Source organism: Schistocerca nitens, chromosome 1, assembly GCF_023898315.1.
Source record: "Schistocerca nitens isolate TAMUIC-IGC-003100 chromosome 1, iqSchNite1.1, whole genome shotgun sequence".
Lineage (NCBI taxonomy): Eukaryota > Metazoa > Arthropoda > Insecta > Orthoptera > Acrididae > Schistocerca > Schistocerca nitens.
The window spans coordinates 1,027,736,102-1,028,238,931 of record NC_064614.1 but is presented as its reverse complement, the minus strand read 5'-3'; the positions used below and the strand labels follow the sequence as shown (position 1 = coordinate 1,028,238,931).

The 502,830-nt window shown below is 43.6% G+C and overlaps 1 protein-coding gene, 1 non-coding gene and 1 pseudogene across 6 annotated transcripts; 1 reads left to right on the top strand and 2 right to left on the bottom strand.

The window, feature by feature from the left end:
* Positions 1 to 17,776: 17,776 nt before the first annotated feature.
* On the bottom strand, positions 17,777 to 365,057 carry LOC126196656 (kelch-like protein 26). Of its 5 annotated transcripts, XM_049934583.1 has the most exons (11): positions 364,896 to 365,052; positions 278,629 to 278,687; positions 138,075 to 138,144; positions 96,544 to 96,774; positions 77,188 to 77,433; positions 64,799 to 65,002; positions 58,560 to 58,745; positions 24,235 to 24,342; positions 23,289 to 23,462; positions 20,314 to 20,941; positions 17,777 to 19,521 (listed from the first exon to the last, which is right to left on the bottom strand). In XM_049934583.1, exons 4-11 carry the CDS (start codon positions 96,703 to 96,705, stop codon positions 19,370 to 19,372), a joined length of 1,860 nt encoding a protein of 619 aa, XP_049790540.1. In that variant the 5' UTR covers positions 96,706 to 96,774; positions 138,075 to 138,144; positions 278,629 to 278,687; positions 364,896 to 365,052; the 3' UTR covers positions 17,777 to 19,369. The 5 variants fall into 5 exon arrangements, with proteins under 5 accessions (XP_049790540.1, XP_049790541.1, XP_049790538.1 ...); XM_049934584.1 differs by lacking the exon at positions 278,629 to 278,687 and having other exon boundaries at positions 17,777 to 19,518; positions 364,896 to 365,057; XM_049934581.1 differs by lacking the exon at positions 278,629 to 278,687.
* On the top strand, positions 165,412 to 165,486 carry Trnat-ugu (transfer RNA threonine (anticodon UGU)). The gene has a single exon. It is a non-coding gene; the product is annotated as a tRNA-Thr (tRNA).
* Positions 198,964 to 199,081, bottom strand: LOC126206452 (5S ribosomal RNA; annotated as a pseudogene).
* Positions 365,058 to 502,830: the final 137,773 nt, after the last annotated feature.

Below are 502,830 nucleotides of genomic sequence, written 5' to 3'. Positions count from 1 at the left end.
CGGCCATGTGTTGATTGTTTGTTAGCTGTTTTATAAATGTGGTCTCGAATAAATTGTTAATTTATTGATCAGCTAGTTGTTGTGTTTAAGGATTGACAATATATGGGCCTTGACCTTCCACGCTAATCCCGACTTCCTAAGTCACAATAATAAGTCTGTAAAACTGTCATGTCTATCTGTTTGAACATGCTTCTCCAAAACTATTAGATGGATTTCCAGAGGTAACTTTAGCATAGCTTGGAGCATCTGTATAGGCTGTAGTTCTCAAAATCGGATCATGGAAAAAGTTATCTTAATTGAAAGTTTTATACATACTAATATTATAAATTCAGAAGTAACTCTGTTTGGTTTTCACAACTAACCCACTGAACTGATTTTGATGAAATTTGGTATGGAAATAGCCTATGTCCTTCCTCAAGGTTTGAGCTACTTTAGAAAGAGTATAGATGAAAAAGATAGACTGCTACTAATCACGAAGATGACATGTTAAGTTGAAGACAATCACACCAAAAAATCAGGAGGAAGAGGCATATATCTCTAGGGGTAACATAGATATTGTCTACAGGAAAATTAAAGAGATCTTTGGAGAAAAGAGAACCACCTGTATGAATATCAAGAGCTCAGATGGAAAACCAGTCCTAGGAAAGACAGAAAGAAGAAAGGTGGAAGGTGTATAAAGAGGGTCTATCCAAGGGCGATGTACTTGAGGGCAATATTATGGAAATGGAAGAGCACATTGATGAAGATGAAATGGGAGATATGATACTGCGTGAAGAATCTGACAGAGCAGTGAATGACCTAAGACAAAAAAGGCCCCGGGAGTAGACAACATTCCATTAGAGCTACTGATAACCTTGGGACAGCCAGCCATGACAAAACTCTACCATCTGGTGAGCAAGATGTTTGAGACAGGTGAAATAATCTCCGACTTCAAGAAGAGAGTAATAATTCCAATCCCAAGAAAACCAGGTGTCGGCAGTGTGAAAATTACCAAACTATGAGCTTAATAAGTCATGCCTGCAAAATACTAACATGAATTCTCTACAGACGAATGGAAAAACTAGTAGAAGTCGACCTCGGGGAAGATCAGTTTGGATTCCGTAGAAATATTGGAACACCTGAGGCAGTACTGACCCTACGAATTATCTTAGAAGATAGATTAAGGAAAGGCAAAGCTATGTTTCTAGCATATGTAGACTTGGAGAAAGCTTTTGACAATATCCTTTTTCTTTCTGGAGTGCTAGTTCTACAAGATTCGCAGGAAAGCTTCTGTAAAGTTTGGAAGATAGGAGACGAGATACTGGCAGAAGTAAAGCTGTGACGACGGGGCGCGAGCCGTGCTTGGGTGACTCAGTTGGTAGAGCACTTGCCCACGAAAGTCAAAGGTCCCAAGTTCGAGTCTCGGTCTGGCACACAATTTTAATCTGCCAGGAAGTTTCAGCTTTTGACAATGTTGACTGGAATACTCTCTTTAAAATTCTTAAGGTGGCAGGGGTAAAGTACAGGGAGCGAAAGGCTATTTATAATTTGTACAGAAACCAGATGGCAGTTATAAGAGTAGAGGGGCATGAAAGGGAAGCAGTGGTTGAGAAGGTAGTGAGACAGGGTTGTAGCCTATCCCCAATGTTATTCAATTTGTATACTGAACAAGCAGTGAAGGAAACAAAAGAAAAATTTTGATTAGGAGTTAAAATCCATGGAGAAGAAATAAAAACCTTGAGGTTTGCTGATGACATAGTAATTCTGTCATAGACAGCAAAGGACTTGGAAGAGCAGTGGAGTGGAATGGACACTATCTTGAAAGGAGGATATAAGATGAACATCAACAAAAGCAAATCAACGATAATGGAATGTAATCGAACGAAATCAGGTGATGCTGAGGGAGTTACATTAGGAAATGAGAGACTTAAAGTAGTAGATGAGTTTTGCTATTTGATGAGCAAAATAACTGATGATGGTTGAAGTAGAGAGGATGTAAAAAGGAGACTGGCTGTGGCAAGGAAAGCGTTTCTGAAAAAGAGAAATTTGTTAACATTGAGTATAGATTTAAGTGTCAGGAAGTCGTTTCTGAAAGTATTTGTATGGAGTGTAGCCATGTATGGATTAGAGTCTTGCGTGACCGAGTAAGCGAGCACAAAATACAAAATGGGGCGAGCACACCCTAACTGGATAGGCTGCCCACACTAGTTCTAGTGACCGAGCATAGAAGCCGTGACCGAGTACGTAGCACGTAACTTCAAACACATTACACATGTCATTATCCGTGTGGTGTGTCTCTCTCTCTGTAATCATGCAGCGTGAGGAAGCCAGTGCAGTAAGATGTAAGATTGAAACCAATGTTTACACATTGAAGAAACTGGAAGGTCTAAAAAGCCTAGTATGGAGTACATTTCTGTTGGTTGTAGACGAAAACAGTGCGTCTACTGGGTACGCATCGTGCATAAACTGCTCCACATTATTGTGTTTCCAGTCGGGAACCACTCATTTAATGAAACACAGTTGCAAGAAACATGACAAAGATACAGCTCCTTCACGGATATTGGCAGTAATAAAAAATAGTATTACAGCAAAGTGTGTTGCAATGTGTGCTAAAGATATGAGACCTTTTCATGCTGTTTCCGGTGAAGGTTTCAGAGAACTAGGCCAAGAATTAGCACATCTAGGTGCGCATTATGGAGAAGTTAATGTGGCTGATGTCATGCCACATCCCTCTGCTATAAGCAGACATGTCAAAGAACGAGCTGATGCAATACGAAACAGCATAATGCCTTCTGTAATTGCAGAAGTTATTAATAAAATATGTGCTGCGACAGATGATATGTGGACTGGTTCGCAAAATCTGGTGCACTATTTAACGCTTGCAACACATTACATTAACACAGATTGGTCTCTTGTGAACAATGTTTTATTTACAGCAAAATTCCCGGGAGTTAAGAAGAAGACGGGAGTAAATATTATGATAGAAATTGAAGAGAGGATGGCTGATTGGGACATTTCGCTGGACATGTTGCAAAGTTTTGTTTTGGTCTCCGACCAGGGTGCCAATGTAATAAAGGCTTTGGAAAATCACGAAAGGATTCCTTGCGCTGCTCATTGTATAAACACACACCTAGCCATAGTTTCGATGAAGATAACTTCTTGCTAAATCATGCCCCGAACATCGCATCAACAATAAATACTGCAAAATGCATTATAAGGTACATTAAGAAAAGTAACCTCTGCTCGTCTTTGAAATCATCGTTGAAACTAGAGGCCTACACACGCTGTAACAGCTTGTACACTATGCTGGAATCCTTACACACTCTATTATCATAGATCCTTCAAGTACTGTGTCATCACCACCAAGAAAGAGAGTTCGTTTCAAGGAATGGAGGAACAACAGATCATCCGCAGTAGATGAAGTAGATCTCTACATTTTAATGTACCCCGGAGATGATGATGAAATCTTAAAAAAATGGTTCAAATGGCTCTGAGCACTATGGGACTTAACATCTTAGGTCATCAGTCCCCTAGAACTTAGAACTACTTAAACCTAACTAACCTAAGGACATCACACACATCCATGCCCGAGGCAGGATTCGAACCTGCGACGTAGCAGTCCCGCGGTTCCGGACTGCAGCGCCTAGAACCGCACGGCCACCACGGCCGGCGATGGTATCTTAAAGTGGGGGAGCAGACATGAAACAGATCTGCCAGGCCTGGGTGCAGCTGCATGACGTATTTTATGTATCCCAGCAACAAGCGCACCTAGTGAAAGATGCTTTAGTAAAGCCGGCATGTTACTAACAAATCGCCGCAGACAATTAAATGCGGAACGCGTTAGTGATTTACTGCTGATAAACAATAACTATAATTTAGTTTCTGTTGCAGACATGTGAAAAGTACGACAAGTCACGTCTGTAAATGTTTAATGTTCTTTGTATGCTTTCTTTATGAAGATGGTTGTGTTCTAGATTATAGGGACAACACTTATTTAATGTTTCCTATTAATGAAAGGAAAAATATATCTTCTGTTTGGAAATGAGACTCATCTTCTATCCACGATTGTATTGAAATATCATTTTACTTCCCAATTGCTTTATGAATTTAGCTGTGTCACGTACCCGTTCTTGGAAACGTTACTTTTGTATTAAAAGAGAGAGAGACAGAGATAAATACATTGCATGTGTGTGTGTGTGTGTGTGTGTGTGTGAGAGAGAGAGAGAGAGAGAGAGAGAGAGAGAGAGAGAGAGAGAGAATGTGGTGCTACAGAAGAATGCTGAAGATTAGATGGGTAGATCACATAACTAATGATGTGGTACTGAACAGTATTGGGGAGAAGAGGAAATTGTGGCACAATGTGACTAAAAGACGGGGCCAGTTGGTAGGACACATTCTGAGGCATCAAGGGATCGCCAATTTAGTATTGGAGGGAATTGTGGAGGGTAAAAATCGTAGAGGTAGACCAAAAGATTAACACACTAAGCAGATTCAGAAAGATGTAGGTTGCAGTAGTTACTCGGAGATGAAGAAGCTTGCACAGGATAATGTAGTATGGAGAGCTGCATCAAACTAGTCTGTTGGCTGAAGACCACAACCACAATAATATTCAGTATGTTTAATCAATACTTCCACATTACTTGTTGTATAATGTACAGCTACCTCAACAGCACAACACATAGATGTGTGCTCCTACCCATGCCCCTCAGTACACACTGCCCAGCAGCAACGCTGTGCATACTGACCATTGTGCGTTGTAACAGATTGAGAGGGAGAAGAGCAGGTGCACCCATCACAGGCTATGTTTATCTGAACAGATAGGCAAGTGAGAGCAACTGGATGTTATTGCATATATAGTAGCTTACTGACTCACCATCACTCATAAGAACAAAGTTATTGATATATGAGCATAGCTTGCAGGTAACAGCTAGTTTTTAACTAATGTTTCAAGGTAACTGTGTATGTATTAAGTGTATTGATCATATAAGTGGACAGGAAGCAGCAGATGTTAGCTCCTCAATAAAATACTTGACAGTTGCTCCTGGACCTGTAGTTTTGATTGAAATCAGTAATTTTCAAATTCAGTCATTCGCCAGGAGAAAACATAGTTATTCTGGTGTGATTGAAAGAATTCTTTTGTTGTATAACACACTGATGGAAACAAAATCCCAATGCTGAGGAGTTGTTCAAGAAAAACGGAAGTTGGTAGGTGTGTTTCTGCAACTGAATTTAAATTTTGCATCAGTAGCGCAACGATGAATATGCAAATCAAGTTTTCTGAAAATACATGCTGCATTGGTCATGATCATTAGTCCTTTGTGACTGGATGTAGTGAGTTGATGTTAGTCAAGAAAGTCTTTAAGATGATGAATACTCTGTTACCAACAGCTCATTGAGTTTGAAAGAGGTTGTGAAATATATCTATGAGAAGCTCGAAGTTCCTTCTGCAATTTGCAGAAGAACGTGGGAGGAATGTAGCCACTATATACAACTGCTGGCAGCAGTAGTCATGGAAAGGTAATTGCTGGCATGGGATGGTACAGTTGCAAGAAGACCTGTCTCTGGGAAGCCATATGGCACTATCGAACGGTGAACCACAGTGTTCAGTATATGGTGTGGCATATCATGCAGCATGTGCAGCAGCAATTTGAACACAAGTTGGTACTATAGTGACACAATGAAATCAGTTACTTGACGGACAGCTCTGAGGCAAACACCCTGTAGCATACGTTCCACTGACCCCAAACCACCACCGTTTGCTACCTCAAGTGAGAGCTCATTGGAAGTCTGTTCTGCCTCAGGGGCAGTGACGGTTGCCGCATGTTGGTTAGGAGGCCAGGTGAGCACCTGCAACCAAACTGTCTGTGGCCTAGACACACTGGATGGAGTTACGGACAGGGCTGCAATTTCATATGACAGCAGGAGCACTTTTTGGTTATTTCAGGCACTCTGACTGCAAAATTATACATCAGTCTGGTGATTTGACCTTTTGTGCTGCCATTCATGAACAGCATTCCAGGGCGTGTTTTCCAACAGGATGACGCTCGCTCACAAACCACTGTTGTAAAAGATCATATTCTTCTACAGTGTGTTGACATGTTGCCTTGGCCTGCTCAATCATGAGACATGTCTCCAATCGAGCATGTAGGGAATCGCGAATATCATAGGACAAGAAATCCAGTGTCATCCACAAACAACATTAAGCGCCTCTGTGTTGACAGACCAAGGGCAACAGGCATGGAGGTCCATCACACAAACTGACACCCGGTGCCTGAACAACACAATGCATGTAAGTGAGCATGCTTGCATTCAACTTTTGGACAGTTTCACTTTTGCAATGGAATTTCTTGCACTTACATTAACCTGTGATCTTGCAATGTTAATCAGATAAATGTGTGTCCTACACAAATATATTCATGAAATTTCATTACTCTAATTATTTCTTAGCTTTGGCATTGATTTTTAAGTCAGTGTATGTCATGCTGGTTTATTATTATTTGAAGCCTATTTTATGCATATTTAAAATGCATATATTTTATGTTTGGAATTTGTTTTATGTTTAAGATATTAATTTTATAAATAATACCTCCCTACTCCATCCTTTGCGTGTAGACATTTTTATACATATGATTTAGTAAGAGCATATTTTGAACAATTTCAATAAACATTTTTGGAACAGCAATCAAAAAATTTTTTAAAAATTTTTCTTTTTAATATTCAGTCTTGATTGCACCACAAGAACCAGTCACCTATGTTCTTGTTGCATACATGGTGTGATCAAGACTGAATTTTAAAAAGAAAAATTTTTTAAGAGCATATTTTCCTTGATGACAGCAAGTTATTCTCACTTAAGCATTTAAAAATTTCCTTTTGGCTTCTGATTTCCCAGCCTGACGTTTCCCAGAGTCTCCGTTTTTTTAACAACACTATGTTATCAAAAGTATCCGGACACCCCCAAAAACATACATTTTCCATATTAGGTGCATTGTGCTGCCACCTACTACCAGGTACCCTATATCAGCGACCTCTGTGGTCATTAGACATTGTGAGAGAGCAGAATGGAGCACTCTACGGAACTCATGCACTTTGAATGTGGTCAGGTGATTGGGTGTCATTTGTGACATACGTCTGTATGCGAGATTTCCATACTCCTAAACATCCCTAGGTCCACTGTTTTCGATGTGATAGTGAAGTGGAAGCATGATGGGACATGTACAGCACAAAACATACACGCCGACCTCGTCTGTTGACTAACAGAGACTGTCGACAGTTGAAGATGGTCGTAATGTGTAAAATCAGACATCTATCAAGACCATCACACAGGAATTCCAAACTGCATTAGGATCCTCTGTAAGCACTGTGCCAGTTTGATGGGAGGTGAGAAACTTGGATTTCATGGTTAAGCGGCTGCTCATAAGCCACATATCACGCCAGTAAATGCCAAGTAATGCCTCCCTTGGTGTAAACATTTGATAACTGAACAGTGGAAAAATGTTGTGTGGAGTGACAAATCATGGTTGGCAGGGTGCGGGTATGGCAAATGCCCGGTGAACATCTGCCAGCGTGTGTAGTGCCAACAGAAAAATTCGGAGGCAGTGGTGTTATGGTGTGGTCATGTTTTTCATGGAGGGAGCTTGCACCCCTTGTTTTCTGTGGCACTATAACAGCACACACCTACATTGATGTTTTAAGCACCTTCTTGCTTCCCACTGTGGAGATGGAAATCACATCTTTCAACATGATTGAGCACCTTTTCATAATGTACGGCCTTTGGCGGAGTGGTTACAAGACAGTAACATCCCTGTAATGAACTGGCCTGCACAGAGTCCTGACCTGAATCCTAAAGAACACATTTAGGACGTTTTAGAATGCCGACGTCATCCCAGGCCTCACCAACCGACATTGATACCTCTCCTCAGTGCAGCATTCTGTGAAGAACAGGCTGCCATTCCCCAAGAAACCTTCCAGCATCTGACTGAACGTATGCCTGCAAGAGTGGAAGCTGTCATCAGGGCAAGGGTGGGCCAACACCATGTTGAATTCCAGCATTACCGATGGAGGGCGCCACAAACTTCTAAGTCAATTTCAGTCAGATGTCCAGATAATTTTGATGACAGTGTATATGTGGTGTGGTGTTCTCTTCCTGGTGGCTTCTCATCAATACTAGGTAAGTTTCTGTGATTTTGACTGGTTGCTTACTGTTAAGTATGAGAAGCAAAATGTCATGATTTGTAAATCCTCCTCTTCCAATTTGGATTGTAAAATGCCTCTCAGAAAACTCACAGTAACATCATGATCTTTGATGTGCAGCAGCAACATGTACACTGCATATTTTCGTGTTGCGGAGATATAAATTCGAATTCCACCAAACATGTTACTTTACAAGGCGTTGAAATCAAGATTTCGACGCGCTTTTGTAAGCCAGTCATAGCTCATGTCGTGATGTGATCTCGCCAGCTGATAACAGCATATGACACATGATGCAGTCAGCCAATAGCAAGATCACTCTTAAGTAGCGCAAATACACAAATAAGGAAAGTTGATGATTTAAATTAATATACATAAAGTTGCTACAAGAAAAACAAAGGTTTCACATATAATTGTAGTCTCGAAGATTAATAAGCTGCAAGAGAAGCTGAGTTTCCACATATAATGTTGATCTTTTTTGCGCGTCTTAACACTTTAAGCTATACAAATGTGCCAGCAAAATTTTTAATAACAATGTAAAGGTCTGATATTCTGGCCTCGAAATTCTTCTAGATGGTCGTCCTCAAAGAGTTGATTTTTATTTGAGAGTCAAATGCTTTGTGATTTAAGAAATTCATCATACATTCTCGCATATAGTTCATCTTGTGTAAAAGGAAATTTACTTTGAAAGTAACGCTTTTCAAACCACCATCCGCAATGTTTTCGTAAAACATTAAAAGATCTTGCACTATGTCACAAAAGAAACAAGACACCAGAGGTCACCTTCAAGTTCATCGGAATTTCGTGAACCATACTAAAATGCATAATTGGGCTTAAAGTGCACATTCGTATGTCCAGATTCGGATGTAAATTTTCTTGAGTATCAGTACTGTATTATCTCGTTTGGTTCTTTATTATGGCATAATGCCATGCGAGCTAGAAGATGGAAAACGTGCACTTGAAATGCAGCGAACAGTTGAAACTAGCCAATAGTGTGAAATTAAACACTTCGTTTCAAATACATTGACTGCCTCAGCGCAAAAGATTAATAAAAGCCAAATCCCTTTAGCAAAGCAACAAAAATAACTTCATTGTTCTGCAAGGTGATTAATGCTTGACTGTCAGAAAGGTGGAAATAAAACCTAAAAATAACAACATATTTTAGCCTTCCGTAATTATGCGAACGTATTTTAATTCATTTGATAGCTCCCAGCCACAGAAATCCGTTTCGTTTTCATTTGATGTGAGAGTAATAAATGACAAGGAAACAGCAAAATCACTAAACATAAACACAGGTCACGTGGTGACTACCCACCTACCCACCACAACTCAGACTTCTCCAGCCCCGGATCTACGATATTTCCGAACCGGGGCAATACTAGATAGTGGCGACCAGCCACGCATCTGCAGCCAGAAGCAGGAGAAGGTACCACCCATATGCTACTCAACGGCGCATGCACAAGAGCCCGCCCACAACTGCTCAAACGAATCAACAACTGTCAGTCACGCTCATCGGAGGCAATTTGTCGTTATGAATCATTGCGTAGTCTTTCTAAAGCCTTGGACACACTTTGAAAGTACTACTTTACTTCCCTTCTTATGGACTGGCTGTATTACACTTATTTTAAAGGGATTTGGGTATGTGTTTTCATTAATGCTACAGTTGATAAGATAGGTAAGGGGTTTAGTTATTTCATTGGCACATTTCTTTAACACCACACTTTAGATACCATTCCATCCAGATTAATGCTTGTTCTTTAGTTTTTGTTGTGTTTTCCTGTTGATTCACCTCCATGAATTTGAGCTCTATACCATCCATGATATCATTTGGTGTGGGCCAGACTGTAGATCTGTAATAGGGGCTGGTTGGTCAAAAGGAGAGCTAAAACGCTTATTGGATAAATTACATACTTCATTTGGCTCTTTCATTAGATGGCCCTCATGTCTAATGTTAACTGGTTCACTCTGTACCTTGCTGGTGGCTTTACGATGTTTATTGATTAGTGTCCAGGATGCCTTACATATGTTGACTGAATGCTCTATTGCATCATTGTTTATCTGTTTCCTCGAGTGTTAAAGGTCTGTCTTAAAAGTTTTTTTTGGCTTGATTGTACTCTTCCGTAAATATATGTAGCTTTGTTTCCTTATATAAACAGTAAAGATCATATATATTCTGCCTTAACGTAATCAGCCTAGATGTCGAGTTTCACCCTAGTATTACTTTCAAGACGAGAATTGGTTCATACCCTGGTTATTTCTTTGAGAGGGCAGCAGCAGTCGAAGTGCTTCAGTACCATCCTATAAAATTTTTCCCATTATTCTTCTGAACCTTTAGTTTGGTAAATAGTGCCCCATTTCTCCTCTGCTAACTTAGTTTTGAAGGTGCTGATGGTGCTATTGAGGATCTGCTTCTTCTAAATTATCTTAGTTGCTGTTGGGACAGCAAACTTAAAATATTTTAACACCTGGCAATAGTGATATGAGTGAAAGTTAACACTGTCTTTCATTTTTTTGGCTATTATGTAATCTATCTTCCTGGAGCTTGACACTCTTACTCTAGAGTCAAGAGTTCACTACATTTGTGAAATTATATGAGTTTAATATATGTTATTTTCAAATAGATCTAAAAACAAAGATGATGTGACTTACCAAATGAAAGTGCTGGCAGGTCGACAGACACACAAACAAACACAAACATACACACAAAATTCAAGCTTTCGCAACAAACTGTTGCCTCATCAGGAAAGAGGGGAAGGAGAGGGAAAGACGAAAGGATGTGGGTTTTGAGGGAGAGGGTAAGGAGTCATTCCAATCCCGGGAGTGGAAAGACTTACCTTAGGGGGAAAAAAGGACAGGTATACACTTGCACACACGCACATATCCATCCACACATATACAGACACAAGCAGACATATTTAAAGACAAATAACCATGTCACTTATTTTCAAATAGGTTATACTACAGGAGTTTGCATCAATATTTAAGTCTCCAACTATGCTGTTAGGCCTGTTAGTCTAATTGCTCTGTTAAGTCTATCAACATAGTACAACACATCTGAATTTGGTGAGCGGTACATACCAATAACTTTATGTTTAGCTAACCTGCTTGAATGAGAATTTATGTGGACCACAACACCAGCCATTTCAATTGTTCCTTCTTTGCAGTATTGTTCAACAAATGAGATTTTCTCAAATGGACGATGTTCATTTACAAATATTGCCACCCCACCCCCTTTGTGCTGTTGCCTGCAGTAACTTATCTGCTATCATATTACCATCTAATTTGTAATACTCAATTTCATTGTCTTTTAGTCCATGTTCTGTGATTACTAACAGGTGTGGTAAATTCTCATCCACAAATACTTGCAGCAAATTGAGTTTATTCCTAAGATACTGCACATTTAAATGCATTACCCTCAAGGGCACTGATATTTTACAACACTTTGTGACATGGTATTCTGAAACAGTCAACTTATTACACAAGTCTAACACTGCACTGTAATGACAATTTACTCACTTCCAAGTCAATTTCTTCTGCATGTGAACAGGGTTCTTTCCAATCCAAGGGGTTTAGTTCAGTAAAATCATGTTGCTTGAAGTTGAGCCTAAAAAAACTTATTGATTATAATCCAAGATGATTGGGTTCATGGTTTTATGCAGCTCCTTACTAAGTTCCGTTATCTGGTTCACTAACTTCAGCTTTCCATTTCTTATTAAGTTAAGTCCGTGCCGCCTGTTATGTTCTTCACCTTTCAGTTTACTCATGTCTAGCAACTGCACATGATTTAGTTTTTTACATAGTTTCTGCGGTTCTAAATTATAGCACTCACTTTCTGTATTAACACACGACCACTGCGGGAGATCATGTCGCACTGGTAGGCTTATTAGGGTAACATTTGTGTTATACAGTTTTGGCAGTAACTTCCTGTAAACTGCACATGCTGACTTGCTCTAGTTTTTGTAAACATTGTTGGCGCCGCCAGTGATTACAACATGGTTGTCTTTTTTCAGATTGTTTGTTTCTGATAAATTTTTGACTACAGTTCTTAATGTCATTCCGGGTTTAACTTTTGCAAATACAAAATATTCTATGCATAAAGCATCATGAAGGGGAGCTGAAAGGCTTTTTCCGTGGCCATCTGCGTACAGTAATGACTTTCTTGTGCTTCCAGGCTGGGACATTCCATGCCAAGTAATCTAGAGGTACCCGCATGACCATCACGAAGTTTGGTGAAATTTTGTGTTAATATTCGCACATGTTCCCAGTGCACATTTGTAAAGTTTCACAATCATTGATTCAGTAATTCTGGAAATGTAGTCACTTGTTTGACCCCCAATAGCACAACTATCAAATGTGCACCCGAGAGTTTTCGGCAACTTTGAGGCCTATTATCTCCAGCAATATCTGCTTGAAAAAAATAGAATTAGGCCATCTTTTACACCTTTTTGTGCTGTCTTATATATATATATATATATATATATATATATATATATATATATATATATATATATATATATATTTATTTCCGGAGCAGTTTTCATATGAATAATTTGAAGCAAAGTCGGCTGCCAAAAAAATTGACTATAATAACTTACAAATACAAGGTCTTAACACATAGAATTTCATTCTCCTACTATTTTCCAAAATTTTACAAACTACAAAACTTACACATTTCAAATGTGATTGCCTCAAATTATTACAGCCACAAAAAAGAAAACTCTTCTTTTTGTTGGATTCCTTAGTCCATTTCATGTTTTGTAAGTAGAATTTTGTAGAGCTGAACACTGTAGGGATGTTGAAAAATCTAAAAAGGTTACTTATGTGCAGTTTTTTTGACTCAAGCTTATTGCTTAGTCATCAGGACTTTTTGTATCTTCCACAGAGAGTACTAAACAATTGTAGAACACAATGAAAGATGTCAGATTTAATTTTAGTATCAGAATATGGGCCCTTTTCAATGGCCCTCCAATTTATCACCATTTTTAGGGGCTTATATCCTTGCATTGTAAAACGCAAATTTAGTTTTTTGGCAGATTGGAACATGTTCTTTCTAATGCAAATGGTATTAAAAAGTTTGACGAAGACTTTTTGTAAAAATGGGCCAATAATAGCCGCTTTTAGAAAAATTGTCAACTTTGCCTTCAATTTGTAAACTATTGTAAAGCAGTAGGGGAATGAAATTTTATATTCCAAGACCTTGTACTAGTACGTTGTTGTTTACAAGGTTTCAGATTTATTCCGCAATTACTTCTGGAGATATAAAAACCAGAACTTCATTTTTTTTTTGAGCAGCTATTTTTTGATTGACATATCCATATGATTAATGTTCAGGAAATCTTTCTTTTATATATAATTATTTCTCTTTGTTTCTTTCAAGAAAATATTGCCAGAGATATGTCTCAAAGCAGCTGAAAATGCATGGCTGCACCATTGGTAGCTACACTTTGGGCTCAAACAAACATATTAAACTGGTAAAATTTCACCGATGTTGGGGAACTTTTTTTGAAATTAGAACACTTGGCATGGAGTGCCCATCTTGCAGTGGATCAAGTGCAATGATGGCTTCATTTTTTCGGTGTTATTCATACCTAGCCAAACACTATCATACACCTTTGTCAGTATATAAACATTGCCACAGGTCTATAGCACTTCAGTCACGAGGGTTCCAGCTAATTCCTTTTTCTTGCATTTCATATGTGTCTGTGCTTTGACTATTTCTGCAACACAGCTAAATAAGTCAAAATGCAACACACATACATAAGTTTTTTAACAGGATTTTTCTGCAACATATATTTTTGAACGTGATTATTCTTTCAGTAGAAACAATTAATGTCAAAGTAATGAATTTGGCTTTCTTTGTTTATTTATTTAATCTTTGAGCATTTCACTAGGCACAAATGTTAATAAATTGTACAAACTGAATGATACGTAATATAATAATAAAGTAAATAGTTAAATAATGTAGATTTGCATACAAACGTTCTTCAAGTGTAGTTAAAATTTTAGATCTTCGTTTGCACAGTGGAATAATTCCTCTGTGGCATAGAAAGCCTCCTTTCTAAGCCAGTTTTGTAGCACATCTCTAAAGGTTTTTAATGAGGTGGTGTGTGCTTCTGGCAGCAGCGCATTGAACAGTTTTACTCCAAGGTATGTGTATATAACTACTGAGCCTTGCTTAATCATGTAAAGAGTTGATCTCAATCTTTACTTTTTGACAAATGATTGGCTTACTCTGTAGCTCTCTTGGTTTTCTTTTGTGTAGACTGTGCACCTTAATATAAATAATGATGGGACCATCATGACACCCAGTCTCCTGACAAGCTGCCTACAAGAAACAACATTTTCGAAAATACCCGCTGTACATCTGAAAGTCCTTTTGTCCCACATTAACACTCGTTTTGCCCCAGTGGAGCTCCCAAAGCAGTATACAGCATGTCATGTGGCTATGAAAAATTCATAACGGGAGCTAAGCATAATGTTTTCACTCATGCATGCTCTAAGCTTATGTAACAATTGTAGGAATCTTGATAATTTAGTGTGTATAGAATGTGTGTAGTGATTCCAACTTAATTTGGAACCCAAGTGTACACCAAGAAGTTTAACCGACATGATCATTGTTGATATTTCATACACTAAAAATTACATTTTCGGTTGAATTTTGATTAACAGTTAATTCATTGACTTTAAACCAGTTTTGAGTAACTCTTACATTGGCTTTGCAGTCTTCGTTTAGATCCTCTATGTCATTTCCAGTTGCAATGAAAGTGGTGTGATCAGTACGCAGAACATACGTCCCAGTAAGGAACCTTAAGACATGCCTCTTGAAATATCTAGGAATCCAGAGCTCATAACATTTTGCTTCCTATTGTCAAGATGCAATTCTAAAATGGTGAGTTCTGTATCTTGATTGCCATGGCACCTCAGTTTATCTATTAGAATCCAATGACTCACAGAGTCAATCAACAACAGATGACTTTGCTTCAAAGGCATTGATGATGAAATCCGATACTCCTTGACAGAGCGTAGGGGAGCGATGCGGAAGACCCGCACCGCCGTACTAGGCAAGGTTCTAGTGGAGGTGGTTTGCCATTGCCTTCTCCGACCGTAATGGTGATGAATGAAGATGATGAAGGCTACAAAACAACACCCAGTCATCTTGAAGCAGGTGAAAATCCCTGACCCCACTGGGAATCGAGCCCAGGATCCTGTGCTCAGGAAGCGAGAACGCTACCGCGAACTGTGGACTCAAAGGCACTAAGTATTGTCAAAACATTTTTGATAGGTTTCAGAGTAGATGATTTTCCTCTGGAGCCATGCTGAGTGTTTGTCAGTGTTCCACTGCATGTGAAATGTTTGTAAACTTATTGGTACAAGAGAAATAGTATGGTAGTTATCAATGCATACTAGCTACTGTTACAACAAACAGGCTGGAAAAGAAGAAATAATAAAAATGCAATAAATCACTACACAGAGTAGTTTTAGTATAATGTCCACTACCTTCTTAAAAGAAAAGAAAAAATGACAAAGGCTTGAAATATCCCATTGAATTCCAAATAGGAGCACTCGTTGTGAATAGATGTCCGATACCCATTTCTCTCAAAAGACACCACTGTATTTAAATAAATAATAAGCTACAAATTAGTAGATAAACTGAAGATGTAACCTAAGACTCAAGAACTTCTTTTCCTAGTGGCAGCTTACCTCTTAGTTTACTAGGTTACATGTAGTTCACAAACCAAAAACACAATTATGCAATGTAATTTTTTAGTATTAATGGATTGGTGACATTAATTTTGTAAGAGTCGTTATCTCTGGGTAGTGTTTAACGTGATTTTTTCCTTGTCCCTGAAGATTTTCCTTCTTGGCAGATATGTGGAATACAATGAATGCACAAACGAATTGTGGTCAGTAATTTAAATTATTGTTTATATTCCACACAGGATTTTCCTTTTCACCTCTTGTTACTCTGGTCATTATTTGTTTTGTAATGGCATACATTTTCTATTTACATCTTTAAATAGTATATTTCCATCCTGGCTTTGGGCTGATGCATCCAATTTCTTCTTCTAGCAGTTTTTTTTCTCTTTCTTGCACCAGTGGCTACTTCTCGCAACAAACACGAAAGAAGTTCTTTTCCTGTAAATATTCTTTGTTCTTAAACACAGAATGTAATGAAGAGCGGTTGTTTGCCTTTCAAACCCACTGACAATGATATACAACAAAAATCAAACAATGGAAAATCCAGGATGGAATGTAACAATATTATGAGTAGGAAAGTTGCCACTCACCTTATACTCAGCATCTTTCATAATACTGATATACAACAAAATATATTCAAGCTCAAATTTCTCCAATTTTACTATCATTTTGTGGGAAATATACCTTTTTGGAATGTAGATTCTCAGATTTTTAACAGCAGATTTCTATGATGCTATTGCCTCTTTGGCAGTATCTGCTATTGGGGCTGAGTGGATGCCCCTACAGTTTAACCAATTGAAATGTTCTGAGTAGTAGATTTCAGCAAATGCCACAATGAAACCCAACTAAAGGACACCCCTGTGCAAGGGCATTTTTGAAAATACAGGGTGAGACAAGAGGAAAGGTACATGCTTTGAGGGATGATAGTATTAGTGATTCTGAACAAAAAAAACTTCATATGGATGTGTGTCCTATTCCGAATAATTTCCGAGATAGAACACATTTAATGTCCCTTTTGTACATTTTTCTTGAATATCATTTTTTTAATCTAGAACTAATGACTTGTACGAAGAGAGCACGAGAATGTTGAAAACCTCGCTTGATGCGCATGTGCTGTAGATTACGTAGCTTTTGTAGGCCAATTTGAGGTAATTTCCCCGACTTGATAGACCGCAAGTGTCCCGTATCAAACTGTTCATCTCAACTTGCTACCTCAAATTGGCCTACAAAACCTACAGTGCATGCGCGTTGAGCGAGTTTTTCAACATTCTTGCGCTTGTTCACATTAGTCCTGGATAAAAAAAAATAATAATTTAATAGGACCTTTTTTTTGAAGGAAATTTAATAAATTTTAATTTTGTACTAAGACATGTTTTCACTGGAGGGTGCGGTTTTAGAGTTATTCAAGAAAAATGTACAAAAGTGATACTAAATGTGTTCTAGCTCGGAAATCATTCGGAATAGGGCATACATCCATATGAAGTTTTTTGCTTAGAATCACTAATATTATCATCCCTCAAAGCATGTACCTTTCTCCTCCTGACTCACCTTGGATGTGCTTATTAAACACAACAATTTAGCAAATTATTTAAATTCAAGAACTGGAAATTCATATTAGATTTGAAGGTAACACTAAAATTAACACAAAACAATTTAAGAATCTGGTCATACAGCAAAAATTTTTCTTGTCACTATATACTGTAGAACAACCAATTTATCAGTAGAAACTTATGTTGAGTCAACTACTTTCGAAGTATGGGCAAGTTAAATGCACACTTTATATGTAATAATTATGCTCTTTAAATCAGATAAAGCCCAATGACTGCATGTAAGCACAATGTAGGTCAGTTAAAATACATGCTAAAACAGACACACCGCAAAAAAATATCATGGGAAAAATGACGTACTCATATTTACAGCAAAAATATTTATTCATAAATAGGTACCCAAAAATTTAACAAGATAATGAGTAACATTTAGTTAAGCCTCGGACACGAGGTACATTTCGGACGGACAAATATGCCGTACATTAGAATGTTTACATAATCTTCCTCCATCTGTATGTGATTCTAACTATTATGTATCAACAAGCAAATCAGATAACAATTCATAAAATATAAAATTTCTGAGAGCTTTGCTAATTTGTTGCTTTGGACTAGATAAATTTGTGTCAGCATCTTCATATCACTTGAATGCCATGATACATATTTAACGACAACACATTAAACACACTCCAAAATACATGTACTGTCGTAAGATCTACGACGCTGAGTAAGTATCGACAGGAAGAGTTGAGACAACAAATAAAATCACAAATATTCATTAATTACAAACAAAGCTAAGGCCTTTTTTATGAATTGACTCCAAAGACAAAGAGCGACAGACCAGAACATACGTAACATACAATGAAGCATACAGTGGAAAACAGTCATAAAATTTCAGTAATTCTTTACAGTCTATTCCATGAAAAACATGCGATGAGACTTCAACTACTTCTGAAGCAAAGTACTGAATCTATAGCTTGAAGAAAATATAAAAAAGCAGTCAATTTTCAATTCTTATACAGCTTTTTGAACTTTCCCAAAGTGTGGTGCAATTCACACAGAACAATTATCCTCTTTTCACTTATTTTTACGCTTATACATCATGAAAGAATCTCCCCCCCACCCCCTTCCTCCAACGAAAAAGTTAAAATACTACCTCTTTGACAGCAATGTGACATGCTAGTGGTAAAGCTCCAGAAAATTTATATAAAATAAACTTTGAATAGATTTTTGTGAAAATACATTTTAATATTAGGCCAAGCTTCTGCACTTCCATCATAACCACTGTGTACCCTAACACATGTTTTATTTACAAAAACTGAATGTCAATGAATTTTCTGGAATTTTCCTAAGGTTCAAACAAATCTGTTTAAAGTGTGCATAGCCCGATACAGTACTGTGGGAATTAACTAGCATGTTATGACTTACATCGCTTCATGACCAGACCAAATATTAACAACAAAGTAGTAGTAGAGTGTGTGTGTGTGTGTGTGTGTGTGTGTGCGCGCGCGCGCGCACGCGATACAATTTTCAATAGTCTCATTGTGGAAGAAATGATTGTCTGGAGCAACAACATACATTTACTGAGTAATTTTATGTCACTCAGTTATAAATTGCTTGAAATACATACAATCTGTATGCAAGCATGTATTATACAATATGGTCCCTCAGTAACTACAGTTTTGTGTGATGCTTGTAGTAACTCATCTTCTACTGGCTTATTAGAATATATAAAGTTTGTATCTGAACAATCCATGCATAAGCAAAGAAGTTAAACATGACAGTTTACACAATTTTACAACAGTGAATAAAAATATTAACGGTACAAAGAAACAACATTCAAATAGTATCAATCACTCTTCAATGGCACTTAACATACAAAGATGAAACAATTACGAAGTAAATATTTTAAGTCTTGTACATTTGAACGGCAGCAAATATTGCACATTAGTGTAGAAACTTCAAACTCTACTATCATTAGTGGCCATAACTTCCATGTCGTCACGGCATCGTGGAATATATAAAGTTACACAGGTATGTTCCCATATATCCTGAGGGTACTTTTCGCCTGTTATCCATGTGTCTGTCTCCAGATCATAACATTCAATAGCTGCTGCAAAAAGAAAGAGAGAAGTTATACCTGGAATACCATAAATATGTATAGAGGACAAGCACACACTGGAAGGAGATTGTCACATATTGTAAGCTACTGGCCACACTTTTTACACACACACACACACACACACACACACACACACACACACACACACACAGAGAGAGAGAGAGAGAGAGAGAGAGAGAGAGAGAGAGAGAGAGAGAGAGAGAGAGAGAGATTCCATTCCTCCTATACAACTACTGAAGGAAACACCCCCCCCCCCCCCCCCCCCCCAGTACGTTTGCATGGCATGCCACACTTTAAAACAAACTTATCCTGCTCCCATTAAACATTATCTGAAGTTAACAACCAACCATTTATCCCTTGGGAACTATACATTCAACATGTTATGATAAAGTGAAGTGAAGACACTAATACTGAAAGGCCAGTAAGAATTTGATAATGTTTAACTGTATTGCTGAAATGGAAAGTAACATGTCTTACCATTTTTGCACAATTTATACAATGTAAAAGAATCTCCAAAATCAAAAGAACATTGTGACAGTTTATTTTCGCTAACTGCATGTGCATGTAAACAGGCAACAACGCAGATTAACTGACCAAATGACACAGCAATGGCATACCAAAACTTTCGTGCACTTAACGATTTCTCTACCAATTTACACTAGCACTCAAAACACAGACCATTATAACTAAAAATAAAAAAGGAGCTGCTTCTGTAACTTAAACGCTACATCAGAAAAACCCTAAGGTATTGCCTACAACAGATACAAAATACATGTAACTTACCTGTAGCACGATCGAACATAGCATCACTGTGAAATCCTCCAATGAAATAAATTTTTGAGCCAACACCGACAATTCCAGCATGGTACCTTGGTGTAGGCACAGTTGTTACCACATCCCATGTGTTAGCACTTACATCATAAACATCAATAGTCTCACACAGAACTCTGTTTCCAGTGTCAGCATCCTCAAACCAACCACCACAAACATAAAGACGCTCCCCAAGAACAAGCATTACATGATCTGCACGTGGTGTCAACATGGGAGCCCGCTGCTGCCACACATCAGTCACGGCATCGTAACAGAGCATTGAGCTCAGAACGAGGTCCCGGTCCAGCCCTCCAGAAATGTACAGTGATCCTCCAGGCATTGCAGCCCCTGCATGCTGGCTACGGTGACCAGGAAGGGGCCGAATTGACTCCCAGCTGTCAGTCTGTGGATCATAACATTCACAGGCACTCACTTCTTCTTCATCATCTGGATCATCTACTTCACTTGCTCCTCCTATGGCATACAGGCGTCCACATACAACATTCAGTGAGAATCGACATCTCTCTCTCTGCATGGGTGCCATTGTTGTCCATTTGTTGTAACGTGGACTATAGCGGAAGCCAAATGGATGAATATTCTCCTATGGTAAAAACAGTTTATTACTGTAATACTCAACTATTTATGACAATAAAAATAATCAATTGTTGATAATATAATGAGAATGGATAGATAAAAAAATCTACTCACAAAGTGACGGCACACACACACGAAACCTTTCCTTCTCATCCTGTTCGTTAAGTCTCCGTTGACCCGGTGTTATGGGTGACTTTTCTGAACTGTACCCCTTTCCTAAACCTCTCCAGTCCTTTTCCTTCAACCCTCTTCATTCCCCTTCAACTCTTCTGCCAGAAGAACGAGCCACTGGCTCCGAAAGCTTACTGAAGTTCGACCCTTGTGTGTGTGTGTGTGTGTGTGTGTGTGTGTGTGTGTGTGTTTCCCTGCCACCGCTTGGCGAGACAGCCACTAAAGACTTGTAAACACAACAAACTAAAGAGAGATCTGCACTTCAATACAAATGAAATTTTGTAAACTACCTCTCGGGACAGTGTGTCTATGACTTTCATTTTAGAGACAGCCACTGGAAAGAATGCTTATTAGCAATGTGAATTGTAAATGTATCACGCGGGTCCCAGATTAATGAAAGTCAATAGATACGACACCACTTTGTAAGATTGCAACTCTAATGGAACTGAACCCAGGCTCTCAGTCTTGAGAAATTCTAACTGCCGAAGCATAGAGGCAACTTATGTTAACCCTCTCAGATATGAATTTTTTCTGGAGGAAGGAAATTTTTTCTTTATTTTGTATTGCTCTATGATGATTTTTTAAAATAATTTTAGATGCAAGATTTATTCAATAATATGTACCTGTTTTCAAAATATACTTTGTACACTTGGCTTCTTTTTATAGACTAAAATAAAAAAAAATAATTAAAAAAAATTTACCTCATCATTCAATAATTCCCATGCAATATAACAATAACATCGTTCATTTATACTGTGAATATAATTAACCAATCACTACCATGTATTCGGGCAGGCACAAGCTACTCCACACTGCTACATTTGACCTAATACTTTAATATAGAAGCTTAACAGTTGGCAGCAGTTGTACATGAGGAAAAGATGGAACATCCACAAATGTGTACATACGGTTTCCACTATGGAAAAATATTTCTATTGCAACTAAAGGACAGTAAAATTTAAATGTACACAATTGTAGCCAGAGAATCTGAAAGGGTTAAAAATGATAAATCTAAATAAAAAATATTTATTTCATGAAATAAGTTACCATTACACGTATTCACCGCTTTAAGTCAATGTTGATGCAGACATAAATGAATACAGTGAAACCTCACTTTTACACTTATCATGGGTGGGGGGAGTGTAAAATGTGGGAAATAATGTTTTAAGCATTGAAAGTTACATATGGGCTCTCACCCTTTTAATTCCGTACTTTATGTATATATACATAATAGGCATGGAAATACCTGCCAGGGACTTATTTATTATCCAATAAAAACTGCAGATGTAACTGGAACTGGGGGGGGGGGGGGGGGAAGTAGAAGCATTTCACTTAATTTCATACATCATAATCTATGTTTTTGGATAGTCTGCACCTGTCATTCATTACGTAAATGATGAAACACTGCACCAGTTACGTTTTCTTTCATGCTTAGCACGACATTTTGAGACTTTATTATTGTTGTCAAATTCAAATATTTATGTAAGTATTTTGTGGGGTATTTGCATGTGTGATGTTCTGCTTTTCTTTTACTGTACTCATCTTTTTGAGGTTATCGGGTATTGTGCCTCCTCAATTATATAGAAAACGACACACAAGCAAACTCTCTCCCTCAATGATTATTCTTGAAACTTGTCTTGGTAAGAATGGAAAAAATAAATAAATGGTTTGTGTTTACACCAAAAGCAAAGGTATCTTTACCTGTTTACCAGTTCCTATCTGCTGAGAACAGCGCCCTGGTGTCAAGAAACTTACCCGTGTAATGTTTGTAAACACTACTTTATGGCCAGTGTTGTTTTATGTCAATTACGACAGTTCTTTTCTCCATGAACATTTTTTTCGTGAAGTGTAAATTGCAGTAAGTTTATAAATATGTTAAGGCAAAATCAGATGAGAATTGACACTGTGAACGTAAGAAATTCGATGGAAATGATAAGATAATTTCATAAATGGTGGAAAAATGTTAATTCCGGGAACATGAAAGTGGGGTTATACAAAATACGGCCTATACTTCAACAGTCATTCTTTCTATGCTCAAACTGGAGTATGGCATCTCCTTAAACCACAAAGTGCGCATTATACTGGAAGTCATTCATCATCAAATGGTTTTAGTATTAATCATATTAGGGAAAGATGTAGTACTTTGTACGATAGAAAAGCATTGTGGTATATGTATACCTTACCTGAAGAGACTGATTAAAGCAACCTCCAACAACATATAGCTCATTGTCTAGCACAGCTGTTCCATAATTACACTGCTCAACATGAGGAATCGAAGTAAGGTGACGCCACTTTGAAACACTTGGAAGAAAATATGTAATCTCATTGGTGATGCCTGCAATACCGAAGCCACCAACCTAAAAAAAAAATATGATGCTGGTCACATTAACAATTCTCAACTGCTACCACATTCATACTCAATAAGGGCACGCCTATAAACAACATATTCATTGTGCCAACAATACATACCATCGCGCACCACAATCCTAAAGAGAAACGAACATGCTTATGCAAGTAACTGTGAGATAATTAAATTCCGCAACTCACCTCACTAACAACAGCAAAATTGCTTTTAAATTATGAAGGTGCACATACATACCAAGGAACATCAGCTTAGTAGTTGTTAAATGGAATGAACATGCTTCATACATCAGTAAAGAAAATTAATAGTCAACAAAACTCACCAACCATTTGACTAATTTTATCTGGGTGCAACTCTTCACTAGCAGGCCTCACCATAGTAAATACCATAATGCACAGTAATTAACTTAATGCATATTTACATTTACACAAACGACCCATCACGATGCAGACCTCAAAAGCCCATATTTTACGTTATTATTTCTATGCAACTCACCATAACAAAGCATCACCCTGGTGTGAAAATACATTACTGAACAAAAAATTAATAAATACATACTATAGCAATGTGGATCCCAGCACAGCAATGAACTGAAAATGCAAACTATTAAAATTGACCATTTACTGTAACATACTTTAAACATATTTCCAGAATTACATACGGATTAAGCAAGCAGATTAAATATGGGTGTTAACAAACGTGCATAAATGCTATGCAAAAATGTGGAGCATAAAGAATTGCAAATGTGGTGAGTGCAATGAACTCACCTTTACAACAGCCAATTCCATTCCCCTGGAGTTAATCAAGGAGGTACTGGAGGGGATAGGTAACTTGAGTGTCCTTGGACGATTCTGTCGGCACGTCTCAGCCAGAACCTGCAATATTTATACATGCATGATTATCACAAATACTTTACATGGTGCGTAAGGGTTCATTTCACTCAAGTTATTACTGCAGTAATGCATAAATTCCAAATCAAACTGAACCAAGCCTAGAGGCAAATACTCTGTGTGTCGTAAGGCAAAAATCTTGGGTGTCAAGCATTCCTAAATGCACACATGCTCCCTTACAAGAAACTTATTTTTATTTCCAAAATATTACAACCAAACGTCCATTTGGTGCCACATACAGTGTGCTTACTGTATGTCATACCAAGAAGTAGGCATGAAATCATCACATTAGCCTGCAAAATCCAAAGCAGATATCTTATATCTTCAGCTTTTGCGAAGAGCCAAAACCTGTCACCATAGGTAATGAGGCACCTTCACACACACACACACACACACACACACACACACACACACACACACACAGACAGACAGAGAGAGAGAGAGAGAGAGAGAGAGAGAGAGAGAGTTTTTTTTTTTTTTATGCAGCAGCAGTAGTTGCTGGGCTGGGGATTTCATCTCACAAGACAGTTGTGCTTCTCTACGAATACCTATTTCGTGGATGGCAATATGAAATTCGGCACACTGATGGATGTTTTGAAGCTTTTACAGCAGCCCCAGTAGGCTTGTCTGAGATTCTATTAAGTGTGTTGTTCCTCTTAATCCATCACATCATCAACTCTTTCCATCATGAAAGAAACTTTGCACCTTTTGGTCAAGTTGTGCCACTATAGAAACAAGCTTTTATTTTTCTTTATTTATGACAGTTGTTAGCTCTATTTAGCTTGCACAAACAGTGATATCATTGATCTCATTTAATTCATCATTTTAAAACCATTTGCTAGGAAGCACTTTCACATCATAGTTCTGAGGTGCAGTTAGGGGCACTAAATGTTACAAAGACTTTGCTTCAAGAACACACCATTTTCTCTAAAATCTAGTAACAGAAAGCTTAGTGATGGAATCAGTGTATTAGGACCATAAACAGCATTGTCATCAGTGCCTGTCTGAATGCTTAAATTGTGATAGGCCTATTAACTTATTTGTGTTATGATGAAATGAGTGTATAATGAAAACCCACAAGTATGCAGAAGTTATGTTAAGCCACAGGCTGAGGTGTAGTTTTAATGGGAGTTATCGAAATAACTTTTGGGTGCCCTTCCTAGTAGTCAGAGTGATCCAGATACGTATCATTGCATTTTTCATACAACACTAGTACCAGCCTAAATTATTGTATAAAAATGGTAATTTACATTTCACTAAAACTTCTGCTATACCAAAACTGTTCAGCTAGCACATCACATAGATCCCTCACATCTGGCTTGCTGTTTAAGAATATCAGCTCTTGAGATGTGTGTACATTTGAGAGTAAATCTTTGTGAGCTGCTATCAAAAGGCTGTCTCGGGGTAAACTCTCGAGTAGAGAAGAGATCGAAAGTGTCTCTTCCAGTTGACATGGTGCCGCTAGCTGTTTCTCTAGTGGACATGGTGCAGCTACAGTGCCATAGATAGCAGCTCACCAAACACAAGCAGTGTTCATATTCCATGAGTGGCTGTCACAGTATAGGGGTGCAAAATGCCGAAAACATGGTTATAAAAAGCAAATAAGGTCTTGTAGAACATAAAATGTTCTGAATATAGAAGGTGTCCCAGGAGAAATGGTTAATACTCAGGGATATGACAGGAACCACCATTCAAGGCAAAAAGAAGTCTTGTAAACATTAATGCATTCCTTAAGAGCTTATTCAGCAAGAGAGAGATGTTTCACAGTAGCAAAGATAGAGCTCATAGCTCTTAAGGTACGCACTTTGGAGCCCACATTCACTAGACTTTTACTTCGAGTGATGGTTCCCAACACATCCCCTGGACCTTAGCAATTCCTCCTTTGTCATTCTGCACAGATAGGATAAAGAAACACATGCATTTGGAAGAATGAGACTTAACAGTTTTCATGTTTGTGAGAAGTTTAGAGGAACTTCACAATTTAAGGAGTCAGGTGCAAGAACTTTATGTTAATAGAAATTGGAAATACTTGTGCTTCACTATTTAACACATCCTGATAATACGAAATTAAATGAAGTCCACTGACATTCTTAACGAATGATTAAAAATGAGAATAGTAAGTTTGGAAACAAAATATTAATAATAGTTTGCCATCTTTTAGGATAGGTCCATATCTCAAAAGCTGAAGAAAAGTCATTTGGACAAGTGAGTCTTTTCTAAACAATTTACTATCCAACAGTCATGTGTCAGTAGTGACAAGACACACTGCACTTAGACTTAAATTATGCCAGAATTTTATTTTTGATGTTTCGTATTTGTGAATTTGAAAAATTATTTGTTCTGTTTCCAACATGGTCTGGTGTGACATGGCATTTGTTGTCACGAATCTATACCACTACTTTCAGAATACTACTGCAATGGATATGTTATTCATCTATGACTGGGAGATTTCAGTATGAGACTGGTTCATGCCCTGGAATATCTGAGGACGTATTAAGTACTGGCGTTTTGGAAGAGAGTACAGGGGATATGACAGTTTCATGACAAGGTTAACAAGCACACACTCCAGTAAATTGAAAGTGAAGAAGGCGACGAAGAACGAGTTTTGGAGAAAGAAATACATGACGAATGCGACAACTGGTGTGCACGTTGCCTGCGAATTATTGCACACTGTGCTCTGATAGTGTTACAAGAAAACAAATACGGAAAGCTATAATTCGAAGGTGACGAGGATGGAGAGTATAACTAGTTACTTAAAACTCACAAATTATGGCATTAACTTATTCGTTCTCCGACTCATGAGTACAATGAAATACGTAAAAGTATTAACCTACCCAAAGGGGAAGAACGTGTCCAATAATGGTTGAAATCCAGTTTTAACGAAACAGTTACCATAATAACTTTCAGATGCCCTTCCTAATGGCGCAAGGCCATCCAGAAGAGTATCACTGCACGTCTGTATAATTTTAATCCCAAGGGACAGTGCAGATTACAGGGCAAATGCTTTACAATGTTAAAACTGCCTGTCCGTATCATTTTTTCCTCCCCCGTAAAAGCAGACGAAACTCATTTTCTAACAGCCTTTATTCAAACCTATTTAAAAAAGCAAAAATATTTTTATATGTTCAGGCTATGGTTTATCCCTTAACTGGTCCTCAATGTCAATGCACAACCGTAAAATTGTTTCTGCTTCTTGTGTTTAAACTATGGTATTAACACTTTGCGTAGTATAACAGCTTTAAATATCATATAATAAAGGTAACTTACATTTCATGAAAATTTCTGCTATCCATATCAAAGCCGTTCAGCTTCCACATCATACTGGTCTAGCACTCCTTGCTCGCTGGTTAAGAATATCCGCTCTCGAAATACACCACTGCGCTGCCTGGGATCTATACGGCATACGCGAAACTAACGCAGTTGCCAAATGTAACTGCCGACGTGGCACCAGACCCTCTCCCTTCAGCCCCACCCACTGACACAGCATAATCCTGTTCGCTCTCGCTCTCTCTCTCTCTCTCTCCAGGGCGATTACTTGTACAGTGTTGCCATGTCTACAGCGATCTCGTCCTCGCACGAACGCGAGTATTGATCACCTACTCCGTAGGGGTAGAACACTTTCCCAACCATACGTGGCACAGCGCTATCGGAATCACTTTAACCAGAATAATCTGTTTCTGATGTCTGACGAATTCTGAAAACGGAAACATGCAGTTTCAGTAAGAAACTGATGCATTCAATGAGTGATCATGTTGTCCAGTGTCCACAATTCATTCCCCGACCACAAAACAGTTAAAAGTTCAGCTGGTCTGCTTAAGGTGAGAAACGGGCTGCCGACAATGTGACAGTATTATAATGGCAAGATGGGTGAAGAAGTTCTGTATGAGATTCTCATGAACAACTAGAGCAGTGAGAACTCCACCCAAAACATTTCTTATTGGTAATATGATAATTATAGTGAAAGTGGAGGCAGGCCTCCTGCCTCAGTCGATACCTCGAGACTTACAAACCACACTGTTTGAGAGATGGGGCTGTATACCTATAGCAACTGCACAGAGCTTGTGCACGAGACAAATTGGTCAGTCAGTCTGCATGAGCCAAAGAAATTCCTGGTTCTGACGATGTGAACCTATCCCTTTGTTTCTGTCATGTGACTGTTCACGGAGGGGAATGCTTGCTGCAGCCTGTTCATATATTCTTCTTATGTCCAGAAATATGACAATATTGTTACCACTGTTGTCAAGGGTTAACTATTGCAATTACTTATAGGTTAAAAGAATGTAGAGAAAGTTGGCAATATTCTAGAACGGGCCGTAAGATTGGTTTGTAAGCAATCCTCTTTGTCAACGACTGCATTTCCCCAGTAGTCTACCAATAAGGCAATGGCTAATACCAGATTTACCCACAACTGAGCCTATGTCATCATTCCATTTCATGTCTCTATAATGTGTACGATCTGGTGGTTTCCAACGATGACTCACTGGTATTATAGTCGTAGGATACGTCATTTTGTAAAGAGTACAATCTTATATTTCTGAAGATTTAAAGCAAGCTTGTTATCTTTGCGTCACTTTTAAACCTTACCTAGATCTGATTATTTGTGCAGTCTCCCTGAGACATCATTATAGATAACTGCAACATCCACAAAAAAGTCTGACATTACTGTTCGTATTGTATTTTATTGATCCAGGCAATCATAGTGTTATACAGTTGTAAAGCTACTTCTGTACTGGTTGATGACTCCATCCAAGATAACATCTTGCATCCTCCCTACCAAAAACTTCTCAGCCTAACACAAATCTCGCTTGATACCCCATGGGATTGTTCTTTTGACACTAAATGTAGATGTGGTACTGGGTGATATTTTAGCACTTGGTGGCACAGCAGCCATTAAACTTCTGGACATTTTCATTGATACTAACTTGGCAACAGCATGCTAAACATGTTCCAAACTTTCGCAGGTTCTGTACCTCTTCAGAAAACTAGAAAGTATCATGCTGGAACAGCACCTATTAACAACATGCTATGCAATGTGCCACAGCAACATCAGCTATGGTCAGTGGCTGTGAGGCAACTCCATAGGCTGCAAGAATGTGCTTTTATTGCAAAAGAAAGCAATCAGGATAATTACTTAAAAAACAGACTGTCCACTGCAAATCAGCATCCTGTCTGATCACCTGCATCCATTCGTATTTATTGTGAATTCCGATGGACTTGGGCAATTCCAGCAGGACAATGCAACACTCCACATATCCAGAATTGCTACAGACTGGCTGCATGAACATTCTTCTGAGTTTAAACACTTCCACTGGCCACCAAACTCCCCAGACATGAACATTATTGATCATATCTGGGATGCTTGCACTGTACTGAGCTCCATCCCTTGTACTCTTATGGATTTATGGACAGCCCTGCAGGATTCATTGTGTTATTTCCCTCCGGCACTAATTCAGACATTAGTTGAGTCCATGCCACATTATGTTGTGGCACTTCTGCGTGATCGCGGGGGCCCTACACGATATTAGGCAGGTATACCAGCTCAGTTCCACAAGTTGTGCTCTAAGAAGTGTCTATTAGTGGTGCCTTACAGGCAAAAGTGTTGATATATTTTCCCTATTTTTCACTACCTGTTGTTTCCTGGAAATATCTTGTATCTCTATGTACAATCTCTACAAACCACTGTGAACCGCATTTCAGTGGGTACTTAACGTATTACCACATGTTATGTTTTCTTCTCAGTTCAAATGTGTTTTGACTGCAGGGAACATGTCTAATTAAATACCTCCATGCTTGTTGTAATTGATATAATTTTGTCTTCATCATCTTTATTGGAGTGATATGCAGTGGACTTCAGAATATCTTTAGATTCTTCATTTTTCTGGTTTTTGAAAACTTCAAAAATAATCTTTTGTGTGACAATTGGTATCTTCCTTCAGATGTTTGTTAGTTCACATTTTTCAGCAGTTCTATGATGCTCTTCTTTGGGTCAAATAAAACTGATCATTCACATACATTCAGTGACCTCCTTTACATCTCTTTGTTAAGGGTCCTGCACATCTGAGCAATATTCTAAGATGGTATTCACGTGTGATTTGTAAGCAGACCTTGCCAATTAACCACAGTTTGCCACCTATCTTTGCTACTATTGAGCCTTTGTGACTATTCGATTCCACATATTTCCAAACTGTTACGATCAGGTATTTGTATGAGTTGACCAGTTCTAATTGTGATTTGCTGATATGGCAGTCCCGAGTACCTCATTTTACATTTAAAGCAAGTTGTCAGTCTCTGCACCCCTTTGCAACCTTACCAAAATCTGACTGAATATTTGTGCAGGTTTTTTCAGATAGTACTTCATTATAGATAACTGCACCATTTGGAAACAGTGTAGTGTTGCTACTGTCTTCCAGGTCATAATATACAAAATGAAAAGCAAGGGCCCCGAAATATTTTCCTGGGGCACACCTGTAGTTATTTCTGCTTTTTTCAATGACTCTCAGCCTAAGATAATATGCTATGTCTTGCAAATCAAGAAATCTGCAACCCAACCACAAATTTTATTTGTTAACCCACACAATCACACTTTTGTTGACAAATTGTGGTGTGGTACCAAGTCAGACGCTTTTCTGAGGTCGCGAAATACTGCATTCACCTGATTTCCTTGATCCACAGCTTTCGTGGTTTCATGTGAGACAAGTGCAATTTGGGTTTCGCAGAACCAATTCTGTTTCAGATGCCTCATTATGTTCGACATGCCTCCTTATGATTGAGCTGAAAATATGTTTTACAATTCTAGAACAGATAGACATCAGTGAGACTGGAGAGTAGTTTTGTCGATCTCTTCTGTTACCCTTCTTGTAGACAGGTGTGACTTGTGTTTTTTCCTATCTCTGGGCACAAGTTTTTACTGAAGAGACCTACAGCACAAGAAGATCAATATACGACGTAACTCAGCTGCATTGGTTTCTGGAGCTTTGTTTAATTTTTATGGTTGTAGTTGCTCCTCAATATCACTCACAGTAATATCTACATCATTTATCTTCATGGTGGTTAAGTAAACTCCAGGTAAGTACACCTCCGCCTTTCTTAGTAAAGGGAAATTTGAAAACAGAGTACAGTATGTATACTTTTGCTTTGCTACCTTCAACTTCAGTTCCTGTGCCACCTACGAGTGTGAATCTTTTACAAGTGAAGAAGACAAGCAATCACACACACACACACACACACACACACACACACACACAGAGAGAGAGAGAGAGAGAGAGAGAGAGAGAGAGAGAGAGAGACTTTCTCCCCCCCCCCCCCACACACACACACACACACACACAGAGAGAGAGAGAGAGAGAGACTTGCTCTCCCCCCACCATCAGGTGTCTCCTCTCTCTTCCAATCTCTCTCTCTCTCTCTCTCTCTCTCTCTCTCTCTCTCTCTGCCACTCTCTTCCAGCACAATTAAGTGCGAAAGTGTTAAACTTCAGTTACACGATAAATTAGTCTAATCTATAAGCCTTAAATTCAACTGAATACCTAGGTATTACAATTACGAACAACTTAAATTGGAAGGAACACATAGAAAATGTTGTGGGGAAGGCTAACCAAAGACTGCGTTTTATTGGCAGGACACTTAGAAAATGTAACAGACCTACTAAAGAGACTGCCTACACTACGCTTGTCCATCCTCTTTTTAGAATACTGCTGCGCTGTGTGGAATCCTTACCAGATAGGACTGACGGAGTACATCAAAAAATTTCAAAGAAAGGCAGCACATTTTGTATTATCGCGAAATATGGGGGAGAGTGTCACAGAAATGATACAGGATTTGGTCTGGAAATCATTAAAAGAAAGGCATTTTTTGTTGCGACGGAATCTCACTAAATTCGAATCACCAACTTTCTCCTCTGAATGCAAAAATATTTTGTTGACACCGACCTATGTAGGGAGGAATGATCACCACGATAAAATAAGGGAAATCAGAGCTTGTACAGAAAGATATAGGTGTTCATTGTTTCTGCGTGCTATACAAGACTGGAATAATAGAGAATTGTGAAGGTGATTCGATGAACCCTCTGCCAGGCACTTTAATGTGATTTGCAGAGTATCCATGCAGATGTAGAAATGTTTGCATGCTGGAGTATTTGGTGAGGAAGGCGAAAGTGGGAGCTGAGGCAGCTGATTCTCTACTTTCCAGAAAGTCTTTTAAAGAGGAACATATTCACCTTTTCTGTGCTCTGATAGAAGCATTTTTCAGCTTGTTCCTTTTTTCCCTGCTGCAGCAAGGAGTGCTGCTTATATAAAACAAATTGTGTAGGTCAATGAAATCTTGACACTCTATTTATGTACCTGAACATGTTTATATACTTTCACACATATGAACACACATGAACAACAAATAAGTGTGCACAATATAAGGTTAACACAAAATTGTTTCGTTTACTTTTTTTACTGAATAGGTTTCCCAACAATTGCAGTTCATCGAAAATGCCCGGCTTATTATTTGTATCTTAAAACAATAGAAGTTTTAATATTTCACTGAGTTTGCAGTCTTTCCCATAAATTTGGCAGCCATTTTAAGTTCTTTTCAGTCATGTTGCGATCCTTTCAGCTCATTTTTTTGTCACTGGAGTACCACTTTTGGCATATTCGTATATGCATGAAGTGTCCATTGGACAGAGTGAGCACATCATAAAATTTTTATTGGTCAAAAAATGCTGACAAAAAACAGGGTTTAGTGACCTCAACACTGCTGCGGTGACCCTAGAAGCCTTTCCATTTGTCCATTATGTCAGTTAAAACTACATTTATGCCTAAGACCAGATATTACGTGCATATTTTATGTACATAAGTATGGTTAATTTGAACCTCTAGACCTTGGTGACAGATAATGTCGAAAAATTTTTTAAAGATCCCGAGAATATCTTCTTATGACTGTATGGTACAAATTTCAATGATCTGCCATAATAGAAGTGGCCTTTCCCATAATTGGCACTTTTTGTACCCAAAAATTATGGATTTTCAGAATTGTCTCAGGAACTGTTGATGGACAATCAGTGCTTTTATAAACTGCCTAAGGTTCACCCTAGACCATCCCTAATGTGAAAGAACCACCCAATTTGCTAAATTTCCCTGGGCTGGAGAAAGTATGTAATGTTTAAATTTTGATCTGTACTGTAGAATAGTACTACATTTATACTCCACAAGCCACCCAACGGTGTGTGGCAGAGTATGACCATTCTTCTGACAGGTACACAAATGGTCACTACGCCAAGGGCTATCTGAAACATTTGACCCCTTCTCTCTACCCAATACAACCCGAGATATGACCCTCTGGGGAGGGGAGGGGAGGGGAGGGGAGAGGGGGAGGGGGAAGAGAGAGAGAGAGAGAGAGAGAGAGAGAGAGAGAGAGAGAGAGAGAGAGAGAGATTAACAGCAATCCCATATGGAGTAAGACTCATGTATGCGACCAGTTCAAGAAGACCAATGGGAAATTTATAGTTTGCAAATGGTTGTCAATTTTGTTGATTCTGTGTAAGTAAAAGTTAATACCTACTTGAATTACACTGTTTGATATAAAAACCTATGTCATCCAAATGGTGACCATTCATTTTAATAGGACTTTTGTCTCCCTGCCAGAAATTACTCTTATCTCAGGTCAACAGGCATTGCTCAATCAAACCTACCTATTCTTTAATGGTAGCTTTAATCTCCATTAAACTTTGGGGTTTGTTAACACAGACACAGTTTTTGAAATATGCTACACTGATACATCACAAGCAGACAAGTCTGGTGGTCTTGGCAGCCACAACTTGTCACCAGAATGATAGATGAGACATTAAGGAAAAATTTTCCTTACAGTGTTATGGATGCACCTGCAGTGTATGATGTCGCATCACTAAATTTAAAATGAACATTTCTCACATTTATCTTTGTCCACTATTCTAGCAGAAAGAATATATTCAGTATGATGTATATAACATTCGAACTCCATGTCAATGTCATGCAACAGTCCTCAAAATAATAACACTTGAAACTTCCTGGCAGATTAAAACTGTATGCTGGACCGAGACTCAAACTCAGGGCCTTTGCCTTTCTTGGGCAAGTGCTCTATCAACTGAGATATCCAAGCAAGACTCACAACCCGTCCTCACAGCTTTAATTCTGCCAGTACCTTGTCTCCTACCTTCCAAACTTCGAGTCTTTGCCCGGCACACAGTTTTACTCTGCCAGGAAGTTTCATATCAGTGCATACACCACTGCAGAGTGAGAATCTCATTCTGAAACTAACACCTGATTGCACCAACAGCAGTTACAGCATATCACACTGTCAGACAGGCAGAGTGAAGAGTTTTTTCATGACCCACACAACATTCCATTGGGGTCATTCCATGAATTCTAAATCCAAATGTAACACATTCCTCACTGAGTAATGGTTCATCTGTAGACTGTGTGCATGTTGATGTGTGGATCTAACTCCTGATAGTGACCTCTCTCACAACCACAATGTTTTCAGGTGTCCTTACTGGCAGCTTCTTAAGAATGTTTCTTATTATGAAAGCTGTAAACTGTCATAGGTCACACTACAACTTGGACCTGTGCGATTAAAAGAAGCAAGAAATATCCACCACATTGCAACAACTGATGATAGCTGAAGTAGAGAGAATGTAAAATGCAGAAAAGTGTTTTTGAAAAATAGAAATTTATGAACACATACTATAAATTTGTGTTATGGGGTCTTCCATGAAGGCACAGTGTGATGTACAGGGCCAGACATTTTTAAATTGGGTAGTATACCACTGTCAGCAGTGGAAGGGAAATTACATTTTATTCACTTTGGGATAGTATCAGAAGATACAAAATATGTTAAATTTTCACAATAGATTAGAGAGATGGTGAAAATTTAACATATTTCATGACTTTTGATACTAGTTTTGCATCTGAAAGTTACTGAAGTGCATTCAATGGCCACCTTATCTCATAGCATTTTACATGCAAATTGTGAAGATATTTATGTGAAGAAGCTGCCCTCTATAAATCCATTGTTCCATTGCTACTGAAATGTTGGACAATCCCAAAGTGAGTTACTTGTACATTGTTTCCCTTCCATGACAGAGAATGGTGGACTAGCCTACCTGAAAACCTCTGCACCTGTATGTCACCCTCTTACCTTCAGTAAAGACCTCCTTACACACATTTATGTTTGGTGCTTATGAAATTCTAATTTTTCAAAAACACTTTTCTGTGTTTTATATCCTCTGTACTTCAGTCATAATCAGTTACTCTGCTGCCCAAAACAGCAAAACTCAAATTATTTTTATAGTCCAGTCAATGAAGGAAAATTAAGATACAAAACTAGTGTAGCTGAAAATTTTTATACAATGGTAGAAAGGAGTGTCACAGCATACTAAAAATACCCGCTGCTGAGATGTGCACTTGGGGTGGGGATTTAAAGGTCACTTTTGTGCATTTTTCTTGAATAACTCAAAAACTGCGGCTTCTAGCAAAAATGTTTCCGAATACAAAATTAAACTGGATTAAATTTCTTACGAAAATGGTCCTATTCATTTTTTCTTTAACGCTAATAGTTTCCATAGCAGGTGCAGGAAAAATCACAGATTATTAAATACAGTTTGCTACTGGTATAAAATTACTGTTCGCTGTTAAATGAAGTGGGCTAAGAACGAATTGAAATGTGTGTATCACATAAAAGTGCTGCAGGGATGAAATAAGTCACTAATAATAGTAACACATGGAATACATACAGACAGATTCTACCTTAATCTCTGCACACTGTTCTACACTTTTAGAAGAAAAAGTGATTCTTAGTGATCCTGTATGGCATTCTTCTTATAAAGGCAACTTCTCCCATTCATAAGTATTGCCTGCTTTTCAGTTTACAGGCAGATTAAACCTTCTCACTGTTTCCTGTCCAGTTCTCTTACGTAAGCAGACAAAATAACTTCCCTCAGCTCATGCACGTAGTGAAGTTATTTTCAGTTTATTGAATGAGTGCATATTTGCAGTTGTTAAATGAGCTCTTTGTTATAAATAATAGCTGATGCATGTTTAATTTGTAAGTGTGGTGGAAAAGGAACTGGATTGGTAAATGTGGCACCTTGCAGCTGTCTATTGACGATGCTGTGCTAGAAAGCCATGTAACTGTTTTGTGGTCACATGGTGGTGAATTAATAAATGCTCAGAAAGTTACTGCACTCCTCTTACCATTAATTTTGTAACTGCTAGACTGCATAAACTTCTTCCATCCAGGTGCTGCTGGCTCTTGTATAGTGGGCTGCACTGAGTGGAGCCACATATCACAAATCTGCAGTATATCTTCCAAGGTGGGTGTGAATACGTCTGAAGGAATGGGACTGATTATATTTATGTCTGGAACAGTAATCTGCTGTAATGTATTGCTTGACTTCTGCTGAAATATTTGAAGTTCTGTAACACTTAGGTGACCTTCTTGTATTCAGGAGGAGGCAATTTTAGCCTCTGTGTCTCTTTAGATGTTTAGAGAGCTGCATACATCTGATGCTCCTCACACTGAGGAAAGTATTTCAGCCAGGTGATAGTGGAGGCAACAAAATCGATGTTGTCGAATACATATTGACAGCATGTTACACTTGGGACAGAGTCCTCAGTGTGGTTGACAGTAAGTACTCGTTTGTTAAACTGAAAATAATTCCACCATATGAATACAAGCACAGTGAAGTTATTTTGTCTGCGCGCATAGCAGAACGGGACAGAAAATGCTGGGGTGGTATAGTCTACCTGGAAAATGAAAAGTGAGCAGTCCTCATGATGGAAGTTGCCTTTCCCAGAAGATTGCTGCAGCTGCTGTAAAGGATGATGAAGAATTAGTTTCCCCTATAGCAGAGTAGAACAGTGTGCAGAAATGTATGTAGCATCTGTCTGTATGTGTTTATAGCATTGATATTATTAATAACTCACATCTGCATTCCATGCAGTGTTAAAGCACTTTGTGGAAAATGAACACTCCTCTGGTAGTGCCTGCAGACTAAGTCACCAGTGATTCATAGGGTGTGCTGCAGAGGGTCGGTATAGGTTTGTGAAACACCCTGTGCATGCTTCTTGTGACATAGTGAGGTAGATAAAGTCATGAATTACTCGCTCACTCTTCAGTTTGCAGTACTATGATGGAGTGAAGTGCCTGAACTCAATTCGGTGGCTCATCTTCCCTCAGACTTCTTAATTCCATTACTGCCTTTCCACCCTGTTACGCCCCTTGAATGCAATTTTTGTCTCAATACGGCTCTATTGCACTTACATATTTATTGTAACTCCACTTTACTTAACAGTTAATAGTAATTTTTTAACAGTTGCACACTATTCTTAGCAATCTGCAATTATTCTATCCCCTGCAACATGGAAACTATTGATTTTTTTAAAAAAATGTTATTTTAAAAAAGTTCTCATGTCCAGCTGGCAGGTATTTTTAGTACATTATTCAAAACACTCCATTCTACCGCTGTACAAAAATTTTTTGACTGCACAATTTTTCCCCCTATTCGACCTTTTTTAGGCTTCACCGACTGGGCTATTAGTCTCCCATTTTCCAATTCTATCAGTATTACCTGATTTAATAAACCTCATTTCACCCTTGTTTTCCTTTTGTTGATATTCTTTTTAGAACCTATTTTTCAGTATACTGTCCATTCTGTTCAAATGCTGTATCACATGCTTTGGTGTCTCTGACAACTACAATATCATCAAAAACCTCGAAGTTTTTATTTCTTTTCCCTGAACTAATTCCTTTTCCCAATTTCTCCTAGATTTCCTTCAGATCTTTCTCTTTTTACAGACCAAATAATATTAGGGATATGCTACATCGCTATCACACACCCTTCTCAGCTACAGGTTACCTTTCATGTGCTTCATATTATAACTGCGGCCTGGTTTCTGTACAAGTTGTAGATAATCTTTTGCTCCCTGTACTTTATTCGCACTATCTTCATAATTTTAAAGAGCATATTCCAGTTAACATTGTCAAAAACTTTCTTTAAACTTACAAATGCCATAAACATAGATTTGCCTTTGTTTAAGATATCTTCTGAGAGAAGCCATATGCTAAGTACTGCCTTATGTAAACTTAAAGCAGTAACTGCCCTCGGTCGCAAAAATCGAGTCTATTGACCTGGTTTCGGCACTACTATGAGTGCCTTCATCAGAAGGCAAACATTCAAACTGGCTTGTCACATATAAAATAAATAAAAAGTGATAAAGCTATAGTCACAAAATTTTAAAAAAGAATACATGTAAGGCAAGCTTATCACTTGATATTTATTGTATACTTGACACAAATGTTTTACTTCTGATGAAGGCACTCATAGTAGTGCTGAAACCAGGTCAAAAGACTTAATTTTTGTGACCGAAGGCTGTTATTGCTTTAATTTTACTTTGTAAATGGTCGCTGAGCATACAGCCATGATTAGAACTGCCTTATGTGTTCTCAAATTTATTCGAAAATTGGATTGATCTTTCCTGAGGTTGGCTTCTACCACCTTTTCCCCATTCTTCTGTACATAATTAGTGTCAGTATTTTGCAACAATGATTTATTAGACTGAAAGTTTGGTAATATTCACAACTGCCTTCTTTACTATTCAAATTATTAAATTCTTCTTGAGGACTGGGCATATGTTGCCTGTCTCTTAGCTTGCATGCCACGTTGAACAGTTTTGTCATGGCATGTTAATATTTAAATACATCCAATAGTATAATTTATACAAAGAAAATTAATATATTCAATTTATTTATGGTTACTACCTTTCTTAAGTCAAAATGCTGTATGCTAGATGGTGGTAAAAAAAGGAGTACACAAGGAAATTTAGTATGACTGTTTTCGTAGACGGTCTGCTCCTGAAGAGGCCCTTTTCCATAAAACTTCTGAAGGAGTACGTTGAGATTTTAAGAGTTAGGTAGATCTACCATCAGCTTCTTAATTGTTCAGAAGAACCAATCTATACGCTAAAATATTCATGAAAATTGAAGAAGTTACTAAACCCTTATGTTAGTGGGGAAGAGTCTATTACAGTAGAACTTTTGAAATGGCCTCAACCAAAAACAAAAATTAGCTAAAATTAATCTTTGGGAAAACCTGGAAAACAGAAAAACTTCCAGGATCATTCGCATACCCAATCAATCACATAAACAAACAGCAGTTGGCATTCACCCGTTCGGCTTTATTCTGTTCAACTCTTATAGCTCCACCCCCTTTTGGCTGCAGGAAAGTTTATTTCTAGATGCGACGAGGATTCCCCTGGCAGAGACATCATTTACACTATGCATGCATTCAAAAATCAACTTATGGTTCATTCAGAAATCATCTTAGAATGTGTTCAAAAAATTTTCGAAAACCAACAGGAAAGCGTTTCAAAGTCATTTGAATAATCGATAGACCAATGTGCGCTAGATGCTAGGCGCTTTGTGACTATGTTTTCTTCCATAAGAATATGAATTTGCCACATTTCAAGTGAGAAGAGTTACTATCAATGGGGTAACAGTGATTGGTGAACTCTGAGGATAAACAATGTTTTTGAAGAAATGAAAGAAGCTCATGATGGTAACAAAAATCCCAACAGCTCCTCCTTGGTTTCAGCCAGCTGCTCACTGAGAAGTAACAGGTATTTAGCTTTCAGTTCTCTTTTATACGTGTCACAAATTTTCCCAAAATCAGGGAACACGGACTGAAGAAACATCCAGTCTGTGTGATCAACTGATAACCTAATATCTTTCCATTTCCAGTTTTGGTTTGTACCAGCAGCAAATGTAGAAAAGAAATACAAGGCATCTCTGCACTCCGTATAGCAGGCCACAGCTCCACTTGGCAGGCCGTAGCAGGTGGCAATAGCCTCACATGCAATGCACAGCTACCTCATCATGGATAAGCTCCAATATATCACACATTTTTATCAAGAATGGAAACAGGTATAAATTTCTTTCCACTGTTAAAAACAATTTTGATATGATCACTATGTTTTTTATGCAGCAATATATCACCTAAAAGGTACCAAACAAACTGCCCAGCGACTACATCATTCACTGCAGACTTTCCAAAATATGTGCAGTGATTTACTTTGGAGTATCACAATAACTGTGGGCAGTAAGTAAAAGGAAACCCGTTCATGATAAAGCTGTGATGACAGACTATAAGATACGTAACAATAATTTTTTTTCATGCAATAGTTTCCTCAAAATTGAAAGAGAGAGAGACTGCATGGCGAAGAACATGCAGAAGATCCAATGCAGTGGTTTCTAAACTTTTTTACATAAAAAGTCAAGGTTTTACTGAGAAGCTAACTAAACTACAAAGACAGCTTTGCTTCAACTACATAAAACAACTTTTTTAAGCACACCCAGTGACTTTAAATATCCCTCTCCACATATCATACAAACCATGCAGTGTTGATTGAGCGGCACTATGTGTTGCGCCGAGTGATATGGCGGAGAAGTGTTGGTATAGCATGACTGTCATCCCAGTGTGAACCAGTTAAATTGCTTCCACTATGATTCTAAGCACCCTGCCGATGCATGTTGCTTCTATCTCATATTGTGAGTCACATCACATATTTTATCAGCTTCGTGTTAACCACATCTTGTTATTCCTGCTGCCAACAAGTGCTCCATAACTGTCATTCCGAATCACAGGAATTACCTGGTAGAGGAACTCTGTTAGCTGTCAGATATGCCTGCATGAAGTCCTAATGCAGTGACTCCATTCCAGAGAGAGGGAGAGAGAGAGAGAGAGAGAGAGAGAGAGTTTCTGCCCTTGTGGGCCAACACCTTCTGCTTATTGTCTCCACAGTTTGTGTTCTTTTCCCACACAGTGTCCTGCTTGTCACTGTCGATGCAACCGCCAACTACACCTCCCCAACCTCTGACTCACTCCCAACCTACAAGCTCCCTCCTTGTCACCATGACCAACTATACCTCACCCACAGGGCCACCTGTGACCTACAAACTTTGCTACAAAAGCTATGCTGCATTCTCTAACAGCATGGCTACTAACACACTGTCCACATGAATGTTCACCTCCAAACTGGCCAAGAGGAAGCTGGACTATCCAGCTGCTGAGCATGCCACCCAACACAATGTGCTTCAATTTAATGATAGCTTTGTAGCCTGTGCCATCTGGTTTCTTCGCACCAACAGCAGCTTTGCTGAATGGCGCATGTACGAACTTTCCATACAACATACCCTTCAGCCTTTAATCCCCCTGGCCTCAATCTCCTTTACTCCCTGTTCTCTGTCTGCCTATCCCCTTCCCTGCTCTCATTCCAAACTACTCATCTACACATACCTCACACTCCATCATTGCATGTACATAGTCTGTCCCCTTCTCTATGTCCACTAGGCCTTCCAGAATGATGAGATCACCCAGAGAATGCCATGAAAACATTCCCCAGACCATAAAACTCCCTCCTCCAGCTTGGACCCTTCTGACAATTGTTGCAGGGTGTTTGTTTTCAGACATTTCAAACTGATGGAGCACAAAACGTGATTCAATGCGATACATCTCAAGGCCACCTGTCACCACTAAGTGGACATCCAATTGCGGTATTATTGTGTGAATTTCAGCCTTTCACTGATGGATAGCAGTTACTATGGGTGCGCGAACCAGGTGCTTCCTGGAGAGGTACATTTGCAGCTGCCCTCACTGAACGGTTATTGATGGGACACTGCTGGTAGCCCCCTTTATTCATCTGGGGAACTAGTTTCTCAGCAATTGCATGTCTATTCATCTGTACACTCCCTCCAGAACTGTCGTTCACCTCAGTTTTATATGGCCTGTGGCGTGCGGCCCATCTGGGGGAGAAATTTGGAGACTACAATTTTGTGAAAGATTTTGCCGCAGTGAAGAACACATCTTCAACTTTTGTAGTCCTATTTTCCTCAGTTGCATGTAATATTATGGTATATTGATAATTTTTACTTTTGGACCATCTAACTAACAGACAGTTGTCTGTAGTTAGACAGTCCAAAAGTAAAAATTATCAGTATACCGAAAAAGAACAACTCTGTTTTATTGATTTGATATCCCAACTTGCACATCATACCTGTGACACTCAGCTGTATAAATAAAAATAGAACATTATCCGGAGAAGAGTCTCAAAGCAACAGCACATTCCCTGAGAAGGTTCTCAATTTCGTATGAATAATAAACTTTAAGCATTTTCTCTGAGAATGGAGTTGTTCTTCACTACCTCTCCTCCTCTTTGAGAAGATTCTTGATGCACTTTGTCTGCTGCACCCAGTAAAGAACACACACCTAAACTTATATTCTATTAAACTCACTCTTAACAGGCAAACTATTCAGTGTGCAAATATGGAACTGGCATCAATGTGTTCTAGAAGAGTTGCACTATGTTTCGATTTTAGTTTTACGTGTGGCAAGAAATTAAGTCAATACAGGAACAGTTTATGAAAATGCATTTTCTGACAATGTTACATGTTACAGAATTTGCGACAGGCAGGAAATTTTTTGTTATTGAAGTTAGGTGAACACACTATGTGAATGAATGCTTAAAAATACATCACATTTCCATTTACTCCAAACCAAAACTCTGTTAGAGCTTTTTAACATTATGTAACTTTGGTTAAATATGACAAATAATGGTCTATTTGTATGTTAAGTATATAAGCCCCGTCCATACCAAAAATTAAAAAACTTAGTAGGTGGCCATATATGCATCTCTGCTTGCTTGTCATCAGTTGGCTTGTAAACAAAATCGACCATTCCTATCCTGTACTGTTACTGCCGATGAGAAATTGTGTCTTAATGCTAACACAGGGAAAAGAAAGGAATGGTTGAGCCCGAACAAAGCAGTTACATCCCGTACAAAGGCCTGCACTAATCCACGAAAGATAATGTTATTCATCTGGTGGAACAGTGATAGTGTTCTGTACTACAAATTGCTTACCCGATGTCAACAACTGAGCTGTCTTGCAGACACAATCATAGAACAATGATCAGGAAGACTGCATGAAGAGATGCTGCTCCACGCTAATGCCTGCCCGCATCCTGACAAGACTGACAAAAACCCTAGACATTTGTTTGGTTGGGAAGTCATTCCGCACATACCTTGTTCATCTTATCTTGGGTCCTCACATTTTTATCTTTTCCACTGTCTACAGAACAATTATGAAGGAACTTCCTTTTGCAGATGAAAATGGCTCAACAAGTTTTTCAGCTCCAAACCATACAATTTCTACAGTCACAAAATCGAAAAGTTACCCCAATGTTGTTAGTCTCCTGTACATACTGAACGAGAATATATTATTGATGACTAAGGTCTCTGTTATGCGTATCTGTGATGTTAATTAAACTTATGAAAAAGTGCTACAAACTTGTGCACCAACCCAGTAACATCGTGTCACACACACACACACACACACACACACACACACACACACACAAAATTACTTAAGCGGATGGATATATGTGTGTGCCAGTCCTTTTTTCCCCCTAAGGTAAGTCTTTCCGCTCCCGGGATTGGAATGACTCCTTACCCTCTCCCTTAAAATCCACATCCTTTCGTCTTTCCCTCTCCTTCCCTCATTCCTGATGAAGCAACCTTGGGATGCGAAAGCTTGAAATTTGTGTGTGTTTTTTATTGTGTCTATCGGCCTGCGCTTTCTCATTTGGTAAGTCACAGCACCTTTGTTTTTTATATATATTTTTTCCCACGCAGAATGTCTCCCTCTATTATATTTATATAATTAAATCCTTTAACAATTCCCTTCCTAACGCCTGATCCAGTGCATGTATAAACACAGATACTGAGATATTTAGCCCGAATGGTAATACATAAAAATGATATGATTTCCCATCAAATATAAATGCTGTATATTTCTTTGGTTCAGGATGGTCCAGCAGTCAGGTCCATCATGTTAAAATACTTTGCGTTCTCCAATTTGGAAAATAATTCATCGATGTTAACGGGTCTGTCTCGCTCCATCTCTATATACTTATTCAAGGTACGCGCGTCTAGTACTAACCACATGCCTGCTGTAGCCTTTTTTACTACTACAAAGGGGTTATTCATGACGCTAAAGCTACGTTCTGTTATTGTCAATCATTTTGTCAATTTCTTCCTTAACTGCATCTTTTTAACTTACTGGTATTGGATAAGGCTTACAGAAAAATGGAGTACTATCTTTAATTTTAAATTTACATACATAGTCACTAATACTACCCGGATGATCAGAAAATACCATTTAATATCCCAATAGAATTTTAGGTAAATCTAATTTTTGGTCATTGGTTAATATTGGAGATTCATTTACTTTGTTTTGCATGTCAGCGCGGTGTGATACAGTCTTACATTATCAATCGCTGGTGACAATTTTGCTGTAGCTGTTAATCTCGGACATTGACTCTCAGTTGTTTGTTTACCAAAATAGCTGTCTCTCACAATCTTTACACAATATTTGTAGTCACCTTTTCCAAAATAAAGAAAATTCTCCTCAAAATTCAGTATGACATTAAATTCTGATAGCCAGTCTAGGCCAAACAACATATCCCCATTGATATTTTCTACTACTAAAAGTGTCTGACGAAATGGGATATTCCCAATGTTGCAGTTCACCTGTCTCTCGTGTTTTACAACTTTGTTCTTTGTTCCAGTAATACTGACTATGTACACTCCTGTTACTGGTAATATCGGTAAGTGATATTTTGTTCATAATGTGTTAAAGAAAACGCTAGAAATAAGTGACACTTCACTCCCGAAACCTATAAATATGTTAACTTAAAAATCTTCCACTTTTCCTATTATTATTGGTTGTGGATTAACGGTAGTTAAGCTTGGTTCTTGTAGCACCAACCATTTTGTTGGTATTTTATGCATGAAATTAATGAACCTATTACAAACCAGCCTCCCAATATATTTCTACGACCTGAACCGCGGCCTGGATCCATATCGCACTACGTTTTCCTGATTAATAGTGATCACCGGTTGGTTACCAAATCGAGGTATTACATTTTGTACTCTATTACTACTTCGTACAAATTCTTATGAAGTAACTGGACCTAAATTCGAAGGTGGATACTGCTTCTGATAATTTTTGTTACCCTTATTCCGGTTACACCGGTGTACTCTATTTAATTTGGCCTCATGTCTCTTAAAATTGCTATTACTTCTGAAATTCTGATTTTCACTTTTAAGTATGTTCTCATTGCGGTCTTTGTTTACAAAGGATAATAATTCTTCTACAGTTTTCCACCCGCTACATAATCTACGTACTTTGCTCTCATTAAATGCCAGTCTAAATACTTTCGCATCACACCCCACGAACTCTTGTGATACTTTGGGTCCCACAAGTCAGATATTAATTTTTCCTGGGCGTTTGCTGACCAATACTTCTCCTTAGACATTTTCTGGAAGTTTGCCCAAGACGAAAAATTCTGTATGTTCACTGTGCCCCACTCTCAAGCTTCTCCTAAAAGGCACCCCACCACAAATTCAATCTTTTTTTAATCTTCCCAAGTCTTGGGCAAGGCTTGATTGAACCTTTTCAAAAAAGGAGTAGGATGTACTTCCCCATTCGGCTTAAATTTAGGGAACAGTCTAGATAACCTTGAATTTGATCCCCATTGTGAATCTGTCATTACTTCACTAATTAATACTATGTTGGGAGAAGTCACTATTATCTACTTTGTTCTGCATAAGTTTGAATTCTTCCCACAGTTCATCTACATTTCTCTTGGTATTACTAAGTTCGGAAGATAAAACTGGAGACACGTTGTCCGAGGTAACACTCGTGGCAACTTTTCTGTCTATCATCTCTTCTACTTGTTCCTCCAAACTGCTTATATTTATTGAGTCTGATGTTGTTAGTTTCTCTTTAAAATTTCTTTCCACGTTATCAACTCGAGTGTTAATGCCTACAATTTGCGATTGGACTATAGGAATTAGCTTGTCCTGTTTCTCAACATTTTCCTTTAAAGTGTGTAATCTCTGCTTTACTGCATCAAATGTAACATTACACACACTTTGAAATGATACTTATTTTTCACTAAATTCAGATTCTACATTATTATATTTGTATTCAATATCAAATCATAACTTCTTGGTCAAATCCTGGAATTGGTTACTCTGTGTCTGACTAAAGTCAGTGAACAGTTCATCTACATGAATGTCCAGAGAACTCACTAATTCTTTCTCTAAATCTATTTTCAAATTTTCTACTTCATGGTTTAGAGTGTCAAATTCATTCCTTAGTAAACCTATATTTGTAGCTTGCTCATTTAGGACTTCATTTTGTTTATTTGAACTGGAATGTACCACACTTATTTCTTTTCTTAGGGTTTCATTTAGGTCCGTACTTGAAGAAGGCCCTGGTCATCTATTTTATTATTTAACTGAGTATTCACTGTGTCTAATTTAAGACTTAGTTCCTGTCTTAAAGACTCTGAATCTGCACTCTGAGCATCTAATCTATAATTTACTGAATCTAACTTAAGACTTAGTGCTTTAATTAAATTTGCTACCTCAGTCCAGTCTGGCATTTCTTTTCTCACCGTCATGGTCATGGCTGGTTCTGATGTTTCCACAGCTTCTTGAGTATTATCAATATTCCCCTTACTTTTAGATCTAATGATCATTAAAAAACATCACCTCTGAATATAATAACTATACTAACTTTTTTTTTGTTATGGTTTTAGGGTGCAAAACTGCTACGGTCATTAGTGCCTGGTCTGTGACTTAGGAAAAGGTAAAAAAAAACGAAACTGGAAACCAGCAGCAATGGGAACGAAACTCAAAAAATTGGAGAAACTAAAAACAGAAGGAAAGCTTAAAATACCACTATAGAAGGGAGTTGGTTGTCCCCAAAAAGAGCTTCAAATGACTGACGTCATCTCACTGGCACCAATAAACTCGAGAACGCGTTCGGCTAAGCGCATATCATCTGCTAAAATGGAAGATATATCAGGTGACAGCTGTAGACGGGCGCGTAATGGAGTAAAGTAGGGGCACTCAATTAAAAGGTGTCTCACCGTCCACAGCTGAGAGCTGTGGGGACAGAGTGGGGAGCATCGCCACTTAAAAGATGTTGATGGCTAAAAAAGACAGTGCCCTATCCGGAATCTAGTTAAAATTACCTCCTCCCGACGACGTGTTCGGGAGGTAGAGGTCCAAGCACAGGGAAGAGCTTTCACGTCCCGCAATTTATTGTTGGGAAGTGTCGACCAATGTGCGTGCCATAACAGAACAACAAGACGACATAGAACACTCTGTAGATCGGCGAAGAGAATCGTGAGAATAGCTGGCCGAAGAAGAGAGACTGCAGCCTTGGCCACTATATCGGCCGCCTATTACCACAGATACCAACGTGTCCCGGGAGCCAGAGGAACGCCACCGAGACGCCCCCAGGTGGAGCAAGCGCAGACAGTCCTGAATCCGGTGGACCAGAGGGAGGACAGGGTAAAGAGCTTGGAGACTGAGCAGAGAGCTGAGAGAATCTGAACATAACATACTGTATCCACTGATGGCGGCGGACGTAGTGGGCAGCCTGGAGAACAGCGTAAAGCTCCGCAGTATAAACCGAACACTGGTCGGGAAGCCGAAATTGATTTGGGGTGTTGCCAACAATATAGGCACTCCCTACACCTAACGATGTTTTCGGGCCATCAGAGTAAATAAATGTGGCTTCCTTCATTTGTACACATAGAGCAGCAAATGCCCGACGATAAACAAGTGAAGGGGTACCATCCTTGGGAAATTAACCAAGGTCATGGAGCAGGCAGATCCGGGGACAGAGCCAAGGCGGTGCTGTACCCCAAGTTGTCAAGAAGGTTTTAGGAAAGCGGAAGGAAAGAGAACGGAGCAGTTGACGGAAGCGGACTCCCGGTGGGAGTAGGGGCGGCCTGCATACCCTAAATCCAAGGAGGCGTCGAAAAAAATGTCATGGGCTGGATTAGCAGGCATGGAAGACAGATGGCTAGCATAACGACTCAGAAGGACTGCTCGCCGATTGGACAGCGGAGGTTCAGCAGTCTCAGCATAAAGGCTTTCCACAGGGCTGGGGTCCGTTGAGAGCTGTAGTAGATCGCAAAATCGGCCACAAAGAGGGAGCCCGAGACATCAGGAAGGAGACAATCCATAATTGGATTTATGGCAATGGCAAACAGTACAACACTCAAGCACGGAGCCCTGGGGTACCCCCGTTTTCTTGGGAGAAAGTACAGGAGAGAGTAGTGTTCATCCGCACTCTAAATGTGCGCTCTGCCATAAATTCGCGAAGAAAAAGGGGCAGCCGACCTCGAAAGCCCCAAGAGAACAGTGTGCGGAGGATGCCTGTCCTCCAACAGGTATCGTATGCTCTCTCCAGGTCAAAAAATATTGCTACTGTTTGGCGTTTCCGGAGAAAATTGTTCATGATTTAAGTGGAGAGAGCAACAAGATGGTCAACTGCAGAACGATGCTTTCGGAATCCGCATTGGGCAGGTGTTAAAAGACTGCGGGACTCCAGCCACCAAACTAAACGGCAATTCACCATACGCTCCAAAACCTTACATACACTACTCGTGAGAGAAATGGGGCGATAGCTAGAGGGGAGATGTTTGTCCTTTCCAGGTTTTGGAACAGGAACGACGATAGCTTCCCACCATCGTCTGGGAAAAGTGCTGTCGGTCCAAATTCGATTATAAAGGCGAAGGAGGTAACGCAGACTATGGTATGATAAATGCAGCAACATTTGGATGTGGATACCATCCGGTCCTGGGGCGGAGGAGCGAGAAGAAGAGAGTGCATGTTGGAGTTCCCGCATAGAGAAAACTGTAATGTAGCTTTCGCTATTTTGAGAGGAGAAAGCAAGAGGTTGCACTTCCACTGCAAGTTTCTTCGGGAGAAGCGCTGGCGGGTAATTTGAAGAGCTCGAAATCCCAGCAAAGTGTTGACCCAATGAGTTAGAAATTGCGACGGGGTTCACTAATGTATCATGCGCGACAGTGAGCCCAGAGACTGGGGAGAAACTAGGCGCGCCTGATAATCGTCGAATCCGACTCCAAACTTCGGAGGAGGGAGTGAAGGTGTTAAATGAGCTAATAAAGAAATGCCAGCTTGCCTTCTTGCTATCGCGGATGACGCGATGGCATCGCGCATGGAACTGCTTATAGCAGATACAGTTGTCCAAAGTAGGATGGTGGCGGAAAACCCGAAGAGCACTTCGACGCTCACGTATTGCGTCACGGCATGCCTCGTTCCACCAAGGAACTGGGGGGCACGAGGGCAATTCGGTGGTGCAAGGTACTGAACGTTGCGCAGCTGTAAGAATAACGTCTGTAATACGAGTGACCTCATCGTCGACACTAGGAAAGTGGCGGTCATCGAATGTCGCTAGACACAAAAAAAGTGTCCCAGCAGCTTGGGCAAACTTCCAGTGTCACAGGCGCATAGACAGCAGCTGTGGCTGCAATCTAAGGACACATGGGAAGTGGTCACTCGAGTGTGTATCAGCAATGGTGAACCATTCGAAGCGCCGAGCTAGCGGAACAGTACCGACCGAAAGGTTCAAATGAGAGAAAGTTGTTGTGGAGGCAGATAAAAATGTAGGGTCCCCAGTGTTGATGCAAACAAGATCCGCTTGGTGGAAGACGTCTACCAATAGTGAGCCACGCGGAGAAGGATGTGGAGATCCCAAAAGCGGGTGGTGGGCATTGAAGTCCCCAACCAGCAAATATGGGGGTGGAAGCTGACCAAGAAGATGAAAGAGATCAGCTCGTGCCATTGGTGTGGACGATGGAATGTATATAGTACAAAGAGAGAAGGCGTATCCAAAAAGGGAAAGACGTACAGCGACTGCTTAGAAGGAAGTGTTTAAGGGGATTGGGTGATAATGGAGAAGAATCCGGAGTCCTCCATGTGCTGGAGTGCCTTCAACAGAGGGGAGATCAAATCGGACTGACTGAAAATGGGGGAAAACAAAGCAGTCATGGGGACGCAGCTTTGTTTCCTGAAGACAGAAGATGACCGTCGAGTAGGATCATAAGAGGATCGTCAATTCATCCTGATTGGCTCGAATGCCGTGGATATTCGAATAGATAATGGACATAGTGTGGACAGAAAATGGAAGAATGTGACCAAGGTTGCCCTCAACTCAACGACTGCTCAGAGCTTGCGACCGACAGTGTGGAACGGCATTCAGCTGAAGGCAGAAGATCGTGATCCATAGGCTGTTCAGGAGCAGCTCCTGCCACCAGCGATCGGCCAGTTGATCGGCCGCCAGCAGTGCGCCTCGGCGACACAGGAGACGGCCGAGGGCAGTTACCGCCAGGTGGTGCTGTAGATGAGACACACCGTGGCGAAGAAGGAGAGGAACTGGATTTCTTATTAGCCTTCTTGGAAACAGGATGTTTAGATGAAGGAGGAACTGATGGTTGTGAAGTTGGGGTACGTAAAAAATCTTCACGAGTAGGCTCTTTTTTGGAAGTCCGGGTGTCTGACTTTTGGGCTCGAAATTTAGCAGAACCCAATGAAGGGTGAGCCATAGAGTGAGCAGGCGAAAGTGGGGAGGTTGAACGGGCGATCTTTGCACTGGCCGATCTGACGACCATGGCACTAAAGGTGAGATCACAAGTCTGCGGGGCAGCCTCCTTTGTTGGCCGAGGAGAGGCAAGGACAGTGCTGTATTTTCCTGTCTGAGGCACAGTGGGCTTTCGACTGGCGAATAATTTTCGAGCAGCAAAGGTCGACACCTTTTCCTTCACTCTGATTTCCTGAATGAGCTTTTCATCTTTAAAAATGGGGCAATCTCGAGAGGAAGCTGCATGGACACCAATACAGTTGATGCAACGAGGGGATGGAGGTGGACAAGCACCCTCACATGGGCATCCTTGCCACACGTAACACATTTGGCCGGGTTGGAACAGGACTGGCTGGTATGATTGAACTGCTGACACCGATAGCAATGCGTAGGGTTTGGGACGTAAGGGCGAACGGAAATTATCTCAATAGCCCGCTTTTATGTTCGATGGGAGTTGAACTCTGTCAAATGTCAAAAAGACAGTACGGATTGGAACGATGTTCGTGTCAACCCTTTTCATGACTATGAACAGCAGTTACGCCCTGGTCAGACAGGTAGTGTTGAATTTCCTCGTCGGGCAATCCATCGAGGGAGCGTGTGTAAACGACTCCATGTGAGGAATTTAAAGTGCGGTGCGCTTCCACCCGGACAGGGAAGGTGTGTAGCAGTGAAGTACGTAGCAATTTTTGTGCCTGGAGGGCACTGACTGTTTCTAACAACAAGGTGCCATTTCGTAATCTGGAACAAGACTTTACAGGACCTGCAATTGCGTCGACACCTTTCTGAATAATGAAAGGGTTGACCGTGGAGAAGTCGTGACCTTCGTCAGACTGAGAAACAACAAGGAACTGTGGCAACGAAGGAAGAACTGTCTGTGGCTGAGACTCATTGAACTTACGCTTGTGAGCTGACATAGCGATGGCGCGCTCCTCCCTTGTGGGGGCCCTCTCTGAGGGCACTCCCGCTTTAGGTGATTGGTCACACCTCAGGTCACACCTGCCGAGAAACGGACGGAGGGACTAATCGGCACTTTCAGAAGGTACCAGCTCGTGTAATCACCCCTCCCTGGGCCTGGCCATTACCAGGGGGTACATACATGTTCTACCTGTCTACCCGGGGTGGGGAATTACGCGTTACCCCGTCACCGGCTACGCATGGAAATGCGTGGGTCGGCCTTCAGACATGCACAGGGAGGAAAAAATAGAAAGGGAAAAACAAGGAAAGGGAAAGGAAAGAAGAGAGGTCTCAAATGCTGCAGCGGAGAAAAGGGTAAAGAGAAGAGGTAAGGAAAAGAGAAGGACAAAGGAAGGACTAAGACTTGCAAGCAGAGAAAGCGAAGAATGTGTTACATTTTCAAGCATCCGTCTCCGGACATAGGCACAAAACATACTCCCAGAGGGGGAGAAACGGAAGGAAAAAGGCGAAGGTGAGGGGGGGGGGGGGCAAAGATGGCGGATGGGGACGGATGCGGGTAAGGAAGGTATGCTGCCCAGAAAGGAAGGAGGGCCACATTAGCTCGGGGTCCTGTGCTCGCTACGCACATATCCACAAAAGAGTTGTGGACCCCTGGGGGGAACTATACTAACAGTCTATTATTGAACCGTGTCCTTAATTTCATACTCAAATAATTATTGTCTTTCGCTCACCAGTGCATAGTTTTAGGCTGTGTCGGTGGGCCGGTGTGGAATCAGCGCCGGTTAACAGCATGGCAGCATCGAAGGTTGGTTTCAGCATGAGTGCCGGTGAACGGATTTGTAGTCAGCAACAGTGAGCAGCAGCTGTCACCGTTTGCGTCTGTTGCTGGTTACGGGGTCTACAGCCCGGCGATGTGTGTGAGGGCTGCTTACTCTCCACACTGGATCTTTGTCGTCAAATAGTTCTTGTCATAACTCTTCTTAGTCACAACTGTTGAGATTTTCCTTTAGTCTTTTCTTGTGTGGTATTTATTGATGTTCACCCCTTTTTACCGTTTATACAGAATCCACCTCTGCAAAACAATCCCCCGTCTTGTTACTACTGGTTGCTATGGCAACTCACAATATCTTTTTATCTTCATTTCGTTTGAAAATTTCTCTTTCTTCGAATCCTGATCAAGTCGGTCGCCATGTTCTAAGGGTTTCGGTGACAACAGAAGCAGTGCAAAACTGGATTGCGAACTTCACACTCTTCTTAATACAGTTGACTTGAAACGTTTAGCTGATCCGCTCTGGATATGTGGCTGCGTGAATCTCCACAACTTCTTCTCCGAAGAAATAATGCTGGTTATAGGAACTAAAAATTACTCTCTCACTAGAAATAACACGGTACCCTCATACTTCCAGTTGTCACAATATATTTTCAACTATCACAAAAAACAACTTTGCCATTTCTCGTGTAAGTGTTTAAACTTGTACAAGTCAACTTAGTCATCAAACATTAGAATTCATAAAACACAGTTTACTGTCCAAATCATTTTTAAACGTGACATACATCTTGCCTCGTTCAGAGCTAAGACATGAAGAAAGATAGTCAATTGTTCGCGTCTCTTTTTCTACAATAATCACTTTCACTAACACATCAAAGAATACTACTCAAATATTCCTTGTGTTTTTCATCATGGCTTCTGTGGCGCTGGCGGCAAACACTTGTCTGCATCATTGAACAACCACGCTTACATTCTTCTCATAACAAACTTCCAACCTGCACACAAACAGGTGGTGCAGTAGATACGCTTCCCCTCATTCACACTCATACTTAAAATATCGGGTGTTCGAAACGGTGGAAGGCTGAGTATCTCTAGAATTTACACCGAAATTCTCAAGGCACTACAGTACGTAGGAGGAGGTATGACGTGGGTCTGTACTTAACACTAAATACGGAAGGATATGAACACGTTTTGTAGCATTCTGTGCTGCATACAGTAGAGGAACCATTTGGAAACAATGGTTTGTTGTATCAGCACGACAATGCTCGCTACTGTAAAGCAGTATCTGTGAGGTAATGGTTTGCGGACAATAAGATTTCTGAAAAGGATTGGCCTGCCCAGAGTCCTGACCTGAACCTAAAGCAATAACTTTGGGATGAATTAGAAAGTTTACTTTGTTCCTGACTCTGTTGTCCAACATCAACACCTCATCCCTCAGCTCCGAATGAATGGGCTGTTACTCCTCCACAGCCATTCAGACATCTCATCGAAAGTGTCTCTAGCAAAGTTCAAGCTCTCAAAACCAAAGAGTGTGCACAATCCATATTAGTGTACATAAAGAGGTGTCCAGATATTTTTGATCAGATCATATGGCTTACTTAATGGCTAAAACAGTCATCCAGTACCAGTAACAGCAGCTTAGTGAACAAAAATTTGATTTTCAGTGTTCAATGTAATTATTAACAGAATCTGAAGATTTAAAATGCTGGAATTATCTACTTATTAAAAGATATATCTTATGTTAATGGTTTAACACAAAAGTCAAGTATTAACACATTCCGGTCGTTGCCCGTAGAAACTACGAGCGCGCATTTATTGCCGTAACAGTCGGCGCTCGGAGATTCTCCGAGCGCCGCCTTCTCGATTATTATTTCAGGTTGCGGCGCATTATATCCGTGCAGTGACATCTGGAGTTGAGTGTTTCGGTCTTGTAGTACATCGGACGACCGCTAGATGGTGTTCCTGCATCCTCTAAGCGCTATGTCACTCAAAAAAGGCGCCAAAACAATTCCCGCGCATTCACTCTTGCAGTGTGCTTATGTAGTTGTCTTTATCGCAAACGTTTGTCGTAAAATGGGGGACAGTTTGACTGAAGAGGAAATTCTGAGGCTGCTGGAAGAATCTGGATCTGAAATTGACGATGATGGATTTCAAACTGAAAATAGTTCTTCTGAAATAGATGGTAATTATAATGGTCAGTCATTGTGTTTACGAATCACAATTATAATCTCGGCAGTTTCACTGACTTATGTCATTTATTTCGAAGGTAACAACGAGTGGTCCGAAAATGAAAATGAGCCATCAGACGTATTAGAAGAGTGTGAAGCTCCCATTCAAAAAGGCAGAGGCAGAATACAACAACAGCAGTCCCAAAACAACGTTGTTGAATGGGTAAATGATGATGTCCTACAACAATTACCGCTCTTTGAAGGCGTAAGCAATGTCTTGGCACCTTTGAGCGCCAAAAGCACTGAATTTGACTGTTGGAGCGTCTTTATTGACGCAAATGTCATCAAAAATCTAAAGACAGAAACAAACCGCTACGCTGCAGCAACAATTTCCAAATTGCGGATGCAAAATAAAATAACTTCCAGGTCGCTTTGGGCCAGTTGGTCTGCTGTGAAGCTACATGAGATGTATCAGTTTTTTGCTATAATTATTCACATGTGCCTTGTACACAAACCAAATATTACGGACTATTGGAGCAATGACCTAATGCTAGATTCCTCCTTACCTGCAAAAATCATGAAAAGAGACAGATTTAGGTCAATTTACTTTATGCTTCGCGTAAATAACAACGACAATTATGTACGAAGGGGTCAACCAAACCATGATCCTATACACAAAATCCGACCTTTTTTTGATAACTGTGTACTGAAAAGCAAGAACAGTTTTTCTCCTGGCGAGAATCTCACAGTTGATGAAGGTTTATGTCCATTCAGAGGGAGAATTCGATTTCGAGTATATATCAAGAACAAACCAAGCAGGTATGGTATAAAATTTTTCATTCTAAGTGATTCAGCAACAGGATATGTTTTGAACTGTGAAGTGTACACCGGTGCAGGTGAAAAAGACAACAGTGCAGATTCAGTGGTGCTACGTTTGTGCAACAGTTATCTACGTAAGGGTCATACATTGTACATGGACCGCTTTTATACTTCTGTAAAATTATTTGAAAAGTTGTTTGATGAGGGCACATCTGCTGTTGGCACAGTAATGAGAAACAGAAGAGGCCTACCACAGGAATTCAAACAGAATAAACTAAGAAGAGGTGAAATCGTATTCAAGAGAAAAAATTCCGTGCTAGCACTTCACTGGAAAGATACTAGGGATGTGTTTGCCCTTTCTACCAAACATAGAATGACAAGTAGTGTTACTAAGACAAAATCCAAGGCTGGAATGGTAGAAAAACTGAAGCCTGATCTCATACTTGATTATAATAAAAATAAAACTGGTGTTGATCATGGAGATCAGCTGGTGACCTACTATTATTTTCAACGACGAACAATGAAATGGTGGAAAAAGGTATTTTTTCATGTATTTATGATGTGCGTGGTCAATTCTTACATTCTGTACAAGAAACTTCGGCCTGTCTCTCACAAACGAACCAGCTTGTTTACTTTTATGGTGAACCTGGGAAAACAAATACTGGAGAAATCCGGCGAAGTTTTCAACGAAAATAAAAAGCAGGGTTCAGCAGCAAACAGGCTAACAGCAAGGCATTTCCCCACTCACGTCCCATCGACAACAAGCAAGAAATATGCATCAAGATATTGCATTGTTTGCTCTGAGAAGGGCGCACGGAGTACTGGCAAACGAGTGAGAAGGGAGACGAGATGGTGGTGTGAAGAATGTAATGTAGGATTGTGTCTACCTGACTGTTTCAAGCAATATCACACAAAGACAAATTTTACTCAATGAAAAGAGTTGTAAAAATTCAATGAAATAATTTTGTACATTTATTTTATAATAAATTCTGATTTCTTGCAATTTCAAACTTTTTTTCTACCTCTGAATCATCTAATTTTCAAAATATAATAATTCTGTAAATATATGATATCTTACAAAAAACTTTAAACAAATGTTTAGATATAGGATGATAACACACACATCAGTTAAAAGGTTTTGCTTTCCTTCATTACCTTTTGGTCAGGAGCCATGTAAAAAAGGCGCAAAAGTCTACGACTTCTGAGGGATTGCAGTAGTATCTGTGGCCCGACTGCAATGTGTTAAAAGTTAGAAACTAAGTTTGTGTCTTGAGATAACATAACCTATGGTGTGCAATTTAGGCAGAATGTATTCAACCAGTATTTGAGAATGAAAGCATTTAGAAACTTCAAACTAACTTAACGTAAAATTTTGAACCTTAATGCAATTTTTCTTGCCCCTACCCCCCACACACAAAAAAGTTTCTCACTTACAAGAGGCATGACATTTTAATTTATTATTTCTTTACTACTAAATACATTTGCAACACGTTTTGCATCCGGTATACCCACATATCACTGAATGTACTGGCAGAATAATACCATTGTATGATATACTGTTCAGGAGTCATGACATCGTAAACATCCAGATGCTTGAAAAATTAGCTTCTCTTAAAACTGGGCACAAATTATCCAGACTATACTCATCCCAGAGTTTGAAAACACTGAGAGGGTTACTGCTCACAATTGGATGAGGAGAATTTGGTCACTGATATTACCCTTTTCTAGGAATTACCTAAGTGATTTAGCAATATTTTGAAAATCTGATTGATAGGGACCAACATTGGGGGGAAAATTTCATTTTGTGATTAGAAGTTTTCTGTAATCACAATTAAACTCCCAGCAATTGGTAAATTATTGGAAACAGACTATCATTCTGCTTGCAGATAAAATGCTGCAGAACAAACAGGCACAGGCAAAACTGTGGAACAGTTACAATGGGCAGCATCTGATCTCACAATAGTATGTCACTTTTATATCAGAACCACTGATCACCTAAATCATTTACACATTTTTTGCATGACACAGAGTTTACATCTTGGACTTGAAAATATTTACATGTGTCCTGTTATAGGACAATAAGAACATTTATGTTAATTGAAGAATTAGTTATTGTTACTTATTAGCATTTTAAGCTAAAAAACTGAATGCAAGGTAAGTCTGACAATGGTGTGCCTCGCTTTTTTTGCCGTTTCGAAGTTCCTAAACCAATGTATTAATCAGTTTCAACTGCCAAACGAGTTATTCAGCTGCAGTTTCATGTCTTGCTAGATTGAGTGATACATTTTCAGATGAGAAAGACTTACTGTTTTTATAATCTTGTGTTGACTGCAGTGGGAATTTTGAGTACAGCAGCAGCACCAGCAGCGATAATGATAGCAGAAGGTGGCTTAGATTTTGCAGTCCTGTCAAGTCTGTCATTAGAAGTGTAGTATTAACTGAGATAGGAAATGAAAAATACCTTCACACTGAAGGAACCATCTGGGAATTTGGCTGAATAGAGAGAAACTTATCTGCCGGGATGGAAAAGATTCCAACCCTGTTCACAGTACCTTAAAAACATCACTACACTGTTAGGTAAGAAAGAAGGGAGGATGATGAACATGGCAACCAGTAACATAACATCTTCCAACAACTTAAAGATAACTTAAAAGGACCATGTTTTATGACAGGCTTTGAGAACACAGAAGTATAAAACTAACTGTATGCATCATGGTTAGTTGCCAGGCTTTGAAGACTGAAATGACTGAACTTTTAATTTTTTCCCCCTCAAACAACTTACGGGAATTCAACCAGTAATATTTACAGTTTGTGCCTTGAAAATGGCGGGGTGTACGCCTGCCGAAATATTGGCGGTCACTGTAAATATTGCCTTGCTGAATTCCCGTTAGTTGTTTGAAAATTGTATATGCCAGGAGAAACTCAGGTGTCAATTCTTAGACATACCATTTCCAGTACCATGAAAATAGGGGAATATCATACATACATACCTGTCTATACAATGTCTGATCCATATGCGAGTGAGAAAGAACTGTGTCCAGATCCCAAGGGGTGATTTCAGTGAAGTGTACTCGTCTTAGGATACGTTGGGCATATGGAAGTCTCTGCTGCACACAGCTATCCGCAGTGGTGGGGGCAGGCAAAGTTGAAAGCCATCGAATAACAATACGGAGCACCTGAAACAGCATAAGGTATGTTTGAAGAGCGTTAAGTATAGTTGATGGTTGGAATCTTCTGTCATTTAAGTATTCTTACACATATAGAAACTTAATCACTCACAATTTAGTAAAAATTTGAAAGTTTACTTGTAATACCCAAGATGGTTGGAAGAAACAACAACAAAAACAACAACAACAAAGAAGTGAAGAAAGAAACATGGTTCAACTCTAGCTGACTTTATACAATAATATAATTTACACTAAAAAGTGTAATTTTTCCCATACATTGTTCACTTTTGCTCCAAGGATGTAATTTTATTGCTGTAAGTTGGCCACTTTGCCAACTACAATATAAACACCTTCCCATCCCCCAGCAAACAGTACTTTTGACCACATTTTTAAATATTTTCCAATTGAATTTATTGTTTTTATCTTCACAGTCAGTAGCAGTGTATCACTTGTATCACCAAATTTGCAGATGGAATTTAGTGCACTTTATTTTGACCACTTTTCTTGAATTTTAATCATATGCCCATGAAGCAGTAATCTTTCTCAATTCCTATTTAGATTGTTTGCTCTTAACTGGTTTAGATATTTTATGATGCAGATACCTAGTCATAGCACTGAACAGCAAAATTATATTAAGAACATTTAATGCAAGCAGACTGGATAGTGTAAGTAATTTGTTCTGGAATGCACTACAAAGATATTTAGTTTACATCAAGGTAATTTATTAAATTATTAAATTTGGGAACTTAGTGGTTCCTGTGTCAGCTAACAATCCAGTCTTTGGCATTTATTGCTGGAATATAAATTCAACACAACAAGCTTACATTTTCCAATGATGCCCAGAAACAGTAAACCACTAATGAAATTCCTCAATTGCTAGATCATATGATATGTGTGAAGCAGTTTAATGATACAAGTTGCTTAAAAGCCCAATTAAAAGACAGAAGCTGCTCAATAATCCTATCTACTTTGATATTTGTTATTCATGGAGATGACAGCACTGACATTTGTTACAAGATAAAAAGCTTTCCTCAACCTGAAGTTTTTTTCAAAATCACAGTGCTTTATTACACATGAATGGTCCTAATGAATGTAGTATGCCCTTGCTGCCCTCTGACCTTCAGACTTACTAACCCAAAACAGTAATTGTGTGATGTGGACTCCAAATTGTGCTATTTGCATTTACCTGTACAAATCATTGCCAGATGCAAATTTTTAAACAGTGCAACTTTATTTTGATACTCATTGTGAAAGGTGAGTTCTGAAATAAATTTGAATGGCTGTATTGTTTCTTTTATAGCAGGGAATTATAAATTGGAATTTGGGCTTCCTTAACATACAACCTGTTGTGCATCCATGAATGATGCACTGTGCATAAGCACAATGGTGTGTTTCTGCATGTTTGAATGTTTTGCAGCCATGTAGTTTTGAATAGGTTCTAAAACGATTAGATACATTATTCTGTAGCACCATTCCCATATATTGTTATGCACTATACAGGTCATGCAAGGAATGATCCTCAAACTATACAATTATGAGACAGAATGGCAAAAATTCTTGTTTCCCCTCATCCTCAGAACAAGTGAGACTGTCTCCATCTGGGATTTGAGCAACCTACTCTTTCTTTCTCTGTTTTCCCAACCTATTCCTCTTTCCTTCCCAACAAAGGAAATAACAATATCAAAAGCTGGTATAGTTTCCGGTGCTTTTACATATGTTTACAGGCAGTACCATGAATTTTGCCCTCTGAAATACTTGTCAGCCTTTCTATGTCGTAATTTTACAATTTTTTGAAATTAATTTTCCTTTGATACAAATGATCAACAAAGACAGGTATTAAGATTACACTCATGATCATTTTATTTCCAAAGCAGTCCCACTCTTATGTGAATAAGCTATTTACAGAAATTCTGCTAGTCCTGAGGCAAACAATTTTGTACGTATGTATATGTGGCAAAAAAATCTCTGAAGCATCTCTAGAAATTATCAGGCATGATGAAAGGAAGAAATAAAGTGTTGCATATCAGGAGTTCAAAGCGTTGCAACACCTGTAAGAACTGCATCTAATTAGAAGAGGGCTATTAGGAAAAAAGTCTAAACATTCAAGCAGATTGACAAATACCTGAAAGCGGCAAATCAGTCTCAGTTCACCTTCATTACCCCAGTAATTACCACTAATTTTGGACTCATCTTACAACTTCATTATCTTGCTACACATAAGTGAAATAACTGTTACACAATCAGCAGTGCCACCTTTTCCTTAGTAGTGCTCATTTTTATGAACATTTACAGTGATGAGTTTCTTCCTATTTGGTAGTTACATTCAGTTCTATAACACTATAATTATGTATGATCAGAAACTTACATAAATATGTAATGTGTCCATATGTTTTGATAGTGATTCTGACAGCAAAAGTACTGTCTTATCATCTCATGGGCAGCAAGGTACTTCACACTGCATGTAGTTCAGCATCACATATGATGACCAATTCACGTAATTTCCCCAAAGAGAGATCTTGTCATACTATACAGAATGGAGAAATTCCCAAGATTAATTCTATTTGAGATGTGTGATATATATAAAATAAGCATGCAAACTGATGAAACTGGCATACGGTGACTGGTATATCTACCAGCACGAACAATGTGTTTTTTGTATGGTTATCAAAAAATTTCAGAATAATGAAAGGAGATGGCATCCCCAGGTAGTGAACACAGATAACAGCAGGTGCAATTTACAAGTATTTTTACCTGATCGACAACAGGGTTTGGCTTGTTTTGCAAGAATGCATTGTGAAGCCTTAAAATCCATTCAAATGAGATCAGGGTTTTTGCTTAGAAAAGGCAGATTTGTTATCAGTGATAGTGGAAAGGTATGTGATTCAATCATTGTCACTCTTTTAGACAGACTACATGATTACACACACACACACACACACACACACACACACACACACACACACACACAACCATTATAGTGTCAAGTACCAGTGGACATTTTGTCATTAAAATAATGCCCCACTAATTCATATTAAAGTATTTCATAAATTTTCCTGTAACAATCAAGGTGAAAAGGTGCTGACGTCTGCTATGACATACTTCATGCCACAAGGCAATACCCATTTTATAAAGGATGAGACTCAAGCCTGTTTGTACCTACTCTGAATTTATTGAGATGCTGACACAGAATTCCGTGCAGTTCTTTCACAACTATCATATCACAGGAAGCATAACAACAAAAATAATCAATTTTTTATGATGTAATGTAATTGGATACATAGCGGCAGGGGAACACATACATGAAAGGAGATTATACTTATGCAAGCTTTCGGAGCCAGTGGATCCTCCTCCTGGCAGAAGGGTTGAAAGAGAAGGAAGAGGGGTGAAGGAGAAGGACAGGAGAGATTTAGAAAAAGAGACAGATTTTGGAACAGTCACCCAGAAATTCAGTTCAGGGGAGATTTACCAGATGGGATGACATGAAAAGATTGATTGTTGGGGACTGCACCAGACAAAATTTGAAAACATGAGAGCTTAAGGGTGGAAGACAGGGTAATATGTAAGACAGATTACAACAAAAACATTGTGCACAAGTTACAAAAACGTGGTGCAAGAGTGAAAAGCTAAGTGCATTGTGTGTAACAGATGTGAGAGGAGGAAAGCAAAAAATACACATGTCAGAAAATGAAAGACGTATTAAACTAAAATGGAGTGAAGAAAGGAGTAGGTACTTTGAAGAAATGCTGAGGCGGAAGGAATTAACGTAAATTAAAGTTAGGTAGGTGGCAAGAGCCAAGAACATGTAGTAGCACTAGTTCCCACCTGTAGAGTTCTGAGAAACTGGTGTCTGGAGGAAGAATCCAGATGGCGTACGGGGTGAAACAGGCAACAAGACAACAACTGTCTTGTTTTAGAGCGTGCTCTGCGACATGATATTGTGTGTTGCTGGTATACACCCTCTGCCTATGCCCATGAATCCTATCTGCTAACTTGGTGACAGTCATGCCGATGTAAGAGGCCGAACAGTGTTTACATAATAGCTCGTATATGACTCGTCGTTTCACAGGTGCCACGCCCTTTGATAGTACATGTTTTGTCAGTTACAGGGCTAGTATAGGTGGCCGCAGGAGGGTGCATAGGGAAAGTCTTGCACCAGGGATGGTCACAGGGATAGAGAGCCACGGGGTAGGAAGATGGATGCAGAAGGAGCACAAGGGCTGCCAAGCGTAATGTGGAGATTGGAAGGGTGACGGAAAGTCTAGGTGTGGTGGGAAAAATCTTGGACAAAATGGATCTCATTTCACGGCAAGCCATGGCCTTATGGAGGTAGCTGATTAATACATTCAAGACCACGATAATACTGAGTGACAATTGGTGTGCCCTAAAATTATGTTTTGAGCGATCAGCAGTACCAGGATTGGCTGTGGCAGCCTGGGAAATCTGCTTTTGAACTAGGCTGGTAGGGTAATTATGTCCCGTGAAGGCTGAGATGAGGATGGTGGTGTATTGCTGTAAAGAGTCTGCATCAGAACAAATATGTTTGCCTCGAATGCCAAGGCTGCATGGGACTTAATTTGACATGGAAAGGATGGCAACTGCCGAAATGTAAGTACTATTGTTTGTTAGTATGTTCTTTGTGGACAGAAGTGTGTACTGGCCAACGGTGAGGATGAGAACACCATGAAGGAAAGTGGCATGGGATTTGGAATAGGACCATGTGAAATTTAACTGAGAGAAGGTATTTGCAGATTCCAGGAATTTTAACAGGTCAGCCTCACCACGAGTACATATGGTAAAGATTTCATCAATGTATCTAAACCAAACCAGAGACTGAAGGCTTACGAATCCCGGGAAGGCCCCCTTTGAGCAACCAATGAAAAGGTAGGCATTAGAAGGATCCATCCTGGTTCACACAGCCACACCTCTGATCTGTTTGCACCTCAAAGGTGAAGTATTTGTTGGCAAGTATAAAGTTGATTAAGGTGAGCAGGAAGGAGGTCGTAGATTTGGAATCAGGTGGCACCGCCTGAGAAAATGTTCAGCAGCAGACTGACCATGCATGTGGGGGATGCTGTTATAGAGGGTGATGGCATCAATGGTGATAAGCAAGGTGTGTGGTGGGAGTGGGACAGGTACGTATTTCAGGTGAGGTAGGAAATTGTTGGTTCCTTTAATATAGGTGGGAAGTCTTTGTACTATGGGTTTCAAGTGCTGATCAACTAAGGCAAATTATGTTTGGTGGGTGTTTTGAAGCCAGCAACTATGACTGGGTTTGTAAATCTTAGAAAGAAGGCAAAAGTTGGAAGTGCATGATTTTGGTGGAGTCAGAAGTTCTGTGGATTAGTCTTTGTGAGGAGCCTGAGGTTTTAAGGAGGGACTGCAGGTCAGTCTGAATCACAGGGCTGGGATCTTTATGGGAGATGCTGTATGAAGACGTGTCAGACAGCTGGTGTAGACCTTCACTAACATTTCAACCCTTCTGCCGGAAGAATCAGCCACTGGCTTCTAAAGCTTTTATGTGTGCATTCTAGTGCTGCCACTTGATGAGTAGATTTTTTTATTTATCCAATTACATTGTTGATCACAGGAAGTGACTCATCTACACAGATTTCCCACCTCTTTTGCGCAACTCACCTCATCTCTTATTTCTCTTCAATATTTATTTGCCTTTGTTTATGAGTATTACTCATAACTTATAAGCAGCTTTTTACCTCCAGCATATTGTTAATGCTTGCACATTACTCTGAGCATCAAAGGATCAATATCTTATGCATCTGTTGCATTGTGTCTGCCTTCTGTCAGGCTTTTTCCATTTCCTTCTATTTAATACTTCACTTTAGCATTGCTTATCTATCTTCCTCCCATTGTCTCTTCTCAATATTTGCAGTAAGAACCTTTAAAATACTTCAGAGCACTGTTCAGTCTACCGATTTCATCTGCTTGTATTGAACACAATCCAGAACTCATTTTAACCAATAATTCCAAGTGTATATAAACGAAAGTTACTATTTTTAAAAAGTATCATTTTGCATACTTCCAAATATATAGTCATGTGGACAAACCTCAGCTTCAGGGCAGTCTACAGGAAAATCGCAGCCCAGAAGATATTCCAGTTGCATAGGGGATAACCTCTGGAAGTCTTGAGTTCGTGAAAACTCACGGAGATGACTGCTCATGAACCGATACACACGTCGCCTCAGTTGTGAGAGCGAGTAAGTTTCAGCAATTGTTGCTATGTCCACACAGTTCTCCAAATCAAGCTGAGTCTGTACAAAGAAAAATAACTATTTAAATAGGATTATTATGTGTACGAGTGTTTATAAGAATATTACACAATGTAATTTACAAATTATGCAAAACAGAATTTTTTTGTGATTCTTGAGTTTCTCCCAGCATATTTGATAATCAAAATATCCGCGGGTGAACTGCCGATCTACAGTGTCCAACGGGCACAATATTTCGGCGATCATACATGTCGCCATCATCAGGTGAACTGGCGGACTGAGCTCCAGTCTGTCAGTTCACCTGATGATGGCGACATGTATGATCGCCGAAATATTGTGCCCGTTGGACACTGTAGACCGGCAGTACACCTGTGGATATTTTGAGAATTTTTTAAAATATGATCTGCTAATTTTTTGGTCCAATCTGGAGGCAGAACATCTAAACATATGAAGTTTTGGACCAAGTAAAACTTGAAAGGAGACCAAGTTGACAGGAGGTACAACAGTGATGTCAGCCAGGACATAGTTCTTCAATGTGAAATATAAAGTCACTGTGCAATATCTTGTCAATGGGAACTACAAGGCAACTGTAAAACTTTCATCATTCAGTATATTTTCACTAGTGAAATCATAATGGAATTACCATATGCTGCTAGTGCAATTTAAGTCGGGCTAAATATAGTGCCAGATCCAAGGCAATCACGAAAGCTGCATCTGTGCATTGACTAGATGGCATTGGATTAATATAAGTGAGTAACACTTCTTTGCTGTTACCTTTACTTAGTGAATTAGCATCTGGAAATAAGTTTAATATTCAAATAAATGTAAAAAACAATGCTTGTACAAGTTTTCAAACATGTATATTGTAATTCTGTCATAGATTTCACAAAGCTGAGGAAGTACATGCATGTATGAAAGTTGCTGTGGTGTGCTACAAGCTGTCACCCTACGGTCAAGGAAGTTACAGCTCACTGCAGAGCTGGCCACTGAGAATGCAGCTGACAGCCTTCATCAACAATATGTTAAATGGAGTAGTGGTGTTGTATATTTGTCAAAACTAATAGTTCCAATCCGTTTTAACATGGCGTAGATAGGCAGTGTGATTGAGAATTCAGCTCAAGTTCTGAAGAAAGAGTCTTGGGTAAGGTAATTGTTGGGAGGGAGCTAGCTATAAGAATGTGTTAAGTCTTCAATGGAAGAGACTACCAATGGTACACACTGCTTCTCATATCCTTCCATGATAAATTTTTGAGGAACTGGTTTCTAGTTTTGTGGCTGACAGAGTTAGAATTCATCTAACATTCCATATGATGAAAATCCTTAGTAGTACATTTATGTTTAATGGGATTGTGTAATTATTTATTGGCAGGGCAGTATGTTTATGGACTGTAAGGAACAAGAGTCAACGACTGTGGTTGTGAGCTCGTGATTTGTGATAGCCGACTAGGATCCACATTCTTTTGTGAAGTATTACAATGGCACACTAAGAGGTTATTGAGTTATGACTATTTTCATTATTGTATGGCACACTCTACAGATTGAGTTGTTGCTGTTTGGTAGTTGTTTATAAGAGAGTCTTTTGGCCTTGAGCAATGTAATGATTCAAGAGCATTGTACTTAAGGTGACAGACAACAGCATCTGAGAGCAGGATTTGTCCCCGAGTTTGTAAAGACCTGCCCTGATATAATGAAAGAAAGAGACTACATTTTTTTAAGGAACCATCACTGAAGACTTCTGTACAGCAAGGCTATTACTTGTGATCTAACAATATCAAATGGCCATTTCAACTAGGGATCTTTAGTTGGTCCTTTATTTGCCAACACCTGAAGAAGTTCTAATTTTATTCTGGTATGGACCAAAGTGGTGGTGGCACCTGGGTTCTTTGTTTGTCCTTTTTGTTGGTGATTACTGCCCCTCAGCAGAAACTTAAAACTTTGATGGCACTTTTACACTTACAACAAAATGGCTGTGCTGGATATTAAAAGAAGAAATATGACAAAGCTACAATTCCTGAAAGAAAATTAGATTCTTGACCTATTACTTAAAATAAATTGCTGTTCAGTGAAGTCTTATTAAACCAAGACTAAAGTTAACTGAGAAATAATAATTTCAATAGAAAGGAAAATATTAAAACATATTCTATGTAGTTGTGATGGTAGAAAATTTAATGCAGGAAGTGTTAACTACATTATGACCATCTAGTCTAAAAGAAATATAAATACAATTTTTTTTGAAGAAAATTACTTGAGATTCAAAGAGATGTATGGCTGACTGGGCTTGTTGCTTGATCTCTGTGAGGCTGTTTTTATTTTTATTTATTTATTTTAGGTCACAAAAACAACTGATGTCATAAGTTCCCATGTCATAACCTTAGAACACCAATATGTAAAAGAAGTTAAAAGTGACTATACACTAAGCACAATCTACAGAAGCAAATAGAGCTAAAAACAAGGACGTCCCCTTGGAGAAAGGTCCACAAAATGTGGCGTAGAGACAGTGAAGGTCCCTAACCTAAGATCAAATGTCCTTTACCATATCGCTATGGTGGATAAAAAGGAACACACGATCAACAGCCCATGTGTTGTTTACTAAAATGGTCAATAAGTCAGATGGCAAATGCATATTGGAACCTATGCGGTTAAACAAAGGGCATTGGGCCAGGAAATTGCAATGAACATAAAGTGGTGCAGGATCACCATGTAACAAGTGCCGATGGCCAAAATGACAGTGCCCAACATGCAACCTAGCTAAAATGATGTCCTCATGACAAGACGGCCAAGAGGCGATTGGCCAAGACGTTTGGAGAGGTTTAATTTCTTGGTGCTTGTTCCCAGAATACAAGACCAGTGGTGATGCCAAAGTGACACCATCTGCCATCTGCCATCAGACAGCAACACAGCGATCATCTGAAGGAAAGAAGAGCTAGTAGGTCAAGGTCTGAGGACTGCAGCCATGGCAACAGTGTCAGCAGCCTCATGTCCCATCTGACCAGGAAACCACATTAACATCACAGTAGCTCCCTCAACAGCAAGCAAGTGAAAGCTTTCTTGGACTACGTACAGCATACAAGCTCTCCAAGGGCACTAAGAGAATCTGAGCACATTGCAGAATTTAAAAACGTTTGCCACTGGTGTGTTGGGTGGCCAGAGAGAGGGCAAAGAGTTCTGCTGTAAAAATCGAGCAGTTTTCTGGAATCCAATACCGAAAATGGTCAGTGCCAATGAAGAAGGCACACAGGAAACCACAGTCAGTCTTAGAGCCATCAGCGTACACGATGGTGCTATTGCTGAGATGCGTGCAAAGATAAAGAAATTTACAGTGATAGATCGAATCCAGAATAGTGTCCATGAGAAGCAAATGAAATCCAAGATGAACATGGTCCACCTCATGAAGCCAAAGTGATGAAAGGTTCACACCTACCAGGAATGTGGCAGGTAACATTAAGTTAAGCTGCTGGAGCAGTAGAAAAAAACAATATCTGAGAGGTAACAAAGTAGGGCATGCTCCGCACTGGTAGTCACAAGGGAGTCATTGGAAAAGGGGGCATAGGATGGGTGGCTGGGCATGAAAGAGAAATGGCAAGCATATTCACTGATGAGGGCATCATGCTATTACGACAGTGGGAGTTTGGCAGCTTCTACATAGAGACTCTCTAACGGGCTACAGTAAAAGGCACCTGTGGCCAAACATATTCTGCGATGGTGCATTGTGTTACGACACCATAACATGGACGAATGTGCAGAGGAATAAACGAAACACCCATAGTCGAACTGCAAAAGGACAGGGATTGGCATAAACTGAGAAGGGTGGTCTGATCTGCTCTCCAGGAAGTACTACTTACAACACGTAGGACACTAAGGGGCAGGATATAGCATGCAGCCAGGTAAGACACATGTAAGGACCCAGAAACTTTTCTATCAAGCACGAGCCTCAGGATTTTCATAGTTTCAGCCAACAGAAGAGCAATAGGCCCAAATGTGAAGACAGTGGAAGAAACCAACTGAGCCACCAGAAATTCATATGAGCAGTTTTGTCAGTGGAAAAGCAACAGCTATTGTTGAAGCTCCACAAGTAAAGATGACTGAGACATCGCTAAAGATGCCACTCCAGGAGACAAGTCCATGGAGAACTGCAATAGACCGCAAAGCCATTGATAACAAGGGAGTCCATAATAGGGTCAATGGCTATAGCAGAGATGACAAGCAGGACAGAAACTTGAGGGACACCCGTTCTCCTGCATAAAGGTATCAGACAAGGCCGAACCACACGTACCTTGCAAATTTGGTCTTTTAAAAATTCCATAAGGAAATGGGGTAGGCAGCATTCAAAGCCCAATTACTGGAGTACTGAGGATACCAGTCCTCCAGCAGGTGTCTTAGGCTTCCTCCAAATCAAAAGTCACAGCCTCAGTCAGCTATTTCCACAGAAAACCATTTGTGACGTTGGTTGACAGTTTAACAACATGGTCAACTACAGAACGATGTTTCTTGGAATTCACATTGTACAGTGGTTAGTAACTGACTGATGTTCATCAACACAACTTGTGATAAAGATGGGGTGGTAGCTAGAAGGAAGGTTATTTGTCCTTACTGGGCTTAGGTGTGGGTATGACCGTACCTTCATATAAGCATCTGGGAAATGTGCCCTCTGTGATTCTACGTACAAAGGAAAAAGTGCCTGCCCACAAGAGAGATGGTCAGCAAAATCTGAATGTGAACATAGTCCAGCCCTGGGGTAGAACATCGGGATGAGGTGACAGCATGGTCAGGCTCAGTCATTGTAAAGACAGCAGTGTAGCATTCACATTTCTGAGAGGAGAAGGAAATCACCTGAGCCTCCTCAAATTGTTTCTGAGGGAGGAAGGCAGTGTGATAGTGGTGGAGCTTGAAATCTCTACAAAATAGTGGTCCAAGATGTTGGAGATAGCAATAGGATTCACAATGATATCTGCTACGGTCAGGCCTGAAACTGGGGAATGAACTTCAGTCCCAGAGAGCTGACAGAGGTTGCCCCCCCACAATGGAAGAGGGAGTGAAACTGTTAAAGGAACTAGAAAAGGGAATCCAGTAAGCTGTTTCGCTATTCCGTAAAACCCAACGGTACTGCGCAAGCAAGTCTTTACAACAAATACAGTTTACCATTGTAGGATAATGGTTAAAATGTAGAGAGCACATTTCCGTGTGTGAATTCTGTCACGGCACACCTCAGTGCACCAGGGGAACAGGACATGGTGTGGTAAAGAAGTAGACTGAGGTAAGGAACATTGTGAGGTGCAAAGGATAATGTTCATAAGCTACTCTACCTGGTCATCACAACTGGAGAACTGACTGATGTTCATCAAAGGTCATCAGGGAAGAGTAAAGCCTCCAGTCAGCCACAGAAAGCTGCCAATTGGGTTTATACCCAGGTGGGGTAAGAGTCGGCAAACGGATAGTGCACAGGAAATTATCACTTGAGTACGTATAAAGAGAGAAGGGATCACTAGAATGACAGGCGAGCTTGGCATTGCAGAATGAGTGGTCCAAGTGGGAATAGATGTGCGTGGAGTGTGGAAGGAACATGAGTGGTCCAGTGTTTAAGACAGATGAGGTTGAGTTGAGCGAGACGGTCAGCCACGAGGGAACCTCTCCGACAAGTTCTTTAAGCGCCCCAAATTAGATGGTGAGCATTATAAGTCACAGAGCAGCAAAAGGAGATAAGGGAGCTGACCAATAAGCTGGATTAAGTCTGCCTGGTGACAGCAAATGACGAAGGGATGTAGACGTGAAAAGGTGAAACGAGGAAGGAAAATGTGGACTGCAACAGCTTGCAGCCCAGTGTTGAATGAGATGGTTTAGCTCTTGACGTATCCCAAATGAGCAGTATGACTCCCCTTGAGATGGAATGCCATCCTCAAGGGAAAGGTCAAAGTGAACAGGAAGGCAATGAGAGAAGTCGAAATTTAGTCTTGTTTTGTTTCAGGGCAGAAAAACAACTAGGGTTATACGCGTCCATGTCAGAGCTATAGAACACAAAGACAAAAGAGTTAAGAATGACCACACGTCAATCCCAATCGACGTAAGAGAAGACAGCTAAAAACAGGCATGTGGAGAAAGGTCTATAAAATACACCATAGAGAAATGGATGTCAAGAACTAAAAATTAAATGTCCTTCACCATATTGCTATGATGGATAAAAAGTAAAACACAGTCGACAGCCAGCGCGTCATTTGCTAAAACAGCCAATAACTCAGATGACACACAAATGGGAATATAAGCGATTAAAAAAAAGGGCATTCTGTCAGGAAATGGTGGACAGTTAAAAGTTGGGTGCAATGCGCACTAAGCAGCAGGGGAGCACCTCTGAACAAATGGTGATGGCTTAAGAGACAGTGCCCAATACGCAACTTTGTTAAAATGATCTCCTTGTTGCTACAGGGTTGAAAGGTCATCCAAGCCGCTGTGAGAGGCTTATAGCCCAGAGCTCGTTCCCATGAAAGGAGGACCAGTGGTGATGCCAAAGCGACACCGCCTGCTGACACAGGGCAACACAGATATCATCCGAGGGAATATAAGAATGAGCTGTCTGAAGTACGACTGCAGCCTTGGCAGCAGCATCAGCGGCCTCATTTCCTGTCAGTCTACCATGACCACAAACCCACATAAACATCACAGTGGCTCCACCAAGAATGAGCAAGTGACAGCTTCCCTGGACCTGTTGCACTAAGGGATGGGCGTTGTGCAGCATGCAGAGGCTTTGAAGGGCACAGAGAGTCTGTGCAGATGACACAATTGAAAGGTCTGTGTTTCTGAATGTACAGGGTGGCCTGATACAGGGGAAAGAGCACAGCTGTAAATACTGAGCAGTGTTTCGGGAGCCGATACCGAAAAATGTCAGCGCCAACAACGAAGGCACACCCGACACTACGGTCAGTCTGAGAGCCATCAGTATACACAAAGGTACTATGGTGCCCTGCGAAGACCATCAAACTGAAGGTAATAGAGAGAGGCTGGAGTAGTGTCCTTAGGAAGCGAATGAAGGCCAAGGTGAACAAATGCTGCCACATGAAGCCGAGGTGGTGAAGGGGTCACACCCACCAGGAAAGTTGCAGATAGCATGAAGTTAAGCTGCCGGAGCAAGAGCCAAAAGCGAATTCCAGGAGGTAGAGAAGAGGGACATGCCCCATACTGGTGATCAAAGGAGTCATTGAAGAAGGCATGCATGGCAGACATACCTGCTGAGGGGAGAGTCACGGCGGTAGGACAGTGGTAGTTCAACAGCTTCAGCATACAGACTATCAATCAGACTAGTGTAAAAGGTGCCAGTGGCCAAACAGACACCACAATGGTGGATAGTGTTAAGACAGCGTAAGAGGAATGGACGTGCAGACGCATAAACAAATCACCCATAGTCACGTTTCGAACGGGCAAAGGACCAGTACAATCTGAGGAGGGTGGTTTGATCTACATCACAGGAAGTAACATTGAGGACAAGTAGGTTGCTGAGAGACAACATACAGCGGGCTGCCCGGTATTACATGTGAGAGGACCAAGAAAGTTTCTATTGAGCATGAGTCGCAGGAATTTCATTGTTTCAATGAACAAAAGAGTAACAGGGCCAAGATATAAGTACGGAAGAAACCAATTGCACTGCCAGAAATTCATACAAATGGTTTTGACAGTGGATAAATGAATGCCATTGTCGATGCTCCAGGAGTAAAAAAGATCAAGACATTGCTGAAGACGCTGCTCAATGAGACAACTCCATGGAGAACTGCAATAGATTGCAAAATCGTTAACGAAAAGGGAGCCAGAGATGCCCAGTGGGAGAAGTCATTATCTGGTTAGTGGTGATAGCAAAGTGGACGATACTCAGATGGAATCCTCAGCTAAAGGTATCCGACAAAGCAGAACCCACATGTACCTCGGTCTTTTAAAAACACCTGAAGGAAACTGGGCAGGTGGCCACAGAAGCCCCACATGTACAGCACATGGAACATACCAGTCATCCAGCAGGTGTTGGAGGCTCTCTCCAAGTCAAAGAACATGGCTACAGCCTAGTATTTCTGCAGAAAACCATTCATGACATGGGTGGACAAATTGACAAGATGGTCAAATGCAGAAAGCTGTGCTCGAAACCCACAATATGCAGTGCATAGTAAATTGAGAGACTCGAGCCGCCATACCAGCTGGGCAGAATCATATGCTCCATCTTCTTGCAAGCACAGCTAGTGACAGAAATGGGACAGTAGCTAGAAGGAAGGTGTTTGTCCTTACCGGGCTTAGGTATGGGTGTGACAGTGGCTTCACGCCAGTGTCTGGGAAACGTGCCCTTCATCCAGATGTGGTTGTATGTATTAAGAAGTGCCTACCTGCAAGAGAAAGATTATGGAACATCTGAATGTGAACATCTGAATGTGAACATCGTCTGGCCCTGGGGTGGAGGATAGGGATGAAACAAGAGCATTATCTAGCTCTCTCTTAGTAAAGGCAGCATAGTAGCACTCATGATTCTGAGAAGAGAAGGGTACCGCTGAGCCGCCTCTGCTTGTTTCCGCAAAATGGTGGCCCAAGGGGTTGGAGACAGTAATCGGTTCCACAAGGCCATCATCTGATACTGTCAGTGTAGAAATTTGGGAATGGATCTTGGTCCTAGAGAGTCATCGGAGGTTGGTCCACCCAAGAGGGAGTGGAACTGTTAAAAGAACTAGTAAATGAAATCCATCTAGCTTTTTTGATGTGCACACAACTGTTTGTAACAAATGCAATTTACCATCATAGGATGATGGTTAAAAACATGGAGAGCACGTCTCCGTGTGCAAATTCTGTCATGGCATGCCCGAGTCCACCAAGAGACTGGGACATGGCATGGTAAAGAGGGAGTGTGACGAATGGAAAGTTCTGTGGCATTTGTAAGGTATTCCACCTGGTCATCACACTCGTACTCTCTGCTGGAAGTATCACTTTGCCACGAAGAATAATGATCCTAATCCTACCCCTAATGACCCAACTCCCCAAGACACTATCCAAATTGAACCCTGCCTGGAACAGTTCCGTCCTCCGTCACAGCGGGACCCACCTCCTCTTACTCAAAATCACCCTCTCCAAACCTTCCAGGAATTTCTGACTTCCAGCCTTGCCTCTCAATCCTTCTTAAAAAAACCTTAATCCTACTCCCAACATCACCACTGCTGAAGCCCAAGTTATCCGTGATCTGAAGGCTGACTGATCCATCGTCATTCCTCCGGCGGACAAGGGTTCCACGACCGTGGTACTTGATCGTCGGGAGTATGTGGCTGAGGGACTGCGTCAGCTTTCAGACAACACCACATACAAAGTTTACCAAGGTAATCCCATTCCTGATGTCCAGGCAGAGCTTCAAGGAATCCTCGGAACCTTAGGCCCCCTACAAAACCTTTCACCTGACTCCATCAACTTCCTGACCCCACCGACACCCCGCACCCCTACCTTCTACCTTCTTCCCAAAATTCATAAACCCAACCATCCCGGCCGCCCCATTGTAGCTGGTTACCAAGCCCCCACAGAGCATATCTCTGCCTACGTAGATCAACACCTTCAACCCATTACATGCAGTCTCCCATCCTTCATCAAAGACACCAACCACTTTCTCGAACGCCTGGAATCCTTACCCAATCTGTTACCCCTGGAAACCATCCTTGTAACCATTGATGCCCCTTCCTTATACACAAATATTCCGCACGTCCAGGGCCTCGCTGTGATGGAGCACTTCCTTTCACCCCGATCACCTGCCACCCTACCTAAAACCTCTTTCCTCATTACCTTAGCCAGCTTCATCCTGACCCACAACTTCTTCACTTTTGAAGGCCAGACATACCAACAATTAAAGGGAACAGCCATGGGTACCAGGATGGCCCCCTCGTACGCCAACCTATTCATGGGTCGCCTACAGGAAGCCTTCTTGGTTACCCAGGCCTGCCAACCCAAAGTTTGGTACAGATTTATTGATGACATCTTCATGATCTGGACTCACAGTGAAGAACAACTTGAGAATTTCCTCTCCAACCTCAACTCCTTTGGTTCCATCAGATTCACCTGGTCCTACTCCAAATCCCACGCCACTTTCCTTGACGTTGACCTCCATCTGTCCAATGGCCAGCTTCACACGTCCATCCACATCAAACCCACCAACAAGCAACAGTACCTGCATTATGACAGCTGCCACCCATTCCACATCAAACGGTCCCTTCCCTACAGCCTAGGTCTTCGTGGCAAACGAATCTGCTCCAGTCCGGAATCCCTGAACCATTACACCAACAACCTGACAACAGCTTTCGCATCCCGTAACTACCCTCCCGATCTGGTACAGAAGCAAATAACCAGAGCCACTTCCTCATCTCCTCAAACCCAGAACCTCCCACAGAAGAACCACAAAAGTGCCCCACTTGTGACAGGATACTTTCCGGGACTGGACGAGACTCTGAATGTGGCTCTCCAGCAGGGATATGACTTCCTCAAATCCTGCCCTGAAATGAGATCCATCCTTCATATCCTTCCCACTCCACCAAGAGTGTCTTTCCGCCGTCCACCTAACCTTCGTAACCTGTTAGTTCATCCCTATGAAATCCCCAAACCACCTTCCCTATCCTCTGGCTCCTACCCTTGTAACCGCCCCCAGTGTAAAACCTGTCCCATGCACCCTCCCACCACCACCTACTCCAGTCCTGTAACCCGGAAGGTGTACACGATCAAAGGCAGAGCCACGTGTGAAAGCACCCACGTGATTTACCAACTGACCTGCCTACACTGTGATGCATTCTATGTGGGAATGACCAGCAACAAACTGTCCATTCGCATGAATGGACACAGGCAGACAGTGTTTGTTGGTAATGAGGATCACCCTGTGGCTAAACATGCCTTGGTGCACGGCCAGCACATCTTGGCACAGTGTTACACCGTCCGGGTTATCTGGATACTTCCCACCAACACCAACCTATCCGAACTCCGGAGATGGGAACTTGCTCTTCAATATATCCTCTCTTCCCGTTACCCACCAGGCCTCAGTCTCCACTAATTTCAAGTTGCCGCCACTCATACCTGTCATTCAACAACATCTTTGCCTCTGCACTTCCACCTTGACTGACATGTCTGCCCAAACTCTTTGTCTTTAAATATGTCTGCTTGTGTCTGTATATGTGTGGATGGATGTGTGTGTGTGTGTGTGTGTGTGTGTGTGTGTGTGTGTGTGTGTGTGTGTGTGTGTGTGTGTGTACCCATCCTCTTTTCCCCCTAAGGTAAGTCTTTCCGCTCCCGGGATTGGAATGACTCCTTACCCTCTCCCTTAAAACCCACATCCTTTCGTCTTTCCCTCTCCTTCCCTCTTTCCTGATGAGGCAACAGTTTGTTGCGAAAGCTTGAATTTTGTGTGTATGTTTGTGTTTGTTTGTGTGTCTGTCGACCTGCCAGCACTTTCATTTGGTTTTTAGATTGTATATACACACACACACACACACACACACACACACACACACACACACTCTAAACTTTCTATGCTGGAAAAATCTATCATACTTGTTTATAAAATGGCACAGTGCAACCCCTTCTGTTAGAAGGCAAGAAACTTTTATTCCTTCCAAGTACTGTTATTTAACAAAGCAATCATCTTATAAAGTCCTTTTATTACAGTAGCTGGGAAAGAATAAGAAGAAGAAGAAGAAGAAGAAGAAAGAAAAAAAACACGCCACCTGTTACAGCATTAAAGTTACACTATACTCACAGTATTGGGGTTAGAAACACACAAAGGCCATTACAGATGGAACACTAGCTCAAACAGACAAAGACAGGCAAAAGAGAGGATGAGGCCTTGTTGTGAAGACTCATTCTTCTTGAAGGCCAGTCCACTGTATTAATGCATTTGCACCCGGCTTGAATTTTCCTCACAAAAGCAAATGAATCAAGCACTTTTTGGTCATTTCATCCCAAAACACAGAGAAAAGAAGAAAGCATCATTTACCACAAGAAGTAAAAATCATAGTATCACATGATGCGAACAGTACAATATTGTCACTTATTTGCTAACTCTTTTGTACAGAATAAGCATATGGCATCATTGTTTCAAAGTTACCAGCTCCCAAGAATCTGCAAAATATTTACATTTTCATTAAAACAGCATCGAACAGTTAATTTCACCAGTATGTAGCCCAAATTTTTAATTAATTAGTTGTGATTACAACAAAAAGATGAGAATGTTACTGTGGCATAGGACATACCTGAAGATAACTAGAACACGCCTCAACTACTGCGACAACCTGAACGTGACTTGCTGCCGACAGCACATCCTGAATGTTTGCCAGGTTGAGGGCCAAACGTGATGTGTAAGCATAGTCCAGTAACAGGCGCATTCCTGCTGCAGTCACACCGTTCAGACAAATTTCACTCTGGCGGGACTCTCTCATTGCATCCGTAAACATGGCACGAAAGTAGTCACTACATGATGCAAGTACCACTCTGTGTGCCTAGAAGTGAAGTAATATTCATATAGTACACCATAAAATTTCACTTGCAGCACAGTGGAAACTTACACGGCAAACGATATCGCAACATTGACACACTAAAAAAAGCATGTAAGGTGTTTTCTCTTAATTGTAAACTAACACCTGACTAAGTAGGAAACGTAAAAAGTCTGATATCTATTTACACAAAAAAGCAAGAACTGGTTAATGCACATTATATATTTAAGCAGCAATGTCTGTCTAGATATTTTAATTGAGCAAACAATAGATGTGATTAAAATTGCAAGTTTCTTGTTTAGAATGAGCCAACACCAATACCAACTTACCAAAATGCAAAATGTTTCAGGACCTCGCCAACAAACTTAGAAGGAGTGCTCACATACAGAAGATTTTTGTTGTTGTTAGGAATTTATCCTTTGCAACCAATTATTTATTTAGAATTGGCATGGTGTGCCCTGAACTCATTGTTAGCTTTTCTGTTTCTAAACCTTCAGAATGCATTACTCATTATTACAGTTTACATGTGGGTTGTGTATCCAATACAGATTATGAATGAACTGAGGTTGCCTACATGATTGTGTTTGTTACAGCAAAGTAAGGGACAATTTAAGACAGGAGATACGACTGTGAATCAAATATAGACAGGACTATTTTTCCCCTTCATGCCTTTTTGTAAATTGAAAGTGGCGTGATCTCTGCTCTTTGTCACTTTTGTTTCCAGTAATTCTTCTGCACGGCTAGAACATTGTGGCGCCTTTTATTTAGTCAGAATTGCAATGTCAAAGCAAGAGGATCTGTCACTTCTTGTGCTACACATCATGATCACGTTTCTCACAAGAGGGGGCATAAAACCATCTGAAAGAGATTTTAGGAGAATGATATAGAGCTGAGAATGCAGCTCACTAATGCTATCTGAGGACGAACATGACTGAGGAGAATATTCACACTGTTTGTCAGCTTGCTTAAGACAGTCAGTGGAAAAAAGTTGCTAAAATTGCCACTAAGGTCAGCGTAAGCTACAGTACTGTTCAGGCAATCGTTACCAACAACCTCGGGTATCAGGAAGTGACCATAACTCGTGTGCCAATGCTTGACCCCACAGCTGCCTGAACTCACAAAATAATTCAGGAATTGTTCTAGGCCACACTAGGACATCCTCCCCACAGTCTCCGACTTATCACCCTGCAATTTTATTTCTTTGGACCACTAAAGGAAGCGGTCAGATGAAAAACATTTGACAATGATGGCACTGCCTAAATGCTCATCATAGCCTCATTCATTTTACAAAAAAACATGATCAAGAAACTGCCTATGCACAAGGGAAAATGTGTTTCCCATTCAGGAGAGTATTAGAAAAATAAGTTTGTGTATATCAATTTTTCTGAAGCCTAAATAAACCTATAAAAAAATTACAGTCTATATTCGAATCACCCTCATATCCAAGAGCATTAGTTTACCGATAGGAGAATCTCAACAATGATATATTTGCTGCACTTTCATGATGCCTTCGAGAGAGAGAGAGAGAGAGAGAGAGAGAGAGAGAGAGAGAGAGAGAGAGAGAGAGAGAGAGAGAGAGAGAGTGTGTTTGTTGAGTATTTTTAGCAGAATGTGTCATGTAGTAACACTCAATTTTTAGAATTCAATGGGAGGAAAGTGCAGAAATGCGCTCTCCTCTTATATTTGTGCTGTGCGACATGCTAGAAGTAGTGGTTATGTAACAGTTTGTATTGTTATTAAACGAGTACAAAGTAAGATTGGGTTTAATGTCCCATCAACATCAGGTTCATTTGAAACAGAGTACAAGCTTCGATTCTTGCATGGAAGAAAATCAGCAGTGCACTGTCACAGAAATCATCCCAGATTTGCCTGGAGCGATTTAGGGAAACCATGGAAAACCTGAATTTGCATGATCAGATGTGGGTTTCGACCATCATCCTTCTGAATGAGTCCAGCGTTAAAACGAGTACAATCTACAAGTGAAGCACCTTCAGAATGCACAGGCACTGGGAGACTATTTTGTATCTCATATGGAATTTGTGGAATGGTTTACCTTTCACACATGTCATTCACAGATGATGCAGGCCTTGCAAGACCCAGTTCTGTAGGCAGCCAGAATGCACCTGTCTGGAACTATATTAACACACATTTGAATCCCGGTAATCTAATCAGGAGAGATTTTCTGCTAACATTTAGATTGTGTGGTTGGTAATCATCTTTTATTGTCTTGGTTCCAACCAGCACATGGAACTGGAGCATCTTAGTTTCAATGTAATACATCTACAGAATGACTGACACAGTACTACATATTATGTGTAGCAACCTCTGGTTCCCAAATGATGGAGCTTGTAAAGCATTGAGAAATAGTCTACATGTAAACGGTGAAGTATTCAATGCCAAACACAAATTCTACCATTTGATACAGTTTTTGTTTAGTCACTTGAGATACATGTTAACAGCTGAATTATGCAATATACTTTGGTTAGTAAAAGAAAAACTTTATTTGAAATTGTTAATCCCGTGGTTGTGATTTTGCACAATACATTAACACAGTAACAAAGTTCATCATCATACTATTTCATTTACAACAAGCACACTCAATAAAAGTAAAGAATTGTAGCATACATGCAATTAGTAATGGGTTTTCTCGCAAAAACATTATTTGAGTATGCTAAACAATGAGATTGCAAAATTGGATCTAAACATTTGAAGTGGAAATTTATTACACAATCTCAGTTTTCACTTTACTCAAAACAACAACATAGCTAACTTGACGTGAAACTTTTCATTTAAAGTAAAATAATTAAACATAATGTAAAGAAACTGTTCATTTTGCAAATGTTCGATTATGAACAAGAACTTAATTTCAAAAAAATAGGAACTATATTTTTTATTGTAGTATCAATATATATCCATAGTCATTGTAACTGACTTTTGTTTACGAAATTATTAGTAACTCAACCTTGTCCTCCTCCTATGTTCATATGGAAAAACATAGTCTACATAAAGATGCACCAACTTGGCTGTCATTTGTTGTTTAACTTTGAAACATGTAAAATGTGATTCAATTGTCAGCACCTTGTAAACTTCTGCAAGTATTAATTTCAGTAATATATGTTTTACAAAAAATGTGAATCTTTGTACTGTTCTCATTAGGTGCAATGCTGTAAATATACATGAAGTTTTGTTGTCTACAATGATTAGTGCTATTGTTTTGGAAGAATAAAATGGAGCAAATGGATTTCTACCTCATGAATTAAAGACCCAGCCCACATAGATGCTTGTCCAAATGGTTAACAAATACTGTTCACTACAGGTGAAAAGGTAACTGTTAGTACTGACGAACTTGTAAGTATTGCTTTCCCAATAATAATGTCAATGTGAAATAATAGTTTTCTATACACCAGCTGTGCACTAAAGGCTGAATGACATTTCACATAGTTAATTAGTTATTGACAATTGGAAGGTCCTGTCATAACCATACGAACATGCTCAAAAACAGTGGAATGTCATGTTTAGAAGGTATCAGACATGTAAGGAGGTTCATGACAGAGTGAACACCTGAATTTTATAAATGACATGGACAGATAACTTTTCGCTAACACCTGTACAATCACTGTTATTCAGTCTCAGAACCTGTATGTAGCTCATAAAACAACTAGTTAAAAGTAATGTATTGGTTAGGAAATGTAATCCTCAGTATGTAACCTATTATTCCTCAAACTCTGTTGATGCAAGGCTACACACCCTGTATATAATCCAGACGAACCAGCACAGAATTTTCTAACAAATTTAATTTATAGGTATTGTAGCAACATATACAAACATTGGATTAAAGTGCTGCCAGCTATGGAAAACCAGGCAACAGTTGGCTTGCAAGTACCATCTGCTGATGCACCACTCTTTGAAAATTTTAGAACTTTATTGTATTCGTTAATTTATGCATTCCAAATACCTCAAACTTTTAGTTTCACAGCTGCTACATCACATTTGAGGGCCATTTCCTGCATGTAATCCACAATTTATATAGCGCTTGGTCTCCCAAAGTACGAGGTTTATCAGACCAACCCCTTTTGTTCCATGTCAAATTAATTCATTTGTTCATCCAAAAATATTTCAAGAATGTGGGAGACATCATTTGTTTGTAAACACACACACACACACACACACACACACACACACACAAAATTCTACAGTAATATCAAGTTGTTGTTCTTGTACGTGATCCACTCATATTAACGTGACCACTGCCTATGTTTGACGTTAACATACAATAGCCTTTCACAGATGGCAACTCTAGCTGTGGAGGGTTTATAAAGTATGATGGGGGACGTGGAAAACAGTGCATTCATTGTTGTAGTGAAGAATTAGAACGATTTATCTGATGTCCAAAACGGCATGATGATTGGTTTTCAGGCCAAGAGTGGAAACATTGCCAAAAATGGTTAATTTTGTAAACTGTTTGTGTGCTGCCATGTTTTAAGTGTACCATGCATAGCAAAATGATGCTACCCAAGCAAGACAACAGTGGTGCACAGAAGGAGGGTGAACGATTTCTGCAGAGATGTGTATGGTTGAATAGACATCCAGCTGACTGCACAGATTAATCAAGGGGCTACCAACAGTGTCTCCTCGATGACCATACAATGAACATTGCTGCCTATAGGCCCCTGCAGCAGGCACCTGGTTACGATGCCCAAACTTACTTGCGTTCATTGGCATCAAAGGCTGGAATTTGCATGCCAGTACTGCAACAGTGCATCCACTGAATGGTGACAAGTGGCCTTTTCAGATGAATCACATTCTATGTTCCATCGGACAGATGGCCTTGGCATGTATGGCATGAAATGTCTGAAAGAAAACCCTTACTTACAGCGTTTTTTTCCTTCGGCACAATGGCACCTACCAGCACGACAATTCAGCATGTCACTGTCAGAAGTGTCCAGGCAAGAGGAGGGAGCGTTATGGTCTGGTGAATGTTTTCATAGCATTCCCTAGGGACATCTTCATTCTGGAAGGGATGGTGGATTAACAGGAGTATGCAACTATCCTTGGGGACCCCGTCCACCCTTACATGCCATTTTTTTTCCTCGGCACGATGGCATCTACCAGCACGACAATTGAACATGTCAGACAGCTCGCAGTGAACATACATGGTTTGAAGAGCACCAGGGTGAGTATACTTTACTCCTCTGGCTACTGTGGAACTGTCACAGTACTAGGTACAGTACATCCTGTATCGAGTCCCGCAACCATCTCTGAAAAGATAGATGTACAGAGACTTGATGTACTGTACCTGGTAATGGGATAGTTCTGTAGATTCGTTGTTGAACAGAAATCTACTAATACCAGTATTGCTGGCCCCTGTTTACCAGTGTTGTCTGTACACAGGGCCTGAAGATGGCATAGTAAATTGCCAAAACTGGTAGCCAAATAAAATAAGTTTGGAAACTAGATGACTGAACGGTGTTCGATTTGACATCCTGTATCAAACAGCCAAGTCCCACAATCAGCTCTAAAAAGATAGACATACAGAGACTCTTTTCTTTATGGCCGAACACAGTACCTCTCAACCTCGTCTGTGATCATCAACTAAGAAGACACCATTGTCTTCTAGTAGGCCAGCTGTGTGATTAGTGTCGTAGGCAGAACTGTAAGTGAAAGCTAGTGTCGAATGTACTCTGTGTGGGAGACTTATTTTATCTGTATCAACTGATACATTATGTTCAGAAAGAATTATGAATACTCACGACATATCTGCGGGTATGGATTATACATAGTTAAATTCTTCCTATCTATGTTATAATAAAGTGAACTAATATTTTACATTTTTAGTACCCATTTGGTCTCCTCTTGGGCCAAGTAAAGAACCCACAATTGTACCAACAAGTATATTTTCCATCCGGTACAACACACTGTGTCTAGGTTGGTCGTTTTTGTAGACTTGCCTCACCTGCTTGCAAAATGTTACGGTGTGCAGGCTCCCGTGCATTACACTGGGTTTGCCTTTCATTATTTCTGTGCATTACATCAACTGTTTAACATGTCTGAGTAACCACAGGAAATGTCTTTAAATGAAGTTGTTCATTCCAAAGCGCATCAAGTTGAATGACTGATGCCCAGTGTACAACAAATGACAACATCCTCTCCCAGCAAGTATCTCCACCACCAGTTGCTACACCTAAGTTTTGTCCATTCACTCAATAGTATGGAAGGGGAATGGTTGGAAGACTGGGTGCAGTTGGAGGCCCACTTCGCTGCATACAACTTGCAGGTATGGTGCACATCACTTTTTTTCTTTAGCCAGCCGAAGCTGTGTACTGTCATTTTTAAAGCTGTGCCCAGATTCTCATCCTGAGACTACTAGTTACAACAAACTGATTTGGCTGGTAAATGAACTTATGAAAGTCTGGGGTATGTCATGGCAACAAGGTTTAAATTGTTTTGACTCAAGCCGCAGTAGCCACATATTTTCAAATGGTGGGCTACTGAACTCAGGGCTGCAGGGCTGACAAGACATTGTAGTATCAAGTGTTTGTGAACTAGGTTAGTCACATCATTTTACATGCTGCAGTCACACATTCATGCTGCTTCTCAGACTGATAGATCCTGATCAGAAAACAGTCCTGTCTATTGTGAAATCTCACACTTTGTGGACACAACTGAAGTTCTTTTAGAGGCTCCATGTATTTCTGTTGTTCAAAGTACACAATACGCACTCTGAAGTTCATGATGGTGTTAAAGTGATCAAAAACAGGGCTCAACAGACGGTAAATGTACAGGTAAACATTTTTTGTCTCAAGGTACATGATATATGATACAGTAATCTGTGAGGTGGTCTTGTCCTACACGCTTTTCCAATGTCATATTTAGACAGTGTTTTTACAGGGTGACCACAGCTCAAGCACCAGCCGATGCCGCGTAGGGGCATGGCTGCAGCACAACTGTCTACAAATGCATTCTGTAATGGCAAGGCCATTAAAGCCAGTGCAAGCAACAGCTTGCACTTCTGTATCAATGAACTCTTCTTGTGCAGTGCATAGCCAGAAAAACAAACTTTTTGTTGTATTAAGAGTGGCTCAAAGGACAAATAAATTGCAGTTAGACACTGCTGCATCTGTCTCCTGTATTAATAAACACTTAGGAAAGGATCAGCAGCCCACAGCTACAGTAGCCTACTTCTACTTTGTCTACACAGACACGAAATTTCGGTACTTGGTATTTGCACTTTGCCAGAAACTTTTCATGGAGTTACAAAATATGTAGTATGTCATGTACTCAGTTCTATAAACAGAGCAAACATTTTTGGTTTAGACTTTTTTGATTTGTTCAACTAGCGCATACAAGACACTGTGTTACAAATCAGCATTTCAGTGCCTCACACTGTTTCTTACTTGTGAAGTAAGAACAATGAACTGTTTCAATTGAGTTTAGGAAGTTCTAATGATTTAGATGTGCACATTACAAAAACACAATGTCCAGCTGAGATTTTTTCATGCATGGCCTGTCCCCCAAGCAATACATGAGAAGGTTGCTCGAGAACTTCATAGATGGAAAGACAGTTGGATTATCCAACGGGCATCTCCCTTGGTAATTCTCAAAAAACCTTCAGGTGGTTTATGTCTGTTCGTTGATTATGAGGCAACAGTAAACTCACAAAACATAGGGGATTCTTTTACTTTCCCATGACCAGAGGAATTTATAGATGGACTGGGACAGGGGCGATTCTTTTCCAAGATTGATTTGTGTGAGGCATACTTATAGTTATCAGTGGATGAGAAGTCCAAGCAATATTTTGTGATAAACACTTGCCTATGTTTGTTCCAGTTTCGAGGGCTATCATTCAGAAGGCTTTAGCTCCTGCTTTTTTCAATGGTTCCTCAAATAATCAACAGCAAAAGCTCTTCCTGTAGAAACTATTTGGACGATAATGTTGTCTTGGGTTAAATGCCTGTTGAACATTTAGCTCATGTAGACCATTTGGTTCAATTTCTTTCTGCTTCTGGCTTGACATGCCCCTTCTTCCAAGAAAAACTTGACCATTTAAGACACATAATAAATACGCAGGGAATTCATCCTTCTACTTTGCACCTGTGTGCAATAAAAGATCAGCTAGTGCCCTGTAACATTAAGAAGCTCCAAGTTGTTGTGGGGAAGCTTACCTACTATATCAAATTAATTTAAAATGCTTCACAAATTGCTGCTCCACTGAACCAGCTGTGCCAGAAAATTGTTCCTTACGTGTATTCCCAAGAATGTCAGGACACATTTCATTTCAGCAATTAAAGGATGCCTTATTAAGTTGTCATCATTCGATTCATTTTGATCCAGCTAGGCCTGTCATGTTAGCCATGAATGAATCTTCTTCTGGGATTAGAGCAGTGCTCTTCCAAAGAATTGGTTCAACTGACAGACCCATTGCTTTTGCCTCGAAATTTAATAAATCATGGTGTAGTTCAGTCAGCTGTAAAAAGAGGTGCTCACTGTTTCTAAGTTCCACCAATATTTGTACAAGTGCAAGTCAGTCCCACAACAGACAGTGCAAAAATTATAACATTGGGATCTGATATTGTCCACTTATCTGTAGGGGTTGTTGTACAGACCTAAAGCCCTCCATTTGAATGCGGACTTGGCTCTGTGACCGGTCAAGCAGCAACAAAGCATTTGATTCATCTGAGGAATCATGTTTACAAATCAATACACAGGAATTTAAAAAATCTTCAAAATTATCTTTTTGATATTTGATGTATTGCCCCAAGCAACTGCTATTGACCCAGCTCTTCCAGTTGTTTTACAGTACACATGCCATGGGTGGCCACGTGGTTTGCAAGAAATTCCCCACACAGTGACATAACTATTTTTCGCGTCATCAGGTGCTATCCGAGTGGTCAGGTGTTCTGCTGTTGCATACAGAGAATGGCAATGTGTGTGATGTGACGCTATGCTCCCTGCAACAGGAAGTTCTGTATTTGTTGCAATAAAGTCACTAGTGTGTAGTTTGCTCAAATCAATTTGCCTGATGTCATTGTACTTAGCAGGGATTGACTGACTGTTTGGGCCAGTGCAACAATCTGTGGATTGTCTGCTAATATTAAATGTAAGGATTCGGAAAGAATGTACTTAACACGGGGGGGGGGCGCCAAAAAATGAGGACATTCCACCAATTTGTGAGATATCATCAGTCTGGCTCCCCAACCACATTGTGGGGTGGGTCGTTACGGAGAGGGAAACAAGGGATGAGACTGGTATGATCAATGCGTAGACAGCATAAAACAGTGGACTACTTCTGAGAGGAGTGGAAGGAAGAGCACTTAACTGCAGTAGACTCCTTGATTGTGAGGCCTTTATTACTATGAGCAATAGCACTCCAGATGGCATTCCACTTTTGGGCAAAGAGAGATTTAACATAGAACCGCATATCCGCAGCTGTAATCATGAAAAGAAATGGGAGGTGCTTCTCTAGCCAAACGGTCAGGCAGTTCATTCCCTGGTATGCCCACATGACTTGGGACCCAGAGAAAGACGACTGAACAGGCAGCATGCGCAAGGGCAGAGAGCGATTCACGGATAGCAGAGACCAACGGGTGGCGAGAGTAGCATCAGTCGATAGCCTGCAGGCTACTCATGGAATACGAACAAATTAAAACACTGTGGAGGGAGGCCTGAGAAGCAAAAAGAAAGGCCTTGTGAATGGATAAAAGCTCTGCCGTGAACACACTACATGATCTGGGCAATAAATGGTGTTTGAAGCCAGTAGGAAACGTGAAGGCATATCCCACATTATCAATTTTCTTGGAACCAACAGAGTAAAAGATGGTTGCACCCTGGAACTCTGAAAGGACGGCACATACAAAATGCTGGTAAACCATAGGAGTGACAGAGACCCTGGAAAAGACCGGTCCTATCTGTGGCCTAGCCACCATCCAATGGGGGGTATGGGAGGAAAGATATGGGGTGCATTCCACTGAGGAGAGATGGAGACCTTGACAGAGGAAAATGGGACGCATGCCAACCGACAATCCCACCCATGGGTGGGTGTTAGGAGGGAGACGTTCCTCATTGACGAAGAGCACAGGGTACACAGGATGGTCAGGGTATTGGCAAATGGCGACTGCATAAGAAACAAGGAGTTGGCTCTGTCTGATGCGTAGAGGGGGAATCCCTGCTTCCATGAGAAGACTATCAACAGGACCAGAGTGAAAGGCACCAATAACCAGATGCACCATACTTAGCAGGGAATGGATGCCCAAATCGAGCAAATGACGTCTCGTTACAATGTTTGGAGCATCAATCGGCTCGGCTGCAACACTTTTTTTTGAGTGACCACAACTATTCGGACCATGACAACACACCCATATTGATTTCGCAGTTCTATCCTGTCACACAGGATGATTGTCAAAGGTAGACAAATACAGTAAATTTCCTTTTGCTGCCCCCGTGACATTCATCACTACTTGAAGTTTGGTTTTGTCTTTATCTTCTGGTTTTTGTCTTGTAAAGTCATCTTGAGCTCATTGTCTTAACAACAGATCACAATTCACATCAGCCGATTTTGAACAGTTTTGTGCTGCCAACAGCATCTACCATGTGACTACGGCATCTTTTCATGCTCAGTCCAATGGTGAAGCTGAATGGTTCATTAAATGTTCAAAAGTCAAACGGACGAACTCCGTTCCTCCCACACATGGGAACAAGTTTTATAGATGTTTCTTTCTTCTTACTGCTGCTTGCCATGTGACAGGACGTCACTGGTAGAATTATTATACAGCTGTCATCATATCCTGTTGCATCTTTCACAGCCACTGCAGAAACAGTATGTTCTGTCTGGCCAGACAAAATTTCAGCTGCAGCGCATTTCCCTCTATGTCAGTGGTTTTGCCACAAAATTTTGGCCCACAGATCCAGCACATCACTGTGGTCCACACGAGCAATCGCTCTGCCTCTCTGCTATGGTGTCCACAGAGAGCGACACCCCATCACTGCATTGACATTTGAGGTATCAGTGGGAAAAGGACTGGACTGGTAAATATGGCATATTGCTGCTGTCTATTGTTGACACCATATTGCAAAGCTATATAACTGTGCTGTAGATACTTGGTGGTGAATTAATAAATGGCCATGAAATTATTGCACACTTCTCTCACTATTAACTGATTTACTGGTGACTACTTCAGGCCATGAAATTATTGCACACTTCTCTCACTATTAACTGATTTACTGGTGACTACTTCAATCTCTTTCATTCAGGAATGGGCTGAGTGGAGGTACTTTCCACACATCCACAGTATATCTTGCATGATGGGTACCAATCTGAGATGAAATAAAACCAATCATGTTCAATCTAAAACAGTAATACGAGTATATTGCTTGACTTGTGTTGAAATACTGTATCTTACGGTCCATAACAAATGGGCGACCTACTTGCGTTCAACGGTAGGCAATTTAAGCCTCTGGGCCTGTTCAGATGTAGAGAGCTGAGGCCGGGGTGATGCGTTCAATACCCGTAATGTTGACAGAAGTATTGCAGCCACTGATAGTGGAGAAATTGAAATCAACATTGTTGAATACAGATTGACACCATGTTACACTTGGGATAGGCTCCCCAGTGTGGTAGACAGATGACAGCTCCAGCTGTTTAGCTTTTTACATACTAGCTTATTTAACAACTGCAAATAAATACTCACTCACTCAATGAACTGAAAATAACGCCACTACATATACACGAGATCTGTGAAGCTTTTTCGTCCACTCACATGAGATAAATGCACAGGAATTGATGGGAGGAATAGTCTGTCTGTACACTGAAAAACGAACATCACTCATGTTCGGGAAAGTTGCCTTTCCCACTACAGCTCTCGTACAGCACAATTAAGAATCAATCACCCCTCAAGCAGTGTAGGACATTGAGCTTTATATAGATTTTGCCCTTAAGTATTTCTTGCATAATTATTGTTAGCAACTCGTGTCCGTGTTGACACACTTTGCGCAAAATAAACACCTCTCTGCATGCCTGTACATTGTGTCACCAGTGATTTGGAAGGTGAGCAGTGGAAGGGTCAGTATAACTATGTGAAATAGTTGCTTTTTGCGATGTAGTGGGGTAGAGAGACTGGGAATTCGCCTGCACACTCGTCAGTTTACAGACCCACGAAGGAAGTAAGTGCACGACCACAATCCTGTGAGCTCAACCTCCCAACCTCCCTTTCTTTCTTCTGTGTTACACCCTCAGAACACAATTTATCCTGTAATACGATTCTCCTCTTGTTATTAACAAACTTCATTGAACAATAAGTGTTAAACACTATTTTTAATAATTACGATTTTCCATTTTCTGCAATGTGAACCCTGTTTGTTCTAGAGTGGGGCGGGGGGGGGGGGGGGAATGAATGGCACTAATAACACCTTGTTTGCGGTAAATTTAATGCAGTTACTTTTGTACTGGGAAATATTTTCGACCTAAGCCGAGGGTCTCATATCCCAGAAAAACATAAAAAGTGACCTTTAAACAACCTGACACCCCATGCTCACACCTCACAGGTCAGGATTTTGAGTATGTTGCTCATTACACTCCTCCCTACCACTGTGCAAAAATTTACGTCTACGCGAATTTTTGCTCCTAATTTTCCTTCGCTGAGTTGATCATTAAAGTGGTGAAGACTTTTGCAGATGTGCGTTTCACAGCTCCAGCGGCACACTGGCAATGTGATTTCGAGAAGATAGTAGGTAGAATGTGGCAAACCTGAGCCAAGATCACGTATTTTAGCCCATAATATGAAATCAAGCCATGTCTTTTTGACATCAGAAGTAAAGATTATCACACAAATTACAAACGTCATACAGAATTAAACGAAATACGCTGTATGTTAAAAAAGTGTAGGCAAGTACAACTGCAGTTGAAATTAAAAAGAAACTGGGTTCACAGTATCATCGAGAAAGACGCGTCATCCAGGCCTCGAGGAGATGTTTACGTACTGAAGTACAATTTTTTGACAGACTTCGATTCTTTAGGAGCATTGAACCTTAGAATAATCGAAAAATCCTCGAAGGCGTTGCTGGCGGTATCATGGTGTCCTATTTTAACATCAGTTGCACAAGTTCTAGTAGGAATCAACAACTATCGTGACTTATCCGCAGTTTCGAAAGCGTACACTAAAAGACATTGTTTTCGAAGAAATTTCAAATATCCTCCCCTCCTCCTGAGTGCTCATCAAGTTTTTTCATCCATAACGACCCGTTTTCTTTCCGCGTTGTTCACTGCCACGGCATATAATGCAGCGGCCGCACAGAGAGCAAGATCTGTTGATTTCCTGATGCACTCTACGTTATGATACGTCGTCCTCTGTGCGTGCAGTACGTATGTGGGCTTTGTGGCGCGTCTGGCCACATACTACTTACCTTCGGCTTACTGTGCGCGCTGTAAGGAATTTGTAGATGGCCACTGGCGCATGTTTCTGTGCCTACCGCTTCGGCTACTTATTCTACAGGGCATACTCAGAGGTTGTAAAAAACATTAGTTGCTTTACAAAATCAAACAAGCTCAGCAAGCTAATCTGTTTAAACGCAACCGCTCAACCTTCGAGTTACGGAGTCAACGAGACACACGAATCATGCATCGAACCTGTGACGTCACACTAGTCTGCTTGTCCGACATACTTCTCGAAAGCTCGGCTCCGTACAGGGCCCACTGGAAATCAGTATTTAAATGGAAAGGTACCCACTAAAGAACTTAATTTTCTCGTGTGCTATCGAGAACTAGCACGCATTCAAACAGTCAAACAGTAGTAAACTAATCTGAAAAAGTTACTCGCTCCTCCCCGCAGACGGCTGCTGGCACTCGGAAGACTTGCAGTATCAAGTGCTGTGACGTATGCACCACGGCCTATCTTTCTCGTGGATCTCTGTCGAGTTAGTAGTGACGTCATCCGGCCGCTGTTACTGAGAGCTACAGTACAGGAGGTTACAAGGGTCTTAGCTGCCGCAGGTGGCGAAGTCCCGCTGTCGTATGTTAAAGACGCCTATACTGCAGAAGAGTCAATGCTTTTTGCTTTGTTCACCATTAAGATCTTGCCGAGACCGTCTGATCTCGAAAAGCAAATAATTAAGTCTTTTCAGTGTCTGAAGGCATCTTCAGCATTAGGTTCGTTCAAGTAAAGGTATCATAAAAAAGTGAAACCATTTACAAACTGTCTCTACCGAGCATGTGCAACTCCGCTATAGTTTTCGTCGTCAGAACCCTTTGGGTTTACTCAGAAGCATATTTTGCATGTTTTGACTTTTGACCACTTGTAGCGGTATTTAGTACCTTAGCTATGTTCGCGTTGCTCAAATGTTCTGATTTAACTAGTGACACAGTGTATCAAATACTTTTTTCCCCTTCATACTTTGCACTACGCGTTTCGAGAATTTATTCTCATTGTCAAGCGCAAATATTTACAGAAGTATTTTGTATGCTGTTAGTGTGTGGTTGCGCCTATCTTGCAATGTTCTGTATCGGATCTTTCTGAGGTTGTGAGGCACCAGTTTAATAAGTCACGGCTGCAAAATACTAACACAAATTCTTCACAGACGAATGGAAAAACTGGTAGATGCCGACCTCGGGGAAGATCAGTTTGCATTCCGTAGTAATGTTGGAACACGTGAGGCAATTCTGACCCTACGACTTATCTTAGAACATAGATTAAGGAAAGGCAAACCTTCATTTCTAGCATTTGTAGACTTAGAGAAGGCTTTTCACAATGTTGACTGGAAAACTCTTCTTTCAAATCCTATAGATGGCAGGAGTTAACGTACAGGGAGCGAAAGGCTATTTACAACTTGTACATAAACTAGATAGCAGTTATAAGAGTCGAGAGGCATGAAAGGGAAGCAGTGGTTGGGAAGGGAGTGAGACGGGGTTGTAGCCTATCCCCGATCTTATTCAATCTGTATAGTCAGCAAGCAGTAAAGGTAACAAAAGAAAAATTTGGAGTAGGAATAAAAATCTATGTGGAAGAAATAAAAACTTTGAGGATTCCCGATGACACTGTAATTCTGTCAGCGGCCGCAAATGACCTAGAAGAGCAGTTAAATGGAGGATATAAGATGTACATGAACAAAAGCAAAACGAGGATAATGAAATTTAGTCGAATTAAATCATGTGATGCTGAGGGAATTGATCAAGAAATGAGACATTGAAGGTAAATGAGTTTTGCTATTTGGGGAGCAAAATAACTGATGATGGTCGAAGTAGAGAGGATATAAAATGTAGACTGGCAATGGCAAGGAAAGCGTTTCTGAAGAAGAGAAATTTGTTAACATCGAGTATAGATTTAAGTGTCAGGAAGTCGTTTCTGAAAGTATTTGTATGGAGTGTAGCCATGTATGGAAGTGAAACGGACGATAACCAGTTTGGACAAGAAGAGAATAGAAGCTTTCGAAATGTGGTGCTACAGAAGAATGCTGAATTTAAGGTGGGTAGATCACGTAACTGATGAGGACGTATTGAATAGAATTGGGGAGAACAGGAGTTTGTGGCACAACTTGACTAGAAGAAGGGATCGGTTGGTAGGACATATTCTGAGGCATCAAGGGATCACCAATTTAGTACTGGAGGGCAGCAAGGAAGGAAGGAAAAAATCGTAGAGGGAGACCAAGAGATGAATACACTAAGCAGATTCAGAAGGCTGTAGGCTGCAGTAGGTACTGGGAGATGAATCAGCTTGCACAGGATAGAGTAGCGTGGAGAGCTGCATCAAACCAGTCTCCGGACTGAAGACGACAACAACAACAACAACAACAACAACAACGATGTACCTGCTGCTGCTGTTGCTACGCACGCACGCACTCACAGTAGGAGTTATTTCGCGCGTGCGCATGTGTTTTTCTGCATCTGCATAATGGAATGGTTCAAATGGCTCTGAGGACTAACGGAGATTAACATTTGAGGCCATCAGTCGCCTAGAACTTAGAACTACTTAAACCTAACTAACCTAAGGACATCACACCCATCTATGCCCGGAGGCAGGATTCGAACCTGCGACCGTAGCGGTCGCGCGGTTCCAGACTGAAGCGCCTAGAACCGCTCGGCAACATCGTCCAGCTGCATAATGAAAGAAGACATACTATGTTATAACCTCAAAAAGACGACTACTGTGCAAGACTGGCTGCACAACACAGAAAATACTAATGTAAATATTTGATAATGATAATGAGAAATTCTCTAAATGCATCATGACAAGCGTGGAAAAAACCTTAAGTGGTGCAGTGTTTCATTGTGTAAAGAATGAATCATAGTTGCAGACTTTCCAAAAACACCGATTTTGATTAATGAAATTGAGTCAAACATTTCTGCTTCCCATTTGTGATCGGCACTTCTTGGAGAAGCAATGACGCAAAATGTTAACTAACGGAGTTCTTAATTATTCCTAACACTACTTTTCTCATCTTATTTTCTTTTACATTTTCTGATTATATGCATATGACGACAAATTTTTTAAACTTTTCTCAATGATTTTGGCAAAAAAATTTTGTTGCCGATTGAATATACAATGCAGAAACTTAGTACCAAAATTAAAAATCTACAACGTAGTAAATTCCCATACATTACAAACGTTGGAAACTATTTTTAAGAAAAATAGTTTGTAAGGAGTGGTTGCAATGCATCCACAGGTTATGAATCTGGTACGCAGTTTAATTTCGCGATGTTAATGCGCATTTGATTTATTGCAGTACGTACAGTATGCAAACTGAGTTATCGGTTCTCGGGACGGGATCCTTGTATGAAAGAAGGAAAATTTATTCATTTTGGAAGTGAAGTTAACAGAGGATATTAAGACCCTTTTGCTTCTGATACCCACAAGCTTTACATACGCAACACGTTTCTGCAGAAAAATTTCTGAAGAGCAGAAATTAAATTAGGGTGTATTAAATTTTCTCAAGGTTGAGCTGTACCGTTCCTTTAAGAGACTAGTAGAAACCTATTACTTATTTCCTTCAAAAAAATGGTTCAAATGGCTCTGAGCACTATGGGACTTAACATCTGCGGTCATCAGCCCCTAGAACTTTTAACTACTTAAACCTAACTAACCCAAGGACAGCACACACATCCATGCCCGAGGCAGGATTCGAACCTGCGACCGTAGGAGCAGCGCGGTTCCAGACTGACGCGGCTAGAACCGCTCGGCCACAATGGCCGGCTATTTCCTTCAACGAGACTGCTACGATACTGAATAAAAAAAAAAAGCTACGCGTTATGCATGCTCACGCTGATCTCTCTGGAGCAGTGTTATTAACCGCTTTGGATTCATAAGAATTTCCTTTAGTCGAAAGTAGTTGCGAACGTCTATTGGCCGTCACTCGAACATGCTGTGCACACTAACCACGGGAACTAGGAGAATACCTGCGTTGAACGCATTCGTCTGGTTACAACGACTGCAACCGTATTTCGAACGAACCTATAAACACAGCCTAATTCCCATACAACAAAATCACCAAGCAAGAGAATTATTAATTTTTGATCTCTAACAGCACAGTGGAAACAAGGCCCCGGGAGTAGACAACATTCCATTAGAACTACTGACGGCCTCTGAAGAGCCAGTCCTGACAAAACTCTACCACCTGGTGAGCAAGATGTATGAAACAGGCGAAATACCCTCAGACTTCAAGAAGAATATAATAATTCCAATCCCAAAGAAAGCAGGTGTTGACAGATGTGAAAATTACCGAACTATCAGTTTAATAAGTCACAGCTGCAAAATACTAACGCGAATTCCTTACAGACGAATGGAAAAAACTGGTAGAAGCCGACCTCGGGGAAGATCAGTTTGGATTCCGTAGAAATGTTGGAACACGTGAGGCAATACTGACCCTACGACTTATCTTAGAAAATAGATTAAGGAAAGGCAAACCTACGTTTCTAGCATTTGTAGACTTAAAGAAAGCTTTTGACAATGTTGACTGGAATACTCTCTTTCAAATTCTGAAGGTGGCAGGGGTGAAATACAGGGAGCGAAATGCTATTTACAATTAGTACAGAAAGCAGATTGCAGTTACGAGAGTCGAGGGGCATGAAAGCGAAGCAGCGGTTGGGAAGGGAGTGAGACAGGGTTGTAGCCTGTACCCGACGTTATTCAATCTGTATATTGAGCAAGCAGTAAAGGAAACAAAAGAAAAATTCGGAGTAGGTATTAAAATCCGTGGAGAAGAAATAAAAACTTTGAGGTTTGCCGATGACATTGTAATTCTGTCAGAGACAGCAAAGGACCTGGAAGAGCAGCTCAACGGAATGGACAGTGTCCTGAAAGGAGGATATAAGATAAACATCAACAAAAGCAAAACGAGGATAATGGAATGTAGTCAAATTAAATCGGGTGATGCTGAGGGAATTAGATTAGGAAATGAGACAATTAAAGTAGTAAATGAGTTTTGCTATTTGGGGAGCAAAATAACTGATGATGGTCAAAGTAGAGAGGATATAAAATGTAGACTGGCAATGGCAAGGAATGAGTTTCTGAAGAAGAGAAATTTGTTAACATCGAGTATAGATTTAAGTGTCAGGAAGTCGTTTCTGAAAGTATTTGTATGGAGTGTAGCCATTTATGGAAGTGAAACGTGGATGATAAATAGTTTGGACAAGAAGAGAATAGAAGCTTTCGAAATGTGGTGCTACAGAAGAATGCTGAAGATTAGATGGGTAGATCACCTAACTAATGAGGAGGTATTGAATAGAATTGGGGAGGAGTTTGTGGCACAACTTGACAAGAAGGGACCGGTTGATAGGACATGTTCTGGGGCAACCGGGATGTAACCAATTTAGTATTGGAGGGCAGCGTGGAGGGTAAAAATCATAGAGGGAGACGAAGAGATGAATACACTAAGCAAATTCAGAAGGATGAAGGTTGCAGTAGGCACTGGGAGATGAAGCAGCTTGCACAGGATAGAGTAGCACGGAGAGCTGCATCAAACCAGTGTCAGGACTGAAGAACACAACAAGAACAGCATACTAGAATTTTGTGCTGTAAAATATTAAATAAAGCTCGAGTGCTGCATTATAGGCTTTTAATTCGAAAATTGCTCTAATTCGTAATTCTTAGATTTAGTTAGGGCAAAATTTTCGCCGGTTGCGCCCCGGGGATGTACCTGGAAGGCTTCGCCCTCCGCGACGAGGGTGACGTCGAGCAGCAGCCCCTTGGAGCGCAGCGTGTTGAGCCCGCAGAGCAGCGTGCCCGTGTGCGACGGCGACTCGAAGTGCACCGTGTTGAGCGGCCGGTCCTGCAGCCCCCACTCCCGCACCCGCGTCATGTCGCCGGCGGCCGACCACGGACCGGCTGCGGCTGCCGACACCTCTGCACCTCCAGCTCAGGCAACCGGCTGCAACACACAGTACAGCGGATACAGGGTACTTTTCGGCTTAATAGCATGTAAAAATCATCACCTATTTCTTTCTGGCACTGATGTTTTACAGATTTATTGTTAATGTCAGGTAATGCAGCACACTTTCTAAACAAATTAGAAGTATTTTGAATACTTTTTAGCCTGCTTACGGTTATTAAAAAAATTACACAGAAACTGATGCAATTATTTTTTCCAAAATGCTTCCTCAAATTGAGGGTAACGGCCTTGCCGCAGTGGATACACCGGTTCCCGTGAGATCACCGACGTTATGCGCTGTCGGCACTTGGATGGGTGACCATCCCGGCCGCCATGCGCTGTTGCCATTTTTCGGGGTGCACTCAGCCTCGTGATGCCAATTGAGGAGCTACTCGACCGAATAGTAGCGGCTTCGGTCAAGAATACCATCATAATGGGCGGGAGAGTGGTATGCTGACCCCTGCCCCTCCTATCCGCATCCTCCACTGAGGATGACACGGCGGTCGGATGGTCGCGGTAGGCCACTCGTGGCCTGAAGACGGAGTGCTTTTTTTTTTCCTCAAATTGAGGTACCATTTAATCCAATGTCATACATTTGGTCTCCTTCAAACTTTAACCAGATATGCATTACATGTTGGCTGAGGTATAAGACCTATTTAATTCCACCTATTATCTATATTACAAGGATTAAAAACATCACATCTTAATTTTTATAATTTTTTCCTAATAAAAATGTAATTTTTTTATAATTCAGTTGGTTCTGCAATGAAGCTTTAGGTCTATTGCATAAGTATGGACTATCGCAAGTTATAGAAAAAAATTACAGCAATGCCTGAAAACCTTGAGGAAATATTTGTACTTGAATTCTGAAAAATACAACTTGCACGTAATTGTGGTTGAAGATATGAGTCCAACTAAACTGGGCCTCAGAACATTCAAGCATTCTGCAGCATCTCTCAATCTTCAAGCTTCCTCTTGGCATTCCTTTTAGCATGTCTTGCTTCTTTGGTAACTTCAAGAGCGAATCTTTCAGCTTCATGCACCTGTTGTCTATCACACGCAAGCAATTGATCTTCCATATTAGAGCCACATTTTATGCCTGAATTTCTCAGGACCTCCAACCTTCCAATCACTCCATCCTTGAAACATATCGCTGCATCTAGTACACCAACTTTTAATGTATTCACAAAAACATTATTGGGTAATCTTTCCCATAAGCAATGGTTGAAAATTTGATTTGTTTTCTGAGTGCATCCATGAATACATTTACTAAGCGAAACAGGGTCACACTCAGGTCTCTAAAACTTGGTTTTATTTTATTCGTAACAGGCTCAGGAAAATAATGCTCATGATTGTATATTTGACCACTTTCTTTTGCTTTTTGGTAACCACACCAAGAATCTGCTCTTTTAGGGCAAAGTCCGTGAACAGGGTGGCCATCTGTGGACAACTTTTTAATGTAGGTGGCCCATACAGCTTTTCTCATTGCTGTAACATCATTCAGAGGTGCAGTTCGTCTAATGGCCAGTCCATAATAACTCTGAAGAAGATCTATTTCAGTTTCTGTCAATCTGTCTCGGCCAGACAGAGATTCTCCATCAGATAACAACAGTCCTTTCATTTCTCTTCGTAGCTTCCTCAATCTAACACCCATCCTCTTTTACACATGTCCACAACACTCCAGTTTTGTTACTAAGGTATCACCATAAACATTGAACTCATTAATTTTATTGAAAGCTTTAGCCCCATCGCCCAGGTACCTCGTATATCTAATCTTATAAACGGAAACCGACCTCTGAAATATTTTTAGAGCTCCATCACATTCCATATCTCCACTGTAAACCATCATAATCCTTAGAACACTGATATTCAAGATGTCCTTCAGTGTTACAATGGCAGGTGTGGCAGCACTTAGATAAGCACTCAACATCAACAACTTTTCCATTCTCCAGAGAAGCAGCACTTGCAACACCATTCAAGGAACGATGTCCCATCAAGTGCAACAGCAATGTCCCTGGTTCCACTAATATTTACAGTTTCTTCTACTGCAAGTTTCATAGATGCTTTAGACACAACCGTCCAGGCCTCTAAAAGTATTTTTACGTGCTTGCTGATCCTACTGAGAGGAGGAGGAAGGCCCATCAAGTCACAAAACGTTTAAGCAACCTTTTTCCTTTTCCTATTGCGCGCATTGCATACACTAACTTCAAATTCACATCATATGAATTATGCACAATGTTCGAAGTCATTTTCGAGGTAGATTTGTTGCAGGATCTAAACAGAACTAATTTTGACGCTAAACCCTTCCTGCTACTTTGTTGCTCAGTTATTTCCAGACTGCCTACACAATCACATTGTTTACATTTCGCCACTTCCTTTATCAAAGAAGATATGATGCTCACAACAACAACTACAAATCCACTCCAAACAGCGTCATTGTTAACACAAAAATTTGAATCACCAGGAGGCGTGCCACGTCGGAGTTTCTTCCCTGTAGAACTGATACATAGGTTACTTTCAACAGTGTGGCTTGCTTTGTTTGTGAACTGGTTACCACGGACTTTCCTTTTATTGAATTTCTTGATGTGTGGCATAGTTCGTATTTATTGCACACTAAAGGATATGTACTTCCACAGATATATGTAGCACTTGGGGAACAAACATTCAGTAGCACGTTAACGAACCGCTTCAGCAAAACAAAAGTAAATACTAGCAAAGATGATCATTTACAGACACTAGAAACTTGCATTGTCACCAACATATACTATGTATAATACGTATAATCGCTGGAAACAAAGTTCAGTTCTTTTCGAAATAATACTGGTTTCTGTAACAGAAATAAAGGGGGCGTGGCAGCATACATGACCGTAACTTTGAAATTTGGTAAATAGAGGTCATTTTTCATTTGAAACCCTATAATGTATATAGAAATGTAACCAGGAATGACTATAGAATTTAATAAAGACATAAAAAATTTCGATTTTCCACCATTTTATAAGTACCCTGTATCCTTACTGTCGGTCCGTACTGGACCGAACTTCAGCGCAACGTCACGTCGCTCTGCCAAATATCGAACACGCTGGAAATTAGGTTATAGAGGACCGGCGGTCTTAGAAAGCGTCAGAATTTAGTATTGGCGTGAAATATTGCCCCCGTGAACTAAACCTCACTGTGTCTTTCTCATAATATCCACGAGTCCGTAAACGGTAACCTAGGAGCTGTGTAGTTTAACTGAGCTTACTTTTTCACATGAGACTGGAAGGAAAAGACAACCCGTTCTTGGATTAAATTTTGCGAATCGACACGTAAATCCGGCCTCACACGGACTCATTTAACGTTGACGTCGATGCGGACGGGGCATCCGACCTCACGAAAGAGAGCACCGTATGAACATGGGACGAACTGGTGAACGTGAACTGCGCTCTCGGCCGTGTCCAGCAGCTGTTGTCTTCTTTGTCACGCAAACCACAGTGGTTTTTTTTTTCAAAAAATGGAAGCGCGAAAAACAGCCATGTTAACTTTACTAGCGATTGTCGAAGAAGAGCGGAGAAATTCGTGAAGAAGATTCTTGGCTCGTCGATAGTCTAAGCAATGGATTGTTGATAGAGGAACACTAAACAATGCTGTACAGCGATCCAAGATAGATGTTAGTAGAAGTTACTTGTTAACAATTGAATTTTCACCCCATTTCAGTTTTAAATTGATTATAGTTAAGGTGTAGTGTCCAATGTCAGTTTGTGCGTGCATAATATCCATATTCTCGATGTTGCATTTCTTACCGGCTCTCAGAAATAATGTAGTTCATCACACACATTACACGAAAGAGATTTGTTTCGCGACTTCATTTGAATGGTAGGGATTTTGTCGAAGCTGCTCACCATCAGTGAAAATGGCAAGACACAAACATGAGCCCGTTTTTACAAAAATTTCACAACAGCAAAAATTCCAGTGTGTAAGTTGTGTTTACTTTCAGACAGAGACAAGCGATAAGGTTTCTGGACACTGGAGAAACATTCCAGTCGTTGGACTTTGCAACAAGAATTGCATCAAATACATTATTTATGGAACTTCCTGGCAGATTAAAACTGAGGCAATACTTCTATTACATGAATAAGAGAGACCCAAAATCTCTTAGACAAGAATAGGTGGATTTTATATTTTTATTTATTTACTATTTTTTTTTTTTGGGAGAAGGCGAACGCGAACCTGCTGGCTTGCACTCAACTCCACGCCCACGATGCTCTTCACTGTGCTACAAGTTCGAGTAGCAACCTGGTCTTGGCATATGTTCTGTAAAGGCTGTATCCACTAATGTCATTATTTGATATTTAATATGCAAATTTTACCAGAAAAACGCGCTTTTGGTAGATCATCATTTTGTCGTAGCACTGAAACAGTGTACTTTCATAGCAAACAAGTTATAACAATAAAAGCGTCAACTAAAGGAAGCCTTTACCTACCGATATTTAGTTTCCTGTCTTTTATTAAAAACCGTAGCTAGAACGGCGCGTTTTCGGGAGATCCTCAATTTGCATATGCTTTGAAACAACTTATATCAATACCACGTACTCTATGAGAAAGAAAACCCAACAAGTACGATGTTTAGCGCCATACAATATGGCGGCTCTTATCTTCTGCTTGTGACGAGAAATGATGTCGCCTGTCCACGAGGCAAAAAAATCTGACATGCCAGACACACTACTTCACGCACCGCAGTGTAATTCAAATGGTTCAAATGGCTCTGAGCACTATGGGACTTAACTTCTGAGGTCATCAGTCCCCTAGAACTTACAGCTACTTAAATCTAACTAACCTAAGGACATCACACACACCCATGCCCGTGGCAGGATTCGAACCTGCGACCGTAGCGGTCGCGCGGTTTCAGACTGTAGCGCCTAGAACCGCTCGGCCACTCCGGCCGGCGCAGTGTAGTGGAACGAGGAATTCCACGCTGTTCCTTTTCCACCAAAGTTTTCACGTCCCGTGTCGTTCTTCACAACAAATACAGTTGCGCCTCTGGAAAAATACTTACCTGGAAAAATACTTACCCGAAAAAGTTCTAATTGCATGGTTGTAGATGGCTGTGCTTGTTGGAAATCGACGTTAAATAAATGTCTGGGATGCCACAGCGATACGTTTGTAAATAAACGCCTTAAAATAATGCACAATTAATTACTACGTCCAGATACGTAATTCCTTATACTATAGAAAAACGAGAGCGTGACTGACAGTTCAGACGTCCTAACTTCGGCTGACTTACTTAACGCTCAGGAGGTATCACTAGCAGGCTTTTTACGACATGCGAAGGATTCGTACTTTGTCATTAAATTTCGCTGTATTGCGTTCAAAAGGTGGACCAACACGCTATTAACCAGGTCGTTATAATACTTTGGTTCACCGGTGTTAGTCTTGTGATATCGGTGGAGTCTTTTGGAAACACCCTGTACACAAACATGGGCATTTCCGAATTTTTCACTTTCACTTTCTGAACTCCCTATTTGTGGCTGGTCACATGACTGGCCCATTCCATAGCAGCAGTTCTAAACTAGGGCGTGAGGTGATAACTGATACGGTGCGCAGCTATCAGAAGCCACTCGGGCTCGCCGAGTATGCACTGGCCGTGCGGCTTTCGCTATCGCCGGATGCATAAGCGGGGTAGGACGCAGGCAGTGCGACGTGGCGCGAAGTGTTTCTACGGCCGGGAGAAAGCCGGGCGCTTCGTGTGGGCGGACAGGACACAGGCTTGCAGAGCACTTAGGAGAAAGCACACGCCGCCGCCTCAGGAAAGGGCTCAAAAGACCTCTTCCCAACTTCACTCATATTCTTTCTTGCTGCTTAATGCTCCGTCGACAGCGGCGCTCAGTGCAACTTAAAATACGAACTTTTACGCAAGGCTTGACCGTGAATGTTATGAATATGAATTGGATATACGAAATTCTGCAACATTATTATATTTTTAACTACGCCTTTCAAAAAAATGGTTCAAATGGCTCTGAGCACTATGGGACTTAACATCTATGGTCAACAGTCCCCTAGAACTTAGAACTACTTAAACCTAACTAACCTAAGGACATCACACACATCCATGCCCGAGGCAGGATTCGAACCTGCGACCGTAGCAGTCGCGCGGTTCCGGACTGAGCGCCTAGAACCGCTAGACCACCGCGGCCGGCGTACGCCTTTCAGATTATTCCATCTCTATCATGAGGTCGATTTACGTCAGTACTGCATGGATGTAATTAGTGTACGACTTCTGAGTATCTTATGGCACTGTCTTTTAGTGACTATAAGCCTCTTTAAAAGTCGCACTTACATACTGTAGTAACTGACATATTCGCTTGACGATGGAGATGTAACACTCCCAAACGGTTAGTGGCTAACATAATAAACGTGACTGTTTACAGTATGGTACCCTAGTAGCACAAATAAAAAAAAAAATTTCGGCTTGTTACGCCAATAGTGAAAACGCAATGCACCTGAAATGCGTTTCTGTCTTAAACCTTACAAAAGATTGTCTAGTTATTATGAAATCGTCAATATCCTCAATAAGTATTTTTCTTGCTTCGATGTGCTTCCCCTGTGTCGTTAGTGGGGACGAACAAGACGTTTTTGCAAAGCCAGAGGAGGTGGTAGTTAGCTGAAGGAAGATTAGGTTTAACGTCACATAAACCATAGACTGAGAGGTCATTAGTTTGCGCGCGTTAATTACAGTTTGTACAAGTACGAAAGGGAGGAAGGAAGGAAGGAAGGAAGGAAGGAAGGAGGGAAGGAGGGCGGAAGGGGGGGGGGGGGGATGGCCACGTCTTTCTCAAAGCAGCTCTTCCGGAATATGTCGACCCACTATGGGAGGCCACTGAAAACCTAAACCTGTTGATTTGAACCCTGTTCCTTCCAAATGTGAGTTCAGTGTCTTCTAAACCAATGCGCCATTTCGCTAGATAATACGACGGGAGGTCATGAAGTTTTAGCTATCATCTCGAAAAGAAAGTTGTATGATTAATGTTTTGTCTATTTGCAGGTGCATGTTTACATTCCTGGCATACATCGAAATCCTTGCCCCCACAGAATCGTGCCACGGCGCAAGTGAGAAACCAAAATGGGTCAAGCCCAGTGATAAATTGGAGATGGGATGCGCTGTTTCGTTTTTTCCGCCTATAGCGACATTTTACGTTACTGAGGTGTGCGGTTTTCGTGTGTACCGGGACTGCGCACATGTACCTTAATAATAATAATAATAATAATAATAATAATAATAATAATAATAACAATAGGGGGGGGCGGTTCTCCGTGTTGGTGAACAATTATCTTACAGGCACAACACGTGATGGAATTTGTCAGTGCAGAGAGAAAAGTTGCTTTTTTTTCAGTATTGGAGAATATGGTGATTATTATACTTTCTTTGTCACCACTCTTATTTTCAAGACGTGGTTCATAATCGACGTTAACTAATTACAGTACAAGAGCATTTCCACCAGGAGAGAGTCGCAGAAACACTCAACGTCTCTCTGTTCTCATAAACAACAAATATGGCACACATGTACTCGTCAATCGCGATAGATAATAATAACTGGCTTTTGGAGTGGAAGCTTAAGTCCAATGTCAAGTACCTGATGTTTTACGGAACCAAAATGTACTCCGCATGTTTTAAATACTTAATGTGGTATCATAGATCGACACCGCCCTCACCGGCGTCTCACAGTTGATAACTCGAAACGCACCTTTCCAACGGAAGCCGACAGCGGTCGCAAGGGGACCCGACGTATTCAATTATGAGCGCCTACTGCACCATGCTTTCAGCTAGTGTTTCTTAAACATCGATAATTGACACATGCGATATTATCTATAGTATTAATAACGGTGATCGATATATCGACTGTTCCGTGCAAGTATTCTAAATGAAAAATAGCTTTCTGAGAATTTTTTTTATTGATTAAAGACAATACGAGATATGTAAATTTTGTTTTATAAAAACTAGTACATAAAGTCTGGTCCTTTAGTCTGTTGCATTTTTCATTAATTATTCCTCCTGCCTTGGAGAAAACATTCTCTGCAGGAACTGAAGTCGCTGGACAGCACAATTATTTTGTGGTCATTAAACGCAACTTACAGTAAGGTTTCACCCAATATTCTAATACACAAGCATGATTGTGTATCATTAAGTTTTTAAAAATATTGATGTAGGTAAATTACGGAATCACTGACTGGTGCGACGGCTTTTATCGTCTCCGCGAGCTTTCACCACCGGTGCGCTGATGTATCTGTCGCTAGAGGGCAGTTATGTTCGCGCACGCACGGTGGACCCACGGTCGGTGTATAAAGGAGCAGCAGCGACGTGTTTGATTTCCTTTTCAACAACATCCGCTCCCTACCCGCCAACAGGAACCTCTTCCTGCACACCCTTGCCGCCCACCGCGTGGATGCCTTCCTCCTTAATGAAACCTTCCTCCAACCCCACCACACCATTCACACTTCGCCCTACCTCCTCCACAGCTCCGATAATCCCCTCCCAATTGCGCGTGGCGGAGTTGCCATTGGTCACCACCGCCAGATCCCCGTTCGGCTCCAACCTCTCCTTCCCGACCCCACCGAACACCTGATCCTTAGTCTCTTCTTCCCCGGCCTTACCGTTACCTGCGCCACCATCTATGTCCGCCCCAACGCTCCTATTCCCTTCGACTTCCTCTCCCACGTCGATCGTACCTTTTCCTCCTACGTGATCGCCGCCGACCTCAACATCCATAGTCGTTCCGCCGCCCAGTTACGGCGGTGGCATCGGTTCCTCTCCTCTCTTCAAGGCGACCTCATTCCCATCCCCCAGCACACCCGTCCCGAATCCAACTCCACTCCTGATGTTATCCTCTCCTCCCCCAACCTCCTTGGCCGCATAACGGTGGATGTCCTGGAGCCTATTGGCAGCGACCATCTCCCTGTCCTCCTCACCGTTTCAGACGGTCGTCGCCCCCGCCCCGACCCTCGTAATGACCCTCCCCCTAAGTATGTCCATGACTACTCCCGTGCCGACTGGAATGCCTACCGGGATACCGTTTCCACCCAGGTCGATAGCCACCCCTTCACCTACCACCACCCTGACGATGTTACCCATGCCGCTTCCTTTCTCCAGCAGACCTTGTCTGAGGCCGTGGAGGCCCACGTCCCTACTGTCGCCATCCACCCCCACCGTCCTACCTTACCCCCACAGGCCGTCCTCCTCCTCCGTGAATCCCGTCGTCTCTACCGTGCCTTCCTCCGCACGCGTGACCCGGACACACTACGACGCCACCGGCAACTCCAGCGACACATTCGTAATTTGCTCGCGGCTAAGAAACGCCGGGACTGGCGACAGACATGCACCCGTTTAAATGCTACCCTACCAATAAACTCGTCCAAGTTCTGGTCGGCCTTCCGTCGCCTTACCGGAACTAAGCCCTCCCCCTACTATCCTCTTCTCCACGATGATCACTCTTTCCCTGACTCTCTTAGTAAGGCCAACCACTTTGCCTCCTACCTCTCCGATGTATTTTCCATTCCCGATGATCCGCAGTTCGATTACTCCCTCTTCCCGGATATCCGCGATCGAACTGACACATCTGTCCCTCCCCTCGCTCCTGGTTTCCAGTACTTGGACAACATTGCACACACGAAACTCAATGCCCCTATCACTACACAGGATCTCATTGCTACACTCCGCACGAAACGCAACACCGCTCCTGGCCACGATCGTGTCACCTACAGTCACCTTCGTGAAGCTCCTGTCTCTTTCCTCTCCACCCTGGCCAGGCTCTACAATGTAGTCCTGTCCACCGGTTACTACCCCGACCTGTGGAAAACCTCCCGTATCCTCATGTTCCTTAAACCTGGCAAACCGCCGTCAGCCGTCTCCTCCTACCGCCCCATCTGCCTTACCTCGGTCTTCAGCAAGGTCCTGGAATCTATCCTCACCCACCGCATGCACCAGCATCTCCGCCAGCACCGCCTCCTCCCCGTTACCCAGTGTGGCTTTCGGCCGTCCTTCTCTTCCGACGACCTTCTCCTTCACCTCAATCATCTCCTTACCGAACAGCTTAATTCCCGTCGCTCCGCAATCTTCCTCTCCCTGGACCTCGAACGTGCCTATGACCGCGTATGGCATTCCGGTCTCCTCTTCAAGCTCCAAACCTTCGCCCTTCCCATTAACTACGTCCGTCTGATAGGATCCTTTCTCTCCCGCCGTCCTTCCTATGTCACCGTCCATAACACAGATTCCTACACCTTTTTCCCCTCTGCCGGTGTGCCCCAAGGCTCCGTCCTCTCCCCCCTTCTGTACCTCTTGTACACGGCGGATATGCCGCCGCCGTCAGCCCCTGTCCACCTTCTCCAGTTTGCCGATGACACCGCCTTCCTTGCCCTTGCCCCCACCCTACAGCGCTCCCACCACCTTCTCCAATCCCATCTTGACCGGTTCACCGCTTGGTGCAACCAGTGGTTGCTCAAGGTCAATCCCTCCAAAACCCAGGCGATCATTGTAGGCAAAACCACCCCTTCCTTCCGCCTCCCTGATTTCTACATCACCATCTATGGCCGTCCTATCGCCCTCACTCCCACCCTTAAGTACCTTGGCGTCACCCTCGACCGTCGCCTCTCCTGGACTCCCCACCTCCGGACAATCCAAGCCAAGGCACGCTCCCGACTCAATCTCCTCAAGCTCCTCTCTGGCCGTACGTGGGGTCTGGACCCCTCCACCATCCTCCACACCTATAAATCCCTCATCCGCCCTATCCTTTGTTATGCCCATCCGGCTTGGATCTCCGCCCCCCCTCCCTTTTATAAATCCCTCCAAATCCTTGAACGCCATGCTCTCCGCCTCGCCTATCGCATCCGTCTCCCTTCCCCCACGCGGATCCTGTATGATCTCATCCCCTTCCCCCACCTCCTGCTTTTCCTTGAAAGGATACGGATCCTGTACACCTCCCGTAAACTCGACCCTCCTCACCCGCTCGTCTCCCCGATCCTCTCCCACCCCCGCCCGCTGCCGCGCCTGTATGCCCACGTCCCACCTGGTCTCCATCTCTCCACCCTCCTTACCCTCTCCCAAGGTGGCTTCCGCCAGCTCCCCCTCCCTGATGATGTCCTCCTCCCCTCCATCTACCCCTCCTATCAACTTTGACCCTGCCCCCCCCCACTTCCTGTGTCCTTTCCTTTAGGCACCCTCCCTCCCTTCTCTTCTCTTCCCTTCCCTTCCCTTCCCTTTCCTTTTTCCCCGTCACCTCCCTCCACCGCTCTTCCCCCGGGCTTCCCCTCCCCCTTCCTCCCTCCCCCCTTTCTCCCCTGCCCGTGGCATCTCTGCTCTCCCCTCTCGCTCTCCCACTCCCCTTCCTCCTCCTCCTCTCTTGGCAGGTCCCCGGACTCGCACACGCATAGTGAACATTCGCGCGCCGGAGGTCATCGCCATTAGTGTCTCGTGTGTGTGTCTTCGTTTGTGTTTAGTGTTTGTTCGCCGGAACGCCGCCACTGTTCACGTGTACCATCGCCATCGTCCCTGTTTTGTGCGCCGTGTCCACTAGTGTCAGTGATGTTTTCTCATCAGGCGTGAACGGCTCCGTGTCTTTTGTTTTTTGGTGTCTACATTGTTTTGCCCGCCATTTTTGATTGTATTCTCTGTGTCCCCTCTATTTCTTACTTATTGTAAATCTCAAGGCTGAAGAGCGGCGTACTCAGCTGCTGCCAGCCCGCCTTATGTAAGGTGATAAAAATTACAATAAAGGAAAAAAAAAGTGTTCGATTTCAATCCCGGCGAGATAGTGCGACGGCCTACTCGCCTGAATATGGCAGCCAGGTGGACCACCGAAATAGTGTCCAGACGACTATATGTTCTGGCTGGAGGTCCGACATGAATACAACCATATGCGGACTTAGCTTGTACCGGCATGTACTTGATCGCAAGAATTAACCGAAACTCAGCATGGCATTGACAAGTTAAAGAAGGAAACACTTCAAAAAATGTAATTTACATGTGCCGTAAATTCTACGTTGCAATGACCTGCAATTTTTGTCACTTTAAATATGGGTGAAAGTAATTTTTCATCCATAATAAAGTGGCAAGTCAATGCCGGTTAACATCAAGTGTGGTTCCATCTAGAAACCCATATTTGTTGACTAATGTATGAACAAATTTTTTCAAACTTTGTTGCTCAGAAGTTCTGTACAGCAGCATATCGATAATGATCATTTGTGCGTAAAGAGAATAGAGTTCTCTCTACTTTTGATCGGGAGTCGTAAACTTACTTCTGTTAAAATAAATTTTTTATAGAGCTTGTCCATTTTTGATCCCTCACCCTTCAGTTCTACTACTAATCCCTGGTTCCATAGTTCTTCGTCATGCAAGTCGTCTCTTTAATTACTTATATTCCCTGAATGTTTATATTCTTTCCTGCAGATGGTACACTTCACAAACTGATAATTATCCCCCCCTCACACTTTCTTGAAAAATTCCACACGGATTTATTTTTAAGATTCATTTTCAAAACAGTAGCAACACTTTCTATTTATGCACATCTCACACAGACAAAGCAGCCTTGGAAGCGCAGAATTTCGTCGGCTACCAGATACTTTCGTTTCATGTCGGCACCAATCACAACACTTCGTGGCGGCTGTGCTATTTGTCTCACTGTTGCCAACGACAGCGATTCAACAATTTTGGTACAATAGTTTCGTGACGAAGAATGATCCTGTGGTTGTGTGGCATTTAAATAACGAAATGAATGACGAAGAAACCATTGTTGACACAATGAGGTCACTTTCTGAGATACCAGCTTTCTGAGATAGCAGCTTTGGGGGCAGCTTTCTTACTCTTGACTCGAAAAATCATCAGATCTCAGAATGCTGTAAACTTGGAAAAATAATAAAATAAAAATAATGGTGAGTTAATTCAGCCGCTTCACAAGTTTTAAACAAGTGGTTTAATCATTAATGGGCAAGAGCTTAAGAAGTATCTACAGGATTAGGAGTTTTGACAAAAGCATTACCGGACATTCACCGTCGGCTCTTGGCAAGAAGATGTTAGTTTTGTCTCACATCCATTAAAACAATCACATATCGCCCGAATGACTTATAAATATGCATTGCAGTACTGTGAAAGCGGATAGTATGTAAATACAGCTGTACGTTACGATGATTATGTCCAGCCACCATACAAATATAAAACTTGACACTCGACAGATTGAACTTTTACTATATTCAGTTTTGCTGGAACTGGTGTGTAGTTGGAGGAACAAGCTCCACTAATCGAACACAACACAGGTAACCAACATATGAACGATATTTGTGCTTCTACGAAGGCAAAAGTGACGCAGGAGCGTTAGGACTGCATCGATATTTTGTGTTTTCGAATCGCCTTATGTTGTTCAAATATTGTGAGTGCATTTTGCTGGGTCAGATGTTTGCTTTCTACTTCCCTTGAAAATTTTGCCCGTCTGTTCCATAATCTGGTAACCTATCCTCAGCATTGCTATCGTTTTCCGTAACATGTCATTTTCTCTTATATTGCGTGCTAAAATTATAAAATCAGAACTTGTTGTTTGGATATATTCAGACTCAATGTCTGAAAACAATAAATCAGCAGTTTTGGCTGCAGTGTGCAGCATTTGACACAGGATCTAATTCCTTTCCTTTTGCTGGTTTAGTTACATAACTAAAAAACCACTACCAAAAAATACCAACTCTTTTGTCTCAAAAAAGCCATTTTCAAACCAATTATCCTTCTAGTTACAATTCCACTGGGTATGATATTAATGACTGGTAATGGCTGTCTGGTCAAAATAAAGGTTTGTAATTTATAGTAATACCATAAACATTTATTAAATGATTCTGAAGCTAGAATATTTTTGCAGATGAAAATAGTGAGCTTGTAGAGCTACAGTAGATGGATGCAATGGGTCTCTTGTTATGAAGTTTACATGTAAGAGCTGGGATGTCAAAGTACCTGTTGAGTTCATCAGCAGCAAACATGTGAAGTCAGCTCCCTTACTATCAGAATTTAGAGAGATTTCTTTCATAACATTTGACTTTTTCTGAAATATTGTTCATAATATTTCACAATTCACATTATTACAATGTGTGGCAAGTGGAACTTCCGTTACATGCTCGTTTTCTCCCTCCCCTGTTCCAACTGTGAATCAGATAAGAATCATGCATTCTCTTCAGTTTTAAGACTGTGATACATTGTAGATTTTTGGTGTAATCTTCAGGAGATCTTTGTATTATGGTTGTTCAGCTTTAGAAGAATTTTGATTGTAAAAATGAGAGCTACATTATTTTTCTACATCATCGTGTGTGGTACTTTTTTCACTGGGCTATCTAATACCACTACTTCACCGTAATTTTTTCGTAATGTTGTAAAAAAGTAGTCATTCTGAGCCCATGCAATTATAGTTTTCATTTTCCACTAACCACATTACACTGGTTGGATTCACACACCATTTCAGTTACGTGAAACCTGCCCAAACCATGAACACTATGTAAGAGTAGTTTTTTAGTCTATGGTAATCCACAAATTTTAGAATGAGAGAGATACTGATCAGCTGTTTATGAAGTAACACTTGCAACAATATTCCGCAGTAGTTAAGTAAATTTTCAAAATAACACGAGGGTTGGAACTGAAATAGTGGCAACTATTTATTCACAACCGATACAAAAGAGTTACATGTTTGCACCTGTAATCACGAGCACTGTGTAGAACCCGCTGCCAGCGATGTGAAAGGCGTAGTATACCTTTAGCAGAGCCTGTTCTGTTGATGGTACGAATGAAGCGGTCTACTGCCTGTCAAATATCTGGAACAGTTCTGAAGCGAATGCCACGAAGTGGTTCCTTCATTTTCAGAGTCAAATCAAAGTCACAAGGACTGAAGTCCGCGGAGTATGGTGGATGGTACAGTACTTCCCGTCGACCGAACAGAGCAGCCACAGCTTGTGCTGTATGCATCCGGGCATAGTCGTGCAAAATGATGGGTGGGTTGTGCAGAAAGTGTTGCCGCTTCTTTCGCAAAGCTGGTCGCAGGTTATGCTCCAAAAATGAACAGTAATACTGTCCATTGACAGTCTGCCATGGAGGAATGTAATGCGTTAGGATAACACCATCACAGTCGTACACGAGAATCACCATAACTTTAGACCGATCCATTCGCACCATCAACAGAACAGGCTCTGCTATGCCTTCCACATCGTTGCCAAAGGGTTCTGCACAATGCTGGTGACTACTTTGAAGGATAGTAACAGGTGCAAACATGTAACTCTTGTATCGGTTGTGAATAAACAGTTGCCACTATTGAAGTTACAGCCCTCGTATATCTAGTTGAAACAGCATTTTGTGGTATCAAGAGAACTGAGATCCAAGTTCATATCAAGCAATTCCTCAGTCCAGCTCAGAATCACTTGATAAGTCTGTCACCATTTTAGGAACAACTGTGACTTAAATGTATGGCCCAGTAATTTAATTACTTAAATCTATGTTTTAGGCCTGTTTAAAGTTTACACCTCAGACTGGGATCCACGTGAAAAAAAAAAGTTTTACACGTATTACAAAATGTTGTTCCCAGATGATAACGGATACACTTCACAGCCTATTTCTAAAAAAAAAAGGTTCAATTGGTTCAAATGGTTCTGAGCACTATGGGACTTAACATCTGAGGTTATCAATCCCCTAGAACTTAGAACTACTTAAACCTAGCTAACCTAAGGACATCACACACATCCATGCCCGATGCAGGATTCGAAACTGCGACTGTAGCGGTCACGCGGTTCCAGACTGAAGCACCTAGAACCACTTGGCCACAGCGGCCGGCTGTCTTCCATTAGTGTCGGTGGTTTTATGCGGAAGGCATTGGTACACAAAACAAAGGTAATAAAATGACAGTTTGAGGCAGAAACCACTGATACTCAAAGGTTTAATCTTTTTTTCCTTGCTATATCTAGAGACACTATTCTTCAAACTTCAGAAACCATACTGTTTAATTTTAGGCTCATGCTTGCTTATGGGTGAAAAACATAGCTCAAAGTTATTATATTGTGACATTAATGAATATACTGAAAACAAAATCAGTGAAAACTGCTTTGAGTCAATAAAAACACACTTAGTGTAGTTACTACTACAACCAAATCAACGTAAAGCAATAAAGCAAAAGAAAATCCTCGCCGATATAGGGATGAAATAATCCCAAAAAGAAACCTTACGGAGCATTCTTTTAAGCATCTTTAATATATTGCTATGAGATTGTTATACCAAGCGACTATTACAACAGTCTATCTTGTTGTGTCCAGAAAGGGTACAACCGTGTTTGTTACTTGGGCAGCAAAGTAACTTACGATGGCCGAAGTACAGAAAATGTAAAATATAGACTGGCAATAGCAAGAGAAGAATTGCTAAAACATTTGCTAAGATGGAATATAAATTTAAGTGTCAGGAAGTATTTTCTGGAGGTGTTTGTAGTGTAGAAATGTACCGAATTGAAACTTGTACGATAAGCAGTTCAAACACGACGAAAGTCGGAGATTCTTAAATGTGTTGCTACAGAAGAATGCTGAAGATTGTATGGTAAGATCAAATAACGAATGAAGAGCTACAGAATCGATCGGTTCAAAAGACAGATCCCGAAACAAGGAATCATCAGTTTAGTATTGGTTGGAAGTGTGTGTGAGGGAGGCGGGGGAGGGGGGGGGGGTTAAAATTGTAGAGGGAGACCAAGAGGTGAATACAGTAAGTAGGTTCAAACTGACGTGAGTTGCAGTAGTTATGCGGAGATGAACTGGGCTTGCACAGGATAGACTAGCGTGATTAGCGGCACAGTCCGTCTTACAATTGAAGACCGGAAACATCAAGACCAGATTCAGTAGTTTAGCTCTGGAATTCTGCAGCTGGAAGCGAATTATGTAATTTCTTACTGAAGTATTAAAGGTAACTTGCGTTAACAGCTCTTTTTCACGTACAGCGAGCTGTCGTTTTGTACCGGCGATTGCCAAGCCAGACGCACGACTCCTGGAGATAACGTGCCTGCCATTGTGAGGGCTCCGCCGATCGTGCGAATTCGTGACGCTGCTGGCACAGGCTGTGTCAAAAACAGATCTTGCCGCTTTATCCACGAGACATTGGGCTCTATTCTCCCGCGACAACGCCGTCCGGGTAACTCCTGTTTTTCAGAAAGGCTGGAAGACGGGCGGCTCTTTTGTTCCATTACCACGGCTCACATATTGACCAGGACTTCAGAGTCTTTTGTCTACCACCGGCAGGCAGAAAAGCTGGCTCGTAATCTGCTGCAGCTGCTGCGCAATTTGTTCGCCAGCACGAAGAGGAAACCAAGCAAAAAGAATACACAAACTATGGTAACAAAAAAACAAATATATTTATATCTTAAGTATTTAAACTGCAGCTACAAATACTAAAGTCATACAAATAAATAAATTATAATTCTCAACTAACTTCAATTGAGTTCAACAAATCTGATCCACCGAGGTTATCATTTCTTTATTCCCTTAAAGAGGAGAGAGAGAGAGAGAGAGAGAGAGAGAGAGAGAGAGAGAGAGAGAGAGAGAGAGAAAGAGTCCTATATGTTTTAATTGTGGTTAGAAAAAAGCAAAATGGATCAAATCTGGTGAATAGGGTAAGTACTTAACTACTTTGAAACCCCACTCTTCCTTTTTAGCGTACAGTAAACATGATAAGATTAAAAGCAGCCGACCAGTTGCAAAGGATAAAGTACTCTTTACCTAGGTTTCGATAGATTTAAATCTATCTTCTTCAGAAGACGGCAGTATTACATTAACATGGAGTGATATGTCCTTGTCGTTTTTACAAACATCTGCATAACTCCATTAGTCAAATAAAATATAGCCCTGAGAACAGGGTTTGTCAGACAAACGCTCTCCAACTTCCATGTTCTTATTTTTATTTGTCTGACAAACCCTGTTCTCAGGGCTATATTTTATTTGACTAATGGAGTTATGCAGATGTTTGTAAAAACGACAAGGACATATCACTCCATGTTAATGTAATACTGCCGTCTTCTGAAGAAGATAGATTTAAATCTATCGAAACCTAGGTAAAGAGTAGTTTATCCTTTGCAACTGGTCGGCTGCTTTTAATCTTATCACGTGGAACCGTTGCTGTAGCGCAGCTATGTTTAAAATACAAAAAAAAGTATAGTAAACAAATACATTCTCGCTGTTGTCTCCAGTCCGAAGACTGGTTTCATCATTTGATGAAGCTCTCCATACTACCCTATCCTGTGCCTTTCTACTACAGCCTACATTCATTTGAACCTGCTCACCGTTGTCTAGTCTTGGTCTCAGTCTACAATGTTCACCTACCACACTTCCTTTACAAACGTGACAAATCCTAATGCATCAAGATATGTCCTGTCAACTTACCCCTTCTTTTAGTCCAGTGTGTCACAAGTCTTTCTCCTCATTTTTATTCTGTACCAGCTCATTCCTTATTAGAGATATCCGTTCAGCTTTCTTCTGTAGCATCAAATTTCAGAATCTCCTTTCTTTTCTTTTCTTGTCTGAACTATATCGCCAACGTCTAGTATTACAGGTGATTCAAAAATATTTCTGTTTGCTGATGACACCACCTTGGTAGTGAAGGATCTTGTGTGTAATATTGAAACATTATCAAATAATGTAGTTCACGATATAAGTTCTTGGCTTGTGGAAAATAATTTGATGCTAAATCACAGTAAGACTCAGTTTTTACAGTTTCTAACTCACAATTCAACAAGAACTGACATTTTAATCAGACAGAATGGGCATGTTATAAGCGAGACGGAACAGTTCAAGTTCCTAGGCGTACGGATAGATAGTAAGCTGTTGTGGAAAGCCCATGTTCAGGATCTTGTTCAGAAACTAAATGCCGCTTTATTTACCATTAGAACAGTATCTGAAATAAGTGACATTTCAACACGAAAAGTAGTATACTTCGCATATTTTCATACGCTTATGTCATATGGTATTATTTTTTGGGGTAATTCTTCTGATTCAAAAAGGGTATTTTTGGCTCAAAAACGGGCTGTTCGAGCTATGTATGGTGTAAGTTCGAAAACCTCTTGTCGACTCCTATTCAATAGTCTGGGAATTTTGACATTGCCCTCACAGTATGTATTTTCTTTAATGTCGTTTGTTGTTAGCAATATTAGCTTATTCCCAAGAGTTAGCAGCTTTCACTCAGTTAATACTAGGCAGAAATCAAATCTGCATGTGGAATGCACTTCCTTGACTCTTGTGCAGAAAGGAGTGCAGTATTCTGCTGCATCCATTTTCAATAAGCTACCACAAGAACTCAAAAATCTTAGCAGTAGCCCAAACACTTTTAAGTCTAAACTGAAGAGTTTCCTCATGGCTCACTCCTCCTATTCTGTCGAGGAGCTCCTGGAAGAGCTAAAAAATTAAGCAAATTCCAGTGTTACATTCTTGATTTTCTTTTAAACTAACGACTTGTCGCCTGAATATGTTTCTTATATTTCATTTTATCTGTTTCTACAATCGTGTTATAATTTCATGTATTGACTCGTTCCATGACCATGGAGACTTCTCCTAAATGTGGTCCCACGGAACAATAAATAAATAAATAAAATAAATAAATAAAATGTTTCACACAACCATTTACAATCAATGATCGATTCAGTTGGACCATAGGACCCAATCCATTCTTTGTAAATACAGCCCTCACCATTATGGAACCACCACCAGCTTGCACACACACAGTGACTTGTTGAATACTTGGGTCCACGGCATCGTGGGGTCCGCGCCACACACTAATCCTGCCATCAGCTCTTATCAACTGAAATCAGCCCTCGTCTGACCAGGCCACCGTTTTCCAATCGTCTAGGGTGCAACTGGTATGGTCATGGGCCCAGGAGAGGCACTGCGGACGACACTGTGCTGTTAGCAAAAGTACTTGTATCGGTCGTCTGCTACCAACGGCAAACTTCGCCGCAATATCCTAACGGATACGCTCTTCGTACGTCCTACAGAGATTTCTATGATTATTTAACACAGTGTTGCTTGCCTGTTAGCACTGAAAACTCTATGCAAATGCCGTTGCTCTCGCCACTAAGTAAAGGCCGTCGGCCACTGTATTGTCCGTGGTGAGAGGTAATGCCTGAAATTTGGAATTCTCGGCACAATCTTGATACTGTGGGTCTCGGAATACTGAATTCCCTAGCCGTGTCAGAGATGGAATTCCCTAGCCGTGTCAGAGATGGAATTCCCTAGCCGTGTCAGAGATGGAATTCCCTAGCCGTGTCCGAGATGGAATTCCCTAGCCGTGTCCGAGATGGAATTCCCTAGCCGTGTCCGAGATGGAATTCCCTAGCCGTGTCCGAGATGGAATTCCCTAGCCGTGTCCGAGATGGAATTCCCTAGCCGTGTCCGAGATGGAATTCCCTAGCCGTGTCCGAGATGGAATTCCCTAGCCGTGTCCGAGATGGAATTCCCTAGCCGTGTCCGAGATGGAATTCCCTAGCCGTGTCCGAGATGGAATTCCCTAGCCGTGTCCGAGATGGAATTCCCTAGCCGTGTCCGAGATGGAATTCCCTAGCCGTGTCCGAGATGGAATTCCCTAGCCGTGTCCGAGATGGAATTCCCTAGCCGTGTCCGAGATGGAATTCCCTAGCCGTGTCCGAGATGGAATTCCCTAGCCGTGTCCGAGATGGAATTCCCTAGCCGTGTCCGAGATGGAATTCCCTAGCCGTGTCCGAGATGGAATTCCCTAGCCACGTCCGAGATGGAATTCCCTAGCCACGTCCGAGATGGAATTCCCTAGCCACGTCCGAGATGGAATTCCCTAGCCACGTCCGAGATGGAATTCCCTAGCCACGTCCGAGATGGAATTCCCTAGCCACGTCCGAGATGGAATTCCCTAGCCACGTCCGAGATGGAATTCCCTAGCCACGTCCGAGATGGAATTCCCTATGCGTCTAGATCCAATTACCATTACACGTTCAAAGTCTCGATTCCCGTCATGCTATCAGAATCATGTCGGAAAAGTTGTGACATTAATCACTTGACTACAAATGACAGATCCGCCAGAGCACTACCCTTTTATACCTTGTGTACGCTATACTACCGTCATCTGTATATGTGCATATCGGTATCCCATTACTTTTGTCACCTCAGTCTACATCAATACGGAGGCTTGGCTGACATGCTGAAGCCGTAGCTGAGTCAGCGTCATGAGCTGTGAAGAGAGAATTAACAGCTGCGCGTTCACCTTCTTCCGAAAGTTCTTGTTTTTCACCTTTTGTTTTCTAGAAGATTCTGGGTCTTACTTATTGGTTTAAAGGAAGTATTACCAGCAGCAGTCGATGTGATTTCTTATAAATAATGTATTTGTTGAAATTCTTGTTGCAAGGGCCTATGACTGGAAAGTCCCCCCCCCCCTCCCCCGCGGCTAGAAATCTTGGCGCAATTGCCAGTCTATGACAGAAAGTAAACCCAATTTAGACACTGGAAGGTTTTACTCTTACGGAACTTATTGTAAAATGTATATACGTATCTCCTCAAGTTATGAACTGCTTCACGTTTGTATATTATTGGTAAATTTCTTTTGGAATGATGGTGAGCAGCTTCGAAAATGCCAAATCTCCTCTTCCATTCACATGAAATTTTGAAACTAATCTCTGTCCTGGAAGCTATGTGACAAAGAATGTTACTTCAGAGTGAGGATAATAAATACAACATCGAAATTGTAGATGTTATGCACGCAAAGACTGTAGATACTATAATTATATTCAATTTAAAACCGAAAATGGGATGAAAATTCAATCGAGTTGGCGAATAACTTATACTAGTGTATATGTCAGATCGTTGTACAGCGTTACTGGCTGTTCAAGCCATCAACGAGTGTTGGCAGCTGACCACATCCACATATGGCTCAAAAATAAGCCACCCTCAAACCATCTGTCAAGCATACAGATGCGTAGCCGCGCCTAGTCGCACCTCACAGAGGTGATTTTGCTCTTATCGATCGAGATGCAGCAAAAGTGACCTAACAAGCGGCAAATGAAGCGCCAAAAATCTCACTAAAAGCTGTGAGAGGGTTGCGGAAATCGCTATGTACTCCAGCCGATAAACAAAGATAATTAAGAAGGAAGGGGGAAACAGAACTAATAGTACTTTCTAAGGCTTTCCGAAACACTCTGAATGAGAAGAAAATTTTACTTTTAGGTAATATGGCCGAACGTGTGCTCAGGAAACTGCCATTTCCAGATGGTATATTCTTTATTTTGCATTCTCGGTATCTTAGTAAACGAGGTTATCCACCATAATACATTTTTGTATGACATCTCGTTGTAGTAGTGCGTGGTTTATTGCATTTTGTTTTGGTTGATCCTTTGGTTATTTGACTATAAGAAACTGTTGACTTTGAATGTCTATGGATCATGCTGACATACTTGTTAATACTACTGTTTGCAAACATGCTATCTGTAGCTTACAAGTTGTGGAGACATACAGGGTGACAATTAGTGAACTACATGAAACAAAATCGTCATAACTTCTGAACGGTTTGCGTTAGGACGTTCAAATTGCACGGTTGATGGCGGGGAATGATGGGAATTAGTATGCGCATGCGTACGCGAAGCTCACTTTCATTTGGATGGGTTCGTCAAAAAGCAAAATGGGCGCATTTAGGGGACTGAGAAGCCGCATTTCGCGATAGGTAAGTCTCTTCACCCTCAACAGATGACTGTGTGGGGTGCAGTGCCAGATTCCTTGATGACACGGCGATTACCGAACGGTACGTGAAAGTTTTGGAAGATGGTTTCATCCGCATTATCCACAGTGACGATTTCGACAAGATGGTGTTCATGCAAGACCCCATCGAAGGAGGAGAGTGTTTGATGTTCTGGAGGAGCACTTTGGGGACCGCATTCTGGCTCTTAGGGTACCCAGAGGCATTGGCCTCGGTTGGCCGCCATATTCTCCGGATCTGAACTCATGCGACTGCTTTCTGTGGGGCTATATTAAAAGTGCACAGTAGTAGCTCCAAAACCATTGCTGAGCTGAAAACACCCATTCAGGAGGTCACCGACAGCATCGATGTTCCGACACTTCGGCGGGTCTTGCAGAGTTTCGCTATTCGTCTGCTCCCCATCATTGCCAACGATGGCAGAGCTTATCACAACCTAAATCCGAATATCTGTACTGACGTTTACATGTTGAATAAACTGTGTGCATGCTGTAGTTTGTAACTAATTTATGTTTTTCTTCACATAGTTCAATAATTGCCACCCTATAAATTTGTGCACAAGCTTCAGCTGTCTTAACTGCATTTCCCCTTCCGTGCGGTCGCCGTTCACAATGCAGCCCCAACCACTACCCTGTCCCCTCCGCTACAGCAGTGTCTCCGTGGGTACGGAACAAGTTATTTCGTGCGCACTCCACATTCAAACGTTCGGCAAACTAAAATCTAGTGTCTATCACAATATCGCAATAGTCCCATTTAAATAAAAATTGTTTTTATGCCCCTTCCCGTATTTTTCTCCATTGCTTGCATTCATTCATGATAGGGGTTCAATTGTTTCTCCATCAGTACTGTACGCACTGTATTATCTGGAGCGCGCATTTCACGACCAAGATGACAGGTGTTTATTGATACAGTTTCTCTCACACGATTTATTCCGTAGGATTCCGCTAAATGAAGAATTCTCTCTAGAGAATTTTAGACTGTACAGCCTGTTTCTGTCCTCAGTGATAAATTCCTTATCCATGTAGGGTGATGACTGTTGCTGAAGTTTTACCTGTATATTCGTTCGGCTTCCTGCACAGTAAATCTAACTTTAATTTTGATGTCTGAAAGTAGTTGTAGTGCTTTTTTGGTTGGTTGTTGTGGGGAAGGAGACCTGACAGCGAGGTCATCGGTCTCATCGGATTAGGGAAGGATGGGGAAGGACGTCGGCCGTGCCCTTTGAAAGGAACCATCCCGGCATTTACCTGGAATGATGTAGGGAAATCACGGAAAACCTAAATCAGGATGGCCAGACGCGGGATTGAACCGTCGTCCTCCCGAATGCGAGTCCAGTGTCTAACCACTGCGCCACCTCGCTCGGTGTAGTGCTTTGTCCCATCTTCTAGTCACGAACTGTAAACAGTGATTCGCACTGAAGACGCATCCCAGACGACTGTGCATTGTTTCTCTAGGTAGCGCCACCGACGTCGATGCGGCAAGCAGCTATTCATTAAGAAACACATTTTATAAACGTCTCAAAATGTATTTTTCATCAACGACCTCGTACAGCCTGAAATAATTGTTTCTTACCAGTGATGTTCCTAATCTCTAACTACTGATTTTACCATTATCTATCGCCTGCATAATTTTGATATTAATTTTTTTTTAAAGTTTTTCCATTCTCTACTCTAACAGATGGAATAGGCTGTCTCAGATTTGGCTTTATCATAAAACAGTTTTTAGGGTTAGTTGCGCAGTTGGGTTAATGTAATCTGTTTATTAATTTTGTCGCTAATTATGTACATATGTCCTGCAAGCTGACTCGCTCTACATCATTTCGAAGAAAGAATCGTTCAAATGATCTCTGGGACATGTAAATAATTAACCAGAGAAGCTGACGACGACTGACGAAGGCGGCGACAACTCACGAAGGCGGAGGTTTGGGACACCCTGTGTGTCGGACAGTGGTAGCGCTTTCGGCCACTCCACGGAGCAGAGACCGGCACGCGCCACGTGCTGTGGTGGCAGAAACCTGCCGTCCTCGAGGCAGGCACGCGACCCAAAGTCTGCGCCTGACCCGGATACAGCCGCCAACCAGAACACACGGCCAGCAGTTGATCTTATATTTTTAATGGCGCTTTGTTGACAAACAAACTTCCGCTATCGATTACTGCGAGGACGGGTCAAGGACCTTAGGCTGCCGTTTAGTGCGGGCAGTTGTCGGAATAGGAAAGTCTTTTGAACTTTTTTTACTTGTGTCGTCGCACGTATCTAGGATTCAGAAGTGTAATCAGTAATGTCGAACCTATAGCACGCAATATCCCTGATTATTTTCGTCAGCGAGCGGTTGTCCTACATGCGGAACTACTGCCCCATTTCAGAGCTTCCGAGTTCCTCAGGTTGATTAGGGAGCGAGCGAATTTCAAATAGATCGTCTTCGGAGTCTGGGTGTACCGCCCCATCCGCGCATCTCACATCAGCGGTGAGGCGTCTATTTCACTTTTGTTACTTATTGAATCGCTAAACCTATTGATATGTATGTCCACTTTGACGAATAGTTATTATGGCCTCATAAAATATCTAACAGCATGTTACTGTAACATCATTAACCACTGAAATGCAGGCATCAACTTTATTTTTTTCGAATGAGCTATGTGTTCTTTTCCGAAGAAGTACTTCCAGTATTGTGTGTGTGTGTGTGTGTGTGTGTGTGTGTGTGTGTGTGTGTGTGTGTGTGTGTGTGTGTGTGTGCGCGCGCGCGTCACATCCGATCACCGTATTCACGTATCTAATTACTTTCCCACTGAAAATGTAAGCACACTCTAAAAGCACTATTGCACGAAGAATCCGCGAATCCATAAGAACTTTGACGTACCTGCTTCTATTTACGACAAGTTAACACACAGTATCAACGCTCGTGCGCTGTCTCCCGTCGTCTCAGCAGATATCTAGTTGCTCCTCTGCCAACACTGTGATATCTGCAGACATCGCACTAGCTTGAAGCTCAGATTTGCGCGCCGAATCCGCTTCCCATTTCTACCATGGTTTCTGTTGTAATACGAGATCAGGTATTTCATGTGCTATGTAACGGTACATCCATTATAGAATATTTATGCCTAAGCTAGACGTTACACAACAAATGTGTCAATCGCTCATTAACTAAGATGAGTCGTTTAAAGTACGGAAACCATATCATACAGATGACAGTCGACAACAGAAATAGAGAATCAAGAACCCAAATGATTATTGAAAGACAAAAACTGTAGATATGGACTTCTCGAAACAAATGGCGTACGATTTAAAATTGTTCTCTAAATACTCTGATGTGCGGAAACCAATTTCTGGTAAATGTACACTTGCAATAATTTGCATTATGTTGGTCGCCGAACATGTGATCTTGCAATAAGAAAAAGTTTGGTGGATTTCCCAGAACCATGTTACCTGCACCTATTAGGTTTGGTTGCTAGTCACGACAGTTTTCTAGGAAAACTTCCGAAGGCAGAGCTGTACTATCTTCTTCATATTCCATGAAGTCCCTAATGAAGACTTGTAGAACAATGGTTATGAAATTTTTCATCGCAGTCTCCTTGACTAGAATATTCTCAATACAAGCTCCGACAGTAGAATATTTCGAGCCAATGGATAGTATCCACATCCTCCCCATGCTATTATTAGGGAAGTCTATAATTCTAGGCAGATAGGAAAAATCTTGCTAAATCTATATTCTCAAAATATTACGAGGAAAACTAATACAGTGCATGTGTTCAAACCAGTATACTCGTTACCTTTAAAAGTAAAAAAGAAGAAAGAAATCTTACGAACTTTTCAATGAATAGCGGACGACGAATAGTTCCAAGTAAAATTTGACAGTTATTGTGCCTTCCTCCTAAAGAATGCGTTAAGGACTGAATTGAATCATCTCTCACCGGGGTATCTGCACCATGTCATGAAGAGAACCTGTGACACGGGAGCAGAATATTTTTCGATTCTACAGAGAAGCACTCTACACACAACATACGAAAAGAAACACTGTAAGACGTAACTGAAGCACAATTTAGCTATATACCTTAAAAGACGTCCAGAAAAAAGGTAAACAGCGTCTATCATTAAAAAAAAGAGGTTTCCAGAGCTCACAATTATCTTCATCAGCAAATAATTCAACATCGTTTGCAGTAATCTGCGTTTCAGATGTGGTCATCCTTGAAATCGGATAAGCAGAATACAGAAAGAACACATTTTCCTCAGACGAGGATTACGGCAATACAAGCAGCCCAAGTTCCTGTTGAAGAAAAGGACAGCTGCATATTTCCGTGAAATAATTTTAGATGAAAATGTTCTAAGCAAATGCTCAGCTAAAACTGGTAAGTTCCTATGGGACCAAACTGCTGAAGTCATCGGTCTCTAGGAGGCTTACACACTACTTAAACTAACTTACGCTAAGGAACACACACATACACACAGGGAGCTCTACGTGGAACAGGTTCGTTGTGCTTTAATAATTATACGTATTGGTTCAAATGGCTCTGAGCACTATGGGACTTAACATCTACGGTCTTCAGTCCCCTAGAACTTAGAACTACTTAAACCTACTAACCTAAGGACATCACACAACACCCAGTCATCACGAGGAATCATACGTATTGGTACGATATCTGAGAACGGCTTCCGCAATTTCGAGAGACAATGGTTCGAGATGCGTTTACTTGTTCCTTGGCCAACGTTAGGTAACAAAGAACTACCACTGTCACACACCCCTACAGCCGTGCAATACGTATCTCCTTCCTGATGCCCAATATACGCAATCTACATGCAAAGTATGTCTGTACAGGTAGTCACTGCCCCACTGATAAACACCAATGACGCTTTTATGATAAACGTTCTATCATATCTGCTAATGCTATGTGTGCTATGCAGAATATCCAATTTCGAATACATCTGCATCGTCGTAGTTTGCGACGGATTACAAGATACGTTCGTTCTATACGCTTTGCTCTTTTAACGAAGTAGCTCGTGACACATTCATAAGATAATTTGCTGGTTCTAAGTATAATATATTGCCGTCAGCTTAACTAATCCTGGCATGTTTGACCGACTCCCACCTCCAACTTAGAAGACCTGACGTACACACACCGAAGAACGTTTTGCATCACCTCGGTTCCGAGAGTTCCGCAACCTGTACAGAAAATTGGAATACAGATCAACATAAACATCATTTCCGCACTTTTTATTGCTCATGAAAACCACACATTACATGTTGTAGCACTATACAGCGATATTTTCAGAGGTCGTAGTCCAGATTGCTGTACACACCGGTTCCTCTAATACCCTGTAGCAAGTCCTCTTGCGCTGATGCATGCCTCTATTCGTCGTGGCATACTATCCACAAGTTCATCAAGGCACTGTTGGTCCAGATTGTCCCACTCACCGGCGATTAGGCTTAGATCCCTCAGAGTGGTTGGTGGGTCACGTCCTCCATAAACAGCCCTTTTCAATACATCCCATGCATGTCCGATAGGGTTCATGTCTGGAGAACATTCTGGGCACTCTAGTCGAGCGATGTCGTTATCCTGATGGAAGTCATTCACAAGATGTGCACGATGGGGGGGGGGGGGGGGGGGCGCGAATTGTCGTCCATGAAGACTAAAGTCTCGTCAATATGCTGCCGATATGGTTGCACTATCGGTCGGAGAATGGCAGTCACGTATCGTACAGGCGTTACGGACCCTTCCATGACCACCAGCGGCGTACGTCGGCCTCACATAATGCCACCCCAAAACAGCAAGGAACCTCCACCTTGCTGTACTCGCTGGACAATGTGTCTAAGGCGGTTAGCCTGACCAGGTTGCCTCGAAACACGTCTCAGACGATTGTGTGTTGAAGGCACTCATCGGTGAAGCGAGCGTGATGTCAATACTGAGCGGTCCATTCGGCATGTTGTTGGGCCCATCTGTACCGCGCTGCATGGTGTCATGGTTGCAAAGATTGACCTCGCCAAGGACGTCGGGAGTGAAGCTGCGCATCATGCAGCCTATTGCGCATATTTTGAGCCGTAACACGACGTCCTGTAGCTGCACGAAAATCATTGTTCAACATGGTGGCGTTGTTGTCAGGGTTCCTCCGAGTCATAATCCGTAGGTAGCGGTCATCCACTGCAGTGGTGGTCCATGGGCGGCCTGAGCGAGGCATGTTATCGACAGTTCCTGTCTCTCTCTGTATCTCCTCCAGTCCGAACAACATCTGTTTGGTTCACTCCGAGACGCCTGGACACTTCCCTTGTTGAGAGTCATTTCTGACACAAAGTAACAATGTGGACGCGATTGAACCGCGGTATTGACCGTCTAGGCATGGTTGAACTACAGGCAACACGAGCCGTGTATCTCCTCCCTGGTGAAGTGACTGGAACTGATCGGCTGTCGGACCCCCTCCGTCTAATACGCGCTGCTCATGCATTGTTGTTTACGTCTTTGGAGGGGGGGGGGGATAGTGACGTCTCTGAACAGTCAAAGGGACGATGTCTGTGATACGATATCCACAGACAATGTCTATCTTCCGGAGTTCTGGGAACCGGGGTGATGCAAAACGTTTTTTGATATGTGTATTTATGACATCAATAAGTGCTTCAAGGCAACGTCCTTAGTGTAGATAAATACTTTTTTTCGGCTTAATTTAAGTGCAGAACTGCGAGACAACGGCTTAGAGCATAATAAATAACAAAAAATTAAAATTTTTCTTTACCATCGCATACAGTTAACTGAATAACGACATAGGTGAAGTCCTTAACTAGCCCGTTTTGTGGAATAGCGGGGAATTTCAAATATAGGCAAAAAAGAAACCGAAAAAAATTAATTCTCTTTAACAAGTTAGTCAGTCTTTGAATGTGCAGTACAGTGCCATTGACAGGTTCACAATATCCAAATTTACATGCTGTTAGCATTGTCATAAATATGTTACTTAAAGAATGTGATCAGCAAACGTCTTCGGCATGTGCTAAGAAACCGGTATAGGTAACATGCTGATAACGGGCATATATACATGATTCTTGTAAGAGTCGTCAGAGGTCTTTTCTCTGGTGTTTCGGCAGGTACCTGCAATTTCATTTTTGCATTGTGTAGCTGGACAGGAATTAGAAAGCCATTAGAAACAGAACTAGCGACAAACGAACTTTCCCTACACCTTCCTTCTGCGACTGACTACTGAACGTTTACCGACAACGATGAGAAAAGCGCATTTGGGATTATCATATCTTCCGAACGTTCGAGGTGATGAGATGCTGCAGAATTAATAATACGGTTCGCATACACAAGGAAGTTCTTCCAATGAAGTTATACATCTGATAGAACTGACATTCTTTTAAAGGCAGAAATATTCTAATCTAATAATAGCCTCCCCTTTTCACGTATTGTTCATGAGTGCTTCTCTTGAACAGCGGGGCAAATGTGTTCTCTAAAGTAAATATGGATTAAGAAATTTATCAAGGACTGCGTACAGAAGTACTCTTCTGGGGTAGTGAGACAGACCCTACGAAAGGAAGGAAAAAAATTAGACAACGCGAAGAAAGTTTCCTATAAAAAATCGCTGGTCTGTAACAAAGTTCCAAAGTTGTGCATCTCTAACACTGCATACAAGTGAAGCAGGGCGCAGGCAATATTATGAGAAAGAAACTGGGTATGTTAAACGAGTTGGAGCTCTAGGCCAAGAAAACGTGCAACATTACACTATAGAAATGTCTTTACGTTGGACAGTGTTTTGGTGTCAACTGGGTCCGTTGAGATCACATGGATGGTGTAGTCATTGCCTCCTCCCACCATCCTACTCCCCATCCCCTCGATGTGTCACTCCTCCCAACCGATTAGTGCTACAGTTACGCGTCCAAGATGTGTTGTTTCTGAAAGTGTTTTGCGTTACCGTCAAGACCGAGCGGGGTGGCCCAGTGGTTAAACACTGGACTCGCATTCGGGAGGACGACTGTTCAATCCCGCGTCCGGCCATCCTGATTTAGGTTTTCCGTGATTTCCCTAAATCACTCCAGGCAAATGCCGGGATGGTTCCTCTGAAAGGGCACGGCCGACTTCCTTCCCAATCCTTCCCTAATCCGATGAGACCGATGACCACGCTGTCTGGTCTCCTTCCCCAAACCAACCAACCGTTACCGTCAAGACTTCGCTGACTTCTAATCAATAGCGGTCTTTTACATGCCATTACAGAATTTAGGAGTTTATCACTACGACGTCTGTTCACAAAAAATTCCGGAACTTCTGTAATTTCGCGCCAACGGCTTGTTGGAGAAATGCGGCTGGTATCCCTGCACACGCCTATGTTTAATGTGTAACTGCCGGAAGTTTCATTGTTGTATGTGTTAGTTATTGTTCAGCGCTGTATTGAAGAGAAAGTAGTGTCGCAAACAGAGAGGCACGCCAAATGATGCCGGAAGCCTACGCTGATGAGTTCTTAAACAGAACTTTGTGTTACGAATGGTTCACACGGTTTAAAAATGGTCGGATGGAAGTTAATAGATAGACCTCTATCAGGCCGCCCTTCGACCTTTACCGACGACGCACGTGTCAGGAACATCAACGAAATTGTGCGTGCCAACCCAAGACAGACTGCTTGAGAGATTGCAGATGAATGCAACATTTCAGTTGCATCATGTCATGAAATCCTTAAAATGTTCAAATGTGAGCGAAGTCCCAAAGGATCAAACTGCTGAGGTCATCAGTCCCTAGACACAACTTGAACTAACTTATTCTAAGGATAACACACACACCCATGCCCGAGGGAGGACTCGAACCTCTGGCAGGAGGGGCCTCGCAATTCGTGACATGGCGCCTCAAACCGTGCGGCCTCTCCGCAGGCATGGTTCAAAAATGGCTCTGAGCACTATGGGACTCAACTGCTGAGGTCATTAGTCCCCTAGAACTTAGAACTAGTTAAACCTAACTAACCTAAGGACATCACAAACATCCATGCCCGAGGCAGGATTCGAACCTGCGACCGTAGCGGTCCTGCGGTTCCAGACTGCAGCGCCTTTAACCGCACGGCCACTTCGGCCGGCTCCGCAGGCATGAAATCCTTACACAGCATCTTTGCGTGTATCGTATTACCGCCAAGTTCGTCCCAAAGCTCTCGAGTCAAGACCAGAAAAACCTCTTCGCAATCTGCGAAGAGTTTTTGGATCGCGCAAATGAGAATGAGATGTTCCTTAACAGAATGTAAACGGGTAATGAGACGTGGCTCTCCTGTTATGTTGAGATGAAGGTTAAATCTTCACAATTGGTAGGGAAAGGTTCTCCAAGACCAAAATAAAGATAAAGCTCGTCATGTCTGGTCAAATATCAAAGATGCTGGTAGTCTTCTTTGACTTTGAAGGATTAGTTCAGCATGATTTCGTGCCACAGGGAAAAACTGTTAATCGATGGTACTATCGGGATGTGCTGCGACGCCTGCGAGAAGAATGTGAGAAGGAAACAGCCTGAAATGTGGCGAGACAATTCATGACTCTTGGATCACGATAATGAGCCCTAAAATTCATCCTTGTTGGCGCGTCACTATTGCACAAAAAATGAAATCACTGTGCTGCTCATATTCCGTACTCTCCAAACCTGGCCCCTGCAGATTTTTTTTTATTTCCAACGTGGAAAACACCATTGAAAGGACGAAAATTTGCAGCGATAGACGAGATGAAAGAAAATTCGCAGACGAGGCTTCATGCGATCCAGCAAGAGGCGTGCCAAGACTGCTTCCGGAGGAGGAAACTGCTCTGGGAGCGATGTATCAATAGTGGAGGACAGTATTTCGAAGGAGACCATGCACGATAAGGAAAAGATAACTGTTTGAAAAAAATTGTGGACAAAGTTCCGAAATTTTTTGAATAGATCTCGTATGTCACTTGGCTAGTACAAGGAAGAGTTTCACTCAGATGCCAGTGGTCATTCCATTGCTAACAAGTCTTATTATACCTTCCAAAGCGGGAGCGATGGCTTCCCTGTTGCTCTTTCGGGACGAGCTTGGTACTGGCACAAGATGGGTACTAACAACATTCGAAATGAAAGTTATACAAATGTTGGACCGTTTAACATGCCACGCTCAGAATGAAAATTTTCGTTCTGGAGACGATCACGCTATACATTGTGTTTTGGTGTCAATTTGGTCGACGAGATCACATGGGTGGTGTCGTCATATTGCTGAGCCTAAGAGCGAGGAACTTTTCCAAACTTAGAGCCTCAAATTAAAAAGGAATGCCAATACTAAGTTTTCTTGTAGTAGATTGGTCTGCTACTGAACAAAAATCCCTGTGACCATCGCGTCACTTGTTGTGCCAGCTTTTTTACAACATTAACAAAGAAAGTGCTCCTGGCAAACGTAATTCTCAACCAACTCTCCCTCCACGAATCGTGCAAGAACTGAAAACAGCGCTGATACGAGTGGGCTCTTTAATAGTTCGGTAGCCAGCATGAACAACTGCGAAATGTGCATTATTGCCCAGGAGGACATATTCCTTGCCGAGAGTCCGATATTGAGCTCTATGTTGTATCGAACATTCTCGTCGTTTTTGTCTGTTATCCTACTTTCCCATGTGGTGAAATCTGTACCATTTTTCGTTATAAATATACCACTCCACCTCTATTACTTATGTAATGTGTTTCATGTCGTCCATCATTGCCTGCGACTATCCCTGGACAACGTTGTGTCTGTTTCTTGGCAGTTGTCACTCAGTGTATGAACTCATATTCAACAGACGTACGAAATGTCGGATTGGGAGGGCTGGAAAAGAACAGTCCGAGAACTTTAAGATCGTGCTTCTAGCGATGTCAGAAAAAAGTATACCTGATACGTACGTATCTTCGACCGCCGCTCGTGCCAAGTGACTGCTTTCATAATGCTATTCCCCACTGGCAGCGCCAGTGCGATGGGGGGCCGGTGGCACTATGTGGGAGAAGCGTCCATCCACGTGTGGGTAGTTGTGAGGCCGCTGTCCTTGGCGGCAGTGAGCTGGCGGCTCGCTCTCATTATCTCTGCAGGTTGCTGCTGCTGCAGCTGCTGGTGCTGGCTTTGCCGCGTGGCCTTGCGCGCCGGCGACAAAAGAAGCGGCCAGGGAAAGCACAGCAACGGTTCTGCCGCATGCCCTTGGGCGTCGCTGCTCCTTACAGTTGCTACAGCTGTATTACCACTGGACGGCGCTCTTGCCTCTAAACAACATTCGCGGTTTCAAACTGCCGAGTTGTTCTTCCTTTGAAGCACGCCGTAGATCAATACAATTGCACTGAGGTGACGAAAGTAATAAGCTAGTGATATGCACAAATACAGTATCGCGTACACAAGGTATAAAACGGCAATCAAAAGACTTTGAACGCGGAATGGAAGTTCCAGCTGGAGACATGGGACCTTCCATTTCTGAAACTGTTAGGGAATTGAATATACCAATATCCACATGCTGCTTTTCGCGGATTATGCTGTAGTATACAGAGAAGTTGCAGCATTAGAAAATTGCAGCGAAATGCAGGAAGATGTGCAGCGGATAGGCACTTGGTGCAGGGAGTGGCAACTGACCCATAACATAGACAAATGTAATGTATTGCGAATACATAGAAAGAAGGATCCTTTATTGTATGATTATATGATAGCGGAACAAACACTGGTAGCAGTTACTTCTGTAAAATATCTGGGAGTATGCGTGCGGAACGATTTGAAGTGGAATGATCATATAAAATTAATTGTTGGTAAGGCGGTGCCAGGTTGAGATTCATTGGGAGAGTCCTTAGAAAATATAGTTCATCAACAAATGATGTGGCTTACAAAACACTCGTTCGACCTATACTTGAGTATTGCTCATCAGTGTGGGATCCGTACCAGATCGGGTTGACGGAGGAGATAGAGAAGATCCAAAGAAGAGCGGCGCGTTTCGTCACGGGGTTATTTGGTAAGCGTGATAGCGTTACGGAGATGTTTAGCAAACTGAAGCGGCAGACTCTGCAAGAGAGGCGCTCTGCATCGCGGTGTAGCTTGGTTCTGGCTTTGAGCACTATGCGACTTAACTTCAGAGGTCAGCAGTCGCCTAGAACTTACAACTAATTAAACCTAACTAACCTAAGGACATCACACACATCCATGCCCGAGGCAGGACTCGAACCTACGACCGAAGCGGTCGCTCGGTTCCACACTTTGGCGCCTAGACCCGCCGGTCACTCCGGCCGGCGGTGTAGCTTGCTGTCCAGGTTTCGAGAGGGTGCGTTTCTGGATGAGGTGTCGAATATATTGCTTCCTCCTACTTATACCTCCCGAGGAGATCACGAATGTAAAATTAGAAAGATTCGAGCGCGCACGGAGGCTTTCCGGCAGTCGTTCTTCCCGCGAACCATACGCGACTGGAACAGGAAAGGGAGGTAATGACAGTGGCACGTAAAGTGCCCTCCGCCACACACTATTGGGTGGCTTGCGGAGTATAAATGTAGATGTAGATGTCAAGAGTGAGCCGAGAATACCAAACCAACGGGAAATGCAATGGCCGAGGGTCTTCACTTAACAACAGAGATCAGCAGCGTTTGCGTAGAGTTGTCAGTGCTAAACTACAAGCAACAGTCCATGAAATAACTGCAGAAATTAATGTGGGACGTACAACTAAGGTATCCGTTAGGGCAGTGTGGCGAAATTTGGCGTTAATGGCCTATGGTAGCAGACGACCAACGCGAGTTCCTTTGGTAATAGCACAACATTGCCCGCAGCTCCTCTCCTGTGCTCGTGGCGATATCCGCGGACCTTAGGCGACTGCAAAACCGTGGCTTTAGTCAGATGAGTCCAGACTTCAGCTGCTAACAACTGATAGTAGGCTTCGAGTATGGCGCGGACCTCACCAAGCCATGGACCCTTGTTGACAACAAGGAAGTGTGCAAGCTATTGGTAGCTCCATAATGGTGTAAGCTGTGTTTACATGAAACAGACTGGGTCCTCTAGTCCAGCTGTACAAATCATTGACTAGAAATGGTTATGTTCGGATTCTTGGAGACCATTTGGAGCCGAACGACGATGGATGACAATGCACCGTGTCACTGGGCCGCAATTTTTCGCGATTGGTTTGAATTCGACAATTCGAAGAAAGGTCTGACCACCCGGATCGCCCGACGTCAGTCCCATCGAATATATATGGAACAAAATCGGGTCAGTTCGGGAACAAAATCGGGTCAGTTCGTGCACAAAATCCTACACTGGTAACACTTTCGCAATTATGGGCGACTATAGAGGCAGCATGGCTCAATACTTCTGCAGGGTACTTCCAACGATTTGTTGAGTCCATGCAACGTCGAGATGCTGCACTACGCCGGGCAAAAAGAGGTCCAACATGATGTTAGGAGGGATCATACGTCTTCTGTCACCTCAATTTATGGCTCTTTGCTGAGCTACCAATTTAGTTTTACTTCTACTGCTCCCAACGGTAATGATGTACAACGCGGCTCGAGCCTTCACGGTGCAACGATAAAGATGGCAGAGATTCCCACAGTGAGCACTTTCAGGTAAAGACTAATGGTTGGGAACATATAGTTTTTTAAAAAATCCTTTATCGTTTGAATGTCTGTTCTCTGGCAATCCTCAACTGTTTTTACGTCGTTAAAGTCGGTTGCAAATTTCTTCAGTTAACAGAAAACAATAAAAATCTCTTATTCGACTTCATTTTTTTCGAAAAGGATCTCTCCAGTCCTATCCGGTCACAATCGTTCAGTCATCGACAAACATTACACCATGAGGAGTGGCAGTGATAAAAATAGTTTATGTCTTATTTGTTTAATCGTATGGCTAGGGCCCCCCGTCGGGCAGGCCGTTCGCCCGGTGCCGGTCTTTCAATTTGACGCCACTTCGGCGACCTGCAGTCGATCAGGATGATGATGATGACAGCGCAACACACAGTCCCTGGGAGCAGAAAATTCCCCGACCCAGCCGGGAATCGAACCCGGGCCCAGAGGATTGACAATCCGCCGCGCTGACCATTCAGCTACTGGGGGCGGACTTTATGTCATTGAATCAGATAAACTAACATTGGGAACACTCTGAATGTTTTCTTTTCCATATTACAAATACCACAGTTTTCTCAACTTCCATGATAAGTAGTAAAATTTACGAATCAATTCCGAGATTTCGGGTTATAATTTCATTTGAAAGTGAAAAACCCCTTCTTTGGTTCAGCGAATAGTTGGGGAAGTGCCTTACTATGATTGCCACAGTCAAACTGAATTTGTTGAGCTTCTGGGAAAGAAGTGGAAGTATTCTGTTGATAACTGATACATGGAGTTTGTCGCTTTTCTTGTTTTTGCTTGTAAATTTGTGAATCCAAATTTTTCAAGAGCCTGTCCTTTTTTTCAGCGTCACTACTTATTTCGTTTATCAGTATCAGATGGAAAATCCTCCGAGAGTAACTCCATTATTTTCTTTTCAACTATCTTGCTATAGCCTGTCATGTGAAACCAGAAGCTGACGTGACTTACAAGTACATAATATTTTATACGTAATTTTGTAAAAAATTTCGTTATTTTGTAATTCTAAACAATTGTTAGCATAAACAAGTTCGTATTATCAGAGGAAAGAAATTGATCTGAAGCGACATAATACATATATGGAAGTTCTGCGGTATGTTAATAATGTACCAAACTAAGAACAAACAGGACGCCATAGTTCAGCCAGGTTTCGAACGTTAGGGAATACTATAAGCTTTTCCTTTAAAGTGACCAGAAGTTTCGCCGAATCTTACAGGGTTTATATAACTACTTCCACCTTAAAGTAGCGCCCATAGCAGCAGTTCAAAGTGATGACAGTCAGTCATAATACATAAACTGCAATTCCCCATAAAGGTTTCTCGCACTCTCAAGTAACCCCTGATCTTGGGCTTTCAGCCGACTTCAGTAAAAGATAGTCCAACAACAGTCGACAAGTCGGAGTATTTTAACAATGTCAGCGGTCTAGAAAACGGAGAACTTTTCATTAGCACTATACGTCGGAAAAGTTTAGTCATATATCCTTGCTGGTTTTACAACGAAGTAGACTGTTAGGGCACCTCCTCAATCAATACTAGAGGGTGTATCATAAAAGACTCACAGGAAAAAAATTTCCCCGGAGTGATGGCAGAATCGTAGGACAGGACCTGTCCCTACCTTCCCCTCCCCTCCCAGGCCAATGAGAGTGTCAATTGTTGAGGTATTCACAGAGGTGTAATGGCCCACAGTCATGCTGAAACATCGCCTCGCGAGCATTAAAAGAGTCAACAGCTGTGGCAACACATCGAATGGACAGCAGGCAACGTGCGCTATTGTAATGGATGACTGTAAGTATGGTCCTACTATTTTTTCACAATTAGATCCAAATCCAGCCCACGAGTTGATGGAGAGTGAGTGTTAGTGATCTGAGACGGTCTTGGCGCATAATTTTTCATCCGTCTAGGCATAGCTATTGCAGCAGTCGAAAGCGGCACCACGGTAGATAGAGATCACTTCCGTAAACAACAGAAACGGCTTAAGTTCTACAAAATGGCTCTGAGCACTATGGGACTTAACTTCTATGGGCATCAGTCCCCTAGAACTTAGAACTACTTAAACCTAACTAACCTAAGGACATCACATACATCCAAGCCCGAGGCAGGATTCGAACCTGCGATCGTAGCGGCCGCGCGGTTCCAGACTGTAGCGCCTTTAACCGCTTGGCCACCCCGGCCAGCGTGTTTGTGTCATCATCATCATCATCATCATCATCATCATCATCATCATCATCCGTGACAGTTGCTAGATTGGACCATGTAAAGAAATAGGACTGTGCAAAAATTGGGACTTAGTACGAGCGCTGACGACCGCGCAGTTGAGCGCCATACAAACCAATCATCATCATTGTCAGCTCGAAATAATTTGACTCCAATGGTTGCACTCTTCGTTCGTAATAGAGATGTAACAGTTCCTCCACCAGCACTCTCCACACCGTGTTCTTCGAAGTATAGATTTCACGTCCGGTAAGCGGGATATTTTAGCTGAATATTCTCCCATGCGATCCATTTTGTCAAATTCTATACGCCAACAGTCGGTGTCTTGGGATCTTAGTTAGCTGGTTGTCTCTCGAACGAACCAGTTTCTGCTATCTTCAGCGAAGGGGAATGTACAAACAGCGCGCTTTTTGATCGCAGGTCAAAACCTTCCACAAATGTGATCGTCAAACATTTTTACTCAAGTGCCAATACTGACATAGGGTGCATCCTCGGGCTGCGTAAGTAGCGACCTTATTACTGATTGGTAACCTACATAAATTAGTATGTTAATAGCCTCCGATAGATTACCGCGATAAGCTGGCCGTCGGCTCCCAAATATTGATCGCTAAGTCGATCGTTCTCTGTTTCAGATTGCCGCCATCCTCAGCGACCTTAAACTGGGGACACTGTTACTGCCTGGCGATGTGTTGTTGCGTTGTCTGTGTGAGGGGATGGTTAATAGATTAATAACAGTAATTGTAATTACGTTTAAATGCATTATGCAATTTGGGACACGATCACAACTATTTACTAAATGTTTTGAATATCATTTTTCTTTCAATCACTGCGTTGTATTACTGCAGGCTTGATTTAATATTGTTTGTTGGAAATATTTATCGCATTTGAAAAAGATCGTCTCCATAACGCGCGTTCGCGAATCCATGGCACTTCCTTGTCAAAATTTATACCACAGCAGTTTGCTGGTAAGGGTCGTGCACATACTGTCGGTACTGGAAGATAAACAATAAAACCTTCCTCATCCCACATACTCTAACCCCGCAATGGTCGCGGCACTTTCCCTTCTGCCTCTTAGGTAAGCAGCCAACTTTAAGCCTACTTGGCTCATGGCAGAAATCCCCTCACCCTAAAATATTAGTAAATCTTAAAATATTATTGTCTCCGGAATTATTTGTTTGTTACTGAGCAGGGAAACTACACTCTTAAGAAGCTCTTAACGTTAGCTGACGGTTTTGGGTTCAGTTGCTAGTTGCATATCATAAAATGCGGCTGAGATCCGCAGGCCGCACGAATACATGATTCTGCCAACATGCACGCTCACTCCAGCACTCTTCAGTAACAGAGAACGCGTCAATGAATACACAGCGACCACAGCGTCGCCGTTCTCAGACTAGTCATACCTGCGGAACAGCGGAAGCAAAGAAGGTAGCCGGTACAGCACTAACTTAAGAGCGACGCCTGATTTCTAGTGCATGCATCCCTCTACATTACATTCGTACTTATTCTGTTTCTCATCTCTGACGTATAACTGTGTTGAGGTACTCTTGAAGGATAGTTACACTGCGAAAGAGAAAGAGGGATTTTCTTCACAGTTGTATGTGGCACTTCAATTTCCGCTACTTAGATTCTGCATAACTCTCAGGTAACATACAAGATTTTTTTATTAAACATAATTTTCGAGCACGTGCCTCACATAATTACTCATTCAAGTTCTCGTAACGTCTGAAATATTCATATCATATCACAGGTTCTAGAAATATTAAGTTTCGGATTTGCTATCGTTCGTATAACATTTGTTCTAAAGTATTCAGCGAATACTGTATAGTGGTGCTTCAAATTGATCTTAAAGTTTGCCACGAAAAGAGATTATTGTACTTTCTACTTAGATTTTCTGGCAATGCTGATAATGTCTTTTGCCTTATTAGTCTTAAGCGAAGAACTTCATGCGTAAGACACAACAGAGGAACAGAATACCAGCTCTGATAGTAACTACTGAAATGGTAGGGCGATGCTCCCTTTGGGGAGACATTGATACACAGAAGCGGTTATCTGTGTTCCAGGCGCAACTTCCCATTGTTCCTACCTTTACGAACATACTGTAATGATTTTAAAAGCAACAATTTTACGTTACAATAACTGTACCTTACAGCGATTCGTCTACTTTGGCGGTCATATCTATTGGGATATGTGAAGAACCTTTCCCATCAATGGAGGGAGGCGCACTATAGCTAATGTTTTAACTCAGTTCACAGAGTGTTTGAATTCCAGAGTCAAGTGACAAAAAGGTGAGAAACATCTATCTATCCTTCAGGCTTTCTGGGAGAAATCAATGATCAACCAAATTAATCAGTTGTATCTTCGTATACCAGAACGCGATAAACTTCTGGCTAAGTGTAACGCAGCAGGTCACAAATTAAATAGCAGGGACAGAGGATTGTTTAAATCCCGTCACAAACTATGTCAGTGCTCTCCCCCCAATCATAGATAAGCACCTATTGAAGATGAATTTTTAGGATATTTTCTTGACGAAATTTTTGTTGCATAAAAAGTTTATACTTTTTCGCGCAGCCTTTTGGCCTTCAATTTCTGTCAGACTAATTGTTGAAGGCGCTGGGAAACAATCATTAGAGCGGTGCGCGGTGTATTCCGTCCATAGGGTGGTTGGGGGCAAGACGGAGAGCAACGACATCTAGACACGAGAGGAAGGCAAGTAACGAAGTTCACGAAACATCGCGAAAAGAATGATGACATTAATTCGGATACAAACTCAGAAAGTTTGAGTTTGATATGCGTGCTCCAAACTGTTGCATTTTACACTGGAAGTTAGGTCATATTAGACTAGTAGATAAGAGCAAAAAGAATAGCATTTGTACTTACATGTTTTTTTCCGCCTAGATGGAAATAGTAGCTATAACGGGTAACGACTCGTCATTCTTCTGTACTCCATCTAGACACAGAAAACAAATGTATGATTAATGAACACAATATTTCTTGAAGTGAGTAATTCTAATTGTATTATGTGGTCAAAACAATCAAAGTTCGTACGTGAAAATGTGCTTATGGTTCTAAAGTGAAGTGCGACCTCTGGCATGTGATAGACGAGACGAAACGAAACGAAACGAAACTAAACGTAGATGCCAGCCAAAAACTGTAGTAACTCTAAGTAATCACGTATTTACATAAAAAATAAGACTAACTGTTTGGCCGGCAACGGTGGCCGAGCGGTTGTAGGCGCTTCAGTCCTGAACCGCGCGACTGCTACGGTCGCAGGTTCGAATCCTGCCTCGGGCATGGATGTGTGTGATGTCCTTAGGTTAGTTAGGTTTAAGTAGTTCTAAGTTCTAGGGGACTGATGACCTCATGTTAAGTCCCATAGTGCTCAGAGCCATTTGAACCATTTTTGAACGAACTGTTTGAAAGTCTAAAAATATAGCATTTCAAAACAAAACTATCATTCTAGAATCAGGTGAAGATGCCATAAAGAAAAGAAAAAAAAAGCCAAAGAAAAGTGTCACGAACAAAATACATCGCAGCAATAAAAAGTCGTTTTTATTTACAATACGAACGTTTTCCAGAGCACAATGAAGCTACCGCCGCCGCCGCCGCCGCCGCCGCCGCCGCCGCCGCCGCCAAGGAGCTGTTCCCCTGGATGCCGACAGATTCGCACCTTCCCAGCGGCATGATAAAGAACGTATCGGGATTCATCATCAGACCACGCCAACGTCTAGTGCCGATGGTCACGTGCCCATTGCAGTCGTAGCTGTCGATGTGGTGGTGTTAACACTGGCACATTCATGAGACGTTACGAGTGTTTGGTGCACTGTGTGTTGAGACACACTTCCACTCTGCCGTGTATTGAAGTCTTGTGTTAGTTCCACCACAGTTTGCCGCCTGTCCTGACCTGTCTGCTCAGCCTGCGACGTCCGACATTTGTAATGAGGGGTGGCCACCCAGCCTCACGACCTCTGGACGTGGTCACCTTTGTTTCGTCACTCATCACAGCACTCCTGTAACATCCGCCAAGTCGTGCAGTTTCCCAAATGCTCGTGCCGAGCCCTCGGTCAAACTCAAATACATCGCGCGCCTTCCACAACGCACGGACAGCACGCTCACTGATACTGCATGCGTCTGATTAGCTGTCACTAGTCACGAGACGGCAGTATGCCAGTTGTCATAATGTACTGGATGATCAGTGTACATCTATATGTCTATCGTCGCCTTCACATTATTTTATTTAGTTATTTTACAATCTGTATCTTATTTCCACAGTATGGCGTGTGTGTGTGTGTATGTGTGTGTGTGTGTGTGTGTGTGTGTGTGTGTGTGTGTGAATTCTTCCGATAAACTTATACCGAATTTTTTTCTAGTTTGCGTCTTAGCTTTATGAAATTGTTTGTGATAATGTATTTGCTCGGAAGTTATAATTTATGATATCGGAGAGACAATTGTATAAGTCTTGTGCTCATGAAGCAATATTCTCGAATTTGCGGCATTGGGATATACTGCTACACTGTATAGCGGTACAAACTTTTGTTTCCTCATGATTTGCTTAACTTCTTAACGTTAGCACGACTTTTCTTCATACTGAATCGCTGTAACATTCCAATAAACTGTCAACACAAAAATGGAAGTTTCGATAGCTCTAGTAAACAAAAAATATTGCACCACCAAAATGGCACTGAAACAGGATGACAGACTAAAGGCCGAAATACTAAATGTCTTTTTCCAAAGCTGTTTCACAGAGGAAGACTGCACTGTAGTTCCTTCTCTAGATTGTCGCACAGATGACAAAATGGTAGATATCGAAATAGACGACGGAGGGATAGAGAAACAATTAAAATCGCTCAAAAGAGGAAAGGCCGCTGGACCTGATGGGATACCAGTTCGATTTTACACAGAGTACGCGAAGGAACTTGCCCTCTTCTTGCAGCGGTGTACCGTAGGTGTCTAGAAGAGCGTAGCGTTCCAAAGGATTGGAAAAGGGCACAGGTCATCCCCGTTTTCAAGAAAGGACGTCGAACAGATGTGCAGAACTATAGACCTATATCTCTAACGTCGATCAGTTGTAGAATTTTGGAACACGTATTATGTTCGAGTATAATGACTTTTCTGGAGACTAGAAATCTACTCTGTAGGAATCAGCATGGGTTTCGAAAAAGACGATCGTGTGAAACACAGCTCGCGCTATTCGTCCACGAGACACAGAGGGCCATAGACACGGGTTCACAGGTAGATGCCGTGTTTCTTGACTTCCGCAAGGCGTTCGATACAGTTCCCCACAGTCGTTTAATGAACAAAGTAAGAGCATATGGACTGTCAGAACAGTTGTGTGATTGGATTGAAGAGTTCCTAGATAACAGAACGCAGCATGTCATTCTCAATGGAGAGAAGTCTTTCGAAGTAAGAGTGGTTTCAGGTGTGCCGCAGGGGAATGTTGTAGGACCGTTGCTATTCACAATATACATAAATGACCTTCTAGATGACATCGGAAGTTCACTGAGGCTTTTTGCGGATGATGTTGTGGTGTATCGAGAGGTTGTAACAATGGAAAATTGAACTGAAATGCAGGAGGATCTGCAGCGAATTTACGCATGGTGCAGGGAATGGCAATTGAATCTCAATGCAGACAAGTTTAATGTGCTGCGAATACATAGAAAGAAAGATCCCTTATCATTTAGCTACAATATAGCAGGTCAGCAACTGGAAGCAGTTAATTCCATAAATTATCTGGGAGTACGCATTAGGAGTGATTTAAAATGGAATGATCATATAAAGTTGATCGTCGGTAAAGCACATTCCAGACTGAGATTCATTGGAAGAATCCTAAGGAAATGCTATCCGAAAAAAAAGGAAGTATGTTACAGTACGCTTGTTCGCCCACTGCTTGAATACTGCTCAGCAGTGTGGGATCCGTACCAGATAGGGTTGATAGAAGAGAGAGAGAAGATCCAACGGAGGGCAGCGCGATTCGTTAAAGGATCATTTGGTAATGGCGAAAGCGTTACGGAGATGATAAACTCCAGTGGAAGACTCTGCAGGAGAGACGCTCAGTAGCTCGGTACGGGCTTTTGTTGAAGTTTCGAGTCATACCTTCACCGAGGAGTCAAGCAGTATATTGCTCCCTCCTACGTATATCTCGCGAAGAGACCATGAGGATAAAATCAGAGAGATTAGAGCCCACACAGAAGCATACCGACAATCCTTTCCACGAACAATACGAGACTGGAATAGAAGGGAGAACCGATAGAGGTACTCAGGGTACCCTCCACCACACACCGTCAGGTGGCTTGCGGAGTATGGATGTAGATGAAACACTGGAGCTCACTTACTTTCCTGTTTTACCATTTTATTGGCCTATAAGGCTTGATTAAAACTCATTTCCTTGAACACATCGGACACTGTTTTCGAGAAAAAGAGGTAGTACGGTAGATGTCCGACACCCAATATATAAGGACATACGCTCTACGTGTACGTCCAGTAAGGCTTACGAAACGTAGACAATGTTGGTGTGCCGCAAGGGACGGTGTTGCGGTAGGTGCTCTACACACTATTAACACCTGACGTGCCTATCGCAAACCACGTGGGCGGAAGAAGCTTGAATGTATGACAGATTCGTCGATTGATCCCGTAACCAGTTGGGTCGTGAAGTGGCTCCTGAATTTCAACAAGACAAAACCCAATGTAATATCAGTGTCGGAACATCCTGGCGAATGTACAGACTGTCCACGTTCACAGGAACAGAGTGCGATAGAGTAGAACTGAGCCTCACCTCATCGTTACGTAGTTGACTCTGTTGACGTGGCACCAGCACGCTCAGACTTCGGGGGAGGCGCTGAGTCGTCTCAAGCACCTCTGTGTAGCTACATCAGTGTTACCAGAAAAAGTCTGCGTCATTCTGCAGAAGCCACTGTTCCGACCGGTTCTGAAGTATGCCTTCATTGGGTGGAGTAGCACCAGCCTGAGTTAAAGCAAAATCAAATCTACAACCTAAAAACACAAACAGTCCATCAGTAACAGCACCAGAAGTAACGCCTTTAACTTTATTCTTCGCTGTGATTACAGCGATTACAGCAGTCTTCAACTCAACGTTGTCTGTAGCCTTATACACATTCGCGCTCGAGCGACGATGAGGACTCTGGCTTGGAGTTTTACACGTGCAACAGCACTGAACGGCTCACAATAGGGTGTCGCTATCGTCGTCATCGTCGCTCGCGTGCGACTGCGTATGAGGCTATTGTCTATAGTTGAGTTGAAGACTGCTGTTGTTATAGCGAAGAATAAAGTTAAATGCATTGCTTCTCGTGCTGTTATTGATAGACCGTGCGTGATTCTAGGTTGTAGATTTGATTTTGCTATAACTCTGACTGGTGCTACTTCACCTGGTAACCCTAATGGTTGGTTAACTTGTATTTGCTATATGTGGAGGTATAAGCGAGTACGGTGGCCTTGAGAGTTTTGCTCGTAGAGATGCAATTTTTTTATCGTTCTTTTCATTTTATTGAAGTTATAGGTGGTAGCAGTTCTTATTTAGTTCCTGCGCAAGATTTGTTTCTACGTACTCGTGGTCACAGGAAGGTAGATGTTGATGGGGCTGTATATTTTTAGTGTAAAAGACATAGTAGTTGTGAAGACACGTCTAGCCAACACACAGTATGCCTACAAGCCGCACAATCAGCGGGCGTTTTCGGCAGACTGCAGGATACTTTTACGAGAAAGCGTCATATCAAGACACTTGCTCAATAAATCCATCGTAATATAAATACGAGAAAGCCAGATGAGCTGACTAGGTAGTCAGCACCGGCTCAATGAAGAGTCAAGAGGATTGCGTCCCGTTCTGAGCAGCGGCTCTGATTATTATGGACCTAACCTCTGTGTGGACTACTTCTCTGACTGTTCGACAACTAAAACTGGTTCCCTGAAATCTAACAAAGGCTGCCTCGGCGCCACATGCAGATGTCAAGTTTAGAGAAACGGGCTGCGAACACAGACAGCACAAGACAGGGCAACTTTGCTAGTCTTCCCAGTCGGGCAGGACTTTCATCAAATCTTTGTCCATATTGATACAGAGCGCACACACTTTTTCAGAAATGCCTGTTTCTCTAATGCTATCCCAGTTTTAATTTGTGCGCTGCAGTTCCAGTCACTTTCGATCCCCCCGCCACCTGGGTGTTAAACGTATTCCATGTTTTGACAAGTAGTAGTATGGGCGAAAACAAGACAAAAACGTTCAGTAAACATGGGCTCTAAAAGGCATACCTTAAGAGCTGTGAGCACTTTTTCGTCTTCGCTATTGTGAAACATCTCTTCTGCAGCAAAATCTTTGCTTTTCATTTTTTGGGATGAAGCAATATGGGCCATAACAAGCAAAAATGTCCCGTAAACATGATCTCTGAAGTGCATACTGTAACAGCTATGAGAACTTATTCAATAGAAGAGATATGTTTGATAGTATCGAAGATGAGCGAATGCTCATAGCTCTTAAAAGTATGCATTTTAGTGCCTATGTTCTTTTGTTTTGGTCCATATTATTATCTATCTATCCTACAGCCTTACCCAGCAGACATATTTCTTCTGGACGTACACGTTAACAGAATGTGGATTGTTTTTCCAAGACCCTCAGAAGGTAGCATGTAGTCCCTCAACAACCAAGCACTGCAATTCCACACACATCGGTGTTCCACAAGCAACAGTATGGCGCACGTTGCGTATGCCTGGCCCCCTACCCTTAGTGTTTACAGTAGATTCAATGGTTTTGAAAAGGAGATGAAGGTAGACGATTGGAACAATGCCGTTGGCGAATTTTAAATCGCCACGTAATCTCAATAATTTAATTTACTGATGAGGCCACTTTCATTCGCCAAAGGTGTGAGTAACTCTTAACGCACGTACGACGTCCGACGAAAAATCAACACGTCTTTGTAGAGACGCTTTAAAAACATTTATCGGCGAACATTTGATGTGGTATGACAATCAGATGATTAGGTTTGGTGTTCTATCGCATCGTCTTACATACCCCCGTTAATCTAGACTTTCTTAAAAACCAGTTTCCAAAATTACTGTAAGTGATTCCTTACGAGGATGGTAATGTTAGGTGTGTGTGTGTGTGTGTGTGTGTGTGTGTGTGAGTGTGAGTGTGAGTGAGTGAGTGAGAGAGAGAGAGAGAGAGAGAGAGAGAGAGAGAGATTTTCTACTCCGGGTACACTTCACCTGTCGACTACGTCATCGATATTACACTGTACACACAAACATTTTCACGTTTGTCTGGGACATGTCGTCCCCGAATAAAATTAAAAGCCGTTCTCATCGCCCGGTTCTGACAGCTTTCGGAATGTTTCTCTTCGTTAAAAGGCAAAAGCTTGAACTGGAATCCATATACCAGTTGGGGACTCCTCTGACCTCTACTAACGCACCTGACATTTGGCTGAACAGTCCGTGACTACCAATGCGTAATTATTCCGACGACCCGTTCTACCGAAGAAATGAGGAGACAAAAAATATTCTTAAAAAGTAATTTCAATTACTGTAATCTGTATGTCGGACATCCATACCGTGCGACATGTTAACGAATGGCTGGTGATTTTCAGAGAGACTTGTAAAGAAAAGGAGCGGCGGATTCTGGGGTCCACGCGGTGCCTCCCGTGCGGGGACGACGAACTGGGCACAGCGCCAGTGTCGCAACCGGGGTCACGTGACCCAGCGCGGTGTCTCGTGAGCAGACCTGTTGCCGGCCGCGGCCCACGCTGGCCGATCCACAAGGAAAACCTCGCCGGCTCGGCGTCACGCCTACGGCTGCTGTCCGCCCTCGGTGGGCACGTGGCTAACAAGTCAATGATACGGCACGCTCACATCGACTCCGTGAGCGAACTCCCTGCGTCTCGCCAACTGCCACCTGCCGTATCTGACAGGTAGCTAATATCAGCTTTCTTTACGGCTGTTCTTATCATATGCCTACTCTCCCCTGGAGTTAACTTTCTGTAGCTCACGAACCGGCACATGCCTTATCTAGTATACAGCTGTTATTGTCAAACACCCCCCCTCACCCACCCGTCTCCCTCTCCCCCCCCCCTCACTCTCACTCTCTCTCTCTCTCTCTCTCTCTCTCTCTCTCTCTCTCTCTCTCTCTCTCTCTCTCTCTCCCCCCCCCCCCCTCCCTCCCTCCCTGCCCCCAATACCTACTACACTTTGCTCCTTTTTGTGATGAACAGGAAGATTGGTTTCTGGTAGCCATTCTTCACTGCACTTTTTGCGCTTATCTAGTCTCTTCAACTCGTTTTTTCATAGTCTTTGCCATTCATCAGATTGCCAAAGTACCGTCAGAAGTACGTACGTACACACACACACACACACACACACACAACCACCACCACCACCACCACCACCACCACCACCTCCTTTTCCTCAGATATATGCACGCATACAAACAAAATTACGAATTGCACTATCACCAATAAATTCACCCGAATACAAACAAACATAATCCCAGACGATCGCGGTAAAAAAGCGAAAAAAAATGACACCAACACAGCGAACTAGTAACTGCGGAAAAACTAAATGAGCCTGAATGAGGACGCGGAAACTTCAAGTAAACGCTGCTACTCGTATACAACACAACATACATTTAATACATTACGCTGCAATGTTTTCCATAATAAGCTAAAAACAGGCATTTGACATCGATAGAGCTCCAAGAAAAAGGTGCAATTAGCATAACCAAGAAGCCCACAAAGCCCTCGTGCATGGTTGATAACAGGTCGGCTACACGAACAGTAAATCAGAGATCTGATATGTAACGTTTCTTAACCCACATCTTCCTTTTCGAATGTCACAATTTTAAATCGCTCACTATTATCGAAACTGTGATAGGTAAGGCCACACAGGACGCAAGAGGCACTGTAATTGGAGGAGAAAGGATCAATACTATAAAATACTCGGATGTGCATACAGGTTTGGGGGAATCAGAAGATGAGCAACAGCAGAAGTTGAGGAGAACTGTAAGAAGGGCGAGGGATACGGAATAAGAATAAATATAGAAAAGAAAAAAGTAATGAGAAACACAAAGAGGCAGTTAATGTAGCCACATACGAAAGGAAGAACAAGTAAAATCATTTCTGTATCACAGATATTTTAATAACATGGAACAAAAGCTTTACGTAATAGGTAAAGAGAAGGACAGCTACACTATCTGATCAAAAGTATCCGCACACCTGGCTGAAAATAACTTACAAGTTCGTGGCGCCCTCCATCGGTAATGCTGGAATTCAATGTAGCGTTGGCCCACCCTTGGCCTTGATGACAGCTTCCACTCTCACAGGCATACGTTCAATCAGGTGCTGGAAGGTTTTTTGAGGAATGGCAGCCCATTCTTCACCAAGTGCTGCACTGAGGAGAGGTATCGATGTCGGTCGGTGAGGCCTGGCACACCATCGGTGTTCCAAAACAACCGAAAAGTGTTCTGTAGGATTCAGGTCTGGGCTCTATACAGGCCTGTACATTATAGGGATGTTATTGTCATGTAACCACTGCGCCACAGGCCGATCGTGTTGAAAGATACAATCGCCATCCCCGAATTGCTCTTCAACAGTGGGAAGCAAGAATGTGCTTAAAACATCAATGTAGGCCTGTGCTGTGATAGTGCCACGCAAAACAACAAGAGGTGCAAGCCGCCTCCATGAGAAACACGACCACACCATAACACCACCGCCTCCGAATTTTACTGTTGGCACTGCACACGCTGGCAGATGACGTTCACCGGGTATTAGCAATAACCTATTCGCGTTTTCCAAACACGAAAAGTAGTCTACTTCGCATAGTTTCATTCGCTTATGTCGTATTGTATTATTTTTTGGGGTAATTCTTCTGATTCAAAAAGGGTATTTTTGGTTCAAAAACGGGCTATTCGAGCTATATGTGGTGTAAGTTTGAGAACCTCTTGTCGACCCCTATTCAATAGTCTGGGAATTCTGACATTGCCCTCACAGTATATATTTTCTTTAATGTCGTTTTCCAAGAACACCAACTGAAGATGCCGCAATTAGGGCGAAATATGTTTGGCGAAGCACATCTAATAGCTCAGTTTTGGTCTTTAATTTCAGGTTCTAACAAAAAGTCTCCATTCAGTGAAAATTACGATGATCGGCCAGAATGGTAGCGGCAGCACACGTAAGTCACCTAATTCTCGTTAACCCCGGGGGATCAGGGCGATGAGCTCTGATGTCTGGTTTAATCAGATTCCAAATGTGTTCGATCGGGTTCAGATCTGGCGAGTTGGGAGGCCAGCACAGCAACAGGAACTCGCGACTGTGTTCGTCGAACTACTCGATCACACCCCAGGCCCTGTGACATGGAGCAGTATCTTGCTGAAAAATGCCACTGCCGTGGGGACATATGAGCGTCATGAAAGGGTGCATGTGGTCTGTAACCAGTGTACGATACTCCTTGGCCGTCGTGGCGCCTTGCACGAGTTCTATTGGATTGATGGATCCCACCTGAAATGTCCCACCCCCCCAGAGCGTAATGGAGTCGCCGACTCGCAGTACAGGTGTCAAGGAGCTGTTCCCCTAGAAGACGACAGATTCGCGCCTTCCCACTGTCATGATGAGGAAGGTATCGGGATTCATCACACCGTGCAACGCTCTGCCACTACGCCAACGTCCAGTGCCGATGGTCACGTGCCGATTTCAGCCACAGTTGCCGATATCGTGATGTTAACACTGGCACACGTATGGATCGTCGGCTGCAGAGACCCATCGTTACGAGTGTTCGGTGCACTGTTTGTTCAGACACACTTGTACTCTGACCATCATTGAAGTCTGATGTTCGCCACCTGTCCTATTTAACCTGTCTGCTCGGCCTATAATGTAAGACGTCTGTAATGAGGGGTGGCCGCCCAGCTCCACAACTTCTGGACGTGGTTTCACCTTGATTTCGCCACGTGTTGCATACACCCATCACAGCACTCCTCGAACATTCGCCAGGTTGTGCAGTTTCGCAAATGCTCGTGCCGAGTCCTAGGACTATCGTAATCCGTCCTCGGTTAAACTGAGATAAATCGCGCGCCTTTCCTTCTACACACGGACAGCACGCTCACTGATGCTATATGCACCGCGAGCGCGCGCGCGTGTGTGTTTGTGTGTTTTTATAACATTCTTTCCCCGTCAGGTGACGCTCTTATCGCCTCGACGTGTTTACATGGATAGTAGGTCGGTCGTTATAATGTTCTAGCTGATCAATATGAAAATGAAATGATCGTATGGCACTGTTGGCAGGGAGGTCCCAGTCGGGTTCGGCCGCCTAGTGCAAGTCTTATTTCAGTCGGCGCCACATTGAGCGACTTGAGGCCGATGGTGAGGATGAAATGATGAGGACAACACAACACCCAGTCCCCTAGCGGAGAAAATCTCCAACCCGGTCGGGAATCGAACCCGGGCCCAGTGCATGGGAGGCAAGCACGGTACCACCCAGCTAAGCAGGCGGACTGGTGAGCTGGGTGGACTGCTGTGGGGTTTTGAACCACTGAGGGCTGCGGCGGGACGAAGCCTCTCCATCGTTTCTAGGTACCCGCTTTAAATACACAATACACACAGTTGGTTACTGAGACGTGAATACCAAGAAAAAGAGGTCCAATTTTGATTTACAACGATTTTCATTCACATATTCTCAAACAGTATCGCATATCTTAGCTTTGAGGCATGGTAGCTTTTAAAACGTAAGAAGAATTTTCTATAAATCACTGCTTCAGTGTATTTTGGAACAAGACTTTTTGGCTCAACTTCATTCGAAATTTTGAAAGGATGCCTTTTCCTAGCCCTTGTTGTAAAGTCCTCGAATGGTAAGGCAGTAGCAGTCTCCCCCCTCCCTCCCCGTTCCGGTCCCTCCCCAGTCACCAACTGTGAACCTGTGTGGAATGTTTGGATTTAGTAAGAACAATAAAAATTGAGGCAAGAATCCTGAAGAAATCTTTCAGGCATCCTTTCAGCACGTGAGCTTCAGTCTGTCACAGTGCTACCAGTATACTGCAATCTCACGTTTGCCTTTCCTTCTACGTTTGGAGAATTTGTAGGATAATTCTTTCTTACAGCAGTATGGATAATACGCCTGAACTATTAATCATTCACGTTTACGCTGCACTTTGTTTTAATTCTTTTTGTAGAATTCCGAATCAAGATTCCCAAATGAGCTGGTAAGATTTTTAAATAGCCAACCTCGATTTTATTACCTGTTGACGCTCATAATTATCTTCAATCCTCGGTCGAACCTAGTACATTTTTGACATCACTCCTTTCACGTCTGGAAAGGTTTGTTATGTAAAAGATTCAGAGTTCTCCCGTTGCTGCAGTCTACGTTAAACTTTAGGTAGTCCACGTTAAAATGAAGAGCCCCTGCAACTGGCTGATTAACTGCTCGCAGATCGGAGGCAGGTAAGCTCTTACCGCCTCCAACATCACCATGCCCTGGGGAAATGCAATGTTCAAACCAACGCTCAGGTCAACGACAGTTATTTCTACTTTATTTACTTTTTTCGTACAGTCAGAAAGCGGGTTTTCATCAGAACCACTAGTTTAAGGATTGGTCGAACGAGAATACACAGAAAAGAATTATCAGTAAAATAGGGGATAACAGTATATTACCAAACGTTTAAATCAAGGAAAACAACCAAAAAACGCTATATGATGGTATTTGGGGAAAACGTTTGACAATCCGAAGAATGAGTAGAAGTAGAGTAACTATAAGAGTAGAACGCTTTTAGAAATGAAAGTGACTGAGCTCAAGAAGGCGTGGAAAAATGGAGGATTTGGATTATACAAACAAAACACTGTAGACATAACCAAACATAGTCACGAAATTAAGTAAATAGGTAACAGTACACTGGAAAGAAGAAGGTGAACAGAGTAAGCACTTAAAACTGGCAAACGACCGCGACCATGATGTCTTTCAGAGAATAATGGTGAAGGGTAAAGCTAAATTGATTGCTTAAACATAATTTTGAGGTGGACTTTAACAAAGAGACTTGAACGACGACGAAGGGAAAGCAATCACGAGAAGAAAGTCAATCAACTTAGATCACTTTTATATCCTGCCCTGCCCGTTTAACATGTACGAACAGCCAGTGTGGCACAACTGATAGCAGTATCAAGGTGTAGTGCAAACTGTGGTATCTGCTAGAGCCAGGCACGACTTATCGCATCACAGAAAGTCACTAATTCTACTTCCGGACTGATAATGAGAAGATTAATAAGATTAAAAACTTTACACATATCGAACACGGCTTTGCATGAGTAGCTACTCTGAAATTCTCCTTAACAAAATACTGCTTCCTTAAGATAAAGGTCATCTCTTCTTCAAAGAATCTTCGATCTATAATCTTCAAGTCCGTTTCATTATCTTCGATTTCGTTTCTCCACCTTCGAAGCCTAAATCCATGGCTACCGCTAACCAGAGCAGTTTTCTCCTTTACTTATTCGTCTGCAGGGTTCGCTACGACAGAAAACGAGCTAAAAAAATGTGAATGTCCGGCCCAGTATATGATCAGCTGCCCATGTGACATTTTGGATAGATAAAGAGTTTATGTAGTGTCTGTTGATCACATAGTTCTAGTGACCAGGATCACGTTAAACTGTTACTTCACAGTTGTCTGTTGGCAAGATCAGACGGGGCTCTTCGGCCACCAACTGTGAAGTAACAGTTTAACGTGATCCTGGTCACTAGAACTATGTGATCAACAGACACTGCATAAACTCTATTTCTTATCCATGGATTTTAATACCTACTTCGAATTTTTCTTTTGTTTCCTTTACTGCTTGTTCAATATACAGATTGAATAACATCGGGGACAGGCTACAACCCTGTCTCACTCCTTTCCCAACCACTGCTTCCCTTTCATGCCCCTCGACTCTCGTAACTGCCATCTGGTTTCTGTACAAATTGTAAATAGCCTTTAGATCCCTGTATTTTACCCCTGCCACCTTCAGAATTTGAAAGAGAGTATTCCAGTCAACATTGTCAAAAGCTTTCACTAACTCTACAAATGCTAGAAACGTAGGTTTGCCTTTCCTTAATCTAGCTTCTAAGATAAGCCGTAGGGTCAGTATTGCCTCACGTGTTCCAACATTTCTACGGAATCCAAACTGATCTTCCCCGAGGTCGGCTTCTACCACTTTTTTCATTCGTCTGTAAAGAATTCGCGTTAGTATTTTGCAGTCGTGACTTATTAAACTGATAGTTCGGTAAATTTCACATCTGTCAACACCTGCTTTCCTTGGGGTTTGGAATTATTATATTCTTCTTGAAGTCTGAGGGCATTTCGCCTGTCTCTTACATCTTGCTCACCGGATGGTAGAGTTTTGTCAGGACTGGCTCTCCCAAGGCCGTCAGTAGTGCTAATGGAATGTTGTCTACTCCTGGGGCCTTGTTTCGACTCAGGTCTTTCAGTGCTCTGTCAAACTCTTCACGCAATATCGTATCTCCCATTTCATCTTCATCTAAATATTCTTCCATTTCCATAGTATTATCCTCAAGAACATCGCCCCTGTATAGACCCTATATATACTCCTTCCACCTTTATGCTTTCCCTTCTTTGCCTAGAACTGGGTTTCCATCTGAGCTCTTGATATTCATGCAAGTGGTTCTCTCTTCTCCAAAGGTCTCTCTAATTTTCCTGTAGGCAGTATCTACCTTACCCCTCGTGAGATAAGCCTCTACATCCTTACATTTGTCCTGCTTAGCCATTTTGCACTTCCTGTCGATCTCATTTTTGAGACGTTTGTATTCCTTTTTGCCTGCTTCATTTACTGCATTTTTATATTTTCTCCTTTCATCAGTTAAATTCAATATTTCTTCTGTTACCCAAGGATTTCTTCTAGCCCTCATCTGTTTACCTACTTGATCCTCTGCTGCCTTCACTACTTCATCCCTCAAAGCTACCCATTCTTCTTCTACTGTATTTCGTACCCTCATTCTTGTCAATTGTTCCCTTATGCTGTCCCTGAAACTGTGTACAACCTCTGGTTTAGTCAGTTTATCCAGGTCCCATCATCTTAAATTCCCACCTTTTTTCAGTTTCTTCAGTTTTAATCTACAGTTCATAACCAATAGATTGTGGTCAGAGTCCACATTATGATTCTTGAACCAAGTGTTAGCTATGATTAAATTAGCTCTGTGCAAAATTCTACCACGTGGCTTCCTCTTTCATTTCTTAGCCCTAATCCATATACACCTACTACGTTTCCTTCGCTTCCTTTTCCTACTGTTGAATTCCAGTCACCCATGACTATTAAATTTTCGTCTCCCTTCACTACCTGAATAATTTCTTTTTTCTCATCATACACGATATTTACTGAGTGCTATTAATAGCAATCACTTGCAGTAGTTATGTTTGGAATAACAAACATTTACCGTATATGGAGCTCAAGCTTCTTATCTTCTCCACTATCTTGAAGTTGCTTCCTGTTTGCGATAATACAGTTCAGAGTATTTCTGTTTTTGTTGATGGTAAGTGTTCATGCGTCTTCAAATATACGTTACGTGTACCACCAACGCTACTCGTCATCTTTCGTAGTAAACCGAAGTATCGTGTGGTTTCAGTCTAACCACCGGCAAATGATGGTCGAATCGTCTCTTCTCAACCGTGTAATCATGGAATGTGTGTTCTGGTGAGCTGACCAGTAACAAGCCACAGAAGCTACTGGATGAATTACGAATTTTTCACTAGACAGTAGCATACGGCAGTAAGTGAAATGATACCACCGCATAATTTGGTATTTTCTTGATGTGGCTGTAGTCAGTGGCACCACAGCCTCCAGCGGAATTAATGCTGAAGATAGAATGGGGCGAAGGGATTTAGGAATGCTATCATCACAGAGCTTGTGGGGGTATCAGCGTGATCAGAATCAATAGGAACAAATAAATCACTCCACATTAGCTGTTCAAACCGCACATTCAAAGGTAACCGGGTAAATGAATGTGTGTCAGGGTAAGATCGAGAAGGTGTGCATTGTGATCATCCCCATCGTACATCTGTTTAGCCCTGCATGACTAATATCACAAATAGTGGAAAAACCCTGATTTAAGTGTGGTTTTGCTGTGAAGCCGCATGTAACGAAGATACTGAAATACTTTTATTTGAGAATACTTATGTTAGCTTGAAATGTGGGCGTAGAGGAATAATAAGCAAAGTTTGAACAGATTGTACATCGCGCTCTGGAGAAATGTGTGTTCAGTAAGTGAATTAAGTACGGAAAATACCAGCCGTCGTTTAATAACAAAATTCCAAAAATACTGAGAAAGCAAAGACTGAAAAAAAACAAAAAACGCGCAAATGACGACAGGCAAAAGTTAGAAATTGACGCGTCTGTAAGAGATCGAAACGAGAAGCGTACAATTAACTATTGTCCCATATAGCTTATCGAAAGATAAGAACGAGAACCAAGGAAATTCTGGTCTTATGTAAAATCACTAAACGAGTCTAAGGCTTCTTCACAGTGACTCATCAAGTAGTGTGATGTAGCAATAAACGACAGCGAAAGGAAATCTGAAGTTTTCAGTTTCGTGTTTAAAAACAAAAAATCACTGACGCAGGAAGATCTACAGAAACACCATCGTTTAATAGTCACACACAATCCCGTACGGAGAAGCAAGTGACTGAGTTGAAAACAATTAAGTCGTCAGGTCCGGATAGCATCGCAATTCAGTTTTACGAAGAGTACTCTACAGCACTGGCTCCTTATTTAGCTTCCATTTGTCACTAATCTCTCCCCAAGCGCATGGTCCCAAGCGACTGGAAGAATCCGAAGGTGACTCTTGTATATAAGAAAGGTAAAAGAACGAACCAGCAAAATTACAGACCACCACCTTTAACATCAATAAACTGCAGAATTGTTAATCCGTCGTAGAGTTCTAATCATAATGTGATAAGCCATAAACACAGCATTTTTTTTTTACAAATACGGCATTATTGTATACATAATTTTTGTCTGAACTTCTTTAGAGGGACGAAAAATTTATATATGGGAGCAACAATTTGTCTAATAGTTTACTACGTGCCCAGCTATCTTAGTGTAAATCAACCGCGAGAAAGAAACGAAACCACACATTTTGATAGCATTTTCCTTCTCGCAGCCGGATTTAACACAAAAACTGGACATTACAGTTTAAAAAAATATAAGTGTGTCTAAATGTTTTAATTAAGTGTATAAAATTTTTAAGTAAATCGAACAAGCGATTACGAGATTTTTGTAACAATGTATCATCTTTCTATATTAAATATATAAATTTATATATTAGATATATCAAAAAGATGCATGCATATGTCCGGCCGATGTTCATTATAATTGAATAAAAGAACTTCGAGATTCTCGGTAACAGTGTTCCCTTTATATAGTCCACTTATATTTATCCAAATCTACATTATATATGAAGAAAAATAGTTGTTTAACGTTGTTACCAAAAATATCGGAAAGTGCTTGACCGATTTACTTAAAGACTTTTACGCCATACTCTAATGAAAATTTAGACATACAAAGGCATCCCAAATGATAGCTACATTCTGGCCTGAGCTGCCGCAGTTGGAGGTCATGTGCGCGTGAGGTGTGCTTGCTTGTGTGAATGAATGGTGTGTTTTTTTTTTTTTTTTTGTTTTTTGTTTCCGATGAACGCTGTGGCCGAAAGCTTGCGTGTTAAGTGTTGCCTATCAGCAACTTGTCGTGTTATCTTTACGGTAAGTAGCAATCCATCTTTCCATATATTGTTGATATTCCTACCTGAAGTTTCCATTGTAAAATATATAAGTAATTTATAAATGAACATATAAGATATAAAGGAAAAACATTGTTACCAAAAATTTCGGAAAGTTGAACAACTTACTCCAAATTTTAACTCGATACCTAAATGACAATCAGTCGGACGTATGCTACATATTTTGTTTACGACTTTAATATATACACACATACATATTTAACATAGAAAGGTGAAGTACTACTACCAAAAATCTCCTGAAGTACCTGGTATATCCGTCGAATTTCTACACGATTTTCTAATCAATATTGAGACCTACTTAGCCTCTGACGGAGAAGAAAAATGCACTGCTGAATTGTGAAAAAATGTGTCATGTCTTTTCTATCTCGCAGTCAGTTTCAACTGTGATACCTGGGCCCGCGAGAAGAAAAACGCTCTGCTAAGTTTTAAAAAATGTGTGCTGTTTATTTCTTTCTCGCAGTCATTCAGCTATGATAGCTGGGCATGTAGTAAACCATTAGACAAATTGTTACTCGCATATACATTCTTTGTTCCTCTGAACAACATCTAGCAAAAATTGTGTACACAAACATGTGTTGTTTTGCTTTCGTCGTCACTTTCGTTTTATATAAAGCAGAGAATACTACAACGGAATCCGAACCGTGGGAAACTGCAATCCTACACATTCGAAGACAAGCTATGCGAAATATTGATTGAAGGGGGAAGGAAATCTACAGAAGGGTGGGGAGTGGGCTGAAAGTTTGGCCAGAGAGAGTGGTAAGTAGCTTAAGATGTATATGCAATTCCCATACATATTTAGCAACTGCGAAGCTTGTCGCTAGTACATTTTATGTATTACATAAATATATACTCCTGGAAATGGAAAAAAGAACACATTGACACCAGTGTGTCAGACCCACCATACTTGCTCCGGACACTGCGAGAGGGCTGTACAAGCAATGGTCACACGCACGGCACAGCGGACACACCAGGACCCGCAGTGTTGGCCGTTGAATGGCGCTAGCTGCGCAGCATTTGTGCACCGCCGCCGTCAGTGTCAGCCAGTTTGCCGTGGCATACGGAGCTCCATCGCAGTCTTTAACACTGGTAGCATGCCGCGACAGCGTGGACGTGAACCGTATGTGCAGTTGACGGACTTTGAGCGAGGGCGTATAGTGGGCATGCGGGAGGCCGGGTGGACGTACCGCCTAATTGCTCAACACGTGGGGCGTGAGGTCTCCACAGTACATCGATGTTGTCGCCAGTGGTCGGCGGAAGGTGCACGTGCCCGTCGACCTGGGACCGGACCGCAGCGACGCACGGATGCACGCCAAGACCGTAGGATCCTACGCAGTGCCGTAGGGGACCGCACCGCCACCTCCCAGCAAATTAGGGACACTGTTGCTCCTGGGGTATCGGCGAGGACCATTCGCAACCGTCTCCATGAAGCTGGGCTACGGTCCCGCACACCGTTAGGCCGTCTTCCGCTCACGCCCCAACATCGTGCAGCCCGCCTCCAGTGGTGTCGCGACAGGCGTGAATGGAGGGACGAATGGAGACGTGTCGTCTTCAGCGATGAGAGTCGCTTCTGCCTTGGTGCCAATGATGGTCGTATGCGTGTTTGGCGCCGTGCAGGTGAGCGCCACAATCAGGACTGCATACGACCGAGGCACACAGGGCCAACACCCGGCATCATGGTGTGGGGAGCGATCTCCTACACTGACCGTACACCACTGGTGATCGTCGAGGGGACACTGAATAGTGCACGGTACATCCAAACCGTCATCGAACCCATCGTTCTACCATTCCTAGACCGGCAAGGGAACTTGCTGTTCCAACAGGACAATGCACGTCCGCATGTATCCCGTGCCACCCAACGTGCTCTAGAAGGTGTAAGTCAACTACCCTGGCCATCAAGATCTCCGGATCTGTCCCCCATTGAGCATGGTTGGGACTGGATGAAGCGTCGTCTCACGCGGTCTGCACGTCCAGCACGAACGCTGGTCCAACTGAGGCGCCAGGTGGAAATGGCATGGCAAGCCGTTCCACAGGACTACATCCAGCATCTCTACGATCGTCTCCATGGGAGAATAGCAGCCTGCATTGCTGCGAAAGGTGGATATACACTGTACTAGTGCCGACATTGTGCATGCTCTGTTGCCTGTGTCTATGTGCCTGTGGTTCTGTCAGTGTGATCATGTGATGTATCTGACCCCAGGAATGTGTCAATAAAGTTTCCCCTTCCTGGGACAATGAATTCACGGTGTTCTTATTTCAATTTCCAGGAGTGTATATGTAGCCTTTGTCCGTTGGAGTGTTCGTGAGTGTGTCGTGTAAAAAACTGAAGTAAATTAGCCAAGAAGTTTCCGAGTTTCTTGGTAACAATGTGTCCCCTTTATATATATTACATACATACTGGATGAGTTGCGAAGGAAGCTACATGCTTTCTGGGTTATAGTATTGGTGATTCTGAGCAAAAAACTTCAAATGAACATATGCCTTTTTCTTAATCGTATCTGACATACAGCTGTTTGAAAATCACGGGCGTCAGTCGTGTGAGCTGATGAATATCTGCACGCTACTGCGACAACAAATTTTCAACGACGTTTCTCAGTGAACGTGTGGCGCGGTATTACTGATGACCAACTCATCGGTCCAGTAGTTTTAGACAACGGTCTTAATGAAGTATAATATTTTGATTTCCTTCAATATGTGTTGCCAGAATACTTTGAGGATATTCCTTTGTCTACACGACGTAGTTCTTCCTTTCAGCACGACGGAGCTCCAGCACGTTCCGTTCGGCCAGTGACAGTACCTGACTGGAACGTATTCTGGGCATTAGATCGCTCGCGGTGGAGTCCTTTCTTGGCCACCGAGGTCACGCAGTCTTACTCCATCAGATTACTTTATGTGGGGTTCGCTGAAATGCCAAGTCTACAATCGCAGAGGGGACACAAAAGGACGAACTTCTTGCTCGTATTTTATATGCGTGTGCTCAAGTAAAGGACCGGAGGCAATTAACTTCGATCAGCAGCTACCTGTAAAGAGCTGCAAAAATGGTTTGCAGTTGACGGTGGGCTTCTTGAACAGGTTTTGTGAGGACAGGAGCAGAATTAAACAAAACATTGTGCTCTAATGTTTCATTTACAATCAGCTACATTTGTACTGTTCCCCACTGTTTCCACTTGTTTCCTCGAAAACTGTTAAGACTAAGTCGTACGTTTATATGACTTTTTCAATCAGAATCAGTAATACTATCACCCCTCAAAGCACGTAACTTTCCTCCTGACTCCCCATGTACTTATATGTCATATTTAAAATATATGGCTCATTGCCTATTGGCTTCTGTCTCGGGTTCTTCGGCCGACGTTCATCTAATGATTTTTCTGACGTTTCGCCAGCACGAGTGGCTGGCATTGTCAAAGCTTCACCCTCCATTGCCGGTGGTGAACTGGAGCCGAGCTCGCGGGCGCAGGCTATATGTACCTGGCGCGCCAACGTCCGAGGGCTTCTCCGCGGTCATTTCCGGTGCGGTTCTCCTCTTGCTACCTGCGACGGTCGTTCGCTGCAGTACGGGAAGCCAGGATCCGTTGACCTTAAGGCTTTCCTCTTTCTTGTTCAAACTGTTCGCGTGTTTTTGTATTTCTACAGCTTCTCTGAACAAGCGCGTGTGATAGTGCTTCTCTACAGCCAGAACTTCCGTGTCGGCGAATTTTATTACATGGTCGGTCTCATTCAGTGCGTGCTCTGCCACGGCCGATTTCTCCACCTGCCCCAACCTGCAATGTCGCTTATGCTCTTTGATCCTGGTGTTAATGGATCGTCCAGTCATTCCGACATAAACTTTTCCGCATGTGCATGGTATGCGGTATATTCCCGACATTGCAAGTGGGTCTCTTTTCTCCTTCGCCGATCTAAGACACTCTTTGATCTTCCTTGTCGGTTTGAAAATCGTCTTTACGCCATGTTTGCGCATTATACGGCCGATTCTGTCCGTCACTCTGGGAATGTATGGCAGAAAGGCCGTACCCGACAATTCTTTTTCCGGTTCCTTACTTCGCCGAGGTTTGGGCTCTGTTACACTTCTAATATAATTTGTGGAGTAACCATTGCTCCTCAGGACAGTTTCCAGGTGTTGCATTTCTCGTTTGAGGTGTTGCGGCTCACATATTCGTCCTGCTCTCGTTACGAGCGTACTAATCATGCCTCTTTTCTGGCTCGGGTGGTGGTTTGACAGTTTGTGCAGGTATCGGTCCGTGTGAGTCGGTTTTCGATACACGCTGTGTCCCAGATCTTCGCCGTCCCTTGTGACCAGAACATCTAGAAATGGCAGTTTCTTGTCCTTTTCTACTTCCATGGTAAATGTTATGTTGGCATGGAGGCTGTTCAAGTGTCTTAGGAAGTCACTGAGCTGTTCTTCACCATGGCTCCACACCACGAAAGTATCATCGACGTACCTGTACCACACCTTAGGTTTGCAAGTCGCCGAGTCCAGTGCCTGTGCTTCGAATTGTTCCATGAAGAAGTTGGCCACCACTGGACTGAGAGGACTACCCATGGCGACGCCTTCCAGCTGTTCGTAGAAATCGCCATTCCACGTGAAATAGCTCGTGGTGAGACATGCATGGAAGAGCTTTCTGATGTCTAGCAGAAAAATGGAACCGATGTGCTCCAGAGCGTCACTGAGTGGCACTTTCGTAAATAACGAAACAACATCAAAGCTGACCAGGATGTCGTTTGGTGCAAGTTTCAGTTTCTTCAGCTTCTCAATGAAATGTCCTGAGTCCTTAATGTATGTGTCGGTCTTCCCCACGTGTGGCTGGAGCAGAGAGGCCAAGTGTTTTGCCAGTTTATATGTCGGTGATCCAGGAGCGCTAACGATCGGTCTCAGTGGAACGTTGTTCTTATGGATCTTGGGTAATCCATACAGCCGAGGTGGTAGGGCTTCTGTGTTGCGCAGGTGTCTCTGTATGCAAATCTCCTCCCCGTAGAGGCGTAATACAAAATTGTTGAGGCTTTCGTGGCCACTTGTTGACAAACTGCCTATTGGCTTGCAGATTGTACCGACGCCTTGACCAACGACGGAAGAAGAAAGCGCGACTGATGTCCTCTCTCGCCTTTCTGTCACGTTGCCGAGATGAATGTGCTACACCGAAGTTCTTGAGATGTAAGCGCCTATTCACCACCGCCCAAGCACATCGTATCTACGACAGAATGGAACGAGCTTTTCTTCGTGAGCGAATACATACAACACGGAGAGACTTGGCAAGAACGGATCAGGAACTTCTGGACCTTTTCTATCAACTAAGTAGCAGAATGCATCGAGACGACTGGGACAAGATTGACAGCATCACTCACAGGAGCATGCAGAACGAACTGGAGCGCTGCACCGATCGACAGAAGAAAAAGTTTGAAAGATGCCGGAAGCACACCGACAAGGCGACTCCCGACATGTCACACACAGTGGTCAACCTCACTGAACGACAATTGACCGAAGAGGAAGTGTCTGTTCTTCAAAAAGGAGGGAATTTCGCTATCATCCCGAGAACTATACCTATGGAGGACATCATTGCCAACACCGAAGCAGCCATTCGTACCCTTCCTTGTGAAAGGGCAGAGGAAATACGCACGGAAACAGCCAGGATACTGCGCCGAGCAAAACCACCAGCTTGCAACCTGAAGAAAGAAGAGGTACAAGCCATTAAGAATCTCAACGCCGACAAGAGTATATTGGTACTGCCTGCCGATAAGGGGAATGCGACCGTCGTAATGAAGACCGAAGATTATGAGCAAAAGATCCGAGACCTATTAGATCCGACGACGTACCGAAAACTAAGCGCAGATCCGACGCAACGTATCACACGGAATACGAATCGATTAATCAAGGCGTCTTCTCTGCCGGCGGACATACAGAGACACCTGCGCAACACAGAAGCCCTACCACCTCGGCTGTATGGATTACCCAAGATCCATAAGAACAACGTTCCACTGAGACCGATCGTTAGCGCTCCTGGATCACCGACATATAAACTGGCAAAACACTTGGCCTCTCTGCTCCAGCCACACGTGGGGAAGACCGACACATACATTAAGGACTCAGGACATTTCATTGAGAAGCTGAAGAAACTGAAACTTGCACCAAACGACATCCTGGTCAGCTTTGATGTTGTTTCGTTATTTACGAAAGTGCCACTCAGTGACGCTCTGGAGCACATCGGTTCCATTTTTCCGCTAGACATCAGAAAGCTCTTCCATGCATGTCTCACCACGAGCTATTTCACGTGGAATGGCGATTTCTACGAACAGCTGGAAGGCGTCGCCATGGGTAGTCCTCTCAGTCCAGTGGTGGCCAACTTCTTCATGGAACAATTCGAAGCACAGGCACTGGACTCGGCGACTTGCAAACCTAAGGTGTGGTACAGGTACGTCGATGATACTCTCGTGGTGTGGAGCCATGGTGAAGAACAGCTCAGTGACTTCCTAAGACACTTGAACAGCCTCCATGCCAACATAACATTTACCATGGAAGTAGAAAAGGACAAGAAACTGCCATTTCTAGATGTTCTGGTCACAAGGGACGGCGAAGATCTGGGACACAGCGTGTATCGAAAACCGACTCACACGGACCGATACCTGCACAAACTGTCAAACCACCACCCGAGCCAGAAAAGAGGCATGATTAGTACGCTCGTAACGAGAGCAGGACGAATATGTGAGCCGCAACACCTCAAACGAGAAATGCAACACCTGGAAACTGTCCTGAGGAGCAATGGTTACTCCACAAATTATATTAGAAGTGTAACAGAGCCCAAACCTCGGCGAAGTAAGGAGCCGGAAAAAGAATTGTCGGGTACGGCCTTTCTGCCATACATTCCCAGAGTGACGGACAGAATCGGCCGTATAATGCGCAAACATGGCGTAAAGACGATTTTCAAACCGACAAGGAAGATCAAAGAGTGTCTTAGATCGGCGAAGGAGAAAAGAGACCCACTTGCAATGTCGGGAATATACCGCATACCATGCACATGCGGAAAAGTTTATGTCGGAATGACTGGACGATCCATTAACACCAGGATCAAAGAGCATAAGCGACATTGCAGGTTGGGGCAGGTGGAGAAATCGGCCGTGGCAGAGCACGCACTGAATGAGACCGACCATGTAATAAAATTCGCCGACACGGAAGTTCTGGCTGTAGAGAAGCACTATCACACGCGCTTGTTCAGAGAAGCTGTAGAAATACAAAAACACGCGAACAGTTTGAACAAGAAAGAGGAAAGCCTTAAGGTCAACGGATCCTGGCTTCCCGTACTGCAGCGAACGACCGTCGCAGGTAGCAAGAGGAGAACCGCACCGGAAATGACCGCGGAGAAGCCCTCGGACGTTGGCGCGCCAGGTACATATAGCCTGCGCCCGCGAGCTCGGCTCCAGTTCACCACCGGCAATGGAGGGTGAAGCTTTGACAATGCCAGCCACTCGTGCTGGCGAAACGTCAGAAAAATCATTAGATGAACGTCGGCCGAAGAACCCGAGACAGAAGCCAATAGGCAGTTTGTCAACAAGTGGCCACGAAAGCCTCAACAATTTTGTATATGGCTCATGTCCGTCCACATATTCATTAGAGTACCATGTAAAAATATGACTTGTATCAGTGAAGAACTTCTACAGTTTTTTAATAACATTTCCACTGTATATATTACATACATGATCATCTCTCTATATACAACGAAATGTCCTGACTCACTCATCATTGTCCAGCTCAAACCGTTAAGGACAGAAACTTGAAATTTGGAGAGGGTGGTGTTCTTACGCTGTAGATATCTGTTAGTATTGCTCGTAAATTCACGCCGTAGTAAGGTTGAAGTAGGGGATGAAATGTTTATTGAAGGTATGTCGCAATTAAGGCAATTTTAAAGCTAGAGCTACGAATATTGGTTTCTAGGTTAGAAATAAAAAACGTATTTGCTTCAGCATTTTTGGAAATTCAGCCACTAAGGGGGTAAAGTAGTGGGTAAATCATTAAGTGGTAACACAGCTTTCGTAAAGTTACAATCCATGAAAATTGGTATCCGACTTCACGGTTAGAAATAAACAATACGTATATCAGTGTTTTTCGCAATTCATTCCCTGAGTGGGTGAAATAAGGGATAAAATTTTTATGAAAATACAGTATTTCATTACATTAAAACATTTTTAAGGCAAAACCTACGAAAACAGGTATTTGACTTCTAACGAACAGTGTGTTAGGGGATGGAAGTTTCTATGGAAATATCACCACAAGAATTCAAAAGGCAGGATGAACAAAAACTTCCAACTCCAGCTACCAGAATGCTCAGATGTACATTCGGAAACGACTATGCTTCTATGGCCTTAAGGAGCGCGAAAAGTTTAGATGATGTAGTTCGTGAACGACAGAAAAATACTGTCAAAAAATAAAAACAAATCTATGCAGACCATAATGTCTACGCGAGCAAAACGTCGGGCGCTAAGATTATATATACAGGGTGTACATAAAGTCGGAGAACGCATTCAATCATTTATTGCACTAGAACCAAACATTGTACAGATATATCATTTTGAAGAGAAACCCTGAAAGTGTGCTTTTTTTCTCATGTATACCGCCACAGCGTAGTTTGGTAATCTGTCGATAGTCAGCGCTAGTGCCGTGCTACAGAAGGGGACAGCTGTTTCATGAAATTGCCTCCCAGATCACCAGATCTCACTCCGTGTGACACTTTTCTGTGGGGAAACAAAGATCTGGCGTATGTACCGCCTCTACCACGTGATGTAGCAGAGCTCCGGGAGAGAATAGGGGAAGCGACTGCCACACTCGATAGTGTTCCCGCACTTTAAGACCACCCTGTATTATATGTAGCTTATTTTCATTAGAGTAAGATGCAAAAATTTTAAGTAAATCGGTCTATAACGTTCCGTTATTTCTGGTAAAAACTGTAACAGCAACTTGTCTTTATACAGTAGTACAGATATACATAAATGCTCTGACGGACAGGGTGAGCAAGGTTTTACGGATGTTGGCAACTAGCACTAAATGAAGAAAAATTTAAGTTAATGCAGATAAGCAGGAAAAACAATCCCGTAATGTTCGAATACAGCATTACTAATGTACTATCTGACAATAACGTCGATTTAATATCTAGGTGTAACGCTGCAAAGCGATCTGAAATGGGGTGATCACGTAAGGACGCTTGTTGGGAAGGCAAATGGTCGACTTCAGCTTATTGGGAGCATTTTATTGAAGTGTGGTTCCTCTGTGGCTACAGCGTATAGAACATTCATTAGTGCGACCCATTCTCGAGAATTGCCCATGTGTTTGGGATCGCTACGAAGTCAGATTAAAGGAAGACATCCAACATATCGAAGCAGTTTAGATGGAGCTGCTAGGTTTCTTGCTGGTAGGTTCGATCAATGAGAGTGTAGCGGCGATGCTTCGTGAAATCACGAAGAAGACAGCTTTCTTCTCACGAAAAGCTACTGAGAAAATTTTGGAAAAAGGCATTTGCAGCTGATTGCAGAAAGATTTTACTGCCGCCAACATACATTTAGCTGAAGGATAGCAAGACAAGATAGGAGAAATTAGGGTTCGTAGGGAGGTATATAAATAGTCGTTTTTCCCTCGCTCCAATTACGAGTGAAATAGGAAAGGAAATGTTGAATAGTGGTAGGTGGTAACCTCCCGCCATACTGTATATAGTGGCTTGCGGAGTATTTATGCAGATATAGATAGCTGACTAGTCAGTCTTTGCAAATTATGTCGCTAACGCTGTCCAGGTGAAGCTAAGTTGTTCGTATCGACCTCAAAGGCCGTCGTTCATTTTATATCAGAATCTACAGACGTGGCCTGATGAGCTACTCGTGGCGGTCGAGATGTTTGATCATTAACAGATATCTTCCCGTCACCGAATCGTTTGTTCTAGTCCCGAATACATTTTTTGCTCTCAGCTTCTGTGCACTTACACTGACATATCAGATCGTACGCAGTTTGTCGCAACAAAACAGAACTGTATGAGTTTTGAAAGCGCATGAAGTTTGACCCGGTTGTGGAGGAATCTCATGTCAGTGCTTTATACGCTACGTAGCGATTCTTGTCATTTATTACCTTGAAATGATAATTAAATGGACAACCTAGCTACAAAGAGGCGTTGATATACTTCACTGGGGACATACTGAAAATGTGTGCCCTGACCGGGACTCGAACCCGGGATCTCCTGCTTACATGACAAACGCTCTATCCATCTGAGCCACTGAGAGCACAGAGGATAGTGCGACTGCAGGGACTTATCCCGTGTACGCTCCCCGTGAGACCCCCCATTCCCAACATGTCCACACCACTACATTCGTAGTGCGGGTAATAGATGTTTGCCCATCATACTCATTACTCGTGGCAGATTAATCTGTGTGGACATGTTGGGAATGTGGGTCTCACGGGGAACGTACAAGGGTAAGTCCCTGCAGTCGCACTATCCTCTGTGCTCTCGGTGGCTCAGATGGATAGAGCGTCTGCCATGTAAGCAGGAGATCCCGGGTTCGAGTCCCGGTCGGGGCACACATTTTCAACATGTCCCCAATGAAGTATATCAACGCCTCTTTGCAGCAAGGGTGTCCATTTAATTATCATTTCATTCAAGCAAAGCTGCATGGTCATTAACGGTAACCTTTCGGGAACAGATACTACCGTCATATATTTATCACCTCGTTGGGCATGCAGATGTCGCTTTTTTTGGTACACGCTGCCATTTAAATATTGGTCAGTTACACTAATTTATTGGAGGCACCCTGTAAACCATCAATCATTTTATCACGTGAGTCTACGAATTAAATGCAGATGAAAATGCACTCACAGGCCTAAGGTTCATACTACAAGGCAAATCTACTACCTCATCCTGGTTGTCGGACTGGGAATTCCAGCTAAAATTAAAAAATCCATTGTGTTGTTACGTTGTAATTCAATCGTGAGCATTGCTTAAGTGTCACAGACAACACGCGTTCGTAGATGCGCGCACGGCTGTGACATCAGTCTTTGGTTCGTCGCCGGCTAACGGTGTAACGGAAGGGCTCTCCTGTTAATGAGTGAGGAGATTTTTCGCGCCGTGAGACGCTACCCTCAAAGAGGTTGCTGGCGGAAGAGAGGCCTACCAAGCGAAACGGGGCGTTACCTGCACATTCGATACGGAATCCTGCCTACGGTCTACTAGGGAATACCGCCTCACAACCGGACGGCTGTACGTCCATCGCAAGTTTTGTGTTCACCAGTCTGTTGTACCAAGAATAGCCAACGCCGCTGAAAGAACAGTAGCTTTTACAATATCACCTGCTTTCTTACTCAGCCTCGCTTAGGAAGTCTTTTTTGGAAGTAATTGTCTGTCGTGTAGCGTTACTCGGAAATGGAACACTAACGACAAGCAGTGCTGATAGTAACATAATACCTTTTCAAATGCGGCTTTACAGAAGGACGCTGAAGACTACAAGGGTAGACCGGACAACCAATACAAAGGTATTGATCAAATAGAGGAAGAAAGAGTTTTATGGCACAAACTGAATAAACGAAAGGATAAGTTGAAAGGATATGCTCTCAAACATCACGGAATACTTAATTTGGTAATGGAGAGAGGTGTAGGTTGTAAAAATTGTAGATACACACGAACGCTTGGCACATAGTAAGCACATTCAAGGGGACGTATGTTGCAACAGTTTTGCAGAGACCAGTGTGAAGTGTTGCATCAGTGTATACTGATGACTGTTACTACAACATATCCCTACTTTTTTTATCATCGCGTATACCACCGGTATGTACACCGAAGACCACTAAAAAATTTGGAGACAGAAATGCCGAGTCTACGAGGAAATGCAGTGAACGAAGCACTAAAAACAAAACCACAACACACAAACGGGCCGAACCAAATTATCAAAGAATATTAGGGACATGGCATACAAAGATGCTAACTGTTAACAGTCAACCGATATCGCAGACGAGAATCCCGAGCAACACACTAATTTATGTGGCACGCTTGGAGACACCAAATATCAAAAGAGGGGAGAAGACTGGAGGAAAAGGAAATGGCACTTCTCTCAAGGCCTGGCTGCAATATTTTTGATTAGGAAATAGAAGCCATTGTTTCATATTACGTCGAACCTCCAAATCCATAATGACTGTCAGTCATCAGCCTGTAGTCACACACTAACAATCAAAATAAACGGGTAGGATAGTGAGGAGCTACCATTAAGCGACACGGGAGAAGGACGCTGAGGAAAGTTTCTGTAGTGAGGAGGGTCACTGCCCGAGTAATTGCATTCATAGTAGCTTTTTGTTAGAGTTAGCAGTGTGCAACAGGCTGAAAGAACGTACCCACGGAGCCAGCGATCGCGTTGTTCGACGAAGCCTAATTTCTCGAAGTCTAGTTTCGTTTCGTTCCTTTACTCTTCTCGTGAACAGCTAGCGGGAAGCTGTACAAAGAAAAGGGTTGCCTCAAGACATTTCAATAGTAACTACAAGATCCGTTAAATTAATGGAGATAGGCCACTTCAAACGATAAAATAATTGTTCTTTTGGCCTTTTCAATTACTTGAAATGGGCAAACAAACTATTTGCAATTAAACGTTTTTTCAGACATCACATTCTATGCCGCTTGAGCTATTAGACTACTCATACTCCAACTATGTCGACAACTTTCCGAAGAAGGTAATTGGTTATTAACTTCTCCAAATCACTGCGTATCATTTCTTGTTCAGATTCCTTGGGGAACATTGTTTATCTGTTTGTAGTTTTTTATTCTCCAATTATTTTTATAGTAGTGAAGTAGTCTTTCTGTATGTCAGTGGAAGTACTTTATCATGTAGAAGGCTTTACCCCACGTGAATGACATATGTTTAAAACGTCTCTACAGATAAAAACTGATGCTCACCTGTAACGGAATATTAATGAAAGGGTGATGGGGTGGAGCAGTACGTTACTACTTCATTGGGGCTAGTTGTGTAACGACTCGCGTGCATTTTCTTATAATGTATTTTCTGTGTGAAGGAAACTACGAAAAGAAGGCCAACGGAGACAACGCTAAAAGAAACATATAGCGAAACGGCAAAATATATGTCAGGTTACCAGTAATTTGTAAAAACGATAGAGACTAGAAATAATTAAAACAAATTACACGTCAGAGAAAAACAAATAATACAACACACTAAAATCTTAATCAATGCTTACTAGGCTACGCATCTACTTCAGCAATATGCCCCATTATGTAGTAAATTGTTACTATGTGCATGACCACAAATAATCGGAGATCAATGGCATTCCCGATAGCTGAAAATAGGGGGAAAATGCGATTAATCTATAATAATGGTGTTACATTACAATTATTTTGCATTAAAATAGCTCTAAAGGCTTCTTGTACAAAAATGACAAAAATTTAACAACCAGCCCCTGTCTCACGTATCTCATTAATATAAAAAAATTAATTTCAAAATCTAATAGGCCTACAAGATACATAAAAGTGATGCTGTGTATATTCACACGTGAATGAATGGTTTCAGTCAACCGAATTCTCAAAAAATATTGCGCGGAACATTCATCATCGAAGATTCGTAGCCGGGAATAGCTCGTTAGCATCATTGGCATGTGATTATTTTTTTCACATGCTTGAAGTTTCCACCCTCATTACTTTTCCATTGCAACCGGAGCGTACGGGCCAGCGGACAGAGAGGTTTCCTAAGCCGGAAACAAGCCGGCGTTCACGCAACAACGGCTCCGACATTTGAACCAAAGTTTCGCCTACGCCGCGCCAAGGTCTCACGAGCTTGCTACAGTAGAACGAGCCTGACATTCTCACCGGACAGTCAGCGAAACGCTGCTACTAACTTCGCAACTTCCTCGGCGAGTGACTCGTTGCTTCGTTTACGTCTGCTTGGTTGTTTTTCCAGGACAGCATAGTGAAGATGTCAATTTACAGTCTTCGTTTCTTCGTTGCAGAAACACACACACACACAGATAGATAGATAGATAGATAGAGAGAGAGAGAGAGAGAGAGAGATAGAGGGAGCGATGATGATTATGATTTGGGTTGAGGGGGCGCTCGACATCATGGTCATCAGCGCCCTGACGAAAAGTCAACATGCAAATCTCATGGGTGGGGAGGAAGGCTGTCCCCATATGCGGAGCAGTTTATAACGTATTAAAGTTTGCCGCCCTTCCCTACCAGTTTAGGGATGAGGCCTGACAGTTCACAAAATTTCACTACTCTTGTAACACTGGTATCGGTATCTGCGAGGATGATGGGCGGATCTCCAGCGGGATCGAGAGCTGCCCTAATATCAGTATACAGGACACACGTAGCCACAATGTGTTGAACTGAACGCGGCATGCCACAAACTTCACAGAATGGTGGATCGCCCCGCCAGAGGAGGAAGCCACGCGTGAAAGGGCTATGCCCGATGCGCAGTCTGGTAAGCAAAACCACCTTCCAGCAGCGAGGCTGACATGAAGTCCGCCAAGCCTTTGTGATCGATTTGAGCGACCGCTGTTTGTCTGTCACCTGCAACCATTCAGTCTCACACTGACGCATGATGCATATGTCAGAAAATGAGATAATGGCGCGTAATGGGATGGGACACTGATGGACAGCACCATCCCAACATGCTTCCTTGGCAGCTTTGTCAGCCATGTCGTTATCCTGAATCCTAATGTGGCCATGTGCCTAGCAAAAGATCACCTCCTTGCCACGGTGTTGGAGTCGCAGTAAGGAGTCATGGATGAGCTGAATCAGCGGGTCTACCGGATACAGTTGGTGCTGTGCCTGCAGCGGACTAAGAGTCGGAGCAGACAAGAAAACTTGTACGGTGATGTCTGTGAACTCTCTCCAGTGCCATCAGAATGCCATATAACTCTGCATCATAATTTGTAAATTGTTCTGGAAGATGCACTTTAAAAGCCCTATCAGGGAAAACCGCAGAACAACCGAGCCATTACCCTGCTGAGATTCATCTATACAAATAATGATAAAACTATGGTACATACTTGAAATAGACGAAAACAAAGTTGTAAAAACCAAATCTGGAGCACAACTTTTCGTGTTCTGTGTCAAGCTTAAAATAACTTCGGGCCCTGAAGACACCAAGGCGGCAATGTGTTCCATCACTGGGTGTGTATTTTCATGTCCGAGAGATCCAGATCCTTGAGACAGTCTGTGACACGTATACCAAAAGGCTGGATCGCTTGGGGCCGATTCCTGAACAGTCGTTCGAAGGTGGGTTGGACCACTGAACTAAATGCCAATGACTGAGGTGACGCTGAGATTTTCAGCGCCTGTCGAGCCAAAAGGATACGTCGCCGAATCCAGAGTAGTGGTTCACCAACCTCTGCACACAGACTCTGAAGTAGGCTGGTCCGAAAGGTTCCAGTCGATATCCGAATGCCCTCATGGTGGAAAGCATCTGACATCCGGAGGTAGGAAGGATGGTTCGATCCGTAGACCACACTGCCGTAGCCTAAGAGTGGTCGAGCAAATGCCCTATAAAACTGCAGGAGGCGGAACCTGTCAGCTCACCATGTTTTTCTAATAGAATATCTGGGATAATGTTTTCTTACAGCGTCAAGGGAACAGGCATTATATATACCATCATCAGTGCACATGGGAATCCAATGGAATGAACAAGCTTAAGATGCAGCCAGGAATGCCTGTGAAGATGCCATTCGATCACACGTTGTTACCTCATACCTCACATGGAAGCTTACATGCCAGTGATTGAATGAATGGTAAAAAACTACGTTGTATGATACCTACTGCGAGGTCATAGCAGACATCACTCCAGTCATTCGGATGGAAAGAAGTGTCCCCAACAGGAGTAAGAATAGAGCACTGTCCGGTAACACACATCTCTCTAGTACAAGAAGAAGATGCTCCAGTTACAACCCACTACTGTACATCTCGACTGACTGCGCCCTGTGATCAGAGCAAACATTAGCCTGGATAGTGACGTAACATGTACTGCAGAGAAGAATTGGTTTAATGTGCAAATATGTTTTTAAGTTTTGTATCTTACCTTGACTCCAAATCATACCACTGGGTGTAACTACAATGTGGTTCAGAACTGCTGGTTAACCCATTCCCCCCATCTTGCTGTAACCATATTCCTCAGAGCAACTTTTTACAATTTTAACTTTTTAGGTTCCGTTAATAAGGGCTTTATATTTACTTATTCATTTTAGATTTTTTTAGCATCTGTGTTATTCCGGTCATGATCACCACGATTTAGTTTATTTTTTACTTGGAGAAACTTTTCATTAAATTTACTGGGCTTTTTTACAATGAACATGTGTGTCACTTGAGTCATGGCCCCCTTCTGGTTTAGTCCATTGTCTCCCCAAATCGTTTACCCCCCCCCCCCCCAATCTCTATACTGGGATAACACGTCATCATCATCATCATCATCATCATCATCATCATCATCATCCAATTCAATCATTAAATGATGTGGCCTCTTCGAGTCGTGGATTCAGGTAGGCTTTCAGCAGTCTTCTCCAAGTGGGACGGTCTTGGGCAGTTCTCTGCCAGGTGTTACCAGCGATCTTCTTGATGTCTTTGTCCCATCTGTCTGGTGGTCTTCCTCTAGGCCTCCGGTGCTCCCTCGGACTCCACTCCAGTACTAGCTTCGTCCATCTGTTGTCTTTTCTTCTTGCGACGTGACCAGCCCACTGCCATTTCAAGGAACCTACTGTCTCTAAGATGTCATTAACCTTCGTCACAGACCGGATGTCATCTGCCCTTTTCCTGTCCTTTCTTGTATAGCCCAGCATTGATCTCTCCATGGCTCTCTGTGCTGTCCTAAGTTTCCCTTTTGTAAATGAGTTCAGTGTCCATGTCTCGCAGCCATACGTCATCACAGGAAGAATGCATTGATCAAATACTGCTTTCTTCAAATTTACTGGCATTTTTGATCTGAACACTTTTGAATTCTTCCCAAATGCTTGCCAGCCAAGCTTGATGCGTCGATAGATTTCTGGCCTTATGTCTCCCTTCATATTTATAATCTGGCCAAGGTAGACATATTCACTGACCTCTTCTAGCAGACTGTCCTTGACCTTCACATCTCCATCTGGGACCCATTTGTTGGACATTACTTTTGTTTTGGAAAGGTTCATGCTCAAGCCAACCAGCTGACATTCCGATGCAAGATCTGTAACTAAGTTTTGGAGCTCTGCGAAGTCTTTGGCCAGTAAGGCAATATCATCAGCAAATCTAAAGTTGGTAAGCCTTCTTCCATTAATTCTAATTCCCTTACCTTCCCACCTCAACTTTGACATAGCCATTTCCAATACAGCAGAGAACAGTTTTGGGGAGATGGGATCGCCTTGCTTGACACCCCTCATGATGCGGAATTCTTGAGTTGATTCGCCGATGTTAACATAAGCTGAAGAATTCTCGTAGATTTTCCTGAGCACTTCAATGTATGCTGCTCCCACTCCTTGCTCACTCAAAGCTTGGAGGACAGCTACATGGCTAACGGAGTCAAATGCCTTTTCAAAGTCAACAAAGGCAATGCAGAGAGGCAGTTGGTATTCATTCGCTCTGCTTATTACTTCACTAACGGTCAGAATGTGGTCAATAGTGCTAAAATTGCTTCGGAATCCTGCTTGTTCTATAGGTTGGGCTGAGTCTAGGGTGGAACTAATTCGGTTTAACAAGATCTTTGTGAAAATTTTGTACAAAATTGAGAGGAAGCTGATAGGACGGTAGTTTTTAATATTGTGAATACTTCCTTTCTTGTGTATCAATATAATCTTAGCCTTGTTCCACGATAATGGGATTGAAGCATAGTGCAGGCAGGAAGTAAATACTTTTGCCAAGTGATTTATTGTTACCTCTCCTGCCAGGATAACACGTAGACATAACAAATTTCAGTCACTGTAACAAAGGTGTTGCCTCAACCTATCTTGTTCCTCCAAGTTTCCCCAAACGATAGTGTCGACGAGATTCCCACACAATTACCGGGCTTTACGTCAAGCCTATACTATAGTCTGCACAAGATACGGTGGCCGATGCGCAATGACCAATTTTCGTCCAAGGCGTTGGGAGAGGTCATTCGTTAGTTCTGAAGGGTAGGCCGACATTGCCACCTTATAGCCGGTCGGCGATACGCTGCGACGACAAAATAGAGGCGCACGCTCTGCAATCTTTCTCGAACGATTTTACAGGAACTATTTGCTAAAAAAAATCATTTTTGCTTTACTTTTAGCTTGATGGTCTGGTTCATTACAGTGTGCCCTTCATTTTGTTACTGGTCATAGCTAGTGTGATATTTACATGGAAGTAAGACAGTGCACGAAATTCGAAAAAAGTTTGCAATAAATATGGGCTACTCTGATTTTGGGTTTGGTGCGTATTACGTAATATGTTGCTGCGTATGAAATTTGGTTAACGTATTTGAACTTTTCTTTAGACTTGGATGAAGGTCTGTCACCAATCTCGAGAAAACTGATCTGACACAGCACTCTCATTCGGGATCGCGACGCATCAGCGATAAAGCCAGAGTGAAATATACACAACATTTCTCATATTTCATGAACGGTTTGAGATATCGAAACGAGATTTTGACAAATGATAGCACGCGAAGAGGAGAGGAGAGTAGTTTTCCAGGTGGTTACTATGCAAAACTTTATTAGCAACCGTGCTTTTCCACTAGCTACAGACTTTTTCAATGAAATAACGTAATTTTTAAGGATCATCGATAGCTGGTGAAAAGAGAAATGCTATGTGTTTTGGAACAACGTAAGTAAAGACATTACACGCTTATTTTGTACCGACGACGTACCTTTCCGTAAGATATTGACCTTGCTTTTCCTCGGGTTCTGACTTAATAAACCACTGTTTCAGAATTCTTTCGCAATGGCGTCTACACAGTACGTGAGTCCTTACGTATCGCTCCAGTAGCGTTCACGAAGACAAGATTCTTCCTGCGCTCTATATAAGAACTTAACTGGTAAAAGCCCTAATAACTGATACAATGAGATGTACTCTCTGCTATGCACAGTTGGGAAGTCGCAATAGTCAAGCTTTAAGCTAGGAAAAAACAGATCTCTCAACATTTTACTTCTATTGGAAGCGTCATAAAATAAAAATGTGAAGAAAAACAAGGAAATTATCTCCATTCTGACGCAAAGATTAATGACAGGCAAGTGTCAGGTCTCTCGAATGTTCTTCAGTTTGATTATATAGCATCATTGACAAAATCCATATCCCGGAAAAATGGCTACAGAAAGAAACAATGTTATTAACGAACTCATTGTCTCGGGTAGTTCTCTAATTCTAACGTAAAATAATGGAAGCATGAAAGTGAAATCTGATTTGAGTACCGCTGCCCACGACAAAGTTTTGGCCTATAGCTGGCTGCGTCCACGCTGCACCCTAGGACTTGGCCGTTGTGAGAAGTTAACAATAGAGGAGGGCAGACAGTTTAACTAAAGGTTCCCAACAGTAGTTTAAGTTTTTTGGTCACGTACATAAAGCATTGAGAGGGTTAAAAGAGTAATTACCAGAACTAAGCGTAGGTCCAACGTGTCAGTTAATGATGCAACTACAAAATAACACATTTGGCTTTATTCACTGCAGTAAAAAGAGCTATTACCTTTACACGGTTACGTATCTATATTAATTAGACCCCTGTTTTGTTCGACGCAATCTGCTGAAAGTAGTCATGGAAACTAGAATCAGTCACGAGCTGAGAGGGGTTGGTCCAGTCAGTATGGACATCAAGGAAATTCACTGTCTTTATGACGAAGTTATGACTGTGCATCGAATTCAGCTACATCTATATCTTTGGTGGTACAATACAGCTAGTACCTTCAAGATACGAAACGTACGCCAGTATTCCAATAAGTGTGAAAAACGATTCGACAGGAGAGTGCATCATTTCTCAGAAACAAATCCTGTACTGTTTCAAAAATCTGACTAACACAGAATGTTGCCATGAAAACTGCAAATTTTTCAATGAGGCAGTTGCTCCTCAGCTTCAGGTGCAGCTTTGGGGATGCTGTAATGGCAGGCTAATGTAATATAATTAGTACGCCGTTAACAACACAGTTGCCGCGCAACTACCTCGTTGAAATGCTGCTAGTTTCCACAAAAGCATCGGATGTTACTCGCGAGAACATTCAAACTGTTATTACGCCGGTAAAAGCCCTAACACACAAACGCTACAGTGCTCATCGCACATGCGTCAACATTCTTCAGATTACTTAAATAGGGTAACGACAATGCTGATGATTGTAAATATCTTATCAAATTCCCTTAGAGCAGTGTTAACTGACGCATGATTCAGCAACTATTAATCAAAGACAAACTTACAATTTTTCACTTAAAAAACAGCAGATATCTAGAGCTGTTGCTGATTGTAATTCTAACGGGAATTACGCCAATTCGTTCCTGTGTAATACGCTTCGTTACTCATGAGCTTTCCTGCACGAACAGGAGGTAATCGGTACTTATCGTATTTTAACTTCGTTTCTCTCTGTAAACCGTGTTTGTAACGAATAGGACTACCGAATACGTAGTCAGCTCGCTTTTTTTTTTGCCTAGCGCAATTCTGGCGCTAATTGGGAACGAGTCAGCAGTTTCCGTATTCGTTACACGTGATGCTCTCACGGTCGTTTCCTGTTCTCTTATATGGAATAAAGTATTTATCAGTTCCAGAAAATAATTGTTCAGCATCCTGATAATAGCAATACTATTGATATACTAATAGTAATTTAGGTACATTTGACTCCAAATCCTAACTCTTCCGTGGTAGTCAGTTAAAAGGACAAACGAATTGGCAGCTACAGGTTCCTAACAAGACCAGCTTCACCCGTAGCAACAAGAAGAACAGGAGACAATAACAACGAAGGGTGCCCAGGGCGAAGGCTCTGTGTACTGCGTGTACCGAAAGACTAATATTTTCTGTACGTCTTTAAGACTGTCTTCTATTAGTGAGTTCTTGCGACATATAAGACCGCAATTCACCCGCTGGTACAATGCTTAATACAAGCATCTGTTTGTACTATCCACCGTCAGAGCATTTGTTTTTAGATGCGCTTCTGTACTCTGCAAGCCTCCTGGCGGAGTTTACTTTGTGTACCAGTCACTTCCCTCCCTCCCAGTTCCAGTAGCAAACGGTTCGCGGGAAGAACGAATGCCGGTAAGCTTCCGTGTGGACTACCATCCTGATCTTATCTTTGGAATCTCTCGGCTAGATAAATGTATCTGTTGACTCTTCTGGGAACGTACGCTCTCGCATTTTAACAGTGACCCATATAGTGCGGTGACATAATTCATGGGATACCTTCCAATATCGTGTTGGGCCTCCTTTTGCCCGGCGTAGTACAGTAACTCGACGGGGCATGGACTCAAGTCATTGGAAGTCTCCTGCAGAAATATTGGGCCATGGAGCCTCTACAGCCATCCATAATTGCGGAAGTGTGGCAGGTGCAGGATTTTGTGCACCAACTGACATCTCGATTATGTCCAATATATGTTCGATGGGGTTCATATCGAGCGATCTGGGTGGTCAAATCTCTCGTTCGAATTGTCCCGTATGTTGCTCAAAGCAGTCGCCAAAAACTGTAACCCGGTGACATGGCGCATTACAATCCATAAAAATTCCATCGTCGTTTGGGAACATGAGGTCCATAGGTCCATGAATGGCTGCAAATGGTCTCCAAGATGCAAAACGTAATCACTTCCAGACAACGATCGATTCACTTGGGTAAAGTACCCAGTCCAATTCCAAGTAAACACAGTCCACACCATTATGGAGCCGCCACAAGTTCGCTCAGTGCCTTGTTCACAACTTGGGTCCATGGCTTTGTGGGTTTTGCGCACTGTCCTAACGGATACGATACATCCCACATTGATTTCTGCGGTTATTTAATTCAGTGTTGCTTGTGTGTAAACACTGACAACTCTTACGCAAATACCTCTGCTCTCGTTCTTTAGGTGAAGGTCGTCGCCAGTGCGTTGTTAGTGGTAACACGTAATGCCTGAAATTTGGTATTCTCGGCACACTCTTAACACCGTGGAACATGAATCACCTGAGTACAAATGACAGCTCCGCCAATGCCCTGCCATTTTATGCCTTATGTACGCCGCGATACTACCGCCGCGCGCGCGCGCGTGTGTGTGTGTGTGTGTGTGTGTGTGTGTGTGTGTGTGTGTGTGTGTGTCGCGCGCTCGCTGTCCTATAACTTATCACCTCAGTGTAATATAACGCCTCTCTCACGTCGTCTGCCACTGGAGTTGATTTATGACGCTTTCGTGCTTGTTAAGTGAATCTGTATCGAAATGCGATGTTCTTTTCTGTTTCCTCTCTCAATCCTATCTGGTACGGATCGCATACTGACGAGCAACAATCAGTTATTGGTCGAACGAGGGTTTCGTAAGGTACCTCCTTTGTTGATGCACTACCATTCCTGAGGATTCTTACAATGAACCTCAGTCTGGCATCTGCCTTTCCTGCAATTAGTTTTACGTGGTCGTTACACTTGATATTGCTCCGTCTGCCTACTCCCAGAAACTCTTCTAACTAATCACACAGCTGATCTCATATTTCGTGCGTTCATAATTTATTCATAAGGCATTCGTGATGAACTGTATCGAACACCAAGGAAAACTATCAACGGGCGCTGGTATCTCAAGGGCGAGCATAGCAAGCTGGGTTTCATATGATCATTCTTTCGGAACTCATGGTGATTCCTATAGACGAGATTTTTTGTCTCCAAAAATGTCATAATATGCGAGTATAAAACTTGTTCCAAAATTCTACAACAGATCGGAGGTCTATAGTTTTGTGCGCCTGTTCGGTGATCTTTCTTGAATTCGGTAATAACTTGCTCTTTTTTTTCCAGTGACTGGGAATGTTTCGTTCCTTCAGCGACTTACGGTACAGTTCTGCTACAATGAGAGCAAGTCCTTTCGCATACTGTTTACAGAACAGTATTGGTATCCCACCAGGTACAGTGGCCTTTCCTCTGTTAATCATTATGTTCATTCCTGACTGAACTTATGATTGAGGGGGAGGGGGGGGGGGGGAGGAAGACAAAATGTGAGACGAAGAGACGAAGTTTGAGGGGTATTCCGCGAATCAGTTGTCTGTGAGCACTAACAAACTTCTGCATAACATTTGCAACGTCAGTTTGAAATGAGTTGGCTACGGCTTCCCTGAATATTACCAACTGCAGTATCACAGCAGTCTTTGAAAAGGCTGTTACCAATGATCATCTTTATTTGCGGACCTGACACATGTACCGAAAAACAGCTGCGTATTTGTGTAGAGTCTTTACGAAATGTAAGATATCTACCTTTGTATGAGGTGATATGATCACTTCTCGTCATGGTCGATCACGGCGCACGAAGGTTTCTGCCTCCTGGCTGCATTCTATCGCTAATCAGTTATTTCTTCTTTATGTAGTGGTGATTTATCTGTGTTGACTTGCTCACAGATTAAAATGTTGTTTGAAACTTCCTGGCAGATTAAAACTGTGTGCCGGACCGAGACTCTAACTCGGGACCTTTGCCTTTCGCGGGCAAGTGCCAGGAAGTTTCATATCAGTGCACACTCCACTTCAGAGTGAAAATTTCATTCTAAAACTTATTTCTTATAACCAGTCCATATTACATTAAGAAGAGAGATTACTTCTAAGTTGCTGTAGATACGCCGTTTGCAATCGCCAAAGCGTTTATTTTTTAAGAAATGGCGACATTCTTTCGGACGGCTTTTAGGTGGACAGAATATATAACCTGCTTGTTTTCATTGTGTAATAATAGTGCCTTCGAAAGTGTCTCAGATCAGCCGACAAACATTCGCCAAGTTCCAACGCTGTTTTTGGCACTATGGCTTGACCTCGAAACATTCGGTTAACGTTCATCTACTAGACAACAGTGCCAATGATTGCAAGTTACTTCAGACGTTCTGTATATCTGTGCCGACAGTGAAGTTTTCGTACCCGACGGAAGCAAATTATATTCATAGCACACGAGATTACTATGTCGGACGATCAGAAAAATTCCGTTTGCATCGTATATGCAACACAGCGCGACTCCAATAAGGTAACATAAGCGCATTTAGGCAAGGGGGTTAGTGTGGCCTTCGAACAGAATCTTTCTGATCGTCCCTTACACAGTTCATGGCCTCTTGTTAGTAGCCATGCGGTCTAACGCACTGCTTTCCGGGCGGGAAGGCGCGCCGGTCCCCGGCACGAATCCGCCCGGCGGATTACTGTCTGTGGATGGTTTTTAAGGAGGTTTTCCATCTGCCTCAGCGAATGCTGGCTGGTTTCCCATTATTCCGCTTCAGTTACACTATGTCGCTGTTTGCTGCGCAAACACTTTCTCTACGTACGCGTTCACCATACATACCATACCACGCAAATATTTGAATTACACTCGTCTGGTGTGAGATGTTCCCGGGGGGTCCAATGGGGGCCGAAACGCACAAGCTCTGTCACCTGGCCCCTAGCTGCCAATACAGCGGTCGGGTACAGCGTCTTTGCATGTGTTCACATTTCCGCATAGGTGAAATATTGATTCATCACTGAAGACGACACGATCCAGACAATCTTCACTGTCATGCAGCAACATTTCGCTTGCATAGATGCACGTAAACTCTAGTGTGTAGGCTTTACGGTTGTAACAACTGCAAACGATAAGGACGTAGTTGTGTCTTCTTAAAAGTCTCCACACACATGTCTGAAAGTACAGTATTAACTCATGAATCGCCTTCTGAACTTATTTCTAGGGACTGCACATGCAAGACTCACTCCTCAACACGGTCTTCACTCACTCTTGGTCCTTCCATACTCTTCCCCTTGCGCAAACAAAACCGTTGCTTTTTCATTTGGTGTATATTTATAATCGTAAATTCAATGGCATAAATGCTGTGAAGCGTTAAAACACGTGAATTCATTTTGGAACACCCTGTATTTTGGACTGGCTAGGGGGGTGAAACCGAAAGCCAATGCAAAACATGAGAACGGGGATCGTACGGAGTTTCTACCAAGGGAACTTCCCCATCGCACCCCCCTCAGATTTAGTTATAAGTTGGCACATTCGATAGGCCGTGAAAAACTAAACACAGATCAATCGAGAAAACAGGAAGAAGTTGTGTGGAACTATGAAAAAATAAGCAAAATATACAAACTGAGTAGTCCATGTGTAAGATAGGCAACATCAAGGATTTTGTCAGGCAAGGAGCGCCGTGGTCTCGTGGTTAGCGTGAGCAGCTGCGGAATGAGAGGTCCTTGGTTCAAGTCTTCCATCGGGTGAAAAGTTTACTTCCTTTATTTTCGCAAAGTTATGATCTGTCCGTTCGTTCATTGACGTCTCTGTTCGCTGTAATAAGTTTATGGTCTGTGTTTTGCGACCGCACCGCAAAACCGTGAGATTAGTAGACGAAAGGACATGCCTCTCCAATGGGAACCGAAAACATTTGATCGCAAGGTCACAGGTCAACCGATTCCTCCACAGGAAAACCCGTCTGATATATTCTATACGACACTGGCGACGGCATGTGCGTCATATGACAGGAATATGTTGTCGACTCACCTAACTTGTACACTTGGCGAATGGGTAAAAAGATTCTTCTACCTTGCCCGATTTAGGTTTTCTTGTGGATGTGATAATCACTCCCAAAACAGTGATGAAAACATAAGCGTTTGTCACATGATGAAAACATAAGCGTTTGTCACATAAACTGAAAATAAAATTTTCACTCGAGAGAAGGCTTGAACCAAGGACCTCTCGTTCCGCAGCTGCTCACGCTAACCACGGGACCACGGCAACCCTCAGCTGGCTGTTTTCTTGTTGTTACCTATCTTCCGCATGGACTACTCAGTTTGTATATTTTGCTTATGTTTTCACAGTTCCACACAACTTCTTCCTGTTTTCTCGATTGATCTGTGTTCAGTTTTTCAAGGCCTATCCACTGTGCCAAATTATAACTAAATCTGAGGGGGGGTGCGATGGGGAGGTTCCCTTGTAAGCAACAGAGACCGGAAGCGATTGTTCTGACCTGTCAACGACCGTCGGTTTTAAGGACCGTCTGTTTTAAGACACACATGAACTGCTGTGTTCAGTGAATGGAGGTTCATCTCAACCAGTTTCCGAGCGAGCATTGTCAAGGGAACTACATGCAATGGACATCTGCAATCGGGTTTTCGCAAATGGCAGGTTGCTTAACAGCGGCACATAAAGCAGTACATGTTCAATCGATCAGACAGACGAACTGGTCAGTACATGACGAAGTTTGAAAGGTTGTTCCAGAGGTCGCGTTTTAACCTCTTTTTAAACAACCAAGGTGCGGACTGCATCGGCAACGGCCTTGCCGCAGTGGATGCCCCGGTTCCCGTGAGATCACCGAAGTTAAGCGCTGTCGGGCGTGGTCGGCACTTGGATGAGTGACCATCCAGGCCGCCATGCGCTGTTGCTATTTTTCGGGGTGCACTTAGCCTCGTGATGCTAATTGAGGAGCTACTCGACCGAATAGTAGCGGCTTCGGTCAAGAATACCATCATAACGACCGGGAGAGCGATGTGCTGACCCCACGCCCCTCCTATCCGCATCCTCCTTTGAGGATGACACGGCGGTCGGATGGTCCCGGTACGCCACTCGTGGCCTGAAGACGGAGTGCAAGTAGCGGACTGCACCGACGCCCAAAGAATCGTGAAACACGCACTGTCTTTATTCAGACCGAAGGTTGGTTGGGAGGGGGAGGAGGATATCGTTACTACCAATGCTTGAATATATTAATTCCGGTTACCGTGAACTTTAAACGGAATGTTTAATTTATCCATCTTGGTGACAAAGTGCTGCCCTTTCTTATACACTTTCGTTGCGAGTACGTTAGCCGGCCACTGTGGCCGAGCGGTTCTAGGCGCTGCAGTCCGGAACCACGCTGCTGCTAACGGTCGCAGGTTCAAATTCTGCCTCGGGCATGGATGTGTGAGGTCCTTAGGTTAGTTAGGTTTAAGCAGTTCTATGTCTAGGGGAGTGATGACCTCAGATGGTAAGTCCTATAGTGCTTAAAGCTATTTGAACCATTTTGTGAGTATGTTCTGTACACTCCTGTCTTCTAGGAATCGATAGCCTTGCTCACAAAGCTGTGGACATACGTTCCTGTTTCACTAACTGTCACAAGGAACCTCTTGAGTGCGAGTTTGCAAGTTCAATCTTTAGTAAGGCTCGTTTGAAAGTATAGTGCTAAAAGTGATGACAGGAGAAGTATTAGCTAGGCATGTGTTCCAGCACGGTTCAGAAAATGAGTGTTTGGGAGTTTTTTTTTTTTTTGTTTGTTTGGGGTTTAAGAGCGCTCAACTACTGAGGTCATTAGCGCCCAGTCACAATTGTTAGAGCACATAGAATCTAGTAAAACTCAAGGGGGGGGGGGGGACACCAGTAAGTTCTTACAAAGATGCAGATAAAATAAGTGAAAGAGTTAGATGTCTTTGGACAATCCAGTCAAAGTAATGAAACGAAGAACACGAGCAGCTGCTCGAGCGTCATCCGCTAAAATATCCTGTAAAGTAGATGGCAGAGACAGGACAACACGAGATTAACTAAAACGGGGACACGACAATAAAACATGGCGCACTGTTAATGCATGACGACAAGGGCACTGCGGGGCTGGGTCACCGGAGAGCAGGTAGCAGTGGCTAAACCGGCAATGCCCAATCCGCAACCTGGTCAGAAGGACCTCTTCTCGCCGAAATGGTCGGGAGGAGGTTGTCCAAGCAGTTGGGAGCGGTTTTACTGCCCGGAGCTTGTTTCCTTGAAGTGAGGACCAAGTATCCCACCACAAGGACACAAGCCTCTTACAAACAACCCCACTAACGTCAGATGACGGGACACAATGGGAGGCTGGCCGAGGCAGGAGGACTGCAGCCTTGGCTGCAGCATCAGCAGCCTCATTCCCAGGCACTCCTACATGGCCGGGAACCCACAGAAAGCTGACAGGAGAGCCACCCTCAGCGAAAGAATGGAGGGACTGCTGGATCCGTTGCACCAAGGGATGGACCGGATATGGAGCTCCAAGGCTCTGAAGAGCACTGAGTGAATCAGAGCAGAGCACATACGATGAATGGCGGTGGCGGCGGGCATACTGAACGGCCTGATGGAGAGCAAAAAGCTCGGCCGTAAAGCTGGAACACTGGTCGAGGAGCCGGTATTTAAAGGTGACTGCCCCGACGACAAAGGCACAGCCGACACCATCGTCAGGGTGTGACTGGCAAGTCGCGCACGAAGTTCGACAAACCGTGAGCAATACACTGCAGCCGGAGTACCCTCCTTCGGGAGCGAGCTGAGGTCGAGATAAACATGAACCGGAGCCTGGAGCCAAGGTGGTGTCGGGCTCTCACCCTCTCTGAAGGTGGTAGGGAGGGCAAAATCCAATTGTCGAAGCAGGCGACGAAAGCGGACTCCAGGGGGAAGCAGGGCAGACACATACAACCCATACTGACGGTCGAGAGAATCGGCGAAGAAGGACTCGTAAGAGGGGTGGTCGGGCATTGACAACAGCCGGCAGGCATACCGACAAAGCAGTACGTCGCGCCGGTAGGTCAATGGTAATTCGGCAGCTTCAACGGGACTAGTGTAGAAAGCTCCGGTCGCAAGACGTAACCCCCTATGGTGGATGGAGTTGAGACGGCGTAAGAGGGATGGCTGAGCAGACGAGTAGACGAGGCTCCCATAATCCAGCTTTGATCGGACTATGGACCGATACAAGCGAAGCAGGACAGTGCGATCCGCTCCCCAAGATGAACCACTAAGAACTCTGAGGACATTAAGGGAACGTGTACAACGGGCCGCCAAATAAGAGACATGCGGAGACCAACACAGTTTCCTGTCCAACGTGAGCCCTAGAAACTTAGTTGTTTCCACGAATGGGAGAACAAAGGGCTACGCTCAAGACGGAGCCCTGAGGCACTCCGTTCTCCTGGAGGAAGACGTCAGACAATACGGAACCCACACGGACCCTAAACTGTCGATCTGTTAAAAAGGAATCAATAAAAAGGGGCAGGCGACCGCGTAGACCCCCACCTGTGCACAGTGCGGAGGATACCCCCTCTCCAACAGGTATCATAAGCCTTCTCCAAATCGAAGAACACGGCGACCGTTTGGCGCCTTCGCAAAAAGTTGTTCATGATGAATGTCGACAAGGTCACAAGGTGGTCAACAGCGGAGCGGCGGCGACGAAAGCCGCATTGAACATTGGCAAGTAGCCGTCGAGATTCAAGAATCCAAACTAACCGAGCCTTAACCATGCGCTCCATCACTTTACAGACACAGCTTGTAAGAGAAATGGGGCGGTAACTAGAAGGAAGGTGTCTATCCTTCCCGGGTTTGGGTATAGGAACAACCACGGCGTCACGCCAACGCATGGGGACTTGACCTTCGGTCCAGACGCGATTGTAGGTACGAAGAAGGAAGCTTTTGCCTGCCGGAGAAAGGTGTGCCAGCATCTGAACGTGAATGGCATCTGGCCCCGGAGCAGAGGACCGGGACAGTGCAAGCGCACGTTCGAGTTCCCGCATAGTAAAGGGGGCATTATAAGTTTCCAGATTCAGCGAGTGGAAGGAAGGTCGCCGAGCCTCTTCTGCCTCTTTCCTGGGAAGGAAGGCAGGGTGGTAATGGGCGGAGCTTGAAACCTCCGCGAAAAAGCGGCCGAAGGCGTTGGAGATATCCACAGGATCAACAAGGACCTCGTCACCTGAAGTCAGGCCAGGTACCGAGGAGTGGGCCTTAATGCCCGACAGCCGGAGCAGACCACCGCAGACGACAGAAGAGGGAGTAAAACTGTTAAATGAGCTGGTGAAAGAGGCCCAACAAGCTTTTTTGCTGTCTTTGATGACTACGGCATTGCGCTCGGAGTCGTTTGTATCCAATACAATTCGCCAACGTAGGATGGCGGCGAAAGGTGCGTAAAGCACGTCGTCGAGACGCTATCCGTGCTCGACAAGCCTCATTCCACCAGGGGACAGAAACGCGACGTGAAGAAGAGGCAGTACGAGGAATGGAACGTTCGGCAGCATTGATGATAACAGCCGTGAGGTATTCGACCTGACTGTCACAACTGAGAAAATCGTGGTCCGGAAAAGTTCGCCAGAGAGGAGTAAAGTCCCCAGTCAGCTTTCGGTATGTTCCAGCTCGAAGGACGTGGGGATGGGGGTGTGGTGCAGGAGACGAACGACACAGGGGAAGTGGTCGCTCGAATAGGTGTCAGAAAGGACATACCACTCGAACCGATGGGCAAGAGTGGTAGAACAGATCGAGAGGTCCAAGTGGGAGTAGGTATGAGTAGAGTCCGAGAGGAAAGTCGGGGCGCCAGTATTGAGGCAGACAAGATTGAGATGGTTGAAGACATCCGCCAAGAGGGAGCCTCTCTGACAGGATGCAGGAGAGCCCCAAAGGGGATGATGGGCATTGAAGTCGCCAAACAATAAAAACGGCGGAGGAAGCTGAACAATCAAGTGCATCATGTCAGCCCGACTAACTGCGGATGACGATGGAGTGTAGACGGTACAAACAGAAAAAGTAAAGGCAGAAAGAGTAATACGGACAGCTATTGCTTGGAGTGGGGTGGTCAATGGGAGGGGACGGTAATAGACATCGTCCCGAACGAGCAACATGACCCCACCATGAGCTGGAATACCGTCCACAGGGGGGAGGTCAGACCGCTCCGAGGTATAGTGGGTAAAAGCAATACGGTCAGTTGGGCGCAACTTGGTTTCCTGGAGACCAAGGACGAGCGGACAGTGCAGGCGGAGGAGCAGTTGTAATTCCTCCCGATTAGATCGAATACCTCTTATGTTCCAATGTAACAAAGTCATCGCTAGCCAGAAAAGAGGGGGAACGAAACGGGTGAAGAGCTGGTCACCTCGACGGCCGCGGAGGGCCAGGTGTCGAGGGAACAACGCTATAACCGGCGGGAGGCGGATCCTGTTCCATCGAGTCGTAGCCAGCGGCGGCCGCTTTCCCGGGTTGCGTAGGAGGGGCAGCATCATTCACCGACGAGAGGCCAGCTGAGCACCTGGCAGCAGAGCGTCCCGGCGAAACTGAGGACGGTCGGGAGCAGCGACTTACGGATGGAGCGTCAGACGAAACGCGCCGGGGTGGAGAGGGGGATAAAGATGTCTTCTTGGAGGCCTTCTTGGAAGTCCGATGAGGCACGGGGATGGTGGGCTGGACCCGAAGAAGGTCCTCATGCGCGGGGTCCGTGTTGGAACGCCGGACCTCGGAAGCCGGGATCCGGAACGTTTCCCCGATGGACGCTTGAGAAGAGGATCACTTCTCAGGCGGCGGAGGGGGAGGAGGGGGAAGGTTGGCCCTCGGGGCAGAGGGGGCAGGGGCCGCGAGGGAGGAGGATTTGGAAGGGAGGGATTTGGGAGGCGGAGGCATAGACCCCGGATGGGGTGAGTAGGTGGAAGGGGGACAGGAGAGGGGTGAGGATACTGCGGAAGGAGTGGACACGACTGAGGCAAACGAAGTTGTCAACGTCACGGGATGGAGGCGGTCATACTTCTTCCTGGCCTCAGAATAAGAGAGACGATCCAAAGTTTTTAATTCTTGAATCTTCTTCTCCTTCTGATACGCGGGGCAGTCTAAAGATCTAGGCGAGTGGATGCCAGGACAATTGACGCACCGAGGTGGTAGGGTGCATGTATGTTCCTCACGAAGAGGACGTCCACAATCGCCACAAAGGGGCTCAAGCCTCACACCGTGACGACATGTGCCCAAAGCGCAAACACCGAGAGCAGCGCACAGGAGGCGGGACGTAAGGTCGCACGTCGCACCGGTAGCACGTCGCCTTTACCTTCTCTGGGAGAACGTCCCCCTCGAAGGCGAGGATAAAGGCTCCGGTGTCGATGCGACGGTCTTTGGGGCCGCGCTGAACTCGCCGGCCGAAATGCACGCCTCGGCGCTCCAGGTTGGCCCTGAGCTCCTCATCAGATTGCAGCAGGAGGTCCCGATGAAAAATAACCCCCTGCGTCCTATTCAGTGCCAGATGCGGGACAATGGACACTGGGATGTCCCCTAGTCGGTCGCACGCCTGGAGCGCCGCCGACGGTGTGGCGGAGGCGGTCTTTATAAGAACGGACCCCGAACGCATTTTACTGAGAGCCTCGATTTCCCCGAAGATGTCCTCAATGTGCTGGACAAAGAACATGGGCTTGGAGGTGGCGAACGTCCCCCCATCGGTCCGAGAACAGACTAAATAGCGGGGGAAGTACTTCGCCCCAAGCCGGCGGGCCTGTCCTCCCTCCCAGGGAGTGGCCAAGGGGGAAAGGGCAGGAGAACCAGAACCAGAGACAGTACCTTTCTTTTTAAAAGACTCGGCCGCAGAGCGACCTGATACATGTTCACGTTTCATCTGCGAAACGTCCGCCCCGATACCACCCACTCCGACCAGGGGCTCTCCCCACGGGCGCCACCCAGCCTCAGCAAGGGCTACCTGGCAAGATGACCGTTGCCGGGAGTCCCGATGCCCCAAGGAGACGGGCATCTACTCCTTGGCCGAGGGGGGGGGGGGGGGTGCAGCTCAGGTATCGGCAGTACGATCCCTGTGTTGTCAGGGGGCTACAACCTAGAGGGTACATGACGACCCCACCACAACGGGCTGGCTACCGTGCTGGATTTCGGGTGCCATGGAAGGTCCATCATGATCGTAGGTGCAGATGGGCGTAACTTGTGCAACCCATCAGGCGTTTAGGCCCAATTTGAGGAATAGTGGGTGTGGTTACAACGCCGTTATAACGCTGAGTGCCAAGGTCTTAGTGCACTGAGGACCAGTGATACACCACGTAAGGCGTCCTTCCCCAAAAGGCTCGTACTTCTGTAGAATTTTGACAAACGGAGGTCAAACCCCAAGGGGGACCAACTACTAGGAGGCCGAAACAGTTTAAACTCCTTTTAGTCGCCTCTTACGATAGGCAGGAATACCTCGGGCCTATTCTTACCCCGGACCCGCAGGGGTTAGTGTTCGGGAGGTGCAGTGATCAACCTACGAGGTGTATATATTATAAATCACAAAATGGACATCATCAAAATTCAAGGAATGTTCGAAACAAACCGTTAACTTGCACACTGATCACCAAATGAAAAATGGCGCGTCACAGTGTTCACAAAGGTTGGCGCCATCAAGATCGAAGGCGAACTCCTGGGAATTAAAACCGTGCAGGACGTTCAACTAAGTATCCACTCTTAAGGAATAGATATATAATCATGTTGTTGTAATGGAGTGATCCGAACATATGGAATGTGATGGCAAGTTACCGAATGCGATACAGCCTGTCATGGAGCTTATTGTGAAACTGGCTATCCTTTAAGGCGCAGCTGCAGATAACACAATATGTTTTAGAGACACGAAAAGATCAGCATCCAGAGGCTGAGTTTGTCCAGTGATTCCAGGCAGTATGAACTGCAATGTCACAAGCTTTTCAGGAGGGATAGATAGTTTGCTCTAAATGAGTATGAGTTTTCAGAATGAGATTTTCACTCTGCAGCGGAGTGTGCGCTGATATGAAACTTCCTGGCAGATTAAAACTGTGTGCCCGACCAAGACTCGAACTCGGGAACTTTGCCTTTCGCGAGCACTGCCAGGAAGTTTCATATCAGCGCACACTCCGCTGCAGAGTGAAAATCTCATTCTGGAAACATCCCCCAGGCTGTGGCTAAGCCATGTCTCCGCAATATCCTTTCTTTCAGAAGTGCTAGATCTGCAAGGTTCGCAGGAGAGCTTCTGTAAAGTTTGGAAGGTAGGAGACGAGATACTGGCAGAAGTAAAGCTGTGAGTACCGGGCGTGAGTCGTGCTTCGGTAGCTCAGATGGTAGAGCACTTGCCCGCGAAAGGCAAAGGTCGCGAGTTAGAGTCTCGGTCGGGCACACAGTTTTAATCTGCCAGGAAGTTTCAATATGAGTTTTATACGCATGCCAGGAATCAAATAAAGTTAGTTATTTTGACCAGCTATTCGTCAAAAGCAACGTTCATACAGTGGTTGTACTTCTCTTACATCCATTTTCCCACTCCTGCTTGCTGTGACGAAGTATTCCCCACTGCCCTTTCAAGATAATGCTAAACACCTCCAACTTCTCGCAACATAACTTTCTAGCCAATTTACCATCCAGGTTAACAGTCGGCATAATTGTATACGAATATGTTACGGCTCTGACGTTAGTTGATCGTGATACAAATCTCCTGATACCTCTAATTTCCAGGGTTCCTTTCATATTCATTTCTTCTTCGAATCCCGATTGGTCGGAGTTGAAAACAAATTCTTTACTGAACGATGGGTAAGTTTCTCTCATTTCAAATTTTCGGGCCGATTCCGCAATTTGCTGTGTATCATCAGCTTGACGCTTTGTTTGAAATTTCGTCACCGTACGTTTTATAACACTGTAGCACTGTTTGAAGTTACGCACCCATTCACTGCTTCCCTTGAAATTAGTGCCATGTAGAGCGCACTTTGATGAACGTAATATAGGTCACTATCATTGACATCCTGTAAATTGCATCGAGCATCCTTGAAACGTTCAAAAACCAGTTTTTGTAACAAGTGCGCCTTATCTTTGCTTGAATATCCGTAGTTTTTCTTATGCACTACACAGTTATATTGCTGAAGACCTATTCGAAATTTGTTCATTATTGCTTTTTGAGTAGGCTGCGATTATTGTAACATGTCCATCATTATGTTTAGTACCTGTTCCTTGGACAGCCATTGTCTTTTACAACGTTTTATTGGAGACGGGTTTGTGGCTCCCTGTCCGACAAGGATGATGACCTAAATATCAAGACAGCTGTTTCCATATCAACTTTCACTCGTTTAGTAAGTATTGTGATCACTGTATTCCTCATGTACATTGTCCGCAGAGTTGAAAGTATAAGACACCACAGATCGCACTGACTAATCTTGCAGGAGCGTTAATATTTCATCTGCCACTTCTTTCTCACTCTGAGAAATTCCTTGAGTTCCTATCCTACGAAATAACTTCGGCAATTGTTGTAGATGTGATGCATGTTTGTTTTGTTTATCGTTGTCATTGCTCTGCTTTGTATCAACACCACTAACTGTGTACCACTGTTTTGAGTTATTCGTCGACTAAGCCCTTCAACTACGCTCCGCAGCCTCATGCTGTGCTCACCATGGGAACTTCCAGTCGCGTTCCATGTTGCCATTAGCAGCCAATACTGTGGTTTAATGGAAGACCATGTGTGGGGAATCGAACGCCGTAAATAACATTGGCTTTTTGTGACCTCTCGGCTCAAGGGATTCCTTCTGAGGCACGTATCGCACCTCGACTGAGCCACCCGATGTTAATCCCCTAGAAACGGTCCTGCGTCAATTGAAAGTGGTTTAAACGCAACAGTCAACGTGCCCGCAGTTTGGTAGGTGTACGGGACCTTATCGCCAGTGAGTAGCTTCAGCCACATATGGTAAACATGATGAAACACGTGGACTGTCTTCCTCGCCGAATTGAGGCTAGAGAAGATGTTGTACAATATTACCGTCATTTCCCCCGGAGGTGTCAAAAACCCATGCGCCCACTGCTCAGCAGTGCAAGAATGTTATAAAATTCATGTGTAGCGACGACCAATACATGAAGTAAGGAATATTTTGCCAAGGGGTAGCCGTTATTTTTGTACCCCTAAAGATAAACATAGTGGTCGCTGGTTGCAGCTCCTCGGTTGAGTAACGTGCTGCGGAGGCGCTTTTGTTCTGGAAAAAAGGCTTCTTTTAATCTGTTCTGTTTACACACCGAAGCACGCGCTGCGGGTCGTCGACCGTGTCTTAAGTCAGCCTGAGGTTTTTCTTTCGCTGAACTTGCGGAGTATATAGCTGGCAGCAGGGCAACAACATAGCACAACATAGATAATACGTATTACTCGTGTACGGAGTATTGTCCTAAAAAGTGCACAAACGCGCACAAAATGAGATATGAACACCTCTAACCAAACGCCGTATTTGCATGAGGCGCTGAGTGAGTATAGAAGAAGATTCAAAGCGCACTAATTTGAACGGAGTAGGGACCAGATACTGTTCACGAATGGTCTGAGTCAGTAACAACGTTATTCATTTGCTGAAAGGCGTCTGTTTCATACCGTACCAGGATGGCGCCAACGAGCGGAAGTCCTGCGGTTAACTACGAACATTCCACCGTGGTCCTATTGTGGGCTTGTGGGAGGGTGTACTGTCCTTTTGGAGAATTGTTCATTGCGTTGAGCGTTGTGTGTCCGCTATGTTGTCAGCAGTGGTCCTACGAAAATGCAAATGTTAATTATTCTGATTCTGAGCGGTAACATCATAGAAACCAACCACCCTCAGACGAACAGAGATTGCTACGCTCACGACGACTGCAGCACTAATTAGTAATAATATAGGTCGCTGAGTATCACCGGAATTATCAGAAGCTGTTGTATGGAAACCGGTTACAGCAAGGTTGATGCCTGGCGGTCTGCTTTCGGTGTGTCTATACGAGGCGCAGTTTGAGGGGCAAATCAGGCCAAGTTGTGTTTAGTGTCAGTGTTGCTACTACTATTTAACCCACAGCAACGTACAGGATCAGCTTCGGCTTGGGTGTGATGAGTCATACCATACAATGACGGCAAACCTGTAGTGTGTTGAGAGAACATATTGAATAGGGAAAATTACCTCCAGATCAGCTACCCCATGCTCGAGCGACATTAGAAACCCTCCTCCCCAGAAAAACACACACACACACACACGCGAGATACGATCCGACAAAACAACCGGGTTTTATTGTAGCTACAGGAAGATATAAAATATACTTTATTGTTGTCAAGGACAGTTGGTGTATGAATATGACCATGAGCATACACAGTGTACAATCCGAGCAATAGGAAATACAACCTTATTTTTGTGGTGGATATTGCAGATGTTCTTTTCCGTTATCCGCTACTGTACATCAATTTCGAGGTTGTATGTTTTATGTCAACCGGGGACCTAGAAACGACGGAGATGCTCCGTCCCCGCCGCAGCCGCAGTGGTCCACAAAGACTACCGCAGTCCACTTCACCCCTCCGCCGCCCCACAGCGAACCCAGGGTTATTGTGCGGTTCGGCCCCCGGTGACATTGTTCATGGGCTACTTTGCATATTGACGAGTAATACATCTCTAAATGGAGTTGGTCCACGGTGACGTTACAGTTTACACCATTATTGTATCTTGGAGCCGCCTATCACAGAAACAGCTGAAGTAAATAATCAACAGTCCTCCAATAAAGAACGTTCTTGAATCAGTAGTGACAATATCACCATGGGTCAATGCAATATATTGAGTTATTATTAGGTCTACAACTTTGCTTCCGCTGTCTTTCAAAAGGTGGCTGTAGCGGCAGGTGGTGGTGCAGGCGGTAGGTCGCGTCGTACAGTAACCTTAGGCATTTGTGAACATGACGCCATCACAGTATCAGTCGATTTGTGATTGCATCTTAAGTTATTCTCGACTGCATATATATCAACTTATGAGCCCAATTTTCCTCATTTGCGAGTTGTTTTAATTTTCTGCTTTAACATGAATAAATCTGCGACTGAACCTAAAAAAAGCTGGGTAAGACCTATGCTGAGGCACCTGTTAGTGAAAGAACGTGCAAAGAATAGTTTCAACGCTTAAAGAACGATGGTTTTGACCACAAAAAGACCATCGGCTACAATACAGCAATAGAAAGGAGGTGATTTTGTAGGATGACAGAGCTCGACCTTATGTAGCAAAACCCATCAAACCATTCTTCGAAACCCATCAAACCATACTTCGAGACCCTGAAATCGGAAGTCCTATCCCACCCGTCTTATTCTTCAGACTTCGCTCCCTCTGACTACAACCTTTTTCGATCAATGGTGCACGGCTTGACTGACCGGCACTTCTTTGTTTGTTTTTCACATTAAAGCCTTGAACTTAGAGAAACAACGGCGGGAGCAAAGTTGTAGAACTAGTACTTGCCAAATTTAAAACAATTTTCTAAAAGTAGACCTAATGTGATTTATTTTTGTAATTTTTACGAAAGTCAAGTTTTATATGATTTTGCAGAAATTTGGAAAGCAGTACGTGCATGATATTTTATATTGGAAAACCTTATGTTGCTAAGTTGAACACAAAGTTTCATGTTTATTAGCCTTTAAGCAACGGAATAATAAGAATCCTACTTAAAACTGTATTCGCAGCGCAATTTTTTCACTTAATTTTCCTCAATTTATGTAACGTCATACCCCTTATTGGAAATCGAACGAACTGTTCATGGGAGGGGGGGGGGGGAGACGCCGGCTGAAAACACACTGTTTCGGAGTAGCCGCGCGGTCTAGGGGCACCTTGCCACGGTTCGCACGGCTCCCCCCTTCGGAGGTCCCAGTCCTCTCTCGGGTATGGGTGTGTGTTCTCCTTGGCGTAAGTTAGATTAAGTAGTGTGTAAGCCTAGGGACCGATGACCTAAGCAGTTTGGTCCCACAGGAACTTACCACAAATTTCCAACTTTCCACACTGTTTCGGATTAGACTAGTTTTGAAGCTTTGATAGGAAACGGTATTTGTAAAAGAAATGTCGAATATACCCTATATTCAACAATTCAAAGAAATCGTTATTTTAATGACAAATTTGTAGACTATTGGAAAATAGTACGTGAATGAAATTTTATAAACCACATCCTTGTGCTACCGAGCTATTGGGTATTAAGTTTCTTGCTCAGTATGCGTTTACTTTACGAGGTAAGAATCTTTACTTTACATTTTCTTTCGTGTCACAATTTTCGCTTTCAACTTCGATTCAGATTATCTAGCATTGTTATCCCGCGTTCGATTATCAATTACACTTTTTTGCGGTTAAACCATGGTGTTTCTACTGAGCCCAGTTGGGAAAGTTTAATAGAAGACAGTTTTTCTAAATATCAGGTCGAGAAAACAGTATTTTTAACTTTTCTTTTTACAATATCTTCAATTTTGCACTAAATATGTTAAGAGAGGAGGAATTCCGATACCTCCTGAGGTCGAGTAATGAAAGAATTCATTGGTGACAAATGAAAATTTGTCCCAAGGCCGGATTCCAAACCCAGGACTGCTGCTTACTAGCGAGATGCGTTAACTATCTACGTCACCTTCGCACAGTGGTGAGACACACCCGAGCAGGCTTCCCTCCTAAATCCAAATTCCCATTTGCCGCACCTACCCAAGTAGCGACCCCTGGCCTTTTTTTCTCTTTCTGGTCATCGCATCACGCAAAGTCCCGCTAACATAAATGAAACTTTATATTTGAGAACCTTGTACTATCAGGTTAGCATGAAGTCAAAAAAGACGACACTACATATCGGCCAGTATAGCTTCAACGAACGTTAGACTTTACCATTCTTCAACTGGAGTATGTCCGAATTTTCCTAAAAAATTTCAATTGGGGGTTATTAGGTAAGGACTGCGTGGCAGTTTGTGTGCACGGTTACAGTGAGACTGCACTCAATTTTTTTTGTTACCTGTGTAGGGCTTGAAAATACTCTTAATATTGCAAACCTTAACTTGTCTTACCCACAAAATTAATAAAAGCATAATAATTTAAGTCACTATTTTTAGTGAGTAAAGACGCTAAAAAACCTACATCGTCAAGGAGTCCTCACACGCTCAGTATATATTTTGCAATAATATTGTGTCAACATACTGCACGAACTTGAGAGGCGAAGAACGACACAATATTGTTGCGCAACATTTTTGTCCGCGAGGCATCAGTTAGAACTCTGCCTTCGTAGCGAACATGTAACGTAGAGCTCGCATGTATTGTGACTGCATTGGCTAGGTTTTGCAACACGGAAACTAAGAGGAAGCGGCATACTAACATGCTAACAGAAGTGATAGCAAAGCCGGATAATTTATCAGAATCTTGTAAGATTAAACTAGGAATCTTTCAACGAATTTAAACTCGTTACATTTTACATATATGTAAAGGATACTGTTCATATACTCGTGTAATTCCACTTTCCACAATGTGGGTTCAAATGGTTCAAATGGCTCTGAGCACTATGGGACTTAACATCTATGGTCATCAGTCCCCTAGAACTTAGAACTACTTAAACCTAACTAACCTAAGGACATTACACACATCCATGCCCAAGGCAGGATTCGAACCTGCGACCGCAGCAGTCGCGCGGTTCCGGACTGAGCGCCTTAACCGCGAGACCACCGCGGCCGGCCACAATGTGGGAAGCGATCCGTAACTTTAAAAAGATTAATATATATTATTGCGCAAGATCGGTAGGTATCGCTAGTATGTGTTACTGCGATAAATAATTAAACGTTTTGAAACGAACAACGAAGCAGTTTCAGTGGTATTCCCCTTACACTTCAAACATTTAGGTATTAAACGTGTGATCAAACTACTTCCCTGAATTCATTTGAATAGATGATTCGTTACCGTCTATCTTTCCTGATATTTTCATATGACGCCAGTAACATTCCGCAAACCTGCAAGTCGGCAGGAACTGCCGTCTGTTATGCAATATCAGACTTGCACGGTACAATATATTGTGCAATATATCGAGAGATAGTCGACATTTTTAAAGCTCTGCAATCGCCTTCAGTATAACGCAAAAACCATCGACATCGCTCGCAAAGGGTTAATATTTGTTCGAAGAGATTTCGGGACTTTAGCCGGTCGTCGTAAACTTCACTCCACGATATTTCAAATGTACACCTAAGAGCTCGCATATTTGAGGATGCTGTTCAGAAACACTGTTTAGTCGGCCCGGCAAATTAACAAAGCATTCTCAGCTAAAGCAAACAACCAGGAAGTGGATAATGAGACAACGCGCCAGAAAAATCCCAAGAATCCTTAGATGGTGAGCAGAAAATCACTTCGACGTGAAAATAGCTAAGATTTAGGACCTGCTGCGATCAGTGAAGGATAATTTGTTATTGCGGAATACAAAATACTTTGCCAGTGTGGAAGGGCCTGTAGGACAAACAACACGCACAATGGAAGGACACTGCACAGAACATAAACCCACAAAGTCTGCAGTTGCGGAATGTTGTACCTCCAACGCACATTTAATGGAGTATGACAAAACAATTTTGGCCACAGCGACATCTGTTTGGGTCTCCGTTGTAAAATAATCCGTTGAAATACACATCGCGGAAAATATAATGAACCGTGACCGAGGCTACCAGCCGGATAATGTGTGGAATCCCCTTATCTCCGAGATTTGTTACAGACGAAGACGACAGAATACTACGCTGACTGGCGAGCGGCAACCCCGAAGACAGCTGATCCTCGCAATCCAGAGAGGGAGCTGCCGCCTGGCGGTATGGTCCTCGTCACCGTGACTTGGCGCATGGGCGGCAATACTGTCACCGCGCTTACAACACGTAGCAGAGAACGTCTTCATCAGTCTTCCATGGCTGACCTGAAGAAGACTGGCAGGAGTACAGTTGAAATATGGTAGAGTGAAGTTTACGGCGACCGAAATTTCTTCTTCGAACATTTAACTCGCCAGAAAAATTTTAAATTTCACATGGTTAATATTATTACGCAATACATATGTATTATGAGAGGTCATCTTAAACAAAATTTCGCCACCACTTTTCCCTACATCAGCATTTACATACATATCTGCAAACCACTGGGAAGCGCAACGCAGAAGGTATTTAGCGTAGTACCACTGGTCATGAGTTTATTCCCGTTCCGGTAATTTCCAAGAATGATTGCCTATCGAAGTCGCGGGGTCCAAACGATACATATCGAACGTGCGATTGTGAAATGATCATGCGACACCGATGGCGGGCGTTATGAGTATGTTCACGGTGGTCGCTACAGCAACGACAAAAAGAAGAGCGTTACGAAAATACTTGTAATTGCAAAGGCGACGACTTACCTTATTCGTCGTCGGTGTTGTCATGTGGAAGTCCATTACGGTGATTTGGATGCATAATTAGGAAGAGTGGAACCATGTATTCTTCCTGATACTCGTTCGTTTTCCGCACTGTCCGCAATGAAATTGTAAACGGTATTTCAGCTTCGAAACTGTTCTTACGTAGTTTCACACACTTTGTACCACCACAGTCTACACAGTCCCTTCTTTCCTCGTTCGGTAGTACTCCATATTTGCGGCAAGAAGTCGAACAATTTTTTACGCTGGATGAACATGGAATTAGATTTTTTCTTGTGAGAGAATCCGCCGATGAAACGTCAAGAACACCAGACATCCCACTCACTAACGACATAAATCGTCTGGATTCCCTAGCAACTCACAAATAATTCGCGGAGGTATTTAACTTACAGCAACCAAGGGAACGACGGAAAACAGATAAAAATGACGATCACAAATAATTGATCACAACGCCCGCCACCAGAGTCGCCATGATCGATTTACGATCGCACGCTCGATATGTATCGCTTGGACCCTGCGACTTCGATACCCAATCATTCTTGGAAATTACCCCCTTTCCAATTACATATGGAGCGCGGGAAGTTGATTGTTCAAATGCCTCGATGCGGGCTGTCACCTGCCTTCGTGGTCCCTGCGGGAAGAATATGTAGGAGAATGATGAATATTTCTAGATTCTGCATTTGATGCTCTGTTTCATTTATTAGGTACTTGCCGTTTACACGAGCGAAGTAGTACAGGAAACTAAAACTAATTTCAACTTTTTATGTAATACCATACGAGAAGAAAAACTCAAGTCAGCTGTCCGTTGAATTTCGCAGATAATTTGAGAAAATTAAAAAGAATCACTTTAATTGAAGTTCAAGAACGCGTTTCGACTGGCGAGCCATACCGCAGACAGATCTAAACAACTGACGGGACTATTAATTGTCGATGTGTTCTCAATAAGGTACGGAAAGGATTAGTATTCTCTTAAACTATAGTAATTTAAGTTTACGATGAAGCCTTCAACAAGCACGTAATTCAAAATATATGAAAGCTAACGTCAATTTAGTTATCTTCGGTCTCATCAACTTCAGTAACCCAAACGAAGAAATCCTTTCGTTTCATTATGTGCAACTCTTTCAGTGTGTACTATTAACATGAATGGATAGGCTGTCAATTAACGTAGTCCATAACAAAGTATTTTGAAACTCACCACATATTTAAGCTGTTACAAAAACATGAGCGCGCCCATCTTTGCCTCCGCGCAATTCAATTCACTGTAGTCAGGAGAAGATAAACTATAGCAAAACATCTGCCTCTACATTTTTCATTTATTTTAAAACAAATGAATATTAGACGTCATCAGAGATAAAAAAGCTTAAGTAAGCGCATAATCGTCAGTAGGATAATGCTCGTGTCACAGTAATTCCCGCAAACGTTACGTCATTTTGACGTCGCGCGCAATACTGATGACCGTATGACAGGCTATCTATTTTGTGACAAGGAAGAATATGAGTATTATTGCTCCTCGATTCACTCGCAGTAATTTACGCTTTCCTCTTAGGTTCCTGCCTAACCACATACACGGAAATCGCTAAATAATTATTTCCATCCTTCGTTCTCAGATCAGACTCGACGTATATAACATCCAATATTGCAGAACAACTTTTATTACATTCATAAGAAACTAACAGATCGTGTTATCAACGCTAGCGCGAGAAAAGGGGGGAAAAATGTAACGGGATGCGAAACGGCAACTTTAGACTCCAGATGGCGCAGCGTTATTCATTACGCTAGTACTTAACCATGCGATGTTTAACTCCGGTCTTGGTTGTCATATTCTATATTCTACCTTGAAGGTTTGTATCGTTGACGCGCTGGTAAGTGGCATACTGCAGAATATCAAAGAAGTTTGTTTCATTCTTAATTTGTACATTAAAAAAACGAACTCCTCTCGAATAGGCCATGAAGGCCCAATGGTTCCGACCGGCCGCCGTGTCATCCTCAGCCCATAGGCGTCAATCTATGCCGACATGGAGGGGCATGTTGTGGTCAGCAAACCGCTCTCCCTGCCGTATGTCAGTTTCCGTGACCGGATCCACTACATCTTAATCAAGTAGCTCCTAAGTTTGCCTCACAAGGGCTGAGAGCACCCCGCTTGCCAACAGCGCCCAGTAGACCGGATGGTCACCCATCCTAGTGCTTGCCCAGCCCGACAGCGCTTAACTTCGGTGATCTGACGGGACCTGGTGTTACCACTGCGGCAGGGCCGTTGGCAATTTTAAATTAGTGACGATAATAACTCACACCTGGGAGAGTACTCTTACATGATGGCATTAATGATTACGTGACATTTTAATATAGCAATAATTATAATCATTCCAAGAATAACGTAAAATCTCCGGTACGCGCCATGAAATCTTGTGAGAGGCCTGAATCGAAAGCTACACTCCTGGAAATGGAAAAAAGAACACATTGACACCGGTGTGTCAGACCCACCATACTTGCTCCGGACACTGCGAGAGGGCTGTACAAGCAATGATCACACGCACGGCACAGCGGACACACCAGGAACCGCGGTGTTGGCCGTCGAATGGCGCTAGCTGCGCAGCATTTGTGCACCGCCGCCGTCAGTGTCAGCCAGTTTGCCGTGGCATACGGAGCTCCATCGCAGTCTTTAACACTGGTAGCATGCCGCGACAGCGTGGACGTGAACCGTATGTGCAGTTGACGGACTTTGAGCGAGGGCGTATAGTGGGCATGCGGGAGGCCGGGTGGACGTACCGCCGAATTGCTCAACACGTGGGGCGTGAGGTCTCCACAGTACATCGATGTTGTCGCCAGTGGTCGGCGGAAGGTGCACGTGCCCGTCGACCTGGAACCGGACCGCAGCGACGCACGGATGCACGCCAAGACCGTAGGATCCTACGCAGTGCCGTAGGGGACCGCACCGCCACTTCCCAGCAAATTAGGGACACTGTTGCTCCCGGGGTATCGGCGAGGACCATTCGCAACCGTCTCCATGAAGCTGGGCTACGGTCCCGCACACCGTTAGGCCGTCTTCCGCTCACGCCCCAACATCGTGCAGCCCGCCTCCAGTGGTGTCGCGACAGGCGTGAATGGAGGGACGAATGGAGACGTGTCGTCTTCAGCGATGAGAGTCGCCTCTGCCTTGGTGCCAATGATGGTCGTATGCGTGTTTGGCGCCGTGCAGGTGAGCGCCACAATCAGGACTGCATACGACCGAGGCACACAGGGCCAACACCCGGCATCATGGTGTGGGGAGCGATCTCCTACACTGGCCGTACACCACTGGTGATCGTCGAGGGGACACTGAATAGTGCACGGTACATCCAAACCGTCATCGAACCCATCGTTCTACCATTCCTAGACCGGCAAGGGAACTTTCTGTTCCAACAGGACAATGCACGTCCGCATGTATCCCGTGCCACCCAACGTGCTCTAGAAGGTGTAAGTCAACTACCCTGGCCAGCAAGATCTCCGGATCTGTCCCCCATTGAGCATGTTTGGGACTGGATGAAGCGTCGTCTCACGCGGTCTGCACGTCCAGCACGAACGCTGGTCCAACTGAGGCGCCAGGTGGAAATGGCATGGCAAGCCGTTCCACAGGACTACATCCAGCATCTCTACGATCGTCTCCATGGGAGAATAGCAGCCTGCATTGCTGCGAAAGGTGGATATACACTGTACTAGTCCCGACATTGTGCATGCTATGTTGCCTGTGTCTATGTGCCTGTGGTTCTGTCAGTGTGATCATGTGATGTATCTGACCCCAGGAATGTGTCAATAAAGTTTCCCCTTCCTGGGACAATGAATTCACGGTGTTCTTATTTCAATTTCCAGGAGTGTAGCTAAAGTCGATAGCTCATCCTGCGGTCGTCGATACTGTAGGCGATCTCAAAATGACGTCACGTTTGCGGGAAATATTGTGAAACGAGTGTTGGGCACACAGAACTGAACACCAGAGTTTGCAGCAACATACAACAGCGGTGACGTTATCAACACGACGATCCTGACGTAACTCAAACCTACGACGCATATCTAACTAACTGCGACGAAACTATTACGACAAATTCACATAATACTATATGAGTGGTACGTCTTGTAAGCAAAATACGAGGTAAAAAAGTAATCGTGAGAATATTTTCATAACGGGATTAGGGTATCATACCGAAATTCCAGTGAAGGTATACTCGAACTTAATGAGTAATTATCAGAGAACAATAGGCACAGAAATATTAACAGTTAACGTATCTTTATGAACGCTCTTATTTCTCGATACGTAGTCCATACAGGGGCGGTGTTTAGGTTGGGATACGGTTCTTCAATTAAAATTAATTTTTAGAGCGTCGCACTCTGTACACGTGCACAGTTCAAGCGTAGAATGCAGTGCACAGGGAGAGCTGTTGAAGTTTAGTTTATCCCGGCGTATAAAATGTCCAAACATCACCTGTCAAAACATCTATGGTTGACGAATAAGTCACGTGGATGCATTCCAGTAATTTATTTGAACATTTACATTTCATATTTTAAGATATGGTGAGCACACGAGGGACTGAATGTAGGTAGGTGTTTGGGTACGTATGATTTTTGAGCCGTTTTAGGCGTATAAACCAAGTTCATGTTATCATACGAATTTCAAAACTAGGCGCAGCGCTCAAGTAGCTACAAAATGTTTACATATGTTTTCATTGCAACTGATATTCCAGTATATCTAAAAGCCGTCATTTTTTCCATTGTACAGCAAACGAGTCAACGGCACCATATTGACCACGGTTTCTATCCAAGTAGAGAGATTTTATATTGTAGATTTCATCATAAAGCTTTATATGCTCCCTGCACTTAGTATGTCAATCAGCTTGCTGTACGGACAACGTTCAAGTCGAGCGACAGCTGTATCCCCCCTCCCCCCAAATAACTACACGGAACTCCCAAATCCTGTTTACGTAAAGCGATTTCGCAGTACTACTATCGGTCGGTCATGACTGCAGGCAGTCCAAGATAAGATATTAAAAAAAAAAAAAATTGGCTCTGAGCACTATGGGACTCAACATCTGACGTGATCAGTCCCCTAGAACTTAGAACTACTTAAACCTAACTAACCTAAGGACATCACACACATCCATGCCCGAGACAGGATTCGAAACTGCGACCGCAGCGGTCGCGCGGTTCCAGACTCAAGCGCCTAGAACCGCTCGGCCACACCGGCCAGCAGTCCAAGATCAGTTCTGAAAATGTAGTTGTCGGATCTCTTCTTCAAAATCGATATTCGCTCCCATATGAACACTCTAACGTTTCTGGAAAGTGTTTGAATTGCCCGTTTCCTACTTGCTTTTACAAATGACGGCTAATCGGGAGGGAATGAGACAAGACGTTAAACCTACAAGCGCAAAGCCTGCACGTCCCTCTTCGCAAACACTTCAATATCGATTTATTCGCAGCAATTTTAGGTGTTGTCTTTGTTTCAGAGCCGGCCGCTTGACCGAGCGGTTCCAGGCGCTTCAGTCAGGAACCGCGTTGTTGCTACGGTCGCAGGTTCGAATCTTGCCTCGGGCATGGATGTGTGTGATTTCCTTAGGTTAGATAGGTTTAAGTAGTTCTAAGTCTAAAGGGACTGAAGACCTCAGATGTTTAGTCCCATAGCGCTTAGAGTCATTTGAACCATTTTGAACTTTGTTTCCGGCCTAACCACACCCTCGGAAATTGCGACATATTCAGAAAAAAAAAGGCCAAATGTTTGTGATGAATAAAAACACTTCATGTGACATAGCTGGTTCCAGAATCTGTTACAAAGGCGCACCAGTTCATCACTTCAAAACATTCAACACTACTGAGAACACAGGCTGCTTAATGTCCGCCTTCACGGCATGACATTTTTCAGCGAGAAATAATAAATATAGATTGACCATGGAGTTATCTAATTCTTCTATTTGATTGGAGAGAAACAACCACGCGCGGGCTAAATCGAATAACGGAGAAATAATAAATATAGATTGACCATGGAGTTATCTAATTCTTCTATTTGATTGGAGAGAAACAACCACGCGCGGGCTAAATCGAATAACGGAATAACTGACTTCCAGGCCATTCGTAGAAAACCACTGACGATCGGAAAAGCAGTGATGGACAGGCTACCCAATCTTGATTAGTAAACTCGTCAGCATAAATTGGTTTTCGACTAGCGGAAGTTCTGTTGCGTGAGGACTTAGCAAAGTTGATTTGGAATAAAATCATCTCGGTTTTGAAGTCGCGTCAATTCGTATGGCGGAGAAAGCCATCGAGTGCTAGAGCATTTTATTCGAACTGACGCGGCTTGAAAACACACACTGCCACGAAAGGCTAGAAATGGTAAGTTTGTCTTCCCCTCTACACAACGGGAAGCCGCCTCAATCGAAAATTTTCTTTCAAATCTGCTGCTGCTAATCCATTATCTGGCTTCACATATTAGCAAGCTAAGACGAACATACAGAACAGAATAGTTTTCTGTGATGGAAGCGGCAAGTACTGCACTTTTGACATTTAGAACAAAGTGAGAAGTAAGGATGCGACAGATGAAGTCGCATTCAGGAAGTGGTATTCAACAGATCGAATACCAGTATTAAACAACTTCAACATTTGTACTCTGCTAATCAGAAAAAAGTGTAAATATTAAACACCACAGTGAGCTCAAACGTACAATCTGGCAAGTTTCTTCTAGGTGATTTTCCCTTCAAAAAACCCTAAACAACAAAGTCCAAATGCGAGATGTCAATATTTTCTGTTTTAAATGCGAATAGGTACCCGTTACATTAGTAGTACATATACTACTATTTGATGGTATGATCCACAGTATACGGAGATATTGTATTCACGTCAAAGTTTATACTCGTTTCTCGTTATACGCTTTTCTCGTATCTTTTCATCCCTCAAGATTTCAGTCATGTCTCCTAATCCAGTACGTCTTCGGTCCTTCAACAGGCGTTCGCATACAGATCATGAAACAATTTTCTTCGCACATGGGTTACAACCACCATGAATTTGTTAAAGGCAGTCATTTTTCCTTTATTTTAGGCATCGTCATTCATGATTGCACGATAAACAACGATGTCTTACAAGATCGTGCTTAGTAAATTAAGTTTAAAATATTACTAAAAATATAATACAACCTTGTAAATAATAGATTTCAGCTATCAGTCGTACTTTTTAGATTTTACTGGCAGATCTAGATTTCAGCTAGAAACTAGCCATTCTCAATGCACTATCATTTTTGATCAATGCATGTTGACCAACAGGCATTACATGCAATGATCAAACATGATAGTGCATTGAGAATGGCTAGTTTCTAGCTGAAATCTAGATCTGCCAATAAAATCTAAAAAGGTCTACTGATAGCTGAAATCTACTATTTACAAGTCAATATAACAGTCGCTGAGTGCAACAGCATTCTGAATGGAGGTAACCTGATGATGATAATACAACCTGTTAACATAGCATGCCTGTGTGTTAGCGGACTCTTGTGTAACATTCTTCTGCAGCTGGTTTTAATTTTTTCTGGGTCCTGTTGCTATGTCTTTGTTAGATTCAAGAGCTCTTTCGTGTGTACATCACAACTGCAGAAAACATGTTGGCAAATATGCTCTCGCATGTAATATTTTTCTTCGGAGATTTAAATTATGAACAAAAATTACAGGCCGCTGCCTATTTGAAAGGCTGGGACCTGAAACCCTGTCGTAAAGTGACGAAAATAAAGCATTTATTGTACTTCGGTACGACTAGTAACACACGGAATCTAAACTGCAAGGAAAGGAACATGTAAGTGTCCCTAACAAAGTGCGCTAATGGATGTTTAGCTGTAATGACCAATATTCCCACAGACTGTCAAAAATTAAATGCGGCATGAACAATGACTAAGTCAACAGCGAACATATAGTCGTTCTTCAAAACAAAATATTCAATTTTACGCCATGCCAAGTATGTTTTTTAAAGTAGGCAATGCAAATTTTAACGAGAATCGATCATAACAAAATTACGTATCAAGTAAACGTGTCAAGATGCATTTTTTTTTTCGAGACATGAAGAACAGTAGAGATAAATGTAGAGAACTATTCTGCTTCGCTATTGTTTATCGTTTCATTAAGATAGCATTCCGTGTTATACTGCGCAAGGCTTTTATTTTTTAAAAGAATACAGTGCTGCTGCATTATTGCCCCTACCACAGAACCTCAACTTAGTACTATATATACAGGGTGTACATGAAGTCGAACACTTTCAATTATTTATTGCTCAAGAACTAAACATTGTACAGATGTCATACATATTGCATTGTGAAGACAAACTCAACGTGTTTTTATTTTTTTTTTACAAACATTCGATACGCGAACCATGAGTGACCCAGCAGACGTCAACACGGTAATCGAATTCTTGCCATACCCCTCCCAGCATGGCATCGTCGATTGTGGCAGTCGCTTCCCGTATTCTCTCTCGGAGCTCTGCTACATCACACGCAAGAGGCGGTATGTACACCAGATCTTTGTGTCCCCACAGAAATGTCACACGTAGTGAGATCTGGCGATTAGGGAGACCATTTCACGAAACAGCTGTCCCCGTCTGTAGCCTGGCATTAGCGCTGACTATCGGCAAATTACCAAACTACCATGTGGCGGTATACAGAAAAGAAAAGAACCACCTTTCAGGGTGTCTGTTCAAAATGACATGTATGATATCTACGATGTTTGGTGCTTGTGCAATAATTAACTGAAAGTGTTACCGGACTTTATGTACACCCTATATTATGGGATGATGTGCAACAACTTTCTAACAGTCAATTCTGATCACGTTTGACGAAACAGCTCGAGGGCATAATGTGTGATACAGAAATTAAAGTTCTAAATTTGCATTTTATGCTCCAGTTGGGCAATTATGGAAACTGTATGTGCGTTGCACGATGAGAACGTCAGTGTTTGCCAGAACATTGATACTTCGCCGCTATTCTGCTGTCAGTTGTTCAAATGTCAAGGTCAATCACACGCTACAGCAGTAGGCGTTAGGAACAATGCAAAAATCTCGCAGTGCTGTCCTGGACAGGATCCAAGTGGAGTTAGACAGCTGATCTCTTCTTCAACTGTTCCGGTGTCAGGTATATATGGCATGCCTGAATGTGATGAGCTGGGAATGAAAGGCAGGGAGAACGTAAACCCGGTGCCACTGTAACGCCGACGGTTTTGGGGGCGTACAACGTCCAGGGGCGGCCACAATGGCCGTACTGGCCAATTCCCATCAAAACGAAAGAAAGCCGAGTAAAATTAATTTGATAATTACAACCACAAATTCGTGTTTCCTAAGAAATTTAGAACACATCGATGATAACCTTAGACCGGACGGATCTTTAATTAACAAGCCATGAAACTAAACCTACCATTTCTTACAGGGTAATTTTCCCCAGTCAACGAGTATCACCGACGGATTGCTCAAATGGAGGACCATCAAATGGATTAAAGCAAAGTAATTTTCACATTCTCCAGTTGGTTAATGTACAAAAGCTCAAAATGGCGAAGATCCTTAACATTTCCCAGCCGTTACGTTTGACTGTAAGGAAGCCACGCGATGGTGCGGGCACATCAGTTTTCTCTCGTTAGGAGAATTCGCGCCCAAACAGTGTCCCAACCTGGGAGGCAGAGAGGCCAAGCCGCCCTCCGAGACGTAGCTGCACCAACTGTTCATTTCCTCCCGCTATCATGATGGCTGCTGGGAACTATTTGCGAACTGTGGACGCATATTCTGCATTTTAATCGTTTATTACTGTTAATATTTAATGCCGCTGAGGCAAAATAAAGAGCTTAACTATTACTATTTTGTGTACTCAACATCTTGCTAATCCTGGATCTATGCTCCTGCCATTTTGGTTACTGTCGTTTTCGAACTGTAATTAATTGTTGTCAACAAACTTCATAATGGAATAACTATTGTGAGGCTGTTGTCAGTACGTTTAACTGTTTAAAGATCTTTCTACGAGAGGATCTAGAGTAGAAACCAGAACTTTATCCTTATTACATGTTTCCGTGCAACAAATAATTTTTTTTCCTCAATGACGATCAGTTACTACAGAACAGGATGCCGCAAGACATTACTGAATGAAAACAGGGAAAGTAAGTCATCTAACAGTCCATTTACAGAGAACCAGTTAATTTTCAAGAAATTATTGTTTAATGGAATGTAGTCGAATTAAATCGGCTGATGCTGCGGGAATTAGATTAGGAAATGAGACGCTTAAATTAGTAAATGAGTTTTGCTATTTGGGGGGCAAAATAACTGATGGCCGAAATAGAGTGGATATAAAATGCAGACTGGCAAAGCGTTTCTGAAGAAGAGAAATTTGTTAACATCGAGTATAGATTACAGTGTCAGGAAGTCGTTTCTGAAAGAATTTGTATGAAGTGTAGCCATGTATGGAAGTGAAACATGGACGATAAATAGTATGGACATGAAGAGAATAGAAGCTTTTGAAATGTGGTGCTACAGAAGAATGCTGAAGATTACATGGGTAGATCACATAACTAATGAGGAGGTATTGAATAGAATTGGAGAGAAGAGAAATTTGTGGCACAACTTGACTAGAAGAAGGGATCGGTTGGTAGGACATGTTCTGAGGCATCAAGGGATCACCAATTTAGTATTGGAGGGCAGCGTGGAAGATAAAAATCGTAGAGGGAGACAAAGAGATGAATACACTAAGCAGATTCAGAAGGATGTAGGTTGCAGTAGTTACTGGGAGATGATGAAGCTTGCACAGGATAGAGTAGCATGGAGAGCTGCAACAAACCAGTCTTAGGACTGAAGACCACAACAACAACAATTGTTTACATTTTCAAGTTCTGAAGTTGTCCATTAGGCCACTTGATAATTCTTACATTCTAGGCGTAGGTAATTACTCTGCAGCCTGGATATATGATGCAAAATCATTTAGATATAATAACAAGAACAGGCCCAATATCGATCCCTGTGGTACATCTGTAATGATTATTCCACACTCTGAAGATGCTTTTTGAAAGCGTAGACTCCTCCAGTTTCTTAGTGGAAACACTTTGTATCCTCTTACAGTGTATGAAAATAGGTTAACATACATCAAAGATACCATATTCCGGGTCTGAGTTTCCCTAGAACAATGCTGTAAAATGCACAATCAAATACTTCAAAAAAGTAACAGGGAGCGAAAGGCTATTTACAACTTGTACATAAACTACATGGCAGTTATAAGAGTCGAGGGACATGAAAGGGAGCAGTGGTTGGGAAGGGAGTGAGACGGGGTTGTAGCCTATCCCCGATCTTATTCAATCTGTATACTGAGCAAGCAGTAAATGAAACAAAAGAAATCTTTGGAGTAGGAATTAAAATCCGTGGAGAAGAAATAAAAACTTTGAGGTTCGCCGATGACATTGTAATTCAGTCAGAGACAGCAAAGGACCTGGAAGAGCAGCTGAACGGAATGGACAGTGTCTTGAAAGGAGGATATAAGATGAACACCAACAAAAGCAAAACGAGGATAATGGAATGTAGTCGAATTAAGTTGGGTGATAATGAGGGAATTAGATTAGGAAATGAGACGCTTAAATTAGTAAATAAGGTTTGCTATTTGGGGAGCAAAATAACTGATGATGGTCGAAGTAGAGAAGATATAAAATGTAGACTGGCAATGGCAAGGAAAGAGTTTCTGAAGAAGAGATATTTGTTAACATCGAGTATAGATTTAAGTGACATGAAGTCGTTTCTGAAAGTATTTGTATGGAGTGTAGCCATGTATGAAAGTGAAACGTGGACTATAAATAGTTTGGACAAGAAGGGAATAGAAGCTTTCGAAATGTGGTGCTACAGAAGAAAGCTGAAGATTAGACGGGTAGATCACAACTAATGATAAGGTACTGAATAGAATTGGGGAGAAGAGAAATTTGTGGCACAGCTTGACTAGAGGAAGGGATCGCTTGGTAGGACATATTCTGAGGCATCAACGGGTCACCAATTTAGTACTGCAGGGCAACGTGGAGGGTAAAAATCTTAGAGGGAGACCAGGAGATGAATACACTAAGCAGATTCAGAAGGATGTATGTTGCAGTAGGTACTGGGAGATGATGAAGCTTGCACAGGGTAGAGTAGCATGGAGAGCTGCATCAAACCAGTCTCTGGACTGAAGACCACAACATCATGCGAGGAACAAGATAATAATAGTTGAGAGTATGAGGCAGTGCTTCTTGTCTATATTCTATTGCTTTATTCCTTTATTATTTTCCTCACACGTGTTGGTCACTTGCTATCTACGAAAGAACAAAGGTTATGAACTATCAGGAAAACACTTATACGTATAAACATTTAGCCATAATTTGTTTCAACATGATATGATCATATTCGATATAACATATCTTGTCACATTTGCTAACAAAGGAAGTGTAAATTGAAACTTGTAGACAATTTTCATAGCACCCATATTTTACGACAGTTTGCAGAGTTTTTTTTTTTTTTTTTTTTTTTTTTTTTTTTTTTTTTAAATCGGACAGCGTATGGCAGCTTCTCCTGTATCTTTCAGTTTACACTTACCTTTCATTTGTAAATGTGAGAAGATACATGCCATGTTGAAACTATTGATACCTAATAGGTTTATAAAAGTGACTTCTAATACTTGGTCTTTGTACAGCACTTTTCCAAATGACCACTGACTGAAACGCGTCGTGAAAGTAATAAAATAATAATTACGGTCAAGGAAAACAATCGTGTTTGCTGCTATGTAGCAGCGTGTTACGATAAACTGAACTCTTGTCCGAAAACATGTCGCTTCAAAAATCCCCGTCCGCCTATTCAGATTCTGGTTTCCCATGATTTCCCTAAATCGCTCAAGACGAATGCCGGGATAGTTCCTTCCCCAATCTGAGCTTGTGCTCCGTCTCTAATGATCTCGTCCTCTACGGAAGCGTTACAGGTTGTTCTGCCGCAACATCATCCAGACTGAAACCAACACACATTATGTCAGTACCTGTGTGTGAGGCTTCATATATAGGAAAATATCCTACAGTATTGAAAAAAAATTATCGCTTATGACTAATTACGGGTGTGCAATTTTACACCATGTTTCCAAGTCTAACGCAAGGTGACCTGATTTTTTTAACTGCCTCTGGCGTCAGCCCACAAATGCTGATGGCAGCCAGGATAAAAGACAAGACTCACCAACAGCAGTGACTCTGGTGGTAGCATGTTCCGGACCGGAGTCTCCAGGTCGCGCCGAATCCTCGCACACATCGCACACACAACTAGCAACAGTCGAAACCTCAGCCGCACACACACATTGCTGCTCTCGCACTGAGGACAGCCTCGACAGCGCGGCGAGACTGAGGCACGCTCGCCCCTCCCGCGTCGCATAGACGCCCCTCCCCTCTCTCTTCCACGGAGTGTCACCACCAGCAACTCCAGAGACCGTTAGCGAGGCTGGGCAACGCGCACGGCAGAAACACTACAGCGCCTGCCGATCCATTCAAGTGCCACGCCTGTTCTCACACTTCTGATCTGTCATGAGGCAGCTATCGGAGGCGTCACGAAAAGCGAGTAGTGGGTGATAAGTACCCAAAAGCACTCAGCATCATTGGGAAGTGTCGTACACTTGAGCGAAGTCTTCTGCGTAGTGGAGAAAGTACATTGATTTCGCACTTTGTTACGACCGACACTCCCTGTGTTTTGTGTTTACTTAACAGAGGAGACACGAGTTTTAAATGAAGTAAAACTGCGGGAGGACAGTTCGAGGTGGTTGCGTCCGTCGTAGCCAGGGCTCTCGCCACACGGGGGCTATCTGTAACTGAGAAAAAGATTTATGACCTAAGTGCGGAGGGTGGTTGTTGTTGAGGTCTTCAGTCCTGAGACTGGTTTGATGCAGCTCTCCACGCTACTCTATCCTGTGCAAGCTGCTTCATCTCCCAGTATGTACTGCAGCCTACATCCTTCAGAATCTGTTTAGTGTATTCATCTCTTGGTCTCACTCTACGATTTTTACCCTCCATGCTGGCCTCCAATACTAAATTGGTGATCCTTTGATGCCTCAGAACATGTTCTACCAACCGATCCCTTCATCTAGTCAAATTTTGCCACAAACTTCTCTTCTCCCCAATCCTATTCAAGACCTTATTAGTTACGTGATCTACCCACCTTAAATTCAGCATTCTTCTGTAGCACCACATTTCGAAAGCTTCTATTCTCTTCCTGTCCAAACTAGTTATCGTCCATGTTTCACTTCCATACATGGCTACACTCCATACAAATACTTTCAGAAACGACAACCTGACACTTAAATCTATACGCGATGTTAACAAATTTCTCTTCTTCAGAAACGCTTTCCTTGCCATTGACAGTCTACATTTTATATCTTCTCTACTTCGACCATCATCAGTTATTTTGCTCCTCAAATAGCAAAACTCATTTACTACTTTGTCTCATTTCCTAATCTAATTCCCTCAGCATCACCCAACTTAATTCGACTACATTCCATTATCCTCGTTTTGCTTTTGTTGGTGTTCATCTTATATCCTCCTTTTAAGACACAGTCCATTCCGTTCAACTGCTCTTCCAAGTCCTTTGCTGTCTGACAGAATTACGGTGGAGGGTACGGATTTGAATTTCCAAAGTGAGAAAAATTTCTAGTACACATCTAGGTTCCTCATTGAGGGGTAGGTGGGTAGGTATTAACCGACCACTCAAAAAACCTCAAAATATTCTCGTTGTAGTTCGAATTGGAACCCAAATGTACATCAGAACTTCAAAACTTCTTGCACATTCACCTCACTGTTACCTAAAACAGGTAGTAAATCGTTTGCCAGACAGGTTTCTGCTGTTTTCCTTGAACAAACTGCCCATCAACTTGTGGTGCACTGTAACTGGCACCCCATAAGCATCACAAGCCGGAGATGCTGCTTCATAATCACATGGCCGTAACCTATTCTTAGTCGTATCAGGGAGTTTTATCTCCCATGTGACTGGAATTATGTCTGCCATGGCCCTACAGTCCAGTGTGCCTTTCTGATCTGTATTTCCGGGCAATCCTCCTCCCACAGACACAAAAGCTCATTTTTAAGGCGTAACAATGGTACACAACATTACCACGTCTCTCACAGGCGTATTTGACGGCATTGTCAGAGCGCTCATTTCTATGGGGGACACCACAAGCTCGGTACATCAATGATCCTTTTTCCTTGACGCTAAGAAAGGATGTAGTTTTGAATATTCTGGACCATTTTGTCCACTGGGGTATATTTCTTGGGAACTAGTAAGGGCACTAAGGAAAGCTGAGAATACGAGGGAAGCTACGCCTCCATCTCATCTCATTCGTGCAAGAGCGTAAAGCTCTATATCGAAGACTAATTTGAGACACCAGAGGACACTGCAAGTCAAAAAGGCCAAGTAGGCGACTGTCCCCGATTGCTTTGAGGCAACGTGCAAACAGTCCTAAAATTACAGTAATAATTTAGGATTAACGAAGCGATAGTATGAAATCGTGATTGGGAGTATTTGATTTCTTCTGAGTCAAGTCCTAATAAACGCTGAACTTCAGTCTTAGCCATAGTGGTTCCCTTCTACCATCCTTTGGTTACGACATTCATTATGTATACCAAACCTAAATTTGCGAGGTGCTCTTCTGCAGTATCGCAAAAGGCTTAGCAGTCGCTAAAGGATTACGGAAGACGTGTTCAGATGATTTTTCGGACAATATTAAATGATGACGATTTGGGTAACGATTTTATCTTACAAGCATGTCACATTGTAATGAACTCGGGACCAATGCAGCTTCAGCGCAAATATTATGTACGGGGCTTTTTCCGTCTACCAGAGAGCCTTGATCTTTTGTGATACCTTTGTTCAGAATCACAGCGTGTTGAATAATTCGTTCGGTACGAAGAGTGAACAAACCAAATTATTCATAATAAAGTGTGGAACTGAAATACATCGTCTCCACACACTATCATACCTAATACCATTGCTAAAGTCGCTAATGGATGCCTGTGTGATGGCACTCGACACGGAGGCAGCCAGTTCCAAGCCACGTCAGTTCCGACGGATATATGAAAGGAATGGAGGACACTGGATAAAGTAAATGATTCCAATATTTCATTTCAAAACAGAGAAAAATTCTGAACCAAAATTAAAAAAGCACTTTCGAAAGAAGAAGTAACTATTTCTTTAAACGCTCTTCCACAGCACTATTTTTTTTAAACGCTCACTGTAAACAAACTACTTGAACAATTTCTGAGCTACCACTGCTTTAACAACGACAAATAACAAATATTAAATACAATACTAATATCACCTTTCAATAGCCCTACTGATGGGTCGATTTTAAAAAAAACTAAGGACACACTTGTATGCTTACGTAGATGTACGTAGGAAGTATGTTCTGTGAAGTACACTTAAGGGCGAAACTGTCTTTTGCGCGATACGTCACTGCCAGGTAACATATCACGATGAAACTTGGACCACACATAGAAAGAACTGCTATAGTATAGTGGTAACTGAAAGAAATACGCAGTGAGACTGACAGGAACGAACTTCCATTCAAAGACAGTAATTACACTGAAGTTGCCGCGAGTTACGGTGGTCACCGGGACATTACAAAAACAAGACATGGTTCTTAATAGGGTGGAAGGTCACTACGAAGGGCAATGTATGCTCTGCAACGTGCTCCCATGCTGGCCACAAGGAGTTCCTGTGACAGGGCGCCCCATTCCACCTGCTCGGTTTACAACTGTTGGATGCTCGTTGGTGCATGCGAACGTGCTGCTATACATCTCCCCGACACACCCAACATGTGTTCAAGTCGGAGGAACAGGCAGGTCACTCCATTCGAGAATTGTTCCAACACCACCTACAACTGTGTTGTCAGGCATTGTCACCCATAAAAATGAATGCACCCCTCAAAAGACGCACATGGGGAAACAGTATAATGACACAATAATGTTGACCGAAAAGTGTATATGTTCAAAGATTCGGAGGTCAGCACACCTATACAACATTATGGCTCCCTCCAACGTGACACACAGGCCGCCAGATCGATTATGGTCTCCTAAGGCGAGATTGCAATGCTTCCAGGAACATAGTCGAACATGACCGTTTTGGTGGTCCAGATTTATGGTTGGAGGAGGCCTAATGCACATGAGCGCACTGACCTCTAAATCTATGAGCATGGTACGCTTTCAGGTGTAATGGTTCTTTATTCACGTGACCATTACGGCATTCCAACCCCAGTTCTCGATATCAGTAATATAGTACTACTTTTCTGCGAAGTAACGGACATATTTTTGTGACAATATTCACATTTGGATTTATTAATGTATAGGTACTCCGATGTATCTATGTATTACAGTGATATGGTTCTTGTGTGTATTCATTTCTGTGAGACTGTCATAATCTTTGACTTACTTGTAACCGTTTTGGTGCGAATGCGCACAGAGCAGTCTTTGTTTCACTTTGCAGAAGTTAGGTTGTTATTTCGCTTTGTAAAAGAACAGTCAAGTCTTGTGTTTGGTTAAAGTGGAAATTAAATATATGAAGATTGATACAAAACTGTTTTCTTGATGATATGAAAATTAAGTAGTATATGTGAATTTACAAGAAGTTTAATAAAAATGTGGATCGTGAACACCATGTCAAAAATTATTTCTACCATACCATTGTTCTGATCTGGGATTGTTTGATCATTAAGAATTTCCTGAAAAGCGCATTTGTTAGGTCTTCAAATATTGCTAAAATACAGATCTGGACCTTCTAGCAATCAAAGTGGAATCACCCTAGAATCAACAAGATGAGCCATAACAACTTCGACGAAATCTACGCGGGCTCAAATGGCTCTGAGCACTACGGGACTTAACTTCTGAGGTCATCAGTCCCCTAGACTTACAACTACTTAAACCTAACTAACCGAAGGACATCACACACATCCCTGCCCGAGGCAGGATTCGAACCTGACAATAGCGCCTAGAACCTTTAGGAACTCCGGCCGGCAATCTACGTGGGGATCCATTCAAGATAAGTGCCAAAATTAATGACTTTTTTACAGTTACTTCATTATTTCCACTCTGACGATACCATCCACAGTCAATAACTTTGTAGTTGCCCGATAAAGCGAACATATGCTGCGTGAGCAACATTATCAATCTGATTTCTAACCTACTTTGCAAGTGGTGGTATTGTTAGACAGGGCGACGTTATTGTGACACTGTTTTCTTTCCCCATGGGCGTCTTTTCATAGGTGCATTGGGCCCTGACTTCCTTTTTATGGATGAATACGGGCGATTCGCATCGAACAGCGCACGTGGAGCAGCTCTTGGAACGAGAGCATATTCGGCGACTGTACTGGTCTGTTCATTACGACTTAAAACCCATCGAGCACGTGTGGGATGCGCTGGGGACACGTACGGCAGCACGCCCACATATATCAACGACCATGTGTCTCATTGCGTATTTCTTCCAGTTACCTTCTGTACTAAGCGCTAGCAGTTCTTTGTATGTATGGTGAAATTTTCATCGAGCTATGTTACTTGGCACTGACATATCACGCGAATGTTACATTCGTCCTTAAGTTTTGCTCACAAATGTACGTTATGGTGATACGTAGCATACTGATGGCGGTACAGAAACTAAATTCCTACTAACAAGCGGCTTACGAGGAAGAGTTGTTGGTTTTCTGACGACTTAGATAATGATGCTGTAGATGATAATGATGCAGGCAAATACCGCTGCTGCCGCTGATGTATGTAAGTAATGATAGAGATGGCCGGCCGCGGTGGTCTAACGGTTCTGGCGCTGCAGTCCGGAACCGCGGGACTGCTACGGTCGCAGGTTCGAATCCTGCCTCGGGCATGGGTGTGTGTGATGTCCTTAGGTTAGTTAGGTTTAAGTAGTTCTAAGTTCTAGGGGACTTATGACCTAAGATGTTGAGTCCCATAGTGCTCAGAGCCATTTGAACGATTTTTTTGATAGAGATGAATAATGTAGTTGGATTATTTTGATTTAGGAAGATCAACAGGAGTTATCAGCGCACTTGCGGTGCCCCAGTTGAGTCGACAGGAGTCGTGCGGCATTTCTTCTAGTGACGTCACGCAGGCAACGCTTTCGAGCTTACTCATTTATCTCTGGCGTTCGCGTCGGACAGTTGGCTGTTGGCAGCTGTCAGGCGCGGTGCGGGGCCACACGTGCCGCAAGGCGCGCTCGGGCCGTCCAGTTGGCCGCTGCCGCCAGATCAGTGACCCCGTAGCCAGCAAGGACGGCGGCGGTCCGCACGCTACATTATTCATGAGAGCCACCCGTGCTCCCGTAATGACGTATGTGCCACAACAAAACAACCACCACTGTACAGGACACTAATGAGCCGCTGCAGCCACTGCCCTCCAGCCGAGGCAAGTTCTGGACATCATTTTCAGCCGGATCAGCTTCCGATGCCTGTTCTCCCTGCTTTATCCGCATTCTACAGCTCTAAGCTCACTTCACGTCAATGTCGACCAAAAAGAACAAGTAATGATGTGGACGGTCAATGACTAACAGAGGTATCTGCTTGTTTACACCATCACACCTATTGTTCTAACAGGCGTATTTCCCTTTCATTTAATGTCTGCTTCAGTGTATAATATATATATCAGTGGCGATAAACACTCTGACTTTCAGAAAATCATCACCGGAAGACTGCAAGAGCTGACAAGCGCGGGAATTATCGCACAATCACCTTAACAGCTCACGTATTCAAGTTGCTGATAATAATACACAGAAGAATAGAAAAGAAAATTGAGGATTTGTGTGATGACAATTTTAGCTTTCAGGAAGTTAAAGGCAGCAGAGAGGCAGCTCTCACGTTGTCGTTTACAATGAAAGCAAGACTGAAGAAAAAACACGACACGTTCATATCGACTTAGAAAAAGTGTCAAACACTTAAATGGTGCAAGATGTTCGAAATGCTGAGAAAAATATATGTAAGCTACAGGAAAATGCAATATGTACAAGATACATTATGGTAGAAGATACAATATGTACAAAAATGGAAAACCAAGAACGAAGTGCTCGGATAAAAAGGGTTGTTTTGTTTCGTTTTAGCGTGCACGAAGACGAGAAAGGAATTAAAAACGACTACACATTAAGCCCAATCGACAGAAGGAAAGACAGCTAAAACAGGGACTTTCTCTTGGAGAAAGAGCCACAAAATACGCCATAGGACAACGGTGGTCCTAGAATAAAGGTTATATGTCCATCATATTGATACGACGGATAAAAAGTAAAACGCTGTCGACAGCCCGAGCGTTGTTCGCTAAAAAGGCAAATAACTCTGACAGCAAACGTAAATTACCACGTAACTGGCTAAAATGAAGAACAATGGTCAGTCAGGAAATGGCGAACCATCGGAGGTTGATGACAATGGGAACAAAGTGGCGGGGGATCACCATTTAACAAATGGCGATGGCTAAAAAGGCAGTCCCCAATACGCAGCCTAGCCGAACTCATCTCCTTGCGGCGAGAGGGCCGAGAGGAAGTCGACCAAACAGCTGGGAGAGGTTTAATTCCGCGGAGCTTGTTCCCATGAAAGGAAGATGCCGAAGTGACACCATCTGCCGACAGAAGGCAACACGGAGATCATCCGAAGGAAAGGAAGAGCTAGCAGGCCAAAGGAGGATTCATTGATTGACAGGGGGGTATGGGACCAAACGGCAAGGTCATCAGTAGTGTGATTCCAAAGTGAGCCACAGAAGACAAAAGGGACTGCTAAAAATGGACGGTCCAGTCAGGGGAGCCAAATTATAAAAAAATATTCATTAAACACACCCAGTAAAGGCATAAAAGGTGAGACAAAATCTAAAAAACTGGAAAAAAGGGGGGAAGGCAGTCATGGGGTCACGCCGGCCGGAGTGGCCGTGCGGTTCTAGGCGCTACAGTCTGGAACCGAGCGACCGCTCCGTTCGCAGGTTCGAATCCTGCCTCGGGCATGGATGTGTGTGATGTTAATTAGTTCTAAGTTCTAGGCGACTGATGACCTCAAGTTAAGTCGCATAGTGCTCAGAGCCATTTGAACGATGGGGTCACAGTCCGAGAAGACTACAATAAGTCCCAACCACAACCTATCTGCCACTGCTTCAAGACTAAAGTGGAACCTTATATCTGTAAGTAAAAACCACTTCCATAGAGGAAACTAAGGACCAGTTCAGCCATCCGTGAATTGTCTGGTAATATTAAATTTAAGCAATTGGGAAGACTATACTTAACACAAAGGGCCGAAGGAAGGAGACAGTCTACCAATATATGAGCTATCGTCAGTCTGGCTGCACAACCACATTGTGGAGGAGGGGGGGGGGGGGGGGTGAGTCGTTACGGAGGAAGAAACAAGGGGGTAAGCTGGGTATGAAAAATGTGTAAACAGCATGCAATAGTGGACTCTTTCCGAGAGGAGCGAAAGGAAGAGCGCCAAACTGCAGTAGACTCCTTGATTTGCGGAGTTAATTACTATGAGCAGTAGCACTCCAGATGGCATTCCACTTTTGGGCAAAGAGGATTTGATGTAGATCCGCATATCTACAACTGGAGTCATGAAAGGAAATGGGGGATGAGTATCTGCTTCTGTAGCCAAACGGTCAGCCAATTGATTACCTGGAATGCCCAAATGTATTGGTACCCAGAGAAAGACGACTGAACAGACGGCATGTGTAAGGGCAGAGAGGTAGAGAGCTGGTCTTGGATAACAGAGACCAAAGGATGGCGAGACTAGCATCGGTAGATAGCCTGCAGGCTGCTTATGGAGTCTGAACAAATTAAAATACCGTGGATGGAGGCCTGAGAAACAACAAGGAGGGCTCTGTGAATGGCTAGAAGCTCTGCTGTGAACACACTATATGATCCCGGCAAAAAATCGCGTTTGAGTCCAGTAGGAAACGCGAAAGCATATCCCACCTTATTGACTGTCTTAGAACCATCAACATAAAAGATGCTGGCACCCTGGAACTCTACAAGGATGGCACATACTCCACAAGGATGGCACATACAAGACACCGGAGACACAGAGACCCAGGAACAACTCGGTCCTAATCTATGGTCTAAGCACCATCCAACAGGGGGTATGAGAGGAAAGACTTGGGGTGCAGTCCAGTGATGAAAGATGGAGAACCCAACAGAGGGAAGTGACATGCATGCCAACTGACAATCCCGCCCATGGCCAGGTGTTAGGAAGGAGATGTCCCTCAGTGACACAGAGCACAGGGTACACAGGATGGTCAGGGAATTGGCGAATGGCGATTGCATAAGAAACAAGGGTTTGGCTCCATCTGATGTGTAGAGATGGAATCCCCACTTCTGTGAGGAGACTAACAACGGGACTAGTGTCAAAGGAACCAATAACCAGACACACCCCAGAATGATGGACAGGGTCAAGGGGTTTCAAAGTGGAAGGATCTGCAGAACCATAAGCCTGACCACTATGATCTAGTCTGGACAATACCAGAGCATGGAAAGATGCAGAAGAGTGGAACAGTCTGCTCCCCAAGATGTGTGACCCAGGAGGTGGAAAGCATAAAGCTTCCACATACATTTTGTCTTTATGTGGCGAATGTGGGTCAGCCACATCAGTCTGTTATTGAAAATAAGGCCCAAGAAACGAGACTGCTAGAACATCAAGGAGCTGGTTGCCTAAATAAAGTTCTGGATTGGGGTGTACTGTGGGTTGATGACAAAAGTCCATAACCCGCATTTTGGAGGGAGAAAACTGGGAGCTATGGGCGGTGGCCAACGCAGGGGCCTGTTGGATGGCGCCTTAGAGCTGGCTCTCAGCAGATGTTACCGAGTGGGAGCTGCACCAAATGTGAAAATCGTCGATGTACAACGCTGTGGTAACAAACCCATTGATGGCAATGAGGAAGAGTGTGACACTTAGCACGAAACCCTGTGGGATACCATTCTCCTGAATGTGACGGGTGCTGAGCGAAGTGCCAACTCGAACCTGGAAGAGCCAGTGAGATAAAAACTGGTGGCTAAAAGTCAGAAGGGGACCATGGAGACCCAGTCATAGAGGTAACTAAAATGTGATGGCGCCAAGCCATGTCATACACCTAATGTAGGCCAAAGGAGACTGTGACAAGGTGCCAGCGGTGAGCGAAGGCCTGTTGGATGGCTGAGTCCAATTGGAGGAAATGGTCGTTTGGAGATCGCTCTGCCCTGAAGCCACACTGATACGGGGACAAAAGGCCCCGAGATTCGGGTACCCAGCATAATCTGAAGCTGACCATCCTTTTGACCAGTTTACAAAGTACATTCGTCAGGCTAATTGGGTGGTAGCTGTCTAGAGATGCTGGGTTTTTCCCATGCTTGAGGATGGAGATAACTATACTGTCTCACGATTGTAACGGAAAAACACCCATCAGCCAAACGTGGTTGAAGACCCTGAGGAGCTGTTGCCTCTGGGGAATGTCCAAGTGTTGGATCATCTGGTTGTGGATGGACTCTGGGCCTGGAGCTGTGTCTCGTGAAGAGCTAAGAGCCTGCACCAATTCCCATTCAGTGAAGGGTGCATTACAAGGCTCAACGTGGTCAGGGATGGAACAGAGGGGGGTCTGTTGAATTCTGTTTCTGCTGGAGCAAGCTAGTAGGATACGAAGAGGACGATGATGCCGTCGCAAAGAGTCGCAAGGTAGTCTGCAAGGACCAATGGATCAGCGTACAGAGCATCTTTGAGGTTCAGACCCTGGACAGTCGACTATCACTGGCAGCCCAGAAGCCTACGGAGCTTGGACCAAACCTGTAATGAAGAGGCACGCGTCCCCAGAGAGGAAACATAGTGCTCGCAGCATTTCTTCTTACTCCGCTTAATAAGGTAACGAGCCTTAGCATGGAGACACTTAAAAGTGAGGAGGTTGGTCTATGAAGGGTGTCGCTTAAGTCACTGCAGCACTCATCGGCAGTCCTTGACCGCGACTGTAACTTCCTTGGTCCATCATGGTACCAGTCGATATCGATGGGGACCTGTGGATAGGGTGACAGCAGTACCAGCAGCATGAAGGATAGTGGCAGAGATGCATTGCACAACTACAACATCAATGGAATTCGAGAGGGAGGTGTGAAAGTGCACAGCAGACGTATATGAAGGCCAATTGGCCATGCAGACTGCCCAACATGGGGGCCTGTCTGCCTGGCGGCAGGAGGGGAACGATAGAATCACCGGGAAGTGGGCACTGCCACAAAAGTTATCATGGGATGACCGATGTAGGGAAGCCACGAAGGCAGTGGAAGAGATCGTAAGATCGATACTAGAGAAGGTGCCATGAGCAGCACTGAAACGGGTAGGCGAACCATCATTGAGGAGACACACATCAAGGTCCATGATAAGTTCGTTAATTAGGATACCACTACCAATTGATGGTGGACACTGAAGTCCCGAAGGAGGAGAAATGGGTGGGAGTAGTTGGATTAAGGTAGACAGCGCAATGTGAGAAGTGGCCTACCTGGAGGGAGGTAGACATTGCAAATGGTGATTGCCGGAGTCATGTGCACCCTAACTACTATTGCTTCCAAGTTGTTATGTCAGTAAGGACATCATAGTGAACCAAAGTCCAGACCCCATCAGAAGCTGCCCCGGGCCCAGCATGGTTCCGACAGAACCTGATAACCGCAAAATGTTGGAGAGTGGCCATCATGGAAATGAGTTTCTTGAAGAACAATACAGAAGGCAGGCTAGGAGGAGACAAGATGTTGCATTTCCGGTAGGTATTGCAATTTCACGGGATGATTGTGTGGCCAGAGTCCAGGGTAGCCATGACAAAGCCGAGGAAGAGGTCAGGTCACTCTGACAGTAATTGTCACTGACAAGGATGGAGTGACATCTCGAAATATCACTCACGATGAGAGGAGGAATATGGCACCTCCGGGGGCACTGGGGACACCTTGACTTGGAATTTATGGTTCTTGTTCCTCTCTTTCCAAGGTGGAAGAGGGCAGGGCACAGGGGGAGGACAGGTTTCTGCAAGAGCTGAAACTGAAAGAGAGCGGAAGACTTTGGGGCGCACACATGGTGCGCCTCATGGATGAGTGGTGGTTAGAGTCTTCTGGCCTGAGAGACACCAGGGAGAGAGGCCGGCCGGAGTGGCCGAGCGGTTCTATGTGCTTCAGTCTGGAACCGCGCGACCGCTATGGTCACAGGTTCGAATCAAGCCTCGGGCATGGGTGTGTGTGATGTCCTTAGGTTAGTTAGGTTTAAGTAGTTCGAAGTTCTAGGGGACTCATGACCTCAGATGATGTCCCATAGCGCTCAGAGCCATTTGAACCATTTTGAACACCAGGGAGAGGGGTCCCGGGAGAGAGCCCGTTCACCGGCACATGCTGAAGAAGGGGGCCGAGGAGGGGGGGGGGGGTAGTTCCCTGATGGGAGGTCGTGGGAACTGCAGGGGAGGGGGAGGGGGAGGCCGAAATTTAACAGAGGCAGAAGTTGAAGTTGGTGACACTGGATGAAGTCTCTCATACTTTTGGCGAGACTCAGTGTAAGACAGGAGATCCAAGGACTTGTATTCTTTGATCTTCTTTTCTCCCTTGTAAGCCTGGGTGGCAGTCAGCACAATTGACACACAGATGACGGAACACAGGGGCTTCCCTCATGGAGTGGGCGCCCACAGTCACCACATAAAGGGTCTACCGTACAGAGGGAAGACAAGCTCAAAAAGCAAATAGCACAAGCACCGCATAAGTGGATGGATGTGCGGCTTCACGTCACATCTGCAGCACATACCCTTGCCAAGACGATGTCAGGCATGGAAAGCTGCGGATTGGGTGGCAGAAGCAACTTAGATGAACAGCCAGACAAAGAAGAATTGGTTTGGTTCAAATGGCTCTGAGTACTATGGGACTTATCTGATATGGTCATCAGCCCCTAGAACATAGAACTACTTAAACCTAACTAACCTAAGGACATCACACACATCCATGCCCTAGACAGGATTCGAACCTGCGACCGTAGCGGTCGCGCGGCTCCGGACTGTAGCGCCTAGAACCGCTCGGCCATTGCGACCGGCAAATAAGAATTGGTTGCAATAGCTTGGTGCCCCGTGTGCACCTTGCAAAAACTCACAAAAGAACTGTGAGCCCCTTTGGCGGACTGAAGGAGGCGGCCTGCAGCCTTGGCAATAGCGTCAGCAGCCTCATTTCCTTTCATACCAACGTGAGCAGGAACCCACAAGAATATCACGGTAGCTCCCTCAACAGCAAGTGGAATCTTTCTTGGACCTGTTGCACTAAGGGCTAGATGGTGTGTAGCACACACAGGCTCAGAATGGCACTTTGAAAGTTTGAGCAGATGTCAACTGAAAAATCTGTATCGCTGGATATACTGTAGTCCTGATAAAGAAAGAAGAGCTGTGCACTGTAAACACTGATCAGTGTTCTGGAAGCCGATACTGAAAATCTTCGGTGCCAATGATGAAGGCACACTCGGCACCACAGTCAGTCCGAGAGCAATCAGTGTACATGAAAATACCATCACTATGTTCCATGTGAAGGTCGAGAAACTTATGGCGATAGAACGAGTCTGGAGTAGTGTCCTTGGATGCGAATGAAGTCCACGGTGAATAGGAAGTTGCATATGAAGCCAAGGTGGTGAGGGGTTCACACCAATTGGGAAAGTGCCAAGTAGTGTTAAGTTAAGCTGCTGGAGCAATAGCTGAAACTGAACTCCAGGAAGTAACAGAAGGGACATGCCCATACTCGCAATCAAAGGAGTGATCGAAGGAGGAGGCATAGGATGGGTGGTCAGGCATGGCAGACTAATGGAATGCCTATTTGCTGAGGAGAAAATCTCGGCCGTTTGACAGCAGTAGTTTGGAAGTTTCTGCCTACAGACTCAGCCAGGCCAGTGCAAAATGCGCCAGTGGCCAAACAGATGCCACGTTGGTGGACTGTACTGACACAGTATAAAGATGGATGCATGTGCAGATGCATAAATGGAACACCCATAGTGTAGTAGTGGAGGATGGTGGTTTGATCCGCTTCCCGGGAAGTACTGCTGACGAAACATAGGACATTGAGGAACGGCATACAGCAGGAAGCCAGGTAAGACACATGGGAGGACCAAGGAAGTTTCCGATCGAACATGAGCCCCAAGAATTTCACAGTTTTATCGAATGGAAGTGCAACAGGCCCAAGATGTAAGAAACCAATTGCGCCGCCAGAAATTCATGCAAATGGTTTTTTCAGTGGAAAAGCGAAAACCATTGTCGATGCACAATAGAAAATTGCAGTTGATGTCCAGAGACGCCCGGTGGGAGACGGGCAATAATAGGATTAATGGCGATAGCAAGGAGGACGACACTTAGGACAGAACCCTGAGGCACACCATTTTCCTGCATAAAGGTCCCCGACAAAGGAAAATAGGGCATATGGCCTCTCTACACGTGTAGAGAGGAGAGAGGATACCAGTTCTCCAGCAGATCACGTAGGCTCTTTCCAAATGGAAGAACACAGCCACATTCTGGTATTTCTGCAAAAAATCATTCATGATCTGGGTTGACGAAGTGACGAGATAGTCAACTGCAGAACGGCGCGCTCGAAATCCACATTATGCAGTGGTTTGCAAATTGCGAGACAAGAGCTACCGCACCAGCAGGGCATGAATCATATGTTCCTTCACCTTGCAAACACGGGTGATGGCAGAAATGGGGCAGTAGCTAGAGGGAACGCGCTTGTCCTTACCAGGCTTAGGTAAGGGTATGACAGTGGTTTCATGCCAGTGTCTGGGAACTGTGCTCTCTGCGCAGATGTGTTTGCACGTATGAAGGAGGAAATGCTTGCCTGCTAGAGTAAGGTTCTGCAACATCTGAATGTGAATACTGTCCGACCCTGAGGCAGGGGATCGGGATGAAGTGAGAGTGTGATCTAGCTTCCTCATAATAAAAGCAGCACTGTAGCACTCCTCACGATTCTGAAAGAGAACTGTATCACCCGAGCCACGCCCCCCCCCCCTCCTCCGCCCCCCCCCCCACTTGTTTCTGATGGAGGAAGGCAGGGTGGTAGTGGGGAGCCCGAAATCTGTGGAAAGTAGCGACCCAAGGTGTTGGAGATAGCAACATGGTTTTTTTTATGATATCGTCTGCTATGGTCAGGCCAGAAACTGGGGAATGGACCTAGATTCAAGGAAGCTGGCGGAGGTTGGCCCACACGATGGAGAAGAATGCGTCGACACTGCACACACAACTGTTAACGAATGCAATTTGCCACCATAGGATGACTGTTATAAACGTGGAGAGGACGTCTCCGCGCGCGAATTGCGTTGTGACACACCTCAGTCCACCAACGGTCCGGAACACGGTGCGGTTACGATGAAGTAAGAGGAATAGAACGTTTTGCGGCAGCAAGGATAACGTTGGAAAGGTATTCTACCTGGTAATCACAAGTGACGAAATGTCGTTCGTCGGAGGTTGCCAGGGAGGAGAAAAGCCTCTTGTCGGCCTTAGAAAGCTGCTATTTGATGTGCACGGAGATGGGATAGGAATCAACAAATGGGTAACACATAGGAAATGTGTCGCTCGAGTACACGTCAGAGATCGGACCACTCGAGACTACGGGCAAGCTGAGAGAATGGACCACTTGAGACGACAGGCAAGTTGAGCAGCGTGAAAGAAGAGGTCCAAATGGGAATGTGTGTGTGTGAAGCCTGAAGGGAACGTGGATGATCTAGTGTTAAAGCATATGAAGTTCAGTTGATTTAGAAGGTCAGCCAAGAGGGCACCTCTCAGAGGTTCTGGGAGGACCCAAAAGGGAATGGTATGCATTACAATCACCGAGCAGCAGGAAAGGGTGAGGTAGCTGCCCAATAAGCTGGAAGAAGTCTGCCCTGGTGACATCGAATGTTGGAGGGATGCAGACGGTAGAAAGGGAAAAGGTCAAGTGAGGAAGGAAAATGTGGACTGCAACAGTTTGCAACTGTATGTTCAGGACAACAGTGTGACTATGAACGTCATCCTGGATGAGCAGTATGGCTCCCCCATGAGAGGGAATGCTGTCCTTGGGGGAAAGTCAAAACGGACTGCAAAAAATGCGAGATATCAAAGCGCTCGTGAGGTTGCAATTTTGTTTCCTGGACGCAGAGAACAAGTGGACGCTGTGATTCCAAGAGCAGCCTTCAAAGACACATTGCTACAGGGTGCAGAGGCTGGAGGATCCTGCTCCATGAGATCCACAGAGGCGTCGGCATTTTTCTTTGGTAGGACTGGAGAGTCCAGGGCAGAAAAACGCAGACGGTGCGCATCAGTGACCAGAAGTCAGCCAGAAGGATATCAAGTGTCGACATCATTGAAGATGATCTCCGAGTCAGCGAAGGAGAAGGCCAGATTTCCTGAAGGAACACGGGATAATCACGGGAGGGAGCTGCATGGTCGCCACTGTGGGCATCCCTACCACAGGTTACAAATTTGGTCAGGTGTCGACAGAACATTTGAACGTTGTTGTACCAATGATACTGGTAGCAGTGCATCGGGTTCGGAGTGTACCGTTGGACCTTGATAACATCATAGTCTGCTTTGATCTTGGACGGAAGCACTACTCTATCAAACATGAGAAAAAGCATAGATGTGGACACTAAGGTTGTGTGTAACTTTTTCATCACCCAATAAACTGCAATGACAACCTTATCAGAGAGGTAAGTTTGAATTTCTGTCTCAGTCAGAAGATTGAGCACCCTCGTTTAAACAATACCACACTAAGAATTCAGCATTTGGTGGGCCTCGGCACGAAGGATATAGCCCTGGAGGAGTGAAGCAGCAAGCAGTTGTCCTTGAGGAGCAGAAGTAGTCTTATGTAAAGAGAGCAGGGTTTCACACAGCCGGCAGTTGCATCAAACACCTTTCTGAATAAAAACGGATTTGCCATTGTGAAGTACTGATGGCCTTCAGTGTGTAAACCAGGAGGAATCGAGTTGCAGCTGGGAGGGTCTTTGATTCATTAGCTTCATTCCGTTTACACTTAGTAGACATACACTGACAAGATGATGATTGGCTCATTGCGAGAAAATTCCCCATGAATCCCAGCGTCTGTGATGGTGCACTACTTCGAACTGGACCACCGCCCCCCCCCCCCCCCCCCCTCAGAGGGGGCTCACCTGTATTAGGTGATTGTCCACACCTCTGGACACACTTCCCAAACTCCTGACAGAGGAACCAATTGGCAATATGGGAAGGTAACAGCTCAAGGAATCACCCCTCCCTGGGCCTGGCCTGTACCATGGTGTACGTGAAAATCCTACCTGTCGACCCAGGGCTAGAAATTACGCATTACCCAGTCACCTCTTAAGCGTCAGATGCGTGGGCCGACCTTCAGGAGCACACAGGGAGGAAGAAGAAAAAGAATGACCGCAAACGCCGAAGTGGAGGATGGATAGGAGAAGGGGAACGTAGAAGAAGGGAAAAAAAGAAAAAAAACAGAACGAACAAACACTGGAGGGACTTTTCTGATGTCAGGCTACTGACAATACAGTGCATATTCCCAAAAGACATCCTTGTTCCTACGAGGGAGGGAAAAAGAATAGCAAAAGGATAGACATGCAGGACGGAAAGGAAAAGATGCTGCAAAGGCTGGGGCCCTGTGGTAGCCAATTATAAACTCGACAGAGAGTGGTGAGCCCCTTGTGGGGATTAAAAAGAGCGTAAGAAAGATGTAGTCTTCTGCTCCTACTGTTCAAGCTATACATCGAACAAGCAATGATAGAAATAGGTCTACAGTGGAGTTAAAATTCAAGATGAAAGAATATCAGTGATAAGATTCGCTGATGCCATTGCTGTCTTGAGTGAAAGTGAAGAAGAATTACACGATCTTCTGAATGGCATGAACAGTCTAATGAGTACAGAATATCGAATATAAGTAAATCGAAGAAAGACGAAAGCAATGAGAAGTAGCAGAAATGGGAACAGCGAGGAACATGACATTAGGATTGATGATCACAAAGTATATCAAGTTTAGGAATTCTGCTACCTAGACCGAAAATAACCCATGATGGAAAGCAGACTAGCACAGGCAAAAAGGGCATTCGTGGCCAAGGGAAGTCTTCTAGTAACAGACACCTTTATTTGAGAAAGAAATTTCTGAGAACGTACGTTTGGAGCACATTGACTGTGGGATGTGTTGTAACTATAAAAAATAAGAAATATGCGTATGTGAATGGAGAAAGTTAAAGGATCGTACAATTGCATTATTAAAAATGTTCTGCTTGTACGAATTTAGGCTATTCGGACTTCCTCTCTTACATTTCAATTGTAGATGCAGGCCAGCCGACTTCAAGGACACCAGTGCGTGTCAAAAAATGATAGAAATACTCCTTTACTTCGCTTCACTTCAATGAAAGTACTTAACAATATTAAGTATTTTCTTTTTCATACACACTTATAATACATAACACTCTTAATACTTTAAACTGTACGTCTTCATCGTCCTTGTACGTACGAGAGAGCGAGATAAAAAGAAAAATGATTCTTTTTTTTCATTTGTCTAAACCTTACCGTGCATTCGTAATTAATGTCTTTGCCGACGTTTATGGTCGATCGCTGTTTCATTTATTGTTTGTAATAAATTTTAACATTACCATATCCCGGGGCTTTTCACCTTGTACCTACACAACTGCCTCCACACCGTACGTTGACATGGTATGGAGACGAACAGTGCTTTTCTATGTGCATAACTTATATTCACAGATAGGAGTCAATGCCCTTTGTCGCCTTCTCTTTTATTTAATGGAATGGATATGCCAGCTTATGCTATGTAAGAGTTTTACAAGAAATTAGAAGATTATATAGATAATATTACGTATTTGAATTTAGCGCAATGCCAGTAATGTTCAGTCTCTTTGCTGGGTTTCGCGCTTACACAATAGCTGGATTTAGCGGCTAGTAATTAGTCGCTAACGGTCAACATATTACACTCCTGGAAATGGAAAAAAGAACACATTGACACCGGTGTGTCAGACCCACCATACTTGCTCCGGACACTGCGAGAGGGCTGTACAAGCAATGATCACACGCACGGCACAGCGGACACACCAGGAACCGCGGTGTTGGCCGTCGAATGGCGCTAGCTGCGCATTTGTGCACCGCCGCCGTCAGTGTCAGCCAGTTTGCCGTGGCATACGGAGCTCCATCGCAGTCTTTAACACTGGTAGCATGCCGCGACAGCGTGGACGTAAACCGTATGTGCAGTTGACGGACTTTGAGCGAGGGCGTATAGTGGGCATGCGGGAGGCCGGGTGGACGTACCGCCAAATTGCTCAACACGTGGGGCGTGAGGTCTCCACAGTACATCGATGTTGTCGCCAGTGGTCGGCGGAAGGTGCACGTGCCCGTCGACCTGGGACCGGACCGCAGCGACGCACGGATGCACGCCAAGACCGTAGGATCCTACGCAGTGCCGTAGGGGACCGCACCGCCACTTCCCAGCAAATTAGGGACACTGTTGCTCCTGGGGTATCGGCGAGGACCATTCGCAACCGTCTCCATGAAGCTGGGCTACGGTCCCGCACACCGTTAGGCCGTCTTCCGCTCACGCCCCAACATCGTGCAGCCCGCCTCCAGTGGTGTCGCGACAGGCGTGAATGGAGGGACGAATGGAGACGTGTCGTCTTCAGCGATGAGAGTCGCTTCTGCCTTGGTGCCAATGATGGTCGTATGCGTGTTTGGCGCCGTGCAGGTGAGCGCCACAATCAGGACTGCATACGACCGAGGCACACAGGGCCAACACCCGGCATCATGGTGTGGGGAGCGATCTCCTACACTGGCCGTACACCACTGGTGATCGTCGAGGGGACACTGAATAGTGCACGGTACATCCAAACCGTCATCGAACCCATCGTTCTACCATTCCTAGACCGGCAAGGGAACTTGCTGTTCCAACAGGACAATGCACGTCCGCATGTATCCCGTGCCACACAACGTGCTCTAGAAGGTGTAAGTCAACTACCGTGGCCAGCAAGATCTCCGGCTCTGTCCCCCATTGAGCATGTTTGGGACTGGATGAAGCGTCGTCTCACGCGGTCTGCACGTCCAGCACGAACGCTGGTCCAACTGAGGCGCCAGGTGGAAATGGCATGGCAAGCCGTTCCACAGGACTACATCCAGCATCTCTACGATCGTCTCCATGGGAGAATAGCAGCCTGCATTGCTGCGAAAGGTGGATATACACTGTACTAGTGCCGACATTGTGCATGCTCTGTTGCCTGTGTATGTGCCTGTGGTTCTGTCAGTGTGATCATGTGATGTATCTGACCCCAGGAATGTGTCAATAAAGTTTCCCCTTCCTGGGACAATGAATTCACGGTGTTCTTATTTCAATTTCCAGGAGTGTAGTTACTAACGTCGCACGTGCGTGCACTCGTTTTCTTAGTGTTGAGTGTCAGACTTTCACCTGTAAAGAATTTCCGTGGCGTCTGTTTTCATTCTGGGTGCAATGGGTGTGTTTATTGTTCAAAATCCGACGCTGTGGCTCAAGATCTCCATTTTTACAGCCCGGGCGTCATTATTACCCGTCGTACTCGCAGTTTCAACGGACAGAACCGTGGCCAACAGCATCCGTCGGCGAGGTAAATACTGGCTCGAACAACTATAGTTCACTTATTAATGTACCAAGCGTTGTGAGCCAAGATACTCAGAAATTATTTCGTAGCACACCAATGTTAATGTCACCACACTTGACCGTCCACTTGTTGAGAGACACATAAAACCGCCCAAAACACTGTATAAACTGCTTGTCTTTGAAGTTTATTCTTTCACATAGACTTCGGTTTCCAACGAAAATTCATCGAAGTATAGAGTTGCAACAATACACACAACATGGTAGCTTATACCTATGGCTGACATTCCATCCATCGCTTATACGAAGAACAAAATTTCTTAAGTTTTAAAACGTCATAAATTTTTCATTAATTGGGTCTGCTACTACAGTTGTTTGTTAGTTTTTAACTTATCTTCGTTCACATCACGTGTACAATTACATAACACATTATTATGAGACAATTCAGAGCATATGATACATTAATAATTCATTTTATAGATCGGTTTTTATCACTTATGAGAGCTCATATCTTCCTTAGGTAGACGTGGGAGAAAAACATTGGAAAGAGGGCTAAAACATTACGCATTGCTGGCCTAACTACGCCTGGCGCCACCTCCTTTGTTTGGGAGGGAAGAAAGGAAATGCTCATCTCCTGGTTCAAGGATTTATGAAGAGATTTTACTCGTACAATCATGGACTAGTTGCCAAAGAACTTTTATTTCATCGAGATAATGTGTACTGACTAATAATTCACATAGTATCATGTTTCTTCATGCGTTAGTGTTGTTTACTCCAATTCACGTAACAGCGTGAAATATGGAGAAGTTTTAACCATCTTAGACTTATCTTTCTCGAATACCTGGAAATGTCGGTATTTAAGCTTTCGTGTGACACGGTAAAAATTAATTGGTTTTTGTAAAATCACATGCTTGAATGTTTGGGTGTACTCTGCAGCGAATAGGTACTGGTAAATGTCATGGAGATATTCTGTGACGATGCATGTTTTTATTTTTCATTGCCTTATGACCTTGTATAAATATCATTTTAACTAAATTGTTTACTCGAGGTGCGGCCCGTTTCTTCATTTGGTACCTCCTACTCTGGACGTAATTTTCTTTTGCGCCGTGACGATGCACCTGTCGCTGAAAGAAGAAAAAAAAATACTTGAAACTAACTTCAAACTAATTGCATCACGCAGCTCGGTGGCCACTGATACATCTGGTCATTACATCCGTCCACAGATATTTCCATACTTTGTTTACGTTCATAGACATTCGTTTATTGTATTACCCTTTATGCTCATTTACTCTGCGAAGAAAATTATTGATTTTTCTTACGGTATTTTGTCGTTACTTCTTAGCTTACACGTCTCGAATATTTTTTCATAATGCTTCCTTTTGCTTGTGAACATGTTGTGTATGGCTTAGTATGTAATTAAATCTCTGTGTACATATATTCATAGATTCCTTAGTTCTTAGACGGTATATGTAATTGCTTAGTATTTCCGTTTGATTGCGCCTTGTGCTCTGCCCAGTTTTCTAGTGTAAACATGGCTTGTTTGATTTTGTGTTTTAAGTGTCAGTTCTGCAGGGGGTAGTTTTGGTATGGGCGACTTCCACTCGTTTGTTTGTTTTGTCCAGAACATCAATTCGTTAGGTATGAAATTTGTTGAATGTGGAAGGTTACTGACAACTTGCACGAAAGGAGTTACGTATTCTACCCATCGCGTGTGTTTGTGAGGGGTTTATGTCCTAAAGACTCATCCTACTGGGCTTGCCTCTGGGTGAAAAATGCTTACTAATACATGTTTTATGTCGTGTAAGGTCATAACTTGTTTCCACTTTCGCCCAAAGAAATATGAAGCATTAAGAGTTGGTAGTACCTTGGTTTACCTACTCTTATCAAATAGTCTCCCTCAATTCTTTTTCTGATATTTGTGGTTGTTGCACTTTTAATGGTATACATTTTGATATGTTTCGAGACAATAAATGCTGTATATTTTCGACTTTCTTCGTTGATCTTTATTTGCCAGTAGGACACCTTCAGATCGAGTATACTGAAATATTATTATATAACTTCAGAAGCTGTTCGTCCAAGTTGTCTTGGTCTTACGTGTACTGAAACCGTAATCTTATTGATACATTTAGCATCGAGAACTAATCTTACTGACCCGTCTGGTTTACTTACTGGTAATACAGGACTACAATAGCGTGAAAATAAAGGTTGTACAATTCCCCATTTAATCATATGATTGATCTCTTCCCTTATTGTCTCTTTTTGCCCATGGGATAGGATATGACATAACACCATGTTTCATATGGATAGACTTCAAATTTATATTCATAGTCGTTGGTTACTTCTGGCTCCTTACTGAAAACATTTGCATACTTAAATTACAAGTTAGAAAGTTCTTGTCATTGCTTATCATTTAGTATCTGTGATTCACTTAGCTTCTGCTCTACCATTTCGCAACTAACCTGAGTGTTTACTTCTTGTTCAGTATCAAATTTGTTTGTGAAATATCGAGTTGGAAAGGAATATTGTACTATTACATTTGACTCTGATTTGTTTTCGTTATTTTCATCAGGTGTTTTGACTAAATCAATAGAAAAAAAATCTGATCCTTTACATAAAAGTGGCATTTACCATTACCTATGTCAATCTGTGTTTATGTTCTCAAGGTGTCCATGCCAATAAGACAATTAAGTACAAGTTTGTCAATATAAGAAAATTGCACTTCACTGTAAAATGTTCCATTTGTAATGGAGTAAGTGCCTGATGTTTAACCAATTTATTCTTACTGCGTGTAGCAGTTTGCACCTTGCAATTTTGCACAGGAATTGTTGGCAATTTGCCTCTTCAATTCACAGAAAAATGTATTTGAGATTAGGCTGGTAATTGAACCTGTATCTAAAATTATCTGTGTGTCAATATTAAATATTTTCACCTTAATGATTGCTTGTATTTGTTCTTCCTGGATATTATTTGTTGTACGTAACTCATGCTGATACAGGTCATCCTTGATGTCACGTTGTTTGTCAAACCTTATGAAACATGTTTGTAATTTTGCTTTGCCCCACTTCCAGAGACGCCAATAGCCTGGGGCTTAACTACGACCGGTTGATGCTTTCGAACGGCGTAGTGTGACTGAGTTCATTACCTAGAGTAATTTCAGTAGTCGCACTGTGTGGGTACTTCGCCTATTTGTGTGGTTGGCTGCTGTGCCGTTATTTTGCTGCCCTAAGTTCGGCTGCGGTACAACGTTAAAGCATGGCATTGTTGCCGCGCGTCGGCCACTGCTGCGGCTGACTGTTTCTGTTCATGTTCGGCGTAGGGCCTTGTGATGGTGGATTGTAATTCGCCCCTGCATTGAAATTACTCCTGCTTTGAAAATTTCTTTTAAATCGTTTGTTTTTTCCGTTCCCGTTACCGTACTCGTTACCTCTGGGTATGTAATTTTGCTGTTGAGTGTACCATCCTTGCTTGCGTGTTTAGAGCACGTTTTACTGACTGATTTACGTAGCTATATTGTTGTGCCTCATTTTCTTTTGCTTTGTTGGGTACAGGTCTTTCCTCATAGATGAAGTCGATAGAATCAAGCACTGACAGAAAGCACCCAGTGTCGTGTTCTGGCGTTGCGACTAATTTTCTCTAATGTGCGATGATAAAAGACTTTTCAAAATTTTTATCACGTCTGCTTGTGATATCGGATTCGTCCAGTAGCCTGTCTTGTTCAGCTATTTTTCGAAGTATCCACGTAGACTACCGCATTTGCCACTGAACGGTGCGGGGTTGAAAACCTCGCGTCTGATTCTTTCTTGCACTGCCTCAGATCAGTATTTGTCGAGGAAAGCTCGTAAAATTGGATATAAGTGCTGCAACGTTCGGCCACTTCATTTGCCCATAAAAGAATGTCACCTTGCGTACATCCCATGACAAATCTGATTTTCTGTGCTTCCGACCAAGGCGTGGAAATACACGATGAAAAGCACTGATACGTACTACTTCGGTAGTGAATGTAGGAAACTGTCGATGTCTCAGCAAACATTCGGCTGCAAAAATAGTTGATAGACACGTGGCATTTTCGGTCGTATTTATGTTATTGTAGTTACCTGTAATTCCTGTTGGTAATCGCTTATGTACTGGAGTTGTCGGTATGTTTACATTTTGCACTACAACTGTTACTGGTACCTGCTGTAGGTCTCGTGACAATTTGTGGATAAATACAGACAGGTTGTGGTTTGTTCACTGTAGCCTGTGTATTATTTACGTGCATATTTAGAGATCCGGTAATATTTTCTTCTAAAAGATTGCGGATCCTAATTTCCACGGCTTGTAGGTTGATGTTTATCTTATTCACGCATTTTCCTTTTTTCTGGATAGTCTTTTCTACTACATGTGTGTATAACTTAAAATCGGTTACGAACTTCTCTTCAAGGGTATTACTCACCTTCATGGTCTTTATTTAGTTTGCTAACGACAGTGGTTCTCTATTCTACTGTCTAACACAACTGGTTTTATTGGCGTCAATATTTGTGTTTGCGTCTGTCTTGCTCTACTAGATCATGATGGTCGTTAAAAGAATCTACCTTCTGTTTTAATTCCGTAATGTTACTGTTAACTTCGGAAAGTACTTCCTGCTTTGTTTTTTCGTCGATTTCAGTGCGAAAATTTTTGGCTAAGTCATTGAACTTCTGGGAGACCGTGTCTTGCAAATCTTTGAATACTTGTTTTTGTGCTTGTTTCATTGTATTTAGATCTTGTGTCACCGTGTTCGTATCTTGTTTCGTATCACTGAAATTGGTGTTTATACTAATTTCGTGTTTACGTTAGATAGTAAGTGACATAGCAGTGCGTCAGTTGTACTATTGTGGTTGCTGTCAGCTGTACCTTCCAAGTTAGTGTTTGTGTTGAGACAAAGTATGGTTTGTGAAGTGTTGTCAAGATTCATCTAGGTTTCATTCATGAGGGGTGTATCACTCTGGGAGATGCGTGACATTGTCTCGTCAATTGTAAACATCGTGTCGTCAAGATTATTCTGCTGTGGAGCGTCGTATCATTTCTCACCTGCGGTACTCATCTTAAACCTCCCGCAGTAGGCATGCATGACGCCTGAACTTAAATTGTTCGATAGCGCAATTCTAAGCCATCTAGGCTGATTGCTTTTTCGGTATTGTTATCAACAATGGACATATTTTTGTTGTGTTGTATGAACATATAAAAAATAAAAATTTCACAAAAAACGTAAAAATTTCATATGCTAATTATTACACTTGGCAATTCTAACGTGATATCAAAGCCTGTTTTACGTCTATTATGATACGCAAACTATTATATCAAAATTCTTTGTTTTCCTGGCAACGCGTATCACATTGAAAAGTTCTTCTAAATTTTCTATCGTAAAATTCAAGGAAGGGAATAATGAGGAAAAGGTTTCTATCTAAATCGCTACCAAGCGTAACCATGCAAGCAGCTTGCGTAGCCTTCCTATCTTTGCTGCGCCGAACGTAACAGCTAACGATGGAAAATTTTACGTAACCTGTGTCCAATTCTTATTCCTTTCCAGAATTTTCTCCTCAAATTTTGCTTTACGTGCTCCCCTTCGTGATTCATGTAAACAGAAAATACAGACATTGGTCTTTATGACCAATAACAAAGTCATAGAAATTTCTTACTGTAACAATACTTAATAAACCCTACTTACAAACGGTGCCCTGAAGTCGTGGCACTCAGGTCGCCAGTTGTGTTATAATAATGAAGTAAGAAATATACATGTGTGAATGAAAAAAATTTGAAGTGTAGTACAATTTCAATATTAAAAATGTTCTGGTTGTACGAATTTAGGCTATTTGGACTTCCTCCCTTACATCTCAATTGTAGATGCAGGCAGCCGACTTCAATGACACCAGTGCGTGTCAAAAAAATGGGAAAATACTCCTTACTGCGCTTCACTTCAATGAAAATACTCAATACTGTTATTAAGTATTTTCTTATTCACACACACTTATAATACATAACACTCTTAATACTTTAAACTGACATCTTCCTCGTCCAACGTACGAGAGAGTGAGAAAGTCATGTACAAAGAATGATGATGATTTTTCCATTTGTCTGCGCGCCTTACCGCACATTCATGATATCTTTGCCGATACGTATGGTCGATCGCTGTTTCATTTTTTGTTTTTAATAAATTTTAACTTTACCATATCCGGGGCGTTTTTCACCATGTACCTACACAGGGAAAAGAAGAGATCGAAGCATTTGAGATGCGGTGCTACAGAAGAATGCTGAAAATTAGGTGGATTGATAATGTCAGGAATAAGGTGATTCTCCGAAGAATCGGGGAGAGAAAGAATATGTAGAAAACAGACAAAAAGAAGGCATAGAGTGGTAGGACATTTGTTAGGACACCGCGGAATAACTTCCATGCAACTTGAGGGAGCTGTAGAGGGTAGAAACTGTAGAGAAGAACAGAGATTGGAATACAATCTGCAACTAATTGAGGATGTAGGTTTTAAGTGCTTCTCTGAGATGAAGAGGGTGGCACCGAAGAGGAATTCGTGGCGGGCCGAAGCAAACCAATCAGGAGACTGACTGGACTGGTGAGTAAGGACTGGGATACGAACAACGATCAGAACGAATTGTTTTGCACTCCAGCTTCAACGCAAAACGATGGTATTGCAGCTTAGAGATACAATGGAAGAACACTGTTATAGTCACAATACAGCACAGAAATCTTCAGTTAATGAACTATCAAGACACTTACAATTTGTATTTTTTATATTTGGCTTAATTTCCAGAACAAGACTAGAAAAAACCTCACGATAATTGTGATCAAGCGACAGCATGCGTTTCGCGCCCCAACTTAATCGTCAAAGGGAAGAATATTCAAAATATTAATGCTCACATTCCCTACGGACTCTAGTATGATAAAGAGTGGTTGTTACATACAGCATAGATACATGGAGATACTGCGAAAAGTCTTGAGAGCGACTACCGAGCGAGGTGGCGCAGTGGTTAGCACACTAGACTCTCATTCGGGAGGACGACGGTTCAATCCCGCATCCGGCCATCCTGATTTAGTTTTTCCGTAATTTCCCTAAACCACTCCAGGCAAATGCTGTGATGGTTCCTTGGAAAGGGCACGGCCGACTTCCTTCCCCATCCTTCCCTATCCGAGCTTGTGCTCCGTCTCTAATGACCTCGTTGTCGACGGGACGTTAAACACCAATATCCTCCTCCTCTTGAGAGCGACTTATCTGGCTATGGTTGGTATGATACCAGTATATCTATGCTGAAAGGGGCGGCAACGTTTCTCTCTCAACTGCGTTTAATTGCGTGAAACCGAAAGGGCATTCAAGCAACACTTAATCAAATGAAAAGAAACTTCATTTGATGTGGAGCCGAAGACCACGATTCGCAACGTCAATTAGCTATAAACATGGTTGTTATAAATTTTGAAATTTGTGTAAGGTCTTATGGGACCAAAATGCTGAGGTTATCGGTCCCTAAGCTTACTCACTACTTAATCTAACTTTAACTTACGCTAAGGACAGCAACACACATCCATGCCCGAGGAAGGACTCTAACCTCCGACGGGGGGAACCGGGCGGGCCGTGACAAGGCGCGTTAGACCGCGCGGCAACAAGGTTGTTACCAAATGTCTCCGCGTTACGATGATAGCTGCAGCTGATGGGCATCTCTGGGCCCATGTTTGTCTTTTGGTGCAAGAGGATGGGAAGCTATTTGTTGTGACAAAGGGAACTTAGGTGTGTCCCCATTCTCTCTAATGAAATGAAAAAATTGTTTACCAGTGTGCTATCGACCAGAAAATTTTACTCAGTTTTACGCAGACACTTTTTTGTTTTGCTAGTAAGTTTTCTGACAGGTTTGACATGGCCCGTCGCAGCTTCCAGTCCTGTGCCAGCCTTATCACCTCAGAACAGCACTTGCACCCAACTACTTCGATTATTTGTTCGACATATTGTGAGCTAACGAGCATTTCGCTCTCATTTAAGTATATGGCCGAAAGAGTCAGCCTTCAGGAATTGTGAAACGAACCCTGTCGTCCAGGTCCGCGTGCCACAAAGAGCGCAGATTCGCCATGAGATGGGGAAATTCACAGTCGTCCATTGTGCTGAATGAGGCGTAAGCGCTGCAGTGTGCGAGTGAGACAAGAACCTACGTCATAGGGATACCCCGTAGAAGCTGTCTGTGGCCAGGGAGACGTAGCAGCGTTAAATATAGCGGATCTAAGATCGGCCATAAAGGGAAACATCTGTGAAAACTAATTCTGTAGTAATTTTAATCTATCATCCTTCACAAATTTTCCTGGTGATCCCAATAAAACTTGAATATTGATCATATCTAAAATAGTTTAGGATTTACTGTTAAAGTGAAATTAACAAGTTTTGTAACAAAGACCTGAATGCTAAAATCTTAACGCTTTGGTCGATCGTAACGATCGACATTTCATATAGAAGCGACAAATATTGTAAATATCAACCCTGTAACTTTATTTGTTTAAAAGATATAGTAGTTTAAACTATCGGTATTTTAGTTAAGCATCAGATCATCAATTCAAATGGTTCAAATGGCTCTGAGCACTATGGGACTCAACTGCTGAGGTCATTAGTCCCCTAGAACTTAGAACCAGTTAAACCTAACTAACCTAAGGACATCACAAACATCCATGCCCGAGGCAGGATTCGAACCTGCGACCGTAGCGGTTTTGCGGTTCCAGACTGCAGCGCCTTTAACCGCACGGCCACTTCGGCCGGCAGATCATCAATTCTTCCACATAAAACACACTGAACGATGATAGGATGACACCTTATTGAATCATTAGATAATAGAATATTTGTTGTAAGGTTTAGTGCATAATAGTTACTTTTGTTCTTTATTTATTTATCTATCAGAAAGCACATTGGTGCAAGGCTACTAGCCATGGCATTCAAAGCTAAGAAGGAAATTGCATTGGTTTTATGTAAAAGAATTTAACGTTTATTATGTAATGGATATTATTGTTACTTTATTTAGAGCGTGAAAGTGGTCAAGCTTAGATTATTAAAATGTGTCAAAATGTAAAATAATGTAGAATAAGCTGTAGCCAATCAGATGGGCGGCTTCAGGAAAGGGAACTGCAGTAGACAGTTGAGCGAGGACGTTCGGCGCGCGGGAAACGCGGCCGGGGACGGGCAGAGGGACAGTGCTTGTGGAGACGCGAAAGCGGACGGTCGGTCTTTTGGTAGCTAGGAAGTGAAACGACTTAGAAAATTTCGTGTTGTGTGGTATCGCGGGACTTAGTCTCTGAACAGTGAGCAGCCGCTGGCCTGGAGTGAACTAACTTTTCGTGTAAATAAAGAGGTGGGGTACTGGACTTTGAATACGCGATAAGACTGAATGATCTGTAGCAAATGGATATGCACTCGAGTGTAACAGTAATTCTAAATACGACCACTTTCGCTATTAGTTTGCTTTCTGAATAAACATTATTCTAACCAAATCATAACTGTGTGGCCTACATCATTTGTGAGTAGTTAATTTAGCTCCCGGTGTTATTATTACTGTTATTATATGTTATATTAACGTTGTATGTTTCATACAGTTTCGCAAACTTGCCATTAGCCAGACAATTTAACAACAGGGTCACAAGTGTCTAATTTAGTGCGCGTAACGCGACACGTGCGTTTCAACCCCTAGACGAGTTTGAACCAAGATATTTCGACGAAGATGAACCACATGTGGGCCCAAACATCTTTGGGATGTTAGCTCGCAATATTTCAGTCTCTGTCTTCCCCAACAACTTGAAAGATAAATCTTTACTGGAGCAATCTACTTAAACTGCAAGAACTGAAGACAAACATTACGAAAGTCATCGACGAAATAGCGTGAAGGTAACAAGAGTAGCAAGGAACATGCTAAAACGTGTCGATAAGTGCATAGAAATGGATGGATAACATTTCCTTTTTTTGCCATTTATTGTCAATTTCAGTCGCCCCATATGGACGGGGGTGCTATCAATGGATACAAGTAGCCGCTCTTCAGTCATATGAGAATAAAAAGTTCAAAACATATAAAATCGGACACAGCGGTTGACAAACTGAATGACGAACTAGAAAGACGTATTTAGCTGCATAATTTAAAACCAGAAATGCGGGTGTGCTGATTAACGAAAGGATAGACGCAGATGAACTAGCAGACGAATGTTTTATGAAAGATAAAATGCGGAGGGACAGTGGCGTAAGTTAAAAGCTGGTGTTTGACTGGGTAACATAGGCACACTTATAAGACCAGTACCGAGTGGGCATAGGCTGCCAGGAAGACGTGTATCATGGGAACGTCGCTGTTTGAGCAGTGCATAAGAGGGTTTTGTGTGGGCGGATGTTTCGTGGAGGAATTCGGAAGAGTGAAGTTGTTTTGGACAAATCCTTAGGGTGAGAATGGAAACAAGTGGAGAGGAGGGGAGCCCCGAGCAGTGGAGGTGGGGTTGGTTCTATTAGATCTGTTACGACGGATAAGTATAAGGGCGGATTTCATGGTCGAGTATGGGAGGGCGACTGAAGTTTCGTTTGGAGAGGATGTGGAGGTGTAGCACTGGTGGAATGTGATGGTAGAGGCGCGAGAACATTTCCAACACTTGCTGTAATTTGTAGTAACTTACGATGTAAGTTTGACAATAAAAATATTGCTTATAAAATAAGATAAGTGATGTGCCTCCTTTAAGCTGAACATCCTGTATACGAAGGGGAAAAGAACGAATCCACGTAATCACTGATCAGTATCCTTAACAGAGGTTTGCTGCACAGCCCTTGATCATATTCTAAGTTCGACTGTAGTACATTGCCGGAAGAAATTCTTGAAAAACGTCAATTTTGAGCCGATGATACCATATGCCACTTAGGGAATAGCAGATGTTCTGATAATCGTTTCAACATCATCCACCAACAGATAGCGTATAGCATAGCTACCAGCGCGCCATCTGTGTCTATTCTTTATAGGCATTGGTCACGGTCTTAAGGCTCAGTGTAGTGCAAACGTATAAAGCAATCGGGCAACCATGTCACAGAGACGGACTCTTTCTTCCTACAAACAAGAAAGGAAATTGTAGCCTTCTGGGTGGCGGGGGAGAATTGCCACACACGTTGAACGTGCTGCATCAGTTGTGCAACGATGCTTGTACCAGTGGACACGAGAACATTATCACACCCGTAGACGAGGTCCGGGACGTCCACGCAGAACGACGCCCGACGGGATAGTCATTGTGAGTGCACCTATGGCAGATCGTATAGCTATACAGCGCAGACAATACGGCTTTTGGGCCCAGGAGTGTCAGTACAAACTGTTACGAACAGTTATTAGCAGTGAGACTACGAGCAGGCACGCTTCTAGCCCGTCTTCCACTCACCACAGCATCGACGTGCATCGCTTCACTGGTGCCGTCACTTGGAAGATAGATTGGCACGCGGTGGTCTTCAGTGATGAAAGCAGATTCTGCCTGCACGTAAGTGATTGTCGTTTGCAAGTGCAGAAACAGACCTGGTGAGTGTTGTCTCTTAGAGTGCATTCGTCCAAGACACACTGGCGCCACAGCAGGCCTCAAGGTCTGGTTTCCGACACGCCACAGCTCTCATTCACCTTCGGTGTTTCTGGAGGAGACGCTAACCAGTGCTCAATATGTGCAGAATGTTGTTCGCCCCGTTCTTTTGTCCTTCTTGAAACAGGAGGGTGATGTGTTGTTCCAACAGGATAATGCTCCCCCACATACTGCACATGAAACTCAATGTGCTCAGAAGTGTACGAACTTCCCTGGCCAGCACGATCTCCAAATGTGACTCCAGTCGAGCATATGCGGGAAGGGACAGGAGGGGACGAGAAGTGACTCGTGTGATTTCTCCGCCAAGAACTCTTTCAGAACCACGTGAACATGTCGAGCAGGCCTGGCATTATGTATCCCAGGACAGTAGTCGCCATCCCTACGATAGATTGAATGCCAGATTCAGCGCCTATAGTACCACTCGTGGAGGCACGTGTGCTATTGATCAGTAGATGTAATCATTTCATATACTCCATTTGCGCTGTTCAAACAATAAATCTTGAATTAATTGGAAATCTATAAAAGGGTGTACTATTTTTTTTCTGGCAGTGTGAATTTCCTTGAGCCAGAAAAGCTTCTGTCCACAAATCAGCATGGATTTCGAAAGCATCGCTCATTCTGAACTCAGTTTGCCCTTTCCTCACACGAAAATCTGCGAACCATGGATGAAGGGCAACAGACACATTCAATATTCATAGATTTCCGGAAAACATTTGACATGGTGCCCCACTGCAGACTTATGATGGTACGAGGATACGGACTAGGTTCCCAAATATGCGTGGTTAGACACTGGACTCCCATTCGGAAGGACGACGGTTCAATCCCGCGTCCGGCCATCCTGATTTAGGTTTTCCGTGATTTCCCTAAATCGCTCCAGGCAAAGGCCGGGATGGTTCCTTTGAAAGGGCACGGCCGACTTCCTTCCCCGTCCTTCCCTAATCCTATGAGACCGATGACCTCGCTGTCTGGTCTCCTTCCCCAAACAACCCCCCCCCCCCCCCTCCAAATATGCGAAAGTCTCAAAGACTCTTGTGTAATAGAACCTAGTAAGTTTTCCTCGAGGGCGAATGAACATCAACGATAAGGGAATCGCCAGAAGTGCCCCAGCGTGACAGGACTGCTCTTATTCTCTACATACATGAATGATATGACGGTTAGGTTGAGCGAAAATGTTTGACTGTTTGCTGACGATTCTGTGGCATACGGGAAGATATCGTCTTTGAGTGACTATAGGAGAAAACAAAGTGACTTAATTGTGCAAGTTATGAATGGCAGCTAGCTCTTGATGTAGAAAAATCTAAGTTCCTGTAAAGTTCGAGTACCGCATTAGTAGTGTACTACTTGACGTATTCACGTCCATTAAATTCCTAGAAGTAACGTTGCAAAATTATATGAAATGGAAAGATCATGTAAGGATGGTAGTGCGGAAGGCAAATGGTCAGCTTTGGTTTACTGGGAGAATTTTATAGAAGTATAGCTCATCTACACGAGAGATGGCGTGTAGACCATTAGTGCGACCCGTTCTTGATTACTGCTCAAGTGTATGGGATCCGCACTAGGTCGGATGAAAGGAAGATATTGCAGCAATTCGAAATGGTGCTTGCTAGATTGGTTAAGGATAGTTTGAGCGACACGCAAGTATATCGAGATGCTTCGTGAACTCTAATGAAAATTCCTAGAGGAAAGACTACATTCTTTTGGCGAGGCACTTAAGAAAATTTAGAGAACCGGCATTTGAGGCTGACTGCGGAACGATGCTACTGCCTCCAATATGCGACATTTTGCCTGTGGGCCACGAAGAGAAATACTGCTCGTACGGAGGCATACAGAGAGCCGTTTTCCCTAGCTCCATTAGTGAGTGGAGCAGGGAAGGAAATGGCTGGTGGTGGTGTTAAGTAACCTCCGTCTAGCGCCGTATGGTGGCTTGTGGCGCTTGCAGATTCTGCAACACCAGCGTCTCCTGAAGATGACGGACAGCTGGGCTGTGGAGATATTGCAACAACTTGGCTAGTGAATTCGGCTGCAAATCCGAGAAGATTATCACAATCACTCCGGAAACTTCACTAAATCACTTTTGGTAAGTGTCACGTGTAGTGACTACCTGTGTCTTGTCAACTAGCGTAAATTTGTTAATGTGCAATGAAATTAGTTAGGCCTACTTAACCTCAGTCGGTCCACTGCGATTCCAAATAGTCTGAACGAGAGAAGGTGCCTAGACAGTCCAGAGGTCTGGACGCTAGTCTCCTGCCGAAATGTCAGACTCGTGCTCATCCTGATAAAGCTGCTGGTCACGCTAGCCTCTGCCTGCATTACTTCGCCCTTCTCGCAGAATTGCTCTATCTTACGAGGCCGCAGGTGTTTCGAAATGAGATTTATTGCGCCAGATATTTTTCTGCGGACGGAGAAGCGACCACTGCTATTCGAAGGTCTCGGTGTCGCAGGTCCTTCTCCTCCCCAAGAGCGATATTTATTACTGTAATGCTACTTTCTCTTGTCGTCAATGGTTTCTATTACGAGAATTCTTTTCATTCTGCATTACCTATAACTGTCATTCAGTCAATAGGTTTTACCTGTCAGAGGGCTTGCAGTGGCGGCGAACCACTCGCCATTGAGGATTTGCTACCCTTTGCGGATTTCATATAAGTAATCAGGTGTGATACTGAATTCGGGAGTGTCCAAAGAGAGTGTTATAGCTACATTACTGCTCACCGTACAAAGAGTGATTCTTATATGTTATGCGGCCATGCAACAGGCTAAACAAACAGTATATGGTCTCTCAGATTCTCGATTGGGTTTAAAATGTGGGAAGTTTGGTGGTCAGAAGAGTACAGTAAATGCATCCTGGTGCACTTCGAACCACGCAAGTATACTGCGAGCCGTGCACCGCGTTGCATTGTCTTGCTGGTAGATGCCATCATGCCGAGGAAAAAAAAAACTGCCTTCCAAATGCCTGTTTCACGCAGAGAATGCCACGAAAACATTCCTCAGACCGTAATGCTCCCTCCTCTGGCCTGGAACCTTAGGACGATTGTTCCTAGAAAGTTTGTTTCCAGTTGGACGGAGCAGAAAATATGCTTTATTTGATAAGAGCGCCTGTAGTCGCTCAGTGGACGTCCATCTGTGCTACTGGCATGCAGATTCCAGCTGAACAGTAGTCAGCATGGGTGCATGAACCTTGTGCCTGCGGCAGAGGCCCATACGCAGCAACATTCGCTGAACGGTTGTTGAGGAGACTATTGGTAGGACCTTGGTTCTTCTGGCGGTCAGTTGCTGAACAGTTGGCACGTATTTTCGCCCGTACACATCTCTGCACCGATCGAGGTGGCGCAGTGGTTAGTACACTGGACTCGCATTCGGGAGGACGACGGTTCAATCCCGAGTCCGGCCATCCTGATTTAGGTTTTCCGTGATTTCCCTAAATCGCTCCAGGCAAATGCCGGGATGGTTCCTCTGAAAGGGCACGGCCGATTTTCTTCCCCGTCCTTCCCTAATCCGATGAGACCGATGACCTCGCTGTCTGGTCTCCTTCCCCCCAAAACAACCCAACCCAACATCTCTGCAGCCATCGTTCACTCTTGCCGCCCATGGCCCGTGTTGCACCACAGTTGCCTCCACGCTGATTTTGGATAGCGCTATTTTGCCATGCACTTTGACCACGGCGTCACACGAACAGTTTACAAACTTAGCCGTTTCCGAAATGCCTCCACGAATGGGACCGAAGGCAATAATCATGCCTTTTTGGATGTCAGATAAATCACTCCGTTTCTGCGCAAGGATGAAGACTACACTATTTTTCGCGTCCCCCGACACGTACACTGCTGCCACTGCTACCTGCCATCTGCGAGCGTTTATGGTACGCTGACGTCGAACATTTGCGGTGGCCACAGTAAGGTGAGTGAAACGTGTACATTACTTACTAAATGCCTCACTAATGTACACCTTGCCTTGTTACGTGCTGGTACAATTTTTTATTATCCTTTTCTTGGCGCGGCGTATCGCGCGGTACGACATGTCCTCTGGCGGTTAAATTATTCCGACCAGTTTTCGCTTTTGCTGCATTCTGCTGACCACGTCAAAAAGTGCAACTTTAATCTTTTGTGTCATCCATTTGGTTTTTTCTGTAGTTATTTAATCTTTCTTATATTATTTTGTTTGTTCCGTAAGCCTTTTGTTTGTTACTTTTTATACAGAAATCAATGGAAGAGTTTCTCAGAACACATACTATCACATAACCATTTCCTTTTTAATACCTTTAAAATTTAACTTCATTCGTATTTATAAATTATTACATTTCGCCTGTATTAACTTACACACTTTATAAGCGCACTATAGGTTTTCATTTTATTGGATTTTGTACAATTACATAATTGACGTATACGTGTAGGCTTACAGCAGCCACTTCTAACGAGGGTGTGATACAAACATTTTGTGGCAATTTCTGGTAAAAGGAGCGCTGTGAACAGAACGACTCTACCGGTACTGTGGCCTAGTTTACAGCATATTTTGAATGTGTGCGACGATGCTAAGCTGTTTTTGTGTGTATTTTTTGACACTGCCATTGTGGGTCGATTATATAAGGCTATGTTTTAAAGCAGGCACGCCTCGTCATACTTTATGCTTTCCGCATGTATCAAAGTAATGCTTTTTTTCTTTGTGACATTTTATTGCTTTCAGATTTAGACTGTATACTAGTTGATTTGCTTTGTCCTTGTTTAGCTGCAGATCTGAAGATCATGGTTGCCCGAAGCTGGTAGTCTAAGGAGCAAAACGTTTTGCGATCATAGAGGGAAATAAAAATTTAGTCTACACTTTCTTAGTTTCATTCGCAACTACGTCGTTTGTGTTTCATAAAGACTCGTACGATTTTTTAAGACTAACTCTAACGTTAATGATGAAAGGAATTAACGCTTCGAAACTAAAATTTATCTTGGCTCCAGTTGTAGGTTGTCCGTTCATGTGGTTGCCTGTAAGGGCCTTCGTAGTGGCGCTAGCTACGTCGCTTCTTCACTACACAGTTGCAGAAACATCGGAAAGTTTCATTTTTCAACAAGGCGTAGCACGAACGCTCAGGTACATTTTCTGAAAACGAGTTGTCTTAACTATGGATCGGCTGTATGGGACGTATGGAATCTTGCATTGCACAGTTTGCCTTCAAGGATCCAACGGTATTATTATTTTGTGAGGATTTTATGGAAGACTCCACCTGTGTGTCTCCGCTTCCAACAATTTCGTGTGAACTGCGACAGCGCCTAACAGCAGTTAATGCAGTAACCAAAAATATGCTCGCTGTGGTATTGGACGAGTTTGAGTAGTGGTATCATCTACACGTTTGAACTGCTTCCGGTGAGGGGTACATGGAACATTTGTAAAAGGTGAATGAGAACTTTTAGGATCAAAGTATTTACAAGAAAATAAAAAAACTTTCTTTAGGTGGTTACCTACAGCCGATAAATACAGGGTGCGTCAAAAAATGTACACACACTTTGAACTGTCACAGACAATTTATTTCCCGTTCTACAAGGTTAAATATCTGTGAGAAAGTAATGTTATGTTTCTTCAACAGGTGGCAGCAGTGGCAAGGAAGTAATTGCAACATGGCGGACGTGCGTTTGAGCTTTGAAGCGCGGAAGCAGATAATTAAGTGGTACTGGAAGTTTGAGAATGTAGCTGCGGTTCGAAAACAGTGGAGAAGTGAGTATGATACAGAACCACCTTCAAGGTTAACAATTACACTTCTACGAGACAAATTCGAAATTCATGGAACAGTGTGTGATGTGCATAAAGGTCGATCAGGGCGACCTCGTACAGCTACAAGTGATGATTCCACAACTGCTGTCTTGGAACAGTTTCAGCGTTCGCCTCAAAAATCTTCAAGGCAAGTGGCACGTGAGAGTAATGTAAGTGCTAGTAGTGTGCTACGCATTCCGAAGACAGGCAAGTTTCGTGTGTACATTCCAAGGCTGGTGCAATAGCTAAGTGACTACGATCCAGATCGAAGGTTCGAGTTTTGTGAATGGGTTCAGGTGGTGGTGAGACGTGAACCGGGATTTATGGGTAGCATAATTTGGTCGGATGAATCCCAGTTCAAACTCAATGGAACTGTCAATAGGCACAATTGTGTACTGGGCTGAAGATAATCCTCACATTACAGTTGAAAAGGCTGTGAATTTGCCTGGTGTAAATGTGTGGTGTGGTTTGTCTGCAAGGGGACTCATTGGGCCTTTCCGCTTTGAAGGTACTGTTACTGGAGAAACGTACCTAACAATGCTTGCTGACTCCATATTCCCTGCAATTCGTGCATCATACGGTAATGATGAGTTTTATTTCCAACAAGATGGCGCCCCGCCGCACTATCATACGGACGTACGAGCATACCTGGATCACAATGTGCCAGGCCAGTGAATAGGACGCAGGGGACCAATCGAGTTTCCTGCACGCTCTCCAGACATCACGCCGCTGGATTTCTTCTAATGGGGCACAGTAAAAGATGAGGTGTACAAACGTAAACCATGTAACCTGGACACACTTTGAAATGAGATTCAAGCGGTGTGCGCAGAAATCTCATTGCACACTTTGGTAAGATGTACGGAATCAGTGGTGACCCGTACTCAGAAATGTATTGATGCTGAAGGCCACCAGTTGGAACATTAATCACATTTGCAAAGTACATTTATTTTTCCAATTGGACTTTAAGCTTTCCATTTCCAGAAATTTAACATTGTAGAACGGGAAATAAATTTTCTATGACGCTTCAAAGTGTGTATACATTTTTTTGACGCACCCTGTATATGGAAAAAATCATTTTGTATATTCTCTGTCGGTTTTGGTACTGGCTACAATCTTCACGAAGTACGTTAATTGGTCAAAAATACGTCTCCGCTAAATACGGCAACATCAAGTACAAAATGTATGAGAAGTATCGTGATAACGGTAACCTGCACAGACTTAATCTTAACATCAAGTAACTAACACAGGCTCTGACTAAGCCCCACCGAGGCTCTCTAGGACAGCGTAGGGAGGCGGTGGTCTGCTCCAGTGACAAAATGCGGGACTGGTCAGTATGTTACGCAGAATTAACTCCAGAGCTTGAAAGGAATTCGCAAAAAGGCAGACCGCCACGCCGCGTATGGGAAATGCAGACGATGCGGCCAGTGCGGCGGGGGAACCGGCGCGACTGGTTTGTCCTGTCCCGGCTGGTTGGCTGACCGGATGACCGCGATGGTCCGCCGACGGCGCGTTCCTGCCAGCAGCTGGGGCCCGGCCTGCTTTACGCCCCTGTCCAGCCCACTACTTTGCGCGCACTCGCGAGCCGTCCTCACACGGGACGAGTTAGCTAACGCTGACGGGGATCTTCAAGAGTTTTGTGATGTCGCTTCCTCTTATTTCACATTGGGGTACCATTGCCTCGCATGAAAGTCAAAATATGGTCTGCGAGATTACAGCAACGTACTGAACCAATGAGAGACAATAACGCTCTCTACGTCACAAGCAGAACATACGAGACGACATACTGTATTCTTAGTTTTGAGTTGCAGTCAATATTTCACGGATTTTTATACTGTAGCTTACACCCTTTGAATATATGCTGTTTCTAAGGACCAGCACATTGAGGACTTTTGGAAAAAGCGCCGTCATTGGTAGGATTTGTTTTAAGAAAATGATGGGAAGCGTCATATTGGCTGTTAAAGAATTTTCAAATTTATTTATTTTCGTGTTGTAACTTGTGTGTTACGAAAGTACGCCGTTGTAATGCAACGTCTCGTAGATTTATAAACGCACCGGTCTTGGTAATATTTATTGTAATTACATGTGAGTTATTAACATCCATGATTATGGCCTTCAGAAAATCGTAACGTAAAATGTTAAGATGGTTTGCTGTAGTTCGGTGTATTGTACTTTGACGAGGCGCTGAGTTACGAAACTATGTGTAGCTGGGCCGCGTCTTGTTTTATCAAAGTTTTTCTTCGGTGTTCGCGTTTGTGGGACCGACTTATTAAATATACGATGTTATGGGGAGAGCCAGTCATGACAAAACTCTACCATTTGGTGAGCAAGATATATGAGACAGGCGAAATACCCACAGCCTTCAAGAAGAATATAATAATTCCAATACCAAAGAAAGCAGGTGTTGACAGATGTGAAAATTACCGAACTATCAGTTTAATAAGTCACAGCTGCAAAATACTAACGCGAATTCTTTACAGACGAATGGAAAAACTGGTAGAAGCGGACCTCGGGGAAGATCAGTTTGGATTCCGTAGAAATGTTGGAACACGTGAGGCAATACTAACCTTACGACTTATCTTAGAAGAAAGATTAAGAAAAGGCAAACCTACGTTTCTAGCGTTTGTAGACTTAGAGAAAGCTTTTGACAACGTTAACTGGAATACTCTTTCAAATTCTGAAGGTGGCAGGGGTAAAATACAGGGAGCGAAAGGCTATTTACAATTTGTACAGAAACCAGATGGCAGTTATAAGAGTCCAGGGGCATGAAAGGGAAGCAGTGGTTGGGAAAGGAGTGAGACAGGGTTGTAGCCTCTCCCCGATGTTATTCAATCTGTATATTGAGCAAGCAGTAAAGGAAACAAAAGAAAAATTCGGAGTAGGTATTAAAATTCATGGAGAAGAAGTAAAAACTTTGAGGTTCGCCGATGACATTGTAATTCTGTCAGAGACAGCAAAGGACTTGGAAGAGCAGTTGAACGGAATGGACAGTGTCTTGAAAGGAGGATATAAGATAAACATCAACAAAAGCAAAACGAGGATAATGGAATGTAGTCAAATTAAATCGGGTGATGCTGAGGGGATTAGATTAGGAAATGAGACACAGTAGTAAAGGAGTTTTGCTATTTAGGGAGTAAAATAACTGATGATGGTCGAAGTAGAGAGGATATAAAATGTAGACTGGCAATGGCAAGGAAATCGTTTCTGAAGAAGAGAAATTTGTTAACATCGAGTATAGATTTAAGTGTCAGGAAGTCGTTTCTGAAAGTATTTGTATGGAGTGTAGCCATGTATGGAAGTGAAACATGGACGATAACCAGTTTGGACAAGAAGAGAATAGAAGCTTTCGAAATGTGGTGCTACAGAAGAATGCTGAAGATGCGGTGGGTAGATCACGTAACTAATGAGGAGGTATTGAATAGGATTGGGGAGAAGAGAAGTTTGTGGCACAACTTGACTAGAAGAAGGGATCGGTTGGTAGGACATGTTTTGAGGCATCAAGGGATCACAAATTTAGCATTGGAGGGCAGCGTGGAGGGTAAAAATCGTAGAGGGAGACCAAGAGATGAATACATTAAGCAGATTCAGAAGGATGTAGGTTGCAGTAGGTACTGGGAGATGAAGAACCTTGCACAGGATAGAGTAGCATGGAGAGCTGCATCAAACCAGTCTCAGGACTGAAGACCACAACAACAACAACAACATATAAATCTAAGTTCTCTCTCTCTCTCTTTCTTTCTCGCGCGCGGAGATCTGCTTCCACTGCTGATGTCTCCACAGCGTGTGAGGCTGCTGTAAATGTGGCATCTTCAGATAGTACATCTGGCGAGTTGGGGGCGCAGCACATCAACTGGAACTGGCCACCGTGTACCTCAAACCACTCCATCATAATCCTGGCCTTGCTACATGGCGCATTATTTTGTTGGATTGGTTATGCTTTGCTTGGCTTTAGGGCGCAAAAACAATTGGGGTGAAACTCGCCCAACTCAAACTGTAGAACATGAAGATAAAAAGGAGTTAAAAACGACTAAACGTCAATCTCAACTGGCATAACAGAAGACAGCTGAAACAGGAACGTGGAGAAAGGGCTAAAAGAGACACCATACAGAAAAAAAGAGGTCCAAAACTAAAAATGAAATGGCCTTCGCCATATTGCTTTGGTCGACAGCCCATGCATCATTTGCTAAAACGGCTCGTAACTCAGAAGGTAAACCCAAGTGGGAACGTAAACGGTAAGAAATTGGCTTTCTGTCAGGAAGTGGCGGACACTTCAAACTTTGGCGCAATGTGTAGAAAGTGTTGGGGTAGTGCCACTTAAATGACGATGGCTAAAAATTCAGTGCCCAACATGCAACTTAGTTAAAATTACTTCCTCCCAGCGGAAGGCCGAGAGGAAGTCGTCCAAGTCACTGGGAGAGGCTTAAGAATCCTAAGCTTATTCCCATGAAGGGAGGACCAATGGCGATGCAAAGGGACACCACCTCCTGATGGGCGGCAACACAGAGATCATCGGAGGGAATATTGGAACTAGCGGGCTGAGGTACGAGGACTGCAGCCTTGGCAATAGCGTCAGCAGTCTCGTTTCCTGGCAGACCGACGACGACCAGGAATCCACATAAATATGACAGTGGCTCCACCAAGAGTGAGCAACTGACAGTTTTCCTGGACACGTCGCACTAAGGGATGGGCGGTGTACAGCACAGACCTTGAACGGCGCTGAGTGAGTCTCAGCAGAGGGCAATTGGAAAGGCTGTGTCGCTGGATATACTCCGTGTCCTGCTACAAGGCAAAGAGCTCGGCTGTAAATACTGAGGAGTGTGCCGGAAGCCGATATAGAAAGACACGAGCGCCAATGACGAAGGCACACCCGACCCCAAGGTCAGTCCGAGAGCCATCAGTGTATACAAAGCTACTATCGCGAAGTTCCATGCGAACGTCGTGAAACTGAAGGCGATAGACCGAGGCTGGAGTAGTGTCCTTAGGAAGCGAATGAAGGCCGAGGTTAACACGGGCCGCTTCACGAATCCAAGATGGTGAAGGGTTCACACCCACTGGGAAAGTTGCAGGTAGTGTGAAGTTAAGCCGCCATAAGAAGTGCCGAAAGCAGACTCCATGAGGTACCAGAAGAGGGACGCACTCAATAATGGTGATCAAAGGAATCATCGAAGAAGGAGGCATAGGACGGGTGGCCATGCATGACAGACAAACAGCATGTATACCTGCAGAGGCGAAAGTCACAGTGGTAAGACAGAGATAGTTCAGCAGCTTCAGCATACATACTCCCAACTGAGTTAGTGTAGAAGGCACCAGTGGCCAAACGGATGCCACGATGGTGGGTAGTGTTGAGACGGCGTTAGAGGGGTGGATGTGCAGACGCATAAACGAAGCACCTAAAGTCGAGTTTCGAACGAACAAGGGGCCAGTACAAACGGAGGAGGGTGGTTCGATCGGCATGGTTCGATCGGCACCCCAGGAAGTACCATTCAGGACACGTAAGACATTGAGGAACTGCGTACAGAGGGCTGCCAGGTAAGAAGCATGGGAGGACCAAGAGTGTTTCCCATCGAGCGTAAGCCCCAGGAATTTCATAGTTCCAATGAACTTAAGGGCAACAGGCACAAGATGTAAAGATGATGGGAGAAACCTTTTGCGCCGCCAGAAATTCATACAGACGGTTTTGTCAGTGGAAAAACGAAAGCCACTGTCGATGTTCCAGGAGTAAAGACGATCAAGACATCGCTGAAGACGCCGCTCAATGAGACAGGTCCGTGGAGAACTGGAATCGATGGCAAAATCGTCAACAAAAAGGGATCCGGAGGTGCCCGGCAAAGACAGGCTATTATAGTGTTTAGGGCTTTAACAAATAAGACGACACTCAGGGCGGAACCCTGAGGCACACCGTTTTCCTAGATAAAGGTGTCCGACAAGGCAGAGCCCACATGCACCTTGAAAACTCTGTCCTTTAAAAATTCCTGAAGGAAACAGCGCAGGCGGCCATGGAAGCCCCATGTGTGAAGGAGTACGGAGGATACCAGTTCTCCAGCAGGTGTCGTAGGCCTTCTTCAAATCGAAAAACACGGTCACAGTGTGCGATTTCCGCAGAAAACCATGCATGACATGGGTGGACAAAGTAACAGAATGGTCAACTGCAGAACGCCGCACTCTAAATCCACACTGTGCATTCGTTACTAAATTGTGCATCTCGAGCCACCATACCAGCCCTTGCATGAATCATACGTTCCATGACGTTGCAAACGTAGCGGGCGGGAGAGCTAGAAGGAAGGGTTTTGTACTTACCGGGCTTAGGTATGGGTATGACGGTGGCTTCACGACAGCATCCAGGAAATGTGCCCTCTGCCAGATGCAGCTGTACGTGTTAAACACGAAGTGCTTGCCCTCAAGAGAAAGGTGCTGCAACATCTTAATGTGGACAGTGTCTGGCCCTTGGGCGGAGGATTGGGATGAACTGAGAGCACGATCTAGATCCCTCATGGTAAAGGCGTCATTATAGCACTCAATTCCGAGAAAAGAACGGTATCACCCGAGACTCCTCTGCCCGTTAACGATGGAGGAAGGTAGGATGATAGTGGGAAGAGCTCGAAATTTCCGCAAAATGGCGGCCCAAAGTGTTTGAGATAGCGATAGAGTCCACGATAACATCATCTGCTACAGTCAGGCCGGTAATTGGCGAACGGATCCTGATCCCTGACAACTGTAGGAAGTTGACCCAAACGACAGAGGAAGTGGTGGAATGTTAAAAGAACTGCTGATTGAAATCTAGCTAGCTTTTTTGCTATCCCGAAGAACGTGACGACACTTTTCACACATCTGTTTATATAATGAATGCAGTTTGTCATCGTAGGATGACGATCAAAAAAGCGGAGAGCATGTCTCCGTGCACGAATTGCCTGGTGGCACGCCTCACTCCACCAAGGGAGTCGTGAACAGGTAAAGAGGAAGTGTGAGTAATGGAACGTTCTGCAGCAGTAAGGATAACGTTTGAAAGATATTCCACCTGGTCATCACAACTGGAGAAATCTTGTTCTTTGAAGTTCGCCAGGGAGGAGTAAAGTCGCCAGCCAGCAATAGTAAGCTGCCGTTTGGGTCTACACGCATGTGGGGTAGGAGTCAGCAAACGGATAACACGTGGGAAATGGTTGCTCGAGTAGGCGTCAGAACGGATCAATCAAGACAATGGGCAAGCTAGGCAGTGCACAAGGAGAGGTCCAAATGGTAATAGGTGTGCGAGGAGTCTGAAAGGAACGTGGGTGCTCCAATGCTGAGGCAGAAGAGGTTGAATTGTTTAAGATGATCAGCCAAGAGGGCATCTCTCTGACAGGTTCTGGGAAAACACCAAAGGTGATGACGTACATTAAAGTCACCGAGTAGCAGTAATGGGGGAGGTAGCTGCCCAATTAGCTGAACAAAGTCTGCCCTGGTAACGTCGAATGATGGAGGGACATAAATGGCAGAGGGGGAAAAAGTTAGGTGGGGAAGGAAAAAACGAACTGCAACAGCTTGAAGATGGGTAGTCAAGGAGATGGGTTGACTATGAATGTCATCCCGTATGAGCAGCATGACATGCCCATGAGATGGAATGCCGACCTCAGGGGAAAGGTCAAAACGAACCGAGAAGAAATGTGAAAGCTCAAAGTGGTCGTGAGGGCACAATTTCGTTTCCTGAAGGCAGAGTACAAGGGAACACTGTGATGCTGAAAGCAGCCTTAAATTCTCTTTGTGGGACCGAAGGCGACGAACATTCCAATGGAGGAGAGTCATGATGAGGAAAAGATGTAGGAGTGTCGGCTCAGTGGCTACTGAGTGACAGCCGATGAAGAGCCGCTGCTACAGGGCACAAAAGCAGAGGATCCTGCTCCATGGGGCCCACAGATGCATCCGTTAGCTTGTACTTTCAGTCTGTGGAGCCCAATGCTGAAAAACTGTTGGTGGTGCACACCAGTGGCACAGAGTCTGGCTGGGCTAAGGTATCATGTGGCGACACCATCTAAGAGCATCTTCGAGAAGAAGACTGTTTGCCTTTGACTACTTCGAGCCTTCCAGTTAGAGGAAGACTCAGGTGGTGTCTGGCTGGAGGGACAAACGGAGTCTTCACGGGAGTCCTACTCCTGTCCTTTCCAGCCTACCGGGTGTAGCTGGCGGCTTCGCTCCTTGACGTGAGAGTTTGATGACTTGTTGCACAGCTGGACAGGGGGGATGGCGATGCTACCTTGACACTGGGCGATTTCACAACCTCAGTGCTGAATTTCACGTCACGTATCTGCCATGTCCTTCATGGAGCGAGGGGTAACAAGAACAGAACTATAGGTGCCAGACGGGAGAACGTATGGTTTGTGACTAGCTAGTAACTTGCGAGCGACTGGGTAAGGTACTTCTTTCTGTACCTGGATCTTCTGGACAGCCCACTCATCAAAATATATGGCCGCCATTTCAGTTGATGCAGAAGGGAGGAGAAGGCGGACAATTGCCCTCGTGTGCATCCATACCACAGTTTACACATTTGGCTGGGTGTCGACAAGATGTAGTGTGGTTGAAATGATAACACTGGTAGCCGCACATTGGATTTGCAATGTATTGCCTAACTGCTTTGATTTTTGATGGAAGCACTATCTTTCTTTCTCTCTTTCTTTCTTACTGCACGGCACTATGGCCCTCTGAGGACCTTGGCCTCCTCAATCACAGATTTCCAATTGTCTCGGTCTTCAGCACACCTGCGCCACCTCCTCACTCCCACTGCTCTCAGGTGAGCTTCCACATCATCTAGCCATCTCACATGCAGTCTTCCTCTCCTATAACTGCGATGTCCCATCCTCTTTGGGAGCCTTTCTTCTGCCATCTGCTGGATATGTCCTAACCGTCTTAGCCTTCCCATTTTGATTGAGGTTACCAAATTAGGTTCTTTGTACAGAGCCCTTAATTCTTCGTTAGTCCTAATTCTCCATATCTTACCTTCTTTTACAGGGCTAAAAGTCTTCCTCAGGACTTTCCTTTCCCATATATTTAGCTGCTTCTCCAAAGCCTCCGTCAGTACCCATGCCTCACTGCCATATAAAAGAAATGGTTTGATCACTGTTTTGTAAAGTGTCAGCTTTAGTTTCGAACTTACGTTCTTAACTTTTGAGCATGGTATATAGTGCTTTATATGACCTGTCAGCAGACTTAATTCGGTCTTTTATATTTGCCTTCACCTTGTTTTCTGACGTTACTGAGCCTAGATAAATAAAACAATCTACTATTTCAAAGTTGTACACTTCTAACTGTAGATCATCTGTGTTTCTTCTATCAGTTACCATATACTTAGATTTTGTCTCACTAATTTTTAAACAAGGTTCTTGGCGGCGGCTTCCAGCTCTTTGAAATCTGATATAAGCACCTTCTTACTTCTAACACTTATTACTGCATCATCTGCATAGGCTAAGATTTGCAGAAGTCTATTGTAAATGTTGCCTGTCGGGTTTGTGGTTATTGATCTTACTGTCTTCTCTAATACCAGGTCGAATAGTACTGGGGATAATGGATCTCCTTGTCTTAGGCCTTGTTCTGTTAGGAACGATCTCGATATACATTTCTGAACTTTAACCTGGCTTTTGCTATTTTCCAGGGTCATCTTAGTTAATTTTATTAGCTTCTTAGGAAATTTGAATGTGCACCACTATCAAAGGTGAAAAAAAGAGTGCGGGTGGGCACTAAGGAGGAATCTACCTTTTTCATCACCCGATGGATGGTAGTGACACCCTGATTAGAGAGATAAGATTGGATTTCAGCCTCGGTTAGATCGTCGAGCAAGATGGTGTAAATTACACCACAGGAAAAATTCAAAGTTCTATGGGCCTCGACACGAACAGAGTATCCGTGGAGAAGTGAGGTGGCAAGCAGTTGTGCTTGAGAATCAATTAGTAGTCTCCAAAAGCAAAGTGCCATTCTGTAAACGAGAGCATGATTTCACAGGACTGGCAATTGCATCAACACCTTTCTGAATAATAAACTGATTTACTGTGGCGTAGGATTGACAGTCTTCAGTACGTGAGACCACATGCAACGGTGGTGCAGCAGGAAGGGTCTTTAAATCGTTAGCTTCATTACGTTTACGTTCTGTAGACGTTGATTGTGAAGATGATTGACTCATTGCGAGAAATTCCCCCTTGATTTCGTCTCTGACGGCGCGCTCCTTCCAACTGGGGGGCCCCTTCACAAGGGGGGGGCACCCGTCTTAGGTTATTTTTCACACCTTAGGTCACACCCGACAGAGGGACCAATCTGCGATTTGGCTGTACCGGGGGGGGGGGGGGGGGGGGGGTGTACGTGCGAGCTCTACCTGCCGATCCGGGGCTGGAAATTACGATTACGCATTACCCAGTCACCTGTTACGCATCAGCACGTGGGCCGGCCTTCAGGAGCGCACAGAGAGGAAGAAGTAAGAGAGGAACCTCAGACGCCGAAGTAGAGGAACGAGAGGAGAAAGGAAACAAAGTAAAAGGGAGCGAAAGACAATGGTGAGACTGCTTTTACATAATCGACAGACAATGCAGAACATTCCCAATAACACCACAGACATATTCCCAAAGGGAGGAGAAGTATTGCAAGAGGAGAGACATGCAGAAGGGAAAAACGCCGCAAAGGCTGGGACCCCGTGGTAGCCAAGCACGCGCGGGGGGGGGGGGGGGGGGGGGGGTGTTAGAAAATAGAAAATGCCACTGCCGTCAGGGAAACATGATCGTCATAAAGAGGTGTACGTGATCTGGCCCCATGGATGCCCATGTGAATGTTCCCCACAGCGTAATGGCGCCGCCGCCAGCTTGTCTCCATCCCGCAGTATTCCTCGAACGACCGATAAGTTTCCAAAATGGAGCCTGCAGGCCATCACAATCCGCCTATGGTCAAACTCAGAGGTAGCGTGGCCTCCTTATTCTACACATGGACAGCACGCTCACTGATACTACATGAACCGTGCGAGTCATTCCTCATAATGTGACGCTGCTATCGCAGGACAGTTTACGTCGACAGTAGGTCGGTGGTAATAATGATCTGGTTGATCAGTGTACGCTACAAATATGTAACTATTTTTTTAAATACTAGTATTAATGTGTGACACAATGTGGTGGAGGTTATAGCTTGTGCAACGAATTTACGATTATGATCACCCTCACACTGTCCACCCACAACACGCGTTTATTTTATACTTCGTTGCATGCATATAGGACAGAAAAATTAAAGCAACTACATTGCATATCCTTAAATCACTTATGAAAATGTCTTCTCCGGTTTTGTAGGTAGTTCCCAGAATAGATCGCTAATTGGTTCGTTATTCGCTTCGCAACAGGTAAATTAATTAAATAGCAGCACAACATAACGAATCATAATGTCGAAGGGCTTATACAATTATTATTATTATTATTATTATTATTATTATTATTATTATTATTATTATTATTAGTTAGCAGCAGCAGCAGCAGTAGTGGTGGTGGTGGTCACACAGAGCACAAGGTGTGGGAGAATAAAGCGTCGCTATCTAGATAATTGGTGTATCGAGAGAGTGGTGTCATGATGGGGGAGAGAGAATATTCCTACCAAATGATATTCGAAGACAACGATTTTACAATGAAGTGTTGTCGTTGTGGTCTTCAGTCTTGAGACTGGTTTGATGCAGCTCTCCATGCTGCTGTACCCTGGGCAAGGTTCTTCATCTCCCAGTACCTACTGCAGCCTACATCCTTCTGAATCTGCTTAGCGTATTCATCTCTTGGTCTCCCTCTACGATTTTTAGCCTCCACGCTGCCCTCCAGTAGTAAATTGGTGATCCCGTGATGCCTCAGAACATGTCCTACCAACCGATCCCTTCTTCTAGTCAAGTTGTGCCACAAACTTCTCTTCTCCCCAATTCTATTCAATACCTCCTCATTAGTTATTTGATCTACCCATCTAATCTTCAGCATTCTTCTGTAGCACCACATTTCGAAAGCTTCTATTCTCTTCTTGTCCAAACTAGTTATCGTCCATGTTTCACTTCCATACATGGCTACACTCCATACAAATACATTCAGAAACGACTTCCTGACACTTAAATCTATACTCGATGTTACCAAATTTCTCTTCTTCAGAAAAGTTTTCCTTGCCATTGCCAGTCTACATTTTATATCCTCTCTACTTCGACCATCATCAGTTATTTTGCTCCCCAAATAGCAAAACCTCTTTATTACTTTAAATGTCTCACTTCCTACTCTAATTCCCTCAGCATCAACCGACTTAATTCGACTACATTCCACTATCCTCGTTTTGCTTTTGTTGGTGTTCATCTTATATCCTTCTTTCAAGACACTGTCCATTCCATTCAACTGCTCTTCCAAGTCCTTTGCTGTCTCTGACAGAATTACAATGTCATCGGCGAACATCAAAGTTTTTATTTCTTCTCCATGGATTTTAATTCCTACTCCGAGTTTTTCTTTTGTTTCCTTTACTGCTTGCTCAATATACAGATTGAATAAGATCGGGGATAGGCTACAACCCCGTCCCACTCCCTTCCCAACCACTGCTTCCCTTTCATGCCCCTCGACTCTCGTAACTGCCATCTGGTTTCTGTACAAATTGTAAATATCCTTTCACTCCCTGTATTTTACCCCTGCCACATTCAGAATTTGAAAGAGAGTATTCCAGTCAACATTGTCTAAAAGATTTCCCTGAATCTACAAATGCTAGGAATGAAGGTTTGCCTTTCCTTAATCTTTCTTCTAAGATAAGTCGTAAGGTCAGTATTGCCTCACGTGTTCCAACTTTTCTACGGAATCCGAACTGATCTTCCCAGAGGTCGGCTTCTACCAGTTTTTCCATTCGTCTGTAAGGAATTCGCGTTAGTATTTTGCAGCTGTGACTTATTAAACTGATAGTTCGGTAATTTTCACATCTGTCAACACCTGCTTTCTTTGGGATTGGAATTATTATATTCTTCTTGAAGAGAGGGAATTTCGCCTGTCTCATACATCTTGCTCAGCAGATGGTACAGTTTTGTCAGGACTGGCTCTCCTGAGGCTGTCAGTAGTTCTAATGGAATGTTGTCTACTCCGGGGGCCTTGTTTCGACTCAGGTCTTTCAGTGCTCTGTCAAACTCTTCACGCAGTATCATATCTCCCATTTCATCTTCATCTACATCCTCTTCCATTTCCATAATATTGTCCTCAAGAACATCGCCCCTGTGTAGACCCTCTATATTCTCCTCCCACCTTTCTGCTTTCCCTTCTCTGCTTAGAACTGGGTTTTCATCTGAGCTCTTGATATTTATGCAAGTGGTGCTCTTTTCTCCAAAGGTCTGTCTAATTTTCCCGTAGGCAGTATCTATCTTACCCCTCGTGAGAACCCTCTACATCCTTACTTTTGTCCTCTAGCGATGCCTGCTTAGCCATTTTGCACTTCCTGTCGATCTCATTTTTGAGACGTTTGTTTTCCTTTTTGCCTGCTTCATTTACTGCATTTTTATATTTTCTCCTTTCATCAATTAAATTCAGTATCTCTTCTATTAGCCAAGGATTTCTACTAGCCCTCGTCTCTTTACCTACTTGATCCTCTGCTGCCTTCACTATTTCATCCCTCAAAGCTACCCAATCTTCTTCTACGGTATTTCTTTCCCCCATTCCTGTCAATTGTTCCCTTATGCTCTCCCTGAAACTCTCTACAACCTCTGGTTTAGTAAGCTTAGCCAGGTCCTATTTCCTTAAATTCCCACCTTTTTGCAGTTTCTTCAGTTTTAATCTACAGTTCATAACCAATAGATTGTGGTCAGAGTCCACATCTGCCCCTGGAAATGTCTTACAATTTAAAACCTGGTTCCTTAATCTCTGTCTTACCATTATATAACCGATCTGAAATCTTCTAGTATCTCCACGGTTCTTCCATGTATACAGCCTTCCTTCATGATTCTTGAACCAAGTGTTAGCTATGATTAAGTTATGCTCTGTGCAATATTCTACCAGGCGGCTTCCTCTTCCATTTCTTAGCCCCAATCCATATTCACCTACTACATTTCCTTCTCTTCCTTTTCCTACTGTCGATTTCCAGTCACCCATGACTTAAATTTTCGTCTCCCTTCACTACCTGAATAATTTCTTTTATCTCATCATACATTTCTTCAATATCTTCGTCATCTGCAGAGCTAGTTGGCATATAAACTTGTACTACTGTGGTAGGCGTGGGCTTCGTATCTATCACTGCCACAATAATGCGTTCACTATGCTGTTTGTAGTAGCTTACCCGCACTCTTATTTCCCTATTCATTATGAAACCTACTCCTGCATTACCCCTATTTGATTTTGTATTTATAGCCCTGTATTCACCTGACCAGAAGTCTTCTTCCTCCTGCCACCGAACTTCACTAATTCCCACTAAATCCAACTTTAACCTATCCATTTCCCTTTTTAAATTTTCTAACCTACCTGCCCGATTAAGGGATCTGACATTCCACGCTCCGATCCGTAGAACGCCAGTTTTCTTTCTCCTGATAACGACGTCCTCCTGAGTAGTCCCCGCCCGGAGAACCGAATGGGGGACTATTTTACCTCCGGAATATTTTACCCAAGAGGACGCCATCATCATTTAATCATACAGTAAAGCTGCATGCCCTCAGGAGAAATTATGGCTGTAGTTTCCTCTTGCTTTCAGCCGTTCGCAGTACCACAACAGCAAGGCCGTTTTGGTTAGTGTTACAGGGCCAGATCAGTCAATCATCCAAACTGTTGCCCCTGCAACTACTGAAAAGACTGCTGCCCCTCTTCAGGAACCACAAGTTTGTCTGGCCTCTCAACAGATACCCCTCCGTTGTGGTTGCACCTAGGGTACGCCTATCTGTGTCGTTGAGGCAGGCAAGCCTCGCCACCAACGGCTAGGTCCATGGTTCATGAGGGGGGGGGGGGGTAGAATGAAGTATGCATTCAAAAATAATACAGGAGTAGAACTGAGTGATTTTAACACATAACGTTGGTCTGCACAATACTATGCTTAATAAAGTGAACAATGGTTTGAGAAGGGTACAAAGTAGACAGAATTTCTATAAAAATCGAACAGGTTAATCAGTTAACATGTTAATGCATGACTGAGGGAAGAGGAGCAGTCCTCCTTTCATCTCTGAGCAAATGAACAAATTGAACTAATTGCCAATAATGATTTCTATTAATTAGGCGCGCAGTGCTGCCATCTTACCTCAAACTACTTTTCTTCAAAAAGTAACATTATTAAAAATTTATATTGCTTTCGTCTTTCAATATACATGTCATTCATCCTTGGTGTCCTTCACAATAAATCTTCCTATGTCTAACCAATACAATCACAAGTTAACATAGCACTACTAAATATGTCCGTCATCTACCACACTTCGACTACGAAAGTATCGGACTGTGCAGGGGTAAAGATTGTGCCATGATAAGACGAAAGATTGTTTAGAAGTAACACAATTTGCTTTCTCGCAGAGATGCACATCGATAACTTAGAAAAATCGGAATGAGATGCCCACTTTACAAGAGGTAATGGTCTCAGGAAGGTTGGGAACAATTTTTTTTAGACTGAACTACGTTCAATATACTTTTAGACTTAGGGGAAGGTTTTGTCGGTGTTGAGTATAGCAAGGATGAAATAATCGAGTTTGAACTCATTTATCAGCACGTTAGACACATTGAACACTGTATTGACAGTTAGCTTGAGTAGATACCGAGCTGAAGAACTCAATAACTGTCAACGTATTTCGATTTTTATTCATTCAGCTACTTTTATCAGACACTTCTCTGCCAGTCTACTCAATGCACGCGTGTAGTACGTTGAATCACAGTCGGCAGACAAACTGACGTCTTCACCGGAAGTTCTCTCTCTACTAGAATTTGTGTCATCAATGCCCAAAGCAAGAAATCTGAGGCGACAGAGCAGATGTTGGCGACAGCTGAAGGTCATCTCCATACAGGTGAACAAAGCCTCTAGGGCAACATTTTACACTTGGGAGGCAATCGTAAACTGATTACTTTGAGAGAAAGAGAAAGGCCACTTGTCAGAATTGAGTATTTGTTTTACTGGCGTACACGACTTACACCTTACAGCAAAAATTTAAGCGTATACCAACAGGTCAAAGTAAATAGCCCGGTCTCAAGACACGGATCACAAAGACGCACGAATTTCTGTCGCGGTGTCTTAAATATTTTCTTAAGATTAACACTTAGGCCCTTATTTGTTGACACCCCTTTGGAACAGTGCAAATTGCGAGATGTGCTGCCACAATTGCTGAAGACTTTACCCGTCGTTGTCCGCGAAATTAGATATTAATATCATCGGATTGGAAGGAGAGGTCTTCTCTCCCGTGGTCAGCGCGATGGCCGAAACTTTGGGTGTGGGGTTCGACAACGAGTTGGAGGAAACTGCCCCGATTCTGCACAACTCTCAAATTGATCTCAACAGCGATTAGTAGTGTGATATTCGTTCACGATACCTGCTCAGAACATGACAGACAAGTCATTGCTGAATCTGTGAAATTTCTTGGCTGTGACGTATTCTTACTTTGGCGCATCGTCGCTTGATCGTCAGGCACCAGATAAATCCTGGACAGCTCACTGAAGAGAACCCAGCGCCCATGATCCAGTTTCCATTTCAGGTTTCCCATTACCCAACATCTTCCGTTTCGTTTCAGACTTCCTCTTTCCCAACTTCTTCCTCCGTGGTGGGGAGGGGTAGAGAGAAGGAACTGTCACCGTTTGTAACGGACGCTAGAGGCCAAATTGTGAGCGTCAGGCGGCTGCGTACTTTCAACACAGCCCCTCCAGTTGCTTTCAAAAATGTGTGACAGTTCTGTTGCGTTCTCCTCGGGGTACCCGAGGGCCTTATTTACTAACAACTGGAGGCCACGACGTTGGGATCACGGATTTACTTCGAACTTTGCACACCCTGAATACGCAATTAAAACGAAGTACAAATAGTATGGTGCACTACTATGGAAATTTCAAGATAGTCGCAAGAGAAGTTTTACATGTGTATTATGTAACTGATATATCCGTGCCTAGGTGCCGGAAGCTAGAGGTTATGGTGGCTAAGTGGTTAGCGTTCGAGCTTCCTAAGACGAAAGTGTGTGAGGAGACAATTCGAGTCCCGCTCAAAACTTCATTTTCGTAGCATAAATGTAAATTCAGTGATATTCAAAAAAACTTTCACGAAAACTACTTGTTGCTACATCAGAAACGTCTCACGTTATACAGGTTAACTGCCAAATGAGGCCTGCCTCTGTGTTCGCCGTTCGAAGCGAAGAGGTGCAAAGTAGTTCCGGGTACTTCACCAGATTGCATGTATAAGGGATTTCGCAAACCACGTCAGACATACATTTTCAGGGAAACTATGTATTTCTTCAATTACTTGACGATAGGGATAAATATGTTTGTTCTAATAAAACTACTAAGTAGCCAAGTAACATGAAAATTCACTAAAACTTCGTGCAAATACACGTGGTTTTTTTAAAAAATACATTATCTCTCAAATGTCATAAATGTTATGGCCAGCGATAAAAAAATATTGACTGAAAATGAAGTGTCAGCGGGAGTCAAACCGTCGCTTCATACACATTCGTGTCACGTAGCTGGAACGCTAACCACTTGACCACCATGATCACTAACGTGCGGAACCTACGCATAGGTACATTAGTTACATAGCATACGCGTGAAACTTCTCTTGTGATTTTCTAGGAAATGCCAGAGTATTGGACCTTACTACTCGCACATTGTGTTTTTTAACAGCCTACTAAAGGTGTATAAAGTTTGAAGTAAATCTGTAATCCCAACGTCATAGCTGTTAACAGATAGTAATTTTGATCGCAGGCGAGTACTACGATTAAGTCTTCAAGGTTCGTGTCTCATGCCAGCGGTTGAATGAAAGAATGACTTCGCTTTTATGTGCGCCAATTCGATGGACAACTGTCCGCTCTGACAAGCAATTCTTGCCGGATAATGACAATGCGCGCCCTGTTCAAATGGCTCTGAGCACTAAGGGACTTAACTTCTGAGGTCATCAGTCCCCTAGAACTTAGAACTACTTAAACCTAACTAACCTAAGGACATCACACACATCCATGCCCGAGGCAGGATTCGAACCTGCGACCGTAGCGGCCACTCGGCTCCAGACTGTAGCGCCTAGAACCGCACGGCCACTACGGCCGGCTTGCGCGCCCTGTCTAAGGTTCCTAAAGTGTTCACGAAGAGGTCGTAGATACAGAGCAGGAGCTCGGATCGTTGCAAGAGTGCTGAAGGAAATGAGCCGTGCCCTTTCAAAAGAAACATCCCGGCATTTGGCTCAAGAGATTTAGGGAAACCACGTATCACGGAAAACCTAAATTAGTATGGCCAGACACGGATTTGAACCATCGTCCTCCCGAATGCGAGTCCAGTGTGCTTAACATTGGGTTACCTGAAACGTATGCAAGTTTACTCCATTACATAGGTATGTAGCGATTTACCTGAAGAAAATAGTTTCCGTTAAAAATACCAACTATGTAATCCGTGAATGGTGGTGGAAACATCTTTCCAGCGATTTGTGCTGTGAATAGCAGTCCAATCACACTTCCAGATTCGCTTCTGACGATGTGTCTGCTCACGGAACCCGCCTTCAGGACTGCGTACAGTACTAAGCAACATAAGTCCCTAACAGCACATACGGCTTTCAGTGTTTACTTAAAGCACTGGACGCAACAATTGTACTAACCTCTTACATTTCATAGTCCCTTACATCCGAAGTAAGCTTGCCTCGAAGGCATGTCGCTATCTTTTCGTAGAAGTCACAGAACCTCTCAGACTTCAGCTGCTGCATATACACCAGTTTTCCAGTTCTGTATTCGGAAACCGAACACTTCCGTATCTCTTGTAAAAGCGGGCTTGCAAAATCGACAGAAAACAATGTTGTTGATACATACATTTCATATTATCTAACGAAAATCTGATAACCAAAACATTAGCAAAAACCAGGGCAATAACGAAAACCAGGGCAATAACGAAAAGCGATGTATCTGCACTGGTTCCTTGCCCGCAACATCTGCAATGGAAAGGTTTCTTCGCATCTTTAATGGTTTAAACGACAGCAAGACTTTTACAACGAAACTGATTCATCGAGTATAATAATGACAACCTCATTTCATAAAGATAATCTGCGGGATGAGTTAGGGAGGGAAGGGGGCCTGAGTGAGAGAGAGAGAGAGAGAGAGAGAGAGAGAGAGAGAGAGAGAGAGAGAGAGAGAGAGGTGCGGGGTAATGATGCATGTTGTGATACCTCTGATTATGGTTGGATACACTGAGTTTTCATAAAAGCTCTCTCAAGACCAGAGCGCCACTGTTTAATCAGTAGTTCCAGCAATGACTGTACCCGACATTAGAACTTCGACAATGAGCTGCGACTGGAATCTGGACAGCACGCTGAGATGAGCGCTATTTTTGGAAGCGGCAGTTCTGCAAACACCCCCCCCCCTTCCCCCAAAGCAGCTGGAAAGCGGCGAATGGCGCACCATTGTACACACAGATTTAGTCACAGCGCCTGTGCAAGTGGTGGGTCGCTGCCAGATGGCGCAACACACTGGGATGCCGTCTGCCCCGAGCGCATAGCGCACCCGCCAGGCCCTCGCGTGTTGTGTTGCCTAGGCAGAAGCCCAGGGGTTTCCACAAGCCGTATTACAGTGTGGATTTACTACACAGAAATACTGCAGGTCGCATTATGAGTTCAGGCTGTTGATTCTTTTTTATTCCAAGCTTACTTTGGATGACCATCTGAAGTTGCACCCCCCCCCCCCCCACCACCACCACCACCACAAGAAAGGAAGTGCGACGGACGCTTCGCATGCCAGTGTGTCTGGGTGGCTACATCCAACCGAATTGGCGGCAAAAATGTATGGCACATATAGCGTTAACTTCAAGCATTCATGGACTGCTTCCACACTGATATAATCAGGAACTTTAATCGCTTTATCTTTTTGATCACTAGATTTTTGGTGGTTACGGCAGGATCAAAGTAGCACTAAAAATTTTCCAAATGATGATTTATTCAGTTTTTCTTTTTACGTCAATTGTACGTTAAATTTTGTTGAAACTGGTGTAACTGGTTGTTTTGGCTCTTTCTGCCTTACACTAGTGAAAAATAAACAAAGTGCTTAATTGAAGTTGCATGCGTGGTGTCTGTTCTTTGAGACATGTTTCGGAATTAATTGGGCAAAAACGGGAAAAATCTACAAAGCTTAAGATAATTCCATAGAGAGAAAAATATGAAGCAAGGGCCATTTCTGTGCTGGTGTAAGCTGTCGGCAGCACCCTAGTCGGCAAAGACGAAGCGAAGATCGATTGTAGGCGCTGGATCAAGAGCGCGAATCACGACACACACACACACACACACACACACACACACACACACACACACAGAGAGAGAGAGAGAGAGAGAGAGAGAGAGAGAGAGAGAGAGAGAGAGAGAGAGACGTCACGAAAGCCCTCTCAATAGGATGTATTTGGGCCGCAGCTGGTGATCGGGGGAGCCTCACTGACTCACTCTTCCAGTTTGGCATCAGTATATTGCTGAGCAGGCTCAGTTCACGTCACAGACTACGACAGTACATAGCGATCAGATTAGTGACGATAGCGGGACTATTACCGAGGACCTCGTACCATGGGCTCTATTCAAGGTAATTCAATGTTTCCAGTCCAAATACGTAACGAACCGTATTAATCCACGTGTGCATTTGTGTTGTAGGAAAAGGATACCGGCCACCCATAACGACATCCTCTCCCTTGTTTTCTTTCGGTCCAAGACTCTTACAATTTCACCATCTGTACGTTTCAATATGAATAATCGTTAGTATAACTGGTTATCTGTACCACAGCAAGTGTTTTGAAGTTTTTTGCTGTTCGAGAAAGTCATCCAAGTCTGTAACAGGTTTTCAAATGGTTCAAATGGCTCTGAGCACTATGGGACTCAACCGCTGAGGTCATTAGTCCCCTAGAACTTAGAACTAGTTAAACCTAACTAACCTAAGGACATCACACACATCCATGCCCGAGGCAGGATTCGAACCTGCGACCGTAGCGGTCCCGCGGTTCCAGACTGCAGCGCCAGAACCGCGCGGCCACTTCGGCCGGCTGTAACAGGTTTTAGAGACTGACAGGGTTCTTATGTAGCGAGCACATCAATCTCTGTTTACCCAGCACGATGAAATAGGATGAAACTGGATGGGTTTTATTATGAAAAGAGTTAATAATTTAATATAATATTTCGGAAAAAAAGCTTTGTACAGGTAATCGAGGTGAGTACCGGTGAGCCAGCGTTTCCCACGAATGAAACGGCTGCGCCTCCTTCCCTACGCAGCGGGAAACAATGGGTGCAGCAGCGGAGCGGAGGGGCCGCTACGCCATTGCGCATGCAGCGTGCGCGCCGGGCTGCCCGATTGTCCTGCGGGCTCCTCGACTGCCTGCCACAGCCGGCACCAGGACTGTCCTCCGAGACCGCCACGCGTGCGCTGCTGACTACCGACGTTCTACACGCAGGGGTTCACCTGCGAGAGGAAACTCCACACATTACCAGCTTCAGTGGCAATAGTGTCAATTAGCAACACTGGCTGAAACTCCTCAGACGTAACAGCAGCAATCCACTGCACAGAAATAAGCATTCTACGTTTACCTGGTACGACGAAATTCACTTACTTGTGAATCCACTTCTAAAACCCAATGTTTTGTTTCTGACCTTAATTCGATGTTTAATTTTTGAACACAATGGTATTTAACAGAACTGAAATGAACGCGAGGAAGTCATTTAAAAATTTTAGGTTGCACGTTTCCGTAAGAGTTTGAAAAATTAGTTTAGCTTGTTTGTCGAATTGCCATTTAGCGTGCAATCGTTTTCTGTATTTTGGATACAGTGTGCGTAATGTAAATGCAGGCGATTCTTTGATAACGATATTAATTTTCAAACTTCTTTTAAAAATAGCTAAGGGAACCAGTCTATAGCATGCTCCCTATCGCAGAATGTGGTTACGATAAATAAACTGTGGTGAAACATACAATTCAGACTGTGTTCCCCAACTGTGGAACACACCAAATGGTTCAAATGGCTCTGAGCACTATGGGACTTCACATCTTAGGTCATCAGTCCCCTAGAACTTAGAACTACTTAAACCTAACTAACCTAAAGACATCACACACATCCATGCCCAAGGCAGGATTCGAACCTGCGACCGTAGCAGTCCCACGGTTCCGGACTGCAGCGCCTAGAACCGTACGGCCACCGAGGCCGGCAATGGAACACACCGGTAGTGGAGGTTCTGTTACGGTTTGCGCTCTTACATGATGTTTTCTATAGATCCGCAGACAGAATGAAAGGGAAGGTAATCAGTCACGTAATCAGTCATCCTTTTATGCTAGCATGTTCAGTCAGTTATTTAATCTTTTACTTCGTTTTGATCGCCTTTCTTCACTGAATTTTACCAGTCGTTTTTCATTTCTAGAATATTACGAGTAGCGCAAATGCCTTTTGTTTGCGTTACCAGCGTTATCCTAAACTAGGAAATTTTTCCGGTTGCTTCTTTCGGCGTTCCTTCAAGGTCGGTGCGTATTACTGATCACCACTGTATGGCCACTGCCTCTTGCGCCGTTTCCAACGTTCTGATTACGCCTCTGCCGGTGTCCGAGATTACATGTCCACACACCAGTGCCTACAATCAATCGGGAACAGGCAGTTCAAGCCAGACAAAAAACGAAAAAGGACACACACTGCAAAATTCATATTTCTGCGTTCTCTTAAGATAGGCAAGATCTGATCAAATCCGAAATGAAGATCTAAGACACACATTATGCGTGAAAGTAAACGGAAGAAACTTACGCACGTTAGATAAAATGGCTGAAACATGTTGAAAGCTTTGTGAATTGTTCTCGTATACTACCTTCCAGTGGTTACTGTCAGCTCACACTTTCGGTTATCATACCACAACGTACAGTACCCGAAGAGATAACGGTGTGGCGTCTTCAGCTGCGATACACAGGCGTACCGGATTCTTCGTGAATTTCCGCACTAGCATCACACACACACACACACACACACACACACACACACACACACAATTGGCGGTGGTGTCAGCACAGATCCATATTCAAAAATTACTACGATCCGAGAGGCGTACACGATACATTTGCATTTCTGTACTTTGCAGTTTCGTTGATAATTCCACTGTAATTGCAAAACTTACTTTTAAAAATATTCGAAGTAATTTGTAACTAGTGAACATCTGGGTGGAAACAGTTCAGGAAATTTTTTTATGATCCTTCGTAGACATTTTAATGGCAACCTGCATTGTTTCTCTGTAATTTTAAGCTTTTACACCTCATTTCCTTCTGGGCTGGCATTCGTTTGTGTTTCGTATTGAATTACCTTCTCAATGCATAATTGTTGGCTTTCTTCAGTCCCTTCCTTGCCTCTCAGTATTAGTGCCGTTTTGCTATCGTTGTTTGCAATTGCAATGTGTGTCAAGATATTTGTACTACAGAGGAGTTATCCATCCACTCGCTGTTGTTACGTGCTGAACAGGCAAAACTTTTAACCCGCATACCGCCAACGACAATCCGATTTTCACTGTCTTAAAGCTGATAAAAGTTTGTACAGCTGTCAATATCGAGGAACACTATAAAAAGCAATCGAAATCAGCAATCGGCAGCAATAATACAGGGTATATACGCGGACAAGAAAAAAAATTCCCGCGGTTTTCACAGGTTTCCCGGTTGTAAATAGTTTTTTCCCGGGTGAAAATACTTTTTCCGTTTCTTTCCCTGGGAACTGTAAAACTTATCAACCCAGTGGGTAAGGTTTATACACCGATGTAGAACTTTCCGGCACTTTATAAAAAAAAACACCGTTTTGGCACATCTTTGATGTGCAGCAACATGCACGCTGCATATTTTCGTATTACGATATGCTGCATGTTCTCGTATTACGAAAGTATAAATTCGAATGCCACCAAAAACAGCACGTTGCTTTTCGAAGCATCGAAATCGAGATTGCAATGATTTTCCTGCTATCTTAACAGATGGGTTCGTGTGAACAGTTGCCACTGAGCGCCAGAAAACAAGCGTTACTGCGCGCGCGAAGCTACAATAACGTAGGAAGCCTGTATGTTCGTGCGAACAAACCGTTAAGACATCTTACACTACGTAAAAAAACGAAACAGGGCATCACAGGATACTCCAAGACCATCGGAATTTCGTAAGCCACACTAAAAGGCTTAATTCGGATTGAAGTGCACATTCGTATGACCAGATTCTCGATGAAGTAGGCCCCAACCTGATGTTAAGCTTTTCACTGTGGTTTTCGAGACGTAAATTTTCTTGTAATACCCCTACTGTATTCTCCCATGATTGGTTCTTTATTATGGCATAATGCTGTATGTGCAAGAAGATGAACACGTGCACTTGAAATTCAGCTAACAGTTGAAACCAGCCAATAGTGTGGAATGAAACCCTTCGTTTCACATAAACTGACTGCCTCAGCGGAAAAGATTAATAAAACAAAGCTGAATTTCTTTAGCAAACCGAGAAAAATAACGTTAGTGTTCTGGAAGGCGATTAATACTTGACTGCCATACACTTGGAAATAAAAAACAAACTAATCACATATTTTAGTCTTCCGTAATTATGTGAATATATTTTTAATTCACTTGATGGCTCCCGGCCACAGAAATCCGTTTTGTGTTCATTTGACATGAGAACTGTAAACAAAGAGGAAACAGCAAACGGCCCCTCCCGCCGGAGGTTCGAGTCCTCTCTCGGGCATATATATATATATATATATATATATATATATATATATATATATATATATATATATACGTGTGTGTTTTTTTTTTTTTTGTTTGGGGTTTAAGGGCGCTCAACTACTGAGGTCATTAGCGCCCAGTCACAATTGTTAGAGCACATAGAATACGAAGAACACGAGCAGCTGCTCGAGCGTCATCAGCTAAAACATCCTGTAAAGTAGATGGCAGAGACAGGACAACACGAGATTGACTAAAACGGGGACACGATAATAAAACATGGCGCACGGTCAATGCATGACCACAAGGGCACTGCGGGGCTGGGTCACCGGAGAGCAGGTAGCGGTGGCTAAACCGGCAATGCCCAATCCGCAACCTGGTCAGAAGGACCTCTTCTCGCCGAGATGGTCGGGAGGAGGTTGTCCAAGCAGTTGGGAACGGTTTTACTGCCCGGAGCTTGTTTCCTTGAAGTGAGGACCAAGTATCCCACCACAAGGACACAAGCCTCTTACAAACAACCCCACTAACGTCAGATGACGGGACACAATGGGAGGCTGGCCGAGGCAGGAGGACTGCAGCCTTGGCTGCAGCATCAGCAGCCTCATTCCCAGGCACTCCTACAGTGTGTGTGTGTGTGTGTGTCGTTCTCAGCATAAGTTAATTTAAATGTTGTGTAAGTCTAGGGCCCGATGACCTCTGCAGTTTGGTCCCTTAAGATCTCTCACATTTGAACATTTGAAACAGCAAAATCACTAAACGTAAACACTGGTCAAGTGGGGACAACCCGTTCCCCTCCACAACTGACTGATCTGCGCATGCGCGAATCTGGCAGCTTGGGCGCACCAGAAAATTTTTTCTTGGTATCATATGGCTGCCCGTAACCACTGCCGATATAACCAACAGTCACACTTTTAAGTAGCCAGAAGCGGGAGAAGGTACTGCTTGTAGGCGACTCAACTGCGCATGAGCCCGCTGCAACTGCTCAAAAGAACCTGATATAAACAAATGTGACATCACGCTCATCGGAAACAGTTTGTCGTTGTGAAGTTTTGCGTAGTCTTCGTTCTAAAGCCTTTGACACATTTTGCAGTTGGCACACGCTTATGTGTGCACTGTTTTTGGTGTTGCAAATGGCGCATTTCCTTTGCAACTTCAGGTTTTTTTCCCGTCGTTTATCAACAAAAGCAAAACGAGTATAATGGACTGTGGTCGAATTAAATCGGCTGATGCTGCGGGAATTAGATTAGGAAATGAGACACTTAAATTAGTAAATGAGTTTTGCTATTTGGGGAGCAAAAAAACTGACGATGGTCGAAGTAGGGAGGATATGAAATGTAGACTGGCAATGGCAAGGAAAGCGTTTCTGGAGAAGAGATATTTGTTAACATCGAGTTTAGATTTAAGTGTCAGGAAGTCGTTTCTGAATGTGTTTGTATGGAGTGTAGCCATGTATGGAAGTGAAACATGGACGATAAATAGTTTGGACAAGAAGAGAATAGAAGCTTTCGAAATGTGGTGCTACAGAAGAATGCTGAAGATTAAATGGTTAGATCACATAACTAATGAGGAGGTATTGAATAGGAATGGGGAGAAGTTCGTGGCACAACTTTACTAGAAGAAAGGATCGGTTGGTAGGACATGTCCCGAGGCATCAAGGGCTCACCAATTTAGTACTGGAGGGCAGCGTGGAGGGTAAAAACCGTAGAGGGAGACCAAGAGATGAATACACTAAACATATTCAGAAGGATGTAGGTTGCAGTAAGTACTGGGAGATGAAGAAGCTTGCACAGGATAGAGTAGCATGGAGAGCTGCATCAAACCAGTCTCTGGACTGAAGACCACAACAACAACAATGTTTTGTTTCTGCAGTATTGTTCTGCAGTAGCGGGATATAGTAATAGTCTTATCCATCAAAATCACAACATTTTAACTGAAAACTAGAAAAATTAAAAATTCCCGGGTTTTCCCCCGTTGCTCCCGACTGAAAAACTTCCCGGGTTTTTCCCGGTTGTCCCGGGGTGTAAACACCGTGTAATATTGTATCCTGTGGAGAGGGAGGCGATCAGCCGCATGCTAGGAACGCCAGCTGCACTGCCTACCAGCTCCCTCATTACCTGGCTTTCGAGATCAAAGACCCTCCCCTAGTGTACTTCTCCTACGCCCCTTCTAAAACGAACATAGGGGAGGGTGCTTGTCATAGGCACTGTACGCGTGGCTAAGTTCTCTCGCGTCTTTTGTGCTCCTCTCCCGCCGCGCGCATCTGCGAGGGTCACGGCGATACCAGCTGGGCAGGTCAGGTACGAAATACCGGAGCACATTCAGTTACACCATCACAAGCACTGACTGTTGCTGGAAGGTGAAGCCTGTATGAAACTGACGCCACTACGTATCAACTGTGTCGGTTAAAAACAAATCTACTCTACATGAAAAGTAAGACTATGAGTAGATTCACGACAGACAACTACATCAAGAAAAACTTTTCTTTTGAATATGAAGAACACTCCTTTCGGCAGTAATTTTATTTTGTTCCTTCTTAGAGCAGGAGATTTTCATATGTTAATGTATGCCAAAAGAGTATGTTGTCCACTCAACGCGCGCGCGCGCGCGCGCGCGCGCGTGCGTGTGTGTGTGTGTGTGTGTGTGTGTGTGTGTGTGTGTGTGTGTGTGTGCGCGCGCGCGCGCGCGTGCGCAAGAATATGAAGCTGGCCCACTGTTCGTCGCACTAAGAGTCTTACACGTCATCACCGATTTCGTCAAAGTATGTGGTATGTGGTACACGTAGAGCTTGGCTAGAAATGAAAGTGACTGAAGTGGGAGCTCCAGACGGTCAAACGTTCAAAAAAATAAGAGTTTTTGGTGTGTGTTGGGCGAGGCACCAACCGTTTTATGTTAACAGGTTCCCAGGCAGCTGTTGGCGCAGCGGAAAGCGTGCAGAATGGTAAGCATAGGGTCGTGAAATAGAGTCCCTCACGGAAAAGTCTGTATTTTGAATTTTTACTACAAATAAACCAATGCTTAATATACTTTATTTATTAATTTTTTATAGAAGGCATTAAAAGAAAAGGCAAAGGAAACTTTACGATTGCAAATAAATTTCGAAGAAAGTCTATTTAAAGCGCCCCCGTCACGTACAAAAAAATATTTTCATTAGTATGTTCTCTTTCCGGGCTTCCTATACCAACTGATTCACATTCGAATCTGGACCATCAAGCGGCGAAAGTACTCCTCGTGAAATGAGAGGATACGAACAAAGTAACCTATTCGTACAGAGTACAATGTGCAACAATTCTTTCCGGAAAAGTATTGCCGGTAGTGTGTCTACACTTAGAGTACTGGCTCTTTTGGAGCGAGGATTCAAAAAACTGTGGATGAGTGCGTGGCAAAATACATGAATGTCATTAGTTCATCAAAATTCAGGGAGACACACAAAAGCATTATACAAAAATTTTTTTACTGATGTGATGAACCTCTACGTGCGTATGACATGTGGAATTTCTTCTGTTAACTGACTGGTGAAAGACAAACAAATCCACAACTATACGGCGAGATTTTTCCAGCTGTACGACTGCCATTTCTTCGCAGTGTAACACTGCGATCTTTATTTTTATGGTCAAGTACAGAAAAGCTTCAAAAGTTGCTCTTATCTCATCGACAGAGAAGAAGATATTACAGCCCGAAATTAGTGCATCAAATTACATTCCACTGCGCATCACCAGCTATCTTCGCCAATATTTGCTGACGTGTTGCGTTATGCCGGATTTTCTGCCATACAGAGATGAGAGAGAACCTTTTATGAAATCAACCCAAGTTTGTTTTTCTATAGAAATTTTAAATACAACCATGTAACTGTAAGAATGTGGCGTTCACGGAGCGTGCAAGATGCTGAGAAAAATACTGCTTCCCTGTTTGTACGGCGAATATCACCCCAGTAAGTCCGGGTTCGATTTGCGGCCGGGTCGCGGATTTTCTCTGCCCGGCGACTGGGTGTTTGTATTATCTCCTCATCATTCGGCAAGTGACGAGACTGTAAATGGAAAGATTTGGAACTTATACGGGCGCTGATGTTCACGATGTTGAGGACCCCACAAACCAACAACACCAGCAAGTGCAAATCATCAATTATTGCAAAATAATAAAATAGTCTAACTTCGTATATGAAGTTCTCGTGTACATCTGCTTCTACTTGATCACACTGTAATTCATAATTAATTGTCTGGCAGAAGGATCATCGAATCACTTTCAAGCTATTTGTTTACCGTTCCAGTCTCTGACAGAGCGGGAAAAATGATCACTAAAATGTTTCGCGAAATGACCACGACGAGAAAAATTATGAAATTTGAGCTAATGCAGAGCGGAACCGGGAAAAGAGAGAGGGGGAGGAGGGGAGGAAGGATCAGTTAGTGGTACCAGAAGTACCCTCCCCGCCATATATCGTAAGCTGGCTTGCGGAGTATGGGGCAGATATATCTATATGTTGTATAGTGTTAATTACCTGAAATTGAGTACATGGTAAAAAAAAAAATCTACAGAGCCACACCGGGCAATCGACTGTGTATTTTGATTCAATCGCCAACGATTTGAATGTGGTATGTAAGGAACCCATTTCTAGCAGGACTACGTGGAGCTCCATGGACCACATAGGCTTCAGCAGCCAACGACGGACCCTTTCCTATGCCTTCCTGTGTCTTAACCTCTCAGTGTATAACGCCGTAAGATGTCACAGGGATGTCAAAATGTGTCTGATCAACACTTTTTTCTTTACGTGTGGAGACATTTTAAAAAAGTTTTGCCGAGTGTTTCACTGCCACCTGAAGTAGTTCAGTAGCCTTTGGAGAGATCGTAGGCAACATGGTCAGAAGCTGGAGAAAGAAAAGCGCTCACAGAAGTAATTTATACCGGTAAACGCTACCAAAGACGTTACTGTACCGGCCAGCATGCCTGCTGGTAAGCAGGCCGTGAGCACACGGTGCAGTTTGCCGCTTTTATACAGCACAGGCGTGAGCGGGCTGGCATCTTTAGTAGCAGCAACTGGCTGCCGACGTTTAGGACCGTTACCTTGGAGAAGACGCGCTCGGACTGACGGTGGAGCGCGACCACCGAAGTAAACCAGCGCAGGCACGTTCGATCACGCGGGACGGCTGACTTTTCGCGGAATCTGTCGCCACTGTGGTCGATGTACTCGTTTGTTTTCAGAAACATCTTGTACACCCCACATAGCAGTATTATCACACACAATTGAGTAGTTTATAAAAATCTGGGTTTTTGGCGGCCCCAGCTGTTCTTCTGCATGTTATTAATTATATGTCTACTTTTACGAGGTGAACAATGTTAGGTTAAATAAGCACCCCGACGAAACATTTTGCAGTTCTCAGCCCTTACCCTGGATACACCTGGACAGCGGCCTCAATTTGGCAAGGAAGGCAATCCAGAGTGTCTTCATGTATCCCATATACCGCTGAATTCATTAATTAACGATTAGATCCTGTACAGCTACCAATAACGGGGATCCTTACTGCTACGTTCCACCCACTGTTCCAAACAGTTCAAGATATTTTTTCAAATGGTTCTGAGCACTATAGGACTTAACATCTGAGGTCATCAGTCCCCTAGACTTAGAACTACTTAAACCTTACTAACCTAAGGACATCAACACCAGTCGGTGCCCGAGGCAGGATTCGAACCTGCGACCGTAGCAGCAGCGCGTTTGCGGACTGAAGCGCCTAGAACCACTGGGCCACAGCGGGCGGCAAGATATTTTTTGTAATATTTTACTTACTATGGTGTCAAGTTATCGAAGAACTTTACCCTGCATTTCTGAGGTACATTTCTTTTCGCCTCGTGATGTTTGGTGTTCATCCTGTTCACTCTAAGTTTCTCAGCATCCCGTCATTTTTCTTTTCGTATTTTAACGGAAGCCTTTCGCCTAGTCAGTGTTTGTGCAATTAGAAAATTTTTTGTCATATTATTCGTCAATAGTGTGAAAGATTTAAGAATATAATTTTTTGCTATTATAGATCTATTTCAACAACACAGGCTTGTGTTCCACGAATGACGATCTGGCGTAATAAATGGATTACGGAAATCCAGCACGAACACTAAACAGGACAATAAAGCGGTCTAAAGTTTAAAGGTTATTACAGTTACTGAAGTTTGACACTATACCTGCATTTTAGGTCTAACGCTGTAGTACCGTCAGTTGACAGAATGATTGTTGACATTACCTGGAAAAGAAAATTGCGTTTATTAGTTTGGAAATTCTTTCTTTCCGAAATTCTGTTGAATCAGTATCATTATTTCATTCTGACCAAACTTTGTCTTTGTGTACCGCAACGTACTGCTAGTCTATAATGGTTACCGAAAATAAATGGCCGAGAAGCACTAAAACGTTTTCATTTCGTAGGCTGGCGAATTTTGTACTAACTACGGAACTTTACTATGAAATATAAATAATATAATGATTTACAGATGGTGAATTGTTACAAAATGCATAGTGTCTAACCTACTCAGAAATAATGTTAACTGACAGCTGTTCGTTACAAGATCAGAGGTGTGTTTCGAGGCTACAGCATGAAATCGGCTGCAAAACATGAGAGCGAATCTCACTAAAACGCACTACACTCCTTTCCCTGTGGAACTGTGAACCTCGCTTAACCTTATCAGTAATAAGGCATTTTACATAACGCGCATTACCTGAGGAAGTGGGGCGTTATTTTGTGCCCACCTGAAATACCTAAAATTAAAAAACAAAATTCCTTAATTGTTGAATTGTATGAACAACTTATTTTTTACCTTTTTTTACAATGTAAACATGGTTCAGAACCTAGAAATACCTTTCAACACACTCTTAGCAATATCAACGCACTTTCAGTAACGTATACTACCGACTACATCGCCACCACAGAAAAGTAGAAAAACGCAAATTTCGTTTATTGTTTTTGATTTTTACTCTCAAAAAAACTTTCTAAGAAGTAAGGCCCTGAACCTCTAAATAGTAAAATGACATTCACTGGGAGGGAAATCTGCTAGTGAGACTTAAATTTTTGGGTTAACCTTAACTGAAAAAGTTAAAAGGTATATAGGAATCTGGTGGAAGACTTCACTAGAAGCAAAATTTTTTCAATATTTAAAAATGTAAAGGAACTGAAAACATCGCAAATTTTTCGAAAGGCGGGCATGAAATACCCCGCCTCCCCTGGTAATGCGAGAGTTAAAAAAGAAAACATACGACTTTTCATATCAAAGAATGCCCTAGCTACAATGTGGCGCACTGCAACTGTAATACTACAAGCACCGATAATTGGCGGGTAGTTTCGTCGTAGCATGTAGCTATGCATTGGAGTATACCGTTAGAGTGGGAAACTGGTTAACAAAATTATATCCACCAGAATGGATGGAAGCATCTTCTCGATAGCTGGATGCGATTGTTTTCCAGATCCAGCCACATGGTCAAGTCAGGTGATTGTGTGTTAGGGGATGGTCTGTTTTACCACAAAGACCGCAACCAATTCCTTTTATTGTTACTGTGACATATGCCTTCTTCCCGTGAAGTTCCAGGCGCTCTGAACCCCTGGATTGAAACTTCACTTTAGTTTTATAAATTGGGAAGTATCAAAGGATTTATTTATTTATTTAATCGTATGGTGATTTTATACAATATACAGTTGACATAAGGCAAATGATTTTATACAATATACATATGATACTAGACAAGATTAAACCTTAAAGTCCGTGTTTTTCAACCAGTTAATTAAGCTGGGTGTGAGAGTGAGCAAGTCATCGGGAATTCCAGGGTATGAATGAAGTGGACAGCGTTGGACTAAATGTTTGTCTGCTCTTCTTTATTACATTCACACATTGGTGAACTGGTCCAGCCCCATTTGTACCTGAAGTACCTACAACAACCATGTCCAGTCCTTAACCTTTTGAGGCGGCACCAAAGGTTCCTCGGTAGGTCAAAACCTTTTGGCTTCTTTGTGGGATCAAGGTGATGGGCTCTTGCTCCCAATGTTTTCGTTGACCATTCATGCTTCCAGTTTTCATTTACATCAAAACAATCCGCGATGAGTTGTCCTGCAGTAACACTTGCTGGTCTTCCTGGTCGCAATCGTTGCTGTGGCGGATGACAGAATTCCTGGTGCAGTGGTAGAGAGGGTGATGCAGAGATTTTCTTGGCCTCCCTCAGTAGAGCTTGTTTCCGCCTTAAGTGAGGTGGAGGGATGCGACTCAGTACAGGTAACCAGTGGCGTGGGGTTGATTTGATGGAACCAGTAATGTAGCGCATTGTGTCGTTAAGTTTTGTGTCTATCTTCTTCACATCTATACTTTCCAACCAGACAGGTGCACAGTACTCGGCAGCAGAGTACACAAGACTGATGCCAGTTAAACGCAGTCATCAGGGGTTTCCCAGGTGGTACCACTGAGCTTATGTACTATTTTGTTCCTTTCAGCAACTTTATGAGAAAGCTTGGTGATGTGCTGTTTGTAGCTCAGGGTTCTATCTAGAGTGATTCAGAGATATTTTGGGAAAGGATTGTACCTCAACGTTTGTCCATTGAGCAGAACTCTTGGTTTGTAGTTCGCAGCACGATTCGCTGGATGGAAACAAGAGACCTCAGTTTTTGATGTGCTTGGGACCAATCTCCAGGTCTTACAGAAAGTTGACATCTCCAGATCCTCCGTATGAATTCGTTCACCATCTTCGAAATTACTACTCTGTGCTACCAGTACGATGTCATCAGCATAGATGAATTTAGTTGATATTGTGGTTGGTAAATCACTAATGTATAAATTGAATAGTGATGGGGCTAAAACAGATCCCTGTGGTAGTCTATTATTTAGTTTCCGTTTGTGGCTTTTACACCTGCCTAGAAACACTTCAAATTGCCTTTAACTAAGCATGCTGGATAATAGATCCACAATTTCTCGACTCGCTAGAACTTGCAGTAGCTTTTAGATCAGTCCCTGTCGCCAGACAGTGTCATACACGGCTGTCAGGTCGAAGACAGCTGTCGATTTCAGATGGTCTTGAAAACCTGCTTCAATATGGGTAGTTAGGGCAAGAACTTTATCGGTGCAGCTGTGTCCTAGTCTGAAGCCAGCTTGTTCAGGAGGGGTAGCAGCCTCGATGAACGGTGCTATTCTGGTTAGGACGACTCGTTCCGAAAGTTTGAATGTACAACTGAGTATCCAAGGATGTCAGATTACGACTGACGAGCAATAAGTAATGCAATTCCCGTTAAAATGCGGAATTTTGTGTGGGACTTAGTGGAATATTCCCGATTCAGCCCCTACAGTTTCATGAAGTCCCAGTAGCGTGCGGCGCTATACGCAGCCCTCAAAATGGCGGCTGTGACGGAGATGCTTTCCAAACACAGGGAGCTGTCACAAAGTTTCTTTTGATGGAGAGCAAGAGCATCGCAGATACTCATGGGCGCTTGCAGAATGTCTGTGGAAACCTGGTAGTGAACTAAAGCACGTTAAGTCCTTGGGCCAGACTATGTAATCAGCGCAACAAAATCGCGCAAACCTCTCCGACATCCCGCGTACCAGCCAGCCCCACTCAGCTCACACTCCTGCAATGCTGGAACATGCAGACACTCTCATTCAAGCTTTACAGCTGGACGTGTCTGTTGATAGTGCTGATAAACTCGTCCACCAACTGTACTCAAAGCTGTGCACCCGCTAGGTTCCTCGCCGCCTAAGAGAAGATTCTAAAGAGCAATGAAGAACCATCAATGCAGAACTGCTTCCCCGTTCCGAGGCTGAACATGACCGTTTTCTATTGAACTTTCTTACAGGTGATGAAACATTCGTTCATCATTTCGAAACGTAAACAAAACGGCAACCATCTGAATGGCGCTACACCACCTCCCCACAGTAGAAAAAGCTCTAAGCCGCACTCTCGACCTGTAAAGTCATGGCGACGGTCTTCCGAGACTCTGAAGGGGTTATTCTCTTTGACATTCTCCCTCATGATTCAACGATCAACTCTGAAGTGAACTGCCGGCCGGTGTGGCCAAGCGGTTCTAGGCGCTTCAGTCTGGAACCGCGCGACCGCAACGGTCGCAGGTTCGAATCCTGCCTCGGGCATGGATGTGTGTGATGTCTTTAGGGTAGTTAGGTTTAAGTAGTTCTAAGTTCTAGGGGACTGATGACATCAGATGTTAAGTCCCACAGTGCTCAGAGCCATTCATTCTGAAGTGAACTGTGCTACCGTCATGAAATTGAAGAAACAGCTTCAGTGTGTTCGTCGCCACAACAATGCTAAAGAACGTCTCCTCCATGACAACGCAAGGCCTCACACAAGTGCGCGAAACTTCATTGGACTGTTCTTCCCCATCCATCCTGCGGCCCTTATCTCTCGCCTTTTGAATTACAGGGTGGCGCACGAAATGTGTTACCACTTTGCTTTTAAATATAAACTCTATTGTCAATACAATCTGAAAGGAACATATACTACAATGAAGAGCCGTCCATGGAGATTTGTTCTAACTCACCACATGCTCAATATGTCCACCATTTCGTTTCCTAACTTCCTTCAAACGAACACTGAAGTTAGTGATTACCCTACGGCACATGTCTTCCGTTATTTCATTGCAAGCTTGAAGAATAAGCCTTTTCTCAGCTCCATTAAATCTCGTGGACGTTTCGGGAAAATTTTTTCCTTTAGGTACCCCCAAAGAAAAGTCACATGGATTGAGGTCGTGACTATTGGGGGGCCAGTTTTGTCCGTCATTGAAGCGACCTGGAAACTTGGTGAAATGATCCGCATGTCGAAATGCTCGTGTAAAAACTCCAACACAGTGTTTGCAGTATGTGGCCTTGCTCCATCTTGCATGAACCACTGCGTGTTGAAGGGCAAGGCAGTAGCAAGAAACTGTGCAATGAAGCTATTGCGAAGTATGCTCAAATAACTCTCGCTGTTCACAGTTTCTTCGAAGAAAAAGGGTCCAATAAGTCCGTGACTGGGAATTGCTGCCCACGCTGTAATCCTCGGAGCGTAATGTTGTCGTTGATGAAGCACTTGTGGGTTTTCACTGGCCCAAAAGCGTACATTTTGTTCGTTAACCACACCGTCTAAATGAAAATGCGCCTCGTCTGAAAACCAACCGTTGTTGAGAGTTTCTTCCCTATCCTCCGCCCACTGAGCAAACAGTAGTCTCTGCTGCTTGTGTTCAGTGAGCTTCTGTGCACAGGTCATCTTGTATGGGTACATATGGTACTTTTAAGAATGCGTTGAACGGAGCGTCTGGATATTCCCAGTTGCACTGCTGCCTTTCTACAAGATTTCCCGGGACTTCTCTGTACAGCAACTCGTACCACTTCAATAATCTCCGGCGAACAAACAGGCCTAGGCCGAGGTCGTTTCGCTTACAATACTGTTCCTTCCTGGATGAATTTATCGTACAACCTGTGGATGGTCTTCTTGTTAAACTGTTGTCGAAAACGCCTCTGAGTCACAACAAGGCTTTTCGTTTCATGAAAAAGTAACACAATTGTCGATCTTTGCTGTGTCATCAGTCTTCCATTGTCAGCCATTCTGCTTACTAGTCTCCTAGCGGCAGTATCGTGAATTACACGTCATTTCGTAACTCATTTGTTTTTCCAAGCTCTGCTGGTAGTGCTGTAGACATCCTAGCGGGATATCTAATGTGCGTCGTAAATTGTGAAAGAAACAGTTGATAACACATTTCGTGCGCCACCCTGTACGTCTGTTTGGCTAAATGAAGGATGCACTCCGCGGAAAACAGTACACGGATGATTAGGTTATTGGTGGATTGAGACATTGGCTCCGACGTTCACCAGCAGAATGGTATCGTGTGGGCATACAGGCCGCCCAGGTAAGATGGAACAAGGCTGTGGCAGTGAACGGAGGTAATGTGGAGAACGAGGGTTTTGTAACCAAAACAGTTGGTGAAACTTCCTGGCAGATTAAAACTGTGTGCCCGACCAAGACTCGAACTCGGGTCCCGAGTTCGAGTCTCGGTCGGGCACACAGTTTTAATCTGCCAGGAAGTTTCATATCAGCGCACACTCCGCTGCATAGTGAAAATCTCATTCTCAAAACAGTGGGTAATACTCGTACACTGCTGGGCATTAAAATTGCTACACCACGAAGATGACGTGCTACAGACGCGAAATTTAACCGACAGGAAGAAGATGCTGTGATATGCAAATGATTAGCTTTTCAGAGCATTCACGCGAGGTTGGCATCGGTGGCGACATCTACAACATGCTGACATGAGGAAAGTTTCCAACCGATTTCTCATACACAAACAGCAGTTGACCGGCGTTGCCTGGTGAAACGTTGTGATGCCTCGTGTAAGGAGGAGAAATGCGTACCATCACGTTTCAGACTTTGATAAAGGTCGGATTGTAGCCTATCGCGATAGCGGTTTATCGTATCGCGACATCGCTGCTCGCGTTGGTCGAGATCCAATGACTGTTAGCAGAATATGGAATCGGTGGGTTCAGGAGGGTGATACGGAACGCCGTGCTGGATCCCAACGGCCTCGTATCACTAGCAGTCGAGATGACAGGCATCTTATCCGCATGGCTGTAACGGATCGTGCATCCACGTCTCGATCACCGAGTCAACAGATGGGGACGTTTGCAAGACAACAACCATCTGCACGAACAGTTCGACGACGTTTGCAGCAGCATGGACTATCAGCTCGGAGACCATGGCTGCGGTTACCCTTGACGCTGCATCGCATTACAGACAGGAGCGCCTGCGATGGTGTACTCAATGACGAACCTGGGTGCACGAATGGCAAAACGTCATTTTTTCGGATGAATCCAGTTCTGTTTTCAGCATCATGATGGTCGCATCAGTGTTTGGCGACATCGCGGTGAACGCGCATTGGAAGCTTGCATTCGTCATCGCCATACTGGCGTATCACCCGGCGGCGTGATGGTATGGGATGCAATTGGTTACACGTCTCGGTCACCTCTTATTCACATTTACGGCACTTTGAACAGTGGACGTTACATTTCAAACGTGTTACGACCCGTGGCTCTACCCTTCATTCGATCCCTGCGAAACCCTACATTTCAGCAGGATAATGCACGACGGCATGTTGCAGGTCCTGTACGAGCCTTTCTGGATACAGAAAATGTTCGACTGCTGCCGTGGCAGGCACATTCTCCAGATCTCTCACCAATTGAAAACGTCTGGTCAATGGTGGCCGAGCAACTGGCTCGTCACAATACGCCAGTCACTCTCTTGATGAACTGTGGTATCGTGTTGAAGCTGCATGGGCAGCTGTACCTGTACACGCCAATCTAAGCTCTGTTTGACTCAATGCACAGACGTATCAAGGCCGTTATTACGGCCAGAGGTGATTGTTATGGGTACTGATTTCTGAGGAGCTATGCTCCGAAATTGCGTGAAAATGTAATCACATGTCAGTTCTAATATAATATATTTGTCAAATGAATACCCGTTTATCATCTGCATTTCTTCTTGGTATAGCAATTTTAATGGTCAGTAGTGTAATATGGTGTACTGGAATCCTGAATTAAACCGACCTGCTATCAGAAATAAAGTTGCATTACTTACTGAACGCCCCTGGTACATTCTGCTGGTTGTAATTCGTGGTCACACAGGTACTCCGACATATTTATCGCTGCATTCGGTGATGTGTTCTGGTGTCCCAACGCTTCTAACACTAGCACGTTGAGTACGTATGTCCATATACATTTGTTTTGCGACTCTTCTTTGAGACCGACTGGACGGTGTCGGGGCAGACGGTGTCTAGGAAGGGTGGTCTCCAGAGCGCGGTGGCTGCAGCCACGGGCAGCGCGGAGCTGAGCCATAAAGTGTGTCAAGGCTCGCTGCACGGCGCTATCTCGGCGCGGGCATCTCACGCCTGCTCTGTCCGGGGCTGGGGGGGCGGCGCGGGCGGCGAGCAGTCACGACTTGCAGCCGCGCGGGACACTCCACTCCCCTAGCGTGGCTTTCACGCCGCCGACCTCTTTGCCAGCCACCGATTAGCTCGCAGCCTCCGTGACACTGCGCATCTCAGGCGCAATGCATAAAACACAACTGCCAACTAGTCTTCTTTGTTAGGCAGCATTCCTTCGATGCCAGCACCACACAACGCGAGCGCCTACAGTAACGCTGCAATGCAGTGCGTGCCACATTACAACGGGGCTAAAATGCAGTTTCTATGAGGCGACTGTCAATGCAGGAAACGCATTGGGTATAACATAACTTTCACGCGAGCCGCATGAAGACGCCTTTTCTGCAGCGCGGGGACAGAATTTCGCGAGGAGAGGGGAAGTGAAGGGCGGGGGGGGGGGGGAGGAGGAGGATTTGATGAGGGAAGCAATCCGTCCCCCTCCCTTCCTGAAATCTATTTACAAACTTTTTATTCATCGCAGCGTACTCAAGAATTGATAGCAATGATTGTCTGCGGCAGTGAGATTAGAAAATGTATGAATTAATCACTACGAGTACTAGACAGTCGTTTAATTGTTGTTGTTGTTGTTGTTGTTGTTGCAAGGTTTGATGCAGCTCTCTTCGCTCGTCTACCCTGTGCAAGCCTCTTCATCTCTCCGTAACGGTGTAACCTACATCCATTTGTGCCTGCTTACTTTACCCCACCCTTCGTCTCCCGATAAGCTTTTCACCCCTCTCGTCCCCCCTACACTTCCTTCTGATGCCAAACTGACCATTACTTTGCGCCTCGGAATGTGTCCTATTGTGAACTGGAAACTTTTCTAGTTTTCTCACACACGTGGACCATTTCATCCAGCCTTTACTAAAAAAGAATTAAGAAGTATTTAATTAATAAAAAATTGAAGCATAGATTTGAGCTGCAGAAAATATTACGAAGAAAATGACCGCAATCACGGTTTGACTGTAGGCGGAATATATGAGCTGGTAAATCTGGTACGTAGATTTCCCCCTCAAAACACATTTTCCTCGCGATTCCGAACCAACCGATACGTATTAAGAAGAAGGTCCGCATAATTTGTAGATTTCTGGAAATCAATACGATAAAATTGTCGCAAGATGGCGTGTTCCTTAAAGTGGAAGATAGTAGTCATTTCACTCAAACTTTCCCCGTCGCCACGTTTCTGTAGAAGGGAACGTTTCTTTCACGGACTGGCGCCACTGCAGAATGACCGACCTAAAAGTCAGGGAGACACTCTTGCCACCACAGCTAAAAGGGGTCAGCCACCCTCCCTGGTCCACTTAACTGCATGGAACTACTTTTAACCATTGTAAATCCAAAATGTCTACATCCATAAAAACAAAAGGTGGCATGCCACGGGGCTCAACTCTGAGGTAATATCTAGTCTCGTTTCGGTTCATTGTGAAAACTAGCGCGCAAGTCCGGTGCCGTCTAAGCTGCAACACTTGTTCCACTTCATTAACTTGAAGTGATATGCGTAAGGGAAATTCATGATACGAGTCCGGTCGTATTAAGAATACACGGAGCGTCTCTGTTACTTGTCTACTGCCCTTGCCCCTGTACCTATGAAACTAACAAGCCACTAGTGGAACATACATCGTATTCCGACATAGAATTAAAGTTGTCTTCGCAACGATACTACTCCATATTTTAATTTATTAATCTTATTAGGAGTTGTGTCACAGCATTGTCATAAATTTCTACACGGCTTGAAACATACATAAAAACTGCACACCACGAAGGAACTATCCGAAAGGGACGAAATCGGTAGATGGGACGTACATGGAGAAACGAATGATTACGATTTCAGAAAAATTGAATGATTTATTAAAGCGAAAGAGCCTCACAAATTGAACAAGTAATCATTTGTTTGTCCACGAGGTTATAATCCATAGATATTTCAAGGGACGTATAGAGCCCATGGCGGAGGCTCAGCAGCTGTCTCATTAAAAGGAAAGGGTGTGAACTAAAATTATAACCTCATTTCCAATTAAATATTCGTCTTGATTATGCAATTACGAGTTCAGTGGCAGCAGGCATGGGTATTTAAATAAATTTAATCTACTTCATTACGTATTAAAATTTCCAGGGACCGTAAATTTCAAATTCTGGCCACGGCAACGGTGGCCTGTAGGGCGCTGACCCAGCCGCCGGACAGAGAACTGGCGCCACCAAACGTTTACCAACCTGCGCATTGGCAGGCTTAACCCCCCTTTCCCCTACCACCACCACCACCACCACCACCACCACCACCACCACCACCACCACCACCCCCTAGTTAAGTTGGCTACAGGAACTTTTTCCATCGGAAGAAGCACTGTGTTGCGCTGCGTCCGAGGAAACAAAACTCTTGGGAGACGCTATCTCAGACAGTTCTTGCAGTTCTTAGTAGGCTTCACTTCGTGACTAGCAGCTACAGCTGCCGTCATTTTCGCGATCCATGTGTTCGCTTTCATTACTTTCGAAGAAACATTCAGTTTTAATCAAGACATTCGCGTTAGAACTCTCGAATCAATTTCGTCCATGATTGACGTGCAAACACGCGATTTGATACACGTGCAACCAATATTACGCTTCCATTGACGTTACATAGGTACGCTTTATCACGCACCGTTGTCTGTACACTCGCACTAAATGATTACTCGTGTCAAATTTTACTTTCGTCCTTTATTCTAAATTTCCAAGAGTCATCTCTGTTTTCTGATCAACCCTCTCCAGTGACTGAAAAGTTACCGTTGTTTATCAAGTTTTTATTTCTGTTTCTGAACAGCCCATTTGAGTTGACCCCCAGCAGACTTGCTGATTGCAGTTTAATCTAAAATTCTGGGTTGGAAAATGTGCACTTTTCTGACAAAGCTGCCTCACATTTATCTGTTTTATCAAAAATATATCCAATTTACAGACAGTCCTCTGTCTGTTACAGATCTGTCCTCTTCCCCTTTTCCATTAATTAATAAATTACTTTGGCAAAGAATTTCCAGCTATAAGAAAAGTAGTTGTCTCCACAGTCCAGGAACCAGAAGGTTATCAGGTGAAATGAGTTTAATATGATGGTAGTGGAAATCGTGACGGGTGGAATTCCTCACTAGCTTCTCTCTTTTCAATCCACATCTGCAAGGTTCACACTATCAACTCATCCCTTCTTATAGTCAGGTTGTGCCACATGTCTCTCCTCCTACTCCTCCCCCCTCCCCCAACAAAAAAATTCGATTCTGTGCCTTCTCATTCGCTATTCCATCTACCTACCTAATTGCCAACATTCTTCTGTAGCATCACATTTGAAGAGCTATCCTTTTCTTGTCTGAACTACTTATCGTCCATGTTTCACTTCTGTACAAGCCTACACTCCCGGCAAATACATTCAAAAGAGTCTTTCTAACACTTAAATTTATGTTACACGCAAGGCCAGTTCAAGAACATTCGCCTGTGCACATCTCTGCAGTCGTCGTCCAACCCTGTCATCTATGGCTCATGGTGAACTACAGTTGCCTCGGCGCCGACTTTGGATGGCGCCATTCTGTCATGCACAGTCTACTGTACTTCAACCATGACGGCATGCGAACAGTTTACAAACTTAGCCTTTTCGCAAATGCTTCCACTCTTGAGCTTAAAGCCAATGCTCATACCCTTTTGGATGTCAGATAATCGCTTCGTTTCCACAATACGACGACTGGTGTGTTATACCGCTTCGCCCGTGTAAGAGTGTGTGTGTGTGTGTGTGTGTGTGTGTGTGTGTGTGTGTGTGTGTGTGTGTGTATGTACACACCTCATCCTCCCACCTCTATCTGCCTCTCCCCTACCTCTTTCTCTGTCTCTTCCTCTTTCCCCTCCCTTTGTCCATACTCTCCTCTCTCTTTCCATCTCCACGTTCCCCTCTTTCTCCTGTACTTGTCCACCACACATCTACATCTTCCACCTGCCTCACCCATCTCCTCCTTTTCCCACCACCACCACCACCACCACCACCACCACCACCACCACCACCACTACTACTACTACTACTACTACTACTACCCTCTATGTCTGTTTCCTCCTTCAATCACTCTGTCCACACCCTCCTCCATCCACCTCAACCAGTACCCAGCCACACAACGCCACGTGTAGCTCCTCCAATAAAGTTCGATAACGCAGGCTGATACTAGTGCCACAACACAGCGATCACGCAGGACAGGCTGCACATAAAAGGTCTAAAAATCATTTATTTGCCCCTGATGTGCTGGTTGTGTTTTCACAGTTTTATGCAAAGCATTTCGAGAAAGCAGGCCAATACTGTTACAACATAGTACGTCTGTCAAATTGCAACCCAGAAAATCGTTTTTGGCTCATGACATGTAGGCTCCCCTGCAAAGGTACTCTAACTGTGAAGTGTGGTACTGCACCCCCCCCCCCCCCTCAAATCTTTGTGGTTGTGACAAATTGGTCTGTGGCATCACCCAAGGTCTATGTTACTTTGGAAGGTGGCAATTTAGTTGTAATTTGGGAAAGCCAACGAATTTTAAAGCCAAATAAATATTGCGCTAACAAAATGACTGGCAGCGCAACCTAATGTTTACGTCCATGCCGTATTAAAAATTCAACAAGACTCCAACATGTAAATTTTATCATTATGCCTGCTGTTTCTGTGCCAATTTAGATTGAAAGCGATGCACGCACTCGCACTCACAGGTTGAATATTAATAAAGCCGACAAACAGCAGGAACCGATTCCTGACTTGAAATAAGGAAAGAAGCTCCTATGAAGACGTGTCTCGAAACGTATCGTTGCCACGGCAGATGATGGTGACGAATGAAATTCCTCTGACCGCGTGCCATGACTTCCTTGTGTGCTGTAGGCTGTGTGGGTAACACAGCATACTATATGTAACAGAATGCTCCTGTATTCATGCCGAGATGCTGTTTCTGTAAGGCCAAGCAGATGGAAACTGTAGAGAGGCAGCAAGGCTGTAACAAAACAAGTACCCTCACACACACCAACAACATCACGCAACATTTTAAGCCCGTTACGGGCGTTTCTGTGATCATGGGTCCTTTCACATAAAAGTGAAGGAAGGCGGCGGACTGTGCGTGCACCAGATTTGGAGGACCAGGTTCTACAGGATATTGAGACGAACCCTAGTACAAGCTTCAAATCTGGTGTATGAACAGTCCGCTGCCTCCCTGCATGCTTGTATGGGGGAAAGACCCAAGATCACACAAACGCCCCAAAAAGGGCTTGGAAAGTAGTTGATGTCTGTGAGGGTACGTGTTTTGGTATAACCGCGCTGCCCCTCCGCCGTTTCAATCTACTTGGGCGTACATAAACACCATCTCTGCTTGTTCCAGACATGAATACCGGATCATTCTGCTGCTTACAGTACGCTGCGTCAATCACACAGCCTGCAACACAAAAGGAAAATACGAGACGTGATCAGGCGTACTTTGATTCGTCAGTGCTATCTACCGTAGCAACGACGCATTTCCGGACACGTGTTCAAAGGACCTTTTTACCCCAAATCTATTTTGTCAAGTGGTGCAAGTCCTGACTGTTCAACAAGCAGAGCTTCACAGTCTTCCTCACCCCTGCCACAATATCCTATGAAAGATCAAGAAAATCTGCTGCAGCAAAATGAGGAAAAACAACTAAACCATCTCCTAAGTGTAACTGTGTTAAACAGCCACTTCCAACTAGAAGCACTGTGTGGCCACGAATGAGTACTGTGGAACACACTCATTGAGGGTACCATTAGAATATTATGAAGTTTTTTTTTAAGTCCTGTTATAAGTATGATGGTGAAATACAGCAATAATTGTGCTGCGAAGAGGAACAGACTTGGAGATTGCTCTGAAGAGGGAAAGAAGTATTTCCTAGCGATTTTCCTTCTTAGGGCTTGTGTAGTCTTCCCAAGAAAGATATGTGATGGGTGGGTGTTAACAGATGAACAAACATTTTAGTGTCTAATGCAAAATCCAGGGATCGCTCCATATTCGTTATGTTAAATATCAATGCTCGTAACAACATTTAACTTAATGGTACTGACATATTCTAATAAGCATGGTAAATGAAAAAAGCAGAGAACATACATCTCATATGCAAGACCATTCAGTCGACGAAAGTGTGGTTCCTTATTTTGGGCAGCACTGGGCAAAGCAGTTATTCGAGGCAAACTTATAAGATATGGGTTTAAGTTCTGATGTTAAGCACCAAGAAATCGATATCTGACATTGTTAGAACCATACCATGGTGCTGGTACATTACCAGAAAAATATGCTTGGTTACGGAATAGTCATGGCGTTTGTCGACCCGCTGGAAGAGATGCTGTATAGACTATATCATGAGTATTTACTTCATTTCATCGTCTATGTGACCTGCATCTAAGTAATATTCAGGCTGCAAGTGCAATAAGAGCGAACTGAATTGGTAAACACTAAACTATGGAAGAGAGACGAATTGAAAAAGAAATCTACAGGGATATTTGACTTCGAAGCTGGCAGTTCAGGCAATGTATTAGTGGTGATTACAGCAACGAGCTTTGAAACCACAAGTCCAACTCATGTTCACATTAGCAGAAAAGACGGCTAGCATTTCAACAACCAAGAGATATTTACCACTACACGAAATTTATGAGTGGAACTGATAGAGAAGATCAAAGTATTTCACTCTAGAGTATCTATCAGGTTTACGAAATGATACAACTCATGGCAGCTCAACAGGGAAGATGGTAGCAAACTGTATCACATTGGATTTCGTCGAGGAATCGTTACTGTAATTCTGGAATCTTACTGCCATATTGGTATACAAGGAGGAATACCTACTAAAGTTGTGAACTGTTATTCTACATAAAACAAGCTGGAATGTTAAGTCGCAGATTTGCCACTAGATCCCGTTTCAACAAAGAAGGAACACCTTCACTGTCGCCAATGTGAGAAAAAAATCTGCAACAAAGCGCATTACATATAGTGTACCACTCCATGTTTCTTGTTTCGTATTGTTCCATACAAAACAGTGAACCGATATTTATTTGACGCTTAAATTGTGGCACTGTTAAGTGGATGTATATACGTGCTGAAGTCCATGCACACGGTTGCAGTATTCTTCGAAAACTATGAAAACAAATAATGTGTGTCTATTTTCTAAAATAAAATGGTTAATTACAGTTTTTATTAAAATATAAAAAAAATAATTCTGTTTCATTGGGGTTAACAATGCTCTTTAGTACGAATCAGTGTCTGTATATTTCGTGCGTTTAAAAGATAATCGCTTTTCGAACACACACACACACACACACACACACACACACACACACACACACACACACACAAATTGGAATACGAAGAAGAAAATCTCCCAGGCGATTAGAAGCGCTAATTAATTATTACAAAAAATGGAGATCACGTCCTTCCAACACTGGTAAAACAAAGGTGTGCGTATTCTACCTATAACAACTTCGCTAGCAAAATTAATAATTATCGACTTCTCTGGAACACAGTTAAACCACCACCTACATCCTAAATATCTGAGTGTAATATTCTATATCTTTCTGACATTTAGGAGAGCTCTTGAAATAACCAGACAAAAAAATTAAACTAGAAACGACAGTATCAGAAAGCAGGCTGTAGCACGCGAGAGAACACACACAGATACTAAAAGTATAGCAGCGCAAACGATTGTCTATTCGGTTGCCGAATTTTACGCTCCTGCGACAGCTAGTGGCAATCACGACCAGTTCCTGTCTCCATGTCTTACCTCAGACAACTAGCAACTAGCTAAGAGTAAAAGATACACAATACACCAATTCTTAGAAACGTTAGAACCAACAAAATTCACTCACTCGTTTCCTCACGTTCCACATACTAGCCTTAAAGCTTGCATGGTATTCCAGCACCCTGCACCAACCTACTCCTTGCCATTTAGAAGAACGCTAGAGAGCTCAGAGGGTACTGTTTGCCAGATAAAGCCTGGAGATAAGCCACCACCACAGACTTAAGGCAGGTACAGACTGGACACATTCCTGTTCCTCTTCCTTACCTGCTGTTAACTTCGTCCTTTTTTAATGTCGTCCAGCATTCCCAGACACCTTCCTCTTCCACTCTTCCCTGCAATCTAACCTTGATTAATTCTTCATGCAGGCAATTTCTCCGCAGCGTATGTCCCAGTCAATATGTTTTCCTTATTCTCATTATTTCCTAACTAGTTTTCTTTCCCCTGCTACTCTTAGAATTATTTCATCATCATTCTGTCAGTTCATTTCACTTTCTGGTGTTTATTCACAATCACATGGGAAAACTAAGTATTTCCCTTCCTCTTGCACGCACACACACACACACACACACACACACACACACACACACACACACACACACACCAGATAAAACATTTACTGAATATCTTAATTCTATCGGAATTCGTTTTGCTGTTAACAAAACCCTTCACCTTTTAAAAAGCGCTTTTGCTCATTGATGTTCTCTCTCTTCATCAACTCAGCGTCCATATTCTACCATCAAAATTCTTATGCACTCAAATTATTTCACTTGTTCCATAGTCTTTTCTGCCACTAATTTTTTGACATAACCATCGGGTTTGCTGATTCTCATGACTCAGATAGCCCAAGAAAATTAGAGTTTTGCCTTCCAAAAATCAGTGGAATTCTGGAAGCTATTCTTATCATGCAAGTAGGTTTCTGATATGAATTATTTGAGTTTGCCCTGGTTTTTGAGTGGAACATCAGCCTTGATGAAAAAACTTCAGACCTCCTCTAGTTTTCTTCAAATTTATCCGAAACCAAGCGTTTAATTGAAAACTTCGAGGTTACCAAAACTGTAGAGCACAATTTTGCACAGATTGAGTACAAAAACTTTGGTATTTGATTAAATTTTCTTATAGAAAAGCTACGTCAGCAAACGGTAATTTCTCACAGTTTCGGAAAAAATACTCGTTTCGTCGCTATAAAATGTACTGCATCGGAGACTTGGCCAATCTGATTCAAAATTTTATAGGAGAAAAGTTGCAGAGAATCAAATTGTGTCTTCAAACAGTCAAAGACAGTGAAAGACCGAGCTGTTGCGTGAATATCGCCATAATTCAGTTTCACGTGAATCACTTGGTTGATAACTGAAGAAAATTTCACACACCAAGATCGCTTATAAACAATTTCTTGTCCTTTAATATCTTAATGAAGTGTAGGTTAGGGATTATGTATCAGTTAAAAAAAAAAGTGAACATTGGAAACACTGATTGAATGGGAAGTAGAAAGATGTCTGTCGTTAAGCATGTAATTACATATTCCCGCCAGTGTCAGTCTCGGGCCGACGCAGAATCCTCTTTATTGGATGATCGGTTTCCCCGCAGGTTTGCTATCAACATCGGATCTCATGCTTTAAAATTTAACAACATATTGTCCATTTTAAAGCAGAATAACCGACGATGACAGCATAGCTCTGTCGAAACCGGTCATCCTATAAAATGCGTTTTTAGGGATCTTGGCTTGTGAAGTTTTCTTCAGTTATCATTCATCACAGATCGGCCAGAGACTGATACCGACAGGAATATGTGATTACATTTTTGGAAGGCAAAACTAATTTTCTTGGGCTATCTGAGTCATGAGAATCAGCAAACCCGATGGTTATGTCAAAAAATTAGTGGCAGAAAAGACTTTGGAACAAGTGAAATAATTTGAGTGCATAAGAATTTTGATGGTAGAATATGGACGCTGAGTTGATGAAGAGAGAGAACATCAATGAGCAAAAGCGCTTTTTAAAAGGTGAAGGGTTTTGTTAACAGCAAAACGAATTCCGATAGAATTAAAATATTCAGTAAATTTTTTACCTGGTGTGTGTGCGTGTGTGTGTGTGTGTGTGTGTGTGTGTGTGTGTGTGTGTGTGTGTGTGCGCGCGTGCAAGAGGAAGGAAAAATACTTAGTTTTGCCATGGGATTGTGAATCAACATCAGAAAGTGAAATGAACTGACAGAATGATAATTAAATAATGACCGACATCAACTTTATGCTTTCTATACAATCAATGTTTCCAATGTTCACTTTTTTTTGCTGATACATATAATCCCTAACCTACACTTTATCAAGCTAATTAAAAGAGCAAGAAATGTTTAGAAGGGTATCAGTGAAAAGAAATACGTTAGGATTATCATTGCTTTATGAGGAAAAAAGAAACTTAATTAAGTTAACAACGAGTTGCGTATGATTATATAAAATTGCGCTAAAGGAACACAAAGTATCTTTACTTAGAATGAAATCGTTACTCTGTTGACTGGGGTGGGGGAGGGGACGAAATATACAGTCCAGTGAAGAAGAAAAGGGGTAGCAGACGAATAAAGAGGGGAAAAGGCACGCCAGAGCAGCAGAAAGAAGAAAGAATAGGAAGGACCTTTTTGGAAACAGGGAGAGCAGGGGTGCCCCGAAACGTTAGGTGCGGTGGGGCACCAGCACCGCCATTGACCCATCCTGATACCCACACCATACCATCACGTTTGCAACAGGGACAGCACCAGGGGGAAGAAGACACAAGAAAAGAGGAAACAAAACTGCGCAACAGACCAGGCAATATGTACGGAAAAGGCAGGGAGAAACTGACGGTGTGGAGGCAACGTCAAGGCTTCCATAAGCAACGTCTACGCTTACTGACGGAAAATTCAAGAACTTAAACTTGAGAGGTATAACCAATTCTGCGAAGAATACCGAGGACGGACGTAACCATGCGAGTACCGTCCGCCGACACCCGAGGTAAAGAAGATAGCATGGCATATTTAGTGAAATGGCCAAAACACAGGAGCAGTCCAGCAAAATTTGGATCCCCCTGAGGGGAGCCCTTCAACTATAAAGAGGAGAGGCAGCTCATTGTGGAGTAAAAAGCTATGGGCCAATACGAAGACGGCAGAGAATGGTAGATTCCCATAGGGAGAAGCAGTCTCCTTGATCATGCGAAGTGTATTAGATGGGGGAAGGGGGGGGGGCGGGAGTAAAATCTCAAGAATCAGCCTATGACTGAGCAAAAAGAAGAGATTTGATGTAGGACCGCAAATCCGCCCGCAGAGGGGACACGTAGAATGAGTAAACAGATGCCCCCCTACCCAGACCGATCAGCAAGTTCATTACCCAGGATACCTGGGTGTTCAGGGACACAAAGGAAATCAACCAAACAAGCAGCAGCACCACCAAGATCAGTGAGAAGGTGGTGGATGGCAGAGACCAAGGGGTGGCAAGAAAAATTGAACGACAGCCGTGTTTAATGAAGCAGATGGCCCAACAGAGCCATCAATACCGCAGTTAACACCCCATATGTGGCAGGCAAAAGATGGTGTTCCGTGCCAACAGAAGATGGAATTCATACCCCACATGATCGGCGGATTGAGGGGCATTGGTGTAAAAATCAGTGACTTCCTGAAACTCCTCTTAACAGTGTTCAGAACAAACAACTGTGATGACAGCTTTCGGACCCTGGAAGAGATCTATCTGAATTTGGGGCCAAGGAAGTAACCAAGGGGAGATAGTCAGGACAGAACATGGGGAAGAGGACAAGGGGGAGATGGAAGTAACAGTGGAGAGCAGCAAGGCAGAGTCCAACTGGCAAACCTACCCAAGGGTGGGCAGTTTTTCACATGATGGTTATGGAACAACCAAGCAAGCTTGTTGTCAAAAAGAAGATCTAAAAAACGGAACTGGGGCCACGGTCAGGTGTCAATGTAGAGCTCCAGATAAGGATGGATCATAGTACGATGACAAATTCACCACTCTCGACTGATGGGGAGAGAAGTGAAACTGTGCAAGAGTGTCCTTGTGGAAACATGCCAGATGGCATTCCACAGATGCCATAGAATGGGAGCTAGCTCAAATACAGAAATCATCCACATACAGAGCAGGGGTATCCAACGGTCTGGCAGAGGCCTCAAGTCCATTAACAGTGACGAGAAAAAGCATACTTAATTTGGAGCCCTGTGGAACACCATTGTCCTAAGTTCACAGAGAGCTTAGAACAGTACCAACCCGCACTCTCAATGGCCAGTGGTACAGGAACTGGCGAACAAAAATCGGGAGGGAACCCACTCACTGAGTGTAGGGAGGATGCGATAGCGCCAAGCTGTGTCGTAACCCTTACAATGATGGAAGAACTCGCTGATCAGCTAGTGGTGCTGGGAAGACCTGTCTAAATGCAGTTTCCAATTGAAGCAGGTGATCGGTCACAGACAAGCCCTCCCAGAAGCTGCACTGGTTAGGGGACAGAAGATCCTGAGGTTTAAGGACCCAATTGAGTTGACAAGTCACCATCCATTCAAAGTTTTTGCAGGGTACATTGGTCAGGCTATGTGGCCAGTAACTATCAAGGGATGATTGATGCTTACCAGGCATAAGGACAGGAAGCACCATATTCTCTCTCCATTCAGAGGAGAAAATGCCTTGGAGCCAAATATACTTAGAACACCTGGAGGATACATTGTTGTTTAGGAGGGTTGAGGTGTTCAAGCAATTGGTTATGGATGGAATCAGGGTCAGGAGCTGAATTGTGGGAAGAAGAGAGGGCCAGGAGTAATTCCCATTCAGTGCAAGGTTCATTGCAGGATTCTCTGCCTGACGGGGGGGGGGGGGGGGGGGGGGAAGCTTCAGCCTGCTGTTTCCTATGGAAGAAGCAGGCTGACGCCAATGTAGTCGCAAAATGGGTCACGAGGTGTTCCACAAGAACTGATGTACAATCATGGATAGCAATGGCCATGGCTGTGCCCCCACACGGAACTGGCTGACAGTGAATGGGACCCGCCAAATAGGTAATGGCAATGCAAATTATCTTATTGGGCAGACCACTGACAACTTCAATACTATCTCACGAAGAGGATGTAAACACGACCTGGGAGGTATATAGAGCCCAGTAATTATGACAGAAAAACGAGATCAGGAGGCAGGAAGGGAACGAGAGAATCAACAGGAAGTGGTCACTCATCACAGAGGTCATCCTGTGACAACCAGTGTGGGAAAGACAGAAGGGGAGAAGAGAGTGAAAGATCAATCTAAGTGTCATATGAAGCACTCATTAAAAAGGCATAGATTGAGGTCCGCAAGAAACTGGTCAGTGTGAAGCTCCTGACTAGACAATACAGCACTACCCCATAAAAGATGATGGGTAATAAAATCCCCAAAGAGAAGGAAGGGAGAGGGGAGTTACTGAAGGAGGGCAGTTTGTGGAGCAGATGTACGTGGCCTGTCAAGAGGGAGATGGAGATTGCAAACTGTGACCGCAAAGTCCAATTGGACCTGGACAGCAACTGCTTCCAATGCGGTAAGAAAGTAGGATCCACATACTAACAGTATCCACATGGACTAATGTGCAACAGTCACCAGAAGCTCTCACAGGGCTGACCCAGTTTCGACAAAATATGGCGTCCACAAAGGGTCGGTGATTGGGCATCAGTAAAAAGATATTCCTAACACAAGCTGCCGAGTACAAAGCAATAAGGGATTGCAACTCCACGAGGCGATGGTAGTTTCCATTACAGTACCACTGAATAAGTATCGAAAGGCACCCAAATGGCAGGTGAATGGACTGGATCCTACCATGTTGCCAGGTCACTATCTGTCACTAATGAAGACGGGGTGACTACATAAATAAGCAGTCAGACTCAGGTTACGAGAGGGGAGATTGCACCTCCAAGGGCACTGGAAGGGTTCTTGTATTGGGACTTACGTTTTTTCTTCTCCTCTTTCACAGGTTGAGGAGGGCAGAGCACAGAGGGAGCATAGGATTCTACAATATCGGGAGCCAAAAGTGAGCGGACAACGTTGGGGTGCACAGACTGTGTATACTGTGGCCAAGTTGTATTCGCGGGCCCAGAGGCAAGGAGAGGGGTTCCAGAGAGGGAGCCCCATCACTGTCAGTAGCTGAAGAAGAGGGACATGCCTTTGGATGGGGAGGGGGGAGGAGAGAGCGATCGGATTGGGGTGAGGAAGAGGGAGGAGGCGGAAAGTATGTAACAGCGGCAAAAGTAGAAGTCATGGCCACAAGGTGAGGTCAGTCATTTTTTTGGCAAGCCTCAGTGTCAGATAAATTGGTTGGTTGGTTGGTTTCAGGGTTTGATGGGGGCTAAACATCGAGGTCATCAGTCCCCTGTTCCAAACAGACATACTTGTAAAAGGCCTATACAGTAAAAGCGTAACCACTGCACCCAGAGGGAGGTAACACCAAGGGGTACAGAGCTAAAATGAACACCGCAATAACAAAAAATAGAAGACACTTAAAAGGAGCAGAGCAAATAGTTGACTAGAGTAAAACAGACTACAGTGGTTGATGGATCAGGTAAAAGGTCAACCACTCAACTACAAACGAAGAACCTCCAGCTGGAAAGCGTTGATGGAGGTACCAACACTACTTGTTACCATAAAAGACACTATTTTTGTATCCACGTCACAATTAAAAGTCGCTGTAGCCTGAGAAATCATGCGAGAGCGCCCACACTAGAGCGAGTGATAAAACCCAGCTGCACGGATAAAACGTAAAACTGAGTCAGCTATAGAGGCATCGTCACCTAGAATTAGAGGAAGTGCAGCTGGTAAATTAAAGGACTGCCGCAAGGGGGCTAAAGGGGGGCAGTCCATCAGAAGATGGACCACTGTCAGCCCTGCATCACAGCGACACTTGGGCGGGTTCTCACGACGAAGGAGATAGCTGTGGGTCAACCGCGTATGTCCAATTCGGAGACGGCAGAGAACAACTGTGTCCCTATGTGTGCTCCTCAAGGATGAGTTCCATACGGCCGTGGACGACTTGACCATGCAGAGCTTATTTGGCGTGTTCAAGACAGACCATTCAGAGCTCCGGACATCGCGGACCTTGTGATGTAGGGCTGACCGGAGGTCTCTTTCCACGAGACCAAGACCCAGGGGTGGCGAAGTGGTGGCCTGCTTGGCCAACCGATCGACACGTTCGTTTCCAGGAATGCCCGGGGTCCACACAAACGTCCCTGAACGACCACACTCGGCGAGAGTAAAAACAGCATCTTGAATACCGCGCACCAAAGGGTCCCGCGAAAAACTCTGGTCGAGTGCTTGCAATCCACTCAGGGAGTCACTGCATATAACAAATGACTCCCCAGGGCAGGAGGAAAGGTGAGCGAGTGCACGATAAAGAGCAACCAGCTCCGCAGTGAAAACACTGCTCCCACAAGGCAGGGAATGCTGCTCAGCGTAGTCGCCGTGGATGAAAGCAAACCCAGTACGTCCATCGACCACACAACCATCGGTGTAGACTACATCTGCATCGCGAAACGAGGCAAGAAGAGCCATGAATTGTTGACGAAGACTGGCAGGTGGAACGGAGGACTTGGAGTCGCAGGACAAATCCAAGCAAAGCCGCAAGCGAGGGAGGAACCAAGGAGGGGTAGAGGAAGAGGGCTGGAAGGATGGAGCAAGGGGAAAGTACGCGAGTGACGAGAGAAGGGAACGAAAGCGGACCGCGATCGGGAGACCCGACCTAGGCCGCCGTCGTAGGGAGGGGAGTGCAGAAGATGGAAAAAGGAGCCTGCGGTTTGGGTAGTCGGGCGAGGCATGGACGCTGGCGATGTAGGATACAAGCAACTGTTGCCAGATAAATAATCAAGGGATTTTTACTCCTGGATCTTCGTTTCTTTCGCATAAGGCGGGCAATCTGGTGAATGGAAAGTGATGGTCGTGACAATTAACACACAGATGGCGGAGCACAGGGGCTCCCCTCATCAAATAGATGTCCACATTCATCATCGCAAACACTGGGAAGACATGCACGAAACTGAAGCACTAAAACCATCTCACAAGTGGCTTCACATCACACTGATAATATATAACCTTGACATTCTCTGGGAGGGTATCTCCTTCGAATGTCAGAATAAAGGTGCCAGTATTGGTGCAATTGTTCGTACGAGCTTTCTGCACGTGCCAAAGAATGAATGCTGTCGTTCCAGAGAGGCCCGGAGTTCCTCGCCAGCTTGAAGGGAAAAATTAGTCCCCGAATCATATTGAAGAAACTGATGAAGTATATTGGACACTGGGACATCGGCCATGATGAAAACGAGCATGGAAGGGCGCAGATTAGGTGCGAGAAGTAGTTTTGATGAACAGGCAACCAGACCACATCTTGCTGAGACATCCACTTCGCCAAACTTGTCTTCAGTAATTTCCATGTATAAACCAGGTAGCAGGGCAAAGTGTTTCTCTGAAGCCAGCGAGCCTGGCCCCCCTTCCTAGGGTGCAGACATGGAAGGGAAGGCTGTAGGGTCAAATTGCAGCATTGGTTGGTTTGTAGGGGGTTGAAGGGACCAGACTACAAAGGTCATCGGTCCCTTGTTCCATGACCATAAAAACTTACAAGGTGTAAAAACATGTAAAAGAGGTAACAAAGGACGACAGAGAACAAGAAAGACACGGACAAAGACCAGAAAACAAGGAAATAAAAGCGTAGAGATTTACAGTGCCTGGCCGACCATGGAAACAAAAAAGTAAAAGCCAACCACCAAGAAACACACTAAAAACCACAATCTAAAAGCCTAGGCCAAAGGCCAGATTCAACACAAAAACGGACACAAACCCTTAGATCGAACGATAACAGCCCCCTGCACGAATAAAACTCAAAACTAGGTTTGCCATTGCAGCGTCATCCGACAAAAGTGCAGGGAGCGTATCAGGCAGCGCAAACGTCTGCCTGAGTGCAGTTAAAAACGGACAGGCCAACAAGATGTGGACCACTGTCAACACTGGTTAACAGCGGCAGTGAGGTGGGTACTTACGGCGCAAGAGATGACCGTGCGTCAGCCAGGTGTGGCCAATGCAGAGCCAGCAGAGAACAACTGAGTCCTTGCAGGACGCTCGTAAGGAGGAGCGCCACACACCAGTAAGTCTCCTTGACGGTCCGAACTTTGTTGGGTGAAGACAGGGTGCACCAGTCTTCACCCCAGGTGCGAAGTACCTTTTGCCGCAAAACTGACCTGAGGTCACTCTCCGAAAGGCCAATCTCCAAGGTTGGTGCACCGACAGCCTGTTTGGCCAGCGTGTCAACACGTTCATTTCCCGGGATGCTGACATGACCCCGGGATCCGCACAAAGACCACAGAGCGGACACAATGGGCAAGAGTATTGAGGGACTCCTGGATAGACATCACCAGACGAGAGCGAGGGAAACACTGGTCGATAGCTCATAAACCGCTCAGGGAGTCACTATAGATAAAGATGGACCCAAATGAGCAGGAGCAGATACTCTAGGGCGCGAGAAAGCGGCCAGCTCAGCAGTGAAAACACTGGAGCCTGGAGGGCAATCCCGCGTCCAGCTATTCTGATTTAGGTTTTCCGTGATTTCCCTAAATCGCTCCAGGCAAATGCCGGGATGGTTCCTTTCAAAGGGCACGGCCGACTTCCTACTCCGTCCTTCCCTAATCCAATGAGACCGATGACCTCGCTGGCTAGTCTTCTTCCCCAAAACAACCAACCTGGCGGCAATGGTGGTGTTGATAATGATCCCCTAGAGTAAGAGCATAACCGACACGACCAGCAACCATCAAACCGTCAGTATAGACAATATCAGAGCCTTGAAACACGACAAGGATTGAAAGAAACGGGGGTAGACGTATATGGGCCCAGAAAACAGGTGGGAGAGGGAAAAACTCAAGCCCAGAGAGAAGAGCCCAGACACGAACTGAGATCGTACAACCTGGTCGGGGCCGCCGCTCTGGCAGATGGACGACCGAGTTGGGGAACAGCAGACGTTAATTGGGATGCCCAGGCGAGCTACAAACGTGGGCAGCGTAAGCAGCCAGTTATCGTTGGCGCCGGATCCGCAATGGAGGTACACCAGCCTCCACAAGAATGCTAGTGACAGGGCTTGTGCGGAAAGCTCCAGTGGCGAGTCAGATTCCGATGTGAAGGATGGGGTCAAGCATCCGCAATGTGGAAGGGGATGCCGAACCATAAGCCAGGCTCCCATAATCTAAACAGGACTGGATTAACACCTGGTACAGCTGTAAAAGGTAGACCAATCGGCACCCCAGCTGGTGTGACTCAAGCAACGAAGAGCGTTAAGATGCCGCCAGCATGTCTGTTTAAGCTGCTGAATATGAGGGAGCCAAGTCAACCAGGTATCAAAAACCACACCCAAAAACCGATGCGTCTCCACCACTGAGAGACGTTCGCCGTCAAGGTCAAGCCGTGGCTCAGGGTGAAGAGTGCGACGACGGCAGAAATGCGTAATGCAGGTCTTGACAGCCAAAAACTGGAAGCCATGCACTACAGCCCAAGACTTCACCTTGCGGATAGCGCTCTGCAGCTGCTGTTCAGCAGCTGCAATGCTGGTGGAGCTATAGTATCGGCATAAGTCATCAGCATACAAGGAAGCTGAGACAGACGTTCCCATCGCCACAGCGAGCCCATTAATTGCAACTAAAAAGAGGCAGACACTCAAGACAAATCCTTGTGGGACCCCATTCTCCTGAAGTCGGGAGGAACTATGAGAGGCCGCAACTTGCACGCAGAAGCAATGGAGCGACAGAAAATTTTGTATGAAAATCGGGAGTGGACTGAAGACCCACCCATGAAGCGTGGTGAGGATGTGATGTCGCCATGTCGTATCATACTCCTTCCACATGTAAAAAAAGACTGCAACCAGATGCTGATGGCGGGCAAAGGCCGTACAGATGGCAAACTCCAGGCTCACCAGATTATCGGTGGCAGAGCGGCCCTTACGGAGCCCACCCCATGACGGAGCCAGAAGACCCCAAGACTAGCAGCCAACTCCACCTCCGATTCACCATGCATTCGAGCAACTTGCAAAGAACGTTGGTGAGGCTAATGGGGTGGTAGCTGTCCACCTCCAGTGGGTTCTTGCCAGGTTTGAACACAGGGATTACGGTAATTTCCTGCCATTGCAACGGGAACTCACCCTCAACCCAGATACGGTTGAGAACGTCTAGGAGGCATCACTGGCAGTCCACCGAGAAGGGTCTGAGCATCTGACAGTGGATGCGATCTGGCCCAGGAGCCGTATCAGGGCACGCATCTAGGGCATTTTGGAATTCCCACTCACTGAATGGAGCAATGTATGAGTCAGGGCGGCTCATGTGAAATGAAAGGCTCCGACATTCCAACCGCTCTTTCAGGGAGCAGAAGGCCTGCGGGTAATTTGCAGAAGCAGAACTCTGAGCAAAACGCTCCGCTAAGTGGTTTACAATTGTGTTGAAATCCGTACAGACTGCTCCATTCAGTGGAAGTGCAGGTACACTGATGGGGGTGCGATAGCCAGAATGTCACCTAATCTGCGATGGAGAGGTATGGAGGCCAATGGTGGAGACATATCTTTCCCAGCACTCCTGCTTGCGTTGGCGAATGAGACGGCAGGCTCGCGCACGGAGCCGTTTAAAGGCGATGAGGTGTTCCAATGAGGGATGCCGTTTGTGACGATGGATGGGTTACCTGCGATCTTTAATCGCCTCAGCGATCTCGGGCGACCACCAAGGCACAGTCCTCCGCCGAGGGGACCCAGAAGAACAGGGAATGGCGGATTCTGCAGCAGTAACGATGCCAGTGGTGACCGAGTGAACTACTGCATCAATGGCGTCATTGGAAAGAGGCGCAATAGTGGCAATGGAGGTGAACAGGCGCAATAGTGGCAATGGAGGTGAACAAGTCCCAGCCAGCCTTATTCATAGCCCATCTGCAGGGGCGCCCAGAAGAGTGACGGTGTGGCAGTGACATGCACACTCCATTGAACATACGGTAATGGGCTAGGGCTGCAGATCGAAAGATCAATGGCTGAGTACGTGCCATGTGCCACAATGAAATTTGTGAAGGCACCATTACTTAAAAGAGAAAGGTCGAGCTGTGCCAACACTTGCTCAACGACACTTCCTCGGCCTGTTGCCACTGATCCACCCCACAGAGGGTTATGGGCGTTGAAGTCGTCCAGTAACAGAAAAGGTGGCGGCAATTGGGCTATCAGCGCAGCCAGGGAATGCTGCGGGACATCACCATCCTGTGGACAGTAACAGCCTGAGGCGTCCGCACCCAAACAGCGACAGCCTCTAAAGGTGTTTGTAGAGGGACACACTCGCTGTAAAGAGAGTGAAGGACATAGATGCAGACGCCACCAGATACCCTCTCATAAGCTGCCTGGTTCTTATAATAACCCCGATAGCCATGGAGGGTAGGGGTTTGCATTGCTGGAAACCAAGTTTCCTGAAGAACAATGAAGAGCAAAGTTGGAGCTCAGAAAGATGGTGGAAAAAACCGCTGCAGTTCCACTGGAGGATATTGTCCATGGCCAAGAAAATCGTGAAGGGATCGAAGAGGCAGGGGTCACCTGCTGCCACCGATTGAGCATCTGTGTGAGTGACTCCATTGTGTCTGAGGGTCCGGCGAGATCTAGGTCCTCAGTGGACGCCAGAATCTCTACCTCGCCCTCAGACGCAGTTGTAGGTTGCAGTGGGGTGGGTGCCACTACAAGTTGCTTGGTCTTAGAGGTACGTGCCATGCGCTTTACTTTTCTCGCTGCTCCTTTGATTTTACTGGCTGAGAGGGCTTCACTGATACAGTCTCCCGAACAGGAGGAGGATTGCGAAGCCCTACGACCAGATGCTTGTGGGCACTTATGCCACTGCCAGGCGTTGTCCTTTCCACTTGTGGAAATCTGGGAAGGGAAGGACCCAAGTGACCTCTTGCGAGTGAGAGGAGCCAAAGAAGGTGGATGCTTCTCCGGCTTAGAAGCGGGGCTGGATGTCCCCAATGTGTGTTGCTCCTGAGGTAGGTGGTGCAGGAACAATAGGGTGGGTAGTGCCCCCCACGGTCAAGGGGGCATGTGGAGTCGTACAGCTCGGGGAGCCGACTGGAATCCGCTGAACTGATGGGGCTATCACGGTTGTCGTAGCGGCGGCATGTGAGGAAGTCATATGCACAGGATGGAGTCATTCATATTTCCTCTTAGCCTCAGTATAGGTCAATCGGTCCAGTGTATTTTATTTCGTGATTTTCCGCTCTTTCACTAAGATCCTGCAGTCTGGCGAGCAAGGTGAACGGTGTTACCTGCAGTTGACACAGATGGGAGACGAAGTACATGGAATATTGGGATGTGATTGGCGTCCACAATCTCGACATGTGAGGCTGTAAGTACAGCAGGAAGACATATGGCCGAACTTCCAGCACTTAAAGCACCGCATCGGAGAAGGGATATAGGGCTTGACATCACAGCGGTAGACTACCACCTTCACCTTCTCCGGTAATGTATCACCCTCGAAGGCCAAGATGAGGCACTGGTAGCAACCTGATTATCCTTTGGACCCCGATGAACGCGCCGGACGAAATGGTTACCTCGACGATCTAAATTGGCGCGCAGCTCGTCATCGAACTGCAAAAGAAGGTCCCTATGGAAAATAATACCCTGGACCATATTTTAACTCTTATGGGGTGTGATGGTAACGGAAACATCCCACAACTTGTCACAAGCAAGTAACCTTCGTGACTGGGCAGAGGATGCCGCTTTTATCAATACTGACCCAGAGCGCATTTTGGACAAACTCTCCATCTCCCCAAACTTGTCCTCTAAATGCTCTACAAAGAACTGAGGCTTCGTTGACATGAATGACTCCCAGTCGGCTCTTGTACAAACTAGAAACCGGGGTAAATAAGTGTTGCTGCCATCCTGAGACTTTCGCTCCTCCCACGGTGTGGCCAGGGAGGGGAACGATTTGGGATTGTATTTCTGAGCTTTGAATTGAGCTTAAGAACGATTAGCGACTGCTGGCAGATGGCCACCAGCAAGAGATGATTTAACACGTTTCATTGGGGGTCATCTGCCCTGATGCCACCCACTTCGACCAGGGGTCCTCCCCAAGGGCGCCACCCAGCCTCAGCAAGGGCCACCTGGCAGGATGGCCATTGCCGTTAGTCCCGATGCCCCAGGGCATCTGCTCCTTGGCATACGTGGGGAGTTAACGGCGCAGGCATCAGCAGAGCGATCCCTGTGTTGTCAGGAGGCTACAACCAACAGGATACATGGCGGCCCCACCACAACGGACTGGCTACCGTGCTGGATATTAGGTGCAAGAAAGACAATGGTCGTCGTCTCCACAGAAAGCAACACTGCACAGTGCATGGTGGAAATTGCACCCAGGAATGCATCCTCGCCCAAGAGATGGAGAACGAGCGGGACTGCAATGCGACGACGAGAAAGCTGGCTAAAGTTCTCAATGCGCGATGGACACAATGCACCGTGTAAGGCGCCCTTCCCCAACTGGCTCGCTCTTCGGAAGAATTTTGAAAGATGGAGGTCAATCCTGAGAGGGGACCATCACGTAAAAGCCAAAACGTGCGACACTCCTTTTAGTCGCCTCTTATGACATGCAGGAATACCGCAAACTGCAGCATTCAATGTTCTGTTTCTAACTAAAGACATGACCCTAGAAGAAAGGCCTGGTTTTTGGAGCTGGGTACGTTTCATATGCAAAGCATCCCCCCTATTCTCCATGCGTAAATGGTGAGGCAACAGTGTGATCCGTGTGTTGTCAGCAGGCTCAAACATATGGGTATGTAAAAAGTCCACCACATGGATTGGCTACACATGCTGGTGACCTTGCAGGCCGGAGGGGGCTATGGCGGAGAAGGAAGGTAGGAGGAGAATCCAAGCTGAAGACGCTATGGAGGCAGTGCTTCCCTAATATCTCAGTCAACCAGGTATCAAAAACCACACAAAAAACCGATGCGTCTCCACCACTGAGAAGAAGAAGTGAAGGTCACACCCTAAAGGGGGACCAAAAACGCCAAAAGGAAGGATGAAAAAGGAAAGTCAAGGGAAACAAAACTGCAAGGAATACAGCAAACCAGGTGAACAGCCCAGTTGACGTTAGTAAGAACAAGGAGAAGGGTGGGGGGGCGGGGAAGGGGGGTAGTAGTGAAGGAGTCAGGGCAGGGTGGTAGAGGCAGCTGGGAAGGAACCAGGACAGGCAGGTAGGGACACACGGAAGAAAATGCAACCCTGGAAGGAAGGATGGGGTGCATTACCTGGAGGCTCCGTGGGTGGCACATCCAAACTCGTGATAGAACTGTAAGGCCCCTGGGGGACTTCAAGAGTTAAACATTAATCTTTAACGGTGTACAATATGTTTTTCTGAATTTTGTAGTATTACTTACATGCTTTGAGGATGTAGGTCCAAATAACATTAATTCTCCCATTTCTTCCATATTCAAATCCTCTACAGTCTCTTCTTCGTTCTTTCAACATGACAGTATCTATGTTGTGGTCATCAATGTCAATAACTGCTATATCAGTGTTGACATTCGTGCAGGACTGGCCTTTGCATAGTTTGCAAACCGTGGTACTCTTCATGCCGTCTTCACTATATCAATAACCTCCATGGCACACTGTGCCGCATGTGCAATAAATGATTTTCAACAGTTCCACAGTCCACAGGTCCTGCTCCTTTAGAAGTGTGAACTGGCAAGAGGCTGAATTTGAAAGTTTTCCAGCCCCACTGCGATGCATCTACTTCACAATACAAGACTCCTATGAACTTCTGTTGTTTTCCTGTGTCGAGCAACGACGAAGTCACGACGCAGCCACAGAAGGCATCTACGAACTGAATGTAGTTGTTCAATAACTAAGAAAACTTGAAATTTAGTGGTCTGTGTCAACGTCGCCTCGTATAGCTTTGCCTCACTTCAGCAGAAAAATTTTGGGGGACAAGGGGCTGAAGCGGTCATAATCACAAGAAGGTCGGTGCCCTCGCCAATGACAACACGGAGTGGTGAGCAACGTCAACAGCAGTAGCTACAATTAGAGTATCGGAGTTCTCCGCAGCTTGCTTAATACAGCTCACCCTCACGTTGTGGAGGGAGTGAAGAAATAAAGAGCAGTTTATTTTGTTCGTTCAAGAAAAAATATTTTGCCGTGATAACTGACACCGTACGGTCGCAGGTTCGAATCCTGCCTCGGGCATGGATGTGTGTGATGTCCTTAGGTTAGTTAGGTTTAAGTAGTTCTAAGTTCTAGGGGACTTATGACCACAGCAGTTGAGTCCCATAGTGCTCAGAGCCATTTGAACCATTTGAACTGACACCGTCTCATTGAACGTGAAGTTGGTGCAGTTCTTTTGGTGGTCCTGCGCAGCCATTCACATGATTTTGTGCTCCAGTCATTTGTCACATCCGAGTATCCATCAAACACAATCGTGACCTTTTTGCTTGATGTAATCTACCACTTCGTAATTATGGAAGAAAATTGTTCTTTTGACTTCCATGTCGCTCTACACAACAGAAATCCTCCATGTACAACGAACTATTTCTTTTCGAATTCAACGCGGTCTTTATATTTTCGTATAAAATTCGAATTGGCCAATTCTCAGATGATGCAAGTTTTATGATGACAAAACGAGAGTTTTCCGAAGGGTGTTAAAGTTACTGTTTTTGATGTAGCTTTTCGGTAAGGAAGTTTAAATAACAAAGTTTTGGTACTCAATCGATGCACAACTTTATGCTCTAAATTTGTGGGAAACTTAGCTTTTTCAATAAAATGCTTAGTTTCGGTTAATTAAGAGAAGACCGGGAAATTCCCGAAATTTCGGTGGTTTTCTTTTCATCACGGCTGAAACTATACGATTGATTCACATCAGAGTCCTAATTGACTGATTAAAATAGCTTCCAGAATAAATTTTTGGAAAGCAACCTCGTTTTGGAGCTGATTTTACTGGCCTAAGCAGGCAATATTGCGAATGACCAGTAAGAAGATTTTAGGGGGACTGAAACGACATCGCGAAGGCTTTCTCGAAAACTGCATGACTGGCTTTACTGGGCACAGAGCTCTGATGGAATTTTAGGATAGTCTACTAACAGTATGTTTGTTTTTTAACTTAGTTTTCTGTTTTGGAACGGTCACATTTTCCTGCACTTTTGCCACACGATAGAAGACATTTTCAACACTGAACTAGAGTACGCATTTCGGCCTGAAAAGGTGAGGTATCGGCCGTCGACGATAGAGGGGAAAAACGTGCGGCAATCGACCAAGCAATATACTGAATGCAAGAGTCCAGAATAAGTAAGTCATGTATTGTGTATTGCTTTTTGACTTTGAAACGTATCTTGCCTATTATTGGCACAGATATATCTTTTGTCTGACGAGTGTACGCCCGTTTGACGAGGCGAGATTAACAGTTGTAGCTCTTCTGCAGTACGTCGTACAAAATGTTAGCGATCACTGTGACTCGATAAGCAGAAGCGAGTCACGTCCTGAAAGACAGATGTCCGCCTGAACACACAGCTAAAGCTATTTATTCGAGCTTTTGTTATAGCCTAGGACGCCAGTAACTGACAGAGGTAACAGTCTTGCTAGCAGACTACAGCTCTGGGTATTACCTTGTAGGTCGCAACGCGAACGTGATTGCTGCGGGGTAAATGTCTGTATTGCGCTTCGCTATGGCGGGAGGTAAAAGTCTTGCTTCGCGTGATCACAAGCAGTTTCAACGCCGCCATAGACTCATCTCTTGTGGCGACTCATTAGGAATCTTAGCATTCTGGACGCAGAGTTAAGTCAGCTGCCCTGACTCTGCAGTCCCGATGTTAGCAAAATCCACCGAACAGACCGTAGGAAGTTCTGTTTGGCTAACAGTCAAGCTCACGAATGACCGCAATGTAACTGTTGTCTGCCAGAGAATTGATGAAAGAAAGGAAATGTTTGATGTTACATCCCGTCGACGTTAAAGTCATTGCAGACGGAGAACAAGCTCCCTTAGGACATAGGTGAAGAAGCAAACCGAACGAGATAGGAAACCGGCTAACGCCTATGCAAAGCAGTGAGTCTGACGTGCCGCAAGCAAAACCAAAGCCAAGTTTTTCAACCTAGACCTAAGTTATTAAAAGCTTTATGTGTTGCCTCGACAACTGGATCTTAGGCGTAAAGGAGTGCGCTGCTGATTTACTCATTTGTGGCAGTTTCTCACACTACAGACTTCCCACACAAAAGCAAATTCTGCCTGTGTATCGGTGGAAGCCCAATATACGCAAATTTGGAAAAGTAAGGGGGATATGAAAAACGTAAATATTTATGGAGTATTCCGTAAGCTCTTGAAAGAACGTTAAAATACTAGGTATATACTGTATTTTAGTTTTAAATTAAATAGAATATTGTTTAAGATTTTTAACAGCATATGGTAATGTCTAAAGTAAGAAGAGTAGTCAAAACGCGGGAGCCAGCCCAAACCTCTCAATTATCAGTTCAGTTTATTGTAACATCCGTACCAATGATTTTTCCCTCACTTGGGTTCTACCTACGAACTGCGTCACAGTTTTCATCATAGGAAATATAAGAATGTGTGGCGCTTAACAACATGGCTACCAGGGCTCATCTTTAGGGGTTCATTAACGTGCGAAGGGTTTACTAAGGGGATTGGGCACTGTTTGTCATACTTTTTGATGTGCTTGATTTGTGTTATTTACATTTCACACAATTTTTTTCTCTAACAAGATTCACGATACTGGAAACCTCTGTCGCTCTGAAGGATCCAAATTTTAACGTAATTTAAGAAACCCGCGTGATTTCAATGCTCGGCGTCGCGGTTGTGGCCTCTATAGCAGAGGCGTAGAGGTAATGAGGTGAAATGTGGTTAGCGCGGGATGTGACTACCTTCCTGCCGTGCGGCACGTCCGCGGTGGCGTTCGGCAGAATTGTGGAAAGTTTACTGCCAATGTGACCTAATTAACCTACCTTACACCTCACATGGACTTATGAGCTCTGGCTTTTTTTTAAAACATTTTTCGACATCTTGATATGTGAAGCGTTGTCAACACCGAGGTTGCTGTCGCAGGGCGCCACGCTTTTGAAACTTTCAGAGGATGGTTGTAGGCACCTTTGAGTTAAATTTCATAGTTCTGCTTTGCAATGGACGAAAATGACGGGGTTTCAAAAAACTAACCGTTTAATTCTTTTGCGCAGTGTAGTCTGAATGACAGGCTTAGGGAACAGAAAGCAAGTTGAAATAGGACTTGCGCACTATGGGTTTCATACAAACTGTATAGATAGTTCATCAATCCCGAGAATCGATAAACTTTACGATTTTTGCCTATTATCGACGACGATACTGGCAAGATAACGATCACGGGAATTCCAAGACCGTACAAAAACTCTACAGTAGTTCCCGAGTCCAGCGCGGACATACAGAAAGAAACGAGTAGGTGGACTTCGGTTTATACACGTAGGGAAGATTTAATAAAATATTTTGATTTACTTAATAAAACATTTACATTTTATATCGACATGCAGTAATGAAATCAAATGATTGTATAGCATTGATGGCCAGGAGGTCCCACCTGAGAAAGTTCGGCCACCGATATTTTTGTATTAGGCTTTTGACGTAAGACGAATGGCATGTGCTTTCCAACGGCAAAAGATATTTTTCTGTCATAATTACAAGTTAACAATTTTCGGATTTTTTGCTTGCCAAATCGTAAATCACAAAATTCCCATCCGTTATTACCAAAGCCTGCCACGCCGAGACACGAAGAGGAAAAGAAAGAAGTGTGTGTTGTAGCAATGATAAAGGAGACATGCACGTATTTTTCATATATCAAGAAGTCCAATGCAAGGTGAACCTGAACTTCGACACAATTTCCCATGTTTTTAGCAAAATTTCCTGAGTATTTTGATACACACTGATAAGCCAAAACATTAAGACCACTGTCCATCGCGACGTTGGATGCCGCCTGTGGCGTTACGGGCACGTGACGCGATAGCTGAAGTATGTAAGGGGAGCAGACATGGACGGGGATCACCCTAGCGAGGATACTGGCTGCAAATGGGGAAATCCATTGAGAAAAGCATCTTTGACAAAGGGCAGATTATTAGTACGCACTACCGTTGTTGTTGTTGTGGTCTTCAGTCCTGAGACTGGTTTGATGCAGCTCTCCATGCTACTCTATCCTGTGCAAGCTGCTTCATCTCCCAGTACCTACTGCAGCCTACATCCTTCTGAATCTCGTTAGTGTATTGATCTCTTGGTCCCCCTCTATGATTTTTACCCTCCACGCTGCCCTCCAATGCTGAATTTGTGATCCCTTGATGCCTCAGAACATGCCCTACCAACCGATCCCTTCTTCTAGTCAAGTTGTGCCACAAACTCCTCTTCTCCCCAATTCTATTCAATACCTCCTCATTGGTTACAAGATCTGCCCATCTAATCTTCAGCATTCTTCTGTAGCACCACATTTCGAAAGCTGCTATTCTCTTCTTGTCTAAACTATTTATCGTCCATGTTTCACTTCCACACATGGCTACACTCCATACAAATACTTTCAGAAACGACTTCCTGACACTTAAATCTATACTCGATGTTACCAAATTTCTCTTCTTCAGAAACGCTTTCCTTGTCATTGCCAGTCTACATTTTATATCCTCTCTACTTCGACCATCATCAGTTATTTTGCTCCCCAAATAGCAGAACTCCTTTACTACTTTAAGTGTCTCATTTCCTAATCTAATACCCTGAGCATCACCCGACTTAATTCGACTACATTCCATTATCCTCGTTTTGCTTTTGTTGATGTTTATCTTATATCCTCCTTTCAAGACACTGTCCATTCCGTTCAACTACTCTTCCAAGTCCTTTGCTGTCTCTGACAGAATTACAATGTCATCGGCCTCAAAGTTTTTATTTCTTCTCCAAGGATTTTAATACCTACTCCGTACTTTTCTTTTGTTTCCTTTACTGCTTGCTCAATATACAGATTGAATAACATCGGGGAGAGACTACAACCCTGTCTCACTCCCTTACCAACCGCTGCTTCGCTTTCATGCCCCTCGACCCTTATAACTGCCATCTGGTTTCTGTACAAATTGTAAATAGCCTTTCGCTCCCTGTATTTTACCCCTGCCACCTTCAGAGTTTGAAAGAGTTTTCCAATCAACATTGTCAAAAGCTATCTGTAAGTCTACAAATGCTAGAAACATAGGTTTGCCTTTCCTTAATCTATTTTCTAAGATAAGTCGTAGGGTCAGTAGTGGCTCACGTGTTCCAACATTTCTACGGAATCCAAACTGATCTTCCCCGAGGGCGGCTTCTATCAGTTTTTCCATTCGTCTGTAAAGAATTCGCGTTGGTATTTTGCAGCTGTGACTTATTAAACTGATAGTTCGGTAATTTTCATATCTGTCAACACCTGCTTTCTTTGGGATTGGAATTATTATATTTTTCTTGAAGTCCACCACTAGGCTCTAAATGGTTGGACGTCGACGACTCTTCACAGAACGTGGGGTTCAGGTGTTTGTCAGCTCTGTAAAGTACGGTAGATAATGATCTGTGGCATCTCTGACAAAAGAGCACAATGTTTGTGCACACCCAAGTGTTGTAGAGCACACATTTCGTCGTACATTATGGAACATGGAGCTCCGCAGCAGACCACCCCTACGTGTTCACATGTTGACTTAACGAAATCGTCAATTACGACTGGAATGGGCATGGACTATCGGGATTCGGCCGTCGATCAATGGAAACGTGTTGGCTCTTCGGGTGAATCACATTTGTGCAACACTAGTCTCCTCAAACGCCATCATCAGCGTGAACGGCGGCTCGAAACATGCAATGTGCCACGGGCGCAGGCTGATGGGGCCAGTATTATGCTATAGTTGACATCCTGCGCTTGCATGGGACCTGTGAAAGTAATCGAAGACACGCTGACAGCTGCGAACTACTTGCTTCAATGCTTGACGTATTCCCTGTCAGCGGTGTCATCTTTCAGCAGTATAACTGTCCGTGTCTCTGAGCCTGAACCGTGCCATAGTGGTTTGAGGAGCAATATAGTGAACTCACGTCTCAGCGATCAGATTCGCCTGATGTAAATCCTATGGAACAGATATGGGTCACTATCGGGTGCCATCGCCGCGTACGTAAATCAGCGGCTCGTTATTTACGCGAATTACGTGATTTGTGTGTAGACATCTAATGACACATACCTCCACAGATCTACTGACGAACTGTCGGTTCCCTGACACGCAGGATCAGTGATGTATTTCGTTCCGAAAAGAGAGAATTTATTAAGCAGGTGGTCAATGTTTTGGCTCATCACTGTACAGGACGCATGGTGTACGGTGGCTCGTTACAGAGTATTTGCATTTGCTTTCATCTCTTAACCCCATTAATCTTTGAATTTCATCGAAAATTTCTACACAACAGTACAAATGCCGACGGTAGATGTTGTGAGTCTTGTTCAGAAATGAGCTTGTGTCGTTCACTCGTGGTACTTACTGCTGGCAACAGTAAAGCTCATCTTGCTCTTTGCCCTCGATGTTGTATTCAGTACGGTTCGGGTTTGCTATTCCGACAGTGATACATAACAGTATGGATAGGTTTACTGATAAGTTTGACGAAGTGCACCTAGTACAGGAGTTCACAGAATGCACTGCAATGAGCGGCACAAGTACCCTCTTTCTGTTCCTGTAGCGACGACAACCACAGTACGGTACTTTTACAGGGTGTTTCAAATAGGACTTTACAACTTTCAAAATTCAAATTAATTAATAGCACCTCCAGAGGTGATTGTAGTGTCAATTTGTAGGGAAATACATCAAGTTTAGTCTCGCATAGTTGGCTAATGCCGAACTGCACCGCAAGGACCGCTAGCGGCAGTTGCGTTGAAGATGGCTGTCTTCACTGGACACGAACGTGCTAGCTATGTGCTTTGGTTTGAAGAACCAAAGTCGGCGACAACAGTTCTGCGAAACTTCCGTACCAAGTACGCTGAAGATCCTCCTAGTAGGCCTACAATTTATGAGTGGCACAAATGTTTTGTGGAAACAGGGCGCTAGTTAAGAGATGGGAAATCATCAGGTTGTCCAAGTACATCTGACGACGTCGTCAAGCGAGTGAGAACGTTTTGTTAAAAGCGCTACGAAATTGACCCGGTGAGCATCTCGCGAACTGCAAATCCCACAAACGACTCTTTGGCGTGTGTTGAGAAACAGTTTGCATTTGAAACCCGACAGATTTATGAACGTACAAGTAATGAAAGACACTGACAAAATTGCTCGCAAGAACTTATGTGCGGGTATGTTAAATCGATTACATGAGGATGAACATTTCTTGGACAAAACCATCTTTTCTGACGAGTCGACTTTTCACTTAAGTGGCAAGGTTAACACACAACTGTAGGGTTTGGGGCAGTCAAAATCCACATCAAACATTGCAACATATTCGTCACAGCCCTAAACTGAACGTTTTTGTGCACTGAGCGAGAACAAAGTGTACGGCCCTTTTCTTCCGTGGGAGAACCAGCAATGGGATAGTGTACCTGGATATGTTACAACAAATTTTGATACCACATATCTATGACCAAGATCGAAATGTTTACTTCATGCAATATGGTGCACCACCCCACTACCTGGCTGACGTCCGGCATTTCTCAGTGACCGTTTTCCAGGTTAGTGGATTGGCTGTGATGCGCCAATTGCATGGCCCCCACAGACCTGACACCGCTCTTCTTTAATCTGGATTCATCAAGGACATCGTGTTTGTACCTCCTGTGCCTCCTACCTGAACTTAGAGCAAAAATTTACGCCGTCATTGATCAAGTTACGCATGCAGTGGTCATTTTGGGAAGAAATTGACTTCCGATGGGATGTGTGCAGGATAACCAACGGAAGTCACATGCAACATCTTTAGTTTAAGGTAAAAAAAAAAGTTTCCCTACAAAATAGCACTAAACTCAGCTCTGTATCTTCTTACAATAAATTTATAATAATTTTTGAAGTTGTAAAGTCATTTTTGAAACACACTGTAAACCTGTAAATTACTCTGTTGTGTGTTGTATGATTTGGTGATAGCATGTTACATGATTCTTCACCGCCGTGCGGGTATATTTACAGAAACACAGTGGCCACTGGGCTAAAAAGCGAAATAAATCTTAATTACATTATTGCTCCGTAATGAGCCACCGGGGACCACCGGTCCTTTATACCAAAGTACTATGAAAACATCCCAAAACCAACTCCGAAATTTTATGTTCGACGTTCCGGTCCACTCCGAACAATATGACAAAGTAAATGGTGACGAGATCGCCATCTCCCTCCACTCCCATATTCTGGAAAGAAAAATGGCTTTATATTGTGTCGATTCGTCCGCAAGAAGGAGAACATCCACACTAAAGTGAAACTTACCGCCTCATATTCATGCACCTTATCTTCTTCGTCGATGTTTATTAATTCATCACCATCGATGATCGGTCACTCTGCCAACAGGTCTTTTATTTCGATACATATCTCATTGCCATTTGCAACTGAATTAGCAGAGATCGTGCTGGGCGGTGTATTTGTTAGAAGATTTAAATCACGAAGCAACTTTCCGGCGTATTTTATGGCGTTAGTTATTTCGCATCTCGACTGTTTATTCAACTGCTACCTCTGATGTATCTTCTTCTGGCTGCACTTCTGTTGACACACTTGGGTCGTCCATTTCACTGTATTCTTCTAACACGCACGGTACTAACACGTTGCGAGCAACGGACATTTAAGACTAATGCAAACTAGTGGTTTAGAAGCTAGTCCGCATCTCGTGGTCGTGCGGTAGCGTTCTCGCTTCCCACGCCCGGGTTCCCGGGTTCGATTCCCGGAGGGGTCAGGGATTTTCTCTACCTCGTGATAATGGGTGTTGTGTGATGTCCTTAGGTTAGTTAGCTTTAAGTAGTTCTAAGTTCTAGGGGACTGATGACCATAGCTGTTAAGTCCCATAGTGCTCAGAGCCATTTTAGAAGCTAGGTCACCGCCCTTTGACCATGGCGATACATGTTCGTAATACACAGAGGACTGTTCGTGCGAATAAAAGACGGTGACCTGGGCGATACACTGTCACAATAGTTAGACTCTGGAAATTTTCAGATTTTTTTCCGATAGATTCAGTGGTGTGCAATTTTGTCTGTAGCTACTATTGCTTTACAGACTGGCGAATTACCGCTGAAAAAATACTGTTTCATATTCAAAAGCTGCCCTCAGAGCAGCTGCTTAATATTTGTTAGCTCCTGCTTCTTTTCCCGCGTGGGGTAGTTAGCTTTTCAACACCTGATTTGGGATGATTTATGGCATGCTTCGTGAAAATTCCCTTTCTTCTTTTCTTGTATAGTTAATGAGGCCAAAAGTAGTTCATTCTGGAGCTGCATATATGTTATTTGCGCTGAAGGTGTTTCTCCTGTAGCCCGGATTCCAAAACTGGGAAACTTTGGTGATGCGTTGTTTTACGCAATAGTCTCCTTTCTCGAAGAAGGCCGAAATATTTGTAGGTTTCGTATTCACTCATGTTTCCCGCACTCATACGAAACCCATTAACTTGGATATTGCCCTTCCTTATGTTAATTCTCTTATATTTGCCCAGGCTAAATGACATGCTTATGCTTCCTAGAAAGATTTTAGTGCTTTTAGAAGATGGGTCATATGTTTATATATAGTTTTATGTGTACTACTACTACTACTACTACTACTACTACTACTACTAGGCACAAGACCAGAAACAACCACATTAGTCATTCTTCCCTGCGCAACCCGCATTACTGAATAAAAATTAAGAATGGTGGAGGGTCAAACCAGCTAGAGAGAACCGTACCTCATTAGCTGAAAATGGTGATAATATAAAGGCTAAGGGCGAGGCAGGATGACAAGTGGCTCTGAGTACTATGGGACTCAACATCTTAGGTCATAAGTCCCCTAGAACTTAGAGCTACTCAAATCTAACTATCCTAAGGACATCACACACACCCATGCCCGAGGCAGGATTCGAACCTGCGACCGTAGCAGTCCCGCGGTTCCGTACTGCAGCGCCAGAACCACACGGCCACCGCGGCCGGCGGCAGGATGACAAATCAGAGCCATTGGGGAAGCTCAGTCCGTATCGCAAGTGGAAGGACAACCAGTTTATTATACCTATGGATATAATTACACACATTGTTTTTGACTAGTGTTTACTCAGTAGTTCCAGCAGCCAGACATTGGAATTCAGCCAATGCGCTGTTACTGGAAGCCGAACAGCAGGCCGCTACCAGAGCTATTTTGGTGGCGGCAGTCCCGCGCCAAGCAACTGGAAAGCGGCGAATGGCGCACCATTACACATACAGGTTTAAAGTCTTAGCGCTTGTGCAAGTGGGAAGGTCGCTGCCAGATTTCCGTAGGACGATGGTGCAACACAATGTAGCCCTGTCAATGAGGACAAAAAAAAAGATGGAATAGGGGAAAAATCATGTAGCAGCTAATTTTTGTACAGTGGTAAGAAGTGTCATGAACAACATACCATACCCCATTGGTGGGGTGTGAATGTGAAGGTAGGAAGTGTCTAAAGGACATATTTTTAAGTTTTTCTTGAATAATTCGAAAAATCTCTGCTTCTAACGAAGATGTTTCCCAGTGCAAAATAAATTTCCTACAAAACAGTTCCTATTAATTTTTTTTCCTCTGGGCCTAATAGTTTCCGCGTTGCAGGGAATAGAATAATGGCAGATTATTAAAAACTGTTTTCAGTCGTATAAAATCACTATTTCTTGTTAAATGATACGGGTTAAGAACGAATATTAAATGAATGTACTTCATCTAAGTGCGTTAGAACGGTATTAAGGGGGTAAATTATGTTCTGGGGGAGTAAAAGATGAGATGGGGGGGGGGGGGTCGGAGGTTAGAAATATTAGGGAAGGTAAGTCGGTAGTTGTGGTCATGCACTTTCCTCCCTCATATGTCTACAAACTGAAGAGCGAGCGGGTGATTCCCCATTCTACCTACACCACTACGTCACAAGCAGCATCTACACTGTGTTCAGAAAGTTATGCCGACCCTCCGCAGCGCTCCTTGTGAATCACTGAGGTCGCAGACATGCACGGGGATGTTCATTTTCCACAAAGAGCGTTTACAGTGTATGAAAACAGATGTGAGCTACTAACAATACTAACGCAAGAAACCCATCTGGGCAAAATTTATGTAAATCTCTGCACACTTCTACGCTGCTAAAGGGAAAATTTTTTCCTAGTCATCTGTAAGGCTATTTTAGCATTCTTCTTTAGTTTGCTCTTTTCTAAAATTTACTTCCTGTGGCTTAGGTTTGAATCATTCTGACCTCTTCAGTTGTTCTGAACCTTTTTACTTAACAAGAAACAGTAATTTTATACTATTGAAACACTATATTTAATAATGTGTGATTTTTTCATCCCATGAAACGCAGAATCTATTAGCCCTAGTGAAAAAAATTACTAGGACAGTTTTTATAGGAAATTTAATGTAGTTTAATTTTGTTCTGGGAAACATTTTCGCTAGAAGCCATTGTTTTCGAATTATTCAACGAAAACATAGAAATGTGACCTTTAAACACTCAGTCTCCCAAGCCCCCGCGCACGCCCCCTGTGGTGTCACCGCAAAGCACCACGCTTGCTAGGTTGTAGGCTTCAAATCGGCCGCGGTCCGCCAGTACACATCGGACCCGCCAGTCGCCACTCGGCTGGTCTTACGGGACAAGCTAGCGCACTGCCCAGTTCTACAGCAGACTTTAATAGGAATGGTTCTCTTGTTATAGCTTCAGAGATCATTTGCAGAGACGCTAGTTAGCATAGCCTTCAGCTAAGTCAGTAGCTACGACCTAGCCGATGCTGAATTAAAGCTAAGTATTTAATTGTATTCCCGTCTACTAACTTTCTAATCACCTAAGATGTTCCAGATACATCCCGTCAAGTAGAGTTCATTGATCCTCACGTCCGCCTACGTGATCAACGCGTGCAATTAATGGCCACCCCTCAGACAGAGTCAAATTGCGTGACTCAGCCGGGTCACCCGTTTTCCATAAGGCCCATAGTTCCGCCTCATACACAACACCCCCCCCCCCTCCCCCCACTGGTGGAGATTTTTTAGGATGATGTTCACGGCACTCCATCCTACCACTGGCTTGAATTTGCGACTACATTATTACCCCCCACCCTGCCACTCCGTTTTCCTTCGTTGACTCACCTAATAGGACGTTGTTTCTCTAGCTTATAGCACTCCCACGTGCTCGCGAGTTGCATCGCCTGAGAGAACAGCTCCCCGAGTGGCGGAAGGGAATTGCAGCTGAGAGCTCCACACCACCTATGTGTTAAGTTGTGAGATCCACTGGCGTGGGCATAGATGGAGACACAGAGGCCAGTAACAGATTCTCTGGATGCACGTGCTTATAAACAATCCACATTACTGTCGTGTATGACCTATGTAATTTAAAGATTTTAGTGCTTTTAGAAGATGGGTCATATGTTTATATATAGTTTTATGTGTACTACTACTACTACTACTACTACTACTACTACTACTACTAGGCACAAGACCAGAAACAACCACATTAGTCATTCTTCCCTGCGCAACCCGCATTACTGAATAAAAATTAAGAATGGTGGAGGGTCAAACCAGCTAGAGAGAACCGTACCTCATTAGCTGAAAATGGTGATAATATAAAGGCTAAGGGCGAGGCAGGATGACAAGTGGCTCTGAGTACTATGGGACTCAACATCTTAGGTCAGTAACAGATTCTCTGGATGCACGTGCTTATAAACAATCCACATTACTGTCGTGTATGACCTATGTAATTTAATAATGTGATAGCTATACTGAGTGTTTTTTATGGCTGAGCTCTTCTTGTTGTCTTTGGCGGAAATTGGAAACCACTTTGATAATCACCCCAACTACTGAGTAGAACTACAAAAAACCTGCACTCTACGAGGCTAACACACCTCGATGTATTACGTAGGATCAAGTCTACTGGGTCTTCACTCTGCATATTCTATTTCAAATAGACGATTTTCATGTAAAAAACTCTTTTGCAAAGAATTAAAAGTACATCAGCCGTGCCTTGAGCTGCAACCTTGTCACCGCTTTTCCATCCTGCGAAAACCATGGTTCTCATCTGCTGACAGTAACAAGACTTTCGCTCTCAACGCAGCGACCGAAACCGTTTAGCACACAATGCGCCCGGCGCGATGGCTGAGCGATAAAGAGGGACGGAAGAATAAGTAGATACGCTCTCCAGTCTGCCTGGCGTCATGGGCGGCTGCGTGAGCGCACGCAACCGCGAGTCATTACTACACGCACCGCTGTTGCTCCACCACAATGGCCAGAGTGCGGTAACGCACTCCTGGAAAACTTTCTCCTGCCGCTGCGAGTACGCTCCCGGTAGATGCACGCACTGCCAGCAGATTTGGCTATGCGCCATAATGAGCATCCCACAAAGTCACACCATAACACTTTCGATTTTTGGAAAGGTTGCTACTGAAATTTCTCAACGCACATGGCAACGCTCCTTACTCTCGCTTTCTCACCTTCCGTGGCGTCACTCGCGGTCGCGAGGAAATTACGCAACTTATTGCTCCGATGACTAACAAGTAAAAAACGTTTATTGACTGTCTGGATCAGTCTTCTGCACTGCTACAGTTCCAAAATAGTATTAATAAGGGAAGCATGTCCCGTTTTGACCCGACATACAGGGTTGAAAAAGAGTTGAAAAACCAACGAGAAGTGCCCTGCAGTTACCCACTGTGGTCAAGTTAAGCCTTCGATTCCGCCCACCGGGTTTGAGCCTTGGCTTATGGTCTTGGGATCTCTCTCTCTCTCTCTCTCTCTCTCTCTCTCTCTCTCTCTCTCTCTCTCTCTCTCTGTGTGTGTGTGTGTGTGTGTGTGTGTGTGTGTGTGTGTGTGTGTGTTTTGAAAGATTTGTGGATTGCGATGATAGGCATGTTATCAACTCTACATGTTTAATTATTTGAACAGAACCGCGCTACCTGGTTTGAGAGATCGAGATTCAGTTTGTGTGTTACAATGATGTTAACCCAATATTCCTTTATTGTGTATGTGCATGCTAGTAGTGCTCCGTTAATTGCAGCGGTTTTTGGCTATCTGTATTGGTATCTGGCTTTCAGTTAAGCTCCGATACAAGCTACAGTTGATTTGCTCTACTTTTTGTTATATCAACCGTTGTATTTTGTTCTTTTGGTTGTTTTTGTATAGTTCTAAAGCATGGACTGCATACCGACCAGCGAAGCGCCGCAAACAGCATCAAGACGGCGCTGACCCGCGCACTAATGGTAAGAGCGGGCAGCGCCACACCTGCAGGAAGACAGTTCAGCGATCGCTCTCAACGCTGATTTAGCCCATCGTTGGACGACCCAGCTCGGTCACGGTCTTAGAGAGCATCAGTACTGAGTAATAGGAAGACGTACTTAGCCTGCGTTCTACGACTGGTAATACACAGTAAAGTACTTGCAAGTAGAAATCACAGGAAGCCACTTCGTAAAGAGAAGTTTTGCTTCTTTCCTTTTTAGAAATAAAATGTCCTAATCTTCAAGTGTTACGTACATATTTTGGATTCCTGCCTAGCCATCGTAACTTCTCTCCTCCTTTGTTTGTATCGCTGCTGATTCCCACAAAAGCCGACGTCATGTGGCGACGAGGATTATGGAAGCAATGCTGCCGCACCTTGCTACTACCTTTGTGTTTGAATTTTTTACGTTATTTTGTTGCGGCGCTCCTCTCGCTAAAATGGCCTCTGACCCGCCTTCTACACCACCTCCGCCTACGCCACCGGTTGCTGCTGGCTTTGATTTAATGCCGTTTATTCAGTTTCAGAACCACCAAATGTCACAGGTGATGACGGCACCCCAGTAACTCAATGCATAAGCTGCTGTTGGATCAGCTCCGCCGCAACAGCCAGCCACATCCACGGCACCACCTCCGTCCATTCCATCGTTTCGAGATTTCAATGAACAACACAAGAGGATTGGAACGAGTACTAAGCTCAGTTCAATGCTCGTTGTGTACATCACATGCAAGGTACTGTTAAACTTTCTCACTTTTTGTCAACGGCTGCCACAGTTCTTTACAAGTTCTTTCGAGTGTGGAAAAAGCCAGAACAGGTATACCGTCAGTGGGTCACAACTTCAAGAATTGACATGACACTGTCTTTTTCAATATAGCTGTGATCAGTACTATAGTGACACAAAGATTTGTGGTACAACTACATACAATGTACCAGACAGTAGGATTCGTGAAAAAAATATTCTGGTCCTATTTTGAAAGAAGTGTTTCAAATTATTGTACATCAGGACTCGTGTGACAGTGCCGCGGAAAACTTTGAGATAGCTCCATTTGCAGTATAATGCAAATGCGACCGACCAACGCACGCAAACTGACCACTGCGGCGTGGCCGAAGTAAACAAGTGTGTGTGTGTGTGTGTGTGTGTGTGTGTGTGTGTGTGTGTGTGGTGTGGTGTGTGTGTGTGTGTGTGTGTGGTGGAATTACATCACTGCTGCTTTCCATACATCAAAGGTAACATTGCCCTTCGCAGAGTGCGACTTGCCTTGCTTGTGAAAAGCCACGTCATGTACAGCCCGTGTACTTGCAACAGGACAAGAACTCTATTCATGTTCGCTCTGCTAAGCGTGGCGCATCTTCTCACTCTGTGAATGTAGTTTATTCTAAACCAGTTACCGTCACTAATAAAGACCAAATTCAGGAAGTGACTTCACCACACCCAAGTGCTTGGCAACGACAGTCAAACAGTTTGTGAATGCAGTCATTGCTGGACGCTGTGTACGACTTCAGCTAGACGCTGGCGCTTCTGTTACACTGCTTAATCGTGCCACTTGTGAACAGTTGGGATGGCCACAGTTCACATCTTGCACGCACCTTCCAGCATATAAGGTCAGGACATTCCAGTGGTTGGTACTTGTTTTGCCTGGCACATTCCAGTCTCACGTCAGAACAGTGACACTACAATTTTGCGTTCACGAGGTTGTGAAAACTTTTTTGCACTACATTCTTTTGATTTGCTTGGTCTTCGTATTCAGGATAAGGTACTTTCTGTCTCTCCTTTCAACCCAAAAGACAGCGTTACTCTATTTCTTTTCAGGAAGTTCTTAACACTTATCTATAAAGTAAACTTATCAACATGTTGTCATTACGTTTCAATTTTTTTACAATTATGTTTAACAAAAATTTCAGTAACAGTTTTTGTTTAAAAATCTAATTCTCAAATCTAAGTCATAACAATAGTAGTTTTTAGTTAGTTTTAAGACAGTGTACAAAATTTCAGCTCTGCCTTTAATAGTTTGCAACCAATGAGTAGCAGAAAATCAGAAAAGCGGACTTTCGGGAATTCATGTTGAACCTGCATCAACTAATACATTCTAGGTCCATATTCATCTTGATTGATATTGTTCTCCGTTTTTTTTCAGAATTCTTCTTCGTACTCTTCCTACCCTGGTGGCCTCCAACACAGGATTTCTTTACTCCGAAGAGTTTCCTACGGCCAATGGCAATTAAAACTATCTGCCTATTTATTCTACCAAACACTCCTATCAATTCCATAAACTTATACCTTGACACTACACTGAAACATAGCAGAACATAGAGCACATCTGTTTTCAAAAAGAATTTAGTCCTACCGAAATAGTTTTTGGTATCCATTCCCATATACAGCTATTAAAACTCATTTGGGTTTTGAGTCCTTACCATATTAACACTTTTCTAACAATCTTGTTTCACTATCTCTACTTATAGGTTTCACAATTTCCGTTATCGCAAATGGCAAAGAATTTTTATGGCTGTACATCTTGCCTTGAATAACAGTCCTCTGGTAACTACACCACAGCTGAACACCAGGTGGGCGGAGTGCATAACATGGGTTATCTGTGGATGTTTTACAAAAGACGGTAGCCCATACTTCCATTAACAAAGGATATAATTCGGTAATTTTTTTAAGATTTCTTCTTATACTAAAATGCACATAAAAGTTCCTGAAATTTTATCCTTCCTTTCAGTATCGGTTAACAACAGTCTTGGTTGCAATTTTAGTTTTTTTATTTTTCTACTAAAATTACAACCAAGACTGTTTTTAACCAATACTGTTAAGCACTGGTTTGTTGTATGCCACATATGGATTGGAAGAGTTCCTTCCTTTCAGTTCGGATGCACACCATGCCCGGCCTCTTACGGGTTTAAGTGACTGCGAACAAGGGCTACTAGAAATATAGCTCGGTACGGAACTTTCGTAGCTGTGTTTTCTCGACATTTAAGGGTGTCTTGTGACTGGTCTTCGCCGAGACTTGTTTTTCAGCCAGTAAAGCACAAAATATTCCTTGTAAATTTCGTAGTATAATTTTGGAAAAAGCCCTGTCGCGAGTAAACAGGAACAATTAACTTTACATAGACAGGGCTTTGAACTGACATTGTCAGTTAACAGCAATATCACAATGCTCAGTAAAGACCACAGAATAACTGTCCATCCATGCCCTTGCTGCAAATCCCAGCCTTATTTTCGTATGGGAAGCATACGCAAACCAGAAAAAAAATTTAAACAGCACATCTAGTACAGTCCATTCTGCAGCATTTGTTAGCTACTAACGTTTCTTGTTAATATCTAAAGGGCCAACAATGCCATACGACCATTTCATTTTTTTTCTTTTTTCCTTTCTTTTCTTCCTTTTCTCACACAGCACTTGTATCATCCGGGATATCGATTCCATGTCTCCCGCTTTAGGTCGCGTAATCCGTCACCGTTACTTTCCCTCACTGACAATAATTAATGCCTACACATGCAGCTATAGTTACACCAGTAAGCCACACGAGGGCGAACACAACCATAAAATTTCGTCGGTTCGGTATACAGCCGTCTTAGGTAAACTGCCAGAAGCTAGTGCCACAAATTTTCAGTTTTATGATCTCACGTTCACTCTATATGGGCATCAAGATGGTAAATACCATTTTGGTTGGCTTCTTTGTAGGTGATAAGTGGTCGCTGATCGTGTATTTCACAGGACAGGGTTATTTGGAGTGGCAATGTGATCGCAGAATTCACCTGTCCCCTAAAGAGAACTTTTCACCGACTGGGTATTGTGTTGTCCTAATGTTGGTATCGTCGTAACTGACATTTCCACTGTTGAGAGTCTGTATGGGCACATCCCCATATCCAATTAAAGAAAGAACTTCAGCGAAACGCCAAAATCTGTTTATTTAACATTCTCTACGTTTCCGTTTGCTTGCTCTACATCGCTTTGAAAACATATCGCCGGCCGCTGTGACCGAGTGGTTCTAGGCGCTTCAGTCCGGAACCGCGCTGCTGCTACGGCCGCAGGTTCGAATCCTGCCTCGGGCATGGATGTGTGTGATGTACTTAGGTTAGTTAGGTTTAAGTAGTTCTAAGTCTAGGGGATTGATGACCTCAAACGTTAAGGCCCATAGTGCTTAGAGCCATTTGAACCATTTTTGAAAACATATCGCAAGTCATCATTGCGAATGGAAACGCTGTACTTCGCTACAAGAGTGGAATGTGATTAGCTACGAGGTGTAACGAAAAGCAAGAATGCGAAACTAAAGTAACGAATAAGCACGTCAGTTAATAGTCCAAAATGTAGCCTTGCAATTTATTCTCTTGAGTGTCCTTACCTACTGGAATACCGAGTTAAAGGTTTACAAAGTGTAATGTACGAAATGTGGGTTTGTAATTCATGTGTTGTGAATGACTAACATATAGCGCAATGGGATGAAATATCCTCTGTCTGACACAAAAGGGGAGGAGTCAATCTGGCTCACAACTGTGGTAACCAGTCTTTCACGTCCTGGATACTGGCAATGGGAGTTTACATCCCAAATGGTTCTCCACGTTCTATCGCTGACGAATCTGGAGCCCTTGCTGGCCATGCGACTACCTCAACATCACGTGGGCAGTTCATAGAGACATGTACCATGTGCGGACGAATACTGTCCTCTTGAAAAATGGTACCACGATACAGTTGCATGGGAGGTAACGCGAGGACGCAGTATGTCCTCGAAGTACCGTTGTATCGTGAGAGTCCCCTCGACAGCAATCAATCGTGACCTGCGAAGTCCTACCCGATGGCTCCCCACACCAAGACGCTAAGAGTAACACTGCTACGCCCCTCCAAATTATTGGAAGAATGGAACCTCTCCCCAAGTCGCTGCCACACTCTGCCACGACAGTCATCCAGGATAGTGCAGAACCTCGATTCGTCACCGAACACAGAGCGACGCCATTCGTCACAGTATGGCACCATACCAAACGCAGCCGTTCGCAGTGCGGTATTAATGGCGCCTACACATGACACGGTAACTAGTCCGGCTGCTGCTAGTCTCTGACCAATGCAGCAGGAAGACAAGATGCTGGAGAGAGTCAATTCTTATTGTTGTGTACGAGGTGCAGAGATGAAAGTGTTACGGAATGTTTAGTGCACAACACGGCGATTCTGCCTTACGGCAGTCAGACGTAGTTGACCGGAACCTTGACGACTGTGCTTGCCCTCACGTTCCCATACAGTCCAGTCTCGGGTCACTGTCACATCTGACGAAGTCCCATTCCCTGTGACAGAGTGTAGGGGAACGATGCGGGAGATCCATACCGCCGTACTAGGCAAGGTCCTAGTGGACGTTGTTTGCCATTGGCTTCCTCCGACCGTAATGGGGATGAATACCCTAGTGGACGTTGTTTGCCATTGGCTTCCTCCGACCGTAATGGGGATGAATGATGATGAAGATACCACCACCCAGTCATTTCGAGGCAGGGAAAATCCCTGACCCTGCCGGGCAACCAACCCGGGACCCCGCGCTCGGGAAGCGAGAACGCTACCGCGAGACCACGAGCAGCGGACTGTCACATCTGAAAGCCCCCACAAATATCGATGTTGAACGATTCGATCAGACTACCAAATGGATATCCACGATGAGGTCCTTTTCGATCTGTCAGGCGCTAAGAACGCTGTCTCTCACGGGCACGTGCCTCCTCCGTGTCCTTCACAGCGATCACTCAACATCTAACACTCTTCACGCATCTTACGTACCCTACCAAGCCTGATAGCAATACTAAACACTAGAAACGCTAATGCATTCTAGTGACCGTTCTTCTCGCCTCAGAGAATTGCAGCTAATCGTTTACAAACTCACGATTTTAAATCGGTATCCGCCAAGTTCTACTCGGTGCTTCATTTTTATCAGGCAGTAAGTGGAGAAATGATAACAGCAAGAACTCAACAATAGGACTGATGGTCGGAAGGAGATGAAGTTCAGAAATTTTGCTGTCTAGGCAACAAAATAAGCAATGACGGACGAAGCAAGGAGGACATCAGAAGCAGACTAACACCGACAAAAAAGCCATTCCCGTCCGAGAAAAGTCTACTAATATCAAAAACAGGCCTTGTTGTTGTTGTTGTGGTCTTCAGTCCTGAGACTGGTTTGATGCAGCTCTCCATGTTACTCTATCCTGTGCAAGCTTCTTCATCTCCCAGTACCTACTGCAACCTACATCCTTCTGAATATGCTTAGTGTATTGATCTCTTGGTCTCCCTCTACGATTTTTACCCTCCACGCTGCCCTCCAACGCTAAATTTGTGATCCCTTGATGCCTTAAAACATGTCCTACCAACCGATCCCTTCTTCTAGTCAAGTTGTGCCACAAACTTCTCTTCTCCCCAATCCTATTCAATACCTCCTCATTAGTTACGTGATCTACCCACCTTATCTTCAGCATTCTTCTGTAGCACCACATTTCGAAAGCTTCTATTCTCTTCTTGTCCAAACTGGTTGTCGTCCATGTTTCACTTCCATACGTGGCTACACTCCATACAAATATTTTTAGAAACGACTTCCTGACACTTAAATCAATACTCGATGTTAACAAATTTCTCTTCTTCAGAAACGATTTCCTTGCCATTGCCAGTCTACATTTTATATCCTCTCTACTTCGACCATCATCAGTTATTTTACTCCCTAAATAGCAAAACTCCTTTACTACTTTAAGTGTCTCATTTCCTAATCTAATCCCCTCAGCATCACCCGATTTAATTTGACTACATTCCATTATCCTCGTTTTGCTTTTGTTGATATTCATCTTATATCCTCCTTTCAAGACACTGTCCATTCCGTTCAACTGCTGTTCCAAGTCCTTTGCTGTCTCTGACAGAATTACAATGTCATCGGCGAACCTCAAAGTTTTTACTTCTTCTCCATGAATTTTAATACCTACTCCGAATTTTTCTTTTGTTTCCTTTACTGCTTGCTCAATATACAGATTGAATAACATCGGGGAGAGGCTACAACCCTGTCTCACTCCTTTCCCAACCACTGCTTCCCTTTCATGCCCCTCGACTCTTATAACTGCCATCTGGTTTCTGTACAAATTGTAAATAGCCTTGCGCTCCCTGTATTTTACCCCTGCCACCTTGAGAATTTGAAAGAGAGTATTCCAGTTAACGTTGTCAAAAGCTTTCTCTAAGTCTACAAATGCTAGAAATGTAGGTTTGCCTTTTCTTAATCTTTCTTCTAAGATAAGTCGTAAGGTTAGTATTGCCTCTCGTGTTCCAACATTTCTACGGAATCCAAACTGATCTTCCCCGAGGTCCGCTTCTACCAGTTTTTCCATTCGTCTGTAAAGAATTCGCGTTAGTATTTTGCAGCTGTGACTTATTAAACTGATAGTTCGGTAATTTTCACATCTGTCAACACCTGCCTTCTTTGGGATTGGAATTATTATATTCTTCTTGAAGTCTGTGGGTATTTCGCCTGTCTCATACATCTTGCTCACCAGATGGTAGAGTTTTGTCATGACTGGCTCTCCCAAGGCCATCAGTAGTTCTAATGGAATGTTGTCTACTCCCGGGGCCTTGTTTCGACTCAGGTCTTTCAGTGCTCTGTCAAACTCTTCACGCAGTATCTTATCTCCCATTTCATCTTCATCTACATCCTCTTCCATTTCCATAATATTGTCCTCAAGTACATCACCCTTGTATAAACCCTCTATATACTCCTTCCACCTTTCTGCCTTCCCTTCTTTGCTTAGAACTGGGTTTCCATCTGAGCTCTTGATATTCATACAAGTGGTTCTCTTCTCTCCAAAGGTCTCTTTAATTTTCCTGTATGCAGTATCTATCTTACCCCTAGTGAGACAAGCCTCTACATCCTTACATTTGTCCTCTAGCCATCCCTGCTTAGCCATTTTGCACTTTCTGTCGATCTCATTTTTGAGACGTTTGTATTCCCTTTTGCCTGCTTCATTTACTGCATTTTTGTATTTTCTCCTTTCATCAATTAAATTCAATATTTCTTCTGTTACCCAAGGATTTCTATTAGCCCTCGTCTTTTTACCTATTTGATCCTCTGCTGCCTTCACTACTTCATCCCTCAAAGCTACCCATTCCTCTTCTACTGTATTTCTTCCCCCCATTCCTGTCAATTGTTCCCTTATGCTCTCCCTGAAACTCTCTACAACCTCTGGTACGTTCAGTTTATCCAGGTCCCATCTCCTTAAATTCCCACCTTTTTGCAGTTTCTTCAGTTTCAATCTGCAGTTCATAACCAATAGATTGTGGTCAGAATCCACATCTGCCCCTGGAAATGTCTTACAATTTAAAACCTGGTTCCTAAATCTCTGTCTTACCATTATATAATCTATCTGATACCTATTAGTATCTCCAGGATTCTTCCAGGTATACAACCTTCAGTCCTTAGAGGACGAAATTTCTGAGAATGTAAGTTTAGAGCACAACACTGTATGGTAGTGAAACATGGAGTCTGGAAAAAGCGAAAAAAGAAGAGAATCTGAACAGTTGGGACGAAAATTAGGTTGACTGATGAGGTAAGGAATGAGGTGGTTCTGCATAGAATCGGAGAGAAAAAGAACATGTGGGAAACTGACGAAGGGACACGATAATATGACACCCGTTAAGACATCATGAAGGAATCACTGCCATGGTACTAGAGGGAGCTGTAGAGGGTAAGAACTGTAGAGAAAGATAGATCGGAATTCATCCAGCAAATAATTGAGGTCGTAGGCTGCAAGCGCTATTCTAGATGAAGAGGTTGGATGAGTCAGATATGTATTACACACACCTGGCACACTGCACAGCATAAGAAAGAGAAGCTACCACCTCCTCTCGTACAGCACTATCAACTGAAGTACCCCAGCTTGAACGGCCAAGAACGAATAAGAACTATTTTAAAATACGGAGATGTTTGTTCTGACACCAATCAAGGTTACCTGTCTGGAGAACTCTGCGTTTTATACAAACGATGTTAGAAGGTTAACAGATTTACGTACTTCGAATGCACCAGACGCTAGTGAGAGCGTCTGCCAAGTTCAGCATCCAACGGGTAGATCAGCATCAGTCACATTCCAGAAGACAATGAAAGAGTGCTTCAGCATTTAACCCATTTCACTGACACAGCACAGTGATCAGGAAACATACGGCACATTACTGTCTCGCCTGGAAGAGCAATGTGAGATATTCTTGTAATACTAGTTTTTCTTGACAGTTCCAATGCTTGTATCTTGGCAAAACATTTGCCATCTCCTGTCATTTACAGATGCAAGTGAACTACTCGTATATGTCTCAGTTCTTCCCACCTACTTGCACCATCCTCTTCATTTCGTACTTTACCCTCCCACTTCATTTTTAATGAATTCCTGCGGCACCATGTACCAAATGTTTCCAGCTTCCTCTTCTCTGTTGTCTCCGCGTTCTCGTTTAACATGCATACGCGCTCTGTGTTATGTTTCAGGCGTGCTGTTTCATGTATATTTCAAACCATCAGACTTCTTTTGCTGATGAACGCTTCCTTAGAGTGCACCTGTCCGATATTCCTTTTACTCGTTGACTTTCACAATTTCAACATCTAGCAAGATGCTGTTATTTCCATTGCCTTTCACCATATACGCCTCTTTTCATATTCTTCGCGAGCGTCTGTTGATGTAAGGAACTGTGTCAATGAAACAGGATACTACATCAAGACATGTGCAGCACTGGTTTGTGGTCACAAACGATATGGCTTTTGGATGTGACCATGACAATGTGTACAACTGCTGGTTAAGGTAAAGTCATGACAAAGGGACCTTGCAGTTCAACTGCTCTCTGCCAAGAAAAATTACCGTGTAGATGAGGACTGTGTCTCTTGGTATTGCTACTCGTTCTGCATACCCTGTATCAGCCTTGTACATGCAGTGGTTAAGGCATAATGGAAAAAAATCAGGTCTACAATTCAATTCAAGACTTAGCACCACACTGTTCCCTGAATCACTGAAAACAATTCTCCGATTGGTTGATTCCACAAAGCCATATCTTCTTCGTTTTCTGTTCAAGTAACTGCTGCGTCTATGACTCCGATTTCAACGGAGCATTGCACTTTAGGTTGGACGCAATGTAGCGCAGAGGTAAAGAGAAATGTACTTGTTATTCGGTGAGATCGTGGTTGGAATCCCCATCTGGCAACACTAATTTGGGTTGTCCTAAATTACTTCGAACATATGACGATACCCCTGGGAGTGTTGTTGACTACTTTCTGCCGTGTCGTCAACCAATTTGACCTCAGAATTAGTCAAATATTTCACCATCCAGAGCACGTTAAAACTAACATTTATTTATTCCTGCACTGTGGAGCTGCTTAACAGCGTAACGACAATCAGCCTCCCGCCTACGCAGCACACCATTAGCCAACGAAGTTCACCTACTGTAACGAAACCACAGCGTTGAGCACCCTTCTACATCAAGCACTACTTCCAGTCCAGTTTCGTGCAACATTTTTTAAATCTATTTTTAACTTCGGCTGTTTGCGTGTCAATTTCGCCACTTCTTTACTCAACCAGCTACTGCTTTGTCCTGAGGAAGGTGAAGAAACCTCGTATCAGACGTTCCCATAAAAAAAATAGTCATGGGTAACTGAAGCCGAGGTCGTCTAGGTACTAACCACCGAAGCTAAGTACTAGATAGGTAAGGTACTCGGCATGCTCCACACAGGCGGACGGAGCCTCAATGTAACAGCGGAAATAGCCTATTGAACTACATTAATGCACTGACTGATTACTTTAATGTATTTTACTACTGACTGTAGTTTCGATGACGCATTGTAGTTTCCTTATTATGCAATAAAAAGATACAAAGAAAGAAGAAGCACCATGAAGGAATTACCCTAATGGGGCGGAAATTGGTAGATGTGATGGACATAGACAGACAAATGATTACAGTATGACAAAAATAGGATGATTCACTCAAGAGGAAGAGCTTCATAAATTGAACAAGTCAATAACGTGATGGTCCACATCTGGGACTTACGCAAGCAGTTATGCGGCTTCACATTGACTGAGAATTGTTGAAAGTCCTCCTCAGGGATATCACGTGAAACACTGTCCAATTGGCGCGTTAGATCGTCAAGATACTGAGATGATTGTAGGGCCCTGCCCATAATGGCGTAAACGTTCTGAACTGGGAGAGATTCTTGCTGGCCAAGCACGGAGACAAGCAATGGAAACTCTCGCCGCGTGTGGAGGTATTTCGCTGAACTGTAAGCCCAGGATGGCTTGTTTTGAATGAAAAAAGCAGAGCGTGGAACATCAGTGTACCGCTGTGCTGTAAGAAGCCGTGGGTGACAGCCAAAGGAGTTCTGATATGAAATGAATTGGCACTCTAGAACATCATTCCTGGTTGTCGCATCGTAAGGAGGGGGACAGTCGAGTTTGCATCCCACAGGCTTCGCTGGTCGTCGGGACTCAATTCGAAGCGGGACTCATCATTTAATACCGTTCTACTCCTGTCAATGAGATTCCAGACCGGAGACGTGTCTGGAGAAGCCCCAGTTAGCGGTGGGATACCGACCGCAATGTCGTTCGCCGAACGTTCCGATAACCAGAGTCATCGTTTGAAGGCTATTTCATTTCGTAGCAGCACCCTTTTGGTTGTCATCCGCGGAAATCCCTACGGCACTGCGGTACGCCGACGATATTCTAAGCCCCGTTTTGTTGCCCTTCACGTCAAGCCATCCTGGGTTTACATTTGACATGATCATTCCGGCCCACACAGCGAAAGTTTCTACTGATTGTCTTCATATTTGTCAACCCTATCTTGACCAGCAAGGTCGCCGGATCCCCATTTGACTGGAGCATTATTGGCAAAGCCCTCCAACCACCTCGGGATTTTGAAAATCTAACGCGCCAGTTGGACAGAATTTGGTACGCTATCCCTTTTAGGAGGACATCCCAAAACTCTATCACTCAGTCCCAAGCCAAATCTCTACTTGCATAAGGGTCAGAGGTGGATTATTTCGTTACTGGCTTGCTTAATTTGTAAAGCTCTTTGTATAGAATAAAGCGTCAAATATTTCTGAAATTTTACTCATTTGTTTGTCTGTACATGTACATCACATCTACCGATTTTTGGCCCTTTCGGAGAGTTCCTTTATACTGCGTCTTTTTTTCTTAAGAGTATTTTTAACGGTACGGAAAGAACGTTGCCATACATGGAGATTTAACTAATTTTACGGTAACTGGTGACAGGTTGATGTAAAAAAGGTTTCAAATGGTTCTACGCACTATGGGACTTAACATCTGAGGTCGTCAGTCCCCTAGACTTAGAACTACTTAAACCAAACTAACCTAAGGACATCACACACATCCATGCCCGAGACAGTATTCGAACCTGCGACCGTAGCAGCAGCGCGGTTCCGGACTGAAGCGCCTAGAACAGCTCGACCACAGCGGCCGGCGAAAAAGGTTTATTTCATCTTTACCTTTTTGTTATTCTGAAACGTGACTTCAATGTAGGAAGTTTTGAAGAACTTGATAAATTCATTGAACGTGAACAGCTGCGAAATTTACGAGACTTTTTTTGTAGAGTCGAACTCTGGCAGAGTTATACATTCTCCGTGACTGGAGCAGTACCCTTCCAACGCGCACATATCGCCCCCCCCCCCCCCCCCCATTTCCCACTCGCGAACGCTGTTCGCTTCAAAAAATGTTTCTGAGCACTATGGGACTTAACATCTATGGTCATCAGTCCCCTAGAACTTAGAACTACTTAAACCTAACTAACCTAAGGACACCACACAACACCCAGCCATCACGAGGCAGAGAAAATCCCTGACCCCGCCGGGAATCGAACCCGGGAACCCGGGCGTGGGAAGCGAGAACGCTACCGCACGACCACGAGATGCGGGCTGTTCGCTTCAAGCACGGCGCATGTGGCCCAAGAAGCTCGCACGCGCTCGCGCAGTTTCGCCGTCTGTAATTGCGTGTACGCCACGCTGTATCGATTTGTTTATCCCGCGAGCACGGAAAGAAAGAGCGCAGCGCCAATTCGGCGGCGCGCGTCGGATCAATAGCGAAAACTGACGCGCGTGCGACTGTGACGTCACCGCGCTGTCCAGCCGTCGCGACACTCGGCGCGACGAGATGCAGAAAAATTTAGGACTGGCGGAGGTGTCACCGATGGCGCCACACGATCAATTTTGGGGAAACCATATGCCACACAAGTGGGTAAAATATCGATCTGGTGTAGTATCAGGAGCAGACAAGGAAACACGCTGTAGCTTTTAAAAGCTATTTCTCACACATGACCTGCCATCGGGCAAACTATTGATCACCCTTAAGAGCACTCTGGTGCTTTCTAACATGGGTGATCATAACTAGCAGCAGGCTATCATGTAACCCTCAACTGCAAGAGGTGTGCGCTTTTCAGTCGGTTTTATGGAATCAGCACAGTATAGTGGTGTAAGTAGGCTGTTTAGGTCTTTTTATTGGTAACGCCACCTCTGTATGAAAATCACTGGCTGTGCTGTGTGCAGTCTGTGGCTGCTTTGCATTGTTGTAATACTCGCCATTGTAGTGTTAGGCAGCTGGCTGTGAACAGCGCGTAGCGTTGGGCAGTTGGAGGTGAGCCGCCAGCAGTGGTGGATGTGGGGAGAGAGATGGCGGAGTTTTGAAATTTGTCATGAACTGCTATATTTATATATGATGATATCAAGATCTATTAAATAATTATTTTATGACCCACATTCTTCGAAAAAGGAGCTCTTGGAATGGAAAGAACAATAAGAAGGGACTAATAACAGGAACTGCATATATAATTTTCTTTTCAACTACTTGGTAATTTTTTTTCGTACAGTAAGTTTTTTGTGATGCATCACTCTAGTGTTAAGATGTGACGTAAGTTTTAGACATGGCCATTTTTACTGTAATATTTTTTCTGCTTGAGCTATGTCATGTTTAGGTATAAGTTATGCTGTTTGCCAGGCATAGTGTTATTGAATTTGACTTTGTATTATTCTGTTAAGCCAGTTTTACTAATGATTTATTTTTATTGTTTGCTGCACATTGCCTTAGATTAGTTGTAATATTACAATTGCTTTGCTAATTGCTTAATGCTGCTTGCTTCGCAAATCTGCGTTTTTTTCATTGCTGTTTATATTAATTGTTTTATGCTGCTGCATTGCCTCGTCCCTTAGTTTAGCATCTGTGCTCAGTAGATTTAAGTTAGCTTAAGAGGGGGTAGACTATATAAGAAACTAGTTGTGATGAATGGAAAGAAATGCATTGAAGGTATATGAAAACGTTTTGGGCCAAAATGAGCATTGTACAATGATCCGTAATTATTTTGAAAGATATATGAACAAAGTACAGAAAGCAGGTATAGATAGGACTTTTGGAAATAATGAAGAACGAAGGGAGATCTCCGAGAAGCAAAGAAAGTTTTGTTTGCAAAATACTGCAGTAAAACAAACCCTGTCCTTTCCTTTTGTGTTATCCCTCTATGTGTGTGTGTACCCATGTGTATTTGTTTTCTTCCTGTCTCTGTGTACTGTTTCATAGAATTTTTTTTCTCTTCTAATACTAAGCTACATTCACTATGATGAGGAATACTGTTATCCTCAAATATAATTTGCATTAATAATATGTTATTTAACTTGTAAATATGCTTAGACATTATTTATTCTGTTTTGTTTTAATGCTCATGTGTGAAGTTGATGTTTCAAAATTTATTCTGATCTTTATGTATTCATGTCATAATTCCTGTAACACTGATGTATATGTTAGTTCGATTCTATTGTAAAACCTGTACTACAAATGTTATCTGTATTGTTATGTTATTTAATTATGTATTTTGTACCTCTGTAATTGTATTCTTATGTTCTAAAATTGTAATTGACACCAGTTCATCATATTATTACCTTGTAAGTTCCATTTCACTGCACACGTTTCTGTTGGTCATACTATATGGACAATATGTGAGAAGTAGGGACTGTTAGTGTTTGCACTTGTGTTAATAATTCAGGAAGGGACTAGATAACAGCATTGCTGGTTCTAAGGACAATTAAACAAACTTTGTGAGTGCACAAGTGGTGGTTTATGGACTTGCTATATTATCCGCAAGACTCTTCAATGGTGATTGTGCACTTGCACAGTCACAACAGACGGCTGCTAACCATCTCTACAAGGACTACAGTGGGTCTGCATCATTGATGGCTCACCAATAACATTATTTCTACAAGGACTGCAGTGGGTCTGCACCTCTGGTGGCCCACCAGTACAGTAATCTCTACCAGGACTACAGTGGGTCTGCTCTGTGATGACCTAACTACCAATATTCTTCAAAACGTCGACTGACTCTGCTGTGGGTTTACTCTGTTGTGGCCCATTACCTGTCAGCATGTCAAGAGTCAGCACTGTCTTTCCGTTGGAAGGACAACACTACTTCTTCAAGACTGCATGGAAATCCACTACGTCTGTGTGCATGGTCTTTCACTGCTCAGACTTTGAGAAAAACACGGCAACTTTAGTGTGATCAACGATCAGGACTGTCTTTATGGACTGTGAGAAAATTTTAGCATTTGACCAACATTGTGTCAATAAGTGTGTGCATTTGATTTCTTTGTTATTGTAATTATGAAAAATTTTTTTCAAATCTGTATTGGGCACTGCCCAAACCAATTTGTAAAATTTTTTTGTGAGGAGCATGGGGGCTATGTAAGTAGGCTGTTTAGGTTTTTTTATTGGTAACGCCACCTCTGTATGAAAATCACTGGCTGTGCTGTGTGCAGTCTGTGGCTGCTTTGCATTGTTGTAATACTCGCCATTGTAGTGTTAGGCAGCTGGCTGTGAACAGCGCGTAGCGTTGGGCAGTTGTAGAGATGGGCAAACTGAAACACGTAACTGTTTCGAAACAAATGAAACAGTACAATGTAATGTTTCGATACGCTGTTTCGAAACAGTGAAACAATTTGTGTTTTGTAATCTAATAAACCTACACATTTTATCACCTTGAATGTCTACTGTATAAGTATGTCCATATAAATACAAATGAGGTGCGAGAGCACTAATCATGTCGCAGAAAGTATGAAACTGGAGGTGGGAGCAAACTGCAGAAACAACGGATATGCTACTGGGGTTCCCACATTCCATTAGTATGGGTAATATACCCATCCTGCTTCTTTCCATGCACACAAAGGGAATCATTGAGGATAATAGGCACAGTCACTATAGACTCACAAATAACGCCAAATAATTCGAATAAATAACAAAATACAACAAAAAAATTTTGTCTTTCAAGGTGTTTCGAACCGTTACTATACATTCACCATGCTTCCTAGTCCTTCCCGTTCACCATTACACTATCAGTGATATGTCAAACAGATGCTTGCAATTATACCTACATCAAATTTATGTATATGTCTAATAACTGTCACTCTACGCCTTTTTTATTCAAAATGTTGCAGGCTTACTTGCGTTTCTTAATATGATTACAGTACATGAACAGAGAAGAATATGTTATAAAAAAATGTAATTTAACTGAATGATTTTCACATATTTATTATTTTGAATGTGAATAGTATGCGTTGTTTTATTGTTTAGTTAGTGTTTATAAAGCAGATGTTACGCCATTTCGGAATAGGATAGTCAGCTAGAAACGAAGCTTTATTTTCGGACATCTGAAGCTTCATGCTATTGCTTGTCAAAAAGATTTCGACACTCTTGAAAGTGTTTCATGAAGTGTTATGCTGTGTTTCAGTACCTGTGCCGAGCCCGAATCTCGTCCGACACAGAGCGGAATGAAACATCACTGTTTCGATACAATCAGTCCGTTCCAAGCACAGGTGGACTGAAACAGCCTTATTTTGAAACAACGATACAGTTTCTGTGTCTGGCTCGAGATCGAGACAAGGGCGGAATGAAACACTGCTGTTTCGAAACAGTGAACCACAGCCGTTCCGAAACACTGAAACAGTTCCACGTATCGATACACTGTATCGAAACATAGAAACAGTGGCCAAGTCTAGGCAGTTGGAGGTGAGCCGCCAGCAGTGGTGGATGTGGGGAGAGAGATGGCGGAGTTTTGAAATTTGTCATGAACTGCTATATTTATATATGATGATATCAAGGTAAATACATTGTTTGTTCTCTATTAATATCTTTCATTTGCTAACTATCCCTATCAGTAGTTAGTGCCTTCCATAGTTTGAATCTTTTATTTAGCTGGCAGTAGTGGCGCTTGCTGTATTGCAGTAGTGGGAGTAACCAAGATTTTTGTGAGGTAAGTGATTTGTGAAAAGTACAGGTTAATGTTAGTCAGGGCCATTCTCTTGTAGAGATTATTTAAAGTCAGATTGCGTTGCGCTAAAAAAATACTGTGTGTCAGTTTAAGCACAGTCTTGTATAAATTTTTCAAAGGGGACGTTTCAGTGGGTCAACGTGAAGGCATGAAAATGGCAAAAAGCACATAACATCTTTACACGTGTACATGAACATAAAGTGAACGGAGCTGCCAAATCTGTTGGTGTATCAACGCAACCTATTCAATCTCTCTGTAAGAATTGATTTACCACTCGCAGCACGTATCACACCAGGAAATGAAAATGTCACGCATTATCATAGACCATCTGTTTCAAACCCAACACGAGTTGCTGCTATCGGTGAATGCATGTTTGCAATGGGCCAAATAACAAAGTTGACAGTAGTTGGCTGGAGGCGTGTAATGTGATCCAACGAGTCGCGAATTTACCTATTTTCAGATGATGTGGAGCGTCGAATGAACCGACGGCACAATGAAGCGCTAAACCCGCAGTGTGTGGACCCGAGGTTGTTCTGTCATGTTTTGGGGGTGTTTTTAGATCAGTAACTTGGCTCTTCTGATTCAGATTACCTTGAGCAGGAACAAGGATGTTAATCTCAACATTACCGGCGAACAACTTTTGCCGTTTCTTCTACATCTTCTTGATGAATATGCTGTGGCATTTCCATCTTGCATGATGACCACAACCACGTTCACAGGGCAGCGTGTAAGCGTTGCTGGTTTGACGAAACCTCGTGCATCCTATATCACATCCCTGATGGGCTTCTAAATTACCCGATATTAATCCCACAGAATGTCAAGGTTGTAGTTAACTATAACATTTGGGTTGCATTCAAAACGTGTTGATATAATCAATCAACCTTAAATAAAATAAGAAGCGAAATATTGCAGTCAGGAATTACTCGAAAAAGCGGATGGTTTTTTTTTTTTTTGTTATGGTTTTAGGGCGCAAAACTGCTACGGTCATTAGCGCCCGGTCTGTGACTTAGGAAAAGGTAAAAAAACGAAACTGGAAACCAGCAGCAATGGGAACGAAACTCAAAAAAACTGGAGAAACTAAAAACAGAAGGAAAGCTTAAAAACCACTATAGAAGGGGGTTGGTTGTCCCCAAAAAGAGCTTCAAATGACTGACGTCATCTCACTGGCACTAATGAACTCGAGAACACGATCGGCTGATCGCGTGTCATCTGCTAAAATGGAAGATATATCAGGCGACAGCTGTAGACGGGCGCGTAATGGAGTAAAATAGGGGCACTCAAGTAAAAGGTGTCTCACCGTCCTCAGCTGAGAGCAGTGGGAACAGAGTGGGGGAGCATCGCCACTTAAAAGATGTCGATGGCTAAAAAGACAGTGCCCTATCCGGAGTCTAGTTAAAATTACCTCGTCCCGACGACGCGTTCGGGAGGAAGAGGTCCAAGCACAGGAAAGAGCTTTCACGTCCCGCAATTTATTATTGGGAAGTGTCGACCAACGTGCGTGCCATAAAAGAGAAACACGACGACATAAAACACTCCGTAGTTCGGCGAATGGAATCATGCGAATAGCTGGCTGAAGAAGAGACTGCAGCCTTGGCCGCTATATCGGCCGCCTCATTTCCACAGATACCAACGTGTTCTTGAGAGAATCTGAACAGATAACATACTGTATCCGCTGATGGCGACGGATGTATTGGACAGCCTGGAGAACAGCGTAAAGCTCCGCAGTATAAACAGAACACTGGTCGGGAAGCCGAAATCGATTTTGGGTGTCGCCAAAAATATTGGCACTCCCTACACCAAACGATGTTTTCGAGCCATCAGTGTAAATAAATGTGGCTTCCTTCATTTGTGCACATAGAGCAGCAAATGCCCGACGATAAACAAGTGAAGGGGTACCATCCTTGGAAAACTGACAAAGGTCACGCAGCAGGTAGGTCCGGGGACGGAGCCAAGGCGGTGCTGTACCTCAAGTTGTCAAGAAAGATTTAGGAAAGCGGAAGGAAAGAGAATGGAGCAGTTGACGAAAGCGGACTCCCGGTGGTAGTAGGGAGTAAGGGCGGCCTGCATACCCTAAATCCAAGGAGGCGTCGAAAAAAATGTCATGGGCTGGATTAGCAGGCATGGAAGACAGATGGCTAGCATAACGACTCAGAAGGACAGCTCGCCGATTGGACAGCGGAGGTTCAGCACTCTCAGCGTAAAGGCTTTCCACAGGGCTGGTGTAAAAAGTTCCAGACACTAAACGTAATCCACGGTGGGGAAAGAGTCGAGACGCCGAAGAATAGACGGCCGAGCAGAGGAGTGAACTGTGCTTCAGAAGCGGATGGTAATATATGAATCACGATCCCCGCAATTTGGTAACTCTGTGGGATTTAATCATCATTGAGAGGACTGAGCTGGTTAAGGCTCACCTGAAGAAACTTGTGCCAACTCTTCCCTGCTGAACAGAGATGATTAATTTTTTCCCCAGTGGCTTATACTGTTCACCGAGGTGACACGTCATGGGATAGCGATATGCACACACATATATTGTGGTGGTGGTGGTGGTGGTGGTGGTGGTGGTGGTGGTGGTGGTGGTGGTATTGCATACACAAGGTACAAAAGAGCAATTCACTGGCGGAGCTGTCAATTGTACCCAGGTGATTCATGTGAGAAGTTTTCGAAAGTGGTTGTCGCCGCCACGACGGTAATTAAGACTTTGAGAGCGGAATGGTACTTGGAGCTACGCGCATGGGACATTCCATTTTAAAAATTAGAGATCTCCATATTTTTGACATCCGCAGAATCAAGTGTGCCGAGGATACCAAATTTGAGGCACTACCTCTCATCATGGACAACGCAGTGGCCGATGGCACGAACGACTAAGGTCTGCGGCGTTTTCAGTGCTAACAGATAATCAAATAATTGTACAAATCAATATGAGACAAACGACGAACGTATCCCTTAGGACAGTGCGCCGAAATTTGGCGTTAACGGTCTATGGCAGCAGACGACCGACGCGAGCACCTTTTCTAACAGCAAAGACATCGCCTGTGTACCACCTCCGGTCTCGTGACCGTATCGGTTTGATCCTAGACGACTGGAAAACCGTGGCCCGGTCAGGTGAGGTGAGCTGAGGTGAGCTGATGGTACGGTTCGAGTGTGGAGCACACGCACGAAACCATGGACCCAAATTGTTGTCAAGGCCCTGTGCAAGCTGGTGGTGACTAATGGTATGGGCTGTGTGTACTGGTACATGGAATGGATTGGATGGGACACCATGGTCTAGGGGTAGCGTCTTTGATTCATAAACGTCTTCGGTCCCGGGTTCGATCCCCGCCACTGCCTAAATTTTGATAAATAATCAGCATTGGCGGCCGAAGACTTCCGGCATAAGAAGTCAGCCTCATTCTGCCAACGGCCTTGTCAAAGAGGGCGGAGGAGCGGATAGAGGTTCAGGGCACACTTGTCCTAGGGGTGGGAAATTGCCCCTAAAGGCGGAAGAATCAGCAATGATCAACGACATGAGGATGCAGAAGGCAATGGAAACCACTGCATTAAAGACACGAAACGTGTATCCACAGGACATGTGGCCTGTAATTGAAGTGTCATGATCATCTCTCCTTTGGCAATAGATTCCGGAATAGTCCCCCATTCGGATCTCCTGGAGGGGACTGCCAAGGGGGAGGTTACCATGAGAAAAAGATTGAATAATCAACGAAAGGATAACGTTCTACGAGTCGAGGCGTGGAATGTCAGAAGCTTGAACGTGGTAGGGAAACTAGAAAATCTGAAAAGGGAAATGCACAGGCTCAATCTAGATATAGTAGGGGTCAGTCAAGTGAAAGGAAGACAAGGATTTCTGGTCAGATGAGTATCGGGTAATATCAACAGCAGCAGAAAATGGTATAACAGGTGTAGGATTCGTTATGAATAGGAAGGTAGGGCAGAGGGTATGTTACTGTGAACAGTTCAGTGACCGGGTTGTTCTAATCAGAATCGACAGCAGACCAACACCGACAACGATAGTTCAGGTATACATGCCGACGTCGCAAGCTGAAGATGAACAGATAGTGTGTATGAGGATATTGAAAGGGTAATGCAGTATGTAAAGGAGGACGAAAATCTAATAGTCATGGGCGACTGGAATGCAGTTGTAGGGGAAGGAGTAGAAGAAAAGGTTACAGGAGAATATGGGCTTGGGACAAAGAATGAAAGAGGAGAAAGACTAATTGAGTTCTGTAACAAGTTTCACCTAGTAATAGCGAATACCCTCTTCAAGAATCACAAGAGGAGGAGGTATACTTGGAAAAGGCCGGGAGATACGGGAAGATGTCTGTTAGATTACATCATGGTCAGAGATTCCGAAATCAGATACTGGATTGTAAGGCGTACCCAGGAGCAGATACAGACTCAGATCACAATATAGTAGTGATGAAGAGTAGGCTGAAGTTCAAGACATTAGTCAGGAAGAATCAATAAGCAAAGAAGTGGGATACGGAAGTACTAAGGAATGACGAGATACGTTTGAAGTTCTCTAACGCTATAGATACAGCAATAAGGAATAGCTCAGTAGGCAGTACAGTTGAAGAGGAATGGACATCTCTACAAAGGGCCATCACAGAAGTTGGGAAGGAAAACATAGGTACAAAGAAGGTAGCTGCGAAGAAACCATGGGTAACAGAAGAAATACTTCAGTTGATTGATGAAAGGAGGAAGTACAAACATGTTCCGGGAAAATCAGGAATACAGAAATACAAGTCGCTGAGGAATGAAATAAATAGAAGTGGAGGGAAGCTAAGACGAAATGGCTGCAGGAAAAATGTGAAGACATCGAAAAAGATATGATTGTCGGAAGGACAGACTCAGCATACAGGAAAGTCAAAACAACCTTTAGTGACATTAAAAGCAACGGTGGTAACATTGAGAGTGCAACGGGAATTCCACTGTTAAATGCAGAGGAGAGAGCAGATAGGTGGAAAGAATACATTGAAAGTCTATATGAGGGTGAAGATTTGTCTGATGTGATAGAAGAAGAAACAGGAGTCGATTTAGAAGAGATAGGGGATCCAGTATTAGAATCGGAATTTAAAAGAGCTTTGGAGGACTTACGGTCAAATAAGGCAGAAGGGATAGATAACATTCAATCAGAATTTCTAAAATCATTGGGGGAAGTGGCAACAAAACGACTATTCACGTTGGTGTGTAGAATATATGAGTCTGGCGATATACCATCTGACTTTCAGAAAAGCATCATCCACACAATTCCGAAGACGGCAAGAGCTGACAAGTGCGAGAATTATCGCACAATCAGCTTAGCAGCTCATGCATCGAAGCTGCCTACAAGAATAATATACAGAAGAATGGAAAAGAAAATTGAGAATGCGCTAGGTGACGATCAGTTTGGCTTTAGGAAAAGTAAAGGGACGAGAGAGGCAATTCTGACGTTACGGCTAATAATGGAAGCAAGGCTAAAGAAAAATCAAGACACTTTCATAGGATTTGTCGACCTGGAGAAAGCGTTCAACAATATAAAATAGTCCAAGCTGTTCGAGATTCTGAAAAAAGTAGGGGTAAGCTATAGGGGGAGACGGGTCATATACAATATGTACAACAACCAAGAGGGAATAATAAGAGTGGACGATCAAGAACGAAGTGCTCGTATTAAGAAGGGTGTAAGACAAGGCTGTAGCCTTTCGCCCCTACTCTTCAATCTGTACATCGAGGAAGCTATGAGGGAAATAAAAGAAAGGTTCAGGAGTGGAATTAAAATACAAGGTGAAAAGATATCAATGATACGATTCGCTGATGACATTGCTATCCTGAGTGAAAGTGAAGAAGAATTAAATGATCTGCTGAACGGAATGAACAGTCTAATGAGTACACAGTATGGTTTGAGAGTAAATCGGAGAAAGACGAAGGTAATGAGAAGTAGTAGAAATGAGAACAGCGAGAAACTTAACATCAGGACTGAAGGTCACGAAGTCAATGAAGTTAAGGAATTCTGCTACCTAGGCAGTAAAATAACCAATGACGGACGGAGCAAGGAGGGCATCAAAAGCAGACTCGCTATGGCAAAAAAGGCATTTCTGGCCAAGAGAAGTCTACTAATATCAAATACCGGCCTTAATTTGAGGAAGAAATTTCTGAGGATGTACGTCTGGAGTACAGCATTGTATGGTAGTGAAACGGACTGTGGGAAAACCGGAACAGAAGAGAATCGAAGCATTTGAGATGTGGTGCTATAGACGAATGTTGAAAATTAGGTGGACTGATAAGGTAAGGAATGAGGAGGTTCTACGCAGAATCGGAGAGGAAAGGAATATGTGGAAAACACTGATAAGGAGAAGGGACAGGATGATAGGACATCTGCTAAGACATGAGGGAATGACTTCCATGGTACTAGAGGGAGCTGTAGAGGGCAAAAACTGTAGATGAAGACAGAGATTGGAATACGTCAAGCAAATAATTGAGGACGTAGGTTGCAAGTGCTACTCTGAGATGAAGAGGTTAGCACAGGAAAGGAATTCGTAGCGGGCCGCATCAAACCAGTCCGTAGACTGATGACAAAAGGAATGGACTGGGTCCTCTGGTCTAACTGAACCGATCATTGACTGGATGTGGTTGTATTCGGCTACGTGGAGACCATCTGCAGCCATCGATGGACTTCGTGTTCCCAAAAAATGAAATGATTATGGATGACATTACTTCTAGTCACCGCGACACAATTGTTTGGCTTTAAGAACATTCAGAACAATTAGAGATAATTGATTTGGCCAGCCATCGAACATTTGTGGGACATACCAGAGAGGTCAATTCCTGCACAAAATCCTGCATCGGCAACACTTTCGCAAATATGACTTTTGCATCTCACTAAGTTCTCCGAAACAGAAATCACCGGTGTATGCAAACACATCCGCAACTGAGCAATATTTGCTCAGGGATTCCTGTAAGTCCACGACAGCATGCTTTCGTCTCGTACGGATACTTCGAAGGAGAATGGAAGCCCGTTGTTCACCAACACTGTACTTACAGCTTTTACCGATCCTGCATCTTTTCAGTAAAATTCTGATCAGGATCCTAAGCAAGCTGGTTCATCAGCGATGCAACTCTTCTTCATGGAGTTCCTCAAACTACTTTCCGATACAGTGCTGGTAATCTGTGCTCAGTGGTGATTGCCGAGGTGCTGCTGAATGATGTAGCATTATGTTTTAGACTCAAGAGAGGTATCTAGTTGAGTCGTTGCGTTAAGTGACTTTTAGAGAAGCAGTTAGATGAAACCAAGGTCACAATGCAAAGCTTGTTATCAGCTGCAAGAGACGAATTACCTGTTGTGAATTTTCCAGACAAGAAGAATGGACATACGAAGGGTATTTCCAGCATATTTAAGTAAAATTTCATGCTAGCAGGGGACCAACATTCCGCACACACTCGTACGCAGTAGGAGTGAGCTTTTACTCTAGGGAGGGAAACTTGATTGACATGTGACGAAAGACATGTCGCGAATTTTTATCGCCTTAAGAGCTGGCTATAGAAGAGATGCGTACGATCAATATTTGGACTGGCAAAACTGAAGTTCCAAACTAGCCAATCAGAAGGACACCTGTTGAAGCATTCGGGTTAGGTAATTATTCTAAAATACTTTTGTTCTGCGCACACTAGTTGAATCTTATGAAAAATTAATGGATAGGCATTCAAATGAGTTCGATAGGGGTTTCGAGACCGTAATAGTATGCATTTCACTATCATGTAATTTGATCACACATAGCTTCATAAAGCAGGATCTATTATAGCTCATCACATGACGCAGCTCCTTCGGAAAGCGTCAGTCAATGAAACCGCCAGTATAGCTCCCAATTGTGGATAAGAATTATGTGGACTACTATGCTCTTTCTTACTATACAATTAATTTACACATCTACGAAAAAAGTGCCTGGGAAGTTTAAATAATATGGGCAATTTATTTGGCAGTTAACTGCCTACAATTCACGATCATAACGCCTGACGACGACGACGACGACCACCACCACCACCACCACCACCACCACCACCACCACCACCACCACCACCACCACCACCACCAATCCCAACCTCGCAGAATCCAGCAAAGAATATTTTCTTTTGAGTCATAATATTACGCCTTCCACTCTTGTCTGTTCTCTTATCGAAGTGTTTCTTTTGCTGTCTCTCCTAGTGCAGAAATAGTTCCGTACACAATCTCTCAAATTTTAGTTTACAGGATGATTCAAAATACGGCATATAATTTGCTCATATAGGAGTCTACTTGTATCTGCGAGCTGATAGTTTTCACCATTGGTTCACAGGGCCCATGTTATCTCAGACCCTGAAAGTTTGGCAGCTGAGCTAGCACAACTCGAAGTCACCTTTCGTCAGAATGGTTATAGTGAAAGGCAGATCAAACGTGCGTTGCGCCATCAGCCTTCTGTGCAACGGGTGAGTGACGATAGCAACGAAGTGGCACCTAAGTCTACGGCCTTTTTGCCTTACGCAGGAAGCATTTCCAACAGGATTGGCCGTATTTAGCGGAAAAATGATGTGAAATGTGTTTTTCGACCACCTAAGATTAAGGCCCTGTTGGCGTCCGTAAAAGATGATCTTGATTTGAGTAAGGCTGGGGTATATCTTATTCCTTGCAGTTGTGGCATGTCATATACAGGGTGTTACAAAAAGGTACGGCCAAACTTACAGGAAACATTCCTCACACACAAATAAAGAAAAGATGTTGTGTGGACATGTGTCCGGAAACGCTTAATTTCCATGTTAGACCTCATTTTAGTTTCGTCAGTATGTACTGTACTTCCTCGATTCACCGCCAGTTGGCCCAATTGAAGAAAGTTAATGTTGACTTCGGTGCTTGTGTTGACATGCGACTCATTGCTCTACAGTACTAGCATCAAGCACATCAGTACGTAGCATCAACAGGTTAGTGTTCATCACGAACGTGGTTTTGCAGTCAGTGCAATGTTTACAAATGCGGAGTTGGCAGATGCCCATTTGGTGTATGGATTAGCACGGGGCAATAGCCGTGGCGCTGTACGTTTGTATCGATTTCCAGAACGAAGGTGACCCGACAGGAAGACGTTCGAAGCAATTGATCGGCGTCTTAGGGAACACGGAACATTCCAGCCTATGACTCGCGACTGGCGAAGACCTGGAACGACGAGGACACCTGCAATGGACGAGGCAATTCTTCGTGCAGTTGACGATAACCCTAATGTCAGCGTCAGAGAAAATGCTGCTGTACAAGGTAACGTTGACTACGTCACTGTATGGAGAGTGCTACGGGAGAACCATTTGTTTCCGTACCGTGTACAGCGTGTGCAGGCACTATCAGCAGCTGACTGGCCTCCACGGGTACACTTCTGCGAATGGTTCATCCAACAATGTGTCAATCCTCATTTCAGTGCAAATGTTCTCTTTACGGATGAGGCTTCATTCCAACGTGATCAAATTGTAAATTTTCACAATCAACATATGTGGGCTGACGAGAATACGCACGCAATTGTGCAATCACGTCATCAATACAGATTTTCTGTGAACGTTTGGGCAGGCATTGTTGGTGATGTCTTGATTGGGCCCCATGTCCTTCCACCTATGCTCAATGGAGCACGTTATCATGATTTCATACGGGATACTCTACCTGTGCTGCTAGAACATGTGCCTTTACAAGTACGACACAACACGTGGTTCATGCACGATGGAGCTCCTGCACATTTCAGTCGAAGTGTTCGTACGCTTCTCAACAACAGATTCGGTGGCCGATGGATTGGTAGAGGCGGACCAATTCCATGGCCTCCACGCTCTCCTGACCTCAATCCTCTTGACTTTCATTTATGGGGGCATTTGAAAGCTCTTGTCTACGCAACCCCGGTACCAAATGTAGAGACTCTTCGTGCTCGTATTGTGGACGGCTGTGATACAATACGCCATTCTCCAGGGCTGTATCAGTGCATCAGGGATTCCATGCGACGGAGGGTGGGTGCATGTATCCTTGCTAACGGAGGACATTTTGAACATTTCCTGTAACAAAGTATTTGCAATCACGCTGGTACGTTCTGTTGCTGTGTGTTTCCATTCCATGATTAATGCGATTTCAAGAGAAGTAATAAAATGAGCTCTAACATGGAAAGTAAGCGTTTCCGGACACGTGTCCACATAACATATTTTCTTTCTTTGTGTGTGAGGAATGTTTCCTGAAAGTTTGGCCGTACCTTTTTGTAACACCCTGTATTGGTCAGACAATCAGGACTGTGGAAGACCGGTGTATTGAACATAAGCGTCACACACGCTTACAACAGGCGAGCAAATCCGCTATTGCAGAACATTGCCTTAACACCGGTCATCCTATGGAATACAACACGGAGATTCTGGCTTGCACGTCCAGCTATTGGGATAGTGTTATTAAGGAAGCTGTTGAAATCAGACTATCAAGCAACCTTATTAACAGAGATGGTGAATTTTGTTTAAATGCTGCTTGGAATCCGGCTCTGTCTCATCAAAAAACAGAGGGACAGAATTAGTGCTACCTCATCTGTTGATTAATAGTAACTATCGATATTTCTGATGTTGGTTATCTTTGGTTGTGTTGACACTTGTTCTGTGTGTGGTGTCTTCCTTGTTTCTCCTCTGTGAACCGAGGTATTAAATTTGCTTGCGCATTTTTTTTTTTTTTTCGTTGCATTTGTGCCTTGAGAATGGCAGGGTGTGCTCCTGTCGAAATATCGGCCGTGTTCGACGACGTCACCCGGCAGCAAACCCGTAAGTTATTTGAACATTCGATTCGCCGGGAAAAGTTAAGGTCTCACAGCGTAGAGTGATCTGCACCCCAATTGGAGGGCATTGAGGTGCTGCTAGCTCTTCTGCTTAAGCTGACGAAGGTGAGGTAGCCAAGTCAATCGAGCCAGTCCTAGGAATCGATATGTCTTCACTACAGTGAGTAGATCGTCATTAAGGTAAAGTGCTGGTTCCGGATGAATGGTACGACGCCGACAGAAGCGCATGACACACGACTTTGCCGCTGAAAACTGGAAGCCGTAGGCTAGAGCCCATGACTGGGCCTTGTGGATGGCTCCCTGTAGGCGCTGCTCAGCAACACCAGTATTGGAGCAGCAGTACGAAATGCAGAAGTCGTCTGCATACAGAGAAGGTGAGATGGAGGGCCTGACAGCTGCTGCTATACCGTTAATGGCCACTAAAAATAGAGAGACACTTAATACAGAGCCCTGCAGGACTCCATTCTCCTGGATATGGATGGAAGTATGGGAGGCACTAACTTGGAAGATTTGGATAAAAATCGGGAGCAGGCCCCGGAGACCCCACTCATAATGTGGCAAGGATGTGATGTCGCCAGGTCGTGTAGTATGCTTTTCGTAAATAAAAACGACAGCAACCAGGTGTTGCCAGCTGGAAAAGGCTGTTCTGATGGCAGACTTGATGGACACAAGATTATCAGTGGTAGAGCGATCCTGGCGGAAGCCGCCCTGACATGGAGCCAGCAGGCCATGTGACTCCAGGACCAACCCAACCGCCGACGTACCATACGTTCCAGCAGCTTACAAAGAACGTCGATGAGGCTGATGAGCCGATAGCTATCCAGATCCAGCGGGATTTTACGGGTTTGAGCACCGGAATGATGGTGCTCTCCCGACATTGCGATGGAAAGACGCCATCGCACCAGATCTGGATGAACATGAGAAGATGTCGCTTGTAGTCAGATGAGAGATGTTTCATCATCTGGCTGTGGATCCGATCAGGCCCATGAGCTGTGTCCAGGCATTGTGCAAGGGCACTGAGGAGCTCCCACTCTGTAAATGGGAGGATATAGGATTCACTGCGTCGTGTAATGAATGAGAGGACGTTTCCTTCCAGCCGCTGTTTTAGTGTGCGAAAGCTGGGGAGTAGTTCTCCGATGTAGAGGCTCGAGCAAAGTGCTCGGCCATCGCCTTTCCGTCAGTACGTAACACGCCATTTATGGTAAGACCGGGGACTCGTGTTGGAGCCTGGTACCCGAAAATACGTTTGATCTTTGCCCAGACTTGGGAATGTGACATATGGCACCCTATGGTCGAGACGTATCTCTCACAACACTCCTGCTACCGTCGTTTGATAAAGTAGCAAACACGGGCACAGAGCCTTTAAAAGGCTATGAGGTGCTCCAGGCAAGGGTGCCACTTATGCCGCTGTAGAGCTCGCCGACGCTCCTTAATTACATCAGCGACTTCCGGCGACCACCAAAGGACTGACTTACGCCTCGGGCACCCTAAAGAGCGAGGGATCGCGTTTTCTGCCGCAAAAACAATTGTTGTAGTTACCTGCTCAACCATTACATCGATGTTACCATGTGGAGGAGATTCAACGGTGACAGCAGAGGTGAAAGTTTCCCAGTCCGCCTTGTTTAAAGCCCATCTGGGCAGGCGTCCGTGGGCCTGATGCTGGGGCAGTGACAGGAAGATGGGGAAGTGGTCAATACCACACAGGTAGTCATGTGCTCTCCAGTGGATAGATGGGAGAAGTCCTGGGATGCAAATTGATAAATCAATGGCCGAGTAACTACCATGAGCCACAATAAAATGTGTGGTGGCCCCAGTGTTTAAGAGGCAGAGGTCGAACTGAGACAGTAAACCTTCGACATCTCTGTCTTGGCCAGTAAGCATGGTACCACTCCAAAAGGGGTTATGGGCATTAAAATCTCTCGAAAGTAGGAATGGTTTAGGGAGTTGATCAGTCAGTGCAGCTAATACATTCAGGGGTACTGCACCATCTGGAGGAAGATATACATCGCAGACAGTTATTTCCTGTGTCGTCCTTATTCCGACTACCACAGCTTCAAGAGGGGTTTGAAAGGGCACATGTTCACTACAGACTGAGGATAGGACATAAACGCGAACTCCACCTGACACTATTATAGTCCTTATGGTTCCTGTGATATCCCTTATAGCTGCGGAGGGCAGGGGTCTGCATGGCCGGGAACCAGGTTTTCTGAAGGGCAATGGAGATAGCAGGTGTAAAGCTTAACAGCTGCTGTAGCTCAGCCAGGCGGTGGAAAAAACCGCCGCAATTCCACTGGAGGATGGCGTCGTCATGAGACTGGGAAGGTACGGAACATTTAATGAAGCATTTTACGCCTCAGTGTCACCTGCTGCAACCGAAGTTTTGCCTGAGCAGTCTATATCTGTTTTGTCTGAGGGTCTGGCGAAATATAGGTCCTCAGTGGACTCCAAAATCTCCACCCCATCCTCAGATGCAGAGCTTGTAGGTAGCAGTGACGTGGGTGCCACTGAAATTTCCTTGGTCTTAGGGGTTTTCGTTTTGCATTTCTCTCGCTGCTCCTTGGGTTTCCCTGGCTGGGAGGACTTCACTGGCTCAGTCTACAGGACTGAGGATGAGCGTGAAGACCTACGACCAGCTGCTCTTGGGCTCTTCAGCCACTGGCGGGTGTCGTATTTCCCACTAGCAGAAACCTGGGAAGGGACTGACCCAAGGGACTCCTTCCTAGCTAGAGAAGCCAAAGAAGACTTACGCTTCTGTGGCTTAGAAGTGGGGACAGACAGCCCCAATGGTTGGGGAGGGGGGGAGGGGGGGTGTTGCTCCCGAAGTAGGTGGTGCAGAAGCAACAGGGAGGGTTCAAATGGCTCTGAGCACTATGGGACTTAACATCTGAGGTCATCAGTCCCCTAGAACTTAGAACTACTTAAAACATAACTAACCTAAGGACATCACACACATCCATGCCCGAGGCAGGATTCGAACCTGCGACCGTAGCGGTTGCGCGGTTCCAGACTGAAGCGCCTAGAACCGCTCGGCCACTCCGGCCGGCGCAACAGGGAGGAAAATGCCCTCCACCATCAAGGGGGCAGGTGTAGTCTTCTGGCTCTGAGAGGTGACTTGGGTTGGCGGAGCTGATGGTGCCAGAACTACTGTTGTGTCGGCATAAGACGATGTCATACACAGAGGATGCAGGCATTCAAATTTTCTCTTTGCCTCAGTGCATGTCAGTCAGTCCAGGGTCTTGTACTCCATGATTTTCCTTTCTTTCTGCAGAATTCTGCAGTCTGGCGAGCAAGGCGAATGGTGCTCTCCGCAGTTGACACAGATGGGAGGCGAGGCACATGGAGTATTGGGATATGAGGGCGTCCGCAATTTCGGCATGTGACGCTGGAAGTACAGCGGGAAGACATATGGCTGAACTTCCAGCACCTAAAGCACCGAATCGGGGGAGGGATATAGGGCTTTACATCACAGCGGTAGACTATCACATTGACCTTTTCAGGTAATGTATCACCCTCAAAGACCAAGATGAAGGCACCGGTGGCAACCTGGTTATCTCTCAGACCCCAGTGGACATGCTGGACGAAATGTACAACTCGCCTCTCTAAATTGGCGTGCAGCTCATCATCAGACTGCAAAAGAAGGTCCCTGTGAAACATGATGCCCTGGACCATATTTAAGCTTTTATAGGGAGTGATGGTTACAGAAACATCCCCCAGCTTGTCACAAGCGAGTAAATCTCGTGACTGGGCAGAGGATGCTGTTTTGATCGAGACACCCAGATCTCATTTTGGACAAGCCCTCCACCTCCCCAAACTTGTGCTCAACAAAAAACTGAGGCTTCATTGTCATAAAAGAATCCCCATTAGCTATCGAACATACAAGTTACTGGGGCGAATAAGATCTACTGCTATCCTTAGCCTGACGCATTTTGGACAAACCCTTCACCTCCCCAAACTTGTCCTCCAAATGCTCCACAAAAAAACTGAAGCTTCTCATACATACGAGGTACTGGGGCAAATAAGCTTCACTGCCATCCTTAGCCTGGCGCTCCTCCCATGGTGTGGCCAGGGAGGGGAACGATTTGGAGTCATATTTCTTAGCATTGAAGTTAGACTTTGCCCACTTAGAGACTGCTGGCGGCGGACCACCAGCAAGAGATAGTGTACTACACTTCACGGCCTGTCATCTGCCCTGATGCCACCCACTCTGACCAGGGGCCCTCCCTATGGGTGCCACCCAGACTCAGCAAGGGCCTTCAGGCAGGATGGCAATTGCCAGGAGTCCCAATGCCCAATGGGGGATGGGCATCTATCCCTTGCCATACATGGGGAGTTAATGGCATAGCATCAGCAGAGTAATCCCTGTGTGGAGCTACAACCAACGGGGTACATGGTGGCCCCACCACAATGGACTGGCTACCGTACTGGTTATGAGGTGCTAAGAAGTCCATGGTCACCGCCGGTGCAGAAAGCGACACTGCATAGTGAACGGTGCATAACGCACCCAGGAAGGTGTCCTCGGCCAAGAGATGGAGAATGAGCGGGACTGCAATACAATGACGAGAAAGTGGGCTGAAGATCTCAGTGCAAGATGGACACAATTTGGCTAAGGTCGAGCAGATGTGGATGTTTATGATCGGCAAGTTCAGATCTTGCACCTTGCAAGTTCCATCTTTCCGGCAAGTTAGAAGAAAGAACTTTTCCAACGATGAGGACGTTCACATAGCGGCTTCTGAACGGCTCCTTGGACATGGAGCCATTGATAAGCAGCTATGTGAACGTCCTCAAACGTTCCAGCTGCTGTTTACAGACTTTGTGACAATGTTAAGAGTATAGTGTCATGTATTTGTGTCAGTTTGAAGTGTGTGTATTGAACCGGGGACCTAGAAACGGTGGAGTGGCTTCGTCCCGCCATAGCCCTTAGTGGTTCACAACCCCAGAACAGGCCACAGTAGTCCACCCACCCCACCGCCACTCCACACCGAACCCAGGGTTATGGAGTAGTTCAGCCCCCATTGGACCCCCCCGGGAACATCTCATACCAGAGACAAGTGTAACACCAAATGTTCGAATGGTAGCGTAAGGTGGTATAAAGGGAACCAGCTCGCATTCGCAAAGGTAGATGGAAAACCGCCTGAAAAACCATCCACAGGCTGGCCGGCACACCGGACCTTGACACTAATCCGCCGGGCGGAATCACGATGGGAAGTGGCACACCTTCCCGATCGTGAAGCAGTGCGTTAGACTGCGTGGCTAGCCGAGCGGGCAGTTTGAAGTGCAGTGTAGCATTCATTCAATAAAGTTAGCTGGCCTGCCGTAAGGTCATCATCATACCGCATTGACGTTCTGTACGACAATGGTGGAGGGACTACACACCTTAAGCACTCCTGTAGCACATGTGAATACTTTCATGGGACAATGTTGCCAGGGCACCTGTTATAAGTGTACTCATTACCGCCGTGCGTCCATTACATTACCTACAGGTGGCGCACGTAGTTTCCATTTATCAATTAAGACAAATGTTTCCTTTCAAGAGGACGCTGCCGACTGCGTTCTACAGCCCCAGTTTGTGCTCCGTCTTTGATCAGCAGAGCGCTGGACTCTCATATTCATTATTTCTGTGAAAAGAGTTTTGGGTAACTTACTGAGTATGACACGTGAACCAAGTTTCACACGAATGATGCCCCACAAATTTACCAATTACGGAATTGTTGCCAACTACCTGAACATGGAGCAAATACAAATGCAGTAATCAAACGTTTTGTATCTGTGGCACACTTCCGCTGCCATCTTTGCAGATAGCTTTAAGTATCCTTCCATACACAAGTCACGCCTGGATTGCGGAATGAAGATGTAGAACAGAATCCTCTTGCTACGGTGAAGCTTGGTTCATAGCAGTGCTGGTTCTGATTAGAAGATATCAACGGTTGTGCCAAATCCCGTGGTGTTCCTCACTTCTAGCGACTTAATCTGTACTCGTACGCAAAAGTGCTGGTCGTAGTCTTCGAGCGACGTCCCTAAAGCCTCATGTTAATCTCTGAAGAAATGTTTACGAATGGAATTCAGGATGTGAGCCTTTTTTGACTTTTCGATTTCGCGAGGTGCGCGAGTGCCAGCAGCTGTGATTCGGACACAGTTGTTCGTCAGGATAGAAGTCAGGAGCGGAGGGCGTTGTAAAATGAAAATTAATTGAAGTGGAATGGACCCAGTTCATTCTTGTGATGATGGTACAGTGGTGCCTACGTAGGGCCGAGCAGCCCCAAGAGGGGTTGCCGGCTGCTCATCAGAGAGGCAGAGGCTAGAGGAGCGACTACTCGGGGCCGAGGTCAGAAGCTAAGAGAGCGGAGCTGTTTCCAAGCCGCCCTCGCCGCTCCCGGCCGCGTCCCCACGTGATCACACGATTAGTCTCTGATTGGAGGATTGATTCCGCCAACGCGCCTTGCTAGTAGCGTACCCCCGTCAGCGCAACCAACCCGTGGGACTTGAGTCTGACCGAGGAGCACGTGGCAGGAATGTGCCGACCATGGTCTTCCGGCCAGCACCTTCCACCACAGTATGCCCAAGCCGGCTACGGCCGAACATTATGCATGGAAAATTCTATTTAATAAAATTTTGTCGGCAATGATCCCTCTTGGGGGGGGGGGTCTCCTCCCTGCACACAGTCATACGACATTACAGAAACGTCATGCTACAAAGCTTTGACACTTATGATCAAAAGCTCTGGCAGTTTCTCTTCCACTATCAGGAGTGAGAACTCATCTGTAGGCAGTTCTTCGTTTCTGTTTAAGCCCGCTGAGCAGCAGTCTCGGATTGATATTTTTGGATTATTTTTAAGCGACAGCGTTTGCGAGATTAGCAACGGTAGTTCTTTTAATACCAACTGTATCTAGTTACTCAGTACCCAATCTGCTGAAAAATTGAAGGTGGCCACTTGTTCAACAATCTTCTGAATCCATTTGCAAGCACAGGTAAGACGATAAAGGGCAATAATGATTCTCTAAAGTAGTGACTTCTACATAATGAGGATATCTTTACTTCCAATGAGTCTCTTGTTAGTTCCTTGAGGTTTTCAACACCTCACTTACTGACTGAATCAGTTTTAGAGTTTACGACTGTGTTAAGCACAGATGGAGCATCAACTCAGGTTAAAGAGAGTGAAGGAGCGGCTCAGTCACGGTATTATCGAAGAACAGCGTCCTGACATTAGCACAGAATGATTTAAAAACGCACGGAAAATAGAATTAAATATACCCAATCACAAATTTGTGCTTCATTCATTTCGAATAATAATCCACATACCGAGTGGAGCGTGGACTTACACCCTTATCAAACAACATGCCACTTCCTTCATTTAATGTCTGTGGGGAGCGAAAAATTAAAACTGTACAAGAATAGTTAACACGCAGTCTCCTCCGTAAATGTGCCACATTTCCAAGAATGCTTCTAATGGAAATTTCGTTTGTTGGTCCCATCTCGCACTACTTTGCCACTAACTACACAATCTGTGTGACTGCGGAGTGTTTTCCTTGATGCTGTGATCATTAAAAGCTATTGTTGTAGTTTCCTTATCCACGTGACGTTACCTTACGCTTGGGCACATTTGATGCGTGCTAGCCTTTAGTACACCTCGTGTCGATTTTGTGTAACTGCTTCTATGCTGTCCGAATACATCTTCCCTAGTTAACTTTTAGCGATAGCAACGGTGAACAGAATGCTGGTAGAAAGGAAGATTCAAATGTGCCACCTCCAGAACCCACGGAAACGTTCGCCGTCCAGAATTGCCCAAATATAATAGCTCTTGTCCCTCCTACTGTCGCCCTACATCGGAGCTCCAATATCCCATCCAAAACAGTTCGAACTCTTACTCCCGTCTCTTCCAGCTCCAACTGAAATCTTACCAAATACTCTACATAAAAAACAACCGATCGTGTGATAAGTATTTTCACTCACCGAATGGGCGTAAGAACATAGTTTTTCTGACGATTATCTTTAGCTTCTAAATTATGTTCTTGTGGTTTTTCTCTCAAATTTCATTTCGGTGTTCGCTACCTCATGAGACAATCAGTTCGAAACGTCGTGCCACTGTTCCTGTGGACTCCAGTTTATGCCATTCTGTCACTTTTAATCCTTTCCTTCATGTAACCACAATATAGCAGTAACAGCTGCAATCAAAATGAAATTTTCATAATTATCTATAGAATCTATTCTTAATAACCTCAACAACAGTAAGTCCATGTGGATTGTAAGTAGCCCTCAAATTAGAACGTGTTATTGCAGCTCGGTATTTACTCTGATCATGATAATCCCACTTAACTGTCAATGCCTCTGTGAGACTCGACAAATGTTTAATGTCCGGTGTACACTCGCTACGAGAAGCAGTTTACTTTGAAATTCTTACAGGGGAGGGTTCTCCATATGAGCGAATGCTTTTACAAATCTCAGTGTTGTACGGAGGATGCGTATCCACGTACGTAAGTGATTAGTAACGTTTCTAGAAAGTAAACAACGGGTACTGTCTTCTTTTCCAGCATCTTTGGCAAATTGTCTTTTGGCTGCAGGTCTTGTCTGTACACAACACAGGGATAAAGTAGAGGTAGAGGACGTTTCAGATTGTAAGTCTTGGTGAATACTTGCGTCGGGACCTGACGCAAAAGGCAAACAATTTCACAGCGAGGTACTGTCGCATTCTACGGTTGCAAAGCGTTAACAATCCGGGACCGCAGCTGTTACTAGAATGTCGAGAGCGCGGTGCGCTGGGTGCATGAATGACCTCTCACCTTTATCTGGAGGGAGCGCTGCCCTCGACATTCATTAACGGAAGACGGGCAGGTCGCAGGAAACAGCAGGTTGGGTTGCTCAATGAAGCCTCACGTTTTGACAATTTTGCGAAGCCCTAAGAAATGTTAAATGCGGCTCTGGTATTATTATAACAACAATCACCGTTCTTCGGGAAACGAAAATATAAGGAGCTTTTGTCAGGACATCAGTTCACTGGTTTTATAAAAAATTCTCCCCCTCCCCCAATACCGACGAAGTAAATTTCATCAAGAGGTTTACGCTTCTTTTCACTTCTTTGTCCCTCATGGCGGTCGGTTGCAACTCCTTGCTTGGGCAGGTTTTCAATATTTGCCTTAGACGATGTCCGCAATATTTCGCATTCGAACAAATTTACGGCTCCAATGTCGACGAAACAGTTTGTATATCTTAATATTCTGATGCTGATGTTTCGCGCAACACAATGCACGAGCTTAAACATAAGCTTAATATTCATGTTTTTGACTTTATGACCTTCAGAATGCATGCGCAATGTCAATAATACAAGGTAACCGATATGTATTCGAAATCATGACAGCGTAATCTTAACAGGTGTTGTGAGGAATATTCGATATCACTCGTCAGCTTTGATCGGTGCCAATGTCAATGGCTGCTGTGACGCCACCTTTACGTGCGTCTTTTTTATAATTTGGTTGTTAATTGGTTGAATCAACGAACGTTGCAGCAAAAATTGCTCATCTTAACGACCGAGGCAAACAATTCTATTTTTAAACTCATGCACGTAATTGCTCGCTTATCTTTAAATAATATGGCTTTATGTAACAATCTTCTCTATCAAGTTACCTTCCATTCAAAAGGCTATTGCACTCAGCGACTGTTATATTGACTTGTAAATAACAGATTTCATCTATCTGTCGTCCTTTTTAAATTTTATTGGCAGATCTAGATTTCAGCTAGAAACTAGCCATTCTCAATGCACTATCATTTTTGATCAATGCATGTAATGCCTGCTGGTCGGGCTTCATCCACAGTTCATTGAATTAGATCTGCCAATATAATTTAAAAAGGGCACTTGATAGCTGAAATGTATTATTTACAAATCTTTTATATTCTGTTATTGAAGTGCAATAGGTATCTTTTTTGTCTCAATTTTATTTCATCGTAAGGGTTTTACTTGTAACCAATACATTGTGAAAAATCAAAAAGGCACCTGAGAGATCACTGGAGAACTATCTGGAACGGGCACCTGAAAAAATTTCTCAAGTGGAAAGTACGGTAGCCTAGAGAAATGTGACAAAGGCAACGTCATGTTAGCTGTACTAGTGGTAATTTAATGACAGACGCGACAGAAAATTCTAAATAACGACCTGCCTTTATACGCTAACAAATGTTTTGTTCTGCCCATCTTCTAGAATCTAATGTTAGTGCGGTCTGAAGCATGAGGAGGTTTGGATCCTCAGGTGTTCATTTCTTCACCAGGGGGCCTGGTTCATTCTGTCTGGATCAAAGAACGAACCCTTCATGCATCTGTAAATACTCATCAATAAAATGAATATTACTGCATTATTTGATGACCAATTTTCTCTGAGTTTTGGAACTGAGATAATAGACAACGAATATTCCCATCATTCACGGTATTAAAACTGGCTTTTTAAGTTGTGTGCAGGATACATATTACTGGTCAATTTTCATCCAAAAATCTACCAGTTCAGTATGACAGTAATAGGGCGTGGTCTGTCTTGAGTCGTTTGTCACGGAGCTTTAATGTACATTTTAGAGCTAAGCGTAACTCGGGCTTCTTTGTATCTGGCATTACAGTACATCGCTGCTATATGCATACGAACGGTATGCAAAAATAAAAACTTTGCTGTAAGTAGCAATTAATTGATTAGCAACTAAATTGATTTCTTAGCTGGCAATGCTCCACATTAAATATTTAAAATGAGACTTTTTTCGGCATTTCAGGGCTGAATAAAAGGGCGCTTGAAACTCTCATTCGGCAATTGTTGGACGAGAGTGGTTAAAGACCAAAATAGAACACGGCGAAAAGAAGGGAGGAATTGACTGATCTTGCAAGTATCGCTCTACATGACTCAAATTATGCCGTCCGGAGAACAGTTCAACTGCTGTGGTTTTGCAACATCGTAACATAACAGGCCACAAATATTAGAACGTAATTATGTCCAACGACTGTCTTCAACAATCGAACGCAGAAGCAAACAGATTTGTAAGTTTTATTCTCAAGATAAATTCTACGTATGAAGTTATCGGAAAGGGTATGTTGTGACACGTGAGTGAAATGTAAACTGATAGATGGAAGTTCAGGTAGCTCTGCTTAATATGAAAATATTCATCAAACCAAACTTTTGGTTTCAAAGACATTTAGTATTTACTATAGTCAGTAATTACGTACTCATGCACCGGAGAGTGATTTTGCAGATTTAATTAAATCCGTGAAACCTAAATTAAATCGGATTAATAATTAGTTCTATTTGTTCGTCGCAATGTTGTTACACTGCAATACAATCAAGGAAGACAAAATTGTTAAGGCTTTCGTGGCCACTTGTTGACAAACTGCCTATTGGCTTCTGTCTCGGGTTCTTCGGCCGACGTTCATCTAATGATTTTTCTATCCTCCGATAGAAAAATCATTAGATGAACGTCGGCCGAAGAACCCGAGACAGAAGCCAATAGGCAGTTTGTCAATCAAGGAAGAGGCTACACGGAGACATGCCACACCACAATGACCTAGCAATGCATTTTTCCTTCGTATTTCAGGGCTGATTTATTACACCCGTAGTTTACAGTGATTATTTTCTTTTGTATGGTGATGTTCCGAACTCTCCCCCTACCGCGTGTTACAACTTAAACTGTAGCACTTAAATTTCACTTTTCTGCAACAACAAAAATCAAACGATAAGCCAATTGTTCCAGTTGAATAATATCTCAAATATTGAACGAGAAACAACAGCACATATTTGTACGAGGCATCACCCCCGCTTTTAACGTTAATTTGATCGAACTATTTCTGAGGACAACTACCTTGTACAGGAAATGGCGCGCATTTCAAACAAGTTGCTTCTGTCATGCACTGTGCGTACACTGGAAAACGTCGACGCTACACACAATTTCAGTCCAACACAAACAATATAAATAAATGCTCTAAAGTAATTTTATACGACTCGAGTGTTACGTGTTAGGTCACCGATGTTGGTTACGCCCCCTCATCGGCGGTATGGTCCGCGAAACGATTTACAGCAGGCGTGGCAATAAAATCACCTACGACGAAAAAAAAATCTAATTTCGTACTTTTGAGCAGAGCAGGTTCTATATCAGCACGACATGGAAATGGTAAAGTAGACATTTTAATATTTCCGGTAACTAAACACTACTGATTTTCTCAGAAACACAAAAAGTAACAAGTAAGTAAATAAACCAATGCACATAAAGCATATATGTTAAGCTGTAACGAAATAAATTCTCGTAGCACCTCACATCAGAGCTGAATTCGTAATTTTACTACGACATAAGAGACTAAAATATGAGTTGTACAACACACTTTCGCAGCGTGTTCGTTGTCTCTGTGTTATGCCGGTAATTATAAAATCAACAAGCCAGGGTACATAATAATTAAATAAGAAACTTACCTGTGTTATGTGCAATGGAGGGTTGACAGTAATGATACACGAGGCACAATGTACAGTCTTGATGTCGATTTACCGAAAATCTTTCTTCCCATCACAATTCACCAACCGGACAGCTTCAGCAGAAATGAGCAGCTGTTGTAGCACAAAAGTATGTGCACCAAAGATACATCTGCACTGGCTGTGACATGGCAGCCATCTTTTGTCGATTCCTGCGACATCTATCGGAAGTTTCAGTACTACGCACAGATGGCAGCACAAGTTGGGATTGACATGGTTGCTAGAACGGACAAATGGTCACTCATTACATACGATAAATACAATTCACAAATTCTACCAAAAAAGAAACCATGCGCCATACATACCTTTCGCAAATGTTCACAGCGCGGTATTCCGCTTTAACGATCTGCACTGTTAGGCGCTCCACATAATTATATGACGAAGATGTGAATAATATCGCTATGACACCCGTTTCGGGTCAAAACATACATACTTAGCACAAAGTTCGTTGTTGAACGACGTGATAATTATTCCAATGAACGGCTCATATCTGTGTAATGCCCTTAAAGGGAGTAATTGTAGCTATAGCATATTAATTGTTATTGCCTTAAAATTTTTCAGCCTGATACTATCCTTAAGCCACAACGCATAGTTGCCTCCTATATTACTCATTACGCTGAAGCACTCTAAAACTCTTCGACAAGCTTCTCGGCGTAGTATTTTAGAGGCGCTGATTGTTGATGCAGAGGTCCCCTTTCAATTTGCAGTGTCTGTTTAGGATTTCACTTGGATAGAAACGTCAATTGGCAACGCCCGTGAGGTGTCATGACGGAGGATGAGAAATTTTTTGATTACACGTGCAGTGAAAATGAAACGTCAAGTCAAGATGACACAGGAGCGACCAAAACCGACCGAGAAACAGCGAGTGAGCCTTCGGACTGGTGCAAAGAGTAGACGAGCGCGAGCAAAGCCATTCGGACTATCTGGTTCGCATTCTCTAGTCTAGTGGTCGCTGCTGTTCGAATGGTTGTCAATCTAGGGAGGCGCAAAGGGTAGTTCGCGTGCTTCCGCTTCGGTGCTTTCAGCACACGAAACTTTCGTTGCTCTTTTGCGCGATAACTTCCTTTATTAATGAAGTATCTTGCGTGAGCGGTTGCGTGGATAGAAGAGAGTATTAAAGTGAACAACTACTTATTTTGCGAACAAAACATGTAGTGCAATATCTACATCTACATTCATACACCGCAAGCCACCTGACGGTGTGTGGCGGAGGGTACTTTGAGTACCTGCATCGGTTCTCCCTTCTATTCCAGTCTTGTATCGTTCGTAGCATTAAAAATTGTCGGTACGCCTCTGTGTGGGCTCTAATCTCTCTGAGTTTATCCTCATGGTCTCTTCGCGAGATAAACGTAGGATGGGGCAATATACTGCTTGACTCCTCGGTGAAAGTATGTTCTCGAAACTTCAACAAAAGCCCGTACCGAGCTACAGAGCGTCTCTCCTGCAGAGTCTTCCACTGTAGTTTATCTATCATCTCCGTAACGCTTACTAAATGATCCTGTAACGAAGTGCGCTGCTCTCCGTTGGATCTTCTCTATCTCTTCTGTCAAGCCTATCTGGTACGTATCCCACACTGATGAGAAATATTCAAGCAGTGGGCGAACAACTGTACTGTAACCTACTTCCTTTGTTTTCGGATTGCATTTCCTCAGGATTCTTCCAATGAATCTCACTCTGGCATCTGCTTTACCGACGATCAGCTTTATATGATCATTCCATTTTAAATCACTCCTAATTCGTACTCCCAGATAATTTATGGAATTAACTGCTTCCAGTTACTGACCTGCTATATTGTAGCTAAATGATAAAGGATCTTTCTTTCTATGTATTCGCAGTACATTACACTTGTCTACATTGAGATTCAATTGCCATTCCGTGCACCATGCGTTCTGTCTCGTCTGCTGTGTAGTAATACACTGGGAATCTCTATGTTCAAGTAGAAATAAATGTGGGTAACTAAAGTTTCCAAAACAAACTAAGTGCAGGTTCTAAGTATTTCACTAATAATTAATCCAAATATCAGAGTTCATTACTAAAGAGTTTGCACCAGACAAGAGTATAAGTAGGAGCTACTTTAATATCACATACCACAGGGAAGCTTTCCTTAATTATTGCAATGACCAACCTAAGACTTATTCCAAGAATAACTAATTAATTAAATTCAACTCCAAGGAGGTTTCTACCCTCTAACAGAATGAAAGCCGCAAGTATGCAATATGGAATTTCTGACAACATAAGATTACATCGTTCCTTTCAGATTCAAGAGGAGAACAGAAGTGATTCACTTCGTACAGTCGTGATAATACACTCCTGGAAATTGAAATAAGAACACCGTGAATTCATTGTCCCAGGAAGGGGAAACTTTATTGACACATTCCTGGGGTCAGATACATCACATGATCACACTGACAGAACCACAGGCACATAGACACAGGCAACAGAGCATGCACAATGTCGGCACTAGTACAGTGTATATCCACCTTTCGCAGCAATGCAGGCTGCTATTCTCCCATGGAGACGATCGTAGAGATGCTGGATGTAGTCCTGTGGAACGGCTTGCCATGCCATTTCCACCTGGCGCCTCAGTTGGACCAGCGTTCGTGCTGGACGTGCAGACCGCGTGAGACGACGCTTCATCCAGTCCCAAACATGCTCAATGGGGGACAGATCCGGAGATCTTGCTGGCCAGGGTAGTTGACTTACACCTTCTAGAGCACGTTGGGTGGCACGGGATACATGCGGACGTGCATTGTCCTGTTGGAACAGCAAGTTCCCTTGCCGGTCTAGGAATGGTAGAACGATGGGTTCGATGACGGTTTGGATGTACCGTGCACTATTCAGTGTCCCCTCGACGATCACCAGTGGTGTACGGCCAGTGTAGGAGATCGCTCCCCACACCATGATGCCGGGTGTTGGCCCTGTGTGCCTCGGTCGTATGCAGTCCTGATTGTGGCGCTCACCTGCACGGCGCCAAACACGCATACGACCATCATTGGCACCAAGGCAGAAGCGACTCTCATCGCTGAAGACGACACGTCTCCATTCGTCCCTCCATTCACGCCTGTCGCGACACCACTGGAGGCGGGCTGCACAATGTTGGGGCGTGAGCGGAAGACGGCCTAACGGTGTGCGGGACCGTAGCCCAGCTTCATGGAGACGGTTGCGAATGGTCCTCGCCGATACCCCAGGAGCAACAGTGTCCCTAATTTGCTGGGAAGTGGCGGTGCGGTCCCCTACGGCACTGCGTAGGATCCAACGGTCCCAGGTCGACGGGCGCGTGCACCTTCCGCCGACCACTGGCGACAACATCGGTGTACTGTGGAGACCTCACGCCCCACGTGTTGAGCAATTCGGCGGTACGTCCACCCGGCCTCCCGCATGCCCACTATACGCCCTCGCTCAAAGTCCGTCAACTGCACATACGGTTCACGTCCACGCTGTCGCGGCATGCTACCAGTGTTAAAGACTGCGATGGAGCTCCGTATGCCACGGCAAACTGGCTGACACTGACGGCGGCGGTGCACAAATGCTGCGCAGCTAGCGCCATTCGACGGCCAACACCGCGGTTCCTGGTGTGTCCGCTGTGCCGTGCGTGTGATCATTGCTTGTACAGCCCTCTCGCAGTGTCCGGAGCAAGTATGGTGGGTCTGACACACCGGTGTCAATGTGTTCTTTTTTCCATTTCCAGGAGTGTATATTTCGTTCAATTTTAGCGATAGCAAATAGTTAATACCAAGATCATATTATACATTCCATGCAGTGATCACGGATTCCATGAGTAGTTCACGGCAAAGATTACCATGCCAGTGGTCAGTGCCTTAAGACAGCATAATGTACATAGCATTTCCATAATTGAATAAGATGCATTACATTGAAATGTTGGTGCTAGAAGAATATAGATGTCCTAGGAGTTTTTGGGAATCCGCAGAGGCACAGCACAAGAAGGTTAATGCTTGGCAGAAAACTGCTGAAGCGCTCAGAGGTACAGCTGGGGACGTCAGAAAAGCGATACATTTATTATTTGCTTCCATCAAGTGGGAACAGACAAGCTTTTATATTTCCTTTTACTAAAAAGGACTACAATAAATTTCCTTGATAGTAAACTAATAAGATATCTGTTTCGCTGACTGAGGTAAAATTGAAAGATATCTACGATCTCATCATTCTGGTACCTTTTGTTGAACCTATTATTACATCACAGATGTACGGTTGTGGTTTTTAAAAGCTTTTGATGTAAATACCGTAAAAGTAAAAAAAAAAAATGTTACTGTGACTACGCTGACTTCCCTCCAATAACTTAATATAGCACATTTTATCCAGTGATCTATACGGCAGATTGCATGTATATTTTACGATATTGTATTGAATACATTTCTTTCGTCAGTCTTCTGACTGGTTCGATGCGGCTCGCCGCGCATTCCTCACTCGTGTCAACCTCTTTGTCTCGGAGTAGCACTTGTGCCCTGCGTCCTCAATTACTTGTTGGATGCATTCCAATCTTTGTCTGCCTCTGTAGTGTTTAGTCTATATAGCTCCCTCTAGTAGCGTGGGCGTTATTCCGTGATATCTTAACACATGTCGTATCGTCCTACCCATTCTTCTCGTCAATGTTTCCATATGTTGCTTTCTTCGCCGACTCTGCGGAGAATCTTCTCATTTATTGTGTTATCAGTCCGCCTAATTTTTACCAACCTTCTAAATCGCATTGATTCTCTTCTTTTCTGGTTTCTTCCGTCTAGCATTTACTATCATACAATGATTTGCTTTTCTTTATGCTTACTTTAATCAAATCTTTGAATTCTTTCGCATATGTCACTACAGACCTCAGGAACTATCTTTGTTATGGCACCTACTGAGAAGCGAAACAATTGCTAACGTAACTGTCTCCATTTGCTAAGAACCAGAGTGTAAACGATAGAATTTCTTCAGATTACGTCGGTCGTCGGTAATTAGAGCCATGCTTTTAAATCACCAATGGACTTTAGAAACCCGCTCTTCCAAAAAGCGGGTCCAGAGCGATCCGGAAACAGCCACGGCGACCAGTAATATTGGGTAAATTCCAAGCGCTGTCGACAAATTCAGAAATAATTTGGAAATAGTTTGGAAATAAATAAAACATTGTCGATATGTTTGATAGTTGCGCAATCGTCTAGGAAAACTGGTAAATGTTCTATTTAATTAAAGAGTTCGTTTTGATCAGTCTCAAAATCTCAGCCACTGTCGTATGGAAAAACTGGTAGAAGCCGACCTCGGTGAAGATCAGTTTGGATTCCGTAGAAATAATGGAGCACGTGAGGCAATACTGACCTTACGACTCATCTTATAAGAAAGATTAAGGAAAGGCAAACCTATGTTTCTAGCATTTGTAGACTTAGAGGAAGCTTTTGACAATGTTAACTGGAATACTCTCTTTCAAATTCTAAAGGTGGCAGGGATAAAATACAGGGAGCGAAATGCTATTTACAATTTGTACAGAAACCAGATGACAGTTATGAGTCGAGGGGTATGAAAGGGAAGCAGTGGTTGGGAAGGGAGTGAGACAGGGTTGTAGCGTCTCCCCTATGTTATTCAATCTGTATATTGAGCAAGCAGCAAAGGAAACAAAAGAAAAATTCGGAGTAAGTATTAAAATCAATGGAGAAGAAATAAAATCTTTGAGGTTCGCCGATGACATTGTAATTCTGTCAGAGACAGCAAAGGACTTGGAAGAGCAGTGTCTTGAAAGGAGGATATAAGATGAACATCAACAAAAGCAAAACGAGGATAATGGAATGCAGTCGAATTAAATGGGGTGATGCTGAGGGAATTAGATTAGGAAATGAGACACTTAAAGTAGTAAAGGAGTTTTGCTGTTTGGGGAGAAAAATAACTGATGATGGTCGAAGTAGAGAGTATATAAAATGTAGACTGGCAATGACAAGGAAAGCGTTTCTGAAGAAGAGAAATTTGTTAACATCGAGTATAGGTTTAAGTGTGAGGAAGTCGTTTCTGAAAGTATTTGTATGGAGTGTAGCCATGTATGGAAGTGAAACATGGACGATAAATAGTTTGGCCAAGAAGAGATGTGGTGCTACAGAAGAATGCTGAAGATTAGATGGGTAGATCACATAACTAATGAGGAGGTATTGAATAGAATTGGGGAGAAGAGGAGTTTGTGGCACAACTTGACAAGAAGAAGGGACCGGTTGGTAGGACATGTTCTGAGGCATCAAGGGATCACAAATTTAGCACTGGAGGGCAGCGTGGAGGGTAAAATCGTAGAGGGAGACAAAGAGATGAATACACTAAGTAGATTCAGAAGGATGCAGGTTGCAGTAAGTACTGGGAGATGAAGAAGCTTGCACAGGATAGGGTAGCATGGAGAGCTGCATCAAACCACTCAGGACTGAAGACCACAACAACATGCTTTTTGTGAATGGTGGCAGTCGCGTTTTTCGTTTGTAAGTTTGAATCGTTCGATAGATTTTGTTACAGCCATCACCAGATAGCAATAGTAAAAATTTATTTTGAAAAATGTTTGTGCGTCTATATTCTGCTCATTTGAAGCCTCATACATTAATTTCTCCTGTCCCGGGGAGGATACACACGGTACAGAATACGAGTATTACCGGCTTCTGAATTACTTGAGGTGGCTCAATTAAACATATGAGTCACAGCTTTTTAGAATACTGTCAGTCATTAAAAACATTTCTGTTGCCTATGTTTATACGTTAGGTAAAGTTCGAGTTCAAATTAATGCATTGCGCAATAGAATGGAAGGTCATTTTTTCTGAACACTGTAATTGTCTCCCACTGCGACGTATAAGTTTGAAATTAGGTTCAAAGGTGCTTACAACTTTCCTTCTGCAATGGTGCAAAAGCGTGGTGCCATGTGAGTCACCTTCTGGCTAGGCGCCGTTTCAAACAGCGTACACAGTCCATCTTACCCACATTTCACTTGTTCTTTCGCAGGTAAAAATCGAGACACCCAACGCTGCAATCACGCTGTTTTCTTATGTGTGGCCAAGGAAAACATTTCATGCAGACCGCCACTAAGAATCGACATCGAAAGGCCTCAGGGAGCGGCATAAAGGGTGTAAGTAGGCTGTTTAGGTTTTTATGTTCGTAACGCCATGTAGCGCTCTATATGAAATCACTGACTGTGCTGTGTGCAGTCTGTGGCTGGTTTGCATTGTTGGAATTTGCTATTGTAGTGTTGGTCAGTTGGCTGGTAACAGCGCGTAGCGTTGCGCAGTTGAAGGTGAGCCGCCAGCAGTGGTGGATGTGGGGAGAGAAATGGCGGAGTTTTGAGAGCGGATGATCTGGACGTGTGTCCATCAAAGACAGTAAATTTGTAAGACTGGATGTCATGAACTGCTCTCTCTCTCTCTCTCTCTCTCTCTCTCTCTCTCTCTCTCTATATATATATATATATATATATATATATATATATATATATATATATATATTATGACTTTTGAACACTATTAAGGTAAATAAATTGTTGGTTCTTTATCAAAATCTTTCATTTGCTAACTATGCCTATCAGTAGTTAGTCCCTTCAGTAGTTAGAATCTTTTATTTAGCTGGCAGTAGTGGCGCTCGCTGTATTGCAGTAGTTAGAGTAACGAAGATTTTTGTGAGGTAAGTGATTCATGAAAGGTATAGGTTATTGTTAGTCAGGGCCATTCTTTTGTAGGGATTTTTGAAAGTCAGATTGCGTTGCGCTAAAAAATATTGTGTGTCAGTTTAGTGTTGATCAGAACAAGTAAAGAGCGAAATGTCTGAGTATTTTCAGTTCTGCTCAGCTTTTTGAAAATCAAATAACGTAAGGGGTTTACTAGCACAGTAATTCAATAATTTTTCTAAGGGGACGTTTCAAGGGCGTCAGTGAAAGCATCGATTTCCATGTGGCGTTGATTCCCACACGTTTCGCGGTTAAAAACGACAGTTCGCAGTGCGATGAGCAACAGGAAGATGTTCTTGACAACCTCTGAAACTACTGAAGCACCCGTAAGAAACTTCGGCACCAATTCAACCTGGCTGCAGCTCTGGCGCCTGAGAGGAGCAAACCCCACCGAAGGAGCGTCGAAGCTGTTGCCTACCCCTCAGGCGCATGAGCAGCCGCCAGGCTGATTTGGCGTCGAAATTTATGGATGTGCTCAACAAAGGTGCATGGGGGGCACTGAGGTTTAGCCGAACTAGGCCGTCGTAGAAGGATCCATTGCCGTCTTATTCACGAACATGTTAATGTCGCACTCCCTCGTGATTACATCTACATCTACATCTGCACCCATACTCCGCAAGCCACTTGACGGTGTGTGGCGGAGGGTACCTTGAGTACCTCTATCGGTTCTCCCTTCTATTTCAGTCTCGTATCGCTCGTGGAAAGAAGGATTGTCGGTATGCCTCTGTATGGGCTCTAATCTCTCTGATTTTATCCTCATGGTCTCTTCGCGAGATATTCGTAGGAGGGAGCAATATACTGCTTGACTCCTCAGTGAAGGTATGTTCTCGAAACTTCAACAAAAGCTCGTACCGAGCTACTGAGCGTCTCTCTTGTAGAGTCTTCCACTGGAGTTTATCTGTCATCTCTGTAACGCTTTCGCGATTACTAAATGATCCTGTAACGAAGCGCGCTGCTCTCCGTTGGATCTTCTCTATCTCTTCTATCAACTCTATCTGGTGCGGATCCTACACTGGTGAGCAATACTCAACCAGTGAGCGAACAAGTGTACTGTATCCTACTTCCTTTGTTTTCGGATTGCATATCCTTAGGATTCTTCCAATGAATCTGTCTGGCATCTGCTTTACCGACGATCGACTTAATATGATCATTCCATTTTAAATCACTCCTAATGCCTACTCCCAGATAATTTATGGAATTAACTGCTTCCAGTTGCTCACCTGCTATATTGTAGCTACAGGAGGATAGAAAACAATGTAACGTTCTTTAAAAAAATGTGAAATAGAAAACTTAACGGTTATTTTGAATGAAGTCTTAACTGTGGAGTGGATACAGAACTCCAATTGTCGTGTTACGTGTTGTAAGTGCAAATGGTGTGCTTACTCTGTGTTATTGTTAGCAAAACTTCACGAATCGATTGGGCAATGCAACTCCCAGTTCCAATAAAGAAATACAGTCAGTGCAAAATACATTCAGCCCCTTAGGCAGTGAATCAGCTGGCCCTGTTGAAAACTGATAACTTTGGTCCCTGTGCACATAGCAAATAAATTAAACTGTCTTACCTCTAAAGCAGCAACGATGGAACGCAATATATTCTGGTCTCTCACAAAAATTACAGCCTTAGCAGTGTTCAATGCTGGCCATAATACTTGAAATGCACATGAAATTCATTTGGCTGATAAACGAGAACAGCCGGCCGTTGTGGCGGAGCGGTTCTAGGCGCTTCAGTCTGGAACCGCGCGACCGCTACGGTCGTAGGTTCGAATCCTGCCTCGGGCATGGATGTGTGTGATTTCCTCAGGTTAGTTCGGTTTAAGTAGTTCTGAGTTCTAGGGGACTGATGACCTCTGATGTTAAGTCCCGCAGTGCTCAGAGCCATTTGAACCAAATTTGAAGCGAGAACATTTAAGAAAATGCAACGTCTTTGAAAAATTTATGACCTGGACTGGGAGGCGGTACTGATTATGGTAAATTACTAACACTCAGTTGTTTTTTAGCAAAATTATTTAGCAATTTAAGTTTGCCTTTTAAAAAATACCTGACAATTGAAGTGACATAACTCAGATTTGATTCACTAACAATGAGATTTAAACAGCAAGTATCATCTAAGTTCATTAATCCAACATAAATGCAAATCATCAAATTACACATATCTCTGTTAACAAATCTTAAAAGCATTACAAAAATGAAATATCTAACTTTTTTTTTTTTTTTTTTTTTCAAAACAGTTTACGTATATTCTGGGGTTACCCAACAATTACAAATTATCAGCCAGCTCATCCATAGTAGCGCGCTGGCAAAAACAGAAATCATAATTATTTAACACGTTTACCTTGATTGCATGAAGACTTCTGCTTCCATGTTCAACAATATTGACATAGAATGAGATTTTCACTCTGCAGCGGAGTGTGCGCTGATATGAAACTTCCTGGTAGATTAAAACTGTGTGCCGGACCGATACTCGAATTCGGGACCTTTGCCTTTCGCGGGAGACTAGGTACTGGCAGAAGTAAAGCTGTGAGGACGGGGCGTGAGTCGTGCTTGGGTAGCTCAGTTGGTAGAGCACTTTCCCGCGAAAGGCAAAGGTCCCGAGTTCGAGTCTCGGTCCAGCACACAGTTTTAATCTGCCAGGAAGTTTCAATATTGACATACCTACATTAATCTAACTCTTGGTGGCTTCACACAGCGCCACAGAAACTCCCTACTCCATCGTCTTTCCCACACTGACAACTACCTGCAACTGAGAGCCCAGCGCTCTCTAATCTTTGGCTCTGAGGTCACGCACAGTCACCGATCCACACTATCGAGCCGATCAGAGACATTCATCGTTTATAGTATCTTAGTTTCATTTTAATTTATTAATATTCTTATCTTATTCTGGAGCGACATACAAGTGTGCCCCTCAACAAGAGGGCTGAAAAAGCATAAGTACCATTTGCTGCTTCGGATCACGTTCAGATTTCGTTGAATGATTTTGAACGGTCCCTAGTGGTCGCATCCTGAACGCGAGAACAAAAACTGCGTTCTCGCTAAACTGCAAAGGGATGCTATCACGTCTCCGGGGACGCATCCCTACAGTGTCCTTATAGGAGGGCTGAAACGTCAGCAGTGTGAAAGGTTGACAAGAACATCTTCCTGTTGCGGTGCGGGAGGGTGGGGAGGGAGGAGGGGGGGGGGGGGAGCGAAAGCTGGTACTGGAGGCAGGGTTGACCAGAGTGAGCTGCAGATACGTATACGGGGAAGATAGCTGTTCTGATAAAAATGTGGGCCATTAGCTGTTGCTTGAACTGTCAAAGAATTTTATTTTCTCTAATACTTTGATGAAGAATTTTGCAAAGGTGGGTTCCTGATACAGAAAAGATTTTAAGTCACTTGTCTGAATTCCTCTGACAGATATGCGTCTGATATAAACATATCGCAACAGTTCTTTGAAGAAAGAGGAGACAAAACAATGACACACACATACACACCCGCACACACACACATACACACACACACACACACACACACACACACACTGACAAAACGCACACGTTGCGAATGTCAGGTTAAGGTGCGATTGGTAACGCCTTGGGAGTGGGCAATTCGCGGTGCAGATATGCTGTGCAGTGTTGCGTCGTGTATTGCTCAGGCGGAAGCAATAATTACTCTAGTGCAGTGGTTCCCAACAGGTGGTCCGCGGACCCACAGGGGTCCGTGAGCTATGCCAGAGGAGTCCGCAAGATGCTAATAGAATAAAAAAATATATTAAATGTATTTCGTACGATCAGATTTTTTGTTTTGGCCGCTTCCTGCATGAGCAGAGCTTTAGCGAACGCTATCTTCTGCGTCTAACGTCTTCCTAGAGCCAACTGACACTAGCACACTCTAGCGCAAGCGCAAAAGTGGAATTAGATAGAGGCAAATAGTTCTGCTGTATGCCTTAGACTGCGCGCGCTGCCTCTTTGCAGCTGACAACTGACGGTCACTTTACACAGAAACTCGCATTTCAGACGACAATCGGCCATTATTTTTTTAAAAAGTTTGTTATACTAAACACCCAGATTTGAAGAGAGATATTTTGAGCAATAATCAAAAATTTAACAATAACAATGATGGCTAAATTGAAAAAGTTTCAAGCTCAATATTTTTTTCAATAATTAATCGAAAATGTTCAAATGTGTGTGAAATCTTATGGGACTTAACTGCTAAGGTCATCAGTCCCTAAGCTTACACACTACTTAACCTAAATTATGCTAAGGACAAACACACACACCCATGGCCGACGGAGGAATCGAACCTCCGCCGGGATCATCCGCACAGTCCATGACTGCAGCGCCTCAGACAGCTCGGCTAATCCCGCGCTGCTCAATAATTAGTATGTCAATGTTTTTTCTAAGTACCAAAAATAGAAAACGTATAAAAAGACTCTTAATTTGGCTTTTTTAGGTACTTGATACTGTGATATGACAAGGTACCAATCATGCTCGATGAGGGATTCCTCGAGAAAATTTTGTTGGGAACCCCTGCTCTTGTGGCTTAAAATATGTGTCTAAAAAGTTCGACAAGTGGTGTAACACGTAATTGCTGACATCTTTTAAAATGTGCATGCGCATGAAGACATGCCCATGTAGTCGAGATCCATAAGCTGACGTAGTTTCACCTTGCGTCAGAAACAAAAACGGAGTGTTCCGCTTGGTTGTCGACAATTGCGAAGGATGCTGGCACAAAAACGACTATTGTCTTTGACATTAATACCACTGGAACTAAGAAGTATGAATGACAATGTTAACTTTATGAAAGACGATGATTTGAGCAAGTGGAAAACTTAGTCCCCTGCCGCTAAAGTAGCCCAATGACTGTAAGGTAATACGTATGGAACCTGCTAGAAATTTCTTTCAAGCTAATCGTTGGACAGTCATCTTGTTCACAGGGGGTGAGACTCCAAAAAAATCTTTCAGTGGCTGAGTCCAGCAGGAGTATTTGATTTGACACATTATTTAATATTGGTAACGTGCATTGTCAAATGTAGTGGTGGCAAATGAAATGAAATGGTCGTAAGGTATTACTGGCCTGGAGACCCCATTTGGGGTTTTCGGCTGCGTAGTACAAGTCTTCTTATTCGACGCTACTTCGACTTGCACGCCGATCACGATGAAGTTTTGATGAGGACAACATAACGTCCTATCCAAGAGCGGATAGGGCCTCCATCTAGAGGCAACAACGCTAAACGCCAGACTGTGAACTGTGGACACTGGCAGCAAATAAGGTCCTGTTATTCAATCTTGTACAGTTCCAGACTACAAGATGATAACCAGTCGTTGCTAGTAATGAAAGACGAGCGTGACGATTGGATAACCATCAATCTAAACACGGCTTCTGCAGCAGGTGAAAACGTCTTCATAGTTGAAAGAGGCCTCGGCTGTGGACAATACAAACAATAGGAAGCTCGAGAATCAATACTGCGCTGAATGATCCATTGTGAGAACTGAACTCTGGGCTTCACATCATTTGACGCCATTCCTTTGCATATTTGTTTGTGATAAATACGCAGACTGCTGCTGCACCGGTCTCCTCCGCACCATATTCTTCGAAGGATGAGTTTCAAGATCAAGTTGACCAGGTCTTAGGGATGGATCTCCTCCCACACGATCCAACCCTATCTCCTCAAATTCTACTGTCGTACCAATTCTTTGTAGACAACTTTGGCTGCCTGTCACAGATTCTCGTATCTCTCACCTCAGTAAATTTCTTGCGACTAGCATGACACTTTCTACGAAATCTTTTTTCCTGCATTCGTTCTGCTTTCTGGGTACTACATACTACCCCACTATATTTCAAACGCATGTCTGTCAGTCCCTGTCCACTCCTTCCTCGACAACTACAAACGGCTGTACGTACTGAGTTCTTCACCGGAGACTGGCAGAACATAACAATAATAACGAGGAAGGAAACACATTTATTTACACAGACATGTTATCCTTGTTAGGAAGACGGCTGTTTCTTGTTTTTCCTGATAGCGCCACTGACGTCATTGTGGCCTTGGGCTGTTTGTTAAAAGACAAAATCTGTTTACAAACATGTCTCTCACATGTATTGTTCTTTCTTGACGCCTTATCAACTGAAATATTTGCTTCCAACCACTGATTCCACATCATTTAGGTTTCTGAACCGTGCACGTAATTTTGACCTTAATGATTTAGGACCCCTGAGTATGAATCAAAAAAAAAAAAAAAAATGGTTCAAATGGCTCTGAGCACTATGGGACTTAACATCTATGGTCATCAGTCCCCTAGAACTTAGAACTACTTAAACCTAACTAACCTAAGGACATCACACAACACCCAGCCATCACGAGGCAGAGAAAATCCCTGACCCCGCCGGGAATCGAACCCGGGAACCCGGGCGTGGGAAGCGAGAACGCTACCGCACGACCACGAGACGCGGGCGAGTATGAATCACTCGTACAGCATACTGAAAGACTAATTTCACAGTTCATTGCGACATTATTCAGAGATGAAAACAGGCTAATGTGGAGAGCTGTATCTAACCAGTTTTGAGACTGAAAATCACAAGAAGAAGAAGTTCATCGCCGGCCGAAGTGGCCGTGCGGTTAAAGGCGCTGCAGTCTGGAACCGCAAGACCGCTACGGTCGCAGGTTCGAATCCTGCCTCGGGCATGGATGTTTGTGATGTCCTTAGGTTAGTTAGGTTTAACTAGTTCTAAGTTCTAGGGGACTAATGACCTCAGCAGTTGAGTCCCATAGTGCTCAGAGCCATTTGAACCAAGAAGTTCATCGGACCAAAAAGTTGTTGCACTTCTCCCTTAATGAACATACTGCTTGCTTTGGATAGCTGTAACAGATGTAGAAGTGGTAAGAGGCGGTAATATTGCCCTTCACTGCTGACGTAATTCTTGGATGTGAAATGGTTTGTATGTAAGTGTTAGTCAGCTATACTAAATCACTACAGTAACACAGTTCGATGTGGAGATGTGACAAAAGTCAGCAAGTAGCTAGAGTTGTAGAACTACCGTAGTCTACTGTAGACTATCATAAGTAAAGGTAGACTACGTTAGTTTTCCTAGTAGCTTTGGTCAGTTTGGGTCGTACCCGCATTGCTTGCATTTTAGGAGTGTAGCATAGCTATCAGGCATTACCTCGTAACGCTTGCTTTCTTTATGTATGCTATCGGTTTTTTACTAGGTTCCCCCAAAAATCGGAAGCGGTAAACTGTCTAGAAACTGAGTGAGAATATATAAAGGGCGGCATAATGTCTGGAACATTTTTGTGCTACACATTTACCGCCTGTTTGTTACTTAAAAAACAGTATTTATCGCAAAATTGAACTTTTCTACGTTTAATTCTGGTTTTATTAGAGAACTGTTGATTTGTAAGGTGAAGTCAGAGGGATGTTGTAGTAAAAATAAAGAAAACATTACATATTTATCATATAGCGCTAGAAAATGCAATTTCCTCAACAAAAAGGTAAAATAAGCAACTGCAGAACGAAAATATCACAAACACCGCTTCAATATTTCGTCGAACTTCAATAAAAAATGTTTCTGTTATTCATAAACAACTTCCACAAATATTAATAATAACAGGAAACTTATGCCTCTGGTAATGTAGAACGTTTTGTTGAGTACAAATAACAACAATAATCATATATTTTTTTGGTTTGAACATCTAATCTGTACTCACATAAAAAAGTGATTGCTTCGATAACATAAAAGCGCGGAAGTTACGCGATCAGCTAATCGTTATCACCTATAAAATGAAATTTATGTTCTGCAAGGTTACAAAATATGGAACGGACTAACACTGAATGATATGCAGTTCTAATTATGTACAAAATAAACAAAAAGATCGTCGGCTCGCACTTTCTGTCTTACACATTTATTTAGGTTTCTTCCTCTACCAATTCTACCAATACCACCGCACTGCCACCATTTACTACGTCATTTATGTAGTGTATCAAAACTATCGAACCATAGTTTTGGTAGAGCGCTACTATAAAAGGATCTATCGTGCCTGGACATGTCCTAGACCATACCGAAAATGAAGTTGCTCAATTTATTGCTGCATCAACGCGTGCATTCCACTGTGTTTACAAGGAATGTTGTACTACTCGCGGACATGTAGCACAGCCTGAGTACAGTGGTCGTAAAAAGATCAGGAATGGAGACGAGTGCCACGCCTTGTAAATGACAATCTATTTCAAACCTGACACGATTGCTGCTGTCGCTGAAGGCAGATCAGTCTCAACCTGCTCCCGAGCGAAATTAGACGGGGAACTGCAGGCAGTGGACCTTAGGACTCGGAATACCTCGCGAAAGGCTATTAGTCACAGCGGCACACAATGCTGCTCGTGTTCATTAGCCCAAACGGCACAGTGGAAATAGCTGACCCGATGAGTGTGGTGCGGTCCGACGAGGCACCATTAAGCCTGTTTTCAAATATCACCTTGGCGAGAGCAGTGACACAACTAATGCAAGACTTGAGATAGATCGACTTAAGGAATTCCACAAAACTTGTATTGAAATAGTATAAGCGTCCTTGAAATTTCAAGAAAGTAATTTTGGCAGCAATTTCCATTATACACTGACGGAAAAATAATCCCAATACAAAAAAAAAAAGTGATGTAGGGTAACGACATTTCGGAAATACCTTCGTCCAGGTAAGGTATTTAAGAGATTAACGTTGCAAGATCGCAGATTAACGTAAACGTGAGATAAGCCATTGTAAAAGGGGAATCCTGGTACATTAATAACCGGTGTTATCATGTTGGGAAACAACCCTCCGAATGCTGTTCATGAATGGAGCGCAACAGGTCGAATCCCTAGACTGATGTACAAATTTGCAGTTTGGGTGCGTGGGATAGCCCCGAGAGTGCTCCTGCTGTCATAAGAAATCTCACCTCAGACCATAACTCCAGGTGTAGGTCTAGCGTATCTAGGCCGTAGACAGGTTGGTAGCAAGCGCTCACCTAACCTCCCTCTGACCAACACACGGCCATCACTGGCACCTAGACGGAACCAGCTTTCATTAGAAAACATAACAGACCTCCACCCTCCAACGAGTTTTTGCTTGACACCACTGAAGTCGCAAGTGGCGGTGTATAACAAATGCTCAACATGTCACCTGTCATCAGCAAATCCTGTAGTCGATGGTCAATGATGTGAACAGCACTGTGCAGCATATCAGTAGTCATGGTGAGAAACTACTGTCGGATGTCGTCTATTAGTATCCGCACGGATTGAGATCTGGGGAGCTGAGAAGACAAACATTACGGGAGTGGCGTCTCGGCTCAGCACACGTCCCACCCCCACATTTCCACCCCTCCCCAGGGGGTGTGCACAAGAGATCTTTCACACGTTTAGCAGTATGAGGTGGAGTGCTAAGTAGCACCTTCCAGTAGGTGTTTATTAGCCAGGCTAAGGACAATCTGCAGCTCACTTTTTTACGATTCTCACGCGGCGTCAATGACATGTTGCTGTCCAGCGCTATGTTTTGGCCAATTTTTGCACTTGTTTTTGGTTTCTGTAAAACTCCATGTCATTCCAGGCATGTGTGTCAGTTTTTATCTGTCTACATTATTCGGTGAGTTATTGGATTTTCAAATTTTAACAGACTTTTGGGTCACCATGTATACATTTCTATACAGATGCATTCAATCTCAAGTTCATAGCTCTAGCTCCAGGTTTGAAAAACGGTCAGAAGCTCCTGCAGACAAATTGTGAAGATCTTTCATTGCCAATTTGAATGCTTCCATCCCCAATAGTTCAGCAATGGTCCATATCTGCTCCGGTCAGTTCTGATAGATTGAGTATGCTAAAATGTCGTCGGGGTAAATGAAAACCTGTTGGTCGCTCCCACGGAGTTTTAATTAGATGATGGTGCTTTATGGAAGACTGCTGTTGCCTTTGATGATTTCTTTGCATGCTGAAGTTACTGCCCTGCAGGTTGAATGCTGTGTTCCACATTGGTTTCCTAGACCTCAGTCGCTGGGGTTCTGATAATGAAATTTCTGAATGAATTGCTAACTCTGGGTTGTTTCATATTGTGAGCACATTTAGCAATGTCTGTGATTTTCTTATGAATGATGGTGAAATGTTACGAAGAACTGGTAGCCAGTGCGTGTTTGTGGGACGAATACACCTTGTGATGAGACACATTGCTTGATCGAGCTAGCCGGCCGGTGTGGCCGAGCGGTTCTAGGCGCTTCAGTCTGGAACCGCGCGACCGCTACGGTCGCAGGTTCGAATCCTGCCGCGGGCATGGATGTGTGTGATGTCCTTAGGTTAGTTAGGTTTAAGTAGTTCTAAGTTCTAGGGGACTGATGACCTCAGATGTTAAGTCCCATAGTTCCCAGAGCCATTTGAACCATTTGATCAAGCTAAAAGTGAAGTATTTTAGTGTGTGCACTCTTTGACCCGGTGGAACAGCAGCGACTGAGTATGAAAGAGCTAGCTAGAGCTGAAGACCTGAGGACTGTTGCAGTGGTGCCACAGCTGGTTACTGTTAACTTCTGGAGTATATTGTCCCGAGTTTTGATTTCAGTTGTCACATTCCAGATATGGATTTTGTTTGTCAAAGTCCCGTCTGACACCACACCTAGGTATTTTGAAGTGTCCCAGGTTTGGAGAATCGGATCCCTAAATATTTAGTGATTTTCGTGATGAGTATGCTGTGAAACCAGGGACGGCCAAGAATTCGGCATGCAAGCAGGCGTCTAGCTCATGTGTCATAAGCTCTTTCATCTGGCTGCACACTTTCTCCGCCAGTGCACCATGCTGTCTGAGTGTGAGGGGGAGAAGAGGGGAGAACTGCGAACATGCCGCATGTAAATAACAATGCAGTCACACTGCATACCACTTGGTTTCATATTTCACACTGCTCAAGAACATAGATCACAAAAAAACAAGTTTTCAGTGTCATTTGATTATTTTTTGCGTGCTGAAGACATAATACAATATTTATTTTGTGCATACTGTCGGCATACTGACAGATGCGGACTCAGGTTGCCAAGTGATTGTGACTTACTTAGTTTCATAATCGCAAAAAGACTTTCACACATATGTTGATCGAAATATTCTATCACGTTTGCAAACTCATTATGGACAACTGCAAATCCTTCTGTAGGAAAACAATGTAAACCTCCTTTACAATTTTAACGTAAAATGATTTATTTTTTTAACGGAAATTACATTGTGGATCAATCAATCCCCTCTGCAGATGCCCAGGGACGCTTTCAACTGTAAAGGCAAATGGTCTTGAAAGCAGCTCAAAACGACGTAAGATTGGCAGTGTTCTCAAAACGTTTAGAAAACTAATCTTACAATTCGTTTTCTGGAACGCCAGGGAGCTTACGTTAATCAACCGTGTTTTTTGTCAGAATTTGTCTCTTCCACAATGCGATATTCTTTGTAAATGCATTCCCATCAAATGAGAAGTATATTGTTTCTCAACTTGTTTACTGTGGAGAGTGTGTAGTCCAGTCTATTTAAAATACACGGTCTGCAATGCATTCAGGATGTACTAATTTTCGTGCCTGCTCTTTTGCTTCCTTCATAATTTAAAAACTAGTGGGTTTTAAATCGAAAAAGCATTTCAGGTATACCTCCCTGGCTTAATCAACGTACTTTGCAGCAATATATAAAGTCTCCATATTCTTCGTTCATTTCCATCGAAAACTGTTACAACTGACAGTGGAATAATTCGTCCGACTTCAGAAAATTTACCGTTCGGACCACCAATTTTTTCACGTGCTCTATGCCTGCAGGTTTCGCACAAAGTGCTTCTTGATGTACAGAACAACGATTCCCGTCTGTCGATCACTGTAATTTTTTGCTCTGTCATCGTTTAATAAATGTTTAAATTCTATCTACATGGTGTTTCGTACCAGATTTGTAGTATTCGTCGATTAATCGACTTATCGCATAATAGATGTTGAGAATTCTTGTCCTTCTCTTCTGGCGTTCCCATTCATTTTTAAAGATTTATGACGACAGATCGCTAGGTCACTTCTTTCCATGCAACGGCCACTGGACCTGTGAAATTCTTTAACCCCGTAAAGAATTAGCGAAGTGTAAACAGCGTTGACACAACGGTTCTACCAAACTGAAGGAAATTGTGCCGACCGGAGAAAGCCGCACCGCAGTGCTATACGAGTATGAAATGCTGCGCTGTACCGAATACTTCCGAGAAGTTCCGAGCAATAACTTTTTGTCCCTTGCGTTCACTTCATTGGGTTGAGACCCATTGATGTCGGGCCTGTCTCTGTAGCTAAAGTCGCTGACGCACACCTGACCGATGGAACACGACTTGGGGATTGCTGGTTCGCGTAGTGGCGATATAAAACATTTTCACCGTCTGTATTTTGCCAGCAAGATGAGGGCAGAGAGTGGCGTGAAGTCCCCGATCACCAGACTTTGCACCAATGTCCTTTATTAAATTTCAAATTCAAATGGCTCTGAGCACTATGGGACTTAACATCTGAGGTCATCAGTACCCTAGACTTAGAACTACTTAAACCTAACTAACTGAGGGAGAATATATAAAGGGCGGCATAATGTCTGGAACATTTTTGTGCTACACATTTACCGCCTGTTTGTTACTTAAAAAACAGTATTTATCGCAAAATTGAACTTTTCTACGTTTAATTCTGGTTTTATTAGAGAACTGTTGATTTGTAAGGTGAAGTCAGAGGGATGTTGTAGTAAAAATAAAGAAAACATTACAGATTTATCATATAGCGCTAGAAAATGCAATTTCCTCAACAAAAAGGTAAAATAAGCAACTGCAGAACGAAAATATCACAAACACCGCTTCAATATTTCGTCGAACTTTAATAAAAAATGTTTCTGTTATTCATAAACAACTTCCACAAATATTAATAATAACAGGAAACTTATGCCTCTGGTAATGTAGAACGTTTTGTTGAGTACAAATAACAACAATAATCATATATTTTTTTGGTTTGAACATCTAAACTGTACTCACATAAAACGTGATTGCTTCGATAACATAAAAGCGCGGAAGTTACGCGATCAGCTAATCTTTATCACCTATAAAATGAAATTTATGTTCTGCAAGGTTACAAAATATGGAACGGACTAACACTGAATGATATGCAGTTCTAACATCCATGCCCGTGGCTGGATTCGAACCTGCGATCGTAGCAGCAGCTCGGTTCCGGACTGAAGCGCCTAGAACCGCTCGGCCACAGCGGCCGGCAAATTTCAAATATCTCCACAGTATTTCACAAAGTGGGTGCATATGATGAAGTTGATGGTGATTCATCGAGCAGTCTAGTGGACGGCAATATCAAGGATGGCGGCTACGTTGGTGCTATTTGAGAGGATCCCAGTAGTACATCCCTTGTAGGTGGCAATGCTATGCAGCAGTTAGACTAGCTAAGCAACATTTTTCCGGCATGTATTTATACTTTACCACAAGGCCTGATGATGATGATGATGATGATGGTGATGACGATGGTAGGAATATTTTGGGCGCACGACGTCATGGTCCATAGCACCCACACTAAAATAAACGGTATCGACGGTGCTCTTGTCGACCGCACGCTGCCTGTCGCTCATATTTCCGTGGAAGAAGATGCACTTAAACGGGTTGCCAGTGCACCACCGCGAGGCTCCCTTCCTACGGGCGGCGCTAAGGTCTACACCATCTTCGCTTCGATTCACTGCACGACTTTGTAAGACGCCTCTTACCGAGCTCCTCCTACGCCTCAGAAGACTTGCAATGAGACAAAAACTACAAACTAGCTAGGCACTATTGGTATTCAGTAATAGAAAGTGTTATTCAGTGATCAACATTATTCTACAGACAATTCGGTTATGGTATGAGTACTAGAGTAGGACACAGAAGCAAGAGACTCCAAGTCATGTGTGATTTAAATTACCCTTTATATAGCGTAAGTAAATACTCTCATGTTTTACTCATTTAATGAACGTCTGTAGTGTCTACATCACCTTTTGTAACTATGTACACAACGGACATTTCTCGCTTCGACGATGACTTGCAGGGCAGTGTCGACACACTAATTGAAAGTTTCTGAATTATGCTGAACTTTACTGTTTTTCTTTGTATTACATTCATGTTCAGTTGAAACGTATTCAACTTCTTGTACGAAATGTCAAGCACAGGCGAGCCATCACTTACAGCACAAAAGCGAACATTACTGACGAGCTTAGTCAGACTACTGGTTCCTGTTGGAGCAATGTTTCGGAGCTTACAAAAGTGGAGTAACACCCAGACAAAAACTAATAATGTTATAGGAAAGTAACAAATATAAAAAGCGATAATTGAAGGAAAACAAATAATAAACGAGTAAACTGCCCTCTGCAACCGAACTCGACAACACCACACACACACACACACACACACACACACACACACACACACACACACACACACACACACGATCCACCCACATAGACTTAATTAATTTAGGCCTAACCGCAACATTCCCAGTTGTAAAATTTCGAAATAAACAACTTTTCTGCATCAAGGTTTTTATGGTTGCTGACTGTGCACGGAAAACAGCTATAACGCAAAACACGAAAAAGCAGGAAAATCACAGCATGTGGTAACAAGTTATATTTACAAAGCTTTGTCGTCACTTAAAACTTCCAGGCTAACAGGCCGTGGTCGATAAATGAAACTTTCTCCTAACGTTTCCTCTCCGACTGCGGGAGACATCTTCAGAGGCAAAGCGGCGAACTGCAATCAGTACTCGAGGGAGCGACGAATGTATTGGCAGTGTATAGGGCACAACAGTGTATCATGTGACGTCGGCTATGAGATTATCTCTTATAGTGCCTACATTTTCGAATGAAAGTAATCGATCGTCATTCTTACGTTGCAATGTTGACATCCAAATTTTACGTAATTTAACACCTTCATCTTTTTTGTTAAATTGTTAAGGAGTCAATAAATTTCATTAACTTATCTATACATACGGACATGATAACGCGATGTTTTGGATATGACACTCGTCTCCGCGAATTTCATTTCATTATTGCCTTCTTGGTACCGATGTTCCGCTACAGCCGATTTGGCCGTATGTGTCAGGCGGCAATTCCTGTTGTGTTCAACGAGACGGGTATTAACACTTCTTTTTGTGGTGCCTGTATAAAACCTACCACAACTACAAGTACTTTTATACACATCCGTTGTAGTCAATGGATGTACGTAATATCTTTTGCCGATCTTAAACGTAGCTTTGAGAGAGGAAACAATGAAGACAGCAGAGGATCAAATATGTAAAACGACAATGCCTAGTAGAAATCCTTGGATATCACAGGAGATATCGAATTTAAATGATGAAAGAAGAAAATATAAAAATGCAGCAAATGAAGCGCGCGAAACGGGATACAAACGTTAAAGATGAGACTGACAAGGAGTGCAAAATGGCTAAGCAAGAATTGTTAGAGGACAAATGTAAGGATTTAGATGTATATTTACTAGGGGAAAGACAGATACCGTCTACAGTGTATAAACTCAGAAGATTGTTCCTGGAGCCACTCTGTAGCAATTATGGACGGTACGCTGTCGCATTGTCCTGCTGGAATTGCCCAAGTCCGTCGGAATCAACAATGGACATGAATGGGCGTAGATGATCAGACAGGATGCTTACGTTCCTGTCACATGTCAGAGTCGTATCTAGACGTGTCAGAGGTCTCCTATCACTCCAACTGCACACGCCCCACACAGTTACAGAGCCTCCACCAGCTTGAACTATCCCCTGTTGACATGCAGGATCCATGGATTCATGAGGTTGTCTCCATACCCGTACACGTCCAGTCGCAGGATAGAATTTGAAACGAGACTCGTCCAACCAGGCAACATGTTTCAAGTCATCAACTAAACAGTCCATTGTCGGTGTTGACGGGCCCAGACGAGGGGTAAAGCTTTGTGTCGTGTAGTCATCAAGGGTACACGAGTGGGCCTTCAGCTCTGAAAGCCCATATCGATGATATTTCGTTGAATGGTTCGCACGCTAACACTTGTTGATGGCCTAGCATCGAAATCTGCAGAAATTTGCGGAAGGGTTGCACTTGTGTCACGTTGAACGATTCTCTTCAGCCATCGTTGGTCCTGTTCTTGCAGGATCTTTTTCCGGCCGCAGCGATGTCGGAGATTGGTGTTTTACTGGATTCCTGAACTCGTGAACTGATCGAACGGGAAAATCTCCATTTCATCGCTACCTCGGTGATTCTATGTCCCATCGCTTCTGCGCCGACTATAGGACCACCTTAGAACTGACTTAGATCTTGATAACCTGCCACTGTAGCAGCAGTAACCGATCGAACAACTACGCCAGACACTTGTCTTAATAGGCGCCCTATTCTGCCTGTTTACGTATCTCCGTATTTGATTACGCATGCCTGCACCAGTTTGTTTAGAGCTTGAGTGTATATCTTTTTACGCGAGATATGTGATGGTCATAGGCATTTTCTTCCAGCATATAATTAGAGAACGGAAACAAACTTTCCTTTGTCAATGTGTCTTCCAAGAGGTCGTTAATGTCTCACAACTTGTTAAAGATAATAAGGTTCTTTACTCACTGAAGCAGTGTATTTTCTGGAACTCGTGAAACCACTAGTTTTCCTCCCGCCACTTTGTAAGATGAGTGCCTCAGTGATTTCAGATCTCTTTTTCCTCCAGAAATTTCTTTTTCCTCCAGAAACTGGTAAAGACTGTCGTCATCACCGCTTAATGGTCTAATCTGCTGTACTGCCGTTTCCTTCATCCCACGTTCCTGTAACACACATGTCCTCTGAGCCGAACAGAGGATGCAGCATTTCCTCCAGAAAATCAGGAAGTGTGTTTTCCTCATTAGGTTAATAATTCACTCTCCAGTAACGTACTTCCTTGAACTAATTTTCCTATAGTGCATGGATGAGATCGAGTGAGGTGACACTGTGGTTCAAATACTGGGCTCGTATTCGGAGGGAAGGTAGTTCAAATCCCAGTTGGCCATCGGAATTTAGTTTTCTGTGTTTTCCCTAAATGGCATAAGACAACTGCTGCTTTTGGAAAGGACACGGCTGGTTTCCTTTTCTGTCTTTCCCAAATCATAGCGGCGTTCCGTTTCTAATGACCTCGCCATCGACCGGATGTTAAACCTTAACATCCCTTGCTTTGCTTCACATGGATAAGGACGAAATCCACGGATGCAAAGTAAATATGGAGAGAGAAATGTACTATAACTCTGATGGTAGAACCAAGTCCAAGTACGGTACGTGAGGCAATGAAAGATCAACAGTAAATCTAGTAACTGCGAGGAGAAGTATTTCTAAACGGAAAATTCTGAAAACGCCTGACTTTTTTTAAGCACTGGATCCCATACGAAGTTGTCGACTTCCAAGCACTTCACCAGCCAGCAGTGTGTGTTACCGTGCTGCACTAGTCAGCTAACTGCCAACCTCGGCAAAGCCCTTTATCCGGGAGTGTTGAGAATGGTGGAAGAACGACACAGTGGTTGTAATGCAGTATTATCCAGTCTGAGGAATCACTGCGCTGCACTAGTGTACACTCTGGAACTAAACTAAACTCAGTTTTCAAGCCGTGTCAAACCAGTAAAATTTCTCGAGCATTCTGCAGACGTTGCTCCTAGCGTCTTAAGGAATTGACACTATTGACCAGCAAAATATCTTCCTTATATGCGACAAGCATACACAGGGGCTGGTCAAAACTATGAAAACACCGCGACAAATACATGCTTGAACATAAATGCGGATGCTAGTTGTGGTATCGACCAAAGATCGCGGTGCCATACCAAAGTCGGCAACTCGCATCGAAATCACAGAAGTTAGCGACGTCTCGGTGCTTCCCGCAATGACGAATGGGAGGCGCTGGCGAAGCTACGCCCTCTCTCTCAGCTTTGCAGTGCCGCCACACAGAGGCTTATATACAGCCGAGCAGAGGAAGACAGTTCTATTCGTGACCTGCGGACAAGAAGAAGATATCGACTAGTTAGGGCTCAAGTGTTATCCGTGTCTTAGATGGAATTGTGCTTTCGATTACCGAGAACGTTGAACTATGATACAAGAGGTCAGTAAATGTGTGCATCAATTGACGCTTTAATATTCTGAAAGATAATTGTAAATATTCGGCACATTCCTGTGGCTAAGTTAAGTAAATATTTTTTATAATTTCTGTAATAAAGTGATCTAATATATCATATGTTGTAGTTCCGATCAACCATCTCCCAAAGCAATCAAAGAATCCACAGTTATCACCAGACCATTGTAGTTTCGTCAGGTCATAAAACACGGGTTCCCAGGTAGATGCCGTGTTTCTTGACTTCCGCAAGGCGTTCGATACAGTTCCCCATAGTCGTTTAATGAAAAAAGTAAGAGCATATGGACTATCAGACCAGTTGTGTGATTGGATTGAAGAGTTCCTAGATAACATAACGCAGCATGTCATTCTCAATGGAGAGAAGTCTTCCGAAGCAAGAGTGATTTCAGGTGTGCCGCAGGGGAGTGTCGTAGGACCGTTGCTATTCACAGTATACATAAATGACCTTGTGGATAACATCGGAAGTTCACTGAGGCTCTTTGCGGATGATGCTGTAGTATATCGAGAGGTTGTAACGATGGAAAATTGTACTGAAATGCAGGAGGATCTGCAACGATTTGACGCATGGTGCAGGGAATGGCAATTGAATCTCAATGTAGACAAGTGTAATGTGCTGCGAATACATAGAAAGAAAGATCCTTTATCATTTAGCTACAATATAGCAATTCAGCAACTGGAAGCAGTTAATTCCATAAATTATCTGGGAGTAGGCATTAGGAGTGATTTAAAATGGAATGATCATATAAAGTTGATCGTCGGTAAAGCAGATGCCAGACTGAAATTCATTGGAAGAATCCTAAGGAAATGCAATCCGAAAACAAAGGAAGTAGGTTACAGTACACTTGTTCGCTCACTGCTTGAGTATTGCTCACCAGTGTAGGATCCGCACCAGATAGAGTTGATAGAAGAGATAGAGAAGATCCAACGGAGAGCAGCGCGCTTCGTTACAGGATCATTTACTAATCGCGAAAGTGTTACGGAGATGACAGATAAACTCCAGTGAAAGACTCTGCAGGAAAGACGCTCAGTAGCTCGGTACGGGCTTTTGTTGAAGTTTCGAGAACATACCTTCACCGAGGAGTCAAGCAGTATATTGCTCCCTCCTACGTATATCTCGCGAAGAGAGTATGAAGATAAAATCAGAGAGCTTAGAGCCCACACAGAGGCATAACGACAATCTTTCTTTCCACGAACAATACGAGACTGGAATAGAAGGGAGAACCGGTAGAGGTACTCAAAGTACCCTCCGCCACACACCGTCAGGTGGCTTGCGGAGTATGGTATGGATGTAGATGTAGATGTAGCCAAGCCTGCAGGTTGCGCTGTTGAATTTGTCAACGAACGGCACCTGCCCAGTGTCCTGAATACATTGCAAGTGTCAGTCGTGTGTAGAATAGTATTCTGTGTAGCTGCGAGTTCATTAGGTCGGAGCTAAGTGACTTCGACAGTGGGAAAATTGTTGGTGCATGTATGGTGGGTGCTTCTGTAGCGCAGGGAGCCTAAGTGGTTTGGGCAAGAGGTACCGTATCAAAGATACACTCCTGGAAATTGAAATAAGAACACCGTGAATTCATTGTCCCAGGAAGGGGAAACTTTATTGACACATTCCTGGGGTCAGATACATCACATGATCACACTGACAGAACCACAGGCACATAGACACAGGCAACAGAGCATGCACAATGTCGGCACTAGTACAGTGTATATCCACCTTTCGCAGCAATGCAGGCTGCTATTCTCCCATGGAGACGATCGTAGAGATGCTGGATGTAGTCCTGTGGAACGGCTTGCCATGCCATTTCCACCTGGCGCCTCAGTTGGACCAGCGTTCGTGCTGGACGTGCAGACCGCGTGAGACGACGCTTCATCCAGTCCCAAACATGCTCAATGGGGGACAGATCCGGAGATCTTGCTGGCCAGGGTAGTTGACGTACACCTTCTAGAGCACGTTGGGTGGCACGGGATACATGCGGACGTGCATTGTCCTGTTGGAACAGCAAGTTCCCTTGCCGGTCTACGGCCGCGGTGGTCTCGCGGTTCTAGGCGCGCAGTCCGGAACCGTGCGACTGCTGCGGTCGCAGGTTCGAATCCTGCCTCGGGCATGGATGTGTGTGATGTCCTTAGGTTAGTTAGGTTTAAGTAGTTCTAAGTTCTAGGGGACTGATGACCACAGCAGTTGAGTCCCATAGTGCTCAGAGCCATTTGAACCATTTTGAACCTTGCCGGTCTAGGAATGGTAAAACGATGGGTTCGATGACGGTTTGGATGTACCGTGCACTATTCAGTGTCCCCTCGACGATCACCAGTGGTGTACGGCCAGTGTAGGAGATCGCTCCCCACACCATGATGCCGGGTGTTGGCCCTGTGTGCCTCGGTCGTATGCAGTCCTGATTGTGGCGCTCACCTGCACGGCGCCAAACACGCATACGACCATCATTGGCACCAAGGCAGAAGCGACTCTCATCGCTGAAGACGACACGTCTCCATTCGTCCCTCCATTCACGCCTGTCGCGACACCACTGGAGGCGGGCTGCACGATGTTGGGGCGTGAGCGGAAGACGGCCTAACGGTGTGCGGGACCGTAGCCCAGCTTCATGGAGACGGTTGCGAATGGTCCTCGCCGATACCCCAGGAGCAACAGTGTCCCTAATTTGCTGGGAAGTGGCGGTGCGGTCCCCTACGGCACTGCGTAGGATCCTACGGTCTTGGCGTGCATCCGTGCGTCGCTGCGGTCCGGTCCCAGGTCGACGGGCACGTGCACCTTCCGCCGACCACTGGCGACAACATCGATGTACTGTGGAGACCTCACGCCCCACGTGTTGAGCAATTCGGCGGTACGTCCACCCGGCCTCCCGCATGCCCACTATACGCCCTCGCTCAAAGTCCGTCAACTGCACATACGGTTCACGTCCACGCTGTCGCGGCATGCTACCAGTGTTAAAGACTGCGATGGAGCTCCGTATGCCACGGCAAACTGGCTGACACTGACGGCGGCGGTGCACAAATGCTGCGCAGCTAGCGCCATTCGACGGCCAACACCGCGGTTCCTGGTGTGTCCGCTGTGCTGTGCGTGTGATCATTGCTTGTACAGCCCTCTCGCAGTGTCCGGAGCAAGTATGGTGGGTCTGACACACCGGTGTCAATGTGTTCTTTTTTCCATTTCCAGGAGTGTATATACCAAATACAGGGAAAGCGGGAAAAAATCATCTGCTATGTCAAAACGCGGACAGAATTGTGTGAGAAGTGATCGTGACAGACCGTCATTGAAGAGGATCGTGACAGAAAAAAGGTGACGACAACTGCAAAACTCACTGCAGAACTGAATGTCGCACTCGCGAACCCTGTTAGCACCAAAACAACATGAAGGAAGCTCCAGAAGTAGGGAATTGCAGGGCGAGCTGGAATTCCGAAACCACTCATTAGTGATGCAAATGCATGTAACAGGAAAGCGTGGTGCCGACGCCATAAACCTGGACTGTGGGACAATGAAAGTCATTTGGTCGGATGAGTTTTGTTTAACACTGTTCCCAACTTATAGGCGAGTTGACGTCGCAAGAGTTCCATGGTGGGAGTTCGGTGAAGATTTGGGCGTCTTATCGTGGTATTTCTTGAGCCCCGAGGTTACTCTGCAAGATCGCATTACTGTCAAGGATTATGCGCCTATTTTGGCTGATCAGATCCATCCTACGGTACAATGTTTGTTCCCCAGTGGTAATACTGTGATCCGTGAGCACAAGGATGAACTGTCGCATCCCCCCTGGCCACCATGGTCGCTACATCTCAATATTGTTGAACCTCTGTGGTCTACTTTCGAGTACAGGCCATGTGATCGCTATACGCCTCCATCATCGTTACCAGAACTTTGGATTATTTTATAAGAAGAATGGTGTAGATCCCTTCAAAACCATATAGGAATGTATTCATCCATTCCGGGATGACTGGAAGCTGTTTTGAATATCAACATGCTTCCTCCACCGTAACAATCATGGTAATGTGTATTGTTTTTGGTCTTTCCATATTCCTGTCCAACCCTTCCCCTGTCAATCCCGTGTCTTCCAAAAGTGGGCAGATTGTACGCATTCGCGGGAAGTCAGGTCAAGACAGCCCGCGTTCAGAACAGCAGCTGCCGTCATCTTGTAAGTGTCGGTCGTCACCGCCACACTACTCTACTATGTAGCTATCCCAAATTTCTATTGAAATTATTTTGGCCATTAAATTAATCATGAAAACCCCATGCAGAAAACTTCGAACTGGCGCGAAGTGTACTTGGATACGCATTCCAGCGCGACTGTATGCCATTGAATGCAAGTGATGTATTCTGATGTGTTTTTCATGTATTTCTAAACTGCTGTTAAATAAGTAATAGAAGATGGGGTAGCGCGGGCTGGGAGGTAGATGTGGACATTGCATATTTTTTGCCCTGAACAGTGCTGCTGCCTGGTGAGAAGCGTCCAGATTAGTTCTGATATGCACCAACATTGTTGTCAGTCAATTTTCTTAAAAAAAATCTGATTTTCAGTAGTCTGACGTAGAGCAAGTCATTTATATTCTTCTTGTTAGTTCACTTAAGGGCAGGTTTACTATCTTTGGCCCGAAAAAAGCATGTTGTTTGAGAATTTTTTTTCTCGGGATTTGTTGTAGATATCAATGTCAAATTTGGTCAAAATGTTTACTGATATTTCCTCTACAAACTGGCATTTTTTCGACCGGAAATATCGAAGAGTAAAGGCGGAAGTGTCGTCGGAACGAAACAAAATTTCGTTGTAGATCTCCACGCGCGGTATGTCACTGGTCAGCCGGCTAGTCTGAAATCAAAATTGAGTTGACGTTAGCGAAGTACATAGGATTCTGCAGGAGTTGTACCTCGCTTAAGTTATGTGGACCATAGGAAACAAAATGGCGGCCATTTGAAACAAAAGGGATTTTTCATCGATTTTTTTCGACTTCGTCGGCCGAGTAAAAATATTTATAGTTGATGGATCGGAATAAATGTGGTACAACTCCTAGACAATTTAGTTAGCTTCGTCGGAAACAAAGAATCATGCCAATCGGTTCAGTAGATTTGAAGTTACCATACCGCGCGGTAAAAAAACATCATTTCGAAATAACGCGTTTGAAGTTTTGACTACATATAAATGCAATATTATGCAACGTACGTTCAATCTGCTATTCCAGGTCCATAAACTAGTCCTTACTCTTCCTCATAGAGAGCGTTCTGCCCGGTCTGGGCCGTCCTGCGCTGCTCCAGAGCCGCTCGTACGGCCGGTGACAAGCGATTTTCGGCCGCTTGAATCCGGTGGTCGTCCGAATGCTTGCCGAACTGCGTCGAATAGAGACCCAGGGTGACGTCCATCGTTGTCATCGTCTTCAGAATTGCTGAATACCCTTCTCTGAAGCTGCTCACTGTCAGGACAGTCGCAATGTCCACAGTATTCGCACCAGAACGCAAGTGCTTGGGGGCTAACTTGCAAACACCCGCGTTCAAACTTTCATTTGAATTTTGTGTGTTTCCTCCCAAGCACCGGTACAATAACTCGTCCTCCGAAAGAAAAATACTGGTGCGTGAAAACTGGCCGATTTCAGGCAGGGGCATTTTTTTGTTCAACCGTGAATAACAAACATTTTCGTTCCGTATTCGGAAAAACCGTTTCAGGGGTGGATTCTAAACACTTTTATGGATCCAAAAATGCAATTTAAAAAAATCGATTTTTTGAACCAAAAGATAGTAAACCTCCGCTTGAACGTAGAGCAATACGTTATTACAATATCAATGTAAACAACGTCCTTGGCTTACTAATGTAGTTCTTGTTGTTGCTTTTGGTTTGATACTTTGACTATTGAACCACTGATGCCGACATGGCATACGATTGGGAAAAAATGGCTATTTTTCTCAACAGTTCATTTTAGATTTGTTTATAGTTAGTTACTTCCATAGAACACACATTCCAGACAGGCTTAAGTCTGGAAGCTCATTGACTGGAGTAGAATTGTCTGTAGTAATGAGTCCTGCTTCGAAATGAGCATCGACGATCAGCGCAGACGTGTCTGGAAAGGCCCCGGACAGCGGCGGGATACCAATTTCACTGTCGTCCGCCATACTGCCCGACAACCATTTCTTTTCGTATCATGACCCCTTTGGTTGTCATCCGCGGCATCCTTACAGCACAGCGATACATCGACGACATTCATGACAAGCCGTTCTGGGCTCACATTTCAACAAGATAATGCCCTCCCGCGCACTGCTTGTCTTCGTGCTTGTCCAGCAAGTTTGGCGGATCTCTCCCCAGCTGAGAGAGTAACTTCAGGCATAAGGGCCAGACGTGAATCAATGCATTTTGACCTGCTCAGTTTGTGAAGCTATAGCATTTAAATAAATCAGACAATTTTTCTGAAACTCTAATCAAGCAGTATTTGTCTGTACATGTGGGTCACATCTACAGATTTCTGTCCCATTCGGATAATTCCTTCGTGGTAGTTCCTTTTTTTGTCTTACAGTGTACCCAGAAAATAGCCCTGATCAACCTCCTACATTACGTCGCTGGAGTTCGGGTGCTTACTGAATGTACGCAAACAGAAAGCACCGCAACAGTGACGCAGAACTATAAGAGTCTAGAACGTCTGAAACTGTGACGCGTCCTCTTGGAAACTTAAATTAATTCGCGTTACGTGGCCGTACGAGAGAGACGCGTGAAGCATCCGCTCTACATCTACGTCACGTCGTATCCTTCAAGGAAGCCACCTAATAGTCTGTAGCGAAGGGTACGTTTTGTTTCACTAACTGAGCCCTCCAACTCTGTTCCACTCGCAATAGCGCGTCGGAAGAATAATTGTCGGTAAGTCTCTGTATTGGCTCTATTTCTCGAATTTCCTCCTCGTGATCATTACGCGAGACTTAGGTGTGGGGAAATAATACGTAATTCGACTCTCTAAATTTCAGTAGTAAATCTCTCCGTGGTATACAACGCCTCTCTTGTACTGTCGGCCAATGGAGATTGTTAAGCATCTCCGTAATTCTCTTGCGCAGCTAAACAGTCCCGTGATGAAACGCGCCGCTCTTCGTTGGACCTTCTCTACCTCTTCTATCAGTCCTACGTAGTAGGGGTGTCAGATAGATGAATAGTACTCAAGAATTGGTCAAACAAGTGCTTATAAGCCATTTACTTCGTGGATGAGCTACCTTTTCTTAAGATTCTTCCTATGAATCTGAGTCTGGCATCTGCTTTTCCCACCATTTGTTTTGTGTGGTCCGCCTTGGATAGTTACTTCTAGATATTTTACGGTAGATACTGTTTCAAGCAGATTTTCCTGTGGATGCCCACTACGTTATATTTATTTACGTTCAGGGTCAACTGCCAGAGGCTGCATCATTCATCAGTACTCTGGAGGTCATTCTGCAAATCTGGCATTGCTATTTTATTGTAGACAACCGCATCATCTGCGAACTGCCTTAAAGGCCATCCGACGCTTTCTACTAGATAATTTATATATATTGTAAACAGTAACGTCCCTCTAACACTTCCTTGGGGTACTCCGGAAATTACCTCTACATTTGTCGACCATGCCACGGATCTTTGGCCGAGCGAATTATGAGGGGCGTTCGTAATAATGTTTCTCTGCAATTGATACGCAAAGGCAACGAGGAATAGTGTCCACAACTCATGAGCACGTGTGCCCCATCAACTGCTATGTTGTAAATCTCAAAGAAACATGGATCCCTGAATGTATATTATAGAGATGACTATCTTCAAATGTGGTACATATTTTTAGCAATGAATAAGAAATTAAATTATAGCTGCTGTAATACGATGCAATGAGTAGAAGAGAAATACACTCAAAATATTTAGTAAACATTCGTGATCTTGTCTTATAGTGCATAATGCATTTAAAAGTAAGTACAATTACTGTTATCATTCAGTTAATTTTGCTCTAACAGAGACAACACAACAACGCTTCGTCAGGCAATTATGGAGTGACAACTTTGGGGTCGCTGTAGCTGACACCTATCCGAAACAGAGGACAGTCGACAGGAAGTGCTCCAATAGTACCAACAATCAACGGTAAGTACTTGGGGGCCGGCAGCCAGCTTATTGCACCCTTAGTATTGCTAGTCCATTGGGGCTTCATAACCTACTAATTGTCCGACTCCGGTAGCTGAGTGGTCACCGCGACAGAATGTCAACCCTACGACCCGGGTTCGATTCCCGGCTGGGTCGGAGATTTTCTCCGCTCAGGGACTGGTTGTTGTGTTGTCCTAATCATCATCATTTAATCCCCATCGACGCACAAGTCGCCGAAGTGGCGTCAAATCGGAAGACTTGCACCCTGCGAACGGTCTACCCGACGGGAGGCCCTAGTCACGCGACCCTTATTACCTACCAATTTATACGCATTACTAATTAATAATAAGATGGGTACATATGCGGTCCGAGGTGCTGCCCCACAATGTCAGTATTGGTTCATGACGAAAATCGTTTGATGAGGTCGGAGTTGCTACGCAGGCACCGTGGTAGCCGGAAGGTGCTTCCCGTAACGGAACACGCGCCGCCGCTCTGTCGCCGTCGCGAGTAATTCGCTCCGCAGGCTGGCTGCGTATCCTAACTGCGCGGCACACTTGCTGCTCCTCATGGCCCGTATTTCCGCTGCCTCGTGAACTGCGGTACAGAACGGACACTCGATGTACTCCCTTGTCACAGTAAATCACCTGTAACTAAGACAATTTACTGCCTTTTGCTGATTTGTGGCGAACTACGAAACAATACTTCGAGAAGAACGCTACGTCCCAGCCGCTTGAGGCCGGCCGGAGTGGCCGAGCGGTTCTAGGCGCTTCAGTCTGGAACCGCGCGACCGCTACGGTCGCAGGTTCATATCCTGCCTCGGGCATGGATGTGTGTGATTAAGTTAGTTCGGTTTAAGTAGTTCTAAGTTCTAGGGGACTGATGACCTCAGAAGTTGAGTCGCATAGTGCTCAGAGCCATTTGAAGCAAGCCAGACGGTTGAATTGAGTAATAGTGTCAGTATGAGGTATACGTACTATATACCACTTTCCAAACACACCAGAAAATTTGGTTCTCTATCTGTCTGCTAACGAAAATAGGGTTGTGTTCAGGGCTCCTATGCTAGAACAACACACTGAGAAAAACTGTAGGACATAATGGGGCCAGCAGGTTCTAGTATGGTTTACGGTTTTCGAAGGCCAGACTACGATTAGCCGATAAGAAAAAAAGACACCTGTCTATAACACCAGATAGCGGACAGTCAGTGTTTTTCGGACTCTCAGTTCAGCCTGGAAACATGTGAGTCTCAATTGCAATGATTTTATGACAATACCTTGAATGCATAACAGCTACTAGAAACGTTCTGTTTACTCCTGAAGAACAGGCTCAAAAATGGTTCAAATGGCTCTGAGCCCTATGCGACTTAAGTTCTGAGGTCATCAGTCCCCTAGAACTTAGAACTAATTGAACCTAACTAACCTAAGGACATCACACACATCCATGCCCGAGGCAGGATTCGAACCTGCGACCGTAGCGTGAAGAACAGGGAGAACAGGAAGTGACAGGCTACACGTCTATATGCCAGTGTCGTGCACAGTACAACAGCTACACATTGAACAGAACTGTTGATTGATATTTCTTCTCGCACACTGTCACGGTGAAGTCTGTGGCACCTACTCGCGACCGGGATACGCCTGACTGTAAGTAGAGTGCAGGTTTTGTTCGCCATGTCATTAAGAGAGGGAGGGTGGCAGATAAGTCCCGACTGCGTTTTACTTCCTGCAACGATTCCCGGTACTCATTTGACAACAGACTGAGTGGACCTAGGGCCCTCCTGGCGGGACTGCAACAAGGAAAAGTCTCCGCTCCTATCCGGGGTGGAACTCAGGACCTTCAGAACTGAAGTATATTGCTCTACCTGTTGGACCACCACTTCCACCACACTTTCACAGTGCCTCTGTTCACAACGGAGCGCTTACGAATCCATGTTTCCTCCGAATAAAGCACTAGCCGCTTTAGTTCTGAGATTGATTTTTTCGTAAGAATCTTACGTAGTGTAACTTTTCTTAAACAACTTTTTCTCGTTGTCATACGATGAATCGTCTACTCTGACACATTTTAAAACCATATCTCATAGACAGAACAATTTCTATGATCAGTCACGTGCGATAAAAGCTCTGATGTATTCACAAAGTTGGTATTTTTTATATCGTTTATAATAACGCATAAACTGCTGAATAGATACACATTTATATATATTGTCAATGGGACATTAATTCTGTCAAGTTTTATTCTCCTTCTTTGGGTCAGATTCTTGAATTCCACTAGGCTCAGCATCGCCTCCTACTTCTAGACTTATTACATCATCGACATACTCAGATTCAACATTTTGCCTGCACGTTCCGTCGCCTTTTCCTCCAATATTGTCATCGTTTTCTCCTTCTTATCGCCAATAAATTCTATCACATTAACAACAAGCTGAAAGTGAAGAGAGAGAAAAAGTGTATGAGGATACGGATACTGAAAGGGTAATTCGGTATGCAAAGGGAAATGAAAATCTTATAATCATGGAGGATTGAAACGCGCTTGTAGGGGAAGGAACACAAGGAAGGGGTGAGTCAAAATATGGGATTTGCAGTTGGAATGAGAGATAAGAAAGACTAAATGAGTTTCGCAATAAATTTCACATGGTAACTGCGAATACTCTTCAAATGGTTCAAATGGCTGTAAACACTATGGGACTTAACATCTGAGGTCATCAGTCCCCTAGGCTTAGAACTACTTACACCTAACTAACCTAAGAACATCACACACATCAATGCTCGAAGCAGGATTCGAACCTGCGACCTTAGCAGCAGTGCGGTTCCGGATTGAAGCGCCTAGAACAGCTCGGTCACGGCGGCCGGCTGCGAATACTCTGTTCAAGAATCACAAGAGGAGGAGGTGTACCTCTAAAAGACCCTAAGACACGGGAAGATTACATCACGCTCAGATAGAGATTCCGAAACCAGAGGACGACGGTTCAATTCCACGTCCGGCCATCCTGATTTAGGTTTTCCGTGACTTCCCTAAATCGCTCCAGGCAAATGTCGGAATGGTTCCTTTGAAAGGGCACGGCCGATTTCCTTCCTCATCCTTCCCTAATCCGATGAAACCGATGACCTCGCTATTTGGTCTCTTCCCCGAGACAACCCAACCCAACCCCGAAACCAGATATTGGATTGCATGGCGTACCTGAAAGCAGATGCAGACTCAGGCCATAATTCAGTAACGATGAAGACCAGACTGAAGTTTAAGAGAGTCGTCCGAAAGAATAGCTGTGGAAGGATGTGGGATACTGAAATTCTGCGGATTGGTGAGACACGTTTGAAGTTCGCTAAAGATGTGGACACTGCGATAAGGAGTGGCAGTTCAGTTGGAGAGGAATGGATATCCCTAACAAGGTCATTCACAGGCGTTGGACGGTTAGACATATGTACAAGGAAGGTTATTCCGAAGAAACCGTAGGTAACGGAAGAAATACGTCAATTGATCGACGAAAGGGGGAAGTACAAAATGTTCGCGGAAAGACAGGGATAAAGCAATATAAACCACCTAGGAATTAAATAAATAGAAAAAAACAGAAGTAAGCTAAAGGGAAAGATGGGTGATATACATTGTGTATAATAACCAAGAGAGAAAGTGAGATCGGAAGACACAGAACAAAGAGCTCGGATTAAAAAGGGTGTAAGGAAAGAAGTTTTTCGTCCCTACTGGTCTGTACATCGAAGATTCCATAACGGGAATTAAAGAAAGGTTCAGCAGTGGGATTAAAATTCTGGGTGAAGGGACATTAATGATGCAGTTCGCTGATGACATTGCTATCCTCGGTGGAACTGAACAAGAATTGCAGGATCTGTTGAATGGAGTGAACGTTCAAATGATTACAGAATACGGATTGAGAGTAAACCGGAAATAGGCAAAAGTAAAGAGAATTAGCAGAAATGGGAATAGTGACGAACTTAACATAAAAATTGGTGGTTACGAAATAGACGAAGATAAGGATTTTTGCTACCGTGAAAGCAAAGTAACCCATGACGGATGAAACAAGGATGACATAAAAAGCTGACCAGCAAAAGCAAAAAGGGCACTCCTAGCCAAGAGAACTCTACTGGTATCAAACAGAAGGCCTTAATTAGAAGAAGAAATTTCTGATAACGTACGTTTGGAGCACAGCATTGCACGGTAGTGAATCGTGGACGATGGGAAAACCGGAATAGAAGAGAACTAAAGCATTTGAAAATCAGGTGGACTGATAAGATAAGAAATGAGTAGTTTCTCCACAGAATCGGCGAAGAAAGGAACATATAGAAAAAACTGGCAAGAAGAAGGAACAACAGGATGATAGGACATGTTTTAAGGAATCACGGAATAACCTCCTTGGTACTTGAGGGGACTTCAGAGTACAAAAACTGTAGACGAAGACAGAGATTGGGGTACATCCATCAAATAAATGAGGACGCAGGGCGCAAGTGCTACTCCGAGGTGAAGAGGTTAGTTCTGGAGAGGACTGCGTGGCGGGCCGAATGAAACCAGTCAGAGAACTGATGACTCAAGAAAGAAAACACGAGAGAAAACAAATACGAACTAATTTGAGTCGGAATTTGACTGTACCTAATCACATGAGCAACTAAGTGTCCGCTATGATTAGATCTACACATCGCTCTGACGAGTAATAAAAATTTAAAACGTGAAAATGACCGAAATGTTTTCAAATTTGGTGCATAAGGAGGGAGCGCGAACAAACATACACTACTGGCCTTTAAAATTGCTACACCAGGAAGAAATGCAGGTGATAAACGGGTATTCATTGGAAAAATAGTATATTATACTAGAACTGATATATGATTACATTTTCACGCAATTTGGGTGCATAGATCCTGAGAAATCAGTACCCGAACAACCGCCTCTGGCCGTAATAACGGCCTTGATACGCCTGGGCATTGAGTCAAACAGAGCTTGGATGGCGTGTACAGGTACAGCTGCCCATGCAGCTTCAGCACGATACCACAGTTCATCAAGAGTAGTGACTGGCGTATTGTGACGAGCCAGTTGCTCGACCACCATTGACCAGACGTTTTCATTTGGTGAAAGATCTGGAGAATGTGCTGGCCAGGGCAGCAGTCGAACATTTTCTGTATCCAGAAAGGCCCGTACAGGACCTGCAACATGCGGTCATGCACTATCTTGCTGAAATGTAGGGTTTCGCAGGGATCGAATGAAGGGTAGAGCCACGGGTCGTAACACAACTGAAATGTTCACTGTTCAAAGTGCCATCAATGCGAACAAGAGGTGGCCGAGACCTGTAAACAATGGCACCCCATACCATCACGCCAGGTGATACGCCAGTATGGCGATGAGAATACACGCTTCCAATGTGCGTTCAGCGCGATGTCACCAAACACGGATCTGTAAACAGAACCTGGATTCATACGAAAAAATGACGTTTTGCCATTCGTGCACCCAGATTCGTCGTTGAGTACACCATCGCAGGCGCTCCTGTCGGTGATGCAGCGTCAAGGGTAACCGTAGCCATGGTCTCCGAGCTGAGAGCCTATGTTTCTGCAAACGTCGTCGAACTGTTTGTACAGATGGTTGTTGTCTTGCAAACGTCCCCATCTGTTCTCAGGGATCGAGACGTGGGTGCACGATCTGTTACAGCCATGCGGATAAGATGCCTGTCATCTCGACTGCTAGTGATACGAGGCCGCTGGGATCCAGCACGGCGTTCCGTGTTACCCTCCTGAACCCACCGATTCCATATTCTGCTAACAGTCATTGGATCTCGACCAACGCGAGCATCAATGTCGCGATACGATAAACCGCAATCGCGATAGGCTACAATCCGACCTTTATCAAAGTCTGAAACGTGATGGTACGCATTTCCCCTCCTTGCACGAGGCATCACAACAGCGTTTCACCAGGCAACGCCGGTCAACTGCTGTTTGTGTATGAGAAATCCGTTGGAAACTTTCCTCATGTCAGCACGTTGAAGGTGTCGCCACCGGCGCCAAACTTGTGTGAATGCTCTGAAAAGCTAATCATTTGCATATCACAGCATCTTCTTTCTGTCGGTTAAATTTCGCGTCTGTAGAACGTCATCTTCGTGGTGTAGCAATTTTAAAGGCCAGTAGTGTTTGTATTTGTCCTAGTTTTACCTAAACTAAGACAAAATTTTTAAAAATACTTGTATTCCGTATAGATTATAAAGTCGTAGGGTGTCCATAATAAAACTGACACAGAACAATTTTTTTACATCTCAAGATAGGCAACCCAATTTACATCATCCGTACTGTGTGAGGAAAACGTTTCGTGCCCTGGGTGTAGATGATGTAAGTTGTGTTGTCCGTCTTAAGGCGCATGAAATATTTTCCGGGATAATTTTTGTTGGTTGGTTTTGGGGGAAGAGACCAAACAGCGAGGTCATCGGTCTCATCGGATTAGGGAAGGACAGGAAAGGAAGTCGGCCGTGCCCTTTCAGAGGAACCATCCCGGCATTTGCCTGGAGCGATTTAGGGAAATCACGGAAAACCGAAATCAGGACGGCCGGATGCGGGATTGAACCGTCGTCCTCCCGAATGCGAGACCAGTGTGCTAACCACTGCGCCACCTCGCTCGCTCCGGGATAGTTTTGTTTTGCCCATCGTGTACAAGGCCTATTGTAAATTTTAATTGACATCCTGGAGAAGACAGCTACTTTAACGCCCAAAGAGACTATTCCTCTGTGTATTAATTGAACAACTTTCAATGGCACGCATGTACGGAGTGAACAAAGGGCCAATATGGTGATTTGAAGGCATATTTAGCACCCTGGAGTTTTTTTGGAGCTCTCATGCGGAAGGATACCGAGTGGAAAATGCTTAATAATGATAGATGATTGCTTCCATTTCCTTTGTTTGAACAAAAACACTAATTACAATTTCGGCGCACAGTTTACGAGGAACATTCAGTAAATAAGACAACACATTTTTCCTGAAAGCAGATTGTTTTTATTTATTATTCCCCATTCTTTTGGCTACAAACCTTGTTTTTCAACATAATCTCCATTCAATGGGTACGGCCTCACGCCACCTTACTGGGAGGGCCTGTATGCCCACAAGGTACCACTATACTGGTCGACGTCGAAATCAGCATCTTGCTGCATCAACAATCCCTCCATCATCCACGTCCTGCTTCCCGCGGAGACGCTGAAAGGGATATTCTGTTTAAGTTCTCCCTCATGGTGCAACAACCAACTCTGAAGTTTATTACGCTACCCTCAGGAAAGTGAAGAAACCAAGTCTATGATCGTTGTCACAAAAATGCAAACGAACTTCTTCTCCATGACAACGCAAGGCCTGACATAAGTTGCGCACTCAAGATGAGCTTACAGAACTTTACTGGACTGTACTTCCTCTTCCACCCCACAGCTCGAATCTGGCACCGTACGACTTCCATCTGTTTGGCCCAATGGAAGATGCAATCCCCATGACTTTACCGGCTGAGGCTGTGGCTCTTTTTCATCGGAGGAGAGGTGTGAGACACCACTCCAACGATTGCCAGTTTGTTTCCAGGGACTAGTGATGAACCCATGTTTCATCGCCTGTGACGATGTTCGACAAAAAATTGTTAATTCCGCACTGGTGGTCCTTCATTGCTCTGTCTTTTGTGTATCCCCATTGTTGAACGAGTGTGTCAGCGCTACCAACAGACACGTTCAGTTGAGCAGAGAGGTGTTTGGTTCCGACCGTCGGTCACCTGGAATGAGAGTGTCCGCACGTTCCAACAATACAAGGAGTCACGGCTATGTGCGGCAGCCCGACACGCCGGAGATCGGACAGGTATGCGCGAACTTGTTGCGACGATGACAGAAGCCAGGTTCAACGACTCACTGCGCTTTTGTTTATTGCCAGATTTTTGTAGATATTCTGCAAACGCATGTGAATTTCTGGGCTGCTCTGGTTCTCTTCCAAGGAAACTCAGTGACAGCTCTCTGCTTGGAACGTCCTCCGTTACAGCTGCCGTTTTGAAGGCTACGTAAAGCATTGCGATCAGTCGTAACTTCTTGAAGCTACAGCGGCTGACGCGCGAATGGACCGCGATGTCCCACAAGAAATTCCACATTTTTCAACCGCAACTGACCGAGAAAAAACTGTGTTGCATTTCTTACCGAATATAAGAAGGGTAAAAGAACGGACCCGCAAAATGCAGCAGATTTTGTGGAATATTCTAAGTTCGAATATAATAAATTTCCTAGAGCCCGTAAAGCTCATGTCCACGAATCGTCGCTCGTGCGCATCCCAGTTTGCTCTTTTCTCATATGACATACTGCGAACTATGGATGAAGGGCAGCAGGCAGAGTCCATATTTCTACACTACTGGCCATTAAAATTGCTACACCACGAAGATGACGTGCTACAGACGCGAAATTTAACCGACAGGAAGAAGATGCTGTGATATGCAAATGATTAGCTTTTCAGAGCATTCACACAAGGTTGGCGCCGGTGGCGACACCTTCAGCGTGCTGACATGAGGAAAGTTTCCAACCGATTTCTCATACACAAACAGCAGTTGACCGGCGTTGCCTGGTGGAACGTTGTTGTGATGCCTCGTGCAAGGAGGAGAAATGCGTACCATCACGTTTCAGACTTTGATAAAGGTCGGATTGTAGCCTATCGCGATTGCGGTTTATCGTATCGCGACATCGCTGCTGGCGTTGGTCGAGATCCAATGACTGTAAGCAGAATATGGAATCGGTGGGTTCAGGAGGGTGATACGGAACGCCGTGCTAGATCCCAACGGCCTCGTATCACTAGCAGTCGAGATGACAGGCATCTTATCCGCATGGCTGTAACGGATCGTGCATCCACGTCTCGATCCCTGAGTCAACAGATGGGGACGTTTGCAAGACAACAACCATCTGCACGAACAGTTCGACGACGTTTGCAGCAGCATGGACTATCAGCTCGGAGACCATGGCTGCGGTTACCCCTGACGCTGCATTACAGACAGGAGCGCCTGCGACGGTGTACTCAACGACGAACCTGAGTGCACGAATGGCAAAACGTTATTTTTTCGGATGAATCCAGTTCTGTTTACAGCATCATGATGGTCGCATCAGTGTTTGGCGACATCGCGGTGAACGCGCATTGGAAGCGTGTATTTCTCATCGCCATAGTGGCGTTTCACCAGGCGTGATGGTATGGGGAGCCATTGGTTACACGTCTCGATCACCTCTTGTTCGCATTGACGGCACTTTGAACAGTGGACGTTACATTTCAAACGTGTTACGACCCGTGGCTCTACCCTTCATTAGATCCCTGCGAAACCCTACATTTCAACAGGATAATGCAATACCGCATGTTGCAGGTCCTGTACGGGCCTTTCTGGATACAGATAATATTCGACTGCTGCCCTGGCCAGCACATTCTCCAGATCTCTCACCAATTGAAAACGTCTGGTCAATAGTGGCCGAGCAACTGGCTCGTCACAATACGCCAGTCACTACTCTTGATGGACTGTGGTATCGTGTTGAAGCTGCATGGGCAGCTGTACCTGTACACGCCATCCAAGCTCTGTTTGACTCAATGCCCAGGCGGAACAAGGCCGTTATTAGGGCCAGAGGTGATTTTTCCGGGTATTGATTTCTCAGGATCTATGCACCCAAATTGCTTGAAAATGTAATCACATGTCATCTCTATTATAATATACACTCCTGGAAATTGAAATAAGAACACCGTGAATTCATTGTCCCAGGAAGGGGAAACTTTATTGACACATTCCTGGGGTCAGATACGTCACATGATCACACTGACAGAACCACAGGCACATAGACACAGGCAACAGAGCATGCACAATGTCGGCACTAGTACAGTGTATATCCTCCTTTCGCAGCAATGCAGGCTGCTATTCTCCCATGGAGACGATCGTAGAGATGCTGGATGTAGTCCTGTGGAACGACTTGCCATGCCATTTCCACCTGACGCCTCAGTTGGACCAGCTTTCGTGCTGGACGTGCAGACCGCGTGAGACGACGCTTCATCCAGTCCCAAACATGCTCAATGGGGGACAGATCCGGAGATCTTGCTGGGCAGGGTAGTTGACGTACACCTTCTAGAGCACGTTGGGTGGCACGGGATACATGCGGACGTGCATTGTCCTGTTGGAACAGCAAGTTCCCTTGCCGGTCTAGGAATGGTAGAACGATAGGTTCGATGACGGTTTGGATGTACCGTGCACTATTCAGTGTCCCCTCGACGATCACCAGTGGTGTACGGCCAGTGTAGGAGATCGCTCCCCACACCATGATGCCGGGTGTTGGCCCTGTGTGCCTCGGTCGTATGCAGTCCTGATTGTGGCGCTCACCTGCACGGCGCCAAACACGCATACGACCATCATTGGTACCAAGGCAGAAGCGACTCTCATCGCTGAAGACGACACGTCTCCATTCGTCCCTCCATTCACGCCTGTCGCGACACCACTGGAGGCGGGCTGCACGATGTTGGGGCGTGAGCGGAAGACGGCCTAACGGTGTGCGGGACCGTAGCCCAGCTTCATGGAGACGGTTGCGAATGGTCCTCGCCGATACCCCAGGAGCAACAGTGTCCCTAATTTGCTGGCAAGTGGCGGTGCGGTCTCCTACGGCACTGCGTAGGATCCTACGGTCTTGGCGTGCATCTGTGCGTCGCTGCGGTCCGGTCCCAGGTCGACGGGCACGTGCACCTTCCGCCGACCACTGGCGGCAACATCGATGTACTGTGGAGACCTCACGTCCCACGTGTTGAGCAATTCGGCGGTACGTCCACCCGGCCTCCCGCATGCCCACTATACGCCCTCGCTCAAAGTCCGTCAACTGCACATACGGTTCACGTCCACGCTGTCGCGGCATGCTACCAGTGTTAAAGACTGCGATGGAGCTCCGTATGCCACGGCAAACTGGCTGACACTGACGGCGGCGGTGCACAAATGCTGCGCAGCTAGCGCCATTCGACGGCCAACACCGCGGTTCCTGGTGTGTCCGCTGTGCCGTGCGTGTGATCATTGCTTGTACAGCCCTCTCGCAGTGTCCGGAGCAAGTATGGTGGGTCTGACACACCGGTGTCAATGTGTTCTTTTTTCCATTTCCAGGAGTGTATTTGTCAAAACAATACCCGTTTATCATCTGCATTTCTTCTTGGTGTAGCAGTTTTAATGGCCAGTAGTGTAGATTTCCGAAAAGCATTCGACGCGGTACCCCACTGCCGACTGTGAACGAACGTACATGCATACGGAATAGGCTCCCAGATACGTGACTAGCTCGAAGACAATTAATAGAAACCAGTATGTTGTCCTCGATGGCGAGTTTTTATCGGAGAGAGAAGAAATATTAGGACTGCCCCAGCGAAGTGTGATAGGACCGTTGTTATCTGGCAGACACGGTGGGCAGCAGTCTGCGGTTGTTCGTTGATAATGCTGTGGTGTACAGGAAGGTGTCGAAGATAACTATCTGTGGCTGATACAAAATAACACAGAGAAAATTTCTAGTTGATGTGATGAATGTCAGCTGGCTCTTAATGTACAAAAATGTAAATTAATGCGGATGAGTGGGGAAACAAACACCGTGATGTCGGATACAGGCTCAGTAGTGTCATGCTTGACACAGTCTCATTGTTCAAATATCTGGGCGTAACATTCCGAAGCGATATGAAATGGAACGATCATGTCAGGATCGTGGTAGGGAAGAGGAATGGTCGACTTCGGGTTTTTGGTAGAATTTTAGGAAAGTGTGGTTCATCTGTAAAGGAGATGCTAGTTCGACCAATTCTTGAGTACTGCTCGCGTGTTTGGAATCCGGACCAGGTCGGATTGAAAGAAGACAATGAAGTAATTGCGAGGCGAGTTGCTAGATATGTTACCTGTGGGTTCGATCAGTATGCAAGTGGTACGGATATGCTTCGGGAGCTCAAGTAGGAATCCCTGGAGGGAAGAAGACATTCCTTCCGAGAATCACTAATGGGAAAGTTTAGAGAACCGACATTTGAATCTGACAGCACAACGATCTTACTGCCGCCAACATACATTCCGCGTAGGGACCACGAAGATAAGATACGAGAAATTAGGCTCATACGGAGACATATAACCGTTTTTCTATCACTCTATCTGCGAGTGGAATAGGTAAGGAAACTACGAATTTTGGTAAAGAGTACCCTTCGCCACGCGCCGTACGGTGGCTTGCGAAGTATGTAGATGTAGATGTAGATATAGATGAAGGCCCCTCATATTTCTGGATGGATGTAATTACGCAAAGAATGAACACTGTAAAACACAGCTGGTCTATGAATAAAGCCCAACTCCGTCGTACTGTCATCAGGAATCCAGCACCTAACCTAGTCGAAGCTTGCGGCGCTGGTCCTCAGCAAGCGGCGATCGGCGCTTATGTTGGCAATGTGTAGACTGAATACGACACTGTCTTGCTGTCAGTGTGTGGGCAGCCTTATCCCGCTCCGGCGACCATGGGATCACGCCAGCTGCCGTGACGTGATGGAGGAGGGCGTGGCGTCGTCGGTTGTCAGGGCGAGCCCTGCTGCCTGAGCTGCTGGCTCCAGCACGTAATTTCTCCTATCCGACATCCTCCGGGTAGTACAATAACTCCCCGTGACCGTAAATAGGGCTGCCTATTTCTTTTTATTTCCCGTGTTCATCATGGAAAATGAAGCCTTGTTTGGCTGTAAAATATAGCCTCCATATGAGCAGCTTTTGGCCACGTCATTAAATGTAGAAACCACGTTGTAAAAAAATTTACAGTCAACAGTAATCCAACGAGGTTATACAAAGCTCCAACCACAGACCAGGAAGGAAACGGGGGATGGTCGACGAAAGGAGTCAGCCACGTCAGGACACTCTGCTCCGTTGCTGCCGCGCCAGTCCTACAACTGGGGAGAGCGGAGACCACAGCTGAAACCTGCCAGAGTCGGTGCCTTCACAGATATCGGATGAGGAATGGCTCTCGTGTACGTGCTCTTCAGAGATAATGCTTTCCATAGTAGCCAGATAATTAAGTGGCCGGGAAAAATGGCACTTAACTCTGGCGCGATAACAACGGTGAAGACACTGATGACAATGCCACTAAAGCAGTTATTAAACACGATTTTCCGAAACTCCTTCACCAAAGAAGACGAAATAAATATTCCTGAATTCCAATCAAGAACAACTGCCAAGATGAGAAACATAGAAGTAGACATCCTCGGTGTAACAAAGCAGCTTAAATCACTTAATAAAGGCAAGGCCTCCGATCCACATTGTACACCAGTCAGGCTCCTCTCAGAGTATGCTGATAAAATAGCTATATATTTAGCAATTATACACTCCTGGAAATTGAAATAAGAACACCGTGAATTCATTGTCCCAGGAAGGGGAAACTTTATTGACACATTCCTGGGGTCAGATACATCACATGATCACACTGACAGAACCACAGGCACATAGACACAGGCAACAGAGCATGCACAATGTCGGCACTAGTACAGTGTATATCCACCTTTCGCAGCAATGCAGGCTGCTATTCTCCCATGGAGACGATCGTAGAGATGCTGGATGTAGTCCTGTGGAACGGCTTGCCATGCCATATCCACCTGGCGCCTCAGTTGGACCAGCGTTCGTGCTGGACGTGCAGACCGCGTGAGACGACGCTTCATCCAGTCCCAAACATGCTCAATGGGGGACAGATCCGGAGATCTTGCTGGCCAGGGTAGTTGACTTACACCTTCTAGAGCACGTTGGGTGGCACGGGATACATGCGGACGTGCATTGTCCTGTTGGAACAGCAAGTTCCCTTGCCGGTCTAGGAATGGTAGAACGATGGGTTCGATGACGGTTTGGATGTACCGTGCACTATTCAGTGTCCCCTCGACGATCACCAGTGGTGTACGGCCAGTGTAGGAGATCGCTCCCCACACCATGATGCCGGGTGTTGGCCCTGTGTGCCTCGGTCGTATGCAGTCCTGATTGTGGCGCTCACCTGCACGGCGCCAAACACGCATACGACCATCATTGGTACCAAGGCAGAAGCGACTCTCATCGCTGAAGACGACACGTCTCCATTCGTCCCTCCATTCACGCCTGTCGCGACACCACTGGAGGCGGGCTGCACGATGTTGGGGCGTGAGCGGAAGACGGCCTAACGGTGTGCGGGACCGTAGCCCAGCTTCATGGAGACGGTTGCGAATGGTCCTCGCCGATACCCCAGGAGCAACAGTGTCCCTAATTTGCTGGGAAGTGGCGGTGCGGTCCCCTACGGCACTGCGTAGGATCCTACGGTCTTGGCGTGCATCCGTGCGTCGCTGCGGTCCGGTCCCAGGTCGACGGGCACGTGCACCTTCCGCCGACCACTGGCGACAACATCGATGTACTGTGGAGACCTCACGCCCCACGTGTTGAGCAATTCGGCGGTACGTCCACCCGGCCTCCCGCATGCCCACTATACGCCCTCGCTCAAAGTCCGTCAACTGCACATACGGTTCACGTCCACGCTGTCGCGGCATGCTACCAGTGTTAAAGACTGCGATGGAGCTCCGTATGCCACGGCAAACTGGCTGACACTGACGGTGGCGGTGCACAAATGCTGCGCAGCTAGCGCCATTCGACGGCCAACACCGCGGTTCCTGGTGTGTCCGCTGTGCCGTGCGTGTGATCATTGCTTGTACAGCCCTCTCGCAGTGTCCGGAGCAAGTATGGTGGGTCTGACACACCGGTGTCAATGTGTTCTTTTTTCCATTTCCAGGAGTGTATATAAACCACTCGGTCACAGAAAGATCCGTACCTAAAGACTGGAAAATTACTCAAGTCACACCAACACCCCAAAAGGGAAGAAGGAGTAATCCGCTGAATCACAGGCCTATATCACTAAAGTCGATTTGCAGAAGGTTTTAGAACATATACTGTATTCGAACATTATGAAGTACCTCGAAGAAAACTATTTATTGACTCCTAGTCAGCACGGATTCAGAAAATATCGTTCTTGTGAAACACAACTAGCTCTTTATACTCATGAAGTATACTCATGAAGGGGATGTCAAATTTATTCCATATTTTTAGATTCCCAGAAGGCTTTCGACACCGTTCCTCACTAGCGTCTTCTAACCAAACTGCGTGCCTGCGGAGTATCGCCTCAGTTGTGCAACTGGATTCGTGATTTCCTGTCAGAAAGGTCACAGTTCGTAGTAATAGACGGAAAGTCATCGAGTAAAACAGCAGTAATATCCGGCATTCCCCAAGGAAGTGTTATAGGCCCTCTATTGTTCCTGATCTATATTAACGACATAGGAGACAATCTGAGTAGCCGTCTTAGATTATTTGCGGATGATGCTGTCACTTACCGTCTTGTAAAGTCATTAGATGATCAAAACGACTTGCAAAATGATTTAGATAAAATATCTGTATGGTGCGAAAAGTGGCAATTGAGCCTGAATAAGGAAAAGTGTGAAGTTATTCACATGAGTACTAAAAGAAATCAGCTAAATTTCGATTACGTGATAAGTCACACAAATCTGAAGGCTGTAAATTCAACTAAATACTTCGGGATTACAATTACGGATAACCTAAACTGGAACGATCACATAGATATTATTGTGGGTAGAGCAAACCAAAGACATTGGCAGAACACTTAGAAGGTGCAACAGGTCTACTAAAGAGACTGCTTACACCAAGCTTGTCCACCCTATTCTGGAGCACTGCTGTGCGGTGTGGGATCCGCATCAGGTGGGACTGAAGGATGACATCGGAAAAGTACAAAGGGCGAATCGTTTTGTACTATCGCAAAATAGGAGGAGATAGCGCCACAGACATGATACGTGAATTGGAGTGGCCATCATTAAAACAGAGGCGTTTTTCGTTGCGACGGGATCTTCTCATGAAATTTCAATCACCAGTTTTCTCCTCCGATGGCGAAAGCATTTTATTGCCACCCACCTACATAGGGAGAAATGATAAATCACGATAAAATAAGAGAAATCGGGGCTCGCTCAGAAAAATTTAAGTGCTCGTTTTCCCGCGTGCCGTTCGAGACTGGAGCGCTAGAGACAGCTTGAAGGTGGTTCATTGAACCCTCTGCCAGGCACTTTATTGTGAATAGCAGAGTAATCACGTAGATGTAGATGTGTAACACCCTTTCTGACGGTATATTTATCTAATCTGTTAATGTGTGTGGCATCAGTTCAGCCAAAGAAATCGCTTATGGAACCAATCTGGCGTGAGCATTCTTTACAACAACCGTTGTGCCTGTGATTGACAGTCCAGAGTGCACTGTGATCAAGTTTGCTATGACACTATGCTTAAAATCAGGGGATTGTAAGAATTTTTGTCTTATAGAAGACTAGTCATGACAAATACACGAGTCTTGACGTAGTGCATCAACTTTTACATTTATTTGCCGCCGCTGCGTGGAAAGCTGAGAACAGGGTCGACATGCGGTAGCGTTAACATTGCATCTCTTACAGCTTTCCAGTGGCGCAACATCACTTCCATAGGCACCTAAGGCTCACCACAGATCTGTATGTGCGCTAATATGTCGCAATTTGTGCGTCGGACAGGAAAGAAAAGCTTCGTGGCGAATCTGCTGCAAGATGTGGTACTCACTGTTGATCACTGAGAAGGGATTGTATTTCTATGTCTATTCGTGCCATACCTTAGGAAATCAAGAAAGGCAGAAACGAGAAATCCTCTTTACGACGTAGAGAGCTGTGAACTGTTGAAATGTTCGCACACATATTTAGGAGGACGGCGCGCAAATTTGATTTCTCCCTGCATGAATAGTCAATTGGGAATGAAGAAGTCACCCAGCCAGAAGCAGTAAAAAATGTCTACAAGATTGCCTAGATCTATGCGCGAGGTACTGCTTCCAGGAACGCTGCGTTTTTTGTGGGGGCGTAACCTACCGCTATCCCAAACAATACCAAGAAAACAGCTGGCTCGCTTACCACTAGGTAAGCGTCGTGCCCAGCGTGGAGAACCAGTCAACTCCATTTAGCAGAAAGTATCTACGCTAAGGGATATCTGCTTCGTGGCAGCATCAAAAATTTCAGATTTGTGGAGCGAAGCATGCCATTTTTGTTCGCGATGTCATCTACAGCTACTGAACTAGTATCTGGTGGCCCCCAGGGCTGCGTAAAGTCTTCTTTCCTGTTCATGTTGCACATTACTTATTGAACAACATTATTTGCAATCTCGGACTTTTCGCAAATCAATCATCTACGGCGAAATTTTGTTCGGTTTATTTATTTATTTAATCGTATGGCTAGGGTCCCCCGCCGAGCATACCGTTCGCCGGGTGCCGGTCTTTCAATTTGACGCCACTTCGGCGACCTGCAGTCAATGAGGATGATGATGAGGACAGCCCAACACCCAGTCCGTGGGCGAAGAAACTTCCTCGACCCAGCCGGGAATCGAACCCGGGCCCAGAGGATTGACAATCCGTCACGCTGACCATTCAGCTACAGGGAGCGGACATGTTGTTTGGTAAAAGTCAGTAATATCCATTAGTTCTTGACATCTTCAGCCAAAACTAATGTAAGAATCGGGTTCCGCACGAACAACTATCTAGGGACAATAATCAGACACACACACCACAAAACGAAACCATTTACACAGTCAGGAATTTATAAAATAAAATGTGGTCAAAGTGAAAATTTCTGCGTGGGGCAAACAGGCAGATGTTTCTCCACCAGATTCAGAGAGCACACAGACACAAGCGAGAACTGCAAATCTGCATTTAGTAAACATCTATGAAACTATATACGTAACAACAACAGCCCTCTGTTGTGGTTGCACCTACGGTACGGCCATCTGTATCGCTGAGGCACGCAAGACTCCCCACCAACGGCAAGGTCCATGGTTCTGTCAAGTATAATCATTTTTTTGCGACGTATTTAAATGATTATTTATGCTTCCTAAAGTCGAATGAAGGACAATGCTCTGACCGCATTGGTTTACGAGTATGTAGTGAAGCATTGTTATGCTGCTGGGGAAAGTGAAATTACTGTTGCATTTTGTTCTGAAATTAAACATAAAGAGTTCAGACGAGAGAGGTATGCCCCTTGTTAGACTACCATTACTGAAATCGTTTAGAGATATTCGGCGAGAGCCATTCTCTATAACTGCGTATGGTGCTCGTCGTCGCTGTTATCACTGTGTCCACATACGGTTTTCAAGTTCGTTCTCTAGACCTTGCTAGTCTAATGTCCGCCGAGCGATCGTTACCTTTCACATGATCTTCCCTCTCCTTATAGCGCTGTTGTTCATATAAAATTTCGTTACGTCAGTATCAACTAATTACTAAAAATATTCACTTTATCGGTTTCAGCATAATTAAGCCATATTCAGGTATGACAACCCAAGTTCTTTTGTCTGTATGTAAAGCTAATCTCAGGAGCTACTGAAGGGATTTTTATACGGTTTTCACTAACAGGTGGAACGAACCAGAAGGATGGTTTGTCGATATAACTATATACTATAAAAAAGTCACGCGGAAGTGGATAATTATCGAACAACGCAATGGTCCGTGTTCTGGCCCAGATGGGCCAATCTGGACCCCGACTGCCGTGTCTCCCATGCCAATGAGGTCATTCGGATGCAGTATGGAATGACATTGGGCCAGTACACCTCTCTCCCGATCGGCTTTCTTGACTATGGAGCAGCTACTTTTCAATCAAGTACCTCCTCAGTTGCCTCATAAGGCTGAGTGCACCCCAGACCGGTCCTCTCACCAAGGAAAAATCTCTGGCAGTGCTGAAATCGAACCCAGGCCTTCCGCATAGTGGCCAGGTACGCTGACCACTGAGCTACGGACTGAGACAGAGAGATAATTAGTGGCACCTATGCAAAGCCAGGGCGGGTCGATAGTAAAGTTTTCATAATGTTCAGTATGCATATAACTAGAGTTTATAAGGGTGTTCAAGGAGGAATGGTCAATATTCGGGGCTGTGACAGGAAGACCATTTGAAGCAAAAAACTTACTGTGATCATAAGCCCTATTCCGAATGGTCTCCGGGATGGAACACATTTAATGTATACAGTTATTTATTTTCTGTGTTCTTCGATCAAGTCAGATTTGCACATGTACAACAGTTAATAACCATTACAATATACGTTTTACAAAGTATCAACTCAAAAATAGGTATTTTTATCACACTCATCTCTATTATCATACACGTCAAGTTACAGCGGTTCTACGGTTGTCAAAAAGTTCGAATATCTGGCTGTCAACTTCAGTGCATTTGTACACATTCCGAAAACGTGTTGCCTGAGTGCCTTTGTACGTTCGCTAATGAGGGCAGCAGCGTCCATGATGCGATCAAGCTATTCATCTCGCATATTCACTTTCCCTTTGTGCACCTCAGGCTGTCAGACATCCAACTCCATAAACAGAACTCTAACGGTGTAAGGTTTGGCGATCTTGGTGGCCAGTTAACAGTACTAACACGACGAATCGAGCAATTAGGGTAATTGCGGTTGAGATGTTCCCTCACACATCTGGAAAAATGTGCAGGCGCTCTTTCTTGCTGGATGTATATTGCAGTCTGTTCGACCAAAGGGAAGTCCACAAAGTATGCAACAAATGAATTTTTTCAAAAAACTCTAGTAGTTGTTCTGCCATTCGCTCTTCTAAAATAACTGGACCTATCAAACGATCATGCCGCACCAAACAGTGGTCGAGAAACGAACTTGGAAATTGGTTTCCACTGTAGTGTATGTATTTTCCTGCGACGTTCGATGATTATGTGTTTGTTAGCAATTTTCCTGATCATGTCGTTGTAATAGGGGGTGACCTCAACGTGCCAGGTAAAGACAGGGAGTGCTATACCATCAAAACTGGTGCCAGAGACAGGGAATCGTGTGGCATTGTTCTGGATGTCTTGTCCGAAAATTACCTTGAGCAGATAGTTAGAGAACCAACTCGTGAGGGTAACATCTTAGACTTCCTGGCAACAAACAGACCTGAACTTATCGAATCAGTTAACGTAGAGGAAGGTATCAGTCATCATAAGGCTGTGACAGTATCTATGACGACGGGAATGGATGTTAAGAAAGGCAGGAAGATATATTTTCTCAGCAAGGGTGACAGGATACAAATTTCAGAATATCTCAGCAGTCAGTATCAAATATTCGGTGATGAGGAAGAAGATGGGGAGAACAAATGGAAAAAATTCAAAGGCATCGTTCAATATGCCCTAGACAAGTATGTTCTGAGTAAGGTTTTAAGGTATGGGAGAGATCCACCATGGTTTAATAGCCGTGTTAAAAAAGCGCTACGTAAACAAAGAGTACTTCATCTCAGATTCAAGAGAAGTAAAAACCTAGCTGACAAACAACAGCTGAACGAAGCGAAAATGAGCGTAAGGAGAGTATGGGAGAAGCGTTCAATTTTGAAAGTAAGACGTTGTCAACTGATCTGAGCAAAAACCCCAAGAGATTTTAGTCGTATGTAAAATCGGTAAGTGGGTGAAAATCATCTATTCACTCTCTCAGCGACCACACCGGCACCGAAACGGAAGATAACAAAGAGAAGGCCGAAATACTAAATGGCTCTGAGCACTATGGGACTTAACATCTATGGTCATCAGTCCCCTAGAACTTAGAACTACTTAAACCTAACTAACCTAAGGACAGCACACAACACCCAGCCATTACGAGGCAGAGAAAATCCCTGACCCCGCCGGGAATCGAACCCGGGAACCCGGGCGTGGGAAGCGAGAACGCTACCGCATGACCACGAGATGCGGGCTGCCGAAATACTGAATTCGGTCTTCCGAAGTTGTTTCAACGCGGAAGATCTTAACATTGTCCCTTCTTTCAATCGTCGTGCGAACGTCGAAATGGCAGATATTGAGACAACCGATCGCGGAATTGAAGAGCCGCTACAATCGCTTTGTAGTGGAAAGGCTTCAGGACCTGATGAGACACCTAGAAGATTCTATGAAGATTGTGCGAAAGAACTTGCTCCCCATCTAGCAGTAATTTATCGTAGATTGCTTGAGCAACGAAAGGTACCTAAAGACTGAAAAAAGCGCAGGTCATTCCCGTTTTTAAGAAAGGCCGTAAGACAGGTCCACACAATTATAGACCTATACCGTTCACGTCAATCTGTTGTCGAATTATGGAACATATTTTATGCTCAGGAATTAGGACGTGCTTGAAAAATGAACATCTCCTCTATAAAAATCAACATGGATTCCGCAAACAGAGATCCTGCGAAACTCAGCTCGCTCTGTTCCTCCGTGAGATCCACAGCGCAATGGACAACGGCGCTCAGGTTGATGCCGTGTTCCTTGGTTTCGGTAAGGTATTTGACACCGTCCCGCATTGCCATTTAATGAAAAAAATACGAGCTTACGATCGGAGCAGATCTGCGATTGGATTCAAGACTTTCTTGGAAGTGTGATAGGAGCGTTGCCTAGTAGAATGAGTTGGATGCTCTTTAAGGCTATGCTATTCGCAGATGTTTACACCAAAGCAGCAACGCCAGCAGATAGTAAGAATTTTCAGAACGACCTGCAGAGAATTGATGAATGGAGCAGACTCTGGCAGTTGACTCTGAACGTAAATAAATGAAAAATATTGCGCATACATAGGAAAAGAAATCCACTACTGTACAGCTACACTATTCATGACAAACAGCTGGAGACAACGTCTGCCGTAAAATATCTAGACGTAACTATCCAGAGCGACCTTAAATGGAATCACCACGTAAAACAGATAGTGGGAAAAGAAGTCACCAGACTCAGATTCATCGGAAGAATCTTAAGGACTTGTAACTCTTCCACGAAAGAAGTGGCTTATAAGGCGCTTGTTCGCCCATTTCTTGAGTATTGTTCATCTATCTGGGATCCCCATCAGGTAGGACTGATAGAGAAGATCCAACGAAGAGCGGCGCGTTTCGTCACGGGATCGTTTAGCTGGCGAGAGAAGATGCTGAACAAACTCCACTGGCAGACGTTACAAGAGAGGCTTTGCGTCATGCAGAAATTTACTATTGAAATTTCGAAACAGCACTTTTCAGGAGGAGTCGGCCGGACGCTGTGGCCGAGCGGTTCTAGGCGCTTCAGTCTGGGACCGCGCGACCACTACGGTCGCAGGTTCGAATCCTACCTCGGACATGGAAATGTGTGATGTCTTTAGGTTAGTTAGGTTTAAGTAGTTCCAAGTTCTAGGGGACTGATGACCTCAGATGTTAAGTCCCATAGTGCTCAGAGCCAGGAGGAGTCGGACAACATATTAATTCTCCCCACACACATCTCACGTGTTGACCACGAGGAGAAAATTCGAGACATTAAAGACAATACAGAGGCTTACCGACAATCATTCTTCCCACGCACTATTCGCGAGTGGAGCAGGATTAAAGGGATCAGATAGTGGAACCGAAAGTACTCTCCGCCACACACCATCAGATGGCTTGTGGAGTATGATGTAGATGTAGACGTTATTGATTCCATTCCATGTAAATTTCGCCTCATCACTGAATAGTATTTAATAGAAGCAAATTGCGATTATCATTTAACCAGTGACAAAATTTCAGTCGTGTGGCTTTGTCAGCAATGTGAAGATTGTGGATACACTTCTTGTGAAATGGGTACAACTTATCCACACGTAATGTTCAGGATACCAGCGCTCGTGTGACATTGATACCTGCAAAAAGTAGCCGCCTCTTGGTAGTAGGACTATGCCACAATATTGCAACAGTGTGTTGCTGTTTGTGCACATTCAGAACAAAAATGGGAATTTGGAAGAATAGCTGTTTCTAGTAACATGCTGAAAACTCCGGTAAGCACTCAACGGCGAGGAATTCGACGTGCCGGAAAGCGCCGACGGCATTCTTCCAAAGCACCTTCGTAAACATACACTGTATCTGCATATTCTTCATTGGTGTGGACGTGTGGCATTTTAGCCAGTGCGTGTACAAACACAGTTAACCGATGCTTCTCTCTGATACATCTTCAGTCCCTCGCTCTAATTCACTCACAACGCACCATGGAAAGTTGGCTGTTCAGTGGGCTAGTTTAGTGGTAGAAAGACGTCTCGCCCAAAGAGATTCAAAGTAATGAAGTACATAGGCCTAACAAAACGTAAAAGAAGCTGTGTGAGTAAGGCACATACGCGTGCGCCACTAGCCCAGAAACGAATGCGTGTTAAGTGTTCATTACCACTCGGAATAGGGCTTATGTCCATATGAGGTTTACCCGGATGTTGACCTTTTTCCTGGGACCCCCTTTATATAACGACTAAACTGTTTATGGACTATCACTGTTATGTGAAACCAGTGATGTGATTTTTTGTAGAAATTAGGCGATCTTTAGGTAATAAATTATTATATGATCATTTATAATAAGATGGCATGCTAGCGGTTGTAATATGTCATGTCTTAAAAAACCATTGATGTTACTGGCGTGACGCAACACCTCTGAGGTCACTCACGTGCCTCCAGCCCTGGTGACCCAGTGCCTAGCGTCGTCCGGAAACTAACGTCCAGGCGGAAGCGAGCGTCAACAGACTGGGTTGGCGGGCCGGAGCGTTCCGTTGCAGTCGAGACGGCGGAATGTCGTGGACGGAAGGCGGACGATACGTGCAGCCGCGGCCGGAAGTGCGGGGCTCCACACGCTTCCGGTCGCCGTCCGTCACAGCCGCTCTCATACCGCGCATTCGTTCTATCTTTTATAATCTTGACGTCGTTGGTGTTTACAGTGTCCTCAGCATTTGTTCGGAGGCTTGTAATTGTAAACAATAAAGCAATCATCCGTAGTACAGGGTGTCCCACTCAAACCTCCCTGATTTCAAAGGCCCAGGGAAAAAAAAAACAGTAGATACAACAATCAAAAATGCACAACATTTTAGAACATCTCAAAGAATTTATTTACTTATCATCAATACACCTTTACATGTGAACCATTTGTAACACGAAGAATATCGAATCTATTTTCAATTTATTGCCAAGTTCTTCGTAACATTTCCTCTGTTATTGCTGCAATCGCATTAGTGATACGATGTCGCAACGTAGGAATATCGTCCTCTTTATACTTATATGCGGTGTTGCCAGAACTATGTACTTATATGGATACGGTGTCTGCTGAAAGAACAGACACCATATCCATATAAGGATATAGTTCTGGCAACACCGGCCATGACCTTCTTCTTCTGTGCACATACACACATATTCCCCGAACTCTTACGGGACTTGGTAAGAATGTCTTCCACGAGTAATGAGTGTGTTGGGGTGGCACACTACGAATGTAGTGTGTGGACGTACGAGGTGAGAATGTGGGTCTCGCGGGAGGCGTACGCGACATAGTCCCTGCAGTTGCGCTATCCTCTGTGCTCAGATGGATAGAGCGTCTGCCGCGTAAGCAGGAGATCCTGGATTTGAGTCCCGGTCGGGGCACACATTTTCACCTGTCCCCGTTAGCAGCTGAAGGTATTAATATCATTGTAATATCGTCCACTTTGGTCGCATACACGCGGTCCTTCACGAATCCCCACACGAGGAAATCAAGCGGCGTAATGTCGGGTGAACGTGGTGGCCGGTCAATGGATCCTCCGCGTCCGATCTAACGAATGGGAAATTTCCTGTCCAGGAACTTGCGAACGGCCATCGGCCAATGCAGCGGAGAACCATCTTGCTGAAAAATGATGTTGGGTTGCAAGTCTTCCCTCTGAGGGTACACAAACTGCTCCAACATGTCCAGGTACACTGACCCATTCACTGTTTGTTCCACAAAGAAGAACGGTCCACAATCTTGTCGTGCATTAGTCCGCACCAGACGTTTAGTTTAGGGCTATCAGGAACATGTTCAGTGACAACGTGCGGATTTTGCGAACCCAAATACGAACATTATGCCTATTAACCCTTCGTGGTAGATGAAAGGTTGGCTCATCTGAGAATAAACATCTTTCCAGGAAGCTGGCATCCATATCAATACACTGCAGCATATCCGCAGCAAATTTTTGTCGGCGTGGTTTGTCGTTCAGCATCAGATGTCGCAGAATTTGTACTTCGTAAGCACAAATACGAAGACGCTGGCGAACTACACAATGCAATGTGGATCGAGGTAAATCAGGTTGCTTAGATGCTTGACGAATTGACTTAGGTAGTTTTCTGAGAAACGTTTGTCTGATATCCTCCACTGTCTCTTCTGAAACACCGAAACGTGCACTGCCAGAATGTTTCAAAACACTTCCTGTTGCTAGAAACTTCCTATACCATTCCTTAATTGTTTTCACATCAGGTGGATCACATTCATACACATGACGATAATTTCGCAGCAGAATAATCGGCTATTTTGTTTCTGCTAACAACACTAGTCGCACTCGCTGCTATGGAGTCGCCATTTTCACTTCACGCGACCATGCTGCACTCTGGCGACGATACTCGGCACTTCTGACGCGGGAATACAAATTCTTTGAGATGCTCTACAATGTGGTGCATTTTTACTATCGTATCTACTGTGGTGTTTCTCTCCTGGGTCCTTGAAATCAGGGAGGTTTGAGTGGAACACCGTGCACTTCCATCTACATCCATGCCTGGGGAACCACTGTGCAATAAATGGCAAGAAGTACATCATACAAAGTATTAGGGGGACTCTCGTTCAATTCGCATTTGGAATGCGCGAAGGTTGGCTGCTTAAATCACTTTGTCCGCGCTGTAATTACGAGCGCATGTTGAAAAGCGACCAGTTTGTTGACACCGCCACTGTAGAAAGATTCACTTTTTCATGAGGGCACAAATCTTATCTCTGGTTGCACAGCTTAATCGCTTTTAAACTGAAGTCCACGAAAGCGTTCTTTAAGTTTTGAAAACTAATGAAAACCGTACGGGACCAAATCGGAGCTGCATGGAGGGCGATCGACGACAGTGAACGCAAGGCATTGGATTGTTGTAGATGTCGCAGCTCTCTTGTGTGGTTTGGCACTGGCATGCTGAACGAGAGGGTGTTCCACGTGTGAACGAACTCTTCAGAGTGTTGCTTTCAATTTTTTGAGGGTCTCACAGTGCCTTGCAGAATTTGTGGTCGTGCATTTAGGCATGAATTCGAAATGCACCACACCTTGAACATCCCACAGCATCCGTAGGCATGACTTGCCAGCTAATGACATGTTGTTGAACTGTTTGGCGTCGTTGATCCTTTGCAGCGAAAATCCATTGATGCTCTCTGGTTTTAGGGTCAATATGGTGAGACCAGCTTTCACTACCTGTCACAACGTTGTCAAGGAACCCATATTCCTCACGCTCAGAACGCAAAAGAAATTGTTCACAAATATTTAATCGCTTCCATTTCACGTCATGAGTGAGCATTCAGGCACCCACTGTGCGTACAGTTTTCCGTACCACAGTTCTGTAGTGATGGCCTGTACACGGTCTCGTGATATTCCACCCTTACCTCAGAGGTGTTAATGTGTTATCCGAGGATTTTCTCTCACGAGTTCATCAACCCGATTCCGATGAGTCCCGACGGTTGCTGTAGGTGGTCGTCCACTCGTATCTCCGTCACACACCTTGAGATTAGCGCCACCGTTTTCATCATTACGAGCATGAACAACCCAACGGGGAACATTATTGATATAGATACGTCGTAGGCGACCACAGCATTCATTCTTCTACGAATTTCAATTGGAGGCACGTTTCTGCGGTTAGAAACTTTCCCTTCGGGCCGCTGTCGTTCCTCGTCGATCCTGATTCTCTCCGTAGGGCGAAGTGCTCGATGCATTTTCCAGTTCGAATCATCAGCCTTCGTGAATGTTGAGCAAAGATGTTCAAGCTCATCTTTCAAATAAGTTGGTACACAAATTTTGTGCACCCTGTTCACCAAGGTTTTAACCAAACCTCATGAATCGACATAGTTACGTTTCACATCGCCATGTTACACGGTACAACTCGGAGGCCTCTAGCAGCAGAGAGTTGCAACTTGTGTCAGCGAAGCGGTGAGGTCCACTGACGTGAGTAATATGCGTGACAGCCGGCCGCGGTGGTCTCGCGGTTCTAGGCGCGCAGTCCGGAACCGTGCGACTGCTACGGTCGCAGGTTCGAATCCTGCCTCGGGCATGGATGTGTGTGATGTCCTTAGGTTAGTTAGGTTTAAGTAGTTCTAAGTTCTAGGGGACTGATGACCACAGCAGTTGAGTCCCATAGTGCTCAGAGCCATTTTATGCGTGACACGTAATACCTCAACTGATACTGAGAACAGAATAAAAAATTCGGAGGCATTACTTTTCAAAACGCCCACGCAGACGCATCTTCTCTTCGCAGTCCCTGCAAAATGTATTGGATTGTGTTTATTCCTAAATTACTCACTTAACAATGATTTTTGAAACCTTGTTATAGCATGCGTCCGTTGTCAAGCTTCTGCCAGTTCTGGCGCTCATCAACAGGCGTCCAAGATACACAAAAATCAAGTCAAATTTATGTACACTTAAAAAAAGGGCATCACTAAAATAATTACTCTGTGCTATTTGGCAGCTGCTAAGGTCTTCGGGGAGGGGGGGGGGGGGGGGAAGGGTTCTCCAATGCCTCTATACACAAAATGGACATCATGTGCAATAGGCGGCCCGAGTGGCCGAGCGGTGCTAGGCGCTTCAGTCTGGAACAGCGCGACCGCTACTGTCGCAGGTTCGAATCCTGCCTCGGGCGTGGATGTGTGTGATGTCCTTCGGTTTAAGTAGTTCTAATTTCTAGGGGACTGATGACCTCAGATGTTAAGTCCCATAGTGCTCAGAGCCATTTGAACCATTTTATGATGAGCAATAACTTTCTTGCTAAATATACGCTGCGCAACGAAATTAAAGGAACATTATTTCGAAACCCCGTAATTATTTCCCACTGCGACGTATATGTTTGAAATTTGGCTCAGATGTACCTACAAACTTCCTCTGTAATGGGGCAAAAGCGTGGCGCCTGCAACGTCACCCTCGGGGCCAGCGTCACTTCAGACAGCGAGGTGTCGGCACACGAGTAGAAAAGGCCAGAGCTCAGAAGTTCATATGAGGAGTAAGATGGGTTAATGATGTCACGTTGGCATCAAATTTCACCATAGTTCTGTCCAACGGCACCGAAGATGTGTCACACAACGGGAAGGATGTCGCACCTCCTCCCTCCCACATGTCACCTCTTCTTTTGACGCCGCCACGTCTCAACGTTGAAAGCCCGCGGTTTCCTTACGCATGGCCTAGGAACTTCCCAGACACGCTGCCGCTCAGAATCGATGCGAAAAGGCCTCGGGGGGTGGCATCTAGAGCGTCAATGAAACCACCCCTTCCCCTGAGGCGTTGATTCCCACATACTATGCGGTCGAAAACGACAGTTGGCAGTGCGATGAGCAACAGGACGACGTTCTTGACAACCTTGGCACTGCTGACACCGCAGGGACGCTTCAACCCTTCTCTAAAAACCATCATGGGCAAGCAACAGCATTCAACCTGATCGCAACCATTTGAAATGCAGTGCGACCACAAATTTTGCCTGTTGTACATTGTGGAACCACAAAAGACCATTCAAAACCATTCGGCGAAATCTGAACGCAACGTTTATGCATTTTCAGCCCGCGTGTTTCGGTGTTTCGCGCCCTCTTGTGGTGTAATCATGGAGTAGTGTGACAATGACACATGCCTGAATAAAACGGCAATGGGTCGCTCTAAGACTCGACGTTTATTGAGCACTTTAAAAATGTACCTGCACAGAGAAAACCCGTGGTAGAGTTCTGGCTGCCTACTGGTAGACATGCCGGGACGGAGAGGTGTCAATAGGCTGCCTGCCTGCAACTGCCTAGGACTCTCGTCACGGGATTTCTTTGTGCATGTACATTTTTAAAGGGCTCATCAACAAGTCCGGTGGCACTGAGGGTGTTGCCGAACTGGGGGCTTTAGAATCGTATCCTGAATTGTCAGAGAAATCACTACTTCCGGAAGCAAAAACAAAGAAAGACGAAGTAACTAAAAAGTAACACACTTATTTGAAGATGACTTCGGCACGCAGATTGACAGAAAACCGTTGCTAAAGAAAGTCAGTAACATGAAAGCCAGGGTAAAGAGGAAAACGGGTAGCAACAGAACAGTAAATAAACCAAATGCTCTAAATGTTTGGGAGAAAAAAGCGATACTGTCTTCTACGAGGAGATACGAATCTCACAATGAACCAATCAGTGCAGTTAAACGAATTAAACACATTCTGTAAAGTTAAAATAAAAGTGTTTTACAGTTCTTTCTTTTCAGAATTGTGATTTTGAGGACGAGAGATACATTAACACCATTAGAGCACACGAAATCATGGCGAAAGATTTAGTTTCAATTTTTATTAGGAAAACAAAGTTAATCCGATAACTTACAAAGATAATATCAGAAATTTGATTTTCGCGGGAAACAAAAAAAATTTCATTCTATCCTACTGTACCACCACCAGTAGCAGCAGTAGTAGTGTGGATAATAGTAGTCTCTAGCGCTAAACGTTTGTGAAAATTCTATTGTTTATTGCATTCGTCATGTTTCATTTCAGAAATATTGCAGTACAATGAAGTAGCAGTATTAGTAGTAATGGTAGTAATACTAGTCTCTAGCACTAAACGATGGTGGAAGTTCTATTGTTTATTGCACTCATAATGTTTCACTTCGGAAGTACTGCAGTATAATGAGTTTAGAAGCCACACGCAGTTGCTTATATTTATAGCCTATACTGTGCTATTTTTCGTTGAGTGAAACTCCGATTTAGTTGCTGATTGTGGTGATTATATGAGCTTAATTTGATATGTATGAATCATATTTGTTGCTCAGAACCTTAAGTGCAAGGGGTAGAGTTAACTTAGGCTACGAACACTTTGTAGTCTTTTGCGAAGAAAGTTTTCGCTATTACCTTTTAAAATACATCTTTATAAAAACGCAAACATATGTTAAGGTATATCGCTGTATACATCTCTGGCATAGATATATGTATGTAGGAACAGATCTTAAACCTCGTGCTGTCCCAACATCCTCCTCGTCGAGAGCGAGTTCATATGACAGGCCTCTGTCTCTGAAGAAAGCGAAATCTTTGCCAGAAAGAGAAAAGGTTATCAATAACGCAAGATTATGCAGTCTGGTGCTACTGGAGCAATTGAAATTGACAAGGATTCAGATGGAAAAATAAGCTTCCTCAATGCAACGATGAACAACGTAAACAATGCGCAAGAGGAGTAAAATGAAAACAGTTTTAATAGATATACTGTTCTTTACACTGTGTTACCAATAGCGCGTTCTAGACCAGTGGTTTCCAATCTCTCTGAGACCATTACCCTGAAGAGTAATCAGATACTGGCGGGTAACCCCCACCCCTCCCCCCTCCCCAAACTCCCCACCAGTTTCCATCATCATCAACATTAGCGCCTAACTTTAGAATTAAATATAATTTTCTTCGAATATTTTTATTTTTAAAATTACGAAAGGTAAATGATATTTACTTTTTCGTTTCATTAAATCAGCAATTAATTAGTCAATGAGACACTTAGTTCCACTTATTTATATTCATTCTGAATATATTTTGGGTGGCCTGTCTTAGCTGCTACATCCTGTATAATTTGTAGCCCGAGTCCGTAAGTAACGTAGACCAGTTACATATTAGGAAAGTTTTTGTCTCCTTCAAATTAGTATATGAAAAACTTATTTCGTAATTGAATTTCTTTGTGCGTGGTTTTGTGAATCGTTTATTGATGTGAATACACACCTCTGCAATGACTGCGGTTTCGTTATTTTGACCAACGTTAACTTTGCGACTATGATAACGGCTAAACCTTTTAAAATGTGGACTACGTCACTTAAGCATGCGCCTTAGTCTGATGATCCGGTGCCTCATCTTTCTCTGTACTGGGACAACTTGGAGTGATGACGCTAGTTCAGTATAAATTGTAGAGCTTTGCGATCTTTTCTGATGCGTGAAGATCTAACTACAATCCACACACTGACTGCAGTTTCAGTTCAAAAGAGTGCATACCGTGGACACATTGGTAACATATTTACGGAGAAGGTTATAACAAGTAACAGTAAAACCGACGTACCGTTCAGCTTGAGAAACTGATTTGGATTAACAACATTTACTAATTATAATCATGACTGCATATCAGATAAAAGAATTAGGTACATTAGCTGCAGGAAAATAATTAAATACGTTTAACAGTTTTTATTTCGGCAAAACTGCTCTATTTTGCAGCACATCCAAATACACTGAGGATAAGCTTTACCCTTTACAAAACTTATCTGGAAACAGTGAACATATTTCCATCACTCACCAAGATTGGAAAGTAAACAATAATATACCCATTCTACCAACAACTATAGCAGTGTTACTTTTCTGACTGTTAATTATTTCTATGAGGTAAACGGAAAGTGGCAGGCGCATTTGTACTGTAGTGCTGTTCTATATTTCACTATCAAACAGGTGAGATGGCTGGCATTGAGTTGGTTGTTTGTTTGTTTGTTTGTGGAAGGAGACCAGACAGCGTGGTCATCGGTCTCATCGAATTAGGGAAGGATGGGGAAGGAAGTCGGCCGTGCCCTTTCAGAGGAACCATCCCGGCATTTGCCTGGAGTGATTTAGGGAAATCACGGAAAACCTAAATCAGGATGGCCGGACGCGGGATTGAACCGTCGTCCTCCCGAATGCGAGTCCAGTGTCTAACCACTGCGCCACCTCGCTCGGTGCTGGCATTGAGTAACTGCAGGTGTGGTTTATGGCACTTTTAGGATCACAATTTAATTTCAGTACAGATTTACTTTCACTGCTATGGCTGTACATATCGGAAGAGATAGGCAGGTCACCCATTCCAATATAACGTATTGCCAAAACATCTACATTTCCTGCGTGGGAAAGCACTGTACCAGTCGATAGGATATTTTATCCTTGAACTAAGGCAGACCGTACAAACTCTAGTAAAAAATTATCGCCTATATGCATAACTTGAACTGATAACTTAATTAAGAAACGAAGCTGATTACACTGGAATCCTTACTCATTTTGATGCTTCTAATTTTCAGTATTGTTTACTAAAAAAACTTTCAGAAAATAAGCAAATAAATTAATGTGACGAAAGTTGGCGGAGATGGCCGATATCTGACAGGAATATGCCCTGCGAGGCAAGTTAGAAACTCTTAGCAGTCTCGTGGTTGGTAATGTTGAGAAGTGACTCGTTATCGAACGAACTAGTTGCACTTTTGTAATTATAAGTGAAATTATGTTAAAAGTTCCTCAGGCGATTTTAAACGACTCCCAGGAAAATACAGTAGTTTGCAGTGCTCCATATCTCTGATTTACGGATTTTTACTTACGTTTATGCTGTACTGATTGTCACTCAAATATAAGAATTCTGTTACTTCATACAACTGCAAAAGTAAATAAGGTAGCCTCCACTTCTCCTAAATTAAAGACTTTGAACATTATTGTAGAGACAATGGTAGTTCACCCGTTAACCACACTTACTTAGGAGCCGCGACCTACGTAGAAAAGTTCCAGTTGGCATAATTAGATATCTCGAGAAGACATGAGGTAATCAGGCCTTGCTTCCAACATTCAGCGAACCGCCTAGTGCAGACTTTTAGAGTTTATTTGAATACCCAGACACTACGCAAATCAAAAATGGTTCAAATGGCTCTAAGTACTATGGGACTTAACATCTGAGGTCATCAGTCTCTTAGAACACTTAAACCTAACTAACCTAAGGAAATCACACACATACATGTCCGAGGCAGAATTCGAACCTGCGACCGTAGCGTGGTTCCGGACTGAAGCGCCTAGAGCCTTTCGACCACAGCGGCCGGCGATTCCACGCAAATCCAGCAGCTCTGAAACACTGTATGTAAACTGAAAGGGGATCACTGCTATCAAGCTGCAGCGGGACGTTGGATTTGCGTGGTGTTTGTTCTTTCGAAGGAACATACACTGTGTATTCAAATAACTGAAAAGCCTGTCTGGTGTAAGGATCCACTTTGTTCAGAGCGAATGCACAAATACGTCCGACCTCCTGTGCGAATCTCTAAGAAACGAGCAGGAGTATAATGGACAGGGGCTGCCGATAGGCAGCGCTCGATGGCAGTGTGGATCAATCGTGAGGCGTTCCTAGATAGTCTGTGCAGTTGCGATAACTGTGTGTCCTGGATGGGGTAGTGGTTACCACACCTGTCTAGTAAGCAGGAGATCCTGGATTCAAATCCCAGTCCAATACACAATTTCGTTTGTCACCGCTGATTCCGCTTAATGTCCCGCTGCAGTCGATAGCAGTGATCCCCCTTCAATTTACGGTTTACCCAACATAGCTCTCGATATGCAATTTCGCATAGAGCACAAATAAGGAGTTGATATATTAGGATGCAGTAACGTATCGACACGGGAAATTTCTTAATTTTTTAGAAAATCCAAGACTCACACAGCGTCATAACGACAGTTACGAGTAACCATCAAGCAGACTACATGACTTTGCGTAATACAAATTACAGCGAGGGTGTGCATGTCAAAAAAGTCTGGAATTCTACAGTGGGAGAACTTATATGCACGTAAGACAAGTTATATACACTACTGACCATTAAAATTGCTACACCAAGAAGAAATGCGGATGATAAACGGGTATTCATTGGACAAATATATTATACAAGAACTGACATGTGATTACATTTTCACGCGATTTGGGTGCATAGATCCTAAGAAATCAGTACCGAGAATAACTAACTCTGGCCGTAATAACGGCCTTGATACGCCTGGGCATTGAGTCAAACAGAGCTTGGATGGCGTGTACACGTACAGCTGCCCATGCAGCTTCAACACGATACCACAGTTCATCAAGAGTAGTGACTGGCGTATTGTGACATGCCAGTTGCTCGGCCACCATTGATCAGACGTTTACACTTGGTGAGAGAACTGGAGAATGTGCTGGTCAGGGTAGCAGTAGAACATTTTCTGTATCCAGAAAGGCCCGTACAGGACCTGCAACATGCGGTCGTGCATTATACTAAATGTAGGGTTTCCCAGGGATCGAATGAAGGGTAGAGCCAAAGGTCGTAACACATCTGAAATGTAACGTCCACTGTTTAAAGTGCCGTCAATGCGAACTAGAGGTGACCGAGACGTGTAACCAATGGCACCCAATACCATCACGCCGGGCGATACGCCAGTATGGCGATGACGAATACACGCTTCCAATGTGCGTTGTCGTCAAACACGGATGCGACCATCATGATGCTGCAAACAGAACCTGAATTCATCCAAAAAATGACGTTTTGCCATTCCTGCACCCAGGTTCGTCGTTGAGTACACCATCGCAGGCGGTCCTGTTTGTGATGTAGCGTCAAGGGTAACCGCAGCCATGGTCTCCGAGCTGATAGTCCATGCTGCTGCAAACATCATCGAACTGTTCGTGCAGATGGTTAATGTCTTGCAAACGTCCCCATCTGTTGACTCAGGGATCGAGACGTGGCTGCACGATCCGTTACAGCCATGCGGATAAGATGGCTGTCATCTCAATTGCTAGTGATACGAGTCCGTTGGTATCCAGCACGACGTTCCGTATTACCTTCCTGAACCCACCGATTCCATATTCTGATAACAGTCACTGGATCTCGACCAACGCGAGCAGCAATGTCGTGATACGATAAACCGCAATCGCGATAGGCTACAATCCGACCTTTATCAAAGTCTGAAACGTGATGGTACGCATTTCCCCTCCTTACACGAGGCATCACAACAACGTTTCACCAGGCAACGCCGGTCAACTGCTGTTTGTGTATGAGAAATCGGTTGGAAACTTTCTTCATGTCAGCACTTGTAGGTGTCGCCACCCGCACCAACCTTGTGTGAATGCTCTGAAGCTGGCCGGAGTGATCGAATTGTTCTAGGCGCTTCAGTCTGGAACCGCGCGACCGCTACGGTCGCAGGTTCGAATCCTGCCTCGGGCATGGATGTGTGTGATGTCCTTAGGTTCGTTAGGTTTAAGTAGTTCTAAGTTCTAGGTGACTGATGACCTCAGAAATTAAGTCGCATAGTGCTCAGAGCCAACGCTCTGAAAAGCTAATCATTTGCATTTCACAGTATCTTCTTCCTGTCGGTTAAATTTCGCGTCCGTAGCACGTCATCTTCGTGGTGTAGCAATTTTAATGGCCAGTAGTGTATTTGCCTGGGCAATACTTACATTTACCTCGGTAAATTGGAAACTCTAACGTTCTTCGATCTCTGAGAGACATCTACATCTACATGGATACTCTGCAAATTACATTTAAATGCCTGGCAGAGGGTTCATCGACGAAGAGTATCGGTAAAATATTCTGGCTGACGGCCGTGTATCTACAAAGAATAGTGATCGACATCGCTTAATGCGTCATTTTCTGCTTATATGGGTGGGCTAGAAATTACACTCTGAGGGAGGGGGTGACGTTGAGGATAGGGAAATTTTCTGAATGGGACAGAAATCGGTAGATGTGATGAACATGTATGTGTAGACAAACAAAACAATTCCAGAAAAATTCCATGATTTGTTCAAGGGAAAGAACTTTACCAATTGAGCAAGTCAGTAGCGTGTTGGTCCACCTCTGGCCCTCATGCAAGCAATTATTCGGCTTGTATTGATTGATAAGAGTTGTTGGGTGTCCACACGAAGGATATCGTGCCAAATACTGTCCAACTGGCGCCTCAGATTGTCAAAATCTCGAGCTGGTTGGAGAGTAGGTAATACAGATGGTGTATTTCTCACTTACTTCGTGCGGACGTGCTGAAAAGTTAATCATTAGTATGCTTTATGCCAATCTGACTTTCTTTGCACGCCGCCGTGTTGCAGTTTTGATGGTCAGCGGTGTACCTTCACCTGTTGATCTGGAACTGGTCGCAAAGTGAGGGTATGTGATGGTGGTGGTGATGATGATGATGATTATGATGATGACTAATTGCTCGCTCGTTACTGAAATTACCATGACTCAAAGGACGAATCAAAAGTGAGTTGTACGAGCTTTAGTGTTGGTACCTGCCGCTCATTATTATTCTCTGTACTTCGTTTCATAGCGACGGGTTCGTTGGCATCCAGCGAGAGGCAGCGAAGCGGCTCACTGAATGGATGACACCGCATGGGCGCTCTCTGCTGAGAAGGTTTCGCTTGCTTCTTCAGAGACGGCACGTTCTTCATTTCTACTGCTTCGGTCTGAAGGTGCCTAGCTGACAGTATTTACTATACAGCCAACGGCCGGTGTATAAAGAAAACGGTGAGCACCGTTTGTTAGGTGTGAATGATGTAGCGGTTGTGATTCTGTGAGTGAGGCTTTGTTACAGAAATTTAATAAGCCGTCCAACCTTGATTAGTGACTGTTGTATTTGTCTTGAAAGGTTTGTGTTTCATCTGCGTCTATCGTATTTGGGTGACACTCAAGCATCAGCCATATTTGAAGTTGATAAATACAGCGGTGAAAATCCCCTGTTCAGGAAATGCCTAACTGTCGGGAAATAGGGCCATACGTTCATGAGCGACATGTCCGTCTTGTAGGTAAACGACAGTGCTATTTCCCGACGAAAATAAACTCCGTAATATACTGCACAATACATAACAGAAAGGACTGTTTGTACACTAATGGGCACATTCATTTTCATCCTTTAACATGTTTACATATATGCAAACATACATACATAAATACGTGAATAATCATACGTACGAAAGTTATGTCCATTCACAATCAGTATAAGATACAATGTTTCTACAAACACAGACTTTAGTTTTCTGTTGTAAAATAATGTTCCTATACAGGTGCATTTTGTCGCAGCTATTGTTAAAGAATGTTTCTGGCAGAACTTTTAGGAAAAGAACAAACAATAACAGCAACGTCTTCAGAATGTTCGATACCTCAGTGTCTATTCCCTAGCGGTAGCGCTGCCTCAAGTACGCTATCAAAATTCGTTACAGTTTCCTCTGTCACATATCCACACTACTACCAGGCATAAATGATCACGGCCTTTATAACTGGGGAAGACATCTCGTGATAAACCATTGTTAATGCATCTTGCGAAGCAGCCGAAACAAATTTATTTCTAATGTAATATTCAAGCCTGAGAACAAGTTTATATTGCCTGAGAAAGCAGATGTCTAACGGCTGGACATATTTAGCGATTCATGGGGGGATTATTTTTATGCGAATACGTTTTCATTTAAGACTTTCTGAATCTCATGTTCTTGAAAAATAAAGCCAACGGTTTGCTCAGTCGAAGAATCAAGCAACAGTAAGGTGTTGTATTTTACATCTGGAATGAAAACATATCGTAACCAATGGATAACATGATTTCGTGTAAGTTCATCAGAGGTGCTAGCATCAAAAACTACACTAAAAGGAATTTCTTGTGTTATTAGTTGTCTCACCCTCGGACCGGAATGTCTATTTTGTACTTGATATCAAAAACATATCTTTGTACCAACAAATCCAGAAGATGATATTTGAAGTTGAATGGTATAAGAATGTGTTACAGACGAAGTAGATTTCATCACGGCATATGTGCGCTTTTCTCCTACATTCGATAAAGTCCGTTCACTAGATATTTCATTTCCAAATCGTGGTTGGTCTGTATAGAAAATACTGTTTCCACTATATTCTTCGCCTGCCATTAAGGCGTTGACCTTATGTACAAATGCTGCGTCAGACTTCATTAAGTCTCTTTCGCCCTTCACTTCTTTCGTAGAAACAAATCTTGTTAGTTTTTGGAGAACGAACACGGTTTTCTCTTTAGATCTGCCTACAAAAGTTTTCGACGCAAGTGATTTACAGTTCGCACAAGTAATCGCCCAATTTCACGCGTCGTAATCACGGAGAATCTGACCACGAACCCTGTATTTTTTAAATTTTTCAAACGTTTTCTTTTTATGAAAGAATTATGGTATGATTTTGAAGGGTTTTGCAAAATCTTACCGCTTTATGAACTACATTCGTTGTACAATTAAACTTCTTTGCGATCGCTAATACATATTTTCTATTACGATTATTTCTGAACTTGTCTGTATATCCACACATTTTCTTATGCCTCTCTACAGCGGTTTCTGTCAATTTGTTTTGTTTAGCTCTGTCTGGTGATGGTTCATATTCGCTTGTAGAATAACCTTCTTCATTCGCACTTTAAATGGCTGTGGCCCCATAAACACATTCATCGTCAAAGGTATTCTCATCGTCAACATCAAATGTATTACCTACGCTAGACGACGTTTCCCCAAAGAGCTTACGAATGATAATTAAAAATAGTGTATTCGTAAAAGAAATGTCTTCAATTCTATCTTCTGTCACAGTACGATACACTGTTGAGTGTGGCGCATAGTTTTGTGAAATGTCCACGACATACACTGGATTCATGTTATGCACGCTGTGTGAAAAATAGTTTATAGTATTAATCTGAGAACTTTTAACTAGAAGGAAAAAAGTACTAACGGTACGATCGTAAATACATCACTATCGTACCTTAAACGTACGTTAATATTTATAATAATGATTTGCATGTGTAAATACGCACTGGTGCGCTAGGGTTGATTCCTTCTGCACAACAGATGTGGGAACTGTCTGAATGAACGTATCGCAAAGGCCCCATTTCACAATACCATACGGCTCGCAGTGCAGTGCTAGAGTCTGATTAAAATTACTTGATAGCTGACATTTCACACATTGGAGCTGGTTTTCTACAAATCCAGTGCTCAGTGTCACGCCCGAACCATTCGGCGTTGCTAAACTGCCAAAACGGTTGGTCGGTTCACTTCCAATTCCTTGTCCCGTCTTTCTGTCTTGATTTGTTTGGATCCCGAGTCATGGGTCTGGCACTTTCATTTCATATTTCATCATACATGATAACAACAAATAAAACACACACATGACGATGCTAATGAAGTACACACGTTTCATACACAGCACTAACTAAACACCACTGGATGCTACCGCACAAGAATGGTTCAAATGGCTCTAAGCACTATGGGACTTAACATCTGAGGTCATCAGTCCCCTAGACTTAGAACTACTTAAACGTAACTAACCCAAGGACATCACACACATCCATTCCCGAGGCAGGATTCGAACCTGCGACCGTAGCATGCGCGCGGTTCCGGACTGAAGCGCCTAGATCCACTCGGCCACAGTGGCCGGCTTCTGTAGCACAACACACAATTCTGCGTCAGATGTGCGTTTATCATAATCACAGGGATCGGCTCACATTAGAAAAGCTTCGCACGACATTGCATGAAGCCGAGTTTTTGAAGGCTGAAATTCATCATTGCGACTTGTTGATCAAAGTAAAAAATATAACAGTTCAACTCTGTATTGTGCTTTACTAGTTCTACAGAAGTACCATATGCTATGGCTCTTGCGTACCATTTTAGAAGTTTTGACTCTTGAATTCCTCTGTCGTCATAAAACAAAGGTGCAATGGTTAGCGTAATAACCTACCACTTTGAAGGTCATAGGTTCGAATACTATCAAATTACGTGAATATTTTTTGTTTATAAATCTAATTAAAAGAGTTTGATTATCATTTTTATTTAGTTAATCGGTTTAATTTTTTATTTCGAATTCTTTGTCACGTCACTTTCATCTTAGCACTGACTTTTTTATTTGCTCTAATTTTTCTACTTATCATTCTTTTTTCGTCTGGAATCTGCCTGTGTCGTCTATAATCTGCAGGCAAGTGCGAACGAGGGCTGCTCGTCGGTTGGTAACGTGGCATATCGTGTAGCCAGTGAGAGGATAGTTTCAGGTGACCAATGAGAGCAAGAAATTACAGTTTGCGTTAGCATTGAAACTGAATTTTTTTCTGTCTTGAGCTTACTCGTAGAGGTTATCTTTTACAACCATCAACAAAGCGACAGTGGTGAGAGGTTGTGATATATGGACTGTGTTGAGTGTGTAAAATTACAGAATGCACCATGTAGCTTACCTGGAATTAACGTAATTTCTAATGTGTATGTTGTTTATGTGATATTGTATACCAAATTTGTAGTCACTCACCTTTCTGGCTAAATGCCAAAGACCAATAAATTACATTAAAAAACGATTGTCATTTTAGTTCTCCCACAATTGTTGACCATCACTTTCTCAGATACATTACACACCATTAGGATGTGGTTAGTTAAGGACATGAGTTTAAATTCAGGGCTACAAAACCTGCCTCCTGGCGCAGTTCTGTTATTGGTCTCTTAAAATCAGCTGTCGACAGAGCGTCTTGCGTTTCCGACATTGCTCCACGTTACATATTAATAGCATTCGTGAAATGACTTACTGTGTTTAGGTGTTATCTATAACCAAGCGTTAGCCGCCAGCCGATGTGGCAACACCGTAGTAACAAGTGACAGACGTCAACTATCAAGTAATGTTAAACGGACTATAGGCATTTCCTCATCCAAGGACTACCACCATTGCAATCAGGGAGCACAACGAGCCCAGATCGTATGTTTCACCCAAATGCGACTCATGCAGTTGGAACACCAGCCTTGTTACTTCCGAATGTGAATCAGTATTTCAAGAAATCAGAACACGCCCAAGTTATTAAAGTCCACTTGTAAAACACAATATCTTGCCAAACTGAAACCCTTTTACTACACTGACAGAAGACAAATCGTAACACCAAGAAGGAGTTGTGCGACATGAACGAAGGTTGGTAGCCGTGTTTCTACATTTCAGTGATGATGTCTATTCAAATTTCGCGCCAGTCGCATAAGAGAGGTGTACTAGCGCCACTGTGAGGACGAAATCAGGCTTAAGCACATGCTTTAACGGTCGTGAACGTTAGTTACCTTTGAAATTGGACGTGGTGAGTTGATGTTCGCGTCATGTAAGAAGGTGGCCCAATTTTCAGCCGTTCTGGGCCTCCCCCTCCACAATCCACTGGCGGCCAATAATATTCATTCTCTTTCCGAGCGGCTAGCAGAGAATTACAGCTAGAGAGCGCGAACTTCTCTCCTACATGCTGCACTGTTGCCACACTTCGCGACAACCGAATTATTCATTCAACTATCAAGTGTTTTGTATAACAGTGAATATGTGTCTTGTAAACGTGTAAGAGCAGGCAAGGCGAATTATTTATCGCATTTCTAACTTTTTCAAACGTAAATTTAAAAGTAGGTCTCCTACTGTTGACATTGGAAAACACAAAAATGGTTCAAATGACTCTGAGCACTATGGGACTCAACATCTGAGGTCATCAGTCCCCTAGAACTTAGAACTACTTAAACCTAACTAACCTAAGGACATCACACACATCCATGCCCGAGGCAGGATTCGAACCTGCGACCGTAGCGGTCACGCGGTTCCAGACTGAAGCGCCTAGAACCGCTCGGCCACACCGGCCGGCGAAAAACACAAGAACGGACTCTAGAACCATGTGGTGTCGGCCAAGAGAACTGTAGAGAGACTCGTAAAGGAAAGTGTCAGAATTGTAGGAACCGTAGAAACAGTTGGTTTCGTGTCGCCTGGAAAGCATCGAACTCGCAAGGAACCTGTAAAACAAATGTATAGTTGTAACAACGATGTTTTAAAGTGCTCCATGTGGACGATGAATGCCCAACATAACAAAAACGTGTTACAGTTATGCAGGTTTCAACGGTAAGCGCTTCGCCAAAGTAAAGATTTTTAAAAGACGTTGGTTCCAGATATGCTAAGCAGACAGTTTTTAGTTCAACGAAGTGACCTAGGTGCAGCATGAACTATATCCCACATAAAGGTTCACGATACAAGAGAAGGAGGTAGTTCAACAGTGTATTACCTTGATGAAACCTGTGTCAATTAGAATCATTCCAAGAAGATCTGCTGGAAAATGAGTGATGGTACTGGCGGTTTTAAAGTTCTCAGAGGGATAGGTTCTCGGATAATTATTCTGCATGCTGACTCTTCTTCTGGTTTTATTTCTGAGAATAAACTTGTATTTACGTGCAACAAAATCAGCAGTGATTACCATTCGGCAATGAAAGCTGTCAGTTTCGTGACGTGGTTCTCAATTCTTGTCATACCTTGCTTCGAACTCGTTCATTGCCAATTATAATTCAACTCTTATAGAGAAAAAATCAAGTACAAACACCCGGAAAGCGGATATTTTTCCCCGGCTTAAAACTGAAAATATTAAGCACCGTATAACTCAGAGTCGTGCCGATCTCCTGCAGCTCGTTAATTTATACTGTACAAGTCACGTGACAGAACGTACAAACTTGACTTCCTCGCACGTGAATGGGATCACACAGTTTTGCGTTTACCCACGTGCCACTGTCATTGTAGCCCCATGGAATTAATTTGGCATAGGGTTTTAAGGCAATGTGGGAGAAAGATAACATACAGTGAACTGCTTGTGCGTGAGGCAACAGACAACATCCCACCTCTAGTGTGGACACAGACTGTGTGGCATGCTGAAAAGCTTCAGAACGAAGAATTTGGCAGTGAAGTGATGATGGATATAAGCCTTGAACCTATCATCGTAAATGTAAAATCAGATTGTTCGGAAAAAGACTCAAATAGAAGTTACGATGGTATTACGATGTAGACTTTGGAAAAAAGTAATAATATTTCTTAGTTTTAAAGATTCGTGATTTAAAAAATGTGTTTGTCAAGATATCAGTTACATTAATAATGAATAGGAAAATAGGGACGCGGGTAAGCTACTACAAACAGCTTAGTGAACGCATTATTGTGGCCAAGATAGATACGAAGCCCACACCTACTACAGTAGTACAAGTTTATATGCCAACTAGCTCTGCAGATGACGAAGAAATTGAAGAAATGTATGATGAAATAAAAGAAATTATTCAGATTGTGAAGGGAGACGAAAATTTAATAGTTATGGGTGACTGGAATTCCAGTGTAGGAAAAGGGAGAGAAGGAAACATAGTAGGTGAATATGGATTGGGGGGAAGAAATGAAAGAGGAAGCCGCCTGGTAGAATTTTGCACAGAGCACAATTTAATCATAGCTAACACTTGGTTTAAGAATCATGATAGAAGGTTGTATACATGGAAGAACCCTGGAGATACTAAAAGGTATCAGATAGATTATATAATGGTAAGACAGAGATTTAGGAACCAGGTTTTAAATTGTAAGACATTTCCAGGGGCAGATGTGGACTCTGACCACAATCTATTGGTTATGACCTGTAGATTAAAACTGAAGAAAGTGCAAAAAGGTGGGAATTTAAGGAGATGGGACCTGGATAAACTGAAAGAACCAGAGGTTGTACAGAGTTTCAGGGAGAGCATAAGGGAACAATTGACAGGAATGGGGGAAAGAAATACAGTAGAAGAAGAATGGGTAGCTTTGAGGGATGAAGTAGTGAAGGCAGCAGAGTATCAAGTAGGTAAAAAGACGAGGGCTAGTAGAAATCCTTGGGTAACAGAAGAAATATTGAATTTAATTGATGAAAGGAGAAAATATAAAAATGCAGTAAATGAAGCAGGCAAAAAGGAATACAAACGTCTCAAAAATGAGATCGACAGGAAGTGCAAAATGGCTAAGCAGGGATGGCTAGAGGACAAATGTAAGGATGTAGAGGCTTGTCTCACTAGGGGTAAGATAGATACTGCCTACAGGAAAATTAAAGAGACCTTTGGAGATAAGAGAACCACTTGTATGAACATCAAGAGCTCAGATGGAAACCCAGTTCTAAGCAAAGAAGGGAAAGCAGAAAGGTGGAAGGAGTATATAGAAGGTCTATACAAGGGCGATGTACTTGAGGACAATATTATGGAAATGGAAGAGGATGTAGATGAAGATGAAATGGGAGATACGATACTGCGTGAAGAGTTTGACAGAGCACTGAAAGACCTGAGTCGAAACAAGGCCCCCGGAGTAGACAACATTCCATTGGAACTACTGACGGCCTTGGGAGAGCCAGTCCTGACAAAACTCTACCATCTGGTGAGCAAGATGTATGAAACAGGCGAAATACCCTCAGACTTCAAGAAGAATATAATAATTCCAATCCCAAAGAAAGCAGGTGTTGACAGATGTGAAAATTACCGAACAATCAGTTTAATAAGCCACAGCGGCAAAATACTAACACGAATTCTTTACAGACGAATGGAAAAACTAGTAGAAGCCGACCTCGGGGAAGATCAGTTTGGATTCCGTAGAAATACTGGGACACGTGAGGCAATACTGACCTTACGACTTATCTTAGAAGAAAGATTAAGGAAAGGCAAACCTACGTTTCTAGCATTTGTAGACTTAGAGAAAGCTTTTGACAATGTTGACTGGAATACTCTCTTTCAAATTCTAAAGGTGGCAGGGGTAAAATACAAGGAGCGAAAGGCTATTTACAATTTGTACAGAAACCAGATGGCAGTTATAAGAGTCGAGGGACATGAAAGGAAAGCAGTGGTAGGGAAGGGAGTAAGACAGGGTTGTAGCCTCTCCCCGATGTTATTCAATCTGTATATTGAGCAAGCAGTAAAGGAAACAAAAGAAAAATTCGGAGTAGGTATTAAAATCCATGGAGAAGAAATAAAAACTTTGAGGTTCGCCGATGACATTGTAATTCTGTCAGAGACAGCAAAGGACTTGGAAGAGCAGTTGAATGGAATGGATGGTGTCTTGAAGGGAGGATATAAGATGAACATCAACAAAAGCAAAACGAGGATAATGGAATGTAGTCGAATTAAGTCGGGTGATGTTGAGGGTATTAGATTAGGAAATGAGACACTTAAAGTAGTAAAGGAGTTTTGCTATTTGGGGAGCAAAATAACTGATGATGGTCGCAGTAGAGAGGATATCAAATGTAGACTGGCAATGGCAAGGAAAGCGTTTCTGAAGAAGAGAAATTTGTTAACATCGAGTATAGATTTAAGTGTCAGGAAGTCTTTTCTGAAAGTATTTGTATGGAGTGTAGCCATGTATGGAAGTGAAACATGGACGATAAATAGTTTGGACAAGAAGAGAATAGAAGCTTTCGAAATGTGGTGCTACAGAAGAATGCTGAAGATTAGATGGGTAGATCACATAACTAATGAGGAGGTACTGAACAGGATTGGGGAGAAGAGGAGTTTGTGGCACAACTTGACCAGAAGAAGGGATCGGTTGGTAGGACATGTTCTGAGGCATCAAGGGATCACCAATTTAGTATTGGAGGGCAGCGTGGAGGGTAAAAATCGTAGGGGGAGACCAAGAGATGCATACACTAAGCAGATTCAGAAGGATGTAGGTTGCAGTAGGTACTGGGAGATGAAGAAGCTTGCACAGGATAGAGTAGCATGGAGAGCTGCATCAAACCAGTCTCAGGACTGAAGACCACAACAACAAACAACTTCATAATGAGAACTTCTAGGCCTTTTTGATTAAGACTTTTGTATCATTTTAATTATGCAGCCTATAACGTTCAAAATATTGCCCAAGGAGAAGTTAAGCTTCTCCCATCATTTTCAAGGCACGAACTGAATAAGGCCCTAAAATCACGGTAACTATTACGATGTACTCCGTCAATCCTATCTGGTAAGAATCCCACACCGCGCAGCAGTATTCTAAAAGAGGACGAACAAGCGTAGTGTAGGCAGTCTCCTTAGTAGGTCTGTTACTTTTCTAAGTGTCCTGCCAATAAAACGAAGTCTTTGGTTAGCCTTTCCCACAACATTTTCTTTGTGTTCCTTCCAATTTAAGTTGTTCGTAATTGTAATACCTAGGTATTTAGTTGAATTTACAGCTTTTAGATTAGACTGATTTATCGTGTAACCGAAGTTTAACGAGTTCCTTTTAGCACTCATGTGGATGACCTCACACTTTTCGTTATTTAGGTTCAACTGTCACTTTTCGCACCATTCTGATATTTCTTCTAAATCGTTTTGCAGTTTGTCTTGATCTTCTGATGACTTTATTAGTCGATAAACGACAGCGTCATCTGCAAACAACCGAAGACGGCTGCTCAGATTGTCTCCCAAATCGTTTATATAGATAAGGCACAGCAAAGGGCCTACAACACTACATTGGGGAACGCCAGAAATCACTTCTGTTTTACTCGATGACTTTTCGTCAATTACTACGAACTGTGAACTCTCTAACAGGAAATCATAAATCCAGTCACATAACTGAGACGATATTCCATAAACACGCACTTTAACTACGAGCATCTTGTGTGGTACAGTGTCAAAAGCCTTTCGAAAATCCAGAAATACGGAATCGATCTGAAATCCCTTGTCAATAGCTCTCAGCACTTCATGTGAATAAAGAGCTAGTTGTGTTTCACAGGAACGATGTTTTCTAAACCCATGTTGACTGTGTGTCTTCGAGGTTATTCATAATGTTCTAAAATGCGGCTGCATATCGACTTCAACGATATTGGCCTGTGGCCGGCCGGAGTGGCCGTGCGGTTCTAGGCGCTACAGTCTGGAACCGAGCGACCGCTACGGTCGCAGGTTCGAATCCTGCCACGGGCAGGTTAGTTAGGTTTAATTAGTTCTAAGTTCTAGGCGACTGATGACCTCAGAAGTTAAGTCGCATAGTGCTCAGAGCCATTTGAACCATTTGATATGGGCCTGTAATTTAGTGGATTACTCCTACTACCTTCCTTGAATATTGGTGTGACCTGTGCACCTTTGCAGTCTTTTGCTACGGATCTTCCGTGGAGCGAACGGTTGTATATGATTGTTAAGTATGGAGATAATGCATCAGCACACTCCGAAAGGAACCTAATTGGTATACAGTCTCGACCAGAAGACTTGCTTTTATTAAGTGATTTAAGTTGATTCACTACTCCGAGGATATTTGCATCGATGTTACTCCTGTTGGCAACTGTTCTCGATTCGAATTCTGGAATATTTACTTCATCTTCTTTTGTGAAGGCATTTCGGAAGGCTGTGTTTAGTAACTCTGCTTTGGCAGCACTGTCTTCGATAGTATCTCCATCGCTATCGCGCAGAGAATGAATGCATTGATTGTTTCTTGCCGCTAACATACTTCACATACGACCAGAATCTCTTTGGATTTTCTGCCAGGTTTCGAGACAAAGTTTCGTTGTGGAAAATGTTATAGGCATCTCGCATTGAAGTCGGCGCTAAATTTCGAGCTTCTGTAAAATATCGGCAATCTTGGGGATTTTGCGTCTGTTTGAATTTGGCATGTTGCTTCTGCAATGAACTGTTACAAACAGATTACTTCAAGAACAGCTCTGAGACAGACGCCCTGTAACGTGCATTCCACTTATCCCACCCACTGCAACTTCAGTGGTGTCTAGGGGGAGTGTCACTGGAGGACAGGGTGGAGGTCTGTTGTGTTTTTTTATGAAAACTGTGTCTACCTTGGTGCCGGTGATGGCCGTGTGTTGGTTAGGAAGAGGTCAGTTGAGGGCCTGCAAGCAACCTGTCTCCGTGCTGGACACAATGGACCTACACAAAGAGCTATGGTCTGTGGTGCGATTTCATATGACAGCAAGAACACTGTCGTTGTTACCCCACGAACCGTGACTGCAAATTTGTACGTCAGTCTGGTGATTCAGCTTGTTGTGCAGCGACTCATAAACAGCATTTCAGGAGGTGTTTTCCAATAGGACAACACTGGCCCACATGCCGTTGTTGCAGCCCAACATACTCTACAGTGTGCCGACACGTTGCCTTGGTCTGCTCGATTACCAGATCTGTCTCCAGTTTAGCACATATGGGACAACGTTGGGCCATAACTCCAACGTCATTCACAACAGGCATTAACCGTCCAAGTGCAAGAGGCATGGAACTCCATTGCACAAACTGACATCCAGGAAATGTAGAACACAATGCATGCACGTTTGCATGCTTGTAGTCAACATTCTGGTGGTTACACTGGTTATTAATGTACCAGCATTTCACATTTGCAATGGCTTATCTAGCGTTTACACTGACCTGTGATATAGCAATGTTAATCACTTAGATATCAGGTGATCAAACAGTCAGTATAAATTTGAGAACTTAATAAATCACGGAATAATGTGGATAGAGAGGTACAAATTTACACACATCCTTGGAATGACATGGGGTTTTATTAGAACCAAAAAAATACAAAAGTTCAAAAAATGACCGACAGATGGCGCTTCATCTGATCAGAATAGCAATAATTAGCATAACAAAGTAAGACAAAGCAAAGATGATGTTCTTTACGGGAAATGCTCAATATGTCCACCATCATTCCCCTACAATAACTGTAGTCGAGGAATAATGGTGTGAACAGCACAGAGTTATGGTGAGGCATTGGCGTCGGATGTTGTCTTTCAGCATCCCTAGAGATATCGGTCGATCACGATACACTTGCGACTTCAGGTAAACCCCAAAGCCGATAATCGCACGTACCGAGGTCTGGGGACCTGGGAGGCCAAGCATGACGAAAGTGGCGGCTGAGCACACTATCATCACCAAACGACGCGCACAAGAGATCTTTCACGCGTCTAGCAATATGGGGTGGAGCGCCATCCTGAATAAACATCGTACGTTCCAGGCGATTCTGTAACTTATCGGCGTACCTCTCACCCATCACGGTAGCAGTTACAAAACCAAAATCACGCGTTTCCTCGAAGAAAAAAGGCCCGATAACGGTGGATGTGGTAAATCCAACCCATAGCGTGACTTTCTCGTCGTGGAATGGAGTTTCCACTACAGTTCTAGGATTTTCGGTAGCCCAAATCCTGCAGTTGTGGGCGTTGACAGACCCTCGGAGCATGAAATGAGCTTCGTCGGTCCACAACACGTTACTCAACCAATCGTCATCTTCCGCCATCTTTTGAAACGCCCACACCGCAAATGCCCTCCGCTTCACTAAATCGCCAGGTAACAGTTCATGATGCCGATGGATTTTGTACGGATAACATCGAGGGGTACGCCTAATTGCCAACCAAACAATAGTGTATGGAATGCCGGTGCGACGTGCGACTGCACGAGCGCTGACTTCCCCGTGTATAGATGAACCCGCTACAGTCTCCATTTCTTCCTGAACTGTCTCAGCAGCATTACGCCTCAGTCGGCCACTACGGGGTCTATCGTCTAAACAACCCGTGGCTTCGAACTTCGAAATCATTCTCGCCACAGCTGCATTTGTCAGCGGAGCTTTCCCTGTTCGAATCCCCTTCCTATGGCGATAGGATCGTAACGCTGAACTAGCACATTCCCCATTCTGATAATACAGCTTCACTAAAAGCGCCTGGGTAACGTCAACATGCTGCGACTGCTGGCGCATCTGATTCTCTCTCTCATTACAGCTTCTCTTATACACGATTGTCATACGCAGTCACTGACGTTTTGCTGTCCAGCGTCATCTGTCGGACATTTTGTGAACTTTGTTTTTTTTTGTTCTAATAAAACCCCATGTCATTCCAAGCATGTGTCTCAATTTTTACCCCTCTATCTACAGTATTCCGTGGGTTATTAAGTTTTCAAATTTATACTGACTTTTTGATCACCCGGTATATTACCTAGACAAAGGTATTCCGGAAATTTCGTTGTTATACATTAAATATTTTTTGGTGTTCCGTTTTTTTCCCGTCAGTATATATCGAGCAGTCATGATTGCAAATAAAAGTAATTAACCATTTTAATTTAAATGTTTATTTTTTATAGCTCTGTGTGTTAAATCAGAATTGAAGGTTTAATTTTTTTGAGTAGCTTTTTTCCCTTTTAAGCACTCATGTATCATACTGCCACAAGTATTCCTTTTTTAAAATTCAGGGCTACCGAGCCAAAGTATCAAAACGTGTACTGTTCACAGTTAGGCCTGAAAGGGCCTGATGAGATCTTTTGACTTGCGATGTGTAATCCATTTCTGTAGTTGTCACCCTGTGACTGTTGTTTCAATATTTACCACGTGTATGCTTTAGAGTGCCTAATCTGAGATGATTGCAGAGACTGATCGTTGTCCGGGCTAAACTCAAGCTGATCACCTTATGTCAACATCTGATTTTTAACAAAATATATTCAGCTCTTCGAATTGTGATTTAATAATGGGAACGCTTTCAATGTTTACGTGTGAATTGGGTATTTTATTAACTCATCTACAGAACAACGCAAAACTGTTGTGAAACCTGTGAATTCTTTTCATATTAAGTGTGTTTGTTGTACTTAAAACTCATTATGTTCAAAATATTTTAAATTTTCCTTCAATGTTTAAAAAAAATAGCTTGAAATGTCATTCTCATTATGTGATTGATTAATAAGTTTCTGGTGGCTTTTATAACACCTGTTGCGAAAGAAGGAGAATAATTTTGGAATTTAATTCTTCATTATTATGTATGTAGTCTGAACGTCGCTGCGGAGAGTGATCGCAAAAAAAAAAAAAAAAAAAAAAAAATCCTCTTTTGGGTATGTTGAGTATCAGTTTCATAAGCCATGGCTGCAAAATACTAACACGAATTCTTTACAGACGAATGGAAAAACTGGTACAAGCCGACCTCGGGGAAGATCAGTTTGGATTCCGTAGAAATGTTGGAACACGTGAGGCAATACTGACCTTACGACTTATCTTAGAAGAAAGATTAAGGTAAGGCAAACCTACCTTTCTAGCATTTGTAGACTTAGAGAAAGCTTTTGACAATGTTGGCAGGGGTAAAACACAGGGAACGAAAGGCTATTTACAATTTGTACAGAAACCAGATGGCAGTTATAAGCGTCGAGGGGCACGAAAGGGAAGCAGTGGTTGGGAAGAGAGTGAGACAGGGTTGTAGCCTCTCCCCGATGTTATTCAATCTGTATATTGAGCAAGCAATAAAGGAAACAAAATAAAAATTCGGAGTAGGTATTAAAATCCATGGAGAAGAAATAAAAACTTTGAGGTTCGCCGATGACATTGTAATTCTGTCAGAGACAGCAAAGGACTTGGAAGAGCAGTTGAACGGAATGGACAGTGTCTTGAAAGGAGGATATAATATAAACATTAACAAAAGCAAAACGAGGATAATGGCTCAAATGGTTCAAATGGCTCTGAGCACTATGGGACGTAACACCTATGGTCATCGGTCTCCTAGAACTTAGAACTACTTAAACCTAACGAACCTAAGGACATCACATAACACCCAGTCATCACGAGGCAGAGAAAATCCCTGACCCCGGAGGATAATGGAATGTAGTCGAATTAAGTCGGGTGATGCTGAGGGAATAAGATTAGGAAATGAGACACTTAAAGTAGTAAAGGAGTTTTGTTATTTCGGGAGCAAAATAACTGATGATGGTCGAAGTAGAGAGGAGATAAAATGTAGATTGGCAATGGCAAGGAAAGCGTTTCTGAAGAAGAGAAGTTTGTTAACATCAAGTATAGATTTAAGTGTCAGGAAGTCGTTTCTGAAAGTATTTGTATGGAGTGTAGCCATGTATGGAAGTGAAACATGGACGATAAATAGTTTGGACAAGGAGAGAATAGAAGCTTTCGAAATGTGGTGCTACAGAAGAATGCTGAAGATTAGATGGGTAGATCACATAACTAATGAGGAGGTACTGAATAGAATTGGGGAGAAGAGGAGTTTGTGGCACAACTTGAGAAGAAGAAGGGACCGGTTGGTAGGACATGTTCTGAGGCATCAGGGGATCACAAATTTAGCACTGGAGGGCAGCGTGGAGGGTAAAAATCGTAGAGGGAGACCAAGAGATGGTTGGTTGGTTGGTTGGTTTGGGGAAGGAGACCAGACAGCGTGGTCATCGGTCTCATCGGATTAGGGAAGGATTGGCAAGGAAGTCGGCCGTGCCCTTTCAGAGGAACCATCCCGGCATTTGCCTGGAGTGATTTAGGGAAATCACGGAAAACCTAAATCAGGATGGCCGGACGCGGGATTGAACCGTCGTCCTCCCGAATGCGAGTCCAGTGTCTAACCACTGCGCCACCCCGCTCGGTCCACCCAAGAGATGGTTACACTAAGCAGATTCAGGAGGATGTAGGTTGCAGTAAGTACTGGGAGATGAAGAAGCTTGCACAGGATAGGGTAGCATGGAGAGCTGCATCAAACCAGTCTCAGGACTGAAGAGCACAACTACAACAACAACCGAGTTCAGTATTTCACGACTCTCAGAGGCACTTCCTGCCGTTCAAAAAAAAAAAAAAAAAAAAAAAAAACACGATATTATAAGTAAGAAGAAAAGTCAGAGAAAGCTGTTCTTTAGCGCCACACCGCGTTGGACGAGTAACAACGAAACAGCGTGTACAGTTAAGGGGTTTCGGCGGTCTCGCTTTCCCGGGAAAGAAAGCGGCAGCGCTCACAGTCGGCTGGCTACGGAAATCGCAGTGGGCCGGCGTCGCGGCGCTACGGGCCCCGCCCACGCCGCGTGGCCGCTGGCGCCCTCTGCACGCGAACTGCGCGTTCCGGGCATGCGCGTGGGCGCGTCACGGCCGGGCCGGCTGCCCCAAAAGGGAACGCTGGGAGGCGAGGCGAGTGGAGGCGCGGCGCTGCCGGTGGCACAGTCTGTCGGAAGGGACACGCCAGCAGGGCTTTCTCTGCTGCCAGCAGTAGTGCCACACGCATCACGACTCCCGCGGTGCTGTGGCCTAGTCTGCGCTGTAATATTCGCACTGTTGGATGGTGCTCCGCTAATAGGCTATATTCCTGTACTAAAAACATGATTCTTATTGTTGTTATTCGATTGATTATACAATTTAAATAGCATTTACGGTCAAGATTCTAAAAAAATGTCTATTACTTTTATGTAATTGAAGCTTAAAAATCATTCAATATCAACATCTGGTAACGCGATCGAAAACACTCCGTTATTGGCTGATGCTCCAGTGACGTCACAAGCTAGGAGTAAGACGAAACTATACGTATGTTATAGGAGCGTTAGCCGAAGTTATGAGCTTTTTACGTACTTTTATTGCAAACAGTGTAGCTTTTTTGTGTTGGAAGTCGCAGTTACAGCTTTTAAGAAACAATAGAAAGAAATTTTTAGTGAACGCTGATAGTGGAAGTCTGGCAAAGTTGATGCCATTACACTCCACCCACTTAGAGCGGCGATATGTGCAACGACGGACATTCTTTTCCCAGCTCCCTGCAAATCACCAAACTCGCTCAAAACGACCTACAGAGCTTTTGCAAATGGGTCCATATATTGTAAGTGGATTGTCGGCTATCAGTCATAAGCACCAAAGCACAACAAAATTCTTCTTGGCAAAACTTAGTAGCGCAGATTTCCTATTTAGAAGGTACTCAGCACAGAGACTGCATCTGTCAGGCGTTCCGCGACAGTAAGCGGATAGCGCTCTTGAGTGCAGTAAAAGCGGTCACATGTTCGAATCCTGGCAGGGTCATAAGTTTTTACTCTGTGAGAAAACAATTCACTTTTTTGGAAAGAATTCCTAGTACTGAAGATATCACCATATGTCCATAGTACCACGACGTGTAGGACTACAAGAGATGGAGAGATATAAAGCGTGTACAACATGCAAGTGACACAAAAGTAAGGGCTGTGATGTTTGTAAGAGTTAACTAACGTCAGCCTCTGAAGCATACTTACTTCACCTTTGTGTAAGATGATGAAACTGCAAAACTTTAAACAACAAGGATCCTAGCTACACAGTGCGAAGATGAAAACATCGTTTCTAATAAAGTAAAAAGTTTATGGTCACACTAACTAGAAAATTTTGAACGTGACGTGTGTGAACAGCGATTGCATATCTAGCTGCATGTAAATAGCAAGAAAAACACAATAATACTCTCTTTCTAATCGAGGTGGTAAAGTTTTGTAAGTGTGATTTGGTTTTCATATGAGAGGACAGTCGAGTCTTTTTACAAATAAGTTAAAATCTTCTTTCGTGTTAGATTCGAACCAACTATCTATGCACATCGTCTTATAAAATTCGACGATTTACCGTTCCAACAACTGAGCTACCGAATAACTGATGTGTAGTTAGGTAAAACGACAATTTCCATTAGGAGTTAAATTTCTTTAAATGACGTTACATTTCATTGTAACAGTCGGAGGGAATATCTAGGAGTTAAGTTAATCACACTGCAAGACTTTTTAATTAAGTTAGTGAACTTGTGCGTCGACGTGGTGGCAATTTGCCGGTACAGTGCAATCACATTTTACCCATCTTCTCATTCTCTGGATCACTCAAAAACAACTTTTCAGGAGCTTTTATAGATGTATTTGTACAGTATGGTACTACACATCATTTGTAACCCATTTCCAGAAACGTAAATTCCAAAACAAGACTTCACTGTAAATTAGGATTATGAGAGTGGGAGCAGCGAGCTAGCCTGTGACATCAAAGGCACCACTTGACTCGAATGCAGCGTTTTAGCGAGCGTTCAAATTATTTGAACTTCATTTGAATTTATATCAAACGATAGTGAAATTCAAGAAGAAAAAAAGCAATTTTAGGAGCGTAAAATGAGATAGTTAATCATTTAAGACAACTTCCAGCAAACAATCAAATACGTTATTGTGTGTCTCTCCTGACGATCCCATTAGGTTTAATTGTTGTAATTGTTGTGGTCTTCAGTCCGAAGACTGGTTTAATGCAGCTGTCCATGCACTGTATCCTCTGCAGGCCTTTTCATCTCCGAATAACTATTGCTTGTTATATTCATCTCCTAGTACTAAATTTGTGATCCCTTGATGTCTCAGAATGTGTCCTTTCCTCCCCAATTCTATTCAGCACCTCCTCATTAGTCACCCCTCAAATCTTCAGCATTCTTCTTAGCACCAATGTCAAAAGCTTTCGTTCTCGTCTTGTGTAAACTGTTTATCGTCCACATTTCACGTCCAAACGTGGCTACACTCCATACATATACTTCCAGAAAGGACTTCCTGACATTTAAATCTGTATTCGATGTTAGCAAATTTCTCTTCCTTACAAACGCTTTTCTTGGTATTGCCATTTTACACTTTTTATTCTCTCTACTTAAGCCATCATTAGCTATTATGCTGACCAAATAGCAAAACTCATCTACTACTTTAATTGTTTCGTTTCTCAATATAATTCCCTCAGTATTACCTGATTTAATTCGACTGCGTTCCATCATATTTGTTTTGCTTGTATTGTTATTCATCTTACGTTCTCCTTTAAGACGCTCTCCATTCCTTTGAACTACTCTTCCAAGTCCTTTGCTGTCTTGGACGGAATTATAGTGTCATTGGCAAACTTCAAAGTATTCAATTCTTCTCCCTGAACTGTAATTCCTACTACTTGCTCAGTGTACAGACTGAATAATATCGGGAATAGGCTTGACCGTGTCTCACTCCCGTCTCAGGTACCACTTCCTTTTCATGCCCTTCGACTCCTACAACTGCCGTCTGTTTTCTGCTAAAGTTGTAAATAGCCTCTTGTTGCCTGTATTTTACCCTTGCTACCTTCAGAATTTCAAAGAGAGCAACACTGCCGAAAGCTTTCTTTAGGTCTACAAATGTTACAAACGTTGATTTGCCTGTCCTTATCTTCTCAGAGAATTCCTAGAGTTACTATTGCTTCGCGTGTTTCTTCATTTCTCCGGAATCCAAACCGATTTTCCCGAGGTGGACTCTTACCAGTTTTTCCATTATTTTTAAAAAATTTGTGCTACTATTTTGCAATAATGACTTATAAAATTGATAGCTCAGTAATATTCATACCTATCAAGACCTGATTCCTTTCGTATTGGAAATATTATACTCTTATTGAAGTTGGAGGATATTTCGCTTCTTCCATACATCTTGCACACGAGGTGGAATAGTTTTGTCATGGCTAAGCCTCCCACGGCTGTAAGTAGTTTTGACGGAATGTCGTCCACTCTCGGGGCTTTATTTCGACTTAAGTCATCAGTACTGTCAAACTCTTCTAGCAGTATCATATTTCCCATCTCATCTTCAATTACATCCTCTTCAATTTCCATAATATTGCCTTCAAGTGCAGATCCCTTGTATAGACTCTATATAGAGGTTGGAGAAAAATTATGTCACGAAATTTTAACCCTGGATAGCTGATGCCAGTAGGAACCAAAATTACTAATGTTGTGTAGGTCTACAAAGCACAATTTTTAGACTACGGAAACTTGGCGCCATGTGCACCGATTGGCCATGGGATTGCCCTGTTGCCATACGTCGGTTGACGGGCAGCACTGTGGTTGTCGGTTCACACATACAAAAGTGCCTCTCCCCGTCACTGCCCCAACGTGATACGCATTACGCACACGTATCGAATAAGGCAACAAGGCAATCCCTCGGCCAATCGGAGCGCGTGGCGCCAAGTTTCCGTAGTTTAAAAAATTGTGCTTTGTCGACCTACACAACATTAGTAATTTTGGTTCCTACTGGCATCAGCTATCCAGGGTTAAAATTTCGTGACAGTTTTTCTCCACCTTGTATACTACTTTCATCTCTCAGATTTCCCTTCTTTGCTTAGGACTAGTTTTCCATCTGAGCTCTTGAGATTCATACAGCTGCTTCTCCAAAGGCCTGTTTAATTTTCCTGTAGGAGGCTTGTATATTAAGATATTACGAAGTTTCATATGTTTTATTCAGATCACAAGATGATCACTCTGGGCCTAAACCGATGGGCTAATGATAATTTTGAAATCGTCGATTGGAATTGCAGAATTAGTGGAGCAACTCGATGTGGTGCTACAGAAATACCGAGCCATTCTCCCTCTATGGCAGTCCTTAACTGGGAAAGTGTTGCCTGTTCAAGATATTGTGCGCGAACAGATCTCTCGATTATGTTCCACAAATGTTCAACCGGATCCATACTGGGGCGATATGGGTGGCCGAATAATTCTCTCGAGCTGTCTAGAATGTTCTTCTAACTAACTTTGAACAATTGTGATCCGCTGACATGGCGTATTGTCATACATAACAATTCCATAGTTGTTTGGGAACAAGAAGCCCGTGAATGGCTGGAAACGCTCTCCAAGTGGTCGAATGTAACGATTTCCAGTGAATGATCGGTTCAGTTGGACCAGAGGGTCCAGTCCATTCCATGCAAACACAGCACACACCACTTTGGAGCCACCACCTGGTTGCACAGTGCCTTGTTGACAACTTGGATCCATGGCTTCGTGGGGTCTGCGTCATACTGGAACCCTACCGTCAGCTCTTACCAACTGATATCGGGACTCACGTGACCAGGCCACGGTTTGCCAGTCGTTTAGGGTCCACCCTATATAGTGACGAGTCTAGGAGAGAGGCGATACAGACGGTGTCGTGCTGTCAGCAAAGGCACTGGCGTCCGTCGTCTGCTCCCATAGCCCATTAACGCCATATTTCGCCGCACTGTCCTAACGTATACGTTCGTCATAGATACCACATTGATTGGTACGGTTATTTCATGCAGTGTTGCTTGTTTGTTGGCACTGACAACCCTACTGAAGTAGCAATCGATCGTTAAGTGAAGGTCGTCGGCCACTGAGTTGTTCGTGGTGAGAGGCAATACCTGAAATTTGGTATTCTCGGCGGAGTCTTGATACTGTGGATCTCGGAATACTGAATTGGTTCAAATGGCTCTGAGCACTATGGGACTTAACATCTGTGGTCATCAGTCCCCTAGAACTTAGAACTACTTAAACCTAACTAACCTAAGGACATCACACACATCCATGCCCGAGGCAGGATTCGAACCTGCGACCGTAGCGAATACTGAATTCCCTCACTATTTCCGAAATGGAATGTCCCATGCATTCAGCGCTGAAAGGCTGTTAATTCCCGTGGTGCGCTCCTAGTCACACCGGAAACCTATCACATGAATCATCTGAGTACAAAATGACAGCTCTACCAAGATACTGCCGTTTTATATTTTGTGTACGTGATTCTACACTACCGGCCATTAAAATTGCTACACCAGGAAGAAATGCAGATGATAAACGGGTATTCATTGGACAAATAGTATATTATACTAGAACTGATATATGATTACATTTTCACGCAATTTGGGTGCATAGATCCTGAGAAATCAGTACCCAGAACAACCACCTCTGGCCGTAATAACGGCCTTGATACGCCTGGGCATTGAGTCAAACAGAGCTTGGATGGCGTGTACAGCTACAGCTGCCCATGCAGCTTCAACACGATACCACAGTTCATCAAGAGTAGTGTCTTGCGTATTGTGACGAGCCAGTTGCTCGGCCACCATTGACCAGACGTTTTCAATTGGTGAGAGATCTGCAGAATGTGCTGGCCAGGGCAGCACTCGAACATTTTCTGTATGCAGAAAGGCCCGTACAGGACCTGTAACATGCGGTCGTGCATTATCCTGCCGAAATGTAGGGTTTCGCTGGGATCGAAATAGAGCCACGGGTCGTAGCACATCTGAAATGTAACGTCCACTGTTCAAAGTGCCGTCAGTGAGAACAAGAGGTGACCGAGACGTGTAACCAATCGCACCCCACACCATCACACCCGGTGATACGCCAGTATGGCGATGACGAATACACGCTTCCAATGTGCGTTCACCACGATGTCGGCAAACACGGATGCGACCATCATGATGCTTAAACAAAACCTGGATTCATCCGAAAAAATGACGTTTTGCCATTCGTGCACCCAGGTTCGTCATTGACTACACCGCCGCAGGCGCTCCTGTCTGTGATGCAGCGTCAAGGGTAACCGCAGCCAGGGTCTCCGAGCTGATAGTCTATGCTGCTGCAAACGTCGTCGAACTGTTCGTGCAGATGGTTGTTGTCTTGCAAACGTCCCCATCTGCTGACCTGCTCCAAACGTCGTCGAACTGTTTGTGCAGATGGTTGTTGTCTTGCAAACGTCCCCATCTGCTGACTCAGGGATCGAGATGTGGCTGCACGATCCGTTGCAGACATGCGGATAAGACGCCTGTCATCTCGACTGCTAGTGATACGAGGCCGTTGGGATCCAGCACGGCGTTCCGTATTACCCTCCTGAACCCACCGATTCCATATTCTGCTAACAATCATTGGATCTTGACCAACGCGATCAGCAATGTCGCGATACGATAAACCGCAATCGCGATAGGCTACAATCCGACCTTTATCAAAGTCTGAAACGTGATGGTACGCATTTCTCCTCCTTACACGAGGCATCACAACAACGTTTCACCAGGCGACGCCGGTCAACTGCTGTTTGTGTATGAGAAATTGGTTGGAAACTTTCCTCATGTCAGCACGTTGTAGGTGTCGCCACCGGCGCCAACCTTGTGTGAATGCTCTGAAAAGCTAATCGTTTGCATACCACAGCATCTTCTTCCTGTCGGTTAAATTTCGCGTCTGTAGCACGTCGTCTTCGTGGTGTAGCAATTTTAATGGCCTGTAGTGTATTACCATCTGTATGTTCGTACTGTTACGCCATGACTTTTGTCGCCTCAGTGTTGATCACGTCTTGGAAAACAACTTTTGTCAGAGAGAGAATGTTCGCTGACGCTTCCGACCAACCCTAGGTGCCTTTCAATGATGAGATGAGATTTCTCCGAACTGGCAGTGTCTACTAATCAGGCGTGCTGTATTTGCATATTACCTACCACAGTAAATTTCTAGAGCGTTTTTCAACTAGAAAACGTACAGAATGAATTTCTGTAAACGGAGTCCTTTCATCATGTTGTGGGGTGGGGACGGGAGAGGAGGGGGACTTGTCAGCGAGAAAAGATTTCGTTAAGGTCTGAAATTATGTGTTAAGTTTGTTGGAAGTCTCTTTGTGGTGTCATTCAGAAATATTCGATGAATAAATTCCGTGTATTTGCGCTCCGTCAGTTACGCTGCATCAAGACAAACACATTTTCTAACAGTAATATTTGTCTTACTGTCTTAAACTTTAACGTAAGATTAGGCCTCTTACACGTTAGATTAACAGCATTTAAATTTTTGTAAATTCCGTCAATAATTAGGGTGTATGTGAAATGTTGGAAAATCTAAGTTTCGTTGTCCGTGGAAGATGTTAGGTACGCAGTCTACAACTGTTCCGGGATGGTCGCTTAATAATAAATTACCTCAACTGAAGATGGGTGAAACACCCGAAACGTATCGTCGAATAAATAAAGCTCGTGAAAGTGACTTAATTGCGATATTCTTTCAAACAATTTAATACACAACAACGGAATTGAGGCACCATTATTATGAATGAATGAATGTTCGGGTAATCGGTTAGCGGGAAAGCATGTGGCGACGAGAAGCAATATCGCGGATTTTTCCACACTTTCTACAGCTGAAAATAATGGCGAAATTTCAGAGAGGAGTGTGTAGCGTGCAGCACTTGGAAGTGTATTGACAGGTGCTGGCAGCGGCCTTCGGCGGCGAACCTGGGCCGGAGACGCTGGGCGGTCAGTGACCCCTGGCCGCCGGCAGCAAGTGGGTCACGCCGGTGCGCGCCTAACGGAACACGTGCTGCGCTGCTAGCTCACTTTCTGGGCTCGGCCGTCTGCTCAGCGGCTCTCACGCCCGCCTTGTGTACGTTTGACTAACAGGTGTTTTCCCGCCACGGCCTTAAGCACCAACATTTCGTAAAGAAAGCACGGACGAATGTTTTCCCTTCTAAAGACGCGTGCGGCTTAACGTAGGTACCGGACCTGAGAACGTCCAAATGAATGACCAGTTGTCTTCAGCATTTAGCTAAGCTTAAGTTAACTGCGAGGGGTAGCCATACAGCTTCACTGCGACACATGTTTCCCAAGACTGGCTGACTTAGAGATTAGCTTATTTGCAGCTGTCTGCAGTTTCGCTGTTCAGGAACATTCCACATCACAAATCAGCTCGTCATCGTTCTGGTTTCTTCGTCTGAGACAAGAGGAAGGAGTCCTTGGGTACCACACAGGCGTGGAGGAGAGAAGGAAGCAGAGAAGCAGCATTTGTGACTGTGTCCTGTTTACGAATGATGATGATGAGGTCCCATACTCAGAGGAACGTAGGGGACGATGCGGGAGACCCGCACCGCCGTACTAGGCAAGCTCCTAGCAGAGGTGGTTTGCCATTGCCTTCCTTCGACCGTAATGGGGGTGAATGATGATGATGAAGACGACACAACAACACCCAGTCATCTCGAGGCAGGAATAATCCCTAACCCCGCCGGGAATCGAACCCGGGTCGCCGGCCGCGGTGACCGAGCGTTTCTAGGCGCTTCAGTCCGGAACCGCGCGATTAGTACGGTTGCAGGTTCGAATCCTGCCTCGGGCATGAATGTGTGTGATGTCCTTAGGTTAGTTAGGTTTAAGTAGTTCTAAGTTCTAGGGGACTGATGACCTCAGATGTTAAGTCCCACAGTGCTCACAGCCATTTGAACCATTTGTGAACTCGGGTCCCCGTGCGCGGGAAGCGAGAACGCTACCGCAAGACCACGAGCCGCTGAGTTGTTTACGAATACAAGGGCGTTGTCGTGGAGTAAAACCTTCCCTTGGAAATATTCCCACGCCACTGCGTTTTGACTTAATTGCCTAACCTCGTCAGAAGCCTTAGGTTGCGTGGTCCTATGACGGTTTGCCCTTGTGGGCATCATCTACATGTACATCTACGTCTGCCACCTCAAGTGTGTGATGGAGGGCACCTCTGGTACCACTAACTGATCCCCTCTACCCTGTTCCACTGGCGAATGGCGTACAGGAAGATGCTGTCGGTAAGCATCTGTACTTGCACTAATTTCTCCTATTTTCTCGTCGTGGTCATTACGCGAGATGTATGTCGGATGAACTAATATGATGTCTCACTCTTCCCGGAAAGCGCTCTCTCGAAATTTCAGTAGTAAATCTCTCCGTGATGCACAGCGACTCTCTTTAACGTCTGCGAGGTCATCCACATAGGTACTAAAAGAAATCCGATAAATTTTGGGTATACGATAAATCGCACAAATCTAAGAGCTGTCAATTCGACTAAATACCTAGGAATTACAATTACAAGCAACTTAAATTGGAGAGACCACATAGATAATATTGTGGGGAAGGCGAAACAAAGACTGCGCTTTGTTGGCAGAACACTTAGAAGATGAGACAAACCCACTAAAGAGACAGCCTACATTACACTTGTCTGTCCTCTCCTGGAATATTGCTACGCGGTGAGGGATCCTTACCAGGTAGGATTGACAGAGGACATCGAAAAAGTGCAAAGAAGGGCAGCCCGTTTCGTGTTATCGCGCAATAGGCGTGAGAGTGTCACTGATATGATACGGGAGTTGGGGTGGCAGCACTGAAACAAAGGCGGTTTTCTTTGCGGCGAGATCTATTTACGAAATCTGTCACCATCTTTCTCTTCCGAATGCGAAAATATTTTGTAGACACCCACCTACGTAGGGAAAAATAATCATCATAATAAAATAAGAGAAATCAGAGCTCGAACGGAAAGATTTAGATGTTCCTTTTTCCCACGAGCCATTCAAGAGTGGAATGGTAGAGAAGTAGTATGAAAATTGTTCACTGAACCCTCTGCCAGGCACTTAAGTGTGAATTGCAGAGTAATCATGTAGATGTAGATGCCGCGCGGTGAGGGGCGCCTTGCACGATCCGCGCGGCTGCGCCCGTCGGAGGTTCGCGTCCTCCCACGGGCATGGGTGTGTGTGTGTGTTGTCCTTAGCGTAAGTTGTGTAAGTTAGATTAAGTAGTGCTTAAACTTAGGGACCGGTGATCTCAGCAGTTTGTTCCCATAACACCTTACCACAAATTTGCCAAATTTCTTGTAACGTCTGCCAATGGAGTCGGTAACGCTCTCGCCCCGACCAAACGATTCCGTGACGAAACGCGTCGCTCGACGTCGGAGCTTCTCTATTTCTTCCATCAGACCTGTACGGTAAGGATCCATACAGATGAACAATACTTAAGAATCTGTGGAATAACCACCTTATAATCCTTCCTGGATGAGTTACATTCCCTTCAGATTCTTCCTGTTCTAACAACCCTACGACAACAAAGGCCAAAAATTAATTATGATTGTAGTGTTGCTCACGCTGCTAAATATTGCATTTTCGGGCAACAACAAAGTTACATTATGTGGCAGGTGTCATTAGAGCACAGTTAATAAAGTCATTTCTTGAAATAATGGATAAACTAGGCACTCATCTTTTCGTGTTTCCCACGCTGGTCTCGTTGCGAACTCATGGCTCAATCGTCGAAAATCTAGGTAGTGATGATGCCAAGCTCGGATGCAAAGAGGCCTAGGTGTTATTCTGCGATATTCAAAAGTTTTATAGATGTGTTTCATAAACCATTCTTGAAGATTAAACTTTTGTAAGTTAGGACGATGGTGATGTAAAAAAGTAATCAGGACTTCGAATTTAATTTACACTTCTTTTTTATTCCTTTTGTTGCAATATCACGTAACCCGTTCCAAAACATCACTTCACAATATAAAACATTCTTGAAAATATCTTCCTCACTGTTAAAGTTCAGATTTCATAAACTGACTACAATTTGCGTCTTTTTAACATGACGACCAAAGCTTGACTGTCTAATAACCGCTTACGCGCCCAAAAATCAGAGTTACAAGTACGTCAATGATCATAGTGACAAAAGAAAGAATACACATAAGAATAATATCATTGCAATATATACATACCCATGTATCGAAGTACCTCTACATCAATGAAATTAAATCTGAATGTTGTCACAGAAATATGTTAACTATTTTACAGAAACACAGTAGAATATTGCTGGTATCGAGAGGTTGAGGTGAGGTGCCGTAATGGTTACGTAATTCAAGTACCATTACACTGTGAATCTCAATCTGGCATCTGCTTTTCCTCCTGTTTGCTTTATGTGGTCATTCCACTTAAGGTCGCTCTGCATAGTTACTCCTATATACTTTACGGTAGGTACTGTTTCTAACATCAATAGTGTAGTTGTCTAGTAGTGGCTTTCTTTTCCTACGTATGCGCAAGTATGTTCACTTATTTACGTTCATGGTCAAATGACAGAGCCTGCACCATTCGTCAATCCTCCACAGGTCATTCTGCAAATCGATGCTGTGTTCTGACGTTGTTTCTTTGTTACGTTCAACGACATCTGCGAACAGTCTTATCGAGCATCCGACTACTAGATCATTTACATACACTTTAAGCAATAGCTTTCCTATCGCACGTGCTTGGGGTACTCCGGAAATTACCTTTACCCGTGTGTCGGTTCTGTTCCGTTACGAGCGACGTATGAGTTCCGTCGGCAGGGAAGTCTTGAATTCAGCCGGATATCTGATCCGGTACTCGATAAGCTCGTATTTTTTTCACTAAACGGCAGTGCGGGACAGTCACAAATGAGTTCCTAAAGTCAAGAAACATGAGCACTTTTGTCTACAGCTCTATGGTTCTCTTGGAGGAACAGAGCGAACTGTGTTTTGCAAGATCTCTATTTGTGGAATCCATGTTGATTTTTATAGAGGAGATTTTCGTTCTCCACAAACGACATAATTCTTGAGTATAAAACTTGTTCCATAATTCTACAACAGATTGACGTCAACGATATAGCTCTATAGCTATGTGCATCTTTCCTATGGCCCTTTTTGAACACGGAAAAGAACTATTTTTTTTACAGTCGCTAGGTACTCTTCGTTCTAGAGCGATCACTACAAACGAGTGCTAGAAGGGTAGCAAGTTCTTTCGCATAATCCTTGTAGATACCTCATCCGGTTCTGATGCCTTTCCACTACGAAGCGATTTAGTTACTTTTCTGTTTCGCGATCGGTTACCACAATATATGCCATTTCGAAGTTCGTACGGTAATTGAAAGAAGGGACCGTATTACGATCTTGCGCTGTGAAACAGTTTCGGAAGTCCGAATTCTGTATTTCGGCCTTTTCTGTGATGTCTTCCGTTTCGGTACCAGTATGTTCTCTGAGTGAATCAATGGATGATTTCATCTATTAGTTCCACATTACGGCAGTCCCAAAAAGCACTCAGCATCTCCTTGACCGATGATTGTATTGTATTGTATTGTGTGTTAACCGGGGGCCTAGAAACGACGGAGAGGCTCCGTCCCCGCCGCAGCCACAGTGGTCCATAACCCCACGACGACTACCGCAGTCCACTTCACCTCTCCGCCGCCCCACACCGAACCCAGGGTTATTGTGCGGCTCGGCCCCGGTGGACTCCCCACGGGGAACGTCTCACACCAGACGAGTGTAACCCCTATGTTTGCGCTGTACACTAATGGTGGTGTACGCGTAAGTGGAGAATTTGTTTGCGCAGCAATCGGCGACATAGTGTAGCTGAGGCGGAATAAGGGGAACCAACCGCATTCGCCGAGGCAGATGGAAAACCGCCTAAAAACCATCGACACAACTCCACCGGGCGGATTTGTGCCGGGGACCAGACGCTCCTTCCCAATCCAGAAAGCCGTGCGGGTTGACCGATGATAGCTTCGCATGTTTCGGCGGTGGTGATACCGCCTGTTCTCAGTGCTTGCTCTGCTCCTTCGTCTGGGTGTACTAGCGATACCGGTCCTTCGTGGTCAGGCAGCTAAAGAACACATTCCCTGCATACGTAACGCATCCTGACCACTCAGTTATGGTTGTCAGACACCGACACTAAAATAGTGCAACGGACATTGTATTTGATGCCTGAACTAATTTAATATTTCCCACTGGCTTTCCTTTTACCGAAACCATATTCAGTCTTCCTGACATCTAAGATTTCCTCTAATTAATAAGATACATGTCAAAGTTTGTGCTTTCATATATAATGTGACTATCGTTTGCTGTTGAGAACTTGTAATATCATCACATCACAAAAGGTTACTTAACTTGCCTGATCTAAAAGCAGCTTAATAACACAAAGAGTGGCTTATTTCTGAATATTCATTGTGAGCAAACTTGGTGCTCAGAGAAGTATAAATTGAGTTGGTCGTGAAAATATTTAGTTTCCTTACCTTTCCACAAAGTATTCGTGGAGGGTATTACAGTTACTCGTACGTATTGTCTAACAAGAAAACTGTGCTGGAACGATAACAGAGTAGTCAGACTGCACTGTGTTAATTGCGGATTATTCATTTTTGTTGGAAGGGCAACCTTTATACATGCAAAACTCTTCACTATGCAGACACCAAAAAAAAGTACGTTTGCCTCAAGAGTTTGTGGTCAGCATTAGTTTTCTCGTTTCGTTATTACGTTCCGTCACAATGTTACAATACTGGGTCACAATCAATAGTAGATCGTTTCAGATGCCAAAAAAATTTCCGTTGCGTTACGTAAGCGTGTCTGCGGCGAATCGTTCCTGAAGACAGTCAGATCGCTTAATAGTATTATTTCCTTTGGGCTTTATTGACTATGCCTAGAGAGGATCTTTAATCAGGTTAGTTTCAAGTGCAACTTCAATGTTCACTGCTGCTAGCGAAGTCTCATCCAGTTTAAAAGACCGATGCAGTCGTTCGCCCTGTCCCAGAGGAAACCCCTCGGCGTGCAAGATCTGGGCACACACTGAGGGTGGGTTTACTGGTAGCCGGAAGGTCCTATGTTAGGCACTTAATAGGGCCCCTTATGGATACGGCTGTGAAGGAGGGGGTAGGAGTTCAGTGCGCACTCTGTGTGCACACTGGGGGGGAGTGGTTCCGGATGCCTTGAAGAGCACAGGGTGGTGGCTCAGTCAGTACTAACTATGTGCGTCGCTTTGGATCGGAAGAGATTCTTTCCGGTTTCGGGTGGCTATCTGAAACTGTAAAGACTGCCAGTCCTGCTTACGAGATGAAGGCAGAGTTCACTGTCTGCAGCATCGTCGAGAGAACCGGTTGTGATCCTGAGGTACAGAGCCGAGTGGAGAGTCTGATTCAGAGGCTCAGACGGTTCTGCGACCGTGTAAGCTGCATATTCCTCTACTTGCGCCATAGGATGATTGTTTATCGGGTTCGGTTTAATAGGCCACTACACACTACACACAGGGTCCACTACACACAGGAAGTGACTGCTGTGTGGAGGGGACTGGGCGGTCTTTTTGGCTAGAGGGTCTCGGGAAGTTAAAGAGAGGGCCTCAGTCTAAAAGGGTGGAGGGAAAACGCAGGACGAGGGCAGACGTAGCAACAGCCGGTATTGTGCCTCTAAACTGTCGTGGACGTGCTGGGAAAGAACGAGAGCCCCTAGCGTTAATAGAAAGCAATGAAGCTCAAATCGTTGTATGAGGGCACTTAAAGTTGTCTAAAGCCGGAGATAAGTTCAGCAGAAATTTTTACTAAGAACCTAACGGTATTAAAAAGGGATGGATTAAATACAGTTGGTGGTATAGTGTTTATTGTGTGACAAGTCGTTTACCTTGTAGTGAAATTGAAGTAGGCAGTTCCTGTGAGTTGGTATGAGTAGAGATTACAATTGACTAGCGGAATAAATTACTAATCGGTCTCTTTGCCAATCTTCCCCACACCCACTCAGATGATACAGTTGCTGAAGAGTTCAAAGAAAACTTAAGTCTCATTTCAAATAAGTACCCCACTCATAGAATTATAAGTGATGGTGACTTCAGTCTACCCTAGATATATTAGGGAAAATAGATGTGTAAAGACGATGGCAGGCGTAAAATGTCGTCTGAAATCGCACAGAATGCTTTCTCCGAAAATTATTTTGAGCAATTACTTCAGGAGCCCACTAGAGGTGTAAATGGCTGCGAGAACATATTTGACCTCTTAGCAAAAATACTCCTAAGCAAACAGGGAGCATCAAGAAGGATACAGGGACTAGTGACCACAAGATCACTGTAACGAGAGTGAATACAGCAACACATAAAACCACCAAAAATAAACGCAAAGTACTGTAATTTTCCCTCTGTATGTTTCTGTATGAAATGTAGCATAACTTTACCTCCTACTCTATAAAAAAATCTACGTATTACCAATATCATGTACTCGCAAACTATTATCCAACTTAAACTAGTATCCTAACCTTTGACTACCTATTTGAATTGAACTGTAACTGGTCTTAATACAACTTTTCTTTATATTAAATGCGCTACTGAATCAAAACAATTATCTAGCCTTAATCAAAATTACCACTTATCTCGTGTCTTGACAACATTGTTGCAGATTTCTCGAAAGAACAACAGCAAACAGCAAGCAGGAAGCGACTAAGCTAGATTTTTATTTTTAAATCAAATTTCCAAACGATGTTCAAACTGCTGCATACTATATGGTGCATGGGATGGGGAGAGTAAGAATTCTTATGAAATGATATTCCAAGACAACGATTTTAGAATGGAGTACGTAGTCAAAAAGACAGTAGAATTTCGCGTGATCTTTACATATAACATTGGTTTGAACAATACTATGATTAACAAAGTGAACAATGATTTGAAAAGGGTACAATGTTAACCCAGAATCTGTATAAAAACCAAACTGCTTAATCAGTTGAGGTCTTTATGCATGACTCAGAGAAGTTGGGTGGTCTTTCTCTCAGATCTGAGCAAGTTAACTAGCTGACAATAATCATTCCGACCAGCTGCACAGTGCTGCAAACTTACCTCAAACTTCTTCTCTTCAAAAAAATAATAACATGATTCAAATTTGTATTCTCTTCGCTTTCCTATATATACATCATATTCATCCTTGCTGTACTGTATTATAAATCCTTCTTCAGCTAACAGATACAATCATAAGTCAACACAGCCGTACTGAATACATCCATCACCTACCTACCACACACCAACTAAGAATATATCAGATTGTGTAGAGGCAAAGACTGTGCCACGACAAGACCAAAGTTTGTTTAATAGTAATGTAACTTGCTCTCTCTCTCTGACGTGCACGTCGATAAAACACATGGCACACAAAACAGGTCAGAACATCGTTGCAGAGGCAGCGGAAGAAGAACGCAAAATCTCCAAGATCAGCGATGTTTTACCGAAGCTCGAAATTTAGCGTGGACTTCAATGAGAGATGCTTTTAATAGTTTTCACACAGAAACCTGTCTCGAAATCTGGTAGCAAATCCATTTTCAAGTCGTATTCAAGGCACACCAGCGGGAAGACACAATCAAAACCTTCACTGCGCGAGAACAATGGACACGACCGTGCCACTAACGCGCAGTTAGTAAACAAGTTTTTTCGAAATTCCCTCATCAAAGAAAACGAAGTAAATGTTCCATAATTCGGATCAAGAGCAGCTGCCGACATGAGTAACTTAGAAGTACATATCCTCCGCGAGGAGAAGCAGCTTAAATCACTTAATAAAGACAAGGTCTCCGGTCCAGACCGTATACCACTTAAGTTTTTTACAGAGTACGCTGGTAACAATAGCTCCGTACTTAGAACTCACATGCTAACACTCGCTAGCTCGACGAAAGACGCGAACCTAAAAGACTGGAAAATTCCATAGGTCACGCCAGTACTCAGAAAAGGGAGTAATCTGAACTCTCTTAGGTTGTTTGCAAATGTTGCTCTTTTACCGTCGTGTAAAGTCATCAGATGATCAAACCCAACAACAAAATGATACATGTAGGGTGGAAAAGTAGAAATTGACTGTAAATAATGAAAAGTGTGGAGCCATCCACAAGAGTACTGAACCGAAATTTCGGTGACATGACAAACCACACAAATATAAAGACTGTGAATTCAACTAAATATTTTGATTACAATTACGAATAACTTAATTTTGAGCGATCACATAGATAATGTTGTGGGGAAATAGAAGACTGCGTTTTATTGGCAGAACACTTAGAAGATTCAACAGCTCTACTGAAGACACAGCCTACACTACGCTTGTCCGTCATTTTCTGGAATACTGCTGCGCGATGTGGGATCCGCATAAGAGAGGATTGGTGTATGATATCTAAAATGTTCAAAGAAGGTCAGCTCGTTTTGTATTACGGGGGAATAGGGGACAGTGTTACAGAAATGATACGCGAGTTGGGATGGCAATTATTAAAACAAAGGCTTTTTTCTCTGCGGCAAGATCTTTTCACGAAGTTTCATTCACCGACTTTCTTTTCTGAATGCAAAAATATTTTGATGGCGCCCGCCTACATAGAGAGAAATGACCATCATAACAAAATAAGAGGAGTCAGTGCTCGCACGGAAAAATGTGTTTGTTACCCAGTGCGCTATTCGAGAGTGAAACGACAGAGAAACAGTTCGAAAGTGGTCTGCCAGGAAATTAATTGTGAATTGCTGAGCTGTTATGTAGATGTCCATGTAGACATACTAATGAACGCACACAATGAATTTGTAAGTTAATGTTATATTTGACAAACGGATCGCAACACTTGATGTCATTTCATCCGTTTCAGACCCGCTTTAAAAGCTTGGTTCAGTAGCATACGTCTTATTGTCTGTTCCTCCGCACCACTCACATGGAGCACTTTCATAGAAACCCCATTTCTTCCAAGATGCTGTCTCATCTCTCTCTTCCCACTCTCGGATGCAGTTGAGTCTCGACGAAACATGGAACCTTCCTCGTCGGATTTTGAATTATGGGAGCATTTATTCCACCGTTCTTTCCACATTTCGGTCAGATCGACGCAGAGTAGTTTACGTAACTTCAGAAGTACAGCTGGTGGACTTTACGTCACACCTTTACTATTTACGAATGATTTCTTATGGGACTCTGTCTTATGCTAAGAACGACACACACACCTTTGCCCGAGGAAGGACTCGAACCTCCGGGGGGAGGGGCTGCACAATCCGTGACATGGTGCCTCAAACCGCACTGCCAATCCGCGCGGCTTTGGTGAAGTACAAAGTGCTTGTACGACCTTATTTGTGAAAATACGTGTTATATTTGCGTGTGCTTCGCAACATCTCACCATGATGCTGTGAATAAATTGGCTTGCCACACGAAAACGTAAGTAAAAACGAATATAGGGGCGAAATATCGCGACAAACTAAATTACGTTTAGAGCATAAAATGATAGGTTAACTCCCAACAAAATTTCTCATCAACATCGTTCAGTTGCAGATGACAAGCTGCCTGTAATAAATAATGCACAAGTGGTTCTGAAAGATCATTCACACCAAGTGTAAAGGTATTAACAAAAACAAACGAATTCTTTCCAGAATGAGATTTTTACTTTGCAGCGGAGTGTGCGCTGATATGAAACTTCCTGGCAGATTAAAACTGTGTGCCCGACCGAGACTCGAACTCGGGACCTTTGCCTTTCGCGGGAAAGTGCTCTACTGGCAGAAGTAAAGCTGTGAGTACCGGGCGTGAGTCGTGCTTCGGTAGCTCAGATGGTAGAGCACTTGCCCGCGAAAGGCAAAGGTCCCGAGTTCGAGTCTCGGTCGGGCGCACAGTTTTAATCTGCCAGGAAGTTTCAAACGAATTCTTGTTTGAACTAAATATCCACATAATTTTGTAATCATTTAGTAAAAATGTTCACATCACAGATTAAATAGAACTGAAACCCACTGATGATGGCACAGTGGTGCTGAAATATGTTTGGGAACTTCGAAAAAACGGTGTTTTACATAACTGGGGGACCTTACATCCTACAGTTTTAACTGCAAACACGGTAAACACAAGGAGCTGCAAATCCAAATGATGAATAAATCTATTTTATTTGAGTGTGGGCTGTTTTTCGTTCAATAACTGAATGTACAAGTAAAATTGTGGCATCACATAGTATATCTACATTTGTGACCCAGTTGTATAGCTAGTTTCTGAAGTACAGTAAAATTGCCGCTTACGGCGAAATACCGACTAATTCCTTCGTACACGCACTGTTACACAGTAACAGAACTAACAATGGACGCTTCTGTATCTTTCGTCTCAGCAATCGCCGGTTTGACCATTAAAGTGCCTCGTACGTTCAGTTAGGAGTGTCGCGCTTCCTCACTGTACACGTGACAATATACCTCACAGATCAAGTATCTATCATCTCATCAGAATCGCAACACAAAGTCTCACTCATCTAGTACCCTAGCTATTCTTGAATATTAGTATCCTTTTTCACCCATGCTGCCCACTTCTGATATCACGTTCCCTGCATTCTACGCACAATTCAGTATCTTGTTTGATTTAATAAAAAGTTGAAGCATCCCTCGGTCAGGCTAAAAAATGTTTCCCTCACTTCTCAGTTGTCACACCACGCTGTTTTCTTCTTTTCATTACATGTATTCTATCACTTCTTGTTTCACCTGTTCTCTTATCTCCCCTCTAACGTCCATTGTTGCCACAGCCAAAAACCTAAAATCTAAACCTATCTGCCTGTAATTTACCTTAATAATTCTGTTCTTCACAAACAACTATGTATTTCTCTCTGCTGTAGCCATCACTAACGATTTATATCATAATTTCTTTTTCTTAGCGTGTCGATTACAAACATTTAAGTTGCACTGCTGATGCTAGATCGTCTTGCGTCACGATTCCTGAGGAGACGGTGTAAACAGGAGAGTAAAGAAAATGGAGCACCATCTGCTCAGCGCCGCGCGGGATTAGCCGAGCGGTCTCAGGCGCTGCAGTCGTGGACTGTGCGGCTGGTCCCGGCGGAGGTTCGAGTCCTCCCTCGGGCATGGGTGTGTGTGTTTGTCCTTAGGATAATTTAGGTTAAGTAGTGTGTAAGCTTAGGGACTGATGACCTCAGCAGTTCAGTCCCATAAGATCTCACACACATTTGAACATTTTTGAACATCTGTTCAGCACCACACGCAAACAACACATATCTGTTATCTCAGAGTCCCCATTTTAACATGACAGTTTTACTTTACCACATTCCCATAAGAAAACGATAAAGTTATCTACATGTTGGCCATAGCAAGCTGTTTCCTGAGGGTAGCTCCTCTTTCAGTGGTATCCAGTCACCTTTTGCTCTGCCCTGCCAGAGATTGAAGCCTCTCTTCCGGATCTCACTTCACTAAGGGGGCAACACTCGAGACAAAGTTTTCCCTGCTGGGAAGACGGAGAGGAACAGGCTCATGCCCATGAAGCGTGTGTCTATCATCAATGTTCACTTTGCTCCTTTCGGATTTCGCTGTTACTAGCCGTTTAATGTCGGATGGTTCTATTCCGGCCAGCACATGGATCTGGAGTTGGCGACAGGCTTCGTGTCACCGGGCTGCAAGTTTGGTGGAGAGTGATGTTAGCCTGTTTTGAGTGGCACCACCCAAGGCTAGAGTCGACGTCCGGAGCACATGAGGGCTTGTTCCCCACATTGTGCCTTCGACTTTTCTTAACGTATTTTTTCGCGCTGCTACTTTCATTCTCACGATGTCACATTGATCCTATCAAGAATAGTCTGGAGGTATTTAGAAGTAGAGCTGTGATGAGTGGATTTCCCAGCCACGAGATTTAACTTGTAGTTGACATGTTCTATACGAGGATGGAAAACGCTGGCACTGTTTTGCTAGGATTTGGCTTCAGGCTGTTGGCTTCGTAATATTCACCCAGTTCGTCAAGAGCCGACGGAAGTTGCCTTTCGACGCATTCAGATGTTTTGTAAGTAGGCTTTTTAGGTTTTTATGCAGTATTAAAATCGCTGACTGCGCTGTGTGCAGTCTGTGACTGGTTGGACTCGTTGATGGAAGTTATTCGCCAGTGTAGTGCTGGGCAGTTGGATATGAACAGCCCGTAGCGTTGGGCAGTTGGAGATGAGCCGCCAGCAGTGGTGGATATGGGGAGAGAGATGGCGGAGTTTTGAGATGTTCATATGACCGGACGATATTGACGTGTGTCCGTCAGAAAAAGGAAATTTGTAAGACTAGATGTCATGAACTGATATATGTATTATGACTTTTGAACGCTATTAAGGTAAAGACATGGTTTGTTCTCTATCGAAAAATCTTTCATTTGCTAACCATGCCTATAAGTAGTTAGTGCCTTCAGTAGTTAGAATCTTTTATTTAGCTGGCAATATTGGCTCTCGCTGTATTGCAGTATCTCGAGTAACGGTTATTGAAAGTCAGACTGCGCTGCGCTAAAATATTGTGTCTCAGTTTAGAAATGTTGAGAATAAGTACGTTCAGTTTCACTCTGGAGTTCTAAAATCAAGTAACGTAGAAGATTTACCAGCACAGTGATTACTTACATTCAAAGGGGAAGTTTCAGTTTTATGGTAGTTCCAGAGGGCCAGGTTGTCAGCGAAATAAGTGAGGTGCAGGCCTTGTTACATGGTTGATCGTTGGTGTAAAAGTTAAGTAGTGTGGGAGCAAGAACGCTTCCTTTGGGAAACTTTTTTTTTATTTTATGCTGCAAACATTCGGTGTTTTGGTTTCCGTTTTAGATGTGACCCCTGTTGGAACATGTGTATCAAAATGAATGTAATATAAAATAAAATAATGCCTTTTTATATGAAACAGGATAAATAAATCAATGAATAATTTACGTTTATAGCTACGTAACTGCAACGCCTATGGTTCCTGGTACAAGCAGTTCTATCTCGATTGCAGGGACTTTGGTTGCTTCTTTAAATATCGATCACTTGATTCGCCATGTACACTCGTTTCCATAAATCAAACAAAGATAAAATTACAAAGACTGCGGTAATATTTCAGTTACTGTGATCGAATGAACGGACTTTTGTCCTTTCTAGCCTTGCTGCCACTTGGGCAACTTGAATGTCACGTGTCTTCGTTCCGCGAATGCCTCCTTAATGAATGTGTGTATATTGTACTGGCATGTTTGTGTAGTTTATAATGAGGAAAAGAAAACGGAAGGGATGAAATCCAGTGCAGGTGCACTTACTCTCGTCTAACACAACGACCTCTCGATCTTGAAGTTCCCACTTTAAGGCCGGATATGCATCTACATCTACATACATAATCCGCAAGACACCGTACGGTGCGTGCCGGACGCTACCCTGTACCACTACTAGTCATTTCCTTTCCTGTTCCACTCGCAAACAAAGGGAGGGAGTAACTACTGTCAATATGCTTCTGTATGAGCCCTGATTTCTCGTATTTCAGCTTCGTGGTCCTTACCCGAAATGTATGTTGACGGCGGTAGAATAATTCTGCAGTCGACTTCAAATGCCTGTTCCCTAAATTTCCTCAGTAGTGTTCCTCGAAAAGAACCTCGCCTTCCCTCCTGGGCTTCCCATTTGAGTTCCCGAAGCATCTCTGTAACACGTGCGTGTTGTTCGAATCTACAGCAACGAACTAGCAACCCATCTCTGAACTGCTTCGATGTCTGCCTTTAATGCGACCTGGTGCGGATCCCAAGCACTCGAGCAGTACTCAAGAATAGGTCGCACGAGCCTCCTATATGCGGTCTCCTTTACACATGAGCCACGCTCTCCAAAAATTCTCTCTGTGACAATCCCCACATGCTCCTTCCATTTCATATCGCTTTGCAACGTTACGCCCACATATTTAAACGACGTGTCTATCAAGCAAGACAACAACCCGCCTTTGTTTTTCCTGCTCTTCCGCATTAACTTACATTTTTCTACATTTAAAACTATCTGACATTCATCATACCGATTAGAAATTTTGTCTAAGTCATCTTTTATCCTCCTACAGTCACTCAACGACGATAATCTCCCGTACGCCAGAGCATCATCAGCAAACAACGTAGATTGCAGCTTACCCTGTCCGCCAGACCATTTATGTATAGAGAAAATAGCAGCGGTCCTATCACACTTCCCCGCTGCACTCCTGACAATACCCTTGTCTCTGATGAACACACGCCATCAAGAACAATATACTGTGGTTTGTTACTAAAAAAGTCTTCGAGGCACTCACATATCAGGGAACCTATCTCATATGCTCGTACCTTCGTTAACAGTCTGCAGTGCAGCACAGTGTCAAATTGTTTTCGGAAATCTAGAAATGGCGAATGTACCTGTTGCCCTCGACCCACAGTTCGCAGTATATCGTGTGAGAAAAGAGCAGGCTGAGGTTTGCACGCGCGGTGCTCTCTAAAACCGTGATAACACGTGGATATAAGCTTCTCGGTCTCAAGGAAATTTATGATATTAGTACTCAGAATATGTTCAAGAATTCTGCAGCAAACCGATGTTAGAGACTTTGATCTGTACTTTAGCGGGTCCATTCTTTTACCCTTCTTATATACAGGAGGATGGTGATCAACATGCCCTCACTTTACGACATTTTGCGAAGCGGTTTGGAATGTGCCGAGGACAATGGTGCAAAATCTGGTGACCAGCTACCTCACGGCGCCAGCTCTCCTTCCGTGCCGGCTACATGCTGCTCTGAAAATTTCTTCCACCACTAAGATCGGCTGCCACTAAGTCTTGCTGTAGAACAGACGTAACGCTGCAAACAAAACATGACAACATAGTTCGATACTAAGAACGTATCTCCGAAATGAGAATATATTACAGTCTGGGCAATGTATTTGTCTGTTTGCCTCTTAATAAATCGCTTATGATACCTACAAACGCCCTAAAATTATCATTAGAGGAATATCACTGATTTAGCGTTAAGATGCGAGCTCTGTAAGCAAAAGTGTTTTTATGAGAAAAAGACCCTTAAGAATTAGGTGCTCCAAAGCCTTCACTTAATCATGGCTGGGGGCGGCCAAAGTGAAAACAAGAGATAGAAGCCCTCCCCCCCTCCCCCCTTTCCCCAAACATTGCCTGCAGCGTTAATGGAGGTGTCGGCAAGCGTTAGTTCATCCGCAGCGCACCGTGGTCTGGGAATCCTTTGTGGAGTGCTGTCTGTAGCAGTTCGTGTTAAGCCTACGAAACGTTATTCTGCATTGGAGAAGCGCACCTGTACATTTCTATAATAAAGATGACGTCGAAGTGCATAGTTTAGAGTTTAAATAGACAGTTTACGTGCGGGACAGCATTGCTAACTCCTGACGTTTTAACGTTCTTTAAAAAATAGATGTGAAATAAAAAAGCTTTAAGATTACGCTCAAAAACGTCTTAACTGTGGAATGGATACAGAACTCGAATTGTCGTGTTGCGTGTTGTAAATGCAAGTGGTGTGCTTACTCTGTGTTATTGTTAGCAAAACTTTACGAATCGATTGGACAATGCAACTCCCAATAACAATAAAGAAATACAATCACTGAAAAATACATTCAGCCCCTTAGGCACTGAATCATTTGGCCCTGTTAAAAACTGATAACTTTGGTCCCTGGGCAAATAACAAATAAATTAGATTGTCTTACCTCTAATTCAGCAACGGAGTAACGCGAAATATTTTGGTCTTTCATAAAAAATATGAATATGCTAAGTACAGGCTCAGCAGTGTGCAATTCTGGCCATAATACTTGAAGTGCACTTGAAAGTCTTTTGGTTGATAAACGAGAACATTTAAGAAAATTCAACTTCTTTAAAAAAAATATGACCTGTACTGGGGGCGGTACTGATTATGGTGAATTACTAATACTCATTTCTTTTTAGCAAAATTATACTGCAAGTTAAGTTTGGCTTTTCAGAAAAACCTGACAATTGAAGCTACATCACTCACCGTTGATTCACAAACAATGAGAGTTAAACAGCAGGTATTATCTAACTTCATTAATCCAACGTAAATGCAAATCATTAAATTACACATAGCTCTATTAACAAATCTTTTAGCATTACAAAAATGAAATATCTAACTAGTCTTTTTCTCAAAATGGTTTACGTTCATTCTGGGGTTACTCCACAATTACAAATTATCAGCCAACTAATCTATACTAAGGCGCTGGCAAAAAACAAAAATCGTAATTATTTAAATGTTTATCTTGCTTACATGATGACTCCTGCTTCCATGTTCAACAATACTGACATACCTAAATTAATCTATTGTGGTCTTCACACAGCACACCACAGAAACTGCCTATTCCAATCTCTTTCCCTCACAAACACATACCTACGACTGGGCGCCCAGCGCTCTCTTACTCCATCAAAGCAGTACAGCATCTTTGGTTCTGTGATCGCGAACAGTCAGCGATCCACATTATCGAGCCTATCAGAGACATTCATTGTTTATAATACAATAGTTTCATTTCAATTTATTAACATTCTTATTTTATTCTGGAGCCACAGACAAGTGTGTCACAGTTTACTCCTTTCAACGTTCCTGACAATCTGCGACAAGTGGAAATGTATATGATAAACACAACGAATATCCGTCTGCGTAACAGGTGAATATACTCATCTTTATGCAGTAATGTGCAGTTTTGAAATCTTAGTTGACGTTTTCACTGTTTGGAAGTTATCCGATTACTGAATAGCGGTTCCTTAGTTAAGAGAAATACTATCAACTTATTACGTATTTCTTTTTATAATTACAGTACAAACCAACACGGCTAACATGTTTCCAATGTACAATAAATAAGACAGATGGTGTAATAAATGCCGCTGGCAAACACGTGTGTGGTTCGTAAGAGAGTTGAACAACTGCCCCTCCCTTCTGTGTGATTAATTCTATTTTGATCATTTACAAGTCAAAATATGTGTTTACTATCGTTATTCTTGGTTGAAGACCAAATTTATGTACAGATTAAAATGTTAAATAGTGTCTGCGTCAGAAAATTTCTTTTGGTTGTAATAACCATTTGTAACTGTTTGATTGAACTGGGTTCACAATAAAAAGATAATATTTCTAGTCGTGAGACTAGGTGTTATTTGGTGCAGCTTTCCAGATTTATCTAAGATGGCGGATACGAGATAGTGGCCATAGACTTGCCAATGTCTCTCTGATGTCATGGCGGGAAATTCAGATTTTGGGAGAAATACGGCAACTGGGTAACTCTGCTAACCTAATTCTCCCACCCCTCCTCCTGCCCCAATGAAGACATCCACCCTCTACAGTCTCAGCGAAATGATGGGAATTAAAAAAAAATAGCAAGAAGTTGAAATTTTGTGTATTCATCTTGAAGTTTGGAAACCAGCTGACCTAGTTCACAATACTACCACCAGAGGGCGCCATTGCCCTCCCCACTCCTCTTCTCCGCCAGTACCCCCCTCCCCCATTCCCCTTCTGCTGCTCCAGTAGTGAGGAAGATTCAGTCCACGCCGAGCTGTTGGATAGAACTGATATCAATCATTAGTTTGTTGTATGTGTGATGTGTTTAATGAAGGAGATGTTGGTGTCAGACAAGCAAGAATTCAACAGCTACATTAGTTGTGATCTTGCAGTTGAGGACTGTGTCCATAGTTCCCTGCATGATACTAGGAAAGTGGAGATACTGGATGAGCATAGGAATAAGAATACATTTCATCAGATAACGAAGATGCAGCGGGATGGACTGAAGCTGCATTTCGCAACTCATGCTGATAGATGCTTGTGCTGGTCTTTTAGACTTTCATGAAAACTCCAGTCTTGCAAAGTGAAAGAGGCGAGATGCTCATCCCCTCCAGTGGAGACATCCAGTTCTTAATGTGTTCAGTTGAGGAGATGCTGTTGGTGCACAGGGAGGATTTTGATAAATGTGCTACATGTAAGCATGCAGCTGAAGGCTGCATCCGTATCTCCCTACATGAGGACTGGAAATGAAAGATAATAGATGAGTGTAAGAAGAATTCAATATATAATGGTGATATATCATGATGGGTTGAGTGATGCATTTCGCATCTCATGTAGATGGCTGGGTATGCTATAGCTGTCTACCTTTTTCGAAATGTCCTATCAGTACGTCTAAGACACACATGTGTGTTTTTCACCAACAATCCCAGACCGACTAAGCTAGTTCACAAAACCGCCGCAGAGGGTGCTTGAAGTGAAATTTGCTTCTCCACCACTTCCTCTCAGGCAATTAATGGAAATGCAGCATTCCCTTTCCCCATTTGAAAACTGGCAGGAGCCAACAAGAATGCAGGAACACTACATCTGATCACATGATTGTAATGGCAGGGATGATGTAAGCCGAACTCGGTAGTCCACCAGTCTCATTCAGTGGAGTGACAGTAGCAATAAAGTGTCAACAACAGCTGAGAGCTTCATCTGCCTCCATTTTGCAGAAGAAGCAGAGGAGTAAGTACTCCTTACATTCTTTGCTACCATTTATACGCGTCGTGGTTCTTTGTTCAACTGCGTTTTTTTGTCTGTGGATGCTTATTGCTTCTTCTACTTCTTTGTTCAGCGAGTTCCTATGTGCCAGACCAGCAGTAGCACTCACTGGGTGGACCGGAACTGCAGCAACATCTGCCATATCCAGACCAGCAGCAGCCGTCAGCTTGCTGGGAGCTGCAGCGACAACACGCCCATCAGAATATGTGGCATTGTGGGCTGCTGTAGCATACCTTGTTTGCATGTTGGAGCAGGACAATGAGTTGCTGTTATCCCTCCCACTCATACATTTGTGTAACGCAGACAACCAGCTAGCCCCTGAATCTAAAAATGTATGCTGGTGGTCCTACTTCACGTGGGGCAGGTCTATACTGGTCCTCGACATACTCGTTCATATCATCCCAGAACATTCGATGTTACTGCAAGGACAGGGTGTAGATATGGTGGATGAGAAACTGTCATTTCCTCTCAGTGCTCTAATGCTATTCAATTCAAATTATAATGTAACAGCCAGTGCCTCAAAGCGCTTAAATATTGGTACAGGAGCATTACTGGACAGTCACTGGTGTGCTACGTTAGAGATTGAAAATGCACTGACAGATGTTAAAGTGAGGTTTATGGAGTCAGAATGGGATGAACTGTGTAATGTAGAGCCCTACATCAATCAGCAGATGACCACAGAGTACGATTCATCCCGCTGCCCCCAGGAGATTTGCTGTGCTGACCTGAAACTAGCCATTATATCACTGCACAACGACACTGCACTCGTGGTTGGTCCATTTATTTACAGCACTCTACCATTACAAAGTTGATTGGTCTGCAGATGGCGCTATCCATTGTGTTCAAAAGAAGGAAGAGACAGTTGCCTTATGAATGTTCAAAGTGTATATAAAGGCATTGTGAACTATCTCCATACATATGGTGTGCATGTAGACAATTTAGAACACTTTATCAGAGTGAGACCAAAATAAATAGCTAAAGGAATACCCATCATTTTTAGGGAAATACACGCTGTATTCTGTGCATACAAGAAACTGTTATTTGCTAAATAAGGTAATGGTTTGAAGATAGAACCAGTAGATTTCGCTGATGTACTGCATCCTATGTACAATTACTAAAGTGTAATTGAAATATATTATCACATACCTTCTGTTTTTATTACTTCATAACCTTGTCATTATAATTTAGCCATTACATCTCAGTCCAAAAGGTGCTGATTGCGCTTTAGTGGCTCCATATATGTAGTTAAAAATGCTTTTTCTAAAAAATAAAAAAAAGCCAATTGCTTGCCAACACCTGATGTAGTCGGAATCATGGAAGGGTGGGTGAAGCATCAGAACTTTGCTGTAAGTTACTGGTCCTTTGTGGAAGAAGACCAGAAGAAGAAGAAGGCTGGGATACTCCTCCCTGACAATATACAAGCGCTAATTGTAGGTCCATCTAGTTCCTCGTGTCGCTTTTAACACATTCAGATCCAAGCATTTAAGTGTACTTCCAAAAATACTGTTTCAGCCCAAGTACCGGTTGTTGCAAAAGTATTATAAGGTGTTGATGGTGGAACATACACTACATTCAGTCAAACAATGAAATCCATCCACCAGAATAAGTAAAATCAAACGCTGTGTTCATATTTGATGATGTTTCTGTGGAAAACCAAGAGCAAATCCTACGATATTTCTGTTTTGGTCATCATATGGGTGCTGACATATTTTATTTGAGTCAGACATATACCAGAAGCGTGAAAAAGTTGGTGAGGGATAATGCAAACCTCATTATAGCATTCAGAGAAGACAATTATAATTTAAAGCACATTTGCCAAGCACATAAAGGCCGTGATATGTCATTCAATGAATTTGTAAAAATGCATGGAGATTGCTGGAATGACACACAGTACTGGTTTCTTCTTATTGACAAAAAACGGAAACTGAATCACGGTAGGAGTTTCTATATATGAAGCTATGCACCACATGAAGGACAAGTTCACATGTATGCCAGGCACTCGACGCAAGATGGGTATACATAGAGAGAGAATTCGTCTATTGAATTTCAATTCCCCATCCGAAGCGGGCTGGCAGAAGCATAGGCGCGCTCTTCAGCCGAGAAACAGTAAGTGCAGAACAGGAAGACATTTAAAACAACATAAAGGATAGGCCGCGCTTACTCCACAAAACCAACAACACACACCCCGACCACACACTCTAGCTTGCGACATACGAGCAGATCGATATCGGCAACACGAGTAGTTCGTGGCAACAGCGGAGTGGCATGTCGGCAAAATTAAAGCCGCCATGGCTCTCGGAGGACAAGAACAAATTCAAATGGTTCTGAGCACTATGGGACTTAACATCTGAGGTCATCACTCCCATAGAACGTAGAACTACTTAAACCTAACTAACCTAAGGACATCACACACATCCATGCCCGAGATGCCGCGCGCGATTAGCCGGGCGGTCTCAGGCGCTGCAGTCATGGACTGTGCGGCTGGTCCCGGCGGAGGTTCGAGTCCTCCCTTGGGCATGGGTGTGTGTGTTTGTCCTTAGGATAATTTAGGTTAAGTAGTGTGTAAGCTTAGGGACTGATGACCTTAGCAGTTAAGTCCCATAAGATTTCACACACACTTGAACATGTTTGAACAGACATGTTTCAACCTCGTCCTACAAATGGCCTGCTTGTTTTCATCAGCTAGCAGATCGATTTTAGAGTGCAGCACAATGTACATCTCACGCCCTCGTGATTGAATACTGGTTTGTCACACCACATGCTGCAGCAGTGGTATAGCACCATGGACACCACAGTGCGGGGACCACAAGTAATTTTCAGTCATTAGGCACCTTGACACATCACGCTGCACACCTTGACCCCACATCTGGGTGCCACCACCCAATGTGCAATATGCGTACATGTTGGATCTTAAACATACAGACACCAGAATCGACAATCTATGCACCTCGTCTTTCATTAGCCCGATAACCTTCTTATTCAGCAGAACAATATCATCAGGCGTGTATGATGATGTGTCGAATTCATCCCCCTGGTACCTAGTTGCTTCATATGGATTGTATTTCTTCACCCAGTCGATGAAACTATCTGTATGCATATCTTTGGACTAGTGAAATGAGTTTTTGCAAACTTGTAATGAAAGTGATACATATGGAGTTTAAACAGGAGTAGTAAACACATTCTCACACAGAGAGATTTCGTGAAGTCCACTGCAACCTTCACCATCTCCACAGTAAGAACGTTCTTATTTTATATAAGGACCCATTTGAAATTTGGTCTGGCAATGCATTTCCTTACCCCATAACAACCATCCCATTTAGTTCTAATAAGAATATTGCAGAGGTTTCTTAAATTCTCCATAGTTTTACTGAAAACTGCATTATTCATTAGTTTTATAAAAATCTTTTCCAGAGTCGCACATCGGAGAAGCCCTCTCTCATGTGTTCAAATCGCATTATTCCTTTAACCAGGAGATAGTGCACCTAATTCTAACCAGAACCATCCATAGCTGAAGACACTGATGGAGGTTGTGGTAATGAATAACATACCTCTGGTTGTCCCCAAGCATTGTTATCAGCTTCTGGATGGAACCTGTGCCTCGTGGAACTAGTCACTCTGGACATAGCTAAAATCAGCATGTGCATCATGCAAAGCAATCGGGTATACAAAGTCTGCCTGCACAACATACCCTACATCAGAATCATCTGCCATGTCACCATTTTTAAATATGTCTCCTATTCCTTTGAGATTTCTATGGGCACCCATTTAAAACCACCAATCAGCAGTGATTGTTGCATGGTGTGCCTGTATTAGTTAGTCACATCCAAATCCATGATATAACCAGACTCATCAGATACGTTGAACATCTCACCCGTCTGTGGGTTATTTGCCTTGGCGTAAGGACACATTGGGAAAGACCCCCATGGATCCCTCGCTCAAAAGAAAAAAGTGTATACAAATCAGTGAAAGCTCGATGGTTTTGTTTTGTTTTCTTGAGCTCTGCATCCCAAGCCAATCCTGGTGCTGTGTAACGAAAGGCAGGGTCGAGTTTATATGTGGTCATGCATACAGTCCGGAATTTCTCAGAAACTTCCACGAACAGATGTATGTCTATTTCCACATACAGTTTTGTATAATGGCCCAAAGTTGAGATATTAAAATCCTGCCAGACATTCACAGCATGCTCAAGTCTGCATCCATTATGACATCACCCATGAGATTACTAGAGGATGCAATTATGTTGGATAGTCTTGTTTCGTCTAATTTTACCGTACCATCCAGATAGACGGGAAAACAGCCTTCCTAGTTACAAGATGGAACTTTTCCTCATTGGAAAACGCAGATTAGGTGATATGCATATCTTCTGGAGTTTGCGTTTCAACAACTTTCTGGAATGGTGCGTGCATAAAATGTAAGGAAGTGGAATGCAATTCTAGCCATCATTCGTTTGGAGAATGAAATACATTTCTCAGCACTATCAGGCAGGACACTGGCCTGACCATTCTACATATCAAATTTAGCCAAGTGCTCAACAAGAAAGTGAACATCGTACCAGCTCAAATTATCGAAGAAAATGGTTATGAGTCATGGTATTTAATACTTGAGGTAGCATGCATTGTGAGCTTCAACGCGAAAATTCCCGTAAGAAGACAATGATCCCTATGAGGAGTTTCCACCTTCCAGTCTAACAGCAACCCACAGATGTGACAGTCAACTGCTTCGTTGTACAGGTTAATATTGTCCTGCGATTTGCTCATGAGAGTGTTGGTGCTGTAAAGCTTATCAATCTCCCACGAAAGTTTCTCGAAATCAGTGAGCAACCAAATCGCAGGATTATACCTGACATATCATCTATAGCAGCTGAGACTGCAATCAGAGTGACATACCATCTGGTACGCTGCCACATACAGAGTGAAGGTCATATGTAAGGCCACAGGATCCGCTTCACATCGTGTCACAGGAGCGAGGAGGTACTCAGTCAGCATACACTAGAAAGGGACATTGTTCCTGGTGATGGTGGTACTTAAACTTTAAAAATTTGTTTTCTTTTGTCGGCAATTCAACAAGTATTGTACCCACCGAACAACTGTCAATAGTATGCTCAACTAATGACTCGCTTGAGGAAAAGTAGTTGAGGCACCTGTAGCAAATATGTTTTTTAGTCTTCTGTTTATTCTGTTGGGAGTATAGGAGTCGGGACTTATCCTTGATCCACATGTAGCGTTGATTTTCTTTCTCGTCTGAGATTAGCAGCATGTTAACATGCCACTCGTACTGATCTGTAAAATTGGACAAATGGATGGGTCCGAAGGCTTCGTGGGTAATAATTACACCGTTGTTATCATTATCATCATCTGGCTTGTTCTTCTTCAGACTAAAAACGTTAATCAAAGTGACTTCATTCTGCCTCTTGAGTTGGGTATGCCCTGAAGTTTGATAGGGAAATCAGTAGAATCAGCGTTATAATACCCATGAATATTATGACCTATATTGTATTGTTTAGGGAACTTTGAATTTTGATTATAACTTGTTTCACAAGCCAGGACTGACTACGTGAAACAGGCATTGTCTGGTGTCTAATACACACCTCCGAGTCAGCTATATCTTTCAGTAGCTTGGTGTAGCTTAACCCTCCATTTACTCGATCCTGAACGTCAATATACAGAACACAACTGAGTACTATATCAGATCCTCTACCAGCAATCTATGAAAGACTGGTTCTAATGGCATCCAAAGTGAGGTCGTGGAACCAATCAGTAAGTGAGGTGCTCTGCGATATCACACCACTTCCCCCCAAAACACATGCAATACTTTTCTCTTCGAGAGCGCCTTCCTCTTTGGGAGGACACCTGCCTCGATATGACTGGGTGTTTGTGTTGTCCTCATCATTTCATCATCATTCATGAAGTGTTTATAACTGCTCAGTTGAATGCCCCATAAACCAAACATCATCATCATCATCTGTGGGAGGACGAATTAATTTGTAGCATAGTACAGCGCTGAATTTCAAGGAGGGATATTGCGAATCTTTTATGAGCTTGATGTGCTCTCTCTCTCTCTCCATGACAGGGCGGCATGCCAACAGGGAACTTAAAACATCCTTTTACCAACCTGCCAGGTTATTGATCCTTGTAAACGAGATGCACTCATCAAATGTGTCCTCGAACGCTACATAGTCTGTTCTCTCTTCACGTTTGTAATCTGATGTCCTGCAACAGGATGGGGAAGGGGGCTGCCATTGGCTGGAGGCCATGGTGGTGGCAGCGGCGCAGGACACTTTTGCAGGCCACCGGCCACCTGGTTTGGCCAGTACGAACAGCCAAGTTGCAGAGATGTCGGCCATTGAAGCTGCGTCTGCGGGTTGTGGCGTCGCCGTTTATTTGGGCGGTGGCATGCGGGCCGGCGCGTGACGAGTACAACAGGGTTTTGTGCAGAATGCGCTCTTGGCACAAGCACAGGGGTCAAGTGCAGAAATAGCCTGCCGCCAGATACTGCCAGTTGACTAGCTGTAGAATGAAAGAGTATATTAATTAAATGCATAGACTTGTCAGCGGTAGAGGGAGGAAGAAAAATACGTTGACTGAAAAAACGCAGATACTGCAAGGAGAGACCATGTGTGAATATAATCCTTTATCTGAGTCAGCAGCGCCACTAATATCATCGTTCTGGTAGCAGGAGGCGACCTTTTCCCCGAAATCCTCAGGCACTGCATCAGCCCATTCAGGCAGAGGCAGCTTGCAGCTTGAACCCTAATGTGGTGTCACCGCCAGACACCACACTTACTAGGTGGTAGCCTTTAAATCGGCCGCGGTCCGTTAGTATACGTCGGACACGCGTGTCGCTACTATCAGTGATTGCAGACCGAGCGCCGCCCCACGGCAGGTATAGAGAGATTTCCTAGCACTCGCCCCAGTTGTACAGCCGACTTTGCTAGCGATGGTTCACTGACAAAATACGTTCTCATTTTCCGAGACGATAGTTAGCATAGCCTTCAGCTACGTCATTTGCTACGACCTAGCAAGGCGCCATTATCAGTTGCTATTGATATTGTAAAGAATGTAGAGACAAGAGCTACGTTCAACATTAATGGATTAAAGTTAAGTATTCCACCAGCTACATCCTTTTTTTCTAGTCTAAATTCCTTGTCCTGTTCCAGACCTCACGCCAGCCAGCATGAGCTAAAACGCGTGCCTTTCAGCTTCCTCTTACAATAGTGGGTTGGCCCTCCTGCCAATCCACAACATTTTGGCGATGAGGTTTTCTGCGTTCTTAACTATATTGCCCTGATTTACTTGTGTAATGGCTTCGCCACAATCTCCAGATGTACTGTCCGAATTTTATCGCTTGCAGAATCAGCAGACGCAGGCCTTACTGGATGCCCTTGGACAACTCGTCCAGGGTCAACGTGCGATGCAAAACGATGCGGCGGCCGCCGCTCCACCGCTACCGCAGCCACAACACGCTGTTGCACCAACTTTTCGTCCTTTTGATGCTCCACTGGAAAGCTGGACGGAGTGGTCACGCCAATTTGGATTCCATCTCGCCGCCTACAGAATTCAAGGTAATGAGCGGCAGCCTTTTCTCCTTTCCTCCGTAGGCGTCCAAATGTACCGTGTGATAGTGAAATTATTTCCCCGACGCGAAATAGCAACTCTGTCCTACGACGAAATTTTGTCTGCATTAGATGCATATTTCAAAGAATCAGTCAATGTAATTGCCAAACGGTATACCTTCTTTCGTACCAAATGTACGGCCGGTCAAACTAATCAGGAGTGGGTTGCAACCTTGCAAGGCCTTACTAGGGATTGTGCTTTTGAGTGTCAATGTGGACTCCCTTATTCAGATACTATGGTACGTGATGTGATTGCACAGAACGTTTCTGATGTTCGTATAAGGGAACAGATTTTGAAACTAGTCAATCCCTCCCTTCAACAAGTGATGGACATATTGGATCGGCAGGACACACTTGACTTTGCTCAGGAATCATTTGAAACTTCACCAGCCGTGTGTCACGTTAACCGGCCCGCCGGGCAAGCTGCACGGAGCAGTAAACAGCCCTTGCGCCCGGCTGCGCGGCTGCCACCTGGCTCTCAGCCACGTGTGCTGCACAGGCAAGCAAATGCAGTGCTAAAATCATGCCTGCGGTATGCTACTAGAGATTCGCGTGAGAATTGCCCATCACGCCAAGCTATTTGCTTTTTCTGTAATAAAAAAGTACATGTTCAAAGTGTTTGCCAGAAAACGCTCAGATCGGACACTCACAACCATTCCCGGCCCTTTGCTTCGCGCCGGAATCGGAATCGAACCAAGGATACTCAGGCTCGTGAACCTTCGCCCATGGAAATTCATGTAGTTCATTCCACTCCGCCCAGTGCCACTCTCTCTAACAGTGACTGTGTTCGTCCCACAAATAGTGTGCGTCGACATCGACGGAAATCCCGTCATGTCACAAGTGATTTTGTACCAGTGTCAGTTCACGTTGCACGAGACAGTCGCTCTTGTCGTCAGCAGGACAATAAACTTTTTGTAGACTTGGACATTAACGGCAAAGTGATACCATTCCAGCTCGATACCGGAGCTGCAGTTTCACTGATCAATCAAGACACGTGCAAACAGCTGGGCACACCTCCGTTGCGTGCCGCAATTTTTAAGTGAAATAGCTATTCAGGACAAGCAATCCCTGTGTTAGGACAGTGCAGCCTTCTTGCAACATACAAGGGACAAACAAAACTTGCGTCATTGTACGTCCTTCGTTCTTCTTCTGCAGTGAACTTGTTTGGTTTCGATTTATTTCAGTTGTTTAACTTGTCTATAGTAAATCAGGTCCTATCAGTGAACCAGACTGTGCCTTCAGACAGTGTTTCTCGTCTATGTGAAGAGTTTGCAGACATTTTTGCACCGGGTCTTGGTTGCGCTAAGAACTATAAAGCACATTTGGAACTGAAAGTAAACGTGCAACTGAAATTTTTCAGAGCGCGCAATGTTCCCCACGCATTGCGTGATGAGGTCGCAAGAACATTAAACGATTTGGAACTCAAGGTGTGATTGATCGTGTGCAGGCTTCTCTCTGGGCATCACCGTTAGTAATTTTGCCAAAACCTTCTGGACTTTGTGTGGACTTTGTGTGGACTTCAATGCAACAGTTAATCCACAACTAGTGATTGCAACTTTTCCTTTACCCCGCCCGGAAGATCTTTTTGACAAACTCTGCCCGGGTAAATATTTTTCGAAGTTGGACCAAGCAGATGCGTACTTGCAAATACCAGTGGACGAAGAATCCCAGCGCGTTTTGGTGGTTAAAACGCATCTTGGTTTGTATCGATTCAAACGACTGCCATTCGGGTGTGCATCCGCCCCTGCATTGTTTCAGCAATATCTGCAAACTGTTTGTGCGTCGGTCCCTACTGCAGCAAACTATCTGGACGATATTGTGATTTCCGGACAGACGGAAGAAGAACATTATTTCAGGTCTTGCGACAAAATGGTCTTCGCTTGCGGAAGGACAAATGTGTGTTTTTTGCTCGTGACTTACCCTACCTGGGACATGTACTCAATGCCCAAAGCATACATGCTAGTCCCGAGCACCTCTGTGCCATACAAGACTTGCCTTCGCCGCAGAATTTGAAGCAGCTACAGAGTGTGCTGGGAAAAATTAATTATTATCATCGCTATGTGCGCCACGCCTCTTCCATTTCAGCTCCGCTTCATCGCTCACGCCGTACAGGTGTTCCGTTCGTCTGGACGACGGAATGCGAACGCGCCTTTCGCCAGTTGAAATCGGCGTTGCTTTCCAATACTTGCCTTACGCCATTCGATCCCCAGAAGCCCCTTTTGTTGATGGTGGATGCATCGGATTTCGGGATCGGTGCTGTGCTTGCGCACACAGATGGATCGCACGATCGCCCTATTGCCTTTGCGTCCAAATTGCTCTCGTCTGCGCAAAGAAATTATTCACAGATCGAGAAAGAAGCATTGGCTCTCGTATTTGATGTTACTAAGTTTCATGATTTCTTGTATGGTCGTCACTTTAGCATCATCACAGACCACAAACCTTTGACATCGCTTTTTCATCCGAACAAGCCTGTACCTCCACGTACAGCACAGAAATTCATTCGCTGGTCTATTTTCCTCTCGCAGTACCGCTACGATATCTTGTATCGATCCACTGCTAAGCACAGAAACGCCGATGCGTTGTCCCGTTTGCCTGTTGCTGAGGATAGAGCATTCGATTCCTCCGAACTTGCTTGCATGTTCATTGATGCGGAAACTGATGACGTGGTCGAATCGTTTCCGATTGATTTTCATCGTGTAGCTACAGCTACAGCTGCTGACCTTGTCCTTGCTACCGTTCTGCGTTTTGTTGCTACGCAATGGCCCTTGTCAAAGTCACAGATGTTGAAGTTGAAAGAGTCGCATTCTCGGGAGGACGTGTTATTGCTCTTTTTGTCCTCGTATCGCTCTCAGCCCCGAGATGGTCGCTCGCCGGCTGAGTTGCTCCATGGTCGTCCTCATCGAACCTTGATGTCTTTGCTACATCCGCCGCATCAGGTTCCTGTGCAGCGGCAGCCACGTTGTATACTATCGCAACTATCGAGGTTCACGGCGTTGGCTCGAAGGGCGCATTCTTCGCTGCCTCGGCCGCGCTATGTATCTGGTTTTGGGGGCCTCTGGTGAGGTGCGCCGGCATCTCAACCAGCTGCGCCTCTGTCGTCGCATGGGATCTGCCACTCGCCGTCTGCTTTCAGTGCCGTCCGGTCAGCGCCCTGGGGACCCATCTACTGGCTCGCCTCAGCCCCAGGTGTTACCGACGCTGCCTTCCATTTTGCCCCATGGCGACGCGCCGCCGCCGCCGCTCCTCCCGCCGGCAGTGGACGCTTCGCTGCAGCCGCCAAGCGCCTCCCTGAGTCACGCGCCACCGATCGCTTCCCGTGACCAGTTGTCCTCCGACATGGACCTCTTGGACCTCTTGCCCGCTCCGGACCATATGGCGTCTTCGCCCGTCGGGTGCCCCGGCCCGATGGAGGTCGACCCTTCGGCCCCTCCTGTCTCTCTGCGGGCGCATACATCGCATGTTGGCGTGCACCCTGGAGCAGGTTTTCAGGCGTTTCCTAGCTCCCCTCGGACGGAATGGCAGGTTGCGGGTGGCACAGCCTCGCCTGTTGTTAGGCTCCCCACCTCGTCGCATACGTCAACATGGGGTCCTCCCCACGGCGGGCGGAAGCCTTATAACACCACCGTACGCCGATTTGCGAGGGAGGAATGTGGTGTCACCGCCAGACACCACACTTGCTAGGTGGTCGCCTCTAAATCGGCCGCGGTCCGTTGGTATACGTCGGACCCGCGTGTCGCCACTATCAGTGATTGCAGACCGAGCGCTGCCACACGGCAGGTCTAGAGAGATTTCCTAGCACTCGCCCCAGTTGTACAGCCGACTTTGCTAGCGATGGTTCACTGACAAAATACGTTCTCATTTTCCGAGACGATAGTTAGCATAGCCTTCAGCTACGTCATTTGCTACGACCTAGCAAGGCGCCATTATCAGTTGCTATTGATATTGTAAAGAATGTAGAGACAAGAGCTACGTTCAACATTAATGGATTAAAGTTAAGTATTCCACCAGCTACATCCTTTTTTTCTAGTCTAAATTCCTTGTCCTGTTCCAGACCTCACGCCAGCCTGCGTGAGCTAAAACGCGTGCCTTTCAGCTTCCTCTTACAATAGTGGGTTGGCCCTTCTGCCAATCCACAACACCTGATTCACCATGGTCCTTGGGTAGTCTCGACCTTTCAGAGTGTGAGCTTTCCTGCAGCTGTTGGTCACATATGCCCAAATCGTGAGCTGTAAGAATGTACCTCCTCTCTCTTATACTACGGTCTCAAACGAAATATATTTTAATACTATTTTAACACTATTTTTAACACTAAAAATATATTTAATTTATACTTAGAAGGCTGCTCCGATGTGTCATTGCCTGCTGGAGGTTGTTCCATCACTTGTTGTTGCTGATGAACAGTCTCCAGCTGCCTGTCTATAAAGTCAAGTGCCTCTACAATGTCTCTGTAACAACACGAAACAATTTTTTTTAAAACATTGAATTACACATAGAGAGAAGTTATACATCTGCTACAGATAGATATTTTTTCTATACTTTCGCAACTGTTGCTGCTGAGAATTCTCGCCGGCCAGTGCGACCGCTACGGTCGCCGGTTCGAATCCTGCCTCGGGCATGGATGTGTGTGACGTCCTTAGGTTAGTTAGGTTTAAGTACTTCTAAGTTCTAGGGGACTGATGACCTCAGATGTTAAGTCCCATAGTACTCAGAGCCATTTGAACCATTTGAGAATTCTCTGCTAGAGGCTGTTCCACAGCATGTTGTTGTTGTAGCTGGTGTTTTTCAGCCTCCAGCACTGCGTCCAGCTCAGCCTGCATTCCTGGTACATACGCTGTAACAAAAACAAGCATGAACTAAAATTTTGAACGTCAAGCCACTACTGCTACAAGAGCAAATTACACTACTACTATGATTTTTTTTTTATACTTACAAGGCAGTCGTGGCAGTGGATTATCCACAGGAGATTGGACCTCAACAAGAATAGGCTGAAGAGTCTGCCATGGTCCAGCTTTCTCCTCCTTCCATCTCTCCTGGCACTCCAGAAGAAAATCATGTAGCTGTGCTGTAGCAAAGGAAAAGACATGGAATTACTGAGGAGAAATTCACTATAGAATTTAACACATGGAATTTTTCTGGTTTCCACATCATAACCACAGATCTACTAAACAATTATTCACTTACATGGTAGTGCATCTTCTACAAATCTGTGGCACTTACTGCTAATGATCGAGTTTTTGCTGTTGCGTTTCATTTTTAAAGCACACACGCACAGACAGACAAAAGAGTGAAATGACTGTAGCCATCACAGCAAACAGGAGCAGATTGAGGATGAGGGAGGTGGGCGGAGACCCATATAGACTCACCACACTTCACAGACAGCCAATCAGAAGTTCTCATTTGGCATGGTTACCCAGTCAGGAGGAGCAGTTGATGGAACGTTGCGAACGAGTATTTTCAGGAATCAATGACATTCAAACTTTGACAAAAAGCTCCAGAAATCCTTCAAGTGTAAGGTGGTCTGATCCATTACATTACACTTGTTCGCCAGAGTGAGACAAATTTCTCTCTCTCCCTCTCTCTCTCTCTCTCTCACACACACACACACACACGTACACACACACCGTCCAGCAGGTCTACGTACTGGACTAATGATTCATTACAAGGCCCCAGTTGGCACCGAATTCAGCGTGGACGGCACCAACAACCACCCACACAATGCACAGCAGTCCCATTCCATTTCACAAAAGCACGCACATTGCCAGGATGTACTATTTGTAGCTTCTCTTGGATAGTGAAGTACTTTTCAGCATGAGGACGTTTCTTTTCTCCCGAGCAGGACTGTGAGTTGTGATTATTAGACACATGACTTTGTTTTCTTTTGCAGTTTTCTCATCTATAGGACTGTGCCATGAATTCCATTGTAATATGAAACATGTGGCCTGAGGGGGAGAAACAATAGCTGCAGGTAGTGGTACTGTTATTTGGATGCTGTGGGCCGCAGCGACAGTCAGCAACACACGCAACAGTCCCACTGCAAGCCGCAGTCACTGGGAGAGCACAGAGCAAGCCACACCACAACCCCAACCTGATGCGTCATCAACCCGACAGCCTGGGACATCACACCGCGCCATACTGTGCAATAAATGCACGATTACGAGCATTGTGTGTAGCAGTTTTTAACCTCCAGTGAGCTAGCACTTAGTAATATACAAAGCTTTTTCGTGCTGTTTTTATATCCTGCAGCATATGACTGTAATTAACAGATGAAATGGTGTTACTCTTTGTGCAGTCGCTTTTAGCACAGTGTTATTATCAGTGTAGTCCGATTTCCTAATATCATGGCAGTTTTAATTTTTATGTGTATACCAGTTTAGGAGAGTGTTTCAGTTATCGTTTTAGACTGAGTGTTTTTCCCGCCAATTGACAAGTGAACCAAAGAGATTTATTTTGTCTTGTAGATGAAGGATGCAGCCTATGTAGAGTCACTGCTTGTTTTGCGTCTGCCTGCTACTAATTTCGAGTGGTATTGTGAATTTTTTGCAGTGGGATAACTCTAATTGTATGACAGCGTTAATTTTGAGCCATTTTGCTATTCTAGCCACTATGCATATAGATGAGTAATTAGGAGCGATCTTTACTTCAGTTTCTCATCAAAAATTAATAAAATACACTTACCTAACCTTCCTCTCTGGCAGCTGGACAGAGACTGAGTGTTTCCTGCTGTTTCCATTTACAGGGTGGTAGTGGGTGACGTCATAGGTAGGGGGGAGGGATGGGGGAGTTAGGCTAGTGGAGGTACCCCAATTGCCCTATTCCCCGCCAAAATTTAAATTTCTTGCCATGATGTGAGTACGATGTTGCCACATCTATTGACGCCATCTTGGATCTACCATTTTGGATAAATCTGGCAACAATATAAGCTGTACCAGAAACTGCCTAGCCCCACTATTATGGTTGATATTTAAAAAATCGAGTTCCTACTTTCCCTTCAAATATAAAGCTGTAAACATAATGATGTATTTGCTTCCCTTTTAAGTGCATACGTTTGTTCTGGCGTTAAAGTCTAACCTAATGAATCGCACTAGGATGACCACTCCGACATGCGATATAATAAAAATGATGTAGTGCGACTTCCGCAGATCACCACATCTCATGTGTGATGGAGAAGTTCAAGGAAGCAGACCCCTACAGACTCTACTATATCACTATGAACCATGTATCTACCTGTTTCCCAACAAATGTTAGTGTTATGTGGTGTGTAAATGTTAGTGAGAACTGGAAACGTACAGTGGAGTCACTCACACACACCGACTAGCCAGACCATTGAGGTCGCTGCCCAGTGCGAGATCGAATGCCGCCTGGTAGTGTATCAGGCACCTGGCATGGTATGGAAAGCATAAAGGGTGAGTCGGGAAGAGAGGTACGTGCTTTGAGGGGCGACAGTATTGGTGACTCTGAACAAAAAACTTCATATGAACATATGTCCTATTCTGAATCGTTTCCGAGTATTGTAAAAATTGTAAATTTGTGGTAAGACCTCATGGGACCAAACTGCTTAAGTCATCGGTCCCTAAGCTTACACAGTAATTAATCTAACGTACGCTATGGACAACACCCACACCCATGCCCGAGGGAGGACTCGAACCTCCGACGGGGGGAGCCGCGCGGACCGTGACAAGGCGCCTCAGACCGTGCGGCTCCGAGTATTGTAAGTTTCTCTTGAATGACTCGTAAACCACAGCCTCTAGCGACAACACGTCGCAGTACAGTACTAAACTATAATAAGTATCCTGCAAAAAAGGTACTACACAGTTTTTTTTTTCTAGGGCTAATAGTTTGCGCGAAGAGAGAGAGAGAGAAAATACTGAAAATCTTGCGCGACGCGCGTTCACTGTTGCTTAGATAGTTTTTGTAGGCCAGTTTGAGGTACTTGATGAATCACAAGTATTCTTACCAAACTGTTCGACTCCAATTCCTCTACACTACTGTGATACTTAACAATGACAATGTACTGAATGATTCAGAAATCAACAATAGTATACATCAAATGTGTTCCACCTCGGAAACCATTCGGAATAGGGTGTATGTCCATTTGAAGCTTTTTGTTCAGAATCACCAATGCTATCACCGCTCAAAAAGTGTATTTGTACCTTTCCTCCTAACTCATCCTGTAGGGGCGCAGCAGAATCTTTATAGTGACGATATGGGTCATAAAATCGTTTTGAGAAATCAGTTTAGGAACTCACATAATAAAGTACTAGTCCTCTTAGCAACAAAGAATCCCGATCAGATAGGCCGGCCGGGGTGGCCGAGCGGTTCTAGACGCTACAGTCTGGAACCGCGCGACCGCTACGGTCGCAGGTTCGAATCCTGCTTCGGGCATGGATGTGTGTTATGCCCTTAGGTTAGTTAGGTTTAAGTAGTTCTAAGTTATAGGCGACTGATGACCTCAGAAGTTAAGTCCCATAGTGCTCAGAGCCATTTTGAACCTGATCAGATAGCTAGCGGCATGACGTATGGATGAATTAGTGACCACACGGCTGTTGTAGCGAGACTGAATGTCGTAACTTGCAAATTCACCAAACATAAAAGCAAAATGTATCTATTTAGAGAGGGAGATAAAAATTAATTTGGCGTTTTCGTAAGAGCAACATCTGTTCCTTCCAAACCGTGGAAGTGTGGAACAGATGTGACTTACAGTCAAGGAAAAAGTGTTAACGATAACTGAGAGTTTCGTACCAACTAAATAAATTAGAGACGGAATAGAGCCCCCGTGGCAGACAAAACAGATCGGCACTCTGTTGAAGAAGCGACGGGAAAAGTATGCCAGGTTTAAAAGAACACAAAAACTCAACGGTCAGAGCAAAATGCAAGAAGATTAGATGTTGTAAAAGAAATGTGGAGGACATATTGCAGGCTAAAGAAGACAAAGCATAGGACAGCAGGCAGTTTTTAATCACCTAAGCGTTAAAACACATCTCATTTTCCTTCAAAGCGATGTTACAGGATACAACATTTTATCCTGGAAATGCACCTTATTCTCCAGCACTACCAAATATGTACAATGAAGTATTGTACGCATCTAAATAACAAACATCTGAAACTACCTCAAATAACGTGAAATTTTATATTAGTTTTTTCTAAACAAAATTATAAATGAACAAAAAAGAGAATTTTGTTTTCTACTCGTTTAAAAATATTTAGTTAAGACAATGGATCTCGCGGTTCAGTATAACCCACGAGAGATGTGTGGCAGAAATTTGCCTGCGGAAAATTCAGTTTCACACAAATGGTACAAACATTTAATGTAAAGTTAACATGGGTCGCATCACGCTTTAGTCCCTTTAAGAATCAAAGGTAAAGCATCTAAACAGCCTTATTGTAATTTGAGCAACATTATAAGCTAAAAAACGTACGATTTCTTAAAGAAGTGACTCACTCTTCAATGTCCGACAACCGCACAGCGTTGCCGAAGCCGCATGATAGTTTCTCAATAATTTTCAGCGCGGTAATATTAAGTGGTCAGCTGCTCAATATTTCCGGACTTGCAGTGTTATTGAACGTGTGTGTTCGGCAGAGAGGTTGTGCAGTAACACTGAGCAGATCAACAACTTTTGAAATATATTGCGCTTCCTGGGAAATATTGTGTCGATTGTGGACTGTATTGACAATACTCTTGTTAGACGTTCAGTTCTCTGAAGTTCGCTAGTGCGTTTATCTACTAAAATGACTTGAAAACAAAAACTGCAAAATTGTGAGGTGTTTTTCTAAACACAGATGTCAGTGACCTACAGCTACGAGAGCCAATTTTTTCAAAAATTATTTTTTTAAGAATTATTTTTTCAAGAACTGTATCTAGGAATTTGTGACGTTCAGTTTCTCATCCACAGTTTTGTTTTCTGCTTGCGACAAAATAGAGCAATTATTGCAGAGGAAGCTTCTTGATCGTCCAACATTTCGAACCAGACTAAATAATGCGCAGTATTATTCAGCAGTCTAGGAAAAACATGAACAACATTGCAAATATTAATATACAACAGTAGTGATCGTCTACGTAAGTGCAAATGAAGGTGTAGGTCTCAGATCTGTGGCAGCCAGTAATAATTAAATTTAGAGTTGTTAGCAATAGTGCAAGGAAGTTCTGCATTTTGTGACAGGAAGACATAACTTTATCACGTGAAATAAAACAAGGAAGCGCATTCCGATTTTATGTCAACTCTTCACCATCCGCACTCACATAATACCCTTCATTATTAGGAATCAGCTTAGAAGCTGACCTCTGCAGGGGTCTTCTGTGATTAACTTAGCTACGGTAGTTGTCAAGATTTGTTTCCTAGGTCTTCGGCCTTTGAATTACTTTGATCCTTCCCTAAATTGTGCTCATCTTTTCGGATCTGGTTCAGTGTCGCAGCGTACAGCAGAGAATGAGAACACCAATATTAAAAATACTTGTTGAAGGCGGATCTCGCCGACATTTGAGCAGAGTGATAATGCACAATTTGTATTTGCTAGTGGGAAAAGAATACTTGATAATAGTAGAGGAAAGCGTGTGGCGACCGATTAGAGAAAAAATGGATTTGCTATAATTTGATCGAAAGTATCCGGACACCCCCTTGATTTGCTGCAGAATCCTTGAACACATTCCCAGCTCGAATACAATAAATTTTCTTGAGACTCGGGAGCTTGTTTCCACGAATCAACATGGTTTTAGTAAGCATCGCTCGTACGAAACTCAGCTTGCCGTTTTCTTACGTGATACACTGCGAACTGTTGATGAAGGGCAACAGGCAGAGCCCATGTTTCTAGATTTCCGGCAAGCATTTGACACAATGCCTCATTGCACGCTGTTAACGAAGGTACGAGCATATGGAATAAGTTCGCGGATATGTGAGTGGCTCGAAGGCTTCTTAAAAAATAGAACTCAGTGTGTCGTTCTCGACGGCGAGTGTTCATCAGAGACAGGTATATCGTCAGGGGTGTCCCAAGGAAGTGTGATACGACCACTGTTGTTCTCTATATACATAAATGAGTTGGCGGACAGGGTGGGCGGCAACCTGCGGTGACTCTAGGAAGACACAAGAAGACTTAGACAGTTGGTGTAATGAATGGCAGCTGGCCCCAAATATGGAAAAATTTAAGTTAATTCAGATGATTAGAAAAAACAAACCCGTAACGTTCAGGCACAGTATTACTATAGTTGGAGCCATGAGTGACGGCGGTCGAGTTCAGGATCTTTCCGCGCATTTGACGTGAGGTCATCCTGCGACAGCCAGTGAACGTTCAGTAGTTTTCCCAGCGCCCTGCTGTGAACGTCGTGGCCAGTGCGAGCGTTCAACGCGTCTGTTGCAGTTGTTCGGTGAATCTTTATTCAGTTTGTTGCGATTTGTCATGGCTGATGGTGGTGGCAAGCGACAAATTCTCCACAAGCAAGCGAGAGACATAATTTACGCGATACACGCTTTCTTCAAGCGTGAAGCAGAAAACGGTAGACCTATGACAGGTGTTGCCAGACCTCAGGAACGCATAGCAGAAGCGAGTGGCGTCAGCTTGAGAACTGCTTAACCGATTGTTAGTGGAAGTAATTTATCTGTCCAGTCATGTGGAAGGCCAGATTTCAGATCGCCAGGGAAACATCACAGTCGTGAGAAGCCTGTCACGAATTTAGACGATTTAGAAAAAGATGTTCTAAAGTGAGTTGCGCTATATATATATATATTATATATATATATATATATATATATATATATATATGACAGGCGAATTTCATACTATAATAAAAATTACCTTGAAACTGCGTGGAACCATACATTTTATAGGCAGTGTTACCACAATGGGAAGAATGCTGAAAGGCACTGTTTCAAATATGTAAATACAGCCGGCTGCGGTGGCCGAGCGGTTCTAGGCGCTTCAGTCCGGAACCACGGGGCTGCTACGGTCGCAGGTTCGAATCCTGCCTCGGGTAAGGATGTGTGTGATGTCCTTAGGTTTAAATAGTTCTAAGTCTAGGGGACTGATGGCCTCGGATATTAAGTCCCATAGTGCCTAGAGCCATTTGAACCATGTAAATACAAATGACGGACGAAAATTTTTAAGGGAACGTTGTGATATCGCTGCGTCAAGGGCACACTTTTGAAGAAGTGTTCTTGAAATAAGAAAATGTAGCCATCAGAACAGTTTTTACTTGGACGAAACATGGGTAAACCAGAATCATACAAAGAAAGTTTGTTGGATACTGAGTGATGTTTGGGATGGTTTTAAAATACCAATTGGTAAAGGAGGACGAATAATTCTGCTTCCGGATTTATTCTAGAAAGCAAATTAGTGTTTCGGGCAATTCAGGTGGTTATAATTCTGAAATGAACTCAGAGACATTTACATTATGGGTTAGGAAACGGTTTCTCCCATACCTTCCTGCGAACTCAGCGATTGTTATGGACAGTGAGAGCTATCACTCAGTTGGAGTTGACAAGGTTCCCACAACAAATACAAAAAAAGGCTGATATCATGCTGTGGCTTGCAAGTAAGAAGATTCCGCACACTGCCAGGCAAACTCAGACTGTATTGTTAATTCTTTTAGGGCTTCATAAGTCTCGTGTGAAAGTGTATGAAATCGATTGTATTGCACAGGAATGTGGACATATTGTTCTGCATTTGCCACCATACCATTGACAGTACAATCCGATGGAGCTCATATGGGCACAAGTGAAAGGATATGTAGCAGAACGAAACACAACGTTTAAAATTGCTGACACAGAGAGACTTTTGCAAGAAGCACTTGACAGCATAACACTTCAAGCATGGGCTGAATATGTTCGGCACGCAGAATAGCTACAGGAGGAGGACAATGATTGACAGTATGCTCGATCCCAACGTCATCAATCTAAGACCAGATTATTCAGAAGCTGACACAGACTGCACCGATGTAGATGACAGCGGTCGCATCGACTGAAAACAACCAAAGGTGGCCCGCTCATACAGGGTGTTTCAAAAATGACCGGGATATTTGAAACGGCAATAAAAACTAAACGAGCAGCGATAGAAATACACCGTTTGTTGCAATATGCTTGGGACAACAGTACATTTTCAGGCGGACAAACTTCCGAAATTACAGTAGTTACAATTTTCAACAACAGATGGCGCTGCAAGTGATGTGAAAGATATAGAAGACAACACAGTCTGTGGGTGCGCCATTCTGTACGTCGTCTTTCTGCTGTAAGCGTGTGCTGTTCACAACGTGCAAGTGTGCTGTAGACAACATGGTTTATTCCTTAGAACAGAGGATTTTTCTGGTGTTGGAATTCCACCGCCTAGAACACAGTGTTGTTGCAACGAGACGAAGTTTTCAACGAAGGTTTAATGTAACCAAAGGACCGAAAAGCGATACAATAAAGGATCTGTTTGAAAAATTTCAACGGACTGGGAACGTGACGGATGAACGTGCTGGAAAGGGAGGGCGACCGCGTACGGCAACCACAGAGGGCAACGCGCAGCTAGTGCAGCAGGTGATCCAACAGCGGCCTCGGGTTTCCGGTTGCGTGTTGCAGCTGCGGTCCAAATGACGCCAACGTCCACGTATCGTCTCATGCGCCAGAGTTTACACCTCTATCCATACAAAATTCAAACGCGGCAACCCCTCAGCGCCGCTACCATTGCTGCACGAGAGACATTCGCTAACGATATAGTGCACAGGATTGATGACGGCGATATGCATGTGGGCAGCATTTGGTTTACTGACGAAGCTTATTTTTACCTGGACGGCTTCGTCAATAAACAGAACTGGCGCATATGGGGAACCGAAAAGCCCCATGTTGCAGTCCCATCGTCCCTGCATCCTCAAAAAGTACTGGTCTGGGCCGCCATTTCTTCCAAAGGAATCATTGGCCCATTTTTCAGATCCGAAACGATTACTGCATCACGCTATCTGGACATTCTTCGTGAATTTGTGGCGGTACAAACTGCCTTAGACGACACTGCGAACACCTCGTGGTTTATGCAAGATGGTGCCCGGCCACATCGCACGGCCGACGTCTTTAATTTCCTGAATGAATATTTCGATGATCGTGTGATTGCTTTGGGCTATCCGAAACATACAGGAGGCGGCGTGGATTGGCCTCCCTATTCGCCAGACATGAACCCCGGTGACTTCTTTCTGTGGGGACACTTGAAAGACCAGGTGTACCCCCAGAATCCAGAAACAATTGAACAGCTGAAGCAGTACATCTCATCTGCATGTGAAGCCATTCCGCCAGACACGTTGTCAACGGTTTCGGGTAATTTCATTCAGAGACTACGCCATATTATTGCTACGCATGGTGGATATGTGGAAAATATCGTACTATAGAGTTTCCCAGACCGCAGCGCCATCTGTTGTTGAAAATTGTAACTACTGTAATTTCGAAAGTTTGTCTGCCTGAACATGTACTGTTGTCCCAAGCATATTGCAACAAACGGTGTATTTCTATCGCTGCTCGTTTAGTTTTTATTGCCGTTTCAAATATACCGGTCATTTTTGAAACACCCTGTATTATATTCACATTGTCTTTTCTTTTTCTACAGCGTCTCTCACGCAGTTACACTTTTACGAGTAATACTCAGATATTTTCTGTCTTTTACGACTGTAATAAAAGTCTTACACTGAAGCGACAAGGAACTGGTACAGGCATGCGTATTCAAATACAGAGATATATAAAAAGGCAGAATACGGGGCTGTGGTCGGCAACGCCTATGTAAGACAGCAAGTGTCTGGCGCAGTAGTTACATCGCTTACTGTTGCTGCAACGGGAGGTTCTCAAGGAGTTTGAACAAGCTGTTAAAGTCGACGCACGAGCAATGGCACATAGCATCTCCGAGATAGCGATGAAGTGGTGATTTTCCCGTACGACCATTTCACGAGTTACCGTGAATATCTCCGGTATCGTTGAGGCCGGAAAAGATCCTGCAATAACGGGACCAACGACGACTGAAGAGAAACGTTCAACGTGACAGAACTGCAACCCTTCCGCAAATTGCTGCAGATTTGAATGCTGTGACATCAACAAGTGTCAGAGTGCGGACCATTCAACGAAACATCATCGATATGGGCTTTCGGAGCCAAAGGCTCACTCGTGTGCCCTTGATGACAGCACGACACAAAGCTTTACGCCTCGCCTGGGCCCGTCAACACCGACATTGGACTGTTGATGACTGGAAACATGTTGCCTGGGCGGACGAGTGTCGTTTCAAATTGTATCGAGCGGATGGACGTGTACGGGTATGGAGACAACCTCATGAATCCATGGACCCTGCATGTCAGCAGGGGACTGTTCAAGCTGGTCGAGGCTCTGTAATGGCGTGGGGTATGTGTAGTTGGAGAGATATGGGGCCCCTCATACGTCTAGATAAGACTCTGACAGGTGACACGTAGGTAAGCATCCTGTCTGACCACCTGCATCCATTCATGTCCATTGTGCAATCCGACGGACTTGGGCAATTCCAGCAGGACAATACGACACCTCACACGTCCAGAATTGCTACACAGTGGCTCCAGGAATACTCTTCTCAATTTAAACCCTCACGCTGGCCACCAAACTCCCCAGACACGAACATTATTGAGCATGTCTGAAATGCCTTGCAACGTGCTGTTAAAAAGAGATTTCCATCCCCTCGTACTATTACGGATTTATGGACAGCCCTGCAGGATTCATGGTGTCAACCCCCTCCAGGACTACTTCAGACATCAGTGGAGTCCATGCCACGCCGTGTTGCGGCTTTCTACGTGCTCTCGGAAGCCGTACACGATGTTAGGCAGGTGTACGGGTTTCTTTGGCTCTTCAGTGTGTTTATACCAGCCGAGTTTTGCTTTGTATTAAGCGTCTTCAGTGGACGGGATTTTGACTTCTACACTGCCACTGCAGATTTGTGCTTCGCTGCGGTTGTAAGCTCATATTAACGTTTGTGTCGACTGATCTATATTTTAGCAAGCAATTGCTGTTTGTGTATGACGGACAAATTCAAATACGTTTTTTGGCGCATATCACTTCAGTAACATTCAATAAATTTTAGTGTTTATGTTTTTATGAGTCGACGACTGTTCAACCTTGTTTTAATCTAGGTGCTTTAAAAAAAGCGAAATGTGTGTGGTATAAATAAAACATTTGTCTCAGTCGTACAAATATGGAAAATTTTTCAATATTAGATATAACATTTTTGTGGTATTAAAATTGTTTCATTGAGAATGTTATATAACATGTAATTTGTGGTAGACTGTATCCGTTTTGGAAGTAGTTAAGCTCTGCACATGACAGAATTTTTTTGGTGTTTTACGAAAATAATTATCTGCGAACTATAATTTCGTCACTGGATACCAGAATTCGTGCTTCCCTGTACGTAGATGCTCGGGACGAAGCATAACAACTTGCTGTGCCAGAGGACATTGTACGTCTCATTCCTTTCGATCCGACTATCTCACAGTGGTAATCATGATGTGGTGGTAGGTCAACTATCTGACAAATCGCAGCAAATTCAACGAAAATTCACCGAATAACTTTCTCCGCTGCCCGCTATCCTTTAAAACGAGCTTAGGAACTGTCTGGCGTCTACATCTTCATGTGCCTACCGCAGCTGTTGTTTGCAACAGCAAAGCTGCAATCCCCTGTCTGTACCTAATACACTGCGCGAATCTGCACGGCCCGCCATCGTTCATGGATTCAACTTTTATTGTGTCCTGCTTGATACAGTCAAGTCATTTAAATATCTGGCTGTAACACTGCAAAGCGATGTGAGATGGAACGAGCGTGTGAGAACTGTGGTAGGAAGGCGAAGGCTCGACTTCGGTTTATTGGGAGAATTTTAGGAAAGAGTGGTTCACCTGTAAATTAGACTACATAACAGGACGCTGGTGCGACCTATTCTTGGGTGCTGCTCGAGTTTTGGGATCCTTATCAG

Coding starts and splice junctions, on each gene's coding strand:
- LOC126196656 (XM_049934583.1), bottom strand. CDS start 96,705: ATGACGCGGGTGCGGGAGTGGGGGCTGCAGGACCGGCCGCTCAACACG. Junction 77,434..96,543: donor CGGAGGGCGAAGCCTTCCAG/GTACATCCCCGG, acceptor CTTCACTTCTAG/GCACACAGAGTGGTACTTGC. Junction 23,463..24,234: donor TGGAATTGGCTGTTGTAAAG/GTGAGTTCATTG, acceptor TTTTTTTTTTAG/GTTGGTGGCTTCGGTATTGC.